Source organism: Cydia splendana, chromosome Z (genome assembly GCF_910591565.1).
Source record: "Cydia splendana chromosome Z, ilCydSple1.2, whole genome shotgun sequence".
NCBI lineage: Eukaryota > Metazoa > Arthropoda > Insecta > Lepidoptera > Tortricidae > Cydia > Cydia splendana.
In genome coordinates, this window is record NC_085987.1 from 45493491 (window position 1) to 46070206 (window position 576716).

The window sequence follows — 576716 nt, forward strand, 5'->3', positions numbered from 1 at the left end:
TCCAGTGGCGGCGCGTCAAACATATCCATAGGCAAGCCGGGGCTAATTTGGTTTACATATGTATTTCGTTTACAACTCCGCTCAAACGTCCAAAAACAGGCAAGCCGGTGGGAATCGGCTTTTATGGACACGCCGCTACTGCTAACCTCTCTATACTCAGATAACTAAATGTCGAGTTTCGCGTTACCCGGTAGGCCCTTGTTAACAAACCGCCTTGATGCATCAATGTCATTTTTTATTGTCTGTGAAAACTTGTCAAAAAACAGTTTAAGGCATAGTATGTATAAGTTACTATATAGGCGGGATTCCACCAGTGTGCGGCACTGTGCGGCACAAGCATTTTTGTACTGAAAATGCTTGTGCCACATGCACAGTGCCGCACACTGGTGGAATCCCGCCTTATGGTTTACTAGAGGAGCTAGTGCTGCACTCTGGCGGCAGAACATTGCAGTAATACTCCCTATTCAAAATTTATCAAGGTTATAATTGGAAGTATATTTTATAAAAGTGGAGCTGAAAATCTCTAGAAAGTGTAAAAGTTCTCAGCAAAATGGAATTGATGAAATATGCAGACATACATACAGCCAAGGAATTTTATTTCTATGCCAATTCGTTCCTTGTCACAGTACAGAAGTAGTGCATAATTGTTTTCCATCGTATTTTCTCGGAAACGTTCGTATTTGTCATGCTACTTCAGTCAACGTCAGTACTTTTTGTACCGAGACTGACTGAAATAGCAAGACACGTTCGTATGTTTCCGTGAAAATACGAAGGAAAATAATTATGCACTATATCTGCAAACAATGAATATAAAGGCCCGAGCCAGCCATCTCTTATCCTTGTAAGGCCCACGGTCCTACCCGAAGTACTAATTACTTCAATGTAATTTAAACCATTCAAAATTGGAAGTTGAGTTTCGTTTGTTTCGTTCGATTTCATAACAAATTAAATTCAACCATATTTCCTTCACTATTGATTTCAAATTCATTTGACAATATTTTTTGGTATGGTGGGGCTTAGGAGGATGTTGTATTCATCATTATTGTCACTGTGACAAAGTTACGCAGTGGCACAGGAATTCTAGATCTTATGGCTCCTCTACACGATGGGCCAGCGCCGGCCACCGGCCACTCCAAGGGAGGCATTTATGCGTTAGAGGGAGCAAGTGATATTGCTATCTCATTCTACCGCATGGCTGCGTCCCTTGGAGTGGCCGGCGCTGGCCCATTGTGTAGAGCCATTACATAAGGAACTGAAATTAAGTACTTCATATGTTTGATGGGTGTCTTTACTAAATATTGACATATAGCCATGAAATGGAATTGCATTTACATGCTACATAAATAAAATATCCAAATTAAGCCAGTAGTTATAGGTACTTATAATACAGCGCATATATTTATTTGCTTGCATTTTAGTGCATTTTTTAAATACCGTCCATTTTTGGAAAAATATTTTATATTTTGTTTTTATTTTTATTATAAAACTCTATGGGCATTCTATTTATGTAGCCATAAAACCAAAATACATACTTAAATATATCCTAAAGTCTGTTTAACCCTTTGAACGTCACGCCTACCGTGTGTTCCGATCACAGTCCACGATGACTAGGGTTGCCATACGTCCCGTATATACGGGACTGTCACCGTATTTAAGTATTACGTCCCGTATTTTTACTGGTCCCGTTTTTGTCCCGTATTTTGTCGACCGGTCTGGCCTAGTGGGTAGTGACCCTGCCTATAATATTTATTTATTTATTAATAGCGCTCTAGAACAGGGCTCTCTAAACCCCAGTTCCAAACAGCAGCAACCAGACCCCTGCTCTAGAATACCACTGTCCCTTATTAGTTCCGACTAATTATGGCAACCCTAACGATGACGCGAAGTTTGTCGGAACCCACGATGATTGCCATTGGGCTGTACCCGCGCGCGTCAGTTGACGGCTTTGCCGGTCGAAGGGTTAATATTGTTTCGATCATGACTATAATATATTTAGAGTCGCACCAAGAAAAGTCTGCAGCGGATTTGATAGCCCACGCAGTGTAAGTGTCATTTATACGTCATAATTTCATAGAAGTTTGACGTTTAAAATGACACTTGCACTTGCTTGGGCTATCAAAATCGCTGCAGACTTTTCACGGTCTGACTCTACCTACTTACATTCCTTTACTTAGATACTAATGTTAAATGTACTTACATGCATTTATAAAATGCTTTATATTAAAATATTGTTGTCGGTTTAAGTAGATTACATTTCTGGATGTTGTTTCTTACAGCGTGGCGTAGACTTGCATGCAATTTACTTTACATTGCCGGCTACTAAGGTAAACTGCATTCAGAAGTTTGATCAGATACCGCAATGTAATGACAATCGCATGCAAGTTCTTGCTAGTCTAAACCTCGCTTATGATGTTTAGGACGATATAATAGAAAAATGTATGGTTTTATATGCTGCCAAAAATGTTTAAAGTTCGCTTGTTATTAACATATTTACATACACTTAATATGCTTTTAAAGCTATTATTAATATGTGTCTGTGTGCATATGAAACGACTGCCGATATATAATCGTATCGGTAATAAAGTTTGCTTATTGTCCATAAATGTAAATCCAAGAAAAGTCTGCAACGATTTTGATAGCATACGCAGTGCAAGTGTTATTTTAAGCGTCAAACTTCTATGAAATGATTACGTACCTATAAATAACAATTGCACTGCGTATGTTATCAAAATCGTTGCAGACTTATCTTGGTGTAACTCTATTTCTACATGAGATATATCGGAGCGGCCAAGGTTTTCACAAATATCTGAACACGCCTCTATTGCCAAGGCGTTAGTACATGTTCAGATATTTTTGAGCACCTCGGCAGCTCCGATATATCTGATAGCGACTGTACTTAATAGTATCCCTACTAACATTATAAATGCGAAAGTAACACTGTCTGTTACCTCTTCACGCTTAAACCGCTGAACCGATTTAGATGAAATTTTGTACGGAGATAGTTCGAGGCCCAGGGAAAGACATAGGATAGTTGTTCACCTTTCATCTGATGATCATACCACGCAGACGAAATCTACATTACCTTTCCCTATGCTATATTTTTTTCATACATTCTAATGTGTAAACGCTGTGTTAACCTTTTCGACGCCGTGTCAAACACAAAAGCTGTCACTCGGACGCCACGTCACCCAAGTGTCAAAACTGAGATTGAACTCTATGTTGCTCTGTGGCCTGTGACGGATTAATCGGTCTTTGACGTTGAACCTGCGGTGCGGATATATCGGTCACTGGCGTCCAAAAGGTTAAATTAAAAAATCTTAATTAAAAATGGGGTAGTGCTCAGTGGCGGCGCGTCTAGATTGTTCGTAAGCAAGACGTAGCTACGTTGCCCTTCCTTTTCTTCATAAGTTTAAAGAGAATGGCCACGAGCCTGAATATCAGACAAGCCCAAAGTCTAATAAAACATGGTCTTCTCTTCCCAGAGTGACACAAGCCTACGTCACAATAACATTGCCACTTTATATAGCGCTATCTCATATTATTATATAGCGCTGTCGCATGATGCCGTAGGCTTGTGTCAGTCACGTGGTCGGAAGAGAGTACCAGGCGGAGTATATTATTATACCATGGACAAGCCGATGGGAATCGAGTTCTATGGACGCTCCGCCACTGGACTAGTGCTTTTTGTAACCAATATTTTAGTCATCGTTCTATTTATGCCGTTGCTTTGCACACCAGCAAAAGGCACTGAAACGCAAGCTTTTTATTATTTAGTCTGTTTAAGAACAACATCCAACAAATATATTGTAAATAAAGCTTATGTTCCTATTAGGGCGTCAGCTAGCAGACGCAGGTGCCATTGTAGGTAAAATCCAGTTAAAAAACGCCAGTTAGCAACGCTCATACTATTTTTTTTCGTTTACCCGCTCACCCGCTCCGTGCAAGCGCGCCATCTAGCGGACGCCCTTAGTCGATTCTTTACCTATCCCCCTAAGGCCCAAGGTCCTATAGTACCTATAGTACTTATGTATTCAGTTCGATGAAATTTAAATCATACTGAATTGGAATAGTCGCATTTGTTTTGTTTTGTTCAATTTTCAAACAAAACCTTAATCAACTCTATTCCCTGCACTATAGGTTCAAATTTCAGTGACAAATTCTGGATTTTTCATTTGTATGGCTGGGCCACAGACAAGACATCCTCCATACTGAGCATATTCGCTTTACCCCCTCTGCCACAAATACTGTAGTTTTACTCCATTTTCCAGTCGAAAGTGTCTTTGTGTGACGTCCGTGTCTTCGAACGGACCAATCACGGCACGGGACCTCGCTCACCTCGTCCCCCGCACCCCCGTATTTTTGGCAGCATCGGTTTCATGAAATAATTGCTCTAAACTCCGTCTAGAGAATTCCTAGTCTACGGGCTGGGCCTTAGGAAGATATGGTGTTCTTGGGTCAATAATGTTCGGGAAAACCGGTATTTTCTGTGGACAGTGAAGTTAATGATTCACATTACATTTTTCTATGACTTTCTTCATACAAATTTTAAGCAGGAAATTTTAACATGCCTATACGGATAAATTATGAAAATTAGGCTTTAAAATTCATTTAGTTTAGGATGTCCGCAGGAAAGTTGCATAACCTTAACTCATATTAAAATAGTTTTTAACCCTCTTAGGCCCACTTGCACAATTTCACTAACCCGGGGTTAACCGGTTAAACTTGGAGTTACCATGGTTACCAATACAATTTGACACTAGGTTAACGGTTTAACCGCTTAACTCCGGGTTAGTGGGATGGTGCAAGTGAGCCTTAGATGTTGTTAATTCTGTCACTTGGCACGCCGCAACAGGCGGTGTTAAACTTGTTAAAGAGGCACACAGATATCAGCCTGTCAGTTGTTCGGAACTGTCACTTTTTGCCAGGCTGCCTTTAACTGACAAGCTGATATCGTCCGGCGAACTGGTAATCTGTGGGCCCCTTAAGTGTGCAAATCGTCTTAACAAAAAGTGAATTCCAATAAAAAATATGTTTTTAGTTCTATCTCATTTTATATTTCCGAATATTTATATTAGATATTAAGTGAAAGAACAAAATACGTCACCAAAGTAAATCTCATTTGTATTTATTACTTTTATTAGTGAGTTTTATTTAAGTTTAAGCAATATAACTATTGTTGACAACCGTGTAAATATTATTAGATGTAGGTATGAAAATTGGAGTCAATTGGTGCTGAAACTAGATTTAAGAAAGCACAAAGATTAAAAATGCATTAAAAAGTTTTTAAATTGAGAGATTTTTACAAAGAATAATACGCTTTACGTGCCATTAACTAAAACTGTTTACTTTATTTATTGTATTGAGTTGTTTATTTCCAAAATTGTGTTTGTTTTATTTTTAATTTGTAAAAATCTCTTGAAATAAATGGAGCAGGCTTTATATGTCAAAGCGAAGGTATTTTTCATTGGAATATTATTTATTTATCCTAAAATGTTAAGCGAATTAATCATACAAATATGTATTCGTATGTGTAGCCGTAGGAGAATTAATTAATTATACTCCAAGGCCCTTACGTACAAAAATTTTGTTATTTAATATTCACCCATATATTGGGGCGTGCAAAAACTTCGTATGTGTAGACTAGCAAGTGGGTCATTTTTTTAAAAGTTGTCCCCTAGACTTTTTTTTTTAATTGGGTATTTTTATGTTATTTCTACTCAGAATCACGAAATCTTTCTATCCTAATAGGAGAAAAAAGGTGTCCCAAGGTTTTTTCCCATTCCGTTACCATTGTTTATAGACTTCGTATGACGGTTTCGGAATGGAAAGATCGAAAAATGTATGGAAATCTTGGTACACTTTTTTTCTCCTATTAGGATCAAAAGCTCATGATTCTGAGTAGAAATAACATATAAAATAAAATCCCTATTTTGAAAAAAAAAGTGTGGGGTACAACTTTAAATAAAATGGCCCAAGTACAGTCGCCATCAGATATATAGGAGCGGCCAAGGTGTTCACAATATCTGAACACGCGCTCTAACGCCCTGACAATAGAGGCGTGTTCCGATATTTGTGAGCACCTTGGCCGCTCCGATATATCTGATGGCGACTGTACTTGCATGCAATTTACGTTACATTGCCCACTACTAAGGTAACAGGCCAATAAAATTAGATTTTTTTCCAGGAATTAATTCCCAGTAAGCTGGAAATCGTCTTAATACATAGGTACCTTCATTTGGTTCTAAATTAGCGTAATCCAAGTTTGCTCCATTCCAGGAGTAGTGGAATAGTAGATTGTTAACCAAGGGTTGAAAGGCACCCATTTCTGTCGAGGTAGTTTGGCGCTCGAACGCAGTGAGAGCGCCAATAGTCCGAGACAGAAACGGTGCCTTTCACCCGAGTTAAACACTCTACTTTTCATATCGAATGCGAGGAAACCAAACAAGACAAGGCAATTTCGCAAAATCAGTAATTGAAGTACATAACAAACCTACGGCCATGATTTTTTCCTTAGGACTTACTTGCAATCGGAGACTTTACATGCGTGAAGATTAATCACCCCTAACGAAAATCATTTAGATTGCAATATTTACGAAAACACACATTTTTTTACAAACTACAACAATTTTAAAATAATTTGTTCATTATAGTATGAAAATCAGCGGGATTGCCTCGTACTTTTTTAATTTTATACTTTTTCGTTCTAAAAGCCGCAACAGACTACCGGACCGCACCGGGACCATGGTGCGCCGCACCACGTCATAATATAATAAAAGTATTTTTAATATTAAATAACAATTTAATTAATAATATAAGAAACTTTTATCTTGTATTTTATTTTATTTTAATGAATATAGTTCTAAATAACTTTAAAAACCAATTTAATATCGTACAAACGTTTAACTGTGGCTGTATAAGATTCTGCCTTTGCTCATTTACGCAAGCGTAAGGTTTAAAAAAATATTTTTGGTGTATTCCTTTTGGTTCCCGCTTTATGAAATCGAGTAAATAGATTTCAACGAAAGAAATCAAGAATAATTTGTTTTTAACAAATTACTTACATCATTTTTTATAAAAAAAGGATCAACGTGGGATTTGTAAAATTAAAGAATTACCAATTGTTCCAGACGAGGAAATAAAGACACTATTTTTCCATTTTGTTTCCACCCAGTTGTTCATGGGACGGGGACGCAGAGGAGTACACCACTTTTCTGCGCTAGAGCATAAACGTATCACTTTCTGCGCACCTTTTAGAACAACAACGACCCACTTTCAGAGCATGAGATATGAAAAAAATTTTGCTCTTTTAAAGTTTTTTGCTTGTAGTTCAAAAACGGTACGTCTCACGGAAAATTAGCTCTAATCATGATAAAAATTGACATCTGAGGATCCGAAAGATACCTTAATAGTTAATATGAGTTCGTAGTCGAATATTTTTAAAACTGGCCGCCACTTTGAATTTCTTTTTTTTTTGTATCGTGTTAAAATCCGATTCTTTTTTCACCAGTGTCTGATCCACAACAACCTTGCTGGTAGTGACATTGTAATAGGTGGCGGGTCCCTTCTACATCGAGTGGTTTTATCAATCCAAGGTAAAATGTACAAGTATCTCTTAAGGACCCCAAAATTTATCCACACCTCCTGGGATGGATCAAACTCGGATTATACAAATTTAGGAACTAATGAAGGTATTAAGTAATATTAACCTCCTAAGTACGCCTGCGTACAATTTTGTGTACATATTCCAAAATCTATTTTGAACTTTTATTGTGTAACTAAGGGTTCGAATTTAAAAAACAAAACAATTGCTTCTGGGTCTCAGGAGGTTAAAATGATTTCTAGCTTGCTGGGAATTAATACTTCAAAACGCTTTTTTGGATCTAATTTGATTGGCCTATAAACTGCATTCGAAAGTTTGATCACTTGATCAGATATCTCGACGTGATGAAAATTGCATGCAACTTCTTGCTAGTCTAAACCTCACTTTAGAAGTATCAGAGCTACCAAGGTGCTAAAAATATCTGGACATACATGGCGCGTTACCAATGAAGCTGTTCAGATATTTTTGAGTGACTTAGTTGCTTCGATGCATAATAATGAAGGCAATTGTACAGTCAGCAGCAGAAACTGCTAAGCGGGCCAGGTGTTCCAAATGATCTTGACGCGACTTTATTGTTAAGAGAATAAGATCGTGTCAAGGTTATTTTGAACACCTCGCCCGCTTAGCAACTTCTGCTGCTGACTGTACAGTATACATGATCTCGTTGAACATGCGTGGGCGTTTGCGGCGCGTTCGCTATAGACCAAAGGGCCTAGGCCGAATCACTTCATTCGTTCCTTCGTCTATTTGCCTCTCTATCGCTCGAATAAACAAGTGAGAGAGGCGTATAACGAATTTTGACTTTCGCGATAAAACTTCTGAACGCATGTTACACAAATTAAACGCGCAAACATTAACAATAATCAAGTATTGTCTGTATTTAATTAAAACTAGCAAAATGCCTTGTGTCAATAAAGAATGGTCGCTAATCACGAATAATGTCGTACGTTGACCCGGCTGTTCCTATAGGGAATATTACGCAAAACTCTGCGTAGAGGGCGTCACAAGCGCAATCAAAGGGCCTACCACGAAACACGAAAATCGAAAGTACGGTTTCTGCCTCTCTATCACTCTTGCATATTCGATCTATTGAGAGGCAGATAACGATATTTCGATTTTCGCGTTTCGCGGTTAGCCACCTACAAAACAAACCGCCTTAATGCATTATTGTAATTGTGGAAACTTGTCAAAAAACTGTTTAAGGCCTAGTATGTATAAGTTACTCTATGGTTTACTAAACAACATAGTGCTGCACTCTGGCGGCAGAACGTTGCAGTAACACGCGCGTAATTATATTGCTGTCCAGTAGGGCTAAGATGGTCGCCTTTTTGTCATCTGTCACCATGCCTGTCACGTTCTAACTATGAAAATTGAGAAAGTGACGCATGGCATGACAGGTGATAAAAATGCGACCATGACATCCGTGCAGCCCATGTTTTTGGCGGTTAATGTCACTCAGCAAGCAGGATAGCAGTGTAATTATATGCGTGCGATAGCGATAGAAACAGGCGGGTCAATGAACGAAATTCTTCGTGATTGGCGTCCTTACTTTAACGTATAGTACTTAAGTTTTGTAAGTGTTGTTAATTATTGTAAAATATTTATATTAGACACAGGGTGATGTTTTAAGAGTATGAGAATTGAATTGTTATTTGTCTGTCAATAAACCAAAGTTCTTATAGGTATTATGAAATATAAATAGTTATTATATTATGTAAGTGACTAAGAAAGAGGTATTGTTATAGTATTATTTTCTGACATAAAATCAATAAAAAGTCATTTTCCTCGTAAGGCTTTAATATTTTAGGACAAGTTAAAAACGATCTTATGAATTATTTTCACAACGATGATTATTTTCAAATAATCATGACGAATAATAACGATGATTATTTTCAAATAATCATCGTTGTGACCACATAACATATCTACATTTATTAAAAAAAAAACCGGCCAAGTGCGAGTCGGACTCGCGCACGAAGGGTTCCGTACCATAATGAAAAAAAAACGGGGAAAAAATGCAAAAAGAAAAGTAACTAATCTGTCTACGATTTTTTATCATTCTTTTGTGTTACCGCCATACAAAGCGTATGGAATTATGATAATAGAGTCGGTCCATAAAAAACCGGGCAAGTGCGAGTCGGACTCGCGCACGAAAGGTTCCGTACCATAATGCAAAAAAAAAAAAACGAAAAAAAAGCAAAAAAAAAAAACGGTCACCCATCCAAGTACTGACCACGCCCGACGTTGCTTAACTTTGGTCAAAAATCACGTTTGTTGTATGGGAGCCCCATTTAAATCTTTATATTCTATTCTATTCTATTTTATTCTGTTTATTATATATATATATATATATATATATATATATAAATTAATAGTTTCGACTGTACCAGTCCTAATAATGAATAACAAAATTATTCAACAAATTTTGTATGTAAGTAAGTAGGTACTTTATGTAGGACGTCAGATTTATTTAAAGTGCTAAACACACAAAATGTCATTTCAAGATTTTATTATAATTATAAAGTTGCAAGCCCAGACTACGGTTTAGGGCTCCGTACCCAAAGGGTAAAAACGGGACCCTATTACTAAGGCCCACTTGCACCATTCCACTAAACCGGGATTAAGCGGTTAAACCGTTAACCTAGTGTTAAATTGTACTGGTAACCATGGTAACGCCAGGTTTAACCGGCTAACCCCGGATTACTGGAATGGTGCAAGTGGGCCTAAGTCTCCGCTGTCCGTCTGTGCGTCAGTCCGTCTATCACCAGGCTATGATGATAGAGCACGACTCATGAACCGTGATAGCTAGACAGTTGAATTTTTCACAGATGATGTATTTCTATTGCCGCTATAAGAACAAAATGAAATAAATATTTATGTGGCTCCCATACAACGAACGTGATTTTTTTGCCGTTCTTTGCGTAATGGTACGGAACCCTTTGTGCGCCAGTCCTACTCGCACTTGGCCGGTTTTTTTAAATGTCATACGTTTTTAGTTCCTCCTTTAATCTTTTCTTGTACTAAAATAGTCTTACGGGGTTATGGTAGTGTTAAACAATCAATAATATAAAATTTAATACGTATTCAAATCATGTTGAATAAAAAAACTAACATTTATGTAGTTACTCGTTCAAATGTAAAAATAATGTTTCTTTTGTTTTCAACCATAACCTATTATGTATCAGAATAGGGATTGAAGGAGAGATATAAGGGGGGGGGGGGTAGTTTTTTATGTACTTATGATTTTTTTGTTTTGTATTTGTGACCTTCAATTAAATAGGCATAGTTTAAACGTTTTGATGGAATCAAGTCACAACATTAATTGATATTGATACTTAATTTATTGGTGTTTCATTATGCTTTTTAATAAATCTGTGCATTGATAAACAATTTTGTTTCATTATATATTTTATAATCTACGAGCGTCCATTAGCTGGCGCTGGTACAGTCAACAGCAGAAGTTGCTAAGCGGGCCAGGTGTTCAAAATGATCTTGATGCAACTTTATTGTTAAGAGAATAAGAGCGTGTCAAGGTAATTTTGAACACCTCGCCCGCTTAGCAACTTCTGCTGCTGAGTATACACGGAGCGGGCGCACGCACGCGGGAGATTTTCTTCTTCTTCCTCGCGTTATCCCGGCATTTTGCCACGGCTCATGGGAGCCTGGGGTCCGCTTGACAACTAATCCCATGATTTGAGATAGGCACTAGTTTTTACGAAAGCGACTGCCATCTGACCTTCCAACCCAGAGGGGAAACTAGACCTTATTGGGATTAGTCCGGTTTCCTTACGATGTTTCCCTTCGCCGAAAGGCGACTGGCAAATATCAAATGATATTTCGTACATAAGTTCTGAGAGGAGACGTAAATTGGTACGAGCCGGGGTTTGAACCCGCGACCTCCGGATTGAAAGTCGCACGCTCTTACCACTAGGCCACCAGCGCTTCCTCAACGCACGCGGGTGCCATTGTCGGTAAAATCCGTCGCACGCGTCCGCGCCAGTTAGCAACGCTCATACTATTTTTCATTAACCCGCTCCGTGCAGCGGGCGCCAGTACTGGCCAGTAGCCTACGAACTGCTACGAACCTACTTGATAATTGTCTAAATTACTTTCCACAGAATAAACGTAGTTGTGTTAAAATTTAAATCCTACAATTTAAAGGAAATAGAAAAAAGGTTAAGTTTATTTAAAAGCATTTATTTTAATAGCTACTTATTTAGATTTCTTAATTAAAAACATTCTCTCAATTTACTTATTGTTTTAAGTACGATACAGTCAATAAATCTAAAAGGAGACCTTTCAAAAAGGCTTATCGATTTCACTGGTGACCGAAGAGCTGGCAGCTTTCTCGCTCAACGTATTAGCTTCGCAATACAGCGGGGAAATGCTGCCAGCGTCCTCGGCACCATGCCAAAGGGGCCCAATTTCTTAGACGTATTTTAATTTTATTTTATTTTATTTTATTTAGTACTTATTAGTTTTAGTTTTAATTTAGTTTTATTTTATAGATAAGTTAGTTTATTTTATTTTTAATGTTTGTATCTACCTTATAAATAAACGTTATCAAAATAATAGTAAGTGTTCGCCCATATTAATATCTTGATAATTTTTAGGGTTCCGTACCTAAAAAGGAAAAAATGGAACTCTTATAGGATCACTCGTACGTCTGTCTGTCTGTCCGTCTGTCACAGCCCATTTTCTCCAAAAGTACTAGACCAATTAAGTTGAAATTTAGTACACAGTACACATATGTAAATTCGTGACCCAAAGACGGACATTTTACGTAAACAAATGAATTTTAAAACTGGAGGCCACTTTTGGGGGGTAAATGAGAAAATTAAAAAATTATATTTTTTAAACTATATCGTGTTACATGTTACATATCAAATAAAAGAGGTCATTGTGAGAATCTCAAATATTTTTTTGTTGTAATTGTAAAATAAATAGTTTAGAAGTTATTTAAGAAAATAGCCAAAAAATTACCCCCCCCCCCCTTTATCTCCGAAACTACTGGGCCTAAAGTTAGAAAAAAATATACTAAATAATTATTTACCTATAAATGACAGGAAAACCTATTACAAATATGCAGTCAAGCGTGAGTCGGACTAATAACTTAGTTTTTGATCCGACCCCTACGGGTTTTTTAAAGGCAATTCACTCGCGTATCACATATAAAAATTGTTAAAAATACAACATTAAAAATTGGGTAATGTACCCTTGGAACGCGAGTCCGACTCGCACTTGGCCGGTTTTTAGAATTAACCAATGAACCAATTAAATTATAATATTTTTGTTTATACGACCCACAGGAATTGGTTCTTTAGGTTCCTCCCGAGTACCCGTAAGGTACAGCACTATTTATATACAATAGATCGCGACCCCACTAGTTATTACGAAGCTTCTAGATTCCGAGGTCACGGGACTCACGGGGTCTCGAAAAGTGTCAATAAAAAAACAAAATATTTTACAAACATCTGAGGACAGAGGTTAGCGATTTTTTTACTGCTTTGAATAACTCTGCTGTACCTATAGTATTTATGCTTCTCTACACCATTTCTCAATCACGTGTGCCCTAGGAACCGCTCTCGCATTATACGGAGCAGCGGCAGGAGTGGCGCCATCTATATGCTCCAACGACGGCATCTCGCCCTCTATCGGATGAAACGTGTAGTTCTGCAGCAGCGTCGCCGTCAGCACAAAGATCTCGCACTTGGCCAGCACCTCTCCCATGCAACGGTGTTTTGACAGGCCAAACGGGAAATACTGTTCGGGAACATTGATTTTCCCTCTGGTGATGAAACGGTCCGGGTTGAAGGAGTGGGGGTCGGGGAAAAGAGATTCGTCCATTAGGATGTTCGTAAAGTTGCCGACTACCATTGTGTCCTGAAAAAAAAAATAGATATCATTTGAGGCTTTTAAACGTAGAAAATACCATAACTCAGGAATAAATATTTGTAATAAAATACACAAATAAATGCTCTTCCCAGGATTCGAACTCGGGACCACCTGCTCTTATAAATATAACGCACTGCAACTGCTCACTATAAACACAGAATGAATATATAACACTACTAGGTACAGAAGATTCACTTTGTAACAAAACACGTCTGTTACGATTAGGACAGATATGACCACTAGGTGGAGCAAGAGCCACGCGCGGCCTATGGCTAGCCACCAAAATTGGTGTGGGATGGATGTACTTGTAGCTACTTGTTGCGACGCGACGAAATCGCGGAGTGAGCCACGCCTGCTATCGACTAGGAGGCCGTTATTAACATTAGCATCATTTGGTGACACGTAATTACCTACCCCAGGTATGTTGTAGCCGCCGAGCACGGTGTCTCGCAGTGTACGGTGAGGCACGCTGAACGTGCGGCCCATGAAATGGCGTACGCTCTCGTAAACTCGCTTCGTATACCTAACAACCCACCCCAGGTATGTTGTAGCCAGCGAGCACGGTGTCTCGCAGTGTACGGTGAGGCACACTGAACGTGCGGCCCATGAAATGGCGTACGCTCTCATAAACTCGCTTCGTATACCTAACAACCCACCCCAGGTATGTTGTAGCCGGCGAGCACGGTGTCTCGCAACGTACAGTGAGGCACGCTGAACGTGCGGCCCATGAAATGGCGTACGCTCTCGTAAACTATCGCTTCGTATACCTAACAACTCACCCCAGGTATGTTGTAGCCGGCGAGCACGGTGTCTCGCAGCGTACGGTGAGGCACGCTGAGCGTGCGGCCCATGAAATGGCGTACGCCCTGGTAAACAACCGCTTCATATACCTAACAACCTACCCCAGGTATATTGTAGCCGGCGAGCACGGTGTCTCGCAGTGTACGGTGAGGCACGCTGAACATGCGGCCCATGAAATGGCGTACGCTCTCGTAAACTATCGCTTCGTATACCTAACAACTCACCCCAGGTATGTTGTAGCCGGCGAGCACGGTGTCTAGCAGTGTACGGTGGGGCACGCTGAACGTGCGGCCCATGAAATGGCGTACGCTCTCGTAAACTATCGCTTCGTATACAACAACTTACCCCAGGTATGTTGTAGCCGGCGAGCACGGTGTCTCGCAGTGTACGGTGAGGCACGCTGAACGTGCGGCCCATGAAATGGCATACGCTCTCGTAAACTCGCTTCGTATACCTAACAACTCACCCCAGGTATGTTGTAGCCGGCAAGCACGGTGTCTCGCAGTGTACGGTGAGGCACGCTGAACGTGCGGCCCATGAAATGGCGTACGCTCTCGTAAACTATCGCTTCACAGTACGGCATGCTGTAACAAATATCACTGTCACTACACCTTATATAACAAAGTCCCCCGCCGTGTCTGTCTGTTTGTGTTTGTATGTTTGTTCGCGATATACTTAAAAAAACCGGACAAGTGCGAGTCGGACTCGCCCACCAAGGGTTCCGTATTTTTTAGTATTTGTTGTTATAGCGGCAACAAAAATGCATCATCTGTGAAAATTTCAACTGCCTAGCTATCACGGTTCATGAGATACAGCCTGGTGACAGACGGACGGACGGACGGACGGACAGCGGAGTCTTAGTAATAGGGTCCCATTTTTACCCTTTGGGTACGGAACCCTAAAAACTACTGAACTGGTTTTCATGCGGTTTTCACTTATCAATATAAGGATATAAGTGATTCTTGAGGAAGGTTTATGTTTATAATTTGTTAACCAGTGCGAAGCCGGGGCGGGTTGCTAGTCTAACGTGCCTTTAACAATTGAGGAGTTAGCCAACGGTACCAAAATACACAAAGGCCCATTGTTGGGCATCTGTGCCACAGCGAATGTTGGTAAATGCGATGGTGGGCCAATACAAAATTAATGTTGCCTACGGAACGAACCTCATCCCAACGTTTTCCCTACCGTTGGCACCGTAGGCCCCAACGAAAATGCTACTAGGGTTAAGACTACATACATACATACATACAGACATTCTTTTGAGGTAGATCTCCGTGAGCGTCACAGTGAAAACTGGCGTGAATCCGCGCAGGACCGAGCAAAATGGCGTGCTGTTGTGTTGGAGGCCAAGACTCATTTTGGGTCAATGCGTCAGTGAAGTAAGTAAGACGAAAGGGGACTACTGCTTCGCCAGACAAATGTAGTCCCTAGTTTCCTCCCTGGGTATTGACATTAAAGAAAATATTGTGTGTATTAAACACAGCTATGCCCCTTCGTTTGATTTGTTTCGGTTTTTTATTCAATATTAGAGTATTAATTTTTTTATGGCATATGTTTTTCGCTCCTAATTCTTATATATCTTTCCACCCCATATAATATGACTTCATAGATTAGCTTAGCAGTCATCACTCATCATTTTCTCGTACTTAAATACAATCTAAAATAAATTTTAATAACAACGCCATCTAGTGCATTTTTGCAAACAAAGCAGCCGTGCCGTACACGCGACTCTTCGAAGTCTGCGTTCTTATCCATTTAACAACATAGATGGCACTACGCTTCACTAAATCTTTAGAAAATACTTTTCACCACAACAGCACGTAAAGGCTCTTTTATTCGTCAAAAACTGATGAGAAAGTTGCATTTTCTCCACAAAATTGGCAAAGTAATTACATAGATACAAATTTTGAGTTGTTTCCTCTTGTCGGCTGGTAGAATTTCGGTAGCTCCGCTACTTTGAAAGGTAACAAACACTGCATTGACAAAAATATATAGATAATTATCGAAACTGCTCACCACATTTCACGAGAATCGGATGAAAAACGTGACCGTTAGACGAGAACTGCCCGAAATATTTATTGCCTAACCTGGCCGCGTAGCCAAGATGCCGATCGAAACGCAACTGTCACTGTCGCACTAATATGGAAGAGTGATAGAGAGACATAATGCTTTTCGTTGTCGAAGCGATAGCGATTGTAACCTTGGCTAGGCCGGCTGAAACCATAACAAGTTCCGTTCCTTACACGTTTCTGGATGTTGGGTTTAAGGGGAAATTCCATGAAAAATTCACACTAAAAGGAAACTGAACTATATTTGCAAGGGATCTGCGCCAACCATCATCTATCTCGCGTTGTCCCGGCATTTTGTCACGGCTCATGGGAGCCTGGGGTCCGCTTGGCAAAATAAGATGATATGACGAATTATGTGTCACGGATAATAGATTTCTTGTAGAAATATCTCGGTAGCTTGATGACATACATATAAGAGTAGGTAAAGGTGGAGAAGACCGCCCACAAGCTCCTTTGTCACTTTTAACTCTTACATATCGTACATATTGTCGCTATACTTACTCAACCTCATATCTGCAACAAACATTTGATGGAAATGTCGCTTTTCTTTCATTCGGAATACAGGTGTTTTTGTCTTAAATGAGTGTTGCAGATACGAGGTTGAGTAAGTATAGCGGCGATATACTTCACTTACAGAAGTTCGGTGGAGCAGAAGGAGTTCTCTCTTCCTTTTTTGGTTGAGCGACGTACGTATCCAAATACGAGAGTACTTGTCCTATGACGGTCTTCCAAGCAATAAATTTTACATGCCGGTCTAAGATGTAAAGATTCTGAAGTTAATGAACAAATGACATGGCATACTTATGTTATAGGAAGCAAACGAGCAGGCGAGCCGCCTGATGGGAAGCAGTCATCGCCGCCCATGTACATAAGCAACATCAGAGGAGCCACTTATGCGTTACCAACCTTTGAAAACCCTAAATATCAGCTTCTTCAAGAACCCCATGTAATAGCGCAAGGGAAACGCCTCAGAAGGTAGCTCATACTTAGGCCTGTCGTCGAGATGCGGCGGCCGGCTGGTGCCCACGACGCGGTCAATCTCCTCCTGAGCCTTCCTTTGCACCTCCACGTCTCGCACCATGTAGCTGAAGCCGAAGCTCATGCTTTTGCTGGTCGTCTCCGTGCCGGCCATGAACATGTCCATGCATATAGCCACCAGCTGACCTGAGAACATCCGACTAAATATTAACCCTTAATTTTAAATAAAATACGGAAGGTCGGGAGTTCAAACTTCCTCGGCGCACAATTGTAGCAATGATTCTGGTTAAAAAAAAATTAGTAAGTTGAGCGTCAAAGGTTATGTTTAGTATTATGGACGTTACAGAATTAAGGGTTAAATAGTAGACTGTGTCACAAAAGAGCAAAATGACATAGTTACGTCGAGGGCTTACATTGAATCCCTACTAAGTACTATGTACGGTAAAGTTTGCACGGGTGGTGTTTAATACATGTTTATAAAATACCAACCTTCGGAATACGTGTTGGGAACCTCCTTAGATCTCAGGACTCTGATATAAACATCCATAAAATCCTTATCCGGCTTCTCAGGATCAAAATCCTGCTTATGCCTTTCCAGCTCCTCTCTCAGAAACTTCCAGATCCTCTCGTGAGTTTTCACAAAGCTTTTATACCCAGACATTGAAGGAGCAAACACGCTAAGGATAGGGAAATGACTGAAAACTGTCCCCACCATGTCAATGGTGCTGAAAAGATCAGATAACAGCTTCTGTAGGACTATCATCTGCGGATCAGTCGGTTCGTATCTCAATCCAGCAAGCATAGACCAGAGGGTGTTCAAAATATACACGTTAAAGAAGTTATGCATGTGTATAACCCCTCCATCTTTATTACTGTTAATAAGTGCTCGAACATCCTTAACCATGTGCGCAGCTTCAAAGCTGGCTATATCTGCCATTCCTTTCCGTCCAAAGCCATATTCTTTCAAATGTTTCAAGAGGAATCTCCTCTGTTCCTTCCAGAGTTCTCCGTCTGATAGAAGAACGCCTCTCCTCAAGCCCCAAGTTCTTGTCGTGTAGAAGATGGTGTTAGGTCTTCCGTCGCAATCCTCGTTGAACATCATTTCCTTGTGAGCATCTAATCCGTTCACCATTATGATTCTATCCACGCCTATTTTAAGTCCTAGTAGAGGACTGTCTTTACAGTACACTTCAGATATCTGCTTGAAGACTTTGTAAAGATACCCTGTTTTTTGGCGCATACGGTATATTTCTAGGGCGCTGCCGAAGATCGGGATCCATTTCGGGCCTGGAGGGAAGTTTTTTGGTTTAACCGTATCCAGGTATAGGAACAGGCATAATGCTAATACGACGATTAGCACGGTTAACCACATCTGTAACCAAAAATAGCAAAATAGTTTCAATCAGTGAAATAATATAAAACATACTTCGCCAATCAGATATAGTGTCATTCGCGATGACAAAGTGTGGTAATGTCATCATTAATCTCAAATTTCTATGAAAATATGACGATTGTAATAACACTCCCTCACTTTGGTCTGTTCAAGTCGGTGAAAAGTTATCTTAGCCGGACTCTGGAGACAGAATACAAAGTCATGGAAAAGGGGAAAACTGTGTATTCCCATTATTCCCCGCGTCATGTATGGCGGCAATCACGTGGATAAGGAAATTAGAGTTTTTATTATGTGACTGTTTATCATATTATGGTATTAAATTTCAATATCTGGGAGACCGAGCATTGCTCGGAAAACATATAAAAACTCAAAAATGCTCGTTTTCCCAGAGAAAAGACCTATCTAGATCGATTTATCGCACCCGAAAACCCCAACCCCATATCGTAAATTTCATCAAAATCGTTAGAGCCGTTTCCGAGATCCCCGAAATGTATAAATAAACAAGAATTGTTCGTTCAAAGGTATTAGATAAGTATACATTTTATTTATATCGACTCTTACTGACTTACAATTGCCCAAAATTTTCACATGATATTTGTCGTAATAGTTCTTTTTTTTTTAGCGGGAAAATAGGGACCATATGTACCTACTGTAAAATAAATTGCCTCAGGACTTAGATGACAAAAAATACCCCAAAGGTACCTCATGGCGGTCAGCGCTTACGCTATATTATTAACGCCGCTCCAATACTATTGCGGTGCTATGCGACGTAAGCGCCAGCCGCCATAAGGTACATTTTCTCCTGGAACATCACAAATAAATATTTATCTGATAAGTATTTTCAGAGAAGTCTCCCACGCAAGAACGTTGCCAACGTTGGCACATCATTATTTTAGAGTGCATCGAATACACCCTTATTTTTATATGTAAGTAAGGTCAGGGAGGGCATTTCCGTCATACTTTTTGATAAGTTCACTTTGGCTGATCATAACTAAGATGATATTTACTTTTTAATAAACTTGATCACTGTAATAGATTAAGCATTTATTTAACTATATACAGGTACTCATATTAAATTACTGCTGGTTATTTAAATATGATTTTATTTTTAAAACATGTCAGTTGACAGATTTTCCCGACGGTTTGGGGCTATTCCGTCAACCTACGATTTTTCTGGTATCGTGACGTATTACAAACATATACGTCAAGTGAACAAATACCGTGAACTCTTAATCGAAACTAAACTCTAGCGACCTCAATTTAAGGTTTATTTTAGATTTTATTGGCAAATATATTTTTTCGGGGCAATTCCGGCCTATTTTTACAATCAGGAGTATTAAACCTTTTAAAACAGATTCCCAAACCTTAGGGAAAATCCGTCAACTGACACGTTTTTTATATAATGGGCTATTGGCTATAAGATCGTACCATCCCTTCCTAGTGCAATGTGTTGTGTTTGCCATAGTAGTGCACGAATCGAAAGAAATGAGTACAGTGCCCAATTTTTTTGTTTTAGATGGATAAAAACGACAAAAAAAGTACCAATTTTTTTTCAAAAATGTATTGTACTGCTGATCTATAGCTGGTCAAACCAATTTGTCAGTAAATAGGAACAAAAAAAACTATAGTCATCCTTTTCTTTTGGGTGCCAGTACTAGTGTAAGACAAAGATAGTATGATTCTCTCTATCTATGTTTGAAATTAGACGGTCCTTTGACACACTATATAATGACATATTCAAATATGGCTAACGGTCCAAAAATGACCCTGAATAACCGTTTTAGTACCTACTGATTTAAAATTAGGACTAATCTCAGTCTCCTGAGTTGAATAACAAATAAAAAAATCAAGCAAAATTAATAAAATAAATTTGCTCCTTTGCAAATTAAATTAAGCATCACTGAAAATAAATTTAAAAGTGGAAAAATTACTGTCTTGTGTGAGACTTGAACTCACGGCCTCTGGATCGATACTCCAGCGCTCTGCCATCTGAGCCACCAAGACCTCATCCATAGCCAGCAAATCTTTCCACCAAATTACGGGTCAAGGGGACCCTAGCGACATCTACCTAAAGAGTGTTACACTTTATTAAACGGCTACCGGAGTTCCAAGTTACATTGGCAAGACAAGTTCAAGTCTCACACAAGACAGAAATTTTTCCACTTTTAAATTAATTCTCGAACTCGGAACTCCGGTAGCCGTTTAAGAAAGTGTAACACTCTTAAGGTAGATGTCGCTAGGGTCCCCTTGACCCGCAATATGGTGGAAAGATTTGCTGGCTATGGATGAGGTCTTGGTGGCTCAGATGGCAGCGCGCTGGAGTATCGATCCAGAGGCCGTGAGTTCAAATCTCACACAAGACAGTAATTTTTCCACTTTTAAATTTATTCTAAGCTTAGTAGCATCGTTAGCAGACGTTTCTGCTTGTTAAAAATTAAAATCATTGAAAATAAATTATACACATGGTTTAGGTACATACCTAATGATTCGGTCAAGTTGTGTTCTAATGTATGGGGAAGACAAACAAATTATAGCCAGCATTCAATGAATGTAGTATAATACCTTTGGGTATGGTGCTTTACGCACATTAGTGTCTCATCCCCTCCCCCTAACGCAACCCCCCTTTTAGCATGAAATATGTCCCGGTTGACGGTTTTTATTAAGTTTTGAAAAAAGTATTGAAGTTAGTAATAAAGTGTCAAGGTAAGAAATAACCCTTAATAAATTTTAAACAAAAAAGGTTACATGCAACTTTTTTTTATACCACATCGATGGCAAACAAGCTTACGGCCCGCCTGATGGTAAGCAGTCACCGTAGCCTATAGACGCCTGCAACTCCAGAGGTGTTACAAGCGCGTTAACCTATTAAACTTTATGGTAAGACTCACCATATTCATGTATTAACTTGTTGAAGTTCAATATAACATAGTACGTGATAGTACTGAAAGAATTCTTATGCGGAGAATAAGCTTGCAAGGTTATTCTCCGTGTAAGATTTCTTTCAGTACTATCACGTACTATGTTATATTGAACTTCAACATGTTTTTCAACGGTAAAATTTTGTCGAAGTTCATTTGGCCATAACATGAATATGGTGCGTCATATCATAAAAAAAAAAATATCCTTTTTTGTTAAGAATTTAATAGGTATTATTTCTTTCATTGACACTTCCTATATTGTACTTATTGTACTTCCTATATTGTACTTTCCCCAAAAAATAAAAAAATCTGTCAACCGGGACATATTTCATGCTAAAAGGGGGGGTTGCATCAGGGAGAGGGGATGGGACACTAAAGTCTATTTCAATAGAACTTGCTAACTATGTAAACAAACCGCCATATTGAAATTGTCTCTGAATGATGAATTTACTAGTGATGGGCAAGACTCCTACTTACTACTTTACTAATGTCTGATTCATACTGGCCATATTGTCTATGGTGTTATAGTTTTTATATATTGTCTATGTTTAGAATATGTTTTAGAATTTGGAATAGAATGTTATCGAAGATGGCTTCCTAAAAATAAAGAACTTCAATTAATATTCAAGTCTTTCCTTTACAAATAAAACATGGTGTCAGAAGATGAGAAGTCGGATAATGAAGAAGATGAACGCCATGCCAAAGATATTTCAATAATTGGATCAATAAAACCTTTGAAAATCGACAGTCAAGTCCCGGAAAGATGGAGAATATGGAAACAAAAATTTGAAATTTACACGGAAGCAAACAAGCTCGACGACTTCCCAGAAAATAGAAAAGTAGCCATATTACTCAACCTACTTGGAGATGAAGGACTCACTATATTTAATTCTTTCTCCATAGATAGAAAAACAGCCACTCTAAAAGAAGTGATAGAAAAATTCGACGCCAAATTCAATCCTCTTAAAAACCTAACCGTGGAAAGGTATAACTTCTTCTCACGACAGCAAAATTCCGACGAGGATTTCGAAGAGTATGTCACGGTAATAACCAACTTGAGTAACTATTGTGAATTTGACAGATTAAAAGATAGTCTCATAAAAGACAAATTTGTAATTGGGATATCGGATAAAAAAGTAAAACAAAGACTGCTACAAGAAGACAACTTAACAATCGAAAAATGCCTCAAAATTGCAAAGAGTATGAAATTATCACAGGAACGATCATCTAAGATAAACAGTAATGAAAATCAAACAGTTGATGCAGTTTCAAAATCATACCGTCAGCAGCATCGTCGTAATAGCTCAACTGGAAGAAGCATGTCACAGTCTCGAAGAACGTCAACGTCAAACGGCAACAACTACCGTCGTGATAACAGAAGTCCCAGCAACAACTACCGTCGTGAAAACAGAAGTCCCAGCAACTCGCGTACGAGCACATGCACACGCTGTGGGCAAATACATCGTTTTAGGTGTCCAGCCAAAGGAGTCACTTGCAGAATTTGCAAGCGAAGTAACCACTACGAAAAATGCTGTTTCTTCAACAAGAATGTCAACATGGTAAGCATCCGCAGGGATAATGATATTTATATCATAGCAAGCATTGATAACCCTTCCTATAAAAGTAAATGGACAATGAACTTAAAAGTAAACAACAAAACTGTGCCATGTAAGATTGACACAGGTGCTGAAATCAATGTTATTTCCAGATTTGTACTAGAAGACTTGGATAAAAATGTACCTATCATTAGTGCTAATCATAAACTTTATTCTTACACAGGTAACAAAATACCCATTGTTGGAGGATGCTACTTAAAATGCACATTTTCCAACAATGAAACAGCAACGGTCTATTTTGTGGTAGCAGATATTGTAAGTCGAACCATTATTGGACAACAAACCATTGATGAATTTGGGATAGTCAAAAGGGTATTAAACATTGAAGAACAAAAGGTCGGTCAAAATCCTAAAAAGTCATGTCTAAAATCTTCAAAATCAAGGTCAGTACCCAATGTCGTTGATAAATATCCAAATTTATTTGAAGGTTTAGGTTGTCTACCCGTAAAAGCTCATTTGGATGTGGATCCTAGTGTCAAACCTAAGATTAGTGCCACTAGAAGAATACCTTTTGCTTTGCAAACGCGTCTAAAAGATGAATTAAATAAAATGGAAAAATTAAATGTCATTGAAAAAATCGAAAAGCCCACTGATTGGGTCAACTCTATTGTCGTAGTCGAAAAAGCAAATGGTACCCTTCGTGTCTGTTTAGATCCACGTAGCTTGAATGAGGCTATAAAAAGACCTCACTATACGTTTCCTACTTTTAACGATTTGCGATCAAATATAGCTGGAGCGACAGTTTTCAGCAAGTTAGATGCTAGCTCAGGATTCTGGACGATACCTTTAGACGAGGAAAGTAGCGATTTATGTACATTCAATACCCCATTTGGCAGGTACAAATTCCTTCGTTTACCTTTCGGAATTAATTCAAGTTCTGAAATCTTTCATAGAACTATGGTCCAATTATTTGGTGACTTACCTGGTGTTCAGATATTCATAGATGATTTATTAGTTTTTGGTAAAACGCAAGCTGAACATGACGAACGATTAGCCAATCTTTTAAAAAGAGCACAGGAAGTGAACATCAAGTTCAATAGGTCAAAATGTCAATTTAATATGTCTGAAGTGTATTATGTGGGTCATATGTTTAACAAACATGGCATTTCTCCTGATAAGTCAAAAATAAAAGCCATTACCGAAATGCCTAGTCCAACAAATGTCAAGGAACTGCAACGATTCCTAGGAATGGTAAATTACTTAGGTCAATACATTCCAAATTTAGCTGAGGAAACTAGTATTCTTAGAGATTTGGTAAAGAAAGAAAATATTTGGCAATGGTCACAATCTCATGAAAAACAATTTGGTAAGCTAAAGTCATTAATTTGTAAAGCACCAGTCCTTACTCATTTTGATTTAAAGAAGCCCATAAGAATGTCAGTTGATGCTTCAAAGTCTGCCGTCGGTGCTGTGATTTTTCATGGGAGAAATCCAATAGCTTATGCGTCTAAGTCCCTTACCAAGTCTCAAGAAAACTATGCACAAATAGAAAAAGAACTTTTTGCTATCTTATTTGGTGCTAAGAAATTCCATCAGTATTTGTATGGTAACATTGTTCATGTAGAGACTGATCACCAACCGCTGGTGACCTTATTCAAAAAACCATTAGCCGAGGTTCCTGCTAGACTACAACGCATGATGATTGCCTTACAAGCATATCATTTAGTAGTTTCTTATACTAAAGGGTCAGAAATGTATATCTCTGATACCTTATCTCGAGCTCCGGTACAAGATGAGTCTAATTGTGAATTCAATTTCAATGATTTAGAAAAAGATGTAGAAATTCATGTCAATTTATTAACTTCTCATTTGGCTATTACTAAAGACAAGTTGAATAAAATCCTTGAACACACTAATAAAGATGAATCTTTACAAAAACTGAAACTTTATTTCAAAAATGGATGGCCTAATTCTAAAAAGGAAATTGATCCTATTGTCTCCCCATATTGGAACATCAGAGATGAGATTCATGTCATTAATAACTTAGTTTTTAAAGGTCAAAGTGTTGTCATTCCCATGTCTTTGAGATCTGAAATGCTCTCTATTTTACATGAAGGTCATTTAGGTATTGAGAAAACCAAAGGTCAGGCTAGAGGTACAGTCTACTGGCCTAACATCAATAGTGATATAGAGTCCAAGATAAAACAATGTGAACATTGCCTTATGTTCATGAATAATAAGCCTAAAGATCCAATGATGTCGCATGAACAACCTATATATCCTTGGGAAAAGGTAGCTGCAGATTTCTTTGACTATAAGTCCAAAAAGTACTTACTTGTTGTGGATTTTTACTCCAATTACATTGAAGTCGCTCATTTACAGAAAGGCAGTGATAGTAACATTGTTATTACTAACTTAAAGTCTATCTTTGCTCGCCATGGTGTTCCATTACAACTTCTTACCGATAATGGTCCACCATTCAACTCTCAAGCTTTCAAAGCTTTTTCAATCAATTGGGAATTTGAACATATTACCTCAAGTCCATACTTGCCAAGATCTAATGGTCTCGCTGAAGTTAGTGTTAGGATTGTCAAAAATATATTCAGAAAATGTGATGAATCAGGAACAGATCCCTATATTGGTTTACTACAGTATAGGAATTCCCCGAGAGGAAATCTTAGTTCTCCTGCTCAATTACTAATGTCGCGGCAATTAAGAACAAAGCTACCGGCTAAAGTCACCATTTTAAAGCCTAAAATAGTAAACTTTAAAGAACATTTGGAACATAAGAAGGTAAATTTAGATAAAACGAGATCTTACTACAATCAACATGCTAGGATGTCTGTTGCTTTGAATGATAATGATTTTGTCTATTTCAAGAAAAAACCTTCTGATAATAAATGGCATAAAGGTAGAATAGTATCTAAGGCTGATCATCCTCGTTCATATGTCATAAAAGATAGTGATAATGTTTTATATAGACGCAATCAGCAACATATTTATTGTCCACAGAACAGTCAAAGTGTAACTCGCACAAATACTAGAGATTTTGAAAATAATGATGATAACTATGATTCTTATCCTTTTGATTCTGACAGTGAGTGTATAAGTTACAATAATACTAAAGATCTTGAAAATAATAACCATGATTCTTATGCTTTTAATTCTGATCAAAATCAACATTCGTTTTTATGTTCAACACCAAACGCCAATAGTTCCAAAAATCAACATTCATTTCAATCTTCACCACCTAATTGTGCACCTAACAGTCCCAATATTCCTAATTGTGCCAATAGTCCCAATATTCCTAATATTCCTATAACTGACACTGTTATACGTAGAGTGCCTACTGGTAACTATACTACTAGAACAGGAAGGCAAGTAATTAAACCAAAACGATTAGATTTATAACTTTAATAGGAATTACAACCATACAGGGTTACTCTATAATCCGTACATCTTATAACATTGCTTTGTCGTCCAATATCAATGGTACAATTTACACTTATCACTTTTTCACTGATGTCATATTTAACTTAACTTGTGTTAACATTTATTCACAGATGTATTTAATTATAAAGATTGTTTCGATTAAAAACAACTTGTAAATTTATGTTACAGTATGACCAGTCATGTCAGATGTCACCTGTCACGTCAACGTCAATGAGATGTTTTATTTTTTATTAAAAAAGGGGCATGATTCATACTGGCCATATTGTCTATGGTGTTATAGTTTTTATATATTGTCTATGTTTAGAATATGTTTTAGAATTTGGAATAGAATGTTATCGAAGATGGCTTCCTAAAAATAAAGAACTTCAATTAATATTCAAGTCTTTCCTTTACAAATAAAACAATGTCAAACGGAGTTCGGACGCAAACGCAAAATTGGCTCGCCGAATTCAACCGCCGATAATGACCGATATTACCGATAAAACGAGGTGCAGACGCAAGAATACCAATTTGTGAAGCCATTATTTTCGTTCTGGGGCATTTTTTTAATTTAGGGCGGGTTGCACCGTGCCCATTTGATGTGCTGATCATGGCTAAAGATGGCGCTAACGAACGCTAACTGCATATTTGGGTTGCACCACGCCTAACGTCTGTTAAAAAGTTACGCTGCCCTTAACCGGTCGTAGACCACTGGTTAACGATTTTACCGCCTGATAAAAATGGCGGCACTTTATTGAATTTGTCCGTATTTCATGAATTTATATTTGATTTTTCAATAATTTTAGGAAATATGTTATTTAAATTATTAAAAAAATGTTAATAACAATAAAATGTGAAGTTTCTAAACGCAAAAACGTGTGACAGTTGACATGAATGGCTCTAAAAGTCATTATAATTGGGAGACGATCCGTCTTTCATAAATACATTAATTTATTTATAGTTTAAAAGAAATGTGCGTGTTTTAAGTTTAAATTGCGTGCAAAATGACTCAAAGTTGGAGTTAAGACCAGATTGACGTTATCACAGGTTAACAAATACGTCCCATCAGATGAAACTCGACGGCATATAATGTCGGCACTACTACTTGTCGCCAGGATGGTCATTAAAACCAATTAAAGACTTCTGATTATTGGAATCAAGATAAAAATGATAAATGCTGTGGACAAATCCACCACGGACGAACTATGATATTCGAAAACAGCGAGATGGCACCTATAACCATCTACAAGTCTGCCTCTGAAAATCGTAACCCGCTATAGAAGTGAACTATGTTTAGAACTATAAACGTACATAAAACAAGTTGCGAAATATAAAATCAAGTATTTTGTGAAGTATGGCAAGTGAAGTTTTGTGAAGTGTGGAATGTATTGGGACAATTCCAGACTAGTTGGCATAACTAATAGGTTATAATAAAGTGACAAAAATGTGTAATGCAAAAGTGATTATAATACTTCAACTCCTACTTACTTGGGTTTTATTTGCTTTTACAACATAATCTTATTCATAACCCTAAGAAACAACAACTTTCCAAGTAGGCATTAAACTAAAATAATATTATTTTTGGAGCTATCTATATTTGAATTGCAATTACAACTACAAGTGCAATTTGTGTTGCTTCTAATAGGATCCCGCACCCATTATCAACATAGTATGGCAAAGCATCCTTTAGCACAGCGGTCTGCAACCTTTTAGCAGCCAAGGGCCACATAGTAGTTAACAAAGTAGTTGCGGGCCGCACTTTGTTAATATTTATGTCTTTATCAGACATTGACATTTGTCAATATTACATACAAAATAGCCATGGAGGCTCGCGGGCCGCAAGTTGCCGACCGCTGCTTTAGCATAAAATAAGAATAAATGCCTGAGGGATGCCGCTTTCCTAAGTAATAAAAAAAGCTAAAATATATATTACCGTGCCAAGGCGATACTGGCTGCCAAGCTTATTAGAGTAATTATTCTGGAAATATGGAACATACATGAGAACAACTGAGTTGTTTTAAAGGAACTTATAATATGCTTGTCAGATGCAGAAAGGAACAATACCCCTATCTGCATCTGACAAGCATATCTATTGACAAAATTCAAGGTATTCTGTAAGTAGGGCTCTTCCGCTATAGTCAAAAAACATTTGCAGTGACTTTAAAAATACAAAGCAACATTTATAAAACTTTAATACAACTTGTCTTCTTGTCACCTGAATTTTATTTGTGTTCAACCAGTCATACATTGAAATATATTTAACGCTAGCCATGTATTGGAAATAATGTTCCAGTACAGTACCTACTGATTAACCTACCTCAAGTCCCTATATACATAACATTTAAACCTAACATAGGTACCTAAATAGCCCTGAATTTGTCACAAGAAAAGGCCCTCGGTCTGAATAATTTTATTTTATTTGTTTTCCCTCCATACTGGCTTTTTAATTATTTATCTACACCCGAAGAAAATAAAATAGTTAATAAGCAAGTTACCTGTATGACTGAAAATATAATAACTGATAGGTAGGTACCTCCTTAAATATAATTGTAAAATAAATAAGTTCTTTATCTACTCTCCGGGTAACCCTTTACCTCCATTGGTCACTAAACTGCTTAAGTACCTAAAAAGGATAATAGTATGAAATGGAAAATAAAGTAGATAAGGTAACTAGCAATATATTTTCTTGTCAAAATTGAAATTCAGATAATATTTCTAATTGTACTTTATTTTTTGTAACAAGTTTCTTCCGGTTAATTTAATTGTATAATTTGTTGATTTCTTGAATTCATTCACTTGTGTGTAACTTTTATCTTGTATTCCATATCATATGGTGTCAATCTAACCTGAAAAGAAAGCAACATGATATTATTATAAGTCATCATATTCCTCGCGTTTGTCCCGGCATTTTCCACGGCTCATGGGAGCCTGGGGTCGGCTTGGCAACTAATGCTTAGACCAAGCAGTTTTAAATTAAAGTACAAAAGTAACTCAAATGCCTGCTACTAACAGTTATGCATTATTTTGTCAACAATATAATTGGAATTTTTTCCCTAACTATCGTCTTTGCTTCATAGTTGTAGATAGCGTAGTTAGCGCAAGTAATCACTTGTGCATGCTTGTGCTTAGGGCTCTGAAAGGACTGAAAGTAGGAAGCAGCTATAAGCATTAAACTAATAAGATAACTTACCGGGCAATGGCGCTCCTTGTTTGATTCCGACTTTAGCTAGGCCATTCAACAATCGTAGTCAGACATTTCACTTTAGAGTGTTTTTAATATATAACCATAAATATATTCAGGAATGGCTTATATTGTTGAATATTTAGATTTTAAATCTGCAAAGAAAGTGTAGTTCGCGCCTACAAAACTTTTCTCTTTGAGAATTTTGACAACTCAGTTTGGCATTTATGACTGGGTTGCTATATAAAATAAAAATTCTACCATAAAATTTTTGGTAGGAATGCGTTCATAATACGGCAATACGATTACCGATTAGTAATTTTAACGTCCTGTTATTTTATAGTTGGTGCAACGCATTTTATTTAGCAATCGTTAAGGCCCCGTTCGCACGGCAGCTTTTTCAACGCGCGTTAAAAAAGCGTTTGAATGACACAAATGGATAACCATGTATGTATTCACACGAAGGCGGTTTTTAAGCGCGGCGCTTTTTTATCGAGCACTGTTCGATTTTCGGCGTTGAGCGTTGGCGTCAAACTGAATAGACCATACGGAAATCCGTGTATCTGTTCTCACAAGCGTTGAAAAAGCGCCGGCGCTGCTGTCAGTTGGCTGTCAAGTGTCAATTTTTGGTGTCAATCGTCAAGATTATTATTAGTTTCACCTTAAAAATGTCAACTTATGCTTACAAATTCCTGAAATATTCAAGCTATATTAGTAGTGATAGCAAAAAAGTATGGCTTTTCTGAGATGCGTACGTGGCAGTACGACTCACAAGTGATTTTTAAGCGTTCATATGAACACAAATATTGGAAACGGTAAAAAAGCGCCAACGTCGGGTTTTAACGCAACGCTTTTTAAGCTGTCGTGCGAATGGGGCCTAAGACCCCCACGTCAGCGTTAAAATTTAGCGAACCGTGCTTACGTTAGCAGGTGGTTTGGTGCAACCCGCCCTAAAGAGGGCTCTAATCTAATATCACCATAAATCTAAAATTGGAGATTGACGCCAATTTCATTTCTGATCAAATCGACCGATTTGATCAGTCCCGTCTGGATACCGCTTTAGACCGGGCCGAGTCCGGGCCGGAGCTTCCGACGCTTACTTTTCTATATATACAGGGTGTCCGGTGGCAGATTTATGTTTTAAATATGAAATAAAAAAACAACGGCTTAAGGTAGAACATTTATTTACATCTATTAGAAAAGAGCACAAATGCGGATTTAGTTACTTACAAATTATATCCTCTAAATGAGCTCTGTGAACACGTACGCGTTCTTTGAAGAGGAGCCTCGCGTTTAGCACTACACGCTGCAGCATATCCAGCGAAATGTTGCGGATTTCATTGCTGATATTTTCTTTTAAATCAGCTATAGACCGTGGGTTGTTATTATAAACTCTGCATTTGAGGTACCCCTATAGAAAAAAATCCATAGGGGTCAAATCGGGCGGTCGTGGTGGCCACGTGATATCACCAAAACGGCATATCAATTTTTTAGGGAATTGTTCGCGAAGCACATTCATGGACACTCCGGCAGTATGGGGCGTAGCACCATCTTGCCGAAACCAGGTGTGTGACAAGTAAGATGGATGGATATGCTAGCAAATTTGGCAAAAAGTAATCCACTATCATTTGTCTAGAGTCTTCACTATTGACAGTAACCTGCTTAGCCTCTGGAATTCTCAAGAAAAATGGGATTCGTGGACTTTTTTCTAAATTCCGCTGCACACTCAATATGTTTTCCGGCGTCCGAGTGTACCGGCTGGGGCTTGGTCTTGGGATATTCTGGACCGAAGAAGTTGCGAAACCTTTGCACCCATGACCGAATCAAATTAACACTCGGCCCATCACTTATACGACGAATATTGAAATGTGAACAAAATTTTCGGTGCAAAAACTAGCGAATCGTTGCCTTTAAAATAGACTTCAATTGCGTAAACACGCTGAGATACTGACCACTGAGACATATTGAAAAGAAAATCCGCAACATTGAATTTTCTAATGCCATCGAATATCAAAATGTATTTGTTTAGTTTTTTATTGTAAATTGATTTTGAAACTAGAAATCTGCCATCAGACACCCTGTATTATAAACCCCTCACAATAGACATCAAAGGTCACTCGTTGACACCTCACGACCAGCAAAGAGGAAAGTGATCAATAATATCTACACGATCTCTATGGATCCAGAATAATAATCCGCGAAGGACTTTAATTGACATCTCATGATCAAGAGCCGGCTGATTAATATTCTATAGTGTTTTAAACACGATTTGATTTAGAATACTAATTAATTTGATTCATGATAAAATTGGTGACTAAATTGTGTACGTTTGGACGCTATATGAGATTGACGCCAATTTATTTTCTGATCAAATCGGTCGATTTAATCATTTCGTTTGGGCTGGCCTTCTACAATGCAAATTTTCATTAAAATGTATTCTGTAGTTTAGCCGTGGAAAGGTAACATATGGAAGACAGATGAGATGACCTTTCTTATTTATGTAACCATCAGCTTTAAGATGTAAATAATTTAGTATGGATTTGATAATAATTAACAAAAATATTGTCTATTTCAGTTAACCGGCACTCCATTCCGCTCCGTAGCTCGCATGCAGAGTAATCTACACTTGAAAGACCTTTCTGGTTTTTCTGAGGGCTATAACAAGTTCTCCAACCTGATAATACCTCTGTTCTGGGCCGAATATGTTAGTATTTATTAATAATAAGATACAAACAACTTTGTCAGTAGAAAAAGGCGCGAAATTCAAATTTCCTATGGGACGATTACTGGACAAACACCCTTCGCGCCTACATTTTTTAAATTTGCCGCGTTTTTCTAACGTTTGACGGAACTCTTAGACGGTTAGCCCCCATTCGCACGAGAGCTTTTTCAACGCGCGTTAAAAAAGCGCTTGAATCTGTCCGCACTCTAAATTCGATTTAACGACCAAGGCTTAAAATCGAAAATCCAACAACGCTTGATAAATAGCGCCATCGCTGTCGTGTGAATACATACATGGTTATCCATTTGTGTCATTCAAACGCTTTTTTAACGCGCGTTGAAAAAGCTCCCGTGTGAATGGGGGCATAGTTTCTTTTTAAATTTCGTGGCAAACTTCATCAGCCAATCTGCTGAAATCTCATTGGTTGACATATTAGTGTTGCCATGTAAATACTGATAATTTCCGTTAGGGGCTGTCCATAAAAATCATCCAAAAATCATGCTTCTATAATGACCCTGTTTCCTCCTATATCATGCTACCGTCATCCGATGTCCAAACCCCCCCCCCCCTAATTTGAAATGACGTAATTTATGAATAGCCCCTTATTTGGATTTTCCTCGAATAAATTTAGCTCGTTAATAGCTCGTTTCATTAGCTTAATAGGTGTTTATCAAATCTGTAGTATGACAATTACAGCAAAAGCTTAATAAACTGCTCAATATCATTCTGGAATTAAGTAGTGCCTTTATTTTATAGTAACTTTATTTATTACCTAATACCAAATTGCACCTATAGCTTAAGAATTCCGTGTGGTCTCGAAGCTTCCACTAAATTACTCAGTTTTTATTTTAAGATAATTTAGAAATTGTAAGTAAATGATTTTCTTTGTTTCAGAATCAAGAAGGCTTACCAAAGAGAATTCAGGGCACAATTTTTTTTATGACAGTTATTCTACCTCCTTTAACAACTGTAGTTTTAACAGCAACTTTATTATTAGCATGTTTTATTATATTTAGACAAATTTACATTCACAACTTTAAGAATGATAGTTTGAACTCCGTATTACAACTTCAATATAACCAAAATAAGGTTATAGCTAGTACAAAATGGTTTGCCAATGAAAAAGAAGTTTTCCTGAAGTCTTCTAGCTGAGTAAAACCTCTTTTACATAGTCCTATATTGATTATAATAATACATTTGTTTGATGTAAACGTGTCATTAGTGTTAATACAAATAAAAATCAACGAGTAAAGACTGAAAACCATACTCGCATTTACAATATTATAGCATGAATTATGCGCTGTTGTTATTATATTCTATGAACATAAATACTTCATTAAGTATATATATTTTTATAACTAGGTATCTATTCTATGACAGGAATATTTTGGAATACCTAATACTTATACACAATTTTTTAAAGTTTATATATCCAGGGCTAGTGTTACGCTGTGATTGTTCCTAAGATAAGTAAATAATTTGCTCACTTCTAGTTTTAAGGTGTAAATAAATGAATAAAAGTGAACCTCATCTTTTTTTTATTTTCCCCTAAATTGTAGCAATACTCCAATACTGCCAGGGGCGTATTTACCCTAGGGCCATCCGGGCCATGGCCCGGGGCGCCAACCTCCAGGGGCGGCATATGCCAACCCCCAGGGGCGGCATGCCGGATTGCATTTTGTTTTTCTTCCTTGACTTCTGGGGCGGCAAAACGTATTGGCCCGGGGCGCCAAATTTCAAAATACGCCCCTGAATACTGCCCTCTTAAAGCAATTGGCAGTAACTCATTTTTAGACATTTCGAGATATTTGAGAAAACGTGAAAATTGATTTCGCGTCACCTTAGGCTCAGTTAATTTTTACTGTGACTAATTTTTCATATAATCATGTGTCTTTTTTCATTATATATAGGGTTGTTGTCATAAAAATATTGTTTTTTTGTCGTTTATTTGAGATACCGCTATTACGCTACGTATTATTAGGTTTTATTTCTTAGTTGTCGCTGTTTCCCTTAGCGTCGGTATATAAAACTTCATACAAAAGTAAGTTTATATATTTTGGCTGCAAATGAATGTGAATGGCATACAAAAAACATATTGATATATTGTAATAATATATTTAATAGTCAAAGATAGTAATTTTAACTTAAATTTAAAGAAAATAAATCATTTTCTATGTTTTTGTTGACATGAAACTATGCGCTGGATACAGGTAATTCGTACCAAAATTTCATTCTATTGGAAGGTATTATATTTTGCATTGATTTTATTATATTGCGCTTTTTATTTTCGGTGATACCTGCAGGCTTATCCTTTTTCTTTGGAGGTGGGAGCACTTTTGAATTTAATATATTTGCACGCAAGATACATACAGTTAAAGGTTCGTCATTAAAATCAGTGTAATAAGTGAAGTAATAGCTTCCTCTATTAACTTCAACCTGGGTCATGTCACTGATATAAGGACGAGGACATAACTTTGATAGTTTGTATTGCGTTGTATAGTCCTGCCATTCGTAAAAATCGTCCAAGACTAATCTTTTGACGTTCACTTTTTTTCCAGCATTTCCAACAGCGGTACAAAAATCTTCAAAGTCGTAAGTTTTGTTTTTCATGCGTTTTATTGATAGTTCCACACTGTGGTGAAAAGAATCAGCAGACATAAATGTGTGACCAGATTCAAAATATTTAATAGTGATGTTCTCAACACTTATGTCATCAGAGTTAATAATATAAATTAAAGCTGAAAAAAATGTCCAGTTTTTGTTCTGTGCTGAGCAATTATCGACCCACAGAATGATGTTTTTAATGTCTCTGTGCAGCTTAAAAAACTGATAATATGCACTTATGATTTCATCCTTGGTTCTTCCAGATATTGCTTCATGCCAAAGTACAGGAAACACATTACAGGCGCGTTGATTTTTACCTGTTGGCGCAAAAGTTTCGTTGTATACAACAATCCTTTGTGTGAAAATAGCCGTTTTAAACATGTCTATGCGAGGCAACATAATGACTTTCTGTAAGTCTGCTGAATATACTACAGTATCACGATCCGCTATATCTGAATCCGCCTTGTAATTGTCTCGAGACTTTTTTGCACGCTCCATGTGCTTTTTCCATTTTATACAATCATCGCAATCTTCCACGATATTATCCTTATTATGTTCTTCATCATGCAAATTAAACTCTTCACATTCTTCACATTCCTCATGCCCTAATTTTACAAAAGCAACATTCATATCATGAAGAACCTGTCGGTACTTATCATATGACAGATTAGCGGCTGGATTTTTCTTTAAATAGTCTGCATGCAAAATCGTGATAGATAAATCACTAGGTAAATACAAACGATTAGGAGCGTGTTCTCTCCTATAATGAGATATGCATGGGTTAAAACTCATTATGTGTTCTTTAATCGAGGAATCGTCGATATTATTATGGGGTGCTTTACGTTTTCTTCCGTCTTCAGGGTGAAACGCAGTAAATTGGCTCAATGCAGTTTGTAAGGGCTTATCATTCGCTGCATTAAAACCTAAAGTCGTTAAGAAAAACGTCTTACACACTTCTCGAAGACTACCATCGTCGCATGTTAAAGAATACTTGTGAGTTTGTTGTCTTCGATAGTCGCTTGTTGAAGGCTCATTTACAGTTCTTTGTTTTACTGGTACTGTTGCAGTATGATGTAACATGTAGCATTTTCTTTCCTTGTCATCTAAATTCCAAAAGCTTTTATTTAAATTTTGGCGATGCGTATCAGTAAAGTTTTGACTACATAATTTCTTGCAAGTACATGCTGGTTTGACATCATGTTTCTCTTGTTTTGCTTTTTTCTTTGCCTCTTTTCGATCTTTAAGCGACGTATCATATTTTTTTCGTTTTCTTATTGTACCAGATTTTGTAAATTCTTGTTCTGATGCTAAACTGACACTGTTTGTTACATCACTAGTAACATTTACATCATTATTTATGTCACATAATTCACTCTGCCTTATTTGTGTATCTGTCTGATCGGTTATAACGGTTATTTCTTCATGTGTATCCTTGCGTTGTTCATTAGAATCTAAATCATTTATTCCGTTATTGTTGCTATTATTTTCATCTGTTGTATCTATTGGGGTTTTTTCAACTTTGTTGTTACTGTTATTTTCGTAAGTTTGAAGCACATCGGTTATTTTGTTGTTATTTTCTTCATCTAGATGTATGTTTCCGTTGCAATTATTCAAACGTTCATTAGTTACAGATGTTTCATGTAGTTCGTCAGTTTGATATATAGACATATTTATATCAATATTTTGCAGACTTCCTATATTAGCCACCAAAACATCGCTGTCGATTGAATTAAGACCGATATCATTTTCTTGTGAAATGTTATTTACAGTAGATAAATTCATTACGGAGTCAATTTCATTCATCTTCACCGGAGTTAGCATATGGAGTGACTTTGTAATAGGTGTGATATTGTTACAGTTTTCCAGTGTCTCACCCTCGTCTACTAGCATAGCACATGGCCCGGCAAGATTGGTGTTTTGATTTTCCGAGGGAAGCAAAATGGACATATCGTTCGTAGTTTTCTTATTATCATACGTTTCATATGTTAATCCGCCTCTTAAAGATGAGAAACTCTCATTTGATTCATCACTGATACTCGGAAAAAAATCAGGATCAACACTCTCTATATCTTGCTTAAGTTTTAGTGATGTTTTAAATTTTTCTCTGAGCAGTTTATTATTCCTGGCCAACTCCATTAACATTTTTATTTTTCTGCTGGACATCGTAAATCTGAAATATATGTATTTTTTTTTTTCAATATTTTGGCCCGAAAATCGCAACGTACCAAAGAGTTACATAAGGTTGTGCACCTTTATAGTTCGTTTTTTTAGCTATAGAAATAAGGTAAACAATCTTGGTGTGTCTTTTAATTGAAAAACACATTTTAAAAATATATTACGGCAAATATGTAACAATTATGAATCTAATACGATAATTTATTTTCTTCTGCTTTCATAAGTAATACGTCACTGATTCTTAAAAAGCGTTTTTCAATTAAAAGACATGTCAAGATCGCTTTCCTTCTTTCAAGTTCTTTCTAATGCTAATAAAACGAACTACAGATAAAATATAACATTCATATTAAGGATGACTTAAGCTAGACCGGGCCGGGGCCGGGACGGAGCTTCCGGCGCTTCGTTTTCTATAAATCAATTAATACTGCGTAATTAGAACATAAACGAAATACTTATAGGTAGATAACTAAAGACATCCTTTAATTTTAACGTAATTTCAAATATCCGTTTTTGTATCCGACAATAGTAGATTGTTAACCAAGGGTTGAAAGGCACCCATTTCTGTCGAGGTAGTTTGGCGCTCGAACGCAGTGAGAGCGCCAATAGTCCGAGACAGAAATGGTGCCTTTCACCCGAGTTAAACACTCTACTTTTCATATCGAATGCGAGGAAACCAAACAAGACAAGGCAATTTCGCAAAATCAGTAATTGAAGTACCCATTAGACCAACGGCCATGATTTTTTTCCTTAGGACTTACTTGCAATCGGAGACTTTACATGTGTGAAGATTAATAACCCCTAGCGAAAATCATTTAGATTGCAATATTTAGGAAAACACACATTTTTTAACAAACTGCAGTCATTTTAAAATGATTTGTTCATTATAGTATGAAAATCAGCGGGATTGCCTCTTACTTTTTAATTTTATACTTTTTCGTTCTAAAAGCCGCAACACACTACCGGACCGCACCGCGACCTTGGTGCGCCGCACCACATAATAACATAATAAAAGTATATTAAATAACAATTTAATTAATAATATAAGAACATTTTATGTTGTATTTTATTTTATTTCATGAATATAGTGCTAAATAACTTTAAAAACCAATTTAATATCGTACAAACGTTTAACTGTGGCTGTATAAGATTCTGCCTTTGCTCATTTACGCAAGTGTAAGGTTTAAAAAAATATATTTGGTGTATTTCTTTTGGTTCCCGCCTTATGAAATCGAGTAAATAGAAAATTCAACGAAAGAAATCAAGAATAATATGTTTTTAACAATTTACTTACATAATTTTTTATAAAACCAGGATCAACGTGGGATTAGTAAAATTAAACAATTACCAATTGTTCCAGGCGAGGAAATAAAGACTATTTTTCCATTTTGTTTCCACCCAGTTGTTCGTGGGACGGGGACGCAGAGGAGTACACCACTTTTCTGCGCTAGAGCATAAACGTATCACTTTCTGCGCACCTTTTAGAACAACAACGACCCACTTTCAGAGCATGAGATATGAAAAGATTATTTCGTACTCATACCAATACCGATATTATAATAATATTACATGATCAAACGAACTTCAAAGTGAAGTTCGATCAGTATTATATAAGTAAGCTTCATTCGAAGATATAAAAACCAGGTAGTCCTTTAACCTACTAGGCAACTCATCGCATGTTTAAAGTGGGTAGAAAAAACTTTAACTCGAACAGGTCTATCCCCACTTTTCCACCTAGCCTTGATGGGTAGTAAGGCTTGCCGCCATTGCTCATTATTTTTAGAGACTATAAGTACTTTCTAAAGCAAAACTTTCTTTCTGGGTCTATGGGAGGGAGGGAAATTATATCTTCGAATGAAGCTTACTCATATAATACTGATCGAACTTCACTTTGAAGTTCGTTTGATCATGTATTATATTTCTTAAGCTTCATTCTTCAGATATAAAAACCAGGTAGATGTTAAGAGTTGAAAGTTTTGCTGCATTTCGCATGCAATAAAAAACTAAATTTTTATCCAATTATCATCATATATTTTGAAAATCTAGTTATAGGAACAATTATCTATGAGGTACAATTATTCAACTATAATAACAGTTAATCGTCATCCGGAAGGCAAATGGCTCTGGCAAAATTGCCTTCATCAATCAATTGGCGATGGTAAAATCTAGCGAATGTTTCTGATGTTTTCGACCAGCCTGCAGCTTTCCGGATAGCATCGAGCGAAATGCCCGCGCGGTGTGCAGCAGACGTCGCAGCATGACGCGTGCTATGTGCGCTAAATGTTGCGACGTCAATGCCGCTCTCGCCAAGCACTTGCTTAATCCACCTGCTAATGGATTGAGCAGATGCGTTTTTGTAAGGTCTTTTAAATGTTAATAAAAGATTTTGGACACTTTCATTTCTGAATTCTGATGTTACATAAAGATAATCTTCTATAACAGTCGCGGGGCATATGTTTCTGTTATCTTGAAAATATGGTAGAAACAAAATTGGTTGATCACGACCCGCGGCCGATGTTTTTATTATATCACGAATCATAATCTTAACACCATTTGGGCTTACATTAATATTTTCTATTTTAATTAATGAAAGTGTCTGTACTCTGTGTGCAGTACATATAGCTAACAAAATCGACAGTTTTTTAGTTAATTTTTCAAGACCAATTTCCCTGTTAGGAGTCCATGAAGCAATATGATTTAGGACCACTTGAGGGTCCCATGTATTACTATATTTAGGAATCATGGGTTTTAATTTGTATACACCTTTCAATAATCTTTTAATTTGGTCATCTGAGGTGATCCTAGATCCAAGTAGGAGCGACAGTGCGGATCTATGACTATTTAATGATCCGTATGATGATCCTTTATTAAATTTTAAAAAAGTTTTTCGAAAAGTTCAACATCTTAGATAAAAATCAATACGGATTTAGGAAAAACCACTCAACAACACTAGCGGTTTATCAATATATACAGAACATCTTAGGTCATATAGACAATAGAACATATAGTATAGGACTTTTACTGGATATGACAAAAGCGTATGAAAAAGTATCACACGAAATTTTACTCTGTAAATTGTACGGGATGGGTATACGCGGCACTACATATAATTGGTTCAAATCGTACCTCGGAAACCGTAAGCAATGCGTAGAAGTAGACCACTTCGATGAGGACCGCGTGGAATTAAAGACCGTGACGTCAAATTTGCGTCATACTACTTGTTCAATACCCCAAGGAAGCGTTTGTGGATGCCTACTATTTCTGGCATATATTAATGACCTGCCAAAAATACTCAACACAGACACAACCTGCGTTATGTTTGCTGACGACGTCTCTCTATTGTTTAATTGCAATAACAGCTCCGAATGTACATCACAACTTCAGAACATTTTTAGTTCCGTACAGAAATGGCTCGGTGAACATAACTTGGAAATTAACTTGGAAAAGACCAAAATCATACAATTTAAGCCCACACAAAAAAAGCCATTGGAACTAAGTTTAGACACTGCCACATGTAATATAGAAGAGGTCGCGGAATTCAATTTGTTAGGTATAACCATAGATTCCGGTATGAATTGGAAGACCCACATACAAAACATAAAAACGAAAATGTCAAAATTTGTATATGCCCTAAGCATACTAAAAAAGAACACAAATTACGAGTGTGCATTATCCGCATATTACGCATACGCGTACGCATGGCTTCGGTATGCTGTAGTCCTTTGGGGTGATAGTGTCGAGGCCGAACAGCTTTTTATAATGCAGAAAAAGTGTATTCGAATTTTGGCGAATGTGCGTATACCAGATAGTTGCCGTCCGTACTTTGTTCGTTACAAACTTTTAACACTGCCCTGCATCTATATATTGCAAGCTGCTCTTTTTGTTCGCGAAAACCCTCATTTATTTGAACCAAAACAGGATAAGCAAACAACTAGAGCACAGTACAGGAATAAATTGCAGTTACCCAAAACGAACTTACAAATGTGTAAAAATGGTCCACATTACAAATGTATCCAAATAACTAATAAAATTCCTGACTCGATTAAGCAAGAACCACAAAATGCGATCTTTAAAAATAAATTAAAAAAATTATTACTAGATAAATGTTATTATTGTGTTAGTGACTTTTTTAATGATAATTTATAATTCTTATTTTATTATTATTTATTGTGACATTGAATTTTAAATTATTGCATGAAATGTTTTTATATTACTTTGACTATTGATAAAAACTTAATGTATGGAATGTTATTTAATTTATCTTTTGTTGACTTTTACAATGTTACTATTATTAGACTTTTGTTTTTCTTATACACGCTAATTATACGGTAAATATATTATAATGAAATGTTTAATAGGTATTAGCTAGTAAGTTAAATGTTGTGTGCCCTAACAGGGTGTCATGAATTGGCCAACTTAACTGTAACATCTTATTATGTAATTTATGTTCATGACTATGCAATAAATGAAATATGAAATATGAAATAAATTCCTCCGTTAGAAATGACAGAACAGCAGAAATCGAACCCCTATAAAAATCTATATTATTATTTAAACAAAATTTCCACCACATTTTATAAGAAACGTCATACTGACGTAATGTATTTTTCGAGATAGAAGCTAGCATGAGACTCAGTGACGCATCTGGGGTTCCTCTACTTGAAAACGCGCTCCGGAGAGCTTCGCGGCCGCCAGGGTAAACTGGGTCAATTTCTGATTCCGAGTTCTGGAACAACGAAATTGATCAATGTGATTATTTGGGTCAAAATATATTATATCAGATATTATTAATCTTAATAATAGCGGGAACCACGGTTGGGACGGCCAATACGGGAATACTAGTATACCCGTGGCGTTGTCATATATGATTTTATGTAAACACTTGAGAACGAGTGCGAAAGGCGGAAACGCATAAAAAAATGTATTGTACCAGCTAATTGTAAAGGCGTCAACGGTAAGAGCGTCAGGGTCTGGTTTCCATGATACATATGTCTGACATTTGGCAGAGGTACGAGAAGCGAAGAGGTCAATTTGTGGCAATCCAAAGTGTAAGGTTATCTGGTCAAAAGCTTCCTTACTCAAATTCCATTCAATATCTGGATTAATTGTTCTGGATTCCCTGTCTGCATCTACATTATCCTTAGTGTTGATGTAAGACGCGAACAACCATATCTTACGCTCTTCGCACCACTGCCAAATAGACCTTGTTAGGCTATTTAAGTGGGGGAACTGGATTCCTCCCATCCGATTGATGTAACTAATCGCGGTGGTATTGTCGACACGTAACAACAAGGCACAGTTATATTTATTACGCGCAAAGCATTTTAGACCTAGAAAGACCGCTAACAATTCCAAATAATTTATGTGGAATGTTTGTTCTTCGTCTTTCCATGCGCCGTTTGCACACACACCGCCGCAGAATGCACCCCATCCAGTACGCGACGCGTCTGTAAATATTTCCAAATCGAATTTCGAGTTACCTAAATGACAAGAAATTTCATAAATATTGTTACTCCACCAAATCAAGTCAGGTAAAATTTCAGACGAGAGTTTTACTTTTACTTCATAATCCCGATATTTTTGAATAGCAAGGAATTTGTACCTTTCGAGCAACTTAGTATACAACCAGCCGTATTTAGCTGCTGGGCATGCGGCTGTTAGTACTCCTAACAATTGAGCATACTCTCTTATTGTGCAAACAGGTAATTTAATAAACTTTTTCAATAGCTGTGCTATGTTGTTACGTTTCTCTAAAGGAAGGGATATTGACATTTCCACTGAGTTGTAAACAAAACCTAGAAATTTACAGCACTGTTGGGGCTGTAAAGAACTCTTGCTATAATTTACAACAAATCCTAAGCACTCAAGTAGACGAAGAGTCTCTTCTACGTTTTGTTTACATTCGCGGTAATCCCTTCCAATACATAAAATATCATCCAGATATATAGTCGATGTAAATCCTTGTTTCCTTAAGTATGTAACTACTTCTTTCATGATTTTGGTGAAAGTTCTAGGTGCTACTGAAAGTCCATATGGCAATGCGGTAAATTCGTATGTAATATTGTTATATTCGAATCTCAAATACTTTCTATCGGCATTAGCTATAGGTACTAGTAGGTATGCCTCCTTTAAATCGATGGTAGCCATGAATCCATTTTTAGGAATTAATTTTGAAGCGGTCCTAAAGTCTTCCATTTTAAAATGGGATTTACCAACAAACTTGTTAAGATTTTTTAGGTTGAGAATGAACCTATAGCTACCATTCGATTTAGGGTGTAAAAATACCTTTGATATAAACTGATCATTGCTTTGTTGACATTCAGTAATAGCACCTAAATCAATTAAATTTTGAATAGCTAAATTCATTTCATGATTCTCATGGCATGAAAATGAATTGACAGGTTTCACAGATTGAATAATAGGCCCGGTAAACGGAATTGGAAATCCGTATTTTATCCAGTCTAATATGGTCCTATTATTCGTAACATTGACCCAACAATTATAAAAAGCATTAAGCCGACCGGCGTGTACCTGAGTTACTGTCGCGCTGGCGCACGTGGCCTGGTGTAAGCTGTCTTGGGCTGCGGCTGCGCGGGGGTCGGCGCTGCCGGTCTGTAAGCTGCCGGCGTGCTCCAGCGTGGCCCGCCGCGCCCTCGTCGGCTCGTCGGTTGGAAGCGAGCGGGCCTCGTCCAGTTTCCCCGGTACCGAGAGTACGATGGACCTGCAGTCTGAAATGTACTTGAGCTGGCTGGGGTCGTGACTGTCTTTTTAATCTGAGAGCTTTGTTTTTCGATCGCCTTTGATGCCTTAATCTTTTCTGAGAGCTTACTGCTGAAGAGGGTCTCGTCTCTCTCGACATCTTGAATCAGATTGAGAAAGACTTTGTCTAATCCTGGAGTGACCAGTTTTACTCTGGCCTGCGTTTCTGAGTAATGTAGGTCAGATAAAATCCGACATCCGTCAGATAGGATTTTTATCGCTTGTACCTTACTTTGTTTATCATCGGTCGTTAGAAGTAAGGTTATGGCTCTGTTTATAGCAGATAATCCAACGCCTAACTGCTGTTGTTCTGCTTCGATTTTCTTGTCGCGACCTCTTGCTATGTCTGTAACTGCCGCAGAGATTTCGGCATTTAAGGACGGTGCTCTTAATAATTTACAGTTTTCTGGTATACTGTACTCTTTTATGAGTTTGTCCTTGGCTTCTTTGTCCATACCTTTACGTAATATAGGTGACCATCTTTGTGCCAAGTCGGGATGGATATTTTCGCCATATTTTGGAGCATCGTCTGTGGCCTCCCCAAGAGCTGTCAGTAACTCCGCGTCCAGTACAGGGGCTGTCTCAATATCACCTGCCTCCGCTTGAGGTTGCGGTGGCGGTTCTTCATTCGAATTTGGGACAGGCATTTCCAATTCTTCGTTATTTTCAATCACCGGGGCATCGTCGATAATATTTTCGAGGTCTAAAAATAGAAAATAAATATTTTTAATTCGAGGGTAGGCTACAAATGTTTTTACAAATAAAACCCATAAGGTGTTTTAAATATACTATAATATTTATGAGGTAATGTTATACACATTGCTATCGTGTTGACTCGCGGCCAACCCCCAAGCTAGTTTTACCTTCGTGACGACTCTCGGCCGCCCCCCAGGTTTATAGTTACCGACGTGGACTCACGGCCCGCGCGGCACTAAATGCATGATATTTGACCACAAAGTGTAAGTTTTTACAAAAATAGTTACACTTACCTGATTTTTCTTCAGAATCTGAAGAATCTGATAGCACTGGTATAACTCGGCGATTTCGCTTGAGTTTCTTTTCTTGTATTCTTTAAATTTTACGCGTATAATGTGCTATCTTGTCCTCTGCACTACTTTTAGGCATTTTGTAAACGACTTCGAAATAAATTATGATTTTACGTGCGTTCGTTGCCTCGCAAGAATAAAGAATGAGCAATGGCGGCAAGCCTTACTACCCATCAAGGCTAGGTGGAAAAGTGGGGATAGACCTGTTCGAGTTAAAGTTTTTTCTACCCACTTTAAACATGCGATGAGTTGCCTAGTAGGTTAAAGGACTACCTGGTTTTTATATCTGAAGAATGAAGCTTAAGAAATATAATAACCTATATAAGGTGCTACTTTATTAGTTGGAGATATTTTAACAGATGATACTTTTAAACAACTAACTTTAAATAGAAATTAAGAATATTTAATTGAAATTATAATTTTTTTGTTTTCATTTACCGAACAAAAAGGAAAACTGCAAAAGGTTATTAGGATAAAGTGGCCAGACAGGTGTTAGGTAAAATAGGTAAGTACTAGAATCTGTTCAATGAGTTCGTATTTAATAATCACATTAACAGGGTGTTTTTACGTAGCAAATTAGTTTTTCAGTTTTCTCCAAAAAAACATTGTAAAAGCTATATTGTTTCATACTTAAATATACTCCAGGAACCGAGTACTATCAGCTGTATAAATATCTGCAACTAATAAAGTAGCTCTTTATATAAATTATACTAAACTCACCTAATAATCCGATTGTATATGTATTTGTGATCCATTGAAAGTCGATGAATTACAAATGATAAAAACTGACTCTTACCTTAACTCTGTTCAATTAAGCTGGTCACTTCACTCTTTAATCCACTTTTTTAGGTAATTTCAAAGAATTATGCAAATATTTCTCCTCACTGTGTTAACAACAACTCGTATTGACAAGGAATCACTAGATAGGTAGGTACTAATTGCACTAAGGACGGTAGATATCTTGCGTACAGAATACTTAGCGATATGGCCGTAACTAAAGATGCGGTCAATCGCCTTCTGATAATTCGTCTTAAAAAAATAGTTTTTTGTAGCAGTTTGGCCGTAATTGACTATACTGCTATATACCTTAGCAATATTAGACTACTGCTAAATGCCTTCGAAAACTGTGGGAAAATTGAGATATGCAAAATATTCTTAGGGGTTTTTAGTCATGTTACAGGTAAAATACGAGTATTTTGTTTTGTACACCTTATGCAGAATGTTTTAAGGTAGACGATGGTATAACAAACTCAAAAGTGCTTTTTCTCAAAAATGGACGGCAAAGTCGACTTTGCCGTTTAAAAAATAGGTTGCGAAGCGCGTAGTTTATGGTCAGTCAAAAATTAAAAAGTTAAAAACATTGCAGTCTCGATTTTGGGACTGCAATGTTGCATACAAATTCCATTATTTGTCGAGTTCCAAACTTTTTAAAAGTTGAAATGGCCATATCAAATGAAGGCACAGCCCCATTAAACAGCCAAACAGATGATTAGTACCGCGACTATTTAGCTGTCTCAAATAGGTTGGCGTATTTTCGGCAGAAAAATACACTTCTATTTTTTTATTAAAAAATTAAAAAGGCGGCAAAGCTAATTTTTCAATTGTTTCTACTTTTTTCTGTGAAAATATATACGTAAGAAAGTTGCTTTTGTAAAATATTTCTATGATATTTATATTTCTTGCACCATTTTTGAGAAAAGCACTATATATGACTCGGCTGGAAGGCTACTTGCTGGCTTCGGATTCAATTAAACGGACTCCCAAGGTCGTCCGTTTAAAACGAATCCTCAGCCTGCAAGTAGCTACTTCCGAGCCTCGACAATAATGTACTATTTTTTGAGATACCGCCAATTGCTTTAAGAGGGCAGTATATACTGGTATCATTATTGCGTTTTGTTTCTAAACTGCATTGAAGCAGTCAAATATCAGATACTCTTACTAAAATAAAACTAAAAACGAGGGCACATACAGCTTCTTTCAATTAACAATAATTGTGATATAACAACACCTTAATCTTCATGCATATTTTATTTTTATTGTTAACAGTTTGACGAATATTTTATTTTATTTCTTACTAAACATTAAACACACCCGTTGCAAAAATGTAAAAACGAAACGCTTTGAAAGTTGATAAGTTGATATTGTTTAGATTTTTGCGGCGGTAGGTAAGCAAAATTTTCATGCGATTGTATTTCTCGTGCTAGCTATACAATCTGTAATTTCTCTGTAATCTAACGATGATTCCGAACAAGAAAGTACAGAATTCTAAGAGCAATCAAGCCCAAGCAAGTCCATGGCTACTGTGCCCGTCGAAGAGTTTCCCCGGAAAGTATAACTATTTCAATGGTTCAACCGGAGAGACCGCGTGGAGCCTTAGAGATACAGATGTAAGTTGATATAACATAATTACAAATAGCCTGAGGCTTTATAGTTTTACATATTTCGTGTATCGAAACGGAACTTAGCAATGCGCGCCCCGAGGAATTACGCACCTTCATATTCGCGTTTATAAATTGATACCTACGTAAATCCATGATCCAAGAAACCTAAAATGAACATTTAAAATCAAAGTAGTCCATCTTAAGACGTCTGTCTGTCTGTCTGTGGTCTGCTGGTCTGTCAACTTCTTGTTGAAATGTTAAAAATATTAAATTAGTTGGACATAGGTGCATTAGTCTTATCAGGTTCTAAATGGATTCATTTCAACTAATAATACAATTTAGCAGGTTTTTTCACAAACTTCAAAACTTCAAACTTCAACATTTATGCAGCAAATAGGCCACAAAGGCACTTTTAACATTAAATTTACATTAAAATAATAAATGTACCCGTGAATTGGTTCCAGCAGGCATTCTACATGACATCAAATCTCTCCAAATGGCCTCTATGTGTTGGATCCATATCCCCACACACGCCTTATAAATGACCGGGCTCGAAAGACCCGAGAGTTTTAAAACGAGATACATCAACAATTATAAAAAAAATGAAATCATTACTACACTTAAATTTGAAAATAATGCTTGTCCACAGAAAAACTTGAAAAAGGGCCCAATCCATAGAGTAACAGATAAAGCTCACACCTATCCTGAACCTTTGTACCCACCCTTAGATGACAGTCCCAACACAACAAACTCCTTCTTGTCTCTTAAAAACACTGGCAACACATTCACCCACAATGCCTATGTCAGGCCTTCACCCGTATTCGGGCAAGCGGTGTTCCCAAAATATGTCCCACAAAACACTGGCAACACAGCCACCCACAATGCCTATGTCAGGCCTTCACCCGTATTCGGGCAAGCGGTGTTCCCAAAATATGTCCCACAAAACACTGGCAACACATTCACCCACAATGCCTATGTCAGGCCTTCACCCGTATTCGGGCAAGCGGTGTTCCCAAAATATGTCCCACAAAACACTGGCAACACATTCACCCACAATGCCTATGTCAGGCCTTCACCCGTATTCGGGCAAGCGGTGTTCCCAAAATATGTCCCACCGGACTTTACACCCAATTTTATATGGGCACTAACTCCTATGTATGTGCCGACTCAAATGCCACAACACAGGCAAATGCTGGATCAAATAACACAGACGCATGAGCCAGAGCAATCAATGTTTGTCCCGTCTTTACACAGCCGTTTTCAAGCATTGAAAAGACCAACGTTCCCTCCAGAGTTCCAATTTCAGCCGTTTAAAGAAAAAATAATTTTTGCTCAAGCGTCAAACTTTGAACCAATTACCAAACCTAAGATGAAGGATGAAGCTTGTCAAACATTCGTACCGAGACCCCAAAGACTTAGAACCCAATCAGAAAGCGATTCAACACCGAAATCAGCTCTAAAACCAAGCAGGTCTGTGGAAAATCTCTCATTAACTAAAGATGTGGAAACATCAACTCTAAGTCCTCCGAGTAAGGTTGAGAATGGAAGTGATAAGTTCAGCAAGCTATGTAAGAATGATTTGAGGTTCAAACTGGTGGCTAAAAATAAAAAGAAGAAAGTGGAAACGGTGGTGGGAGAGAAGCCAGACACATCAATAGGTTTTTTTTTTAATACTTATCAGTTAGTACCTATAGTCTGTATCTTTAGGTATATTTAAATAAAAGTAAACAAACAATTTGTACATTTTCGGGTAGTTATAACATTTATTGGTTAATCGACCAATTACAAAAACACCTGGATCAGTTACTGAATGACCTGACTTTAACCTACATTATTTGATCATGTAATGTTTTCATCTACCCTCAAATGCCTTAAGGAGCCATTTGAGGGTAGATTTGGTTTACCTTTATTTAAATACCTAAAGAAACAAGGTAATACTTCACGACTACATCATTATTACTATTAGATCTCATAACGGGGGTGACATTGTCACTGCGTGACAAAACCCCTTTAAAAAAAAACAGATTAAAAAAAAAAGAGTATACCTATTTGACATTGAGTAAATATTATGATTTGTAATTGTATCATTTTCTATGTAAGGTCTAGTATCAGTCATACAGTTACATAAAATATGTGGCATTATCTATGAAAAGGGACCTTATTGTCGATGGCGCTAACGCCGCACAGCGTCGCGCGGCATTGTATTTATATCGGAGCATCGTTAGTAATGCTAATGGCGTAAGCGCCATCGACAATAAGGACCCCTTTCATAGATAACTTCACATATAAGGTTTTATAACAGCACCATCTAGTGGAAAACTGCTACTTTTGATATAGGGAATAGGAAATTTGTCATACTATTTCATAGGAATCATCATTTTCTATTTCCAAAATGAAAGTTTCACTTTTCCAAGTTTATTTCCGCATCTTGCATACATCTGTAAGTATGTGTTTGATAGTCCAATCATTGACTACTTTTTGTAGACCAATCAAAAGCAACTAAAATACGGGAAGGCTTACCACCAGAAGGCATATTGCCAAAGAAACGTGTGACCTTCGACCTTCAGGAGCCAGGGGCCAGCCACACCAGCTCTGAAGATGTACAGGTAACTGACCAGGTATGTAAATTATGTAATTATTGCTGTTAACCACTATTGTAACTTTTCTCTTAATATCGACAGTGGGGAGACACTCCTCCTTTCGGGTAAACTCGGCCCCGTTCGGCTCAGCATTGCACATTGCTCCGAACAATTGTTAGGGTTGGAATGGAACCAGTTGACGTCCTTTTGCGTGCACGACCACAGATAAGATAATGACTTGAATTTTGACAACCCTAAATAGCCGAAAGGGATAGTGCCGTACAAAATATATCAATAGTTGATCGATCATGTTAACCGTGAAGTTATCGATAGACGATCTATCGATTTCAATACCTAAGACCTATAATAACAATAAAAAAATTTTTTTTTTCAAATAGACGTTTTTATATAACTGTGTGAGGTGTGCGATAAAGGGTACTAATTGTTTTTATCAAACTGCAGGTCACGAGATGATAGACGTTTTAAGTAAAATGCAAATCTCTATTAAACTTGTGTGTCCAGTCAAACCATCTCGAATAATAAAATACCAAAAGTAAAAAACAAGTAGTTACATATTTTTAATTTGTTTAATCACGATCAGAAGACAAATTAGTACTTAAGAATGATGTATTGATGTATTTTATAACCGCGGCGGTAGGTACAGATCATGGGTTGGGTAGTGTGTAGCGGGTTTATATCACAAACTTTAGTCACAACACTACCCATCATAGGCAATTGTAGAATTTAAAAGAAACAAAACCGTCATTCCATCAGGTCCTCATAACCTAACTTATGAACCCATTTTAAACTTTTAATTGAATATCCAAGATACAGTTATATATTTATGTATTTTACGGAACTGACCGTTTCAATAGTGTATATGTGTATGGTTTCAATGGTATTTGATGAGGTGGTGTAAAAATTCAAAGAGAAACAGTGATAAAACAAAGTTACGTTGTTTGTTTACATAGTTAGCAAGTTCTATTGAAATAGACTTTAGTGTGTGTTAAGCACCATACCCAAAGGTATCATGCTACATTCATTGAATGCTGGCTATAATTTGTTTTTCAAAAAACACAATTTGACCGAATCATAACTTGCTACAGACATAGGTATACTACGCGTAATACGCGTAAATATATAATTTTCGAATACTTACTACAAAAAAATAGAATCAGTACGGTTACCATCAGTTTGTCACTGACATAAACGCCGTCGAGAACGTAATTTACTTTCTATACATCCCGTTTGCACTAATATGCGAGTGCGAGCGAGATGTATAGAAAGTAAATTACGTTCTCGACGGCGTTTATGTCAGTGACAAACTGATGGTAACCGTACAGTTGTCATCTCACCGCTGCCACTATGTTGTAACAAATGACGGTTGGATGACAACTGATTTTATTTTGTAGTTGTGCCCACAACATATAACAACATAAACTCGGTATTAATTTTCATACTTATTATTTAATTAAGTCAAATCAAAAAGGTTGGCAATATATGAAATGGGGAAATTCCGGCACATGACGGTTTTGCCCGTTGCACAATTGACGGATTTGTCTACTCGATCATTTCGTTAATACCAATATTCAACCACCTATAGTTTCTCACCAACAGATCATAATTGAAAATTTATAAAACTACCAACAAACATGCATATCGAACTATATAAAAAACATACTTACTAAGCCGTAAACTTACATTTTCTCATCGCACCGTCACGAAACACAGCAGCTCACTACACTCGAGTTCGAGTTCGGAGCGCAACTAAACTTTGAAAGCGTTTTTTTTTTATTTACTGGCTAGACAGCGCCATCTGTTTTTGACTGTGGGTATACAATGTTCTCTCTGCTTTACCGATCGAGTCAGTAAGCGTGTACTGTTGTTTGAATAGCCGCAAACGCCGTTTGACGGAAATGCCCCGCTGACGGATTTGGCCACCCTGACCTTACTTTACAAATAAGTACAAAGACGGTGTCTTGGTCAAGCTTGTTACGTAGGTATCATAAAAACTCTGTAGTGATATTAGGACATTACTACAGAGGCCGTGAAGTAAGGGGTTGCCGGCCGAACAGAATAGACGAACGTAGTGAGGCCGCATAGTTATGAGGCCGGCAACTACTTTTCACGTCGACTGCTTTTCTCAAACATGCAATGAAATAAATAATAAAAACTCCATTTTTGTGTAGCCTGGGCGAAGCCGGGGTGGATCGCTATTTTCATACAAATTTCACGATCTTGTACACAAAGTGGTCAGGGCTCATACCAGGCGCCCGCTGGGGCGTGTATACACGTCATGCGGACGTTATGCGATAGGTTACGTTACCCGTCGCGCCCCAATACACGGTTATACTTGACGGCTTGGTGGACCTGGGAATCGAATGTTTGGTTTTTTGAAACTTACACGTTCACTGCTACTACCCGCTAATCGGGTTGTCGGTTCGTAGGCGCTTTTCGCTACATACGGATTTTCCCGTGTTATCGACTACGCTGGTAGCGCGTAGCTCGCGCTGGCACCGAATATGTTAAGAGGAAAGTGGGCGACCGGTTCTCCGAAGTCCCAATTTCCCCTCTGGTAATAAATATTTATATTATGGAAAATAATGTTTATAAGTATGTATATGTATACATATACAAATAGACGACTTGTTTAGTATTTTATAATCGAACTGCAACATTCGCAAGCGGTGGAGTATGAATAAATCGCAAAGCATTTTATAATATTAGAGCGGTCGTTTGGATTTGATATTTTGTATCTTAAACTCAGTATTTTCCTCGCGTTTTTGTTGTTGTGTTTCACTTGATAACAAAGTTTATTCAACCATTGGGCCAGGAAACCCCTCAAAATTCCACTTTTCCAACAATTTTGGGATATTTCACGTGCTCGGGTGTTAATATTAGCACGAGGATGGAAACACAACAACGTCGCTTCGCTTAAATTCGGAGAAAAAAACAAATTCCATACAAGTGTTGAAAAGCTCATTAACTCACTAAATTAATAGTAATAAAAAAATCGAAAAAAAAAATCAAATAGCCGGAGAGCTAGCCACGGAAATAGGTATGCAATTTATAGAGTAACGAAATCCCTCTAGTTAGTATGTCATACTATCATTATTAATTAATCAGGGCGCCGGGCAGCTGTCTAGCGGTGGGTGTGGGAGTGGATGGGCAACAAAGTGGTTGTAAAATCAAGTGAAAGTGTGCAATTTATAGAGCTCTGTGTTTGGTGTGATATAATAGCTAATTATGTATTTAATTCAAATATAACAATGCCAGGCGTTTTATTTGAGGGAAAAGTAGTGCCAGGTGATGAAAATACACAATCACTTGTGCGCCTGCAGGAAGTACTCACAATTGCTTTACGCATAGATTGTGAGTCAGGTGCAATTTGCTCGTGATCTTCCCCGGATTAATTAATAAGGATAGTATGGCATACTAACTAGAGGGATTTCGTTGCTCTATAAATTGCATACCTATTGTCGTGGCTAGCTCTTAGACCAATAGGGGCATAGTTGTGGTTACTAACTATACATTAAAATGCGTAAAAACATTTTCTGTAATGTTAATATCCAGAGAGGAAAATGACTACGTGTATCCTCATCCTGCCCTAATCCTGCTTAATAAAGAACGCTTTCTTGTGTCATAACCATAACTGCCCAGGAATTCCGAAAAAGGGAACAAAATTGTCCTTTTTTGAGTACATTGGGCGGACGTAGTTATACAAGAGAAGCGGTCACGTCAATTCGTCCCCTTTTAAGTTTATCTAAGGCCCACTTGCACCATTACAACTAACCCGGGGTTAACCGGATAAACCTGGAGTTACCATGGTTACCTGTACAATTAGTCACTGGGTTAACGGTTTAATCGCTTAACCCCGGGTAAGTGGAATGGGCCTAAAGCATGCCACTGACGAGCCTTCCAAATGGATTCCGTTACAATGGATTCATCCAAATGGACGGCATCCTAATATTAAACATTGTACGTTTTTGACATTCACGGACCGATTTTGGATTGCAGCCACGCTATTTGGACTGTTGGAAGGCTCGTCAGTGGCCACCTTAAGGCCCACTTGCACCATCCCACTAACACGGGGTTAAGCGGTTAAACCGTTAACCCAGTGTCATATTGTACTGGTAACCATGGTAACTCCAGGTTTAACCGGTTAACCCGGGTTAGTGGGATGGTGCAAGTGGCGCTAAGTGTCACAGAGCTAAAATGGCGTTTAAAGTAAGATTGCAATTACCTTGCGCACGCGCCGGCGGGCTTTCACTGCGGGGTGTCCGGAAGCGACCGCGTCTTATGCTAGCCCCCGCCAGCAAACAGGGGGCCTACCGCGACGACCGAAATTGGCAAATTGCGGGGATCTTTCTCTTTTACTCATCTCATTAAAACGTAATTAGAGTGACAGACAAAAATGCCCGCAATTGACGAACTTCGATATTCGCGGTTGTAGCCCAGTGCGCTTATGTGGATAGAGTAGGTATACTATCTTCTTGGCGAGGTTGCGGAAGAGTACTTCGGCGTTCCTGGGACCTCGCCATATAGCAGCGAGGCGGCAACAGAGGGGTTTTAGTGGGTAAACCTGGGGTCTCATCAGCCCACAACAGGGAGTCCCACATAACCATCCCGCATTTCCCCTCTTAAAAAAAAAAAAAAAAAGGTATACTATCTTCAATACCAATTTTTGTTTATTTATTAATATTTCGGGGATCTTCGTGTATGATTCATAATTGTTACATATTGGCCGTGACTTGTTTTTCAAAAGTGTTTATCAATAAAAAGACATGTCAGGATCGTTAATGCTAAAAAAAACGAACTATACGAGAAATATCATGTGAAAATTCTGGGCAAATTGTAAGTCAGTAAAGGGGCCCACTGATTAACAGTCCGCCGGACGGTAATGCCTGTCAGTTGTTCGGAACTGTCAAAATTTTGTTCTAACTGACAGGTCGATACCGTCCGGCGGACTGTTAATCAGTGGGCCCCTTAAGAGTCGATATACTTAAATAAAATGAATCTAATACCTTTAAACGAGCAATTCTTGTTTATTTATATATTTCGGGGATCTCGGAAACGGCTCTAACGATTTCCATGAAATTTGCTGTATGGGGGTTTTCGGGGGCGAAAAATCGATCTAGCTAGGTCTTAATAAAATTTTCTCTGGGGAAACGCACATTTTTGAGTTTTTACATGTTTTCAAAGCAAGGCTCGGTTTCCCAGATATTCTAATGCCCTTAAACGGCTCTAACGATTTCGATGAAATTTTGAAATTTGCTATAATGGAGGAGGAGGATCGGTCGGTCGATCGATCGATCGGTTAAAATCGATCTAGCTAGGTCTTATCTCTGGGAAAACGCGCATTAGTTATAGTCATGAAATAAAACGACGTACAAATGGATTATATCGCGTATAATTAATTTAGAATACATCCCAACGTTTTTAACCATATATACAGCGGTCGGTGAGAGACTGAACGCTGACCATATATAGCCGTGGAACATTATGCATTTTAACCAGTGTTGCCAGATGGTCACAAAAGTCACATTTTTCGTGACTTTTGGCCTTCTCGTGTGACATGTGCGTGACTTACGATCTTGAGGCAATTTTTGTGACTTTTAAGCTAGTTGAATTTTGGACAAGTTTAGTTCTGCAATTTATATTATTTAGGAACGCGGTGAACGCACCCAAGTTGACACTTGCACTGACACCTTGACGTTACATCCACCATTATGTTTATTATAATAGTCGTGGCAAGATGAGACTTGTTACCTTGACATGACGGTGTCATTTAGTTTGATAGTAGTAGTTTTTTTTTTTGTGTATGATTCATTTCTTTTAACCTCATATCTTGAATATCTGTACGAATAGCATTTGTAATTACTTCAGACAAAAGTTTTATCACAATAATTTCTACAAATTTGGTTATGTTCATTTTTACTCTGTGATCAATACTTTAGGAGCTACAGGCTGTTAAAGTTAAATAAGAGATAAAAAATAGACGGTTTAAGAAAACGTCGTTTTTTGCGTAATTGTTCATCATAAATAAAAAAAAATAGTTTAGGATAAGCAAGCTAATCGACCTGCTCATATAATATTAAAAAAAAAACCGGCCAAGAGCATGCCGGCAATGCTCAGTGTAGGGTTCCGTAGTTACCCGTCCGTCAAAATAGACTATTTGCAAAAACTCAAAAACTGCTAAACCGATTAGGTTCGCTATATTTTTCCTTGAAAGTTTTTACTAAGTTTTACTTTCAAAATTTTTTAAATATTTTTTGGAGCCATGGTTAAAATGCTAGGGGAACTAAAGTGGAAAACACAACTTTTTTTCTTTCAGATCGATTATTTCTGAAAATATTAAGTTGATCAAAAATGGTCCTTAAAGACCCTTATTCATTTTAAAAGACCTATCCAAGACACCCCACACTATAGGGTTAAAGCGAGAAAAAAAATCATCCCCACTTAATGTATGGGAGTTACCCTAAAAAAATATTTTTTCTAGTTTATATTTTACGACTTTGTCAGTGTAACAAATTTATATATTCAAGCCAAATTTAATAATAGAAACTAGAAAAATATATTTTTTTATGGTGGCTGCCCTACATTAAAGTGGGGATGAATTTTTTTTCGCTTCCACCCTATAGTGCGGGATGTCGTTAGATAGGTCTTTTAAAACGGATACGGGTCTTCAAGAACCATTTTTTGATCAACTTAATATTTTCGGAAATAATCTGAAAGCAAAAAAGTTGTGTTTTCCCCTTTAGTTTCCCTAACTTTTGAACCATGGGTCCAAAAAATATGAAAAAAATCATAAAAACATAGCTTAGTAAAGACTTTCAAGGAAAAATATAGCGAACCTAATCGGTATAGCTGTTTTAGAGTTTTTGCGAATAGTCTATTTTGACAGACGGGTAACTACGGAACTCTACACTGAGCATGGTCCGACATGCTCTAAGCCGGTTTTTTTTAGCTCTAATTTAACTTTAACAGCCTGAAGCTCCTAAAGTATTGATCGTAAAGTAAAAATAAACATAACCAAATTTGTAGGAAATTGTTGTATGATAAAATTTTTGTCCGAAGTAATTATAATGCTATTTGTACATATATTCGAGATATGAGCAAAAAGAAGAAAAAAGGTACCTTTAACCCTCCCTGCACTCTCAGCACACCCCCTACCCTCGAGGACTTTTAGTATGTTTATCTGGACACCACAAGGTATACCTGTAAGCAATTTTCAAAACTATTACACGAATTATTTCCGCAGATTTTTCTAATTTGCTTGGGTTATTGAAAATCTTAATTTTTTAACTTTCTCATTGACCCCCCAAAAGTAGCCCCCATGCTTAAAATTCATTTGTTTACGTTACATGACTTACATGTCCGTCTTTGGGTCACTAATTTCCACCAATTTGTACTAAATTTCAACTTAATTGGTCCAGTAGTTTCCGTAAAAATAGGCTGTGACAGACGGACAGACAGACAGACGCACGAGTGATCCTATAAGGGTTCCGTTTTTTCCTTTTGAGGAAACATCATAAAAGGTTAGTAGATTTTTTGTGAAATATATTATTTTCTGAATTTCTTCTAACAAAATCGATTTACCTACCCATACAATACAATAATATAAAAATGTGACTTGAGCAGCAAAAACGTGACTTTTAGGGAAACGAAACGTAACTTATGACTCCAGAGCCCTGGCAACACTGATTTTAACCCTTTAACCATTTGACATTCCGTTCTAGTCATTCGATTTCGGACCGTAATTCTTATAGTAGAGATGCGTTTTTGTTTTAAGTATGATGGCAAGTATGTTGCCGCTACGGACTAATGGTAACATTCCATTTTTAACGGCAGCTGCACTACCGGCAGGTACTGAAAGCGTCGCTGTCATTGTCAATTTCCATAGTAAAATTGACAGTAGTGCAGCTGTCGTTGGAAATGGAATGTTACCCTAAAGGGTTAAACCAATTAAATAAATACATAAAAGCCTTTTATTTTCCAAATAAAAATGTTACAAAAAAATTTAGAGTTTTATGCATTTGTTTGAAATAAAGTTACAGAGAAAAGAAATTAAAACTAAATTTTACTAGTAGTATTTTGATGTGGGTTTGTCCGTTTTTGGACCAAGGCCTCCTCCAAGTTATGCCTTTAGGAGATGATAAAAGGGATGAATGGAAGTTTGTATGGGAAATCAATATAAGGCAGATTTTATAAAAAATAAGCTACCCAAATTACTAACAGGAGGTACCACGCAGACGGACTCGCGGGCAAAATCCCATTATCATGAAAACCAGCTATCACAAATTTTCACAAACTATTCCAACTTTCCTTCAACACCTCAAAAATGAGGTTGAAAATTAAGCTATTCAGTAATATGCAAGTTATGCAACGTACCAGCCACAAAGGCCTGGTATATGCAAAGTACCAGCCACAAAGGCCTGGTATAGCGCCCGGTATTCGCGTACCTAGCTGGCGGGCAACTTTAGCTGTCACGTGCATAGGCACGCAGTGCGAGAGCCCGCCTCGGTTAAACAATAGTTGTTATATTAATATATTAATTATAACGTAATGTAGGAAACCGGACAGATGCGAGTCGGAGTCGCCCACCGAAGGTTCCGTACTTTTTAGTATTTGTTGTTATAGCGGCAACAGAAATACATCATATGTGAAAATTTTAAATGTCTGGCTGTCACGGTTCATGAGATACAGTCTGGTGACAGACAGACGGACAGACGGACAGTGGAGTCTTAGTAATAGGGTCCCGTTTTTACCCTTTGGGTACGGAACGCTAAAATTTTTGTCATTTAGAAACACACTAGCGCCTCCCGAGCGTCAGCGTCTAGTCAACTCTATAGCTGCAGCTCGACGCAACGTTGGCGCAACTGCGCAGAGACGCCATTTTCCAACGCGCTGACTAAAACGCCGAGACGCCCTCGCAACTGACGACCAGTCTGGCCTAGTGGGTAGTGACCCTGCCTGTGAATCCGATGGTCCTGGGTTCGAATCCCAGTAAGGGCATTTATTTGTATGATAACACAGATATTTGTTCCTGAGTCATGGTTGTTTTCTATGTATTTAAGTACATATTTATATATTATATATATCGTTGTCTGAGTACCCACAACACAAGCCTCCTTGAGCTTACTGTGGGACTTAGTCAATCTGTGTAAGAATGTCCTATAATATTAATAAAAAAAAACACTCAAAACCAAAAGACGCTAGTGTGGGGTCTCTCTAAGAGTAGAGATAAAATATATAAAACAGTATTAAGATTTTTAAATTTTTGTAAGATTAAACGTATTGAATCAAAGTTCTTTTCACCCTTTTCCCAGTAAACCATAGGTACAGCGCGACATAAAATAGTAGAAAATAAATGAGGGCGCCACTACGTAACTGTCACATTTTTGACGTAAAATGCTTAAACATAGCAACAATTTAGTAAAGATTTTTTTAGTTCCAATTTATTAATTTATACTATTTCATGTCGCACTTTACCGTAATTACAATGAAAAGTCGAAGGCCGTAAGTAGTAATAAAACTTATAAACTATTATTTAAGTCCATTTGTAAGTTTTTAACTAACAACTATGGATTGTATTGTCCGAAATATAATATATATTTTACAAAGACTTGTATTTATACCTTTTACTTCTGAATGTTATTCATGAAGATTCATTAGACTTTCAACTATGGCACCTGTAAACTCATAAAAGTCATAATACTTATGTATAACGCGTTAAAAAGGCCGTATCAGCACATATGCTACATTTTGTTTCATAAGCTTCGCACGGATTACACAAAACCTTATAAAATTTTACACCCTTCCTCAAGAATCACTCTATTGATAGGTAGATGAAAACCGCATGAAAATCCTTTCAGTAGTTTTTGAGCTTATCGCGAACATGCATACACACAAACAAACAGACAGACGCGGCGGGGGGCTTTATTTTAAAGTAAATTATGTAGCCACTGTAAATTTACTGCCATCTTTCGACAGAACATAAAATTGTTAGAACGCCATTTGACTTTGATCCTTATTCTTTCACTGATATGTGTTAACTTATTAAATATTAACATTAACGCCATCTACTCGACTATAGGCCAAAGGTATGGTGCAATCTTTTCGAGCGATGGCGCCATAACCTTCAGTCTACTCTCGAGTAAATGGCGTTAATATTAATATTTAACAAGTTAACACATATCAGTGAAAGAATAAGGATCAAAGTCAAATGGCGTTCTAACAAATTTAATCTTCTGTCGAAAGATGCCAGTAAATGTATATGTTCTTTGGTACAGGGTATAATGATATATAAATAAATATTAGACATGATTAGTTTAGCTTTAGACAGATGTTTTATATAAGGTGCTGGAGGCAATCTAGACTGCGGGATAATTTAAACTAATCGCAATATCTTCCATGTTTTACATTATTAACTAGACTGCCATATATGTCCAGATAGCGGAAAAGATGTGTTGTGTGTGTTGTGTGTGACTCTAGTTAATAATGTAAAAAATGGAAGATATTTAGATTAGTTTAAATTACCCCGCAGTCTAAATTTCCCCCTGCACCTTACAAAACATCTACTCGCTCTATTTTATTTGTACATATTACATTATTTAGTAAACAAAACTAAAATCAGCGTTCAGAGATAGATTATGTTAAGGCGCAGTGGGTTCAGCCAGCAGAGTTCCGATAAATCGTAGCGCTTTTTTTAGATCACAATACGGTTTATATAATACTAGCTTTTGCCCGCGACTTCGTCTGCGTGGAATTAGTGACAGCAGCTAAAGTAGATATAGCGCCTGGATAATGCAAACAGCAATCATTTAATTCGCGCATTGCTTACTTCAATTATTAGGCAATTAATTAACTCTTTCAATTCCACCCCCCTTTGCACTCTCTTCCGGGATGACTTCCGACATAAAAACTATTCTATGTCCTTCCCCGGGACTCAAACTATCTCTATGCCAAATTTAAACTAAATCCGTTCAGCGGTTTAAGCGTGAAGAGGTAACAGACAGACAGAAAGACAGACAGACAGACAGACACACTTTCGCATTTATAATATTAGTATGGATTTAAAACTTTCGCGTTGTGAACACATATTAACTCACATTTATAGACGACCAGCGAAACCTGTGTCAAAAACTAGTGTCCGACCGAAGGTTCGGTTTCGGTTTCGGTTTCGGCCAGTTTCGGCCAAAAAATCATGTTTCGGCTGTAGTTTCGGTTTCGGCCAAAAAACGGCCGAGCCTTTCGGCCGGGCCGAAACTTCCGAAATGGTACTTCGGACAACGACCAAAAGTTGCGGAATAGGTAGGACAACAATATTAATACCATTCATGTATTCATGTATAGGTACAGAAATTAATTGGTTTATTATAAAACACAATTCCACTAATGAGGGCGCCACTGGACGGTCGACGCATTCTTAAGAGGCTGTCAATACCTAATGTCAATACATATAACGCGCACACTGTCTAATGGTACCGGAGTGAATGAGATAGCACTGTCGCATGTTACTGGGCCCTGGGCAAGAGAATAATATGAAAACACATCATCTTCTTCGCGTAATCCCGGAATTTTTGCCGTAAGTCAAAAAAATAAAGACATTAGAACCGTTTAATGGTGATTTTAAGCAGGGCCGGATTAAGCATGTCGGGGCCCCCAGGCAGTGCAAGGTTCGGGGCCCCCTACAGTTAATTCTGCATTCAGCATGTTCTGTTGTTCAGTACAGGGAAATAAGTTGGCGTTTTTAATTTCAATCATCAGGCGTTGGTCGAGTATCAGCTCGGCCCGAGTCGAACGATGTCTTTTTCGCTCTTATTCACTCACTTATTCAGTCATTTTTCTATCTACCACTAATGGCAAATTTTAAGCGAGGCTAAAGGCTACGCTCAACTAGGGGGTCATCCATTAATTACATCACACGTTTAGGGGGAGGGAGGGGTCAAGAAAATGTGACATGTTGTGACAAGGGGGAGGGGGGAGTCATAAACTTTGTGACGTCACTTTAACTTCATTTGGGTTATAAAATGACTAATATTTCCTTTGTCAAAAATATTTTGATAAAATATTAAATAAATATTTGCCGATTTCGTTGAAGAAATGTGACGTCACACCAGGGGGGAGGGGTTTGCCAAATGTGACCAAGTGTGACAAGGAGGGGGGGAGGGGTCAAAAAACCTAGAAATTCGTGTGACGTAATTAATGGATGACCCCTAGTGCCGCAAAGTTGATTATCTCAATAGTTAATATTTTGCGAGGCTGAACAGTTGACTATTGATTAAAACGAAGAAAAAACCCTTAAAAGTGTCCCCAGTACAGTTTTTCATACGAATGCTCGACCTCACTTTTTACTTTTACCTCAATTTACCATTGGTTTGTGTTCCACATATCCTCTATTTCAGCTTAGCCTTTGGCCTCGCTGCGCCATGCTCGGCCTGCGGTCTCGCTTTTTAATACAATGGACATTGGTTGGAGTCTGTGCTCAACTACTTATTCTGAAGCTTGAAGCAAGGCTTTGATTTCGCATGAAAGTTCGCCTCACTGGGGCACTTCGGACGTTTAGGCCCAGATGAAGATCGGTACCCGGCCTTGCGATATTGATAACAAAAAATTTCGCATAAATTTCGCAAAAAAAATTTGGTTGACCCTGTTACATGTTAGCTTGACTGGTGAATGAATAGAGTTAGACCAAGAAAATTCTGCAATGATTTTGATAGCATACCTACGCAGTGCAACTAGTGCAAATGTTATTTATACGTCATAATTTCATAGAAGTTTTGACGTTTAAAATAACACTTGCACTGCGTACTGCGTGTGTTATCAAAATCGTTGCAGAATTATCTTGGTCTAACTCTAGTAATTTTCTTAAAAGACTGCTTAAGTAACATCAATTTCAAGGACATTGGGTGTTGACAGCCCCATAATATTTGTGTAAAAGCGGTTTTATGACATTTTTTCAACGATTTTAACAAGTCTACAAATGTTTCGGTTTCGGTTTCGGTTTCGGCCGAAACTAGAGCCAAAGCCGAACATTCGGTTTCGGTTTCGGTTTCGGCAAAAAAACATGTTTCGGTCGGACACAATCAAAAACCTCTGTAAATAAAGGTAATAAAATAAATTCGCGATAGGCGTCCACAATACGGTTGCCAAAAAATATTAATAGCAATATTGAGGCCTTTTCCTAGTAAGTTCACCGATTCGAAACTTGATTAAACAACTTTCGGTCGATAGGAAAAAATCAGGAACATAAGTCTAAAACGCACCATAAATAAGTAACTATTATTGCAAAAACTCAATTAACATGAAAATTGCTTCTTAAAATGCGTAAATTTTATTATTGCATGTTAAGTACTTTTTTCTTAAAAATAACTAATAAAAACAATTCAATAGCAACTTTTGGGCGCGCACGGCCGTCCGCCCAGAGCTCGGAGCAGGACCAGTGTGGGTACCACCAGTTTGGCACTAACATTTAAACGCTATCGAGAACGTAACTTACTTTCTATGCAACTCGCTCGTACTCGCATATTAGTGCGAGCGAGATGTGTAGAAAGTAAATTACGTAGACGTTAGCGTATATGTCAGTTTTGACACTGTCAGTGACTCCATGGTACGGGCTCTGGACTCACTGCACCTTAACACTCCACTTGTTTGGTTAAAGTGCAGTTTTATCAATTTGTTTCACCTGCACCTTTTTATGACCGGTTTCAAATGGGTCAATACACTGATAACCTATCACCTGGATTTAAACCCAAAGTGACGTCGGACAAAGTGAAAAAGGACACATTTTATATCTTATTACAACGGAGTAAGGTTCATATTGAAAATGTATACAGGAGAACCTCGATAACACCTAATGAGAAATGTTAAGAATATCGTGTTTACATATTTTTGAAGGCCTTACATTCGGCCTCCTAGCCAAGTCGGTAGTGACCCCGCCTACGAAGCAGGAAGTCCCGGGTTCGAATCCCGGTAAGGGCATTGATTTGTGAGTTTGTCACGAATATTTGTACCTGAGTTATGGATGCTATCGGAAATCGGGAAGTGGGTTGAATTTATTGAAGTATGAAGTTTGATAAACTTCAATAATTTTGACCCACTTCCCGATTTCCGATTGAGCTGAACTTTAGCATTGTAAATCTGATGACAATGCAATATTATGATGACATGGAGCTAACTTGATGATGGAGACAGGAGGTGGCCTATGGCCATGCCATGGAAACTCTGTGATAAAACAAAGCAAACTAGTTGTGTTTGGGGTTGTTAGAATTGTCTCGATGATTATTAGTTGCATGAGGAAAGAAAAGTACAGTCAGCGATATAAGCTTGTACCAAAAATATTTTTTTTGCCCGAAAACTTATATCAATTTTTTTTATGTTTATTTAAAATACTTAAATAATTACTCCAATACGCCATACCATAATAAATAACTTTCCCGTTTTAGGTACAGTCACCTGCAATAATATGTAACTCTGCGAAGGCCGCAAAAATATGTGACACGCTCTTGTGGCTCTACAAACTCCAAATAACATCGTGTCAGATATTATTGCGGCCTTCGTTGTGTAGCATATTATTGCAGGTGACTGTACGAGCATAGCCCAATCATCTTACTTGCACCGAGTTGCGATGAAATGCATCACTGCAAGTGCATCTCAACGTAATGATGCATTCAGGAGGATGCACTAGATTCTAGAAAATCTGGAATATTTAATGCATTCAGACTAAAAGATTAGGTGCACTACAGGTACTTTATTCTTTATTCAAACACTAGGTATAAGTTTACAGCTGCAGTTTATACTGTTAATAGATACGGCGCGATTCGGGAAATGAATTAGAGATTCATTAGATATGAAATAGTAAAGATATGTGACGTTCCAAGACAAAAGGTACCTTATGGCGGCCGCAATAATATTGGAGCGGCGTTAATAATATCGTAAGCGCCAACCGCCACCTTTTGCCGTGGAACGTCACATATCTTTACTATTTCATATCTAGTGAATCTCTAATTCATTTCCCGAATCGCGCCGATAGTCAGCTAATACATTACTATACAACTACATTACTAGATTCTAGAAAATCTGGAATATTCATTCAGAGTAAAAGATTAGGTACACTGCAGATACAGTACTTATTAGAGATGCACCGGATATTCGGTTACTATCCGGTATCCGGCCTATCCGGTCATTTTTTTGACATCCGGCCGTTTACCGGATAGTGGCCCACTATCCGGCCCACTAAAAAAAGTGTCACTGTAACACCAGATATATATGTCCTTATGATATTAAACAATAATCGCCATCTGTAATAATTATCATTTCACCCTCCAGCGGGCTCAGCACGGTTCCATTTTTATCGACTATCACTATGCGCGTCCCTTTCGCACTTACATACTTGTTAGAACGTGACAGCTAAGCCGCCAGGTTGGCAATCATTTAATCCGCCTTGTTGACTTCACCAGTCACATTTTTATTTCAACCTAATAAACCAGCGAATATACCTATAAGTATTCAAATTTTCCACCAAACAATATTTTGCCATAATACAATTCCTTGCTCATTTCTTTCCACTTTTTGATATAACTTTAAGAACGAATTATATTAATATCATATCCCGAACATCAGAATTCATCACAAAATATTTATGTAACACGTATGCACGAATCATGTTTCAATTAAATGATCTTCTTTTATTAAATGGGCATGTAATCTTCTTGATATAAGCGAATTTAATCATTTTAATGGATTTTAATCGTTATATTCGGCACATTTTCCTTGTTTTTGACAATACCGGGATCCCGGTATTGCATTAAAAATTACCGGTTTTGATAAATGCGTTTAAACAGACGGGATCCCGGTATTTCGGGAACTTTTGATGATCACTGGATATATTATATGTACCTACATGTTTGTATGCACATGTACATTGCACTTTGCAATCTCTGTACCCACAGTAACCTGTACGTAGTACGCAAGCGAGGTATGCGCACCGTTATATTCATCCCTCTCCCTCAACACCGACCGCCAGAGCGAGACGGGGCTATTGTTGTCCTCGCGATGCGCGCGCGCACCGTGACTCCATTCATGGAACTAAAGCAACGTAAAAGCGAGTGTACTATACCTTGTTTTTTTAGCGTTAGAAAAAGGGTAAACAATCTTGAATTGTATTTTTATTGAAAATGTTTATTTACGATACAAGTGCGGAAAAGAGGAAATTCGAAACGAGTGGCGATATATTCGACACGAGATGCGAATTACCTATTCGCACGTGTATCGTACAACGTTTTACAGTACATATGGCCCTTTAAACTTTTGACATACGCACGGAAAGCGCGCTTTACGCACTAGTGCGGGAAAATAGCACCATATGTACTGTAAAAGAGTTTTTAATACAGTTGCTCAAAAAGTGCTACTTTACATAGCACTTTTCGTGCGTATGTCAAAAGTTTAAAGGGCCATATGTACTGTAAAACGTTGTACGATTCACGAGCGAATAGGTAATTTCCTCTTTTCCGCACTTGTATCGTAAATAACTATTGGAATAGTATATTACGATACAAGTGCGAAAAATAGTAAATTTGCAGCAACGACTAGCGATAAATTAAAACACGACCGACCGACCTATGGACCTAGAGATTTTGGTATTATACAAACGTAATCTCCATTTTCCTCTACACAACATACAACATTAATAAAAATATTTTTTACGTAAAAAATATGCGTAAATATATTTTCTATAGTAAGTATTAAATTTGGTAGGTGAGAAGAGATCTCTGCTAAGAACAATTGAAAACAGAAGGGGAAACATGGTGGGGCACCTGTACGGTTACCATCAGTTTGTCACTGACATAAACGCCGTCGAGAACGTAATTTCCTTTCTATACATCTCGCTCGCACTCGCATATTAGTGCAAACGGGATGTATAGAAAGTAAATTACGTTCTCGACGGCGTTTATGTCAGTGACAAACTGATGGTAACCGTACTGATACGTCACGATACTTACATAAAGTCTATAATTGAAGGCAGAATAGAAAAACAGAGAGGCAGAGGAAGACCGAGAAGTGCATATGACCAGGCCAAAGAGAAAATTAACGTAGTGACGTATCAGGAGCTCAAAACAGTAGCAGAGAGGATCTTAACACCATCCGCTTAGGGTGGAAATTTGAATACTCAAACTTTAATCGACTTAAGTCCCTTTTACCGCGAATGAGATGCGACCAGCGTAAGCTGAGCTTTGTAAATATAATGGTTAGGTTAGAACATAGGCCAACGTACTTCGGTTGATATCTTAAACTGTGGGAAATGGAAATCTGACTCCTTTAAAAGGCTCAAGCCTCAACTGTTCCTATTACGGTTTCCATTTTTTCTCACGTCATTTTCACGTTCGGAAATAATAGGGATGTTTCCTGTATTTGAAATAAAATATGTGGGAGACGGAGCTTTGCTCAGAAAAGATATAAAAACTCAAAAATGCACATTTTCCCAGAGATAATACCTAGCTAGATCGATTTATAGCCCCCGGAAACCCCGATATAGCAAATTTCATCGATATCGTTAGAGCCGTTTCCGAGATCAGAGAGAGAAATATATATGTCGCAGACTATGAATTTATGACGGCTGCGTTTGTAGGCATGTCAGGTATTGAAATAGTCTACTCGTATGCTTGTGTGTGTTTGGCTGCGATACAATAATTTTTATTTGAATGACCCGAACAGCTGTTTTAATGGATAGGTTCCTGGCTGATCCTGGTGACAGCCCAAATGGGCTGGCACCCTGAGCGGAACAGTCAGTCAGATTTGAATTGGAAAGTGTCACACCTCACGACATTCCTATAATTTATATTTTTATGAATTGTATCATTTTAGCTACGGCGTTCATCGAGTATATTTAATATATAAAAAAACAAGTATTGCTCGTTTAAAGGTATTATAGATTCACACAATTCACGAAATAAAGCAAAAAAATATTAGATAACCCAAGACCGCAGTTATTTTCAAGACACTATTTCCAAAGAGAATAGAGTGTATAGGAGCGGATCATCAAAGTAAATTATGTAGCCACTGTAAATCTACTGCCATCTTTCGACAGAACGTAAAACTGCTAGAACGCCATTTGACTTTGAACCTTATTCTTTCACTGATATGTGTTAACTTAACTTATTAAATACCTATTAATATTAACGCCATCTACTCGACTTAGGCCAAAGGTATGGAGCAATCTTTTCGAGCGATGGCGCCATAACCTTCAGCCTATACTCTCGAATAGATGGCTTTAATATTTAATATTAATATTGCACCCACAGAGTTGGGCCAAAATAACCACGGTATGGGTGCCGAAAGACGGGCGAGGATCTGGTAGGCCCCGACGGAGATGGCGGGACGACCTGGACGCATATCTGCCGGAGATTGCTCAAAACCGAGACGAATGGAGATCGAGGGGGGAGGCCTTTGCCCAGCAGTGGGACACCGTATAGGCGGTATAGGCTTCATCATCATCATCATCATCCCAGCCATAAGACGTCCACTGCTGAACATAGGCCTCCCCCTTTGGGGGGTGTATGCCATAATCACCACGCTTGGCAGGCGGGTTGGCGATCGCAGTCGAGTTCACCGAATTTGAGGGACGCTGCTGCCCGTCCACCGGTGGTCTTGGACGTATTAGTATACGTTGGTGGTATAGGCTTGTATAATAAATATTTAACAAGTTAACATATATCAGTGAAATAATAATGATCAAAGTCAAATGGCGTTCAAACAAATTTAATCTTCCATAAAAATTTCCCTTATAAGTGGAAAAATTACTGCCTTGGTGACACTTGAATCCAGAAGCCGTGAGTTCGTCTAATGGCTCCTCTACACGATGGGCCAACGCCGGCCACTCCAAGGGACGCAGCGATGCGGTAGAATGAGATAGCAATATCACTTGCTCCCTCTAACGCATAAATGCGTCCCTTGGATTGGCCGGCGTTGGCCCATCTTGTAGTCTTGTAGAGGAGCCATGACCCAAGGCAGTAATTTTTCCACTTTTATATTTACTGTACCTACATAAATATATGTACAGTAAATACAATGTAGGTACATATTTATATGTACTGTCCACAGGAAAGACGTCTGTTTCCCTAAACCTTTTTGACCCACAAATCCCAACACGCCCACAGTCATGCACTCCAATATATTCTCGTCAAAATTCGACCTGTGCCGTAAATAGCAACTTTTCTCCCTAGGGGCATAAGCAGTTATTTCTGCCCGGCCGCTAAATGCGATGAGCCTGACAACTGACCCCTCACCTGAGGCCGTGGATAGCATTCCACTAGATCTCGCATTTCAATGTGAAATGTAAAATGCCTAACTTGGCTCCAATATTTCCTCCATATTGTGGTACCTATACTATGTATGTATGATTGTAAATGACGATTTAAAGTAGACTACCACTACTATAATGTTGTGATATAGTTTTAATATATACATATATTAACCATTGGAGCACTATTACCCAGTGGGTTGCATTTTACGTTATTAAACGAGTACTTCCTTAAGTAAAGTTTAACGCTCATTCACGCTCGTCCGTGCGATTAACGTAGAATATAGGTTATCACTATATACATATACCTTATAAAACAAAGTCCCTGGCCGCGTCCGTCTGTTTGTGTGTATGTATGTTCGCGATAAACTCAAAAACTACCGAGCGGATTTTCATACGTTTTTCACCTATCAATAGAGTGATTATTGAGGAAGGTTTAGGTGTATAATTTGTTAAGGTTTTGTGTAACCCGTGCGATGCCGGGGCGGGTAGCTAACACAGAATAAATAATAGTAATACTAGGTATCGCTCGTGTATGTATAAAACCCCGTTATCAATGTTACCTATGGCCTTATTTTTATATAAATAAAGGATGCATTTATCGGCGCCGCGAAGGATTTTATACGTACCTACTATACTTATCGTGCCGAATGATGATTCCTATAACAGTTCATTTTTAGTTTTTAATGTTCCGTACCCAAAGGGTAAAAACGGGATCCTATTGCTAAGACTCCACTGTCCGTCTGTCTGTCTGTCACCAGGTTGTATCTCATGAACCGTGATAGCTAGACAGTTGAAATTTTCACAGATGTTGCTGCTATAACAGCAAATACTTAAAACATGATAAAATAAATATATTAATGAGGCTCCCATACAACAAATATGATTTTTATTGCCGTTTTTAGGGTTCCGTACCCAAAGGGTAACACGGGACCCTATTACTAAGACTTCGCTGTCCGTCCGTCCGTCCGTCCGTCCATCCGTCCGTCCGTCCGTCCGTCTGTCTGTCACCAGGCTGTATCTCACGAACCGTGATAGCTAGACAGTTGAAATTTTCACAGATGATGTATTTCTGTTGCCGCTATAACAACAAATACTAAAACCAGAATAAAATAAAGATTTAAATGGGGCTCCCATACAACAAACGTGATTTTTGACCAAAGTTAAGCAACGTCGGGAGTGGTCAGTACTTGGATGGGTGACCGTTTTTTTTGCTTTTTTTTTTTTCGTTTTTTTTTTTTTTTGCATTATGGTACGGAACCCTTCGTGCGCGAGTCCGACTCGCACTTGCCCGGTTTTTTGCTTAATGGTACGGAACTATCCGTGCGCAGGTCCGATTCGCACTCGGCCGGTTTTTTAGGGTTCCGTACCCAAAGGGTAAAACGGGACCCTATTACTAAGACTTCGCTGTCCGTCCGTCCGTCCGTCCGTCCGTCCGTCCGTCCGTCCGTCTGTCACCAGGCTGTATCTCACGAACTGTGCTAGCTAGACAGTTGAAATTTTCACAGATGATGTATTTCTGTTGCCGCTATAACAACAAATACTAAAAACAGAATAAAATAAAGATTTAAATGGGGCTCCCATACAACAAACGTGATTTTTGACCAAAGTTAAGCAACGTCGGGAGTGGTCAGTACTTGGATGGGTGACCGTTTTTTTTTTTTGCTTTTTTTTTGTTTTTTTTTGCATTATGGTACGGAACCCTTCGTGCGCGAGTCCGACTCGCACTTGCCCGGTTTTTTACTATAAGAAGTACCTGTCACGTAAAATGTTTGTGGACGTGTGTTGGAGGTTTATAAACATAATAACAATACAGTAAAAACATATTTCTTCAACTATTTTTAAAATTAAGTCCAACCAGGCGTGGCTCACTCCGCGATTTCGTCGCTTTGCTAGAGGTAGCTAAAAGTACATCCATTCGGCCCCAATTTTGGGGAAAGCCATAAGCCGCGCGTGGCGCTGATGTCGCCACTTAGTGGCCATATCTGTGTTGATCGTAACAGACGCGTTTTGTTAGAGAGTGAGTCTTCTGTACCTAGTACTATTATTTATTCTGTGGTCCAACCTAAAGGTACTTGGAGGAACTCTGTCATAGATATCATCATTCGACGAGAGAGGTATATACGAGTATAATACCACTGTAAAGGTGGCCACTGACGAGCCTTCCAACAGTCCAAATAGCGTGGCTGCAATCCAAAATCGATCCGTGAATGTCAAAAACGTCCAATGTTTAATATTAGGATGCCGTCCATTTAGATGAATTCATTGTAATGGCATCCATTTGGAAGGCTCGTCAGTGGCCTGCTTAATGTTTAACAAATGCCACACGCCAGATCTCATATGCGACATCTATTGGTAAAAAGAGATCTATGTTTAAAGCCTAAAATAGATGGTTACCTACAAATTGGGAACTAGAGCGTACCCCAGCGCAAAACTGTCATTTTCCCACCCTCCTATCTCACAAACATCTTAAGTAGCAAAATAGCCATCTCTTGTGGATAAAATGCAACTTTCTCATCCGTTTTTGAAGAATAAAGGGAGCCTTTACAAGCTGGTGTGGTGATAATACGATTATTTATTTATTGTAGGAATATAATATAAGGTAGCAATGAGGCTTGTATTGAGGATTCCTTAAGATCTGGTCCTTTAAGTTAAAAGGTTAAAATTGATTATCAAAAATGTTTTACGTATGTAAATTGTGGGTATAAATGTGTGTACGTAAGTCACAGGTGCAATTTTTTACATAATAAGACTTAGAATTATCGGTTAGACTTTTAACCTTTTTAGGGTTCCGTACCCAAAGGGTACAAACGGGACCCTATTACTAAGACTCCGCTGTCCGTCTGTCTGTCTGTCCCTCTGTCCGTCACCAGGCTGTATCTCATGAACCGTGATAGGCAATTGACATTTTCACAGTAAGTAATGTATTTCTGTTGCCGCTATAACAACAAATACTTACTAAAAACAGAATATAATAAATATTTAAGGGCTACCATACAACAAACGTGATTTTTTTGCCGTTTTTTCAAAAAAATTTTGCGTAATGGTACGGAAACTATCGTGCGCGAGTCCGACTCGCACTTGGCCGGTTTTTTTACTAGCGTATAAGTGTCCCACTGCTTGGCAAAGACCTCCCCTCTTTCCCACCATTAAGCTAGCTCATTGTACTTTTAAAGGAAACATTCTTTTATTTTTTAAAATGTAACTAAACTGTATTCCAAGATATTTCTTTTTTTTTTCTTTCGCTTCTCTAAAAATATTCTTCAGTAGGTTCTAGATTTTCGATTTTATGGATATTTTGTACGATTAATAGGCGAGTGCCTATCTTACAAAATATCCATAAAATATCCTATCGGTCTTACACTCGTAAGACCTAATGTTTATGGAGAAATGTTATAATTAACGTAACTTTATCGACTAGTAGAATAAAATAGCAAGTGTTTATTCTTTGGAATCTTTAGTCGGTCCGATTCTCGCGCGAGACAAGCGAATTAAAAAAAAAACTATGATTGCAGTTTTGTTTCTTTTTAAAAATCTAACATAGTTTCCTTTAAGTCAAATGAGCTAACTAAAGGTTTTAAGGCACTTTCCCTCCAGGGCCCACACTTTTTTTCCACACTGTATAAAATCTGTTGGGGCACAATTACCCAGTGGGGAGCGAAGTTAGCAGATTTTAAGGTGTGCAAAAAACATGTCGAGCGTTTTTCGACTAAAAATACGTGAGTGAGCCGTTCTTTATATATTTAATATGTCTGTGTCTCACGGAAGTTTTGTTATTAAAAGTGTTCAAAAAAGTAAAAATTACTAAAAAATACGCCTCCATTCTTAATAAACCAAAAGATGGTGTTCCACATTCGAATTCAAAGCGTTCTGTCAAATTGACAGTCGTAAATGTTCAATCATAAATCTTTCTGCCTTTGGATGATCCTTACAAACTTACCTATACCGCCAAGGGTGTCGCCACCTTCGCGCTAAGTATGCAATTTGGTATGTGTTTAGATTAGTTCAAATTTTGGCCGCTGATTTACACAAGTTTGTCCATTCGTCCTGAGAAGTCCCCTAGAAAAAGGATAAAAAAAGAGAAAGCGATATGTGTTCTCTCTGTTCTTTGTTAACCTATGCTTTAGGATGTTGCGGGTGGGGAGGGGAAACTCGGAACGCTGGGGATGCCAGGTTGAACGGGACGGGGGAATATGCGGGATTTTTGAGGGGGTTTTGATATGCAGGGATTTGGTTTTTTTAGTATGTTACTTATGTAAATGAAGATGTTCTTAGATTCTTGCTAAGGAAGTAATACCGCCAACTGTTCCATAATCAAATTCTTAGAGGATATAACCAACGGAGACGCCATGTCTAAAATTTTCGGTACAAAATAGTCTGCCGTTTTTTGCGGGGGAGGGGCACATCAAATGTATAGGTACGTCATGTCAGATAAACGTCAGTCCATACATATGGTTGACATGTGGTTGACCATTGGCCGCCTATATCGACAGAGGGGAACGCCTGTTAATGGCGGCTCCATTGTTAATTACTCCGAGATCAAATTATTCATGTTTCTATTCTGTTTGCAATAACTTTAAATATAACCCTAATAATTAAAATAACGATTAATAAAAACGACCTTTACCTACATTATTTGTTCTTTTTGCTCTGACTTGTCCGTACATGTAATGTGCGAGCGAGACGCCGGTAGAGAAATATCGGTATGATGTCAGGTGCACGTTCGAACTGGCCTGCAAGTCACTATCATTAAAATTAAATCCTGTCTGTCCCAAGTCTACCTACCTAATAAGAGCTGCTGCCATAACATGGGACCCCAAAACAAAGATGGTACTGATCAGATTTCTACAATTAAACTAAATAATTATCAATGTTAAATAAGGAAAATAAACATTGATACGAGTATACCTATCTATGTAATCAGGGCCGGATTAAGCATGTCGGGGCCCCTAGGCAGTGCGAGGCTCGGGGCCTCCTACAGTCAATTATGCACGCAGCATATTCAGTACAGGGAAATAAGTTTGCGTTTTTAATTTCAATCTTCAGGCGTCAGCCGAGCCGATCCAAATCGAACGATGTCTTGTTCGCTCTTATTGCGTGGACATAAAGCTTTATACTATCGGTTTTTGCCGATTCCGCGTCGCGTCAAGTATGGGGCTTAAGGCCAATTCCCAGTGGACTACCAAAGATGTGAGCAAAGATGTACCTCGAATGGCAAATTTTAAGCGAGGCTAAAGGCTAAGTTAAACTAGTGCCGCAAAGTTGATTTTCTCAATAGTTAATATTTTGCGAGGCTGAACAGCGATTGTCCGACCATAAGGCCTAACGCCGAGCCACATGATTAGAATCAACCTAATAATAAATAATTTCCATATGTTAAAATTACTTAAATTACTAGAGTTAGACCAAGTTAAGCCTGCAACAATTTTGATAGCACTCGCAGTATAAGTGTTATTTTAAACGTCAAAACTTCTATGAAATTATGACGTAAGTATAAATAACACTTGCACTGCGTATGTTATCAAAATCATTGCAGACTTTTCTTGGTCTAACTCTATTCGTTCACCAGTCAAGCTAACATGTAGATAATACAGGGTCAAGTAAAGTAGCAAAAATATACGCGAGCGCAGCGAGCGCAAAATTTTTGGTAACAATATCGCAAATTGTTAAAGCGTGTTAAAGGCCGGGTATCGAATGTATCGATCTTCATCTGGGACTAAAAGTCCGAAGTGCCCCAGTGAGGCGAGCTTTCATGCGAAGTCAAAGCCGTGCTTCATCATCATCAGGCTTCAGGATAAATAGTTGAGCACAAACACGAACCAATGTCCATTGTATTAAAAAGCGAGACCGCAGTCCGAGTTTCGCGCAGCGAGGCCAAAGGCTAAGCTGAAGTAGGAGATGTGGAACACAAACCATTGGTAAATTGAGTTAAAAAGAGAGGCTGAAGGTCGAGCATTCCTATGAAAAACTGGGGACACGTTCGTCTTCTTTCTTTGTTTTAATCAATAGTCCTCGTGATTCTGAGTCGAAATACCCCAAAAGTTGTTGGTTGTTCGAAAAAAGTGAACCATTTTTCTTGAAAGCCCCTATTATTACAACTTTACAATAGGTACTAAACTGTAACGTATTGCTTCAATTTTGTTACAGTATTTCATTAATTTAAAGAATGGTTAAAAAAAGCAATAACAAAGCATACTCGTTATTATAAGAATAAAAAATATACCCATGAATTTTGACCGTATGCTGGAACAATATTTTATTTGGTGCGCGCTGAGCCGCCGGGGCCCCCTAGCCGAGGCGGGGCCCCTAGGCAGTTGCCTACTTTGACTTAGGGTTAATCCGGCCCTGTATGTAATACCTTTAAACGAGCATTTCTTGTTTATTTATTTTTTATTTACTTACTTTACTTCGATGAAATTTGCTATACGGGGGTTTTCAGGGGCGATGAATCGATCTAGCTAGGTCTTATCTCTGGGAAAACGTGTATTTTTGAGTTTTTATATGTTTTCCGAGCAAAACTCGGTCTCCCAGATATTTTCTGTTATATCATATCAATGTAAAAATCAACTACTCGTGTCTCATGGTTGTGAGTTGATGATGATGGATGACCGTGCCATCATGAGTGAAAAGAGTACATTTTATATCAACAAAAAAACCGACAATTTGATGAAACCCTGTTTCCCGCCGCACTCCGCCAATGGTTGGCACTTTGAACCTTATTTAATAAACACAAGTGCCAATGACTTCTCGATCCCAATCATTGTTACGCTATTAGCTTATCCACAATCAACCATTTGTAACACAATCATAAAGACTCAACATTTTCAATTGGTTAGTAGGTGGGTATTCTAGGTAATCACATCTAGGTGTGCGATTATTTACCTTTGTTAAACAATTACTGCTATCCAATTTCCAGTCAAATCCCAATTGCATCCACCGTAATTATTTGTTCAAGGGAATAAATAAATAAAAAAAGATGCGCGGAAATCTGCGCGCGGACGCTGGCAACACCGATTACGAGTACACAGTAGCAGTCCAGCGCGGGCCGCACTCGCGAACGCACGCGTGTTTCGTAAACCCATGTCATCGCGATGGATGTGTTACCTAGTGGGAACCTATTTCGTGAGCTCCAGGATGTCACCGACACTGGCTATTTCGAGTGGAAACTGTCCCTAGAAGACTACTGGCAGCAGGTAAGCGTGCCATGCCGTGCGAACGTGCGTAGAGTTACTACTACATACATACCTATATGTCTGGAGTCAGTACGCCTGCGTGAGGAGAACGGTCGATTTTCAATTTTTTCTCCGGAAAATTGATTTCGACGTTTTAAAATGGGAATAAATGCATTTACAACGTTTCTGAGGCGTCTTTACGCCGCTAAGCGCCGAGTGTTTACTTTATGGGTTGCGAGAGAACTAAAAATATCGAACGAATGCTGCGAATGTTTATGCGCTAGTCGAGTCTAACTCGATTCTTACACTCGATGCGGGTGTTTTAAGGGGTCCATTTCGACCGCACTTGGAAATCTGACTCATCCAATTGTGTTCTTATCTTTATTACTTATCTTTGTGTTACTGCTTATGATGCGAAATAATTATTATTTATTTTTTCCCACGTACCTACAAATGATTTTTGTTACAAACACAAACATAAAATGTTACCAAAACTAAACGTAGCTAGGTCTTACTTACTCGTAGTTATTTAATAATATTAGCATTACAATGTTTTGGTTAAGTATATTATTATAATATTAATATTATTGTTTATAATAATATGATACCTATTCCAGTTACAATATTATGCCGTTTTGTCCAGATTTGCCAAAAGCGAAGCCACTTTGACCTAGTTTTTGAATGCGTTACATCCCGCGGTTCAATATTTTGATTTGGGTTAAAAAAATACGAATTTTGAGTTTGTATTATTGCCTGATTTTGTTTTTTAAGAGTTTGTTAAGCTTTTTGGTTTATATTTTGATGCATTTTTGATCTTTAATCTTCTGTGTTCAAATTCAAAATTGAGTTCCCATTCCCATACGTTACCAAAAGTTGAGAAATCTTTCTTACCCGTTTTCGCGGTTTTCGCCTCGGAATGGGTACGTTGTTCATTTGTTTTTTTGGATGTTGATTTTTGATCTGTTATTTGGGTTCAATGGGCTCAAATTTCCAAATTTTGAGTCTACTCTACTTATAATATTTTGTATTACGAAATTCACGAGTGACGATAAATTAAAACACGACCGAAGGGAGTTGCGAATTATCTATTCGCACGTGTATCGTACAACGTTTTACAGTACATATGGCCCTTTAAGTTTTCGACATAGTTACGTAATGTTCTAACTATCGCACTAGTGCGGTAAAGTGGCACCTTATGTACACTCGACGTCAAAGATATGTTTAAAATTTTCGCCTTATTACAAAGGAGTAAGGTGCAAAAGTGTAAACATATTTTTGACGTCGACTGTACCTATTAAAAATTATAAATGTTACCTGTTTTCGTGTTGAAATACGTTGTTCAGTTGTTTTTATACCACTTCCGTTACTCGGCTATCGGGGAGATGACTCGTGCTTGTGTCATTGTAGGTATAGTTATAGTTATATGTACGTATGTAGTCATATATGTACACTGGCGTTCAAAAGTGTATGGAGATGTTTCAACCGTCATATTAAGGCATTACGGTCGACTTCTATCCATCCAGTTTTGAACGCCACTGTGCCTGCCTACATGTTAATAGCTAAACCAATCAAATCCACAATGACAGCATGGCAGGGTGGCAATTTTACATTGTTACAATTGTTACAAATCAGTGTTTAAAACTGGCATTTATGCTGGGCGATGTGAAAAACATACATTAGGGTTTCGTTGAAAATACCTAAGTACAGGCCCCAATTTCACCACGGTGACAGGTGCGACAATTGTAAAATCACTGTTGCTGACGTCACAGGCATCCATGGGCTACGGTTACTACTTACCATCGGGCGGGTCGTATTCCTGTTTGCCACCATCATTGTTTTATTTAAAAAAACTCTATTATATCGAAAAAAAAAACAGATATTTCTTTTGCGAAGTTTCTGACAATTGTCAAGATTTAGAAGAATTGTAGGTAATTCTTGACAGGTAATGAGTTATATGTCGGAATTTCGTGACAATTGTAGTGTTTTTGTGACAATTGTCATAAACTTACCAAGAGAAATATCTGTTTTTTTCCGATATAATAAAGTTTTTTTTAATAGAACAATGATGGTGGCAAACAGGAATACGGCCCGCCCGATGGTAAGCGGTAACCGTAGCCCATGGATGCCTGTGACGTCAGCAACAGTGATGTTTTACAATTGTCGCACCTGTCACCGTGGTGAAATTGGAGCCAGATGTAGTGCATATGTAATTGTTTTACATCGTATTTTCTCGGAAACGTTCGTATGCCTATGTCATGCTACTTCGGTCAATCTCAGTATTTTTGTACTGAGACTGACTGAAATACAAGACACGGTCGTAAGTTTCCGTGAAAATACGATGGCAAACAATTATACACTACATCTGTCTGTACAATCTGTGTCTGAATTAATTGATCGTCTGACAATTAGGCTTTTTAGGGTTCCGTACCCAAAGGGTAAAACGGGACCCTATTACTAAGACTTCGCTGTCCATCCGTCCGTCCGTCCGTCCGTCTGTCACCAGGCTGTATCTCACGAACCGTGATAGCTAGACAGTTGAAGTTTTCACAGATGATGTATTTCTGTTGCCGCTATAACAACAAATACTAAAAACAGAATAAAATAAAGATTTGAATGGGGCTCCCATACAACAAACGTGATTTTTGACCAAAGTTAAGCAACGTCGGGAGTGGTCAGTACTTGGATGGGTGACCGTTTTTTTTTTTTGCTTTTTTTTTTCTTTTTTTTTTGCATTATGGTACGGAACCCTTCGTGCGCGAGTCCGACTCGCACTTGCCCGGTTTTTTTTATCCAATTTTGTTGGCGACATAAATTTAACCCAAGGCGCCATTTTATTTCAAGTTCTCCCTATACTTCTATTTTTATTTAAAAAAAATTATGTTACCACAATTTTATTTAGTTTTGGGATTTTTTATGATATTTCTACTCAGAATCACAAGCTCTTTCGGTTTTAATAGGAGAAAAAAGAAACCCAAGATTTTTATATCATTTCCGTTACCATTTGTCAGAGACTGTAGTTACCTAGGAGTCCTATGACGGTAACGGAATGGAACGAACGAAAGGTGTATGAAAGTTGAGGACACTTTTCCTCCTACTAGGATCGAAAAAGCTCGTTGATTCTGAGTTAAAAAAATGGTGGGTGTAACAAATATTGAATTGAGGGACCTGACAAAATTCCTGATTTTCTAATATTTAATATTTTTCCTGACAAAGGAGGGTGGGTGTCTAAGCTATACTGAGACGATGATATGTGATTGATTAAGTTAATTTGCTTTAACTTGTTTGGGTTTAAAAAGGTACATACATTATAAAAAAGGCTATTAGTACTTCATTCAAATTCCTGACACTTTCGTAATCCGGCCGCATTTCTGACAAAATCCTGACGTCTGGTAACGCTGCCAAAGATACTTAGTCCCAAATGACAATAACTTAGGTCTATAGGACTATATACTATACGTCTAAAGGTAGACAGTCAAGGCCGGCAAGAGGTTGCATTCCTTTACGGCTCCGTTCTAAAGCTGAACTGTTATTCATATCCACATACCACTTATGAGCGTTCGATTTTATTTTGCCATTTTTATTTATTGTAACCTTTTTTGCCACTTTTGTGTTATTTCTACTCAGAATCACGAGCTCTTTCGATCCTAATGGGATAAAAAAATGTCCCAGAGTTTTTTTCCTATTGTGTTACCATTTCCCCATACACTTAGTATGGCGGTAACAAAAAGGAAAGTTTGAATAATGTATGGAAATTTTAGAACACTTTTTTTCTCCTATAAGGATGAAAAGGGCTCGCGTTCCTGACTAGAAATAACACAAAAGTGGCAAAAAAGGTCACAATATATAAAATGGCAATAAGTAAAAGAAACGCTCTTATATTAAGACGACCGGTCTGACCCTGCCTATGAAGCCGATGGTCCTGGGTTCGAATCCCGGTAATAGCATTTATTTGTGTGATGAGCACAGATATTTGTTCCTGGATCTTTTCTTAGGCCAAGCAATTAGAGGGTATAGAGGGAAATGCTAGGAACACAATTTTTGACTCCGTTTGGACTAGTTAGGAGGTGAACATATCAAAAGTCCCCGGCTACGGGTACGGCCTTTGAGCCGAGAGGGGGGGGGGGGGGGTAAAAACTAAAGGCCCCATTTTTCGGTTTTTCACTTATATCTTGGAAATTTTGTGTCTTAAGTCAGTCTGTTACTAAGACAAACCGAAAGCTGATTAAATTTATCACAAGTTTAATTTAGTCAAATTTTTCGATATCTTCAATAGTTTTCGGGATATCCTCTCTTGAAAGTTTATTTGGGGCTCTCAATTTTATCTTGACTTCTACATCAGTGAAGCTACAAGGCCATGTTTGGTATCGTTTTCTTATAAATCGGGAGTGCCAAATTTATTTACGGAATCACATTGGCAACATTCCGAAATAAAAACATATAAACTTTAAACAATTACCCATTTTTTTTTAAACTTCTGTCACGGTTAAATCGCTGAACCGATTTATTTCAAATTTGGTAAACAGATTTTGAGTCCCGAGACAGGACATTATTATTATTATTTTTATTTTTTTCATTTATTGAGAAAACCAAACAGTCATATAAACATATCAAAAATACAATACAAGAGATACAATAAAAAAAAGACCTGGAGGTTCATATATTATAAATTATGTTAACTGTGTAAGTACAATTATAACTACTGCATATTAATATCAGATATAAAAGGACATGAGATGGTTTTTATCTTAAAAATCCTCCTTTAAAGGTGTAAAATGGGGTGTAGGGGGATTCAGTTAGTTAAGATGCATAGTTTCCGAGATGGGTATAATCGAAAAACCGAAAAATGGGACCTTAAAATGACCCTATGATTTATATATTTTTTCCAAGCTTTTATTTAACTTGAAACGTTTCTATGTATGAATGTTTATATTGCACATTATTAGGTACCCACTATCTTCACTTACTTACTTACTTACTCCGTTGGCTCAGCGACCCAAAATGAGACTTGGCCTCCGACACAAGACAGCGCCACGTTTCTCGGTCCTGTGCGACTATCTTCAGCTGTCCGCGAACTCTCAAAAACACAAAATGTCTGACTCACACTAATTGGTACAAATGAATTTTAACTGGCCTAGTCATTATCTTTACAATGTTTAATCTATGTATGGATAAGCCACTTTTAAAATGTTTGGACATGCGCGGGCCTAGTTTCGTTAGTCCAGTCGCCATCAGAAATACGGGAGCGGCCGAGGTGCTCAAAAATATGTGCGCGACTTGACAATAGCGTGTTCAGATATTTGCGAGCACCTTGGCCGTTCCAATATATCTGATGGCGGTCAATAAAACTATGGAAACGGATTATTTCTTCGGACGTTTCGAGTCCTATAGACCTTAGCCATTGGACAAACCCCATGAAATCCCACGTAGGGTTACTTCTAAGAAATGCCCTAACGGCAATATTTTTTTAATTAGAATAAAAGATAAAAAAATAAATTATCAAACAAAAGTTATTTCCAATAATCGACAACAAAAAGAAACATACTGTATTCATCATTGGCAGTGCTTTTGACAATTTGTTTGAAAATGTGCAGCAATGATGACATTTGGCAAAAGTCAGAATCTTATTAGTCATAAATAAAAAAGATAATCAAAACGGTCGAAGAAGGTTTCATACTATTTATTACCTCAGGAGCTATTAACACTATACAGGTTGCTCCAAAGTAAAAAAATGGTAATTTGTTAATTTCTTCGTAACCGCTACTCCGATTGTTATGATACTTTGTATACTGGTTCTAAATACCCTAATGCATATGTACATTTCGGCTTTGTCCAATGGCTCGGGACACCCTGTATATTTTGCAAGTATAATGCGTTCCCGTGGTTTTATTTCATAAGTACTTGACCATTTCATCACTAAGACAATATTAAACTAGAAACTGGAATTAAAGACCAAAAAATCTACGACAGAAAACTACGAAAGTGTCAAAGTGTCAAAGTCAAGTAACATTACCGTTTTCGCCAACCGTTTTGCAATATGCTTATTTATGTTGGCTTCATTACTATTGATAAATAAGGTTTTTTTTTTGTCATAAAAGATATACCTACTCCAATATACTATATTTTGTCTGAAATGACACAAAACAGGAAAACTTCAGTAGGTATCTAATAATATAACGGCCATGTTTCCCGTAACTATGACGCGTAGAGAGAGGAATTGTATGTTCGTCATGATTTTGTAGAACTGAGGCAACATTCAAGAAGAAATGACACGATTGATGATGATGATGAAGTAACAGACTCCTAGCCTAGTCGGTAGTGAGTGACCCTGCCTACGAAGCAGGTCCTCCCGGATTCGAATCCTGGTATGGGCATTTATTTGTGTTCATCACAAATATTTGTTCCCGAGTTATGGACGTTTTCTAAGTACCTATTTAAGTATTTCACGACCTCTATCGATTTTAATAGGAGACAAAAAGTGTACCAAAATTTCCATACACGTCTTCATTTCATATCATCCATTCCGTTACCGTCATTACTAAGTGTAAAAAATTGTAACGGAATGGAAAAAAACCTTTGTGTCTGATTGTACCTTTTACCAGAAAACAAGCCTTCTTGAGCTTACTGTGGGACTTAGTCAATTTGTGTAAGAATGTCCTATAATATTTATTTATTTATTTATTTATTCAAAGTAAAAAAAACGTAATTTGTTAATTTCTTCGTAACTGCTACACCGATTGTTATGATACTTTGTATACTGGTTCTAAATATCCTAATGCATATGTATATTTCGGCTTTGTCCAATGGCTAGGGACACCCTGTATGCCTGTATATTCCTACGCCTAGGCAACTTAAATAAATTAATCAGGTCAAATCTCACTTGCGGCTCGCGAGCCTCCCTGGTAGGGTTGCCAGATGGTCGGGATTTGGCGGGATTCTCCCGATTTTTAGCATGTGTTCCCGATTCCCGACAAAGTGAAATATGTCCCGAAAAACAGCTTCACGTTATAAAACAATAATTTCAAGTTCCGAACTGTCGTCGAGCGAGCGAGCGACCCGCGTCGAGCCGCTCGCCGCAGCGATTTTTTGTTTGTTTGTTCAAGATCTCAAAGAATTTATACTATTTTTATATAAAAAAAAACATCTATGTATATGTAAATATAAAAAAATGTAAAATATCGTTGTTTTTCATACAATTACTTTAATTCGAATGTCTTTATTCCCGACTCAAGTCCCAAAATCCCGAAAAAATTATATTTGTTCCCGATAATAGCGCCTTTAGATCTGGCAACCCTACTCCCTGGCTATTTTGTATGTAATATTGACAAACGGCAATATCTGATGAAGTCTTAAATATTAACAAAGTGCGGCCCGCGTCAACTTCGGTAACTACTATGTGGCCCTAAAGTGACCAAGCCCTTCGGTGGCCGGGGCCGGAATAGAACAGGCGTCTTTAGCTTACGCGGCTAACTAAATTTAATGCAGTTCTAAGTAAATGCGATTGATTTAATACAAAATATTATTTTAACATCATATACTTATCTTCAATGTCATGTTCACACGATATACTTACCAAAGTTATCAGAATCCAACAACTTGTATAATCTTAACAACACATTATGACGTTCCACGGGTAAAGGTACCCTATGGCGATTGGCACTTCACTTACGTCGCGTAGCATTAATATTGGAGAGTCGTGAAACTCGTGAATAATAGCGTAATCGCCGACCGCCATAAGGTACCTTTACCCGTGGAACGTCACATTTTGCCGTTATCGCTCTCCATAACAAATATATTAATATTAAACTGTATTGTTTTCAAACAACCCATTCTCCTTAATATGAATCACACTACTAATTATAAATACCTTTAGCTTGCATTCTAAATTAAACCTTAACACCGTCACTTAAAGTTCATATTGTGTGTTTAACAAGATTGTTTACTCCGAATAAGACCGTAAGGTTATCGTAGTAAGGTCGAAGTTTACTTGACCTAGTCGCTGTGAATCACCAATAAGCAAAACTCATACGGCCCAATTCGAACCGTGGTTATAATATGTCACAGCGATACTATACCGATGTCAGTGTCAAAAGTGACATTTCAACCAGAAACGTCACTTTTGACACTGACAGATCGGTAGCGTATCGCTGTCACATCGCATAAGCATTGTTCGAATTGGGCCGGTAGTTCCTCTAGATAGGTCCTTACGCTTCAGGTGCAATAAGGACCTTTTTATCTGAAATTCCAACAGAAAATATGATAGAATGGCCCTTATCGCACATGAAGCATAGGACCCTTCTCTGATGGAAAGCCTCATTTGGTTCCAGCTCTGCGTTTCTGTCAAAGACTTTAATTTGGTTACCGTTCGGATATTGGCCCTACTTAATTGGTTAACTGAACACCTGTATGTACTTTATTTTTTATTTTATTTATTTAACTATCACCAACGGATAATACATCTACACAATTACATAGGAACAAGGACTTTACATACACATGCTGTACAGTCGCCATCATATATATTGGAGCGCCCAAGGTGTTCACAAATATCTGAACACGCCTCTATTGTTAAGGCGGTAGGTTGCGTGTTCAGATATTTTTGAGCACCTCGCCCGCTCCGATAGATCTGATGGCGACTGTACAAAGAAAATAGAGTTAGTAAACAATAGATATTTTGTATGTTAGAGCGTTTTCACATTGTCCGTCCGATCCTACATCCCCGTAGTCGGGGCGCGCCTGGGCCCGTCTTTAGCGGTCACGCAGACTACAATAAAGATTATACAGGGTGTCCCTAGCTATTGGACAAAGCCGAAATGTACATATGCATTAGGGTATTTAGAACCAGTATACAAAGTATAACAATCGGTGTAGCGGTTACGAAGAAATTAACAAATTACGATTTTTTTACTTTGGAGCAACCTGTATGTGTTAGTAGCTCCTAGGTAATAAATAGTATGAAACCTTCTTCGACCGTTTTGATTATCTTTTTTATTTATGACATTAATAAGATTCTGACTTTTGACATATCTCATCATTGCCGCATATTTTCAAACAAATTGTCAAAAGCACTGCCAATGATTAATACAGTATGTTTCTCTTTTTTGTCGATTTTTGGAAATAACTTTTGTTAGATAATTTATTTTTTTATCTTTTGTTCCAATTAAATAAATATTACCGTTAGAGCATTTCTGAGAAGTAAACCTACGTGGGATTTCGGGGTTTGTCCAATGGCTAAGGTCACCCTGTATAGGCATAATCTTTATTGTGGTCTGCAAACAAATATTATTGGTCCGACAGCCGACGGAGTCATGATTCATATAATAAGTTTAGTATATAATTTATATATTATGTTAAGAGGAAAGGGGACGGCCGTTTCTCCATACATAGTCCCCATTTTCCTCTCTGGATATTGATATTATGGAAAATATTTTTACATAATTCGATGTATATTAACGATAGCCATGGCCCTAAGTTCGACTTTATCGATTTTTAGGGTTCCGTACCCAAAGGGTAAAACGGGACCCTATTACTAAGACTTCGCTGTCCGTCCGTCCGTCCGTCTGTCACCAGGCTGTATCTCACGAACCGTGATAGCTAGACAGTTGAAATTTTCACAGATGATGTATTTCTGTTGCCGCTATAACAACAAATACTAAAAACAGAATAAAATAAAGATTTAAATGGGGCTCCCATACAACAAACGTGATTTTTGACCAAAGTTAAGCAACGTCGGGAGTGGTCAGTATTTGGATGGGTGACCGTATTTTTTTTGTTTTTTTTTTGTTTTTTTTTTTGCATTATGGTACGGAACCCTTCGTGCGCGAGTCCGACTCGCACTTGCCCGTTTTTTTTGATTAAGTATTGTATTATTAGGAGCGTAAAACGATTTCAAACAAATTATTAAATGCTTTTAACTCTTATAATACTTAAAAATCTAACGTAGTGGCATAGCTGTGGTTGATGTTGATATACAACAAATTGTCTCAAAATATTTTCAATAATGTTAATATCCAGAGAGGAAAATGAGGACTACGTTTGTATGTAAAGGCGAATTTCGCGCGGCTCCACTTTCCTCTTAACGGCCAAGTCTACATTTCTTTCAGACATACTTAATTTAGTTTTTAAACCTTTGATAATAATTCGCGTCTTACATAATTTAAAAGCGAGATACTATATCAAAAGAACATACATATTTAATACATATTTAAGTACTTAGCATCCAATATCACCACTTGATTTTGAGCTTTATGCATTTGTAGATAAAGTCTTAATTTAATTTGCGCATAATAATATAATTATCGCAAACAAATACAATGAGATGTTATCATTAAGTACCCGTTAGGTATTTTACTACACCGTAAAATGAAATCAGCCGATTTCATAATTTCTTAGTAGGTGATTCATGTCGATTATATCGATGTTCAATTTATGTTTCCCGTTATATTAGATTACTAGCTACCCGCCCCGGCTTCGCACGGGTTAACAAATTATACCTACACCTAAACCTTCCTCAAGAATCACTCTATTGATATGTGAAAGCCGCATGGAAATCCGGTCAGTAGTTTTTGAGTTTATCGCGAACATACAAACAGACATATGCGGCGAAGGAGTTTGTTTTATACGGTGTAGTGATTAGAGATGCAACGGATAGGTGTTGGCCGGATACCAGATACCGGATATTCGGCCTGACTATCGGCCGAATATCCGGTATCCGGCCCCCGAATATTCGGCAAGCGGAACTATACCTACATTTCAGTTTTTCAGGTTCCTAGTGAACGTTCGTGCGGGCACATTTCTAGATTTGAAATGAGTGCGCGTGCAAGTCAGTGGCATGTTTAAATTGTTTTAAAATAATAATAATCAAATACGATTATGATCAAGACTGTTTCTTAAATCCAATTAGTTTACTCCGAAATCAAGCAATGTTACTATCCGGTATCCGGCCGGATAGTAGGTCGCTCCCCGGTATCCGGCCGGATATTAAAATTATGTCCGTATAGGCCGGATACCGGATAGTAACCGGATATCCGGTGCATCTCTAGTAGTGATACTAGCCTCCTAAGGCCCAAGGTCCTACCTATAGTACATCTTCAGTTCGAATAGTTCGATGAAATTTAAACCATATTCAATTGGAACAGAGTAGCGTTTCTTTTGTTTCGTTAACTTTTTAAACAATTAAAAATCAAATCTATTCCCTGCACTATAGGTTCAAAATTCAGTGGCCAATTTGGGGTTTTTCATTTGTATGGCTGGGTCTTAATGGTAGCATTTCTTTTCTTTAAGGGTCGCAGTTCAAACCTAACCTAACCCATTTATCTAGTAGCATTTGGTTTCTGTAAGGGTCGCGATTCAAACCTAACCTAACCCACTTTTCTGATAGCATTTCTTTTCTTTAAGGGTCGCAGTTCAAACCTAACCGAACCCATTTTTCTAGTAGCATTTGGTTTCTGTAAGGGTCGCAATTCAAACCTAACTTAACCCACTTTTCTGATAGCATTTCTTTTCTGTAAGGGTCGCAATTCAAACCTAACCTAACCTACTTCTCTAGTAGCATTTATTTTCTGTGTGGGGTGCAGTTCAAACCTAACCTAACCCACTTTTCCAATAGCATTTCTTTTCTGTAAGGGTCGCAGTTCAAACCTAACCTAACCCACTTTTCCAGTAGCATTACTTTTCTGTAAGGGTCGCAGTTCAAACCTAACCTAACCCATTTTTCTAGTAGCATTTGGTTTCTGTAAAAAAAATATATTATGGCTAGTGATAATTATGGCTTACAATGATGATGACAAATGATATTATTGAAATTGATTTTATGGGAAACAAAGTTTCTGGCACGTGACTAATATAGTAAACAATAAGTATTGCACGGTATATTTCACGGTGCACATTCTTTTAAAATATGACCCTATTACTAAAGACTCCACTACTGTCCCTCTGTCTGTCCGTCTGTCTGTCACCAGGCTGTATCTCATGAACCGTGATAGCTAGACAGTTGAAAATTTCACAGATGATGTATTTCTGTTGCCGCTATAAAAACAAATACTAAAAAACAGAACAAAATAAATATATGAGTGGGGCTCCCATACAACAAACGTGGTTTCTTTGCGTGTTGGTAGGTATAACCTTCGTGTAATCAATGACCTTTTATTTATGCGTGTAATAGTAATATTTATATCCTTCGTGCGCGAGTCCGACTCGCACTTGGCAGTTTTTTATTTTAATATACGTTCCTAATCATGAAAATAATTTGTTTTCAGATTCTACGCAGTATTGTTTACTAAATAGTCGTATTTTTTAAATCCATATAACTTAGAACTTACCGATACATAATTTCATATTGATATGAAATCATATCTGTTTTCTACGAAATCACTCAATAGCACTCACTATGAATCCCATTATATCACTATAAAAGGCACTTGTGAATCTCCAATCATAATAACACCAGAAAATCACGATTATCATTCAAGAACGACTCCAAATGACTCATCACAGCCATTGAGGCGATGACTAAATGACAGTTGTCCTAGACATTGACATAAATGACGCAATCCCTGACATATCTATGTAAATAACAATGCGAAAAGTAATATTGGTAAATTCTCGTATAAAATATTGTGTATTATGAAGTTTCAAGCTATTTTAAGGCAAGCATTATAACGTTATGTTAACTGATAAAAGTGAATATAAATCTAGATTGTTTCGGTCGAAAAGGTAATGTATATTTTGACAGCTTCATTTCCATTTTGACTGAGGTTTGTGAAAAAAGTTGCAGTTGTAACTATGTAGTGACATGTTCAACCTTCATACTGGAAAAAAAAAATTTACTTAAAAGATATAGTTTGTCAAAGAACTGTCTCATTTCAATCATAGACAGAGAGAATCATACTATCTTTGTCTTACACTAGTACTAGAATCGTACCAAAAAAAGTCTGTAGCGTATTTGATAGCCCACGCAGTGCAAGTGTCATTTATACGTCATAATTTCATAGAAGTTTGACGTTTAAAATAACACTTGCACTGCGTGGGCTATCAAATCCGCTGCAGACTATTCTTGGTCTGACTCTAGCACCCAAAAGAAAAGGATGAGTTAGTTTTCCTGGTTCTCACTGACTGACAAATTGGTTTAACATGGGTTTAACCAACTATATACAGCGGGACTACTAAACTAAATCAAAAACTGGCTTAAATCTAAAATAGGCGTTGTACCAAGGATGCTGGCGGCATTTCCTCGCTGTACCGCAAAGCTGATACGTTGTGTACCGCAAAGCTGATAAGCCAGCTCTTCGGTCACCTGCGTACTTAAATTTACTTAAACGAACATTGCACGTTCAATATTATTTATAGATCACGCATAGGGAATCTGGAGTACAGATGTAGGTAGTGCATAATTATTTTCCATCGTATTTTCATGGAAACGTACGAACAAGTGATGGCCGAAAGTTAATGCGAATTGAAAATGTTGGCCATTAACCATTATAAATTGAACCTTAAATCGTAACGGACGATTACAGTTTACGATTCAATTTATAATGGTTAATGGTCAGCATTTTCAATTTGCATTAACTTTCGGCCAACACTGCGTACGAACGTGTCTTGCTATTTCAGTCAGTCTCAGTTCAAAAACTACTGAGGCCGACTGAAGTAGCATGACAAATAGGAACGTTTCCGAGAAAATACGATGGAAAACAATTACCTATGCACTACATCTGTATCAATTAGTTCTACAAGCTTAATTTAAATTTGTGCGTGCGGAATCCGCTTTGTTATGTAAATTTTATTTTAGCGACCGTACCGACCGACGTAAAATCTTAGTTAATCCAGGCTAGTCCTGCCGTAGCGTTTATATGTCTTCGGTCGATCGTAAAATCCGCCAGATCATGATATTCCTAGGCATTTACCTTTGTTTTAAGTATGGTCTACGTATAGACTATAGTCTAGGTTAGACCAAGGAGAACTGCAACGATTTTAGATACGCAGTGCAAGTGTTATTTTTTATACGTCATAATTTCATAGAAGTTTAACGTTCCAAATAACACTTGCACTGCGTGTGCTATCAAAATCGTTGCAGACTTTTCTTGGTCTAACTTCTATATAACAATAACAATCCCCTTCTTATAGGAATATAAAATGCGTATCGTCTCAATCCGCGGCGATGGCAACTGCCTCTTCCGCTCAATCGCCTACTGCGTCTACCACAACCAAGAGCGTCACAGAGAAGTCCGCATGAAGGTCATAGACACCGTAGTCAAAAACTGGCACAGATACAAGGACTTCATAATAGGAGACCGCTCCTACGGCTGCGGGATACAGAGCGCAGATGACTACTACCGCCTCATGGCCAGAGACGGCGAATACGCAGGCCATGTTGAGCTTCACTCCGCCAGCGAGATATATAGAGACTACACGTTCAAGGTACACAGAAACGGGTGCGGCAGAACTATAGATTATGGACACGGCCCTGTTGAGAGGCATTTGCTGTTCTCGGGGTATTTTGACGCGGGGCATTATAGCGTTTTGGAATATTAGTTGTTTTATTGTAGTTTTTTTATCGCATATCGCAAAGTGGCGATGTGTGATAAACGCTAGTGGACGTCAGCTGCCGCTCCGTTGGGTTGAGGAGCGGCTGCCACCCAAACACGTAACCGATTATCTGAACTTTCAATTCATCTAAAGTATTCTAAACGCTGACTTATTTTATATGAAAGTTTTTATATTTTAACGTTAATATGAACATCGACCTGCAAAATTGCATGGACATATTATGAATGGAATTCGTAATGGAGTAGGTACGTCGAATTTTAATATACTGTATTGTTTTCATGTAAAAAGGTGTTTTGTTTGATTTCGTCTCTAAAATCCACATTTTGATTATTCGAACTAGTCTCGGTCAAATTGGTCCGGTCCGGATAAGCGAAGGTTCTACGGTCCGTGAGAAACGAGACACTCGGAGGTCATTTCAAACTTACATTGAGTGAATGAAATGAATGAGAATCTTTATTTCAGGCAACTAGTGGCCCATACATAAATACCCAATGTAATGATACCCAAATAATAATGTTAGTCGCCGTTGTGCGTTTCGCTTGCGCCAATACATGTACTGAACTGACATCATTGATATATAATTTTGATGTCACAGTGTCACAGCCCAATTCCAACGATTAGAACGTACACTGACATCAGAATGCCAGCTAAATATTTGATGATTGTCTGTGCCACGACTAAATGACATCATTCAGACATTATATACTCTGTCTCATTGGTTAAGAACTCAAGATTGACGAAATGTCTATGAATAAAATTAAACATTACATACAAACATTACTTTTCCTATGCGTCAACGAATGTCAAGGTTTCAAAACGTGTTTATGAAATTAACATAAACCTGTTCAATATGTTAAATAAACATAATACTATGATAATGTTTACGTAACTTCTGCCTACTAAATAACTGACGTTTTTACAGTACCCGTAGTATAAATTTCATTCGAAAGCGTGACGTGACGTACGTGTTTGCATTAAGTCTCATTTTATTAACCAACTGATATGTCTGAAGTCGGTGCCAAGCCAAGTAGTAACAATACCAGTCAAAAATAATCAGCATTATGGCTATAAATCCCATTAGAACTGTACTAATAACTATTATAAATGTGTAAAGAATTCTGTCTGCCTGTTTGTCGCCTTTTCATGGCTAAACAACTGAACCGCTTTAGGTGAAATTTGGCAAGAAGGTAAATTCCTTAAATTGTTTTATATTTTGAAATGTAGTCCTCTGGATAAGGGACGGGAAATAACTCGGTCCCAATCCCACACTTGCGTGCTATAGACTGTTCGAGCATTAGTAAGAAATGCTCTTTAAAAAATACGACGGCAAAAAAATGCATTTATATTTACACTAATGTGCCGACAAACTTGGTACCGACTGCGCCAAGAAGGTTTGATCGTGTGTTCTGAGGTCCAGTCGACGTCAATGATATGGTTACACTTTTGCACCTTACTCCTTTGTAATAAGGCGAAAAGTGTAAACATATTTTTAACATCGACTGTACCTACAGAAAGTACGTTCATTGTCGTCGTGTAAGGCAATCCAACGTAGGTAAATCATTATCGAATCGCACCAAAGTCATGGTGTGCTTCAAAATTTGGCTTGGCGCCGACTTCAAACATATCAGTTGGTAACGCATACACATAAAAAACGATATTATTTTATTTCATCCTTTTTGAAGTCGGTTTAATTTTTTTTGTAAAAAGTTTTTATATGGGATTTTGAGTTTCCAAAATGTCCGACGCGGTTGGCGCGCTGTTCAATATCCCATGCAAAATGACACTTAACGCAAACGCGTACGTCACGTCACGTTATCGAATGTGCACTAGGGCCACAGAATAAATAATAGCACTAGGTACAGAAGATTCACTCTCTCACAAAACGCGTCTGTTACGATCAGGACAGATATGGCCGCTAGGTGGCGACAGCGCCACGCGCGGCTTATGGCTAGCCACCAAAATTGGTGTGGAACGGATGTATTTTTAGTAGGGATGTACCGACTAGTCGCCGACTAGTCGGGAAAGCCGACTATCCGGCCACATTTGTAGTCGGCGATTAGTCGGCGACTAGTCGGCAAAAATGGCAGATTAGTCGGCACTTTATTAGTGGAAGAAAAACAGAAAAAACTAAAAACGACAGTCAATATTTACCATATGTTTATTTTGCTAAAATACCTATTCAGGCAAACGAAAACTTTTGTTCATATAATTGACCGTTTGATCGTTATCGTATGTTGGTGGGATGGTGTTTTCCTCTACAGGTCGATCTCAACTGATTCTCGTGTAATTTCATGTGCAAGTTCGATAGTTAATTTTTTTATTATTATTCAGTTTTTGTTTTCTTTTTTAATGCCATGCGGATGCCATGAGGAACTATTAATGTTATTGCAAAAATTTAGAGACTTAGTCAGAGCACGTTGCTCGTAAAGATGCTCATTACATGGGATATGTTCTTAACTGGCGACTACGTACGGGAAATAGAGCCTTGGAAATACCTCCTAAAAGCTGTACTGACGGTCTGCTCAGGATCGCAAAATAAAAGAACTAATGACAGAAATTGAACGAGGATTCTTGTGATAGGTCTTTGAACCTGTAGAGAACACCTTTTAGCCAAGCTAAATTATGATGAATAGCGCAACCAAAGGAGAAAAACTATTGTTTTTCACCTGAACTTATACGAAACTAATGATCTGGCCTACTTGCCGACTAGTCGGCCGACTAATCGGCCAAATCAATAGTCGGTACATCACTAATTTTTAGCTACCTGTTGCAAAGCGGCGAAATCGCGGAGTGAGCCACGCCTTTCGTTTTTTTAGCATTAGAAAGAACTTGAAAGAAGGTAAGTGATCTTGACATGTCTCGTAATTGAAAAACGCTTTTTAAAAATCAGTAACTATTACCAGACTATTACTTATGAAAGCAGAAGAATATTAATGATCGTATTAGATTCTTAATTGTTACATATTTGCCGTAACTTATTTTTAAAATGTGTTTTTCAATTAAAAGACACATCAAGATTGTTTACCTTATTTCTAATGCTAAAAAAACGAACAATAGGGTATCGCTAGGGGTACTGCTTACTAAATAACTGACGTTTTTACTGACTTAAGAAAGTAACCGCGTAGAATGGAAACAAAACGATTAATTGAGTCATGCTACTTATTGTGTTTAAAAATACTAATTAATCAATATAGAGGGCGGAAAGTGAATCTGCCACTGGAACATCTTTACGAGTAGGACAGGTTTTCAAAGTATAAATCTTAACTTAGCGCATCTTTGTGGTCTTGCATAAGAACTATCAAGACTATCCCACCCCTTTGTAAAAAAGTAAGACATGGTCGAACCTCTCCCCCCTAAATCATCTTACGTAATAAATGAATAGCGCCAGATTTGATTGAAATATTAAATGTATGCATCGACCACGGCTCATCCAAGTCTGATAACACGTCTATATTTACAATACCCGAAATACTCGTTTGAATCTACAAATCTATCTTCTACTGGGATAGACGGGCTACACTTTTATTTAGAGACGCCACGATTGTTCGGCAACTATTCGGTATTCGGCCTATTCGCCCACTTTGCCGAATATTCGGTATTCGGCCGAATGCGTACCTATTACAACAACATATGTAGAAAAATTTCAAAAATAAAGTGTTAATTTATTATTTAAAATGTATTCTTGGGAAGGTGTTAACTATTTATGAAAGTTTCGTAGCAAACATGGTAGGCACCGTCTTTACCATAAGGGCATCCCGTCCCCCCATCCTCAGGGGGCCCTGAAGGACAGATAGTAACAGTAAATTTGATGACTCATAATAAATAGAAGATCATAGTAGAAAAATGTTAGTTTAATTCGCTTTCTTTACTTTCCAAAAGGGCCCCAAATTCTTATGTGCACAAGCGCCCCACCCCAGCGTAGTTTAAGACTGCCCTGTAGGAGGCATAGACTAGGAGTCTTCTAGGCCGAGTTTAGAGCAATTACTTTATGCAACCGAAGATGCCAAAAATGCGGGGGTGCGCGGGATGAGGTGAACGAAGTCCCGTGTCGTGATTGGTCCGTTCAAATACACGGACGTCACACAAAGACACTTTCGACTCGAACATGGAATAAAATTACCGTATGCGTGGCAGAGGGGGTAGCGCGACTATGCTCAGTCTGGAGGATGTTTTGTCTGTGTGGTAGGAGGCGACCAGTTTTTACAATAAATGTGGCTTAAAATGTACCTAAGCCACATTTATTACACACGTTTTATAGTTGAATGAGGACACATAGCTACACAGAGTACTAATCGCAAAAACAGAATTGAATGAACGAACTAGTCTATAGTGAATGTGATTTAAGCGCACGATATTAGGCTTAAAAAAACTTTGAAGAAACTCTGAACAGTTGGCGGTTCAACTTGCTATCGGTACGAAAATATAACTAATTTAAGTAATTTACAAATCACCCTGTTATTATCAGTCCCCAGTCAGTTCCGTTCAGTGGTTAGAGTCAGACCAAGAATAGTCTGCAGCGGATTTGATAGCCCACGCAGTGAAAGTGTTATTTTAAACGTCAAACTTCTATGAAATTATGACGTATAAATGACACTTGTGCTGCGTGGACTATCAAATCCGCTTCAGATTTTTTTGGTCCGACTCTATTAATGTTATTATGTAGGTACAGTCATCTGCAATAATATGCTACTCTTCGAAGGCCGCAAAAATATGTGACACGCTCTTATGGCTCTACAAATAAGATTGTGTCAGATATTTTTGCGGCCTTCGTTGTGTAACATATTATTGCAGGTGACTGTACATCATTTTGTTGTTGTGTGCGTGACTTCAACTTCAACAGTGCCCACAACTAAAGTGTATCCATCCTTACTTACGTGTCTTATCATTATCATGTAAAGAAACGTGACGTCAAAGTGTCATTCCAACAATACGATTCATATCATTCATAGACAATCTATCTAGACATCGTAATGTCAGTGATGATTATTGTGTAGAGTCAGTCCATGAAAAGTCTGCAGCGGATTTGATAGCCCACGCAGTGCACGTGTTATTTTAAACGTCAAACTTCTATGAAATTATGACGTATAAATGACACTTGCACTGCGTGGGCTATCAAATCCGGTGCAGACTTTTCTTGGTCTAACTCTAATAGGGAATATTACCTACGCGAAACTCTGCGTAGGGGGCGCTACTACCACAATCCATCACAATCTGGTGGTCTACCGCGAAACAAGAAAATCTAAATATGTTTATCTAACCTCTCTATCACTCTTGCATATTCGAGCGATAAAGAGGCAGATAAATAAATTTCGATTTTCGCGTTTCCCGGTAGGCCTTTGTTAACAAACCGCCTTGATGCATCAATGTCATCTTTTATTGGCTTACTCTATGGTTTACAAGCTAGCTTAGTGCTGCACTCTGGGGCAGAAAATTGCAGTAATACCCCCTATTCCAGAGAAAAGTGTGATAATATCTTCGAGAAGTGTTTGACATGATAGAACAAGAAAGGATGAATACACTTTATACCGAATATTCAGCCGCCGAATATTCGGCGCTTCGGCCGAGCGTGTGCCCCTACTTTTCATGTAATGTGTGCTCAATAGGATTTCTTGGCCTAAATAATTTAGGCTAAATAGGGAATATTAGGCAAAGCTCTGCGTAGGTGGCACCTTTGTGGCACATACGCTACGTCTTACGTAGGCGAACAACGCGCGAACGCGGCGCGGCGCGGCGCGGCGCGGCTAAATCAATCCTTTGATGCCCATAGAAGTGTCCTACGTAAGCGATCTCGTTGCGAACGCGGCGCGGCGCGATTTGCACGCGAATGTCGGGCGGCGAGGCGCGGCGCGGCGCGGCGCGGCGCGGCGGCGGCGCGGCGAGACGCGGCACGGAAAAAACAAACCGTTGTTGCATATGGAAGTGTCCTAGGTGAGCGATTTTGACGCGATGGCGAAGCGGCGCGGCGGCGGCGCGGCGCGGCGCGGAACGGGCGCGATCAATCCATTTGATTTTTAGACGCGAATATGACGCGGCTAGAGGCGTTGCGTATATAGAATTACCGGCTATGATTTGATTAGTCGACTCCCGTTTGATTTCTTTATAGGTTTTCCTGTAATCTATAGGCACAAAACTAAAAAATATTCAAATTCGCGGAAATTGGCATAAAAGACTTAACTCCAGTAGCGTCTATGGCACTTACGACTATTCTGAGTTCGCTGTAATAAAGATTCGGCAAAGTAATTTATGTCATTATTTTAAATTTTTTAAGCTAATTGCGAAGTTACAGCTCACAGAAAAGAGCAACTACTTTGGTTTTTAACCGCCTTAAAAAAAAGGAGGTTCTCAGTTTGACCGGTATGTATTTATGTATGTATGTTTGTCCGTGATTTTGATGCGGTTTTCAGTGGGATTGAGAGTGCGAGTGCGAGTGCGAGTGGGAGAGGGAGTGGGTCCCTGTATTACGTGCGCGCAGCAAGATCAATCGATCGTCATAATGAGACAAAAATAAATAAAACGTAATAAAAAAGTAAAAATATAAATAAATCAATTAAAAAAAACAAACATAAAAGCAAAATAACTTAATATAATTTCTTTAAAAAAACCGGCCAAGTGCGAGTCAGACTCGCGTTTCTAGGGTTCCGTACATAATTCCGACTCCCGCTTGACTTCACATTTCTAATAGGTTTTCCTGTCATCTATAAGTAAAGAACTATTTTGTATATTTTTTTTTCAAAATTTTAGACCCAGTAGTTTTGGAGATAAATGGTAATTTTTTGGCTATTTTCTTAAATAACTTCGAACCTATGTATTTTAAAATTATAAAAAAAACATGTCCATCTTTAAGTTACTAATGTACATATGTGTACCAAATTTCAACTTAATTGGTCCAGTAGTTTCCGAGAAAATAGGCTGTGACAGACGGACAGACAGACAGACGCACGAGTGATCCTATAAGGAGTATAAGGGTTCCGTTGTTTCCTTTTGAGGTCCTTCCAACCCACTGAAAAGCACAAAATCTTTTTTTATATACCAGACCCCACCCCTATCCTTGTCCAGTCCCTATCCCGTCGTAAAGCCAATTTCTGCCAAAACGTAATTAATCCATACTATCCATACTATATTAATACTAATATTATAAAGGCGAAAGTGTGTCTGTCTGTCTGTTACCTCTTCACGCTTAAGCCGCTGAACCGATTTAGTTGAAATTTGGTATAGGGATAGTTTGAGTCCCGGGGAAGGACATAGGATAGTTTTTATGTCGGTAATCATCCCTGAAGAGAGTGCAAGGGGGGTGGAATTGAAAGAGTTAATGAATTGCCTAATAATTGAAGCAAGCAATGCGCGAATTGAATCATTGCTATTAGAATTATCCAGGCGCCATACCTACTTTAGCTGCTGTCACTAATTCCACGCAGACGAAGTCGCGGGCAAAAGCTAGTAATATTATAAATGCGAAAGTGTGTCCGTCTGTCTGTCTGTCTGTTACCTCTTCACGCTTAAACCGCTGAACCGATTTTCATGAAATTTGGTATAGAGATAGTTTGAGTCCCGGGGAAGGACATAGGGTAGTTTTTATCCCAGAAATCCCTCTTTAAGGGGGTGAAAAAGGGGGTGGAAGCTTGTATGGGGAATCACCAACCTTATCTTCAACAATTCTTCAACTTCTACTTCTCTAACTCCAACTTCTCCAACTCGAACTTTTCCAACCTTTTCAACGTCGTCAACTTCAACTTCTTCAACTTCAACCTTTTCAACTTCAACTTTAACTTCTCCTACTTCAACTTCTCTAACTTCAACTTCTCCTACTTCTTTAACTTCTTCAACTTCATCAACTTCTCTAACTTCAACTTCTCTAACTTCAACTTCTCCTACTTCTTCAACTTCTTCAACCTTTTCAACGTCTTCAACTTTAACTTCTCCTACTTATTCAACTATTTCAACCTTTTCAACTTCAACTTCAACTTCTACTTCTTCAACTATTTCAACCTTTTCAACTTCTTCAACTTCAACTTCTCCTACTTCAACTTCAACTTGTCCAACCTTTTCAACTTCTACTTCTCTAACTTCAACTTCTTCAACTTCAACTCCTACTTCTTCAACTCGTCCTTCAACTTCTACTTCTTCAACTTTTCTAACTTCATCTTCTCCAACTCGAACTTCTTCAACTTCTCCAACTTCTTCATTTTCTACTTCTATAACTTCAACATCTCCTACTTCTTGAACTTCAACTTCTCCAACCTTTTCAACTTCTTCAAGTTCTCCAACCTTTTCAACTTCTTCAAGTTCTCCAACCTTTTCAACTTCTTCAAGTTCTCCAACCTTTTCAACTTCTATAACTTCAACATCTCCTACTTCTTGAACTTCAACTTCTCCAACCTTTTCAACTTCTTCAAGTTCTCCAACCTTTTCAACTTCTTCAACTTCAACTTCTTCAAATTCGACTACTCCAACCTTTTCAACTTCAACTTCTCCAACTTCCTCAAATTCAACTTCAACTTCTCCAACTCTAACTCTCCACTTTTGCACCTTCTTCAACTTCTCCAACTTTTTTTAACTTCTCCAACTTTTTCAACTTCCTCAATTTCTCCAACTTATTTATCTTCCTACTTCTTCAATTCATCCAACTTCTTCAAATTCTCCAACTTTTTCAACTTCTTCAACTTCGACTTCTCCAACTTTAACTTCAACTTCTCCAACTTCTTCAACTTCAACTTCTCCCACTTCTTCAACTTCAACATCTCCTACTTCTTCAACTTCAACTTCTCCAACCTTTTCAACTTCTTCAAATTCAACTTTAACTTCTCTAACTCGAACTTAGTCAACTTTTTCAACTTCTCAAACTTCTTCAACTTCTCCAACTTTAAATTGTCCAACTTCAACTTCTCAAACTTCAACTTCAACTTCTCCAACCTTTTCAATTTCTTCAACTTCTCTAACTTCAACTTCTACTTCTTCAACATCAACTTCTTCAACTTCGACTTCTTCAACTTCTTTAACTTCAACTTCTTCCACTTCTTCAACTGCAACATCTCCTACTTCAACTTCAACTTCTCCAACCCGTCAACTTCTTCAAATTCTCCAACCTTTTCAACTTCAACTTCAACTTCTTCAAATTCAACTTCAACTTCTCCAACTTCTTCAACTTCTACAACTTCAACTTCAACTTCTCCAACCTTTTCAATTTCTTCAACTTCTCTAACTTCAACTTCTCCTACTTCTTCAACTTCGACTTCTCCAACTTCTTCTACTTCAACTTCTCCAACCTTTTCAATTTCTTCAACTTCTCTAACTTCAACTTCTACTTCTTCAACATCAACTTCTTCAACTTCGACTTCTCCAACTTCTTTAACTTCAACTTCTTCAACTTCAACTTCTCCCACTTCTTCAACTTCAACATCTACTTCTTCAAGTTATCCAACCTTTTCAACTTCTTCAACTTCAAATTCAACTTCAACTTCTCCGACTTCTTCAACTTCTCCAACTTCAACTTCTCCAACCTTTTCATTTTCTTCAACTTCTCTAACTTCAACTTTTTCTACTTCTTCAACTTCAACTTCGACTTCTCCAACTTCTACTGCAACTTCTCCAACCTTTTCAATTTCTTCAACTTCTCTAACTTCAACTTCTACTTCTTCAACATCAACTTCTTCAACTTCGACAACTTCCTTAACTTCAACTTCTTCAACTTCAACTTCTCGCACTTCTTCAACTTCAACATCTACTTCTTAGACTTCAAGTTCTCCAACCTTTCAACTTCTTCAAGTTCTCCAACCTTTTCAACTTGTTCAACTTCAACTTCTCCAACTCGAAATTCTTCAACTTCTTCAACTTCGACATCTCCAACTTCTTTAACTTCAACTTCTCGTACTTCTTGAACTTCTACTACTCCAACCTTTTCAACTTCTTCAACTTCAACTTTTCCAACTTCTTCAAATTCGACTACTCCAACCTTTTCAACTTCTTCAACTACAACTTCAACTTCTCCAACTTCTTCAAATTCAACTTCAACTTCTCCAACTCGAACTTCTTCAACTTTTTCAAATTGTCCAACTTCTCCAACTTTAAATTGTCCAACTTCAACTTCTCCAACTTATTCTACTTTATCAACTTCTCCAACTTCTACAGCTTCTCCAACTTCTTCAACTTCTCGAACCTCCAAGTTGGAGTGGAGGTGGAAGTGATGTTAATATAGAAAAATGTGGTTGTCTGTAAAGTCGGTTTACGGACGATAATTTTGCGTGATAACGTCATAAGAAAACATTACCATTACATTACGTAACGTTACCATGGAGATCTGTCCACAACGTTACCATGGAGATTTGTCCACAACGTGACACTTTTTCGTGCATGCTACCGGTGTTCATCGATTTATAAGACGTTATCACGTCAAAATTAATAAATAAATAAAAGAAAATAATATCTTAATTTCGTTACAAATAAAGAAAGTTCGCATTTTTGACTAATTGTAATTAGTCATCCATTTTGGGGGCGAAAAGAAGGATGTAATGAAAAGCAGATTTGTTTAAAAATTATGGTACCCAAATTACTAATTCCACGCAGACGAAGTCGCGGGCAAAAGCTAGTACCTAATAAGCAAATTAATAACCACCCGGGTAATTGTGTACTTAGTTTTTGATGGCGGTGCCAATGCAAAATCCCAGTAAACCAAAATTTTAGACAACGAAGAACGCTGCACTTACTTGCATAACCACATAAAGACATAGTTTACTCATAATTTAAATACGAATTTACTAAAAACCGTGTCTGCGTGCGGCCATGGCGATCGTGGAGTGTCTCCCTAGTCGGACAAGGCCGCCGCGCCGCGCCGCGCCTTCGCCGCGTTCATGTGTGAGTAGGACACACCTATACGTATCAACGTTTTGTTTCACCTCGCCGCGCCGCGCCGCGCCGCGTGTTCGCCGCGCGTTCGCCGCGCCGCGCCGCGCCGCTTCGCGTCTAAATCGCTCATGTGTGAGTAGGACACACCTATACGTATCAACGTTTTGTTTCTTCCTCGCCGCGCCGCGCCGCGCCGCGCCGCGCCGCGCCGCCGTCGCGAGTTGTTCGCTTACGTAAGACGTAGCGTTACAGTAAACAAACCACATTGACACATCACACGTCACGTCAATCACATGGCCTACCGCGAAACAAGAAAAACGAAATTTCGTTATCTAATCTCTCTATCACTCTTGCACATTCGAGCGATAAAGAGGCAGATAACTAAATTTCGATTTTCACGTTTACCGGTAGGCCCTTGTTAACAAACCGCCTTGATGCATCAATGTCATATTTTATTGTCTGTGAAAACTTGTCTAAAAACAGTTTAAGGCACAGTATGTATAAGTTAGTCTATGAATTTACTGAGTCGGTAGTGCTGCACTCTGGTGGCAGAACATTGCAGGAATATCCCCTATTGGGTAAGGTTGATTTATAAGAGCTGGCACGAGATTTGTGATGAACTGTCAAAATAGGTACAGTCAGCATCAATAGAAGCGTATGAAACAACATGTCAAAAGTCAAAAGAGAACACGATTATCAACTGATTGTTAGATTTGACAGCCTTTCATGAGAAATCGGGATGGAAATGACAGCCAACTGAATCAACTGATATGATTCCAATATGATTCAAATATCGATTTCAGGTGCACGTTCGAATTGGCCCGATCATATCATTTTGATGTCAAAGTGTACGTTCGAATTGATAAAAAAAGATAAAAGATTTTTATTCGTGACGATCACAAAACATGTACGAACATGTACAGACAACAACAGCAAGAACAGAAGAGAACAATAAGTGTGCATCACGAAATGGACCCAACTCAGCATAATGCTAGCTATAAAGCCATCGCTGGTCTTCCGTAGGGCCCATTCGGTGATGCCACGACAGATAACACATAAAGATACATATTTAAAACATTTCAAAAGATACACAGAAGAAATAATTATGAAAACAGAAAATACAAGAAAACTAATTAAGAAAAGAAACAAAACAAAATGAAAATAAAAGCATAAACATAGACAAAAATTTATAGTACACGTAAAATTATGAACGCGACCATACCATGCGTCAACGCTTGCCTGCAGCCACCTGCAGCAGAATTGGTCTCCGTGACTTAAAAATTTTGGGCACCTTACCTACTTCCCACGCTTGGTAGACATTCGAATTTCGAATAATAGTCGTTACGATTTCGTCATAACTCGGCATTGACCGTGTGACCTTGGGCGGGTTTAAAGCCCTGCCGGCCAGACGTTGACATTCGTCTACGAATAAAAAAAATTTTTAATTCTTTTTTTTAACGTTCTTTTATTGTTAATTCAGGGAGCAAAGCGAATTGTTTTATTAGAATATTTTTGGTTCGCGTTTTTAGCAGTCACACTACTAGAGTCTTTTCGGAACCCCTAGTGTATATTTCATTCGATAGTGTGATCGTCTATGTCTATTGTTGAATGGGATTTTGAACAGCGCGCCAATCGCGACGTTTTGGAAACTCAAAATCCTATACAAAATGACTTTTTTATTTTATTTGTGATAGTGTTATAGTGATAGGCGATAAAAATGGAACCGTGCTGCGCCCGCAGGACCGCGATAAGTCGGAGGGCGCCGTGGTGGAATGACATCGATCCCAGTGGGTTAATCCCACTAGTTACCACCAAGTTGTTACCAGTGGTAATCCCAGTAGTTACCACTGGTAAAAGGTGGGATTTTTTTTCCCAGTAGTTACCACCAATATTTTGTTAGAGTTCAACACTGGTAACTACTGGGAATTACTTTTCGCAGTAGTTACCAGTGGTAAAGTAAAAGGTGGGAAAAAAAATCCCAGTAGTTACCACTGATAACAACTGGGTGGTAACTAGTGGGAATAACCCATCCCAGTGCGCCCTCACGAACGGCAAAAAGGGTGAAACGCCGGAGTGGGTTTAGTGGGTAGGGCCAAATTCTCCCCCCGTCTCGCCAAGAGTGGGATAAGTAGCGGCGAGTCTCACACGCAGTGCGTAAATGCATCCCCACTCCGTCAAAAAAAAAGGACCGAGATAAGTGGCGTACACGAAGAGAGGCCTATGCTCAGCACAGCGGGCGACTTCAGGCTAAAATGATGATGATGATGAGGTATATAATTTGGAGTTTCCAATAAATTCTAAGAAGTAGAAGTCTACGTGCCTTGTTGCAGCAACGTATAACATAACCAGAGATGGCTCACTCCATACATCAGTTTTGGTACCAAAACGACTATTATTTTCGCAGTCGACATTATTTGATCATGTAATGTTTTCATTAACCGTCTTAAGCAGCCATTTGAGGGTAGATTTTGTTTACTCTTTTTTAAATACCTTAAGATACAGACTATAACCGTAAGAAGGTTTGGCAGTATACGTGCAGAAATAAAATACCGAGAACATTTCATGGGAACTTAGGAATTTATGTAATTTCTTTTTGGCACTTGTTATTTTAAGGATGAATGGAAGTTACAATCTTTGGCCAAGACCTCAGAATATATCTGTCGCAGTCGGATCGTATAATCCGCCGTATTACATTACGGCTAGCCGTTTTCAAAAACAGGGGCGTTTTGAAATGCGGCGGTTTAACGATTAGCCGGATTGAATGCGGCTGAATGAGAATCCGCCGGAATGTATTCGGCGCCATACGTTCTTCAACACGGCTAGCCGTAATGTAATACAGCGAGTCATTAGCCGCCGCTTTGACAGTTTATAGTTCCCATTTTTAACACCCGTGGCGCTGCCTGACAAACGCTGGGGTGTCCATCAAATCTGGAGTTCGTCGGACTGTTTCTTTTCAAAAAACATTTCCATCGCAACTTAACTAGACGGAGCCCCGCGAACCTATTTCTGAGCGGTTTGCCCTTCGGGCATCTGAAGCTACCTAACGAACCTAACCTACCTACCTATTGATTAGTGAGACGTCCGTGAAAACATTACACTTTGGGGAAAAAAGCGTAGGTAGGTAAGTAGGTTAGGTTCGTTAGGTAGCTTCAGATGCCCGAAGGGCAAACCGCCCAGAAATAGGAGCCCCGCTTGCGGGGCTCCGTCTATTTAAGTTGTGAAGGAACTGTTTTGGAAAAGAAACACATGTAGTGCGGTGGGACCATGGTAAAAATAAATTAAATTGCAAACATTGTCAAACTCCGGTTACGTAGGCGACCGAAAGAACTGGTCACTCTACAATCTAAATAGTAGTACGATGCGGCTAAACGTAGGCCGCCTAATTGAAGAACGTATCGCAATGACAATCCGGCTAATCGTCGAGCCGCCGCATTTCAAAACGCCCCTGTTTTTGAAAACGGCTAGCCGTAATGTAATACGGCGGATTATACGATCTGACTACGACATATCCACTTTGATTTGACCTCCGAGGTCTATTATGCGTGACATTGGACCTCAGTTCATTCACATCGGTTATGTAATGGTTATATTTATTGTAAGAATTGTATTGTTATGCTACAGGAACTTCAAAAATAGCATGTAGTCCACCTACAGTCTATAAGTACCGTAACATGTGCCAAGTTTGCTCCATACAGGGTAATTATGCTCCGACAGTAAGGTGCAGCGGGCCAATTTCGAGTGTGGGGTAGTTTCGACTAGGTAATTGAAATATCTTCCATGTTTTACATTATTAACTAGAGTCTCGCACAACACACCCAACACATCTTTTTCGCTATCTGAACATATGTATTTGACACTCTACACTCGGGTGCAAAGAAATCGGACCACCCCAGCATTTTCAACATTTTTTCGATTTGTGTAAAAACTGTAAGCTCGATCATGATAATTTAAATACCACGTGGTAGATAATTTTCTGCCCTATCAAATGACATCAATATTCAGGGGTGGGGATGGATATTGTGCAAAATATGGGCCTGGAAATCACCCCCCTCCAACTGCCTCATTAGCGCATGCACTAATTGACCGCTTATCATTAGGTATAAAACCAGTCATTATCGTTGTTTATGCATCATTCGTGATTGGTACGTCTTCCTGAACATTATTCTCATCGCCTGAACCTGGAAAAACTGGAGAAAAATGGATACTACCTCGACTGAAGCCGGCCAAGCAGTTGCCCTATTGCAGGGAGGGCTTAGTCAACGTGCAGTGGCTCGACAACTCAACCTATCGAAGTCATCGTTTCAACGTGTCTTCCAGAGATTCCGCGTAGATCACACGTTATCCAGAAGACCCGGAACTGGCAGAACTCGCATCACTTCTGAGAGAGATGACCGTTTCATCGTTATTACCTCGCTACGAAATCGTCGACTGAATGCCGTTCAGCTTCAGCAGAAGCTCCTAGAGACCAGGAATGTGTCTATCAGCCGATGGACAGTTAGAAGACGACTGAAGGAGAAGGAATTGACAGCTCACAGAGCTGCAAATGGCCCGAAACTCACCCCAATACATCGTGGACAACGACACGTCTTCGCTCGCGAACATGAAGAATGGACCCTTCAGCAATGGAGTCCCGTACTTTTTTCCGACGAGTGCAGGATAACTTTGTTTGGCAATGACGGACGGGCACGAGTCTACCGAAGACCTGGGGAGCGGTTCTCTCAATGCTGCATCGAGGAACGTGTTGCTTATGGTGGGGGATCAATCATGGTCTGGGCTGGTATTTCTTTGGAAGCGAAGACGGACATTGTGTTCATCACAGGGCCAGGTACCAGACCGAATTCAGGTGGTTTGACTGCACGTCGGTACGTGGAGGAAATTCTGGCTGATCATGTGGTCCCATTTGCGGGTTATATCGGCGATGAGTTCATCCTCATGGAAGATAACGCTCGGCCGCATACAGCCCGGATCACTAAGGAGTACCTGGAGGAGGTCGGCATCAGAGTCATGGAGTGGCCAGCCCGCAGTCCTGACCTAAACCCGATCGAGCACGAGCTGAAAAGAAGAATTCGGGCCAGAAATCCCGCCCCTGAAACCTTACTGGAGCTAAAGACTGCGATCGAAGAAGAATGGGCGGGCATCCCTCAAGACACTGTAAAAAAATTCATAAGATCAATGAAAAACCGTATGACTGCATGTCGTAGGGCTAGAGGAGGCAATACACGGTATTAAAATGCTGAAAATTGTTTTAATTTTGCCTTGATTTCCTTAGAATCGCAGTTTTCCCATAAGTTTCACTCCAGTACGCATTTTTAGGGTGACAAAGTTCTTAGCCCTGAAAGCCTGAAAATATTGAAAGTAAACCTGTGAAAGGCACATCAATTTATAGAGGAAAAGCCAACCTTTCATTAGGTATACAATATGTCACAGTAGCACTTACAGTTTTTACAGAAATTGAAAAAATGTTGAAAATGCTGGGGTGGTCCGATTTCTTTGCACCCGAGTGTAGTTAATGATGCAAAACATGGAAGATATTTCGATTGGTTGAAATTAGCCCGCAGTCGAAATTGGCCCGCTGCACCTTATACATGTGAAATTGAAAACTATATAACAACCTCATTTGAGCTTCGTCTACATTAAAATTTACTGACTGACTGGTAGAAATTCAGGGATGAAGTCCGTCGTTTGTATGTATCTTTATTTTAGAATATCTGGCAAGCCGGAGTTTGGCTCGGAAAATATATAAAAACTCGAAAATTGTGCGTATTCCCAGAGATAAGACCTAGCTAGATCGATTTATCGCCCCCGAAAACCCCATCATACAGCCAATTTCATCGAAATCGTTTCCGAGATCCCCGAAATATATAAATATACGAGTACATACAAACAAAAATTGCTCGTTTAAAGGTATATTAGATAGATAAAAAAAATATTCTTACTTAACCTTTTTTTTACAGGTAAGGTCCTTGCAGAGCAGCGACGGGTTATGTCAATTAGCGGTAACTATATAAATGCATATGCGAACGTATTATAATTTAATTCAAAATTTAATTGCCTTAAAAGGGAGCGTACAACGTACAGCCAGGAAATTAAAAGGCAACAAAAGTAATGGCGCGCCGTGCGAAACTTGTGCGACGGAAGATTTGGCCGTTGCGCGGGGCGTCATGTGGGGTAAGACAAACATAGTTTATTTTGCTCGGGACAAGAGAAACAGTATGAGGATTCCCTACAAGTGTTATTCTTGCCCCGCTGTTGCCCATCTTGCCCCTCTATCTCTGAAAATATAATTAGGTATCTTTAAAATTTTATTCAGCTATATCGCTGTTTTGTACTAAAATTAAACTGCTGTGGTATAGGGTCAAAATAACAACTGAAAATAAATAAAAATCAGACATGTTTATTTTGCTATCGAGCCAACTAAATCCTTTTTTTTAATTTATTACAAGCTTTTATTTAGCTTCACCTGTCCCGTTGTCTGTCTGTCTGTCGGTCTGTAATCAAATCTTGCAAGTTAAATTTGATCCACTTCCCGGTTTCCGATTGAGCTGAAATTGTGCATACATACGTAAGTCGGGTGACAATGCAATATTATGGTGTCTTCGAGCTGATCTGATGATGGAGACCGGAGGTGGCCAATGGAACTGTGATAAAACAACGCATTGTGCACGCAACTAATTGTGTTTGGGGTTTTTAGAATTGTCTCGATGAGTATTAGGTGCCTGTGGAAAGAAAAGTACAGTCAGCGATAAAAAATGAAATTTTTGCCAAAAACTTACTATGTTTTGGTTAAAGTCTACCCTTGTAAAGAATAGTTTATTCACATCACCTATTCATTCATTCATTTATTCCTTTATAAAACATAGTTTTACATGTCAATTACACTATTAAAAAAAAAAGTATTAAACAGTACAGTACAGTACAGTATTAAATTAGTATTCGAAAAAGGGCTTTTTCTTCCCCGCTAGGAGGGATCAAAGTGGCACTTTTCTTCCCTGCTAGGAGGGATCAAAGTTGTACTTTTCTGCTCTAGGACACGCTTTTTTCTTTCTTGCATACTATTTTTTTTTGGTCAAATAAATCAAATAATACATATTTTGGAACATAACAATTTCCTCATAGTTGATGTGAAAAGCAGTATGTGTCACACGGTATCAAAATGATCTCGTCTTGAGCGTTAATACTTGAATCCCTCATTACGCTCAGGATTCAATGTAGCGATGTTACGATTCGACTTCACAAATCGGTTCAAACCGATTTAGGTCTGAAGTCGACTAAATCGACTTGAGTGTTCCGTAAATCGACTTAAGATACGTTCACCCGCTCTAAGCGCACCCTTTCCGATTTGTTGCTGCGTCACTTTCGTTGGACATATTGAGGCATAATAAAATGTACACGAATCGACTTCAAACCACGAAGAAAAATGTTGCCATGCACATTGCCGTCATTATTGAGTCGAGTCAAGTCGAACCTTGGTATCTACAGGTAAAGTAAAATGAAACTTATGGTTCAAGTAGTAAGGTTCAATTTCGCATAGGCTTAAAGAGATCGATTTGGCGGTTTACTTGGATCGGTTTGCCAGTTTTGCGCCGCGTTGATTTGCTAACTGAACGAATTCGCGGCAATGACTCACGGAATCGCACGAGACTGCACGCTCTTTCCAGCTTGCTCGTATAGTGCTTTCCCCTTTTATCTTTAGCAATTAATGACATTTTGATTTACCGCGCAACGGAAAGTAAAAAAATATTACAAAAGTTTTAAGTCAAAAGATTTGCTGTCGTGTTATTCTAAGGATTCTAAGGGTCGAACAAACCGTAAAATTTACAATTCGATTTCTTCAACTCAAAACCAAGCGACTACGGAGCGGTTTGAACTACTGATAATTAAAAAATAGAAGTTAAATCGACTTGGCCAAATCGGTTTGCAAACCGATTTGGGTTTAAATCGGAGTCGACTTATTCGGTTTGAAAATTTTTCGATTTGACCCATCACTAATTCAATGTACGCCTTTGACGGAAATATGTCATTTTGATCCCTTGTAACACAAACTACTATTTTTTGTGTAAATTTTTAGGGTTCCGTACCCAAAGGGTAAAACGGGACCCTATTACTAAGACTTCGCTGTCCGTCCGTCCGTCCGTCCGTCCGTCCGTCCGTCCGTCCGTCCGTCCGTCTGTCACCAGGCTGTATCTCACGAACCGTGATAGCTAGACAGTTGAAATTTTCACAGATGATGTATTTCTGTTGCCGCTATAACAACAAATACTAAAAACAGAATAAAATAAAGATTTAAATGGGGCTCCCATACAACAAACGTGATTTTTGACCAAAGTTAAGCAACGTCGGGAGTGGTCAGTACTTGGATGGGTGACCATTTTTTTTTGCTTTTTTTTTGTTTTTTTTTTATATGGTACGGAACCCTTCGTGCGCGAGTCCGACTCGCACTTGCCCGAATTTTTTCATAGCATTTTCCCTTTATTAAAACGTATAAAAATTTAAAGCCGCCGGCGTCAGTTGAAGTTTCTCGGTCGAAGGGTTAACCGCATGTTTCTAACGAACAAATTTAAAAATATCAGTTCGCAAACCCGTCAAACCTGTTCGCGTAAAAATTATGAAGTCATTTCTAACATCGCAAATACGTGAGCGCCTACCGCGAACGCGACGTGTTGATTATAATTCCACGAATATTCGGCAACTATTCGGTATTCGGCCACTAAGCCGAATATTCGGTATTCGGCCGAATGTTGCCTACTATTCGGCCGAATACCGAATATCTGTTGCACCTACCTAAAAAGAAAAATTTCAGAAAAAAATAACCAAAATCTAGGTACATATATTTAATATTTAAAATGTATTCTTGGAAAGTGGGTAAATACGAAGGCACGTTTTTGGAGCATTTGTTGAATCCAAAATATTTTATTTTTATCATGGGTCTGATTTGATTGACTCTAACTACATTCATTAATTCTGTTCAACATAAAAATATATCTTAGCAAACGTTGTGCTTTGTTGGCGAACAGTTTTCGTAAGAATTGTGACTCAAAATGTACGCATGTCATGCCGAATATTCTGTATTCGGCCAAATTCACTATTCGGGGCATCTCTAGTGTTGATGTTGACTCCCTGTCACACTTACGTACGAATTTACAAGTCCGACAGAGAGGCAACACGTCGAACGTGGTTCGCGGTAGGCCCTCTGTAGTTTTATTTTTAACGTTTCTGCCATTGAGAACCTCATGTAGATGTAGCATTAGGGGGCGTCCATAAATTACGTTAGGCGTTATTGAAGAATTTTTTGATCCTTATCATTATCAGCCAAATCTTAAAAGCGTCAACACACTGTCGAACCGAATGCCGACTCGAATGCGGCTCGGTATGAAAAGAAGGAAAGAAAGCTGTTCATTAGTTGTTTGGGGGTAATTTTGACCAGTAATATAACTATGTATTTGGCTTGGCACCGACTTCAAACATACTGCATCTGCGTGGGATAATGATGATGATTAATAAAAACTATCCTATGTCCCAGTCCTTCCTCGGGCCTCAAACCATCTCCATACCAAATTTCATCAAAATTTGGTCAGCGTTTTAAGTGTGAAGACGTGACAGGCAGACAGAGTTGCTTTGCACTTAGGTATAACTGGAAAGTCGAATTTATTTATGGCCCACTAAAAGCATTGTGTAGCTATAATTGTCAACATTCTACGTTTCCCCTTATGTCACACGTCTAAACATAGTAAACGACCAAAAAAAAAACATGAATCAAAGTTGGGGAAAACATAAAAAATACCATTGGAATTTTTGTGTCAGCTGTACTAAAAACGCCTTACTTCAATATGTCCTCAACAGAAATTGAACTTTATTACTAAGGTTTTAAAGTTAATATTCCATCGATGATGTTGATACTTACAGCGTTCTAGTTCTGAGATTCAACTTACACTGAGCCCTTTAGATCGAGACAAGCTAATTTAAATTTTATTGCATACGTAATAAGGCTGGTTTTAGATCGATTCACGCGTGGCTCCTGATATAATTAATTCAAACATTATGCAGAGGTTGGTAGAGGGTTAATTTGATTTTATGATCAAGTATTTATGGAGAATATTTTATATTCCGTTAAACACTTGTTGTGTTTGTAAATAGTCTCTATGCGGGTAAACGTGAACATATCACGTCAAAAATATCGATACGGCCAGAGATCAGAACCCCTGGCACCTGGCAGTATTTCTTTTTTTTTTCAAAATCTGGTTCGCTCAAAACATCAGAACATTTCATTCGATATGCGTGACGTGACGAATGCGTTTGTGTTATAGTCTGTCGATTCGTAGCAGGATTTGACACTGACAGATATGACCATATCGGGAACAGATCGAACAACTGTAACTCGAATTGGCCTGTTAACCTTTCGTGTCTCAATGCAGGCCATTTTATTCTCTATTGCTTTAATCTTACGTCCTTAAGTGTGAAACACGGGAGTTGAACTCTTATGGCTCCTCTACACGATGGGCCAGCGCCGGCCACTCCAAGGGACGCATTTATGCGTTAGAGGGAGCAAGTGATATTGTTATCTCATTCTACCGCATGGCTGCGTCTCTTGGAGTGGCCGGCGTTGGCCCATCGTGTAGAGGAGCCATTATGGATCCACTAGAGAGCGCATTCGGAGGAATGCCTCGGGTTCGTGGCTCTGTATGATTATAGTACGTTCGACTGTTTAACATAGTATCGGAAATACCGAGGATATATACACGCCTAGTATTTCTGAATCAGTCCATACACATTAGTACCTACATTGTGTATTAAGGGCGGTTAAAACAAGAATTTAGGAACGAGTTTGGCACACACAATATCTTTCATCACACTTGTGAGGAAAAAAAGGTAAATAAATAAAACTTCGTACGTACAGTCACCTGCATTAAGGGGCTGTCCATAAATTACGTCATCGTTTTTTGACGATTTTTGACCCCCCCCCCCCCTAAAATCATGCTTCGAATGACCCCGTTTCGTCCTACGTCATGCTACCATAATCCGATGTCCAGACCCACCCACCCCCCCCTAATTTGAAATGACGTAATTTATGAATAGCTCCTAATATATATGTTACTGTTCGAAGGCCGCAAAAATATGACACGCTCTTATGGTTCTACAAATAAGATCGTGTCAGATATTTTTGCGGCCTTCGTTGTGTAACATATTATTGCAGGTGACTGTACCTACATCGCAGCCCTATCCAAATTTATGGACCGCATCGTCTAGCAAGTGTGATGATGATTATAGTTATTTTTAGGTACAGTCAAAGAAGACATTTCGTACGTTGTCACAGTGACAATCAATATGAAAGTCGCTGCATAGTCTAATAAAACATGGTCTTCCATTCCCAGAGTGACACGGGCCTACGTCACAACAACATGGCCGCTATATATAGCGCTATCGCATATTATCATATAGCGCTGTCGCATGATGACGTAGGCCCGTGTCAGTTAGGTGACCTAGAAAAGACGGGAATGGAGTACCAGGCGGAGTATATTATTATACCATGAGTCGCTGGAGACCTCATACTATTGTCACTGTGATAAAGTACAGAATGGGTAGGACATTAAATTTTTTGTCTGTGCAAACAAGGAAGCAAAGTTTGATATTTCTACGAGCGCTTATTTCGAGTCCCGTGCCTCCCGTGCAACTCGTGCAAGCGAAAGATTTCTCGGCCCTTAGGGGCCCACTGATTAAGGCGATATGATTCGACTCATCAACGAATCTGAGGGGGTGAGGTGCGCGGCAAACCGTGAAGCCCCGCCCGCGCGTCCCGCGACCCTCTCGCCGAGCTCGTGAGCGCGCGCCGCGCACGGTAAACATTGCAGACGGGTCACAGTATAATGATCTTATGATGGCAGTATTTTAACTAGACCGGGAAATGGTCACGTTTTATAGTTTTTATTGTATATGTACGTATGTATTTTTTGCATTACGTATTTCTGATCATTTCATGTAGAATTATTATTTTTATATAGACATGTGTACTTATTATTGATCAGTAAGAACGTTTTAATTTCATGGTAGCGTGTTCGAGTTAAAGTACCTAAAGGAAAGTAACAATTTTAAAGGAGACGGTCAATTAAGGGTTCTATTTATAAAGGTTATTAACCTTAATCAACAATTTTACTTTACAGATTCCTTTAACTCAATAACGCTGCCGTGAAATTAAAACGTTGTTACTGATCAGTAGTACTTATTTATAAGTTCTAAAAACAAAAAAAAAACAGTTTCAAAGTAAATTTCTGATAACTTTTTGGTCAGTGCAAGCCTTATGGTTTCGTCTTGGCAACATTTTACAGGAAAATGTTTTTGGTGGGTCTCATTATCACAATTTCCAATACTTTTGTTGCCTAACTTAATAAATTATTGTTTACAATACCTATCGACTTTATACCTACTTTAATGATCACACAATTTTAACGAAACAATGTTTTCAAGAAAATAATTCAATTAAGTGCGAGTCAAACTCGCGCACCGATGGTACCTACATTCTATTAAGTACATTATATATATTTTTTTTTTATTAAGTTGTAACTGACTCATCATCATCATCTCAGCCATAAGACGTCCACTGCTGAACATAGGCCTTCACCTTGGACCTCCATTTCGGTCGGAAGCGACCCGCATCCAGCGTCTTCCGACGGCCTTAACAAGGTCGTCTGTCCATCTTGTGGGTGGACGTCCTACGCTGCGCTTGCTAGTCCGTGGTCTCCACTCGAGCACTTTTCGACCCCATCGACCATCTTCTCTGCACGCAGTGTGGCCTGCCCATATATATATATATATAACATTTTCAAGAAGTCTGGTCGCTTGTGGTGAAAAAAAAATGTATGGAGAACAGAGTGGCCAACTTTCTTAAAAATAGTTTATCTAATACTGATTCTAAAATGGTATCACACATGCTATTTACATTTCTAAAAATAAAGATATGGCCTAGATGGTGTTTAAAGTGAAGTATGGTGCTAACTAGTAAAAAAGACATAAAAGTGCGATTATCTCGAAAACCACGAAACTTTTACTAGACCTATAAGTGCATTTTCTGGACCAGCCTAAGCTGCCCTGTCGATGGTTAGAAGGTTGTCCATTAATTACTGGACACTCTGTATAGAGATGTAACTAACCCAAATGGCACTTGGCACTTTTTTTATCTGATAGTCAGCAAATGAGCCGCCTGATGGGAAGCGGTCATCTGATACTACTTTAAACACTAAAACGTCCATGCGTTATTGATTTAGTGTAATTTCCCCACAACAAATTAGCCTTTTGGCTGCACTTGGGCCGAGCACAAGCATAAACAGTAGCAGTAGCTACTAGGTACAAAGAAATCACGGAGCGACATAACCTCCTCGTTCAAAGCTACCACGATAGGCTCAGCTAGAAAGTCGTAGAGTAACTGACTGCAAATAAATATGGGAGCGATAGCTTGCACTCCGTGGTCCATAACAATCAAACAGATGGCGATGGCGTCGCATTCTTACGCCGCTAAGGATCCGATACAAGATAATTTTAGATATTAGACAAAACAAAAAACCTAAGGTAGGGAATAAACACATTAAAAAATGTTGGCTAACGGCGTATTGCATAGAGTATCATTCTATGGAACTTGCTAACTATGTAAACAAAAGTTACTAGTAAATTCATTCATTCATCAAGTTTGATTACATAGTTAGCAAGTTTCATAGAACGGTTACCGATACGACGGTTATGTCAATTACACAAACGTGCACGGTGCGTAACGGAATGGGTAAGTAATATATAATATAATAATAATATAATTTTACACTAAACAAAATATCTGCAAACAAAAGATTATACGAGCATAGCGCCAACTGCGCGCCTCTGGGCTGTATCTTATTCTTTGAACCTCGTGGCGGTGCAGCGATACAAAATTCACGTACGATCGCAGTGAGCGGGGTAAGTGGGTGGTGCGGGTACAGAGCGCTTAGCTCCACCCAGACGCTCAAGGGCATTGGGCCTACCAATCGTCTTAATAATATTAACTAGATTTTGCCCTGTGCGCAGGGCCCTCAGGGCCCCGCGGTACGCGTGTTATTTGCTGTTGGTGCTGTTGTTGACGTGTTGTTGTTGCTGTTGTTTGCGCTGTTGTAATTGCGTAGTAGCTTGTTTTCCAAAGGGAAAAAGAAACAAAGTTGTACTTTTGCTAGGACAAACAGATCCGCGTGCGAGCACTTCATTCCTGTAGCTCGGTAGCAGTCCGGTTATGTGAGGGTCGCAGTTCTAACCTAACCTAACCCACTTTTCTGGTAGCAGCCCGTTTCTGTGGGGTTCGCAGTTCTAACCTAACCTAACCCACTTTTCTGGTAGCAGTCCGTTCCTGTGAGGGTCGCAGTTCTAACCTAACCTAACCCACTTTTCTGGTAGCAGTCCGTTTCTGTGGAGTTCGTAGTTCTAACCTAACCTAACCCACTTTTCTGGTAGCAGTCCGTTCCTGTGAGGGTCGCAGTTCTAACCTAACCTAACCCACTTTTCTGGTAGCAGTCCGTTTCTGTGAGGGTCGCATTTCTAACCTAACCTAACCCACTTTTCTGGTAGCAGTCTGTTCCTGTAAGGGTCGCAGTTCTAACCTAACCTAACCCACATTGTTGGTAGCAGTCCATTCCTGCTGTTGTTATTGTTGTGTAGTAGTTTGTTTTCCAAAGGGAGAAATAAATAAAGTTGTACTTTTGATAGAAAGAAAAGATCCGCATGCGAGAACTTCATTCCCGCAGCTCGGCCTTCGGCCTCGCGTGCTTAGGAAATCGTAACTTTTCCTATTGGGTCGTGTTGCAGCTCCAACTTCCTCCTCACGTGTGACGCTTCGAACAAGACTAAAATACAACCAAGCGCAAGATGAACTGCCTGTAGGCACCTTGAACTCTCAATTATATTTAATTCATGTCGACCGTGGTCAAATATTAAAATTAGTGATATGTATTTAGTTCTTAAATAATTGGATTGCGATATGCCTATTAGGGTATTTTTTTCAATTATTTCAATTTGACATTTTATATTTATTTAAATTTATGATTATGATGATGAATTTGCACGCTTGACGGGCGTGGCGCGTTGCATGCGATCCAAAGCCGGGCGCCTTCGGCACCCTCATTAGTATTACTAAAAGCGTAACACTATACATATATTGTAACATCCCCATACTGTATCAATCCAAATAAATAATTTGTGATTTTCAAAGGAGTCAAAGAGCACGAAGGAATATAATCATTTTACAGATCGGACGTAGGTATATCAGTAAAGGTGAAATACTGTAAATATATCATACTTACATACTCACAATTATATTATCTAGGAATATAATATTATTTACCTACATTGAAATTGGTTGCTGACCTAGTGAAAATACTGAAATATTTTAACTGTTGATGTAGGAAAGCTAGGCGCTTTCAAGCACCTCGTAAAGTATTAGATGCTTCTGTTATCAGAAAGTGTGTTTTTATAGCACTTAGTGACTTTTTCTTACGTTTCATATGCTTTGATTCCCATTGTTTGTAAATGGTAAAATCACGTGACCGCGCGGAACACACTGACGCAGGTCCGTCCTCTACAAGCGCTGCCGCGCGACTGAAGAGGGCGTAAGTGCGTTCGCGAGTGATGGCGGTTGCGGATTTAGTAGGTATTGAAACATAGAAATTATTTTAATGATGTTGCCGAGACAAAGTGATCCAAACCATCTAGATTATCTTATTACCTATACATTTATGTAAAAAACAAGCCAATAAAGTTTGTATTGTAGCTCTGAGATTGATTTATTGTTAAAAAAAGGCGTAACTTTGGAATTTTTTTCTATCGAGCAAAGTTTATCTAATCATGTTTTTGAGATCCAAAACATATCTGCCAGATCCTTAAGTATAAGATATATTTTTTTCACAATTTTAAAACATTGTTTCTTATATTTCCGATGGATTCAAAAAACTGGTTCGCTTAGCTCCTACGGGAAAAGCACGCCTTAACAGTCCGCCGGATGGTATCTGCCTGTCAGTCGTTCGGAACTGTCAACTTTTTCTTCTAACTGACAGGTCGATTCCGTCCGGCGGACTGTTAATCAGTGGGCCCCTTTAATACGCTAACGTGCTTCAATAATCCATTTTTACTTCCATTTACACGTTTGCCAGCTCTTGTCCATAAACCACCACAACCCTGCGAGCGTAAAAACCCTATTCCCTTTAACATAAAGTTACATTTTACATGTCCAAGCGCATGTGGCTTGTAAATATCACTTTGCGCCTCTGAATTTCCACACCGCAGCCATACATCAATCAATTTGACACCCTATTCTCGCCGACATAGTGTTCAATATTCATTATCGGTGAAATCCATTTAGTTTTGTGGACATTAACTCTATTATGTATGCAATTCACCAACGTTCGCAAATTGCGGGCATCTTTCTCTTTTACTCCAATTAAGGCGTAATTGGAGTGACAGAAAAGATAGCCCTCAGGTAATGCGTGCTTTAGTTTACCGAAATAAGGTGGTTTTTTGAACTTTTGGGTTAATCATTTTAAAAATGGCAGACTTACTCAACGTGATTGCGATATAATTAGTTTTCTTAAAATAAATAATTAATGTGTATTGGACTGCTAAAATTGCAACTGTACTTTACATTTTGTCAGTCAAAACTTTTGTGACAAAAACTTAAGACCACTTATGTCGCTAGTATTTATATAAGTATTAAGGGTTATACACCTAAACCTTCCTCAAAAATCACTCTATTTATGGGTGAAAAGTGAAAACCGCTTGAAAATCCGATCAGTACCTAGTTTTTGACGTTATCGCGAACACAAACAGACAAACGCGACGGGATACTTTGTTTTATAAAATGTAGTGATGATACATAGGTATGTATTTGGGTGTTAGTGGTTCTAATTGATAAAGGGGCCCACTGATTAACAGTCCGCCGGACGGTATCGGCCTGTCAGAACAAAATTTTGACAGTTCCGAACAACTGTCAGGCCGATACCGTCCGGCGAACTGTTAATCAGTGGGCCCCTTAAAAGGTCACTATATAAAGTAATGTAAAGGGTCCCACCGGCCCACTGATTAACAGTCCGCCGGACGGTATCGGCCTGTCAGTTAGAACAAAATTTTGACAGTTCCGAACAACTGACAGGCCGATACCGTGCGGCGGACTGTTAATGAGTGGGCCCCTCAATTTAGCAGCAAAGTACATCACCATGCAATTTATAAAAGAAACTCGAACGGCACGGTATATAGTGACGTCAGAATCTGCGATAACATTATCTCATGTGATAACAACACCGAATTTATTACCGCTGCAACAAAGTATTTGTAAACACTTTTGTTGGCTTCGTGTTTGGCCTAGATAGTATTTTTAGCCATTTTTTAGGGTTCCGTACCCGAAGTGTAAAAACGGGACCCTATAAGTAGGAGCCCACTGAATAGTCCGCCGGACGGTATCGGCCTGTCAGTCAGAACAAAATTTTGAGTGTTCCGAACAACTGACAGGCCGATATCGTCCGGCGGCCCCTTAGACTCCGCTGTCCGTCCGTCTGTGTCTGTCTCACCAGGCTGTATCTCATGAACCGCGATAGTTAGACGGATGAATTTTTTACAGACGATGTATTTCTGTTACCGCTATAACAACAAATACTAAAAACAATATAAAATAAATATCTAAGTGGGGCTGACATACAACAAACGTGATTTTATTGCCGTTTTTTGCGTAATGGTACGGAACCCTACGTGCGCAAGTCCGACTCGCACTTGGCCGTTTTTTTTAAATCCCCGTCGCAAAAAGAGGGGTGTTGTACGTCTGACGCCATCATTCATATACTTCAAAAAATTTATAAAGATACGATATGGATAGGATATGTCAGTGTCAAAATGACGTTTATGTTTGAAGCCACGGCTTTTTAGGCACTGACGTATCCGATCCATATCGTATCTTAAGCAATTTTTTGACGTATCTTAAAGTTCGAATCGGGCCGAATGTCTGTGTCATCGTAGCTCTGAAACGGATGGACCGATTTCAATGCGGTTTTTTTATGTGATAGCGGAGATGTGAGTTCCTTTGCTGTGGTTCTTAACTATGTTTAATATAAATCGATCCAGCAGTTTAAAGAGCTCTTTTCCGAAATGATGTAAGGCATTTTTGTTATAAAATAAATTTGGGAATAACATTGTGTGTAACTCTGGGGCCCACTGATTACCAGTCCGCCGGACGATATCGGCCTGTCAGTTGTTCGGAGCTGTCAAATTTTTGTTCTAACTGACAGGCCGATATCGTCCGGCGGCCTGTCAGCCAGTGGTCGGCTTATATTGTAAACTCCAGCCTGCGGCCGTCGGGAATTATAGAACTCGTTTACAAAATCTCGCTTACCCCCGTCGTTGACCAATGTACTATTAATGTTTATTAATTTAATAGTTATTTATTATTTATATGATTGTTTATAAATGCTCTAACAACTCATTAAATCTACTTCAATACTCTATTACCATATTTAACGAACTCTTATTGGTCAGAGTGGTTTGTTGTTTACACAGAGTGAAGTGTTCCGTGCTTCCAAGAACCTTTCGAGGATTAGGCCTCGAGGCCTCGTGCACACCAGAACCCCTAGTGTACATGTTCTTTTATGTGCTCTTATATGTTCTTAATGACAACTTAACTTGTTACTTAATAATTACACTAAGAGAAAAATCATCACCAGGAATTAAAAAACAGTTCTGTACTGGGGGAAAAAATGAAGTTTAGTAATAATTATGGAAGTTTCACTATTTCTGTAAAGTTTATTTATTTCTACAAACAGCTCAGTAATCCTAAATCTAATTTCAACAAACAGATAATAGAAATTGCAAGAACTAATAGAAATTGCAAAAGTCAATTTGTTCCTATTAGTTGACTCTCCTTGTCCCCGGATTAAGTTTTTTTTGTAATTCTAAGTGTGTTTTTGTTATACTTTTCTCTCAGTGTGGTGTACCTATTTCGCTTAAGATTAGTCTTGAGCGCAACGCCTACAAACTTCACAGTTTGGCGAAACATTAGATTAAGGCAGCGGTTCTCAATCTTTTTTTTTGACGGAACCCTTTTGGAAAGCGAAATACTTGATGGAACCCTACAATAAAACAATAGTTTTTAGAAGTGTGTTTTTTGCATACCTAGTAAAAATTTTCGAGGCGACTAAAGCATAGTGTTCTAAATTCTTGCGGAACCCCTGCAGGGGTGTCGCGGAACCCTAGGGTTCCGCGGATCACACTTATAAAAAAGCTTGTACCAAAAATGAAATTTTTACCAAAAACTTATGCTACAAAGTTTAACGATTTTACCTTTACGTCTACCATCAGTTTTGACATTGACATATACGCTCACGTCTACGTAACTTACTTTCTATGCATCTCGCTCGTACTCGCATATTAGTGCAGGCGAGATGTACAGAAAGTAAATTACGTAGACGTGAGTAGAGATGCCACGAATATTCGGCAACTATTCGGTATTCCGCCTATTCGGCCACTTTGCCGAATATTCGGTATTCGGCCAAATGATGGCTACTATTCGGCCGAATACCGAATATCTGTTGCACCTACCTAAAAAGAAAAATTACACAAAAAAATTACCAAAATAACCAAAACTAGGTATATTTGATATTTAAAATGTATTCTTGGAAAGTAGTTAAATACGTAGGTACTTTTTTGAGCATTTGTTGATTACAAAATATTTTATTTTTATCATGGGTCTGATTTCATTGACTCTAACTTCATTCATTAATTCTGTTCAACATAAACATACTAAACAAGTAAACATAGACCTTAGTAAACGATGTGTTTTCATAATAATTGTGACTCAAAATGTACGCATGTCATGCCGAATTTTCGGTATTCGGCCGAGAGAGGGGCCGAATATTCGGTATTTGGTATTCGGCCAAATTCACTATTGGGGCATCTCTAGACGTGAGCGTTATGTCAATGTAAAAACTGGTGGTAGACGTATACTTATCTTCGTTGAGAGTAATACGTGGACGCATCTCATACCGTCATACATAAGGAACAACTTCATCCATTGTTAACCCTTATAAACGTCACAACAAACACTTTCTAATTATCTACCTGGCTTTACGCGTCCTCTTAAGCCCTTCGAAAGAGTGTATATGTCGGCGGCCGATCGTAAGATCAGGCATATCGTGAAATTCCTAGGCATATCGTGAAACGTGAAAATCTTTGACTCGTTCCCTGAGTCGACGGAGCCCCTACGGCTCCTATTTCTGGGCAGTTTGCCCTTCGGGCATCTGAAGCAACCTAACGAACCTATCCTACCTATATATTGGTTTGATGTGACTATCGTCAAAACATTACACAGGAACATTACGATCTGCCTGATCGTACGATCGGACTACGACATATAGACCGACAACTGTAAAAACTAAAAAGAGGCAACATCGTAGTGTCATCCCGTTTTCTTAGATTGATTTGAAAGGGACGACGATATTGCCGCTTTTTAAATTCTTCTATTTCTTGTCGGTCTATATTTACCTACCTTCAAAGGCAGTGCGTTGTTATACATTATCAAAGTAGGTAACAAATATTTTTTACTAGCTACCCGCCCCGGCTTCGTACGGGTTACACAAAACCTTAACAAGTTACACACCTAAACCTTTCTCAAGAATCACTCTATTGATAGGTGAAAACCGCATGAAAATCTCTTCAGTAGGTTTTGAGTTTATCGCGAACATACATACACACAAATAGACAGACGCGGCGGAGGACTTTGTTTTATAAGGTGTAGTGATAAACGTTTCGATATAAAGTGATTCGTTTTCAATGCCCTTGGGTGTATCGCTCCAAAACTCGGATGCGAGGCGGGTATAAGATGGGAAATGGCGGTGTGTCCATCTTTGCCCTATTTCCTCTCACACGGCACTGTTCATCTTGCCTACGAGACCAGTATAGGGTAGGTTAGGTACACTAGGTACAGTCAGTATCACTTTGTATTGAAACTGTTCACCATCTTTTTTTTTATTTTATTTAATCGCATCTGTCTCTTTCTAACCGAGTAGGTGCGAGTGAAACGGGCTATTCTCTTCACGCCGTATTATCTATCCTCAGTAAGTTCCCTCGTCCTTCCGTGCGTTTTAAAAACAAACCATCCGATAACGCGCACAAGCGAAAATAAACCTTAAATTCTATGAATACAGTCTCAAATCGAATATAAACAGATTCCTTATTCGAAGCACGTCCTACACCATTGATTGTGGCTATACAAACATTTGCAAAGTTAAGTTTGCGCTTGGCGAAATTCAGAACTGACACGCTTTAATACTGTAATGCGATAGTGGCGCCACTTTCGACTGCTTGCTTAGTTTGCCAAGCAAGGAATGCTGTGACGTCACTCCGTTCTGCATCTATTGTTGTTAGATATGAATATGACTGGCAGCCATATTTATTCGGTGTTTTTGGACATGAGTTCATTTGTAGTGACTTTTGTTACGAACAGTAGCGTAATTTTGGGGCCGAAAAGTTTCCTTAAATATCCTGTCGTGTCACAATTTATTGATTTTAATAAGATTTGGATATTTTGTATTTAAATCTTGGATAGCAACGATAACTATATAATTTTTGAAAAGCGCTGATTCTTCAAACTGCTGGATCGATTTTTTTTTTATCAAACAAAGCTTAGAACCACCGCATGGAAACTCGCTTTCACGTTAAAAAACCGCATCGAAATAGGCCCATCCGTTTGAGAGCTACGATGCCACAGACAGAGTCTTTGGTGACAAATTTATAACACCCCTCTTTTTGCTTCTGTTTCCGTGAAAAAACGATGGAAAATAATTATGCACTGTAACGTTAACTTCTTTAATTTTATAAATACTTCCAGGGAACACGCACTGCCTGTAATTTCGGTACCTACTTGACACGCAACTCACCAATTAAATGATTGACCCCAAAATTAACATCTGGACAGTGCACCTGCTCAAAGAATGTGTAATAAGATAATACTCGTATGTATATTAACCATTGTTTTTGAGAGGACTACTCAATGATATTATATTGTATAACTCCAGATCGGTTATACGTGGGCCATACTGAATGATTCCGGATTCTGATATATGAGACGACTTATTTTTTCTAAGTGGCCAGTCCAGGAATTTTCCGTATGCCCTAAGTCACTTACAAAAATGACCCAAAATGAGACTTGGCCTCCGACTCCGACACAAGACAGCGCCACTTTTCTCGGTCCTGCGCTACTTCTCGCTGGCTCAATATTACAAAGTTCTATGTTGCATTTTCAAGACAGTTGAAATTCGACTTAATGTCACTATGACTATGTTCAAATTTCAGTTCGATAAAAGTGAAACATAAAACCCTGTAATATTGGGCCAGCGCGTTGTAGTCTAAGTTCGCGCAGATCCACTTCCATCATGTCGCCCCAGGCGATACATGGAAAATTAGACATCTTTTTTGCCCTCGCAAATACATAACAATTTTTGAGTGATTTTACATGACATTTTACATTGTTTAAAATGTGTAAAAACTAAAGTTTTGCGTAAAACCATACTTTTCGACAACGACCGGTCTGGCCTAGTGGGTAGTGACACTAGTGACCCTGCCTGTGAAGCCGATGGTCCTGGGTTCGAATCCCAGTAAGGGCATTTATTTGTGTGATGACACAGATGTTCCTGAGTCAGGGTTGTTTTCTATTAATAAGTATTTATATAATTATGTATATCGTTGTCTGAGTACCCACAACACAAGCAATCGTGAGCCTACTGTGGGACTTAGTCAATCTGTGTAAGAATGTCCTATAACATTTATTTATTATTTATTTCATCAAAGTCATATGATAGGAATGCCGCAAGAACTCATTAAAACCTCTAATTTGGCCCTGAGGTCACCTACGTGATGTCAAGTCATGAGTAGTCATGACGTGGTCAATTGGGCGACCCCAGGGTCTGACTCACTGATTGAGGCGTGCCGTTGACCCCTGAACCAGACCCTTTAGGTCTGGTGATCTGGTCTAGAACACATGAGAGTATAATGTACCTGTTCCAAAGAAGGCCCATCGTTTTTTAGTTTTTTTATGTTCAATATGAACTCTCATATTTGTGTATGGACAGCGAACATGAACATAAAATTTGAACCCATTCACACTTTTAGCATTTTAAAGTAACCTTTAGACACATTTAAAATCCAAGTAATAAGTATAAATAAAACATCTCTTACATATTATTTTATTTATTCATTTAAGGTAGAAAATTTCCAGATAAAATTATACATACCTACACAAATTGCAGTATAATGCTAGTAACGCAGCGCAGTGGTAAAAATAAAATCATTATGTATATTATTTTACTGCAGAAACAATGTACTTACATAATACTTATTCATGTATATAGGCCTAGCGACAAGCACTTATAAATGCGAAAGTAACTCTGTATGTCTGTCTGTTACTTCTTCATGCTTAAACCGCTGTAGTGCTGTACCGATTTAATATGAAATTTATGAAGGTAGTTTGAAGCTCGAGGAAGGACAGGATAGTTTTTATCCATCATCATCATTCGACGCAGAGGACGCAGCCGAAGTCGCGGGCAGAAAGCGTAACCAAATAATTGACGTCGAAATCTAAAGGGTCTATTCCACAAGTGTGCGGCACTGTGCGGCACAAGCATTTTGTACTGAAAATGCTTGTGCCACACAGTGCCGCACAATGGTGGAATCCCGCCTTAAGATTTTTGCTTGAGTCGTAACCAAAGTAACGAAAACTGAAAGGAGGAAAATGCATTGGACGTCAGGTCGGCTAAGAGCGTTTTCACATTGTCTGATCCGATATCGGATGTAGGATCCTACACCCGGTCACCCGCGTAGTCAGGCCGCGGGGGTGCGCCCGGGCGCCGACTTTAGCGGTCACGCACACTACAATAAGCATTATGCCTACACATACGCACACAAACAAATATTATCGCTCCGACAGCTGACGGGGGGGTCTGACATGGCTGAATTTATCGGAAGCGCTTTTCCGATATCGGATGTCGGAAGGTGGCAATGACAATAACAGCTGCAGGAGAGTGCCACTGGCATTAAGTCCACCTTTTTTTGCGTTATCTATCGTTTTTAAGTAATGATTTATCATATGCATAAATAAATACAGTGAAACACATACCTGTTCTCTCTCTTTCTTACATTTTACTTCCTTCCGACATCCGATGTCGGGATCGGACAATGTGAAAACGCTCTAACGCCGCGTGTAAACCAGTCTTGAGTCATCAGGACACCTTGCATTATGTGACTCATGCACTCAGTGGTCTCAAGGCAAAGAACACCCGATACAGTGCATTGCGAACGTCTTAAATCGTTTTTTAACTCTTTGTTAACTTTAAAAGCCAGTACGTCTACCATCAGTTTTGACATTGACATATACGCTCACGTCTACGTAACTTACTTTCTATGCATCTCGCTCGTACTCGCATATGCGAGCAATAGTGCAAGCGAGATGTACAGAAAGTAAATTACGTAGACGTGAGCGTTATGTCAATGTTAAAACTGATGGTAGAGGCTCTGTAGCTCCTAAAGTATTGATCGTAGAGTAAAAATAAACGTAACCAAATTTGCATGAAATTTTATATTAAAACTTTTGTCCGAAGTAATTATAATGCTATTCGTACAGATATTCAAGATATGAGCAAAAATTTGAGTACAGGTACCTTCAATCCCCCTACACCCTCAGCACACCCCTTACCCCCAAGGACTTTTATAGTATGTTTATCTGGACCTCACAAGGTATAACTGTACCAATTTTCAAAACTACACGAATTTTCCGCTGATGGCCCATATTCGGCTTAATTTGACGTGGCTATTACTCAGTTTAGTAGTATACGATACTGCCTATAATAATAGCCCGCGATACTTCTTATTTAAGGTGCCGGAGGCTATTATAAGGGGCCCACAGATTACCAGTTCGCCGGACGATATCAGCCTGTCAGTTGCTCGGTACTGTCACCTTTTGCGTTTAACTGACAGGCTGATATCGGCCGGCGAACTGGTAATCTGTGGGCCCCTTTAGAACACAATACGTTTGACAAAAAAATAATTAGTGATCTTGAGGATTTACTCGAGGGATTTCATCAATTACTATAATCCTGATTTTTTGATTATCGCTCGATAGAAAAGTATCTCGATAAATAGATATTCACAATATTTAGGAAAATCAAATCACAATAAACTATCGTCCATCGCCTCACAGTGCCGCAGACACATTTGATATCTCAGTGTCAAACTCGTGGTAAAGATACAGGTACACGAGACAGGTTAAAAACCGTCCCCCTCGAACTCGCGTATTGACCCCGTATGTCAATTGAGTTGACATATGATTTAATACGCACGCAACTCCCTTGCGTTTTACATGTGATACGTGTACCTACTCGTATTAGTAAAAAAAAACCGGCCAAGTACGAGTCGGACTCGCGCACGAAGGGTTCCGTACCATTACCCAAAAAACGGCAAAAAAAAAACATGTTTGTTGTATGGGAACCCCACTTAAATATTTATTATATTCTGTTTTTAGTATTTGTTCTTATAGCGGTAACAGAAATACATCATCTGTGAAAATTTCAACTGCCTAGCTATCACGGTTCATGAGATACAGTCTGGTGACAGACAGACCGACAGCGTAGTCTTATTAATGGGGTCCCGTTTTTACCCTTTGGGTACGGAACCCTAATACCATACTATGACGCATAGTACCTGCGATTACGAAAATAATACGGCGTGTATTTTTTTAAAGAAAATATTGTTAAGGTCAACCGGGGCAATGGCGTCACCGTTTTTTTAGCAAAATGTTGTACTCTCCTTTAAAGGTGGGGGAGGGGGGATGGTCGGACAATCAGACAGACAGATGCACGAGTGATCCTATAAGGGTTCTGTTTTTCCTTTTGAGGCACGGAACCCTAAAAAGTCAAACTCTCAGTAATGAAAAAGGGTTCTAAAATTACAAAATGGACCCATTTTCACAGCTCTCGAGTGTATAAAGACGGAGAAATTTACGGCACAATGATGCACGCACCCTTCCTCGTGTCAGTGTGCCTCGAAAATCGATCCTTGACCCCTTTTGGGGGCCGCCCGCCCTGAGCCCAAGTTACAGGCTTAAGGGCTGTATTTACCGGTGTTTTTTGACGTATAGTTTTAATGAGTGTGTCACTTATGCGTGACTAGGGCGGACAATCCATAACGGACAATGCTCACCGGTATTGAAATCCGATTAATTACATCACACGTTTAGGGGGTGGGAGGGGGTCAAGAAAATGTGACATGTTGTGACAAGGGGGAGGGGGGAGTCATAAACTTTGTGACGTCACTTTAACTTCATCAGTAACCGAAAATGTATTTAAATTATTTTATACGCTAATTATCATTTAAATAACAAGGTTTTGAAACGATAATCGTTTTTATTCGTTTAATTTTATTTCTTAATCAGTTTTGGGTTATAAAATTACTAATATTTCTTTTGTCAAAAATATTTTGATAAAATAATAAATAAATTTGCCGATTTCGTTGAAGAAATGTGACGTCACACCACCCGGGGAGGGGTTTGCCAAATGTGACCAAGTGTGACAAGGAGGGGGGAGGGGTAAAAAAACCTAGAAATTCGTGTGACGTAATTAATGGATGACCCCAAATGTGATTTTTGACCGAAGTTAAGCAACGTCGGGCGGGGTCAGTACTTGGATGGGTGGTACGGAAGCATTATGGTACGGAACCCTTCGTGCGCGAGTCCGACTCGCACTTGCCCGGTTTTTTATGATTATATCATATGTTTTGTTTGTTGGAATTTGCGTTACATAATATACACAAAATTATTGTACTTATAATTATAATATATTTTAGATCGAAATAGTCAACAATCGCATTTCTAGTTTATCATTAAAAACCATCATTTTAAAGTCAATTCTACCAGCCAACACGCGAAAACAACTCAAAATTGCATCAAAATACTTCACTCTTGTAAATAACTTCAATTTCTCATCAATATTTGAAGAATAATTTTCATAACTTGGACCAGAGCTGAAGGTGTGCCTGCCGACCAATTACGCCACCTCGCTTAGACGGAACCCGAGATTTAACAAACGGCCTCCTACCTCATTCAGGAACCTCACTACCTCAACTTTGTGCTCCTTACTAATGTATGTTGAGCTACAGCTACCATCACTCACACTGTTGAGAGGGGTCACGCAAAGTTCTATTCTTAAAGAGTTTTATTTTATTTTATTTATTTGGAGATCCAACAGCTATGACAATAACATAGAGATTATAGTGGATACAGGAAGCCAATTATGGGAACTCACAGCTAGTAACATAATCGCAACCTCATATGTGCACAAAGCCAATACAAATTATATCTAATAAGGATAATTTGAAAGTAACAAAGATACTAATTAACAAGTAACATTTTTTTTATTTTTATTTTTTTATTTAAGCCATTTAATTCCTTAACAAAAAAAGTATACATATTTCATTATTAAATTAAATAGTAATACATTATTAAATTAAATTAAATTAAATATTATCAAACTAATGTCGTGCAAATTTAAATTGAATTCTGATCAATAATTTAGTTTTTATTATTAAGGACCTCTTGACGAGTAAAGGCCTCCTCCATTTTACTCCACAAGTAACATAATGAGGACTAAGGTAAAAATATTAATAATACATAAGTAGGTATTTAAGAAGGCGACAGCACGCTCACTCGAAAGACTCGAAATATCTCTGCACTAAATTACGTCTCACGCTAGGGATTCTGCTGTTGAATATATCAATATCAAATTCTTTAGATAACTCGTTTAGGTTACGACTGGCGCGCGTTAAAAAACTATTCTGTCTGTATTTGGAAGATGCATTTTTGATGGGGGATGATACCTTTTAGAACGAGAGGGGGTTTTGAAACACAGTTCACTTAGCAACTCAGGGCAATCGATTACACCATTAGTAATACTTAGGAGATAGGTAATATCGGCTACTTCACGGCGTTTTTGTAAAGGGACAAGGTGATGGTGCTTACCTACATATTTTAAGATAGTTGGAAGAGCTATAGGTAGGGGTATTTCAATTTAAAGCAAAGGTGTTTTACGAATTTTTGCTGAATGCGTTCGATTCTGTCAATATATGTATGTGTGGTGGTGAGTTGTGGGTTATATCTTAAAAACACAAAAAAACATTTATTTACATTAGGTACTGTACTAGGACCTACTTTACATTAACTGACAATTCGTAACAACTGGGGCATCCAATATCGGACGAATCACAATTCCGGTATTGAAATCCGATATAGGCCCTCAATACCGGAATATCGGACTTGGGAATTGATACCGGTATTGAATACTGACCATCCGAAAGTCTAAATCTGTTTAATTATTTTTGATTATATCAAAACATTAATCATAAGGCGCCTTCGAGCAACACAGAAGGGAGTCGGCATTCGCACTATTTCCCCTCTGCCGAGGTACATAGTGTGTCATTTTCTACGTATTAGTGACGTCATTACAGATTGGATTCTTTATGTAGCGAGTGAGAAGTGCGACTGTGTGCACGTTTCCCCCTGCAAACAAATGGCAGAACTATCTGTACCGGTAAGATATCACTTGGGCTTCTCCCTTCCGACGTGTCGGAAGCCGGTGTTGCTCGAAGTTAAATATGAAGTATATCATATCATATCTTGCAATGCTTTCGTATGAACGGATTGAACGCCTGTTCTCTGCAAGTCGCAATGCTTAACGGATTTTCGTGAATTTTGTGGGCAATTTTTCAAAATTTTGGTTTGGAATTTTTGAAGTGAAAACTTCTTTAGCGGCGCTGAGCAGTTTTTGTGATGGAGAAAAAAATTTTAAACTCGCGAGAGCGTAAGACGTAAGACGTGACGTCACGTGTCACGGACACTGTTACAATGTCATTGAGTTTTTCTTTTTTGATTTAAATGCCATCTAGTGAATTTCCCTCAAACTGGTACTAATATAACTCTAGTACTCACAGTGATGTGCTTATGGGTTTCAAGTAATGCGACGAAATAACGCTAGATGGCGTTAACCTCAATTATACATATTGCTGCAGACATTTCGCACTAGATGGCGCTGTTATTCATATTTTGAGTTACAATGTCATTGAGTTTTCACTTCTGCCGGCACTCCCGGAGTGCAACCCGTTGTGTTTTTTTATAACATATAGTCAAAGACATATGTAACTTCGTATAAGATGAATAAAGTCTAAGGAAAAAACGTGCCTCGGAAATCAAGAAAAAGTCATTCTCGGATAGATGGCGCACACACCTTTAGCCTATGCTCGGCTAGATGGCGTGACGACACCGTTTCATATTTAACAATTTTTACACATAGATATCAGTGAATGAACATGGGTCAAAATTATATAAAAATAATAAAATCATTTATCCATATATATACATTTCTTTGATAATTTTATACGTTTTCATTTTGAGTTTTAGTCGTGTGTCGATAGATGGCAGTAAATTTACTGTGACTACAAAATTTACTATGACAGGAATTCTCTACACTATCTATTCTCTTTGATATAGTGAAGCCATGGAGGGCAATTTAAACTTACATTTTGACATTCAAATGATATTTAAATTACTTTTTTTTCTGTTATCCTTCGCCCGTGCATCGCGGCTGCGCCAATATAAGTAGTATCATCTGCAATGGCTGCAATATATTGTTACTCTTCGAAGGCCGCAAAAATATGTGACACGCTCATATGGCTCTACAAATAAGATCGTGTCAGATATTTTTGCGGTCTTCGTTGTGTAACATATTATTGCAGGTGACTGTACTTACCTACCTATCCTAAGTAACACGCTAAATGTTCATAATTTCATATATGTATGACACATAAGTAGACATAGTAACATAGCTATGTGAGGATCGTGTGGTATGTTGACTTCATAATTGCTTAGGTGCTTAGCGAGCTTGAGATAACCGTATCTACATGTCTACATAGTATATATGTATATCGTTATGTTCGAACTATGCTAGTGCTTAATATAGCCAAAGAGAATGGATAGTATAGAGGGGTCCTGTCATAGTAAATTTTGTAGTCGCAGTAAATTTACTGCAATGTATACACACGACTAAAACTCAAAATGAAAACGTATAAAATTATAAAAAAAAATTATATATATGGATAAATGATTTTATTATTTTTATATCATTTTGACCCATGTTCATTCACTGATATCTATGTGTTAAAATTGTTAAATATGAAACGGTGTCGTCACGCCATCTAGCCGAGCATAGGCTAAAGGTGAGTGCGCCATCTATCCGAGAATGACTTTTTCTTGATTTCCGAGGCACGTTTTTTCCTTAGACTTTATTCATCTTATACGAAGTTACATATTATGTCTTTGATATAGCTTTAAGCACAGAATAATTAATGGTACTGCCGTACAGAAAGGAAACTTCCTACAAAACCGAAGTTTGACAGCGGTTCAGGGTCAAATCATGCTATCCCTTTCTAATATATGGCACTATCCCTTTCGGCTATTTAGGGTTGTCAAAATTCAAGCCATTATCTTATCTGTGGTCGTGCACGCAAAGGGACGTCAAGTTGTGCCAACCCTAATAATTGCTCGGAGCAATGCTGAGCCGAGCGGAGCCAAGTTTGACCGAAGTCAGGAGTTTCGCACCCCTGCTAAGCACAAGAGGAAAGTGGACAACGCTTCTCCATGCAAACATAGTCCCCATTTCCCTCACTGGGTCTGAACGTTGTGGAAAATATTTTTACAAAAAAATACGAATGCATTTATTTCATTACCTTTTACATCAGTTCTTAGGTATAATATAAGGGTTAGGTAGGTAATTAGTCCATCTTAGGTATAAGGATTAAGTAGGTAAGTATTAATCTAAACATTGTGCAACAAATTGTGTAAGTACCAAATGAAAAAGGTGTGGGTACAGCTTTAGGTACACAAAATTTTAAATAGGTACCTATTTCGTACACAAAATAAACATACCTAGCGTCTTCTTGGTAGTGAATGTGTTAATATCGCTATAATCAGCCATTAAAAGTTGCTGTATTTTAGACCGTCGAGCGTCTCCAACAACGTATAAAAAAAAAGAAAAAACCGGACAAGTGCGAGCCGGACTCGCCGATCGAGGGTTCCGTACTTTTTAGTATTTGTTATAGCGGCAACAGAAATACATCATATAAAAAAATCAACTGTCTAGCTATCACGGTTCATGAGATACAGCCTGGTGACAGACAGACAGATAGACAGACGGACAGTGGTCTTAGGTCCCGTTTTCACCCTTTGAGTACCGAACCCTAAAAAAAGAAAAAAACTAAGTAATGATATCGAAACCTGAAGTCCAACCGCCATTAGATATATAATCACAGACACGAATATCTGAACACGCCTCTATTGTCAAGGCGTTAAAAGTGCGGGTTCAGATACCTATTATTGAGCACATCGGCCGCTCCGATATATCTGATGGCGACTGTCCTATTATTATCCCTAATTCCTATATCGTCGGGTGACAAGCAAAAGTCACTAAGTACTATCAAAAAATTAAAGTAACAATGCACTTTATTACACTTGTAACCCGGTTTATTGTCCAATAATTTCAATGGTGTTAGTTAGTGACTTTTGCTTGTCACCCGACGATATACAGGAAGTAGAAACCAAGCCAGCAAAATGTATATTACCTACTTATATCCCAAGGGGCATAAGTTGTGACAACCAGACGTCAGAAAATCGGAACGAAATCGATCTGGGCGCCATAATGCGTGACTCGTAAATATCTGGAGCGTAATTGATATCTTTCGTGCCTTGGCCAACAATCTAATGGACAGTCCTGGAGCGGTAAATAAATATAGTTGTTCAGCTTGTGCCTTAATAGTGGCACAGAATAAGTAAGTACTACCGTACAGTTTAGAAACTTCCTATAATTCCGATGTCTGACAGCGGCTCAGGGACGAATCATGCTGTCCCTTTCTAATGTGTGGCTCGATCCCTTTCGGCTATTTATGGTTGTGAAAATTCAAGTTATCTTATCTGTGGTTCTACACGCAAAGGGACGTCAATTTGTTCCAACCCTAATAATTGCTCAGAGCAATGCAGAGCCGAACAGAGCTCGCTCTAGTTTCCTACCCCTGATAATGGCTACATATTTACCCCTTTATCATAAACGCGCCACAAACCTCAATTAGCTAATCGTTTGTCTTTATCTGTCATTTTGACTTATGTATTTGTAAGAAAGGGATAAAACATAATTTAACTAAATCAGGCCCGTAAAGTTTTAGGAATAAAGGGGTGTTTAGTCACATTAAAAAGGCTAAAAATGGGTTATTCGTAAATATCTGGAGCGTAACGTAATTGCTATCTTCCGTCCGTTGCTCGTATTTAGTAGACAAAGTGCTAGAATGGAAAATAAATATTGTTATCCAGCTTTTGCCTTAATAGTGAATATTTAGATTTAAGGCACATTAAAGGCTAAAAATGCGTGATTTGTAAATAGGTACATATATGGAGCGCAATTGATATCTTTCGTGCCTTGGCCAACAATATTTACGTTATACCTAATAATACAGTAAAAACAAATTAACTTCGATTATTTTTTAAGGAACTATATATTTAAAGGAACTGTCACATGGACCATCATTGGACGCGAAAGGTATACGTATAATCAATGTTATTAAGCATTCCCTTACTTCACCAGTACGGATATGATGGTCGTTCTTGTCTACGTGACAGCGTGATAAAACTGTGTCAGTCACTTTCTATCCCACTGTGTTAATCAGTGACAGTTATTTTATCACGTGGATAAAGAATACGCCGGCTGAAGGATTTAAAACGGCTACATTTTAAAATCCGAACGTTGATTTAGAAGCGTGCGTGTATTGTTTTACCGGCCGGCGCTGGTACGGCAATCTCGACCTTATCGGTTTGGCGGTTGGGTGACGTAAGACTCAGGAATGCCGTGGCTCGGGTTGTGGAGGTGGCGTTTACACGATGCGGGGACGACACGATTACAGCCTACTGAAATCTCGCGTCGAATAATGGTCATTATGATAGTTCGTTTTTATATGGAGTACCTAGCTGTCAGGTACACCTAAAATGTTTGTAACATTTTTTGGATGTTTAGTTTATTAATTTATTCAGAAATGTAATATTATTAAGGAATAAAAATATGGTAAAAACATTATCCTTCAAATATTTCTTAAATTAAGCCCAATCAAATTAGATTGGAAGGTTGTATTTCATACCTAATAGCGTTGTCCCGGCTTTTTGCCACGGCTCTTGGGAGCCTAGGGTTCGCTTGGCGACTAAGCCCAAAAATTGGAGTATGGATAGGGATTAATTTTTACGAAAGCGATATCCATCTGACCTTTCAACCCATATGGCAAGCTCTTTGGGATTAGTCCGGTTTCACAATATGTGTAAAAATATCCCCATAATATTTGTACTCATAAGTTTTAACATAAATAATTGCATTTTTATAGCTAGTTTAAACCTCGCGCGAAAACGCCTCGCACGCAATTTGTGACGTCACGATTTAGTTGGTGGTGGGTGGTAGACATTGTATACCTACATACTTACCGTTACTTTCTTCCCTTGAATCTGAATGATAATGTTAATTCAGCACCATAAAGGGTAATTCGCGGGTAACTGGCTACTGTTAGTAATTGGCCACCCTAAACGAAAAATGAATTCTATTCACCTATAAACAGAATTCATTTTAGTATAAGGCGGCTAGTTATTGAAGGCTGGCCAGTTATTGAAACCTTATGATTTCCTTCGTTCTAATACGAATCGAAAAAGCCGTGTCGTGTAAAGAGTCTCACAACGTACGCTAACTGCCGGCCATTGAAAACAAGTCGGCAATGTAAAAATGTATGCACTGTTGCACGCTGTCACATTGCACTGATACACTGTGTACTGTGTGTACGTATGTATATGTAGTAACCTTGAACAAAAATTATACTTATTACTATGAAATTTACTTAAACTAGTTTTTATGTTGCTGGATTTGTCGATCTATGAACTCAAAACAAAAACGGCAGTTTTGACTTTGGACGCATAGATTGACGAATCCAGCAGCATAAAAACTAGTTTAATGTACTCAAAAGGTACTTAAATACAAAATACAGTACGTAGTGGCCCCCTTTTATAAATATATTTCGTTAAATTTAAATAATCACGATTATTTAGCAGTGGCGTTAGTGTGCACGTTGATGGGCTCTTTAAGAACACTGCGCCGGGGCCTGGTTCTTATGAAGTTGACTTCAATCTCACTGGCAGTCATTTAATCTAGAAATAAAGGCGCCCACAGATGACCAGTTGGCCGGACGATATCAGCCTATCAGTTGTTCGGAATATCGGCTGATATCGTCCGGCGACTGGTAATCTGTGGGCCCCTGCCGCGCCGTGGTTCTTATGAAGTTGACTTCAATCTCACTGGCAGTCATTTAATCTACAAATAAAGGGGCCCACAGATTACCAGTTCGCCGGACGATATCAGCCTATCAGTTGTTCGGAATATCGGCCGATATCGTCCGGCGAACTGGTAATCTGTGGGCCCCTTAAGAGTGCGCGGTGCTATCATGGTCGCATTTTTATCACTTGTCATGTCATACGTAATGGCTCCTCTACACGATGGGCCAGCGCCGGCCACTCCAAGGGACGCAGCCATGCGGTAGAATGAGATAGCAATATCACTTGCTCCCTCTAACGCAGCGGTCGGCAACCTTTTAGCAGCCAAGGGCCAAATAGTAGTTACCGAAGTTGACGCGGGCCGCACTTTGTTAATATTTATGACTTTATCAGACATTGTCGTTTGTCAATATTACATACCAAATAGCCAGGGAGGCTCGCGGGCCGCAAGTGAGAGGTTCGCGGGCCGCATGCGGCCCGCGGGCCGCTTGTTGCCGACCGCTGCTCTAACGCATAAATGCGTACCTTGGAGTGGCCGGCGCTGGCCCATCGTGTAGAGGAGCCATAACATTCGCACTATTACAATCCTTTTTAGAACGTGACAGGCATAACGAAAAATGATATAAAACCGACCATCTTAGCCCTACTGTACGGATATGATGGTCGTTCTTGTTTACGTGACAGCGTGATAAAACGGTGTCCGACATTTTCTATCCCATGGTGTTAAAAAGTGACAGTTATTTTATCACGTGGATAAAGATGGATAAAGCCATCCATAATACGCCGGCTGGAGTAGAGAAATAACAATTTCATTATTTAGTGCGGGGACGGGATTTACAGTTTCACCTCGTCCGTAGTTAACAGAGTTACATAGTGGACGCCCGACATGTTACAAGTAAAACCTTTTACCCGGGCACGACACCCGCGGGACGCCCGTTAATAGGATAACCGCTTCTCCATAGAGTCAGACCAAGAAAAGTCTGCAGAGAATTTGATAGCACACACAGTGCAAGTGTTATAAATGTCAAACTTCTAAGATTATGACGTATAAATAACACTTGCACTGCGTATTAGGCTATCCAAATCGCTGCAGGCTTTTCTTGGTCTACCTCTAAAAACGTAGTCCCCACTTTCCTCTCTGGATATTAACATTAATACACAATATTTTTACGCGATTTTATGTATATCAGCCTTTTTATTTTTTTCGGTTATTTATTACTACGAGTATAATATGTATTATAAAAGTTAGGAGCAAAAAACAAATTCCATACAATTTAAAAGCTACTTACTCTTATGGGCTCGGTACACGTACCGAGTAGAGTGGCGAGACAGTAAAACGAAGTATGGAATTTTTACTCGGCCGAGTAACAATTTCATACTTCGTTTTACTGTCTCGCCACTCTAATACTCGGTACGTGCGATCCTGGCATTATAATGATTAAAAACCGGCCAAGTGCGAGTCGGACTTGCGCACGAGGGTTCCGTAACATTACGCAAAAAACGGTAAAAAATCACGTTTGTTGAATGGGAGTCAAAAAATATGAATAGCAATCTTGAGGCCTCCTTCTAGTAACTTCACGATTCGAAACCTGATTTCATGACTTTCGCTTGATAAAACAAATCACTAATACATTTTGTAACCATTTTTGTACAAAAGCTAAATAGTTATTTGTTTTACAAGGGGGCAAAGTTGTTGTTGAAACAAAATTTGCCCCCGAGTGAAACACAAATTTTTTCACTACACCAATCCGAAGCAAATATTAAATGTAAAATATCAAACAAAATCAAACCAAATCAAATCTAAATGAATGTTATTAAATATTTATCATCCAAAATCATCATTTAAAAGTAAATTCTACCAGCAAACATAAGAAAACAACTCAAATTTTGCATTTGATTACTTTGCCTCACATGTGAACAAAATGCAACTTTGCTCTCAGTTTTTGAAGTGCAAAGTAAGCCTTACCGACTTGTAGAATATTAAAATTGCTTCTAAAAATGCGCAATTGTATTTTGGATCGAACTCATCGATTACTTCTGTTTTGTTAGACCTTATTAAAAATAACAATTTAATAACATGATATCTGCGATGCCGGGCACACACAGCTGTCTCGCTCACGCTTACGCTCAGTGAGAGTGAGAGAAAATCTTGAACCAACGGGGCCTTAGCCTTTTCGACGCCGTGTCAAACACAAAAGCTTTCACGCGGACGCCACGTCACCGAAGTGTCAAAACTGAATTGAACTTTATGCATATGCACGTAGGTCTATGTTGCTCCGTGGTCTGTGACCGATTAATCAGTCTTTGGCGTTGAACCTGCGGTGCGGATAGATCGGTCATTGGCGTCCAACAGGTTAATAACAACTAAGTGCTAGAACTAAGTCATAGCTTCACTACACCTTATAAAACAAAGTTGCCCGTCGCGTCTATTTGTGTGTCTGTTTGTATGTTCGCGATAAACTCGAAAACTTCGGAACGGATTTTCATGCGGTTTTCACCTATCAATAAAGTGGTTCTTGAGGTAGGTGTATGTATAATGTGTTAACCCGTGCGAAGCCGGGGCGGGTCACCAGTATTGGATAAAGCTAAAATGTCGGATAAGGTGCGGCCGGGGTGCGGTTTAGCCCACATTAGCCTAGGGCAGAACGACGACAGCCGGTATTCGGATTTTAAATACATACATACTTACATACATAAATATAACCACGCCTATTTCCTGGAGGGATAGGCAGAGGCCACCATTTCCACTTGATACGATCCTGACATACCTCTTTCGCTTCCTTCAATTTTATAACATTCCTCATACACGCTCGCCGGTTTAGGGTGCTCTTGACCTGGCCTTTCTTCAGGATTTCCCCGATCTGACCAGAGAAAGCTCCGCCGAGGTCTACCCCTTCTAACTCCCGCTTCTACTTCTCCCTTATACACTCTTTGTTAGCCTTCTTTCACTCATTCTTTCCACGTGTCCAAACCATCTTAACATACCTTTCTCAATTTTTAATACTTAAGGGGCCACTGATTATCAGTCCGCCGGACGGTATCGGCCTGTCAGTTGTTCGGAACTGTCAAAATTTTGTTCTAACTGACAGGCCGATACCGGCCGGTGGACTGTTAATCAGTGGGCCCCTTTACATGCCAATTCGAACGCACACTGACATCTAAATGACGTCATTCAGTGATCGTTAACTATCTTTCCGTCATCGCCCTACGTGATTTCCATCTTCACCACTTAGCGCCACTTACCCGGGTTTAACCGGTTAAACCGTTAACCCAGTGTCAAATTGTATTGGTATCCATGTTAACTCCAGGTTAAGCCGGTTAACCTCGGGTTATTGAATGGTGCAAGTGGCCCTTATATGGTTGGCAATGTCCAGCTGTACAGACCATAACGATAGTCCATTCAACATGTATCACTTCCAATGATTATTTGAAAAAACCGGCCAAGTGCGAGATGGACTCGCGCACGAAGGCTTCCGTACCATTACACAAAAATACGGCAAAAAAACACAGCCCCACATAAATATTTATTTTATTTTGTTTTTAGCATTTGTTGTTATACCGGGAACAGACATACATCATCTGTGAAAATTTCAACTGTCTAGCTATCACGGTTCATGAGATACAGTCTGGTGACAGATAGACGGACAGACGGACGGACGGACAGTGGAGTCTAAGTAATATGGCCCGTTATTACCCTTTGGGTACGGAACCCTAAAAACAGAGATAAAAGAAATCTGCTGCACGATATTAATACTCGTATTCCGTGAAATTAAATTCTACAACAATTATTTTCCAACTGAACTGACCAAAAGAATAAGAATACCTAACAGTTTGAAATAAAACACTCATACGAAAACAATAGAAAAACTGAGTTCCTACATGGAATGTTACGCGTTTGAAGCTCAATAGACTAAGTTTACGGCCTAAGTGACGAGCGACCAGCGGAGCGTGCAGTGGGGCGTGCACCCGTGCAGTGTAGCGTTGTGCCTAGGGCTTCCATTCCATAATTACGTAATTCCGTAATAACGTTATTCCGAATAACTATTGAACTTTAAATAATTACGTAATTAAAAGGAACAATCCCGTAATTACGGAATTATTAACAATAAATAATATAATCAGATATCTGTCATATTTTAGCCTAGACTTACATAAAACAACAGTTTAAATTAGCGCATTACTATTTGGTGATATTATTTCTGGTGGTGGAAGGGAACTCTACTTGACAGCTGCATACAATTATTTATTATCTGTACCTACAACCCGCAAGTATTCAAGCCAAGAGGGCCTTTTCTTCTGCCGGTTATTTTTGTAGCAAACTAAGGAGATACTTATCGGATAAATATGTAGTTGAAATTATCATCTATGCAGTCACACTTTTTAAAAATGATCTTTAATAGAAAAAACCCAACTTCACAAAACAGTTTCTGAAGCAAACAGCATCTCATAACAATTACACAACAACTTTTGTTTTATTTTAAAACATTCAGTCTGTTACGGAATTACGTAATTACGGAATTAAAATGTTGAATTTCGTAACTAATTACGTAATTGACATATCCGTAATTTTGGAAGCCCTATGAGCCGAGTTGATGGTCCCTATGACAGTTCATCATCATTTTTACATAGAGAAGCTGTCATGATTTTTTTCGGAAATGCGCTAAATGTATTAAATGTAACATCTATGTAATAATTAATGTAGTAAAAACATTAATTTTCATATAAACATATATTTTCATATAAAAACCACGTGCGAAATATGAACTTTCATGGTGCGACGACTAAGTGTAGCTTGAGTGGACGCTCGAGTTGGGTGTGCAACGGGGCGTGCGGCGTGCATGTTAAACAAATGCAAACGTATAGGAGCGGCCTCAGTGCACGCTGCTCAAATCGCTTGTGAGCCCGACGCCACGCTACATGCCCCGCCGAACGCTCCGCTTCGAACGTTTACTCAGGCACCCTAAGGGCCAGTTGCACCAACCACATTTGACAGACTGATCAACGTCAAGACCGTGGACTGAACAGTGAACACAAAGGCGCGCGGCGCAGCGAGCGGCAAATCAAGCGAGCGCAATGTATGGATGCTGGCCTTGATTTGCCGCTCGCCGCGCCATCGTGCGCCGCTAGCGTTCAGTCCACGCCCTAAGACACAATCCAGTGAACATGCTCACTCGTTCAACTAACAGAGTATTACATTTCACCCTTCTGTTATAGGGGAGCTAGGAAAACATTGTCACAACAAGTGCATAGTAATTGTATGCCATGGCGGAAATGGAACCACCAATTTCGGTGGACCGGGGACCGAAACCGCTATTATTTTCGTCCAATTAACCAATTTTAATAATAGTTGATAAATTTACTCTTTGCAGTCCAATGTTTACAATTTGTAATAAAACAATAACCAAGAGAGAAGTTTTGCATGAATTATGAAATCACTTACAGTTAATTTAAAAACGAACGTATCTTATACCTTTAAACGAGCAATTCTTGTATATATATATATTTATTTATATCTATATATCGGGGATCTCGGAAACTGCTCTAACGATTTATGAATTTTGCTATATGGGGGTTTTCGAGGGCGATAAATCGATCTAGGAAAACTCTGGGAAATCGCGCATTTTTGAGTTTTTATAGGTTATCCGAGCAAAGCTCGGTTTCCCAGATAGTAATATTTATTAAGCAATTCCACATGTCAATCTCGCAATAAATTCGCAGAAAAATATATCTAATAACAATTGAATTCCAGTAATTTTGATATTGCTACATTTGCTACGTAGCATAGGTATATAAGCTTTCGTATAAGTTTAAATGGAAATTACCATTTTCGGTATACTGGCATGCTCATTTGTGTTTTGTGTGGCTTTTATGAATAAAGTGTGTTCTGAGAATGAGTCCCTAACGTTAGGAAAATAAGAAAATGGATTCCAATGTAACTATTAAAGATTAATATTATTCTAGCGTAATAAGTAGGTACAGTTAAACCAAAGACAAATTTGCAACGATTTTGATAGCACTCGCTGTGCAAGTGTTATTTAAACGACATAATATCATAGAAGTTTGACGTTTAAAATAACACTTGAATATAATAATACTACGCTAAGTTATTAATAACTTATATTTCCCTACGTTGCTCCAAAATGTGCTTAAAATATTCGAAATTTAATTTAAAATTAAAATTTATTATATTGTGGTAGACATGTTGAGGGAAAGTGCCTTAAAATCATAAGTTTGCTCATTTTTCATAAAGAAACATTATTCTATTTTTAAAAAGAAACAAAATTGCATACAAAGATTTTTCATGTTTCTTTTTTCAATTTCGCTTGTGTATAAGTACTAAATATTCGATATCATGGATATTTTGTACGCCAGACGAGTGTACGGCCTAATGTTTCTTGGAGAGATGTTATCATTTACATTAACTGTATCAATAATATCATTATATGTATATAATCATGTTTTCTTTGTTTTAGGTACGTTGGGGTCGTACGGACCGACAAGGAAATCATTTGGACGATAAGTTTGTATTAATTCATAACTAATGTAAGGTCAGTGAGGCTAAATTCATTGCCATTAAGGATCCGCTAGATGGCGCGGGTGCACGGAGCGGGCGCACGCACGGTCGCACGCGGGTGCCATTGTAGCATAGTCTAATAAAACATGGTCTTCTCTTCCCAGAGTGACACAAGCCTACGTCACAATAACATTGTCACTTTATATAGCGCTATCGCATATTATCATAATATAGCGATGTCGCATGATGACGTAGCCTTGTGTCAGTCACGTGACCACGAAAAGACGGGAAGAGAGTACCAGGCGGAGTATATTATTATACCATGCATTGTAGTTAAAATCCGCACGCGTTCGCGCCAGAACCCCTACTCAGTGTAAATTAACTCCTTCGCAGACATATAGGTGACGCAAGGCGAATTTATTTAATGCGACTGTTTATTACTTAGCCTATAGGAGTGTCCCACTGTTGGGCAAAGGCCTCCCCTCTTTCCCGCCTTTTGGTCCTATCCGATGCACACTCCCGCCACTCTTTACAAAATGTGTCAAGGTCGTCCCGCCATCTCCGTTTTGGTCTTCCTCTGCCCCGAGGTCCGTCCTGTGGGGTCCAGCGCTCCGGTATCCTTCCTTTCGGTAGACGTGCCCTGCCCAGACCCACTTTAGCTTGGCGGCCTTCATGCCCTTTTCTAAGGCCCACTTGCACCATCCCAATAACACGGGGTTAAGCGGTTAAACCGTAAACCTAGTGTCAAATTGTACTGGTTACCATGGTAACTCCAGGTTTAACCGGTTAACCTCGGGTTAGTGGGATGGTGCAAGTGGGCCTAAGTCTGTTAAAATTAACTCCAACCTTACACATTTCGACATTCCATTACGCTAATTATCGTATGCTTATTCACTATACAAGCCAAATCAACCTTATTACTACGAGTTAGGGTCTAATTTCGTTAACGCTCACCCTTGATATGAATCTGTTACAGAGCCACCATTGTGATTTCAAGAGGCCTTTAACATGTAAAGCACTCATTGATTTGAAGTATTTAGGTCACATACTTACTGATTATACAAATATATACTGTTTCCCTAATATTATCATCTTCCTCTCGTTATCCCGGCTTTTTGCCACGGCCCATTGGAGCCTGAGGTCCGCTTGCTCGCTACGCTCGTGGTTCAATTTTGGAATCTTTCGCTTGCTCGGGTAACAATATTAGCACGAGCGGTTAAACAACATCTTTGCCCCCTTATATTAAATATAATTTGCTTCTTTTTGGATTCCCACTTGTTTCTAATTTTCGCTTCTACAAAGGCTTCTATGTAATCGTAATTTCGCAAAAGTCCCAAATTACCTCTTCTATTTTTAAAATGTGTAATGGACAATTTCTTTCAGTTATTTTCGAAGGCTTCAAAACACTTTCTAACTCGTTTCGGCGTTTCATCATGGCTCAGAATAGATGGTAGTTAGACTAAGCGTATGCTGAGACGCAGGCGACGCAGTACACGCAGCGCAGGGCAGAGCAGATTTTGTAAAGTATGGAACGTACTTTAGCTACGCACGCTGCGGCACAAGGACGTTCCATACTTTGCTCTGCCCTGCGTCTCAGCATATGCTTAGCCTTAAGAGACGGCCCAGGCAAAATTGTAGACTGACTTTTATTTGAGTTTCCCCTTACCAAAGTATGTGTCCGCAATAACCCCATCCTCCCCTACGCTCTTCGTCTGTCAGCTGTTTAGGATTTGTTCTCAATTTTTGTTTCGAAACATTTACCCCAAACAACGTACGAATTATTCACCTTATCACCTACATAATAAGGTGCAAAAACTGCAATTAAATTTGTGCCGGGTAAATTACCTATTAACATTCATCCAACGTGAACAAAACCTGAATTTTCAATCATGTGTGGTTGCGATGTTTAAATCCATTTAAATATTTAATAAGATCAGATTTTGTTGGGACAAATAAGCAAAAAAATAAATTATAATAGCAAAATGTCATGTTGCGGGCCACTTGCGGGCGCTCTAGCACCGGCCATGGATTTTTATACAACTTTGCTAGCCTTGGCTGCACCTAGAAGGTTAAGGTTATCAGTTTAATGGAAAGGTCCTTATGTATGACTTCTGGATCTTTCTTTGTTAGAACCCATCTTTTAATTCGATACTAGTCAAATAGCATGCCAACCCCCGACCCCACGGCAGACCAAAAAAGCGTTGGCTCGATGTCGTGAAAGCAGATAGGACGTAACATAAACGGGCTCACACCAGAGGACGCCCAAGATCGCGCGAAGTGGAGAAAAGTAAGTAGGAAAGCGGACCCTGGCAAAATACGTAGAAGAGACAGAAGACGAGTTAAATTGCTTTATTAAAAGTTCCCACTATCATGTTTCCGTCACGTATTAAATTGGGAGCAGTCCGATTTAGAAACGAACACAATGGGAAAGGAAATCCCAATTTTACACGCGCATTTCACGAGAAACAGAGCAGAGTTGGCGAACAACAAGTTAACTTAGTAAAAGTATTGAGGGTTTTGTATAGGTATACCGTAAAATGTGCCTGACTTGCTCCAAAATTAGACAATTTAATTTAAATTTTAAATATTTCGTCCGAGCGTTAGCGTTTCAGCATGGGCAAAAATGCTTTCAGTTGGTCCGGATGTTCTCCTTTACAGGTCGCAATTCTCAGCCGATTCTCGTGAAATGTTGTGAGCAGGTTCGATAAGTTAACTGTTTTTTTTTGTCGATCCAGATTTTGGAAAATTTACGAAATGGCGGAGCCATACATTTATTCAGTTTAAAGCTATCTTTGCGAGGTCTACCGCTCGCAGAGCCACTAGTCTTAATGTATAAAAACTGTTGGAGCAAAATTACGCAGTGGGGAGCAAATTAGGCACATTTTACAATACCTTACATTTTGTTCTAAAAAACCGATTCCTAAACGAAACTCGACGACCCACTTACCCTGTTCGTCTGTTTGCGTCCAAAAATAGTCCGTAACTGATTCGGACGAATTGGTTTCCAAGCTTAATCCTCCAGGAGCGCAATTCAAACTTACATTTTGACATCAAAATGATATCTAAATAATGTCCCGTGCGTCTCGCCTCAATACATGTACGGCGTAGTTAATCGCCCACACTGTTAACTGTACATTCGTGGACCTTAGGGGTCGTCCAGGAAGCATGTGATCATATTTGGCCTATGTTTGACCCCCCCTCCCCCTTGGTGATATTTGGTGATTTTAACGCCCCCCCCTGCTACAAGATCATGTGATAATTATGATGCGGGTACCCTTAGACGGTAAGCAATCAAGGCCAATAGGAGCGTTGCTGTTTGTACGAGCAGGTAGTGACTGACATAAGTTAGAAACATTTTGATAACACAATGCATTTTTGAATGGCCTCCAGCACTATGCGATTTCGCTGTCTCAGTATTGATATAGGTCAGAAGCAGGATTAGGCCCGTGATGGGATTTTTTTGCAAAATGTTACGTCGGGCGTGAAAAGCAGATGAAACGCTCCAAAAATATCTGTAGCTAGGAAATATTTTCCACTATCGACCCGCCCCTGCTTCGCTCGGTTTACACAAAACCTTAACAATTTATACACCTAAACCTTCCTCTAGAATCACACTATTGATAGATGAAAACCGCATGAAAATCCGTTCAGTAGTTTTTGAGTTTATCGCAAACATACATACACACAAAGAGACAGACGCGGCGAGGGGCTTTGTTTTATAAGGTGTAGGGATAGAGGTAAATCTCTACACATTACTATTTACAGAAGTATATTATTACTTCGTATAGAACCGGCACAGAGAACCATTATTTTGCGCCATGAGTTGCTGTCGTTTTGACAACAAACCATAGAAGCGGAGCGCGAGTCTCGCGACCTAAACGCGTAAGCGCCATGAATTTCACGGCGCTTACGACGTTTTGGTCGCGTTACAGGTTGTGATTGCGACAATTTCATTGTTTGGTATGGCTTATCTATAGCAAAAAGAATAGATAGTATAGAGGGGTCCTGTCATTGTAAATTTTGTAGTCACTGTAAATTTACTGCCATCTATCGACACACGACTAAAACTCAAAATGAAAACGTATAAAGTTATCAAAAAATGTATATATATGGATAAATGATTTTATTATTTTTATATCATTTTGATCCATGTCCATTCACTCATATCTATGTGTTAAAATTGTTAAATATGAAACGGTGTCGTCACGCCATCTAGCCGAGGATAGGCTAAAGGTGTGTGCGGCATCTATTCGAGAATGACTTTTACTTGAATTCCGAGGCACGTTTTTTCCTTAGACTTTATTCGTCTTATACGAAGTTACATATGTCTTTGTCTATAGTAATAGTAACTCAATGGTAAAAAAAAAAGAAAGAAAAAAAAAAGAAAAAAAGTAAGAGCGAATCGCCTAGCGTGGTACGAGCATGTGATGCGGAGGGATGAAAGTCATGTGACGAGAATGGTATTACGAATGAATGTGGAGGGAATTAACGGGAGAGGAAAACCTAGGAAAAGGTGGATGGACTGTGTGAGAGATGATATAAAACGAACGCAAGTGAATGATGAGATGACGGGCGAGAGAGCGGTATGGAAGAAAAAGACATGCTGCGCCGACCACAAATGAATGGGATAAGGGCAAGCGAATGATGAACTCAATGGTAAAACTTCTAATAGCTTTTATATATTTAATTTAGAAGTAATCAAAAGAGTCGCGTTCGGTAAGCGGCACGGTAGAATATTCGTTTACTCTGCTGCTACAGCGTGATATTTTAATTACGAGTAAGACCAAAGTCTCCAACAAACCAATTAGTTACATTGATATTTTAACCCATTTACGGTGCATTTCCGAGTTTCAGTTTCCCCTTTTCTATTATGTTTTACTTGGCAAAGGATTATTTATGGTTACTAATACAGGAAAATCAGTTGTTGGTATTTATAAGGAAAACTTGCCGTGACATGTTAAATAGACACCTTTATTGACCGAGCGTTAGCGTAGGGTAGGTCTCCGTTTCAGCTTTCGCATGTCCCGATCCGGATGTTCGACTGCAGGTACCGTTTCTTGAGTAGTCAAGAGTAAATTCATTGTTATTTTAGACATCATTTTAGAAAACACGCTACATTTCTTCATCTGATAATAATCTGATATTGCTTGAATTTAATCTATACTTATACTTACTCACTCTGTCACATTCTTACATATCTGCTTTCGTTTTAGCGGAAACAAGACAGGCGCTACGAAAACGGAACCAATTAACGATAGTCAATAACGAATTTTCATTCGAGAATCCTCTCGTGAACGATAGGTATAGGAATAAAAAATCACATATCCCCAAATCTCAACCAGGTCACGCTACTGACGTGCAAATATCGACTTTATTTCTTATGAGATTGGGTTTAGATTTGACTGTAAATTGTAAGCGAGAATGAAAGTTTATTTGTTTTTAGGGTTCCGTACCCAAAGGGTAAAAACTGGACCCTATTACTAAGACTCCGCTGTCCGTCCGTCTGTCTGTCACCAGGCTGTAACTGCAGTTTGAAAATAAAAGGCAGTTGAAAATTTCTCAGATGATGTACTTATTTCTGTTGCCGCTATAACAACACATAGGTACTAAAAACAAAATAAAACAAATATTTAAGTGGGGCTCCCATGGTATAGTTCGTAGCTTCCTAATAGATCCCGACGGCTAATCCTATTGTCTATAGAATAGGACAGATAGGCCTAGACAATAGGATTAGCCGTCGGGCTCTATTAGGAAGCTACGAATATAATACGATTAATACGGAACCCTACGTGCGCGAGTCCGACTCTCACTTGGCCGGTTTCTATTTTTTCTCTCTGCCTTTGACATTACCTTTCAGAGTTATGCTTGTAGTCTGCCCTTACAAAAAAAAACACCCGTTACCCGTTACCTAGCACGTTCTTGGCAGTGAATGCCTATGTCAACACATTCAGTGACAGCGCGAGCTACGCGCTACGAGCCGATAACACGGGAAAACCCGTAGGTATGTAGCGAAAAGCGCATACGGACAGAGATGGCAGTGAACGTGTTAATCGCCGAGCGAAGTTAGGCATCCCGCCAGCAGTGATGTACACACAGACAAGACATCCTCCAGACTGAGCATAGTAGCTCTACCCCCTCTGCCACAATTACGGTAGTTTTACTCCATTTTCGAGTCGAAAGTGTCTTCGTGTGACGTCCGTGTCTTTGAACGGACCAATCACGACACGGGACCTCGCTCACCTCGTCCCCCGCACCCTCGTATATATAATTGCTCTAAACTCGGTCTAGAAGATTCCTAGTCTATGGATGTACACAACTCGTGGGACGCAAACCGCGAATAAGAGACATGTATGTACTATGTATTGTATGAATGCCGAGTGTTTTCATTCTGTAACTGCGACTAGGGCTGTCTCTCGCTTAAGGCTTTAACTAAATAAATAAATATTAAGGACATTTTTACACAAATTAACTAAGCCCCACGGTAAGCTGTTGTGGGTACTCAGACAACGATATATATAATATTAGGTCCTTACCTATGAAATTGGCGTTTTTGTTCATAGATATAAGTCTGATCCTAGTTTTTTTTTTTTTACAAAAGTACATACACAATTACAATAAAACTACAGTGCACTCAATAAACAACGATTTTACATACAATTAATTGTTATTTTTTATTGTTAAGTGTTCAGAATTAAGCCTTGAAAATAGGTCTTTTCATGTGCTGTCGGTTCGAGTATTAAAATTACTTATATTTTTCTAATGGTACCAATTTTCAAGAAATGGAGATATTGAAAACATACCTTAAAGGTGTCAAAAATTACTGGAAAAATTTTGTTTGGTTTGAATTAGCCATCAAAAAAATATCCGCAAAATTAATTGTATGGAAACTCGTGTTTCGTTGAAATTCTCCGAACAAAACGCCAATTTCATAGGTAATGACCTAATATATAAATACATAGAAAACAACCAAACAACTCAGGAACAAATATCTGTATCATCATACAAATAAATGCCCTTACCAGGATTCGAACCCGGGACCATCGGCTTCATAGGCAGGGTCACTACCCACTAGGCCAGACCGGTCGTCAACTTGCAATATAATATTTAAAACTTTCGCGTTTTGAACACACATTAACTCAGTTTTATAAACGGATCCACGACCAGTGAAACCTGGGCCGAAACGTTGGTAATTAAACGTAATAAAATAAATTCGCGATAGACCCGTCTATAAGCAATGTTTTAAAAAAATTAGGGGACATCTTAAGGGGCCCACTGATTAACAGTCCGCCGGACGGTATCGGCCTGTCAGTTGTTCGGAACTGTCAAAATTTTGTTCTAACTGACAGGTCGATACCGTCCGGCGGACTGTTAATACCTACTCTGTATCTTTAGGTATTTCAATAAATGTAAACAAACAATTTGTACATTTTCGGGTAGTTATAATGTTTATTGGTTAACCAACCAAATACAAAACCGCCTGGAGTTGCCAACGAACGACCTGACTTTAACCTACATGATTTGATCATGTAATGTTTTCATCTACCCTTAACTTGCGTAAGGAGTCATTTGAGGGTAGATTTTGTTTACTTTTATTTAAATACCTAAACGTACAGAGTAATACAGACTATAAGCAAAGCTTGTGCTAGGCGACGATATGCGTCTGTCTGTTTGTGTGTATATATGTTCGCGATCAGGGCTCGGAACCGGTTTTTTTTAAATCCCAAAATAGCCCAATATTTTAAATTATTTTATGCTCTTTACGTAGGACTGAATCATGTATTTAGGTAACAACTTCGTATTATTAGATTGTCCCATTCAAAGTGAAATAATAAACCAAAGAACGAAAAAGAACGTAATAATACCGGTATTTTTTGTATGAAGAAAAAACCGGTTCCGAGCCTTGTTCGCGATAAACTCTAACACTACTGAAGAGATTTTCATGCGGTTTTCACCAATCAATAGAGTGATTCTTGAGGAAGGTTTAGGTGTATAATTTGTTAAGGTTCTATGTAACCCGTGCGAAGCCGGGGCGGGTCGCTAGTAGGTATATAGATAAATACACATATACATAGAAAACACCCATGCTCAGGAACAAATAAATGCCCTTACCGGGAGTCGAACCCAGGACCATCGGCTTCACATGCAGGTTTGTATTTATGTTAGGGTCAATTCTTGCAAGCTAAATTTCACTTCCCATTACTCGATTGTACATATTAAGGATGACTCACGTTAGACCGGGCCGTGTCCGGGCCGGAGCTTCCGCCGCTTACTTTTCTATGACATAACAGGCGATCACATGATGCTTTCCATAGAAAACGATGCGCCGGAAGCTCCGGCCCGGACACGGCCCGGTCTAACTTGAGTCATCCTTTAGGGGACAATGCAATATTATGGTAGGTACCATCGAGCGGATCTGATGATGGAGACAGGAGGTGGCATAAGAACTCTGTGATAAAACAACGCAATCTAATTGTGTTTGGGTATGTAACAATTGTCTTGATGAGTATTAGTTGAAAGAAAAGTACAGTCAGCGATAAAAGCATGTATCAAAAATTAATTATTTACCAAAAAAAGTATAATTTATATTTATTTTATTTATGGAGATCCTTTAAGGCTTAAGCCATGTAAGGGAAAAAAGTTTTGTTTGTGAATCGCATGTATTTGGCGCGTCCTATGACTGTGACCTACAGCAATTAGGGCTGGCGCACGTTAGAAACAATATACATATTTCAAAGTTTCCATTTCGCATCTTGTCACAATGACAATGTATGAGGTCCCTAGCGACTTTCATATTGATTGTCACTGTGACAAGGAACGAAATGGTGCTGAAATTAAATTCTTTGACTGTACCTGCGCCAGGAAGGCCCGTCGTTATGTTTATTTAAAAATTTCCTTATGTGTAATAAATTAATATGAACTTGGTTTTGTACATAGACTAGGAATCCTCTAGACCGAGTTTAGAGAAATTATTTCATGCAACCTATGATGCGAAAAATGCGGGGGTGCGCTGGACGAGGTGACCGAAGTCCCGTGCCGTGATTGGTCCGTTCAAAGACACGGACGTCGCACAAAGACACTTTCGACTCGAACATGGAGTAAAATTACCGTATGCGTGGCAGAGGGGGTAGCGCGACTATGCTAAGTCTGGTGGATGTTTTGTCTGTGATTTTGTATATTGTACTTTAAGTACGTACGTAAAATTAGAACCCATCCACACTTATAAAATATATATGAAATGTTGAAAGAACGCAATATTTTACACTTTTTACTAGCCATCAATTTAAAATATTTAAATAACAACGGTTACACTCACGTGAATGATTTTCCGCTATTGGCGACATGTTTCGGATCTATCGGGAATCCTTCTTCAGGCTCGAGTGCACGCTACGGCTGCTCTCCCAATAGCGACAAATAATTCACGTGAGTGCAACCGTTGTTATTTAAATATTTAAAAAAAAACCATCAATTTATTTAAATAAATAATCAGGCCTATTCGGATTTCGAGATAATCACAAGATCTTGAGACGATTTAGAGATCAACTAGATCTACATTCTAGATATCGACTAGATGTGACTTGGATATCTAAGTCATAACTTGTCGAAATCGTTCAAGAGGGCCTCCAGAATCGCGCAAACGTCATATTTGACATATCTATCTTACAAATATGTTTAAATTATCCGTATCGTAACTTGTTGAAGTCTAGTAGAAATCTAATTCATTTTCCGAATTGAGCCGAATATCCTTGCTTGTGTCAACCCTAGCGCAGCGCAGCGTTGAGTCGTTGACTCACAGCCAGGAATAGCCGCCGTGATGCAACGTTTTATTTAGCGTCATAAAAACTGCGGCCTTCCTAAACGGCACATCCCGATAACATACAAACATACATACACATAAGTATACAGAGTGAATTTTACCAAGTCTTTTGAATTTAAAAGTTAATATTTTTTACACTATACAAACTGCGGCCTTCCAAAACGGAACATCCCGATAAACAAACAAACATACACATAAGTGTACAGGTTGAATTTTACCAAGAGTTTTTTGAATTTCAAAATTAATATTTTTTACACTATACCAGGGGTCAGAAACCGGTATTAGCTCCATACAAAAAAACCGGTATTATTAAGTTATTTTTCGTTCTTTGGTTTATTATTTCATTTTTAATGGGACAATCTAATAAAACAAAGTTGTTACCTAAATACATGATGCAGTCCTACGTAAAGACCATAAAATAAATCGAAATATTGGGCTCTTTAGGGATTTAAAAAAAATACCGGTTCCGAGCCCTGCGTGACTATACAAACTGCGGCCTTCCAAAACAGCACATCCCGATAACATACAAACATACATACACATTAGTATACAGGGTGAATTTTACCAAGAGTTTATTGAATTTCAAAGTTAATATTTTTTACACTATACAAACTACCGCCTTCCTAAACGGCATATTCCGATAACTTAAAAACATACATACTTACACATAAGTATACAGAATGTTTTTTATTAATTTTTGTTTTGATGCGTCAGTTTTTGATAAAGTTTGGTGGATAGATAGAATTCCCTCTTCTGTATAAAATCGTCTAAATCGTCTATATAAAAAAGTGCTAAAATCTTCCCCTGGTTAAGAAAACATGTTTTGGTGACTCACCAGAAAACCCCATATGTACCTACATTTTGTTTTTCTTATGTATAGGACCACCTGATGCTACCTATATTTACATTGTAAATGTTTTATTGAATTTTTCTTTCGTGGTGCAATGAAGTTACTTACTTATTTAATATGGAATTTTGACGGCCTCCTAGCCTAGTCGGTAGTGACCGTGCCTACGAATCAGGGGGTCCCGGGTTAGAATCCTGGTAAGGCTATTTATTTGTGTGTTTATCTCAAATATTTGTCCCCGAGTTATAGATGTTTTCTATGTATATAAGTATTTATATTGCATTATGTATATTATATATATCGTCGTCTAGTACCCACAACACAAGCCTTATTAAGATATTGACCTTACCGTGGGACTAATACTACATTTATTCATTATTTTATTTCTAATTTAAGGACCCCTTTTGGGTACAGGCCTCCTCCAATCCTTTCCAGTATATCCTATTTTTTGCATCTTGGGTCCAATTAGGCCCAGATGTTGAGACAATATCGTCTATCCACCTCGTCTGTGGTCTCCCACGGTGTCTGGTACCTTGAGGTCCTTGCCATTCTGTGACCGCCTTTCTCCATCTTTGGTCTTCTAATCTGGCTAAGTGACCTGCCCATTTCCACTTTTAGTTTTTAAGTTATGCTTAAACTCTAGGTCCATGGGGTCCCAGCGCGCATAAGTTGTTCGCAGAAATCGCGAAGCGTCTGGTTGACGTAACTGGTGACCGAAGAGCTGGCGGCTACCTCGCACAACGTATCAGCATTGCGATACAGCGAGGAAATGCCGCCAGCATCCTCGGTACAATGCCTCAGGCTCAGGGGCCTATTTTAGATTTAAGCTAGTTATTAATTTCGTTTAGTAGTACCACTGTATATATATTGTATGTAAATAAATGATTTGAGATTAGTTATGCTTAATATTAATGGAATACACATACAATGATTGCGATAAAACTAAAATCAGAACATAATATCCATGTCAAGTGAGCGTTCAAAAACTCAAGAGTTGGCCTATTTATTGGTATTTATAGATTTCGATCGCAATGGCGAGATACACTCTGTATGTGTAATGTGTGTATGAATATGAATAGTTTCGCCATAAAGCGGAATTCAGATTATACAAAGCTGTTATTGATATGCTATTCTCGCGTATCTCGCTCGCACCAATAAGTAAACCCCACTTCTGCTCGCTGGCAAGTACGAGCGAGATGCATAGAAAGTAAGTTACGAACACGCTAGCGAATATGTCAGTGTCAAACTAGTGGTAGCTGTACTAGCTGTACTGGTCTTTACACTGTCACCTGCTATAATATGTTACACAACGAAGGCCGCAAAAATATGTGACACGCTCTTATGCGTCCACAAATAAGATCGTGTCAGATATTTTTGCGTCCTTCGTTGTGTAACATATTATTGCAGATGACTGTACAACCATGCATATCGATTCAGTCTCGTTGTTTATCCCGAAATTACCTATTACGGTTCACCCTTGCATTAAATAATAGGTAATTACGTGCACCTGTGTAATACCCGTACGGATTACAGGGATCACCGGGTTAGCGAGCGTCCGGATTACCAAGGCTCTAAAGGGGCCCACTGATTAACAGTCCGCCGGACGGTATCGGCCTGTCAGTTAGAACAAAATTTTGACAGTTCCAAACAACTGACAGGCCGATACCGTCCGGCGGACTGTTAATCAGTGGGCCCCTTAAGGCCCGGTTAATTCTGCTGCTACCTGAACATGCCTAGTGTATGCTCAGATATCTGTGATCATCTTGGCCGCTCCGATATTAAAAACCGCTGTAACGATCTCACAAACTCTTCCGACACATCCGCCATTTTATTTTCTCGTAAAACGCAAAGCGCACAAATAAAGTGTACTAAATTGTTTACAACGGCCTATTCATGGTACACACTAATCTGAAAACGACCTTAATCCCATTAAATTACGATCGAAATTCACTTGATAAGCACTTACATCCCGTTCCACGCGTTAAACATTATGACGTCATGTTCACGATCTCTTTCTGACCTTTGATTTTTGTTTGGGAGTAACAGAGACGGGTAGTTTTCCCGTGGATTCTAAAATTGGAAGGATTTAATTAGTATTAGTGTTAGGTTTATTTAAAACGAAGTGTTTTCGTAGGGTTACCACTTACCTGAGTTTTGGTGTCTTTCTGATTTCTAAGGAATTTAAATTATTTTTCAGGAACACTAGTACTAAATAATTAGACAGATATTTAATTTTAATCCAGACTGACAATCTGACACAGTTCATGAGATCAACCTAGCCGACATAATAAGGTAGACATAAAAAATGAGAAAATCCCTGTAACATTTTTATATCTTTCTAATATTCAAATGTCAAATGATATATTTGACAAAATTTCATGATTAACTCCAAAAAGTCTTTTAAGTTCTTATTAAACGAGGAATGTTCATGTGCTCGTTAACGCCAATAACGACAAAAAATAAAATAATTAATTTATCCAGCTAAGTTTCTTGGGAAATACCTATCGTTATAACGTTTCGGCATTTCTCGGTAACCATATTTATTAGTGTAGTATTTTTTTTATCCTTGATATCCGGATAAGCGGTCGTGGCCGAGTGGATATGACGCCCGACTTTCAATCCAGAGGTCGCGGGTTCAAATCCTGGCTCGTACCAATGAGTTTTTCGGAACGTATGTACGAAATATCATTTGATATTTACCACTAGCTTTTCGGTGAAGGAAAACATTGTGAGGAAACCTGCATACATCTGCGAAGAAATTCAAAGGTCCGCATCCAATCTATAGTCGGGCTATAGTCCCCACGCTAGCCCAATCCGCATTGGGCTAGCGTGGGGACTATAGCCCAAGCCCTCTCGCGCATGAGAGGAGGCCTGTGCCCAGCACTGGGACGTATATAGGCAGAGTAATTATTATTTATCCAGAAAATAACCGAGTTCATTTTGCCATATATTTATCACCACTATCATTCAGATTTTTTTTAAAGTCAAATACTCACCCTTATTCATAAAACTTTACGGGCCTGATTTAGTTTAATTATGTTATATCCCTTTCTTACAAAAACATAAGTCAACATGACAGATAAAGACAAACGATTCATAGCTAATTCAAGCCAGCTACTCGTTTATGAATAACGCCATCAGGTTTTCCGAGGTTTTAAAAGTATATTTTTTCCCGTACTTGTTTTTGGCTTATTATTAACCGGGCAACTAAAATATTAAACAGGAACCTTCACTGGGCATATAATAATATAATTTGGCTGTGCATTAATATTTTAGCAGCAATAAATTTATATTAGCCTCAAATTTAAGCATCATATTATTAAAAAACTGGCAGCATAATCAAGCCACCCAAAAAAAATATAGGGAACTTGAATTGATAAGTTGGCGTCTAAAATAATAAGTTGGCAACTAATATTGTAAAGCGATCATAAAATTTGGTTGTTTATATATTTTGTATATAAACAGAATACCTAAGATACCTATATACATAAGCTTTAAATACTCCATTTTTAAATAATTTATATTTAAACATATGCATACCTAGTACCTACTTTAAATTGACAAATTTCCTAATCCACAAAATACCACAAATTTATTTACGTATTATACCCTACTATACTCACTATAAGTACTTATAGTCGAAATTCCTAATCATGAAACACCTAATGGCCGTTATACCATTAGGACTTTAAATTTTTAATTACTAATTTCAATAGTTACCACTGTGTTCTGCCAGAGTCAAAAGATAGGTGCGACGACGAGCGAAGCGAGGAGGAGCGTGTTAGGTTGACCGTGTAGTGACCAAACAAAATATTTTAAAATAACTTCATTTTTAAATTAATAGATAGCCGTTTTTTTTAATGTGCTTCATAAATAGTCTCCAATATAATAATTAAGTTGCCAAATAAATATTTGGTACCTGCCTAAAAATAAACAAAAGCTGTAACGGCATTAAAATACAACTCATATTGATATATTTTAAGGCTCCATTTTAGTTGTCAAACTATTAATTTTACTACCCATTTCTATTATTTTAAACTACCCAAATTCGATTAATTAGTTGACCGGTTAAATACGTGCCCTTGTTTTTTCCTATGTTTTAGGATCAAGTAGAATGTATTACCTCTACGCAACTATCTAAATTAGCATCTTGTGTATATTTTTAGAGTTTTTAGACAACCCTATGTCAGTAGAGGGTTTCGTCTGGTTTTTCTACATTTTAACTACTAGTGGTAACCCTGATAGAGGGTTACACACGGCGCTTAAGACCTTTACTCATAGTTTCCAGTGTATGACGTTACGGTGTGTAGATATGCAGGACAGGGCCCTTTTCATTGGCCGTCGTACTAATTTAGTAGTTTAGTATATCCTCCTGAGACCCAGAAGCAATTGTTTTGTTTTTGAAATTGGAACCTTTAGTTACACAATAAAAGTTCAAAATAGATTTTGGAAGAAGTACAAAAAATTGTACGCAGGGACTTAGGAGGTTAAGATAAGTATATACTTAATGATTTACGGTTTAAGGTCGCCTCCTTATTAATTTTCCTCCACAGGCCACCATCGCAAGTGTCAACTCGCGGTACTGCTACAGATATTTAAATAATAAATATTATATGACATTTTTACACGAATTGACTAAGCCCCACGGTAAGCTCATCAAGGCTTGTGTTGTGGGTACTTAGACAACGATATATATAATAAATATGTATATAAATACTTAAATACATAGAAAACAACCATACATACATGACTCAGGAACAAATATCTGTGTCATCACACAAATAAATGCCCTTACCGGGATTTGAACCCGGGCCCATCGGCTTCATAGGCAGGGTCACTACCCACTAGACTAGACCGGTAGTCAAAAACGATATTTGAAAAGTGAAATAGTAATTAAACAAAAAGAGAGCGTGTCGCGCACAAAAAAACGGAAATGGCGGACAATAGATAAACTGTACCGAGTACCGGTGGTCGGTAATCGATGTCACGGGTAAAGGATCCTGGTATTTGTTTTAAACTACCGCTATACTCGGTGTTTTATTCTATGTCGTTCGGGTATTAAGTACATGTTGGTACATGTCTATGGTAATAGTATAAGATAAACTAAGTCTAAGAAAAAAACGTACCTCGGAAAATCAAGAAAATTTATACTAGAAAAAGGTGGTGCCATATCTTTGGCCTATACTCGTGTAGATCGCGACTGTACGAACTTTATATTTCACTTATTAATCACGTTAATATTTCTAACCGTTTTTTAGATGCAGTCTGTTACATTAGTGCAAAAATCTGTATGTTTCAACCCTAGCAAATGGGTCTGTCTGTCTGTCAGTTACCTCTTCACGCTTAAACCGCTGAACCGATTTAGTTGAAATTTGGCATAGAGATATTTTGAGTAGACGTGCGCGCCGGTCGAAAAAAATCGGGCGGCGGCGCGCCACGAAAAAATCCGCGGCGGCGGCGTAACGCCGGCGGCGTGGGGTTTTTCAACTTTTCAATATTAAGACGTATAATGAAAAGTTACGCTTAACCCTTAAGGGGCTACCCCACGCCAATGACCTTCGATCTGTATCCCTTAGTTTTCTAATGTTTTTTGTAGCTTATTATATTAATAGCAAGGCTTTAAGCAATATAGTATCCCATATTTACTTCAAAGTTCATTGTCTTCGAGATATTTGGCATCAAAGTTGAACAATTTTAGGCTAAAAAACTGGTTTTTCGAGACGTCAAAGACGAACCCAAATATGTCGATTTCGTACAAGTAAGATCCTTCAAACTAGATTACTAGATACGAAAAAATTGTTTTTTTAAGACAATGTTTAAAAAATTAATAAAAAAATAAGTATTATTTTTTTCAAAATCCGTTGGACAAAACCGGAGATAAAAGATTGAAAAACCGATAACCGTTTGTCTTATAATTCTATCTGTAGTGCAAAAAAAGATAAGATACGATTCTAAACTTGTCTAAAATCGAAGAAAACCTCGGGTAGACCCTCGACAAGGGAAAAAAATGTAAAAAATCTGTGTTAGTATCATTTTTTTGGTGTTATTATGTGGTTGTTTATTGTAGAAAAATCATGAAAAAAATCTATTTATAATAGTTTCGAAAAAAACATACGTATGTTAAATATGTTGGATGTTGCCAGGTTCGGTGTAAATAAAAAGATACGCCGCATAATGAAAAGACGTCTAGTATTTTGGACGTTGCCGAGTATACATACAGTACTTGTCAAATTCATGTTTTTTTAGTAAATGTAGAATAATTGCATTTTTTAATTACAAATACACTTACTGATAATGTCAACTTATGTTATGAATTAAAGTCAAACCTATTATTTTTATATTTTTCCAAATACTTAATAGCTCGAAGGTGGTAAAATTTTACCAGTCATTGACGTCATTTATGAAACTTAGCGGGGTATCGTAGGAGGACTAGGAGGCAGCAACATCTGAGCAATGGTTTTTACAATAATGCATGCAATTTCAATGCAATAATAATGTTCGTAAGAAATTTCTCAAATGATATCGGGTCTGTCTCTGGATGTCTTGATGAACGCACAGGAAAAAAAGTCCGTAAAAATATTTTTTTATCTATTTGGTTTATTAGTTCATTACGTTGTAAACCGACAAGTAATGACTTTTTAAAACGTTTTGAAACATCTAACATCCCTCTGTTTAATTTATTTACAATAAAAACTATCAGAAAATTTGATAATTTTACTCTTCCCATACTTGGTAATGTCCAACATACTGGACTTAGCAAAAGTGCCGTGTAATCGACAACGGTTAAAACCCTGGACACTGGAAACACTGGACATTATACTTTGTAATACATACAACACATTTTTATGTAAATCATACTGCCACATAAGAAATAGTTAGTATTGTGTTGGTGCGACATAAAATAGTAGAAATTAAATTATACAATAACCAAAAAAATTCCGTACTAAATTATATCCATGTAAGTAGTAAGTATTTTACGTTAAAAATGTGAGAGCTACGTAGGAAGTGGCGCCCGCAATAATTTTCAACTATTTCTTAACGGTCTATAACCTATTACATATTTTAACGCTGCATAATACTGTCTTATAAAAAAATATTCGGCGCGAATTTTAAACTACCGGCGGCGGCGGCGGCGCGCTGACTCTTTATGGCGGCGGCGCGCCGCGGCGGCGCGCACGTCCAATTTTGAGTCACGGCCGTCACGGGGAAGGATGGTTTTTATGTCGGAAATCATCCCTAAAGAGAGTGGAGTTGAGAGAGTTAATGGATTGCCTGTTCACTGATTGAAACTTATGCTCAAATTGAATGATTGCTATTACACTTTATTCAGGCGCTATGCTCACACTAGCTGTTGCTGATCCCACGCAGACGAAGTCGCGGGCAAAAGCTAGTTTAAAATAAGTTGTGGTTACCTATAATTAGATAAGCATCAGTTATGATTGTTATATAGATTTAAGAGCATGTAAGATGTATTATCTGTTGGTAATCCCATGGTATAATAATATACTCCGCCTGGTACTCCATTCCCGTCTTTTCTAGGTCACCTAACTGACACGGGCCTACGTCATCATGCGACAGCGCTATATGATAATATGCGATAGCGCTATATATAGCGGCCATGTTGTTGTGACGTAGGCCCGTGTCACTCTGGGAATGGAAGACCATGTTTTATTAGACTATGGGTAATCCTAAATAAAGAAAAAAAAAATTAATTAACTTTTGTAGGGTAGCCACTGATTTTAAAATATTTCAATTTCATGATTTTGTTTTACTTTTTAATCAAGCTTTACGATACGATTATAACAACTCGATTGTAGATCACTTAGGCCCACTTGCACCATTCCACTAACCCGGGGTTAACCGGTTAAACCAGGCGTTACCATGGTTACCAGTACAATTTGACACTAGGTTAACGGTTTAACTGCTTAATCCCGGGTTAATAGAATGGTGCAAGTGGGCCTTAGATAACTCTATCCTTTTAGCTCAGTTTCTAGAAATGTTCCACCCTGTGTATCTGCTTTTAAATCCATATCCTTTTTTAGGGTTCCGTACCCAAAGGGTAAAAACAGGACCCTATTACTAAGACTCCGCTGTCCGTCTGTCTGTCACCAGGCTGTAACTCGAGAACCGTGACAGCTAGACATTTAAAATTTTCACAGATGATGTATTTCTTTAATACTAAAAATAAAATAAAATAAATATTTCAGTGGGGATACAACAAACGTGATTTTTTTGTCGTTTTTGCGTAATGGTACGGAGCCCTACGTGCGCGAGTTCGACTCGCACTTGGCCGGTTTTTTTTAATCCATATCCATTAAAGCAGCGGTCGGCAACCTTTTAGCAGCCAAGGGCCACATAGCAGTTAAGGAAGTTGACGCGGGCCGCACTTTTGTTAATATGTGTGATTTTATCAGACATTGTTGTTTGACAATATTACATACAAAATAGCCAGGGGGGCTCGCGGGCCGCGAGTGAGAGGCCCGCGGGCCGCTTGTTGCCGACCGCTGCATTCAAGCAAAAGCTACGGCCAATATAGTACAATTCTACGTAAGGCTTGTTTTCTAAACCACTTTTCCCGGCGCACGCGCTTTCCCTCCCACGGGTTTTCCACTCATATTGTTTTCTCGCTCGTAAATATGTGGACACGTACGTGATTATATTACACACTGAGCATAGTAGCTCTAGTCTCTACCCCCTCTGCCACGCATACGGTAATTTTACTCCATTTTCGAGTCGAAAGTGTCTTTGTGTGACGTCCGTGTCTTTGAACGGACCAATCACAGCACGGGACCTCGCTCACCTCGTCCCCCGCACCCCCGTATTTTTGGCAGCATCGGTTTCATGAAATAATTGCTCTAAACTCCGTCTAGAGGATTCCTCGTCTATGTTATATTATTATTGTGATTATACTTACGGGTGAATGGCAAAAATATAGAACTTTAATTAGAGTTATTTTATAATTATTGGCTTGGTTGGTCCATGCCCTGTCAATCCCTAGAATTGTGTCAAATTCTTCTGGCATTTTATGGTCTGGATGCCAGCTCTTTAAGCCAAATCTAAAAAAAAAACAACTAGAGAAAGGGCCAAGCTATGGTGGTGCCATCTATGCAAACCTTTGACAGTTGCCATCCCCATTGATGCCTTTGTGCTACCGAAATATGTTAGTTCAAATTTCAAATATAATTTATATGCATAGGTAGAGTTAGACCAAGAGAAGTGTCGATTTTGATAGTAGCAAGTGTCATTTACACGTCATAATTTCATAGAAGTTTGACGTTTAAAGTAATCGTTGCAGACTTGTCTTGGTCTAACTCTATAAGGCCCACTTGCACCCTTCCACTAACCCGGGTTAACCGGTTAAACCTGGAGTTACCATGGTTACCAGTACAATCTGACACTGGGTTAACGGTTTAACCGCTTATCCCCGGGTTAGTCGGAATCATGAGCTATTTTGATCCTAATAGGAGAAAGAATGTGTCCCAAAATTTCCATACAATTTTCGATCTATCCATTCCGTGACCGCCATACAAAATCTATGAAAAAATGGCAACGGAATGGAAATAAAAACCTTGGGACACTGTTTATATATATATGTATACATATTTATTGCTGTAGTGCTATTGCGTATGTAATATGTTAAAAGCCCGCCTTGCGAAGGTGTAACTCTTGCACTGCGAGATGATAGTTTGCTTTAATAGTTATATATGTACTATATTATGACATTTATGACCACTCATGACCAACCAGCGTCAAAATATGACAGTTTTCATATGGATATATACATTGTTGTCCAGATGTCATACACATTGCTCAAAGATTGCGCTAAAATATTTTTGTAACAAAAATAATGGTAAAAACATTAGGTACCATTGACCGGGGCGACTTTCAAACGCAGGGGCGACTTTAAAATTCTAGTTTTGAAGCCTAATATATATTTATGCGAGATTTTTTACAGTAGGTGAATATGAATATATAGTAATCTAACTAGTTACAGGAACATTTTCAGTAAATAATGAATAATGGTAATTCTATAGCCGTTTTAAATCTATCAAAGTAACCCCAAATTTTCCAAAGTCACCCCGGCCTACGGTACTCCCAGTTGTGCAAACACTGCATATCCTAAAACAAAAACAACATTTTATTCCACTTTACCCGAACTCACCCACCAGAACCTTAATAAAACAATAGTGGTTTTTGAAAGTTCAACGTACGCCTTCAAGGTTTATAGTACCTATAGGGCATACACCTAACGGTACACGCAATACAATACAATAACGACCTTACTGTGTTAACATAAGGTTCCATTCCCATTGACGAGACTGTAGTGGTAACTTTGCGGTTAAGCAAAGTTATTTGTGCGGTTGGAGAGAGCTTTATGTTATGGGGTTAAAGTCGAGAGTAGTTGAGGTCGAGGGTATTTGGTTAGTCACGCTATACGGTGCGGTGTCCTGTGGCCGGGATTTAGTTTTAATCCGTGGTGGCAAAGACATTGTTGGTTAAACAGTTTGAAAAGGATATTGTAGTGCAATTAAATCAACAAATACATAGATTAGTCTAACAACAAGCCGTTGGTTGACCGAGCGTTAACGAAGGTCTCCGTTTCAGCTGGGGCGGAAATGCTTTCGTAGTAATGTCCGGATGTTCTCTGCAGGTTGCAATTCAATAGTTAAGTTTTGTAAGACGGTTCGACAGTCAGATAGAGTTGTTATGTCATTTCGAAACCAGTTCAATGGCATAGCAAATTCTCAAGTTAAAATCGACGTTCTGGCTAGCAAAAAATGCAAAGAATTATGTCATTTTATGTCCAGTAGGTATGTTGGACGCGGTTAAAATAACTCCTCGGGTCCCATTTGTGCAATCGTTTGAGTTGACGCAGAAGCTGGTTTAAGGCCGCGTAAAACTCATGGTGAGGGTACAGATTACAGGTTTTTACGTTGCCTATGCTTGGGACTCGAGAAGTTAACTAACTTATAAAAACCAAACTATTCCACATTTCAGACATGCTACGAAATGGAGAGGTACCTCCGCGAGGAGCCACGCAGCAAACGCCGCTCCGAAGAGGAGTGGGCAAGGTCCCCCGTCTCCCCCCCTTCGCCCCCTCCGCTGTTCGTGGCCGCGGTGAAGAGTGAGCCGCCCAGCGACACAGAGGAGAAAGGTATGTAGGCCTCGCGGATTTAGGCCTTGCAATTTTACTCCCAAGGATGCATTGTGTTGGCAGTATATACAAATATCTAAACACTATTATCAAGACGTTAGAGTGTATGTTCAAATTTTTGATCACCTTGGGCGCTGTTACATATCTAATGGCGACTGTACGTAGGATCTGTATTTGTTTCAGTTCTTAAGGGGATAGTGGACGACCGCTTCCCCATACAAACGTAGTCTCCACTTATCTACAGTAGTCATATTATTTGTAGGATCGCCAAAAGTAGGCGCTTTCATAAGTTTAATTAGTGTGTTTTTATTTACAGATACATACTAAAATGATTGTTCAGTTGACCACATATACCCATCCGTACTTTTAGTACAAAATCGCTATATCATTTTAGTATCTGAGATGTAAAAACACAGCTTACGCCAATTAGGCCTTGCCTTTCCTTTTGTAGGGTTTGGTATATAAGTAGACACTCGTCAGTAGTTCGTCGATATTTTGTGAATTCGCCAAGTTTAGCTTTACAGCTAGTAGCCCTTGCCTTACATTATTTGCTTTGTTTTAGGCCTCGATAAAACAAATAATACAAGTAAAGTACCCATGAATAGGGCCTGAGGCGCGTACTGAGCTCTTGAAGGTCTCCTATTTAACAGTAAGGTGAGCTGAATCTCAAGAGAAACACAGGCCTATTATCTAAACCCGGGTATATAGGTAGGCCATGACATCTTTTTAGACCTCGTCAATTATTATAGTTCGTGCAATAAACTTCAAAGGAAATGAGTAAAATTTAGTGTAGAGTACGAGTACATCGGTATTAGGGACATTGTGACTCATCTTTACACTGACTATAAAATCAAAACTACCAACTCCATTTTTAAATGGTTGCTTGCGTTGATGAGAAGTGACTAAGGGAAAGGCAGCCTCGTAGTATTAATCCCAACAAAAACATAAATGTGAAATGAGAGCCAAGTTCAATATTAAGAATATGTGTCGTTGTTGACTCGCTGACAAAAGAATTGAGATCTATATGGGTGCCAAGTTCTGTGTTGTGTAGAAAATCCTGAAATTATAAAGGATTTGACTTGGCTAGTTTTTACCAACAAACCAAATTTTAGAAAAGTAGCCTATACGTAAAAACTAGCCAAGACAACTCCTTTATAATTTCAGGATTTTCTACACAACACAGAACTTGGCACCCATATAGATCTCAATTCTTTTGTCAGCGAGTCAACAACGACACATATTCTTAATATTGAACTTGGCTCTCATTTCACATTTATGTTTTTGTTGGGATATCATTACTTTTTGTACAGAAATTACTATAGTAGGTATTCATCATAAAAGCAGTTTGCCTAAGCTGAAAAGGAGACCCTAGCTAACGCGCGGTCAATTGTTAAAAAGTTTCAGTTTTCAGATTTTTTTCTTTTTTATACGCCTAATAGTCTAGCTTCATGCCAAATATCAAGTTTCTAAGTGATCTAGAAGTGGGTTAGGTTTTTGGTTTATAAGTATTACCTAATACATTTTTTTACATGTAAATATCAATAATTTCCAGTTTTCAGATTTTTCCCTCTATATAAACCTAATAGTCTACCTTGATGCCAAATATCAAGTTTCTAAGTCATCTAGAAGTGGGTTAGGTTTTTGGTCTATAAGTATTAATTATGTTTTTTCCATCGAATTATCAATAATTTCCAGCTTTCAGATTTTTCCCTATATATACACCTAATAGTCTACTTTGACGCCAAATATCAAGTTTCTAAGTGATCTTGAAGAGGGGTTAGGTTTTTGATCTATAAGTATTAATTTTTTTTCCATCGAAATATCAATAATTTCCAGTTTTCAGATTTTTCCCTCTATATACACCTAATAGTCTACCTTGATGCCAAATATCAAGTTTCTAAGTCATCTAGAAGTGGGTTAGGTTTTTGGTCTATAAGTATTAATTCTTTTTTTTCCATCGAAATATCAATAATTTCCATTTTTCAGATTTTTCCCTCTATATACACCTAATAGTCTACCTTGATGCCAAATATCAAGTTTCTAAGTGATCTAGAAGTGGGTTAGATTTTTGGTCTATAAGTATTAATTATTATTTTTTCCATCTAAATCTCAGTAATTTCCAGTTTTCAGAATTTTCCCTCTATATACACCTAATAGTCTACCTTGATGCCAAATATCAAGTTTCTAAGTCATCTAGAAGTGGGTTAGGTTTTTGGTCTATAAGTATTAATTGTTTTTTTTCCATCGAAATATCAATAATTTCCATTTTTCAGATTTTTTCCTCTATATACACCTAATAGTCTACCTTGATGCCAAATATCCAGTTTCTAAGTGATCTAGAAGTGGGTTAGATTTTTGGTCTATAAGTATTAATTATTATTTTTTCCATCTAATTCTCAATAATTTCCAGTTTTCGGATTTTTCCCTCTATATACACCTAATAGTCTACCTTGATGCCAAATATCAAGTTTCGAAGTGATCTAGAAGTGGGTTAGGTTTTTGGTCTAAAACTATTAATTATTTTTTTTCCCTCGAAATATCAATAATTTCCAGTTTTCAGATTTTTTCCTCTATATACACCCAATATTCTACCTTGGTGCCACATATCAAGTTTCTAAGTGATCTAGAAGTGGGTTAGGTTTTTAGTCTATAAGTATTAATTATTTTTTTTCCATCGAAATATCAATAATTTCCACTTTTCAGATTTTTCCCTCTATATACACCTAATAGTCTACCTTGATGCCAAATTTCAAGTTTCTAGGTCATCTGGAAGTGGGTTAAGTTTATGATCTATATGTCAGTCAGTCACAAAAATGCCGGTTTTTAAACGTTAATTTATCAGTAACTGTTTGAGCTACGTTTATGAAATTTTGTATTTTGGACAAGCTAAGGGGCTTGAATACATGTGCCAAATTTCATTAGTGTAGGTTAAGTAGGTTTCAAGTTGTGAAGGGGTCAAAAGTAGCTCGAAATGGTTCGTGTAATATTACACACGGTTGCTGCGTCGCCAGTTCCTTTTTCTTTGAACTTGGCTGGACACGCTACCGCGTGTCTAGACGTGTCTAGATAAAGGCCTATACTAGGTAACTAAATGTCAATCCGGCTTTAGGTCCGCCACCCCTCGAGGAGATCCGAGGTTGGACTCTGGCCTCCCCGCTGCCACCACTTCTCTTCCCACTTCCCGAGAAATGCGAGCCACTAAGTGACACGGAGGACTCGAAAGGTAACCCTTCATCTGTTTCAGGCCTCGTCAATACGGTCATGGTCAAATATTAGTAGGACTTATTAGAGAAACACAAAAATACATATTTTCTCCAAAGGAATAAGAATCAACCATATTTTATTTCCGCTAAATATGCAGGTAATCAACTTTTCACGTCAGTCCATCATTAAAAAGCGAAAACCTTGTTAGCTTTTACAAACATTAAGTTTCTTGGAAACAGTAATTATATTATTCCTTAATAGCGAAAAATTCATTCATTGAACTGGCAAGGACACAAATAATGTCTAAAGTCTTAACAGTTTTGTTGACGTTTTGTCCACGTTCACACATGTGCAATGCAAACAGGTCAATTTGTATAGAATTCTCCACACAATTTGGCCCGTTTCCGTTGCGCGTCATCGTATTTTGACCTTGACTGTATGCAGATGCTGGGATGTCCACCAAATTTGGCCTGAGACTAAATTGGCTTGCGGGATTGGTAAATACTTCCAACGTTGGTTAGTTAGGGAATTATTATGTTGATCAGCTAAATAACTGTCAGCATTTTACATACCAGCATCATACATGTTACCACAAATTATTTTTGCGGAACGCACTGAAAGGTAACGATTTTTTCATATCTCATGCTCTGAAAGTGGGTCGTTGTTGTTCTAAAAGGTGCGCAGAAAGTGATACGTTTATGCTCTAGCGCAGAAAAGTGGTGTACTCCTCTGCGTCCCCGTCCCATGAACAACTGGGTGGAAACAAAATGGAAAAATAGTGTCTTTATTTCCTCGTCTGGAACAATTGGTAATTCTTTAATTTTAAAAATCCCACGTTGATCCTTATTTTATAAAAAATGATGTAAGTAATTTGTTAAAAACAAATTATTCTTGATTTCTTTCGTTGAATTCTATTTACTCGATTTCATAAAGCGGGAACCAAAAGGAATACACCAAAAATCTTTTTTTTAAACCTTACGCTTGCGTAAATGAGCAAAGGCAGAATCTTATACAGCCACAGTTAAACGTTTGTACGATATTAAATTGGTTTTTAAAGTTATTTAGAACTATATTCATTAAAATAAAATACAAGATAAAAGTTTCTTATATTATTAATTAAATTGTTATTTAATATTAAAAATACTTTTATCATATTATTAAGCCTGACAACAGTTTATTTGACCCTCGCCATTTTGCGGATTTTCAATGGTACTAATTTCTTTTACTGGCAACAAGTACTCTTTGACAACGAACGTTGGATGTCATCGAATGTCACCGATGTAAACAAACGGAAAATATCTACGACTATATTCAATTATAAACGGTTTTATTACAAAAATGCCAAAAAAAATTACCAAAGATGCGAAAAAATTGTAGTGAATGCAATCAAATACTTACAGCTTAAAAAAGACGAAGGATTACATAGCATTCCAATAAACAATGATTTGAAGTTGGTTGTTGACATGACCGGTATTGACATTTTATAGTGCGGTTTTATTGAACTGGTTAGTTGTTTGGTTTAAACTTTAATATTTCATTTAAGGTTTATCTAGATTGACGATAAAAATCCTATAATCGCATTGGAGACTGAACGTTTTATAAACGAGGTTGGTGGTCCTGAAAGCGACACAACATCTGATGAAAGTCAGACTTCGTCAGAGTCAGAAAACGAAAAATATATTAATATTGAATATTTAGAATCCGATATTGACGAATAGGTAAATTGAAAGAACCGAATTCTCTGTAAGCAATGTTTCTGACATTATACGAGTATCAACATGAAGCCAATGCCCATTACCCCGACTATACATGACGTACGCACATTATTGCCATACGTAAGCTGTTTGCAGCGACACTATCTCAGGGTTAAATAAACTGTTGTCAGGCTTTACGTGATCCGGCGCACTATGGTCGCGGTGCGGTCCGGTAGTCTGTTGCGGCTTTTAGAACGAAAAAGTATAAAATTAAAAAAGTACGAGGCAATCCCGCTCATTTTCATACTATAATGAACAAATTATTTTAAAATTGTTGTAGTTAGTTAAAAAATGTGTGTTTTCGTAAATATTGCAATCTAAATGATTTTGGCTAGGGGTGATTAATCTTCACGCATGTAAAGTCTCCGATTGCAAGTAAGTCCTAAGGAAAAAATCATGGCCGTAGGTCTGTTATGTACTTCAATTACTGATTTTGCGAAATTGCCTTGTCTTGTTTGGTTTCCTCGCATTCGATATGAAAAGTAGAGTGTTTAACTCGGGTGAAAGGCACCGTTTCTGTCTCGGACTATTGGCGCTCTCACTGCGTTCGAGCGCCAAACTACCTCGACAGAAATGGGTGCCTTTCAACCCTTGGTTAACAATCTACTATTCTTCAGTGCGCTACGGGTACTATTTGATCGTACATTGCCACACCGTATCGGACCGAAACGCGCTTTGGTAGGCTATACCTAGGGCTACGCAATTCACACGACTTATTGACACGAATAATTAAGTCCATGACGTATATATATTGAGAATTATCTGCTCTAACAGTCTGACCATTAGAATAGCAAATATTTTGTTGATTGAAAAAGTTCTCATCGATTCTTTACTATCCCATCACTATGTATGTCCTGTGTGGAAAGGGAACTGAAATTAAGGGTTTTGTATATTTATTTTATGATTATACAATGATCCGAGGGCGACTGGGGGGCTGATACACAAGGTTGTAGTCCAGGGGTCTCCAAACCCCGGCCCGCGGGCCAAATCCGGCCCGCGACGCGTTCCAATCCGGCCCGCCGACACCCAAATTGAGTGCCCACTGTCCGGTCCGCGGGAGCCAGGCTCAAGGGGTTCAACATTCATTTAGAGTTGAACTGTTCCTAACAGCAGCAACCAGACGCCCTCCCCTGGCGCAAAAATCGACGGTGGCGTCGGTGGCCCACGCGAAAGTTTCTGAGGAGCAATATGGCCCTCAGGTAAAAAAAAAAATATTGTTGTCTGTAAAGTCGGTTTACGGACGATAATTTTGCGTGATAACATCATAAGAAAACATTGATGAAAAATTGCCGTAACGTTACCATGGAGATCTGTCCACAACGTTAAGATGGAGATCTGTTCACAACCTGACACTTTGACACGTGCATGCTACCGGTATTCATCGATTTATAAGACGTTATCACGTCAAAAAGTTTGGAGACCCCTGGTGTAGTCTATTGATCAGAATAATTTTTAATTCAAAATAATATTCCAGGTAGGGCCTATAAAGTCAGAACGTGATATGCAAAATTGTTGGTCGTAACGCAAATCAGGCATGCCACATACGGGACTTATGACTCGTAAAGCACTGGCAGTAAGTTCGGGTTTGGCGCTGACAGCGGCGTCGAGACTGTCTGGATTAAAGGGATCGTCGGATTAGCGAGGCTCAACTGTATTTTAAAATATGTAACCTAGAATACTACTGCTATCACTCAGTAGAATTATAGGTTACATACATTCGATACGATTTTCTTTTTCTCTTATTGTATTTATCTTCAAAGTTATTTATTTGTTATTTTTATTAAACACATTATGAGAATAACGGAGATCTTTAGGAAGGTTGCGTGTTTGGGATATCTCATTGATTATTTTATTTGCATTTTAAAGTTTACGATGGTAATATTTTTTTGTAATGACCTAATGCATAGAGGCCGCAATGCTATCGGTAAATATTTTTTTTATGATAATTTGCATTACTTTTGTATAAAATTCCCCGGTATTCAATTAAAAGTACTACATGACTTCTCATAGAGAAACGTCAGCACTTCTCCTAAATCTTACCTTCTTTTTACAGGCACAATACAACCTGACTGGTCGGTGGCATCACCGTCGCCGACACCACCAGCGCTGTTCACCGTCACTGCCGTCAAGGACGAACCTCCCAGCGATTCGGACGAGCCTAGAGGTAATCGTCGGACTTCGGCCTCGACAGTCTTTCGGCCTTGTAGGGTGCAAACTGACTAATCGCGCAACTAGCGGTGGGCGTGTTAAATAAGTGCAAAGTTTACAAACGTATGCAAGTGGCCTGAGTGCACGCTGCTCAAATCCTGTGGATGTTTGGCCCAAAGCTGCACGCCCCGCTGACCGTGCCTCTGGTCACTCGCCACTGAGGCCACAAATAGTCTTAACCGCAGAGCGAATTTAAGGAGGATTTTACTACTTACTCTCCTCCGTACCAAAGCATATTTGTTTGTTTTTTATGCTTCATAAATTTTCTGATAATTATCCAATCAAGAAAATTAATTTATAGAAAAAAATGTTTTGGAATGAAGGAGGGATCGTAAGGCCTGTATTATGCTTTATTTAGGCCGTATATTGCCGCCAAGCGAATTTTATGCTACGAGTAGATTTTGTAGAGTTCTAGGCCTCATCACACCTAATAAAGAGCATCCGCTATAGGTAGTGCGAGACTGCGTTCCCATTGGTTGGCACCAGTTTTACGTGTTTCTATTGGTGGATTTTTGCTTCCACAAAGCTCCTCGTAAAGCTGTGATGGATGCTCACCATTATTATGGATTTGAGCTAACATAGATGTAGGCTGTAAAGTCCGTAAGCCGCGAATATCCCAACCATTAGAAATAAAATAATAAACATGTAAACGAATCTTTAAGCGTCGATCCAATACCAATTAAAAGACACGGCCATATAGAAAAATATTGTAGGTTGAGTTAGTCTCATTTCACTGTACTTGTATGCCTCATACGCTGATATTTAAGTGAAGAAAAGAAACCCTTGAACGCGCCTAATATCGTAGACGCGTGTTGAACATTGTCGGAATGCACGAAGATTGATATTGGCTGTAGCCGGTCTGTTGACGTCTAGGCGGTCAAGGTTTAATGAAATTTAAAGTATGCATGTCTAGATAGACACTATAGACAGTAAGGGCAAATAGAACAATTTTAGGTACAGCCCTAACCGTAATTGACAATATTGTTATCGTATAGAAATTTGTATGCTCTAATGTAATATTAACTACATATATTGTTTAGAATGTATTACGGTTAAGCCCAATTATATGAAGAAGCCATACGAAAACCTTCTATGTTTCAAATTAACAAATAGATATTTTGAATTCTTATAATATTATTAAAATGCAATGGATATTGCTCATTCCTTTGCCAAAATCGTATAGATCTAAGCTCGTTTACTCTTACCGATCGATAAGCGAAAATCGTTCTGTACGTATAGTACGGACATAACGGCGCTTATCTACGTGACTGTGACAGTCTATCTTCAATCGTGCGGTAAAATGGTGGTATTTTATCACATGGATAACGTCATCCATAACACGCCCGCAGGTTCGATATCCCGGAAAAGCAGTTGGGGCAAAAAAGACTGGACGTTATCTGCGTCGCCGCCGCGGCCCGAGCTGTTCGCCGCGAGCGTCAAGGAGGAGCCCAGTGACTCGGACGAGGCCAAAGGTATGCAGATCAACCTTAGGCCTCGCTGTCCTGTATAGGTTATAGAACACTGTCGTCTTCTCTAGTTCATTTTGGTGGCATCGTACTATCCGCGTCGCCGGCGCGGCCCATGCTGTTATTCATAGCCGTAGGCCTGGTTATAATACCTGTAAGACCTAGTCGTAGGTCTCGCTAGTTAATTTAGGTTATGTGATTGCAGTACTACAGGGATTGTTTAGGCCTAGTTAATGGACAATAGCAGTAACCTATCTAAGGCCGTATAGATTTTATTTTATTTCACGTTCGATGTTAAAATCTCGGATGCAATAACTGTCTACCTACTTACTACCCCAGAATCCAGACAGGCAATACTTTTACCCTTGTAGCGAGTGTCGTCTCTTGTTTAGAGGCCTGCAATCCGATATTCATGATTCAATTTAGCGAATTTTACCTGGCCTAGCTATGATAGGCGAAGTCAGTAGAACTCATAGGTCGTCTTGGGGCATCATCCTAGTAAGACTATCAATTCTTAAAAATGTGGACACACCTTCATTAAATTCTTTTTAGGCTTTGATTCTCGGCCTCTCAAGTCTCTCGGCCTCGTATATCACCATACGATAAGTGTCTGATATTCGGCGACAGGTTCAATCCGGAAAACCGGATGGGCAGACTGGACGATATCGCCGTCGCCGACTCGGCCCGCTCTGTTCACGGCGCCCGCTGCAAAGGACGAGCCAATCAGCGACTCGGATGAAGCTAGAGGTCAGTTAGAGGCTAGGTGTGTGAGCGAGACAACGACGTGTAATAGCGATGTCCCGCTCGCGCTCTGGAGCGGTGTGCTGGATCCTACGTGAAGACCGCGTTAGGCCTAGTTGGTTCGTAACTGTACGTCCAGAGGAATCTTGTTTTGCGATTCGATAAGCAATAGATCTTCACTGTTTTCTATGTGTTATTTGATGTCTTACATTTTATGACTACTAGTTTTTATTTACTTTTTTTCTGTTTGTTTTAATAGTTTTGTTTCTCCTTTGAGCTTATTAGTTTTTGTGCAAAAGTGATATTTAAATAAATGATGTCCAATTGGTTCTATTCAAGGAATCTCGCTAACGTATAATGGACTTATAAGTCTAGTCTAGTCTTTATAGCCTATACATAATATGTATAGTCGATAAAGACGGGATAAAGCAGCTCACGCTAGACCGGGCTTGGGCCGGGCCAGAGCTTCCGGCGCTTCGTTTTCTATGGAAAACGCCACGTGCCGATCAGCCGTCATGGAAAAAGACATGTCGGACGCCTCGGCCCGGGCACAGCCCGGTCTGGCGCTTACGACGTTTTGGTCGCGTGGTACAGGTTGCGATTGCGGCAGTGTCATTGGTTGGTGTGGCTTCTCTATAGTAATAATACCTATCTCAATGTTTTAATCCCGCCGATAACTGCGTCAATTGTCCAGCCTGTTTGATGTTTTCTATGTGGTGAATAGAATCAGGCGTTACTTTGCGGAAATCCATACTAATTAAAACCAAAATATTACTTTGCTAATCCGCGAAAAGATAACGTGCTAGTCAATCAGTGCTAACCCGTTATACTTACTTGCGTATTTTAACATGCAATTAATATTCCCACCCTCCCACCGCAAAAATAAATACGCAAATAAATATAACAAACCACCACCAAAAGAATAAACCTCGACACGTGTTTCGCCTCTCTACGAGGCATCCTCAGGAGTTGTTGACGGTCTGACGCCCGGCAACGGAATGACCTGTCTAGAATGGTCGGCCATATTTATACCTTGACCACTCCCCCTACCGTGCCGGATCCCGGGATCCCGGTATTGAATATGAATCGCTTAAAAAAATATAGTTTTATTAAAAAAGGGATTTAAAAAGGGTTACTGTAACACCAGATATGTCCTAAAAGCTTTTAGAACAATAAACAATCAATGTCGCCATCTGCATTAATTTTATTTCACACTCCAGGTTGGCAATAATTTTATCCAACTTGTTAACTTCACCAGTCACATTTTTAGTCCAACAACCCACCAGCCAACTTTTTTTCTAATTTCCGCCTAAATTAGTTAGCCATACTACAGTTCCTTGTTCCTTGCTCTTTTCTTTAAAATTTTTGATAAAATTTTAACTAACTATATTAATCTCACTGTCAGGATTCATCCACCACCAACCACCTAATATTTATCTGACGTTCAGGCATCGATCTTATTTCAATAATAAAATAAGGGCTAGATGCAATTTAGATGCGTCTGACGTGTAGTAAGCTTCTTAATACAGCCGAATATGACCATTTCAATGGATATAAATGGTTTATACTGCAAATTTTCCTTGTTTTTGAAAATACCGGGATCCCGGTATTGAAAAATACGTTTAAAAAGACGGGATCCCGGTATTTCGGGATCCCGGGATCCCGGTATTGGAAGCCCTAGTGGACGCTCGAGTTGAGCGTGCAGCGGGGCGGGGCGTGCGGCGTGCATGTTAAACAAATGCAAACGTATATTAGCGGCCTCAGTGCACGCTGCTCACATCACGTGTGAGCCCGACGCCACGCTGCACGCCCCGCCGAACGCTCCGCATCGAGCGTCCACTCAGGCCTTACACTTACGCACAATGAACCTGAAAAACTTTTCAAGGCTTTCTCGGGTCAATGTCCGAACCCTTGGTTTATAATAAGCCAGTTGTTTGTAACTTGAGTCTTGTAGGTTTCACTTTGTAATTACTTCGAACATGAAAGAAAAATAATATCTGGGAGACAGAGCTTCGCTCGGAAAACATATAAAAACTCAAAAACGCGCGTTTTCCCAGTTACAAGACCTAGCTAGATCGATTTTTCGACCCCAAAAACCCCTATATAGCAAATTTCATCGAAATCGTTAAAGCCGTTTCCAAGATCCCCGAAACAAGAATTGCTCGTTGAAAGGTAATAAATAATATACCCTTAATTGTAAGCATGCATTATGTAAAGTTTACCTTCGTATCCATAATAATACTATACTATAAATCTTGGAGCTATCACTATATCAAAGACATATGTAACTCCGTATAAGATGAATAAAGTCTAAGGAAAAAACGTGCCTCGGATGTCAAGAAAAAGTCATTCTCGGACAGATGGCGCATACTTCTTTGGCCTATCCTCGGCTAGATGGCGGTGACGACACCGTTTCATATTTAACAATTTTAACACATAGGTATCAGTGAATGAACATGGGTCAAAATGATATAAAAATAATAAAATCATTTACCCAAATATATTAATTTTTTGATAGTTTTATACGTTTTCATTTTGAGTTTTAGTCGTGTGTCGATAGATGGCAGTAAATTTACTGTGACTACAAAATTTACTATGACAGGACCCCTCTATACTATCTATTCTCTTTGACTATATGGACTATACCTACTTAAAGGAAAATATCGATAGTTAAGTTTATATATATAGAAACTTAGGGCCATTGCACTATCCCACTAACCCGAGGTTAAGCGGTTAAAACGTTAACCCATTGTCAAATTGTACTGGTAACCATGGTAACTCCAGGTTTAACCGGTTATCCCCGATGGGATGCTACAAGTGGCGCTTAGTAGCTTAAAAATCGCCCGTCATACCACGAACTCTTATTAAACGACTCGAATTCGTCCCCACGTTGTGATCGATCAGTGTGATAATAGGTAATATTGAGATACCTAATTACCTATTCATTATCAAGTACCTATTAATTATGCACTGAAATTTGAATTGCAATAAGGTAATACAATTTACGGCGATAATTATACTATACAGCTCATGTTTTAGTAATATTTAAGGATGACTCAGGCTAGACCGAGCCGTGTCCGGGCCGGGGCGTCCGACATGTCATTTTCTGTGACAGCTGAACGGTGATCACGTGGTGCTTTCCATAGGAAACGAAGTGCCGGAAACACTGGCCCGGCCCCGACCCGGTCTAACGTGAGTCATCCTTTATGAATCCGGCCAAAAATCGTAGTATCGGACCAAGCTATATAACCCTGCACGGCATTTGTAATGACAAAGTGTGGTCATGTCACCATTAATGTCAAGTTACTGTGAAAATGTGTTTGCGTTTAATTTATGATTATGAAATGAAATGAAACATTATCTGGGAACCGAACTTTGCCCGGAAAATATAAAAACTCGAAAATGCGCGTTTTCCCAGAGATAAGACCTAGCTAGATCGATTCTCCGCCCCCGAAAACCCCCATATAGCAAATTTCATCGAAATCGTTAGAGCCGTTTCCGAGATCCCCGAAATATATACTATTTATTTGTTTTACAAGGGGGCAAAGTTGTTGTTTAACCGCTCTAATATTGATACTCGAGCAAGCGAAATATTTCAAAATTGAACCACAAGCGTAGCGAGTGGTTCGAAAAATGGAATCTTGAGCGTTGCGAGGGTTTCAAAGCACGAGGGTTAAACAAAATTTGCCCCCGAGTGAAACACAACATGTTTCACCACACCAGCCCGAAGCAAATACAAATTAAATATAAAATATCAAATAAAATCAAACCAAATCAAATCCAAATGAATGTTATTAAATATTTATCATCCAAAATCATCATTTAAAAGTCAATTCTACCAGCAAACAAGAAAACAACTCAAAATTTGCATTTGATTACTTAGCCTCACATTTGAATAAAATGCAACTTTGCTATCAGTTTTTGAAGTGCAAAGTAAGCCTTTCCGAGCTGGTGTGGTGAAAATAAATAAACATATAAATAAACAAGAATTGCTCGCTTAAAGGTATGTATTAGATATATTTATAGTTTCGTTCGTTCGATTATAAATCTTAATTATATCCTTAGCGCCACTTGCACCATCCCACTAACCCGGGGTTAACCGGTTAAACCTGGAGTTAGTATGGTTACCAGTACAATTTGACACTGGGTTAGCGGTTTAACCGGAGCTTTGTTTGTCAGACGATATATCCTGTAATTCTATGAGAGAACGAAATGTTTATACACAAACTAGCGACCCGCCCCGGCTTCGCACGGGTTACTCAAAACCTTAACAAATCATACATCTAAACCTTCCTCAAGACTCACTGCCGTATTCGAACTTCAAGATATTCACAAGAGACGACACGTACTTGATCCATTCTAGATACTTTATAGTTTAGATATCAACTAGTTCTCTTTTGCAGCGCAATTCGGGCAACCAATGTCACTTTTACGTTAGATAGAGTAAGATATATATTAGATGTGAATTGGATCTCTAAGTCATATCCTGTGGAAATCGTTCAACAGTATCTCCAGAATCCCGCAAATGTCAAATTTGACAGGTTAGATCTTAAACATATCGTTATCGTATCTTGGTGATGTCTAAAAGATATCTAATAGATGTCTATTTCAAAAACCGAATCAGGCCCTCACTCTATTGATAGGTGAAAACCGCATGAAAATCCGCTCAGTGCTTTTTGAGTTTATCGTGAACATACAAACACACAAACAGACAGATGCGGCAGGGACTTTGTATACTCGTAAGGTGTAGTGATAGTGATAAAAAAACCGGACAAGTGCGAGTCGGACTCGCCCACCGCGGGTTCCGTACTTTTTATTATTTGTTGTTATAGCGGCAACAGAAATACTGTGAAAATTTCAACTGGCATGACACGAGAGTTCATGAGATACAGCCTGGTGATAGACAGACGGACAGTGGAGTCTTAATCGAATCGAATTTAATTTCGTGTAGCTACCGCTGGCGCTAGTTATGCGCGCCTAATGCCGCGCCACGATGTGACCCGACCGGATGGTACAAGTTCGATCGGTTAATCCGTGTACTTAATTCATCTCTTTTTTGTATTAGCTGTGTAAAATGTGTGTAATCAATTGTTCGGTTTATTTTATGTTTCTTTACTTATTTTTTTGTCTGTTACCTTCCGTGATTATTTCTCACTTGATGGTCTAATCGGAAGATCAGCGCTGGAAGTCGCCAGCAACATGCTGAGATGGGACCATTTCGTGACACTTTATTTTTCACTATGTTTTTTCAATGTATGTCTGTTGTCTGTGTGTTTACGAATAAAAAACTATTCTATTCTATTCTATTCTATTCTTAGTAATAGGGTCCCGTTTTTACCCTTGGGGTACGGAACCCTAATACATGACGATTTTCTCGGACAAAGCATTAAGTATTTAACGTAAACGTACTGGTGCTCGACGCGGTCCCAGTACATGTCATCTTGAAACGTAAGTCATTGTCAATAGAGGTGACTGCAAGGTGTCATCTATTGGGCATTAGCATGTCGAGCACTAGTACGTTTACCTTAATGTGTGTATATTTTTGGTTGCATGCATCGATGTTGTTGTTTATAACTGTTATTGTAGGTTTGGCGTAAAAAAAGTACAATGGAGACGACGTCCCCTGACCGCTTTTCCATATGACCGTAGCCACCATTTTCCTCTTTAGTATACCCACATTACCCACAACACAAGCCTTATTGAGCTTACTGTGGGGATGAGTCCCATATTTTTTTATTGATTTTTAAACCTGGTCCCTTACCGTACTCATGTTTAACCCCCATTTTCCAGAGCCGAGCCCGCCCCGCCGACACGCGCCCCGCCACCACTCGCACGCCGACCCGCGCCGCCGCGTCCACCGATGCGAGTTCCCCGCCTGCGACAAGGTGTACACCAAGAGCTCGCATCTGAAGGCTCACAAACGGACACACACAGGTACAGTAGCACAATTATGGATACTGGCTCATAGTAGCCGATCCGTTCCCTGTCTGCGACAAGGTGTACACCAAGAGCTCGCATCTGAAGGCCCACAAACGGACACACACAGGTACAGTAGCCCAATTATGGACACTGGCTCATAGTTGCCGATCCGTTCCCTGTCTGCGACAAGGTGTACACCAGGAGCTCGCATCTGAAGGCCCACAAACGGACACACACAAGTACAGTAGCCCAATTATGGACACTGGCTCATAGTAGCCGATCCGTTCCCTGCCTGCGACAAGATGTACACCAGAGCTCGCATCTGAAGGCCCACAAACGGACACACACAGGTACAGTAGCCCAATTATGGATACTGGCTCATAGTTGCCGATCCCTACCGTAGCGTGCACTGTGTGTATTCCCCGCCTGCGACATGATTGTATCCCATCACATTCCATGCCATCTATTTCAGTTTAAAATATATTATTTTAAGGAAAATTACTTATTATAATAAATATTTAACCAAGAACCGTACTGATTCCAGGTGAAAAACCCTACAAGTGTTCATGGGACGGCTGCGAATGGCGTTTCGCGCGCTCGGACGAGCTCACCCGGCACTATCGCAAGCACACGGGCGCCAAGCCTTTCCGCTGCCGCCACTGCGAGCGCTGCTTCAGCCGCTCCGACCACCTCGCGCTGCACGCCAAGCGACACGCGTAGCCCGTCAACAACAAGCCAATCAGGACGCAGGACACGTAGGTAGCTCCTCTCCGATTGGCCGAGCGGGCAAGCCGAGCCGAGCGCTTGTGATTGATTGAGGAATTGATCGCGGGCCGAACCAAAGATTGCTACGCTGTTATAGTCACTCAGATTATGCTTTAAATTTTTTTCGTTTTTGTAATCTCTTCCGGCTTGGTTGCCGTTTAGCTTATGCCGCCAAGCGGTGAGTGCCATCGTTGGGCGGGGGTGCGAGGCTTTATTTTGTCAACTACCAAAATAAGGATTTGTTTCGTCAGTTTGTATAAGGGCGTCCGCTGGCGCGGGTGCACGGAGCGGGTGAGCGGGTTAACGAAAATTTATGGGCAACGCTAGATGGCGCGGACGCGTGCGACGGATGATACGTACACTAGACAGCTAGCGGACGCCCTAAAGCCTACTTCACACGGAGCAGAGGATGACTAGTTGTCAACTGCGATGCGACAAAACGCGTTGGCGCGCGTATTTAAATGACTCTCACACGACGCAAATTTAAAATTAGTTTTCGACAACATGTCATCTTTGGGTTGCCCAGTGTGTGGCAGGCCTTAAATGGACATTTCAATCAAGTAACAAAAGTATTGTAAAATCATAGAAAATAATTAAAGTCAAGTAAATCCAACGAGCCGAAAATTAAGGCGTGTATGGTGATTTTAATATAAAAATATGGCAGTGTTTAAATAAAGATGTTGGTACGAAATAATGTTTGACCTCTTTGAGACTGATCATACATTTTTTATGCCTTTTGAATTTTCTATCAAATAAATAAATACATAACGCTTCTTCCATATAAATTTACGCTTTATATCATATTATTGAAACTAACATCTTTATTTTAAAATACTGTAAACCAATTTCTTTAACTCGTAGATAATTTCCAAATAATAAAAAAGTAAAGCATTCGCACATATTCCCCGCCCGTATGTTTTCACTACGTGACATATTATTTATTGGTAAAGCTACCTTCGCAAGCCAAAATGTATGTATGAAAGTAATCATACATTTTGGCTGGGAGTTAGATTGGGTAAGTACCCACCGAGGCCCGTCACTTTAGTTAGGCTTAGGGGGCGAATCTGCATGGAAGAGAGAGATAGCTGTCGTGGCAGATAGATATAGATGTCCGCCATTGCGTCAGGCCGAAGGTACTATAGTGTATTAAGAAGAGTAAGTTAATCTTCAAATCATTGCGAGATGATTTTTATAACCATGAGGTTTTCACACCAACACGGTGCAATGTAAAGGGGTCGGTACGTGTAATAATATAAAAAAACAACGGGTTGCACTACGGGAGTGCCGGCAGAAGTGAAAACTCAATGACATTGTAACAGTTTTCCGATCAGGTCACGTGTCCGTCTTACGAATTTTCAATCTGTCGGTTACGTTACCTGTCGCGAGTTTAAACATTTTTTCCCCATCACAAAAAGTGCACAGCGCCGCTAAAGAAGTTTTCACTTCAACAAAATGGACACCTTGATTTCTTGCTACAGAGTATCCGTTCTGCTGGAACATACCATTTTCCAATGGGGTCATCAACTGTCAAAGGTTTGTACAGATGACGCCAGCATAGGTTTTACCTGTCTCTAGTTTGGTTCCATGAGATTCAGGCCATAAAATTAGTACTGGCAGGTAAAATCTATGCTGGCACCATCTGCAAAAACTTCGACGGGCTAACCCCTTTTCGAATCCTATTCCGTCAACTGATCATTACTTTAGCTAATATACAGTAATAGTCTAATATACACTCGATTTGAATACTTTTTAGGCGAAAAAAACAAGAAATATTTTGGATTTTCTCTAAATTAGTTTTGGATTTTAGCGACCTTCGGCTTGTATAAGAGCTATCCATGAATGTAAACACGTAGATTCGCCCTAGTTATACGTCTCGTTACCTGATGTATTTAATCGGTACAGTCACTCGTCCGAAAATGAACCTTATGCTTCATACTAAAAGTCGCAAATCGACTGTCTAGATCCATGTATGTTGTACGAAATTGTGACGTATTCATGTAGGTTTAAGATATTTTTAATGTTGAGGGAGATTTTTTATAGATAAAGCGTATGGTAAAATGGTTTATATTTTACTGCTCTTATGGTTGATGTTTGCTTGAGACTTTATGTAGGTATAATGTGGTGATACCCTTATTATGGAATGCAATGTTTATCTTTTTTATACTTCAGGATAGTTTCAAATTACGAAAATCTGTTATAGCAAAAGATTAGGAGTGTACTTTTATAATGTTACTGCATTTATGAAAAAAAAAGACTAAAGTAACATAGGTATTTGTAATTTGAAACTGTTCCCCTAGTGTGAATTTCATTCGAAAGCGCGTCACTTACGCGTTTGCGTTAAGTGTCATTTTATATGGGATTTTGAGTTTCCGAAACGTGCCGCTTGGTGCGCTCTTGCGCGCTACCGAATGAGATTGACACTAGGGGATCTGATTTCGACGAGTGACTGCATTCGAAGCATAGTATGTTTATTTTTTATTACGTTTACTATTAAGATATAAATAGTTGTTTACGTTAAGCTGTTTTGTATTCTACTCTTTCATTCCGTTCTTTGTCCCGCTGTGTGGACCATATCTGTCGTTTTAAAAACAAAAATATTTCACCGTTTTTAGGCAGACTAATTGAGTATTATTTTAATTTGTATTAATAGTCTCCTCGTTTTTATTAAACAGATTGTCCTGCTATAACGATATTGTTATACGTCCTTTACGATTATAGGGCATTCTGTTCCTTAATGAATTCGAGTATCGAATGAAAAATACTCAAAAGCTATTAAAACAGACTATTCGTTTCCTTATAGAGCATTGAACTATTATTTTTACGTATACATGCACAGAGAACCAATATTTTGCGCCATGAGTTGATGTCGTTTTGACATCAAACCATAGAAGCGGAGCGCGAGTCTCGCGACCTAAACGCGTAAGCGCCATGAATTTCACGGCGCTTACGACGTTTTGGTCGCGTTACAGGTTGTGATTGCGAAAATTTCATTGTTTGGTATGGCTTATCTATAGTAATAATAACTCAATGTTACAGTGATCTTTTTTCATAGCTTTGAGTGAGGGATCAGATGGAGGGTTGTTTAAACGGCAGATTATTTTGTGATTGGTCCATGACGGACGGGCTAGTAATACGGGTTGGATTTGTCCGCCGCCTCAGGTTGATTCTAGACGGCTTCAGGGCCCCACGGACCCAGTAGATAGGTACGCTTATATATTCGTTTTTATTGTAAATTAAATTTATTGCCTTCGTCATGTTTTAAAGCCTGTTAGCTTTATAACTCGTTCTCCGCTTGAATGTTAATTGTTGAGTTTTAAGATGACCAATAGTTTTACATTTTTTATGCTTATTTAACGCGTCCGCAGTGGTAGAGTTAAAGAATTTAATCTCTTATCCATTTTGTACTTTGTCTCAGTGACAATAGTATGAGGTCTCTAGTGACTTTCATATTGATTGTCACTGTCTGTACGAAATCGGTCGGAAAATAAATTCTTTGACGGTACCTCTGACTCCTAAGGTAGGTATAGAAATTTTACCTTTCTAAAGCCATTATTAAATACCGAATTCTGATTTTAACAAATACCCATCAGTCGATGCACTAAAAAGAGGACGCTTAGTACGGAGAATATCGTACACTGACGCACCTGAACTTATCGCACGCGCTTGATTATACATATTGCTATTCCGCTCGCACGGTGTCTGACCGCCGTCATCATGGGCGAGACAGCAATATAATTACATGCGGGTCAATTTACGAAATTTCTCGTGCAAAACGCCCTTTCTTTATAAAGGGTCGTCGCTGCGTCAAATAACTTAGTACAATGACCTTTATAATAATCTCTTTGTCACTTGCGCGCGATAGGTGTATTGTTGTCGCACGCGATCGACGTAAAAGTTCAATGTACGAAATTATTCTTACTCGGTGACGGCACTTTATATCAAAACAACCTTAAGATATACACCCCAAGTATGAGAGTCTAAAATATATTTTAACACCAGCTATATTAATGAAAACACCATTTTGAAGATTTCGTTTCCACCATGGGCAAATAACGTTTTTAAATTCACAAGTGGCATTAAAAAGTTACTTTATATCGAGGGTTTCCAAATTTTTTGACCTGAAGGCCACAGCTATGATGTTATTGGGCCGGCTGGTGTGTTGCCCATTTGTCCCCGCCCCACCTAACCGCCGTCATACATGATACGGGGATATATCGGAATAATTTATATGAAGCGCCTGTTCCCAGACGGGATGGGGATGCACAGATGTGCCCGGCGGGGACAAATGGGAATACACTGGCCGGAATAGTAGGCCCGCGGACCGTAGTTTGGAAACGCCTATTTCACCCAATTGAACAATCCTTAGGAACGTTCCATTTTCGCCGCCAGCGCTCTTAATATTGTCACAAATAAAGTAAGCACGGTAAGCACGAAGACTTTCGTACATTGACCAGCCATATCTTACCTCTATCGCACGCGCATAAGTATATAGCTTTCCCACTCGCCTGGCGGGACAGCCATATGCGTGATTACGCGCGTGCGATGGAAATAGGAACAGGCGGGTCAATGCACGATATTTTTACCGTCCGTCCTTACTTTCTAACATTTTGTTCTAAAATTGTATGTATGCGAATCGTAGTCATTAAAGATATCCCACTCAACGAAGATTGTGATTGACTTTTAAAAAACTAGGGAGTAAGTATGTCTAGAAATAGTACAAAATTTTCATCCACTTTGTCATGAGTCTTCGTTGGATGGTCTAAAACGTGTGTTGCCAAATCTTTCGGCAATTGACAGATGTCGACATAGACTATACATACATACAGGGTGTTAAATCCACGCTCAAATAAAGGTAGTATATTAAAAGTTAATAAAGTATGCTCGGGCGTAAGTTCTTGTGTTAAAATATGACGCGACAATTTTGTCACTTGTCAAAAATGGCAATTGTCAATTTTGTCACAAATATCTGTCACATTTAGACACCAGAACTTATAGAGGATAGGTACACACATCAGACCGTATAATGTGTGTAACCTCGATTTTTATAAATTATCATAAAATCTCATTCGTGTGATAGGCCATGGTGGAATGAGAAAAGTAAGTCATTTATGTGTCAAAATCGACTTTAAAATCACGTCATCTGACTCTTATTATTACTGGGCACAAAACTATTTAAAGTAACCACACAAATATACATCACTGTCATAATATTACCTTTTATACATCAACATAATGTTGGAAATGATCTAGATAGACAATACAAGATTCGCGCTCAATAATTTTACAAACACAACTTCCGAAGTCTTACATTTCTCATTGCACGAAGTAAAGCTTTAAACCACTCATCACTACACCCTAAAATGTGTCTATATTTCCTAGAGACTGAAGTGAAAGGTCTAAGTGTCAAAAAATAATAAATTGACCACCGTGTTCATTTATTTTGTTCATGTTCAATAGTTCAAATTATACTGCTAGATCATTACTGTGTATAGAACCGGCACAGAGAACCAGTATTTTGCGCCATGAGTTGATGTTGTTTTGACATCAAACCATAGAGTCGGGCGTGAGCCTTGCGACCTAAACGCGTAAGCGCCATGAATTTCACGACTATTACGACGTTTTGGTCGCGTGGTACAGGTTGTGATTGCGACAATATCATTGTTTGGTATTGCTATTGTAATAATAACCCAGAGCCTGCGAATTGGCCTGTAAGATACAGTCAACACTGTCAGCAGCGAAAGGAGCTAAAAATATCGGAATAGGTATTTTTTACCACAGGGATAGACGCGTGTCAATATGCATGGTCATTTTAGTTGCTAGAAAGTTTCTGTTGCTAACAAATTATGACCTAAAAAGTTCAAATTCCACCAAAAAGAGTAACATAAAAAACTGGTAACACTTAAATTATCATTTCCGTCTCTAGAAATTATAAGCAAATTTCACCAATAATTTAAGTACAACGACTGCAAATACTGCCAGCTTATTAGTATCCTCATAAACCACAAGTTCTTTACACTCCTACCCGCATTAAAATAAGGTTCAGAATTTGGTTGTAAAAAATACCTCCCGCGGGCCAATTTTGTAGTCTTCCCGAATTAATATTAACCACTAGGATTCGCGGCGAGAGCTGTGTGTGAGAATAAACTAAACTTATTGACTTACATTTTTACTTCACTATGACAATGTTAGTGTGGCGAGTAACCCCCTTATTCATAAAACTACACGGGCCTGATTTAGTTAAGAGCGCTCTTACAAGAAAAGTCGAAATAATGCAAAATTGATGATACTAGTCGACGAAATTCAGGACTTTGCGCTCATTATTAGAAACAATGAGTACTTGTTCCAGTAAAAGCGTCTTCTTATCTTTATAAATATCGTTGTAAATATTAGAAAAAGGACTTATTAAATTAGTAATGATTTTTTTTCTGATGGTCGTTTCCGAAAAACCCCGTGAAGCACTGAATGGCGAGCTCTTATTTGGAAATGTTGAGAATTTTACTCTCCTAAACCTGGCTATTTTGTATTACTAATACCCTGTACTTTAGGCATATCAAACTATATTTTTCCTACATACCTTTGAGAAAGAGAAAATCAAAGTAAAACGAACTCGATTTTCTCTCCGAAACAAGTGTCAATTCCTACGAAAATCTACTTAATATCGAAGTCATTTTCATACTCAAGCAATCTGCAACGTTTGCTTATACTGTTGGTATACAGTAGTGTTTATGAAATTCTACTATAATTTTTTGGCAATTTTTTGAAAACTACTCTATATTACCGATGACGCGCGCTGCGCCAGCTCAGTGCCGCGGCAGAGCTTGTAGAGGCAGGACGTGTGTCGGTCGACTCCGCACATTTTCAACGGCGACGACGAGGTTTTTTATCATTGTGTGCGGCGGGCGCCGTGTAAAACGCTATACTGTGTGCGTGTAAACCGCAACGAGAGACTTTGATCCTAGCACTGTTTTTATAGTATTATAATTTATAATGGTACAGTTTAATAAACTACCGGACAGGATTAAAAATATTTGAAACGACCTGACATTCTATATGTATTTATTTGACTCAAGATAGTACTCAGGGTCTGATGATGGAGCCGGAAGGTGGTCACCGGTACCAATCAACCATGCAACTAAACCACTTCGTGTTTAGGCTCGTTTTATTCATCTCAACAAGATCTTTGACACAAGATAGTACTCAGGGTGTGATGATGGAGCCGGAAGGTGGTCACCGGTACCATTCAACCATGCAACTAAACCACTTCGTGTTTGGGCTCGTTTGATTCGGCTCAACAAGATCTTTGACTTAAGATAGTACTCAGGGTCTGATGATGGAGCCGGAAGGTGGTCACCAGTACCAATCAACAATGCAACTAAACCACTTCGTGTTTAGGCTCGTTTTATTCGTCTCAACAAGATCTTTGACTTAAGATAGTACTCAGGGTCTGATGATGGAGCCGGAAGGTGGTCACCGGTACCAATCAACCATGCAACTAAACCACTTCGTGTTTGGGCTCGTTTGATTCGTCTCAACAAGATCTTTGGCACAAGATAATACTCAGGGTCTGATGATGGAGCCGGAAAGTGGTCACCGGTACCAATCAACCATGCAACTAAACCACTTCGTGTTTAGGCTCGTTTGATTCGTCTCAACAAGATCTTTGACACAAGATAGTACTCAGGGTCTGATGATGGAGCCGGCAGGTGGTCACCGGTACCAATCAACCATGCCACTAAACCACTTCGTGTTTAGGCTCGTTTTATTCGTTTCTATAAGATCTTTGACACAAGATAGTACTCAGGGTCTGACGTTGGAGCCGGAAGGTGGTCACCGGTACCAATCAACCATGCAACTACACCACTTCGTGTTTAGGCTCGTTTGATTCGTCTCAACAAGACCTTAGACACAAGATAGTACTCAGGATCTGATGATGGAGCTGGAAGGTGGCCACGGGTAACAGTCTACCATGTAACTGAACCACTTCGTGTTTGGGCTAGTTTGATTTGTCGCAACAAGATCTTTGACACAAGGTAGTACTGAGGGTCTGATGATGGATCCGGAAGGTGGTGACCGGTACCAATCAACCATGCAACTAAACCACTTCGTGTTTGGCTTCGTTCGATTCGTCGCAACAAAATCTTTGACACAAGTTAGTACTCAGGGTCTGATGATGGAGCTGGACTGTGGCCACGGGTACCAGTCTACCATGTAACTGAACCACTTCGTGTTTGGGCTCGTTTGATTTGTCGCAACAAGATCTTTGACACAAGGTAGTACTGAGGGTCTGATGATGGATCCGGAAGGTGGTCACCGGTACCAATCAACCATGCAACTAAACCACTTCGTGTTTGGCTTCGTTCGATTCGTCGCAACAAGATCTTTGACACAAGTTAGTACTCAGGGTCTGATGATGGAGCTGGACTGTGGCCACGGGTACCAGTCTACCATGTAACTGAACCACTTCGTGTTTGGGCTCGTTTGATTCCTCGCAATAAGATGTTTGAGACAAGATACTACTCAGGGTCTGATGATGGAGCTGATGATGATTGACAGGTACCCGTCGCCACCTTCGCGCTCCATCATCAGACCCTGAGTACTACCTTGTGTCAAAGATCTTGTTGAGATGAATAAAACGTGCCTAAACACGAAATGGTTTAGTTGCATGGTTGATTGGTACCGGTGACCACCTTCCGGCTCCAACATCAGACCCTGAGTACTATCTTGTGTCAAAGATCTTGTTGAAACGAATAAAACGAGCCTAAACACGAAGTGGTTTAGTTGCATGGTTGATTGGTACCGGTGACCACCTTCCAGCTCCATCATCAGACTCTGAGTATCACCTAGTGTCAAAGATCTTGTTGAGACGAATCAAACGATCCTAAACACGATGTTGTTTAGTTGCATGGTTGATTGGTAATGGTACCTTCCAGCTCCATCATCAGACCCTGAGTACTGTCTTGTGTCAAAGATCTTGTTGAGACGAATCAAACGAACCCAAACACGAAGTTGTTTAGTTACATGATAGACTGGTACCCGTGGCCACCTTCCAGCTCCATCATCAGACCCTGTGTATCTTCAGTGTCAAAGATCTTGTTGAGACGAATCAAACGAGCCTAATCATGTTACTACATGGTTGATTGGTATCCGTGACCACCTTAATCATCATCAGATCCTCAGTACCAGTTCGTTTTTAAACCCTCGTTGATACAAACTTTACAACCTATAGGTACCAAATGCAATGACGAAACATGTAAATAAGCGAGTAGGTAACCTATAAATTCTTTCGAGTAATATACCTTCATAAGTACGAGTATGGGGCTATTCATAAATTACGTCGTTTCAAATGGGAGGAGTGGGGGGGGGGGGGTCTGGACATCGGATGATGGTAACATGACGTAGGAGGAAACAGATTCATCCGAAGCTTGATTTTTGGATGATTTGAGGGGTGGGGGGGGGGTCAAAAATCGTCAAAAATAGATGACGTAATTTATGAACAGCCCCTATGTACATTTGCACTGCATTTAGTATTTTCGTACTTACCAAATAACAGTTTTAGAACTTTAAAAGTTAAGTACAGTTAGTGTTGTTATGGTTGATTTCAATATGCTTCGCGAAGGATCAAGAATGTTTAATCCATCATTGTAGTGCGAGTGTGGTAGAAGGGATCGGCATACTGAGCTCGCACGGCCTGCCGCAGCGCGTAAAATACCTAAACTCGCTCAACGCCGAAATGTAATAGCGCTCTTAAATTATGTTTTATCCCTTTCTTACAAATGCATAAGTCAAAATGACAGATAAAGACAAACGATTATTAGCTAATTGAGGTTTGTAGCGCGTTTATGAATAACGGTGTTAGTAGTTACAATTTCGGTCACTGACCTGCCCACTACACATTACTTATTAAAATATTGATTTTTAACTTTTGTTTTTAATCCTGATACTTCCAACATTTTTATGGAATTGTGCATTCAAATTTAAATATTATTTTAATCTTACACATGTTGAGTTCTCGCCTGTGTGTGCGAATCGTGGAGTGCTTTAAGTGTGTGGGTAGCTTATTGTTCAGTCAAAACATAGGCTACGGTGACGGCTTACCACGGCTGTATGCTTGTTTGCCACTGAAAAATGACTGCAGTGAACTACCCACTTTATATTAAAAGGCTGGGTATACCTAAGAATTTTCATAATTCCGGTTTTAACCAGCTCAAATAGGTACAGTTTTACTCTAAACTGGTTTAGGCTAGTTTTTAAAGGTCCTTTAATATGTGTCGTGTTGCAGAAAAATTGATGTTAACAAATAGGAAAAGAGGTTTTTTAATTGGTTAACCAGATTTTATGTACTATTATCACGCAATTTTATTTTTTTATGAAAAGAACAGGATACATTATGTTACGTATTAATATCGTTACAATAACATTATTTCTTATAAAAGTTATAAAACTTACTTATTATTTTTTACAGAATCCGTTTTTATACTATTTATAGTATGATTGTATTGGTATTTAACATTGAACTATTATTACTAACGTATAGAACCGGCACAGAGAACCAGTATTTTGCGCCACGAGTTGCTGTCGTTTTGACAACAAACCATAGAAGCGGAGCGTGAGTCTCGCGACCTAAACGCGTAAGCGCCATGAGTTTCACGGCGCTTACGACGCTTTGGTCGCGTGGTACAGGTTGCGATTGCGACAATTTCATTGTTTGGTATGGCTTCTCTATAGTAATAATAACTCAATGGTATTTAAATAGTTTATTAAAACCCTAAGCACAAATTTTGATAGCATTTACAGTTTTTTGTAAACGGTTTAGTGAATTAAAGTCCTTTCGCCGCGTACGCATTGGATGTTTCGGTCTCGCTCTCTCGTTAGCATTCCGTTTTGCATTAAAAGGAGAGAGGTGACAAAATATCCCTCTGCGTGCTAGTTGAAAGGACGAGTAACGACGACGACTAGATTAAGTCGAGTATAGCTACATTTCTGGTGTAGCCATAATTACATAATTATATTATAATATTATGAAATAGGTACCTAATTAATCTATAACCGTTTTACCAACTGTGAGTGAAATACATTTTTGAAATTAAAGTCATGTGAACTATAAGATTAGAATAATTAAGGTTAATAGTGTATTTTACGCACATACCTATTATTATTATTAACAGAGACAGGTTCGGTCTGCCAAGACCAAAAATAACACCAAAAGTTTAACACTTTTATAGTCTATCAAACAAATGTGTTAAAATATGTTTTTGTTTACGTTCACAGCTTTTAACATTATTTTAGTGGAAGTGTAAAAAAATCTATACTTAAACTTAAGCTACAGAAAAAAAATGTGATTCATAAGTCAAATATATAGTAATATACGTATAGTTGTATAACATATGTTAAATAGGAAATGTATGGATGTGTGCGTATTATTGTGCTTAACGGCGGGTGTTTAGATATGTATTACTTATATACATACACATTATATATATATATATATGCACTACGGCTGGTAACTGCATATTCGGTAGCGTAGTTAAATATATATTATATATATGTAAGTAACCGTTTAACTGGTATAAATATATATAAATAGGTATGATTAAAATATACAAATAAATAAAAAATTCATCGTTCTTGTTTAGAATCAACCTGAATTTATATTTTTGGCTCCCAACCGTTTTAAGAATGCACGAACTTTTATTACTTATATTTATGCCTTTTCTAGTTCTTAAGCTTTTTACAACTTTTTTATAACTATATTCACATCACAATTATTTTTAATGAGGCATGCTCGCGCAATATTTTCATTAACATATCAATATTTTGTATTAATGTTAGTTGTAAACTTATACATTTCTTGTACTACCTTTTTATATGTGTGTCACAAATATATTTACATCGCTATTTTTAAGTTTCCTATATCTGGCCGGGAGCTAGCAATATCTGTATTCGTTTCTTCAATGGCTTACATCACTAACCATCCGTCAAATAAATACATATATTCAAAATAGCAAAAGAACTAAAATCTTGCCATTTTTATTTAAAATTTGGGAATTATTCTTCACGATACACCACAATAAAATCTATGCTTATAAAAAGCATGCTTAGCATGAGCTAATTATTTAAAAAAATTCTTCATACTTCACATTTCTTTCGTTTTTCCCTCCCCCGCTGACCAGCTGAAAAGATGGTGATCTGTTAAGCCATTTATATATGTCTAGAGTCCGACTAATCTAACTTTGCACCGACTCCAACAGAACAAAGTGAGATTGTGATTATAAACCATTGAACTATTATTAATAGGTACCTACGTAATAACCGGCACAGAGAACCAGTATTTTGCGCCATGAGTTGACAGCCGACAGCAAACTAGAAGCGGAGAGTGAATCTGGCGACCTTAACGCGTAAGCGCCATTAATTTCTCGGCGCTTACGACGGGTTGGTCGCAATTTCATTGTATGGCTTCCCTATAGTAATAGTAACTCAATGTCATCTGGCGACCTTAACGCGTAAGCGCCATTAATTTCTCGACGCTTACGATGGGTTGGTCGCAATTTCATTGTATGGCTTCCCTATAGTAATAGTAACTCAATGTCTTCTGGCGACCTTAACGCGTAAGCGCCATGAATTTCTCGGCGATTACGACGTTTTGGTCGCAATTACATTGTTTGGTATGACTTTCCTATAGTAATAGTAACTCAATGTTATATAATAATGATGACATGTCACACTTTTGCAAATGCAGAGTTAGCTTGGTCGCACTATCGTCTATTGACCGTATCATGTCTTCTTCTTTGTATAACATATTAAAAATGTACTCGCATTTATGCCGAGTGTTCTGACAGTTAATATATATTTTATTTATTCTAGAAATTATATTAATTAGGTTATGTGAAAACGACTGGATTTTTTTTAGGTATTTTAAACGTGCAATTTTTCCAACAGGGATGAACATGTAATAATTGTTTTTTTTTTTACCAAGCAATTGTCAGAACCGCCTTTGTGATCTTGCAGTAACAAAACGGATTATCTAATATTAAGTTTGTCAGTATTGTCTGTCTGTCAGTACATTCCAGTGCTTTCTTAAATCGGTTGTATTTTAATAGCCATTTAGTCTTAACGCATCTTAGCTTATTTGTTAAGCGTTAGTTCGCCCGAGCGGTGCAATAATATGTATGACACTATGTGAACCTTCCGTGTTCTCAAGAACAAAAGTAGACTAGGTGATTTTCAAATCGCATTCTGTACACACCCCTTAGTTGACCGCCTTTAAGGCTGGTTTTAGTCTAAACGGGCCCACTGATTAACAGTCCGCCGGACCTCTATAACGCTCCCTGAACTTAATACATATTGGTCCGGTGCGGAGCGATCCGCACGGACGGTCCGCGTGACACTAAAGGGGCCCACTGATTAACAGTCCGGTGGACGGTATCGGCCTGTCAATTAGAACAAAATTTTGACAGTTCCGAAGAACTGACAGGCCGATACCGTCCGGCGGACTGTTAATCAGTGGGCCCCTTTAAACCAGTCAGTACGAGGGAGAGTTGACGCAGTCGCTAACGTTTAAGAGCCCATCAACGTGCACACTAGCGCCACTGCTAAATAATCGTGATTAATTAAATTTAACAAAAGATATTTAAAAAAGGGGGCCGCTACGTACTGTGCTTTGTATTTAAGTACCTTTTGAATACATCAAACTAGTTTTTATGTTGCCGGATTCGTCGATCTATGAACTCAAAACAAAAACGGCAGTTTTAACTTTGGACGCATATATTGACGAATCCAGCAACATAAAAACTAGTTTGATGTATTCAAAAGGTACTTAAATACAAAATACAGTACGTGGCGGTCCCCTTTTTTAAATATATTTCGTTATTTTTAAATAATCACGATTATTTAGCAGTGGCGCTAGTGCGCACATTGATGGGCCGGCCTCTTAAGGCCGCGTAAAACTCATGGTGATGGTACAGGAGTGAATATTCAAATATGATTTAAAAAATGTGTATACATTAATGCATCGCAACGGACAGAATACTACCGTTTTGGTTGAAAACTTTCTATGGCTGTTGAGATTTGTTGACATTATTTTAGAGACAACGTGTCGGTTGCGAGCGATCAAGTTTTAAACTTTATTAACAATATTAAGAAAAAAACACCTACCTATAGTCTCTATACTCTCTATTCTATCTGAATCTTAAAAAAACAAATTCTATCTGAATCTTAAAAAACAGCATTCTATCTGAATCTTACAAAAACATATTCTATACGAATCTTAAAAAAAAAACAAGAGTCGAATCGGTCATTCTATTCCGTCAATGAGGTGGTCAAGAAATTTAATTTCAGTATAATATTTTTCAAACTTGAAGGGTAGGATGACACCTGTCATTTCAATAGAATTTAGGTTATAAATTATATGGAGATGACAGGTGTCGTCCTATCCTTGGGGCTATTCATAAATTACGTCATTTCCAATTAGGGGGGGGGGGAGGGGGTCTGGACATCGGATGATAGTAGCATGTCGTAGGAGGAAACGGGGTCATTCAAGCATGATTTTTGGATGATTTTAGGGGGCCGGGGGTCAAAAATCGACAAACATCGATGACGTAATTTATGGACAGCCCCCTTCGAGTTTGAAAAATTTATACTTACCATTTAATACCTTTTTCATATTGATTGTCACGGTGACAAGGTACCAAATGGTACGGAAATAAACTTTAAACTTTGACTGTACAATTTTGTACGGTCGAGTCCACAAACATCTTTACAAGACAACTTTCCAAAAATATGTTTACACGAACTTATTGTCAGTGCCTTCGAGGCGTGTTAATGTATTTTTGGAACGTTGGCTTCTAAGTATTGTGAACTCAACTGTACTTATACAGTACACAGCTATGTCATTGGCCGAACAACAGAATCACATGGTTTTTTATTAGAGTTAGACCAAGATAAGTCTGCAACGATTTTGATAGCACACGCAGGGCAAGTGTTATTTTAAAGCTCAAACTTCTATGATTATGACGTATGAATAACACTTGCACTGCGTGTGCTATCAAAATCGTTGCAGACCTGTCATGGTCTAACTCTACATCCGTTTAAGATTCACGAGGAGAGCATAATATAATAAATTAGACGTAGGGCAATAGGGAATACGCGAAACTCTGCGCAGGGGGCGCCACTATCACAATCCACAATCTGAGGGTCTACCGCGAAACAAGAAAATCGAAATTTCATTATAAAACCTCTATAACTTTTGCATATTCGAGCGAAGAAGAGGCAGATAACTAAATTTCGATTTTCGCTATTCCCGGTAGGACCTTTGTAAACAAATCGCCTTGATGCACCAATGTCATATTTTATTATCTGTGAGGTAGGTATGTATAAGTTACTCTATGGTTTACGATAGGTGCTAGTGCTGCACTCTGGCGGCAGAACATTGCAGTAATACCCCCTATTGAATCGGGTGTTTAAAATTTGATCATTCGTCAATTTGCTTCACAAATAATCACAGATTAGTTTTACAACAATAGCTTAGCTGTATTATTGTAAAATACATTTTCGAAGGCTGTTTCAATTGACACTTTGTCTCTTTTCGTTTGCGACATACGATAACGATCTAGGTTAAGTTATTCCTAGAGATAGGCCATTTTTAAAGTGCACCACTTCCCACTTTCGGCCAAATAAAGTGTTAGATCATCCTAAGTTCTAGATAATTTGCAGTTTTGAATTTCGAACCTTCTTATATTCCATTATAGTTCAAAATTCGATTTTATATTGTCCTTTTAAAAGAACGTTGGGACTTAGTAGAATCGCCTTTTATTATTTGGTGAGCGTAGGTACCTTGGTGTTGCGCGCAGTTTAAGCGCGCGGTTGTTTTGCATTACACCGTTTCGCATCAGTATACCCGTAGTACACGTACCACGAGTCACTGACAGTGTCAAAACGGACATATAGCGTATACGTAATTTACTTTATATACATCTCGGTCGCACTAATATGCGAGTACTAGCGTAATGCATAGAAAGTAAGTTACGTACTCGATCTTTGTCAACGCATAAAATAATCGCGCGCTTTAAAACTGGTCAATCTCTAGGAATAACCGGTCATCTTTATGCCAATGGCACAGAGTATAATTTGCCGGTTGTGTCGAATATGTATACAATTTTATTCTTTAACCCACTATGTTAAGGAGAAAGATGTATACATAACTTTGACGCATGTGATATAACTTAGAAGTCGTATTCTCGCGCATTCGCCATCTTTCTTCAGTATTCTATGTTGCCACGCTTTTAAATGAAATGTGGACGGATTTTTATTAAGTTATGCGCGTATTTACGCGTATTTAATACCACACTTTTGGGAATTGGCGGTTAACTGACAAAAAAAAGATGGCGGCCGACCTAAGCTATGAAGCTATGAATACTTAGAGTGAATAAATTTAACACTAATATTCGAGATACTTTTTACACGATGGCCGATTTTCACCCAAACTCTGGTCAGTATGGCCGCGGATTCCCAGAAGTGCGTCCACACTACGGGCGTCCGTTAGCTGGCGCGGGTGAGCGGGTTAACGAACACTAGTATGAGCGTTGGTAACTGGCGCGGACGCTTGCGACGGATTTTATGGCTCCTATACACGATGGGCCAGTGCCACTCCAAGGGACGCATTTATGCGTTAGAGGGAGCAAGTGATATTGCTATCTCATTCTACCGCATGGTTGCGTCCCTTGGAGTGGCCGGCGCTGGCCCATCATGTAGAGGATCCATTACCCACAATGGCGCACACGTGCGTGCCCGCGCCATCTAGCGGACGCCCCACGGCTTTCATCAGCCGGGACTGTGTATATACTTATAGTTATTGTATCAGATATGTACCTACAGAGTAATAAAGTGATGTATTTTTGTTCTGGCCCTCAGCGTTGGGCCGTAGCATATATTATTGCATTTTATATTAATAAAGTTTTCTTATATGTGGACATTTGTTGTTTTATTGTGTAAGAACGCTAAGCACGAAAACATCGTACAATGACCCGCCTGTTGCTATCTCTATCGCCCACGCTTAATTCTATTGCTGTCCCGCTCGCACAGTGGCGTTGACCGATGACCGCCGGCATCATGGGCGGGACAGCTATATAATTACGCGCACGTGCGATAGAGGTAGGAACAGGTGGGAAATTCATCGTACTTAGCATCTTTTTCTTTATTTTGGTTATTAGTTCCGAAAACCTAGTAATTGTAACCTACCTAATTATTTTAGTAGGCACGTTTAAATATAAAAAAAATATAAGGCCTCATACGCACGAGCGCTTTTACAACGCGCGTTTGAATGACAAATGGATGCAAGTGTATTTATTCACACTATGGCGGTGGCGCTTTTTATCAAGCGTTGGATTTTCGACATAAGCGTTGGACGTTAAATCAAATTTAGCGTGCGGACGGATTCAAGCGCTTTTTTAACGCGCGTTGAAAAAGCGCTCGGTAGTATGATACCTAAGGTTCACCGTTTAAAGTCGGGCAGTAAAAACTCAAAAGGTATTACAGAATTTTTATTTTATACTCAAATACCCTTCGAAAATCAATAAGTACCTAGATCACGATTATTTAATAATAGCAAAAAGAATAGATAGTATAGAGGGGTCCTGTCAATGTAAATTTTGTAGTCACTGTAAATTTACTGCCATCTATCGACACACGACTAAAACTCAAAATGAAAACGTATAAAGTTATCAATAAATGTATATATATATATATGGATAAATGATTTTATTATTTTTATATTGATCCATGTTCATTCACTGATATCTAAGTGTTAAAATTGTTAATATGAAACGGTGTCGTCACGCCATCTAGCCGAGGATAGGCTAAAGGTGTGTGCGGCATCTATTCGAGAATGACTTTTACTTGAATTCCGGGGCACGTTTTTTCCTTAGACTTTATTCGTCTTATACGAAGTTGTCTTTGATAATAGCAAATAATAGTAAAGTTACCCTAGTATTACTAGGGTGGAGTGAAGCCCTATGAATAAAATATAGATGGCGTTGCAAGCTCAACTCAAATTGTACCGCTCTCCAATTAATGATGGTACCCTTGACAGTTCATTTTTAGGGTTCCAAACCTCAAAAGGAAAAAAAGGAACCCTTATAGGATCACTCGTGCGTCTGTCTATCCGACCATTCCACTCCCTTTATCTCCGAGTCCAAAACTACTGGTCTAAAATTTTGAAAATAATCTTTAATAGAAAAAAACCGACTTCTCAACCGAACCGGGTCAAGGTCCGGGTTCGGGTCCAGAACCAGGTCTAGGTCATGGTCCAAGTCCAGGTCCAAACAAATCAACGATGTATTAATATGCTTGATTTGTTGATAAAAACACAAAATCACTGTACGAGTATGTATGCCTTTAAGATTTGAGGAGTTCCCTCGATTCCTCATAGATCCCATCATCAGAACTGGGTTTTGACATAAACGGGACTAATCTGTATGCATATACATGCAATCAAAAAAAGAATTTTCTGAATCGGTCCAGTAATGACGGAGATATGGAGTAACAAACATTAAAAAACATACAACCGTATTGATAACCTCCTCCTTTTGAGATTTGGAAGTCGGTTAAAAATACACAAAATAGTTCTTTACCTATAGACAGGAAAACTCATTAGAAATGTGCAGTCAAGCGTGAGTCGGACTTAATTACTTAGTTTGTGATCCGACCCCTACGGGTTTTTTAAAGACATATATATTTTCATAAACGTTCCACATATCTAAAAAAATACATTGTTAAAAATTGGGTAATGTACGGAACCCTTGGCACGCGAGTCCGACTCGCACTTGACCGGTTTTTATATGAAGTAAGCTGTCACGTAAAAATATTCAAGATATTTTTGGTAGTTTAGAAAATAAATTAAAAACATATTTCCTTAATTTTTATTTTTATTAAGCCCAACCTAAAAATACTTGAAGGACCTGTCTTAAGGCCCAATATTCTACGCGGATTTCCTTGTAGTCGCTATCAGATATACTGGAGCAGCCAAGGTGCTCACAAATATCTGAATACCTACGTCTCTATTGTCAAGGCGTCAGAGTGTGTGTTCAGACAATTTTGAGCACCTCGGCTGCTCCGACATATCTGACGGCGACTGTATTATTGTGGACACAGTTTTGTCCATTCGTAAGCCTTATCGCAAAGGATTAAGTCCTAATTTTCGTCAATTGTGTTATTGTTACCAAAATGCAGAGTAAAAAGCCTCCCGATTCATTTCACAAATTCGTCCCAGTTTAGTTCAATAGAATAAATTTAGAGTAGGGATAGTGTAGTTAAAAAGAATAATTATTATTTTTCGGAAGTTGTAGGCAAGTAAATGTGTTTGTTGGATCGAGATCAAAGATATATGTAACTCCGTATAAGATAAATAAAGTCTAAGAAAAAAACGTGCCTCGGCAATCGAGAAAAAGTCAGTCTCGAATAGATGGCGCCATACCTTTGGCCTATTTTCGGCTAGATGGCGTTGACGACACCGTTTGATATTTAACAATTTTAACACATATCAGTGAAAGAACATGGATCAGTATGGAACAATAAAAATTAAAAATCATTTATCCGTATACATATTTTTGATTAATTTATACATTTTCAATTTTATTTTAAGTTTTAATCGTGTGTCGATAGATGGGATACAAAATTTACTATGGCAATAGCCCTCTATACTATCGATTCTCTTTGATCGAGATAAAGTGATACGTGAACGAGAAGATTTTATAGTGTCTTTAATGTGAATTTCATTCGATAGCGCGATGTGACGTAGGTACGCGCTACGCGTTTGTGTTAAGTGTCACATTGTAGGATTTTGAGTTTCCAAAACGTCCCGCTTGGTGCGCAGTTCAATATTCCGTACAAAAATAGACACAACGCAAAACGCGAACGCTCGTCACGATATCGAATGAAATGTACACTTGGGGTTGTTGTATAATCTACCATATTCTTGCGATACAAATCAGCTCAAAGCCCAGAGTGTAGGTATTCAAGTTTTGCATATCAAACGATATATATTTCGTACACAAGTCCCGAATCAGAATCAGAAATGTATGGGTAAAAGCAATCATTGTTTAACTCTAAGCTTAGCGGTTGCAAACAGCATCGGTACAAAGGGCCTAGCCTCACACGGCTCACACCAGTCACACCCAATCAGAGAGTTGGGATTTAGTCAAGAGTATTAGCTTCCATACCTATATTATTGACGAGGTTCGCATTATTGTTGTAGATGGCACTGTTTAGTTGTTTACTATCGTTGAGATATTACAGGGGCAGCGCTAACAGTATCATGATAGCGTTGTTGGATAGGTGGGACTCCCCTCTACTGCAGCAGTGGACAAAACTCCACACTGTAGTAGATAAATAAGTACCGTGAATATAGCCAACTTTGCCCGCTTTTTTCGAAAAAACACGAATTTCTCAAAAAAAATATATGACATCGTATGACGTTTTTTTGCTCAGCACGTCCATTGTAATCAACCGCGTCAGTTTACTTGAAGATTTTTTTTTTTTAATCCTGTTTACTCCCAATTGTTTGGCGTTTTAGAGGATTGGCAAAGATATCCGGGGTTGTGGCCAACATTGCCCACGTCAATTTGGTGCTGAAATACAGCTCTTATGATGATGATGTCTAAGAATCACAAAAAGTTTTTGGGAAATCCTACCATTCCCTGTTAATAACTTATCGATAAGTACGAGTACGTAAACTTTTGAATAAATCGGGTGGGCAATGTTGCCTACCCGTTTTCGCCCTATTCCATACAAGACTCACCTAAGCATTTTACAAAGGCTAGGGTTGTCACTTCAGAGAAAACCTAAAATATGAGATTTGCTGTATTTTTCATGCGTAAAAGGGATAAAACATCTAAATAAAGGATAATAAGACCAATCAAATACAGTATATATTTATAAACTTACTTTAGTGTACAAACATAACCTTCTTTTACTTGCGAAGTTGGGTAAATTTGTCAAAAGTGACAACCCTAAGCCGTTTTTGGTGGTGGGCAATGTTGGCATCCATAGGTCTGTCAATTACCGGATTACATTGCCCACCGCCAAAACTTTTGTGTGTTTAGTCCTTTTTAGATTAAACCTCAATGGACATAATCTATGCTTCATGTTTTATATCTGAAACCCGGAAATATTTGTCAAGGGGTTCTCAATTTTTTTCTACATGCATTAATTTTTTAACAATTTTTTGCCCGCCAAAATATATTTGACAACTCGCTGAAAATTCCCAAGTCAAGTTGTGCACATGTTTGGTGTATAGTTTTGTCACAAATTTAACCTATTTTCTGCTAAAAATAGCAGGGTGGCCATAAGTATTTTAAATTTTTCTACATTAACAAATTTGCTTAAAATTGTCGTTTTGGGCAAAGTTTCCCCTGGTGGCAAAGTTGGCTATATTCACGGTAGTTAAGTACTTAATAGGTTAAGATTACATTGTAATTCTACTAACACTATTTTATAAGTTAATTTTAAATGTAACTAATTAACAACTATGGATTTATATCCGAAATAAAATGATTTTCATTTGATTTGATTTTAAACCGACTTCAATTTCATAGAAGGAGGTTCTGTATTCGGTTGTGGCTGTTTTTTTTTTTTTTTGCTATGTACGTTTACCGATTACTCCGACATCCGTAGTCCGATTTGAGTAATTATTTTTTTGTTTGAAAGGAGCTACCTCCAAGTTAGTCCCATATTAATTTGGTTCTGTTCTGATGATGGGATCCATGAGGAATTGAGGGAACTCCTCAATTTTTAAAGGCACAAGCATGGTGATTTGGGTGTTTTCTTAAGCAACTCGAGCATTTTCTGCCGAAAACCACCAATTTGATGAAGTAGACCTGATGATGATGATGATTTTTTTAAATGTAGTTGTTCAGCGATTACTCCGGCACCTGTGATCCGATTTGAGTAATTCTTTTTTTGTTTGGAAGAAGTTACCTCCAAGGTGTTTCCGTATTATTTTTGGTTCTGGTCTGATGATGGAATCCATGAGGAATTGAGGGAACTCCTCAATTCTTAAAGGCACGTGTAAAGTGATTTTGGTGTTTCCTAAAGTAACTCGAGCATTTGCTTCCGAAAACCACCAATTTGATGTAGTGCGACAGTAGCCTTACCATGAATTTGACACTACCCCCGATCAGTAGCCTTACCACGAGTTTGACATTGACATATTCGCTAACGTCTTCTTAACTTACTTTTTATGCATCTCGCTCGCACTAATATGCCAGTACGAGCGAGATGCAAAGAAAGTAAGTTACACACACGCTAGCGAATATATCAATGTCAAACTCGTGGTAAGCTGGTAAGGCTACTGATCGGGGGTTAGGGTAAGGAGTTAAGGGGTCAGGGATTAAGGGGTCGGGGAATGGCGGTTGAAGGGTTGCTGGTTCAGGGTCGAGGGGTTCCTGATTCAGGGGTTGGGTTCGTCAGGGGCTGTGAGGTTGAGTGATCGGGGCGTTGAGGGATTGGGTCAGTGGCGGGGCGGAGGATGGATTTAGTGTAGTGACAGGAATTATAATTTCCCAGACGGACTCGAGAAAAATCCTGATTACATATTTATTAAAGTAATAGGTACACGAATTTAGTGTTAAACATGATCTTGTTTTTCATTCATGCGTCGCGCTCTTAACAATGCGTTAAAACTAAAAATGGGAAAATAAAAACTTTTTACAAAAAAAATCTAACCGACTTCAAAAAGGATGAAATAAAATATTATCCTTTTTGAAGTCTATTCGTTACCAACTGATATGTTTGAAGTCGGTGCCAAGCCTAGTAGTAACAATACCAGTCAAAAATAATCAGCTTTATGGCTATAAATCCCATTAGAACTGTACTAATAACTATTATAAATGTGTAAGTAATTCTGTCTGCCTCTTTGTCGCCTTTTCATGGCTAAACAACTGAACCAGTTGTTTAGCCATGAAAAGGCGACAGCGACGACGACGGCGCTTTAGGTGAAATTTGGCAAGAAGGTAAATTTCTTGAATTGTTTTATATTTTCAAATGTAGTCCTCTGGATAAGGGACGGGAAATAACGCAGTCCCAATCTCACACTTGCGTGCTATAGACTATTCGAGCATTAGTAAGAAATGCTCTTTAAAAAATACGACGGAAAAAAATGCATTGGATTTCCACTAATGTGCCGATAAACATGGTACAGACTGCGCCAAAAAGGTTTGATCGTGTGTTCTGAGGTGTGTTCTTAGATACAATCGACGTCAAAGATATGTTTACACTTTTGCACCTTACTCCTTTGTAAGAAGGCGAAAAGTGAAAACATATTTTTAACGTCGACTGTACCTACAGAAAGTACATTCATTGTCGTCGTGTAAGGCAATCCAACGTACATCGTTATCGAATCGCACCAAAATCATGGTATTGCTTCAAAATTTGGCTTGGCACCGACTTCAAACATATCAGTTGGTAACGCATAGACTTCAAAAAGGATAATATTTTATTTCATCCTTTTTGAAGTCGGTTTGATTTTTTTTGTAAAAAGTTTTTATTGATTACTATAGAGAAGAGAAACCAAACAAGAAAATTGTCGCAATCGCAACCTGTAACGCGACCAAAACGTCGTAACCTAACAATAATGACGACGCCCGGTATAGATGTCAGTCTTCTATATGTCGTAGGCCGATCGTAAGATCAGGCAGATCGTAATGTTCCTGTGTAATGTTTTGACGATAGTCACATTAAACCAATGCATATGTAGGATAGGTTCGTTAGGTTGCTTCAGATGCCCGAAGGGCAAACTGCCCAGAAATAGGAGCCCCGCGTGGCGGGGCTGCCCGGCGGGGCTCCGTCGACTCAGGGAACGGGTCAAAGATTTTCACGTTTCACGATATGCCTAGGAATTTCGCGATATGCCTGATCTTACGATTGGCCGTCGACATATACACACCTAGCCACTGGAAGTCTGCAATTATGTACACCACGTTCGAGTATTCGCATCACGTGCGTTGAACAGTGACCTTATCAGACTATTGTTCTGTTGGTTAGCGAGTGTGGGCGAACCAACGGAACGGAACACAATGGGCCAACCAGTAAGCCAACCAGGAAAATAGAAATGAACAAAAGATACGGCACGCCGCATGTACTTACGACGGAAGATTTGGCGATCGCGCGGATTTTAACGTTGAACCTGTACCTAATAACTCAGAATTGGTAAGAAACTTCAATCCGTCACTTATTTGATCAAGGAAATCGACAGTTACAGCGCTGCGTTAATAAGCAGCAGTAATACAGCTGCAGGTGACATCTGAACGTCACGTTCAGTAGTACTAGACTACGACCACGCTGTGTGTACCGACTGGCACTCTTGACATGAATGGCCGCGCCATGGTAGATACCTACTACCTACACGTAAACTTTGGCGGGCGACTTAGCGTGGAGAATATGCGACGTTTCACAGGTACACCATACCACGGTTGGCGCTTACGCTTTTGTAAACGACGCCTCAAAACCAACGCGGGGCTACGCGACGTAAGCGCCGACCGCCATAAGTTACCCGTAGAACGTCACCCTTAACCCCGGATAAGAAGAAAATGTACCTTGAACTAGTTTCTATAATTTACTGCAAAACTGCTGGTTTATTTTCGATTGTTTTTTTTTTCACGGAAACGTACGAAAGTGTATTTGCTATTTCAGTCAGTCTCTGTACAAAAACCACTGAGGTTGACTGAAGTATCATGACAAATACGAAAGTTTCCGAGAAAATACGATGGAAAACAAATTATGCACTACAACTCAAGAGCAGGAACGAAACGCAACAGTCACTGTGGAAGAGGATAGGGAGACGCAAAGCGAATCGATGGCGAAGCGCAAGCGATCGTCACTTTGGCTAGGCCGCCTGGTGATCCAACGAAGCCACGCCGGTCGCCAAAATAGGTAATGTTTAGTAGTTTTATTTTTATTTATATGTAAGTGATATTTCGGCGTCACACTCGTGGACCAGTTTCCATTACTCCGCGTCCCGGCGGAGGGCGTCGCACAATAAATTGTGTCCAAGGGTTTTGTCGTACGAGTGAATTTTTCGGTGTCCCGCGGGAGAGGACGAATCTTACACCGTACCGTGCTTGAGCTTTTAGTAAATTTCTACTTATGTCTAATGTAGTAATGTAATATTGGTAGGCATAGATACTACTTGTACTACTTGTAGTATCTATGCCTACCTAGGCTTAATTCAAACAATTGAGTCATACGTCTTAACCCTTAAACAGGTAGTGTATCTATAGGTACCACATAACAAATGATTTTTCACCTCAGATGCTCGAACAAGGGTACTTTGCTTCTTAAAAACAGTGAGCAAAATGCGATTTTGCTCACTGAGTGAGACAAAATGACATTCAAGTGACCTTTATAGTCAAATGTCATTTCAACATGCGGGGTCTAACACAATTCGAAATACTTGGGTTCTATTATCTCTGTCCCTTTCACACTGTTAGCAAAACGAAACAGACAAAAAAAAGTTAAAACGACATTCAACGGTATATTGAGGGTTTATAATAGACCCCCGAAAACTTCAGACCGCATCGTTCCAAACCACGTACGAGTATGAATTTTATTCTTAATAATTAATTAATAAAAATAAAGTTTAAGATTTGATAGAAACTGATTAAATACTATATTTTAGGTATTTTATTGTACAATTAAAATAATGAACTCAAAAAATACACAGATTATCACGCAAAATTAATCATTTTACTTTTAAGAATTTCTACCATAGTTGAGTAATAGTACGTATCCGCAATTCGGACCGTATCTTACAAAGTTCTTTTTTTACAAAATAAAAAGTTGGCGATTGAAGTGTCAGTTGATCAAGTTGATGTTCGTTATTTCCATATTATTTTACTGAAATTTATTATTACGTTTTGTTTTTGTGTTCGATTGCGGTAATTAAACTTAATTGTTTGTATATCTTAAGAAAACGTGAGTGCAGGTATTAAGTGATGAAGAAGGATTACATTTTTCAAGTTGTCAAATAGATATGTTCTCACTGCTCAGGTGAAAAATTTTGTGTACTACACGAGATCAAAGTTATTTACATCTCGAGCGCTTTTGAGTCCCTTACTACGCTCAAGATTCTAAGTTAGATTCACTCGCTACGCTCGTGAATCTATTATAGAATCTTTCGCTTGCACAGGACTCAAAATAAGCACTCGAAGAAATATCAAACTTTGATCTCTTGTTGTACAAATAACTATTTTCTTGACGAGCATAGTAAATACATCGACCGCAAAATGTCATTGCCGTAAAGTCTATAAAGTGGGTGATTTCCGAACGTATAAAAATGGGAGATGTCAATATAAATTTCTTTGACATTTAAGTTGTCAAGTTCAAATCGACAAAAAATGGCAGTTTTTGTACGTTTCTCCCGCTAAAAACGTTTGTTTCACCGTAAAGAAATACTGTACGTATATTGTGTTGTATTTTTTTGGTAGATTATTAGATAATGTATGTGTCGTAAGTCATAATTTACCTTAGTTATAGTTTTCTGGTAAAATATGTGCTCTAAAATTTGTGGTTCGTATGAACCCTCTGCCCGTTTGTGGCACGTTCAAGTGGCTTCTATGTGGCCACTGCCATGCAACGAGTTTACATGAAATTTAAGGGTAAGATTTATTAGAATAATGAACCCTCGTAGTACAAAAGTAATATATATTCCTTTGGTTTTTAAATTAAATATTTATTCAACGGTCAATCTTATGAGCCACGACATCCGCGCGAACCAAGCAAGTGCTGGAAGCTAGTGCATTTTGCAACGCAAGTGTTAATGTGATGTTCACGTGACTTACCCTTAAAACTAATCTGTATGGCTAACAAGGCAGTGGCCATATAAGGACCACGTAGCACCATTGGTAACGGGCAGTGGGCATATAAAAACCACTATGTTTTTTTAAGAATTAGTGATAATAAAAAATAATAATAAATTACTTTACTTATAAAGCTATTACCTACCCGAATCAGTAATCAAAAGTAAAAAATGCGTCAGGCCTGTTTAAGGGTTAATCGATGTAATTACCAGACATCGTAAATTTTATAGCATTTTTGGTGCAGCGGAGTGTTAACGGAATCGGTATAGATAATTCCAACTGAAATGGGAAATTAAGGTTAATATTAACGTAATTAACGCTAATTAATCATGAGGGTTGAAATTGTTTATACCAATTCCGTTAACACCACTCCGCTGCACCAAAAATGCTATAAAATTTACGATGTCTGACTATTATTACTACAACATATCACGCTCCGCGATTTTTTGCGCCATTCAATACTTACCTTACGCTATAGAATTTTCAATTTAGCAAGAACTCTAAATGGCATAACAATCCCATGTGGTGGCTGTACAATAAGCTCTAGCTATTTTTCGATCAATGTAAAATATTTTCATTTAGCTCGACGGTAAGATATTGTAGCGGTACGGTGTAGTGTGAGTCCATAATTCCTTGGGCCGTAAGCGTCGTTTTACGAGACTACAGGGACCTGGGGACGAGGAGTTATATGTGGACTGAGTTTTGTTGGCTAAACCGTTTAAGTCAGACAAAGATGGCTGCTATACTAGTAATACTAGCATTTGTTATAATCAGACATCGTAAATTTTATAGCATTTTCGGTGCAGAAGAGAGTTCAGTTGGAATTATCTATAGGTACCAATTCCGTTAACACCACTCCGCTGCACCAAAAATACTATAACAAGTGCGAGTCGGACTCGCGCACGAAGGGTTACGTACCATAATGAAAAAAAACGGGAAAAAAATGCAAAAAAAAAACTGTCACCCATCCAAGTACTGACCACGCCCGACGTTGCTTAACTTTGGTCAAAAATCACGTTTGTTGTATGGGAGCCCCATTTAAATCTTTATTTTATTCTGTTTTTAGTATTTGTTGTTATAGCGGCAACAGAAATACATCATCTGTGAACATTTCAACTGTCTAGCTATCACGGTTCGTGAGATACAGCCTGGTGACAGAGAGACGGACGGACGGACGGACGGACGGGCGGATAGCGAAGTCTTAGTAATAGGGTCCCGTTTTACCTTTTGGGTACGGAACCCTAAAAACGATGTCTGGTTATAATAAAGTATGGGGTACCACTAGTGTAAATTTTATTCGATGGCGTGACGTGACGTAGGGCAAACCTTGGCTTATCGGTGATATTTGGTAATTCGGTGATAATGGGTTGTTATCTTTCGCAGAGCTTACAATGCTGAAATGTAAGCAATTAAATCGCTGCCAACCCAATTGCAAGCATCAAAACTGACAGCTGCCAATGATTTTATAGCTCGCATTTCCTCATGGTGAGAACTGTGTAAGATTATAACGGAGTATCACCGAATTACCATGTATCACCGATAAGCCAAGGTTTGCCCTACGTGTTTGCGCTAAGTGTCATTTTGTATTGGATGTTGAGTTTACAAAACGCCCCGCTAGGCGCGCTGTTCAAAATCCCATACAAAAATATACATAACATAACACAAAAGCGAACGAACATCACGCTTTCCAATAAAACTTACACTAGGGGTTCAGGCAGGGCCGTTTTTAACTATGCTGGGGCCCATGGGCACATAGGAATTTGGGGCCCTTTTGGAAAGTAAAGAAAGCTAATTAAACTAACATTTTTCTACTATGATCTTCTATTTATTATGGGTAATCAAATATACTGTTACTGTTTGTCCTTGGGGGCCCCCTGAGGATGGGGGCCCTGGGCACGGGCCCCGTATGCCCTTATGGTAAAGACGGTACTGGGTTCAGTTCGGTGTTTTAACATTAATCTATAGCTCTGCGATGTAAAGAATTTGAAAACGGAAAATCAAAGTGGGTGTAAGAAAAAATACTTTTGTTTAAAATGTAGACTTTGTACTAAAAAAAACACTGGCTTATGTGTTATCAATAATAAAGACAAGATTCTATTTGGTCCTGAGATAGTGCCGGTGGGCATCGCCCACACTGTTAACTGTCCATCGGCAGGCGTGGCTCACTCCGCGATTTCGTCGCTTTGCTACAGGTACATCCGTTCCACACCAATGTTGGTGCCTAGCCATCGCATGTGGCGCTGTCGCCACCTAGCGGCCATATCTGTCCTGATCGTAACAGACGCGTTTTGTTAGAGAGTGAGTCTTCCGTACCTAGTACTATTATTTATTCTGAACCATCGGTAAACCTTATTACTAAACGCATAAGGTCCACCGAGGATCAGTTAAGGGTATTGCTGTTTGTACAGTCACGTGGGGAGTGGAAAGTCGGAAAAATATTTTTCCCCTTCATCGTTGACCTCGAGATCTCGGTTCTGACCCTGACTTACAAAAAGAGGATGCGGTATTTTCATCACTAGGTACACATTATAAATCGGAAGAACCCCGCCGATGATACTATGTATGTACAGCGCGATAAACTTATAAACAGTGATCGTACATTTTCCAGCATTTTTGGTGCAGCAGAGTGGTGTTAACGGAAATGGTATAGATAATTTCAACTGAAATGGTAAATTAAGGTTAATATTAACGTAATTAACGCTAATTAATCATTAGGGTTGAAATTATTTATACCAATTCCGTTAACACCACTCCGCTGCACCAAAAATGCTGGAAAATGTACGATGACTGCCTATAAACTACTGAACGGATTATCATGCGGTTATTTTCACCTATCAATACAGTGATTCTTGAGGAAGGTTTTGGTGTGTAATTTGTTAAGCTTTTGTGTAATCCGTGTGAAGCCGGGGCGGGTCGCTAGTTATTAAAAAACTTATGATAAAGTTCTTATTCAACCTTAAGGTCCGCTTGAACCGATTATTTTTATGGACAACTGCCATTAATTGTTTCATAAATAAAAAAAATTGTTCATATATGACAATTTTTATGTACTAAATAGTTATTTGTACAACAAGAGATCAAAGTTTGATATTTCTTCGAGTGCTTATTTTGAGTCCCCTCGAAGAATGTGAAAAAACGCTTAGTTAAGGCGTATATCTGGAGCATTGCTTTATATGCGTGCGAGACGTGGACACTGACACAACGGGACAGAGAGCGATTAGAGGCCTTTGAAATGTGGTGTTCGCGGAGGATGCTAAGGATTAGCTGGACAGAAAGGAAAACGAGAGGAGGTTCTGAGCATGGCAGGAGAGAAAAGATGCCTGTTAGACACAGTAGCTAACAGAAGGGGCAAGATGGTTTGCCACCTGATACGGCACGACAGATTCTTTTTAAACATCCTGGAGGGCAAGATTGAGGGGAAAAGACGCAGAGGAAGGCCCAGGCTCACATATCTCAGCCAAATAAAAGATAGAGTTTCTGTCGTGTCGTACGAGGGATTTAAAAGGCTGGCCCAGAAAAAAGAAGAGTGGCGATTACTCCACTGACAAGAGCATAGCTCTTAAATTCTGATGATGATAATGCAAGCGAAAGATTCTATAATACTCGCTACGCTCGTGAATCTAATTTAGAATCTTGAGCGTAGTAAGGGATTCAAAAGCGCACGAGATTTAAATAACTTTGATCTCGTGTAGTACACAAAATTTTTCACCCTAAGCAGTGAGAACATACCTAGAGGGACAGAGATAATAGAACCCAAGTACTTATATCGAACTTGTATTAGACCCCGCATGTTGAAATGACATTTGACTATAAAGTTCACTTGAATGTCATTTTGTCTCACTCAGTGAGCAAAATCGCATTTTGCTCACTGAGTGAGACAAAATGACTCAGTGAGCAAAATCGCATTTTGCTCACTGTTTTTAAGAAGCAAAGTACCCTTGTTCGAGCTGCTGAGGTGAAAAATACATTAATACTTCAAACTCTCGCGTTTTGTACACATAATTAATAATCATACGAGTCTAACGCGATTAAAAAAAAAGTAAAATAATGGAGTTTAATCGCGTTACACGCGATTTAAAAATACTTAAAACAAAGAACCAAGGCTCGGAACCGGTTTTTTTGAAAAACCCGAAATAGGCCAATATTTTTAATTATTTTATGCTCTTTACGTAAGACTGAATCGTGTATTTAGGTAACAACTTAGTATTATTAGATCGACCCATTAAAAATGAAATAATAAACTAAAGAACGAAATAATACCGGTATTATTTGTATGAAGAAAAAACCGGTTCCGAGTCTTGGTTCTTTGTTTTACAAGAGTGTAAAGTTGTTGTTGTCTTCGTGTTTATATTGATACCACCCGCAGTACCCAAATAAAATTTAACCGTTATTATCCGTCGCAAGTTTCGCGCGGCGAGCCATATCTTTTGTTCCCTTCTAATTTTCTGCCTTACACCTTATACCAGACCCTCTTAAGTTTGTTTTTGATGAGGATTATTTAAAAATATTTAAATAGCGTTAGCGCTGGTGGCCTAGCGGTAAGAGCGTGCGACTTTCAATACAATGGTCGCGGGTTCAAACCCCGGCTCGTACCAACGAGTTTTCCGGAACTTATGTACGAAATAACATTTGAATTTTACCCATTCGCTTTTCGGTGAAAGAAAACATCGTAACGAAACCGGAAAATTCCGATAAGGCCTTTCCTCTGGTTTGGAAGGTCAGATGGCAGTCGCTTTCGTAAAAACTAGTACGCCAATTGGGATTAGTTGTCAAGCGGATCCCAGACTCGCATGAGCCGTGGCAACCATGCCCGGATAACGCGAGGAAGAAGAAGATTTAAGTAGCGTTAATAGGTTAGCGATACCTTATCCGCTATTTACCGAATCATTTATATCGGGGCTGTATTGATCACGGACATCTGCCGGCTTTAATGAGTTTGGTATGTCTGCCGCAGAACCTAGTACGTGACATGGTTAACAAGGCATAACTTATTATATCAAAAACTTAAAAAAATCCCGACGAAATATCCCAAAAATATCATTTTTATACCAATAATGCGTTACGTCATTTTGGAAAAGAGCTGATACTCTTCATACTGGATCGATTTCTAACACCACAAGGAAACTCGCTTTTCTTGTTGGAGAGCTACAATGCCACAGACAAGCACACAGAGACAGACAGACATTGGCGTCAAGTATCTGAGGTTTACTGGAGTAGCATCACAAATACGAACGTTTCCGAATAAATACGATGGCAAAGGATTGTACACTACATCAGTTCCCCTAGTGTAAATTTCATTCGATAGCATGACGTCACGTACGCCTTTGCGTTAAGTCTTATTTTGTATGGGATTCTGAGTTTCCATAACGTCCCGCTTGGCGCGCTGTTCCAAATCCCATACGAAAATAGACATAACGTCAACACGTCACGCTGTCGAATGAAATTTGGGCGATTTTATTTAAAGTAGTCCCCTACACTTTTTTTTCAAATTTGGGATTTTTTATGTTATTTCTACACAGAATAATGAGCTCTTTTGGTCCTAATAGGAGAATAAGTGTCTCAAAATTTCCATATGATTTTCCATCTTTCCATTCCGCGACCGCCATAGAAAGTCTATGAAAAATGGTAACGGAATGGAAATAAAAACCTTGGGACACTTTTCTCCTATTATGATAGAAAGAGCTCGTGATTCTGAGTAGAAATAACATAAAAAATCCCAAATATGAAATAAAAGTGTAGGGGACAACTTTAAATAAAATCGCCCATTTTACACTAGTAATTCTTTAAAATGTCATTTACCGATTCCTTTTTAATCAGTCTTCTGTTACTTTTATTATTTATTACTTTTCACCGCGATCGGAAAACTTGACGGCCACAGTCTCTCGAGTAATGAAACAAGCAAGAGTAGGTAATTCCATTGCTGGTTCACTTTAATTAATCTTCCTACCGCAAGATGGCGGTATTAAAATTAGATTTTCAATTGGAGTTGGGTTATAGCTCAACGCCAAAAGCAAGCGAAGCGAGACGAGCGTAATATTGTGAGTTGTGAGCTACGTAATTTAAGCTGTAGAAATTTTAATGTCGGCAGACAACTCATTTTGCGTGGTGTGAACCAAACAGTACCCCTATACCTATTCGATAGCGTGACTTGGCGTACGCGTTTGCGTTAAGTGTCACTTTGTGTGAGTATTTGAGTTTCCAAAACGTCCCGCTAGGCGTGCTGTTCTAAGTCCATACAAAAATAGACATAGAGTCAGACCAAGAATAGTCTGCAGCGGATTTGATAGCCGACGCAGGGCAAGTGTTATTTTAAACGTCAAACTTCTATGAAATTATGACGTATAAATGACACTTGCACTGCGTGGGCTATCAAATCCGCTGCAGACTTTGTTTGGTCCGAATCTACCTAACGCAAACGCGAACGCACGTCACGCTATCGAATGACATTTACAGTAGGGGGTCAGCTATAAAAATTCTAAGTTATGTTGGCAGACAACTCATTTTGCGTGGTGTGAGCCAAACAGGCCTTTTGTCTGGAACCAAATGAAGCAGAAATTAAGCAACCGAAATACGCGACTCACAGTTCTAAAAATTACGCTCGTCTGGCCGCTTTTGCTGCTCGCAGCGACACTATCACACTATCTCAGAGCCATCTCTTCATTAGGCCTCTTGGCTTAGCATCTGAGGCTTAGCCGGTGCGTGACGCTGACATATATAGTGTCAATCGCTGCCGCTACGGCTGAATCACCAGTCATGCGAGCCACTGCTATTTTGCGTCAAGTTTGCCTCCCCCTCGTAGTCTCTTCTTCCCAAGTCCTTGCTGCAGGGGCTGCTGGCTGGAGCTACCCCAAGTATCGGTAGAATCAGTATCAGTACCTATTACTGCTGAGCATAGGCCTCTCTTCGAGTACGCCTCTTATCCCGGTCCTGAGCCAATATCATCCAGAAGTGATCCGCAGTCTTCCGAATCTTATAATAATAATAAAGCCTCTTTATTTCCATAATGAAGTACTTAATTAACATGCATAACATAATTATTAAATTTATACATTGATTATTAAATTGTCGTCCAAATCTTATTAGGGTTTAATATCACTTTATTTAAGTATTTTTAAATATCGTATTTTTATGAGACATTGGACTTTTATATAGGTACTGCCAAAGAAAAACGAGAGGAGAAAGTGGAAATACCTTTGAAAAACTTCATTTTCGCAAAGTTTTCATTGTACAAGGTAAAGTAAGATGCACAAACTTGTCGCGTCTGAAGTCTTAGAAGCCGATTCGAACGTACACTTTGACATCAAAACGAAATGATGTCATTTAAAGTGTGGACGCTAAGCACAAATAACTTGGTAGATTGATCCGCCTGTTCCCACCCCCGCCCTTCCTCCGCCCATGATGCCGGAGGTCCATGGCACCGTACGAGTGGGACAGTGCATGGGGCTATGCGCGTGCGATAGAGATATAAACAGACGGGTCAATGTACGAAATTCTTCGTGCGTAGCATCCTCCCTTTAGTTATTATTCGCGTGTACATTTCGCTAGTACTCGTGGCGCGAGTGAGATGCACGGGCGATATCACTTGATATCACTTGGATAGGTATCAATTTAATATCCAAATGTTATCACTTGGATATCAATTTGATGTCAAAATGTAGGGATGAATTGCCCTCCTGTTCTCTGGCCGAGTTTGTTGTAACGGGAGTACGGGAGTTGCGTCTGCCTCATTAACGTCGAGATGAACGGTAAAGTAGGTACGAGTTGAGAGCGGAAGCGGGAATGTAAGTAGAAGTTATAATCTTAAGCGGAGCGTAGGATTTGTCGTGTCACTAATAGGGTATTTGACAATTTTTTATGAATGGTATCAATCGATCAAGTTTGTTTTGAGGAACAAATGTATGTAGACACCTATCTATGGGACCCATTGTCTTAAAGCAATACAATAGTCACAAATGATGGTAAACGTCTTCTAACTAAATGACAATACATCGTGACGTCACTAGCAATGTACAAATTGCAGAACATTCCCAAAAAGCGGAAACGTTCTCGAGAATGTTCTCAGAACATTCCTGCAACATGGAAATTATTGTTCCCCCATCTTGGATTATTTCCAAAAAAAATTGTTTTCATACGAATCTAGAGGCCTCTATCTCCCGCCATGCCAAATCTCAGCGCGCTCGGACCAACTTGAAAAAATTAAAAAAAAATGTCGGCCATTTTGATTGTTTTTAATGCAGTTTGTTTTGTCTTGGGGCCCTCTATGACATTTGGTCGAGCATCCCCCCCCCTATCACGCACCGTTTAAAAGTTGCCATACAAATTAAAAGTGGCCAGTTTTCCAGAAATTGTAGCATTTTTCCAAAAAAAAAATTAAAAAAAATGGCGGCGTCAAAAACTGCCAGGCTCCCTTTATGACATTTGTTCGAGCACCCCCCACCTAGGTCTGACCGTTTGGCCGGGCCGTCATACAATTTTCTGACCGGAAGCGGTAGACCAAAAGTCGGAATTTTCTGGGGGTAAGGACTACACCTAAACTATCGTGAATATTCATGGTATAAACTACGATAAATAAATAAATTCTCGTTCTCGAGAACATTCTCAGAAGTTACCGAGAAATTCTCATGTGGAAAGTTTCGCAACTTTGGAAAGTTCTCGTGAGTGCATTGCTAACGTTAGAGGCTGATTCGAGGTATGGAAAAAATAAAAATATTGTTGGTAAGTATACAATATTGATTTAAGTAAAATGTAAGGAATCGAATGGTACCATATTTTTTTTCTATTTCAAAAGTTGTTTTTTGAAACTTTGAGGTCTTGTATTTTTTTATTATTTCCATATATTATTTAAGTTTCCATTTTATTGTGATAAATTGCTCATTTTCTATCTATTTAACTAGATTTAGTTATACACTTTAACATGTGTCAACAACCCTATTGATATTGATATAACCGAAACAGTTATTAATTAAACTGATTTCCTAAGAAGGCGTAAAGCCAGGAAATTACAAGGGGACAAAAGATATGGCGCTAAAGATGTTAGTATCTACGGATTATAATACTACCTAAGGATTACATTTAGGTATATTTTCGGTCGAACAATAGCCGAACGAAACCGCATTGTCTTCAAAAAGGCAAAATTAAACCGAAAACTTTTGGCGTCTCGGTAAGGGCTGAAATATGGGCTTTATTATTTCTTAGGTATTGTATATTCATGAACCCGAAACTCTGCGTATAAATCTGGCAGAAAATAATTGTTAAGAGCCATAATACCACAGATGACATGCCTATTAGATGGAGCGAAGACCACTCGCGGTTCGAACGCGGATATTACTTAAGAATAGCAATGTGCAAGTTGTGAAAATTATCAAAATTTTCCGCAATTACTGGAAATTTTAATGAGACAATTCTTATGCAAGTTTCTACTTAGAAAGTTCCCGTTGATATTAGGGATTAGGATATTAACTATTATAACTCAATGTTCTTAACTGTTTCATTTAACAATTACGTCACTCATTGGCGTCTATTTCATGTCATAGAAAACGAAACTAACTGTAAGAAGGTTTCGTAATTAATGTGCAGAATAAAATACCGAGAACATTTCATGGGAACTTAGCAATATTTGGAAATTCTCCATGGCAGATTGCTACTTCTAACATCCGTATTTTTTTCTTCAAATTTAGTAAAAACCAACTTCGTTCAAATATTACATTATACATACCTCGTATAGGTGTCAAATGCTAACAAAGACTGTCATAGTTGTGACACAATTTTTTCTCTCTTACCAATGTGGGGAAGACCGATTGCTGGGAAGACCGTCATAGAGCAAGAACCCTCTTATTTGTATACGTCTCTCCTCTCTCAGACACAATCAGAAAGGAAGAGCTTCATTCCTTCTGCTCTACCGACCTTCTGTGGAGTATGTGTATAAACGCTAGAGTTAAAAGCGATGAAAGACCTTGTTGACGGTCTTCCATTATAGACGGTCTTCTGACTGACGATGATTGCCAATACGGCGCGTAACTGAGTGATGCAGTGATCTAATATTTGACAAATAGTAGTAGTAGTAGTAGTAGTAATAATGTGTGTTACGCGTGTCTTCGTACGCATTTAATAAACAAATAAATAAATAAATAAATATTTGGGGACAATCTTACACAGCGCATGTTGTTGAAACAACACAACAACAACAGCACACACAACAACGACTCATAACTCATCATAACTCAGCAAACGCCTAAGGGAGGCCACATGTGACCCTCGCGCAGGCAACTTTCTGGCGCAAAGATTGGCCATAGCAATCCAGCGCGGGAACGCTGCCTGCGTGATGGGCACCCTACCAGAGGTGCAAAATTATGATAGATATTTTTATTTTTTTAGCTTTAGTTATCTTAATTCTAGTTAATGTTAGTTTTATATTCATTTTATAACACTTATTATACAACAACGGCTCAGTGCGGAATCTAAGAAACGAAATCCAGATATTATACTGAACTCTTGTAAGATATGAAGGCGTTCGGGATATTATTTGAGTTTATAATTTCTTTACTTTGTACGTACCTACTTGCGTTATTAAATTCACCGATTAAAGCAATTTTGTTATAAATTATAACAAAATTTCATTAATCGGTGAATTGGTAACTGGATTTTAAATTATAAGTTATAATTATTATTACTATTATTTTGATTTCAAGGAAAACGTATAAATAAATATTTATAAAACCTACTTGTCTTTTAAAATCGAGTATTTTTTTTTAATTTTGACACTGACATATCCGATCCATATCGTATGTAACTAATGTAATATATGTAGATGGTGTAGATGTAATATTTGACGTAGGTGGAGGAAAAACCATTAACTTTTGGGTTATTTAGACTCAGAATCACAAGTATTATTGAAAGAGACAAATAAAAATGTGTCCCCAGTTTTTCATACTAATCATGAGTGTCAGTTTTGTAACGGTCCATACAAAATGTTATGTGAAAATGCGTTACAAAACTGACATTTTTTTTGGGACACATTTTTTTTCTTTTTAAAGTCCTCGTGATTCTGAGAAGAAATAGCCCAAAAGTTGATGGATTTTCGAAAAAAGGAAATGGTACACTTTTAAATGAAAATGCTCAGGTATCTTAAGCAGGCCACTGACGAGCCTTCCAAATGGATGCCGTTACAATGGATTCATCCAAATGGACGGCATCCTAATACATTGTACATTTTTAACATTCACGGACCGATTTTGGATTGCAGCCACGCTATTTGGACTGTTGGAAGGCTCGTCAGTGGCCACCTTTAAAGTTAGAATCAGGCCGACATAGTAAAAATGATGCTCATTATTTATTTAATGGGCACTCAACGTCATAAAAGCGATCTTTTATGAAAAGTTTCAACCAGCTGAGTTGAAATAACCGTATTCAGAAATAAAAATATAATAGCAATCTAACACAGCACCATACAAAATATATAAGAAGGTACCATAATATAATTGTATAAGATAGCTACCTGCCCCGGCTTCGCACGGGTAAACCATAACAAATTATATACCTAAACCTTCCTCAAGAAATCACTCTATAGGTGAAAATAGTATGAAAATCTGTTCAGTATTTTATCGTTTTATAAGGTGTAGTGATACCTACCTGACTATCGAACCAACTTACAAAATTTCACCAGTATACCTACCCCTACTGCAAATTTCATTCGATGGCGTGACGTAACGTACGCGTTTGCGTTAAGTGTCATTTGTATGGGATTTTGAGCTTCCAAAACGCTGAGCGCGCTGTTCAAAATCCCATACAAAAATAGACATAACGCGAACGCACACACGTCACGCTATCGAATGAAATGTACACTAGGGGTTCAGATTTCAGAATACCACCGTTTAATCTGTCCCCACCAGTTACATTTTGACATCAGTATCCGTTTAGTGGCGGCACCAAAAAGCCTATCCGAGAATGACCTCGACTCGGATACCAATCTGCCGTTGTGATTGGATTGGATGCCCGCTGGCAGTAGTGATGGGACACTTATTTATTTATTTATTGATATAAATGCTTACATGACATTACAGTAATAAACAATGCGTCACGAAACTTAGACTAACAATAATAATAATCTAGACACGCGGCAGCTTGGGCAAAACTGCTTTCATGATGAATAGTAGTACTTTATGAACAGAAATCACTATAGTTATAATGATATATGTACAAAAAGTAATTTTTATTTTTTTTAATTTATTTATTTCAAAAAATATACTTATGTTTAGGTATACAAAAGTTTCGCCAAACTGTAAACAGTTTGTTGGCGAATAGTGCGCTCTCAATTATTTTTATAAGTACTTTAGGCGTTATACCTACAGAGTACAGCACAAACTGTTATGTAACTTATGTAGTACTATTCTAAGTTTAACTTAACTCTAAATTTGTTACCATGCAAATATATTCATAATTCAACATGACCGGTTTGTAACACTACGGTCAGCATGCGTACCTACTTCACCTCACGACAACATTGACCCTGAGCCTTATTATATCCCAACAAATATTAATGATATCCCAACCAACATATAAATGTGAAATGAGAGCCAAATTAAATATAAAGAATATGTGTCGTTGTTGACTCCCCGACAAAAGATTAGGGATCTATATGGATTCCAAGTAGAGATGCCCCGAATAGTGAATTTGGCCGATAAACGAATTCGGCCCCCTCTCGGCCGAATGCCTAATATTCAGCGACCGAATATTCGGCATAACATGCGAACATTTTGAGTCACAATTATTATGAAAACTGTTCGCCAACAAAACACAACGTTTGCTAAGATATATTTTTTGTTAAACAGATTAATTAATGTAGTTAGTGTCAATGAAATCAGACCCATGACAAAAATAAAATATTTTGGAATCAACAAATGCTCAAAATCGTGTCTTCGTATTTAACTACTTTCCAAGAATACATTTTAAATAATGCGGGAATAATGGGGACATTTGAGCCGGTTACGATCCAGGACGGGTTATTTTAGATTTAGTTTTATAATATTTTTTTAAATATTAAATATACCTAGATTTTGTTTTTTTTTGTGTAATTTTTGATTTTAAGTAGGTACAACATATGTTCCGTATTCGGCCGAATAGTAGGCAGGCCGAATACCGATTATTCGGCAAAGTGGCGAATAGGCCGAATACCGAATAGTTGCCGAATATTCGTGGCATCTCTAGTTCCAAGTTCAGTGCTGTTTGAAAATCCTGAAATTATAAAGGATTTGTCTTGGCTAGTTTTTATGAAAGTATAGGCTGTTACATTTGTCAGAAATAAATAATATTTAAGGTACAGTTTTACACTTTTTTTAAAGCTTATAATACATTGAATGAAAATATATACATACCTAGTCTTTTAGTCCTATGGACTTCGAGTTTTAGCCGTGGGACAGCAAAAAATGCCAATTTGAAAATTGACCCACCTGATGATGATGATTTTTTAGGGTTCCGTACCCAAAGGGTAAAACGGGACCCTATTACTAAGACTTCGCTGTCCGTCCGTCCGTCCGTCCGTCCGTCTGTCACCAGGCTGTATCTCACGAACCGTGATAGACAGATGATGTATTTCTGTTGCCGCTATAACAACAAATACTAAAAATAGAATAAAATAAAGATTTAAATGGGGCTCCCATACAACAAACGTGATTTTTGACCAAAGTTAAGCAACGTCGGGAGTGGTCAGTACTTGGATGGGTGACCGTTTTTTTTTTGCTTTTTTTTTCGTTTATTTTTTTTGCATTATGGTACGGAACCCTTCGTGCGCGAGTCCGACTCGCACTTGCCCGGTTTTTTTTTAAAGTACGTTCGGCGATTACCTACTCCGGCACCCATGGTCCGATTTGAGTAATTCTTTTTTTGTTTGCAAGTAATGCAATAATTTTGGTTTTGATCTGATGTTGAAATCCACGAGGAAACGACAGAACTGTTTTATTTCTTTAAGGAATGTGTATTATGATTTCGGTATTTTCTAAAGTAACTCAAGCATTTCCACCCGAAATCCACTAATTTGATGTAGTGCAATTGTGGCCTTACCACGAGTTTGACACTACTTAACGCATTTACAAAAAAATTATAATATTTTATTTCATACTTTTGTTTCGAAAATTACGACTTATATGTAAAATGTGAAACGTTATTCGACTAAACATTGCTTAAACGAAACGATTACTCTGCCAAATGGAAATCGTCGAATAATAGTTCTGCTAATTTACACAGAAGCGAACTGAACGGTATGTGAACCAAGAGTCATGAAGAGTCTACGTAACGTTAGTCGACCAAAAGTTACATTTACAAATAAATTACTCTGCGAAACGATGTTCAGCGAATCGTTGTCGGTGAATCGATAATCTGCTAAAAGTTTCTCGGAGAATCATTAGGTACCCGTCATTGGGACCATCATTGGCTACGTGTACCTACTGATTGTACTGTGTGTACTGACTACGCGTGATTCAGATTTGAAGAGGAAAGGGGACTATCGCTTCACGTTCTTCCTTTAACTTTTTTTTCCTTCATAAATCATAAATCATATATTTATTTGTAAACATAGGTTTTTACAGATATAATTGTACACTTAAAAAGAGTATCACTATGTTTAGCCATTAGGCATACAAATATTTTCCAGATGGTGCATGCATATTTACAAACTTAATCTATAAAAGTAAAATATAATTTAGTAATTTACATTCCTACATATACCTATATAATTAATATTCTGTATCAGACAAATATTCTCCGATCGAGTAGTATGCTTTCCTAACTAAAAATTTAAACAGACTCTTTTTGAAAATACTTATGTCATCTAATTTAGTGATATCATGCCAGGCCATGCCGAAAATACTTTTGGCCATAAAAGCCGTTTTTATTGATTTTATATAAATTTTGTTGCAACGACGTGCACTATTGGTAACAGAAAATTGGCTAATATTATTTTTAACATATACCGCTACTTCGTTAATATACAGGCAAGGTAATGTGAGAATGTTGAGCCTAATGAAATTTGGTTTGCTGGTTTCGGTTTGTGGAACCCGACACACTGATCGTAGACATTTTTTCTGTGCCTTGAAGGCCATATCTCTGTCTGTGGAGTTTCCCCAGAATATTAAGCCGTATCTCAAAGTTGAGGTAACGTAGGCTTGATAGGCGGTTAATACTGCTGTTTCATTCGTTTTTTCGTTTGACTTTTTTTATTTTATAGAAATTAAGAGCGAAAAACAAATTCAAAATACAATACCTACTAGCAGAAGGTGCTGGGGGTGGGATACGGCGTTGCGTGAAGGTGCGGTCCTTAGGACCCAAGGATGGATTTAAGAAGTGGAGACACCGAGATTTTTGATGTAAATTTTTAGGGGGGGGCTCTCAACTTGATCTTGATATCTATGTCATTTAAGCTACTAGGCCAAGTTTGGTATCGTTTTCGTATAAATCGCGGATGCCGAATTCATTTATGATATCATAATGACACCATTCCGAAGTAAAAACACATAAAATATGAAAAAAATATTTTTTTTTTAATTCCTCTTCACGCCTAAACCGCTAAACCAATTTAGTTCAAATTTGGTACATAGATAGTTTCAGTCCCAGGAAATAACATGGCATACTTTTAATCTCAAAAATCATCCCTTAAGGGTGTGAAAAGGGAGGTAGAAATTTGTATGGGGATCCAATAACCGCTGAACAGATTTAGATAAAATTTGGTATAGAGATATTTTGAGTCCCGGGGAAGAACATAGGATACTTTTTATTCAAAAAAAATCTCTCAAAAGTGAAAAGGAAGGTGTAAGATTGTATGGGAAATCAATAACGGCTGAACCGATTTAGATGAAATCTATGTCTACATCTTTGATTTAGTTGAAAATGATACTAAACTTGACATAGAACCTATACTTAAAAAAATATTAACCTCAGACGTCACCGATCCTTAAAACCCCCCCACCCCCCACCTGCATCAAAAATCTGGGTGGCTCCACTTCTTAAATACATTTTAGGAACACAAAGATTGATTCTACCTAAGGAAGTCTCTTATTCAGTGAACGCCGTATTTGACTTTATATGGCTTGAGCACACTCCACTATACTTCAAATTGTGTCAAAATATTTTTAACAATGTTAATATCCGGAGCGGTAAATGAGGACTACATTTTGTCGCTTAATCGACCACTATTGAAAGTTTCTGTCGTGGATGAATGCACAGGTTAAAACGTTCGCTGTGGACAGTTCATAGTTACAGGGTTATGTCGTCAAAAGAGACTTCGACAAAACTTTTGTCGGCTGAACGAACGCCGTTGAAAGGCTATCGGAGAAACATGCGATGGTCAAAAGTTTTCTCGGCGAGTTGTTACTCTGGTGAAAAATTCCGTCGTTGAAACAGGCTTAGGCGAACCAATGTGTAGATCAATCGTTCGTAGTTGAAAAGGTATGTCGGTGAAACGTTCGAAAACGAAACATTATGTCAATGATCAATCCAACGATGTAAAAGACAGCCGGAGATAGGTTGTAGAATCCGCTAAAGCGCCATTCTAGTCTACATTGTAATTTTTTCGAAATTAAAGTATGATATGCAATAAATCTTTGTCATCAATTAGCATCAACCAAGACTCACAATCAGACGCACACTGTACTCTCAATAGGTAGGACCGTATCAGACATAGAGCATACGGGTACCTAATGATTCTCCGTGAATCTTTTTTTTCTAGTCAATATTAATGCCAAAATAAATGAACATTCGACCTATTGTGTTTCGACCAATGGTTTCTCGGGTAATTATAGTAACAGCACCAGTCATGGGACATTTAAGAGGAAATTTGGAGTATTTATGATATTTCCCTTGTACATGTAAATGGTCTTCCGCTTAGCGTGTTAAAAGATGAAAGTCCTATCCGCCTTTCATGTTTTAGGCGTGTTGTATCAAAGATACTGCAATGAGTTTCCACATAATTAACAAATTAAAACTATCCTTTTTTTCTCCAGTCATGGACACCAAAGCTCCAGTAATGGGCCCCCGGTAATGGACGTGGATGCAGTAATGGGCCCCTTATAATGGACATTGCTCTATCAGTATAAAATTTTGAAATGGGGAATAAGTTATGGCATAAAAATCAATTTTTGGTATAAGCTTTTATCGCTGAATGTATTTTTCTTTCCACAGCCAATTATTATTGTATTAGATTCATCGAGACAATTCTAATATACCCAAACACAATTAGTTAGGGTTTATTGCGATAAAGTTCCCATGGCCACCTCCTGTCTCCATCATCAGATCAAGTCCATGTTATCATAATATTGCATCATCATCCGATTTGCATACTTAATTACGTACTTACACAAAATTTCAACTGAATCGGAAATCGAAAAGTGGGTCAAATTCAGCTACCAAGATTTGACCCACACTAACTAACAAGGCAAGTTAAATAAAAGTTTGGAAAAACGATATTAGTTTATCTTAAGTCCGAGAATACCTCCTGGTTGACATATTTCGTAACTACATTTTACTTCTGTATTGTTTAAACATGAAATTATGGCATGGCAAGCATCATTATGTCAATTGTCCCATCATAGGAGGTATGCAGTTTTACAGCTCCTATGATGGGATTGGGCCAAATACCACTATTTTTTTACATCTGTGGAGTCACAACATAGTGTGTTGTATACCTTATCTCATGGTAAATGCAATTAACAAAACACATTCTAGTTTTCATCAAGTATTAATTAATTAAAATTTAATAAATTAACTCACCTCTCTTAGCGAAGTTGTTAAGAATTTTTAGTGATATTTTTTTTCAGTGGCACGACAACTTTTGGGTTGACGCACATTTCTTAAAAAATAACCGAATTTAATAAAAATTCAAACATAATCAGCTCTAGGACTCTTATTTATGATAAAAATATATCCAGTGATTATAAACTACTTTTATATACTTATTTTAGAGGAATTGTGTTTTTTTGTCCCATTACTGGTTCCGTGTCCATTATAGGGTATACTACTTACCATGAGATAAGGTATACAACACACTATGTTGTGACTCCACAGATGTAAAAAAATAGTGGTATTTGGCCCAATCCCATCATAGGAGCTGTAAAACTGCATACCTCCTATGATGGGACAATTGACATAATGATGCTTGCCATGCCATAATTTCATGTTTAAACAATACAGAAGTAAAATGTAGTTACGAAATATGTCAACCAGGAGGTATTCTCGGACTTAGGATAAACTAATATCGTTTTTCCAAACTTTTATTTAACTTGCCTTGTTAGTTAGTGTGGGTCAAATCTTGGTAGCTGAATTTGACCCACTTTTCGATTTCCGATTCAGTTGAAATTTTGTGTAAGTACGTAATTAAGTATGCAAATCGGATGATAATGCAATATTATGATAACATGGACTTGATCTGATGATGGAGACAGGAGGTGGCCATGGGAACTTTATCGCAATAAACCCTAACTAATTGTGTTTGGGTATATTAGAATTGTCTCGATGAATCTAATACAATAATAATTGGCTGTGGAAAGAAAAATACATTCAGCGATAAAAGCTTATACCAAAAATTGATTTTTTTGCCATAACTTATTCCCCATTTCAAAATTTTATACTGATAGAGCAATGTCCATTATAGGGGGCCCATTACTGCATCCACGTCCATTACCGGGGGCCCATTACTGGAGCTTTGGTGTCCATGACTGGAGAAAAAAAGCATAGTTTTAATTTGTTAATTATGTGGAAACTCATTGCAGTATCTTTGATACAACACGCCTAAAACATGAAAGGCGGATAGGACTTTCATCTTTTAACACGCTAAGCGGAAGACCATTTACATGTACAAGGGAAATATGATAAATACTCCAAATTTCCTCTTAAATGTCCCATGACTGGTGCTGTTACTATATCAATAGGGCACCAATGACGGCACAGTCCCCACCAAGTTCGGCTCTCCATATAAACGACTAGCTAGATTGCTCTAAAACTTTGTACTTACAATAGGATAAGGTATATTAGTCCTGTAATTAGTTTATGTAGCTTCAGATACCATACTTAAAAAAAATACAGTGAATTCAAGTTTTTCATACAAGAGTTGTTTTTGATTTATGTCGTTTGTTTTATAAACTGGAGCTATAAACGAATTACTTACAGGATATACCTATAGGATGTCATTGTATGTGCAAAGTTTCATTATAATCCAACACGTAGTTTTAAAATGAGAACGGAACTCCGTTTGTATGGTATTTAAGTTGAAATTCGGCCGAGCTTGCTGGGGACTCTTAAACAAAACGTTAAAAATATATTTTAACATTGCAAAGAAACTCAAAAAGATAATACAATGGAAGATCGTTCGCGTGCCACGGAGAAGTTACCCTGTAATTCCCTTTTGATATTTGTACAAATTGTACAAGGTCTATTAAAATTAATTAGAAAACTTCGGTTCGAATATTAAACGGACGGCTGAAGCGTCAATGGAATAATTATCTTTTATCCCTTATTATATTCTATCCGATGGTTGGGGTCGTTGAGTAGGTGACTTGTAGGTGGCACACTCATAAATTCTTTATACATTTTGTAGTAGGTACAGTCATGTGTAAAATTATGGGTGCACACATCATACTCAAAATGTCCCATAGCTCCTACGTCAGCGAATTAAGTAAGTACTATGGGACATATTATGCACCCATATTTTAGACTTGACTGTAGGTACTAGGGTGTCCTTTATTATGCGATTCTTTAAATTAAAAACGCATACCCCTAAATATAACGATACTACTCCAAAACACCCTGAAAAGAAAATTCAGGACATTCCTGTCCCTGGAATCCGTGCCGACCAACTGAAATTCCCATACAAATTAGTATGGAGAAATTTTGTCTGATAATAATTTGATAATTTTTATTAAGAATAAGATAAGTATTTATTGCCACACACGTACAAGAATACAAAGACGATAACAGCAAAACAAACAAAAAATCATGTTTAATTAAGTAGAACAACCACAATTAAATAAAATAATATCTTAGGAAAAGGCAAGGGAAACAATAAAAATAAAACTATTAGCTAGGGCAAGACATGAATAAGTTTTTGGCAAATATTTCATTTTTGGTACAAGCTTTTATCGCTGACTGTACTTTTCATACGACAGACAACTAATACTTATCGAGACAATTCTAAAAACCCCTAACACAATTAGGTTGCGTTGTTTCATCACAGAGTTCCTATGGCCACCTCCTGTCTCCATCATCAGATCAGTTCGACAGTACCATATTAATGTATTGTCATCAGAACTACATACAGCTGCCAATTTTCATGACGCTACGATCCTTGGAAGATGGTTAAATTAGTTACCTTAGATTCCATTACAAGTTAGTTACATACAGAGCCTCTACCATCAGTTTTAACATTGACACAACTCTCACGTGTGCGTAATTTACTTTCTGTACATCTCGCCTGCACTATTGCTCGCATATGCGAGTACGAGCGAGATGCATAGAGAGTAAGTTACGTAGACGTGAGCGTATATGTCAATGTCAAAACTGATGGTAGACGTACAGGTCGACCTAATAAAAGCTTGTTAAAAATTACTAGTTACTGTGCATTAGAGCCTCTACCATCAGCTTTAACATTGACATAACGCTCACGTCTACGTAATTTACTTTCTGTACATCTCGCTTGCACTATTGCTCGCATATGCGAGTACGAGCGAGATGCATAGAAAGTAAGTTACGTAGACGTGAGCGTATATGTCAATGTCTAAACTGATGGTAGACGTACTGGTCTTTCAAGGGTGATCAAGTATTCATTCTATCCCAACAAAAACATAAATGTGAAATGAGAGCCAAGTTCAATATTAATAAGAATATATGTCGTTGTTGACTCGCCGACAAAAGAATTGAGATCTATATGGGTGCCAAGTTCTGTGTTGCGTATAAAATCCTGAAATTACAAAGGATTTGACTTGGCTGGTTTTTACCAACAAACCAAATTTTAGAAACGTAGCCTATACGTCAAAACTAGCCAAGACAACTATAGTCACTACGCAAAGTATGAGGGCCATTTTATTTAAAGTTGTCCCCTACACTTTTTTTTCCAAAATTGGGATTTTTTATGTTATTTCTACTCAGAATGATGAGCTCTTTTGATCCTAATACGAGAAAAAAAGTGTCCCAAGATTTCCATATATTTTTCGATCTTTCCATTCCGAAACCGCCATATGGTAACTGTATGGGAAAAAAGCCTTGGGACACTTTTTTTCTCCTATTAGGATAGAAAGAGCTCATGATTCTGAGTAGAAATAGCATAACAAATCACAATTTTGAAAAAAAAAGTGTAGGGGACAACTTTAAATAAAATGGCCCATGAACGGTGGTTCAAATCTCACCCTGTTTAAAAAGCGTTTTCGAAGATTTTACATAAACCGGTTCTATAATTCAACTTGACGTGCGTCTGGAACGAATTGAGGTTAAAATGAGGTTACGACGAGTATTTGCATGAGGATTCAGTGTGAAGCGTTGTTTCAGCGTTGTTGTAAGTAAATGTTTCTACGGGCCCATACGGGGTTCAACTAACGGGGTTCAACTAATGAGTTGCTACAGATTTAGACTCTAATGTGTCTCTCCTTTTTTTGGTTTTTAGGGTTCCGTACCTCAAAAGGAAAAACCGGAACCCTTATAGGATCACTCGTGCGTCTGTCTGTCTGTCTGCCACAGCCTATTTTCTCGGAAACTACTGGACCAATTAAGTTAAAATTTGGTACACATATGTAAATATTTAAAACATTTATTTACATACATATGTAAATTAGTGACCCAAGGACGGACATGTAACGTAAACAAATGAATTTTAAACATGGGGGGCACTTTTGGGTGGTAAATGAGAAAGTTAAAAATAAAGTCTTTCAAACTATATCGTTTTGAAATGAAAGAGCTCATTTTGAGAATTTCAAATATATTTTTTATAAGTAGTTTTAAAATACATAGGTTAGAAGTTATCTAAGAAAATAGCCAAAAAATTACCATTACCCCCCTTTTTTTCCGAAACTACTGCGTCTAATATTTTGAAAAAAATACACAAAATAGTTCTTTACCTATAGATGACAGGAAAACCTATTAGAAATATGCAGTCAAGCGTGAGTCAGACTTAATGTACGGAACCCTTGAAACGCGAGTCCTATTCGCACTTGGCCGGTTTTTTAGTCTAATAGGATGCCATTTTGAACGTACCCTGACATAAAAATGATGACATATAATAAGTATCGTGCGTCCCGCTCACGTTAATGTATGTACGGGGAAGTACGAGCGAGATGCTCGATAGCTAAATGACTTCATTTAGGTATCATTTGTCAATGTACATTAGAATTGGCACGTTGGGTGATTTTAGGATGACTCACGTTAGACCGGGCCGTGTCCGGGCCGGAGCTTCCGGCGCTTACTTTTCTATGACATGACAGGCGACCACGTGATGCTTTCCATAGAAAACGATGCGCCGGAAGCTCCGGTCCGGACACGGCCCGGTCTAATGTGAGTCATCCATTTAGCGCGTATGAATGCAGTATAAGTAGGTACTTATTGTAAATATAAATATAGGTAAAAACTACAATAAAATGGGGTGAGTAGGGAGAAAACTGTCATTCAAACCTCGATAACATTTTATTTTTACATATGTAAACTAACGGTATATAATAATAAATGTTCCGGACGTTTGTATTTTAGTTTTTTTATGATTTTGGGTAGTTCCATTTCATAACTTTACCGATAAACACAAAATCCGTCCTCACCCCGTAGTACCTCGTAGTTGGGGTGAGATTGGATTTCATACAAAGGTGATTTTGGAACATTGTTGGATCGATTTTTTTTTCTTATGAATATCACTATATAGCTCCATTTGTAATACGAATACATTATTTAGGTACCAGTATCCTTTAAAAAACATCTCACCCCCCTGGCATCCCTTGTCTCCCCATTCATAACCCAACTCTCCACGCAATCCCTACTCACCCCATTTTACGGTACGCTTAACTTAGATTGTGTTACGGAAACGAAAGAAATAAGCAACTTGCAAACATAAAATGTACACACTTATACAACATTCAAATTGCGAAAACACCTAAAATGAGCAACACATCCAATCAAAAAACTTATCGTCAATCGCACGTACGACTATCGCGCGACTTTTCAGTCGAGACAACTGTAGTTTCAAACTTGGTATTGTTAAAACAAATCGAGCCCAGATAAAGGTGGCCAGTTCGTATTGACCCCCCATTTTTAGAGCTTCGCTCTTAAGTTAGGGGGCTAAAGGGGTCGGTAGGGGGTGGTGGGGGTCAAGGTGAGCTGGCGGTGAACACGTGAAGGTTGAGTAAGTTGTGAATCAATCAACAGAGCGAAGAGACGGGCTGCTGTGGTATTGCGCTTGCGTGGGAGTAGGGATGGGGGGAGTCGATGGAATTTTGAAGGTCTTTTATGGGGGAGGGATGGTCGATAAAGCTAGCTACAAGTAATACAAGGATTGCATGGGTTATAGAGGCCGTCTAGGCTAACTTTGCATCGACTTGAACAGAACAAAATGAGGGAGTGTCATTAAAAAGGTCATATTTTCATAGAAATTTGACATTAATGATGATATAATCACACTTATAAATGCCATGCGTAGTTAGCTTGGGACTCAACAATAGTTTTGGTTAAAAAAGCATTAGGTAATCACTTTTTTGTATATACCGTGTACTTATTAATTTTTATTTTGTTTTGTTATTTTATTTCTTCTTCCTCGCGCTGTCCCGGCATTTTACCACGGCTCATGGGAGCCTGGGGTCCGCTTGACAACTAATCCCATGATTTGACGTAGGCAGTAGTTTTTACGAAAGCGACTGCCATCTGACCTTCCAACCCAGAGGGGAAACTAGGCGTTATTGGGATTAGTCCGGTTTCCTCACGATGTTTTCCTTCACCGAAAAGCGACTGACAAATATCAAATGATATTTCGTAGAGGGGAGGGAGCTACCCCCCAGTCGAATCTCCATGGCGCGGAACCCCATGGTTAAGGAGATATCCATGGTTAAATTTTGTATGGAATGACTATGAAAAAAGGGAATATATAGCAAAATTTTGTATGGGGACTCGGGGGGATTCGGGGGTAAGGGTGAGGTGGGAGGGGGAGTGGGGGGGTAGCTTCGCCCGAAGACCCGCGTCGTTGGCCCTGAGGTCACGAGCTGACGAGACCATAATAGCTCGCTATTTGGTCTCGGCCGCTCGCTGACCTCGGGGCAACTCCGCGAGCCTTCGACCTCAGCGGTGAAGCTGTTGGATCTGAGCTCCGGCGCTGCGGAAGAGCAACCCTTCCGTCCTCGCGTGACAAATCACGCCCACTACACTCGGCTCCGCAGCTTCGGCTGGCGACCAGACTCAGCCGCTCGCCTCGCTCGTTCCCGCGTTCCGAGGGCTGCCTCCCTCCGCGCTTCCGTTTTCGGAATTGCACTCAGGGGTAGGACAGATGGTGGGGTGCTCTGATTCAATTTGGTACCTTGAGCTTTTGGTGACCATAAGAGTTTCGTGTGTCTAAATAATTTTTGAAAGAAAAACATTTTTGGAAAATATAAAAAAAACACTTCATATTTATTTTAATAACATATCAAGCTTTGAACTATACAATAATCAACAAACTCCAATCATAAGTACCTACTACTTAATATATCCCGCGCCGCGCACACCTCCTGCGGTATCCTAGGTGACATTTCGCTACATAAAGGATAAGGCCATAGCCTAGACCGTAAGAGATAGACAGTTTTTCAAAATTAAGCCGATCACATTACCCTTAGAAGTTTTAATTTTATTTTTGGATATCGCTTTTCTTTTTCGATAAATTGTCGATTTAGTGCGAAAGGAAACCGAAATAATGCGTAATTTTTCTACATTTTCGAGTTTTTCGAAAAGAGTTTTTACCTTTTTAAAAATATTTTTTCACCATATTGTAGCCCTTGTTAAGACACCCTCTTTTGAGACTGGGATCATTTACGTAGCCCTAAAACTCACGAGACCAGTACGGTTACCATCAGTTTGTCACTGACATAAACGCCGTCGAGAACGTAATTTACTTTCTAGGTATACATCTCGCTCGCACTCGCATATTAGTGCAAACGGGACGTATAGAAAGTAAATTACGTTCTCGACGGCGTTTATGTCAGTGACAAACTGATGGTAACCGTACAGGGCGATATCTCACTCTGGCTGAAATTGGAGGGCTATACTGATGCGATCGAAAAAACATTTTCAATGTTAAAACTAATTGGCACGAGCCGGGGATTGAACCCGCGACGTCCAGATTGAAAGTCGCACGCTCTTACCGCTAGGCCACCAGCGCTTTGTTTTGTTTGCTCGGGGCAAGACGTATAAGGATTCCATACATTAGTGATAGTCTTACCCCACCTTACCTTAATAGGAGAATTTCTATAGATAGACTGATCCGCTACTTTCGATGGTGACTGTACAGTAGCTATAAGCCGAGGACCTCAAAAATATCTGGATACGCAACTCTAGATAAGCAATAGTGGCGATAATTGTAAGCAACTTGGCCGCGCCGGTGTTTCTAATGGCGACTGTACAGGTTACAATAGAATTATCGATAAAATCTCATCGACGTCTCACCGCGGCACAGCACTGGCCGCCCGAGTCCCGCCGAAACTGAGCACTTGACAGGCAGTTTACCCGCGATACCCGAGCACGCTCCAATGCCGCCCGCCGCTAACCGAGGTACGTCAAACTTGTATTAAAAATAAAGAAAAATTGGCAAAAATACTTGTGCCAATTTTTTTTGCAATTTCGCAAATTTTTTATTTATATTTTTTAGTGGATAATGGGATAAAAACGGTTGTTATGGTGATGTTTTTGCGGCGTTCAGTGTTTTGAAGCGGGGTTGCGCTCGTTTCTTAGGAGATTGTAAATAAAATCTTGGGCGTATTATTTGGGGTTTTGCGCGTTTTCAGCGGCTTCTTGGATAAATTTAACGAACTTGTTGGATACATTTCAATTGTAATATTGTGTGTGGTCTTTACTTTTTGTTGACTCGGTATAATGTTTTAAACAAATACCTAATGTAATGTACCTATTGTGTATTGTGTTTTTGCTCGGTCACGCTAAATTCTCCGGTAAACCTATATTATTTACTTTTAATTCGTGTGTTAGTGAGATGAAAAAGTACATTTCAATAAATAGTGGGATTTTTCCACTAGCCAAAATTAAGTAAATAACTTTTTTAATGAAGAACTAACTAGTGAGATTAAAATGTTTTTTTTTTCTAAATCAAATGTAGTTGACCAATGATAGTCAAGCGCTAGTTACCTTATTTAGAAGTACCTACTTATTGTTTAATAGTTATTTGTTTTACAAGGGGCAAAGTTGTTGTTTAACCGTTCGTGCTAATATTGATACCTAAGCAAGCGAAAGATTCCAAAATTGAACCACGAGCGCCGACAATGGTTCCAAAAAATGGAATCTTGAGCGTTGCGAGGGTTTCACAGCACGAGAGTTTTAACAAAATATGGCGCCGAGTGAAACACAACATTTTTCACCACACCAACACAAGGGAAATACTAATTGTAAAATATCAAACAGAATGAAAGCAAATCAATTCAAAATTAATGTTTATAAATATGTATCAACCAAAATTATTAATAGAGCCTTTACCAACAAATTACTAATTAATAATTTTATCTTCTAAACTAAGAATATTTTCTTTCGTATGAGACGTCTATTTCAGTTCATAGTTAATATTTTAAAGTAATGATTCTACTATGAAATAACACAAAGCTCCTTAACCTTTTGAGGTTTATGTACATTATTGAGGTCAAATTGAATAATTCTCCGATATTAATTATGTGCCTTCAATCCTCCAAAATTGGCTCCGAATAAGACATTTAATTTAATTTATAAAACTGTATTGTGGTTGGTAAGTCTATTGTTATTATATCTATCTAATATCTTATACCTACCTTTAAACGAGCAATTCTTGGTGGTATAGGTATTTATTTATTTACATGTACCTATATATATTTCGGGGATCGCGGAAACGGCTCTAACGATTTCGATGAAATTTGCTATATGGGGGTTTTCGGGGGCGAAAAATCGATCTAGTTAGGTCTTGTCTCTCGGAAAACGCGCATTTTTGAGTTTTTATATGTCTTCCGACCAAAGCTCGGTCTCCCAGATATTGACGATTGAAAGTAGACCATCACTACGATCATGTTGTAACATTTAAATGAGGTTGTGATATACATAATATATATTATTATGTAGTAGACTCTAGGTCCATGGGGTCCTAGCGCGCATAAGTTGTTCGCAGAAATCGCGAAGTGTCTGGTTGACGTAACTGGTGACCGAAGAGCTGGCGGCTACCTCGCACAACGTATCAGCATTGCGATACAGCGAGGAAATGCCGCCAGCATCCTTGGTACAATGCCTCAAGGGCCTATTTTAGATTTAAGCTAGTTATTAATTTCTTTTAGTAATACCACTGTATATATCTTATTTGTAAATCACTACACCTTATAAAACAAAGTCCCCCGCCGCGTCTGTCTGCTTGTGTGTTTGTATGTTAGCGGTTAACTCAAAAACTACTGAACGGATTTTCATGCGGTTTTCACCTATCGATAGAGTGATTCTTGAGGAAGGTAAGTGTATAATTTATGAACCCGTGCAAAGCCGGGGCGGGTCGCTAGTTAATATATAAAACTGTTGGAGGACAATTACATTAGCGGTGGGCAAAGTAGAATCATTTTACGGTAGGTAATTTAAGTTTTGAATGTGTTCCTTTCCGTAAGCGATTATTTTTACTGTTCTTATTCTTATATATCTCAGAAGGTAAATAAAGACTTAACCTTCAGCCTCGTTTATTTGATTACAAGAATGATAAATTTATCTCACAATTATCAACTAATTAACAAGTTAAATTCATTAAACAAGTCTCCGAGTCTTACAAACTCTGGTTACATTACATCTTGTTTCTTTATTATCTCCCGGTGGTCACAATTGGCCTAGTGCTCGACATGCTAATGCCCAATAGATGACATCCTGCTGTCACCTCTATTGACTAGGATTTAAGGTTCAAGATTACTTGTACTGGGACCGCGTCGATCACCGTCAGTACCACCACCTTACCCTACCTATTTATTTGATGTTGTGCGCGTATTAGGTACAATCGAGGACATTCCCGGTGAATTCCTTCAGATTTTTTTTACCTCGATCCTTATGAGCGAGCTAAACTCCGCCCCCCTTAGAGATAACCAAATTACGGTGCATTTAGGATTCTTTATCTTAATAATCTGTGTCTTGTATGATATTCTGGTTTTCCTCTTCCTCTTTTTTCCTCAATTCTGCCCTCCAGTATGATTTTATTTAACCCTTCGTGTCAGAGTATGTGACCTATACATTTGGCTTAACGTTTTTCAATGACGTGCATTATTTGTCTCTTCTCTAGAACTTCAAGGTAGGTGCGCTTTTCTGTCCAGCTGATTTTGAGCATCCTTCGCCAACACCACTCATATCAAGAAGTAAAAACGAAGGCCCAGAATAGGCTGGAATGGAAAATGCTGCATCGACAGAGGGCCAGGCCCTCTTAATATTGATGATATTGATGATGATCTTAATAATGAAAAGGTTTACCCCAGGTAATGAGACAAACAATAGGTTCTTAGTTTGCAAATGCCGGCCGTCACAATGGACAATGGACGACAATAAGCTTTACCTGAGCTAACAAGTGCCATGCTATTGCTCATCACAGGGCTCGGAAACCGTTTTATTTTTCAAACCGGTTTCGTTCATTTACCCGAGAACGAAAAGGATTTCTTTTCCGTTTGCGGTTATCGGTTAAAGGACTGTTCTATTAAGATACTGATTTATTCCAAATTCGTTGGCCTTCCGTTTTTGTGGAACGAAATTAACCGGTTAAATTGAAAATATCGAAGCGAGATAGAACGAGTAAGTATTGCTATCTCTTTCACGTATGACAACGAGTTTAACCGAGAGTCTCCGAAAGCCAAGAGTAACCGGTATTATATCGTTCAATGCGAACCTTAAAATTCCGTTCCCTCTTCTTACCGGTTAGGAGAGAGAACGTAATTTTTTAGCTCGCGTTCCATCAATTAACCGGTTTTTTAATGAACGAAATAATATAACGGTTTTGGAACGATATAAACAGGTATTACAATACCGGTTCCGAGTCTTACAAGACCGGTCGGTCATCACTTTAATGATATCGCCTGACCGTCTGCAAGACGTTTAAACGATTTTATATAATCGAATTTCCTCGATTGTACCTGTACCCGTACCATGAGTCACTGACAGTGTCAAAGATGACATATACGCTAACGTCTACGTAATTTACTTTCTATGTATACATCTCGCTCGTATTATTTATATGCGACTACTAGCGAGATGCATAGAAAGTAAGTTACATTCTCGGTAGCCTCACTGGTATTTATAATAATCTAAGTATTTGACACTATGCACCCAAGAATTATTAGAAAAGGCATTAGGTATATAAATTACGTAGACGTTATCATTTATGACAGTTTTGACACTGTCAGTGACTCATGGTACGCGGGTACTGTTTTTCACATAAATTCCATACGGAAAGCGAAACTGATTTGACTCAAGCAGGTACCCTATTGCCATAGTTATTGCGTGTGGTCTAGGTACATAGTTGGTGCGCGGAGTAGTCTATGAAATATATATCTGTGGGTAGATCTGAACTGGCCAAGCGGGTTTTCTCGGTGAACTGCGTTCTGACATTCATTTTAACATTACTAATGCTATATTTATTTTACTAATGACTTTCCTTATTCGCCATAATAACACGTTTAAAGGTATTCCCCGTAAGGATTTAGTAAGGCCTACTTGCACCATTCCACTAACCCGGGGTTAATCGGTTAAACCGTTAACCCAGTGTCAAATTGTACTGGTAACCATGGTAACTCCACGGTTTAACCGGTTAACCCCGGGTTAGTGAATGGTGCAAGTGGCCCTAATTTGCACATACTGCTTTCAACATCACATAAATGATTATGTTAGAAAATATTATATTAACGTAAAAAAATAGTATGCAAAAAAGGAAATAAATCGTGTCTTAGAACAGAAAAGTGCTACTTTGATAGTATAGTATAGTATCGATTATTGCAAACCATAGATGTTATGTACAAAGCAATAGATATTACGATGGAAAAGGATCGCATGGCACCCTGGTATAGTCTGACAAGAAATTGTATATTTTATAGAGTATAGCAATTATTCTTAAAACTACATCTTTCCTAAAACTTGATTGTGTCACAAGGGAGCAAAATGACATATTTACGGCGAGGGTGTACATTGAATCCTAAACAAAGCGAAGGATTCCATAATAGAGAATTTCTAAGGAAGAATCCTGAGCGTAGTGAGGGATTCAAGTGTGTTACGCCCAAGATGGATATATTTTTGCTACAATGTGCCACATACTGCTTTTCACATCACCTGAGGTAATTATGATATTAAAAAATATGATTTAACCTTAAAAAAATGTGCAAAAAGTGTAAAATTAGTGTCCCAGAACGGAATTGTGTTTTTTGATATCTCCTAGCAGGGAAGAAAAGTGCCGCTTTGATCCTTCCTGGTAAGGAAGAAAAATCCCTTTCCCGAAAAGGTGATGTGAAAAAACAGTTGTCTTAAACCGACAAACAATTGTCTTGAAATCGTAATAATTAAGACATACTCACGACCCGAAATGACTAGATAAACAATTGTCTTAAAACCGTAATTATGACATGCTCACGACCCGATACGACCCGATAAACAATTGTCTTAAAACCATAATAATTATATCATGCTCACGACCCGATATGTCCGGGATAAACAATTGTCTTAAACCGTAATAATTAAGACATACTCACGACCCGAAATGACTAGATAAACAATTGTCTTAAAACCGTAATTATGACATGCTCACGACCCGATACGACCCGATAAACAATTGTCTTAAAACCATAATAATTATATCATGCTCACGACCCGATATGTCCGGGATAAACAATTGTCTTAAAACCATAATAATTATATCATGCTCACGACCCGATATGATCCGACAAACAATTGTCTTAAAACCATAATAATTTTATCATGCTCACGACCCGATATGTCCGGGATAAACAATTGTCTTAAACCGTAATAATTATGACATGCTCACGACCCGATATGACCCGACAAACGTCGTAACTTTGGCAGAAGTCTGCGGCCGCTTGCCAAAACGTCTATCTCCTGATTTAGTATTTCAGAGCAACTCAGCAACGCGGGCTGCCAAATAAACTATTTGTATCTTTATAGTATCTGGGTTTTTTTTTATATAAAGCAAGGATCAAGTAGAACATGTACAGAAAGTTACTCGGAAGAGTTATGGGTCAAACGCATTCCAAAACAAGGTAACTTCTAGCAACAAAACATCAAAAGTTTACTTATAGCCTCAAGTAGGTACTGAAAAATGTATTCATGAGAGCCACCTACACAGAACATCAAAAGAGTCTCTTTTATACCTCTCGAGGCTATTCTACATATATATGGAGTAGCTCTCATGTAAAATGTTTGTAAATATTGTTTAGAAGTTACCTACATTAATTTATTTTGAAATGTAACATTTAAGTAATAAAAACACGGTGAAAACATATTTCCTCAATTTATTTATAAGCCCAACCAAAAGATACTTGAGGGAACTGTCATAGGGACCATCATTAGACGGTAGAGGTACCTATAGTATAATTTTTTTGTGAAACCTTTTTTCTCGGTCGTTAATTATCTACCATGTGCGCAAAAATAGTAATTTCGTGGGTAATTACGAGGCGGGATTGAAAAATGGCCGCCAGGTGTTGCAACTAGCTTTACCGACTATATGGTAGTTTCATACCTACTTAGGGCACAGAATAACTAATAGTACTACTACCGTATACAGGACACTTCAGAAGAGCGATTCAGGGACTCATCCGTCCCTTTCTAATGTATGGCACTCTCCCTTTAGGCTATTTAGGGTTGTCAAAATTTAAGTCATTGTCTTAACTGTGGTCGTGCACGCAAGGGACGTCAAGTTGTGTCAACCCTAATAATTGCTCGGAGCAATGCTGAGCCGAACGGAGCCGAGAATGCCCGAAAGGAGGAGCGTCGCCCCACTGCTTAGGGTTTTCTTACGTAATGTAGGTATACGTAAAAGAAATATGGCAATTCAAACTGACATTGGGACATCGTGCATCGCGCGTGCTTATTGCTCGTACCAGGGGTCGGAAACCGGTATTTGCTCCATACAAAAATACCGGTATTATTACGTTATTTTTCATTCTTTGGTTTACTATTTCATTTTTAATGGGACAACCTAATAATACAAAGTTGTTACCTAATATATGATTCAGTCCTACGTAAAGAGCATAAAATAATTCAAAACTTTGGGCTATTTCGGGGTTTTACAAAAATACCGGTTCCGAGCCCTGGCTCGTACTGCCGGGCTAGCACATGATTGGCACGACAGTATCTCGCGCGCGAGATAGACGACTACCTACCCGTACCTCTTTAATTATTACAATTAGAAAAGACGGATAGTCTAGCTATCTCGCGGGCGAGATTACTGTCGTGCCAATCACGTGCTAGGCCTACTAACTACTACTACTACTGTACGGTTACCATCAGTTTGTCACTGACATAAACACCGTCGAGAACGTAATTTACTTTCTATACATCCCGTTTGCACTAATATGCGAGTGCGCGCGAGATGTATAGAAAGTAAATTACGTTCTCGACGGCGTTTATGTCAGTGACAAACTGATGGTAACCGTACATAAGTTTTACGCAGACTTAAACGCTAGCGACTGCGTCAATTAATTCAAACACAGTATTTCGCTTGCACCAATGTCAGTACGAGGGAGATGTTCGTACTTTTGAGTATATGAATTTATCAGGAAGGCATCTTTTAGATATACTTTTGGTAAGCAAACTAAAATTTTGTGATAGCCTCTTAATGAGCGTTTCTTTTATTTTTTGCCATTTTTATATATTGTTACCTTTTTTGCCACTTTTGTGTTATTTCTAGTCTAGGATCGTGAGCCCTTTTCATCCTTATAGGAGAAAAAAAGAGTCCTAAAATTTCCATACATTTTTCAAACTTTCCTTTTTGTTACCGCCATACAAAGTATATGGAGAAATGGTAACACAATAGGAAAAAAACTTTGGGACATTTTTTTTCCATTAGGATCGAAAGAGCTCGTGATTCTGAGTAGAAATAACACAAAAGTGGCAAATAAGGTCACAATATATAAAAATAACAAAAAATTAAAGAAACGCTCTAATGGTCTATTAAAGGGCAGTCCTATGCAAAGGTATACCAGGTGCGGCCTGTAACACGAGCAAATAATTGAAACAGATTATTTTCCTCAAACGATAACACTTTTGTTCAATAACTTTTAAAAATTATGAATAATTTAGACTGCCTATTTTTTATACAAATCAAATATTACAAATATTATAATGTACGCCATTATCATTGTGATCGACGTTGCTTGTCACGCCTTAAACATAACCAAATTCGCAATATATGGCGTCTTAGAATAAACTTTTAAGTGCAGTGAAAATAAAAACACAAGTTATTTTTAAAAGTCACTGAACAAATGTTGGTCAGTCGAGTACCGCCTACAGTTTAACTTTTCTCGTATTACAGTCCACACTCGGTATAATGTAGGTATCGGTATATACACGGTGGCTAAAAAATAACTGCTTTCCCGTTGCCAGGGAGGTTTTGAAATCATACTGAGCGACTTTTACTATGGCACCATTTGAAGGAATTTACCCTCCCAGAGAAAACGGACCAGCCAAAATGTATGAAAGCAGCCAAATTTTTTTTCGCTATTTCGGGTTTGGTCCCATAGTAAAAGTTGCTGAGTATAATCCCAAAACTTCCCTGGCAACGGGAACGCAGTTATTTTTTAGCTTTAGCCACCCTGTATAGATGCATAAGCGCCACTTGCACCATTCCACTAACCCGGGGTTAACCGGTTAAACCTGGTGTTGCCATGGTTACCAGTACAATTTGACACTGGGTTAACGGTTTAACCGCTTAACCCCGGGTCAGTGGTGCAAGTGGGCCTAAGGTATGTAGGTACTTAACAAACTAATTTGCACTAAGCACCCGGAACTAAAGCGTTACGTATGACTGCGCCTGCGCAGTCACGCGCACCGTGCTTTGATTTGTGGAGTGTGAAACAATGGGCCAGCGTGAAATATGTGAAAAACACGGTCTAATGTGACAGTAAAATAATATAATATTGAATATAACAACCTACAGCCGTCTAGTACGTGACCGCGACGTACGCGTTTGCGTTAAGTGTCATTTTGTATGGGATATTGAGTTTCCAAAACGTCCCGCTCCAAAAAATCCCATACAAAAATAAATAAAACAAACGCGTACGTCACGCTATCGAATGAAATTTACACTAGGGGTTCTGTACGGCTACCACCAGTTTTGACATTGACATATTAACTCGCGTCTACGTAAATCACTTTCTATACATCTCGCTTGCACTAACATGCGAGTACGAGCGAGATGAATAGAAAGCAAGTTACTTAGAGTCTCTTTTGTTTGGGCTTACTATAAATAATAAGTTAAGAAATTATAATCAACATACCACAATAATATATTATTAAGTAATTTTTAAAGTAAAAATTTCTAATTTTGGAGCAAAGTAGCCACATTTATCATTTATCACATATGTATAACACACTATAAATACCCTATTGAATAAGTCTCGTATTAACCCATAGTATAGTATGGGCTTTCAAAACAACATAAGGGTTCCGTATTCATTTTAGTACGCAGTCACAAACACTATAAAAAGAACTTGTTTCTCGGAAAAAGTCTTTTACAAGACTCCTCGTATAAACACTTCCACTTTAAATATGCTCCAGAAGATTCTCGTAAAAATATATCCACGTTTTATAGGGTTACATAGAGAAAAAAATACATAGAGTGCTCACTCCATACTTCAGGTTTAGTATCAATAAGACTATTATTTTCGTAGTCGACATCTAGCATCGAGTAGCGGAATTATCAGTACTGCTACTTGACAATAGATGTTGCACCAACCGAAAAGTCTAATGCTCAACAATTTTCAGCTAATATTATAACCGGATTAACCGGAACTCTATTTTCAACTCCTTCTGCTTTTAATATTAGTTGTAAATTGTTGTTCAATACAACTTTCGTGATTCGCGACACTAGTGAATTCTAGTATCAAGTAGCGGTACTGATAATTCCGCTACTCGATGCTAGACGTCGACTGCGAAAATATTAGTCGTTTTGGTACCAAAACTGATGTATGGAGTGAGCGCTCTATTCTTACTGTATTCCTCTATGGTATAGATAACAAATGCAGTGATTCTGTTATTTTATAGGAGGATAGGGAAACTAATAACACTTGCGTTTGATTTTTGGAGCTTGTGGTTACTGATAAAAATACATCTGAGAACACGCTGTGGTATGAAAATTGTTGAATGGTAAAACCAGCGCGCGGTTGACACTGATCATCCGTTAGAAGCACGGACAAGATTTTATTTGGCTGGCCATTTTACGGACTTTTAGTGGTAGGTACTAATCTGGGGGCCCGGCGGGCCCACCAAGACGTGAAAAAGGGCAAAAGATGTGAGACATTGCATATATTTTCTCGGCACGCTTGTTCGTATTTTCGAACCCTCGTAGTTTTGGCTTGGATAAAGTTAGTTTATTTAGTTTATTTTATTGGCATGGAGAGTTTTTACATAGACGTTCAAAGTCATACTCATATTTTTTTTGCGTGTCATGTGTACAGAGGATCCTATGATTAAATACAGTATCTACATAAATCCTGCAAGGGTACCTATGTCAACATATGCTACCAAAAGCCAATTAAATATTAATAGTAAATATTACAAAAAAAAACGGGTTGCACTCCGGGAGTGCCGGCAGAAGTGAAAACTCAATGACATTGGAACAGTTTTTCGATCTTATGTCTTACGAATCTTACGGTCACGTGACCTGCCGCGAGTTTAACATTTTTTCCCCATCACAAAAAGTGCACAGCGCCGCTAAACAAGTTTTCACTTGAAAAACTAATCTAATAACATCTATTCTAGTCATTGAATATAACCGACGTAAAGGAGAAGAATAGATTTCACAAATATTAATCGATTTTACCACAAAAATGCCAAAAATCTGAATCACGGTGGGAACATTAGCATGTAAGTTTTATTACCATGTTTTCCTCGCCAAAATGCCAGATTAACTATAACATTATATAGATATGTAAAGGAAAAGTAAGCAAAAAGTGCTTTTGCTCACGATGTCGTAAATCCGGTGTGACCTTGTTTTTGCCCTTTTATTACTTTAATATATTTGTAGTCAACAATCTCGGAATTATTCCTTTTTCTGCGAATATTTCTTCACAACACCTTATAAAATAAAGTCCCCCGCCGCGTCTGTCTGTTTGTGTGAATGTATGTTCGCGATAAACTCAAAAATTACTGAACGGATTTTCATGCGGTTTTCACCTATCAATAGAGTGACTCTTGAGAAAGAGTTAGTTGTATAATTTGTTAAGGTTTTGTGTAACCCGTGCGAAGCCGGGGCGGGTAGCTAGTTAGTTATAAATGTTCCTAGATCTTTCTCGTGTTTGCTGGAATTAAAATATACGTTTTTTTCCATTAAACAATGTTTTTTTTACATTGTTTGTAAGCTAGGGACTTACAGGCTAATTCAAAAGTGCACTGACATCAGAATAATACGTATTTGAATCATGTTATGTAGTTAATATATGTAAATGAGATCGTTGAGAAGTATGTGTGTGGTGTGAGATTAGATTACTAGATAGAATTAGGAACAGCGTGATATGGAAAGTGTGGACTGAACGAAGATGTAGTGATAAAAATTGTTGCGAGATGATTGATTGACGATTGATGAGATGATTTGGACACGTAGAAAGAATGAGTGAAAGGAGGCTAACAAGAGGGTGTATAAGGGAGAAGTAGAAGCCGGAGTTGGGAGAGGTAGACCTCGGCGGACATTCTCTAGTCAGATCGGGGAAATCTGAATAAAGGCCAGGTCAAGAGCTTCCTAAACCGGCGAGCGTGTTGTATGAGGAATGTTATGAAAGTGTGTGTAATATGTTAATATACTAATTAGTTCAAACTGATTCACGAATGTCGGTTTCGGTTGTTATATGGCAGAATATCATATAATTACGTCGATGAATCTGATATCAACGGTCACACGTTTTAAAAGCAGACATCTACGTGTCAAATATCCCGATAACATGTATCGAATGGCATCGAATCTTACACGTTTGATAATAGAGTCCAATTCCCAATAGCAACAATAACATTGTTCACGTGAACCTGTTTAAGTTTGGTTTCATAACAATGCTTTGTGTTCTGTTCACATTCAGTACGTTTTACCTACCTAACTAAAGTGCGATCGATATAGGAAAACATTTTACACTGTGCCGGAATCTTTAAGTGTTTGAAATTGTATTTCAACGGAGATATAGGGTCAGGAAAGTACATAAAAAGGTAAATTAATACTTTATTTAAATAAAATTGAAATAAAATTAAAAATTCTTCTTCTTCTTCCTTGCGTTATCCCGGCATTTTGCCACGGCTCATGGGAACCTGGGGTCCGCTTGACAACTAATCCCATGATTTGACGTAGGCACTAGTTTTTACGAAAGCGACTGCCATCTGACCTTCCAACCCAGAGGGGAAACTAGGCCTTATTGGGATTAGTCCGGTTTCCTCACGATGTTTTCCTTCACCGAAAAGCGAACGGCAAATTTCAAATGACATGTCGTACATAAGTTCCGAAAAACTCATTGGTACGAGCCGGGGTTCGAACCCGCGACCTCCGGATTGAAAGTCGCACGTTCTTACCGCTAGGCCACCAGTTCTAAAAATAAAAATTATTACCGTAAAATTTACTACTACCTACTTTTCACCAAAATTAGCTCCAAAAATCGAAATTTAATTTTAAATTTTAAATAAGTATCCCATTTCTCAGAGTGCAGCGTAAAAAATAGCTTTGCAATGTCTACCTACAGAATAGACGCAAACGAGTTATCATACAATGAAATGTGTACTCGTAGGTTTCACACATAATCAATAGACTAAAATTCCCGTGACTTCTAAAAACACAACAACTATTAAAAAAAAACACAGAAAAACATGTTCAAATAAAATAAATATAGTTTAATTTTTATTATTATTTATCTAAACTAAATTTCACAATAGAAAAACCTTATGGTTTATTAGATAGAATCCATATGGATTAAAAGCAAACTTAATGCCTTCTTTACCAGTCAACCTTAGGGCAAAGCAGAAAGGGTTGTATACGTTGCATTTAAAACAAAAAAAAATACCTAGAAAAGGGCACATCCATGACGTCTAACCCCGGAGGGGAAACAGCAGGGATTATGTGTGTAAAAAGGGGGGTTAAAAGAAACAAGACACGCTTGGATTAATTAAATCAGAATGAGGATTGGGGGAGGAAAATTTATGGGACAGTTGTATCCCAAAAATACGAGATATTGTCCCGGTTTTCTTGGAACTGTTATTTTAAGGATAGTAGGTAGATAGAAAGTAAACAATTAGGTAAGTACCTAGTTCATGTTTATTTTTAATGTGGTGAGAACTTTCATGAGATAATTCTCATGCAAGTTTCCACTTAAAATCGTTTCGTTCAGATTAAGGATTATTAGATTATTTCAAAATTTTCTTAACCGTTAAAGACTCTTTCATTTAAGATTTACGTCACTTATTTCATTGGCGTCTATTTGAAGTGTTAAGTATAGAAATCGAAACTAGCTGTATGAAGGTTTGGTATAACTTAACGTGCAGAAAAAAATACCAAGAATAATTTATGGGACCTTTGCAAGTTTTGAAAATTCTTTATGGCACATGGCTGAACACCATAGCAGTGTGGACGATGGGCGTCACAATTAAGCTTATCTGAAAATCCGACCAGCCAATCAGATCGCACGTCCAGTTCGGCAATTCGATTGTTCTTAATACGTGACGAGAAACCACGACGTAATCCGTTCAAGAGTATAAATATACGATGATGGACGAAAACTAACGCAATGACCCTATATAGGATAGTGATGTGAAATAGGTATCCCTTTTGAAGTTTAATTTGAAATACAGATCAGTTGAATAAACGCTTCAAAAATCGAACTAGGTAAGTAAATAGTTTTCACGTTTTGGTGTTACATTATGGCTTAAAAATTAAATTTCAAATTCGCCCCTGCTTTTCAAAATCACCCCGGTTTACCAGTAGGTACTAAAAACCTCGCCAAAATCTGAAAGCTACGGCGCCATAGACAGACAAGCCAAATATTGTTCCATTTTTGGACCGAAGCTTAAAAATGGCTTGGATAAAAGGAACGTCCATTTTTATTTGCTCAGTTCAGTTTTCAGTTGCCATTTTCTATAAGTATATTCTTGCTAGTTTTTGTTTAACTTGCAATATTCGTAAGCAACTATTATAGTACCTGTTTTCAAATGGGAAGGTTATGCTGAATTGCTGATAGATGAGCGTTTCTTTTATTTTTTGCCATTTTATATATTGTGACCTTTTATGCTACTTTTGTGTTATTTCTAGTCAGGATCGCTAGCTCTTTTCATCCTTATAGTAGAAAAAAAGTGTCCTAAAATTTCCATACATTTTTAAAACTTTCCTTTTTGTTACCGCCATACAAAGTGTATGGGGAACTGGTAACACAATAGGAAAAAAACTCTGGGACATTTTATTATCCCATTAGGATCGAAAGAGCTCGTGATTCTGAGTAGAAGTAACACAAAAGTGGCAAAAAAGGTCACAATATATAAAAATGGCAAAAAATAAAAGAAACGCTCAGATGTCATCTCCATACAATTTATAACCTAAAAACGCCAAATCTCGCAAAATTGTATCGAGATGACATCGATCAGCGTACCCTTCCTGTTTGACAAATACTTGCACAATTGCCCCTCCCCCGCAAAAATCGGCAGACTGTTTTGTACCGAAAATTACAGAGAAGGCGTCTCCGTTTGATTATACCTACCCATAGACTAGGAATCATAGTTTAGAGCAATTATTTCATGCAACCTATGCTGCCAAAAATACGGGGGTGCGGGGGACGAGGTGAGCGAAGTCCCGTGCCGTGATTGGTCCGTTCAAACGACGAACGAGTTCACGGACGTCACACAAAGACACTTTCGACTCGAACATGGAGTAAATTTACCGTATGCGTGTCAGAGGGGTTAGCGCGACTATGCTCAGTCTGGAGGATGTTTTGTCTGTGTACCTACCTATGTTCTAAGACTGGTCTACATCTGAAAATAGTAAACTGCCGTCCAAACGTTTTAATATTGACCTCGTTGTTAATTTTGTTCTCAAATAACATCTGTTACGCCAAGCGCGCACCACGATTTTAGTTTTTGCGACACGATTTTAGAATCGCGCTGTAATATATCGCAGAAAATTCACTGCGCGCACTGCGATGAAAAAGTCGCGGTATGTTCATTCTCAACATGGATTTCGTACCAGTCGTTTGTCATGAAACGTTGTCTTTAATATGTGATGGCTGTATGACTTTGAGTATTTATACCACAAAGGTGATCTCCTTCTATTTCCATAATTAAATGGTCAACATCTAGCGTCTTCAGCAGCAGGTTCCGACATGTTGACGCTTGGAGAGCGATATGCCGACTGAGGTCCGGGTGCGATTTTATTATCGCAGTGCGCGCGGGGCCATACAACTCCGTATGCCGCAATTCACTTTGCGACAATCGCGTCGCGAGCAGTCGCGGAAAAATGTGACAAATCACAATTTTAAAATCGCTGCGATTTTTTTGTCGCATATGCGCGCACTGCCATATAAACACATACGTTACATTTCTGCGACTAAATTATCGCGCGACAAAAAGTCGTGGTGCGCGCTTGGCCTTAGTTTTGTATTCTTGTGACCTAGCACCACATTATTTGTTGTAAACAGACATCGTAAATTTTATAGCATATTCGGTGCAGCGGAGTGGTGTTAACGGAATTGGTATAAACAATTTCAACCCTAATGATTCATTACCAATAATTACGTTAATAATATTAAGTATATTAACCTTAATTTACCATTTCAGTTGGAATTATCTATACCAATTCCGGTAACATCACTCCGCTGCACCAAAAATGCTATATAATTTACGATGTCTGGTTGTAAAACAATTTTGTCATCCGATTTTAATAAAATTTGGTAAGTTTTTAAGAGTTCCTCATTCTAAACGGAATAAATACCAATTTCCACATTTGGGGCAAAAAAAGTAAGTATGTAATTTTCTGTTATTAATTAAACTGTAATTTTTATCAACAACTGATGGAAAAAGGAAATTGACAAAAAAACCTTTAAAATCGTCCCATCAGCAAGTGTCATTAATAAAATGGTTATTTCTTAGTTCCATTCATATTTTAAAATGATTTCACACCATTCCTTTGAGACTTGGCTAGTCGGAATCGAAATATTAATTACCACAATACGCAAAAAGCACATTTAGCAGCTAACCGAGACTATACGAAATTGTGTTTTAAAAACTATACGATAAAGTTCAATTTTGTCCGACTAGATGAACAGGGGTGCCAAAAAATCGATTGGTAGATGGGCAAGGAGCCAGGGTTTGGAGTAATTAGTGCAAACCCTGGACAAGGAGGACGATTGTATGCTCTATATTAAAAAGTCTAATATAAAGCGTGTAGCTAATAACTTTAGGCCAAACAAATTAGATCCATAAAAACGTTTTGAGGAATTTATTCCCAGCAAGCTGGAAATCATTTCAATACCCTCATATGTTTATAAATGCGTGAAATTCAAGTTTGCGCAATCCCAGGAGGTGTGCGTAAATTTTGGGAGCCTTAAGAAATACATTTTTCCTTGGATTGTAAACCACTCGATGTAGAAGGAACCCGCCATCAACAGATGGCACATTGGCATTACCAGCAAGGTTTGGTGGATCAGGCACCGGTGAAAAGGCGTTTTCGGATTTTTAACGTGATCATACCAAAAATAAAGAAATTCCAATCGGCGGCCGTTTTTTACAATTTTGACTACAAACACAATCATATTAAGGTAGGTACCCTACGGATCCTTAGTTATCGATTATCATCATGATTAGAACAAGTTTTCCGTCGACGTACCGTTTTCGATCTACCTAACAGCAAAAAACTGAAAAAGAGCAAAAATTTACGCACATCTCCTGGGATTGAGCAAACTGGGATTACACGCATTTAGGACCAAATGAAGATATTAAAACGATTTCCACCTTGTTGGGAATTAATTATTTGAAAAACTCTAATTTGATTTCCATAATATTATTATTACTTTGACTGTCGATTTACAGTATCACAATAGGTATGCTAGGCAGAGTTTTAGTATATAAACTGACACAATGCATAGTATGTTAAAATTTCAACTGTCTATCCATTACGGTTACCAAGATACATTTTTAAAAAGGTCGGCAGACAGCCGGTTGGGTAGAAATAGGACCCTAGTGGCATCTTTTGGTTGGCTAAAATAGTGCCATATGTATTTCTCAGAGTCCGACTGACACAATACATTAACAGAAACCAATTTTAACTCCCGCCATCATACCTCAGAGCTGTCTTCTAACGACACCTAAAAACGGCCCTTTCATATCGCCCGAGACATATATTTATTGTATAACACAATCGCTCGCCATTTTCCATTGCCTTTTATACCGAACAAAACCTTTTCAGAAGACGTATGTCGCCGCGGGCGTCCGCCATTTTAAAAATGGCATTTCCTCTCGCTATAACACTCCAAATTTAATTCTTACTACCGTCTTTTACGGCTTGGAGTTGCGGGAGAGCGTCGGAAGACAACAGAATTTTTATAATTTTGGTAGCAGTTTGAAATTTCAGCGTTAAGTGCCTGTGGGTAATGCTATTTATTTTAAGACGAATTAAATATTAAGTTCTTATACCACGAGTGTGTCACTTCACGATAGATCAGACGGCATTCTGTTGTATTCTAGTGTACCAATTTTCAAATTTAGCTTCTCATAAGGTGGACATTCAGTTCTCTAATTATCTACTTTTCCATACAGCTAGCATGGAATAGTATGGTGAATTGGTGATGGTGCGCTTACTGTACATTATTTTTTATAAACGGCTTTTTGTAGGTTTGTATAATATTATGAAACATTTTAAAGGATGACTCACGTTAGACCGGGCCGTGTCCGGAGCTTCAGGCGCTTACTTTTCTATGACATGACAGCCGATCACGTGATGCTTTCCATAGAAAACGATGCACCGGAAGCCCCGATTCGGATACGGCCCGGTCTAACGTGAGTCAACCTTTATTCATGTGTCTTCCACGACGTTGTATATGCGTTACAAAAGTAAATTTTCGTTTAATAATAACTATCTATTACAATAAAAAGCATAACCTTACTTTTTTTTACTCTCCTATGAATTTTGCAATTGGTGCCTCGACCAGGATGTATGAAGATCGCCGTCACAAATCCTCAACACGTTGAGACGATTCTAAGACATATGTCTTTATTATTTAGCACTATAATCACTCGCAAAACCAATTCTACTTACGTCCTTCTGTCATCCACATATAAATTCGCTCTATCGTTGTGGATAAGCTACGATCCTGCCTGCTCGTATTGCCATCTGCGTCCTTTTCGCTTTAGACGAGATAGAGAGGGACAAGCGACAAAATACGACTTTTGTAACGTAAGGACCTAACACGTGTCTTCGATTTACTGGGTATCGTGAAATTGATGACGTTGCCTCGATTGTCTGTTGGGTTGCTCAACGGGGTTTTGGACAAATTGGTGCGAATTAGGGAAAGTGCGGAAATAAAGGTGTTTGTATTTTTAGGTAATTTTTCTCTGACTATTCTGGTAGTGCTGTTTGTAGACGGAGAGCTAGCCCTGATAAATCGTACAAGCCGTAACAAAACTAGTGATCATCCATTTAAGGGCATAATATTCGGTATCGCGTACCTACTTACTGATTATGCAAAAGTAAAAATATTTATTTTCTATGGGCGGGTCCTCAAAGCCGGCCAACCGAAAGGCCAAAAAATTTTTGTTACACCAATTTTAATGCTCTACTTTTTCCTAACCAGAACACGATATTAAAATACAGATGTAGTGAACAATCCTTTTCTTGAAAACGTTCGTATTTGTCATGCTACTTCAGTCAACCTAAGTACTTACTTTGATCAAAATTAGTTTAGAGACGATTCTAAACATTCAGCTAAGTGAGCCTTCCTGGTCTCAAGCGTCCCTCCCCATTCGGTTTGGAGGTTTAGGAATTCGCAAAATTTCCAGTGTGGCTTCCCCAGCCTTTTTGGCGTCCACTCATAGCACGTCTGGTCTCATAGGAAATATCTTAAGGGCTTTGCCCACAAACTGTGAGATTGCGGGCTTTGAGGACGCCAAAAATGCTTTTAAAATTGCTTGCCCAGGCAAACAATTTCCAGACAACCCAAATTCACAAAGGAGTTGGGATAATGTTTATAGTTAGGGAGGCGAGGTAGCTAAATGGCGTAATTCAACGGCGCCGTCGAGACCTATCAAAATCGAAAGATAAAATAATTTCGAAAAGAAAAGCTCGTATGGCAAAAACCATTTTAGCGGTGGGTTTGGCGTGTACGGTTTTTCAAAAATGTAAAAAAAAACAGTTACTTGGGCATTCTCGAGCGCGTCAGATATTCATACTACGTATGCCCCGAGTGCCTCTGATAACAACGGTATACTAATCTGCCGGTTTGCGTGGTGGGGGTAGGCATATAAAGTAGTCAAAAATGCAAAAAAAAAAAATTTACTCGAGCGCGTCAGATTTTCGGAAGGGGTGTTAAGTAGGCCCCAAGGAAGCTTCCTTTAAAAAAACTGACGATTTCGGCGTGACGATAAGTTACGATGAATTTTTGAAAATGCAAAAAAAAAAAGTTTTTTTGAAATACTCGAGCGCGTCAGATTTTCATAGGGGAGGTTTATCTCGGTATCCTGAAAGCATATTTTTTTAATCTGACAAAAATGTTGGTGGGTTCTCTTAATCTGACCGAAAAAGGTTTTTTGGTTTCTTTTTTTTCCTTTCTTTCTCCTTGATAAAACGGGGAATTTAAGAATGACAATAAAATTACCTTTTTTGTTTATTTAAACTTTTTTTTTGTAAAATGTATCGTTCGCGACTTATATGCCGCAACGCGTTCTTAGGAAGACGAAATGGCTCCTCCACACTTCCGGTCATGCGGAAACCGGCAGATTTTGTATTTTTAGTAGGTTTTAGATTATATTCTTCAAAATAAAAAATAAAAAAATCGCGCTCGAGAATGCCGGATTAACGTTTTTTTTTTACAAGTTCGCGACCCTATAACTCGGCGGCGTCAAGGACTTATCGTCAGATTAGTTAAATTTAGTCTTTAAACACTAAAATCAACCCCCAATATCTTAATCTGAGGCGCTCGAGTATTTCAGAGTATCCATTTTTTTTTACTAATCTGATCGTCTATCCTAGGCGCGCGTCACTACATATAGAGCTAAATACTTTACAAGGTTGTTCTATTAGGTCTAAGGTATCTCTCATATCTTAAACTGCCACGCTCGAGTATTGCCGAAAATTCCCCTATTCGCCTCCCTAACTATTACTGTGATTTAACTTACAATACTCTCCTAAACAACTGTACAGGTCCAGACCGCGCGAGGCTTTTGGCGGCCGGAGCCCGGGAAGCCGGTTACTGGCTACATGCCCATCCTTCGCCCAATACTGGTACTTTCTTGGATCCGGCCTCCCTTAGACTGGCGACTGGTTTGCGACTTGGGGTTTCGGTGTGTACGCCACACATATGCTCTTGTGGCACGGACGTGGTCCGACTGGGACACCACGGATTATCTTGTCAAAAAAGTGCAGGCCGTTTTTCGAGACATGCGTCGTGTAATGACATAGTCCGTCGGTCTCTTGCCACCATCAATGTGCCTGCTCTTCTTGAGCCGACTGGCATTATCAGAGATGATGGCAAGAGGCCCGATGGAGTGTCCTTAGTTCCTTGGAGCTTGGGACGGATGTTGGTGTGGGATGCTACCTGCGTAGACACACTGGCACCGTCCCACCTCCAACGGACTACTGTAAAAGCGGGCGGAGCGGCGGAAAGCGCCGAAATTCTAAAACGTAACAAATATAAGAGCCTCGGTAGAGAGTACCATTTTGTACCATTTGGTGTTGAAACTCTAGGTCCATGGGGTCCCAGCGCGCATAAGTTGTTCGCAGAAATCGCGAAGCGTCTGGTTGACGTAACTGGTGACCGAAGAGCTGGCAGCTACCTCGCACAACGTATCAGCATTGCGATACAGCGAGGAAATGCCGCCAGCATCCTTGGTACAATGCCTCAAGGGCCTATTTTAGATTTAAGCTAGTTATTAATTTCGTTTAGTAGTACCACTGTATATATATTGTATGTAAATAAATGTTTACTTAAAGTACTTACCTACTTTTTGTACAGAGACTGACTGAAATAGCTGAACACGTTCGTGCGTTTCCGTGAAAAAGGTTTATTCTAGAGATGGGCCGAATATTCGGTAATTATTCAGTATTCGGCATTATCGGCATATTTTTCAATGTTCGTATGCGGCCGAATAGTTCGGTTCGAACTGCCGAATATTTACCGAATAAACAATTTTTTAAGGGTGTCTGCTAGTTAGCGCCGATGCACTTCGCGATCAGGTATGAGACGTTTCCGTTTCTTTTCATAAACATTCTCGGTCGGTTGGGAGGAGAGTTGTCAAAAACACGCTATGAGTACAGACCGCGGACCTGAATGAACTTACCTTCAGCGTTTTAGGGTTTAAAGGGGCCCACTGATTAACAGTCCGCCGGACGGTATCGGCCTGTCAGTTAGAACAAAATGTTGACAGTTCCGAACAACTGACAGGCCGATACCGTCCGTCGGACTGATAATCAGTGGGTCCCTTTAGGCAGTATTAGCCCAACCGAATATTCGGCCGTATATTCGATTCGGTATGAGCTGAACCGAATATTAAACTGAATATATTATTCGTATTCGGCAAAGTCCATATTCGGCCCATCTCTAGTTTATTCAACATCTGTATGCCTCTAAACGTATCCCTACTATTTTTGTTGCTGGATATGTGCTCCAATAGGTTTTAATGCAACCTCCTTTAAGTAGTGATGCATTATAACATAACTCCTAGTGTAAATTTAATTCGATAGCGTGTCGAGCGTTCCCGTTTGCGTTATGTCTATTTTTGTATGGGATTTTTAATAGCGCGCCAAGTGGGTCGTTTTGGAAACTCAAAATCTCATACAAAATGACACTTAGGTATAGGAAACGCGTATGGCACGTCATGCTTTCGAATGAAATTTACACTAGGGGTATTATACAATCTCATTTAAGTATTACAACATGATTGTACCGATGTATTTAGAGTAGGGATGTACCGACTAGTCGGGAAAGCCGACTATCCGGCCTCATTTGTAGTCGGCGATTAGTCGGCAAAAATGACCGATTAGTCGGCACTTTATAAGTGACCGACAATCAAGGCAAAAATAAATGAACAGCAAATATTTACCATAAACTTTTCACCAATTTTATCCAAATTCCTATTTAGGGTGTTTACGAAAAATTTTGTTCGAATTATTGACCGTGTGGTCGCTTTCTTATGTCCGGTTGTCGTATGAATAAGGCTTAGGGTTTATTTATTTAATTTATTTTATTTTTTAGCGTTACTATAATATGATGAATAGCGCGACGAAGGGGGAAAAACGATTGTTTTTTAAGTGGTCTGAACCGAACTTAGACGAAACTAATGATCAGGCCGACTAATCGGCCATCTGAGCGCCGATTAGTCGGCTAGTCGGCCAAATCAATCGTCGGTACATCACTAATTTAGAGTACAAATAATAAAATATTGGAAATCGATGTCAGAAGTTTAGACATATAATCTCAGTACGGCAAACTCCCGTTTTTATCCGCTCAATGGGCTTACCTCGACAATGGGGTTTACGCTATTTCCGTGCAAGATTTTATTTTATTTCCCGGGCGGTGCATTCTGAATTTAAAATATGATACTGAGTTGATATTAGTTTCGTTGCGTCTTTATTGCGAGCGAGTTGAGTTGCGGGTAAAATAACAAATCAATCACTTTTTTTATTTTTTTATTTTAAACCCGCGACCTCCGGATTGAAAATCGGAGTCCACTCGACCACCAGCGCTTTAAAAAACAAATTTAGTTATATAATGCGAAACCACTGAACCGATTTAGATAAAATTTGCTACAGAAATATTTAGAGTTCGGGGAAGGACATATGATAGATTCTATCAAGGAATTCATCATGGTATGCCGGCAAAGTCGCGGGTAGAAGCTAGTAAATGTGTAGAAATAAAACTCGTTTATCGTCGCGTCGCCAATAGAACAACTTCCTTAGAAACAACAGCACTAAGGATAAAGTTTAATAGCTCTCAGAGCCCCTGGTGTAAATTTCATCCGATACCGTGACGAGCGTTCGCGTTTGCGTTATGTCTATTTTTGTATGACATTATGATCAGCGCGCCAAGCGGGACGTTTTGGAAGCTCAAAATTCTATACAAAATGGCACTTAACGCAAACGCGTACGTCACTTCACGCTATTGAATGAAATTCTGCTCGAACCTGCTCACATTTGGACCCCGGACCTAAAGTATGGAAAATGTGGTTTCTGTAAGTATCTTGAGATTTTGATATGCTATAGATTTCAGAGTCCTGAACAAAAAAGCCTCTAGGGGTCCTGAGGGTTTCCGAGTCCCTTTCAGAGTTTCGACTGATTTTGTACGAGATAACAAAGTCTTAAGCAAGTTTAGTTAATTTCATCGATCTCGTAAAGGGGTCCACTGATAATAGTGCGCCGGACGGTATCGGCCTGTGAGTTGTTCGGAACTGTCAAAATTTTGTTCTAACGGACAGGCCGATACCGTCCGGCGGACTGTTAATCAGTGGGCCCCTTTAGAACCGTTTCTGAGATCCATAATATACCTATATAAATAAACAAAGTTTGCTTAAAGGTATTAAGGCTTTAATTTAAGGCTTTAAGGCTTGTTTAAAGGTATTAGATATATAGATAAATAGAGAGATAGATACGCAGTAGATAGATAGATAGACCCGTAACTAGTTAACTACATAAAAGTTACTTCTTCATAAAAGAAGACTACAGCTCTTTGTGTCTAAAACGTTGCGAAACTATGAATACATTTAATTTTTAAAGAGTTTTCTTGTTTACAGGTAAGTGTCTGCAATACCGTGTCGTACAGGATAGTATGGTGGGTAAAGGTAGCGGGTTATTCCCACTAGTTACCACCAAGTTGTTACCAGTGGTAACTACTGGCAATTTTTTCCCACCTTTTACCACTGGTAACTACTAGTAGTTACCACTAACTCGGTTTGGTGGTAACTACTGGGAATTTTTACTCCCAGTAGTTAGGTACCACTGGTAAAAGGTGGGATTTTTTTTCCCAGTAGTTACCACCAAAATATTGTTAGATTTCAATACTAATAAAAACAGTTTAAATATAGAGTGCTATAATAAATAATTATAAGTCGATTAGTGTTTCAGGAAACTGCCTTACAATTATAAAAAATATTAAAACAGAATAACCGGTACATGTGCAAACATTTAAATATGTAAAATTTAATCATTTCATTAAATAAATTTAATAGTCCATTTAGAATCAAAATTTTAGATTATTTTTCAACTGATTTTATTAATTAAGTTGTGTGTGTGTTGTGTGAGTGTATGTGTGTGTTGTGTGTGAGTGTATGATTTAACTTAAGGTATAAACAATCGTATAAAAGTAACTAACTTTAAAATATGAAATAAATGTTTTTTCATCGAACAAGCAGATATTAAAACGAAACGTCAAGGTAACTAAAAGTCGTCCACACCAATGAATAGGAAGAGGCCCTTTTCCCTTGTGCGGAAAATGGGGAAATCCGTGAAAGCTTTGAATTGAGTGCAAAGAACTTCATAACTGTTACCGAACATTTGTCAGGGGTCCCGAAGGAATATTAATGGTGGAGCCAAGAGCTTTTAGGAAAGTCGTACTATATAGTGCTAGCTTTTGCCCGCGACTTCGTCTGCGTGGAGTTAGTAATTTGGGTAGCTTATTTTTTATCCAATCTCCTTTTTATCGATTCCCCATACAAACTTCCACCCCTTTTCACCCCCTTAAAGGGTGATTTCTGTGATAAAAACTACCCTATGTCCATCCTCGGAACTCAAACTATGTATCTCCATACCAAATTTCAACTAAATCGGTTCAGCGGTTTAAGCGTGAAGAGGTAACAGACAGACAGACACACTTTCGCATTTATAATATTAGTATGGAAGTATGGATTAGGTACTGCAATGTTCTGCCGCCAGAGTGCAGCACTAATTTGTTTAGTAAACCATAGAGTAACTTAAACATACTAGGCCTTAAATAGTTTTTTGACAAGTTTTCACTATGACATTGATGCATCAACGCGGTTTGTTTAGAGGTAGCCAACCGCGAAACGCGAAAATCGAAATTTCTTTATCTGCCTCTCTATCGATCGAATAGGCAAGAGTGATAGAGCGGCAGAAACCGAACCGAAGAGGCCATATGATTGGCCTAGTGTCGCCCTCTACGCAGAGTTTTGCGTAATATTCCCTATTGCCGGCACATTATGATGCCGACAACGCATTATGAAGCGTTTACAGATGTAGTGTGTGTGTGTGTGTGTGTGTGTGGTGTGTGTGTGGGTGTGGTGTTGGACACACCGAAGGCAGGTGATCACGCGGTCGTTCACCAATAAGATGGACCGATCAAGTTAAAGACTCGTCATCCTCTGCTTCCTACACGGTCGTCAGAGACGCGTTCGACAGAAACCGGTGGAGACAGATCATCCGCTCCAGATGCAACCCTGATACTGACCACGATCTTCAGACATGATGGACCGACCAAAGAGAGAGACAGATGTAGTGCCTAATTGTTTTCAAAAACACTCTTTTCGTATCTCGATTGCTGTTAAAGATCTTACATACAAAACATATTTGGGTTCGTCTTTGACGTCTCTAATAACTGGTCAGAGATTTCAATTATAAACTAATTAACACAAAAGTTATGGCCAGAAAACCAGTTTTTTGACCTAAAATTGTTTAACTTTAATGCCAAATATCCCGAAGACAACGAATTTTGAAGTTAATATGGGATACTATATTGCTTAAAACCGTTGCTATGATAAGCTACAAAAAAAAACATTAGAAAACTAAGGGATTCAGATCGAAGATCATTGGGGCATGGGATCCTCTTAACCAATCATATTCAATACATAGAATCATATACCTGCGAAGCTTCAGAAGCCGCAAAAGTCGATATAATAGTTAAATTAACCCTTTCAAGAAGTAATTGGACTTTCCGGAACATCAAGGGGTGTTTTAAAGGGGACGTCCATAGTGTACGTGTCATATTTTAGCGAGTTTTCAACCCCCTTTCACCTAGGTGAGATATTGTGGGATTGAGCTTGACTCCCTCTCCCTAAATATCACTTGAGAGTTTGTAGCGTGTGCAACGTCAACATGTAAGTTTGCATCGCCCTCCCTGTCTGAAAACTTCTTTAGCAGCGCTGTGCACTTTTTGAGGTGGGGAAGAAATGTAAACTCGAGACAGCGTAAGGCGTAACCCTCTCTTTCTACCGCGCGGCGAAAATGTATGCCTGAGCCTGCTGCTTTGTTTAGGCCGCGCAGGGCGCTTGCGTGACGTCCCGTGGGACGGACAATGTCATTGTGTTTATCTTTTTGATTTAAATGCCATCTAGTGAGTTTCCCTCAAACTAGTATTAATATAACTGTAGTACTCACAGTGATGTGCTTAGGGGTTTCAAGTAATGCGACGAAATAACGCTACATGGCGTTGACATCAATTATACATAGTGCTGCAGACATTTTGCACTAGATGGCGCTGTTATTAATATTTTGAGTTACAATGTCGTTGAGTTTTCACTTCTGCCGGCACTCCCGGAGCGCAACCCGTTGTTTTTTTCTTTCATAAGTACTCGTACCTCTCTGTCGCCCGTCATCTCATCTTTCTTGTTTCCTCTTCATATCACATCTCACATACCTAGTGGATCCATCCATTCTTTTCTTTAGCTTGCCACGTTTAAAGTCTCACGTAAATAACCGACGGCCCCCAAGAGCCTTCCAGCGGTTATTAACCCCTTGAACGCCACGCCAATCGTGCGCGGCGCGTCATCTTGTCGGGATTCACGAAGGTATGGCGGTCATAGGGTTAATCCGGTGAATAAAAAAGGTTCGCACTTGTATCGTAATATAAGTCGCATATTTTCTAAATATTGTATCCGCAAAAGACAGCAAAAGTATGTCGCTGTACAGAACAAAATCATATTGCACAAGCTCCAAACTTGTGAGTTTTAACCGCTACTATATTGTACATGATCGCTTTCAGATTAAAGTTAGTGTCTGTAATAAAGTGGTCATATTACTTTGGATCGTGTCTAATAAAGGCGAAGTGATATTAAATAGTGAGTCCTTTGGCGTTAACGCACTGGGTTTCAAACGGAACGTTTTTAAAAAGTCAGGCCTAGCTTTACCTGTCGCGTCGAATGATGGTTCCTAAGTAATCCAGTAACTTTGTCGAATTTTGTAACCTGGCTCTTTTGCGTCAAATCCGGTAGTTCTAATTTTTTGCAGACTTGTTTATGATGTTGGTATGAATAATCCAAGTTTGTGACTTCGAGCGCCGAACGCAACTTTGTCAACGAAAATATTAGATGTGCAGAGACAATTTTAGTTTCAAATTGCAGCAAATTTAGTCTACTTTAAAAACGCCCTGGAAGTTACTATCAAAAACTAGTACTTTAGGGTTATAATCGCCAAAATCTAAAAAAAATTGGTTTAATCGATTTTTGACAAAGTTGCGTTCGGCGCTCGAGGTCACAAACTTAATTGGATTCTTCATTGGGCCAACATCATAAACAAGTCTGCAAAAAATCAGAACTACCGGATTTGACGCAAACGCAAAATGTATAATTTTACTGTATTAAAGTGCCTATGACAGTTTATTTTTATATAGAGTAGCTGTCATGTAAAATGTCTGTAGACATTTTTTTGAAGTTTAGCACATTAATTAACTAATTCGTCAGTAACTGGCCACCCTAAACTGAAAATGAATACTATTTACCTTATAAACAGAATTCATTTTAGTATAACTTTATGGTTTCAACAACTGGCCAGCTTTCAATAACTATAGCCACCTTATACTAAAATGAATTATGTTTATAGGCGAATAGAATTCATTTTTAGTTTAGGGTGGCCAGTTACTGGCGAATTGCCCTATGTAGTAAAAATACGGTAAAAACATATTTTTTTCTATTCTTTTTCATATTAAGCCCTACCTGAAAAAAACTCGTTCGAAAAACGCTGCGTTTTAAAACGAATTGTCTGGAACTGCACACTCTAATAAATTATAAACTCTGAAACCATAATAACTTGGGTACGCCTCAGAATGAAGAGGAAACTTAAAGTTACCGCCTCGAAGGAAGTGAAATGGATGGAACGGATTTACTAGCCCCGTGCCGCCCAATGTACATTAGGATGCACACTCAGTTTCGATGCAATGTCAACCTTATTTAAAAACCAAGTACTAAGGTAGCATTTCATTTGTCTCGTAAAAATTCGAGCAAATGTAATTCAACCCAATTGAAAATACAACAAGATTCTAATTTCCTTGGCTATAATTTTGTATGGTGGCTAGAATAGTTAAGTACCTACGTCAGTGAACGTTGAAAGCATATATGGGTTTTTTCTAAAATAAATTTTGAAAACGTGATTCTCACAGCATCTGGTGTTTTTAGGGTTCCGTACCCAAAGGGTAAAACGGGACCCTATTACTCGCTGTCCGTTCGTCCGTTCGTCCGTCCGTCCGTCCGTCCGTCCGTCTGTCACCAGGCTGTATCTCACGAACCGTGATAGCTAGACAGTTGAAACTTTCACAGATGATGTATTTCTGTTGCCGCTATAACAACAAATACTAAAAAGTACGGAACCCTCGGTGGGCGAGTCCGACTCGCACTTGTCCGGTTTTTTGGTTCCTTCAACTCCGAATCAAAAGCATATTCATAACTGAAGTCGCGCCATATGTATGGAGTCGCGCGCGAGAACGCAACTCATACTAGCGGGTCAGAAGGTGGAAGTTAAGTACGTACGGTAAAAGCATTTTCACATTGTCCGGTCCGATATCGGTTGTCAGATACGATTACAAAGAAGCAAAAAGTAAAAAGTGCTTTTTCATATTTAATTATTGTTCGTTGTTCAAAAGAAAGCGTTAATCACTACACCTTTTAAAACAAAGTCCAGGTCTGACTGTATGTATTTTCGCGATAAACCCAAAAACGACTAAACGGTTTAACATGCGGGTTTCACCTATCAATGGAGTGATTCTAAAGGAAGGATAAAGTGTATAATGTATTAAAGTTTTGTAACCCGCGCGAACCCGGGGCAAGTCGCTAGTGCAAAATAAAACGACTTAGATCAATACGGCAATTCGTAGCAGCTGTTTTTCTAAAAGGTCATCCGTTTTTAAACCTCTTCATTTTGCGATGTTTTTCCCTTTTCTAATTAAACGAAGTACTTACATATTACAGGTTCTTTAAGATACAAACAGAAATGCTAAGATAATGAATAGGTACTACTAAATAGTCATAAATGAGAAAACTAATTAGTTTAACAGTTGTAATTCCCGTTACCTGAAGGTTTACGCTGAGTGCTTGTTATTTATGACCCCACTCCTCACCTCCCCCTTAAAGGGGGGGCTTAAGAGCTCTGTGGCTCGCCGCTGTCGGGTTTAAAATCCATTGTCAAATACAACAGGAAAACAATTGTAATGGTTATATAGTTATAAACAAATTGCAAAACATTAATATCAACGTTTTCGGAAACATTCATGAGATTTTCTTTAAACCGACATATTAGTCACGAGAGGTATCACGAGAAACGTTCCCACACTAACGTACTAGTGCTCGACATGCTAATGCCCAATAGATGACACCTTGCTGTCACCTTTATTGACAGTGACTTAAGTTTCAAGATGACGTACTGGGACCGCGTCGAGCACCAGTACGTTTACCTTATGTGACTACTTTCCTCGCTACTTCCCATGACATTCGACGAAAATGTGGCCGGGGTATAATGTTTTTAATCAATACTTAAATAAAAAAGTTTTCGAGCAACACCGGCTTCCGACACGTCGGAAGGAAGGAGCCCAAGCGATTCTGCCATTTTTTGCGGGGGGAAACGTGCACACAGTCGCACTTCTCACTCACTACATACACAATCCAATCTGTAATGACGACGCAAATACATAGAAAAGACACGCGTCAAAGACAAATCTTGCACACCTCGATCTCTTTTTGTGTACGGATGAACACGCACCGAGTTAGTTCTGTGCATGCCCAGTTGGGCATGTGCTTCGGCAGAGGGAAAATAGTGCGAATGCCGACTCCCTTTCCGGTGTTGCTCGAAGGTACAACTCGTGTAAAATAATAGGCAGCCATATTTGCGCCAAGCTACAAGTCATCTCGCCTTTGAAGTAAATATCAATTGTGTTATGCTGCCAAAAGGCAACGAGAAAATCAATTTCCTTTAACGATATTAATAAGGGGGAGGAAACCCCCCCTAATCAACCATTCTTGGAATGCTTCTAAACTTCGATTAAACATAAACTTGTAGCCCAGTCAATAACGTCAAATTCAGAGTTTTTGGCTGATTGAATTTACTTTTTTAGTGATGATTTTAAATTATAAACAAATTTAATAACGTTCATTTGAATTTGATTTGAAATGATTTACAAGTAGTAATTTCCTATCGTTGGTGAGGTGAAAATTTTTGTATTTCACTCGGGAGCAAAGTTTGTTTAACCCTCGTGCCTTGAAACCCTCGCAATGCTCAAGATTCCACATTTCGAACCACTCATTACGTTCGTGGTTCAATCACGAATCTTTCTCTTGCTCGGTGATCAATGTTTTACAAACAACAACTTTTCCCTCATGTAAAACAAATAACTCTTTACGTCACCTGACGCTATAGGCCCCGTGCTCATTGAACTATAGGGGGCAGCATAGGAGCCGTCAGATTTTAGGCGCGAGGCGTAAATGTGTCGTTTATGCTTCCAATGTAGCCCACAAGATGGCAGACCTACTATGCACGAGAAAACGTACCGACGAGAACGGTAGATGTTTTCGATTCAGGCCACAAGATGGCAGACCCTCCAACGCGCACGATCCCTATCGAATGAAATTTACAGTAGGTGTACTATTCAAAATACAATCCATTGATTGGGGTACGAGTAATTTATTATAAGCTCCTAAAAGTTGAAATTACTGTTCAAACTCATAGTCATCGACATTAATCTGTTAATCAAAAGTGTCACAAACTGTAAAAGGCGTTATGAGAGTCTTTTAGCGCGCTTTAATACCTAAAGAAAACATATGTGACGTTCCATGCCTAAAGAGTCCCTACGCTCAAGGTGCATAAGGACCCTTCTCTAATGGAAAGCCACATATACTGTGAGGCGTACACTCTCGTACATATTCATGAAGGACGCAAGTTCACATCTCTGGGTGCAGTATAATAACTATGTACGGTCGAATTGCGTAATAAAACCGCGGATACAATGTACGTACATACACGGACAGTACTGTAATTCAGGGAAACTTTAGCCCTAGGGGCTAACTAGGGGGTAACTTTGCTCAACTGTAAAATTATAATTGTAAAATTTTCTTACTTAATAAATAATAAATACAATGTAAATAATAAAATTATAACTTAACTATTATAAATGGGTTTTTATCTATATAAGGTGTATTCGGGTAATACCGAATGTCGGATAATTCCGAAATTCAGATGAAAATCACCCTTAATTCCATCATAATAAAAGTCTCTTTTCGGAATTATCCGACAGTTTTCGACATTCGGAATTACCCGAGTAAACCTTATGGAGTTAGCGTTCTTAGTTTAGGTACTTAATTTCTTTATGCCCAAGCTCTTTAGCTTGGGCATAAAGAAAAGCGCAGTAAATATAAATCTTCTTCTTCTACCTATAGAGTTATCCCGGCCTTTGCGAGTGTCCGCTTTCCTACTCGCTTCTCTCCACTTTAAATAAAGGATGACTCACGTTAGACCGGGCCGTGTCCGGGCCGGAACTTCCGCAGCTTAAGCCGACCACTGACTAACAGTCCGCCGGACGATATCGAACCGATCAGTTGTTCGGAACTGTCAAATTTTTGTTCTATCTGACAGGCCGATATCGTCCGGCGGCTTGTTCGTCAGTGGTCGCCTTTACTTTTCTATGACATGACAGGTGATCACGTGATGCTTGCCATATAAAACGATGCGCCGGAAGCTCCGGCCCGGACACGGCCCCGTCTAACGTGAGTCATCCTTAAATCTAAATCGCATATTTAGTCGTGATTTTATAGTAAAAAACGCTAATTAATTATTAAAGATCAGCACAGATAAATCCTTTAATAATTCTGTGTAATTTAATTAACTTTTATACTCGGCAGAAATACGTTACTAATTTCCATTTATATTCGTCCATTTCTCATTTTACATTAAATAACTGACAATAACTGTTGAAACGGGTCTATTGAATCTTCCATTGCAGTTAAGTTTATTTTAAACCTTACTTTCAACTATTAAGGTTTACTTTTAAGTAACAGACTATGTAAAAGATTTTATTTAAGGTTCATGACTAAGGAATTTTTATTTTAAGTCTTATGTCTAAGGGATAGAGTTTTAAATTGTGTGGATGGACGCACAGGAGGTTGTCTTAAACCCTCTTTGTATTCAGTGTTCGTACGAGTAAGTCTATATAAAAGACAGATGGAATCGGTATGAACATTGTTGTGATATTTTATATGTAAGTAAACAGCTTTAAGGCGTCTGAACCGTATTTTTCAAAGGCGTCCGTATTTTTCAAAGAACTAGATCTAGACTGACGCTTAAGTTTAAGGGCGTCCGCTAGCTGGCGTGGTTAAACGGAGCGGGTTAATGAAAAATAGTATGAGCAACGCTAACTGACGCGGGTCGACGCGTGCGAGGAATTTTACCTACAGTGGCACCCACGTGCGTGCGCCCGTGCAGTGAACGCGCGATATTTAATGGCTCCTCTACACGATGGGCCAGCGCCGGCCACTCCAAGGGACGCAGCCATGCGGTAGAATGAGATAGCTCCCTTTAACGCAGCGTGGGCCCATCGTGTAGAGGAGCCATATATAAGGGGCTACCCGAGGTTTTCATCGATTTTCGACAAGTTTTAAATCGTATCTCCTTTTTTTTGCACTACTGATAGAATTATAAGACAAAGGGTTATCGGTTCTTCAATCTTTTATCTCCGTTTTGGTCTACTGGATTTTAAAAGAGATGAATACTTATTTTTTTCTAATTTTTTAAACATTGTCTAAAAAAACACTTTTTTCGTGTCTAGTTTGCTGTGAAGGATCTTACATGTATGAAATCTACATATTTGGGTTCGTCTTTGATGTCTCGTAAAATGTGTCTAGGGTTTTAATTTTAAACTATAATTAACACAAAAGTTATGGCCAGAAACCCAGCTTTTTAGCCTAAAATTGTTCAACTTTTATGCCAAATATCTCGAAGACAATGAACTTTGAAGTAAATATGGGATACTATACTGCTTAAAGCCGTTGCTGTTAATATGATAAGCTACAAAAAACATTAGAAAACTGAGGGATTCAGATTGAAGGTCATTGGCGTGGGGGAGCCCCTTAAAAAAAGTACCTAATAGTAGTATTTTATACATTCGTGATATAATTGATAGCTTTTCAGTCGAGTATCGTGTTTAGGACACGAAGCTTGCTGAGGGGCCTAAGTAAGATACGAGATTGAAAAGCTTGATTATGTCACTGTTTATACTGATGGCTTCTCTACACGATGGGCCAGCGCCGGCCACTCCAAGGGACGCAGTCATGCGGTAGAATGAGATAGCAATATCACTTGCTCCCTCTAACGCATAAATGCGTCCCTTGGTGTGGCCGGCGCTGGCCCATCGTGTAGAAGAGCCATGAGGTTTATACAATACTTACTCATTCTGTGTCAACTCAAATAATACTTTAATGATCAGTCGGTTCATATTCAAAACAAGCAGGGTATATTTATGGAGAATGTGTCAGTCATGTGAACTGTTTTTGAAGTCAAAAATGTACTAAGAACTTCGTCTAAGATACAATACATACATATTCTGTCGCTGCAAATAAATACTAAAGGGGCCCACTGATTAACAGTCCGCCGGACGGTAACGGCCTGTCAGTTTGAACAAAATTTTGACAGTTCCGAACAACTGACAGGCCGATACCGTCCGGCGGACTGTTAATCAGTGGGCCCCTTAACAATAGTTTTGATCTGTCTGTCTGTATGTTAGCGATAAACTCAAAAACTATTGAATGGGTTTTCATGCGGTTTTTACCTTTCAATAGAGTTCTTGAGGAAGGTTTAGGTGTATAATTTAACCCGTGCAAAGCCGGGGCGGGTCGCTAGTATACATAAGTTGGCAAACAAAAATACTTTAAAAGAAATCGCGAATCGTTGACTTAATGTTACCATTCAAAACCTCGTTTGGGGATGCAAATGATTCGGATAGAGACTCCCATCGGTTCCTAATGAGCCCTCATTATGCATCAGGACGGTTCATTACGAGACTTATTTACATGGAACCCCCAAGTTAAGTCAGGCGTTCGAAGTTAGAAAAAAGAACCGGTCGGTTGCGAGTTCGTTTAAACGCGTCCACTAGATGGCGCAGGTGCACGGAGCGGGCGCACGCACGCGGGTGTCATTGTAGGTAAAACCCGTTACACGCATTTGCGCCAGTTAGCGTTGCTCATAATTATTATTTTTCGCTAACCCGCTCACCTGGGGCCTATTTCTCGTACGTTATTAGACTAATAATATTAGTCCACGAACTGTCAAATCGTATGGGTTGCCATGACAACACACTAGTAATATTAGACTAATATCTTTCGAGAAATAGGCCCCTGCTCCGTAGCGGCAGTTCGAAAAACTCGCGAGGCTGGAAGATGTTGATGTCTACTTGAGCCAGTCTTCTCCGAGACCAGGGGGACAACGCCGTCCTCGAAACGTCGGAGGGAAATCTTAAAACTTAAATACGCGATTAAGTCCCGTTGTGCAATTTAGCTTAGAGCAGTTAGTAACTGGAGACGCCTTGGCTGTCATTTTCTGTACAAAACAGTCTGCCGATTTTCGCGAGGGAGGGGTACGTCAAATGTATGGCTATTTGTACTGTTAGCGGGGTTTTGAACGTGCCCTAACTGACAGCGTCCCGATGACAGGGCACTCTCTGTCAAGATGGATACCCGCGAAGGGACGGTAGCGTCGGTCTATGCATTGTCGTGTACCCAGTTCAAATTAAATCGTTTACTCAAGACCTAGTGCGTTTCCTTGTTAATAGTACATGAGTTATAGGTACGTAACGTATAAATAGCCATGTCAGATAAACGTCACTCCATTCAAAAGTTGCACAATTGTGCAATAATGAACGTTGATTGTGAGTATTATCTGAACAAACGTTCCAAACACGGTAGATGGCACACGACGATGACAGCTGGGATAATTGCGCGCGTTAGCTTTGCGCGGTAATTCCGCTCTAACAGCCATCTTGGAGCCCAAGTCATAATCTTATACCTATACACGAGCAATTCTTGTATATTTTATTTATTTATATATGTATTTCGGGGATCTCGGAAACGGCTCTAACGATTTCGATGAGATTTCCTATATGGGGGTTTTGGGGGGCGAAAAAACGATCTAGCTGGGTCTTATTATCTCTGGATGAACGCGCATTTTTGAGTTTTTATATGTTTTCCGAGCAAAGCTCGGTCTCCCAGATATTTAAAATAAATAAATAAGTAAAATTATGTAAAACCGTTTTTTCATTGCAAAATATCCTTTCTTGACCTCCAGGTCTGAAACATGTTTTACACTCTAGCAAACCCACTTTGTGGGTAGAAAAAGGCGTGAATTTCAAGTGATTCTGAGTAGAAATAACATAAACATAAAAAAATGTAGTGTGTACAACTTTAAAAAAATGGCCCCGTTGCGTAGAGTTAGACGGCCTTTTACTTTGGTTTTTTATATCAGTATATCGTGTCCCACTGCTGGGCGAAGGCTTCCCCAGTCTTCCGATACTCGTCACGACTTTGTGCATGCTCTCGCCAGTCGCCACAAAATGAGTCCAGGTCGTCTCTCCATCCCGTTTATGGCCTGCCTCTGCCTCGGGTGATATGTGGTGCCCATTCGGTCGCTATTTTGTGCCATCTGTCCGGGTGCATTCTACAAATGTGTCCCGCCCTGTCCCACTTGAGCTTGGCGGCCTTCACACCCACTACTTATCAAAAATAAAGAAAAGTTTTACGCTTCAGCTGGTGCATTGCGGCTATGAAAACATCAGCCGGCGACACAGCAGACTCAAACGCGATACGGATGTTAGGCGACGCACAAACCGCACAAATGAGGGGTCGAACGAAACACCCGCCGCTTGCCGGAGATAGAAATATTTGCACGGACAAAGTGATCAAAAATATGTGAACAGCGGTAGCAAGTTATAACAAAACTCACTTTAAAAGGAAATAATTCGCTATAAAGAAAAAGTGACCAATTCCACCAATTGCCGAGGCGGATTTAATCGAACCCGCGTCTTCATAAAAAAACCGGTGGCCGGGTGGCCTAGTGGTCAGGAAGCTGAAGTCACTTTTTCTTTAGTGTATGATATTTATTTCAGTTTATCATTTTTATTTATGTGTAGTAGTAAGTACCTGTGACTACTTAAAAAAAAAAACAAATCAAAAAATATTTCACATTACCTACATATATTATGTAAGTAATTTGATTTATTACCTAAGTTGGAAACCCACTATTTTCGAGCTTAATAAGTGGAAAAATGACTGTCTTGGGAGAGACTTGAACTCACGGCATCTGGATCGATACTAGATAGGTAGATGTCGCTAGTCCCCTTGACCTATATGGTGGAAAAATTTGCTGGCTATGGATGAGGTCTTGGTGGCTCAGATGACAGAGCGCTGGAGCATCGATCCAGAGGCCGTGAGTTCAAGTCTCACCCAAGACAGTAATTTTTTCCCTTTAAATTTATTCCAAGCTTAATAGCATCGTTCGCAGACGTTTCTGCTTGTTAAAAATGCACTGAAAAAAATGTGATCTATCGAGCACACATTAAAGTAATTTCATTAAGATTAAACTGCTAATATTACAATTTCACCTAATGTACGTTCGTTCGTACGTAACGTATAAACAGTAAACTTAATTGCTTGGTTCATATGAAACTGTTTAAAGCATTAAACGTTAATAATGCAATTTCAATTGTTTGAAACGATTTTTTTTCTCAGTGTGAATAAGGGGAGATTAGATTTTGCAATCTGGATCCGAAATGTATGAAATTATCCCGATCTGGATCCGGATCCGCGGATCTTCCCATACATTTCGGATCCCTCGCGCAAACCCTAGGGGAGATCAAAATACAACCAACCGCATCAATTCAGGTAAACGGACGATCTGTCCCCACTTGCACCATCCCACTAACCCGGGATTAAGCAGTTAAACCGCTAACCCAGTGTCACATTTAAGCGGTAACCATGGTAACTCCAGGTTTAACCGGTTACAGAGCGCCGTCTAGCTAAATGGCTAGATCATTCAGTGAAATCTAGATAGCTCAGAGTAACTATTGCGGTGAGTCGTTTGATCGCAGAGCAATTAAGCACCAATCTGTGCTGTAATCACAAAGGGGCTAGAATGGTTATACAGGGTGTAATAAAAATATTAGTGGATCCGTTTAAGGGCATATTCGGTATCGTGTTCTGACGAGGAAAAAGTAGAAGAAAACTTTTTGGATAACTTAGTAGCAAATCGCGGGGACTCACAGACCATCGACTTTTAGGATTCCGTCCCCAAAGGGTAAAAACGGGACCCTATTACTAAGACTCCACTGTTCGTCTGTCACCAGGCTGTATCTCATGAACCGAGACAGTTGAAATTTTCATAGATGATTTCTGTTGCCGCTATAACAACAAATACCTACTAAAAAAGTATGGAAATCTCGGTTGGGGAGTCCGACTCGCTCTTGTCCGGTTTTTGAGATAATGAGTTTATTTTTGAACGCAAACTTAAGAATTTTACTCTGTGATTGGCAACCTTAACAGAAATACACGATGAAAGCGTTCAGAAACCAATTCCTTCTAGTTTAAAAATCGACGATCAATGTCTCCCCGTGATTCAAAGTAACCCCAGTTTACTAACACTTCGGTTAAATTATAGACCTCAGGATCCAAAACCCATAGACCCTTATTTACGTCTACCACACCTGCTAGCCATTGACTAAACCTAAACAACCCTATACCGAGCAAAGATGTTTACAAACTTCCTAACATACATACAATGATGTATGTATAACCTCACTACTATTACTTCACTACATCGATACTTAAAAAAAAGGCTTAAAATCTATGAAGCTCTATGTGACTTACGACCTTTTTAAAGAAATCGCGTAGAACTTACCAAAGAGCAATATATCGTCCGGCTACGTGCAACTAATAAAGCTGCTTCAAGAGATACCAAGTAAGATTAAGATGACAATGGAATAAGAACTCTATTACTAAAGCAATAAATCTTAAACTACAGTTGCTGAAACGTTACTTGAGCTGTTTTAGAAATGGAATTGAAACAAAAGGAGGTAATATCGGAGCCGGTTAAGCTGTAACGAACTTTAACGGTATAGGAATAGGTTGGTTTTTGAAGTAAGCGCCGCAAGGGCTTGTTTAGATGGCCTTATGTTTTCGTAATAAACGAGTAGGATCGTGCGAGGAGCGGGAATAGGTTGATAACTAAGTTATATTACGGTAATATTGGGTGCTGTACTAAAAGTGCCAACAGGCCACAATAGTTGAGGAAGCTGTATAAGTGGAGATTTATACCGTCTGAGTCGGGGACGAACATTTTTGAATACGACTGCTTACGACTGATTTTAAACGAGCGCTGGTGGCCTAGCGCTAAGAGCGTGCGACTTTCAATCCGGAGGTCGCGGGTTCAAACCCGGCTCGTACCAATGAGTTTTTCGGAACTTATGTACGTAATATCATTTGATGAACCAGTCGCTTTTCGGTGAAGGAATACGTTGTGAGGAAACCCGACTAATAAGGCCTGGTTTCCCCTCTGGGTTGGAAGGTCAGATGGCAGTCGCTTTCGTAAAAACTAGTGCCTACGCCAATTCTTAGGATTAGTTGTCAAGCGGACCCCAGGCTCCCATGCCATGCATGAGCTGTGGCAAAATGCCGGGATAACGCGAGGAAGATGATGATTTTTGAACACGACTGGCTATTGGTTACCGCTAGGTACTTGACTCTGCCATTTCGTCAGGTGACAACCAAAACTCACTAATTACTACCACAAGTATTTGTATAACTTTTTGCCTTTAACTCATCATCATTCGCTTGCCCTTGTCCCATTCACTTGGGGTCGACGCAGCATGTCTTTCTTTTCCATACCTCTCTGTCACCCGTCATCTCATCATTCACTTGCGTTCGTTTCATATCATCTCTCGCAGAGTCCATCCACCTTTTCCTCGGTTTTCCTTTCCTCGTACCTCCCTCCACATTCATTCGTAATACCTTTCTTGTCACATTTTTGCCTTTGACTGTGAAACCTCAAAAACAATATTCAAATTGTTTAATGTATTGAGAAAAGTTAGGAGCAGGTTTGCGCAATGGTTTTATACGAGAAACTTTAAGGGCTCCCGATTCCCGATATTGAATTTCATATTAATCTAAAAAGTTTAGTTCGCAAGTTGGAATATGGTAATCGCTTACCGGCGTTAAGTTGGAACTTTTCATAGACTGAAATATTTTTATCATACAAAGAGACCGACTTTCATTTGTATTTGTGTCTGAGTAGTTAATAGTATAATAGTTTATATTTCGTATTCCCTGACAAAATGCATTTATGCATTTAAGCAAAACAAGAGTACAAAGTTTAGTTACTTACTCTTATGTAATACTTGTTAAATAATTTAAGAAGTAAGTACCTTCGATGGAAAGTAATATTAAATTAAATACCTTTGAAAACTAGATCGCTATTACCTAGTCTAAATACCATCCGTTGACTACCATATAAACAAATATACAAAGCGGCATACACATAGTAATAGTGCTCCCTGGCTGTTATGTATATAAGTTAACGTTATACCGTGTGGCCTGTAACATGAGCAAAAAATTAAACTGTAGGCTGTACTCCTCATACTGACCAACATTTGTTCAGCGACTTTTAAAAATAACTTGGGGTTTGATTTTTAATACACTTTAAAGTTTATTCTAAGACGCAATGTATTGCGAATTTTGTTATGTTTAAGGCGTGACAAGCAACGTCAATCACAATGATATGGCGTGGCGATGGCGTCCATTGAAAATAATATTTATTTTGTATGAAAAATAGGGAGTCTAAATACTTCATAATTTTTAAAAGTTGTTGAACAAAAGTGTCACCGTTTGAGGAGTACAATCTATGTTTTAATTATTTGCTCGTGTTGCAGGCCACACCGTGTATAACATCGCTTGGCAGTGACAACATAACATAATAATTATTATAACATCATCGATACTATCATCTTGCCCCAGTCACACGACGTTAGATATTATTATTAGAGATGTACCGGATATTCGGTTACTATCCGGTATCCGGCCTATCCAGCCCTACATATCACTATTGCACGCGCAGTGCGGACTCATTTCGAACATTGAGTCCGCGTGAACGTTCACTACGAAACAAGTCAAAGTCTGCACAATGCGCACCTGAATAACCGAAATGTAGGTACAGTTCCGCCGGCCGAATAATCGGCGGCCGGATACCAAGTATTCGGCCGATGGTCACGCAGAACATCCGGTATCCGGCCAAACAACCATCCGTTGCATCTCTAATTATTATAACGTTTTAATAAAAACACTTCCGTGAGACACAGAAATATTAAATAGATCATAACGGGTCACTCACGTATTTTAAGTCGAAAATCACTCGATATGTTTCACTCCGTACGGAGTAGCTTCATCGGGGGCTTGTGTTGGCAGACACAGACAAGTACGTGAGTGACCCGTTTCAGTTATGTACGATAATTGTATAAAACAGTCAATGTGCCGCATTGCATTGCAAAACACAAAGCGAGCGAAGCGGAACGACATAAACAAAACTATTCCGATTGAAAATTGTTAGCGCTTCAATAAAGGACTGGCCGATTCTGTATAAAAATTATATGTTTTTTTTACCTTATTTTGATACTACCTTAATTACGGCATGTATACCGGAATTCCGGAATCCCGAAATACCGGACCGACTTTTACACTATTATTGCTATAATTGGAGTTGAATATATCGAAATATCGGAATTATGGTACCGTAAAACGGGGTGAGTAGGTTTCGCGGGATGAGGTGGGTTATGAATGGGGAGAGAAGGTTTGAGAGGGGGGTGAGAAGGGAATTTAAGGCTACTGCTACAAAAATAATGGATTCCTATTTAAAATGGAGCTATAGTAATACGCATAATAAAAAAAACGATCCAACAATCTTCCAAAATCACCTTTGTATGAAAACCCCTCTCACCCCAAATACGAGGCACTACGGGGTGAGGTGGGTTTTCCTCTTTAACGTCAAAGTTATGAAATGTAACTACCCAAAATAAAATAAAAACTAAAATACAAACGTCCGGAACACTTATTATTTGACGACCGGTCTGGCCTAGTGGGTAGTGACTCTGCCTGCGAAGCCGATGGTCCTGGGTTCGAATCCCAGTAAGGGCATTTATTTGTGTGATAACACAGATATTTGTTCCTGAGTCATGGTTGTAATCTTTGTAAGTATATAAGTATGTATTTATGTATATAAGTATGTATATCGTCGCCTAGCACCCATAGTACAAGCTTTGCTTAGTTTGGGGCTAGGTTGATCTGTGTAAGATGTTCCCTAATATTTATTTATTTATTATTTATTATATACACAATTCAGTTTTCATATGTAAAAATAAAATATTATCGAGGTTTGAATTTCAGTTTTGACCCTACTCACCCCATTTTACGGTAATGGTTTTTTTTTATAAAAGAATGATGAAATTACGACAATACCTACAAAAAATGTAAAAGGAGACGGCTGTTGGTGAAGAAAGATCGAAAATTACGATCTAAAATGTCAGTTTTTTACTTGTAGATCCAAAACGGTACGTCCGACGGAATTATTTCTCTAATCATGATGACAATTGACATCTGAGGATCCGAAAGGTACCTTAATGTGATTTCGTAGTCTATACTTTACAAAATGGCCGACCATTTCATATTCTTTATTTTTAGTAAAATCATGTAAGAAATCCGAAAACGCCTTTTTACCAGTGTTTGAGCCACCAAACCTGTTTGCTTTCCTTCAAGGAGAAATCACATTTTTGTCACTCAATATCACTCCTAATCATTTTTTTCATACCAAATTATGAAAACAGAATCGTCAATCTTTACCGGAACGGAGCATACGTAACATGTTTAGTAATATTGGATTTGGCAGCTATTTCGGGAGCACTGTAGCGTTTTTTGATATGAAGCAAATGTTGCTTATATTATAATATTGGGAGTATGAAAACTAGAAGTATCAATATCTGAATAAATTTTGTATTACTACCTACCTACTAGTAATGGATGTTTTCTATGCATTTATCTATATGTATACGTTGGCATGTAATGTATATGTATATAGCTTTGTTTAGTTGGGGCTAGGTCGATCTGATGTGTGAGATCCAAAATATTTATTTATTGTTAATAAAAAAGTAGTTATGTATTTTCTGTTGCCTGAGTCACGCTTAAATTGATGAATTAGGTAATTTAGATAAACTTTAGTATGATGATATTTTTGAGTCCCAGGAAAGGACCTAAGCTAGTTTAATCACGGAATTGACCATTTAAGAGGTTGAAAAGTAGGATGTATTTATTAAATATTATTAAGAACCGGTCACTCACGTATTTTAAGTCGAAAACGCTCGACATGTTTCACTCCGTACCAAGCAAGCTCATGACACTCTTCGGTACGGAGTAAAACATGTCGAGCGTTTTCGACTTAAAATATGAGTGACCCGTTCTTAATATATTTCATATGTCTGAGTCTGACGGAAGTTTTGTTATTAAAATAGGATATACATATTTACTTTGAAAGTAGGATATTACCGCAACTTTATCTCCGTATGATTAATCTAATCTAAGGGCCACTTGCCCCATTCACTAACCCGGAGTTAACCGGTTAAACCTTGAGTTACCATAGTTACCAGTACAATTTGACACTGGGTTAACGGTTTAACCGCTTAACCCCAGGTTAGAGGGGTGGTGCAAGTGACGCTAAGTATCTAATACCTTTAAACGAGCAATTCTTGTTTATTTATTTTCGGGCATCTCGGAAACGGCTCAAACGATTTCGATGAAATTTGCTATATGGGGGTTTTCGGGGGCGATAAATCGATCTAGGTCTTATCTCTGGAAAACGCGTATTTTGGAGTTTTTATATGTTAAGCTCGGTCTCCCAGATATTAAGTAGGTACCTACTAGTGTCCGACCGAAACATGTTTTTTTGCCGAAACCGAAACCGAAACCGAATGTTCGGCTTTGGCTCTAGTTTCGGCCGAAACCGAAACCGAAACCGAACCTTTTGTAGACTTGTTAAAATCGTTGAAAAAATGTTATAAAACCGCTTTTACAGACATATTATGGGGCTGTCCATACCCAATGTCCTTGAAATTGATGTTACTTAAGCAGTTTTTTAAGAAAGTTACTAGAGTTAGACCAAGATAATTCTGCAACGATTTCATAACACACGCAGTGCATGTGTTATTTTAAACGTCAAAACTTCTATGAAATGATGACGTATAAATAACATTTGCACTAGTTGCACTGCGTATGCTATCAAAATAATTGCAGTAATTTCTTGGTCTAACTCTATTCATTCACTAGTCAAGCCAACACGTAGATACAGGGTCAACCAAAAACGTGAGCGCAGCGAGCGCGAATTTTTTGTTGACAATATCGCAAGGCCGGGTACCGATCTTCACGTGGGCCTAAACGTCCGAAGTGCCCCAGTGAGGCGAACTTTCATGCGAAGTCAAAGCCGTGCTTCAGGCTTCAGGATAAGTAGTTGAGCACAGAGACTCCAACCAATGTCCATTGTATTAAAAAGCGAGATATTTCCTTGAGCGCTGGTGGCCTAGCGGTAAGAGCGTGCGACTTTCAATCCGAAGGTCGCAAGGTACAAACCCCGGCTCGTAGGAATGACTTTTTCGGAACTTACTTATATACGAAATATCATTTGATATTTACTATTTGCTTTTCGGTGAAGGAAAAACATAGTGAGGAAGCCGGACTAGTCCCGATAAGGCCTAGTTTACTCTCTGGCTTCGAAGGTCAGTCTGATGGCAGTCGCTTTCGTAAAAACTAGTACCTACGCCAATTCATGGGATTAGTTGTCAATTGGACCCCAGGCTCCCATGAGCCGTGGCAAATATTCCGGGATTACGCGAGGAAGATGATGAGTTTTCTTATTTCTTTGCCCAGGCCCAGTACCATGCGACAGTGCTATCTCATTTACTCCGATACAATTAGACAGTGTGCGCGTTATAGGTATTAACAGCCTCTTAAGACTGCGTCGACCGTCTAGTAGCGCCCTCATTAGTGGAATTGTGTTTTATAATAAACCAATTAATTTCTGTACCTATACATTAATCAGTATAATTATGTAGGTACATATTAATATTGTTGTCCTACGTATTCCCCAACTTTTGGTCTTTGTCTCATAGTTTAGTTTCATAGTACGAAGTACCATTTCTTAAGTTTCGGCCCGGCCGAAAGGTTCGGCCGTTTTTTGGCCGAAACCGAAACTACAGCCGAAACATGATTTTTTGGCCGAAACTGGCCGAAACCGAAACCGAAACCGAACCTTCCGTCGGACACTAGTACCTACCTATTGAAGTAACAGTAGAAGCTAGTATAAAATATACCCTCGATTCACATCGCATTTTTTCTAATTAATTTGTTACGAGTTGTCATTGTAACAACTTGAATTGGATTCGGGAGCAGCAATAGTTGCTAAGCTGGCGAGGCGTTCAAAATGATCTTGACGCGACTTTATTGTTAAGAGAATAAGAGCGCGTCAAGGTAATTTTGAACACCTCGCCCGCTCTGCAACTTCTGCTGCTGACTGTATTAATCAAAAGTGACGAACACTTTTAATTTCTGAAACATGTAGATATTATATCGAAATTTTCAAACAATTAGTCTAATACTAACATCATCCACTTGTATTTTCGTTTCATTTTCACTCATCACGTGACGTGTGCGTTATGTTTATTTTTGTACCTATGGGATTTTGAACAGCGCGCCAAGCGGGACGTGTTGGAACTCAAAATCCCATACAAAATGACACTTAACACAAACGCGTACGTCACGCCACGCTACTGAATGAATTTACACTATAGGGATAAAGATGTAGTACATAGTTATTTTCCATCGTAATTTCACGGAAACCTAAGAACGTGTCTTGCTATTTCAGTCAGTCTCGGTACAAAAAGTACTGACGTTGACTGAAATAGCATGACAAATACGAACGTTTCCGAGAAAATACGATGGAACACAATTATGCACTACAATGTACAGGTCATTATGAATTCACGCGAATACCGCTGGGTGTACGCACCGCCCCCGTGTAGTCGAGCCTAGCGGGTCCGGGTCCTATCGATTAGCCCCGCGTTAAGTGTGCACCAGGGATGTTGCGAATATCCGCATCCGCATCCGCAACCGCGCAACTTCCGCATTATTTTCAACATCCGCATCTGCATCCGCATCCGCATAAAATAGATGCGGAGCTTATGCGGATGTCGAATCAGTCGGTACAGGAACGTCTTAGCGGCGGCGTAAGTGCTAGGTAATTTCGTCATTACTTATAACGAAATCGTCTAAATCCAGAAAAGTCGGCCAAGTTACTGTTTATTAAATATAACGCACCTATATTCTTGCTCAAATACTAAACGTTTCGTTTTATTAATAAATATTACTAAAAATGTAATATTTGACGTTCTTTAAGTAGCTAATCTTGACATCCGCGGATGTGAGCCTTTAAATATTCGCATCCGCATCCGCATCCGCGGATGTCAATAAATCTGCATCCGCAACATCCCTGGTGTGCACGTTAGCCCGGTCGCACCTCCATATGAAACTATTAAGGGGTGCTCACACCGGGATTAAGCGATTGAATTTAATAGGCCGGTATTGGCAACATGACAATTATCTATTAGCAATACTAGAATGTATTGGATCCCATACATTTCACGACTCTTCTCTTTCCGCACAGACTCTAGTCTGTCAAACCAAATTAGTCAGTAAACAAAAACAAGAAAGCTATACTTATACCTTCTTTTGAGTGATTCTCTCTGTCTATGTTTGAAATGCAAAAGTTTCTGGCCAAACTGTATATGGATTTGGATTTTTTTTACTATATAAAAAAATACGAAAATTTTTAGAATAGGTAAGCGTCAAAATATTCAAGAGATTCTTTCCTTTTCGTCAAGATCTAAAGTACTCTTCTGGGTGAAATTTAGGCAAATCAGTGGGAATTTGAGTTTGGACGTTGGGGAATGTGGGGAAGACCGGCATATAAAATTAAGGCAAAGCAATAGAACCCCGGCCAACCGGGCGGTCGAAGTATTTAGCAGATGGCGCCACCATAGCTGGCACTAACAATCCATAGTATTATGTCAAGTTCTTGTTTTTTAATGAAATATTATGCCCTGGACATCGAACTCAACTTGAGAAAGGGGTAAGCTATGATGGCGCCATCTATGCAAACCTTTGACAGTTGCCAAACCCGTTAGGGCAAGACAAGAACTGTACGTCGCTCAGACACAGTCAGAAAGGAGGAGCTTCACTCCTTCAGCTCTACCAACCCTCTGCAAGTGGGGTAAAGCAAGAGTCAAAAGCGACGAACGAGCTTGAAGTAGACGGCGTTCCCCACATTTGGTTTATGCATTACCTTAATAGAGTCTGTGCGGAAAGAGAAGAGATATTTATATTAGAGATATTTAAGATACAACTTTACGTTAACGTTTTAGGATAATAATAATATTGTATGTATTCCACTGTGCCTTAGTGTCTCACTGTAATACCGTGAAATATGTTTGAAACAAAATAAATAAAATAAAAGATTCATGGAATGTATTGGGTCCCCTATATTCCCAGACTCTTCCCTTTCCGCACAGACTATCTAATTTTGACAATTCAAATGTTCCCAGGAAAAGCAAATGCTTACTATTAAACAAAGTCCCCCGCCGCGTCTGTCTGTCCGTATGTTCGCGATCCGAGCTGATTGGCTGACGGATTGGTCTTAACCAACGCACGCATTGCGGAGGTTGCGGGGTTCAAGTCATGCCGGAAGCATTTTCGAATTTTTTTCCTTTAATATAAAATTTGGAAAAGCGCTGGTGACTAGCGGTAAGGCTAACGTCTCCTATAAACGCCAACAGCCGCTTACAGCGTCTGCGTCATAATACTTACTATAGAGATGTATTGGTGTGGTCTCTTTTACACGTCAACGTTGGCGTCTTTTTTGGCCAGGAACGTTGACGCTAACGTCAGACGCCGCGTATAGCATAAAATAGGAGACCAAGGCCTAAGAGCGTGTGACTTTCAATCCGGAGGTCGCGGGTTCAAATACCAATGTGTTTTTCAGAACTTATGTATGAAATATCATTTGATATTTACCAGTTGCTTTTCGGTGAAGGAAAACATCGTGAGGACAGCGGACTAATCCCACTAAGGCCTAGTTTCCAGTCTGGGTTGGAAGGCCAGATGGCAGTCGCTTTCGTAAAAACTACGAGTAGTGCCTACGTCAATTCTTGGGATTCGTTGTCAAGCGGACCCCAGGCTCCCATGAGCCGTGGCAAAATGCCGGGATAACGCGAGGAAGAAGAAGAAGACGAAGATAAAATTTGGATTATCGCTCGCAGACGTATCTGCTTGTTTAAACATTGGTTCAAAAACTACTGAACGGATTTTCATGCGATTTAGGGTGATTCTCGAGAAAGGTAAATGTATAATTTTTGACCCGTGCGAAGCCGGAGTGAGCCGCAAAATTAATTATAAATTCACCTGTTCCAATGCAAAATTATATTTCGTTAATAAATCATAACTCATATTCAAAATACCTATAATTCAAGCCCGAAGTAAAATTAAATGTGTCAAGCACAAAAGGTACATTTTTGATTGCACCGTAATCGTTCATCCCGTCCGACGCGCCTGAAGAGGCATTTAACCCCCCAGCTGCTGGGCACAATGGCGGAAACAAAAGCTGCACGGTTACGTCTCAGTTTAGCGAGTCGAGAACGCTCCGAATTTGTGAAGTATTACTTGGAAACGCTAAGGTCTTTTTTTAAAAATAAAAAATAAAATAATAAATATTATAGGGACATTCTTACACAAATTGACTAAGCCCCACGGTAAGCTCAAGAAGGCTTGTGTTGTGGGTACTCAGACAACGATATATATAATATATAAATACTTAAATACATAGGAAACAACCATGACTCAGGAACAAATATCTGTATCATCATACAAATAAATGCCCTTACCGGGATTCGAACCCGGGACCATCGGCTTCATAGGCAGGGTCACTACCCACTAGGCCAGACCGGTCGTCAAAACTATTGTGTCTTAAGACTATTGTGAAAGATTCACGTACAAGTAAGGCTGCCATCCGACCGGATTTCCCCGGATTTGGGCCGTCCGGGGCTTTGATCTCGGACTGTCTAGAACACAAAATGACTAGTGTAATATTTTGCCTATATCTCTTTTAGTCTACATCGCAAACGGTCTAGAACACAAAATGACCACATATAGGTAGGTTAGGTTCGTTAGTAATCTTTTAATGGCCGAAGGCCAAACTGCACAGAAATAGGGGCCCCGCGGCAGCGGGGCTCCGTCGACATCGCTAACGTAAAGATAAACCGACGAAATGTAGGTAAATAAAGGCCTAAATAATTGTAGTCATTTTGTGTTCTAGACCGTTTGCGATGTACACTAAAAGGGATATAGTCAAAATATTACACTAGTCATTTTGTGTTCTAGACCGTTTGCGATGTAGACTAAAAGGGATATAGGCAAAATATTACACTAGTCATTTTGTGTTCTAGACAGTCCGAGACCAACCCGTTTTACTGTACCCCTAGCATTTTTATTCGATAGCGTGACGTGACGAACGCATTTGCGTTACGTGTCATTCTGTATGGGATTTTGAGTTTCCAAAACGTCCCACTTGGCGCGCCATGAATGTTTCGGCGCTTACGACGATTTGGTCGCGTCGTACAGGTTGTGATTGCGAAAATTTCATTGTTTGGTGTGGCTTCTGGCTTCTGAATTTAATAATAACTCCATGGAATGAAGTCGTATATTTATATCGTAGCTTTTTACAAGTTTTGCACCGACGCGTTGTGACCTCGGGTTCTTTGTAAACGCTTTTTAATGCGGAGTCTGTGTAGGTAGCTCACAACATAACATTTGCCTGACAGACAGACAGAACAATAGACTGGGAGCGATTATGTTTTTATACATGAATCACAACCAAGCCTGAATATGGTCACATCTAACATAATATTAAATATTATCCTTAACAACTGGCCGGAGGAAGCGCTACATCGGGAGTCACGGAGAACCAGGGGAGAGGCCTTTGCCCAACAGTGGGACACGCAAATAGGCTAAGAAAAAAAAAACATACTCGTCCTTACTAATATTATGAATGCAAAAGTAACTCTGTCTGTCCGTCTGTTACCTCTTCATTGTGTGTATGTTAAGCTAATAGACATACTATTCCGTAAGAAGTTTTTAAACATTGATATCAAAACTATGCACATATGTATAGGGTCAAGGCGGAAACAGTGGCTCAGCTCGAACAGTGGCTCAGTCGTCAAAATATCGCCTCTCTCGTGTTGAAATTAGGTTGAGTGAGCCATTGTACCCGGCCTTTTTCTACCGAGCCACTGTTCCCTCCTTGACCCTGCCTAGTTGCAGAGATCTAACACTTTTCGTTACATCTGGTTTTTGAATCGACCTCTTCTACACGTTTTAAAGACTTTCACTCATGTTCACGTCAAAAGAAGTTGTCCTGGCCATATTGTCCTGGCTAATCTGAGAGCAAGCAAAATTAGTTTATAAGTCTTATAAAGCATGTTAATTAATAAAATTACATACTTTAGTATACCAATAATGATCTTGTACCTAATGCTTCTGTATTTTCGCAAACGCATGTAGCGACGTAATCGCTCAGTATGAGCTAAAATTACCTATGAATAAAAAAACCGGGCAAGTGCGAGTCGGACTCGCGCACGAAGGGTTCCGTACCATAATGAAAAAAAAAACGGAAAAAAAATGCAAAAAAAACGGTCACCCATCCAAGTACTGACCACGCCCGACGTTGCTTAACTTTGGTCAAAAATCACGTTTGTTGTATGGGAGCCCCATTTAAATCTTTATTTTATTCTGTTTTTAGTATTTGTTGTTATAGCGGCAACAGAAATACATCATCTGTGAAAATTTCAACTGTCTAGCTATCACGGTTCGTGAGATACGGCCTGGTGACAGACAGACGGACGGACGGACAGCGAAGTCTTAGTAATAGGGTCCGGTTTTACCTTTTGGGTACGGAACCCTAAAAAGAAGTTTCAACGTGGCGTGTCTTCTATACAATTAAGTAATCTGTGACGACCATTAACGCTGGTGATTCTGCAAAACTGACGGCCATAATGAGAATAACATTATCGGCTGTTACCGAGCCGGGAACATTGATATTTTAAATGACATCGAGCCATAATGTTGTCATAACGCGGATAATGTTTCACGAAGTTTTTACGCAGTTATCGAGGTGCGTGAGCGGGACAGCGCTACGCGTGTATAGCGGTGTCTAGCTCACACACCGGAGCGGCGTGCGGAGCCGCATCCAATGCGAATGTCATCTATGCTAAGGGTTATTTTAGCATTCTTATGTGGGTACAAATGTAGTGCATAATTATTTTCCATCGTTTTTTCACGGAAAAGTACGAACGTGTCTTGCTATTTCAGTCAGTCTCGGTACAAAAAGTACTGACGTTGACTGAAGCAGCATGACAAATACGAACGTTACCGAGAAAATACGATGGAAAACAATTAAATACTAAATCTGTGTTTATTTAAAAATTAAAGGGAAAATTGAAAATTCCACCGCTTTGGGTACCTACATAAATACAGTACGGACTAGAAACAAAATAAAATTAAATAAATATGTATCTAAAAACTACAATACCGGAAGCTAATTACTGACTTGAAGCAAAGCAATTAAAAGTACGGTTACCGGGAAAAGCTAACTTTTCGCCCCGAGCACTTGATACTGAAACTTGATCACGCTCTGAAAATATTACGTTTACTTTCACTGAAAATCACGAGCTGAAACACGATTCAAAATTAACTACTTAATTCGCCGCTATACTTACTCAACCTCGTATCTGCAGCACTCATATGATGACAAAAACACCCGTATTCCGAATGAAAGAAAAGCGACATTTCCATCAAATGATTGTTGCAGATATGAGGTTGAGAAAGTATAGCGACGTTATTACGGGTCTGAACTGGTTATGATATGATTTTAAGAGGATACGGGTGCTGTGTTTAAAATATTTTTGGTGGATATATCCGTCTCGCTGACGGAAGCGGCTCCTAAAACCAGTGAGATAAGGACAAGGCGAAAAATCCTGCGTAAAAATCTCAAAAAACGAGGTTTCGTCCTCGACTGTTGTTTCCTCCACCAAAACGTTAAGTTTGTAACGAAATTTTGAGATAAAAATGGTAATGAAATTATCTGTGTTTTGCTTTTTAGGCTGATTGATGTCAGTTTTGAACACCATGCTTCTCTTTATGGCCCAGTAAATTAGGCCGTTTTTGCGAATATTTGAAGTGCTCAAGCGCCTTAAAAAATAAAAATATCAAAAAAGCAAAACAGTCCCACACAGATATTATTAATAATAATCTGTGATGAAAAGGTCATAGCTCTAGCATCAAAAACCACGGAGGAAACAGTCGAGTACGTTTGTATGGGGAAATGGGGTCATGTTATGCTGGTTAGGTTCGTCTTGAGTGGACCTACCTCCGGTGTCACTGTGACGTGGTAGTTCTGGGATACCCTGTATATAAATAGCACCCATAATACATGCATTGCTTAGTTTACGGCTAGGTTGATCTGTGTAAGATATTAGGGTACCTAATAATTTATTTTATTTATTTCGGTGTATTAAGTAGGTATATTAATCGCCGGGCCAGGCGTGGCTCACTCCGAGATTTCGTCGCTTTGCTACAGGTAGCTAAAAGTACATCCGTTCCACACCAATTTTGGTGGCTAGCCATAAGCCGCGCGTGGCGCTGTCACCACCTAGCGGCCATATCTGTCCTGATCGTAACAGACGGGTTTTGTTAAAGAGTGAGTCTTCTGTACCTAGTACTATTATTTATTCTGTGACCCACTCACTGTATTTTAAGTCGACGATTGCTCGACAGGTTTCGTCGATTCTGTTAGAATCTTCTATGAAATTATGACGTATAAATGACACTTGCACTCCGTGTGCTATCAGAATCGTTGCAGACTTCTCTTGGTCTAACCGTTTTGTATGATTCACGGTTAGTTTCACTAAGATTTACAATACAAAACAACACTTACACAATAAACAATACAAAAGGTAATCACGGTTCATGTCCCGGTCGATATAAGTTCTCTTGGTCTACCCCTTAACGGGATTTGAAAAAAAATCCTCAAATCAAGTCTCATCGCCAATCTAGATAGTCCTAAACATTCTATACAAGAGAAAAATATAAAAAGATAATGTTGAGTGGCCTTTTTAGGGTTCCGTAACTCAAAAGGAAAAAAAACGGAACCCTTATAGGATCACTCGTGCGTCTGTCTGTCCGTCTGTCACAGCCTATTTGCTCCAAAAGTACTGGACCAATTAAGTTGAAATTTGGTACACATATGGAAGTCTGTGACCCAAAGACGGACATTTAATAAAAACAAATTTATTTTAAGCATAGAAGGGGGCTCTTTTAGGGGGAATATGAAAAAATTAAAAAACTAAGTTTTGCAAACCATATTAAATGAAAGGGCTTATTTTGAGGATGTCAAATATATATTTTTTATAATTTTATATGAAATAGTTTAGAAGTTATTTAAGAAAATAGGCAAAAAATGACCATCCCCCCCTTAACTCCGATACTACTGGGTCCAAAATTTTGAAAAAAATACACTTAATAGTTCTTTACCTCTAGATGACAGGAAAACTTATTAGAAATCTAGAGTCAAGCGTGAGTCGGACTTAAGAAAAAAAACGCGGTTGGGCTGTTTTAGGGACACAGCCGTAATGGTTTACGTGAAACTCGGTGTGGACAGCTTTTGCGAAGGCCGAAGGCCGAACTACGCGTAGGGCCGAAGGCCCGAAGCATCCCCTAGAGCCCTAGTAGCTTTTTGAAACGCACGGCCGAAGGCCGAGTTGCGGGAGGTTAATAGTATTCAAACACAGAACAATTATAGTACAAGTGTCTGAATGCACGTGTGCATGCTTCCTGCAAAGGAGATCGTCGATTTTGTTCTATCTTTTGTTAAGCGATTGGGCCCGATACCTATAGATTACTGGAAAAACGTATAAGAAGTCTGCAATTAAGCGTGAGCCGGACTTAAGAATAAGAATTGCGGATAAGCTCTATCAGGGCCACAACCGCAATTGATTTACGTGAAACGTGGTGTGACAGCTAGTGCGAAGGTCGAAGGCCGAGCTCTGCGTTGGGCCGAAGGCTTGAAGCATCCAAGAGAGGTGCGCCTCCACGCAAGGTCGAAGGATGAGCTTTAGGAGGTTACTGCTCAAACAGAACAAATAATTGGTTTTCAGTACAAGTAAATGAGAACGCTAGCTAAATCAGAGGGTCTACCGCGAACACCGAAGTTCGCAAATTGCGGGGATTTCTCTTTTACTCCAATGAAACCGTAATTAGAGTGACAGAGTGAGATGCCAGCAATTTGCGAACTTCGAACAAAATTAAAGATAGCCAGCCGTGTGTGGAAAAATTTAATGAACAGTTGAATGTAATTATGAACTTCGCTTTGCTCGCTCGTTCGAAAATGTGTGCAGTACGGAACCCTTGGGACGCGAGTTCGACTCGCACTTGACCGGTTTTTTTTTGAGACCGTTGCCCTATAAAGGGTAAAAACTCACATCCGATTTTCACAGAGTACAAAATTGAATTCTAAGCTCTTATAAATACAATTGATATTTGAACGTCGCTTATGTGTATGGGCTGTTAGCTTCACAAACCTGTTGCACGTGTTGAAAATGTTGGAAATAGCATGAGTTAATTGGCACTGAATGTTTCATTTCATGTCATAACTTTATATGCTGTTTGGATTCGGTAATGACGAAGTTGGACATGAAAAAAGACATTTGTTCAGTGTGTTAACATTTAGGATCACAGTAAAAAGACAATTACAGTAAGAGGTACACGAAATTATAAGCAGACCCCGTTATCACTGTTGAAATTTTAATGAAATGCAAGGGTTGGCACTCACCCCCCCGCCGTGCTGGAAAAATTCCGCAAGCTATTGGGTAAAAGTACTCAAGAGGGGTAATTGTTCGCATCAAGAAAATTTAAATAGACTTGTCAATAAAATAAAGTTTAACGAATATTTATGAATTTGTCTGATCAATATCCACGTACTAATTTAAGAATATTAAATAACTATTAATACTTTACTTAAGGTATTGAATAGCGCTTGATTATTGCATCAAAACTTAACTTAAATGAACTATAGAAGTCATAATTATACATCAATAATGCGACGTGTGTCGAACTGTTTTCACTTTGCGTCCGCAGCTCACGTGGTTCCAAAATACCGACACAAAGGACATCAAATCCTGCTAAATACGCACTTCGCTCCATCACCTTTGCCGGTGAACGGCACACCGCGATCTCTTACCCACAGCGTACTCTTACCCTGAATGATTCTATATAATACATTTTAAATATGTGCAGTGCCAAACCCTTGCATTTTCATTAAAATTTCACCACTGATAAAAATTTTGAAACTACACGTAAATTTCTCGACTCCTGTCTTCTTGTTGTCTTGACCTACACGTACAATCGCCATCAGATATATCGGAGCGGCCGAGGTGCTCATAAATATCTGAACACGCACTCTAAAACCTTGACAATAGAGGTGTGTCCAGATGTTTGTGAGCATCTCGACCGCTCCGATATACTTATCTGATGGCGCCTGTACACCGTGTTTTTATTGAATTCGGGGTATGGCTAAGTAGTACGTGACGTGACGTACGCGTTTGCGTTAAATCTCATTTGGTATGGGATTTTGAGTTTCCAAAACGTCCCGCTGTTCAAAATCACATATAATAAAATGAGACTTAATTAACGCATACGTCACGCTATCGAATGAAATTTACTCTAGGGCTTCAGACTAAGTTACTCTACGAGTATATCCATTGTGACAAAAAAATACCGGAATCATTTATATTTGAACTATGAATACTATGATAAACGAGGCAACCGACAGCCGAAGTTTGGAATCCGTCCGATATGAGAGAAGTCACGATCGCTTTATGTAAGCTTTTGCGGAATCATGATCGTGATACGTAACATTAAACACTTTGAACTTTATTTCAATTGCTCAAGGTTGGGAATCGTGTACGTTTTATGGCTGTGACTGCACACACTCTTTTTTGCAACTTTAAGACACGGATTAAGGACTTGAAAGGAAAAAAATCGCTTGGTAATTGCCTGGAATTTGAGTAGATTTGAACAGGGCTCTCTTACAATTCATAAAGTAGTCAGTAAAATGTACCGTAGAAAACTTTGCCCTTTAACATAACTTTGCCCACCGCGTCACAGTTCAGTAAAAGAGAAATAACTTAAAAGTTAATAACTACTTTCTTTTAATAAACTTTCTGAAGAAAAACTTGAACTTGAAGGCTTTTTAAAGGGCAAAGTTTTATACTTTTACGGTATCATAGGACAATTTTACACTTAACCTAGTCCCACAGCAAGCTTAACAAGGCTTGTGTTGTTGGTACTGGACGACGTGTATCTATATACTTAATCATAGAAAACAACCTCAGCTAAGTATAAGCTTTAAGACATCCAGAGATCGCCAGGAGTTCGCCAGATCTCCAGGAGAATCCAGCTGGGTTTGGCGGCAATCAATAAACCAGCGGACATCCTAAAACCCGTTAACATTCCATAAAGCCTGAAGACTCGTCTCTTTAACAAATGTGTCCTGCCCACCATGACCTACGGTGCCGAGACATAGACGCTCACTAGCCAGGAAGGGCATAGAATCCGAGTGGCACAGAGAGCCTTGGAGCGTCCCATGCTCGGCATCAAACTTCAAGATCGAGTGAGGAATGTCGAGATCCGACGTTGCACCAAGGTGCAAGACGTCGGATGCGTCATTACCAAACTTAAATGGAGCTTGACGGGACATGTTACCAGGCAGAGTGATGGCAGATGGGCTAAAATGTTAACGGAATTGGTGGCCGTTTAGAGACGAAAAGAGTGCCCTGCGTCCGTTGGCTCGTTGGGTGGACGACATTCGGAAGATTGCGGGTCACTTCTGGATGAGATTGGCTCGGGACCGGGATAAGTGGCGTACTCGAAGAGAGGCCTATGCTCAGCAGTGGGCGATAAAAGGTTGATATGATGAAGCTTTAAGATATTTAAAATTATCACTAATAGGCACAAAACCTTTCAACTTTTGTCCGCAAAAGGGACAACTTATTAAAATCTGTATAAAACTAAGTTTAGTTGTGGTACTACTAAACGAAATTAATAACTAGCTTAAATCTAAAATAGGCCCTTGAGGCATTGTACCAAGGATGCTGACGGCATTTCCTCGCTTTAGTAGTACCACTGTATATATATAGTATGTAATAAAAAAAAACAGTTTAGTTTAAGTATTTCGCTTCTTTTCGCCATCGTCCTACGCGACAACATTACCATCTTCATCACTTGGATGGTTGGCAGTCCTCAACTGTGCGTTTCTCCAGAAACTTCCTGCCTCGCACAGCCAAACTGTGGAATGAACTGTCGCCAGCGGTATTTCCGGACCGATACGACCTACAAACCTTCAAGAAAAGAGCGTACTCCCATCTTAAAGGGCGGCAACGCGCTTGCAACCCTTCTGGTGTTGCGGGTGTCCATGGGCGGCGGTAATCGCTTACCATCAGGTGATCCGTCTCCTCGTTTGCCTCCTATTTCATAAAAAAAAAAAAGTATTATAGTTTTACCTACATAAAGAACTTAACGATAACATAATAGCATGCTTCTGCGTGCGTCCCATGACACGGGCAAGGGCAATATCCGCTCAGTGTACCCCTTACATCTCATTAAAGTGTCAAAAGGGCTTCTACGTGTTGGCTTCGGTTTGCGCAAGCCTCCCAAAGGTCCGGAAGACCATTGTTTCGTGAAGGGTAAAGACAATAGTTATTTGTACAACAAGAGATCAAAGTTTGATATTTCTTCGAGTGCTTATTTTGAGTCCCGTGCAAGTGAAAGATTCTATAATAGATCTAATTTAGAATCTTGAGCGTAGTAAGGGATTCAAAAGCGCACGAGATGTAAATAACTTTGATCTCGTGTAGTACACAAAATTTTTCACCCTAAGCAGTGAGAACATACCTAGAGGGACAGAGATAATAGAACCCAAGTATATCGAACTTGTATTAGACCCCGCATGTTGAAATGACTTTTGACTATAAAGGTCACTTGAATGTCATTTTGTCTCACTCAGTAAGCAAAATGACTCAGTGAGCAAAATCGCATTTTGCTCACTGTTTTTAAGAAGCAAAGTACCCTTGTTCGAGCTGCTGAGGTGAAAATTATATTCAATATATTTTCATACACTTCACTCACTTCACTTTTCATAAACTTATTGAAGTTCAAACGAACCGTCTCAATTAAACAAAAGATAATTAAAATATAACTTACAAAAAATCTCAACGTAATTGCGACGACCTATCATAAACAAACAACTGGTGACCGAAGAGCTGGCGGCTACCTCGCACAACGTATCAGCATTGCGGTACAGCGAGGAAATGCCGCCAGCATCCTTGGTACAATGCCTCAAGGGCCTATTTTAGATTTAAGCTAGCTATTCATTTAGTTTAGTAGTACCACTGTATATATATTGTATGTAAATGAATGATTTAAAACAAACAATTTACTTTGCTTTGATCACTGAAAAATGTTAGATATATTTTCTCGTAGAAATTGCCTTTGAGCGTAGGTATGTACACCGTACAGTAATGAAATTATTTATTTGTCAAATACATGTGTACCGTGTAGCTTGGAATAAATTAAATTGCTGGAAAGTTTATCCTTTGGTATCGAGCACGGACAATTTACATAGAGCCTAGTTTTATTTGCCTTCATTAGGGCGAAGTAGAGTTATGAGGCATTCGTTTTTGTACCCGTAGTTTTTCATTCGATAGCGTGAAGTGACGTACGCGTTAAGTGTAATTTTGAATGGGATTTTGAGTTTCCAAAACGTCCCGCTTTGCGCGCTGTTCTAAATCCCATACAAAAATAGACATAACGCAAACGAGAACGCTCGCCACGCTATCGAATGTTTACACTAGGGGTTCTGAGCTTGCCAAGCATGTAATAAAAGTCTTAAGTCTGTATTGAAAAATCAACTATGGCTCAAAAATAAAATTGTGGAATCAGGAGCGCTCCCCGGACCTCCTAAAATGCCGTATCTTGTTTAGCGCCAAAAATCTAGAACTATTTTAATTTTTTTGGAAATCCCACGGGCAGTGAAGAAAACGGAATTTTTGATTGAAAATCGAATGTATGCAATTGGAGAGAAAGTAGTATCACATTTTCAAAGAATTTTCGAGCCCGTATTTTTTGCCTTAAATTCTGACGGTTTTAAAACGGAATATTTGAATCTGTGATTTGAAGAGTGGACAAAAACATCAAAGCGAGTTTTTGTCCGGGTTTTCGAATTCCGGAACTTTTTCCGGGTACACGGGATAAAACATTTAAAAGTAAACCAACTAAAGATATTGCTAAAAAAAATTAGAAATAATGGCATCAGTCAAACTTAGTGGTTTCCTCTAGTTTGGTATTCAAAGACATATAAGGTGTATTCGGGTATTACCGAATGTCGGATAATTCCGAAATTCAGATGAAAATCACCCTTAATTCCATCATAATAAAAGTCTCTTTCGGAATTATCCGACAGTTTTCGACATTCGGAATTACCCGAGTAAACCTTATGACATTATATATGTATAAAATTTGAACTGTATTTCTTGTTTTCTTTTATTGTAATTATAGGCACTTTGCTTGTAGTTTATTTCTTGTTACATTCAGTATTCTATACTTGTAATTCTATTACGGCCCAATTCGTACAATGCTTATAAGACGTCACAGCGATACGATACCGATTTGTCAGTGTCAAAAGTGACATTACTTACTTCAACCAAAAACGTCACTTTTGACACTGACAGATCATTATCGTGACATCTAACAGGGCCGATTTACCTAGAAATCCTAAACAACACAAATATCCCTGACTCTTTAAGTTTTTTATACCTATGTTTATTTACAGGTAAGCTCCATGCAGAACGGATATCAGCTGACGGTAATTATAATATTGCATTTGCGAATGTTATAGATTATGACATCTTATATTTATACCTTTAAACGAGCAATTCTTGTTCATTTATTTATATATTATATATTTCGGGGATCGCGGAAACGGCTCTAACGATTTCGATAAAATTTTCTACGTAGGCGTACGTACCTAACAAACGTAATTTTTTGCCGTTTTTGCGTAATGGCACGTACTTCGTGCGCGAGTCTGACTCGTACTTGGCCGGTTTTTTAGTATGAGGAATTCGTTTCTAGACGATTTCATACGCCTTTCCATACAAACGTAGTCCTCATCTTTCTCTCTGAATATATTATTTACTCATATAATTTACACAGCACAGCGGACTAAATACACTGTTAAATTTATAATAGACAGTATTTATGCAAACAAGGTACATGATACAGTCTAGAAAGGACAAACAGAAGAAAACTAATATAAGAAGTTATTAGACGAACGCAAGACGTACAGTCACCTGCAATAATATGTTCCATAACGAAGGCGGCAAACATATCTGACTCTATTATTTGTAGCGCCATAAGAACGTGTCACGTATTTATGCGACCTTCGAAGAGTAACATATTATTGCAGGTGACTGCACTAGACAGACTTATTTTCTTATTTACGAGTATAATGTATTAGTCGCGATTTGATTAATCTAAGTAATCCCGTTTTTCATATAGGTAGTGGCGGATTTGCCCTAAGGCCCAGTAGGCGCGGGCCTAGGGCGGCAAAAAAATAGGGGCGGCAGATTAGATAACAAGAAATAATGTAAAATGTAGTCAATATGATGGGTGCTGCGAAAGGAACGGCTATAGGGCTGGGGCCTAGGGCGAAGAAAGCAAATCCGCCACTGTGTAGGTACAACTCCAAAACATTATCACACAATTTAAAACAGTGATGTCGGTTATAACGTGATATTTCCTGACAATCCGCAAAAGTAAATCCCTAGCGGGTTGTAAATCATTCGGACATTTGATTTATGGCAAAGGTAGCTTATCTTACAGCATATATTACATCTAGCTTACGCCCTAGCTAAATCGATTTTTCGCCCCCGAAAACGGGAGCCCTACTTAAATATTTATTATATTCTGTTTTTAGTATTTGTTCTTATAGCGGCAACAGAAATACATCATCTGTGAATATTTTAACTGCCTCGCTATCACGGTTCATGAGATAAAGCCTGGTGATTGACAGACGAACGGACGGACGGACAGACGGACAGCGGAGTCTTAGTAATAGGGTCCTGTTTTTACACTTTGGGTACGGAACCCTAAAAAAGTTATCAAGATAGAGGTGTGATAATATTTTTCCGATGATTGTTTTATGTAAAAATGTCATCATTTTTCATTGGTAAATTTCGGAGCTAAAAGGGGTGGGGGGGGTGTATTTTTTTCACATGTTCCTTCCTATGTCAATTTATTTCATTTCTTTTTTCATAAAAAAATCCAATTTCAAATCGATAACTTAATCTTAAGTTATTCTCGACATTTAGCAATGTGTTATGTGACAGACAGACGGACGAACGGACAGAGTCGAACTAAATATAAGGCTAGGCGTATGCCTGAGACACAGGCGACGCAGCTCACGGAATGCGCACCAGATTTTGTAAAGTATGGAACGCCCTTGCGATGCAGCGTGCGTAGCTAAAGGACGTTCTATACTTAGCGTATGCTAAGCCTAAGGGTTCTCTTTGTATAAGTAGTTCGTTTTTTTTTAGCATTAGAACTTGAAAGAAGGTAAGCGATCTTGGCATGTCTTTTAATTGAAAAACGCTTTTTAAAAATCAATATCGATTACTTATGAAAGCAGAAGAATATAAATGATCGTATTAGATTCATAATTGTTACATATTTGCCGTAACTTATTTTTAAAATGTGTTTTTCAATTAAAAGACACATCAAGATTGTTTACCTTATTACTAATGCTAAAAAAACGAACTATAGGTATCCCTGCCATTCAAAGAATTCTCAGTTTACCGGCACCTTAATACCCTATTAATACAAACACTGTGAATGTTATTATCGTCTTAAAATGATGTCGCCTTTATTTTCATAAAGTCGACTAATTGGACTCGTCCGAGTTTAAAACACGAAAAAAAAACATAAAATAATGAAATATTTTCCATTCGTAACAGGTTATTACGGTACAGAAAAAAATGTATTCCAGGAAAATGAAATAAGGAGGTCAATTCGAACGAATGTTTTGATACATAAATGATGTCATTTAGTTATCATTCGCACGTGCGTCGTTCGTACTTGTCCGTTACGTCAAAGAGGAAAGAGTGTATAGAGGCGGATTGTCAAAGTAAATTATGTAGCCACTGTAAATTTACTGCCATCTTTCGACAGAAGATTAAAACTGTTAGAACGCCATTTGACTTTGATCCTTATTCTTTCACTGATACGTGTTAATTAGTTAAATATTGAAATTAACGCCATCTACTCCACGCTGTTTTTAAATGTCAATGTCAACTTATAAATGTAAAAGCTGTTACCTACTTAAATGCTAGTGTTAAGCAAAAAATTTCTCTCTGTCTCTCTCTCTCTCTCTCTCTCTCTCTCTCTATTGGCGCGAATAAGCCACACGAACGATAGCTAAATGACATCGTTTTGGTGTTAAAATGTAAAAGTAAGAACAGCCTCATTATCTGAGGTTGGATATTCTGTAAATTTAAAAATGTTACGTTTTAAATGCGAGTTATCTGGAGCGGTAATTATTCTGATATTGCAATGCATGAAAAATATTTTATAATATTTGTACAATAAACACGTTCAGCTACACGAAAATAATTGAGAAACCGCTATTTTTGGTAACATTTTTGTAGAGATAATTTAATAAAAATATATTTTAACTACTAATTGGTACAAATAAAAGATTTAAGTACCTACCTGAAATGTTGATTAAATCATGGTTGCCCACAAAATATGCGAGATTACGAAGAAATGAAAAAAAAAAAGAAGATTGTGTACATTATTTGCAATTTCTATATTATTTAACTCCACTTTATATTAACTTTTTGTGCATATTGCTAGCTCTTGAAGCGTTCGACTGCTCTTTTGAGTTTGATCACCCTGTATAAGCGCCTTTGACTGAAACTAAGCTTTGATTAGCCTTTTGAGATCCTATTAGGCAGGTTGTAAGGCTAGACATGTACTGCTACCACCAGTTTGGCACTGACATAAACGCTAGCGTGAACGTAACTTACTTTCTATGCATCTCGCTCGTATTGGCAAATTAGTGCGAGCGAGATTTATAGAAAGCTAATTACGTAGACCAGCATTTCCTAAACTGTGGGTCGCGACCCATTGGTGCGTCGCGAGCGAAATTAGAGTGGGCCCTGAAACATAAGGCGACATGCCGACAGGGGGGCTACCGCGAAAACCGAAATTCGCAAATTGCGGGGATCTTCCTCTTTTACTCCAATAAAGGCGTAATTAGAGTGACAGAGAAACACGCCCGCAATTTGCGAACTTCGATTTTCGCGGTTATAGCCCAGATCAGGTTATCAGCCGGTAGGTAATAATAATATTTTATGCTAACTAGGTATTTAAGAGAACCAAAATTTGGGTCCAGAAATTGGCAGTTTTTGTTATTAGGTGGGTCGGAGCCTAGTCAACTTTGGGAACCACTGACGTAGACGTTAGCTCATATGTCAGTGTTGACACTGTCAGTGACTCGTGGTACGGGTAATGCCTAGAACAAAATTTTGACAGCTCCGAACAACTGACAGGCCGATACCGTCCGGCGGACTGTTAATCAGTGGGCCCCTTACTCGTAACCTCGGAGGCTAATTCGAAGTTACATTTTGATGTCAAAATGATGATCTAAAAATGTGTGGAAATTTTGGGACACATTTTCACCTATTAGGATCGAAAGAGCTCAAGATTACGAGTAGAAATAAGATGAAACTTCAAATATAATGGTCCATAATAACAAGAACAAAACATATTCTTAACTCAGAATCATTGAGTTTTTATTACTATAGAGAAACCATACTAAACGATGAAATTGTCGCAATCGCAATCTGTACCACGCGACCAAAACGTCGTAAGCGCCGTAAAAAATCATGGCGCTTACGCGTTTAGGTCGCGAGACTTACGCTCCTCTTCTATGGTTTAATAGATGTCAAAACAACTCATGGCGCAAAATACTGGTTCTGTGTGCCGGATCTATACTAAAAAGCCGACCACTGACATGACACTGTCAGTTAGAACAAAAATTTGACAGCTCCGAACAACTGACAGGCCGATATCGTCCGGCGGACTGGTAATCAGTGGGTCCCTTATATTCATCAATCAGCCCCAAAGTATCAAATATTGAAACTAAATTAAATAATTTTCCACCTGGTTCCATCCAAATTAGAAACTGTTAACTAATTACAGTAATTGCGTTGATTTCAGTTACAAATCTATTTTCGGCTCACAGTCGTTAATTTGATAGCTTATTAGCTATATCGCGGGTAAAGCTTAGTGTTACTTAGAACATTAGTGTTACAGTGGAACCTCGACATTAGTGTTACAGTGGAACCTCGATAAGTGGTACCTACCTCGATTAGGCGAAATAAAATGAAACATAAATAACTCGAAATATTTACATGGAGTGTTTTTGAGTTATGGATGTTGGCTATGTATATAGGTATTATATATCGTCGTGTAGTATCCGCAACCGCAACACACGCCATATTAAGCGGGACTCGGTTTTTGTGTAAGATTGTCCTGTAATATTTCTTTATTTGATATCAAATGACGCACGGACCAAATGAGAATAAAATTACATCATTTTGATGTGAAAATGCAAGTTTGAATTGCCCTACATAACGAGCGCTTCAAACTATAATAATACAGATCTAGTTTATAATTATTTACCATCGTGCTTTCACGGAAACGTACGAACGTGTCTTGCTATTTCAGTCAGTGTTGGTACAAAAAGTACTGAGGTTGATTGAAGTAGCATGACGAATACGAACGTTTCCGAGAGAATACGATAGAAAACAATTATGCACCACATCTGTACTTACATTTGCGATTTCGTTTAGACACTCCAAATACATATAAGCCCCTGATGCCATTTTTCATATAAATTCAAGTGAGAATATTCAATGCAGGGTAGGATGGGGATTATTTTATCATGCGAGTAGACAGGGGAGCACACAGAGGGTGCAGTCAGCTCTCGTTATGAGGGAGAATTTGTTCAAAATAATCTGAGCATAACTTAATTGAAGGCACATACCACCTCAACTATTAGACACACATAAGACGGTTGAGGTCACACATACATAAGCGTTCCCGTACTACAGATGTACTGCATAATTACTTTCCATCGTATTTTCACGGAAACGTACGAACGTGTCTTGCTATTTCAGTCAATGTTGGTACAAAAAGTACTGAGGTTGACTGAAGTAGCATGACAAATACGAACGATTCCGAGAAAGTACGATGGAAAACAATTATGCATTACGTTAAGTATGGGCGCGCAATCGTTTATTTCAGTGCGCCTACAATTACGACCAGTACAAATACATCACATCCATACATTCTACAATTTTTCCAATCCAGTACCGTCACATGAAGTGTATGTAAAATGGTAACGGAAGGAATGGAAATAACAATATAAGGACACTTTTTTCTCCTATAAGATCGAATGAGCTCATGATTCTGAGTAGAAATAACATAAAAAATATCCAAATAAAAACTAAAAGTGTAGCGTACAAATTTTAAGAAAACAGCCAATAAAACGACTAAGAAAATAGTATTTCAATATGATAAAGATCATACTCATTTTTCAAGTACCTATGCATTGCTCTTTTGATGTATTTGTTTTTAAAGGCGCTAGAGCACTTCAAATATTAGCAAAAACGGCTTAATTTACTAGGCCGCAAAGAGAAGCATATTGTTCAAAACTGACACCAAATCACCAATCAGCCTAAAAAGCAAAACAGTCCGACACGGATAATTTTATTACCATTTACATAGATCTCACGTTACATTTTGGTTAAATACTGGAGGAGGAAACAGTCGAGTATGAAACCTCGTTTTTTGAGATTTTTACGCAGTATTATTCGCCTTGTCCTTATCGCACTAGTTTTAGGAGCCGCTTCCGTTAGCGAGACGGATATATATACCGAAAATATTTAAATCACAGCTCCTGTATAAAGTCCCATACAGTATCAGCCCCTCTTAAAGTATGGGCCTGCCAAGAAACTTGGCGGGACACATATATTCAAAACATGACATCTTATAATATGAAACATGACCATGAATTGAAAAAAAAAACACCTTATAAAGGGTTAAGGTTAACGGGGAAGACTGAAAGAATCCTCAATTCAAGCCTCATGGCCATCATATACCTAGTCGTAAAAATTCTGTACAAGAAAAAAAGATGGTGATACAGGATGGTCTTTTTCAAGACCGCTGCTCTATAAAGGGGTAATGCATTAAATTGAAATAGCATGCATTAATTTGAAATAGTGTTCTATCTTTCACCAGTGTTCTATACCAATCTGCATCCATAAATTTCTATGTAATCCCCCGATACTCTACAATACTATTCAATGATCGGCTTTTATTCCCAATAGGGATTAAAGCCGAGATATTTATCGAAATTGTAACCTTACATATGTTATTTCATGCTGAAACATGGTAAAGTTTAACTCCTTTATTTATGAAACTTTACGGGCCTGATTTATTTAAATTATGTTTTATCCCTTTCTTACAACTACACAAGTCAAATTGACAGATAAAGACGAATGATTCAGGCCAGCGCGTTTATGAATAACGTTATTAAAGTGTAAATATCTGGGAGACCGAGCTTTGCTCGGAAAACATATAAAAACTCAAAAATGCGCGTTTTCCCAGAGATAAGACCTACTAGATCAATTTATCTCCCCCGAAAACCCCCATACTAAATTTCATCGAAATCGTTAGAGCCGTTTCGAGATCCCCGAAATATATATATAAATAAGCAAGAATTGCTCGTTTAAAGGAATAAGATTAGATAATTATGTAGTACAAGGGCATAATAAGCCCATTTTATCCGAATCAAATTAGATCGAAAGAGCTCGTGATATTGAGGGGAGAAAAATCCCCAAAAAAATGTAGCGTTAAACTTAAAAACTCAAAACTCATTTGGTACAGACACCTACAATAATATGTTACACAACGAAAAATATATGACACGGTCTTATTGGTAGAGCCATAAGAGCGTGTCACATATCTTTGCGGCCTTCAAAGAATAACATATTATTGCAAGTGACTGTACATCGACTCGAAAATAGCTTAAAAACGGTCCAGTTATAGGTACAGGCTTTACTCCGACCCCTGTCGCATACGGTGGGTGACACACCAAAGTGACACGCGAAACAACAAGTTAAAATATACAACGTTAGTCCATTATACTGCTGAATGAAATCCAAATTTAGAGGATAGGGGACGACCGGCGACCTCATGTTAAGAGCCCATCAACGTGCACACTAGCGCCACTGCTAAATTAAATTTAAATTTAATAATTTAATTTAATTTTTATTTTGACGACCGGTCTGGTCTAGTGGATAGTGACCCTGTCTGCTAAGCCGATGGTCCTGGGTTCGAATCCCAGTAAGGGCATTTATTTGTGTGATGAACACTAATATTTGTTCCTGAGTCATGGTTGTTTTCTATGTATATAAGTATGTATTTATCTATACAAGTATGTATATCGTCGCCTAGTACCCATAGTACAAGCTGTGCTTAGTTTGGGGCTAGGTTTGATCTGTGTAAGATGTCCCCTAATATTTATTTATTTTTATTTATTTATTTAATGATAGGTATTTAAAAAAGGGGGCCGCTACGTAGGTACTGTATTTTGTATTTAAGTACCTTTTGAATACATCAGACTAGTTTTTATGTTGCTGGATTCGTTGTTCTATGAACTCAAAATAAAAACGGCCGTTTTAACTTTGGGCGCATAGATTGACGAATCCAGCAACATAAAAACTAGTTTGATGTATTCAAGAGGTACTTAAATACAAAATAGAGTACGTATCGGCCCCCTTTTTTAAATACCTGTCATTAAATTTAAATAATCACGATTATATAGCAGTGGCGCTAGTGTGCACGTTGATAGGCTCTTAACAATTCTCCATACAAACGTAGAGTTGAACCAAGATAAGTCTATACAGCGATGTTCATAGCACACGCCAGTGTTATTTTAAACGTCAAACTTCTATGAAATTATTACGTATGAATGACACTTTGCACTGCGTTTGCTATCAAAATCGTTGCAGACTTCTCTTCGTCATATTTTCTCTCTGGATAACATTATAAAGCAGAGACGCTTTCCATATAGATCTTCGCACATTGACTCGCCCGTTGCTCTCTCTACCTATTATTGCACGCGCATTGAAGTCACCCTGTATATTTGTGGATAACGTTTTTGATATTTAACGGCGTTTTAGATGCATATGTACATCTAGGTGCGGGAATGTTTGACATTAGCCAAAGAGTAAATATTGACTTAAAAAACAGAATGTATGCTAGCAGGGATACCGAACGAATAATTGATTTGATAAAAGATTAAATTAAAAATAATATATTTTTATATTTAAACAAACTTTGGTACCGAGTGAATTACATTTTTTTTCACTAGGTACACCAAAGGTAGAAAAATATTAACTGTCAAATATTATAAATCAAATCTATACAAAATAGGTATTTTGCATTTTGTATTTGCATTTTAAATACAAGTATTTCAAATAAGTCACATCTCTGTGTATGTATAAGTTACTCTATGGTTTACTAGCTAGCTTAGTGCTGCACTCTGGCGGCAGAAAATTGCAGTAATACCGTTTATTGAATATCATCATTTAAAAACCCCATGTATTTATGCATACACCCTAGCCCTAAAGTATGGAAACATTGTTGTAAATGTTTATCATAAATTAACGTTAGGCAACCCCTGAAGATTAAAAATACACCGTGAGTATATAACTTATTTATTTGCTGTACAAACGTGAACTGGCAATTTTATAATATTTTTGTCTAAATTTTATTTTACTATTTTGTCGGCATAATTGACTTCCTTGCCAATTGCTTTCTATCACTAACGGAGCAAAGTCTCAGATGGACAGACAGACAGTTATACATGGCGAAACTATAAGGGTTTAGTTGACTACGGAACCTTAAAAAACGCTATGATTTTTCTAAAGCTCTGTGGCTGAACTGAACACAAGTACAAAAACGATTTTAGCAAAACCCGGGGGACACTTTATATGACTAACGAGCCGTAACCCAACTTGACCAAGAATGAGCTCAACTTCCTAATTATACTAAATAAATATGGCGTCGAAATATTAAACTTTTTAAGGTTCCGTATACTCGAAACGAAAATATTATTTTACAGTAAATATGGTCCTATTTTCCCGCACTAAGTAGTGCGTAAAATAGCACTTTTCGTGCGTATGTCAAAAGTTTAAAAGGCCATATGTACTCTAAAACGTTGTACGATACACGTGCGAATAGGTAATTCGCATTTCCTCTTTTCCGCACTTGCATCGTAAATAACTATTACGATGCAAGTGCGGGAAAATAGGACCATATGTACTGTAAATAACTATTTTGGTTAACCTAAAAACCGGGCAAGTGCGAGTCGGACTCGCGCACGAAGGGTTCCGTACCATAATGCAAAAAAAAAAAAAAAAAAGCAAAAAAAAACGGTCACCCATCCAAGTACTGACCACTCCCGACGTTGCTTAACTTTGGTCAAAAATCACGTTTGTTGTATGGGAGCCCCATTTAAATCTTTATTTTATTCTGTTTTTAGTATTTGTTGTTATAGCGGCAACAGAAATACATCATCTGTGAAAATTTCAACTGTCTAGCTATCACGGTTCGTGAGATACAGCCTGGTGACAGACGGACGGACGGACGGACGGACGGACGGACGGACGGACGGACGGACGGACGGACGGACAGCGAAGTCTTAGTAATAGGGTCCCGTTTTACCCTTTGGGTACGGAACCCTAAAAATGGTTAGTACCTAAACTACAAAATGTCGGGTGCGGTATTTCCGGGCCGATACGACCTTCAAAAGCGTACTCCCATTTTAGCCCGACAATGCACTTACAACGCTTGGTGTTAAAACTTCCTTACGATACGATCAGGCGATTCGTTTGAAAATTCAAATAATATAAATGCCATACAAAGTGATCAGGTTTTGTGAATATTTGACATACACCGTGGGCCTATTAAACCCGAAAGATTTTAACCACGCATTCCTGAGGTCATATGGAGCAAAACATCTTAGGTATATGAGTATTGGTCAAAAACGGTTAATAAAAATGTTTTTGGTCGATGGTTTTTATATTTTCGTTTTGTGCATGTATATACATATATTTATACAATAATTATTATTTATTTATTTAATAGCACGGAACCCTCCGCTCTCGCGTCCGACGTGGACTTGTTTTTTATGCAATTAGCAAGGATCATAAATTTGAAGCATGATAAACGCGGTACGGAGGCGGATAGAATTTAATTATTATACTTGAAAAACGAGTGTTGGGTGCGGTACAAGTCACGAGAGGCAGCCCTAGGTTTAAAATACCTAAGAACCTATCTATTATTATTGGGGTGTTATGCCCTTGAGTGCCGCGTCGACCAAGCAGTGATCTATTGTGACGGCCCTTTAAAGTTAATGAATTTTGCACTACAACATGACGAACATTCATCATCATCCTGGCGTCAATCCCGGCTGTGCACCCGCGCGGGGCGCGAGGACCCGGGGTCCGCCTTCCGACTCCTTCGTGTCCACTTTGCCCGATCTTCGGCGTCCCTGGTGGTGAGTCCGTTGGCACGCATGTCCTCCTTAACGACATCAAGCCATCGCTTCTTGGGCCGGCCTCTTCTTCCCGTACCGGGAGGAGGCGGCATGGCCAGGCATTTGTTACCCACGTAACTTGCCGGTCTGCGCGAGACGTGGCCATACCAACGAAGGCGGCACTCTTGCAGTTTGTCTGCGATGTCACGGACGCCAAGACTACCCCGAATGTGGGCGTTTCGGACGCGATCCTTGCGTGAAACTCCGCACATCCACCGTAGCATCTTCATACAACATGACGAACTTTACGCAATAGTAATAGTATTAGTAATGAGTAATAACTAATGCCTGTTGAATCCCGAAAATTACAGATTATTTGAGCCGTAATGTTCTGTACCTCATAGGGTTGCAATACGTGCAGCCCTAAGTAGGTACTCCTTTTTGACATTAGTGGTCCACAGGAACAGAGAATGTGCATTGCAGTCTCCTCTGACTCCTGGCAGAACCTGCATGTCGCATCATGTTTCTTGCCAATTTGAAACATGTGTTTGTTCAACTTACAGTGTCCCATGCAGTCAGTACCTATTCTAATTACCGCGCAGGTTTTGTGTTTTTTTACTTCCTATTATATACCAAAGAGTTAAATGAATAAATATAGGGTGATTTCGGGGTCGTGGAGCAAGAGAACAAGACATCAAGCAGAATTCAAAGATGAGCCTAATGAAGTTGTTAATTATTGTTAATCACCAATAATGATCCGCGAAGAAATTCAAAGGTGTATGTGAAGTTCTCAATCCGCATTGGGCCAGCGTGGGGACTATAGCCCAAGCCCTCTTGCGAGTGAGAGGAGGTCTGTGCCCAGCAGTGGGACGTATATAGGCTGAATGATGACCAATAATGATAATTATTTTTGAATGGCAAGTAGAAAAGAAAATGCAAACAATTTGGTCACCCTACTCAATGTGACGTCTTGTCGTTTTCCATACAGCGTACAAAATGTCACAGGGTGACCATAATTACTTAGTATTATATTAATTTTGCATAAGATGAAAACCGCGTGAAAATCCTTTCAGTATAGTAAATAAATATTAGTTATAGGTTTTTTTTTTTTTTAAATATTATAGGATTACAATGGAGGATTTTGAGTTTATCGCGAACATACAGACAGCCAGACGCGGCGGGGTCTTTGTTTTATAATATGTATTGATTGATTAATCGCTACACGAGCTATTTTAGGTCACAAGTAAAACAAGGCAGGCAGCGTACCTAACGGCAAAGAGAATTTAGACTAGAGGAATATTTCAAAGTAAATTATGTAGTCAGTAAATTTACTGCCATCTTTCGACACAAATGATTAACACTTTTAGAACGCCATTTGACTTTGATCCTTATTTTTTCACTGATATGTGACAGGCCAAAGGTATGGTGATCTTTTCGAGCGATGGCGCCATACCTTTGGCAACCTTTGGCCTTAACTCTCGAGTAGATGGCGATACTTTTTGACATTAATTTTACAAATTTATCACATATCAGTGAAAAAATTAAGGATCAAAGTCAAAGCGTTCTAAATCATTTGAGTCGAAAGATGGCAGTAAAGATGTACTGACTACATAATTTACTGATAATACTTATTCCTCTATTTCACATTCTCTTTGCTACCGTAACGGGATGTTCCCGGCAAAATATTTCCAGGAAAATTACTCTTATTTACCGCTACCCCGATTTAAACTATGATATATACGGGAGCTCCGAGCACTATTTTACCCCAGTACGGGGAAGATAAAGGAGTTATGGTTTAACCTTTCGTATAGATAGATAGATAGATAATCTGTTTATTTGTTTGCCACAATACACACAGAATATTCAAATACAAAAATGACAGAAAAAAAAACAATGAATGTATCGAATAAACAGAAAATACAAACACAAATAATACCTACCGTACCACATTTCAAGGTTATTAATATATGTGACGTTATCTATGAAAAGGGACCTTATTGTCGATGGCGCTTACGCCATTATTAAGGAAGCTCCGATATAAATATAATGCCGCGCGACGCTGTGCGGCGTAAGCGCCATCGACAATAAGGTCCCTTTTCATAGAGAATGCCCCATATTAGCAAATTTTTGACAATTTCGTATGAATGGTTAAGCAGTGTATTTAGTGTGGAATAGATTAGCATATTATAAGCTTCGAGCAACACCGGCTTCCGACACATCGGAAGGGAGGGGCCCAAGCGATATCTCACCGTACAAATCTTTCTGCCATTTTTCGCGGGGGGAAAGGTGCACACAGTCGCACTTCTCACACACTTACATACAAAATCCAATCTGTAATGACGACACAAATACATAGAAAATGACACACGTCAAAGACAAATCTTGCAAACCTCGATCTCTTTTTGTGTACGAACGAGTGACAAGTGTCACAACACGCACACTAACACGTTTTCGTTGAAGTATGTTATTGTATTCTGAGAGATGAGAAGTCGGATTTGTCGCTCGACCGATCCGCAATTTGTACTGAGCGAGCAAAATCGATAAATCCAACAATTACATGAGACTAAAATATAATAATTGTGTTTGAATGTAATTAAACGTATGATATGTAAAAAAAATATTACATGTGAAATGTAACACTTTCTTTTTGTAAATTTGATGTCCCCGACCTCTTTTTACAACAAAAAACCGAGCAAACAGGCATTTTTGTGCAGCAGTGTTCACGCGCGCGTCTAGACTCGGTCTAGTGAAAAATCCAAGTGCAACTAGTTTTATTACCCGCGCTAGATTAGATTGACGCGCTAATCTTGTACCTCGGCAGAGGGGAAATAGTGCGAATGCCGCCTCCCTTCCGTGTTGCTCGAAGATTATAAGCGTCCAAACTATGAGCCAATTTATAGTGCGACATAAAATAGTAGAAATTAAACAAAATTGAACTAAATGATTTCCATACTAAATTGTTACCATGTTTAAGCATTAAGGATGACTCACGTTAGACCGGGCCGTGTCCGTGAGCTTCCGGCGCTTACTTTTCTGTGACATGACAGGCGATCACGTGATGCTTTCCATAGAAAACGATGCCCCGGAAGCTCCGGCCCGGACACGGTCCGGTCTAACGTGAGTCATCCTTTATACGTCAAAAATTTAAAAGTTACGTAAGAAGTGGCGCCATCAATAAATTTCTACAATTGGTTCCGTGATCAAGGATTCAAAATTAGGTAAATTATATAATAGAGGATATAGTGGATTTTTTACTTAAAAAATACTTACTATCATATCATTACGTATGCTGCAACTTGTATGGGGAGTGGGTATACATCGGCGTGCAGTTCCCATACAAAGTCGGGTTGCAATCCGTCTGTATAGACATAGAGAAAAATATACATAGAGTGCTCACTCCATACATCAGTTTTGGTACCCAAACGTCTATTATTTTCGCAGTCGACATCTACAATCGAGTAGCGGAATCGCCAGTACAGTCTAAAGCTGAACAATTTTCACTCGTATTATAACCAGATTAACCGGAAATCTATTTTCAACTCCTTCTGCTTTTAATATTAGTTGTTAATTGTTGTTCAATGTAATTTTCGTGAGTCGCGACACTAGAGCATTCTAGTATCAAGTAGCGGTACTGATAATTCTGCTACTCGATGCTAGATGTCGACTGCGAAAATAATAGTCCAGGGGGCCGATTTTTGAAATTCGACCGCTCGATTTCGTGTATTTCGTTCAATAATATCTCCACTACTAAGCATTTAAATTCTACTAATAGAATTGAAAACGAGTTGTCAATACCACTACATTCCCAATTTTATCGCTCGTATTTCTAAAATTAGCATTTCGCCGTTTTCCACTGATTTTCGTGTGACAAATCTGAAATTTAGAATCGGGTTTTCGGCTTCCGTCAGTCAACTTGAGAAGGGTAGGACATATAATATAATATTAATCATTTCGGGAAAACTGTTTGTAGGAGAGATTCAAATGGAAAATTGAATGATGTGACGCATTTATTGTTATCACGACTCGAGTACCGTAAAATGGGGTGAGTAGGGTCAAAACTGAAATTCAAACCTAGATAACATTTTATTTTTACATATGAAAACTGAATGGTGTATATAATAAGTGTTCCGGACGTTTGTATTTTAGTTTTTATTTTATTTTGGGTAGTTCCATTTCATAACTTTGACGATAAAGAGGAAAACCCACCTCACCCCGTAGTGCCTCGTATTTGGGGTGAGAGGGGTTTTCATACAAAGGTGATTTTGGAAGATTGTTGGATCGATTTTTTTTATTATGCGTATTACTATAGCTCCATTTTAAATTCGAATACATTATTTTTGTAGCAGTAGCCTTAAAATCCCTTCTCACCCCTCTCTCAAACCTTCTCTCCCCATTCATAACCCACCTCTCCCCGCGAAACCTACTCACCCCGTTTTACGGTACCAGTATAATTGCTTTGCTTTGGCTTTAAATAAATGGTTTCTATGCAATATTAATACGAGTACCTACTTTTTAGGGTTCCGTACCCAAAGGGTAAAACGGGACCCTATTACTAAGACTTCACTGTCCGTCCGTCCGTCCGTCCGTCCGTCCGTCTGTCACCAGGCTGTATCTCACGAACCGTGATAGCTAGACAGTTGAAATTTTCACAGATGATGTATTTCTGTTGCCGCTATAACAACAAATACTAAAAACAGAATAAAATAAAGATTTAAATGGGGCTCCCATACAACAAACGTGATTTTTGACCAAAGTTAAGCAACGTCGGGAGTGGTCAGTACTTGGATGGGTGACCGTTTTTGTTTGCTCTTTTTTTTCTTTTTTTTTTGCATTATGGTACGGAACCCTTCGTGCGCGAGTCCGACTCGCACTTGCCCGGTTTTGAGACTATGTGTTTGTAATAATATTCCAATTTGCAAAAATATATTTTAATAGGTTGTTTTATCTCACAGAGTTTCTATGGCCACCTCCTGTGTCCATCATCAGCTGCTATTACGTCGTACTAACCAGACGTCGTACAAAACGAACTGCCAATTTTAATATATTTTTTTAATCAAAATAATTACATCATTTTGTATTCATTAATACTTATGCGATAATCAAAGAAAAAAAACATTTCTTTTAAAATATTTATTTACGTTAGTATTACGACACCTTGTCTTAAATGGAGAGACTTGTGTGTTTAGAAGAAGCCACTTTTCAAGGTACCTACGCGTACTCACTCGTCATCCGCAAATTACTCGAATCCCGTAAAATATAAAATCGTAATTCTTGGGGATCTAATCAAGATGACGTTGTTTTATCACACAGTTCCTATGGCCACCTCCTGTGTCCATCATCAGATCAGCTCGAAGGTCCACCTACCAAAATATGTATTGCATTGTCACCCAACTTACATAATTATGTATGTTAAGTTTAGTTAAGTGGTTGTTATATGCGGAGTCGTACTAACCGGACTCTACTGTATATATATATATATATATGTTAGTCGGGTGACGGGTGACCGGACTCTACTGTAGAGTCCGGTTATAACGACGCCCAAGGGACCGCTGATATTACGTCTTACTAACCGGACGTCGCACTAAACGAACGGCCAATTTTAATATATTTTTTAATCAAAATAATTACATCATTTTCTATTTATTAATACTTTAAGCGACAATCAAAGAAAAAAAACATTTTAACTAAAATATTTATTTACGTTAGTATTACAACACTTTCGGCTCGATTCGGAAAATGAATTAGATTTCTACTAGACTTCAACAAGTTACGATACGGATAATTTAAAGATATTAAATTTGTAAGATAGATATGTCAAATTTGACGTGCCGCGATTCTGGAGGTCCTCTTTGAACGATTTCGACAAGTTACTTAGATATCCAAGTCACATCTAGTCGATATCTAATATAGATCTAGTTGATCTCTAACATATATCGTCTCAAGATCTTGTGATTATTTCGAAATCCGAATAGGCCTGCTCTTAAATGCAGAGACTTGTGTGTTTAGAACAAGCCACTTTTGTAGCTAGGTACGCGTACTCACTCATCATCCGCAAATTACTCGAATATAAAATAAAAAGTCGTAATTCTTAGGGATCTAATCAAGACGACAATCGTACATCGACAATGAAAAAAAAAAATAAGTTTTTTGTCGAACATTTCAATTTTGAGTCAACTGTTACTTTTGTTTCAACAAACAACTTATGCCTACTCAATTGAGACAATTCTTACAAACCGAAACTTCACATGACTATTTCATCTTGCTGCGTATAGGCAAAGGGGGGAGGGACGTTGGGTGCGCGGGACGGAGTAAGCTTCTTACCAACAATTTATTTGTAAAAATAACGTCGCTCGTCGTTGTAACCGGACTTGACGGACGGATTTTGTGTCAATTTCCGTCGTTAAAAGCGGTCGGTCGTTATAAGCGGAGTCGTAATAAACGGTTGTATTTTCATAGTAGCTAGTACTAAAACCAAACAAGTGCCTATACTTACGTCGCTATAAGCGGTTGGTTGTTATATGCGAAGTCGTACTAACCGGACTCTACTGTATATGTATGTGAAGTTTCCGCTCAGTTGAACAATGGCAAGTGGGTCCAATTTAGCTTGCAAGATTTGGCCCGAACAAGAATATACACACACATTGCAAGTCAAATTGCAGTCGGGTTGCAGTCTGTCTGTATCGGCCCTAAAATCCATTTGCACATACTGTCAATGTTATCACTTTTCAAATGTATATTTACATTTGAAAATCGTATGAAACATGACTAAGCCAGGAACACATCTTTCTTGAGACTTTCAAGTGCGTTGCACTGCCATAGAGAATTACAGACCAGCCACTACGGATTTTTGTATAAAAACCTCTTTTTCAAAGTCGCTAAGTAATATGTAGCCATAGCCTATGGCACCCGTGATTATAACAAATCAATTTACGTCTCATTTTGACCTCACAATGGAACGCACGACAAATACGTATTCTCCCCCCCGTTACATTTTCAGACGCGAAACACTTCATTATTTCATATAATTACGATTACGAGAGCCTTTATACCACCAAATAGTATTTTATCATTAGGAGTATCATTTGGGCCCTTTTACATCTACAAAATGTATAGGTAATTAACTATAGAGCAATATCACATCATTTGTATAAAAAAAAACATACTTTTTCAAATCCACATTTTTGTTACTACATACTTACAAACTAAAAACTCTAAATAATTTTGTTAGTTGATAACAATTCCCGTTCAAAAGTGTTTGTTAGTGTCTTGTTGTTCTACTTATAGAGGCATTTGTTTAAGTTATTAGAGAATGGTAGATACTTTGGACGGACGGAGGTACGTGTACTTGTATTTATAAATGTTTCTATGTGTTTTTACCAGACTACGGCAAAGCAAACGGAGGGTTATGATTTTGACCGGCATGCTCAACTCATATATTTTGTATTACCTAAGACCTAAAAAGAACCCTTGAGACCTAGGATAAATTGAAATTGGTTTAATTGTCACATTATGATTTGATATATGTAGTAGTAGCAACAGTAGTAAACTCTTTATGGAAAAAAAAAAACATAATTACAAATGACATAAAATTAGTACTAGTGGCTCTGTGAGCTGTAGACCTCGCGAGAAGAGCTTAAAACTGAGTAAATGTATGGCACCGTTGTTTAGAAAAATTTAGAGAATCTAATTTGACAATTAAAACCTTATCTATCGAACCTGCTTACAATACGCTTAGCCCGCGCTTGATAAATAAAAAATAAAAAAGTTTTTCATTTTTTTTAAATAAAAAAATAAAATAAAAAACAACAATTGATATGAAATTTAAGTGTAAAAAAATACAAAAAGTTATATCCCAGCATATAATTACTGGGGATCGAACCCAGACCTTCCGTGCAAACAAAAAAAGCGAATGTTTGCAATATACAACATGATAGTTCTTACATGAGGTGACGAAATTTAGCTACTCATTCTCAAGTAAAAACTAAATATCTTAATACCTCCAAAACCAGCGAAATAAAATTTCTTAGAATTTTTGACCATTTAATCTGTAAATATGTCTTAAAAAGAATACACTATTATGATACCGATGCGACTATTTGTTTAAGCGCGAGCTATCACAACTTTACCATTTTGAAATTTTTTTAAAAACCGGCTCGACAACATTTTTTTATCGAATCATAGAATTCGGTTATAAAATTTCACGAGAATCGGTTAAGAATTGCGGCCTGTAGAGGAGAACATCTGGACATACAAAACTAAATATCTTAATACCTCCAAAAACAGCGAAATACATTGTCTGATTTTTTTTACATTTAATCTGTAAAGATGTCTCAAAAAGAATACACTCTTATGATACCGATACGACTATTTGTATAAGCGCGAGCTATCACGACTTTTCCATATTGAAAAATTTTCAAAAACCGGCTCGGCAAAAAATTTTGAGCGGTTCATAGAATTCGGTTACAAAATTTCACGAGAATCGGTTAAGAATTGCGACCTGTAGAGGAGAACATCCGGACATACAAAAGCAAAACGCCCGAGTCAAAACGTAGACCTTCGCTTCGCTTCGGTCAAAGAAGTACAAAGGCAAACTTATTCCCTTTGAGTGATCTCTTCCAGTAAGAGTAGAGAAGAGAGTAGTGGGAGACTACTCATTTTTCATATAACTACTGAAAAGACTGGTTTTTCTTATTCATATAACTACTACTAAGTAAGTAGGTAAGTAGTAGTAGTAGTAGAAAGTAACTAGTAGTTATATGAATAAGAAAAAGCAGTTTCTTCCTAGTGGCTTAACTGTTTTACTCTGTGGTCGTCTCATGTCAGAAGCATGTCCAAATTGCATCCTGCCTTTGAAACTTCGATACAACTCAATCCAATATTCTCGTTGTCAGACCGATATATACCTTATCACGTTGACGTAAGGTTCAAAATTAGTCAATGTCGACGTGAACAAATCGGATGTGACTTGAGAAATGTGTTTGAAATATTGCTTACTTACGTTTTAATGTAAGCCTGTTATTGCTTGTGGAAGTGTGAAGTCTATAAAATACTGGACAAGTGCGAGTCGGACTCGCCCACCGAGGGTTCCGTACTTTTTAGTATTTGTTATTATAGCGGCAACAGAAATACATCATCTGTGAAAATTTCAACTGCCTAGCTATCACGGTTCATGAGATACAGCCTGGTGACAGACGGACGGACGGACAGCGGAGTCTTAGTAATAGGGTCCCGTTTTTACCCTTTGGGTACGGAACCCTAAAAATGCGCCTTTGAGTATTGACAGTCGTATCAGGATGCCGCTTAAGAGGAAAGTGGATGACCGGTTCTCCACACAAACGCAGTCCTAATTTTCCTCCGTGGATGTTAAAATTACAGAAAATATTTTTACATAATTTGATGTCCGTCCATAATCCGTCGCGTCGGCGCCAATGGGGTTGGCCGGTGGAAGTTTTTAGCAGATGGCGCCATCATACGCTTGCCCTGTCAATCCCTAGAATTGTGTCAATTTTTTTTAATACCCTGGATGCCAGCCCTTTAAGCCAAATCTCATAGAAAAAGGGGCAAGCTATGATGGCGCCATCTAGGCAAACCTTTGACAGTTGCCAACCCCATTAACGTTGTTCATACTATTTTTCGTTAATCCGCTCCGTACAACCGCGCCACCTAGCGGACGCCCTAAATACTAAATTCTAAAGAGATTGTCTAAGTAAGAGCCCAAAGAGGGTCCCTAATACCATTAGTGATGCAGGCATGTTCCGACAATAGATTCCGAATCTATTTCATTATTCTTTTATTTTCTCCACAGTCCACACCGTGTCCGGGATAAAGGCGGTTAAAGTACTGCGCCTTCTAGTGGGGTGGGGTATATCGATATTCGAAGAATTTAGTACAGGTAGTTCGAAAAATGATTTTATTTGTTTTTATTTTTATCGATTTTTTGCTGTTGTGACATTTAGATATTTTAATTTTTATTTGCACTGTTTGATGTTTAATTTAAGTGTATTTTGAGTTTTGACATTTCTTTTGAATTGTTATTACATATAGTAATGTATATCTTAACTATTTGAAATTTCTGTAAATGAAGGTTTAGTGAATAAAATTAAACTAAAACTTCTACTGATTAATGCAGGCAGCAATGTTCCGACAATTATCGATCCGGAATCGAAAACCCGTCGAAAAATCGAAAATTCTTTTGTTTCTGCTCGCCGTGTCCTGAGTAAATGTGAGTGGGGCGAATGTATTACCTACTCGTACGATCTCTAGTGGGGTGAGGATATCGATAGATTTAGATGTATTTCTTTCATAATATTAATTTACAATATAAGTTATTTTAAGCTAATCTCGGGATTTCGGGGTTGGTCCCATAGTAAAAGATGCTCAGTATAATCTCAAAACCTCCCTGGCTACGGGAATGCAGTTACTTTTTAGCCACCCTGTATGGGAACCCCGGAATTTCATAACAAAAGTTAAAAGTTTAAAAAATCATAACTCGAAAACTACGAAAAATCGGCTAACATACATGGGATTCTGATAGCCCACGACGTGAGGAATCTAAAAAAAATTTTTGGACGTCAAGGTTTGGACCACCCTGTATATATTTCGGGGATCTCAGAAACGGCTCTAACGATTTCGATGAAATTTGCTATATAGGGGTTTTCAGAGTCGAAAAATCGATCTAGCTAGGTCTTATCTCTGGGAAAACGCGCATTTTTGAGTTTTTATTTGTTTTCCGAGCAAAACTCTGTCTCCCAGATATTCTATATGAATTTACTTATACCTAGGTAGAGTTAGATCAAGACAAGTGTTATTTATACGTCATAATTTCATAGATGTTTAACGTTTAAAATAACACTTGCACTGCGTGTGCTATCAAAATCGTTGCACACTGGTCTTGGTCTATGATCGTTAAAACAATAACAATAAAATTACACTGAATTTTGATATTCGAAGGAGTAAACATTAAATTCATTATCACTAGAGAGGCAGGGAATGTATACGTAGTACTTGCCAGCAATATTTGAATACGAATACGAGTAGATGGCGCAATCAATATTGCCCTTTGATGGGTATTTATGTACCGTGAATAAAAAATATTTATACGAGTCTGTTTCACAGGCTATACAGACAGCCATTAGGGGTCGTCCAGAAATCATGTGATCATATTTGGCCTATTTTTGACACCTCCTCCCCCTTGGTGATAATTATGATGCGGGTACCCATAAACGCTAGGTTGCTTCAAGGCCATGGCGCCGATGCGAGCTTTTATTATTCATGTTTTAAAGTTGGTGCGATAAATGTTTTTTTATTGGGTAATACGCATATAAAATAGAGCGGATTATTTGACCTGATTAAATTTTTAACCGACTTCCATTTCATAGAAGGAGGAGGTTCTGTATTCGGTTGTGGCTATGTTTTTTTTTTCTATGTTTGAGTAATATTGTTGTTTTTGGCTTTCCCGCTTTGAAAAAAAATTACACGTGATATCTTCTCTGACCCCCCTCCCCCATCGTGATCATTCATGATATTTTTCATACCCCCACCCCCTCTCTAAACGATCACATGATTTCTGGACAACCCCTAATGAAGCCAAAAAAAAGCGTGGGCTGTAGAGTCACCACATATAGTTGCAATTTTGGTGGAAATATTGTCATTACATTGGAATTGATAATATTTATACTGCGAAGGCGAGGTCGCCAGTATTGGAATTTCGTAAGACGTTACCTTTAATTTAACGCATGTCACATGCCTCTACGTACATTAATAAATATGTATAAATAAATAATAAATAAATATTATAGGACATTTTTACACAAATTGACTAAGCCCCACGGTAAGCTCAAGAAGGCTTGTGTTGTGGGTACTCAGACAACGATATATATAATATATAAATACTTAAATACATAGAAAACAACCATGACTCAGGAACAAATATCTGTATCATCATACAAATAAATGCCCTTACCAGGATTCGAACCCGGGACCATCGGCTTCATACGCAGGGTCACTACCCACTAGGCCAGACCGGTCGTCTAAATTAAGCTTTTAGATTTATAAATTATATTTTGAGAAAGCCACAACACTCGTATTGATTCTTCTCTATTTTTTAAATTAAATTTTATCGATAACAATTTTTTCCCACCCCTACCGGTAATGAAGAGAAAGGAATTAAGGTAAGTTCGTTTAGTACTATTCAGGTCCGTTCAGCGTAAGTCGTGACTGTAATTTAAAACGTTTTAAAGCACAACGTTCTCTCTCTCACATTACACTCTTGTGTGATTGTGAGGGGGACAGATAAGTGTTGCGATGTTGTTTTGTTGCATTTAATTACTACGTGCCGATTTACGAGTAAGAGGATAGGTGGAAACTAAAGCTAAACTAATTAGCGGTACTTTCATGAATGCTTAGTGCGAAAAATAATGGCGTATACCTAACGTAAAATGTGCCAACTTTGCTCCAAAATTCGAAGTTTATTTTTTAATGATTACTATGCTTATATAATATAAAATGTCGATTTAGAGTCGATTTATCATGCTGTAACACTTAAATGAGAATGTAATATTACCTGTATATAATAATCTGTATCTTAAGGTATTTAAATAAAAGTAAACAAATAATTTGTATAATTTCGGGTAGTTATAACATTTATTGGTTAATCGACCAAATACAAAACCGCCCGGATCTGTCACTGAACGACCTGACTTTAACCTACATTATTTGATCATGTAATCTTTTCATCTACCCTCAACTGGCTTATGGAGCCATTTGAGGGTAGATTTTGTTTAAATACTTTTATTTAAATACCTAACGATACAGCCTATAAGAGTTTTCATATATAAAAACTTTTGGAGCATAATTACCCAGTGGGGCAAAGTAGGCACTTTTTACGGTATCTTGTTTAATATTGTGACCTGACTGCCTCTTAAGGGGCCCACTGATTAAGTGTAACATTCCATTTCTGACCGCAGCTGCACTACTGGGTACTGAACGCGTCGGTGTTAATGTCAATTTCCATAGTAAAATGAACAGTAGTGCAGCTGTCGTTGGAAATGGACTCTCACCTTAACAGTCCGCCGGACGGTATCGGCCTGTCAGTTAGAACAAAATTTTGACAGTTCCGAACAACTGCCAGGCCGCTACCGTCCGGCGGACTGTTAATCAGTGGGCCCCTTTAGCTTAATTGGCAGTGAGAATATAAGCTGGAAGTCCTAGGTTCAAAACTCAGTGAGGGCATTTAATTGTGTCATAAATGATGTTTTATTCTGATCATATAACTGATCCCGGGTATGTCCTTAAACTACGTCCAAGACCACCGGTGGACGGGCAGCAGCGTCCCTCAAATTCGGTGTACTCGACTGCGATCGCCAACCCACCTGCCAAGCGTGGCGATTATGGCATACACCCCCCAAAGGGGGAGGCCTATGTTCAGCAGTGGACGTCTTATGGCTGAGATGATGATGATGATGATATAACTAGCGACCCGCCCCGGCTTCGCACGGGTTATACAAAATCTTAACAAGTTATACATTTAATCCTTTCTCAAGAATCACTCTATTGATAGGTGAAAACCGCGTGTAAATCCGTGCAGCAGTGTTTGAGTTTATCGCGAACATACAAACAGACAGACGCGGCGGGTGACTTTGTTTTATATGTAGTGACAGAAAAATATTTATATTGATTTTTTAGGGTTCCGTACCCAAAGGGACGGGACCCTATTACTAAGACTCCGCTGTTCGTCTGTCTGTCTGACTGTCTGTCTGTCACCAGGCAATATCTCATGAACCGTGATAGTTGAATTTTCACAGATGATGTATTTCTGTTGCCGCTATTAACAACAAATACTAAAAACAGATTTTTTTAAAGTGGGGCTCGCATACAAGAAACGTGATTTTTTGTTGTTTTTTTCGTAATGGTACGGAACCCTTCCGAGTCCGACTAGCACTTGCCCGGTTTTTATTTATTTGTAAAATATCCAATGTACTCTAAAAGCAGTAACGAGGATTAAATACAACATTGCGAAGAGAATTATGCAAATATATCTCCTCAAAACGAATGTAATCGGCAGAAATCCGGAGCATGCCGATACAAATGAAGGGGAGAGCCGTAAAATATGATATAAATGGCGACGAAGCTTTCGAGGAGATTTATAAGCGTAGTGCTCATCGGGTGCGGTCTAAGGGCGTCCGCCTAGCGCGCATGACTCACGTTAGACCGGGCCGGAGCTTCCGACGCTTACTTTTCTATGATTGATGACCGGTGATCACGTAATATTTCCATAGAAAACGAAGCGCTGGAAGCTACGGCCCGGTCTAACGTGAGTCATCCTTAAGAGCCCATCAACGTGTACACTAGCGCCACTGCTAAATAATCGTGATTATTTAAATTTAACGACGGGTATTAAAAAAAAGGGGGCTGCTACGTACTGTTTTGTGTATTTTTTTAAGTACCTTTTGAATACATCAAACTAGTTTTTATGTTGCTGGATTCATCGTTCTATGAACTCAAAACAATAACGGCCATTTTAACTTTGGACGCATAGGCTGATGAATCCAGCAACATAAAAACTAGTTTGATGTATTCAAAAGGTACTTAAATACACAATACAGTACGTAGCGGGCCCCTTTTAATATGACAGTTAATTTTTACATATTATGTAACTAGTACCTGTCACATAAAATGTTTATTGTCATTTTTTGGAAGTAAGTAATCCAAATAAAGGAAGTTTAGCACATTCATTTATTTGGATTTTTTGAAATTAAACCCAACCTAAAGAAAGTTGGTGTAACTGTCATAGGGCCCATCATTTGCCAAGAGGTACGAGTGTGCCCTATAAACGGTTGATCTACCCCTGGCCCCATCCAGCAGACATTGAGTTGAGCGCAGACGCTTGAAGTTGACAGTTTGATTGAGCCCAATAACCGAACTGTCATGTACCTAAGAGGCATTCAGCTGGCAAAGGGAGCGGTGTGATTGCATTCGCTGCCTAAGGCTGCCTTTCCACCAGAGATAAGCGAAGATGCGTAACATTTGTTTGTTAAGAACCAATCGAAAATTGCCGACTAGAGCGAGGATATGTATCTAATGAACGATTTTATTCCCTGAAATGTTACACATTACAATGTATTATTTTTTATCGACTTAGGGCTTAATTAACATTATTAGTTCGTGATTCATATGGCTTTCATCACACTTTTGAGGAAAATAAATGATGTAAATAAAACTACTGCCTAATTTCGTATGGATATTAGGCCGTGTCCGGGCCGGAACTTCCGACGCATCGCTTTTTATGGAAAGCATCACATGTCATAGAAAAGTAAGCGTCGGAAGCTCCGGCCCGGACACGGCCCGGTCTAACGTGAGTCATCCTTTACGGACCGCGTCCCCTACATGAATAACACTTGTTTCCCGCCCAACTCTCGTATTTTATCCCCCACCCTTCCCTGACGGAATAAATTATTCTTTCAAATTACATTAGAGTTTTTCGCATCCGAGTTGGAGACATTCCACCCCCTGTATCACAAGATTCGCAAGTCACGGCTTTCCGATCACTATTGAAAGAAAAAAAAAGAGGGAAAGTATTTTTGCGAACATACAAACAATTATAATCTGGAAAACACAACTAGTCCGTCCGTAACAACGAAGAAAACTATATACACCGTGTTTTTATTGAATTCCGTTAACTTCGGGGTATAGTTAAGTACGTTTATAAGAACTAAATGGCATAGTTAATTTTCAAAAAAAAAAAATTTTGTTTTTTTTTTGTTTTTTTTTTGTTTCAAAAGTAATTAAATGTAGCATATAGCGTTGTTGTAACACGGGCATTACATTTAACTCAACCAAACAATTGAAATCTGTGACATATCAATGTCATTTCGTACATCAATCGACCGAGATTGTACTTAAGTTTAGTAGCAAATGTATGAACTCATTCTAAACACTAATCAATATGTAAGCCGGCCCTAAGGCAAGTGTACACGCTTGTAGAGGCCTTATAGGAAAAAAATAAATTATGGATTATCTCCGAAATGGACTTAATTAGAACATCGGTGTCTTTGAGAAAGTTACTTGATTTAAGCTCAGGAATGCACCCTTGAAATTAACGGAAATCAAAAAAAACACGGTGTATACATATATATATATATTTATTATATATATTTTGTTTCATTGTAATTTAATCTGTCTTATGTACAATAAAGTGTTTAAATACATACATACATACGAACATACTATAGGTACTCATCCCTTTCTATTGGGTGCTAGTGCTAGCGTAAGATGAAGACAGTATGATTCTCTCTGCCTAATTTTAAGTACAAACATTAAATTAAATGTGTCAGCAAAAAGCATAATTTGTTATGATGAAGGCAAATTTCTGAAAGTTCATGCAAAGTTCAAGTTTATTTCCTAGTGCAATAAACTTTACTGCGCCATATTTTAGAGACTTAACTGTGCTAGAAACACGCTCAAGTTTGCACTGAAACTTACGTAGGGTCTAAATTGAGCACACAAACTGCCGTATCCGAACTTCAAGATATTCACAAGAGACGACACGTACTAGATCCATTCTAGATACGTTATAGTTTAGATATCAACTAGTTCTCTTTTGCAGCGCAATTCGGGCAACCAATGTCACTTTTACGTTAGATAGAGTTAGATATCTATTAGATGTGAATTGGATCTCTAAGTCATATCCTGTGGAAATCGTTCAAGAGTATCTCCAGAATCGCGCAAATGTCAAATTTGACAGGTTAGATCTTAAACATATCGTTATCGTATCTTGGTGATGTCTAAAAGATATCTAATAGATATTTATTTCAAAATCCGAATCGGGCCCAAATATATCTCGAAGCTGTTCCGACTTGAGGAAGCGACAGCTGACATACACGAGACAGCTATGTATTTCATTATTATAAAAGGTTTTGTTGCTGTCGCAGTTATGGTTATTCTAAATTAGTTAGTTACAATATTTAAATTAGATTTTGTTTTAGTGAAACAGTACAATACGGATATAATGACATCGAAGGAAAGTGACAAACATGGCATAATAAGCGAACCACTACACCTTATAAAACAACGTCCCCCGCCGCGTCTGTCTGTTTGTGTGTTTGTATGTTTGTTCGCGATAAACCCAAAAACTACTGAACGGATTTTCATGCGGTTTTCACCTGTCAATAGCGTGATTCTTGAGGAAGGTTAAGGTGTATAATTTGTTAACCCGTGCGAAGCCGGGGCGGGCCGCTAGTGTTATATTATAAAGCGTAGTTGATCAACTTCTTATTTTTAAGTTTTCCAAATTAATCTCAAACTCCTTTATGAGAGATGAGTTTAGCTTACTACCAAACATATTATGTTACTTGAATATTTATATGTGACGTTATCTATGAAAAGGGACCTTATTGCCGATGGCGCTTACGCCATTATTAACGATGCTCCGTTATAAATACAATGCCTCGCGACGCTGCGCGGCGTAAGCGCCATCGACAATATTAAGGACCCTTTTCATAGATAAGTAACGCCCCTTATCATATTTCATGTTATTCTAGAATATAGTATTAGGGGTGACTCAAGTTAGACCGGTCCGTGTCCGGGCCGGAGCTTCCGGCGTATCGTTTTCTATGGAAACCATCACGTGATCGCCTGTCATGTCATAGAAAAGTATGCACTGGAAGCTCCGGCCCGGACACGGCTCGGTCTAACGCGAGTCATCCTTTAATCATGAGCGTAACCTCGATTGTATGCCGGCAGCACTCAGGATCACGAGGACTATCGATTTAAAAAGAACATAAATTTGTCCAAAAAAATATCAGTTTTGTAACGCATTTTCACATACATTTTGTATGGACCGTTACAAAACAGACACTCAAAATTTGTATAAAAACTGGGGACACTTTTTTCTTTGTCTCATTCAATAATTAATCGTGATTCTGAGTCTAAACAACCCAAAAGTTGATAGTTTTTCAAAAAAACAAATTTTACATACAATTTTTTTTGAAAACACCGACATACACAAAATACTCGTGAAACTCAGGTAGGTACAGTCACCTGCAATAATATGTTACTCTTCGAAGGCCGCAAAAATATATGACACGCTCTTATGGTTCTACGAATAAGTTCGTGTCAGATATTTTTGCGGCCTTCACAGAGTAACATATTATTGCAGGTGACTGTACCTACCTATATTTTGCTTGTAAACTTTTGATACTTGTTTAATATTCTCTTTTGTGTTTAATCGTTTTTGTAATTACTTTTTTATCTCATTCGGAGTTTGTTGCGAGTGATTATTTCTTTTGGGCTTTTGAATACAGATGTAGTGCATAATTGTTTTCCATCGTATTTTCTCGGAAACGTTCGTATTTGTCATGCTACTTCAGTCAACCTCAGTACTTTTTGTACCGAGACTGACTGAAATAGCGAGACACGTTCGTACGTTTCCGTGAAAATACGATGGAAAATAATAACGCACTACCTAGGTACATCTGTATTTTATTACACGACTGCCCAAAAAAAAAGAGTGTATTGTTTTCAGCGTTCATGTTTGTATGTATGTGAGTTTCTTTATTCCACCTTAACTTCTGATAGCCTTGACCGATTTAGACGTATGTTACCTCATTAGAATCCTTACGTCATCCCGGGTGACATAGGCTATGTGACGTAATTATAAAAATAATATGGCGGACTTAATACGCCATATTACGCAACCTTTAGAAAAAAATATCGTGCAAACCTATCGAGTAGGGTATCAAAATGAAGGGCTGTGAAAGCCGATTAATAATATATACGCAACATGTGGGTTTAAGTTTAAGTTTGAGAAAGTAAGAATTGACAAAATATGTTAAGAAAAGCTTATCTCATAAAACCAAATATTATTATTGAATGGGACATTAAAAAGAAGGGGTTTGACCGCTGATCATAAAAAAATATAATTTTATTATATTAGGTACAGTATACTACTCATAGTTTTTAATACACCTTCTAAATTGCGCTAATGGAATCGAAAAGTTTAAAATATAGCTTCTATTTATTTATCGATATGATGCAGTCTCTCTAAGCTAACTCTGCACCAACTTTGGTAGAACAAATTGTGAAAGTATCATAATAACCGTATGTTTTTATTTAATTTTAACATTTATGATGATGATATTTTCACACTTTGTCTTAGCGAATGCTATGCAAAGTCAGCTTGGTATTTTCTGGATAAATGATTTCTTCTAAAAAAAATTGTAGATTCTTTCCTAGGACGCCCGACGTACGTGGCGCGCTGTACGCGTTCCAAAACCGGGCGCCTTCGGTGTCCTCATACTAAAAGCGTCGGGCGTAGCCCGACGTACGTGACACGCTGTACGCTTACCAAAGCCGGGCGCCTTTCTGCGTCCTCATACTCAAAGCGTCGGGCGTAGCCCGACGTACGTGGCGCGCTGTACGCGTTCCAAAACCGGGCGCCCGCATACTAATAGAGTCGGGCGTAGGTAGCCCGACGTACGTGGCGCGCTGCGCGCGGTCCAAAGCCAGGCGCCTTCGACCTTCTCATACTAAAAGTGTCGGGCGTAGCCCGACGGACGTGACACGCTGTACGCTTGCCAAAGCCGGGCGCCTTCAGCGTTCTCATACTCAAAGCGTCGGGCATAGCCCGACGTACGTGGCGCGCTGCGCGCGGTCCAAAGCCAGGCGCCTTCGACCTTCTCATACTAAAAGTGTCGGACGTAGCCCTACGTACGTGACACGTTGTACGCTTACTAAAGCTGGGCGCCTTTGGCGCCCTCATACTCAAAGCGTCGGGCATAGCCCGACGTACGTGGCGCGCTGCGCGCGGTCCAAAGCCAGGCGCCTTCGACCTTCTCATACTAAAAGTGTCGGGCGTAGCCCTACGTACGTGACACGTTGTACGCTTACTAAAGCTGGGCGCCTTTGGCGCCCTCATACTAAAGCGTCGGGCGTAGCGCGACGTACGTGGCGCGTTGTACGCTTACCGAACCCGGGCGCCTTCGGCGCCCTCACACTTAAAGCGACGTACGTGGCGCGCTGTACGCGTTCGAAAGCCAGGCGCCTTCGACCTTCTCATACTAAAAGAGTCGGGCGCAGCCCGACGTACGAGACACGCTGCACGCTTACCAAAACCAGGCGCCTTCGGCGTTCTCATACTCAAAGCGTCGGGCATAGCCCGACGTACGTGGCGCGCTGCGCGCGGTCCAAAGCCAGGCGCCTTCGACCTTCTCATACTAAAAGTGTCGGGCGTAGCCCTACGTACGTGACACGTTGTACGCTTACCAAAGCTGGGCGCCTTTGGCGCCCTCATACTAAAAAGCGTCGGGCGTAGCGCGACGTACGTGGCGCGCTGAACGCTTACCAAACCCGGGTGCCTTCGGCGCCCTCATACTTAAAGCGTTGGGTGTACCCCGACGTACGTGGCGCGCTGCACGCGTTCCAAAGCCAGGCGCCTTCGGCGCCCTCATACTAAAAGAGTCGACGTACGTGACACGTTGTACGCTTACCAAATCTGGGCGCTGGAGGCGCCCTCATACTAAAGGAGTCGGGCGTAGCCCGACGTATGTGACGCGCTGCACGCGGTCCAAAGCCAGGTGCAAATCATAAAACATATGGTTGGTTTAAAAAATCTAAAAAGTATAAAATAAAATAAATTAATTAAAAATTAAAAAACACGACTGCGAAAAAAGCGAACTGAAAAGACAAAAATAATTTATAGTTGTGTTAGTTACCCAGTCACATGTTTGATATTTTTCATTGACTGTACCTGTGTATTTTATTTCGATTGCAGTCGGGGACCTTTTAAATGGGAAAATGTCAATACATCAAGGTCCCCGACTGCAATTGAAATAAAATACACAGGTACAGTCAATGAAAAATATCAATCATGTGACTGGGTAACTAACACAACTATAAATTATTTTTGTCTTTTCAGTTCGCTTTTTTCGCAGTCGTGTTTTTTAATTTTTAATTAATTTATTTTATTGTTTTTCTCGTTCTGTGATCGAGTTAAGCCACAAGTACTTAGGTAATTTATATATGTATAAAAATATTTATGTTGCAATTTTTACGTGTTACTAGTGTTACTACACTATTAATAATATTCACATTATTTTAAATTAATTAACGGGCTCCTAGCCTAGTCGGTAGTGACCCTGTGTACGAAATTGGAGGTCCTGGGTTCGAATCCGGGTAAGGGCATTTGTCTGAGTATTAATCACAAATATTTGTTCCTGAGTTAGGAATATGTTTTCTTTGTATATGTATAAGTATTTATACTGATTACTGATATTATTTAGCTTAAAAAACATGTTTTAAAAGTATTTTGACACACATATATCGTGGATATTTTCATAGCCACTGGCTTTTCAAAATACTTAATTATTTGTACATGTATCATTAACCATGAATCAAGTAGTTAATTTGTCTCTCGTAAAATATTATTTTAGAGAGAAACTAAAATAAGTGAGTAAAGTTAAAATGAGTTTCCAGCGACAGATCACCTCACACAGACGCCGCATCATGGCGCGTTCACGGAAATTCATGCGCAATTTTCACTTGTGCGGCAATCCAAGAAACTTAAATAATGTATGAAAATAGTAAATTTTCGTAGCATCTGTCATCCCAATACATTTATTTTTCAAGCTTTTATTTTACTTGTTATGTTATAATATGTATAAGCTAAATTTGACCCAGTTCCCGATTTCCGATTGGGCTGAAAATTTGCATACATATGTAAGTCGGGTGATAATGCATTATTTTGGTACCATCGAGCTGATCTGAAGATGGAGGTAGCCATAGGAACACTGTGATGAAACAACGCCACCTAATTATTGAGTTTGGGGTTTTTAGAATTGTCTCGATTAGTATTAGTTGCTTGTGGTAAGAAAAGTACAGTCAGCGAGAAAAGCTTGTACCAAAAATTACATTTTATGCCAAAAACTTATTTACTTTTCTATTGTCAACCTACGATTGTCAGCTTAGAGGATATAACCAAACGGAGACGACATGTCTATATTTTTCGGTACAAAATAGTCTGCCGTTTTTTGCGGGGGAGGGGCACATCAAATGTATACGTAATGTCAAAATAGCCATGTCAGATAAACGTCAGTCCATACATGTGGTTGACCACTGGCCGCCTATTTTCGACAGAGGGGAACGCCTGTTAATGACCACTCCGTTTGGTTATATTCTCTAAGATTGTCAGCCTGGCTAGGCATGTACGGATATGATGGTCGTATTTGTCTACGTGACAGCATCTCTCTCTCTCATTGCGTGTTGTTAGAAAGTGACAACCATTTTATCACGTGAATAAACCCATCCGTTTTACCTGCGACTGTAGAAGTTGTTACGTGCTCCGTTTAGCGTGTAGTAATCTGTGCAGCAAACTGAGCACCGGGAAACGTATTTTCTTAATACGTAACGTATTTTCTGACTTCCGGGAAATGGGAGTGAAAATGAATGTCGTGGTCGGAAATTGTGTCATAATTTAAACCGACTTTTAAATTTCGAATGAGTCTTGCAATTCGGTATTTTTTTACCGATTTCAAAATTCGAATAGGCGGAGGTTCTCAATTCAATTAGGTACACGTTTTATTTTTTTACATGTTTGTTACCCATAGACCTCCGTCATTTCTCAACCGATTTTCAAAGTTTATTTTTTGATTGAAAGTAGAATAATTCAATTTTTCTCAAATCCATTTCTGATGATGGGATCCGTGAGGAATCGATATCTACGTGCCTTTGAGTATGAGCGAGTAATTGGTGTAACAATTAGTTTACATTAATTTTATTAAATAAAACATTAATGAATACGATTATAACTACATTCGTATTTTCAGATGCGATAGCGATAGATATTTTTGATTATGAGGATATCACGTATCATTTGTGGTATATTGTAGAAAAAAAATTCAGCCATATCGTATCTGGAGGATCCCAAAATTAATGTTTTGAAAATTATTTTTTGTTTAATTTTTAAAAAAATGGTTGAAATGTAATGATGTGGTATATTTTTAGAATCGCCTTAAAAGCCCTTTCATATATACCTACACACGATAGGTTTATGAAAACAATTTTTTTTTCATACAAAGCAAACAAACTCAACACTCCGTCCTAAGGGAATTTTTTTTAGGAACTGCCGGAGCAAAAATTTTGTTTTGACCTAGTATGCGTGTGCCAAACGGCTACCCTGTACATCGTTTGCGGTTTTTTAAACTGAACAGCCGGCCTAGCCAAGGTTACAATCGCTATCGCTTCGACAACGAAAAGCTTTATGTCTCTCTATCACTCTTCCATATTAGTGCGACAGTGACAGTTGCGTTTCGATCGCTACGGAGCGTAAGCGAATGGCATCTTGGCTACACGGCCAGGTTAGACTATCTATACCTAATAAACGTAACTTTTGACTGAAGGATATTATTAATTGTCCTTTATTTTGTTTACAGGTATAACGCCTAGAAAAGTCAAGTCACTCAACCTTGTTAGCAGAGGTAAGACAGTTACCATAGAGCATTTAATAACCGGAGTCTTTAAGAGCTTACCTCTCTGCCAAAACCTTGCACAAATGTGCAAACTTTTGTATGGAGTGACGTTTATCTGACATGGCTATTTATACGTTACGTACAAATCACGTACAAATAGCCACATATTTGACATGCCCCTCCCTCGCAAAAATCGGCAGACTGTTTTGTACAGAAAATGACAGCCAAGGCGTCTCCAGTTACTATTCTAAGGTTAAAATCAGATTTTAACCTTTCTCGGCTAAATGTATTTTTCCTCCCTTCTTTTTTCTTAACATTTTTGTATTGTTTCCACTTATTGCATATTAACTGTATTATTGTGGACATCTGTTATTGGCTTCGTTTTTTGCTCACTGTGCTATGTATTATAGCTGGTCAAGCAAATCTTGTCAGTAAAAAAAGGCGCGATATTCAAATTTTCTATGGGACGATATCCCTTCGCACCTACATTTTTCAAATTTGCCGCCTTTTTCTACTGACAAGATCTGCTTGACCAAGTATATGTACCTACATTTTGTATTGCTGTTGATGCCCCAAAAAAAAAAGGTGACGTTCAGATGACTACTGCAGCCGCATTAAGGTTGACTCACGCTAGACCGGGCCGGAGGTTCCGGCGCTTCGTTTTCTATGGAGAGCACCACGTGATCATCGACCAGCCGTTATCAAAAGTGACGTGTCGGACGCCTCGGCCGGGCCCGGCCTAGCGTGAGTCATCCTTTACTTTTACGACATTACTGTACACCCAGCTCTTGCTCCACAGAATGGCGGCAACTAAAGTTAGGACGACCATGTTTCCGTGTGCTCGGCCTGCACCATTCACTAACCCGGGGTTAACCGGTTAAACCTGGAGTCACCATGGTTACCAGTACAATTTGACACTGGGTTAACGGTTTAATCGCTTAAAAGATGACTCACGTTAGACCGGGCCGTGTCCGGGCTGGAGCTCCCGGCGATTACTTTTCTATGACATGACAGGCGATTACGTGTTGCTTTCCATAGAAAACGATGCGCCGGAAGCTCCGGCTCGGACACGGCGCGATCTAACGTGAGTCATCCTTAACCCCGGGCTAGTGGGATGGGGCAAGTGGCACTAATCTGAACAAAAACGTACGGCATCGGATGCATTTATAATCTGCCAGTTTTAAACGACATATTTGACAGTTTGAAGAGCCCATCAATACGTGCACACTAGCGCCACTGCTAAATGATCGTGATTATTTAAATTTAACGAAAAATATTTAAAAAAGGGAGCCGCTACGTACTGTATTTTGTATTTAAGTACCTTTTGAATACATCAGACTAGTTTTTATGTTGCTGGATTCGTCGATCTAGGAACTCAAAACAAAAACGGCCGTTTTAACTTTGGACGCATAGATTGACGAATCCAGCAACATAAAAACTAGTTTGATGTATTCAAAAGGTAGGTACTTAAATACAAAATACAGCGCGTATAGCGGCCTCCTTTTTTAAATATCTTTCGGTAAATTTAATTAATCACGATTATTTAGCAGTGGCGCTAGTGTGCACGTTGATGGGCTCTTAATTAGCATCTGAATTGCCTATCAGCTATCACTTAAATTGAGAGCATTTCGTAGTGTGTTGAATTAATAATGCTTCTGCTTAAAGCTGAAATGGAGTCACAGATAATTACCTAGATTACGGTTTTATACATAAGGTTTGCCTAGACCCAGCATAGCTTGTATTTTGCGTCATCATTTCTTACTATAATAACTCTTCTTCCTCGCGTTATCCCGGCATTTTGCCACGGCTCATGGGAGCATGCGGTCCGCTTGATAACTAATCCCAAGAATTGACGTAGGCACTAGTTTTTACGAAAGCGACTGCCATCTGACCTTCCAACCTAGAGGGGAAACTAGGCCTTATTGGGATTAGTCCGGTTTCCTCACGATGTTTTCGTTCACCGATAAGCAACTGGTAAATATCAAATGATATTTCGTACCTAAATAAGTTCCGAAAAACTCATTGGTACGAGCCGGGGTTTGAACCCGCAACCTCCGGATTGAAAGTGGCACGCTCTTACCGCTAGGCCACCAGGGCTTCTTTCTTACTATATCTTACTGTAATAACTATTTAATTAATAGGTAATTAAAATAAAATCTATCCTATGTTGGCATAACAATACTTTCAATTGGAGTATTGTTTCATCCGTCACATAAACTTAGTATACAGATGTAGTGTATAATTGTTTTCCATCGTATTTTCTCGGAAACGTTCGTATTTGTCATGCTACTTCAGTCAATGTTAGTACTTTTTGTACCGAGACTGACTGAAATAGCAAGACACGTTCGTACGTTTCCGTGAAAATACGATGGAAAATAATTTTTCTCAAAAATGGACGGCAAAGTCGACTTTGCCGTTTAAAAATAGGTCGCGAAGCGCGTAGTTTATGGTCAGTCAAAAATTAAAAAGTTAAAAACATTGCAGTCTCGATTTTGGGACTGCAATGTTGCGTACAAATTGCATTATTTGTCGAGTTCCAAACTTTTTAAAAGTTGAAATGGCCATATCAAATGAAGGCACAGGCCCATTAAACAGCCAAACAGATGATTAGTACCGCGACTATTTAGCTGTCTCAAATAGGTTAGCAGTTTTTCGGCAGAAAAATACACTTCTATTTTTTTATTAAAAAAATAAAAAGGCGGCAAAGCTAATTTTTTCAATTGTTTCTACTTTTTTCTGTGAAAATATATACGTAAGAACGTTGCTTTTGTAAAATATTTCTATGATATTTATATTTCTTGCACCATTTTTGAGAAAAGCACTATTATGACTCGGCTGGAAGGCTACTTGCTGGCTTCGGATTCAATTAAACGGACTCCCAAGGTCGTCCGTTTAAAACGAATCCTCAGCCTGCAAGTAGCTACTTCCGAGCCTCGACAATAATGTATTAATGCACTACATTTGTATTCTTTTCTTAGAACACTTTGCCATGGTTATTATTATTAATAACACAAACATTATTTAATAACATTTAGCCGCAAATCCTAACTGTTATGTTATAACAAACAAACAAACCACAAAATGATATTATTTGAAGTGTAATTATAACACAAACACACACGCAAATAAAATAACCAACAGAACCCAAGTAAAACAAAGTCACCAATTTTCACCGCAATATTATTACCCGTATTTTCAGAGAGAATTATTTCCCTCCCGCAAATGGTAATTACGCACTGGAATTTTCCGGAAAACCGGATAAAAGTCCGGTTATAATCCGGTTAAAACTCGGATGGGCTGGTTGCGGTAGCGGTCGAGGTCTTTTGTATACTCGTATTGCTATTTTTAAGTATTACTTACGCTAGGACGGTCCGGGCCGAGGGATCTGACCTTTTGTTTTCTATGACGGGTGTCCGGTGATCACGTGATGCTTTCTATAGAAAACGAAGCGTCGGACACCGGGGCCCGGCCCCGCTTAGCGTGAGTTGCTTACAGTGGGCGGTACAGTGGGTTTAGCCATACACTCGTGTGATCTTAATAGGATCCTGCTGAGCATATTGCTTTTATTTTCAAATAAAAAACAGAACAGTGTTAACACATCTTATTTCTCAAATGCTGTTTAAAATTATTTTAGGCGTCATTGTTGTAGGCGGCGCGTGGCGTAGTAAACATAGGCCCCTCCGGGTGTACAAAGGAGAGATAGACTCGGGGAACGAATTCCCTTTCATCGTGCTATTCCAAGTGAAGAAACCACCTTACTTTAGAACGTGCACTGGCAGCCTCATCGCCGAAACCTTGGTCCTCAGTGCAGCGCATTGCGCTGCAGGCAAAGATAAAAGATTTTTATTCGTGACGTTCACAAAACATGTACATGTAGGATGTCCTTGGTGTCCTTCAAAGTCCGTGTTCGTGAGCTCATTGTAAAACAACCCCTCTGGTGTTTCGGGTGTCCAATGGGCAACGGTAACCGCTTACAATCAGGTGATCCGTCTGCTCGTTTGCCTCCTCATAAAAATATAAAACTGCACAGCTTGTTTAAAAGAAAATCTGCGTTTGTTTGTAATCCTTACAGAAATATTTATTTTGATGTGATGAAATCATACTTTAATAGGAAACTGAACGAGTACCTACCTATAAAATTCACATTTTATTGTATTCCATTAAATTATTTCCTTGCACTAACATAAAAAATAAAAATAACTAAGGTAAACGTACTAGTGCTCGACATGCTAATGCCCAATAGATGACACCTTGCTGTCACCTTTATTGACAATGACTTAAGTTCCATGATGACATGTACATAGTAGGTCTCACTATCCGGTATCCGGCCGGTTATTAAAATAACCGCCGGATAGGCCGGATACTGGATAGTAACCGAATATCCGGTGCATCTCTAATATTGACCTTAGTAAACAAAAAACTTATCAATTTGTACAAAATATTACAACCGCAAATAGGTAGGTAACTCATAAATTCATAATTACCTGTCTCATAAATAATAATTAACACATTTAATACAACTGTTTGCATAATTTAAACGGGGTCTCTGCTTGTACAGCATTTTCAATATGGTTGGAGGCTTATTACAATTCAATAAATTCAAAGTGGATGATTATACGTAGTAGGTACCTATTTAATAAGTAAATAAATTTTGTATTAAGTAGAAAAGCCTGTCGATATCATAAAGCCTAGCCTAGCCTATATAAATAAATGAAACGTGGAAAAATTCACTTACTCGAACTCGTGACTCTGAATCACTAGCCCATCGCTCTGCCAACTGAACAACCGGGACTTCACTCGAAGACAGCGAATATCTCCATCATATCACTCATAATAAGTGACGACCGGTTTACACTAGGTTGATACTAGGCCAGTGGGTAGTAACCCTGCCTATGAAGCCGATGGTCCCGGGTTCGAATCCTGGTAAGGGCATTTATTTGTATGATGATACAGATATTTGTTCCTGAGTCATGGTTGTTTTCTATGTATTTAAGTATTTATATATTATATATATCGTTGTCTGAGTACCCACAACACAAGCTTTCTTGAGCTTACCGTGGGGCTTAGTCAATTTGTGTAAAAATGTCCTTGATATTTATTTATTTATAAGCGCCTTTGGGAGGCGCCTAGCGACCTCTACCGTAATAGGATTACACGTCTTGAACTATTCAATTTCTTTTTTATTTGTGATCGGTTATTCAATATTTTATATTACATTTCCGAGTTATTATACTTACTTAACTAATAAACGTGTTCTAGTGTAATAATATATACATCAGGGCAATTCCAACGTGCACCTTACATCTAACCGATATTAGAATGATATTGGAATCATATCAGTTAGCTGTCATTCGCGTGTTAATTTAGCTCTGACTTGTCCGTACATGTATTAAAGCGAGCGAGACACCCGCGCGAATTACATCTAAGTTCTAACCGATATGATTCCAAATTCCAATATCATTCTAATCGGTTTGAGGTCAGATGTACGTCAAATTGGCTTTAATATCAAATCAACAACTGATTTTATAAATGTAAACGCCACTCTTCGAAAGATAAGATAGAAAGCGAGAATCGATGAATTTTTCAAGTAATTAGAGTGAGATAAAATGTTTGAACGTTTTCTTTGGAAGTAGATACGGACAAGATTTATAGAGTTGAGAATGGATGGATTCTTTCAGATACAGATAAAAGGCGATTTAATGGCTTTTATAAGTGTTTGTAAGCTTAAATACTTATCAGAGGGGAAATTATATTTAAAGTTAATTTTATTTAAAATAAACACAGACGTTAGCGAATATGTCAGTGTCTAACTAGTGGCAGCCACAAAGGACCCTTTTCTGACGGTTAGCCACATATTACTCTCAGTATCTAGGTATATTTCGCTCGAACGAGCTTATCTAATATCTTTAAACGAGCAGTTATTGTGTTTTTTTATATAGGTACCCTTTATATGTATATTTCGGGGATCTCGGAAACGGCTCTAACGATTTCGATGAAATTTGCTATATGGGGGTTTTCGGAGGTGATAAATCGATCTAGCTAGGTTTTATCTGAGAAAACGAGCATTTTTGAATTTTTATATGTTTTCCGAGCAAAGCTCGGTCACACAGATATTTTTTTTTAGTTTGCATACACAGCAAAATATCATTGATTGTGATGGAAAAATCTAAGATAATTTCGTGCTTGTGACAGCTGATGTAGATGGCGCTGTATGGCTCCGTAGATTATGCGGTAGCTTTGATTGACAAATAAGCCTAGGCAACCCCCTACGCAAAAAAGGGGTGTTATACGTTTGACGCCAATGTCTGCGTGTCTGTCTGTGGCATCGGAGCTCTTAAAGGGATGGACTGTTTAGATGCAGTTTTATTATGTGTGTGTATGTGTTCCTATGTTTGATAAAAATTGATCCAGCAGTTCGAAGAGTATTAGCTCTTTTCCAAAATGGTGTAAGGTATCTTTGGCAAAATTGGTTTAAAATATTAAGATTAACGTAGGAGTTTTTTTTTATTTGAAATAATAGATTTGGAATTCACTATGTTATCCTCCTGAGTGTGTAATGTATGTATAATTTAAATGTACATACATATAGATTGCAATCTAATTTGAACCTTTCAATGAAACAAGTAAAGTAGTATTTCTTTTGTTCTAATGCCTTTTAAAACAAACGAAATTCGTGCCAATTTACTAATGGAACAAGGTTGAAATTAAAAATTGGAAAACTTTCCATGGTGGATCTTACGAGGTTAACGTCCTAAAAGGAAATAATAAATGATCCTTAGATTTTTATTTCCATTCCGTTACCTATTGGAAAAATTGTATGAACACGCTAACTGGCGCGGACTATAGAGGCGTGTTCAGATATTTGCGAGCACCTTGGCTGCTCCGATATATCTGATGGCGACTGTACATACATTGTTGTTGATGCAAGATTAATCCAACAACACAATATCAAGATGGCGCCGATTTTAGTGTCGACGATAAAACAGATTTACGGTAGCTGCCATGCGAGTGACAGAGATAGAATACCTCCAGTAGATGCTGCATTACGAGCGATTTGAAATAGAAATAAAACAGAAATGGAAATTATTTATTCGTAAGCACAAACACGAAAGAGAAAATTATACAAGAGAGAAAAATACCTATAGAAAAGGGAAAGTGCCAGGAAATGATCTCATTTCAGCATGATGCTTGCGCTGATCTTCCGATGATAAAGCAATTATAGTAGAAGTATCGTAAAAGAGCCAAATTTTTGTAAAGAGCAACTTTCACTTTAAATTTATTCGTCACTATTTTTTTATGTGACAATCCGTTATTAGTCAATCGGTGATGCATGTAAAAACGTGTCCTTAATCAGAAAAAAAACTCATACTTAAATGCTTTTAAATTATGTAAAGTACTAAGAATACTGAATTTTGTTGAAGTTCTTAATTGGAAACGTGGATACAACTGAAATGAGTGTTTGAAATTAGTCTAGTACCTACTTAATATACAATACAATCGTTGTAGGACAAACACATTTTACTAAAAGGTTTTTTCTTAATCAATACAATGTAGTGTATAATTATTTTTCATCGTATTTTCAGAGAAACATATGAACGTGTCTTGCTATTTCAGTCAGTCTTGGTACAAAAAGTAGGTAGGTACTAAGCTTGACAGAAGTAGCACGACAAGTACGAACGTTTCCGAGAAAATACGATTGAAAACAATTATGCATTTTATCTATTCTGTAGGTACTTACATATTTCAGGACTTTTCTTATTTGTGTCTCAAGATAGATGCAGCGTGAAACCTTTAGAAACTAACTTTGCGATGTCTCCGGAAAGACGCGAAAGAGTTAACCATACAATACAATGTTTATGACCTTTTGCATAGTGTCCACGAGTTACATGCAGCCTCTAGAAGTGAGTGATCTGTATAGAGTACAGAATAATGTGGAAGTCGTAAAAGCGATCCAAGTCCCGATTGCAATCAATTCCTTGTGATCGGTCTCCAATCTCCGCATGCTAAGCAAATATTGCTTCCTGTCGGTTATTCATGTTTTAATCGCTCTCAACCTTTTATCCGCTTTACGAGAGAATGATGTTTTTAGTACGCTATGGTTTGGTATAGTCGAATGGTTTTAAAATGTCGGGATCCACTTGAGAGAGTACCTGACGATGAATGGCATTGTTATTGTTAAACCAAACCGCTAATTACCTGTGCAAAATGAAATGCAATAACAACAAAATATTCTAAAGAGGTACTTATAACTAGGGATGTAACGATACCGATACCGATACCGATATATCGGCCGATATAATCGGCAGGCCGATATATCGGCATCGCCGATTTAAATTCAGCCGATATCACAGTTAGAAAAGCGCGCGAAACGAATGACGCTGCTAATAATTTGAATAAACTTTGTTTCCATAACAAAAAATCTACCTAAAGTGAACTATAATTACTGATTTGGATTTACTTTTGCATTGATTGCTTGATGGTTACCTAAATATATGTTTTCTTTGATTTGGATTTGGCATTTTTCTTTATTAGTTTTACAGTTTTTCACACTTTTCACATAAAATCCAGTGTCTATTATACATAACTAACATAAGTATGTTTTATGCATATTAAGTTTATAATTCCTTATTTATTTGATTTATTAACTAACTACACACTGTGCCATTGATATCGGTATCTGTATCGGAATCGCCGATTATTTACTTCAAATATCGGTATCGGTATCGTATCGGCAAAATCATGTATCGTTACATCCCTAACTATAACATCTTTACCGCTTGAAGGATAGAGTTAAATTACAATAGTAAGTACATACTCGATATAGAACCTTTTGGAAATTAAACATGAAACAAAAACAAATTATGTACCTGGGCGACCACGGCTCCAAATTCCAAAAGGTCGTATAGGTATCGAGTACCTGCTATTGTAATTCTAACTCTATTTTTCAAGAGGTAAAGTTGTTATGTGTATGGAGTCTTTTGTTGTTATTTTGCACACGTAATTAGCGGTTTGCTTGAACAAAAGATAGCAATGCCATTCATCGGCAGGTAATCTCTCAAGTGGATTCCGACATCTTAAAACCGTACGACTATATAGTTAAAATTTTTTGAACTGATCTTGTTCACTTACCTGTACTAACAATGGCATTGTTCTATTACAATCCTATTATCTGCTTTTGTTCTTGTAGGCGCCAACCAATTTACTTACAAAATAAGTTAGAAGTACAATGCATGTATATTGAATTCTAAACCTTATTTCTTGTTGAATGGGGTTAAAATGGTCTAAAAAGATAATATCATATTCAATCTTTTGGAAAGTCACATGCACCTTAGCCACGACAGGGACGTATTCGGTGTTAAATAAAATACGTAGAAAGATAAAAATGTTTATTTATTATACATATTAGTTAACAAAAATAATCACATTTAATCAAAATCAACAAGTTCTTATACAAATATATATCAATCTTCAATCTGCAAAATATTTTACATACTACTAGAGCCAAAAAAAGATACATAAGTGTATATATAAAAAAATAATCCCATGTATCCAAAACCAACAGATTCTTATATAAAAACATGCCTATAATCTTAAAACTATAAAATATTTTACATACGTGATATACATATTAAATAAAATATGCAGAAAGATAAAAAAAGTATAATTATTATACATATTAGTTAACAAAAATAATCAAATATAAGCAAAATCAACAAATTCTTATACAAATATATGTAAATCTACAATCTGCAAAATGTTTTACATACTACTATGATGATCCGAATGATAAACAGATATTTAGATTATATATTAGAGATTATATATTATTTTTATTTAGAGATTATATATTAGAGATTATATATGTATAATAATTATACTTTTTTTATCTTTCTGCATATTTTATTTAATATGTATATCACGTATGTAAAATATTTTATAGTTTTAAGATTATAGGCATGTTTTTATATAAGAATCTGTTGGTTTTGGATACATGGGATTATTTTTTTATATATACACTTATGTATCTTTTTTTGGCTCTAGTAGTATGTAAAATATTTTGCAGATTGAAGATTGATATATATTTGTATAAGAACTTGTTGATTTTGATTAAATGTGATTATTTTTGTTAACTAATATGTATAATAAATAAACATTTTTATCTTTCTACGTATTTTATTTAACACCGAATACGTCCCTGTCGTGGCTAAGGTGCATGTGACTTTCCAAAAGATTGAATATGATATTATCTTTTTAGACCATTTTAACCCCATTCAACAAGAAATAAGGTTTAGAATTCAATATACATGCATTGTACTTCTAACTTATTTTGTAAGTAAATTGGTTGGCGCCTACAAGAACAAAAGCAGATAATAGGATTGTAATAGAACAATGCCATTGTTAGTACAGGTAAGTGAACAAGATCAGTTCAAAAAATTTTAACTATACCATGGTCTAATAAAACATGGTCTTCTATTCCCAGAGTGACACGGGCCTACGTCACAATAACATTGCCACTTTATTTCAACATAACATGTTACATGGGTACATTATACCTATGGTTAATAAGTTAAAATATTTCTTTATAATTTTATAATTTTCATTTATATGTATTTTATCTTAAATTTTACAATAACACGTCATTTTTAATTATTCGTTAGCAATATCTTCCGATTCACGACAGAAATTTCAGACGTTCGGGTAATTCTGTTTACACTACTGACAACACAGGATAGCTCTGTCACATTTGACAATTCGGATCTAGATAACTTCATGCCCTGACCGTCATCCTTGTCGAACGCGTGTTAATTGTTATTTCCTTCTCGCTCAGTGTCAGCAGTCGCAGTGTTTTCCAAACTTTTCACGCCGTAAGCTTGGTAATTAATGTGTAACTGTGAATTAGTTTTTCAAACGTTTGTCTTGTATAGATAAATAAAGTTTAATTTAATACATTAGATTTGTTTTATTTTACTATGTTTCTACATGAATAACTTAAAATTAATGCCGTTAAAATAATTTTCACCGTTGGTTAAAATTCTCCCACATTTTAAAGTTTGAGAACCTGTAAACAGCATGATGACGTAGGCCCGTGTCAGTTAGGTCATACGCGAATCTCGGAATAGAGTACCAGGCGGAGTATATTATTATACCATGGACTATACCACACCTCGGACACTGGCGATCAAATGTATGAAACAAACGGGTTCCTACGCACACAGTCTAAGCTCGTGTAGGTAGGTAGTCTAAGGTCGCGTACCATGCTTGTGTGAGTGAGATTAGACGTGCTAGGGTTCCCGCCATTTTGTATGACCTCAATGACTCAAAATTCATTGCGCGAATTAGGAAGAAATAAGAATCGTATTATACTGTAAGGTGGATCTAAGCTCGATTTATACAATAGTTTCCTATTTTGAATCAGTATAAACGAAGTAACAAAATTTTTGTAAGGAAATTCAGGCCACCAAAATATTACGTAAGTTGAAAACATGATTTTTTGTTCATATAGATATTGTGTTGTTTTCAGTGTGATCTGATAGGTTTTGTAAATATTTGTTTAATATTTGAATATTTTACGTGGCCCCCGCTCTGCGCACCGCGTCGTCGCGTCCTTGCCAGCCGGTAACTGAGAGGTAACCGAGAGCGGGTGGGCGGCACTTTCAACGGGAGGCAGGGAGTGTCCATACTGTACGTTAGTACTCTTTATTATACTGTGACTATACAGTCAGCAAAAGGTGCGGGTGCCATTGTAGGTAAAATCCGTCGCACGCGCTCGCGCCAGAGGCCTACCGCGAACCACGAACGTGTTGCTTCCCTGTCACACTTAAGTACGAATTTACAAGTGCGACAGAGAGGCAACACGTCGAAACGTGGTTCGCGGTAGGCCTACAGTTAGAAACGCTCATACTATTATTCGTCAACCCGCTCACCCGCTCCAGCTAGCGGACGCCCTTAATCGGAGCTTTAGTCGCGGATCCGAGCTAATTATTAATATAATTAGTTTCCTAATCCGCTTCAACTGATCTATTAATTAACCAAAGTAGGATAGCGGTTAATTAAATCAGAACTAATGCAGATAAATAAGAAAATTAACCTTTACTCGTATACCCCTTAATTTTTGGGTATGTCCAAAGGAAAGACCTGAACAGTCTAGAGTTTGACCAAAATAATATTCCTCGATTCAAGAACTTTTTATATCTGTGAGCGAGGGTCCTAAAACCAAATAGTTTTTTCCATACACACAAAAACAAATGATTGTTCCAGTGAGGATGGTGAACCCGTGCGAACGTCGCTCGATAGCGTGCATACTGCTCGCGATCACTGCAGTAGTCGCTGCCGCCAGCTATGACCGCGAGAGGCTTGAGATAGCCAAGCAGATACTTGAGGAAGTGCCGCTTACTGATGGGTAAGTGACCGTACACACAAGTGATTGTTCTAGTGAGGATGGTGAACCCGTGCGAACGTCGCTCGATAGCGTGCATACTGCTCGCGATCACTGCAGTAGTCGCTGCCGCCAGCTATGACCGCGAGAGGCTTGAGATAGCCAAGCAGATACTTGAGGAAGTGCCGCTTACTGATGGGTAAGTGACCGTACACACAAATGATTGTTCCAGTGAGGATGGTGAACCCGTGCGAACGTCGCTCGATAGCGTGCATACTGCTCGCGATCACTGCAGTAGTCGCTGCCGCTAGCTATGACCGCGAGAGGCTTGAGATAGCCAAGCAGATACTTGAGGAAGTACCGCTAACTGATGGGTAAGTGACCGTACACACAAGTGATTGTTCTAGTGAGGATGGTGAACCCGTGCGAACGTCGCTCGGTAGCGTGCATACTGCTCGCGATCACTGCAGTAGTCGCTGCCGCTAGCTATGACCGCGAGAGGCTTGAGATAGCCAAGCAGATACTTGAGGAAGTGCCGCTTACTGATGGGTAAGTGACCGTTCACACAAGTGATTGTTCTAGTGAGGATGGTGAACCCATGCTAACGTCGCTCGATAGCGTGCATACTGCTCGCGATCACTGCAGTAGTCGCTGCCGCCAGCTATGACCGCGAGAGGCTTGAGATAGCCAAGCAGATACTTGAGGAAGTGCCGCTTACTGATGGGTAAGTGACCGTTCACACAAGTGATTGTTCTAGTGAGGATGGTGAACCCATGCTAACGTCGCTCGATAGCGTGCATACTGCTCGCGATCACTGCAGTAGTCGCTGCCGCCAGCTATGACCGCGAGAGGCTTGAGATAGCCAAGCAGATACTTGAGGAAGTGCCGCTTACTGATGGGTAAGTGACCGTTCACACAAGTGATTGTTCTAGTGAGGATGGTGAACCCGTGCGAACGTCGCTCGGTAGCGTGCATACTGCTCGCGATCACTGCAGTAGTCGCTGCCGCCAGCTATGACCGCGAGAGGCTTGAGATAGCCAAGCAGATACTTGAGGAAGTGCCGCTTACTGATGGGTAAGTGACCGTTCACACAAGTGATTGTTCTAGTGAGGATGGTGAACCCATGCTAACGTCGCTCGATAGCGTGCATACTGCTCGCGATCACTGCAGTAGTCGCTGCCGCCAGCTATGACCGCGAGAGGCTTGAGATAGCCAAGCAGATACTTGAGGAAGTGCCGCTTACTGATGGGTAAGTGACCGTTCACACAAGTGATTGTTCTAGTGAGGATGGTGAACCCATGCTAACGTCGCTCGATAGCGTGCATACTGCTCGCGATCACTGCAGTAGTCGCTGCCGCCAGCTATGACCGCGAGAGGCTTGAGATAGCCAAGCAGATACTTGAGGAAGTGCCGCTTACTGATGGGTAAGTGACCGTTCACACAAGTGATTGTTCTAGTGAGGATGGTGAACCCATGCTAACGTCGCTCGGTAGCGTGCATACTGCTCGCGATCACTGCAGTAGTCGCTGCCGCTAGCTATGACCGCGAGAGGCTTGAGATAGCCAAGCAGATACTTGAGGAAGTACCGCTAACTGATGGGTAAGTGACCGTACACACAAGTGATTGTTCTAGTGAGGATGGTGAACCCGTGCGAACGTCGCTCGGTAGCGTGCATACTGCTCGCGATCACTGCAGTAGTCGCTGCCGCTAGCTATGACCGCGAGAGGCTTGAGATAGCCAAGCAGATACTTGAGGAAGTGCCGCTTACTGATGGGTAAGTGACCGTTCACACAAGTGATTGTTCTAGTGAGGATGGTGAACCCATGCTAACGTCGCTCGATAGCGTGCATACTGCTCGCGATCACTGCAGTAGTCGCTGCCGCCAGCTATGACCGCGAGAGGCTTGAGATAGCCAAGCAGATACTTGAGGAAGTGCCGCTTACTGATGGGTAAGTGACCGTTCACACAAGTGATTGTTCTAGTGAGGATGGTGAACCCATGCTAACGTCGCTCGATAGCGTGCATACTGCTCGCGATCACTGCAGTAGTCGCTGCCGCCAGCTATGACCGCGAGAGGCTTGAGATAGCCAAGCAGATACTTGAGGAAGTGCCGCTTACTGATGGGTAAGTGACCGTTCACACAAGTGATTGTTCTAGTGAGGATGGTGAACCCGTGCGAACGTCGCTCGGTAGCGTGCATACTGCTCGCGATCACTGCAGTAGTCGCTGCCGCCAGCTATGACCGCGAGAGGCTTGAGATAGCCAAGCAGATACTTGAGGAAGTGCCGCTTACTGATGGGTAAGTGACCGTTCACACAAGTGATTGTTCTAGTGAGGATGGTGAACCCATGCTAACGTCGCTCGATAGCGTGCATACTGCTCGCGATCACTGCAGTAGTCGCTGCCGCCAGCTATGACCGCGAGAGGCTTGAGATAGCCAAGCAGATACTTGAGGAAGTACCGCTAACTGATGGGTAAGTGACCGTACACACAAGTGATTGTTCTAGTGAGGATGGTGAACCCGTGCGAACGTCGCTCGGTAGCGTGCATACTGCTCGCGATCACTGCAGTAGTCGCTGCCGCCAGCTATGACCGCGAGAGGCTTGAGATAGCCAAGCAGATACTTGAGGAAGTGCCGCTTACTGATGGGTAAGTGACCGTTCACACAAGTGATTGTTCTAGTGAGGATGGTGAACCCATGCTAACGTCGCTCGATAGCGTGGATACTGCTCGCGATTACTGCAGTAGTCGCTGCCACTAGCTATGACCGCGAGAGGCTTGAGATAGCCAAGCAGATACTTGAGGAAGTGCCGCTTACTGATGGGTAAGTGACCGTTCACACAAGTGATTGTTCTAGTGAGGATGGTGAACCCATGCTAACGTCGCTCGATAGCGTGCATACTGCTCGCGATCACTGCAGTAGTCGCTGCCGCCAGCTATGACCGCGAGAGGCTTGAGATAGCCAAGCAGATACTTGAGGAAGTGCCGCTTACTGATGGGTAAGTGACCGTTCACACAAGTGATTGTTCTAGTGAGGATGGTGAACCCATGCTAACGTCGCTCGATAGCGTGCATACTGCTCGCGATCACTGCAGTAGTCGCTGCCGCTAGCTATGACCACGAGAGGCTTGAGATAGCCAAGCAGATACTTGAGGAAGTGCCGCTTACTGATGGGTAAGTAGCTGTCGTAATCTCTAGCCGCCAATAATTGCCAAGACAAATTAATCGATTTGTCAAAATAAATATTCAAAATGGAATGAAACGAAGAGACCTTTTCATAGGCCTCTGGGTGGCTAAATAAAACTCAGATTCATTAAGGATTGCAACTCCATACACATCCGTGAAAAATTTAATTACCAACTAAGATACAATGTCTGCCTTGCCACATACTTTCAATGTAAATTATGGGTAAAGGCGTTTGCCAATAATGCAGAACTCGCTGGTTCATTCCCAACCCTGGGCACTGGGAGGATTGGTGATTTTTATAAACTTTTATTTAACTTGTAATGTTTGTAAACTTGTAATTTCAGTATAAGCGGTCATTCATTAATACATCACACGTTTAGGGGGGTGGGGAGGGGGTCAAGAAAATGTGACATGTTGTGACAAGGGGGAGGAGGTAGTCACAAACTTTGTGACTTCACATTAATTTCATCAGTGATTTTGGAAAGATAATCGTTATTATTCGTTTAATTCCTTATGCTAATCCGTTTTGCGTTATAAAATTACTAATATTTCTTTTGTCAAAAATTATGCTAAAGTATTAATAATACTTAACTCGATTTGCCGATTTCGTTGAAAAAATGTGACGTCACACCAAGCCCTCCCCTTGGTTTGTCAAATGTGACTAAGTGTGACAAGGAGGGGGGAGGAGTCAAAAAACCTAGAAATTCGTGTGACGTAATTAATGGATGACCCCTATATCTACTCGTATATTTCCAACAGCTATTGCGATGTAAGAAAATCCAAACAAGTGTGAGTCGGACTCGCCCACCGAGGGTTCCGTACTTTTTAGTATTTCTTGTTATAGTGTCAACAGAAATACATCATCTGTGAAAATTTCAACTGTTCAACCTTGATAGCTAGCAAGGTTAGTGAGATACAGCCTGGTGACAGACGGGCGGACGGACAGACGGACAGCGAAATCTTAGTAATAGCAAAGAGAATAGATAGTATAGAGGGGTCCTGTCATAGTAAATTTTGTAGTCACAGTAAATTTACTGCCATCTATCGACACACGACTAAAACTCAAAATGAAAACGTATAAAATTATCAAAGAAATGTATATTTATATGGATAAATGATTTTATTATTTTTCTATCATTTTGACCCATGTTCATTCACTGATATCTATGCGTTAAAATTGTTAAATATGAAACGATGTCGTCACGCCATCCAGCCGAGTATAGGCTAAAGGTGTGTGCGCCATCTATCCGAGAATGACTTTTTCTTGATTTCCGAGGCACGTTTTTTTCTTAGACTTTATTCATTTTATACGAAGTTACATATGGCTTTGGTAATAGGGTCCCGTTTTACCCTTTGGGTACGGAACCCTAAAAACTAAATAATAAACCTTTTCCTCAGGCACAACGACCTGCCCTGGAACATCCGCAAGTTCCTACGGAACCAGATCAACGAGTTCGAGCTAGATACCGACCTCACGCGCGTGGAACCCTGGTCCAAGTCCAAATACTCACACACAGACTTGCCGAGACTGCGCGAGGGAATGGTCGGGGCTCAGGTAAGTTATACCACCTATTTTATAGGTTTTTAGATCTTTTAAATACGAAAAACTGCTAGAATTTTACAAATCATTATTTAGAAGTAACGAAATTTATATTTATAATTATCTCTATATAAGTATTCTTTTCTTTCAAAATCCGGTAGTCAAAACCGAAGATAAAAGATTGAAGAACCGATAACCGTTTGTCTTATAATTCTAACTGTAGTGGAAAAAAAGGATATAGGATTCAAAACTTGTCAAAAATCGATGAAAACCTCGGGTAGCCCCTTAAGAGCCAACGGGAGTGGTCATTTCTCCATACAAACGTACTCCTCGTTTTCCTCCGTGGTTTTTGAAGCTAGAGCAATGATTTTTTCAACACAGATTAATATTGTCAATATCTGTGTCGGACCGTTTTGCTTTTTTGATATTATTGTTTTTTAAGGCGCTAGAGCCCTTCAAAAATGGCCAAAATGGCCTAATTGACTATGCCGCAATGAGAGGCGTGGCATTCAAAACTGATATCAATTAGCCAAAAAAGCAAAACGGTCCGACACAGATAATTTCATATTCATTTAGATTTCCAAATTTGGTTACGATTGGTTAAGTTTTGGAGGAGGAAACAGAGGAGTACGAAACCTCGATTTTTGAGATTTTTACGCATGATTCCTTATCGCACTACTTTTAGGTGCCGCTTCCGTTAGCGAGACGGGTATATTTACCTAAAATATTTAAAACTCAGCTCCTGTTTCGTCTTAAATAGATACCTTACAACTAGCAAATATATCTTAAAACTAAAAACACATTATGGTTGCGATGAATTACGAAACCCCGTAATCAGGGAGACGGCTGCGGAACAGCCGGAACTTGACGCCCTTCGGCCAAAACCATAGTCCAATAAAACATGGTCTTCTCTTCCCAGAGTGACACAAACCTACGTCACAATAACATTGCCACTTTGTATAGCGCTATCGCATATTATCATATAGCGCTGTCGCATGATGACGTAGGCTCGTGTCAGTCACGTGGTCGGAAGAGAGTACCAGGCGGAGTATATTATCATACCATGGCCAAAACTGCTCCTTGTTGACCTCGCTAGACGTTCAGTCAGAACGCTCACAAGCTCATATAACCGCGAAAATCGAAGCATCGCGGGCATTTTTTCTCTGTCACTCTAATTACGCCTTCATTGGAGTAAAAGAGAAACATCCCCGCGTTTTGCGAATTTCGGTTTTCGCGGTAGCCCCTCTGCTCAAAACAGTTAAGTAGATATTGATAGAATACCGTCCCAGTCCTTTGAGGGCACTACCAAGTGAATCGGTAACAAATTGCCATCGATTTAAAATCTTAGTGAACGTAAGCGGGTCGAGGATCAAACAAACCAGTACAGTCGTCACCAGATATATCGGAGCGGCCGAGGTGCTCAAAAATATCTGAACACGCACTCTAACGCCTTGACAATAGAGGCGTGTTCAGATATTTGTGACTTTGGCCGCTCCGACATATCTGATGGCGACTTCAACTTTCTGGAACGTTTTTATAGGACATAATTATTGAATGTTTACGTTTATTACATACATACATACATCACTGGCTCAGTGACCCAAAGAGGATCTTGGCCTCTGACACAAGAGAGCGCCACTCTGCCCTATTCTGCGCCACTTCACGCCAGTTGGATATTCCGAGGGCGGACAGGTCTTTTTGGGCTTCGTCACTCCAGCGGTATCTGGGACGCCCCGACGGACGTTTTCCGCCCGGGTGCCCCACATACGCTCTTCTTACAGCACGATCCTCCCCCATCCTCTCCAGGTGACCGAGCCAGCGGAGTCGTGTGGCTTTGATCTCGCCAATAAATAAGATAATTATTGTTCCAAATTCAAAAACAACCCAGGTAGAATCCGTCTAAAGGCTCTAAGCTAACATTGCACTGACGTCAATAGAACCAAGTGAGCAAGTGTCTTTATGTCATATTTTCATAGAAATTAGATATTAATGATGATATTGCCCAACTTAGTCATTGCAAAGCGCAATTCAGAGTTAGCTTGGCCCAACTCTAGTTACTTCTGTTAACTGTAGGTAGTATTCAGTTTACGAATTGCTCGCTAGGTGGCGCTGTTCCATGTAACAAAAATCCTGATACGCGCTATCCAGATTTTTCTTAGGATAATGACCCCAGGATCATACAGCTTTTGTTAAGTGTAAAAATAACACGGCTGCTAAAATAAGGACTCTAAGCACGTGGAGTTTCGTACATTGACCTGCCATTTTCTGTCTCTATCGCATGCGTTATTATATGGCATTGGCATTGACAGAGATGCAACGGATATTGGTTTGACCGGATACCGGATGTTCGGCCAAACCATCGGCTATTCGGTATCCGGCCGGCGGAACTATACCGACATTTCGGTTTTCTAGGTGGGCATTGTGCAGGTTTTGACGTGTTTCGTAGTAAACGTTCGGGCGAACTCATTTCTAGGTTCGAAAACTTCGAAATGAGTGCGCGTGGAAGTGGAATCTTTAAAATGTTCTTTAATAAACGAGTACGATTACCGTGACTGTTTCTTAAATCCAATTTGTTTACTCCAAAATCAAGCAAAATTAAAAATTACTCTCCAGTATCCGGCCCGATAGCAGGTTGCTATCCGGTATCCGGCCGGATATTACAATAAGGGTCGGATATTCCAGATACCGGATAGTAAACGAATATCCGGTGCATCTCTAGCCGCCATCATCGGCGGGACAGCAATATTATTATGCGCGTTCATTGAGATAGGAACATAGGGTCAATGTACGATATTTTTCGTGATAACGTCCTTATCTTGCTATATTCTACTATCACTACTTAATTAGAAAATATTGCAAGCAGTATTCTGTCTAAGTTTCGAATTGTAAAAAATTAAAAGTTCCATATAGGTACACTGATTCTCAAATGCGAGTCACCGTCGCTAGGCAACCCTCGGCAATAGGCACAAGTGTGACCTCAGGCGAAAAGCCAACGACGACTGACGGACAAAGGACCAAAGGTTTACTAACGAATGGGCCAAAAACGTTTCCTAAAGTATCACATCCCAAACTATGTTTCCCAAATTATCATTACCCAAAAAAATGTTTGGCAAAACAACTTATCGCAATTTTTCAGTCAGCAATAGACTTTTTTGGCAAGTTATTGCTTAGCAAATAATTACTTGGACAAGTTTCATTTTACCAAGTATTATTTAGTCAAATGTATCATTATTATCATTAAGCGTAACATATTGCATGGCATACAATTTACATACCAATGGATATTTATTTTTGCTTTTATTTGAAATACTTAATCCCGACCTTGGTTTTTTTATCATTTTGGTTTAATGTTTCACGCATACGGATGTGATTAGTTGAACCATAAACATTATAATTTTTAAGAAAAAAACCGATTTCTATGGGGGCCGGTGAAAGATTATTGTAGATGGTGCACTAGGTATGTAGAATAATTTTTAGTTGTGTTAGTTTAGTTGAGTAACTTAATGAATGAAAAAAATAATTAGAATATGAGTGTTTAGTGAAGGTTATAAACAACAAACGCAAAAGTTTTATGCTCATTGAGGATCGTGACTGTACCTGTGTATTTTATTTCAATTGCAGTCGGGGACCTTGACGTATTGTCATTTTCCCATTTAATAGGTCCCCGACTGCAATTGAAACAAAATACACAAGTACAGTCACGATCCTCAATGAGCATAAAACTTTTGCGTTTGTTGTTTATAACCTTCACTAAACACTCATATTCTAATTCTTTTTTTCATTCATCAAGTTACTCAACTAAACTAACACAACTAAAATAGTACATTTCGATGCTAGTGCGGAAGGTATGTCATTACTTCACGAGTACCGAGATATCTTGCCACGAGCCGCAGGCGAGTGGGAAGACTCGGGACGAGTGAAGAATGACATTTCCGCACGTGTATCGAACGACGTTTTTTAATACAGTTGCGAAAAAATAAGTAAAACATTGTTAATCGTACACTAAACAAAAGTGGTAACAGTGACAGCTCGCTTAGACGTCGTCTTTAAGTATATTATATCTATGGGCGTTTGGCAGCTAATCCGTTCCATTCAGACACCTTATTAAGAACGGAATTTTCAATATTCAATATTAAAAAATAAACGTGTTATAATGATGAAGAGGTAAGTATTAAAATATGAAATATGTATATTTTTCATATTCTTACATTAACAGTAGGTTTTTATGCTGATTACGACGTTTAAAGGAAACTAATATTAACACTCATCAATAAGTAGTCGTGAATTGGAACAAGTATAAATTTAAAAAAATTGGAAAAGTAAAAAGCACTAGTTCGACATAACCAACTTTCCGCACGCTAAACAGCTACGTAAAGTAGCACTTTGTGAGCAACTGTATTAAAAATTATTTTTGTCTTCTCAGTTCGCTTTTTCGCAGGCGTGTTTTTTAATTTTTAATTAATTTATTTTATTTTATACTTTTTAGAATTTTTACATTCATTAAGTTGAGTAACTAACACAACTAAAACATATTTTCATCTTTTCAGTTCGCTTTTTCGAAGTCGTGTTTTTTAATTTTAATTATTTAATTAACTTTGGGGTCATGATTTCGTTACTAACCATTTGAAGTCACTTTATATTACTTTTGCGAGGGCGTCCTCAGTATAGAAAGGCACGCAGAGCGCCGCATATATCGGGCTACGCCCGACTCCTTTGGAACGCGTACAGTGCGCCACGAACGTCGGGCTACGCCCGACGCTTTGAGTAAGAGGGCACTGAAGGCGTCTTGGTAAGCGTACAGCGTGTCACGTACGTGGGCCTACGCCCGACACTTGGTATGAGAGAGTCGAAGGCGTCTGGCTTTGGACCGAGTGAAGCGCGCCACGTACGTCGGGCTACATCCGACTCTTTTACTATTAGGGCGCCGAAGGCGCCCGGCCTTAGAACGCGTACAACGCGCCTCGTACACGCCCGACGCTTTGAGTAAGAGGGCGCCGAAGGCGCCCGGCTTTGGTATGCGTACAGCGTGTCACGTACGTCGGACTACGCCCGACACTTTTAGTATGAGAAAGTAGAAGTCGCCTGGCTTTGGACCGCGCGCAGTGCGCCATGTATGTACGTCGGGCTACGCCCGACTCTTTTAGTATGAGGCTTTGGTAAGAGTATAGCGTGTCACGTACGTCGGGCTACGCCTGACCCTTTTAGTGTGGGGGCGCCTTTCACGCCTGGCTTTGGACCGAGTGCATATACTTGGACAAGTTGCAGGAAGCGCACATCTTTCTTACGCTCTGAGTAATGTCATCATCATAAATGTTAAAATTAAATTAAACCATACGGTTATAATGAATATAATGATACTTTCACGATTTGTTCTGCCAAAGTCGGTGCAGAGTTAGCTTAGACGGACTCTGCATCGTATCGATTAATAAATAGAAGTTATATTTTAAACTTTCCGATTCCATTAGCACAATTACGAACGTTTTTTTTATACTACTACTTTACTAGAAAGTCTTCGACCAGTGTGTGTTGCCAGTGATGAAATATGGAACTGAAACGTGGCCGCTTACTGTGTGCCTCATAAGAAGGGTCAAAGTCTCCCAAAGGGCAATGGAGAGGGCTATGCTTTGAGTCTCTCTGCGTGATCGCATCAGAAATGAGGCCATCCGCAGCAGAACCAAAGTAACCGATGTAGCCCTCCGAATCGCTAAACTTAAGTGGCAGTGGGCGGGGCACATTGCCCGTAGAACCGATGGCCGTTGCACATAGGGGTAAATTCACGATCTACGGGGCCAAAATTATTTTTGCGGTTTTTTGTATTTTTTAACGATTTACGAAGTTGAAACAACTGTTTTATGATATATTTTTTTTATTTATAGGGTGTTTTTTCAAAATTCTACTGATATGTAAAATTTCGACATATGCACAAAAGAGGAAAAAATGAAACATATAGTAAAATGTGTATAATAATTTATTACTTAAATAAAATCAGTTGCCATATTAAGCTACAGTCTCTGCTATGATGTTTTCTTCTTCGCTTCCAGAAGAGCACTCTGGGTTCGGATCGGCAGGCAATAGCAATTCTATCGTCTCTGGCAGGAAAGTACTGTGCTTCCTTTTTTTAACTTTTCTCCTGCAGCTCAGTAAGGGGTCGGAACTCAAAAGTAGGCGATTTAAAATATCCGTGTTGCAGCTTTCTCTCGTAAACTTCCTTGCGAAATCAAGCCGATATGATCGGAAATGCTTGTTACGCGCTTCTGCAGCTTCTTCAGTCAGCTGTCCAATGGGTAGTAATGCATTTTTTATAATAACAGCACCATGAACTAGTATCTTATGCATCGTGGGCGTCATGGGATGCCATCCGTATAATTTGACATATAGTTCTGCTGTTTCCTTTGCGTAACTGTCGTATTTTTCACAGTCAATTTTGTGGCCACTTGATATAGTCTCTAAAATTACTTTTAATCTATATATCAGCTCGTAACTGATTCCAGTTATATCTGATGCTACTTTTGGATCATCAAAAAACCTTCTGCTGGTGTTTCCATCATTCGTGTTGCCGAAATTTGCCTTTGGCATATCTACCAACAAGCCAGTTTCGTTATGAAATCTTGTCTGAATTTCTCGTTTTCTTTCCTCCTCGAGTTGTTTCTCAGCTTCGGTTTTTCTTTGCCTATATTTTTTTACTGGCAGTTTATACGCCAAATGCAGAATACTCTCAAATAATCTTATGCGGGCATGTAGTATAGAGAGGCCGAATTGAAGAGTCTGAACATTAACATCTTTTGTTTTGTCCAACTTGTTGAAATCAGGAGATTTTGCACCGCATATATAACATTGAGTTGTACATCTTGTTCCTGTTGCGGCATTGCAAACTTTTCCGTCAACCATAGCCATTATAAATTCATGTGTTACTCTAAACGTTTTACCACACAAATTAAAATCAGTTGGAATGAGTGAGCTTATACAAGTGTTCAAATGATTAATTTCTTCTTGCGTAACATCAGTGGTTTCTTTTATAAATCGAAACCTTATAGGTCGACAAAACCTGGGAGAGGAGGGAGTAGGGTTTTCCCATATAGTTTTTTCATTGTTTTGGCCACATACTAATTTCAAAGGCACGAAGCAGCTCTGAAACAAACTCTTGTCACTTTCCGCATCATTCTCAAACTTTTGTTTGTACTGGGTTTGCTGGGACCCGTCACAGCCCCATTTGCAGATAAGCTTCAGAGATTGGCGTTCTTGTTCTTTTAGTCTTATCAGTACCTCTTCTAGGTGCTCTGATAGTCGCTTAACCGTGAGGTCCATTAAAGGCTGCAATTCAACTTCCGCGCTAGTGCTTGTTACAGTGCACACTTCCGATGGCGGGTAACACTTTTTCTTTTCTGTCTGTAGTTTATTGTAACTAGGAAAAAAATTCTTATTCGTGCTTCGTATAATATCATATTGTGCTCGCGATAAGTCTGCATCAATGAACATTTGCATTGCTTCCTGGGTAGTCAAAGGTCTTATTTTATCTTTCGAAGACTTGGTCCGATAGTATGCTTTTTTATATTTTGTTGCGCGAGTTGGCGAACTAATTATTTCTCTAAGTACATTAGAAGCGTCACGTTTCCCAGATTTTCTTAATTCTACTTGCGTAGCATGTACTATGACCTCCTTGTCAAAGTTAGACCGAAGATCCTCCGTTTTTCTTCTTTTACTTCTTTCGCTTAATTCTTCAAAATGTTTGCACGGCCGGCCTGGTCGGTTTGCTGACCTTTCAGCAACGGGAATCGCGAAAGTGCCTTCTAGCCAAGAATGATTGTTTTTTAGGAATCTGTCTTCTTTATACTGAGCCTTACTCCATCTAGTCTTAAATTCTGACTTGAAATAAGCAAAATTGCTTTTAAATAATTCTATTTGATCATTAGTACAGCCTTCACTAGAAAAAAGTTGATCTCTTAAGGAACACAGTTTTTCTTCCAATGTACGTAAATTATTACTTTTGAAGATATCAAATATGTGTTTTCTAGTCACGATCTTCATTCCTGACGTATTTGGTACATCTAAAACAAATAAACATGTCGATTAAACTCAATCCAAAAAAAAGTTTAAATTTGAGTAAAATGACGACTTATTTTTAAAGTATAAAAATTATGATTTGGCGGAAGCATGCGGAAAGTTTTTTTTTAAATTCTAATAGCCAAAACCATAGACTATAACATGCCATTAACAATTCTGCTCGATCTCACCCTATTGTATTACTTATTAACGAGTGAAGTTATTTTTTTGCGAAAAATAACGCTCAAAAACAGTCTCTCTTTCAGAGCATTAACCTAGCCTCAAAAACAAATAAATAAAGCATATTTTTATTTTTGCTTATAAATTACTAACCTGCTATTCCAGAATCCATGATTTTTTTCACTCTAGATCACTTAAAAATAAAAAACCACAGTTTTAAAGTTTTGCTTTTATAAGAGCGCCGAGAACAAGTAACGTACACGAAGTGACACGATCAAATTCCGACTGACCTGAAACTAATTAGAAAGTGCATACGAGGGTGGGGGGGTTTGTTATCTAGCCGCTAAAGGGTCCTCTACCGCAGGTAGCTGTTATCGCAGAGGTATTTATTGTTTTGATAAATCGACTTTTGGCCGCGTAGATTGTGAATTTACCCCTTAGTGCGTTGGGGCGGAAAGGTTCTCGAGTGGCGACCACGTACCGGAAGGCGCAACGTGGGTAGACCCCCCACAAGGTGGACTGACGACCTGGTAAAGGTCGCGGGAGTCCGCTAGATGCGGGTGGCGCAAGACCGGTCATTGTGGCACTCTTTGGGGGAGGCCTATGTCCAGGAGTGGACGTCCTCTGGCTGATATGATGATGATGATGATATTTTTTTATGATCAGCGGTCAAACCCTTTCCTTTTATTTTAATAAGTATCCCATTCAATAATAATATTTGGTTTTATGAGATTAGCTTCTCTTAACATATTTTTCTACTCGTCGACTGTAATTCTTGTGTATGGGTTGCCAACTCAACTATAATATTCATATCGATACAGTTTAGTCAACTATAATGAAATTGACCAATCACAGCTCGCCGCGATCAAGAGGACGAAACAAAACCATAGCTCAAATTAATTATTTTAGGTTGTATAGTAGAAACAATTGGTTCATAAGTCAGAAACGCGCATGTGACACCCTTAATATAGCAATATCCATAGACTACGAAAACCACTTAGTGTTGCTTGTTAGTCTCCATAGGCTACGGTGGCCAAAATCGAGAAAACAACTGTCTAAAAATTAAATTAAGCGCGGAGCAAGTACCAGGGCCTCATGAGTTACGAGAAGGTGTCGTTGACCAACCCGCCGTGGGGCGCGGGGCGCGGCGGCCGGGTCGCGTACCAGTATGTAGGTATCGCGGCTGTTCGCAAATCTTAGCTGTACTTTTAGTTTGGTTTGTTTGTATGATAAAAGTTTAAAGTATTATTTTTGTTGACTAGTAGAAAAAGTATTGTATACAATAGTGATATAATCAAGCTTTTCAATCTCGTACCTTACTTAGGCAACTCAGCAAGCTTCGTTGCCTAAACACGGTACTCGACTGAAAAACTCTCTATTATATCACGATTGTATAAAATACTATTTGTCAATTCTTACTTTCTCAAAATGAAACTTAAACCCACATGTTGCATATATATTATCAATTGGCTTTCAAAGCCCTTCATTTTGATACCCTACTCGATAGGTTTGCACGATATTTTTTTCTAAAGATTGCGTAATATGGCGTATTAAGTCCGCCATATTGTTTTTATAATGACGTCATATAGCCTATGTTAGCCGGGATGACGTAAGGATTCTAATGATGTATCATACGTCTAAATCGGTTAAGGCATTCAGAAGTTAAGGTGGAATAAAGAAACTCACATACATACAAACATGAACACTGAAAACAATACACTCTTTTTGTTTGTAACAGTCGTGTAAAAAGAGGTAAAACCACCCACTTTTTTAGTAGCATTTCGTTTCTGTAAAGGTCGTAGTTCTAGCCTAACCTAACCCACTTCTCTGATAGCAGTTCGGTTCTGAGAGGATCGCAGTTCTAACCTAATCAAACCCACTTTTCTAGTAGCAATTCGTTTCTGTAAGGCTCGCAGTTCTAACCTAACCTAACCCACTTTTGTTCGGTTCTGTGAGGATCGCAGTTCAAACCTAACCTAACCCACTTAACGGCTTTTTTGGAATATAAATAATTAAATATTAGCCAATAAAAAACGTTTGCTAAATATTTTTTTGTCCTAACAACATTTGACAAAGTAAAATCATGCCAAGTGATAATTTGACCAAATAAATTATAAGTATGCGAAGTGTAACATTGCTAAAGGTTCCTTTGGGAAATGAAACTATTGCGATAAGTTTGTTGGGAAGTGAAATTTGGCGAAAGGTATTTGGCCCAAACGAAAGTACACCAGTACGGTTACCATCAGTTTGTCACTGACATAAACGCCGTCGAGAACGTAATTTACTTTCTATACATCCCGTTTGCACTAATATGCGAGTGCGAGCGAGATGTATAGAAAGTAAATTACGTTCTCGACGGCGTTTATGTCAGTGACAAACTGATGGTAACCATACAGGACCAAAGGGTCTCATCTACAGGATGTCCGTTAATTAATTGCCAAATGTAATCAGTTGATTAAGCTGAGTGAGGTCTTGGTTCGGAAATTTTGAGACACTCTTAACGGGCCCACTGATTAACAGTCCGCCGGACGGTATCGGCCTGTCAGTTAGAACAAAATTTTGACAGTTCCGAACAACTGACAGGCCGATACCGTCCGGCGGACTGTTAATCAGTGGGGTGGTTAATCAGAGGAAAGGGGGCAACCGATTCTCCATACGAGGCTTAACGAGGATTTAACGAGGCTGAGTAGAAATAACAAAAAAAATCGGACAAGTGCGAGTCGGACTCGCCCACCAATGGTTCCGTACTCTTTAGTAATTTTTGTTTTAGCGGCAACAGAAATCATGGTTCACGGTTCACTATCACGGTTCATGAGATACAGCCTGGTGACAGACAGACAGACGGACAGATGGACAGTGGAGTCTTAGTAATAGGGACCCGTTTTTACCCGTGAGTACGGAACCCTATAAAACAAAATAAAAACAAAGTGTAGTGTACAATTTTAAATAATGAATATGGCCCATTATGCTAAAGAAAAAGCTATATTATGGCCCATTATGCTAAAAAAACACTAATTAGCCAATTTTAAAATCCCCACTTACATTTTATCGCACCATCTTAAAAAAAATAGGTATAGGAGCCCCTTCGAAAATAACAAATCGATCCTAATTGGATCACAATTTAACATCAACTTGTAAAGTTCCAATGCTATCATCGTCCTTAAACGCGTTTCCCTTCCGTTATAATCTGCCCCCGTATTTAAATAAGGCCCGAGCACAGACCACCTCAACTACTAGACGGAGCAAGCACACAAGGGCGTCCGCAAGCTGAGGGCCTACCGCGAACCACGTTCGACGTGTTGCCTCTCTGTCGCACTTGTAAATTCGTACGAAAGTATGACTGGCGCGGTTGCACGTGGCGGGTGAGCGGGTTAACGAAAAATAATATGAGCGTTGCTCTGACGGATTTTACCTGCAATGGTACCCACGTGCGTGCGCCCGCTCGGTCCGTGCACTCGCGCCAGCTAGCGGCACAGAATAAATAGTACTAGTAGCTAGTAGTACTACCGTACAGAAAGGAAACTTCTTGCAAAACCGAACCGAAATTTGACAGCGGTTCAAGGTCGAACCATGTTGTCCCTTTCTAATATACGGCACTATCCCTTTCGGCTATTTGGGGTTGTCAAAATTCAAGCCTTATCTTATCTTTGGTCCTGCAACGCCAAGGGACGTCAAGTTGTGTCAACCCTAATCATTGCTCGGAGCAATGCTGAGCCGAACGGAGCCGAGTTTTCCCGAAGGGAGGAGTTTCGCACCCCTGCTAGCGAATCGAGGTCACCACACGTACGTGCGTTAGCACACTAATTTCACTTGCGCCCACAGTTACGACCAGTGGCCCTTTTCTCAAAAGTTTGTAACTTGTAATACAAGCGGATGTCGCTTTTTGATAGCTTTTGTTAGAAAGGGACTTCCACTTGTATTACAACTTACAAGTTTTTGAGAAACGGGCCGCGGTACTCGCGTAAGTAAATAAAAAATATCAACAAAAAATTTGCTCGGGGGATGTAACATCAAACATCATCAAACATCAACATTTATTCAGCAAATAGGCTACAAGGGCACTTTTACACGTCATCATTGAATTTACATACAAGCAAAAATAATAAAATAACAATACATCCACATTTTTATAAAATAAAACTAACAATTTAAACTAATGTATTACAATTACTTAGAGATGTATATGGTCTCTTAATGTCGAATTACATAAAAAACCTATAATATTAATATAAAAAAAAATCTACAACATTTAGAGGTGTAAATGTCTCTAGGTGTCAGAACTATAAGATTATAATAGTTTATCAAATTATCCTTAGAGATGTATAGGGTCTCCAAGAGTCAAAATCCTGTATAATTATAACACATTGAGGCGTCTCACTGTAATTAATTAAGAAAAATAAAGTTACTAAGTATAATAGCTCGTGTTAGCTTAAACAGGCCAGTCTCCACAAACAGCACCCGTTCACGAGTATGACGCGTATCTCAGCCATCGCCTCCCTCAACCTTCATTCGGGAAAGTGGCGACCCGATCAACGACGCCACCGTAAGCAAAGACTTTTAAGCGAGCATGACATGTTCAAGCTACCGGCCTACATTAATATTAAAATAGTAATAACATGTAGCTGTACGACACCGCATTTTATGCTCGTATGTTACATAAAAAGACAGTATAGCTTCACATGCAAATCATAGTGTAAAATAATGTAAAATACATAATTTTACAGTAGTCTACGCTGTCGCTACCGAATATGTCAGTGTCAAACTCGTGGTAAAGATACTCGTGCTCTTTGTAAACGCTTCATAACATAATGCGGTGTCTGTGTAGTCTGTGGGTCCGAGCCTGCCATCAATACCAATCCCCTACCAATTTATGGGTAACATAAATTCAAATTTACCCTGCTTACCTATTCGGGGTGCGTTTTTACCCTTCATCTGTGATAACAGGGCTCTTTGTTATTTTACTTTGCTCCGCTTATTGAATTAATTTGTAGGCAAATTAAATAAAGTTTAGGAAAAATTTCTCGTGTACCTACTAATGAGTTATTTTATTTGCTTGAATACGGCAAAAGGACGGTTTATAACACATCTTACGAGTATACCTAAAAACGAGAAATTCTTGTTTATTTATATACAGGGTGTCCCTAGCCATTGGACAAAGCCGAAATGTACTTACGGATCAGGGTATTTAGAACCAGTATACAAAGTACCTATATCATAACAATCGGTGTAGCGGTTACGAAGAAATTAACAAATTACGATTTTTTTACTTTGGAGCAACCTGTACGTGTTAGTAGCTCCTGAGGTAATAAATAGTATGAAACCTTCTTCGACCGTTTTGATTATCTTTTTTATTTATGACATAATAAGATTCTGACTTTTGACAAATGTCATCATTGCCGCACATTTTCAAACAAATTGTCAAAAGCACTTGCCATTGATTAATACATTATGTTTCTTTTTGTTGTCGATTATTGGAAATAACTTTTGTTTGATAATTTATTTTTTTATCTTTTGTTCTAATTAAAAATAAATTACCGTTAGAGCATTTGTGACGTTATCTATGAAAAGGGACCTTATTGTCGATGGCGCTTACGCCATTATTAAGGAAGCTCCGATATAAATATAATGCCGCGCGACGCTGTGCGGCGTAAGCGCCATCGACAATAAGGTCCCTTTTCATAGAGAATGCCCCATTTCTGTGAAGTAACCCTACGTGGGATTTTAGGGTTTGTCCAATGGCTAAGGTCAACCTGTATATATTTCGGGGATCTCGTAGTTTGTTGTTTTAAGGCTTTTACCTGCGAGATCAGACGCGCCAAAGAAGCTTAATAGGTCCAAGCAATGACCTTTTATTTATGTAGACGTGTGACGTTCATAGTTGACAAAACTAAAATTTGATCCATCGATTTTGACAACTTGACAGGTTGGCGTCACCTATACGACTAACTAAATATAGGTTCCGGGACCTATATTTAATGGCTCACGATCGTGCGCCTGGTACCATATCTACCTCAATTTACTTACATCTATGGGTCCAAGCCGGTTCATTAAAACCAATGACCTTTTATTTATGTAGACGTGTGACGTTCATAGTTGACAAAACTAAAATTTGATCCAACGATTTTGACAACTTGACAGGTTGGCATCACCTATACGACTAACTAAATATAGGTTCCGGAACCTATATTTAATGGCTCACGATCGTGCGCCTGGTACAGTCGCCATCAGATATATCGGAGCGGCCAAGGTGTTCACAATATCTGAACACGCGCTCTAACGCCCTGACAATAGAGGCGTGTTCCGATATTTGTGAGCACCTTGGCCGCTCCGATATATCTGATGGCGACTGTACCATATCTACCTCAATTTACTTACATCTATGATTAAAACGGACATTTTCCATCGTATTTTCACGAACGCGTCTTGCTATTTCAATTAGTGTCGGTACAAAAAGTACTGAGGTTGACTGAAGCAGCATGACAAATACGAACGTTTCCGAGAAAATACGATGGAAAACCATTAAGGGGCCCACTGATTAACAGTCCGCCGGGCGGTATCGGCCTGTCAGTTGTTCGGAACTGTCAAAATTTTGTTCTAACTGACAGGCGGATACCGTCCGGCGGACTGATATTCAGTGGGCCCCTTTATGCATCACCTTTAATCCAGGATGGCAGTCTGGTAGATACGTCTGGCGCGTTGTTTCATACGTCACTATTGATGCTGGACAAATCGAGGCAAATCCACCTTACATTGATGTGGGTATCGGGGTTAGCGTGGTGATGGACGGCCCCGCAACAGGTGGGTCGTATGTGCTTTGTGAACGAGCTATTTGTATCTATTACGTGAATTTAGCTTTTTTAGGATTTCATAGTCAACTAAAAAACCTTATACTCATGGAATTAGTTAATTATAGGTACCTTTAAACGAGCAATTCTTGTATACCGGGTGTGGCCTGTAACACGAGCAAATACTTAAAACATAGATTGTACTCCTCAAACGGTGATTAAAAATTATGAAGTATTTAGACTCCCTATTTTTCATATAAAATAAATATTATCTTCAATGGACGCCATCGCCACGCCATATCATTGTGATTGACGTTGCTTGTCACGCCTTAAACATAACTAAATTCGCAATACATTGCGTCTTAGAATAAACTTTAAAGTGTATTAAAAGTCAAACCACAAGTTGTTTTAAAAGTCGCTGAACAAATGTTGGTCAGTATGAAGAGTACAGCCTACAGTTTAATTTTTTGCTCATATTACAGGCCACACCCGGTATACATTGTATATTTATATATTTCGGGATCTCTGAAACGGCTATGATGATTTGCTATATATGGGGGTGTTCGGGGGTGGAAAATATATCTAGGTCTAATCTCTGGCAAAACGCGCATTATTGAGTTTTTATATGTTTTACGAGCAAAGCTCGGTCTGCCAGATATTAACAATTTAGTTACCAATGATTATATACACAAAAGTAATGTAAAGACAGATAATGGCGATGAAAAAAAGAACGGGATAGAATCATAACTGTGTACAAACAGCAACACTCCTAACTGTACATCAGTGGACCTTATTACAAAAGGCTTAAAGTCCACCGGTGTACAGTTAACAGTATGGGCGATGGTATGGTACTAACATGTACAAGCTATTTATTAGAGATGCCCCGAATAGTGAATTTGGCCGAATACCGAATACCGAATATCCCCCCCCCCCCTCTCGGCCGAATACCGAATATTCGGCATGACATGCGAACATTTTGAGTCACAATTATTATGAAAACTGTTCGCCAACAAATCACAACGTTTGCTAAGATATATTTTTATGTTGAACAGAATCAATTAATGTAGGTAGAATCAATCAAATCAGACCCATGATAAAAATAAAATATTTTGGAATCAACAAATGCTAAAAAACGTACCTTGGTATTTAACTAGTTTCCAAGAATACATTTATATACCTACCTAGTTTTTAGTTATTTTTTGTGTAATTTTTCTTTTTAGGTAGGTGCAACAGGTATTCGGTATTCGGCCGAATAGTAGGTAACATTCGGCCGAATACCGAATATTCGGCAAAGTGGCCGAATAGGCAGAATACCGAATAGTTGCCTAATATTCGTGGCATCTCTACTATTTATACGAGGTTAACCCTCACTTAGCCAGCTACTGCGAACATCAAATTTCAAATCTACCTGCATCTCTATCGAACGCTGCAAGAGCGACACTGACAGAGACATCGATCTTCGTTTTTCAAATTTGCCTTACGTTGTTGCCCTTTTGCATAATTCATCAGGGCATCATCGATGTGTCCGTTTCAGATAAAGTTCAAATGCATTTAAATTTGGACCTTACTGCTATTACAAAGAGTTGCAATTGCAAAGGCAATTTCTTATACGACATGTACCTATGTAACTACATATATGTAACATGTAATCCATGTTTACAGATATAGTGCATAATTATATTCCTTCGTATTTTCACAAACGTACGAACGTGTCTTGCTATTTCAGTCAGTCTCAGTACAAAAAGTGCTGAAATTGATTGTGTGTGAGTAGAATGACAAATACGAACGTTTCCGAGAAAATACGAAGGGAAACAATAGGGTTCTTGACACATGTTGAATTGTATAAATAAATCTAGTTAAATAGATAGAAAATTAGCAATTTATCACAATGAATTGGAAACGTAAAAAATATATGGGAATAATAAAAAAATACAAAACATCAAAGTTTCAAAAAATATTTTTCAACTTCCATATAGGAAAAAAATAATGGTAAGTCTGTACATCAGTGGCATTCATGAAACACACCATATCTACCGGGTGTGGCCTGTAACACGAGCAAATAATTAAAACATAGATTGTACTCCTCAAACGGGGACACTTTTGTTCAACAACTTTTAAAAATTATGAAGTATTAGACTCGCTATTTTTCATACAAAATAAATATTATCTTCAATGGACGCCATCGCCACGACATATCATTGTGATTGACGTTGCTTGTTACGCCTTAAAAATAACAAAATCGCAATACATTGCGTCTTAGAATAAACTTTAAAGTGTATTAAAAATCAAACCACAAGTTATTTTTAAAAATCGCTGAACAATGTTGCTCAGTATGAGGAGTACAGCCTACAGTTTAATTTTTTGCTTATATTACAGGCCACACCCGGTATAAAGCACAATATATAGCTCTTACTTTCTGACTATATGTTTGAGCGACGCACTTATGCATATGTATACGAGAGTTATAGCCCTATCCCTAAGACAGTCTTCCCCGCAATAAATATTATATTAAGTACTAGACTATTAAAAAATATCTACGAATCTATTGGTAACATCTGTCCTTTATTCAATCCCTAAGGTTCGTTGAAAACGAAATCCAACTCCTACAAATGTCAGTTGACATTTTGTCTTTGTACCTACCTAAAAGGGTCCCGTTTCATTTAGAAAAAGGTATATAAGTCATACAAACTACAAACAACATACGCTGTTTTAGAATTAGGGACTATAAGAATGGACGTGGAATTCTATTTTCTTATCAGATTTTAAGCCTAAACTTTTCCCGATCCGTAAAGACTAAATAGCAACCTTAAGGACTTAGAAATAGAGTTCTTATTTAAGTGTCCGAAGATGTTTTGTCTGATAGTTGGAAGCAAACCGTGGCGCCCACCTTTTTCTGTTATTGGACGATTTAAAAGCTACCTTATGTGATCGTGTTAAGGTGTGTTTTCCTTTGTATGTTTAATGTATTTTTTTCCAGAAATTTAATTCAATCTGTAAATCGGGGTACCAAATTTGTAAATGGATTGAGCTCTGAATTCCTTTTCACATGTTGTGGCGCGAGGGACATACAAATACAATGTCGAATATACTTAATATGGGTGGATCAATTACGTATTTCTTGTTGTTATTTAGTCCTGTCATGTCAGCCAGGAGACAATCGAGATACAGTTTGTTAGAGCTGTAATACCACGGTTTACTGATAGGTATGAGATTTTATTTTGTTTTATGCTCATTAATATTGTTTAAAGTGTGTCTATTATTGTATGCTTATCTATCTATCAATCTATCTATCTATCTAATACTTTTAAACGAGCAATTCTTGTATAATTTATTAATTTTAGTGTCCGACCGAAACATGTTTTTTTGCCGAAACCGAAACCGAAACCGAATGTTCGGCTTTGGCTCTAGTTTCGGCCGAAACCGAAACCGAAACTGAAACTTTCGTAGACTTGTTAAAATCGTTGAAAAAATGTCATAAAACCGCTTTTACACACATATTATGGGGCTGTCAACACCCAATGTCCTTGAAATTGATGTTACTTAAGCAGTTTTTTAAGAAAATTACTAGAGTTAGACCAAGATAATTCTGCAACGATTTTGATAACACATGCAATGCAAGTGTTACTTTAAACGTCAAAACTTCTATGAAATTATGATGTATAAATAACATTTGCACTAGTAGCACTGCGTATGCTATCAAAATCATTGCAGAATTTTCTTGGTCTAACTCTATTCATTCACCAGTCAAGCTAACATGGTCAACCAAAAAACCAATCAAAAACGCGAGCGCAGCGAGCGCGAAATTTTTTGTTAACAATATCCTAAAGGGCCTAAAAGTCCGAAGTGCCCCAGTGAGGCGAACTTTCATGCGAAGTCAAAGCCGTGCTTCTGGCTTCAGGATAAGTAGTTAAGCTCAGACTCCAACCAATGTCCATTGTATTAAAAAGCGACACCGCAGGCCGAGCATGGCGCAGCGAGGCCAAAGGCTAAGCTGAAGTAGGGGACATGTGGAACACAAACCAATGGTAAATTGAGGTAAAAAGTGAGGCTAAGGTCGAGCATTCGTATGAAAAACTGTACTGGGGACAATCTTAAGGGTTTTTTCTTCGTTTTAATCAATAGTCAGCTGTTCAGCTTCGCAAAATATTAACTATTGAGAAAATCAACTTTGCGGCCCTAGTTGAGCGTAGCCTTTAGCCTCGCTTAAAATTTGCCATTAGAGGTAGATAGAAAAATGACTGAATAAGAGCGAAAAGAACATCGTACGACTCGGGCCGAGCTGATACTCGGCCAACGGCTACGTGCGACAGTGCTATCTCATTTACTCCGATACAATTAGACAGTGTGCGCGTTATAGGTATTGACAGCCTCTTAAGACTGCGTCGACCGTCCAGTGGCGCTCTCATTAGTGGAATTGTGTTTTATAATAAACCAATTAATTTCTGTACCTATACATGAATCAGTATATGTAGATATGTATTAATATTGTTGTCCTACTTATTCCCCAACTTTTGGTCTTTGTCCGAAGTACCATTTCGTAAGTTTCGGCCAGGCCGAAAGGTTCGGCCGTTTTTTGGCCGAAACCGAAACTACAGCCGAAACATGATTTTTTGGCCGAAACTGGCCGAAACCGAAACCGAAACCGAACCTTCGGTCGGACACTAATTAATTTATATTTATGGGATCTCGGAAACGGCTCTAACGATTTCGATGAAATTTGATCTCTGGGAAAACGCGCATTTTTGAGATTTTATATGATTTTATATGTCTCCCAGATATTTAGTATTGTTATTATGCAGTGAACTAATGTATATACCTAAGTGTGAAGTTAATGAAGAATTAGCCTTGAAATGCGTTTAACCATTCCTTAGTCGACACCCGGTAATCCATCGCAGTCATTTTAAAATCCAATCATAATATTAGGGTTTTAAGACTTTTAAGAGCAGCCCAGGGGAACGTAAAGGGGCCCACTGATCAACAGTCCGCTGGCCGATATCGGCCTGTCAGTTGTTCGGAACTGTCAAAATTTTGTTCTAACTGGCAGGCCGATATCGTCCGGCGGACTGTTAATCATTGGGCCCCTTAACGATGGCAACAAGTGGCACGAGAAAATATTGATCTATGTTAATTCTATTTTTATGTTACAGTAATTATTTATTAGTTAGTAACAATACCTACGTTTAAAATAATTCTGTTTTTTCATTTAAATCCATATTAAAAGCAAAAGTGCTAAAAACGCGAATCTCACATATTATAACATACCTATTAAAAAGAATCACAAAGACCGGGATCTAAGCATAAACAAAATTCCCCACATATGTGCCCGTCCCAAAACGTACGCACAAATACATTTGCGCCCAAAACATAATCCAGTCAAAGAAATCGTATGTAAATATCTGTAATGTTAACCGCACGAATAAGTTGGTCAGTTGATTTATCGTGGTTTATGTTTAATAATAGCCCTGTTGATGTATTGTATTGACAGGGAGGAGAAACGAATAAAATATGAAAAGGTGTTGGTTGGGTGTAGGTAGGTACTGGTCTAGTGTAAAAATATGGGTGCACTCATCATACTCAAAAATATGTCTCAGCCACAGCCACAGAATAAATAATAGTACTAGGTACAGAAGACTTTACTCTCTAACAAAACGCGTCTGTTACGATCAGCACAGATATGGCCGCTAGGTGGCGTCAGCGCCACGCGCGGTGATGGCTTTCGCCAAAATTGGGGCGGAACGGATGTACTTTTAGCTACCTGTAGCAAAGCGACGAAATCGCGGAGTGAGCCACGCCTGTCATAGCTCTTATGTTAGCGAATTAAGAACTATGGGAACTATTTACACTCGACTGTAACTAGCTGGCAGTCCCATGATATTAAACTAGAAAGTATAATACACCATATTTGTACAAACGTAGTGCATAATTGTTTTCCATCGCATTTTCTCGGAAACGTTCGTGTTTGTCATGCTACTTCAGTCAACCTCAGTACTTTTTGTACCGAGACTGACTGAAATAGCAAGACACGTTCGTAACGCTCCCGTGAAAATACGATGGAAAATAATTATGCACTAACATCTGTACATATATTTTAAACCAATGATATTAACTCCAGATATATTATAATAGGCGTTTCAAATTGAAGCGCTTAAATTGTACAATTGCTCTTTAGTCGCATTTAATCATAATGGAGTTTTCCATATTAAGTATCATTTTCATTGAATTAATACAAATAACATTTTTTCCAAATCTTTTTACATCATTATTAATTTACTTCCAATAATTGTTATGAGAATGTTTCACTTCTGATCTGAATAAAATTGTCTCGGTATGAGACCAATTCAAAATATGGTTTGGCATAAAATCATTTTTGGTACAAGCTTTAATCTCTGACTGTACTTTTCTATCCCCAGGCAAGCTTTTCTATAACCCAGGTGTTAGCTCATCGACATAATTCTAACAACCCCAAACACAATTAGATTGCGTTGTATTATCACAAAGTTCTTATGCTTACCTCCTGTCACCAGCATCAGATCAGCTCCATGTCATCATAATATTGCATTGTCATCCGATTTACATATTTATGCAAAATTTCAGCTCAATCGGAAATCAGGGAGTGGATCAAACTTAGCTTCCAAGATTTATTTGACCCAATAACTAACATACTATAGGTACTAACAGGACAATTTATTAAGTTTGTAAAAAAGGTGAAACATAAGGGAATATATTCCAAACAAAATGTTTAACCCTTTACCAGGCAGTTCAAAAATGACAATGGAATGTCAGTCTTACTGATCGAAAATATAATACATGTTTGAAGTGCAGTATGTGGGAAATATATATCCCTTAAAGTAAAGGTAAAGGGTTAACCACTAACGAGTTACATTGGAATGTTTATGAACATCCGCTGATCCCATTTCCCCGTTAAATAGTATTTAAACTAAACGCCGCGAACAAACTCATTATATTTTAAATTGTTTCGCTTTTAAACTGCAGTTCTATGGGGCTTCGGGCTTTACAGAGCAGACACGGGACAGTAGTTTTATAGAACCCTTCACTACTCGTACTCTCCATCTGACGTCGAATGATGGTCCCTACTGACAGTTCATTTTTATATAGAGAAATTATTTTCACCCTGGGCTTTAATAACACTTCAAACCCTCATGACCAAAAACATCACTTTTGACAATGACAGCTCAGGGTATCGTATCGCTGTGACATCTTACGTAGGTGGAAAACTCGCGAACACGAAGCGAAGCGGTGCGGCGCGATTTTGACGCCATCGCGAAGCGGTGCGGCGCGATTTTGACGCCATCGCGAAGCGGTGCGGCTCGGAAGAAACAAACCGTTGATATGTATTTGTTGATGTGTTTTTCATAAACAGACATAGAAGTTATTATGGCAAAATAAGGTGATTGACAAAATCAAATATCGACATGACTGTTATCGATGTTACCTTAACTTTATCATAGATTTATAACACTGTATAATAACTAGTGTCCGACCGAAGGTTCGGTTTCGGTTTCGGTTTCGGCCAGTTTCGGCCAAAAAATCATGTTTCGGCTGTAGTTTCGGTTTCGGCCAAAAAACGGCCGAATCTTTCGGCCGGGCCGAAACTTACGAAATGGTACTTCGTACTATGAAACTAAACTATGAGACAAAGAGCAAAAGTTGGGGAATAAGTAGGACAACAATATTAATATGTACCTACATAATTATACTGATTAATGTATAGGTACAGAAATTAATTGGTTTATTATAAAACACAATCCCACTAATGAGGGCGCTACTAGACGGTCGACGCAGTCTTAAGAGGCTGTTAATACCTATAACGCGCACACTGTCTAATTGTATCGCAGTAAATAAGATAGCACTGTCGCATGGTACTGGGCCTGGGCAAAGAAATAAGAAAACTCATCATCTTCGTCGCGTAATCCCGGAATATTTGCCACGGCTCATGGGAGCCTTGGGGTCCAATTGACAACTAATCCCATGAATTGGCGTAGGTGCTAGTTTTTACGAAAACGACTGCCATCAGACTGACCTTCGAAGCCAGAGAGTAAACTAGGCCTTATCGGGACTAGTCCGGCTTCCTCACTATGTTTTTCCTTCACCGAAAAGCAAATAGTAAATATCAAATGATATTACGTATATAAGTAAGTTCCAAAAAAGTCATTCCTACGAGCCGGGGTTTGTACCTTGCGATGCGACCTTCGGATTGAAAGTCGCACGCTCTTACCGCTAGGCCACCAGCGCTCAAGGAAATATCTCGCTTTTTAATACAATGGACACTGGTTGGAGTCTCTGTGCTCAACTACTTATCCTGAAGCCTGAAGCACGGCTTTGACTTCGCATGAAAGTTCGCCTCACTGGGGCACTTCGGACGTTTAGGCCCACGTGAAGATCGGTACCCGGCCTTGCGATATTGTCAACAAATAAAAAAAAAAATATATATATATATATATATACGCGTCGACTTGAGAACCTCCTCCGTTTTTTTCGTCGGTTGAAAATTCGCGCTCGCTGCGCTCGCGTTTTTGGTTGACCCTGTATCTACGTGTTGGCTTGACTAGTGAATGAATAGAGTTAGACCAAGAAATTACTGCTATTATTTTGATAGCATACGCAGTGCAACTAGTGCAAATGTTATTTATACGTCATAATTTCATAGAAGTTTTGACGTTTAAAATAACACATGCACTGCGTGTGTTATCAAATCGTTGCAGAATTATTTTGGTCTAACTCTAGTAACTTTCTTAAAAAACTGCTTAAGTAACATCAATTTCAAGGACATTGGGTATTGACAGCCCCATAATATGTGTGTAAAAGCGGTTTTATAACATTTTTTTCAACGATTTTAACAAGTCTACAAAAGATTCGGTTTCGGTTTCGGCCGAAACTAGAGCCAAAGCCGAACATTCGGTTTCGGTTTCGGTTTCGGCAAAAAAAACATGTTTCGGTCGGACACTAATAATAACATAGCTACCGCGAAGTACACAACACGTTCGATATCTTCTTTGATATTCTGTTAGTTTTCTATTCTTTTGGCACTGTATAATACAGTTTATGTTTATATTTATAAGTACACTAAAAAAAATGTATGTACCAGTTTGTAATTGATTTGCGTTCTTGCGTTCTTTCAGTTATAACAAAATTATGACAGTTCCGAACAACTGACAGGCCGATACCGTCCGGCGGACTGTTAATCAGTGGGCCCCTTTATGACCAGACATAGAAGTTATTGTGGCATAAACGAGTGTATCAGAAAATGAAACATCGTTAAATCTGTTATCGATAAGTCTGAAACTGATTAGTAATTAAAAGACGTAACTTCTACCTACTTGCTGCAAATTATCGAATAATATCAAACCAATAGAGACCCTTCATTTACCATTTATCAGCCGTATTAATACTGGATGGCAACTTCATCAATTAATTTACTCATAATTTTTCCATACAATTTCGCAGCAGCCTGTACAAAATAAGGAAAGGATGTGTTCGAGGACTGTGTTGCGAATGGTATCTCTTTGGTTCCCATACAGTTTTAAGTCATAATGTATTTGTTTGTCATATTATCATTAGTCATAAAACTGAAACCGTTAACTTTTCAGGATGTTCGTAAGGTTATCCTATAGATAGGTTAGGTTAGCTTAGGTTTGTTTAATGGCAATCCTGAAAAGTGACGCGTTTCTGAACCAAATAAATTATGACTAACGAAAATGCGGGCAAACAATACAGTATGACTTAAAAGTTTTTGGGAACAATAGAGACCCGTTGCGAATGCCTATTTTTCCTCAAGCTTTACCCAACTTGTAAATTTTCTAGTCCTTCTGTATGCATTCACTGCCAATGCTAAGTTGGCGTCACCGAGCGCTCACCGCTCTCCATCAAGCGTTGAAGAAACTACTAAAGGTGACGACTGACGTACTGACGAGCCTTCCAACTTCCAACAGTCCAAATAGCGTGGCTGCAATCCAAAATCGGTCCGTGAATGTCAAAAACGTACAATGTTTAATATTAGGATGGACGGCCCATTTGGATGAATCCATTGTAACGGAATCCATTTGGAAGGCTAGTCAGTGGCCTGCTAAAGAAATCTCATCCACCAGCACCACTCCACCGGGAAACACGATTTCAACAACGCTGTACTTACTGTTTTCTTGGTACAGATGTAGTGCATAATTGTTTTCCATCGTATTTTCTCGGAAACGTTCGTATATGTCATGCTACTTAAGTCAACGTCCGTACCTACTTTGTGTACCGACACTTTTTGGTGTTGAAATTTGAAATAGCAAGACACGTTCGTGCGTTTCAATGAAAATATGATGGACAATTAGTTATGCACGATTTACGTCTGTATGAGTAGGTACAGTCACCTGCAATAATATGTTACATAACGAAAGCCGCAAAAATATCTGACACGATCTTATTTGTCGAGACATAAGAGCGTGTCACATATTTTTGGGGCCTTCGAAGAGTAACATATTATTGCAAGTGACTGTAGACCTTTACAGAAAGTGGTTGACTGGGAACTGACAATTTATTTGCTGAATATCCTGAAAAAAATAAGATTTTCGATTGTTTTTAGGTAGGTATAATGAGTATAATAGGCTACGGAATCTACAGATACATATTAAATAACCATTCCCTTTGTACTTTTATGGAAACGTTCGTATTTGTCATGCTATGTATTCAGCTGAATGTTCTTTTAAAACGGGATTTTACAGAAGCATATACATTTGCAAACGGTGTTCAAAAGTCTAGATAATGAAATCAAGCTAACACAAAATAATCAGTTAGGTATGTTTTTTATTACAACTAGACAAAAATAACTAAGTAAACTTGTTTTTGACAATTTTCTCTCCGAAATCTTCGTACTGCCTCTTAGTAACCCATATTTTCGGCGTCGGCATACCTACAAATTATGCATGTTTATCAAGTTAATCCATATACAGCCCAGTTCATAAATATACATTTTTAGGGTTCCGTACCTCAAGAGGAAAAAAACGGAACCCAAAGGTTCACTCGTGCTTCTGTCTGTCTGTCCGTCTGTCACCGCCTATTTTCTCGGAAACTACTGGACCAATTAATTTGAAATTTGGCACACATATGTCAATTAGTGACCCAAAGACGGACATGTAACGTAAATAAATGAATTTTAAACATGGGGGCCACTTTTGGGGGGTAAATGAGAAAATTAAAAAATAAAGCTTTTTAAACTATATCGTGTTATAATTGACCGAAGCGAAGCGAAGGTCTACGTTTTGACTCGGGCATTTTGCTTTCGTATGTCCGGATGTTCTCCTCTACAGGTCGCAATTCTTAACCGATTCTCATGAAATTTTGTGACCAGATTCTATGACTGAATAAAATTTATTTGTCAATCCGGTTTTTGGAAATTTAAAAAAATGGCGGAGTCGTGATACCTGTCGCCTAAACAAATAGTCGTATCGATATCATAAGAGTTTTTTCTTTTTGATATGATGATTTCAGAAAATTTGTATCGCTGGTTTCTGCGGTATTTAGATATTTAGTTTTTACTTGAGAATGAGTAGCTAAATTTCGTCAGCTTTAGTAAGAACTATCATGGCGCATTTTGCAAACGTTCGCTTTTTTGTTTGCATAGGGAGGTCCCTGGTTCCATCCCCAGTAATTGTATGCTGCTACATAACTTTTTGTATTTTTTTATACTTAAATTTCGTATCAATTGTTGTTTTTTATTTTATTTTTTTATTTTGAAAAAATGAAAAAAATCGTATTTTTTATTTATCAAGCGCGGGCTAAGCGCATTCGTTTATTTTTTGCAAGAGATGATGGCTTTTTGCGCTTTAAAGAAAATTTGATTCTTGAATATACGGCGCCATACCTTTGGCCTATGCTCGTCTAGATGGCGACACCATTTTATATTTAACAATTTTTACTCGTTCTAAAAATAAAAAAAATCATTTATCCATACATATATACATTTATTGATATTTTTTTTCATTTTCATTTTAATCCTGTATCGAAAGATGGCAGTAAATTTACTGTGACTACAAAATTTAGTATGACAATAACCCTCTACTACATATAGGGACCATGCGCGTTGGAGGGTCTGCCATCTTGTGGCCTGAATCGGAAACATGTACATTGCCAAAACAAGTTCTACCATCTACCGTTCTTGTAGTACGTTTCCTTATGCATAGTAGGTTCTGTCATCTTGTGGGCTACATCGGAAGCATGAACGTCACATTTACGCCTCACGCCAAAAATCTGACGGCTCCTATGCTACCCCCTATAGTTCACGCGCGCCCACTATAGGGACCGTGCGCGTTGGAGGGCCTGCCATCTTGTGGCCTGAATCGGAAACATATGTGCACATGTACATTGCCAAAGCAAGTGCTACCATCTACCGTTCTCGTAAGTACGTTTCCTTGTGCATAGTAGGTTCTGCCATCTCGCGGGCTACATCGGAATCATAAACTACTCATCTACGCTTCGCGCCAAAGATCTGACGGCTCCTGTGCTGCCCCCTATAGTTCACGCACGTTCCCTATACACTTTATTCTCTTTAGATTAGATATTTAAATTCATACTCGAGAATAAGTAACCAAATTTCGTCAGCTCATCTAAATGCTATCATAGCGCAGTTGGAAAGACGCTTACAAGCAAGGATATGGGATAGGTACCCGGTTCGATCCCCAGTAAATGCAAATTTTTTTATTTATTTTTGCACTTAAACATCGTATTGCTGATTGATCAAGCGAGCGCGAAGCGCGAGGTAAGCGTATTCGTTTGAGTTTTTGTTTGAACATTTTTTTAGCGGTTTTAGTTCAAGGGCATGGCTGTTCCAGGAGTCAATTTCCACTTACGTTTATAGCATGGGCGGTCACCATCCATAAATCGCAGGGGTTAACATTGCCTAGGGTAGTGGTCGACCTTGGGCTCAGGGAACTAGCTGTAGGTTGCTCGTACGTTGCGCTTTCCCGGGCTCAAAGTCTAACTAACAATAATGTTAGTTAGACTTTGAGCCTTTTAATTTGGATCGCCTCGCTAAAATGGCCCATAATTTCCGGAAATCATTTTTTCTTCGAGGCAATTACTCCGTTCTCATTTTTTCCCAGTGGAATTTCTTCGCTTTATTTAATTTTTCGTGTACATTTTTTACTATATTTTCCTAAATTTTATATAAACTAAATTTTCCTTTTCTCAATTTATTCCCTTTTATTTTTAATCCTAGTAGTTAAAATAACCAGTAGGTTTTTTTTTTCACTAACTAAATATTCTCTATCTCCATATTTTCTCTTTTTTTTAATGCTAGTGGTAAAAATAACCAGGTTTTTTTCAAATAGGTAGGTTAGGGTTATTTTTTTTGATGACCCTAAAAACGTAACTGCTCCCAGAGATAGGTAGGTTAGGGTTATTTTTTTTTGATGACCCTAAAAACGAAACTGCTCCCAGAGATAGGTAGGTTAGGGCTATTTTTTTTTGATGACCCTAAAAACGAATCTGCTCCCAGAGGTAGGTTAGAGTTATTGGCTGACAGCGTTTGGTTTTTTAGATTATGCTTTAATTTTAGTGTTTTTGATATTTGTTGTATGTGAAATACCTACAAGTAACAAATATAATTACTACACTATGAACATACAGTAACAAGAAAATATTATCCTAGATATTTAAAAGAACGAAAACTATACGGAAAAGATTAATTTAAAAATATTAAAAATAGGCGATTGCGGAAGAAAACGATTGGGAAAATATGGGAACGGAGTAATTGCTACCGAGAATGAATGATTTCGGGAAATTATGGGCAACGCAAAATATGAGAACGGAGTAGGTAATTGCCTCGAAGAAAAAATGATTTTCGGAAATTATGGGCCACACTCGCGCACGAAGCTTCTTAGTTGCAGTTTACAGGTTAATTCAAAGGTAATGTTGGTTTCCTAACATAAGTAGAGTTAGACCAAGAAAAGTCTGCAGAGATTTTGACACTGGCACAAATAACATTGGCACTGCGTGTGCTGTCAAAATCTCTGCAGACTTTTCTTGGTCTAACTCTATCCACTTTTCTATACAATTAGTATGGCGACGTGTATACTTAAGGGGCATCGACCGTACACTGACATCGGGATGATATTTTTATCATGTTATTTAGTAGTCATCGTGCGTCTCGCTTGCGCCAATACATGTACGGACAAGAACGAGTGAAGTGCACGATAACTAAATGACATCAGTTAGATGTCTTTCTGATATCAGTGTAAGTTTGAATTGGCCTGTTAGCCAAAAATTGTTTCGTATGTCCATATATGTTCTACTCTACAGGTCACATATCTAAACCAATTCCCGAATTTTGTAAGCAATTGATAGTTAAGTTTTTATGGTCAAATTAGATTCTCTAAATTCTTCAAAACAACGGAACCATACATTTATTCAGTTTTAAACTCTGCTCGCGAGGTCTACAGCTCACAGAGCCACTAGTAATATGTCAAATGAAAGAGCTCATTTTGAGAGTTCAAATATATTTTTTATAATTTTAAAATAAATAGGTTAGAAGAGATATTTAAGAAAATAGCCAAAAAATTACCATTCCCCCTTTATCTCCGAAACTACTGGGTCAAAAATTCTTTACCTAGCCTAACCTAACCTAACAGGAATACCTATTAAAAATGTGCAGTCAAGCGTGAGTCGGACTTAATGTACGTAACCCTTGGAACGCGAGTCCGACTCGCACTTGGCCGGTTTTTCACCTAAACCAATTGCAATGTGAAAAAATGTATTCATATTAATGAACTCAACTGTAGTGTAGTGCAGCGACTGAAGTGACTTAAAGTAGGCCAATCCTGACTTACATTATTATGTCAAAATGTTATCTAATTTATGTCGTTTTGTTATCATTCGCGCGTGAATTTCGCTCGCTCGTACAGTCAGCTGCAGAGAAAAGGTACCCCCCCTGCATAGAAGTTTGTATGCAAAGGTGCTAACTGTACTGACTGTACATATCGTTAGCGCGAGCGAGACGCACAGGGGCCGATTCGAACGTACAGTCACCATCAGATATATCGGAGCGGCCGAGGTGCTCAAAAATATCTGAACTCGCACCCTAGCACCGTGACAATAGATGAATATACTATAGAGGCGTGTTCAAATATTTATATCTGATAGCGACAATACCTACACTTTTCTGTATTTTGTTTTTTTTTTTATGTCTAAACCATTATTTTTGTACAAATAGTAGAACCTCAGATAACGCTCTGGCTAGAGGAGAACATATATGCAGTATAACTATAAGTAACTAGTTATACATACAATCAGCAGCAGAAGTTGCTAAGCGGGCCAGGTGTTCAAAATGATCGTGACGCGACTTTACTGTTAAGAGAATAAGAGCGTTTGGTAATTTTGAACACCTCGCTCGCTTAGCTACTTCTGCTGCTGACTGCACTATAAATATTAAATACCTCCATATGTGGCGCCACCAAGCCACGACAGAGCATACGCCTCGTCCGACGAATACACGTTCACTACCTCGCCGGTCAGTACTTCCAGATCTTGTTTTAATCTAGAACATACATTAATTTGTAATTTTGTATGAAACTCGGGTATTTTATTTAAAATTGTACACTACACTTTTTTTGTCATTTTTATGCTATTTATATACTAGGAATCACGAGCTCTTTCAATCCTTATAGAGGAAAATAAGTGTCCCGAGCTCTTTTTTTTTCATTCACTTACTAATATTTTTCATAAACTTTGATGACGTCAACGGAATGGAATGATCGAAAAATATATGGACATTTTAGAACGCTTTTTTTCCTATTAGGATCAAAGAGTTTGTTATTCTGAGTATAAATAACTTAAAAAATACAATTGTTCAACTTAAAATAAAATATCATAAAATTGTACAACGGGACTTAATAGCGTATTTAATAAAATAATCTCTCGACAGAATCCATCTGAATATCGACAGTCGATAAATCGAATACATGTTGTGTGTCGACAGAGTAACATCCCTAGTGCGTAAAACGTTCAAACTGATAAACAAGGCCAGGTGCGGGTAGTTCGAAAAACTCGCGCGGCTAGAAGATGTTGATGTCAACTTTAGCTAGTCTTCTCCGAGATCATGGGGACAACGACGTCCTCGAAACGTCGGAGGTAAATCTTAAAAGTTAAATACGCGATTAAGTACCGTTGTACAATTTAATAATGTGTAAAAACGTGAAAGTTGAAATCAGTGTTTTAAATAAAATAGCCCAACGACAGTTCTGATCGTAGTTCAGTTCACATTTATGATGCCTTCAATACTGCCTTGAGTATAACCAGCACGTATCAGTCTGTTCACTAACTCTCATATCGTCCCTTTACATGGCGACCGTGACACTACACAAAATACTTATTTAGGCCAATGCAATAAGGTTCAAGGTCAACGATACTAACCTAGGACACAGTCCAGGTATCATGGACATGCCTCCACATGGCACGACACCGTTCAACAGTTCGGTTCGTAAATCAGGGTCACACATTTCTGATATCTTCTGGACTGCCTTGGGTATAGCCAGCATGTCCCAGTCTTACTAATTCTCGTATCTTTACATGGCGACCGTGACACTACACAAAATACTTACGGACCTTACCAGGCTGACAGTTCAAAAATGACAATCGAATGTCAGTCTTACTCATCGAAAATAGAACACATGATTGAAGTGCCGTATGTGGGAAATATATATCCCTTAGCCTGATAAAGGGTTAAGCCAATGCAGTAAGGTTCAAGGACAACGATACTAACCTAGGACATAGTCCAGGTATCATGGACATGCCTCCACAGGGCACGACACCGCTCAACAGTTCGGTTCGTAAATCAGGGTCACACATTTCTGATGTCTTCTGTACTGCCTTGGGTAATGACAATACGTCCCAGCCTGGAACTGCCAGTTCCGGTTGGAAGAGGACTTCCCCTGGAAAATTGCAACTGAGCGTTTTCAAAAGAAATACTGGAAACCTGTTTCTTACAAATCTAGACATTCATGGGATTATTCTACTCAGAATCGTCAGCATTCTCTATCCTCATTAAAAAAGGATGTCCTAAAATGTAAGTTCCATTACGTCACGTTAAAGTGTGAAATTACTTATAGTATCTCTTATGTTCGTAACGTAGTGGAAACTAAAATTTCTATAGTAATTTTTGGGAGAAAAATATTGAAATTCTATTGGCGCGATTGTGATCGATAAATCGTACAGTCAGAGAATTTAATTTCCGCCCAATTTCGTACCTTGTCACGGTGACAATCAATATAAAAGTTGTTAGAGACCTCATACTGTCACTGACAAAGTACAAATAAATGGGTAGGAAATTAAATTCGTAGATTGTACTATGCCTGGATAATGGTTAAATACCTTAAATGTCCTAAAATGGTTAATGATTTTGTTTTACTACTAACCTGCCATGAAGGCTTCGTTGCTTATGTCTATAACTTCGCCGTCGGGCAGAGTGAAGGTTTTATTAGCAGTCTTCATGTTATACGCGGCGTTTCTCGTAATGTAAGCTGTCTTTTTTAAGTCACGCAGCACTCGTTGAGAGGTTATGTTGACATTTCTTTCTGAAAATATTTTTTTAACAGTAAAAAAAGGTCTAAATGTTGCATTAATGATAGGTACTTAAGTTTTTAACTCTTTACCAGGCTAAGGGATATATATTTTCCACATACGGCACTTCAAACATGTGTTCTTTTTTCGATGAGTAAGACTGACATTCGATTGTCATTTTTGAAATGTCAGTCTGGTAAAGGATTACACTTACATAACAAACCAGATAATTTTGGTTTGATTTGGATTGAAAGAAGGGTACTGAAGTACAGAGCTGATTGGTAAACAATTCAGCAATTCAGCCTACGGTATTAGGGGAAAACTAGATTTTATAAATCTAAACTAGACTACATAGCCCACCGGATTAGCAAGCTGAAGTGGCAATGGGCAGGCCACATTGCACGCAGAGAAGATGGCCGATGGGGTCGAAAAGTGCTCGAGTGGAGACCACGGACTAGCAAGCGCAGCGTAGGACGTCCACCCACAAGATGGACAGACGATCTTGTTAAGGTCGCCGGAAGACGCTGGATGCGGGTCGCTTCCAACCGGCACGTATGGAGGTCCAAGGGGGAGGCCTATGTTCAGCAGTGGACGTCTTATGGCTGAGATGATGATGATGATGATGATGATGAAACTAGACTATTTAAGGTGCAGTGCGTTCGGCCAGCAGAGTTCAGTGCTCAGGGAGCTGCGTTCCAAGAAGGAACTGAACTCTGACACCTTGAGGTTCTAGACAATTCTAGTCTCGTACTGTAGCCAATCTAGTCCACTTTAAAAACGCCCTGAGAAGGCACTATCAAAAACTAGTCCTTTAGGGTTATAATCGCCCAAATCTAAAAGAAAACCGAAATTTTCGCGGGTTTTTCGATATTTGACAAAGTTGCGTTCGGCGCTCGAAGTCACAAACTTGTTTTATTCATTGGGCCAACATCATAAATAAGTCTGCAAAAAATCAGCACTACCGGATTTGACGCAAAAGAGCCAGGTTACAAAATTCGATAAAGTTACTGGATTATATTGGTTAACTCTCTATAAGGCAGAGGGAATATATTATATTTCCCACATGATTACGAACTGTGTTTCAAAGTGATAGGATTCAATTTTTCATAATTTCTGAAATGCCTTATGCCCTACAAAGGGTTAAGTTTACCTTCAAGCAGCTTCCGTATATACTCATGTAGTTCCAAGCTCGGGATGCCAGTAGTCGTTTGCGCATACGCAATAAGACCTCCCTCGTACACCGGGGATATGTCTACCTTGTCATATCTGAAACAGAAGAATTTAGGGCGTCCGCTAGCTAGTGCGGGTGCACTGAGGGGATGGGCGGGTTAATCGACAATATTATGAACAGCCCTAAGGCTAAGCGTATGAGACGTATGGAACGTCCTTGTGATGCAGCGTGCGTAGCTAAAGGACGTTCTCTACTTTACAAAATCTGCTCTGCGCTACGTTGCGTGAACTGCATCGCCTGCGTCTCAGCATACGTACGCTTAGCCTGACTGTCGCGTATGCGTTCGGTGGATTTTACTTACAATGGCACCCGCGTGCATGTGCCCGCGAATTAAACCCACCCACGCGACGGAAAAGTGGGTTTAATTTAACTTGATCGACACGAACATATAACAAGTTAAATAAAAACTTGTTAAAAACACAATCATTAAAAGTTACTAACAAATACTCAAGTACGATCAAGGAATTTAATTTTAAGTACCATATCGTACCTTATCACAGTGCCGATAGTATGTACAGTCGCCATCGGATATATCGGAGCGGCCGAGGTGCTCAAAAATGAACACGCACTCTAACGCCTTGACAATAGAGGCGTGTCCAGATATTTGTGAGCACCTTGGCCGCTCCGATATATCTGATGGCGACTGTACCTATGAGGTCCATAGCGACTTTCATATTGACTGTCACTGTGACAATGTACGAAATGGTACTGAAATTAAATTCTTTGACTGCAAAGTGTATATTTATTCTTACGTGTCTTATTATGTAAACAAACGTGATGTCAAAGTGTCATTCCAACAATACTCGTAGACAAACTAGACATCGTAATGTCATCGTCAGATGTTTTTGAGGTGATCCGTTCGTTACTGCGCTTATTGATGAAAATGTTATTGGAAATGATATTTTTCAGTGGTTATTTGGTTGATTTCAATACTTCCAGGCATATTCGGATTTCGAGATAATCACAAGATCTTGAGACGATTTAGAGATCAACTAGATCTACATCAGATATCGACTAGATGTGACTTGGATATCTAAGTCATAACTTGTCGAAATCGTTCAAGAGGACCTCCAGAATCGCGGAAACGTCAAATTTGACATACCTATCTTACAAATATCTTTAAATTATCCTTATCGTAACTTGTTGAAGTCTAGTAGAAATCTAATTTATTTTTCGAATCGAGCCGTTAGACAGTATCTTTAAGTATACAACAACATTTTAAGTGATGATTATTGTATAATTCCAAAGAAAAGTGTGTTAATGTCTTCCAGAAGTGTTTGTTTACATCAGGGGTCTCCAAACTGTTTTACCTGAGGGATATCTGGTTGCTGCTGTTAGGGCTGAACCCCTGGAGCCTGGCTCCCGCGGGCCGGACGCTTTGGGTGTCGGCGGGCCGGATTGGAACGCGCCGCGGGCCGGTAATGGCCCGCGGACCGGGGTTTGGAGAGCCCTGGTTTACATGTTAGGACAAGTAAGGATGAATACACTTTACGTACCCCATGTCGACGGTGATGCCTGTTGTGTATCCACTCCCGTACATGGTAAGAACGGCCTGTGACTGAATGCAAAGCCCTACGCAGTTTAGCGTTTCGAAGATTATTTCGCAGCATTTAAACCTGAAAATAAATAAATAAATAAATATTAGGGGACATCTTACACAGATCAACCTAGCCCCAAACTATGCAAAGCTTGTACTATATACATACTTACTTATATAGATTAATACATACTTATATACAGCGAAAATACCCATGACTCAGGAATAAATTTTACATTGTTTTGCTAATATTTTCTTCGTCCAAAGTCTTCACTCTAGAATAGATAGAGGAAGGGTTAAAGTGAATATCATGCAAATAAGACAGCTGAAGTAAGTGAAGTGAAGTAGTTGTACTAGCACAAGGAGTTAAACAAAAAGTTTGCCCCTTATAAAACAAGCAACTATTGTTTGGATAAAAATGCAACATTCTCATCGTTTTTTTAAGTACCTAGGTATAAAGAATGCATTTACGAGCTGGTGTAGTTAAACACCTTTAATCACACCTGGACCTCCCACCCACAGTCGGTATACAGTAATAAAAGTAAATATCCCAAAAGCGGGCCACAAAATGCAATCTTCCAAATTGGAGGCCATTTCATCCCATAGAGTTTTTAAATCACCCCTAACGAGAGAGTTATTTACATATTTTATTCGGTTCTATGATTTTTTTCTGTTTATTTTTCATTTGTGAGCACGAACAGTCAGCATCAAAAGTAGCGGATCAAACTATGCGTCAAAAATATCTATCGCTAAAAAGAAATATGTGGCTTTTCATCAGAGAAGGTTACTTTTATGCTTCATGTGCAATAAGGACCTTATAATGCACTTGAAGCATAAGGAACCTTATGTGATGGAAAGCCACATATTTCTCATGGCGTAGAACAATTATTGTAACAGATAATTCATATTTATCAAGCTACTTCAGTCAGCTCAGTTACTTTTTGTACTGAGACTGAGAAATAGCATGACATGTTCGTACGTTTTCGTGAAAATACGATGGTACAGACCTACATATTATGTAGTGCATAATTATTTTCCATCGTATTTTCACGGAAACGTACGAACCTGTCTTGCTATTTCAGTCATTGTCGATACAAAAAGTACTGAGGTTGACTGAAGTAGCATGACAAATACGAACGTTTCCGAGAAAATACGATGGAAAATAATTATGCACTACATCTGTAAAGGGGCTGTCCATACATTAAGTCATCGATTTATGACGATTTTTGACCCCCCCCCCCCTATAATCATCCAAAAATCATGCTTCAAATGACCCCATTTCCTCCTACTTCATGCTACCGTCATCCGATGTCCAGACCCCCCCCCTAATTTGAAATGACGTAATTTATGAATAGCCCCTAAGGATTATGCACTACATCTGATACTTAAAAGGAAGTTCCAATCTTATAGCTAATTAAATATTTAATTGTGAAACCAAAAAGAAAAGTCACCAACTCCAATCAAAACTCGTCGAATAAAACCTTGTCCTAATCTAGTTTAACAATCTAACCAACCGTTTATGAGGATCACAGACCACTCACTTAATTACCTCCCCCTTTCACCCCTCACCCACCCCCCCCCTTATCTTACCTACATCCCCTACCAAACTTCTGATTCCCGTCAAAAAACAGAACGTTCTAATTCCAATTTTAATAACATACATTTAAAGTCCAGAGTGGAACGAACACGAAGGTTAAATGTAATATTTCGTTTGTAATAAAATGTTTATTTACTGTTCAAGTTCGCTAGTAATTTCATTCATTTCAGTTTAAAATGGAAGAATACAAATTTTAACTCAAACGCTATTATAATATAGTCCAATATTTAACGTCTAGCTTGGAAAGCTAAGCTTATGAATATGAAAGACAAATTTTGACCGTGTTTTTTTGAAGATAGCGTTCGAAATTTGAGAGTATTATAACTTTCCTACATTTTCGGTACAAAAAAACAACGGGTTGCATTCCGGGAGTGCTGGCAGAAATGAAAAATCAACGACATTGTAACTCAAAATATTAATAACAGGGCCATCTAGTGCAAAATGTCTGCAGCACTATGTATAATTGAGGTTAAGACGAAACGGGAGCTGAGCTAAAAGTCAATTTTGAGATTTCAAGCTGAATATACCCGTCGCTCTGACGGGGCGTGAGAGACTGTATTTGTGTGTGTAATGCACGCACACAGATGCGTACGCTTGCACCCGCGCGCGCCTCATTGCCGACAATTTGCAATGTTATTTTTCGTGCGTTACTGCCACGAGGCGTTCACTTATTAATACTTACTGTGTTGCGATTGAATTTTTTGACCCGGCTTACGTTTACGGAACTCGATAATCTTTCTACTACTGTGACTTGGCTTTGTTTACTTGACTTTGCTGATCAGCTTATTGTTTTGGACTCCGTGAGTTGTGGTTACCTATTGGACCGCACGCAATTCATCTACCTTTATTCAAGTAATTAAGCGTAATTAGCCGAAACCTTTATAAGAGTGTAATTCATAAGAAGTACATAAGATATAATTTATGTACTGGTTTGCTGTTAGCTTTTAATTGTATCACTTTACATATATGTTACTCAAATAACTAACACGGTTACACTGTTGTAAGAACATTATTTTTCAGGTAGGCCTTATTATACCTACTATAGGCCTTATTACCTCCTAGTACCTTAGTAGTAGTAGTACTACTACGGAAATTGATTCAAAGACTCAAGACTGACTCAAGTGGCAGTAGGGTGTAGGGTTTTTTCTAGGCTTAATGAGTTCGCTGAAGCTTATTTTTTATACTTAGCGCACAGAACCACTAGTTTAACAGTATCAGCTCTAACCACATGTCACCATTTTGTCCTTTACGTAACAAACTCAGGGGCCCAGAATATCCGATGTACCTATCAAATCAAGGTTCTGTACCAAATAAGGCCCGGTTATTATAGTTCGTTATTTTTTAGCATTAGAAAGAAGGTAAACAATCATGACGTGTCTTTTTATTAATAATTATTGAAAAACGCTTTCAAAAATTAGTTTATATTACTTATGAAAGCAAAAGAATATAAAAAAGTATATGATTAATACATACATACATACATACATACATACAATCACGCCTATTTCCCGGAGGGGTAGGCAGAGACCACGGATTTCCACTTGCTACGATCCTGACATACCACTTTCGCTTCCTTCACATTCATAACATTCCTCATACACGCTCGCCGGTTTAGGGTGCTCTTGCTCATTAATATGATTAATATGATTTATAATTCTAACATATTTGCTATGACTTATTTTTCAATGGTAATTTTTAATAAGACATGTCAAAATCTGTTACCTTAGTGCAAAAAAAAACGAACTTTAAGCGTGCTAACTTTCAAAATTTCATTTTTTATATGATAGTATAAGTAGATGGGCAAAAATTTTGCGTCCATGTCCACCAGTGAGTAAGTGATTGAGATACCTAAACATTTAACTTTATAATGTAAAATGAAATAATTTACTAACCTACTCGTTTAATTTCAGGTAGGTTGAATAAGGAACCAAGTAGCCATGGGGAGGAGCAGTATTTACTAACATTTTCTTTTTGGGTCTTCAGAGTGTATCGTTTCCTTTTTTTTGCACATTTTACACTTAAATATATAGTCTCTGTGTAAACCCTTACGTCTTTCAATGACAAAGGCAAGATCAGCAAATGTACAATTTGTATGATCGTGCCTGATATTTGAGATCACAGAAAATAAATATTTTAAATCCACTATTCTGCGACCTTCTAAAATTTTGTTTTATCATGATTCATGATCAAAAAGCTCGGATTCAATAGTCATATCAAACGTCGATTATGCAGTTGATGATGAGCTTGCATTTTCTACCATTGGTGCTGCAAATGCATCAACCGGTGGCGATAAACTTTGCCCTCTTGTAAAACAAATTACTATTGTGATTGTGTCCAGCAAAAGGCCAAAATTCGGTTTACTTTCCTGTTTAAAATATTACTAATTTATTCATATTTCAGATTAGGTACATAGGTAACTGTCTGAATGTTACAATGCCAGCTGGCAAATTCTATCACATTTGTTTGTTTGGTAGTCATGGTAACATTCACTTACATTGATATCCTTATTAAGATCTGTATCTTATTATCCAGACCTTAAAATATTGCCACCGTTGCCCTTTAAAAAAATACTGTTTAAATAATTGGCTACTCAAACAATGCTTCTATAGTATAAATAATGACTACACAAAAATGGGTAGTATTGTATATAATGCACGAAATAAGGCCCGATTCTTAAGCGGGTTTAAATTTTGAGGCCATGTCCGCTAATGCTATAGACAAAATATCAAGTTTAATAAACACAAAAAAAAAACATTGATGGGCCTTATTTTATAATTTAGGCCTTACTTTGTAATTTAAAGTAGAGTTAGGCCAAGAAAAATCTATAGCGATTTTGATAGAACACGCAGTGCAAGTATTATTTCAAACGTCGCTTCTATGAAATTATGACATATAAATAACACTTGCACTGCGTGTGCTATCAAAATTGCTGTAGACTTTTCTTGGTCTGACTCTAAAATATTCTTTATTACACCACAAACATAAAAACAAATTTAAAAAAAACCGGCGAAGTGCAAGTCGGACTCGCACACGAAGGGTTCCGTACCATTATTTATAAAAACGGTCACCCATCCAAGTACTGACCCCGCCCGACGTTGCTTAACTTCGGTCAAAAATCACGTTTGTTGTATGGGAGGCCCCACTAAAAATTTTATTTTATCCTGTTTTTAGTATTTGTTGTTATAGCGGCAACAGAAATAAATCATCTGTGAAAATTTCAACTGTCTAGCTATCACGGTTCGTGAGATACAGCCTGGTGACAAACGGACGGACGGACAGCGGAATCTTAGTAATAGGGTCCCGTGTTTTACCCTTTGGGTACGGAACCCTAAAACCGATTTACAATGTAGATAAAGGTAGCAACAGGCGGTCTTATCGCTGTTAGTTCTTATTCTTCGTTTGTTTAGCATTAGAGTCAAGGTGACGTGTCTTTTTTAAGCATGCAATCGTATAATTATTTAGCTTTTTTTGTAATAGTTATGTACTTAGTAGTTAATATTAGTATTTACTATTTTTTTTTTCAATAATGCTTAAACACGAAGTATAGACATGACAACCAAATATTAACGCCATTGTAGGGCAGGCTATACAGAACATGAATCATTTGTACTGTCACGCTCCGTGATTGTTGAGCCATTTAGGGTTCTAGCTAAATTGGACATTCCATAGAGCACGAGTAAGTATGGAACAACCAATTCAGCTAGGACCCTAAATTGCTCGACAATTACGAAGCGTGCCTGTAGGTACCTAAAAATTTTGTTAACCCATTTTAACCATGCAATAAAATATTTTTGATTTTGATTTCTAATTTGAAATATTAGAATCAAAAAGTTCATAATAGATTGTATATCATAACTACAAAAATGTGTTCCCTACTCTCAACCCAAAACCCCTTGTATCTTAGGATCTAGATATTTTCACACAAGACGGTTTATCGATAACTTCTTACATCATTAGATTATCGACATTAAATGTCGACTATTGCCCATCACTTTTCTGGCTGTGTACGTATTTAGAAACTTGACTCCGCCCCTAAAATTAGTGCGATAGGGACAACTGCAGCTGAGGCGAAAAATCCTGCGTAAAAATGACAAAAATCGAGGTTTCGTAGTCCTCTTTTTCCTCCCCCAAAACTTAACCAATCGTAACCAAATTTGGAAATCTAAATGATTATGAAATTATCTGTGTCGGACCGTTTTGCTTTTTTGGCTAATTGATATCAGTTTTGAATACCACGCCTCTCATTGCGGCATAGTCTATTAGGCCATTTTGGCCGTTTTTGAAGGGCTCTAGCGCCTTAAAAAAGAAAAATATCAAAAAAAGCAAAACGGTCCGACACAGATATTGACAATATTAATCTGTGTTGAAAAAATCATTGCTCTAGCTTCAAAAACCACGGAGGAAAACGAGGACTACGTTTGTATGGAGGAATGACCACTCCTGTTGGCTCTTAACGCCATCTAGCGTTATTTTGTCGCATTACTTGAAACCCCTAAGCACATCACTGTGAGTACAAGAGTTATATTAATACCAGTTTGAGGGAAACTCACTACATAGCATTTAAATCAAAAAAGAAAAACACAATGACATTGTAACAGTGTCCGTCACACGTGACGTCGCGCACGCGCCCTGCGCCGCCTAAACGAAACAGCAGGCTCAGGCATACATTTTCGCCGCGCGGTAGAAAGAGAGACGTTACGTCTTACGTCTTACGGTCACGTGACACCTGTTACGAGTTTAACATTTTTTCCCCATCACAAAAAGTGCTCAGCGCCGCTAAAGAAGTTTTCACTTCAAAAATAAAGAGTCACGATTTCATTACGTGCTTTTATTCATCTAACTGAGTGACCGAGGCGTTCAAATTATCTGAACGAAGCTAACTAACCATTACCCGCTATTAAAAAAGTTGTCATTGGTCAATAAAAGTTTTGATTTGCTTAACCCACTACCAGGCTGATATTTCAAAAATGACAATCGAATGTCAGTCTTACTCATCGGAAATAGAACACATGTTTGAAGTGCCGTATGTGGGAAATATATTAGGTCATTACCTATGAAATTGGCGTTTTGTTCGGAGAATTTCAACGAAACACGAATTTCCATACAATTAATTTTGCGGATATTTTTTTGATGGCTAATTCAAACCAAACAAAATTTTTCCAGTAATTTTTGACACCTTTAAGGTATGTTTTCAATATCTCCATTTCTTGAAAATTGGTACCATTAGAAAAATATAAGTAATTTTAATACTCGAACCGACAGCACATGAAAAGACCTATTTTCAAGGCTTAATTCTGAACACTTAACAATAAAAAATAACAATTAATTGCTGTCAAGCAGTTTGGCGAAATCATATTGTAGTTTTATTGTAATTGTGTATGTACTTTTGTAAAAAAAAAAAAAAACTAGGATCAGACTTATATCTATGAACAAAAACGCCAATTTCATAGGTAAGGACCTAATATATCCCTTAGCCTGGTAAAGGTAAAATTGTATATGTAAAACCTCTTGCTTCTTCTGAACCTTACTCCTTTGTAATAAAGGCGAAAAATGTAAACATATTTTTGACGTCGACTGTACAGTTGAGTCGCTCGTGACACAATACACGTGGGGTTATTTGTGGCTTTCCTTCAGAGAAGGGACCTTATGCTTCATGTGCAATAATAAAATAAAAATAAAATATTGGGGACAACTTACACAGATCGACCTAGCCGCAAACTAAGCATAGCTTGTACTTTGGTACTAGGCGACGATAGATAAATACATACTTATAAACATAGAAAACACCCATGACTCAGGAACAAATATCTGTGTTCATCACACAAATAAATGCCCTTACCGGGATTCGAACCCAGGACCATCGGCTTCGCATGCAGTGTCACTACCCACTAGGCCAGACCGGTCGTCAATAAGGACCATCCTATCATAATTTCTGTTAGGATTGCAGATACAATGGTCCTTATTGCACTTGAAGCATATGGACCCTTTTGTCATGGAAAGCCACATTTTTCAGTCAGACGTCTATAGTTATTCTAGTGCGTCGGTGTACTCACTTCTCGCTCATCGGCGTACTGGCAGTAAGAGACAGCATGATGGCTCTATCCTCGGGAGCTACCTTCAGCTCCCTATACAGGATGTGATGAAGGATCCTTTCAATATTGTCCCAATGGACTATCCTCCCTTTTACTACAGGGTAGCTGATCTCTAGGTCTTCATCCTGTTCTACGGCCGCATTTCCTGTAATAAAGCTATTTTATAATGTTTTATATGGCCCTAAAATAATGTACTTAAATATAAATAAGATACTGTAAAAAAAATTGTGTCACTTTTTTTTGCTGACTGTACTTCTTCTCTTATGCATAATTATGTCTAATTACTTCTCAAGACCGCGCGCTATAGCTTTTTGTACTTCTAATTTCCTGTCTTTTACGCTACCTCTTAAATATTATTCCATACGTGACGCTGCTCGTAGCGTACGGCGTAAACAATACACGTCTAAAGGCCCCTGTACACAATGGGCCAGCGTGGGTCAATCTGGGGGACGCATTTATGCGGAGGAGCAAGTGATATTGCTATCTCATTCTACCGCATGGCTGCGTCCCTTGGACTGGCCGGCGCTGGCCCATTGTGTACAGGGGCCTTAAGGGGGTCCGTATGCGTGGGCGGGTACACGGAGCGGGCGCACGCACGCGGGTGCAATTGTGGGTAAAATCCGTTGCTCATACTTCTTCTTCTTCCTCGCGTTGTCCCGGCATTTTGCCACGGCTCATGGGAGCCTGGGATCCGCTTGGCAACTAACCGCGTTGCTCACACTATTTTTCGTTAACCCGCTCAGTGCTCCGCGCAACCGCGCCAGCTAGCGGACGCCCTGAAAGGCACAACTTACCAACATAAACATCGTAAGGCTCCTTCCCGTAACTGCCATTCAGGTAGCTCGGGCGACCAACGGCCGTCCTAAAGATGGCCACGGGATGGTTGTCGCATGCGAAACCAGCTTTTATGGTGTAGCTTCCCGTGTCTACGATCACCTGTCAAAATAATATAAGTAATATAATTTTTTGGCCTCAAAAGGAACCCTTAGTGTAAGGCCTGAGTGGACGCTCGAAGCGGAGCATTCGGCGGGGCGTGCAGCGTGGCGTCGGGCTCACAAGTGATGTGAGCAGCGTGCACTAAGGCCGCTCCTATACGTTTGCATTTGTTTAACATGCACGCCGCACGCCCCGCCCCGCTGCACGCTCAACTCGAGCGTCCACTCAGGCCTTACACTTATAGGATCACTCGTGCGTCTGTCTGTCCGACCATTCCCCCCTCCCTTTATCTCCGAAACTACTAGGTCTAAAATTTTGAAAAAAATACACATAATAGTTCTTTACCTATAGATGACAGGAAAACCTATTAGAAATATGCAGTCAAGCGTGAGTCGGACTTAATTACTTAGTTTTGATCCGACCCCTACGGGTTTTTTAAAGACATTTCATTCACTTTCCACATAAATAAATACATTCTTAAAAATTGGTTAATGTACGGAACCCTTAGAGCGCGAGTCCGACTCGCACTTGAGCGGTTTTTTTCTGATATAGGAGGCAAACGCGCAGATGAATCGCCTGATGGTGAAAAATTACCGTGGCCCATGGAGGCTCGCAAAACTGGAGGGGTTTTAAGTGCGTTGCAGCCTTAAAGATGATAGTACGCTCTCTTCTTGAAGCTTTGAAGGTCGGAAATACATACCACACGCGACAATAATTTAACAGTTAAGAAAATGGTTTACCTAACCTAACTAACACGAGCGTTTCTTTAATTTTTTTGCCATTTTTATAAATTGTGACCTTTTTTGCCACTTTTGTGTTATTTCTACTCGGAATCACGAGCTCTTTCAATCCTTATGGGATAAAAAAATGTCCCAGAGTCTTTTTCCTATTGTGTTATCATTTCCCCATATATGTACTTTGTATGGCGGTAACAAAAAGACAAGTGTGAAAAATGTACAGAAATTTTAGGACACTTTTTTTCTCCTATAAGGATGAAAGGGCTCGCGATCCTGGCTAGAAATAACAGACATGTGGCAAAAAAGGTCACAATATCTAAAAATGGCAAAAAATTAATAAACGCTCACACTCGCCCCGCGCCCCTCGAAATGCAAAAGAGCCCATCACGCTGGCCGCGTTGCCGTGTTGAACCGCGATAGACATTTTGCATCAGGAACGACCCGGAGCGAGGATCATGAATTTTTTCCACTCACTGGAGGTTTCTCAAAAGCCATTTCTATGTCACCGGACTGGTTCTGAAAATGAAATGGTACATAATGTGTTGTTGTATAATCATAATCATTTATTAATATAAATTACTAAAAGACATAAACAGGAATATAAAACTAAAACTAACTACAATTAAAATAACTAAAACTATAAATTCAAAATACCTATCAAAATTTGGTGCCCTCGGGAGGGTGCCCAACACGCAGGCAGCGTTCCCGTGCTGGATTGCGATGGCAATTCTCTGCGCGAGAAAGCTGCCCGCGCGGGGTCGCCCGTTGCCTCCCTCAGCCGTTTCCCGAGCGCCTAATGGAGCATCTGTGCGCCTCTGCCCCACGAACCAAGCGTCTCGACGCCAAATGCGACGAATTCGTATTGAGCGCCGAGACAGCTGTATTTGGCTACCTTTTGACGCTCCCGAGTGTCCGCCGCCGCGCCAGCACGCCTGCTGGTCGATGGGACGTAGGACGCCGTTACCGTGTCAGCGCAAGTGGCGTCCCATACCAACGCACGACCCATCTTCCAGGGAATCAATGACATCCCGTCAGGGCGCTTGTTGTATATGAGACGCTACCTACTTACTAAGGCATCTTGTATACCTACTGTACAGTAGAAAGTGTCTCTTGTTAGGGCGTCCGCTGACTGGCGCGGGTGCACGGAGCGGGCGCACGCACGCGGGTGCCATTGTAGGTAAAATCCCTCGCACGCGTTCGCTCCAGTTAGCGTTGCTCATCGGGGGGCACGGCAGTGCCCCCGCCAAGTCGAGCGCGAAGCAAACACTGCCGTACCATCCTTTACTGGAACCATTTCGCCGCATTTTCAGGTCCCTATTTGAGAACCTCTGGATAAGACCAGAACGCAGAAATTTTTGTCATCCAGTAAGCTATAATCACATACTTAAAATCCAAAATTTCAAGTCTGTAGGTCATTTAGTTCCGAAGTTAAGCGAAAGCAAAGTTTCGCATTTATGACACACACTCACTCACTTATGATCATCAGAATAGAACTAATACTTCCCATAAACTCAGAGAGCTGAAATTTGGTACAGAGTTATGGTTTAATGGCCACATAAAGGGAAAACTATAAAAACTAGGATAATCGAAGATCTGGAGTACCTGGTGACCCTGATTAGAAAACACAAGAGCCCAACCAAACTATTGGAGATCGACATACCGCCTTTACAAAAAATATTCAAATTGGTGGGCCGCTTCATTTGATGTCAAAAATCGAAGGTCTGAAGTATCTGATGAAGAACCCTCAGCTGGTCTCAGCTGTATTAAGGCTCCGTCAGACATAGGCGTTTTGCTTGGTGCAACATATGTACACACTGTTTTGGTCATCCGACACGCCTTGATGAGCCTTTGGGAAAGTAGTACCCAAGATGGAGCTGATGCTGAACCCTGGCTGTACCTAGTGGAACTCAGGCTTGGTGCAACATATGCACACACTGTTTTGGTCATCCGACACGCCTTGATGAGCCTTTGGGAGAGTAGTACCCAAGATGGAGCGGATGCTGAACCCTGGCTGTACCTAGTGGAACTCAGGTTTGGTGCAACATACGCCCACGCTATTTTGGTCATCCGTCACATCTTGATGAGCACTTGGGAGAGCAGTACCCAAGATAGAGCTGATGCTGAACCCTGGCTGTACCTAGTGGAACTCAGGTTTGGTGCAACATAGGCCCACGCTATTTTGGTCATCCGTTACATCCTGATGAGCACTTGGGAACGCAGTACCCAAGATAGAGCTGATGCTGAACCCTGGCTGTACCTACTGGAACTCAGGTTTGGTGCAACATAGGCCCACGCTATTTTGGTCATCCGTCACATCTTGATGAGCACTTGGGAGAGCAGTACCTGAAATAGAGCTGATGCTGAACGCTAGCTGTACCTAGTGGAACTCAGGTTTGGTGCAACATAGGCCAACGCTATTTTGGTCATCCGTCACATCTTGATGAGCACTTGGGAGAGCAGTATCCAAGATAGAGCTAATGCTGAACCCTGGCTGTACCTACTGGAACTTAGGTTTGGTGTAACATAGGCCAACGCTAGTTTGGTCATCCATCACATCTTGATGAGCACTTGGGAGAGCAGTACCTGAAATAGAGCTGATGCTGAACCCTGGCTGTACCTAGTGGAACTTAGGTTTGGTGCAACATAGCCCCACGCTATTTTGGTCATCCGTTACATCTTGATGACCGCCTAGTGGAACTCTGCAACAGGCACACGACGACAAGTCGGTTAACCAAAACAAAGTGTGCCTATGTTGCACCAAACCTGAGTTCCACTAGGTACAGCCAGGGTTCAGCATCAGCTCTATCTTGGGTACTGCTCTCCCAAGTGCTCATCATGCAAGATGTGACGGATGACCAAAATAGCGTGGGCTTATGTTGTACCAAACCTGAGTTCCACTAGGTACAGCCAGGGTTCAGCATCAGCTCTGTCTAAGGTACTGCTCTCCCAAGTGCTCATCAAGATGTGACGGATGACCAAAATAGCGTGGGCTTATGTTGCACCAAACCTGAGTTCCACTAGGTACAACCAGGGTTCAGCATCAGCTCAGATCTATGTATACTAAAACCTTTACCAGAATGTAACAAACACTTTTCTGAAAACCGCATCAAAATCGGTTTAGCCAAACGCGAGATAATCGCGAACAAACATACATACGGGTCAAACTGAGAACCTTTATTTTAAGGCGGTTAAAAATACATCAACTTTGACATTTTTGGCAGTAATGCAGTCGGCAGCTATACTGCAGCAGGATTGCAGCATGCATGCACTACTGCCGACTGAATTACTGAGGTAAATATCAAAAATTCGGTCAGCGTCATCGTATTTGACATTTGCTGCAGTAATGCAGTCGGCAGTATTGTCGCAATATACTGCTGCAGGCTACAAAACGCTCGTGAAACTATTCAACGTCCATGATCATGCTTTCCAACGTCCAACGTTCAGTAATCGAGTGACCGCTCGCTGTACAAGTGTACATCATTCGATACCTCCCATTTAGGGAGGTATGAGAGGCCGTGCCCGCCTTTCGGCTGCGACGGCTGTGGCGGGTCGCTCCCCACCGCGTGGGGAGGTCAGTCGTCATCGTTTTGGGGATGACAGTGTTGCTGGTGACCGCTCGCAACACGCGCTGTGTTGTGTGTGACTGCGCGGGCGTGATCAAAGCGGGTCGCGCACGCAGCGCGCCGGCGGGCCGCTGCGTCTAAGCGCAGATCGCGAGCGCCACGCGCTCGCGTCATGCTCGCATCGTGCCCCGCTCACGCCGCGCTTTGAAAACGCTCATGGGTGACGAGACTTTAGAGATATGGTAATAAAAGAACTACTCCTAAAAAGAAAAAAAATGTGTCAAATAAGAAAATCTAATAAAATAAATCAATATGCCCACGTTTCTACAAAAAGAAGTGAAATCCCACCAAAAACATTCTGTAAAAAACTAGCCAAGTCTCGATGGAGCTGCTTGTTTATCTCTAAAAAGTAATGAAATCTAGACAAAGTCGTGCCAAGTCTAAGGTTCCTTACTGCGATTTCTTTATTATTATAGTTAATGTTGTGTGACTTGGCCGTTGAACGGTACACAAGGGTACAAAACCAGGTGCTCCATGACACCAAACATACAGTATAAAAAATTATTTCCAGTACAGACGGACTTCTAATCATTGATAGAAGTCCGTCTGTACGTCTATTTTATGTTAGATCGATGGTCGATTTGACGCTTCAAAAAGAAGTGTTTGTTTTAGGCTCGCCTATACATAAGTATTATTGAAATACGCAGCTTTATCAAGCCTACAATTGACTGGTTATTGAATCAACGTTTTCCAAGTGGCAATTTTCCATCGTCAATGGGTCGCGGTTCTGGCGACAGATTGGTGCAATGGTGTCATGGAGCACCTGGTTTTGTACCCTTGTGTACCCTTCAACGGCCAAGTCACACAACATTAACTATAATAATAAAGAAATCGCAGTAAGGAACCTTAGACTTGGCACGACTTTGTCTAGATTTCATTACTTTTTAGAGATAAACAAGCAGCTCCATCGAGACTTGGCTAGTTTTTTACAGAATGTTTTTGGTGGGATACTATTTTTCGTGAACCCGCTCACCCGCTCCGCGCCACAGCGCCAGCTAGCGGGCGCCCTTAGATACTCGCCATTTTTAGAGTTCCGTACCCAAAGGCCAAAAACGGGACCGTATTACTAAGACTCCACTGTCCGTCTGTGTGTCTGTCACTAGGGTGTATCTCATGAACCATGATAGCTAGACAGTCGATATTTTCACAGAATAGATGATGTATTTCTGTTGCCGCTATAACAACAAATACTAAAAACGGAATTAAATATTTAAGAGGGGCTTCCATACAACACACGTGATTTTTTGCCGTTTTTTGGGTAATGATACGGAACCCTTCGTGTGTGAGTCCGACTCGCACTTTGGCCGGTTTTAGAATTATTTCGATGTTCACCTTACTATATTTATAATGTATTTTACCTACCTATTATTTACATTTTATAAAGAGGTCTCGATTTAAGTAACACTCAACACCAGGGCACTCAACAAATATGAAATCACAAACTAAAAATAAGCACTATTTTCGGTATTAAATACGAATTCGCTTACAAAATGTCGAATACAATTTCATATCAGTTTCATTGACGGATTTATTATACTTTATAAACGTTGACGTTTCTTATGAAAAAATAAAACTCATGAAATTGTCTTTGTACAATGTTAATTTTTTTTAAAAGGTTTGTCTTTGAAACTGTATTGACATCAAAGGAGTATCAAAGCCATTAGAGTCTGGCTAGCCAAAAATTTCTATGATTTATTGTCTATGATTTAAAAAAAAGCTAAAAGTCAGTTGTCAATTTATGTCATTCATTCAAATTGTTTGCGGTTTACAAGGTGTTTATTTTAAATATTATTAATAATCTCTATACTGCGTGAGGTCAGCAAACTATTATTTAAGCTCGTAAATAATTACGACAATGTGCGAAGTCGACGTAGCGTTGTATAACGAAAAACTGCAATGTTTACAACTCCTCAACAAATGTAAACAAATTAGGAGGTTGGTGCTCTATAAATATTTTGATACTTAGCATTTAGCATATTTGGCATATTACTTACCTACTTATGTAATCTTTTTGGTGATGGATTAATATTACGGTATTGTCGAGCTATTAGGTCTTATTTACACTACAGTTAATTTTTCGCCTTGTTACAATAGTATATGGTGAGAAAGCGTTAACATATGTGTTTATCGTTGACTTTCAGATTTCAGATAATTTATTCATAAATGTACATCTCATTTACATGTCAAACAAAAAATACAAAATATACAAAATAAAAAATTAAATTATTAAGTTATTAACATACTGTACAGAGTATACTTTACCTAGTGGTAGAAATTATGTGAGCTGACTTTGAGTGCACGTCAACTTATCCTTAGGTACCTTACGTGTGCACAGAAAATCAAAAATATTTTCTAGTATCAAAACTATAATTCCTACTAAACAAAGTGTGACCAGCCCAAGATTTTTTAAATTTCCCGCCAAACATTTGTGTAATATTTCAGTAGCCAGACTCTATCATTAGAGTTTGTGCGGAAAGAGAAGAGTCGTGGGATGTATGGGGCCCAATACATTCCACGACTCTTCTCTTTCCGAAGACTCTACTAAAGTAAGGGAGCTATAGTTGGTCAAACCAATTTGTCAGTCAGTGAGAACCAGGAAAACTATACTCATCCTTTTCTTTTGGGTGCTAGTACTAGTGTAAGACAAAGATAGTATAATGCTCTCTGTCTATGATTGAAATGAGACAGTCCTTTGACAAACTATATTATAAGCACGAAGATTTTCGTACATCGACCCGCCAATTCCCGCCTATAAAAAAAAATTAAATTCATTTATTTCAAGCTATAAGGTTCATAATTGGTTGTAAACAGTTGTATAATATGTCATTCCTAGAATACACGAGGAAACCGAATAATTTTAACAGCGTATTCCTCATCATATTTAGAGACAAAAATGTCCTATAAACTTTTTTAAGATTCGCCTAGTTTCAGAGATAAATTGAATTAAAAAAAAACAAGTTTTTATTGTTATATAGTGTAAAAGGCCTTTTTGATGGTGATGTCGATGCTATGGGACGTAGTCTAAATATCCTTATTGATAGATGTCAAAAAAAGACAAGTAACACTTTGCAAAAAGTAGGTTTTACGAAAAAAAAATTAAAAATTAATTTTAAGTGACAAGTTTACCAATAACATTTATTTATAATGTACAAATACATTCAAAAAATTTAAAAAACAAAACAAAAAGAATTTTATTTTTGCGAAATTGACCTAAACTCATATTACATTTTTTTTTCCTTCTTTTAACCTCAAAAATGCGTGGTTAAAATTATTCAGTTTCCTCATGTTACACCGTGTATACACGGTAGAGATAAGCGTACTTTTTTTAAATTCGTGACCCGCTTCGGCTTCGCACGGGTTACACAAAACCTTTGCAAATTATACACTGAAACATTTGCAAGATTTTTAAGAATCACTCTATTGATAGGTGAAAATCGCATTAAAATCCGTTGAGTAGTTTTCGAGTTTATCGCGAACATACATACACGCAAATAGACAGACGCGGCGCACAGTGTGGTATTTTACTGATCTGGGCGGTCAATATTATTTTTGATGTTATATTGGTGGTATCTATACGCTAAGAAAATTATGGTGAAATTACAAAAAAATAAGGATTTTTCAATATTAGCCCAAAGGGGGGGACTTTTTTTTATAAGGTGTAGTGATTAAACAATGTTTGTCTCTTTCCTCCACGTTAAAGCTTCGCAAAATTTAGATGCTAACTATGCCTCCAACTCTGGAGGCGGAAAGAGTCCCTACGCCGACATTTCCATTTCTTTGTCAGATCTTTTTAATTAAAGGGCACAAAAGAAAAGCTTTTAGTCGGTTTATGCATTCCTTTGTACCGTAAGTATACCTTGGGTCTGGGCAGATAAATTATAAAAAAATAAAAACCGGGCAAGTGCGAGTCGGACTCGCATTCCAAGGGTTCCGTAGTATTTCAGACAAACAATGTATTTTTGTTATGTGAAACGTGAGTGAAATGTCTTTAAAAAATCCGTAGGGGTCGGATCAATAACTAAGTAATTAAGTCCGACTCACGCTTGACTGCACATTTCTTATAAAAGTAATAGGTTTTCCTGACATCTACAGAACCACTACCACCAGTTTTGACATTGACAGATACGCTCGCGTTTAAGTAACTTACTTTATATGCATCTCACTCGTACTCGCATATTAGTGCAAGCGAGATGTATAGAAAGTAATTTACGTAGACGCGAGCGTATCTGTCAATGTCAAAACTGGTGGTAGCCGTACAGGTGCAATACAACTCTATTTTGTGTATTTTATTCAAAATGTTAGACCCCGTAGTTTCGGAGATAAAGGGTGGGGAATGGTAATAATTTGCGTATTTTCTTAAATTATTTCTTAACTATTTATCTGAAAATAATATAAAAAAATATTTGAGATTCTCACAAGTCACAACGAGCTCTTTAATTTGATATATAAATATGACAAGATGTAGTTTGCAAAACTTTGTTTTTTAATTGTCTCATTTACCCCCCAAAAATGCCCGTTATGTTTAAAATTCATTTATTTACGTTACATGTCCGTCTTTGGGTCACAGACTCACAGACTTACATATGTGTACCAAATTTCAACTTAATTGGTTCAGTACTTTCGGAGAAAATAGGCTGTGACAGACGGACAGCCAGACGCGCGAGTGATCCTATAAGCCTTAGCCCCACTTGCACCATCCCACTAACCCGGGGTTAAGCGGTTAAACAGTGAACGCAGTGGTGCAAGTGGCCCTTATCGGATCACTCATGCGTCATAAGGGTTCCGTTCTTTCCTTTTGGGGTACGAAACCCTAAAAACCTTTGTACGTCAGGAATTCTTAAAAGCATAATTTGTACCTGGTGCTCATAGCGTCGCTTATTGTATAATTTACGGACTCTTATCACTATAGGAATTTCGTACATCGACCCGCCTGGTCCTATCTCTATCGCACGCGCATAATTAGGTATATTGATGTCACGCTCGCACAGTGACATTGAATAATATAGATAGGTAATAGGGAGTATTACTGCAATGTTCTGCCGCCAGAGTGCAGCACTAATTTGTTTAGTAAACCATATAGTAATTTATACATACTAGGCCTTAAACAGTTTTTTGACAAGTTTTCACTATGACATTAATCATTAACGCATCAACGCGGTTTGTTTACAGGTGGTCTACCGCGAAACGCGAAAATCGAATCGATCGAATAGGCAAGAGGCAGAAACCGAACTTTCGATTGTCGTGTTTCACGGTAGGCCATGTGATTGACCTAGTGCCGCCCTCTACGCAGAGTTTTGCGTAATATTCTATTATGCGCGTACAATAGAGACAGGAACAGGCGGGTCAATCTACGACATTCTTCGTGCTTAGAGTTAGACCAACAAAAGTCTGCAGCGATTTTGATAGCCCACGCAGTGCAAGTATTATTTACACGTCATATGTTCATAGAAGTTTGACGTTTAAAATGACACTCGCACTGCGTGGGCTATCAAATCCGCTGCAGACTATTCTTGGTCTGACTCTAAAATAGGTTTTGCGGGAGGAACGTGCACACAGTCGCACTTCTCACTCACTACATACAAAATCCAATCTGTAATGACGACACAAATACATAGAAAATGACACACGACAGAGACAAATCTTGCACACCTCGATCCAGCTTTTTGTGTACGGATGAGTAACAACACGCACCGCGCTAGTGTCCATGCCCAGTTGGGCATGTGCTTCGGCAGAGGGGAAATAGTCCGAATGCCGACTCCCTTCCCGGTGATGCTCGAAGAGTCGTCCGCTATCCTCCCAAAGAAAAGACAATACAATGTTTAATAGTTTATTCAGTAAAACTTCTGCCTAACCCTCCCAGTGCCCGAGTCCTCGTATTCTTCCTTAGTCAAATAACAACCCTTCACGGCGTCCATGCACGCCAACATCGATCCGCCACGCCAGGTGGCGTGCTGACGGGACTCTATGGCGTCTACTGTTACCCTGTCAACAAATAATGGGTTATTCGCGGATGGTCTAGAACGCAAAATGACTAGTGTAATATTTTGCCTATATCACTTTTAGTCTACATCGCGAACGGTCCAGAACGCAAAATGCCTACTCGTTTTATCTTTACGTTAGCGATGTCGACGGAGCCCCGCTATCGCGGGGCTCCTTTTCTGTGCTGTTTGGCCTCCGGCCATTTGAAGATAACTAACGAACCTAACCTACCCTAGTGATATAAAAAAGTGGTCACATTGCGTTCTAGACCGTTCGCGATGTAGACTAAAAAGAATATATAGGCAAAATATTACACTAGTCATTTTGCGTTCTAGACCGTCCGCGACTATACCCGAATAATGGCCTGTAGTCAATGTGGCGAAAACCGCCTATAAGGGAAGAGCGTCTACAAGCTCTTCCGCCGCTTTTAACCCTTGCGTTTGTACACCATACCATAGAGAAATTTAGTAAGACAAGAGTGCTCACTACATACATCAGTTTTGGTACCAAAAATACTATTATTTTCATAGTCGACATCTAGCATCGAGTAGCGGAACTATCAGTACTGCTACTTGACAATTAGATGTAACACCGACCGGAAAGTCTAATGCTGCAACAACATAAGACTTTCCGGTCGGTGCTACATCTATTGTCAAGTAGCAGTACTGATAGTTCCGCTATTCGATGCTAGATGTCGACTATGAAAATAATAGTATTTTTGGTACAAGGACTGATGTATGGAGTGAGCAATATATGTATATAGATGGTGAAGGAAATCTTGTCAGTAGAAAAAAGCGCCGTTTTCTATGGGCCGATAACCCATCGCGCCTACATTTTTGAAATTTGCCGCTTTTTTCTACTGACGGAAATGGCTTGACAAAAAGTTTGTAATAATAAACCTGTAGTTTGGCTGTTCCAAGACTCTCAATAAAAGCTCCCGATTTATACGCTTGTCTATGCCGGCGAGCTGGCTACCGCCACCTGAGAAATACGGATACATGTTATCATAGAGAAATATAGTAAGACAAGGGCATATTATTATGCAAAACGGCCAAGAGTGCTTACTCCATACATAAATTTTGGCACCAAAAATATTAGTATTTTCATAGTCGACATCTAGCATCGAGTAGCGGAATTATCAGCACTGCTAAGTAGCAGTAGTAGTACTGTCAAGTGACAATAATTGTAGCACCGACCGGAAACTGTAATGCTCAACAACATAAGACTTTCCGGTCGGTGCTACATCTATTGTCACTTGACAGTACTACTACTACTACTTAACGTACTGATAATTCCGCTACTCGATGCTAGATGTCGACTATAAAAATACTAATAATTTTGGTACCAAAACTGATGTATGGAGTGAGCACTCTTGTCTTACTATATTTCTCTATGATGTTATATATGCTCAGCCAAGATATGGTCGGACCGGATCGATACAGCGATTTAGAGCACGATGCTTGTTTTTGTATTAATTAATCTTAATTGTAAATAGTCGTTATGTTGTATCTTCTTGCTGTGTAACTTTTTTCTTATTTAACTAACTGTTTACTGTATGTTATTTCTGTCTTTTTTCTTCTTGTCTGTTACCTTCCGTGATTCTTCTCACTTGATGGTCTCATCGGAAGATCAGCGCTGGAAGCCACCAGCAACATGCTGAGATGGGGCCATTTCGTGGCACTTCAATCTTATTTTGTGTTTTCTTTTATACTATGTACTGTTCCGATTGTTTGTGCTTACGAATAAATCTATTCTATTCTATTCTATTATATTATATTCATATACATACCTAGGTGAACATAGAAATTAAAATACACGATGATTTTTAATCGGTGATCAGAAACATTTTTTTCTAACTCAGTAATTGATGTAGATCACGTTGAAGTCGTAATTACATGGAAACAACCTTTTTTTCTTTTAAATAATTATTTTAATATTGAAATCAATTTTATCCTAAAATCCTTGTCACTCTGCTAATCGGTATCTATGAGTTATATAGTTTGTCAAAGGACTGTCTCATTTCAAATATAGACAGAGATAATCATACTATCTCTGCCTTACACCAGTACTCGCACCCAAAAGAAAAGGATGAGTATAGTTTTTTTTGTTCTTATTTACTGACAAATTGGTTTGATCAACTATAGCCTCTTTATAAGTACAAACTTAATGGCAATTGATAATTTATGAGTAATAACTTGTCATTGTCATATGCATAAACAAAGTCATAGATCCGTCTTTCCCGCCATATCGATGGCACTTGACGTATCGTAGTTAATTCATGTAGGATAACCATGTATTTAGTGGTTATTAGTTTTAATTATATTCTAACCATTTAATTATAATTAATTAATTATTTATTATAAACAATGAGATAATTGCGTGAGACCTAGCCTAATAAGTTTTATTTGGGCTAGATATTAATATTTTTCTACTCCTGATCACCGATTAAAAATCATCGTGTATAGGTAAATATAAACTAAAACCTTCGAGCAACACTGGCTTCCGACACATCGGAAGGGAGGGGCCCAAGCGATATCTCACCGTACAAATCTTTCTGCCATTTTTCGCGGGGGGGAAGGTGCATACAGTCGCACTTCTCACACACTTACATACAAAATCCAATCTGTAATGACGACACAAATACATAGAAAATGACACACGTCAAAGACAAAAACTTGCAAACCTCGATCTCTTTTTGTGTACGGACGAGTGACAAGTGTCACAACACGCACACTAACACATTTTCGTTGAAGTATGTTATTGTATTCTGAGAGATGAGAAGTCGGATTTGTCGCTCGACCGATCCGCAATTTGTACTGAGCGAGCAAAATCGATAAATCCATCAATTACATGAGACTAAAATATAATAATTGTGTTTGAATGTAATTAAACGTATGATATGTAAAAAAAAATATTACATGTGAAATGTAACACTTTATTTTTGTAAATTTGATGTCCCCGACCTCTTTTTATAAAAAAAAACCGAGCAAACAGGCATTTTTTGTGCAGCAGTGTTCACGCGCGCGTCTGGACTCGGTCTAGTGAAAAATCCAAGTGCAACTAGTTTTATTACCCGCGCTAGATTAGATTGACGCGCTAATCTTGTACCTCGGCAGAGGGGAAATAGTGCGAATGCCGCCTCCCTTCCGTGTTGCTCGAAGACTGAAGCCCCTGCTACACGGCAGCCGACAAGCCCCCAAACCACGTGGCCTTGGGCTGTCCCGGACCGTGTAGACAGTTGTTACCAACAAAATTTCGTTTGACCTCCGGACGCCCTTGGCATGCGAGCGCGCGCCAGCGACCGCGGTCTGAGCGGTCGGTCCGGAACCGTGTAGCCGCCCGACGCCGACCGCACTAGGCCATTTCGCTTGGAGGACGCGCCGTGTGCGCTCGTGTGGTTAATAGCCGTGCCATGGGTACTCAGTAGCATTTCTAATAATTTATCAAATACTTTCCTCTTCATTCTCAGAAAGTTATGTATGTCCCCGTAGCGTAGTCCAGCGAATTCATTAAGTTGAAATGACTCAACAAATGCCGTTTTTTGAGCCAGTGTTTCATTCATATACCCTTTTCTTTTTTTAACAAACTTTTTATTAACTTGCAATATACCTAATCGTAAGTATATAAATATGTTTGTACGGGTCAAATCTTGCAAGTTAAATTAGACCCACTTTCTAGTTTCCGATAGAGCTGAAAATTTGCATACATATGTAAGTCGGGTGACAATGCATTATTATGGTACCATAGAGCTGATCTGATGATGGAGACAGGAGGTGGCCATAGGAACCCTGTGATAGAACAACGCGACCTAATTGTGTTTGGGGTTTTTAGAATTGTTTCGACGAGTATTAGTTGCCTCTGGAAAGAAAAGTACAGTCAGCGATAAAAGCTTGTACCAAAAATTATTTTTTTGCCAAAAACTTATTTTTTTGTCATTGCACTAGTATGAGTAGGTAGGTTATGAAATTTGGCGCCGCGGCCAATAAGTTTTGCCGCCCCAGAAGTGAAGGAAGAAAAACAAAATGCAATCCGCCAGGGGTGGCATACGCCGCCCTTAGGGCCATACGCCACTGAGTAGGTACTAATGCCACGCCAACTTTCTGAAAGGTTAGGGGCCATTTTCTGTGCTTGCAATACGTGTTGTCCGTCCGCGAGTTCTGAACACACTGTGGTTTGCCACCGTCTAGCCAGACAACTCAGACGGACCCACACACCAAGGACAGACCAAGGTCAGACGGTTAGTAGGCTTGTCGGCTGCCGTGTAGCAGGGGCTTATTAAAACCTATAAAAAGTCAATATAAGTACTGTAACTTTGCGTTAGTTAGCCCCAGCTTAATTAATGATGTTTTGAAATGAAACCCCTAAGGTAGCCATAGGTACTCTAGCCGCGGCCCACCAGGCTTTTTTTTGTGGACCGCCAGGTGATCCTGGTATATCCGAACGTCACATTTAAGTAAATTCATCTTACGGCCCGGGGCAAAACCGTCTCAACCAGAAACGAGAAGTCTATTGGTCGAATGGCGTGTAGAGTCAAAACGTATAAAGCCGGAGTGCACTTAAACTCAGCGGTGCGAGACCAACGGTCTTACAGACTAAGTAAAGCATGAGGCACACATTATGCAAGTTACACTACACTAGGAGGGGTTGGCCGGTGGAAGTTTTTAGCAGATGGCGCCATCATAGCTTGCCCTGTCAATCCCTAGAATTGTGTCATATTTTTGTTTTTTAATACCCTGGATGCCAGCCCTTTAAGCCAAATCTCATAGAAAAAGGGGCAGCTATGATGGCGCCATCTATGCAAACCTTTGACAGTTGCCAACCCCATTGAGGACATTTAAACCATTCGATATATTGTATATTATTTTATGCGGAGAGCGAAACGAAAAAGCCGGCATTCAGATCAAGCATTTACTGACAAAGAAAAAAATATGTAAAAACAATATGTATAATAAAATGATAAATAGACAAAGGTATAAAAAATATAAATACTATATAAAACCTTATTAGTCCTTGACAACCACAATCTATAAAACAATACAGTCATTCAACAGGGCAATCGTGCGGGGTACGAGGGGCGAGGGGTGGGTCGCGCGCACCCGAGCTGCATACATCGCCATTGTTAGTAGTTCGGTACTACTCACAGGGCTAGCGTGTCTTATAGTAAGTCAAGTGTAAGTCTTGCGCAGTTGTGTAAACGTCTGTGACAACCGTACTGTGTTGTTGTGCGGTGTCGCCATAAATTTACGCAAAGTCGCAAACATCAAAGGCGTCGGTCCACTGTTACTTTTTACACTGTGACATTATCCAAGTTACACTACTCTCTACAATCTACACTATTAAAATCGTGCACGTTGAAAAGTCTGCCATCTTGTGACATAAATCGGAAACATAATATTGACATTGATTCTTCACGCCAAAACAGGTTCTGCCCCCCTACAGTACACGCACGCTCCCTTGCGCGTTTAGGTTTTGCCATCTTGTGGCCTAAATTTATGATGATGATGATAATGATTGATGACACTTTGCACCAATAATCAATAGGATAGGCACTTTGTGTATATAGGTAAGGTGTATTCAGGTAATTCCGAATGTCGAAAACTGTCGGATAGTTCCGAAAAGAGACTTTTATTATGATGGAATTTTGGGTGATTTTCGTCTGAATTTCGGAATTATCCGAATTTCGGAATTACCCGAGTAAACCTTACATAGTTTTGTAGTATGATGCAGTTCTATTTTACAATGATAATTGTAAATAATAGGGTATTTTAGCCGCAAAATAAGTGACCTATCACCTATTTTGCGGCTAAATCAAGTGCGATTTAATATTTCACTGCTAGGCAGACGGAGTTAACATGTGAGCGTCAACCTTAACGGCATGAAACGCCTTTTTAGATTAAATCGCATCGTTAGTCTTAACATATTAAAACTTCCACGGCAAGTATACTTTAAGTAAATTGCTTTAAAACGACTCAAACGTAAGCCTTCTCAGAAAAGCTTTTATATATGACCAAGTGGATGCTTCAAACGTTTCAAAGAGTATTTTAATATTAAAAGTTATTTATTGACCGAGCGAAGAGAAGCGTCTATGTTTCAGCTTGTGCAAAAATGCTTTCGTATGTTCTACCTACTTTCTATCACTACATCATATAAAACAAAGTCCCCCTCCGCGTCTGTGTGTTTGTATGTTCGCGAGAAACTCAAAAACTACTGGACGTATTTTCATGCGGTTTTCACCTATCATTAGAGTGATTCTTGAGGAAAGTATAATTTGCTAACCCGTGCGTAGACAGGGCGTGTCGCTAGTAGGCTATATTTCCCAATCGATTCTTGTGAACGAGGCTAGAGAACGGAAGCGAGAAAGAAAGAGTGCTAATAAGGTAGTGTATTAGACTAATAAAAAAGCTAGTCTTGATACTTACCAGAAAGCACGATATTTTCATAAAACATAGGCTGGTAGTCAATATCGCACCGGCTGATAGTTTTACATATATCATCAACGATACTAGGGCACTCCAGCCCCTGCAACGAAGGTCGGAAGAGGACTTCGGGGCATATGAACCTCTCCTCGTCCAAAATGATGTGCTGGCCGTCTGGCAGCTGGTAGCGAACTTTGGTGTCGCCGTCAGCCATCCTGGAGGCCTGGATTGATTCTAGATCTGTCGCTACGTAGCATGTGCTTGCCTGGGAAGGAAAAAGTTAAGATTTAAAAATATGTATATTATGGGTCTTCTTACACAAATCGTTCTAGTCCTACAGTAGGTACTTAAGCTTAATTAAGCTTGTGTTGTGGTACTAGACCACGATGTATGTATAATAGATATAGATACATACATACATAGACACTTAAATACATAGAAAACATCCATAACTCGGGAGCACCTGTGATAAACACACAAATAAATACCCTTATCAGGATTAGGCCTTATCTAGAAACTCGGATTGTCTGTTAGACTAGAAAGGGTAACTTCGTTTCGATTACTTAATGCACAGCAAGGTATGAAAGGCAACAAAGTTTTACCTTAATCTTCTCCGCGAGCTCTATCTCCGTAGGTGTAGTGAAAGAGTAGCCAATCTTCTTCATCAAATCCAGCAAGATCCCAGTAATTGCTTGGCCGGTTAGCTGAGAAGTCACTATCGAATGCTTTAGAGGGAACCTGGATGGAGAAGGGCTGCTTAATAATTCTCTCAAAATAAAACGAACTAGAGTCTGTGCGGAAAGAGAAGAGTCGTGGAATGTATGGGGCCCAATACATTCCACGACTCTTCTCTTTCCCAACAGACTCTATAATCACTATATATATATTGACTACTTCGAGCTCAAACATGTCTCCACGTGTATTGTGCCCCGAGCGACACACCTGTATAGCGCGCTTGTTGACAAAGTCAAATATTTTAATGCCGCGCTTATCTTGTTTGACATATCGTGAGGTGACAACCAAAACTCACTAAATAACCACAATACCAGTTTAGAGCCATATTGAACAGCAAACCAAAACAACGTTGAATCATCAGTTTCTCTTTATTTCTATACGAGAAAACCTCCTTGAAGCGCGTATAGAGTTTTGAGTTTCCCCAGCTTTGATTTGATTCAATGATCATCCACAGTCTTTCATCAGTATCTCTTTAGCTATATACGTGAAAACCTTGAAGCGAGTATGGAGTGAGTTTTCCAAGGTGTAATTTGATTCAATGACCATCCGTTTCATTCGCCTCTGGAAAAACCAACACGCACCCTTCAAAAACAGGAGCGGCGTAGCAGCACGAGTAGCCATTCTCCCAGACCAGACCAGTGGTTCTCCCACTCGCCAGCGTGACCAGCGCCGGAGTCTGGGCCAGGTATATGGCATCCACTATAAATGTCTCGAAGAGTAACTCTGCCATCTGTTCTCTGGAAAGCAACATGATTATTTAGTTACACATAGTTTTTGTTTAAGAACTGCGCAGCTTTCTGGGCAATCTACGAAGCGATCACGACTTAGAGCAAATTTCTTATTTATTAATAAGTTTATAATTCAAGTGTTTTATCACGTTCTTGTGTTTAGTGAATAAAATAAATAAAAGAAAAATTCAAGAACTATATCCACTCACTTGTCCTTGCCTGGTGTGAGCGGGTGCAGCGCGTACATGACCTTCGTCTCTTCAGGGGCCACCAGCAGCTCCTTGTAGAACGTGTGGTGCAGTAACTTCTCCAGTTCATCCCAATCCTGGACATAATGTTGGTTGGAATATTTGTGTGTGTTTGAATACACCAAACATTTTACAGTCTTTTCAAAATTGACATTAAACAAATACCTGTATGAGTCCTTTTTGCATTGGCCAGGACAAATGCGATATCCCTCTCTTGAGCACAGCCTCACGACCACAGTAAATATCAGGGAAACCATCTAACAGTTCGCTTCTTCGAAATCTAGAACGACCAGTAATATTATGCCCACATTATACCGCTTTCTATATAACCTTGCAAAGTTTCAACCACTAATCGTAATAAATGTTGATTCTGGGAGGGAATATCCTCGTAAGGCCTAGTGTTAATTACAATGCACTTGCACAATCCGTTTCGGGGTGTCCGCTAGCTGGCGCGGGTGCACGGAGCGGGCGCACGCACGCGGGTGCCACTGTAGGTAAAATCCGCCGCACGTGACCGCGCCAGCGTTGCTCATACGATACGCGCCAGCTAGCGAACGTCCTCAATCTAATAATAATAACGTAAACGTACTAGTGCTCGACATGCTAAATTCAATGCCCAATAGATGACACCTTGCTGTCACCTCTATTGACAATGACTTAAGTTTCAAGATGACATGTACTGGGGCCACGTCGAGCACCAGTACTTTTACCTTAATAAGTAGCATTTTTTTTTTCATTGCTATCTCAAACGAACGAAATTCATCCCGTGTTAGCATGTTAGTATACAAGAAGATTCAAATTAAAAAATAGGAAAATTTATGGTGGGCCTTACGAGGGTTTCTACAGAAGTAGGGTATACAATAGACAACTCCGGTGTTTTTAAATTTAAGAGAAGCCTTTGTCTCACGTTACGATTTTTATTCTTCCCCTACAACTGTCTCGCAAACAAACAGTAATTTTTAAAGTCATATCCACATCCACACAATAGAAAATTCCGACAAAACTTTTGGCGTGCCCTAAGGGAGTGTCATTGGCCAAATCCTATTTTTAACCCCCGACGCAAATATCCCATTTTCAATGCTCTGGAGTGTAGTTTTCTTACCGTCCAACCACTGATGGGTACTCCGCCCTCGGGGAAGGCTCCCCAGCGAAACCAGCGCGGGTCCATTGACCCCCTACATCTAAAACCACTTTGATACGATCGGACATAGCTTAGCCTACTGGTTTAAACCTAGATCTAGTAGGCTAGTTTCGATAGACCAAGTAACTTGTTCTGATATTTTGTACTAGCCTGCCTTTATATTAGCCCCATTTACACGGCGCGAGAGCTTGCATGCAATTTTCGATACATTGCTAACTACAGAGCACAATTGAATTGATTGACAAAATACGGCAAAGTAACGAGAATCGCATGCGAGTTCTTGATCCGTCTAAATAGGGCTTTAATCTGAGTATAAATTAAACTGGGCCCCCGCTTCGTTTCAACACCAATTTCACTCCCTAAAAGTATGATTTCCAGAATAAAAGCTATAATAACAAAATGTCTTATTCCTACGATCATTTATACAGCTTCGAGTCTTTACATTTTACTTACCTCGCCTAAATTTGTCCTAGTAAATGTTCTAACAGAGCTGATGCAGGGAATTGGTTATTCCAAATTCCAAGGGAGTTTGCGTAACTTCAACTGTTTTTCTTAAAAATGATGACGAATGAGCTTGTAGACGGTCTTATTAACATTTAACCTTACCTATACAAAAATAACATTTTTTTTAGTACATTATAATATTAGTTGATGAACGTTTTAAATCACTGTAAGTATCGCGGCAAAGCCTGTCACTACCAACATTCTTTTCAACATTAATACATTCTCTAATTAGAAAAAACAGAAAAACCGACAAGCGCCTTTAACAACACTGTTAACTTTTCCATTGCTAAGAAATTAAACAAAAACAAAATCACATCCCGCTGCTCCTTTGTGTACATAACACCATTGCGCTCAGCTCTTTGAGATTTAAAAAATAATTACTCGCGCAAAAACCGGGGACTTAAAAATTTACATTTTGAGGACGGAGCGGAGTTTTATTGAAGTCTTAATGCAGTTTTCTTGGACTCTCGGTTAAGGGAAAAAAAGGATGGCTTGTTTTGTTTTAGTACTTTCGAAGTTTTGATGCAATATTTATGTCAATATGCATTGGACATAATCGTTAACATTTTTTAAATATTTCATGTTTTCAAGCGGTTATCGTTGGATAGTTGTGGGTCAAACAAAACTGTGATCCCATTATGAATGTTGTGCTTCACTCGGTGGGAAAGTTTGGCAATATAACTAACCACACGTTTCTCCAACAGTTCTGGTCAGCCTTCGTGCCCTGCGCCACGCAGAACCGCGACGCCGTGCAGCTGACGCTCGAACAGATTGACGTCATCCGTCGTCTCGTCGACAAGTACCCGCAGTACTTCCAGCTCGCTACTTCTGTCACTGGTAATGTTTTACAGTTCTGAGCCTTCGTGCCCTGACCCAGAACCGCGACGCCGTGCAGCTGACGCTCGAACAGATTGACGTCATCCGTCGTCTCGTCGACAAATACCCGCAGAACTTCCGCTCGCTACTTCTGTCACTGGTAATATTTTACAGTCCCGTTCACCCGCTCCGTGCAACCGCGCCATCTAGCGGACGCCAAATGATAAATTTTAAACCTTGTCAAATAGGTTTGGATCAGGTGGTATAGATGATAGCAATTTTTGCACGCCCGCCCTATAAACCCGACGGGTCCGAAATAACTGCCTTCCATTTATTGAAATTAAATGCCAGTCGGAAAGGTCACGTTGGGTGTCACGAAATATATCACTATACCTTATAATTCAAAGTCCCCAGCCGCGTCTGTCAGTTTGTGTGTATGTATGTTCGCGATAAACTCAAAGACTACTGAACTGATTTTCATGCGGTTTTCACCTATCAGTAGAGTGATTCTTGAGGAAAGTTTAGGTGTAAAATTACTGGCGCCCTGTAATCCGGGCGTAAGAATACGGCTACGGTATCCCCTGCCTGTCGTAAAAGGCGACTAAAAGGGGTTCTCGGGGTCGGAGACGGTCGCAGCTAGGGACTGCGACTGAAAAAAGAGGGGACCCACAAAGGGGCATAGCGCTAGGACGGCACTGGCGCGTTCATTGGAGATCCCAGAGCCGTCCGAAATGCGCCGAGGAGGACTACTGGGAGGTTTTTAGTCGGTGAAAGTCCGACATAACCTCCGCGCTGTCCCTGCGGTGCGGAGGTATCCATAACGGATTTTCCTCCCAATAAAAAAAAAAAAAGTGTAAAATTACTAAGGTTTTGTGTGACCCATGCAAAGCAGGGGCGGGTCGCTAGTATTAAAATAAATAATCTAATTTTTCCTTTGTGAATGTTAACTTTTTAACTGAATGTTAGTTCGTAACAGAAAACAAAATCTTTTTTTTTTTGATGATGGTGTCAACAGTGTAACAAACCCAATTTGTCAGTAAATAAATCAAAACAACGAAAGTCATCCCTTTGTTATGGGTGCTAGTACTAGCATATCAAGACAAAGAGTTTCTGTCTGTTTGAAATGAAATAGTCCCTGGTCACACTATGTCACCAGATTAACTGTTTCTTTTATTTATCCAGTCGAGTCAGCCAGGGGACAACATTAATATAGTTTATTAGAAAAACACATGACATGTGGAAAAAGCTTATACGTACCATAAAATGGGTCCTGGACCCTCAACCATCAAACGCGAACATTTTATATAAATAAAGATCCGTTCTATCAATAACCCGTCAAACTCTGAACCCTCTTGCATATGCCTCAATAAACATTTCGAAGTAAAATGGGTTCAAGCAGTAAGTTTCCTAAAATAACTTGAACATTTTCTAAAAACCCTCGCGCAGTGAACCGTCATAAGTCTTTGCTTCAACAATAAAAGTCCAAATAAGTATAAAAAAATGTTCGAATTTAACTCGCGTATATATTTAATCACTCGCGCGACATTTTCAGAGAGCCTAGGTCTCCATTTTCAAACACTAACATTGCATGAGTAGCATTCACGATAGCCACGCACCGCGTACTGTCGCTCGCCGCGCAGCGCGCTGAGTGTGCGATGAGATACGTACCTGGTTGGGGCCATTGGGGGTGGTTTTGAGCTGTCGTTGTAATGTGTATGTATGTCGTTATCATTGGATAACTTGATAAGTCTGAAGAGACCTCATTCTGGTCGGGATAAACACGAAACTCCAATTTGGACTAAAAAGGGAGACTTTTTTGAGCATACGATGAAATTGCGCTTATACTTGTATTGTACATAATATGGGTACTCTACCTTTTCACCAAAATTTACCGAATCGGCAAAAATAACACGACAAAAAAATAATAAAAACCAAAAAAAATTACCTTAACAAAGACATCTAAACCAAACACTACACAACGATAGGTAGATAAAATACTATCGCACTGGGCTCTATCTACCCAATAGTAAAAAACCATTAGTTCCATTGGTCACGTTTTAAAATATGAACTAGCAACGCTTCGACGGAAACCGTTCGTTTTTACAAGCCTCTATTGCTATTCGTTTGTTAGGTGTCTGGGTCAATTTTATGCGTTTTGTATACATGTATATTTAGATTTTTGCTAAATCAAATTGGTTCCAGTTCAGCAAATTTTTACCCTTTGTGATGACTTCGAAATAAAATGTCATATATCTTATTCTAGTATTTAAATTCATTGTTTTATTATGTTTGTTTATTTCTTTCTTTGTTTTTACCAAATAAAATTTCAGTCTTATCTAATGTCACAATTAGTCCCATCTTCTTGGTAGTTTGTGGTCCCATACCAATCTATATTAAAATTACTTTAATAACTGTTGTAACATGCTTGGCAGATGCCCCAATATAAATAGAACTTAACCACCATAATATTTTTAATTCTTTGAAACCAGGGCTTAAAAATGACCCAGGGTTCCCCGTTCCGCTTCTTATCTTTTGAAATAAATACAAAAAAGCACTTTTTAAATTTTTACTTTGTTGTCGTATTCGACATCCGATATAGGCCCAGACAATGTGAAAATGCTATGTGAAAAAAGGACGTTACATGGCGACCCGGCCACTACATTCCGCTTTGTCCACAGACATCCTTCAAGCGCACAGCGCTAGACCACGCAAGATCGCCTCCCTCATCGGCATCGAAGGCGGGCACTCCATCGGCAACTCCCTGGGTGTTCTCCGTAGCTACTACCAGCTCGGTGTGCGCTACATGACCCTGACACACACCTGCAACACGCCTTGGTAAGTAGTGTATGTATACCGGAATCCCGAAATACCGGAATCTCGGATTTTTAATGATATTTCAATACCAGAACTGAAGAGGATGAAGTAGATTAATATTGGATCGGATTTCTGGTGTTGGATTTTTATTAGTTTCATTTTATTAAATTATGAAATCTGTAAACACAGAAGACTGCTATTGGTAGAGTCGCAAATCGCAATCAGAGATATCGGAGCGGCCGAGGTGCTCAAAAATATCTGAACACGCACGTTAACGCCGGTGTTTAGATATTTGTGAGCACCTTCTATTTGATGGCGACTGTATGTATAATGTGTAGATTATGTCAATAAATTGTAAAGGTATAGCAAAATATTTAAAACTAACCAATTTCATTGACTATTCGACTGATTTCATCTTAGAAAGAGGTTTTCGATTGGTCATCAGTAATACCGGTATTATTTCCGGAATTCCGGTATTGAGTGTCAATAGGTATCGGATTTCGATAATATTGAGAATCGTTCGATATTGGATGCCCTAATAAGTAGCGTTGCGAGATTTTATAAAACAGTTTGTAGTGAGGATGTCCACTAGCTGGCGCGGGTCCACGGAGCGGGCGCACGCACGTGGGTGCTATTGAAGGTAAAATCCTTCGCACGCGTCCGCGACAGTCAGCAACGATCATATTATCATCATATTTTTGGTTAACTCACTCACCCGCTCCGTATAACCGCGCCAGCTAGCGGATGCCCTAAACTGAGTGAGCGGGGCGTGCGGAGTCCATATTAAACAAACGGAAACGTATGCGAGCGGCCTCTGCAGTGTACTCTAGTCGCTAATCTAATCCCTTGGACGCTAACGCTCGCTGCACGCTCCGCCACACACGTTGATTAACCGGTAACTTTTTAACGAAACCGGTTTGAAATATAAAACGGTTTCCGAGCCCTGAGATTGACACATTTATTACTTTTTCACATCTCCTATTCGGAAAAGGGCTTTTTCTTCCCCACTTGGAGGGATCAAAGTGACACTTTTCCTCCCTGCTAGGGGATATCAAAGTGGCACTTTTTTGTTTTAGGACACTGTTTTTGTTATTATTTGCATTCTTTTTTTAGCTTGTATAATATTTTGAAACATAATAATTGTGTCAACACTAAAATTCTTTTTTATTTTCCTATAGTTGATGTGAAAAGCAGTATGTGTCACACGGTATCAAAATTATTTCGTCTTGGGCGTTAACACTTGAATCCCTCGTTACGCCCAGGATTCTACTTTAGAATCCCGAACGTAATGAGGGCATCAATCCATCGCTTCATTCAGGATTCAATGTCCGCCCTTGACGGAAATATATCATTTTGATCCCTTGTAAACACAAACTACTATTTTTACTGGTTTCCCAGTAACGTATCATATTTACGCAACGAAATACTACCTCAACGGGTTTACAATATGGAGTTTAAGCTTGTGTTGTTAAAATATCTGTGTTCGCATGGTTACTGACATCATCATTGAACTATTATTATTTAAAGTCTGTCAAGAAAACTATGTCAGTAGCTTAGGTCAGTAGCAATGTACAGCAAAGTGAAGTAGGGCAACACTCAAAGAGCAGTAACGCGCTAAGAAAAGCAGCAATGTACATCCATAGACTAGGAGTAGGAATCCTCTAGACCGAGTTTAGAGCAATTATTTCCTGCAACCGATGATGCCAAAAATGCGGGGGTGCGCGGGACGAGGTGAGCGAAGTCCCGTGCCGTGATTGCTCCATTCAAACGACGAACGAGTTCACGGACGTCACACAAAGACATTTTCGACTCGAACATGGAGTAAAATTACCGTATCGCGTGGCAGAGGGGGTAGGTTCAGTCTGGAGGATGTTTTGTCTGTGTGTACATCGAACCAAAACACAAATTTTACAAATATTTACGATCAACGAGCATGTTTGTACATTGTAGGCACCTTTACGTCTACCATCAGTTTTGACATTGACATAGGTATACGCTCACGTCTACGTAACTTACTTTCTATGCATCTCGCTCGTACTCGCATATTAGTGCAAGCGAGATGTACAGAAAGTAAATTAAGTAGACGTGAGCGTTATGTCAATGTCAAAGTCAAAACTGGTGGTAGACGTACTTGACAAGTTCATGCACAATCTTATATTAATATATTATATTATATTATATATTAATATTGCTATTTAATGGTGACAACACAAATTTCTTTTGAAATACCAATGATTTAGAATGTAAACAAACAAGATGGCTGTCGTTTAATTCTCCACATTCCACAGATAAAACACAGATGAGATGACACGCGATTTTGGAATTATTCGAAAACAGTGATGCTAACCCGCGATTTTTCAAATTTGCCGCCGTTTTCTATTGACAAGATTTGCTTGACCAAGAATATTACTAATGTATAGAACCGGCGCTAGACGCTGCATTAATCATCTGTCAAGGTGAAGGCCTGATGATAGAAACGGCACAGAGAACAAGTATTTGGCGCCATGAGTTGTTGTTTGGACAACGAACCATAAACGCGTAAGCGCCGTGAATTTCACGGCGCTTACGACGTTTTGATCGCGTTACAGGTTGCGATTGCGACAATTTCATTGTTTGGTATGGCTTCTCTATAATAATCTATTAATACCTTTAAACGAGCAATTCTTGTATAGGGTAAAAGTGGGATAGATGCCCCGGGAGTATAGTTGCCTTGATTGCAATTACTCTAGTTTTGCGAATTAAATAAATGTTATTATCTATCGACAGACTCTGCAACTACAACTAAGTTGACCGTGTTGCATATCTCTGTGCAATTGCATGGGACGGCTAGGTGCGATCAAAGTTTTTGCGGGATAAATATCCTCTTTCTCGCCGCGGCATCTATCCTAAATGTAATTTACATGGATTAGGCAACTATCCCATATAGGGGATAGTTGTCCCAAAATTTAGAGGTCCGCAATAATCGCCAATACTCTGGAAATATCAAAGATAATGTTTATTCCTTTCATAAAATTAAAGATAATAAACCTAAGTACCTACCCGTTTTACAAATAAGGCATCTTGCTTTTTGTACTAAGAGATAACAAGTAATTTAAAAAAGTGGGGCATCTATCCCACTTTTACCCTATTTATTTATATGTATATTTCGGGGATCTCGGAAACACTTCTAACGATTTCAATAAAATTTGCTATATGGGGGTTTTCGGGGGTGAAAATTCGTTCTAGCTAGGTCTTATTTTTGGGAAAACGCGCATTTTTGAGTTTTTATATGTTTTCCGAGTTTAGCTCGGTCTCCCTGATATTATTAGTAATAGTAACTCAATGGGCATCATACGATAATTTGCCGGAATTATAGGAGAGTAAATTCTGGTAACTTTAAATATTGTCGCATCGAAATGTGCTGAGTGAGGCTTATTTATTAATGGCAGTATTAAGGGTACCATTGAATTGAAATGCAATAACACAACGAAACCAATATTATTGGTAAGTGGGTCGTACACATTTTATTATTTAAGAGCATATTGGCGACCGCTTCTACAGCCAAACGTATTTTTACCCATTTTCCTCCCTGGATATTGACATAATGGAAAATGTTTTTACACAATTTAATGTACATATATATTTAACCTTCACGACGAGATCACGTGACCGCTTGTACAGTCACCTGCAATAATATGTTACACAACGAAGGCAGCAAAAATATCTGACACGATCTTATTTGAAGAGCCTTAAGAGCCAACGGGAGTGGTCATTTCTCCATACAAACGTACTCCTCGTTTTCCTCCGTGGTTTTTGAAGCTAGAGCAATGATTTTATCAACACAGATTAATATTGTCAATATCTGTGTCGGACCGTTTTGCATTTTTTGATATTTTTGTTTTTTAAGGCGCTAGAGCCCTTCAAAAATGGCCAAAATGGCCTAATTGACTATGCCGCAATGAGAGGCGTGGCTTTCAAAACTGATATCAATTAGCCAAAAAAGCAAAACGGTCCGACACAGATAATTTCATAATCATTTAGATTTCCAAATTTGGTTACGATTGGTTAAGTCTTGGAGGAGGAAACAGAGGAGTACGAAACCTCGATTTTTGAGATTTTTACGCAGGATTTTTCGCCTTGTCCTTATCGCACTACTTTTAGGTGCCGATTCCGTTAGCGAGACGGGTATATTTACCTAAAATATTTAAAACTCAGCTCCTGTTTCGTCATAAGAGCGTGTCACATATTTTTGCGGCCTTCATACAACGTAGTCCCCATTTTCCTCTCTGGATATTAGAATAAGAATAATAAGAATAAGAAACCATTTATTGCAGATTTATGTGTGTACTTAATTTATGCATGACCCCTTGCTACAGGCACGAAAAAAGGAAAATTAAACGGTAACAGCACGTCACTATAAAATCCAGGAAACAACAATATTTTCCATTAAAAATATGACTGTAGATGTAGGTACGCCATTTTCTACCTGTCGCAGTCATGATTTCATAAAAGTGTTCTGTTCTCTGCATTCGTAATCGCAGTTTATGCTGGTTTTAAATTTCGAACATGGATCACTCCTTCTAGATAGAGCATTTAGGCTTATGGGTGTCGCTAAGAGAGGGAGGTGAGACTAGACATTCTCTGCTCTCTATTTCCTACCACATTTGATATTTTAGCCACATGTAAGAGCCTTTTCACATTATTTAATCCATCATATCAAGTAACAATAAAAGGAAGGACAATAAATGTTACCCGTGTGTCCGGATCCACGGATAAATAAAGGAAATAATCATACATTTACAACCCGTACCCCTTACATTTCATTAAAGTGTCAAAAGGTACTCAAAGAGTTGGCTTCGGCTCCGCGCACGCCTCCCAAATGTCCGGAACTGTGAGAAGTGGTTTACATTGCCAGTAATTACATTTGTAACAATTGAAAATGATATATGGGGCATTTTCTAGCGGGGGTTATGGATAAAGGAGTAGGATGCTTTTAATAGGTGTAGCGTATTAGCGTAAATAGCGCCTATGTGTGATAATCACTCTTTGCCTCGTAAGGCCCATGCACCATACAAAGGATTTCCATTTTTAATTTGAACTTTCATTTATAAGTAAATTGGACTTCGTTTGTTTTCAATAGCAACGAAACAAAAAAAAACTTCATTATTTTGTTCATGAAAGATTTTAATTAGATTGCAACGAATACGTACGTTGTAATGTACATATTATTCAGCCTTAGGAGATTAATAAAACCATCATAAATTCATAATGCTAAATCTGTGATAAGGTAATCTGTGATTACGTATAACGTATTGTGCCCGAGTATTTACTTGTAAAATAAAAGTACTCTTGAAAATTAAAGTAACGGTAAAACAAAGGACGCCCGCGTTCTATTTTCGAAATTGAAACTTTTTAAATTTTGTTTAAAAGTTTGTGTGTGTTTCTATTTCCGTAGGGGTTTTGTTTATTAAACGAAGTTGTGGAAATAATGGGAGTTTTTAATTTCGGTTTAATTGAATTAACTGTCACATTTTTGAGGTAAAACGCAAATCGCCCTTAAATCGACAAGGGAAAATATAAAAAAAATAACTGTGTTGTATCATTTTTTTGGTGTTATTATGTGGTTGTTTATTAAAGAAAAATATAAAAAATCTATTTATAATAGTTTAGGAAAAAAACATAGGTGTGTCAAGTATGTTGGACGTTGCCAGGTTCGGCGTAAATTAATAACATAGCCGCGTAAGGAAAAGACGTCCAATATTTTGGACGTTGCCGAGTATACAGTACTTTATGTGCATATGGTTTTATTAATGAAATTCATGTTTCTTTATAATTTAATAATTGCATTTTTAATTAGAAATACAGTAACTAATAATGTCAACTTATGTAATGTAATGAATTTAAGTAAAACCTATTATTTTTGTTGTAAGAAAATTCTTAATTGAAATCGGGTCTTTCTCTCGGTGAACGAACAGAAAAAAAATCCGTAAAAATTTTTTTGCATATAGATTTGGTTCATTAAGTTGTAATACGGCAAGTAATGACTTTTTTAAACAATTTTAAATCCTTAACATCCTCCTGTTTAATTTATTTACCACAAAAACTAAAAAAGAATTTTTAATTTTTCTTTTTGCACACGTTGCCAAGTCCGACATACTGGACTTCGCAGTAGTGCAGTGTAATCGACAAGGGGCAAAATACTGGACATTCACTTTTTAAGTGTGATTACTCATAAATACAACGAATTTTTATGCAAATCATACTGCCATGTAAGAAATAGCTAGTAATTTATTGCATGTTTTAACGCTGCATAATACTGTCATATAAAAAAATATTGAAATATGGGACAACCGGCAGTCGGTCGGACTATCTTGCAAGTTCTGCGTTGTGTAGGACTTTGACAAAAATATTATATGTTCACACTCGTTCCCAATATTTATTTATTTACTCAAAAATAAAAATAAATTCACTTACGCTACCAGGAAAGTATTTCTATGCTTTAATATCTGGTGTAGATTTTTTCTTGGGATGTCTAGTATAGTGAACGTTACCGATTTAAGGGTTAAACATGGCAACAATTTAGTATGGATTTTTTTTAGTTCCACTTTATTTAATTACTACTATTTTATGTCGCACTATAATTTGTCAATTTTCTAATCTGCAGGCCTATTGTGGATGACTTTATCCACGTGATAAAATATCTGTCACTTTTTAACAGAGCGCATTGAAAGTGACGGATACCGTTTTATCACGCTGTCACGTAATGAACGACCATCATATCCGTACTGAAATCGTTTTGTTTTGACAATGCTTTAGGTGCATAAGGACCCTTCTCTGAAGGAAAGCCACACATATCTAATACCTTTAAACGAGCAATTCTTGTTTAGTTTAGATACATATTTCGGGGATCTCGGAAGCGGTTCTAACGACTCGATGAAATTTGCTATATAAGGGGTTTCGGGGTCGTAAAATCCATCTAGCTAGGTCTTATCTCTGGGAAAACGCGCATTTTTCAGTTATTATGTGTTTTCCGAGCAAAGCTCGGTCTCCCAGATATTGTATCCCTAAACGCACTAACGATTTCGTCGGGTGACAAGCAAAACTCACTAAGTACACTACTAGTACACTTGTAACTTGTAACACGGTTTATTGTCCAATAATTTCAATGATGTTAGTTAGTGACTTTTGCTTGTCACCCGACGATTTACGAGTTATTTCAGACTAGTACCCCAGTAAAGTTTCGAAAGCTAAACATGTGACAAGTGCATTGTGGTGCAGCGACTGCAACTGCTAACTTGGTACAATGCAATTGGGTTACAAACTGTCCTCGCTTGTACTTGCATTTATAGTGTTATATGCAAATGGGGCGGGGAAAATGGAGATCATAAGAGGATAGTGGACAACCGCTTCTCCATACAATCGTAGTCCTCATTTTTCTTTCTGAATATATACTGACGTTATGGACCATATTTTTACTCAAATAAATGTATATTCACATTAACCATTAATTTTATTTAATGATTATTGTTTAAATCACGAGCTTAGCGTAAATTAAGTACCTAAGTACATTATATTGTGTCAATATTTTGTTTTATTTTAAATAGGTACTTAAGTAAGGAATTAATTCCCAGGAAGCTAGAAATTATTTTAATACCTTCATATGGTCCTAAATTCGTATAATCCGATTTTGCTCCACCCGAGGAGGTGTGGATAAATTTTGGGGGCCTTGGGAGACACATTTTACCTTGGATTGATAAAACCACTCGTTGTAGAAGGGACCCACCATCAATTACAATGTCACTACCAGCAAGGTTGTTGTGGATGAGACACTGGTGAAAAAAGCTTTCGGATTTTAACACGATTATACAAAAAAAAGAATTTCAAAGTGGCGGCCATTTTTTACAATCTTTGACTACGAACTCATATTAAGTAGTGTCCGACCGAAGGTTCGGTTTCGGTTTCGGTTTCGGCCAGTTTCGGCCAAAAAATCATGTTTCGGCTGTAGTTTCGGTTTCGGCCAAAAATCAGCCGAAGCTTTCCGCCGGGCCGAAACTTAAGAAATGGTACTTCGTACTATGAAACTAAACTATGTGACAAAGACCAAAAGTTGGGGAATAAGTAGAATAACAATATTTATTAATATGTACCCACATATACTGATTCATGTATAGGTACAGAAATTAATTGGTTTATTATAAAACACAATTCCACTAATGAGGGCGCCACTAGACGGTTGACGCAGTCTTAAGAGGTTGTTAATACCTATAACGCGCACACTGTCTAATTGTATCGGAGTAAATGAGATTGGCATTGTCGCATGTTACTGGGCCTGGGCAAAGGAATAATAAGAAAACTCATCATCTTCCTCGCGTAATCCCGGAATTTTTGCCACGGCTCATGGGAGCCTGGGGTCCAATTGACAACTAATCCCAAGAATTGTCGTAGGCACTAGTTTTTACGAAAGCGACTGCCATCAGACTGACCTTCGAACCCAGAGAGTAAACTAGGCCTTATCGGGACTAGTCTGGCTTCCTCACGATGTTTTTCCTTCGCCGAAAAATAGTAGGTAAATATCAAAATGATATTTCGTATATAAGTTCCGAAAAACTCATTGGTACGAGTACGTCAAGAGTACGTGGCCGGGGTTTGTACCTTGCGACCTTCGGATTGAAAGTGCGCTCAAGGAAATATCTCGCTTTATAATACAATGGACATTGCTTGGAGTCTGTGCTACTACAACTACTTATCCTGAAGCCTGAAGCACGGCGTTGAATTCGCATGAAAGTTCGCCTCACTGGGGCACTTCGGACGTTTAGGCCCAGGTGAAGATCGGTACCCGGCCTTGCGATATTGTTAACAAAAAATTCGCGCTCGCTGCGCTCGCGCTTTTGTTTCACCCTGTATCTACAATCATGTTGGTTTGACTGGTGAATGAATAGAGTTAGACCAAGAAAATTCTGCAATTATTTTGATAGCATACGCAGTGCAACTAGTGCAAATGTTATTTATACGTCATAATTTCATAGAAATTTGACGTTTAAAATAACACTTGCACTGCGTGTGTTATCAAAATCGTTGCAGAATTATCTTGGTCTAACTCTAGTAATTTTCTTAAAAAACTGCTTAAGTAACATCAATTTCAAGGGCATTGGGTGTTGACAGCCCCATAATATGTGTGTAAAAGCGGTTTTATGACATTTTTTCAACGATTTTAACAAGTCTACAAAAGGTTCGGTTTCGGTTTCGGTTTCGGCCGAAACTAGAGCCAAAGCCGAACATTCGGTTTCGGTTTCGGTTTCGGCAAAAAAACATGTTTCGGTCGGACACTAATATTAAGGTATCTTTCGGATCCTCAGATGTAAATTTTTAACATGATTAGAGCAAACTGAAAAAGAGCAAATTTTTTTCCATAACTCCGGGAATGGAGTAAACTCGGATTACTAATTTAGAACCAAATGAAGGTATTAAGACGATTTCCAGCTTGTTGGGAATTAATTCCTGGAAAAAACTTATTTGATTGGCCTATAAGTACTTATCTAATTATGAATATCAGTCTGTAGACGTTACCATAGTATAAGAAAACTTTGTCTTCGCATATTTTTAAGACTAAACATGAGCGCGCATTTTTTCCAACTGTGGCTTTTGTTTCTTCCTAAGAAATGTGAAGATAGTTGTCTGGCATACCAACTTATCTCTGCTACTTGATCTGTCTTAACACATTGCATTAAAGTTCATTTCCGTCCACCAATATGCAAAGACAAGTTGGTATTAAAAGCTCGGCCACCGTCCATACAGCGAACAATAGCGAATTGCTTGTCATTTATACGTTTGTTTTTCCTAGGGCCGACTCCTCGAACGAGGCTCCAGCCGTGAATGGACTCACCGAATTCGGAGAGGTAAGAATGAACCTAAACATCCTACAGCTAAGCTTCATTTTACATTGGCAAAGCGAGCGAGCCCGAGCGAATTATTCTCGTGTTTCTACCAAAGTTGGATTTCGGATTTCCGTAAACTGTCTTGGCAACATCAGGTTAATTTGGTCGTTAAAGTATAAAGGTTAAGGTATAGTTTCGCGTGTGTTGACGGGTTAAATCTTTGTTTTTCCTGCCGATAATGTGCGGACAACATGGCACGAAGATAGAGAGTAGGTAATTAAGCCGGTTTTCTTTGTGTATACTTGAGGATATTACAAATATTTACGCCGTTGGGTTTTTATGAGGGACGAGATATTAAGGGCCGATTGACGTGAAAGTTCTTTCAATTTCAGAGAGGGATCGTTTGCTATACGAAATCGAATAGATGTACCTACCTAACTGTTATTTGTAATTAATAATTAGGTATATGTCGTGCAATCAGTACTCAGAGATTTGGGATTGGGATTTTGATTTTCCAAAACGTCCCGCTTGGCGCGCCGTTCAAAACCCCATACAAAATGAAACTTAATGCATATATGTACATGAAATACCTACTTACATGAAATTTACACTAGAGGTTCAGGTGGCAGGTAGTTATGTTATTGTTATGTTTACGTTCGTGGTTGAAAGACGAGCAAACACGGGGTCTAGAGTCCGTCTACGCTAACATTGCACTGTCTTAAACAGAACAAAGTTAGGCAGTGTCATTAAACGTCATATTCACATCAGTGATGACATCGCCACACTTTGTCTTTGCAAATGCGATTCAGGGTTAACTTGGCTCGGTCCAACCCTATCGTCTGTAACACACAAGACAAAAACCGGCCAAGTGCGAGTTGGACTCGCGTTCCAAAAGTTCCGTACATCACACTATTTTTAACGTTTTTTTTTCTTAAGTCCGTCTTACGGTATTCTGTAGATGGGGGGAGGGGGTCCTTATTTGCCTAGATTCTGTTCGGAAAGAGAAGAGCCGTGGAATGTATTGGGTCTCATACATTCCACGACAGAACTTTTTCTCACAGACTCTATAACTTTTACACTCTTTATTTAAAATTATAAAACAGAATAGAATAGAATAGAATTTATTCGTAAGCAAGCACAAACAAACGAGACAATACATAATATAAAAGAAAACACAAAATAATATATTATTACTACTGTTATTACTAGTATTGACGCGAGCGAGAGGCATCGCCAATAATAACAAAACGACATCATTTTCATGTCAAAATGTGAATTTGAATTGTCCTCCAGATACCGCTAGTAAAGTTTAGTCCAAGTTCAGGCACAAAAAGAAAAGGGCCCCTAGAGAAATCTAAAAACTTTTTACCAGATAAAACTTTCGGTCCAAGGTACAGTCAGCGGCAGAAGTTGCTAAGCGGGCGAGGTGTTCAAAACTACCTTGACACGCTCTTATTCTCTTAACCATAAAGTCGCGTCAAATTTATTTTGAACACCTCGCCCGCTTAGCAAGTTCTGCTGCTGACTGTACCTACTTTTTAACTTCGTTTTAACATTAAAGGTGTTATTTTGAAGGTAATTTTTGTAGGGTCGAAGTAAATCTTATATGTAGGCAATGAAAACGTATAAATTTATCAAAAAAATGTATATATATGGATAAATGATTTTATTATTTTTATATTATTTTGACCCACGTTCATTCACTGATATCTATGTGTTAAAATTGTTAAATATGAAACGGTGTCGCCACGCCATCTAGCCGAGCATAGGCCAAAGGTGTGTGCGCCATCTATCCGAGAATGACTTTTTCTTGATTTCCGACGCACGTTTTTGCCTTAGACTTTATTCTTCTTATACGAAGTTACATATGTCTTTGATGTAGGTTTTCAATAATTTGGTTTGGTCAAAATACTTAATACCCGTAAATAATTAGGGTAACTCTTAATGCGTCTTTTCTGTGGACATTACATACGTATGTAAATACATTGGGTATTTTGCCCTAAAATTCCTCAGGGCATTTATGTAAATATAAGAACAGATTGCTAAAAAACCTTATTTTTAAGGTTCCGTACCCAAAGGGTAAAACGGGACCCTATTACTAAGACTTCGCTGTCCGTCCGTCCGTCCGTCTGTCACCAGGCTGTATCTCGTGAACGGTGATAGCTAGACAGCTGAAATTTTCACAGATGATGTATTTCTGTTGCCGTTATAACAACAAATACTAAAAAGAGAATAAAATAAAGATTTAAGTGGGGCTCCCATACAACAAACGTGATTTTTGACCGAAGTTAGGCAACGTCGGGCGGGGTCAGCACTTGGATGGGTGACCGTTTTTATAGATAATGGCACGGAACCCTTCGTGTGCGAGTCCGACTCGCACTTGCCCGGTTTTTTTTACATTAGGTAGGTACATATGCCTACTTTACCGCCGTAGGGCGGGATTGAGGACAATACCTACGCGGCTATGTCATCCATTTAGAGGGCCATATGTACTGTAAAACGTTGTACAATACAAGTGCGAAAAGGTAATTGGCAACTCGTGTCGATTTACGCACTTGTATCGTAATGTACTAATACGTCACACGAAAATCGATTATAAATGTACCACGTTTTTTTCGGAAGTTGACAAGTTTCTAAAATCCGTGCTCACCACCCAAGACCCCCCCCCCCCCCCCTTTCGGCGCATGTGGGCAATGATTTTAATTGAAACTCGTAAAGAATGGTGGAGGCGGACCTGCGCGAACTTCGAGTCAGCAATTGGCGAGAGGTCGCACAGGACCGAGAAAAGTGGCGCTGTCTTGTGTCGGAGGCCAAGTCTCATTTTGGGTCGCTGAGCCAACGGAGTAAGTAAGTAAGTAAAGAAAGTCATCACCATATTAAGGGAGGCGTGAGGCTGCATGAATTACTTTGTGGTTCAAGTCACGACAGACTTGGCGAATTTTCACTATAACTTTGACTTATGTAATTTTTCTTCATCTTAGAACATTTTTATTCATTTAAAGTTAATTACAATATACATTTTCAATATTTACATAGGTATTTTATCAATTTTCGACGACCCCTAATGTCACCTGAAAATAGCTAAATTTTTTAGAAATTGTCTTTTTAAATATACGTAACTAGAGTTAGACCAAGAGAAATCTGCGACGATTTTGATAGCACACGCAGTGCAAGGGTTATTTTAACCGTCAATTATGAAATTATGACGTATAAATAACACCCGCACTGCATGTGCTATCAAAATCGTTGCAGACTTCTCTTGGTCTAACACTAGATTAGGTACTTTTTGCTACATCGCATTGGGCAACTGTTATGATAGCTGTAAAAATAGAAAAAACTTCGTGAGGACATACACCTTTAAATGTTATACTTTTAAACGAGCAATTCTTGTATATTTATTTATATATTTCGGGGATCTCTGAAGCGGCTCTAACGATTTCGATGATTTTTTTTGGTTTCGGGGGCGAAAAATCGATCTAGGTAGGTCTTATCACTGGGAAAACACGCATTTTTGAGTTTTTTTATGTTTTACGAGCAAAGCTCGGTCTCTCAGATATTGCCAATATTAAATAGGGTTAGGACTCTGTATTTATTACGTTGCTGCTGTATATACAATTAGTGCTTAATTTTAAAAAGCCTCACGTCATAAGGTGTTAAATCATTTTATGCCTAAAATGCCTTACATCATTTTCGAAAGAGCTGATACTCTAAACAGCTGAACCGGTTTTTGTCTTACATTGTAGATGTACAGATATCCGATATCGGATCGGACAATGTGAAAACGATCACGCTTGGACCACATCATCATCATCATCATCAAAATTTAAGAGCATGGCTCTTGTCGGTGGAGTATGCGCCAGTTTTCGCGCTCCTGGCCAGGTTTTTTAGGTCCCTGTAAGACACGACATTTGCTTTTGCTTTCAGTTGTTGTGTATAACCTGCTCGTGGTTTTCCTCTTCCTCTCCTAGCTTCAATCTTGCCTTCTAATATAGTTTTAAAGAAAGTGTCGTGTCTTATCAAGTAACCTATCATTGGACTTGGACCACACACGTACATAAACCTGAAATTTAGCCCATCGTTCAAGAGATGAGAGTCGCGACGACGCAATTCTTTAACTGTATCCATGATTCACGACCGTACATCGCCAACTGTTAACTGTACATCGGTGGACTTTATGCCTTTTATAAGGTCCACCGACGTACAGTTAGGAGTGTTTCTGTTTGTACGACTACCTGATGTGCCGAAAGAAACATTCCTTAATTGCGAAATTTTTCACATAGGAAAGTCTTAGAAACTTGTCATATTTTTGTACAGTCAACGTCAAAGAAATGTTTACATTTTTCGCCTTATTACAAAGGAGTAAGGTGCAAAAGTGTAAACATATTTTTGACGTCGACTGTACCTAAGGGGATGGAAAGTTTCCGAAACGTAAAAAGGAAATTTCTTAAATTTCTTTGAAATATCCGATTTTTATGAAACATTCCGCAACTTGCACATATGTACCATCGCCCACACTGTTAACTGACAGTTCGTAAACCTTATTACAAAAGGCATAAGGTCCACTGATGGACAGTTAAGAGTGTTGCTGTTTGTACATGCGACTAACGCAATTGCAATTTAACTTGAAACCATGTGCAGAGTTTTAGAACGTTAAATGTATTCGTTTACTCTGACGCGTCAGTTTTAACCTTTCAAACGCCTCACGACGAACGGCGTCATTGTGAACCTTCTATAGCGCGCGGCGCGTCATAGTGAACCTTCAATAGTGCGCGGCGCGACATAGTGAACCTTCTATAGTGCGCGGCGCGTTATCGTGAACCTTCTATAGTGCGCGGCGCGTCATAGTGAACCTTTTATAATGCGCGGCGCCTCATGGTGAACCTTCTATCGTCCGCGGCGCGTCATGGTGAACCTTCTATAGTGCGCGGCGCGTCATGGTGAACCTTCTATCGTGCGCGGCGCGTCATAGTGAACCTTGTCGGAATGCACGAAGATTGATATTGGGCTGTTGCAGCTAGAGCGCTTCAGTTGACGTCTTTGGCGATCAAAGCGATACTAAAATGTATTAAAAAGAATCCGAAATCCAGCTCAAATGTTTACATTCAACTATTACGGCTTATTACACGCGTGTAAAGGTCCTTTTCCCCAACCGCCATGGCAGGATGACAGCTTCCCTCCATATCTCATTAAATATTAATCCTAGCGAAAAAATGTATAAAACCTTTTTGTAGAAAAAAATATGCAGTTTACTTCTGTATGCATACATGTTTTGCTATATGCCACCGTTTACGAGTTATTCACGATTAACTAAGGGACCTTTACACCACCCACCACTAGTTATAAGTTGTTCCATTCCCTGACCGATTTGTTTCCATTGTCAACAGAAAGTGGTGAAAGAGATGAACCGGCTCGGCATGCTAGTGGACCTGTCACACGTGGGTGAAAACACGACCCGGGCTGCGATCAAACTGTCAAAGGCCCCTGTCATTTTCAGTCATTCCTCTGTGTACAGTCTCTGCGCGCATAAGAGGAACGTACCGACTGACATCATTCACTCTTTGGTAAGATTCGTAATTGATTTATTTAATTGTGTTAGTGTATAATTGTTTTCCATCGTATTTTCTCATAAACGTTCGTATTTGTCATGCTACGTCAATCAACCTCACGAGACTGACTGAAATACCAAGACATTTTCCTACGTTTCCGTGAAAATAAGATGGAAAATAATTATGCACAACATCTGTAGTGTAAGTAACTGTACATAATTAGGCATTAAATCACAAGGGTTCATAAAACGAACTGAAAACGAGTTTCATAAAAACATCATACGAGTTTGATTATTTAACAGTTACATAAACTACTATTAGAGTTTAAAAGTAAGGTATCTTTATGCAACAGGCGCACAAAATCGGGTTGATTGTAACGTTTTGTAACTCCTGCCCTCAAATTTTAAGAATCAATTAAATTTCCATTCCCCTGGGTCGTTAACGTTATGCCGCCGACGACTCAAAGTATGACGCAGCCAGGCAACTGATAAGGCCAGTCCAGACGGGACAATTTTCCGCCTAATCTGATTAAATTGTCTGATCAAATCAGGTGGTGTTGACGCAAAAGTGTAATTTTATTTTATTTTGTACTTTTTGGGAAATAAATAGATTTAAATTTTAAAGTTTTTTTTTTTTTTGGTTCGCCGGTCCACTTGATTCCACTGTAAGGTAAAGATGGATCAAATGGAGGTGCGGATGATTTCATGAAAATTAGCGCTGAAGCCTCCGTGCTGTAGCACAATGCTGAGCTGGAGCCTTTTTGCTGGCTCACTTAGATAATTCATTGTTTAATGTACCTTATTGCTTGTTTTTACGTGTGTTTGCAAATATAATATTTTTCTTTCGTTCTTTAATTGTAATAAATGTAAGACTTCAAAATTTCAGTTTTTAGGAGGTTTTCATATATTTTTAGGTCGGATTTATTACAGTATGTGAACATCAACATAATAAAAACTCGTAGTAATCTAACTTGTTACACGAAATTTTAGTAAAATAATGAATCATGGTAGTTTTTTGGCCGTTTTAAATGTAACCTCACGTTTTTCTAAAGCTACCCCATTTTAACGGTATTTCTTTCCAATCACGGTACACCGGTGTTCCGGACCTTTGGGAGACGTGCGCGGAACCGAGGCCAACACGTAGAGGCCCTTTATGAAATGTAACGGGTAAACGGAGCAGATGATGCCCTTGCCCGTGTCATGAGACGCACCCATAGGCAGCACCCGCCAGGGACTATTGGGAGTTGATGGAATCTAAAATGAACTAGGTTATTGAGTGAAAGCTGTGGACTAACTGCTGAGCTATGGGATAAAAAACCTTACCGGTATTTATTATTAATTGCAGAAAGAAAACGGCGGTATTATAATGGTGAACTTCTTCCCTGACTTCGTTAAGTGCGCACCCAACGCCACACTATCCGACGTCGCTGGTAAGTTTCCCTATAATATCGCTATATTCGTTTAACGTTAACTTTTATAACGTTATCTACATAACCAAAATTATAACATATTCATACGTTATTGAAACATTTTTAAAACGTTACTTAACGGTATTATACACCGTTATTTATTAACGTTACTTTCATAACATTCAAAGAGTACATTCATAGAGATTTTTGACAACCACGAGCGAGATCACCGAGCCTAGATGCTACTTAGATAGACTATTAGTTTCGCCAGTGTAATTCTGTGTGTTTCTGTAGCCAAGGTAACCTTATGCTTGTATTGTTTGAACATGGCGTTTTAATATCGATAAAAAATAATAACGTTATGAAAAAATAGCGATATGTTTTGAACGAAATTTCAAACACGAACGATAAATAACGTTATAATTAATGATCGGACACCGGTAGCATTTTATGTCATTTTGACGTCCGACGTAATGACTAATATGGATAAGCCTATGTTGTTGGCTTATTGGCTTATTGTTTATTGGCTTACACAGCCACGAAAAACGTTGTCTCCCTACCTGACACTCCTTGTATAGTCTGTGATAGACTCGAAGGCCAATGATGATGATGTTGTTCAAAATAAAACCACATGTTGTTATGGATAAACAATTCAGTTATTGTGTTGTACGTGTTCAATTGATGGATAAAATAATGATGGAAACGTCAATGAGACAAGTGCAAGACAAGAGTTGACGTTGACACATTCGTTTGACAGATAATTTATAAGTGGCCTGTACTTCATAATCATAGTAGAAATGTTAAAACCTGGATAATAAAAACTCGATAAAAATAATTTATAGGTATATAAATTCTGTACAAAATTAAATTAAATCATATCCATGTAATACTTTCGTCGGAAAAATGCTACCGGTGTCCGGTCATTAGTTGTAATATCGATATTTTTATAAGGTTATAAAGGTTTGCCCCGAAGTGCGAGCCATACGGCGCGATTCGGGAAATGATTTAGAGATTCACTAGATATGAAATAGTAAAGATATGTGACGTTCCACGGCAAAAGGTACCTTATGGCGGCTGGCGCTTACGATATTATTACCGCCGCTCTAATATTCAGCCGGGACAATGGTACCTTTTGCCGTGGAACGTCACATATCTTTACTATTTCATATCTAGTGAATCTCTAATTCGTTTCCAGAATCGCGCCGATAATCAAGGAGATTGACAGGCCTATTCGGATTTTGAGATAATCACAAGATCTTGAGACGATTTAGAGATCAACTAGATCTACATTAGATATCGACTAGATGTGACTTGGATATCTAAGTCATAACTTGTCGAAATCGTTCAAGAGGACCTCCAGAATCGCGGAAACGTCAAATTTGACATATCTATCTTACAAATATCTTTAAATTATCCGTATCGTAAATTGTTGAAGTCTAGTAGAAATCTAACAGCCGTATTCGAACAATGAGATACGTCAAATACTAGATATTGAAACGATATGGATTGGATATGTCAGTGTCAAACAAGTGTCAGAATTGACGTTTCTTCAAACAAAAACGTCACTTTTGACACTTGTTTGACACTGACATATCCAATCCTTATCGTTTCAATATCTAGTATTTGACGTATCTCATTGTTCGAATACGGCTGTAATTCATTTTCCGAATCGAGCCGATGGTACACGTTTGTAGCAAGGTGCTACGAAATAGTGCTACGCCGTAGCCGTAGCAGAGCATGATCGTAATCACTTCCGTCTACGAGAGGGCCAATTCGAAACCACACTTTGAAATCAAAATATTTTCTCAATAACGCTATTTAGGTATCGCTCGTACGTATCATTATAAATAAATAAATAAATATTAAGGACATTTTTACACAAATTGACTAAGCCCCACGGTAAGCTCAAGAAAGCTTGTGTTGTGGGAACTCAGACAACGATATATATAATATATAAATACTTAAATACATAGAAAACAACCATGGCTCCGGAACAAATATTTGTATCATCATACAAATAAATGCCCTTACCAGGATTCGAACCCGGGACCATCGGCTTCATAGGCAGGGTCACTACCCACTAGGCCAGACCGGTCGTCGACATTGCATGTATTACCGCGACTGAGACGCATGGACGAATGGGAACAAAATGACATCATTTATATCGAGATCATAATATTCATGATTGTTGAAACCGCGGAAATTAAGTTCTATGAAGGAAGACTCACGCTAGACCGGACCGGGGCCGGGCCGGGGCCGGGCCGGAGCTTTCGGCGCCTCGATTTCTGTGGAAAGCACCACTTGATCACCGATCAGCCGTCATAGAAAATGACATGTCGGACGACACGCTAGCCCGGGCACGGCCCAGTCTAGCGTGAGTCGTCTTTTATCAATGAGTCTAGTACAAAACGAGGGGGTTAATAGTATGTGCGTTATATTCTTGAGGTTAAAATGTGAATAAAAGTGGGGGGAGGTCGAGCCGGCGGTGGCAATCCACTTACTTGCCGGGGTTATTTGCTCTCAGGATGCCAAACGTGCCGTAAAGTTGGCCGCAGCGTAGGTCAGCGGAGTCAGTATATAAAGGAACGCTATAATTAAACAATAACACTTGCACTGCGTATGCTAGTAAAATCGTTGCAGACTTTTCTTGGTCGAACTCTATATTTGTTGGAGGTTTAGCGGAAATTATGTAATCTGAGAAAAATCATTGAAATAAACGAACGGCATTTATTTTTGAGGGGAGGCTTACATTTTGACGACCGGTCTGGTCTAGTGGATAGTGACCCTGTCTGCTAAGCCGATGGTCCTGGGTTCGAATCCCAGTAAGGGCATTTATTTGTGTGATGAACACTAATATTTGTTCCTGAGTCATGGTTGTTTTCTATGTATATAAGTATGTATTTATCTATACAAGTATGTGTATCGTCGCCTAGTACCCATAGTACAAGCCTTGCTTAGTTTGGGGCTAGGTTTGATCTGTGTAAGATGTCCCCAATATTTATTTATTTATTTATTTATTTATAGTAGACAGCTTAGGTCAAAAGGGCAGGTCGTCCATGTCGGCCAACCCTTCATACAAACGCCAAAAAATTTCGCGTCTAAATTATTATAAATTAGAAGAAAAAAACACTACTACTACTTACTCTCTGAATCAGAACACGATACCGAATATGCCCTTAAACAGATCCCTACTATTTTTGTTACATCTTGTACAATATATATCACAACACAACATTTAAGTGTTACAACATGATAGTAGTAATGGTGTACTTTTCATAGGCATATATAACTATATCAACATATGTGCCTCAATGTAATAATAATAAAAAAGTATTTCAAAAATTAAAAATTTAAACTTGCGACGGAAGATTTGTGGCGATCCCGCGGGTTTTAACGTTTTTAGGGTTCCGTACCCAAAGGGTAAAACGGGACCCTATTACTAAGACTTCGCTGTCCGTCCGTCCGTCCGTCCGTCCGTCCGTCCGTCCGTCCGTCTGTCACCAGGCTGTATCTCACGAACCGTGATAGCTAGACAGTTGAAATTTTCACAGATGATGTATTTCTGTTGCCGCTATAACAACAAATACTAAAAACAGAATAAAATAAAGATTTAAATGGGGCTCCCATACAAGAAACGTGATTTTTGACCAAAGTTAAGCAACGTCGGGAGTGGTCAGTACTTGGATGGGTGACCGTTTTTTTTTTGTTTTTTTTTTATATGGTACGGAACCCTTCGTGCGCGAGTCCGACTCGCACTTGCCCGAATTTTTCTTCAATAACTCTGAAAAAAAATCTAATATTGATTGTCAAATCCCTCGGCTATATCACTAGCTGTTTTATATTGAAATTGTATTACTGTGGTAACGATATACGATTAAAATGAAGTAAATTAAAATTAGACATGTTTTCTTAAATTTTACTATCGAGCCAAATTTAACTCAGTAAGATTTTGCTTTAATTGCCTTGCCAGTATGATCTAGTTTTCTTGTAATTATTTTCATATCACTTTCCTTTGTAAAAAAACGTGTGACAATAGGGGATATTACTGCAATGTTCTGCCGCCAGAGCGCAGCACTACCGACTCTAGTAAATTCATAGACTAACTTATACATACTGTGCCTTAAACTGTTTTTTGTCAAGTTTTCACAGACAATAAAATGTGACATTGATGCATCAATTAACAAGGGCCTACCGGTAAAAACGAAAATCTAAATTTAGTTATCTGCCTCTTTATCGCTCGAATATGCAAGAGTGATAGAGAGGCAGAAAACGAACTTTCGATTGTCGTGTTTCACGGTAGGCCATGTGATTGACGTAGTGACGCATGATGTGTCATTGATGTTTTTTAGGGTTCCGTACCCAAAGGGTAAAACGGGACCCTATTACTAAGACTTCGCTGTCCGTCCGTCCGTCCGTCCGTCCGTCCGTCCGTCCGTCTGTCACCAGGCTGTATCTCACGAACCGTGATAGCTAGACAGTTGAAATTTTCACAGATGATGTATTTCTGTTGCCGCTATAACAACAAATACTAAAAACAGAATAAAATAAAGATTTAAATGGGGCTCCCATACAACAAACGTGATTTTTGACCAAAGTTAAGCAACGTGAGGGAGTGGTCAGTATTTGGATGGGTGACCGTTTTTTTTTTTGCTTTTTTTTGTTTTTTTTTTTGCATTATGGTACGGAACCCTTCGTGCGCGAGTCCGACTCGCACTTGCCCGGTTTTTTACTGTATGTGCTAGTTGTGCCACCTACGCAGAGCTTTCCCTATTAAATTATAAAGAGATCTATTTTGCGTTAGCTCCATCATAAACGCTCTTGGCGTTTTTACTTCAAGTCTTCGAGCAACACGGAAGGGAGGCGGCATTCGCACTATTTCCCCTCTGCCGAGGTACAAGATTAGCGCGTCAATCTAATCTAGCGCGGGTAATAAAACTAGTGTTTCCGTGAAAATACGATGGAAAATAATTATGCACTACATCATTCTGTAAGGTGTTTATGTACAGTCGACTACACCACCACCCACTTTTTCGCCTTACTGCATTGTAATAAAGTGAAAAAGTGGATACAACTCTTTGTAGTCGACTGTACTATAAAAATTACTACGTATTTGAAATGGCTGTTCACCTTTTTTTTTTAAATTATATTTTACTTTTTAGGGTTCCGTATCCAAAGGGTAAAAGCGGGAGCCTATAACTAAGACTACGCTGTCCGTTCGTCTGTCCGTCTGTATGTCACCAGGCTGTTTCTCATGAACCGTGATAGCTAGGCAGTTGAATTTTTCACAGATGATGTTTTGCAATATGGGGGTTTTCGGAGGCGAAAAATCGATCTAGCTAGGTCTTATCTCTGGGAAAACGCGCGTTTTTGAGTTTTTATATGTTTTCCGAGCAAAGCTCGGTCTCCTAGATATTATTACTTATATGATATCATAGAAATACGCGCAGCCGAGCAAAAATGATAATTGTCTCAGATAAAGTCCTAGTAGGGGTGTGGGGTGTATTGTCATCGAAATCATTTTCTTTCGTCAGTATCGATAAAATTTGGTGGACACGTAGGGTTCCGTATTCTGTACAATATAAGCGCAATTTCACCGTGTCTCCAAAAAATCTTCCTCTGAGTTATGAAAACGTATTTAATTTTATATTTTTCAGCCTATTAGTGAGTCCCACTGCTGGGCAAAGGCCTCCCCTCTTTCCCGCCACTTGTCTCTGTCTAATGCACATACACCCACCACTCCACACAGAACGTATCGAGGTCGTCCCGCCATCTCCGTCTGGGTCTTCCTCTGCCCCGAGATCCATCCTGTGGGATCCAGTCCGTGGCTACTTTGGCCCAGCGTTCTGGGTACATTCGGTATATGTGCCATGCCCAGACCCATTTCAGCTTAGCGGCCTTCATGCCCACATCCACAATGCCAGTTTTGGAACGCAGTTCGGTGTTTCTAATACGTGTTTAATTTTATTCCGCCTAAAATAAGCAGTTCTTCAAACCAGCCAAATGTTAACCTAATCTAACGAAGGGCTTTTTTAATGATCAAGTCATGGTTATTACTGTTATTAGGTTACAATAGTTCAATTTAAGACATATTTCGCCTTGCCAAGATAAGGGTTAACATTTACGCCACTATTGGCGTCTATTCCATGCGTCATAGAAATCGAAACTAACTGTAAGATGGTTTGGCAATAAAAGTGAAGAAAAAATACCAAGGAAATTTCATGGGAACTTTGCAAGTTTTAAAAATTATCTTTGGCAGTTTGCAAGATGCGAGAGGTACCGTAGGAATAAGACAATTATGATTATCTCTGCCTATATTCGACAAACAACCGTTTCTACAGATGTAGTGCATAATTATTTTCCATCGTATTTTCACGGAAACGTACGAACGTGTCTTGCTATTTCAGTCAGTCTCGGTACAAAAAGTACTGAGGTTGACTGAAGTAGCAAGACAAATACAAACTTTTCCGAGGAAATACGAAGGAAAACAAATACCGTAAAACGGGGTGAACAGAAATCGCGGGGTGAATAGAGAAATTTTGAACTTTTTCTTTCAAGTTGTTATATTTAAAAACGTACATCTCTAAAATAGGTTTTTTGGAATGCGTATAAAGTAGACTATTTATTCTCTACATTGATACCAAAAGAACTTAATCAAACTGCCTAAAAGTTAGATTTTTTTGACTCTAAAGTAAGGTCTCGCCGAGGTAAGAAATGAAGCCTGTCTGAACTTTGTTCTAGCGGTAAATGTTTTGACATTAACTAAGTGAAAGTTAGCTAACCTGGTAATATAGTATCTGTAGTACCTAAATAATATATAATATCACTAATTTTCTCTATAATAAAGCATTTTTTTGCAATAAACCAATAACAAGCAAATTTACGTGATAAAGGGGTCAGTGGACACGCATATGGGGTGAACAGTTACGCCATAAGGGGTGATTAGATACAACAAAGGGGTGTAAAGACACGCCTTGGGGGTTAAAAGACACGAAAAAATAATTTTGTGTCAAATAGCTGTTTACATTTGCCAATAGAGTATCCACATAATAATGACCAAATTCGATGCCTATGACAGCTAAAACTTAATATTTCTATTCACCCCTTTCTTGTGTCTATCGACCCCGTTTTAAGGATATGGAGAAAACAGGTAGTTTTCTTTGATTTTCTCTGAATTGGGTAGGTAAAAGTTTATTTCACAAATGCAAAATTGAAGAACTAACCAAGACTCAAAAAATGATATCAAAATTATTACTTTTATCATTTGGATTATTGGCGAAAATCGTCCTTGAAGTTGAAAATCGTGTCTTTTCACCCCGTTTTACGGTATGCACTCCTTCAACATCCCGGTTCATAAATGGTAGGAGCTTGCCGAGGGCACAGATAAGTGGCGCAAACTGGTGTTCGACGGTCGCAAAATCCACGATGACGCTTGGTTTAAGACACTCGCCAGTAGGCGAGCCAAGCGTCATCAGCCCGACATCTGAAGCACTACCACCAGTTTTAACATTGAAATATTCACTCACGTTTAAGTAACTTACTTTCTATGCATCTCGCTCGTACTCGCATATTAGTGCAAGCGAGATGTATAGAAAGTAATTTACGTAGACGCGAGTTAATCTGTCAATGTCAAAACTGGTGGTAGCCGTACAGTTCGCCACGGGCACACTACGAGTACACCTGCCAGTTTTGCGGTGGTGGTTGCCGCTCCCGTATTGGCTTATACAGCCAAGAAAAACGTTGTCGCCCTGCCTGACATTGTTTGTATAGTCTGCAATAGACTGAAAGGCCTATGATGATGATTACGGTATGCACTACATCCGTAGGTACTCGTACCTACGCATTTCTAATCGATAACCGGAAACACGCAATCGTCCCATCACTAGTTATTACTGATCCCACCGGTCTAATCTCCCGTTTTATTACTTTCTTACATCTCCATTATATATTATACACATATAGCTATACGCACAGGGTGTTTCAATGTTTAGCCATATGTTTATAGAACTCTAGAATATAGAATTCTAACGGCCTCCTAGCCTAGTCGGTAGCCTGCCTACGAAGCAGGAGGTCCCGGGTTCGAATCCTGGTAAGGGCATTTATTTGTGTGTTCATCACAAATATTTGTTCCTGAGTTCATGAGTTATGTTTTCTATGTTTATAAGTATTTATATATGTATATATTATATATATCGTCGTCTAGTACCCACAACACAAGCCTTATTGAGCTTACTGTGGGACTAGGTCGATCTGTGTAAAATTGTCCTATAATATTTATTAAAAATATTTATTATTTATTTATTTAACTCTGTGACGTGGAAAACAATCTTCAAAATTCACAATTCTAAATTTTATTCTGCAAGTCACTCTCAATGGCTCTTTTATAGAGTTAGACCAAGAAAAGTCTGGAGCGATTTTGGTAGCCCACGCAGTGGAAGTGTTATTTACACGTCATAATTTCATAGAAGTTGACGTTTAAAATGACACTAGCACTGCGTGGGCTATCAAAATCGCTGCAGACTTTTCTCGGTCTGACTCTAAGTACATGTCAAAACATCATTAGTACAAGTGTTATAATGGTGACATGGTTTGATTTCATTATTATTTTTTTGATTTCATTTATTTCACCATACAGTATAAATTATCCAATGTCAATCTACACGAAATTAAAAATAAATGGCGAAAGTATACAAATATAAGAGCCCCCCTCACCCCCCAGTTGCCCGATGAAAGCCTTCCCTGCAATCAATTTTACATGCCGGTATTCCCCACATGGACCTTATTTTTAACTACTGGGGTATACTCATACAAATCAAAAAAGGAGTGTAGGTACATTACTTTAAAAAATCGGCCATTTGCGTGAGACACCTTTCCATCTATAGGCTACGGTGACCGCTTACTCTAAATGGGCTTTGTGTTTGTTTGCATATGATTTAGTATAAAAAAGCTCCTAGTTTTCCGAATCGCCCACTATTATATATTGTTCCGAGAGATTGCGTACAGGGTAAATAATTTCGTTAATTAGTCTGTAATAAATTCATGAGCCGTAATTACATTTATTTGGACTGTCAGGATATTTAATTATGTAACGTGAAATTAGCAATGTGTCGAAGAGAATTTACATAAATTGCAAAATCTCATGAAATGTTCTCGGTATTTTTCTGCACGTTAGTTACCAAACCTTCTTACAGTTAAGCCGGATTTACATTGCGAAATTGGTTGCGTGAAATTGATTTCGTGACATTAGTTTTACCAACAGTTCACGTGTAATTTAATATTTTCGTAATGCATGCATTAATTTCATGAAAGCAAATGAATTTCGTGCTCTGCGCGATTTTTTGGTGAAATTAGTGTCATGCAACTAATTTTACAGTGTAAATGCGACGTGAAAACTAGTATCGCGAAAGTGCCTGCGCTGTTCGTACAGTGTCGCTTCGATGCTGATGGGGCCATGGTCACTGCGATACTGTGAATTTGACGACACCAATAATTTCACGAAATTACTTTCGCATATATCGAAACTACTTTCGCGAAACTGATTTCAACATACATGACACTAATTTCGCAATGTAAAACCCTCTTTAGTTTCGATTTCTATGACGCTTAAAATAGACGCCAATGAGTGACGTAAATGTTAAATGAAACAGTCGTCAACGGTTAAGAACATTGAATAATAGTCCTTATTGGGAACTCTAATTGGAAACTTGTATAAAATAATTCTCATATTTTGAGGAGTTTTGCAATTTTAGAAGTTTAAGAATGGTTTGCAACTTGGACATTCACATTGCTATACGTGAAATATATGCAAGACAAAGATAAGAAACTAATATGTCAGTATGTACGAGCGAAATGCATATAGTTGCTCAAACCAATTTGTCAGTCAGTAAGAACCAGGAAAACTATACTCATCCTTTTCTCTTGGGTGCTAGTACTAGTGTAAGACAAAGATAGTATGATTCTCTCTGCCTATGATTGAAATGAGACAGTCCTTTGACGAACTATAGAAATTAAATTACGTTCACGCTAGCGTTTATGTCAGTGCCAAACTGGTGGTAGCCGTATTGTTCTGTAATTAATAATAACGAACTAATTATCAATGGTCATTACTGTAATTAGTGCCTAATGAAGCTAATTACCGCCAGCCTCATTTGTCTGTTTCCGACGGCTCTTCATTTCCTGGCGTTTGAGCAGAAACCAATATCTGATCATGTGATCATACTTGGGGTAACATCTACAGTGTGTAAATCCAATACGGGCCATAAATTAAAACAGATAAAATTTATCCGTCTAATCATTAATTAAGAAGTTTTTGAAAGTTAAGTACACTATCATCATCATCATCATCATCATATCAGCCAGAGGACGTCCACTGTTGGACATAGGCCTCCCCCAAAGAGTGCCACAATGACCGGTCTTGCGCCACTCGCATCCAGCGGACTCCTGCGACCTTAACCAGGTCGTCAGTCCACCTTGTGGGGGGTCTACCCACGCTGCGCCCCTGCGCGCTGCTAAGTACCTACACTATATGATCCAGTAATTATTATTTTTTAATTTACCTACCGAGCAGCAATGTACAGATCTAGTGCATTATTGTTTTCCATCGTATTTTGTCGGAAACGGTCGTATTTGTCATGCTACTTCAGTCAATCTTAGTACTTTTTGTACCGAGACTGACTGAAATAGCAGGACACGTTCGTACGTTTCCGTGAAATATGGAAAATAATTATGCACTAGATCTGTACTACAAACATTAAGAGTACGTAATTTACTTTCTATACATCTCGCTCGCACTAATATGTCGGTACGAGCGAGATGAATACACAGTAAGTTACGTTCATGTCAGTGCCACACTGGTGGTAGCGACACCACACTGTATTTATGAATAAGTAGATAATTAATAGGCAATCTTACACAAATCGACCTAGTTTTTTACGCGAAATGTTAGGATTTAGAAATACAAACTGAAAAATCTTGCACACCTAAACTATTTTTTTATATTCGAATACCGATGGTCCTAAAAGCGGTGGGCGCGTGGGGTAGTACGATAATGTATTACTTCACAGCTAAACCAGTATGCTACCATGCTACCAGTGCATGAAATAAACCCTAGGACTCGTCAACCATACTAGTGCCTACTATACTTCAGTACTACATGTTTAAAAGAACTAATTGCTATGTTTAACTCAAGGGAGCGATATGAAAGTAAAAAGAAACCGTTTAAATCTTTATTCAAGTCAAACTAGGCCGGCTCCAACCCTACGCCTCTAACATGAGAAGATTTAGCCCTATATGGGACCGGCAACAAACTCAGAGGGACAAATCTTTTCAAAACAAGTTAAAACAACACATAACACATCATTTCTTTATTTCACAAAAGTAAGCTTCTAATGAAACATAAGAAATCAAAATAACACTTGAAATAAAACACTTAGCTAAATGGTTAAAGAACGCAGGATTTTATAAGCTATCAGAATAATCCTTTAGGTATAAGCCTTCAGGAACGTAGCGAGTTAGGCACGAGGTTGGCTAACGAGTACGTCCGATCTCTAGCGCGGTCCGATCAAGAAGAACTACCAGCGGCGGAGCCTCTCCGCTCCCGCCTCAGTCAAGTTGGCAAACCTGCTCGACCAGTCTACCAACATACCGACAAAAAACGCCAACTCATGCCTACGCTCACTCGAGAGAAACCTCTCGACGTTCCAAAGCCTTCTACCTGTCATTTTAGTTCAACAACACGCCAATAGGTGGCGTTACTCTGTACGCAACCTTATTACAACAATGCGCCAATAGACGGAGTTACTCTCTACACAACTTTATTTATTTTGTTACAACCAAATAATACGTAGCTCAACATTGCTAATCGATTTTATACAGGCGTCTAAAATAATGAACTATAACGCTGCAATACGTCTTTCTGGTGTCAGGGTCCGACATATTAAATATACATGTTAAGAACGGGCCACTCACGTATTTTAAGTCGAAAAACGTCCTCGGTACGGAGTGAAACATGTCGAGCGTTTTTCGACTTATAATAAGTGAGTGACCCGTTATTTAATATGTCTGTGTCTCACGGAAGTTTTGTTATTTTTTTTATTGTCAAATCTTTCACACTTACAACATTGTCTTTCTTTTGTCAGCAGAGCTGTCAACCATCATATACTAATATCAAAATTATAACAGATGTCAAATTCTGAATACCTCTCCCAAGGTACTTAAATGTCAGTTGAAGGCAAATGGAAATCCGGGTGTCTGAAACGAGGGACAAGGGCTTATATTGTCTCTCAAATTGAAGCCCTAGCCCTTTTGTAGGCCGTAATGACTTGTACCTTTACATTATATTAATATGTTATGGGCTAACAATAGGCCTGTTGCAAGTAACAAAGAATCACGGAAATAATGGTTTCAAAGGAACATATATGTTAATATGATTCTAAAAAATGGCCCAATCTCAGTATAAACTGAAGGATTATTAATATATTCAATAAAATAAAAGTGCAAAATTCTCCTATCGGCCATTATTACTGAAACGCCAATCAGAAGCGTTCTAAACAGTGACGTCATCAATCCATAACATATTTCTTAGAGCAACATAGACAACCTCATTGACCGAAATCCATACGTTCTCACCAAAGAGTTCGAAGGTGCAAAAAAATGATATTTCGCCACTAAACATTTATTACGTCCAAAAAATATATTTACACGATATAAAGGAGATATCTATTTGTTATTATCTAAATAAAATGCTAAATAATACGATATTTAACCAACAAACTTTTTTAATTATTTGGCTGAATGGAACTATCATTGCCATGTTGGCTGTCGTAACTAGAACAAATTAAAAATTAAAAAGTAAACCCGGCGCTCGGTGATTTTCACTCAAAATTTACATGTATCTAAATAATTCATCTTAAATTGCAACCGTGTGAGAGTTTTTGTGTAAAATGAGTTATTGTGATAAATTTTTGTAATGTATTTATCATACCTAATCGTAATATATGTGCTGAATTAACAATATCATTCGGATTCAAGGGAAATTCGTAACTGTAAGTATGTAAACAATGTCTACCACCCTACCACCAACTAAATGGTGACGTCACAAATGTCGTGCGAGGCGTTTTCGCGCGAGTTTTAAACTAGCTATAATTAAATGCAATTATTTATGTTAAATCTTATGAGTATAGCTGAAATATTGTGTTTTTCGGAACCAATACAAGTGTACCGACAATAATAAAAGGGCTTTCAAAATTTGTCATCAGGCCTATTGACTGGGGTACTTACATTGAATGCCTGACTATGTGTCTGAGAATGATGCCTTAAGGTGGAAGTTCGCGCCGCGACAGAGACAAGCGACCGAGACAGAAGACCGCGACCGGAGACCGCTACCATCACTTGACCATAGGGTCCATTGACCATTCTTATTATAACTTGCTACTAGGCTAATTCTTATTATAACTGTTTAATTGTTTAAATTGTATTTATTTCATGTGTTAATTATGTATTAACTATGTAGTTACATGGCAATAAAGGGTTTTTGCTCGCGGTCTCCGGTCGCGGTCTTCCGTCTCGGTCGCTTGTCTCTGTCGCGGCGCGAACTTCCACCTTAAGGGTCACCATACACTAGTGTCTTTTGAGCGTCGGCGTCTTTTTAGCGCTATGGAAAATAGCGTCGCCGCGCAGTTGCGTCAACGTTGCGTCGAGCAGCAGCCACAGAGTTAAGGGTCACCATACACTAGTGTCTTTTGAGCGTCGGCGTCTTTTTAGCGCTATGGAAAATAGCGTCGCCGCGCAGTTGCGTCAACGTTGCGTCGAGCAGCAGCCACAGAGTTGACTCGACGCCGACGCTTGGGAGACGTTAGCGTGTGGGGTGTACTAAATAAATTCAGTCGCGCGTCCATTTCGCTCGTGCTTGTTCGTACATGTATAATATTGGCGCGAGCGAGACACAAGTGCGACTGACTTCACTTTGATGTCACAATGTAAGTTAAAATAGGCCTCTAGAGGTAGGTATATGCGTCCAATGATGGTCGCTATAGCAGTTCATTTTTAGGGTTCCGTACCCAAAGGGTAAAACGGGACCCTATTACTAAGACTTCGCTGTCCGTCCGTCCGTCCGTCCGTCCGTCCGTCCGTCCGTCTGTCACCAGGCTGTATCTCACGAACCGTGATAGCTAGACAGTTGAAATTTTCACAGATGATGTATTTCTGTTGCCGCTACAACAACAAATACTAAAAACAGAATAAAATAAAGATTTAAATGGGGCTCCCATACAACAAACGTGATTTTTGACCAAAGTTAAGCAACGTCGGGAGTGGTCAGTATTTGGATGGGTGACCGTTTTTTTTTGCTTGTTTTTTTTTTTTTTGCATTATGGTACGGAACCCTTCGTGCGCGAGTCCGACTCGCACTTGCCCGGTTTTTAGGGTTCCGTACCCAAAGGGTAAAACGGGACCCTATTACTAAGACTCCGTCCGTCCGTCCGTCCGTCCGTCCGTCCGCCCGTCCGTCCGTCCGTCTGTCACCAGGCTGTATCTCACGAACCGTGATAGCTAGGCAGTTGAAATTTTCACAGATGATGTATTTCTGTTGCCGCTATAACAACAAATACTAAAAACAGAATAAAATAAAGATTTAAGTGGGGCTCCCATACAACAAACGTGATTTTTGACCGAAGTTAAGCAACGTCGGGCGGGGTCAGTACTTAGATGGGTGACCGTTTTTTTTTGGCGTTTTTTGCATTATGGTACTGAACCTTTCGTGCGCGAGTCCGACTCGCACTTGCCCGGTTTTTTAATATTGAGTGGCAAGATGTCACGTAAAATGTTTGTAGACATTTTTTTGGAATTTAGAAACATTTAACATTTAAGTCGGCAAAAAAACGGTATACAACATAGTTCTTCAATTACTTATTTTATAAATTAAGCCCAACCAGACTTAAAGGAACTGTCTTAACAAAGAGAATTAAGTATAGAGGCGGATTGTCAAAGTAATTTTTGTAGCCACAGTAAATTTACTGCCATCTTTCGCCCGCCTGCCAAAACTTTAAGAACGCCATTTGACCTTGATCCTTGTTCTTTCACTGATATGTGTTAAATGTCAAAAAGTGTCGCCATCTAATCGAGTATAGGCCAAAGATGCCGCTCGAAAAGATGGCTACAAAAATTACTTTGTCAATCCGCCTCTATATCAAATTCTCTTTGGTCTTAGGGACCATCATTGGACGAGATACTAACTACCTAGACTGCTATGTATGCTCTCACAACGGAATATAGCACAAGGGAATCAATACAAAGCTCTTCGTGAGTGTCCCGAGAGCGAACGCTAGAGTTGTAGCGCCAATTAGCCTAATACTAGGATTACTAGGATATCTAGGAATGGTTAACACATTCGGTGCGGCAGCGCAAAACCCAAACTTACCGCCAGTGCTTTACGAGTCATATACTTCCCGTATTGAGAAAGCCAAATTTGCAGCACGACCTACATTTTCCCGTACCATATCCTGACTTTAAAGGTCCCTACAGACCTGGAATGTTACAGATTTGAACTAAATGTCATTCTAATCAATAGACTATATCCTTGTGTTATACAGCTGCCGTTGCCCGCGGATCTGTATAAAATTACAAAAGATATAGGCATTTTTCAAGACCCTTAATTTTACGGGAATATACTTCCCTTGCCGCACAGGCCGTATATAACACTAGTGATGGGATACTAATGAATCGATAACGACTTTTATAATCGACAAAATTTATTTTATGACGACCGGTCTGGCCTAGTGGGTAGTGACCCTGATGACCCTGTGAAGCCGATGGTCCCGGGTTCGAATCCTGGTAAGGGCATTTATTTGTATGATGATACAGATATTTGTTCCTGAGTCAAGGTTGTTTTCTATTTATTTAAGTATTTATATATTATATATATCGTTGTCTGAGTACCTACAACACAAGCTTTCTTGAGCTTACCGTGGGGCTTAGTCAATTTGTGTAAAAATGTCCTATAATATTTATTTATTTATTTATTTATTATTTAAAATATTTATTATCGTCATCGTGTCTGTACGTGTTCAAAACAAATATTATTCAACCTCATATAATTATAAAAAGGGATCGGACTTTTAGAGTAGGTAATTTTAATTTATAACAAGCAGAAACGTCTGCTTAGAATAAATTTAAAAGCGGAAAAATTAGTATCTTTAGAGTAAATTACTGTGTTTCGAGTAGGTATATAATTTTCAATATAGATGTCATAGTCTTGAATTGTCGCATTAATAAAATGTCGTATCGACGCGGAAACGTGGACAATGCGCAGCACTATGACCAATCTGAGCGCTGTGTACCCGCCTTTCGGTGCGGTACGGGGTGATGGAGTACGGACAAATAGTACCCGTGCCGCGCTAAAGAAAAAAAAATACCTTTCAGTCCGTTACGCAAAAATACTTCCCGTACATTTTTTCTTTTGAAATAGAATATACTTGAAGTAAGAATATCGGGAGTATAGTCATCTTTTTCTTACTCTCACGCTCACATGCACTGCGTGTGCTATCAAAATCGTTGCACTTTTCATGGTCTAACTCTAACGTTGTTTTATCACAAAGTTCTCATGAGGCCACAGGTTAAAACACTGTCGCATACAATGCCTTGTATACGTAATCTAACTAAAACATGGCTAACTTGATTTGCCACAGAGTGGAGAGTAGCTAGCGCCAGTAGCTGGCATGCCAGTAACTCGGGCTAAAATCACGGCGCGTCCCGTCGTCGCCTTAATTCTGTTAATTCTGAAGTTTTAACGAAGTGCTATAGGCGTGTGGGCTGTGCCCGTTTAAATGCGAGCGGATACAGATAAACGAGTAATGCATAGTTTTCCATCGTATTTTCTCGGAAACGTTAGTATTTGTCATTCTACTTCAGTCAAACTCAGGACTTTTTATACCGAGACTGACTGAAATAGCAAACACGTTCGTACGTTTCCGTAAAAATACGATGGAAAATAATTATGCACTACATTTGTACCTTTTGTACAGTGCCCGGCGATAAATATTGCACATCGGGATTTCGGCTTCGTAGAGTGCTGTCTCTTTCTCTCTCGTTGTCTCCAATATTCCCTTTCTAAAGACCAATGTGCAATATTTATCGCCGGGTACTGTACTTAGAGCCTTATCAAACAGGCGATTTGCTGGCGTGTTGAAAGCGAGGCAAGCGCGTACAGGGGTCGAAAACCGGTATTTGGTCCATACAAAAATACCGGTATTATTACGTTCTTTTCCGTTCTTTGGTTTATCATTTCATTTTTAATGGGACAATCTAATAATACAAAGTTGTTACCTAAATACATGATTCAGTCCTACCTAAAGAGCATGAAATAATGCAAAATATTGGGCTATTTCAGGGTTTTAGTAAAATACCGGTTCCGAGCCCTGAGCGCGTAACGATTTCGCTTCGATTATGATGACTAACATGATTCAAGTATCAATATCAACCGAGCTTTTCTCGGAAAACTAATATTATAAAAGCTCAAAAATGCGCGATTACCCCTCTGGGCAATCTGGGTCTTAACTCTATAAGACCTAGCTAAATCGATTTATTTATCGCCCCCGAAAACCCCCATATAGCAAAAACTCGTTAGAGCCGTTTCTGAGATCCATAAAATATATAGGTACATACATATAAATAAACAAGAATTGCTCGTTTAAAGGTATTAGATAGATTCTGATGTCAGTGTACGCTCGAATTGGCCCGTTTGTAATTTTACTGGAATAAACATGCAAAAAGTAAAGTTCCTTATTAACACGCGAAAAACTGTTAGAGTTAGACCAAGAAAAGTCTGCAATTATTTTGATAGCACACTCAGTGCAAGTGTTATTTATACGTCATAATTTCATAGAAGTTTGACGTTTAAAATAACACTCTCTACAAATAAATTTACCTAAGCATAGGCGGTCCGCCGCTGACTGTAAGGCGTGTCCTTACGTTAAATAAAGCACGTACCTCATATTAGCGCGGGAGAGGGCCTCAAGCGAATGAGCTTAAAAAATTTTACAACACAAATGCTTTCCCGCTCCCATACACGTAGCGTTATGTTATAGATCACTTAACTACTAGATGGAGCAATTGGGTACTATTAAAACGGGGTTTTAACAATGAAATATCGAGAACTCATAAATAGTAGATTGTAAATTAAGGGATGAAAAACACCCATTTCTGTCGAGGTAGTTCGAGGTAGCGCTCGAACGCAGTGAGAGCGCTAATAGTCCGAGAATGAAATGGTGCCTTTCACCCGAGTTAAACACACTACTTTTCAATTATAATACGAGGAAAGGAAAATATACCTATATTATGTGCATTTAAAAAACACGGCTAAATATAAACTTCAGTAGCATGATTTCTTGAGCGTACTTCCAATTTCAATTAAAAAATTTAGGTAAAATTTATAAACGCTCCGCGCCCGGATATAAATTTATAAACGCTCCGCGACCCACTTCGATGCGCGGTGGCCGCGGTGGCGGGGTAGGTTTTTATGTTAAAACTACCGTGCGCGCGCGCCGATCTACCCACCCTGTTGCAAATATAGAACAACTCTGGCTATCTGTTTCTCTTAACCGCCGCAGTTATATAATAGGTACAGCTTATCGTCCTAACTGGATTAACGTTGACACATTTTTTGATGCCCTTACCGAATCTGTAACATTCTTCTCTAAGCACGACTTTGTTGTTTTACTTGGGGATTTTAATATTAATGTGCTAGATACAATGAACAGTAATACTTCAAAGTTAACGTGCTTTCTTAGCTACTTAGGGTTGGAGCAGGTGGTAACGGTACCTACTCACTTTTCTGTGGACAACGAGACGCTCCTCGATGTTATTTGTACCAACGCGCCTGTGACCGATGTATGCGTCTCTAACATAACTGGTTCTCTCGGTCATGCTATGGTAACAATTACCTTGCCAATAAAACGACCCAAGATAGTGCCGAAAACAATTACTTATAGGCCAATTAAGCACATTGACATGGCGAAGTTTGATAGGGATCTACAGACCATAAACTGGGAAATAGTGTTAAAAATTGATTCCGTAGAAGGCATGGTTGAGACTTTTAATTTGTTATTATTGACTTTATTTGACATATATGCTCCTAATAAATCTATCACAATCAGGCCTAACACCAATTTACCGTGGATCACTGACACTATCAAAATCATGATAGAAAAGCGTAATGAGGCTCACTTTGCATACCGTAAGTCTAAATCGGAAATCCATAAGCAATACTATAGTGAATTAAAGAAACTTGTAACTCAAAGTATATTTAATGAAAAACAAGCCTATTACAATCACCATATCAATTCTTATTACAAAAATTCCAAGTCACTCTGGAAAAACCTTAAAAAAACTGTTTTGACAGATTTTAACAGTCGAGATAATAGTCTTCCTTGTAATTTCAATGACCCAAATGTGATCAATGACAATTTTCTAAATGTTCCTGGGAATGACAAGGTTGCGTTTTACACCCAGTTATTCTTTGAAACTCGGCGCTATGGTCATACTTTGTTTAACTTGGAACCAGTGAATGAGAACGAAGTAGGGAAATATATACGGTCCATTACTACCAATTCAGTTGGTGTAGATGCAATTAGTCGAGATATGGTGCTACTCACCCTTCCGCGCACCTTGCAAGTGATTACGGCAATCATTAATCGGTCTATACTGACAGGCGAGGTGCCTGCTTTCTGGAAATCTGCCTTAGTTACACCTATACCTAAAATGGATAACGCTCGAGAACTCAATGACCTATAAGTATATTGCCTTTCCTCTCAAAGATACTGGAAAAAGCCGTTTATGACCAGTTATATAAATATGTAGAGGGTAACAATATTCTGCCTCAATTACAGTCAGGTTTTCGCAAAGGTATGGGGACTGTGACTGCCTTGACAGACGTTGTGGATAATATTATTACAGAACAAGACTCAGGGAAAGGGACTTGTTTAGTGCTATTGGATTTTTCTCGTGCTTTCGACTGCATAAATATTGATTTAATGCTTTCAAAATTAAAATATTATGGCGTAGATACAAAGTCACTGTCGTGGTTCAAAAGTTACCTCGATGGGCGTACTCAGTCAGTCAAAATATGTAAAGAAGAGGGCACTTTTTTGGTATCTGATGCTAGACCGGTAACTCGTGGTGTCCCTCAAGGCTCGATACTTTATTTTATTTATTTTTTATTTTAAACTTTATTGCACAGTAAAAAATATACAGTGACAAAAGGCGGACTTAATGCTACACGGCATTCTCTACCAGTCAACCTTTAGGCCAAACAGAGAAGCATAGTTGGTGCGGGGTATGTAAAAACACTAAAACTTGATGCTTAAAATTAATAGGTACAAATATAAATGTAATACGAAGATAAAATAAATATATATACAACAACGATATATACGTATATGTATACAATAATGATATATAATATATATATATATATACATATATATACCTGCTCCTAATTTACTATGATTTAATTATGAGACTTTTCAAAAAGATACTTGCGCAGCTTGCGCTTGAACGTTAACTTAGTATCGGCTTGTCGTATGCTGAGAGGCAAATCATTCCAGAGACGGATGGCTTGCACGGTGAATGATTTGGACATAGCACTAGAACGGTGATGCGGGACAGCTAAAACAAGTTTACGAGCAGTGCGAAGTTCGCATCCGGGTCGGGCAGTTACAAATTTAAATTCAGATCTCAAGTAATCTGGCGCCACTGGGTCAAATAGAATGGAGAACAGGGTGCATAAACTTTTGAGACTTCTGCGCTCACGAATACGAAGCCAGTTGAGTTTATGGCGAAAGGCGGATACGTGGTCATATTTCCGGAGGCCATAAATGAACCGAATACAGTTGTTCTGTAGTCGGTCGAGCTTGTCCAGTAATTCTTGCGTCACATTAGTGCAGCACACATCACAATAATCAATGACAGGTAACACCAGTGCTTGAATAAGGAGAGTTTTGGTAGAAATCGGTAGAAAATGTTTAAACCTATATAGCGAGCGCAAGGTATACGTAACTCTTCGACACACATCGGACACTTGGGGTTCCCAGGTCAGGCCACAGTCAAACAGCAATCCTAAGTTTTTAACTTTGGTGGAAAAAGGGATGACAATATTTTCGAAGAGAATCGGTGCAACATACGTGAAGTCCTTATTTAATACCAGACGCGGATTCCCGATAATGATAGCCTGACACTTGGAGGGATTCACAGCAATTCCGAAGTCTTTGGACCAAGATGAGATGCGATTGAGGTCATCATTCAATCTCGAGATAGCCTCATCCACGTCCTCAAGCCTCGATTGGGTGTAAAGTTGTAGGTCATCAGCATATAAATGGTAGGAGCACTTAATTTTGGTTGTAATCAAGTTAATAAAAACGGAAAAAAGCAAGGGAGAAAGTATACCACCCTGAGGAACGCCCGAAGTTAGGTCGCACCAGTCGGAAAGCGACTGATCAGCTCGGACGGCCTGGCGGCGTCCCTGTAGGTAGGATGCAAACCACTCTGCCACTGACGACGAGATATTTAGGTGATTAAGTGTAGCGAGGAGGAGATCGTGATTTACTGCGTTGAATGCGTTCGAGAAGTCAATTAGGACCAAGACAGTAACTAGTGAAGATTCAATGCCAAGCCTTACATCTTCAACGACCTTTAGCAGCGCAGTGGTGGTACTGTGACCTGGGCGGAAACCTGACTGTAGCGGTGAGAGGAGATGGTTGGAAAAGATGTGGGCAGACAATTGTTTATGGACAACAGCCTCGAGGACCTTTGATAGGAACGGAAGGATAGAAATTGGGCGGAATTCTTTAAGTAGAGTGGGATTAGGGGTTTTCGGGAGAGGAATAACAAAGGCACTACGCCACGCAGAAGGGAAAATACCCGAGGACAATGAAAAATTTACAATGTAAGTGATGATTGGTACAATGTTTTCTAAGATATTTATTATCATTAACCTACTTATCTCGTCATGTCCGATCGCATTCGACTTTACCGACACTAGCACCTTACGTATCTCGTCGTCAGTAGCCGGGGTGAAAGAGAATGTAGTTATAGAAGGAGATGGCAGAGTACTGATGAAAGATAAACTAAGAGACTTTGTAGTGGGGTCTAAGGAAGAAGTTTTAGAAAAATGATTATTAAAATCGTTTAAAGGGAATGGTAAAGAATTAGAACTACACTGAGAGCTACCCACACCGATAGATTTTAGAAACTTCCATGTGTCAGCAGGCGAAGAAACAATGACATTATCGTGAATATATTTCCTTTTCGCAGCTCGCACTATCATGTTGCATCGATTCCTTGCAGTTTTATAAGCGGTCCAATTGTCATCACACCTATGCTTTTTAAACTTAGTGAATGCTCGATCGCGTCTAGTCATTGCAATTCGGACCGATCGAGTAATCCAAGCAGCGGGCGGCCGCTTCAGTTTGACGTTACGGACGGGCGCATGAGTGTCAAATAATTTTAATACCGCCGCGTTTAGTGAGTCAACCGCCTCGTCAACCGTCGGTGCTATAAGTGTTGGTGTCCAGTCTATCGCGCAGGCATCACGTTTTAGTGCGTCAGCATCGAGCCTAGCAAAACTACGCAGTTTAATTGAGACCGATTGCATCTTAGGAGGTCGAACCTTGTAACATAGATAGACAAGATCATGGCGTGAGAACCCTGGAGCCGCAAACTGACCTACTTTGCCCACGTGGTCACTCGAGGAGGTCAAGATGAGATCTAGCCAAGAGTCCGAAGTGTCAGGATTGTAATGGGTCGGATTTAAAGGCAACACATTAAGGGCCGCAGATTCAATGATGGATAATAGCTTGCGGGAACGGGTATTATTTTTCAAGAGATCGGTGTTAAAATCGCCCATGATTATGTGATGTGTGCCCAATGTTATGAAAGACGCGAGCAGTAGTTCTAGTGATAAAAAATAATCTACTGTAGGTGGACAATAAACTACCCCCAGAACAACCTTTGCCCCCTTAATATTTACTTCGACGACCAAGTGCTCCATGGAGTTAGAAAATTGAGAAGGGGACGACGATAAAATATTGAAGGGGACATCACTGCGCAAGTACATGGCAACACCGCCTCCGCCTTTGCCCGTGCGGTCGTTGCGCAGAAGAATATACCCAGGGAGCCCATATGAAGTAGATGGAAGATTCGGTTTTAGCCAAGTTTCTGAAATCAGAATTGCATGGGCACAGCAACTGGAAAAGGTATCAAGGAGGTCGTTATGGTGGCTAGGAATGCTCTGGGCATTTAAATGACAAAGGTTAAGAAGTTTATTCGAATTTTGGAATTCACGCGTGATAAGGTCACCAAGGGTTTCCGGCTCAGTCAACGTCGAGTCATTGAGAGAATAGAAAGAAGAGGACAAGTCGCAAGCTGAGTAAAATGATACATCATGTGACATAATACACTAGTGCAGGTATGTAAATAAACTATATAATAAATAACAATATTATAAATAAATATAAATAATAACAATTATTGTATATGCTTTATATATGTAAATAACTACAAATATACTATTACACCTAAATGATAGCCAGAGGGCGCTGTTAGAACCCGCCGGTTGACCGTTTACAGGAAATAGGTCTTAACAAAAACATATACACAAAATAGGTTGTTACACAGGCTACACTAACAATACTACAACGCTAACTTAAAAAAAAATCGTGTTGAAAAACAAACAAAAAAAAAAAAAAACAAACATTTAAAGCATTATAAACAAAAACAAAAAAGTAAGAAGAACATACTTATACAAGTTTCCGAACGAAACCAATCTGACAGATGACACTAACAGTTCATTTCATACACTGAAATATAGGTCCATGATTTCATACCGTTCACAAAAAACACAAGATAGACAGTGACAAGGAGGGTATAGTGTTAAAAGTGATTCAAAACATTACTTTAACAACTAAAAGAGAGGTAGTTGATAATTAATAAATTGCAACTGCAGATTTGACAACCTACCGTGCGAGCGATACCCATGTTGTGTACTACTCGATTACAAGCAAAACAAAGCATGAAACGGAAGGAGTATCGCTATGGCGCACGTCTCGTACGACGTTCTTCGGTCTGCTTCGTGGGCAGAACCTTCACTGGCGGTTGGGAGGCGGGTATCAGAGCAGGATCTGAAGCAGGCTCGCCGGCTGCGGCCGAGGAAGACGGTGCAAGCAAGGGGGCCGACGCAGGCGCAGGTGCAACGCTATTACCAGACGACTGCACAGGCGCATGCTGGGCGGTCAAGGCCTGAAGCTGTTCGGACGTCGTCACTCGTTCCTTCTTGCCGCTGGATAGTTTTATGTAGATGTTACCATCAAGGCTCCAGACACTGCGCACTCCAAAATGCCTGCGGGCTGCAAGGAACAACGTCTGCCTTTGCCTGGTCAGGAACTCTGACAAGACTACAGATGTACCTTTAAGTGCAGTTTTTTTGGCCCATACTGCATTTCTAACTGCATAGTCAGAGAATCTGACAAGGACAGGACGAGGCCGGTCAGTTTTGCCACCAATTCTATGACATACTAGAATGGAGCTGCGGGTCACCTCTTGCATAGCCATGTTCTGCTGACAAACAGAGACAATTACCTCGGAGATGTCTTCATTAACAGCTTCTGCAACTCCGCCAAACAGCAAATACTTGGTCCTTTATTGTTCATAATTTATAGCGCCGATATAACTAATGTTATCAAGCACTGCAAATATCATGTATACGCAGATGACGTTCAATTGTATTACTCAGATCGCTGTAATGACTTTGCCAATTCAATCTTTAAAATTAAAGAAGACCTCGAAAACATATCATCCTGGGCTGAAAGAAACTGTTTGTTATTAAATCCTCTTAAAACGAAGTACATGATTATGGGCACCAAAACACAGATTACTCGTATTCTGGACTGTGATCCTCAATTAAGCATCAGAGGCTCTGCAATCGATCGCGTAGAAGAGGCTAGAAACTTAGGCGTAGTGCTTGATAGTCAGTTGAGGTTTGAGAAACACGTAGGTGAACTGGTGAGGTCATGTTTCTTTCGCCTAAAGGTTTTATACCAGATCCGAAATCTTTTGAGTGAGAACGTCCGCATTACTTTATGTGAATCGCTGATTCTTTCAAAATTGAATTATGGTGATATAGTTTATGGACCACGCCTGCAACATAAAACTCGTCGCTTAATACAAAGAGTACAAAATGCGTGTTACAGATTTTGTTACTCAATACCCCCTAGAAGCCACATTACCCCGTATTTGAACAAATCGTCCATGCTTAATATGTCTTCTCGGCGACATCTACATCTTGCATGTCTCCTCTTTGGCGTCTTAAACAATAAAACTCCGGAATATCTCTTTTCCAAAATTAATTTTTCAACATTTCACAACCGTCATGGCACTAGGTCGACTCGGCGTTGTCTCTTAGAAATGTACCCTCATAGAACGATTGCATTTACCGGTTGTTTCCGATATCTCGCGACCAAATGCTGGAATGATATCCCTCCACCTGTAAGAAAGCTCAAAAATAAACTAACTTTTAAACACCAGTTTAAAAAGATATTGCTTGAAAAACAAAAAACAGGGATACCATATGGCTTTTTGGTTGCGGATTTCAGGATCTAATCGGTAATTCGGAGGATTTCCAGGAGAACTAGAACCAAACCCTATGCACTTACTCACTTTTATTTTATTTTATGGCCACTTAATATTCTTATTTCTGTTTTATTTATGTATTTTTATTTCGGAACATTTTAACACCATTTAACTACACACTTTTTTACCATCATATTTACCCAACTGTAACGTGATCTGGGTTCCGGCAGAATATCAGTGCTTTGCTCAAAAGAGCGAAGCGTATAGCTGAGTCGGAACCCTTTTGTTTTTGCTGCAATGCACACAGTGTACAGCAAGTAAACCCATCTTTTCGTGTTTAAGTATTTTTTTTATTGTTAATTAAACGCTGTACATATTTTTAGTTTTGTTCTGTTTGTAATGCACCTATTTGTAAATTGTGTGTTTTTGCAGCATCCAAATAAACGTTTTATCTATCTATCTATCTATCTATCTAAAAATATCGATATTATCAGAATGGAAATTGTACAACAAAACTATTAAAAATCAAAATTTTAATTGCTTATCGAAAAAAAAAGCTACTTAAACAGTACAATGCACTTTTAGAGCAGATCAGAAACGTATCATTTTCTGCACACGTTTTAGAACAACAACGACCCACTTTCAGAGCATGAGAAATGAAAAATAATAATTCTCCGTACGGAGTCTGTGAGTGGTAGTCCGAGCGTAATGGGAAGCGTTTCATCACTTTAGTGCGGTTTGTTCGGGCCGGGGTTTTTAAACTAACCTTTTAAAATAATGGCCGGGATTCCACCACTTTGGTTTAACAGGCCAATTCGAACGTACAGTCGCCACCATTACTCAGCAGCAGATGTTGCTAAGTGGACGAGGTGTTCAAAATTTTGACGCGACGTTATTGTTAAGAGAATAAGAGCGTCATTTTGAACACCTCGCCCGCTTAGCAACTTCTGCTGCTGACTGTACCATGAGTCACTGACAGTGTTAAAAAATGGCATATAGGCCAACGTCTACGTAATTTACTTTCTATACATCTCGCTCGCACTAATATGCGAGTACGAGCGAGAAGCTTAGAAAGTAAGTTAAATTCTCGATAGCGCATTTTGGGGCTTTTATTATTTAGAATTAAATATGCTCAAAATTATTGCCATTACATTTTATCCAAGCCTACCTACTTACTCTAACTGCTTGAACGAATTCCACGCAGACGGTGTCGCGGGCAAAAACTAGTAAAAAAATATAATCATGGGTCTTTTAAAGTACCTTAATCCCAAGGCTCATTTAGACGGTGCGAGAACTCGCATGCGAGTTTCGTTACATTGCGGTATTTGATTGGTCGGCTGATTTGGATGTAACCAATAGTCGTCAATGTAACTAAAATCGCATACGAGTCCGTGCTCCGTCTACATCGGCCCTTATTCATCTGTAAAGTTGTAGTAAGAAAAAGATATTCCACTGAGCCCTTTAAAGGGGCCCACTGATTAACAGTTCGCCGGAGGGTATCGGCCTGTCAGTTGTTCGGAACTGTCAAAATTTTGTTCTAACTGACAGGCCGATACCGTCCGGCGGACTGTTAATCAGTGGGCCCCTTTAAGGTTCAAATGCTCGGATGCATCTTTTAAACAAAATTTCACTTTCCTGTTCCCTTACCATGAGTCTACCGCGATTTCCGCTAGCGACTGCGTTAGCTCGCTCGCAGTGCATCTCTCACTCCTTACCTCACAACAACATAATATGAGGCCAATACGGATAACCGTGGCCTACGGGTAAGCGTAGCTGACGTTCATATTGAAGCCTGTTTAAAATGAAAGAAAGAAAACATACATTATTTACAACATAACATAGATAACGGGGTTCGCTCATGGTAATGGTACTGCCGGCCTAGCCAAGGTTACAATCGCTATCACTTCGACAACGAAAAGCATTATGTCTCTCTATCATTCTTCCATATTAGCGCGACAGTGACAGAGTTGCGTTTCGATCGCTACGGAGCGTAAGCGATTGGCATCTTGGCTACGCGGCCTGTACCCTCATCACGAGTTTCACGCGGCCTTAAACCCTAGCGATTGCGTCAAATCAAACGCAGTGCTCGCTTACACCAATGTCAGTACGAGGGAGATGCATTGTGAGTTCACACAGTCGCTAACGAATATGTCAGTGTCAAACTCATGGTACTGAACGCATCCGTAAAGCCATGGTAAGCTCATGCGAAACGTGATCAGACGATTGTATATCTTATTCCAGGGCTACAAGGCTTAAATTTCTTATTTAAAGACTGTAAGAAAATCTGCTTGATACTATGTTTACATCGGATTTAATATGTTACTCGTACAAGCTGAGCGTGTTACACTTTAAAAAGGAAATGCCTCTTTTACGGCAATATGGCATTTCCTTTCAGTAGAAAGGTTAACTAAAGCACCGTAATTCTTGCTAAGAAACTTTATTTAATCGTTTTTAGGGTTCCGTACCCAAAGGGTAAAAACGGGACCCTATTACTAAGACTCCGCTGTCCGTCCGTCCGTCCCTCCGTGTGTCACCAGGCTGTATCTTACGAACCGTGATAGCTAGACAGTTGAAATTTTCACAGATGATGTATTTCTGTTGCCGCTATAGTAACAACAAATACTAAAAACAGAATAAAATAAAGATTTAAGTGGGGCTCCCATACAACACACGTGATTTTTGACCGAAGTTAAGCAACGTCGGGCGGGGTCAGTACTTGGATGGGTGACCGTTATTTTTTGCCGTTTTTTGCATTATGGTACGGAACCCTTCGTGCGCGAGTCCGACTCGCACTTGCCCGGTTTTTGGTAAGATTAACTTGAACGGTGCAAAAGTCGAGCTTTTTCATCTAATGTCAATGTCATAATACATTTCATAAAATCGCAGCAAAACAAAATAAATAATGTAGGTATTAAAAAAATAGTCACGTGGCGTGACAAGGAAAGATATTCGGCGCGATTCGGGAAATGAATTAGAGATTCACTAGATATGAAATAGTAAAGATATGTGACGTTCCACGTCAAAAGGTACCTTATGGCGGCTGGCGCTTAAACTATTATTAACACCGCTCCAATATTCAGCCGGGGCAATGGTACCTTTTGCCGTGGAGCGTCACATATCTTTACTATTATCATATCTAGTGAATCTCTAATTCATTTCCCGAATCGCGCCGATTGTTACGAGTATTAATGTAGATACTTAATTCACATGATTTTGAACTGATTATGTAAATCCATCAACCCCAAACATACTTGTTAGTATTCTGTACCACTAGTGTAAATTTCATTCGATGGCGTGACGTGACGTACGCGTTTGCGTTAAGTCACATTTTGTATGGGATTTTGAGTTTCCAAAACGTCCCGATTGGCGCGCTGTTCTAAATTTCAAACAAAAACTGGGCAAGTGCGAGTCGGAATCGCGGTATCGTCTAGGGTCGTCCCATTCGTTTTTCGTCACGTTCTTAAAATAGTCCTATTCTGCTTTCGTCACTCATTCTACATTCGTCACAATCGTCGGTGGCTTTCAATGTAGAATGAGTGACGAAAGCAGAATAGGACTAATTTAAGAACGTGACGAAAAACGAATGGGACGCCCCTAGACGATACCGGAATCGCGCACGAAGGGTTCCGTACCATAATACAAAAAACTGCAAAAAAAACGGTCACCCATCCAAGTACTGACCCCGCCCGACGTTGCTTAACTTCGGTCAAAAATCACGTTTGTTGTATGGGAGCCCCATTTAAATCTTTATTTTATTCTGTTTTTAGTATTTGTTGTTATAGCGGCAACAGAAATACATCATCTGTGAAAATTTCAACTGTCTATTAGCTATCACGGTTCGTGAGATACAGCCTGGTGACAGACGGACGGACGGACAGCGGAGTCTTAGTAATAGGGTCCCGTTTTACCCTTTGGGTACGGAACCCTAAAAATGGTGCATATATTATTGTCGATGGCGCTTACGCCGCACAGCGTCGCGCGGCATCGTATTTATATCGGAGCACCGTTAATAATGGAGTAAGCGCCATCGACAATAAGGACCCTTTTCATAGATAACGTCACAAATAGACTTGACCCAAACGCGAACGCTCGTCACGTTATAGAGGTTCTGAAACTCGACTGCCTTGGGGTCGTTTAGCAACAACATCCCGTGAAATGTCAGCCATATTAGACGAGTTCCGGTTGATGAACTACCAAATTGCACACATTTGAACTTGTTAATTAAATTCCATCATGTCTAACAAAGTTCGCGACGGAATATATAATACTAGCGTCTCGCGCCGGCACGGGTTACACAATACCTTAACAAATAATACACTTAAACCTTCCTCAAGGATCACTCTATTGATAAGTGAAACCCGCATGAAAATCGGTTCAGCAGTTTTTGAGTTTATACAAATACAATACAAATACAAATGCGTTTATTTCATTACTTTTTACATAAGTTCTTAGGTATAGTATAAGGGTTAGGTAGGTAATTAGTCCATCTTAGGTATAAGGAGTAAGTAGGTAAGTATTAATCTAAACATTGTGTAACAAATTGTGTAAGTAATGAAAAAGGTGCGGGTACAGCTTGCTGAATTTAAACCCGCCCTCGGTCCTCTCGGTCTCTCTCCTCGGTCCTCTTTATCGCGAACATACATACATGCAAACACAGACGCGGCGGGGGACTTTGTTTTATAAGATGTAGTGATAGACGAATCTCTAAGGAGGTACATACTCGTACATTTGACTTCGAAAAACGGTCCTGACTGACATTTATGAGTTTATGAGTATGACTTATAGACGGAGAGCAAGAGAGAGGAAATAGATTTGCAATTTACCCGGACCCGGCGCGTTATAACGTGAGTCATCCTTAAAATGGAATTATGGTCTAAGAGCTCGCTACGGAAATAGGTCTTGCAATTTATAGAGCAACGAAATCCCTCTAGTTAGTGTGCTATCATTATTAATTAATTCATGCGCCTGGCAGGTGTTCAGCGGTGGGTGTGAGAGGTGTCAAATAAATTGAAGGTGTACAATTTATAGAGCTCTGAGTTTGGTGTGATATAATAGCTATAATTATGTATTTAATTCGAATATAACATTGCCAGGCGTTTTAATTGGGGGAAAAGTAGTGCCAGGTGACGTCCAAGATGCGCAAAAAAGTGCCAAGTCATCTCATTTACTGGGTCAAATTTTATCGTGTTACGTTACCCAAAGGGTGAAAACGGGACCTTATTATTATAAGGTCCCGTTTTCGGTCCCCTCTATAAATTGCACACCTTCAATTATTTTTACAACCCCTTTGTTGCCCAACCAATGTCACACCCACCGCTGAACAGCTGCCAGGCGCCCGGATTAATTAATAATGACAGTACCTATGGCACACTAACTAGAGGGATTTCGTTGCTCTATAAATTGCAAACCTATTTCCGTCGCTAGCTCTTAGACCATTATTCCATTTTAAGGATGACTCACGTTATAACGGGCCGGGTCCGGGCCGCGGAATCCGACACTTCGTTTCCTATAGAAAGCATCACGTGATCACCGGTCACCTGTCATAGAAAACGAAGTGTCGGTTGCCTCGGCCCGGGCCCGGGCCGTTCTAGTGCGGGTCATCCTTTACCCGCCATAGAAAAGAAATAAATAGAAAAAGGGTACAGTCACCTGCAATAATATGTTACACAACGAAGGCCGCAAAAATATCTGACACGATCTTATATGTAGAGTCATAAGAGCGTGTCACATATTTTTGCGGCCTTCGTTGTGTAACATATTATTGCAGGTGACTGTACCGTACCCGTTAACGTAAGTGTGATAAAATGATTACTTACTTGCGCCCACAGAATAGGGGGTAGGTATTACTGCAATGTTCTGCCGCCAGAGTGCAGCACTGAGCTAGCTAGTAAACCATAGAGTAACTTATGCATAATGTGCCTTAAACTGTTTTTGACAAGTTTTCACAGACAATATAATCCCACCAAAAACATTCTGTAAAAAACTAGCCAAGTCTCGATGGAGCTGCTTGTTTATCTCTAAAAAGTAATGAAATCTAGACAAAGTCGTGCTAAGTCTAAGGTTCCTTACTGCGATTTCTTTATTATTATAGTTAATGTTGTGTGACTTGGCCGTTGAAGGGTACACAAGGGTACAAAACCAGGTGCTCCATGACACCATAGCACCAATCTGTCGCCAGAACCGCTATCCATTGACGGTGGAAAATTGCCAATTGGAAAACGTTGATTCAATAACCAGTCAATTGTAGGCTTGATAAAGCTGCGTATTTCAATAATACGTATAGGCGAGCCTGAAACAAACACTTCTTTTTGAAGCGTCAAATCGACCATCGATCTAACATAAAATAGACGTACAGACGGACTTCTATCAATGATTAGAAGCCCGTCTGTACTGGAAATAATTTTTTATACTGTATGTTTGGTGTCATGGAGCACCTGGTTTTGTACCCTTGTGTACCCTTCAACGGCCAAGTCACACAACATTAACTATAATAATAAAGAAATCGCAGTAAGGAACCTTAGACTTGGCACGACTTTGTCTAGATTTCATTACTTTTTAGAGATAAACAAGCAGCTCCATCGAGACTTGGCTAGTTTTTTACAGAATGTTTTTGGTGGGATTTCACTTCTTTTTGTAGAAACGTGGGCATATTGATTTATTTTATTAGATTTTCTTATTTGACACATTTTTTTTCCTTTTAGGAGTAGTTTTTTTATTACCATATCTCTAAAGGCTCTGTCACACATGAGCGTTTTCAAAGCGCGGCGTGAGCGGGGCACGATGCGAGCGTGACGCGAGCGCGTGGCGCTCGCGATCTGCGCTTGGACGCAGCGGCCCGCCGGCGCGCTGCGCGCGCGACCCGCTTTGATCACGCCCGCGCAGTCACACACAACACAGCGCGTGTTGCGAGCGGTCACTCGATTACTGAACGTTGGACGTTGGAAAGCATGATCATGGACGTTGAATAGTTTCACGAGCGTTTTGTAGCCTGCAGCAGTATATTGCGACAATACTGCCGACTGCATTACTGCAGCAAATGTCAAATACGATGATGCTGACCGAATTTTTGATATTTACCTCAGTAATTCAGTCGGCAGTAGTGCATGCTGCAATCGTGCTGCAGTATAGCTGCCGACTGCATTACTGCCAAAAATGTCAAAGTTGATGATGTATTTTTAACCGCCTTAAAATAAAGGTTCTCAGTTTGACCCGTATGTATGTTTGTTCGCGATTATCTCTCGTTTGGCTGAACCGATTTTGATGCGGTTTTCAGAAAAGTGTTTGTTACATTCTGGTAAAGATTTAGTATACATAGATCTGAGCTGATGCTGAACCCTGGTTGTACCTAGTGGAACTCAGGTTTGGTGCAACATAAGCCCACGCTATTTTGGTCATCCGTCACATCTTGATGAGCACTTGGGAGAGCAGTACCTTAGACAGAGCTGATGCTGAACCCTGGCTGTACCTAGTGGAACTCAGGTTTGGTACAACATAAGCCCACGCTATTTTGGTCATCCGTCACATCTTGATGAGCACTTGGGAGAGCAGTACCCAAGATAGAGCTGATGCTGAACCCTGGCTGTACCTAGTGGAACTCAGGTTTGGTGCAACATAGGCACACTTTGTTTTGGTTAACCGACTTGTCGTCGTGTGCCTGTTGCAGAGTTCCACTAGGCGGTCATCAAGATGTAACGGATGACCAAAATAGCGTGGGGCTATGTTGCACCAAACCTAAGTTCCACTAGGTACAGCCAGGGTTCAGCATCAGTTCTATTTCAGGTACTGCTCTCCCAAGTGCTCATCAAGATGTGATGGATGACCAAACTAGCGTTGGCCTATGTTACACCAAACCTAAGTTCCAGTAGGTACAGCCAGGGTTCAGCATTAGCTCTATCTTAGGTACTGCTCTCCCAAGTGCTTATCAAGATGTGACGGATAACCAAAATAGCGTTGGCCTATGTTGCACCAAACCTGAGTTCCACTAGGTACAGCTAGCGTTCAGCATCAGCTCTATTTCAGGTACTGCTCTCCCAAGTGCTCATCAAGATGTGACGGATGACCAAAATAGCGTGGGCCTATGTTGCACCAAACCTGAGTTCCAGTAGGTACAGTCAGGGTTCAGCATCAGTTCTATCTTGGGTACTGCGTTCCCAAGTGCTCATCAAGATGTAACGGATGACCAAAATAGCGTGGGCCTATGTTGCACCAAACCTGAGTTCCACTAGGTACAGCCAGGGTTCAGCATCAGCTCTATCTTGGGCACTGCTCTCCCAAGTGCTCATCAAGATGTGACGGATGACCACAATAGCGTGGGCGTATGTTGCACCAAACCTGAGTTCCACTAGGTACAGCCAGGGTTCAGCATCAGCTCCATCTTGGGTACTTTTCTCCCAAAGGCTCATCAAGGTTTGTCGGATGACCAAAACAGTGTGTGCATATGTTGCACCAAGCCTGAGTTCCACTAGGTACAGCCAGGGTTCAGCATCAGCTCCATCTTGGGTACTACTTTCCCAAAGGCTCATCAAGGCGTGTCGGATGGCCAAAACAGTGTGTACATATGTTGCACCAAGCAAAACGCCTATGTCTGACGAAGCCTTAATACAGCTGAGACCAGCTGAGGGTTCTTCATCAGATACTTCAGACCTTCGATTGTTGACATCAAATGAAGCGGCCCACCAATTTGATTATTTTTTGTAAAGGCGGTTTGTCGATCTCCAATAGTTTGGTTGGGCTCTTGTGTTTTCTAATCAGGGTCACCAGGTACTCCAGATCTTCGATTATCCTAGTTTTTATAGTTTTCCCTTTATGTGGCCATTAAACCCTAACTCTGTACCAAATTTCAGCTCTCTGAGTTTATGGGAAGTACTAGTTCTATTCTGATGATCATAAGTGAGTGAGTGTGTGTCATAAATGCCAAACTTTGCTTTCGCTTAACTTCGGAACTAAATGACCTACAGACTTGAAATTTTGGATTTTAAGTATGTGATTATAGCTTACTGGATGACGAAAATTTCTGCGTTCTGGTCTTATCCAGAGGTTCTCAAATAGGGACCTGAAAATGCGGCGAAATGGTTCCAGTAAAGGATGGTACGGCAGTGTTTGCTTCGCGCTCGACTTGGCGGGGGCACTGCCGTGCCCCCCGATATGATATGACATTGATGCATCAATGCGGTTTGTTAACAAGGGCCTACCGGGAAACGCGAAAATCGAAATTTAGTTATCTGCCTCTATTGCTCGAATATGCAAGAGTGATAGAGAGGTTAGATAATGAACCTCGATTTTCTAGTTTCGCGGTAGACCCCCAGATTGTGATGGATAGTGGTAGTGTTTACGCAGAGTTTTGCGTAATATTCCCTATGGACAAGTTATGTTTTGAAACCTTAAAATAGGAACAGAACGATTACCAGTACAGTACAGTTAGTTTATTCCTTTCAAATAACAATTCCTATTATACAGACAGAGTGTACTAACTGCCCACTAAATATCTTAATTTCGACAAAATAATGTCCACCCAAGTACCTTAAAACTTTAAGCCGTGAAGTCGCGGCGCGTCATTATGAACCTTACCGGTATGCACGAAGGTCTATATTGGGCTGAAGCCACGCGCGTCAGTCCCGTCTTTGGTGGCCAAACGGTTCAAGGAGAATCCCTTTGAAATTCTCAGCTAAATGCCTCGGAATCTGCCTCAATATTCTTCAAATCCAAGGGATTATAAGCCTTAAATTGGTCTACACAAGGGACTGTTTTGCATGAAAGGGTGGCTTGAGCATTCCGAATCTTTGAATTCGTGGAATAGTTGAAGTTGGAGGCTTTTGGTATTGAATATTAGTTCTGATTTGCGGTGGAATCAACGTGAAACTTGGTTTAGATACTTTAGAATTAACACAATACTTGCACAGGATTAAATTGCTAAATTGGCCATTATAGTGTACTTAAATTAAACCTGCCTCTGTTATCTATCTAATCTAATACCTTCAAATGAGCAATTCTTGTTTATTTATATATTCTTGTTTATTTATTATATATATTTCGGGGATCTCGGAAACGGCTCTCTAACGATTTCGATGAAATTTGCTATATGGGGGTTTTCGGGGGCGATAAATCGATCTAGCTAGGTCTTATCTCTGGGAAAACGCGCATTTTTGAGTTTTTATATGTCTTCCGAGCAAAGCTCGGTCTCCCAGATAGGGTAATACGCCGCCAAATTGGCCACCCCAAACCAAAAATGAATTCTATTCACCTCTATAAATAGAACTTATTTTAGTATAAGGTGGCCAGTTACTGGCGAAGTACCCTATTTAGGATGTTTGTAGTTATGACATGTTTTTCAATGATTAGGATGTTTGTAGTTATGACATGTTTTTCAATGAGTCTTAAAGTTACCTTCTATAATTCTAGATCATTGGTTCTCTCACAGAAAAACAAGTTCTTAAACCAAGGAATTAAGCTAATTTTCGTCATGCATTTCGGTCAATTCGTACATTATATGTAAAAGATAAAATTGAAGATAGATAATGTATTGGTGCGAGACGCATGTTCTTTGCGTGTACCCTTCAAACGACATCACATCAGGCAATATTCTATGGCGTATCATTATTAACATGATCCAAATATCATTCTGATGCCAGTGAACGTTCGAATTGGCCTGTATGTTTTGTTGCCTGTTACATAAGTTAGTGATGATCAACTTCGTCCAAATGCAGCTGAAATGCATAATGCATATGCATGGAAGTTTGCAAAACTCCGTCGCAATGAAATGGAATGGATTCCAGTTTAGATTGTTCTAGCAATAGGTATACTTACTTTACGACTACTGTACGAATATTGCAATTTACAGTTACTTATAATATTTCGGGATATTTTTAGGGTTCCGTACCTCAATAGGAAAAAAACGGAATTTTTCTAGGATCACTCGTGTGTCTGTCTGTCCGTCCGTCCGTCTGTCCATCTGTCACAGCCTTTTTCTCGGAAACTACTGGACCAATTAAGTGGAATTTGGTAGGTAACACATATGTAAATCTGTGGTCCAAAAACGGACAAATAACGTTGACAAATTAATTTAAACATAGGAACCATTTTTGGGGGGTTAATGTGTACCTAAGGCAGAGTAAATTTATTTTTTTATATGGACTTAATTTTACATAACATCTAATTCTGTAATAAATATCTTCCATAATGTGACCATCCTGAGAGGAAAATGGCGACCACGTTGTACGGAGAACTGGTCGCCTCCATTCCTCTTTACTTTGCCATCCTCTTTACAGTCACGTCTTAAAATATGGATACAGACACAGTGCCAAAAATATCTAGGTATCTCTACACGACCTCATCATCATCATCATTCAGCCTATATACGTCCCACTGCTGGGCACAGGCCTTCTCTCACTCGCAAGAGGGCTTGGGCTATAGTCCCCACGCTGGCCCAATGCGGATTGGGGACTTCACATACACCTTTGAATTTCTTCGCGGATGTATGCAGGTTTCCTCACGATGTTTTCCTTCACCGAAAAGCAAGTGGTAAATATCAAATGATATTTCGTACATAAGTTCCGAAAAACTCATTGGTACGAGCCAGGATTTGAAGCCACGACCTCCGGATTGAAAGTCGGACGTCATATCCACTCGGCCACCACGACCTCATTGTCCATATATTAAGGTAATGTATACATAATTTTGGCACTTTGTCTGTATCGATATTTTTAGGCGTGACTTTAATGTTCACAGAAAACTCGCCGGTCATTCCCCGAACGTTTTTGACGCTTGCGGTTTGTCCACAGAGCACTTCCACTACATCAAGCGCGTCATCGGGGCGGACTATGTCGGCATCGGGGGAGATTTCGACGGCGTCAACAGGTTAGCCAGAACTATACTTTGAAAATAATTCTAAATAGGTATGGGGCTATTCATAAATTACGTCATTTCAAATGGGGGGGGAGGGGTCTGGACATCGGATGATGGTAGCATGCCGTAGGAGGAAACGGGGTCATTTGAAGCATGATTTTTGGATGATTTGAGGGGCGGGGGGGGTCAAAAATCGTCAAAAATAGATGACGTAATTTATGAACAGCCCCTATACGCCCGTACTGTAAATGACATGTTCTTTCCGTGTACCCTTCAAATGACATCACATCAGACAATATTCTTGTTTTGAAGTCAATAATGACGTCAACAACGATTCTTTCCCGGACACCCCTTAAACGGAGCGTTTTCATCAAAGCTTTCTCATTATACGATAGTGTATCAGTATGTACAACAACTTTAATTAGCCACAGTTTCTCAAACGTGCAGTTGCAGCTTTGTAACAGTTTGAGCTCCAAGTAGTTTCCGTGCGAAGTTTTTTGATCAACTACGATATTAGATTGCGATAACTTCTGAAGTTTCCTCAAAGCAGAGGTGTTACTTAGCTAACGCTCTTTTTTATGCTAGTAAAACCTATTTGGGTCATACCCAAAAAAAAGCTAAATGTGAGACGCAATACACATTGGACAAAGAAATTGGATAAGTGACCACTACTTAGTTGCACCAACTATAATTATTGACAGTCTGCTCAATAGTGATCAACGGCAATATGTAAGGAATTTGAAGGAAAATAAGAATATTAAATATATTAAAAACGGGTCACTCACGTATTTTAAACATGTCGAGCGTTTTTCGACTTAAAATACGTGAGTGGCCCGTTTTTAATATGTTTAATATGTCTGTGTCTCACGGAAGTTTCGTTATTAGAAAATAAGAATACCCGTATTCCCATACAATAACATTTTGCAGGCGTTTTAACCGTGCTACGGTTTGGTAAGAAATAATGAATCTTTGCTCAGTCAAATAAATTGATCGACGCCTCTGCTATATAATAGTGGACGTCTTTATTCTCAAATCTGATATTGGCCGAGCTCACGTGATCGATGGGGTGTTAAATAAATGGTGGACGTGAATTGGGCACGTAAATGACGGATAGCCCGCCATTTTGTAACTATCTTACCCATAGAGTAACAAAATAATTATACTGGGTGTTTAACAGGAGCAAAAAATTCAACTGCAGGCTGTACTGTACGAGTACCTACGTCAAACTGACCAACATTTGTTCAGGGATTTTTTATAATTATCGAACGAGGTATTTTTTATAATTATCGAACGAGCGAGCGAAGCGAAGTGAAGTTCTTGCATTCAACTTGGAACACACGGCTGGCTAGGGGCACGTCCCGGCATTTCGATGTTTTTAAGCTGAACTATCTGAGGATAGTTTGATGGACAATAACTTAAGTAAATTTGTTATAAATGAAATGAAATTCGGTAAACGTATATATGCAGGAATTATATTTTAGTCATTAAATTATGATCAGGCTCGATCTAGGGGCTATGGAGCTAGAAGAGCCTACACTGAGAGAAAAGGATAACAAAACACACTTAGAATTACAAAAATAAACTTAATCCGGGACAAGGAGAGTCAACTAATAGGAAAAAATTGACTTTTGCAATTTCTATTAGTTCTTGTTAATTTCTATTATCTGTTTGTTGAAATTAGATTTAGGATTACTGAGTTGTTTGTAGAAATAAATGAACTTTACTGAACTATCTGAGGATAGTTTGATGGACAATAACTTAAGTAAATTTGTTATAAATGAAATGAAATTCGGTAAACGTATATATGCAGGAATTATATTTTAGTCATTAAATTATGATCAGGCTCGATCTAGGGGCTATGGAGCTAGAAGAGCCTACACTGAGAGAAAAGGATAACAAAACACACTTAGAATTACAAAAATAAACTTAATCCGGGACAAGGAGAGTCAACTAATAGGAAAAAATTGACTTTTGCAATTTCTATTAGTTCTTGTTAATTTCTATTATCTGTTTGTTGAAATTAGATTTAGGATTACTGAGTTGTTTGTAGAAATAAATGAACTTTACAGAAATAATGAAACGTCTATAATTATTACTAAACTTCATTTTTTCCCCCAGTACAGAACTGTTTTTTAATTCCTGGTTTAGTTTACTACCCGGGGGGGGGGGGGGGGGGGCTAATTAGAAATGACGTAATTTATGAATAGCCCCATATTCTAATAATTAGGCCCCGAACTATTCTCTGCCACAAATGTCCCAAATATGCTAGCTGCACTGCATTGCCACGCGGAATAGCCAAGGATATCTGTTGGACCATATTAGAGCCAGCCCGCGGAGTCGCAGCCCCGTCCCTTAGCCGACGTCCAATCTCCCTAACCAGCTTCTTGGCCTCGGTGCACCGTGACCCAGCCAAAAACATTTAAAAAATCTTCAGTTTTGATTTTTACTTTTTTAGTGCACTTTAAAGTTTATTCTTTGACGCAATGCACCCGCAATGGCACCCGCGTGCGTGCGTCGTGCATAGACTAGGAATCCTCTAGACCGAGTTTAGAGCAATTATTTCATGAAACCGATGCTGCCATAAATACGGGCGTTCGGGGGACGAGGTGAGCGAGGTCCCGTGCCGTGATTGGTCCATTCAAAGACACGGACGTCACACAAAGACACATTCGACTCGAAAATGGAGTAAAATTACCGTATGCGTGGCAGAGGGGGTAGAGCTACTATGCTCAGTCTGGAGGATGTCTTGTCTGTGGCTCCGTGTGGCCACGTTAGCAGACGTCCTAAGATTTTTTCTCCAAGACCGTATGCTCGTTCGCCACCATCATGATTTAACCCATTCAGCGCTAATCCCAACACGTTTTGCCTCTATGAAGCATTCTCGCTACATACCGCGAAACTCATATTATCGACTACGAGGTAGCGCTACGACCGTAGCTTAGCAGTGAATGTGAGGCCAATTCAATCTTACATTTTGACATGAAAATGATACCTAAAAGATCTCACGCAATACCAGCTGGCGACTGAGATCATAACGCTATCTCCTTTACCCTTTGGTAAGATCAACCAAGAGTGAAAGATATGGCACTATGACCTAACTTGTCACTTAGTATTGCGGCAAGTATAGCTTGCGCGAATGATAACTAAATAACATAATTTATATACAATTTTGTCAAAGTGTACGCTCGAATTGGTCTGTGTAAAAAAAACCCCGTTCTGTAAAAAAAAGCATTTTCCCTTTGACCGTCCTCCATTACTGTGTAAAACGTTTCGCCCGACGAAACGTCCCTTGATTGACGTCAATCCAATCAGCACACCGTCACGTGCTTCGGATTACCTCACGCTAGATGGAGCGTTGTAATTTAGCTACCGAAAATTGGCCTACGTTGCTCCATAATTCTATATTTAATTAAAACTACTCGCCCCGGCTCCGCACGGGCAGAACCTTAACAAATTATACGCCAAAAACTTTGTCAAGAATCACTCTAATGATAGTTGAAAACTGCATGACAATCCGCTCAGTAATTTTTGAGTTTATCGAGAACATACAAACAGACAGACGCGGCGGGAGACTATGTATTATGAGGTGTGTTGATTTTAAAATTAATGTCAAGTCATACATAATTTAATTTAGGAACGTGTAAATACGTACATGGTATGGGTATCATTTTTGGTACAACTTATGGCGATAAGATAACCGCCGCCTGATATTCCACCTCTCTCGAATGAGTTCCCTATGACAGTTTTTCTTCGGATGGGGCTTCATTATCAAAATTATTGAAAATTTATTTTTAATACAGTTGCTCAAAAAGTGCTACTTTACGTAGCTGTTTAGCGTGCGGAAAGTTGGTTATCTCGAACTAGTGCTTTTTACTTTTCCAATTTTTTTAAATTTATACTTGTTCCAATTCACGACTACTTATTGATGAGTGTTAATATCAGTTTCCTTTAAACGTCGTAATCAGCATAAAAACCTACTGTTAATGTAAGAATATGAAAAATATACATATTTCATATTTTAATACTTACCTCTTCATCATTATAACACGTTTATTTTTTAATATTGAATATTGAAAATTCCGTTCTTAATAAGGTGTCTGAATGGAACGGAATAGCTGTCAAACGCCCATAGATATAATATACTTAAAGACGACGTCTAAGCGAGCTGTCACTGTTACCACTTTTGTTTAGTGTACGATTAATAATGTTTTACTTATTTTTTCGCAACTGTATTAAAAAACGTCGTTCGATACACGTGCGGAAATGTCATTCTTCACTCGTCCCGAGTCTTCCCACTCGCCTGCGGCTCGTGGCAAGATATCTCGGTACTCGTGAAGTAATGACATACCTTCCGCACTAGCATCGAAATGTACTATAACGATACAAGTGCGGAAAAGAGGAAATTCGAAACGAGTGGCGATAAGTTAAAACACGACCGAAGGGAGTATTAAATCGAAACGAGTTGCGAATTACCTATTCGCACGTGTATCGTACAACATCTTACAGTAGGTCCTTTAAACTTTTGACATACACGAAAAGTGCTATTTTACGCACTAGTGCGGGAAAATAGGGCCATATGTACTGTAAAATATGTATTTGCCGTATGACGGTAATAATCTAAATATTACATTTCTAAATAAATTAATGTACTAAAGCTCCAAAAAAATACGGTTGTCTGTAAAGTCGGTTTACGGACGATAATTTTGCGTGGTAACGTCATAAGAAAACATTGATGAATAACGTTACCATGGAGATTTCTCCTCAACGTTACCATGGAAATCTGTCCACAACGAGACACTTTTTCGTGCATGCTACTGGTGTTCATCGATTTATAAGACGTTATCACGTCAAAACATTTTTTATTCATTTTACGACAGCTACTCCATATAAAAATGAACTGCAATAGGGACCATCATTTGTCGCGATAGATTTTATCAGACATATGTCGAAGTTTAGAAGTATGCTCTGCTCGCGACATCTAGTGAAGTAGGTATCTATGGCGCCCAGTCTTTGAGAGACTGTCGTGCTCTCGGGGCCTGTGAGTGACACTTAGGCACAGAGTAGATAGTAAAAATAATATAGAAGGATCACTTACAAACCTATTGTGCCTACATTATTTTTAATCGTATCCAATGTAAGATTGAATTGGCATCCATCGGTGCACTAACTTTCGGCGAGCGAACTAATCGAAGCTAATCCAGTTACAGTTGCTAGCGAAATTTTGTATTTCTAAACATATGGCAAACAAAACAGCCGGGCGTCCGCTAGCTGGCGCGGATGCGCGGAGCGGGTGAGCGAGTTAACGAAAAACAGTGTGCATGAGCAACGCTAACTGGCGCGGACGCGTGCGGCGGATTTTACCTATGCAATGGCACCCGCGTGCAAACGCCCGCTCCGTGCACCCATCCACGGAGCCCTAAGGGTGTCCTAAATGACTAAACGGTGAGAGAACTCGTTAGCGAGTTTTCATTACATTGCGTTATTTGATCGGTCGGCTGAATTGATGTAACCTCAATGGTCCGTAATGTAACTAAAATCGCATGCGAGTTCGCGCACCGTCACCATGAGCCCTTAAAGATTAATACCAAAACGAGCTTTTCCCTCCGACTTAGCGAGCGCAGATTAAAAAGTTCGAAAAAGCTTTCAAAAGTTCCCGGTTTGTGTAATTTTAGGTTTCCAATGTGGGTTTTGAGTGGTAAACTTCTACGGATTTAATGTAAACCCCGCGTCCCGAGTTTATTGAGTGTGTGAGGGTTTCATATCACCCGAGATCAGATCGGACAGTGTGAAAACGCTCTAACCCCATACCTTTATTCTTTTTCCCCAGGGTCCCACGCGGCCTCGAAGACGTGTCCAAGTACCCGGAGCTGTTCGCCGAACTCCTGCGCAGCGGACAATGGAGCGTCCAGGAGCTGAAGAACCTGGCCGGGCTTAACATGCTGAGGGTCATGCGCCAAGTTGAGAAGGTGAGGAAATTTAGTCTTAGTCACTCTTTGTACCCAGAGACCCCAGGGTCCAAGTACCCGGAGCTGTTATATATATCCGGCGCTATCAAAGAGTATTTCTAACTTGGAACTGTTTTATCAGGTCCGCGACGAGCTGCGCACGAACGGCGCGGAGCCCGAGGAACACCCCGATTCGCCCAATGACAACGGCAACTGCACAAGCAACGCCTTCTACACCGAGTACGTGTAGGCCTCTAGGCCTCCCAAGAAAACAACTTATTCAGAAGCATCAATAGCTCTTAAAACCATTTCTGACAGATTGTTTAATCATTTTACACCGAATTTGTGTAGGCCTCTAGGCCTCCCAACAAGCCAACAAATCTAGATGCAACAATAATAGGTTTATCACAATTTCAGTTAGTTTATTGTGTTCAATTGTTTACTTTTACACGGAGTACGTGTAGGCCTCTGCCTCCCGAGCTATCAACAACTCTAGAACACTTCAAGTCGTGACTAGGCCCTTGTGCTGGCACCCTAATGGCTACGAGGTACGTTAGTTATCTGACAGTAAACAGCTGTCAAATATGTAATACAAGAATTCCCCACAAAAGTTCAAATATTCCTTATATTTCGCGTTGCTAGTTGTAAAATAGGCGATTCACACGTTATTTTTAAACATTCACTGCCAAGTAAGCTAGGCGGGTTCTCCGTTCGTAGGCACTTTTCGCTGCATACGGGCTGTCTCGTGTAATCGGCTAGGCACGTACCGCGTAGCTCGCGCTGGCACTGAATGTACCTCTTTTAACACCATGATTTGTCATGCCGAGCGAGCGATGCTCAATATTTTCTCGCGACTCAAAGTAGATTACCGGTATTGAGATCTAAAATACAAAAAAAACAAAACCATATTTAGAGTATAAATTGCGCACAATTTGCGTCGTTTAAGTTAAAGGCATCGTGGACCTATGGACGCCTGCAACTCCAGGGGTGTTAGACGCGCATTGTCGACCCTTTGAAAACTGTAGGTACACTCCTTTTTTGAAATACTTCATACTGTGGCCCCTCGAGAAGATCTCAGCAGCTCAATACACAGCCTGCGTGTACGCATGAGGGAATTCCTTTTAAACCGCACTCAGCAACATGTTAACATGGACACTAACCTTTGAGCAACACCGGCTTTCGACACGTCGGCATGGAGGAGCCCAAGCGATATCTTAAAGTACAGATCGTTATACCATTTTTTGCGGGGGGAAACGTGCACACAGTCGCACTTCTCACTCACTACATACAAAATCCAATCTGTAATGACGACACTAATACATAGAAAATAACACACGTCAAAGACAAATCTTGCACACCTCGATCTCTTTTTGTACGGATGGGTCACAACATTCACCGCGTTAGTTGTGTGCAAGCACAGTTGGGCATATGCTTCGGCAGAGGGGAAACAGTGCGAATGCCGACCCCCTTCCCGGTGTTGCTCGTTCACACTAACTGTAGGTTATACAATTATGACTAGTGCATTTACTATTAGCGCACATTAGGTTTAACTAAATAGTCTAATTTAACTGGCATCTAATTTCATATACAAACCAATAATTAATCATCCGTTCCACAGTTAATACCAGGTATTTATAATTACACCTCAATTTCAATACCGGCACCTATTCAAAATATCAATCTGCCGCATTTCAAATTCAGAATTTCAATCAAATAATTCAAACGGCCTCAATCAATAGGGAATATTAGGCAAAGCTTTGCGTAGGTGGCACCTTTGTGGCACATACAGTAAACAAACCACATTGACACATCACACGTCACGTCAATCACATGGCCTACCGCGAAACAAGAAAATCGAAATTTCGTTATCTAATCTCTCTATCACTCTTACATATTCGAGCGATAAAGAGGCAGATAACTAAATTTCGATTTTCGCGTTTACCGGTAGGCCCTTGATAACAAACCGCCTTGATGCATAAATGTCATATTTTATTGTCTGTGAAAACTTGTCAAAAAACAGTTTAAGGCACAGTATGTATAAGTTAGTCTATGAATTTACTGAGTCGGTAGTGCTGCACTCTGGCGGCAGAACATTGCAGGAATATCCCCTATTGCGAAATATTATGACTTGATGGATATTTACTAGAATTGGACCAAAAAAGTCTGCAGCGATTTTGATAGCACTCGCAGTGCAAATGTTATTTTAAACATCAAACTTCTATGAAATTATGACATATGTATTAAAAATAACACTTGCACTGCGTATGCTATCAAAATTTTTGCAGACTTTTCTTGGTCTAACTCCATTAATACTTCATCATTGACATTTCATTTATGTATGTAAATCCATTGTTTGTCTGTATGTACACATACAAAAATTATGTGCTTCAAATTTGACGGATTTAAGGCCCTCGGGTGTTGCGGGTGCTCATGGGCAACGGTGATCGCTTACAATTAGGCGGTTCGTCTGCTCGTCTCCCTCCTATATAATAAAAAACCGGACAAGTGCGAGTCGAACTCGCCCACCGAGGTTTCTGTACTTTTTTTTGTATTTGTTGTTATAGTGGCAACAGAAATACATCTGTAAAAATTTCAACTGTCTATCACGGTTCATGGGTACAGCCTGGTGACAGACAGATAGACAGACGGCCAGTGGAGTCTTAGTAATAGGGTCCCGTATTTACCCTTTGGGTACGGAACCAAAAATACTGGATCCTAAACAAACCGCGCCGCTGGCGATGGCAATCCGCGCGAAATTGATTCCCTCTCTGTTAATTAACAATTATCCAGTTTAAATTGTTTACTTTACAGCCTCACTTTCAGCATTTTTGGCTATTTGCGTTTTAACGGCCGCTTTTACGGAATTATCGGCTGAAATCGGATACACGATAACATGATGGATATAATATTGGATATATATGATGATACCTAGTAGAAAAAATGTCACGATAATTGATGATGTCAAACGGTTAGCTAAATTTCATCCTTACGTGTCTTTATCATGTAAACAAACGTGACGTCAAACTGTCATTCGAACAATACGATTGTAAGACAATCTAGACATCGTCAGATGTTTTTGAGGTGATCCGTTCGTTACTGCGATTAGTGAAGAGAATCTTATTAGGAATTATATTTTTCAGTGGTTATTTGGTTGATTTCAATACTTTGTGAGTTTGTTTAAGTATACAACAACATTTTAAGTGATGATTATTGTGTAATTCCAGAGAAAAGTGTGATAATGTCTTCGAGAAGTTTTTGTGTACATGATAGGACAAGTAAGGATGAACACACTTTAGATCAACGGTGAATTTTTCTTTACATATTTAACCGGGCTAGCATATTCATTATAATAACCGTTAGATATATGTAATCAGTGTTGTAGATGCATGATAGTTGTTCTCTTCCGTGCGCACTGTTTCCAAAAGGCACGGCCCTTAGACAAACTTGACATTTGTCAAAATTGTCAAGACTACAATAATAGTTGTCGGGACAATTTTTCACTCACTTTTGCAACCAACTTCTATCCCTTCTTGTCAATGTCAACTTTGTCAAATGGCCAAGGGCGTATAGAGGCGAGGCCTTAAACAAATAGGTATATAAGAAAAATACCAACAAAATATGAATAACAATTAAATAAAAGATAGAAAACTAAAACAAAGAGCTAAATACCGAACATAACATAACTATTCTACGACAAAACTTTAAGGTAGCGAATGAAAGTGTATTACCTAAAGTGTAAATTTCATTCGAAAGCGTGACATGACGTACGCGTTTGCGTTAAGTGTCATTTTGTAAGGGATTTTGGGTTACCAAAACGTCCCGCTTGGCGCGCTGTTCAAAATCCCATACAAAAATAGACATAACGCAAACGCGAACGCTCGTCACGGTATCGAATGAAACACTAGGGGTTCAGAATGTATACCTACCGTATATGTTCTCTAAAAAAAAATACAGTATGTATATTTTAACACTACGCCATACATTTTTAAGAAACAATTGAGCGTTCCATACTATTTCCTATGGGCTACCTACACAGTTAAAAACAATATAAGTAGTTATTTTTAAATCATTCGCATCAAATTGCATAAAAGTTGCCTCGGTATCTATGCGCCTGTGTCTATCACGGCTCCTCGTGTCTACATATCACCGAATATATGTAATATTAATATATTAATTATCTTTGCTCAGTTTCTTGCGTTAAACAGCTCTTCCATTTTTTTTGACGACGGAAGAACTTGTGGTAGATAGTTTAAAATAAATATATTGGGGACTGGCAACTTCGATAATTATTGAAATTTAAATTAATTAATACAGAAATAATTTTTTGTACGGTCAAGGAATATATTTCGTTTCAGTATCATTTCGTACTTTGTCACAGTGACAGTGACAGTGAGTGAGTGAAGGGTCCCTATTAGCGACTTTTACATTAATTATCACTGTGACAAGGACTGGTACCTGTACTGGTACTGGTACTACGAAATGGTACTGAAATTAAATAATATTCTCTTACTACCAACTGGTGGTTTTTTACGCACAATTAGCGAGATAGTATTTTTACAAATACCTTAACAAATTCTGATTCATTACTAATACATATTTCATTATTATTCTTCAGATTGACAATTTTAGAAATAATATTATGATTGACAATTGCCAAAGTTGTGAAATAAACAAGTTGTCAAGATGGCCAGTCCCAAAGTAAATGAAAATAAAAACTAAATTTAAATTCGGGTTAACCAATCGTTTCATTCTGATAAAAACTATGGGTAAGAAGCGAAAGATTTGATATAAGGGTAGGTAGCAAATAAAATTTAAATGATATTTAATAATGAAGTTATTTAACTACTCACCCGAACGAGAGAGCGAGCGTTAGAGTAAGGAAGGAAATCCCAAAAAACATTTTTTTTTTATTTATAGCAATCGATTTAATTATTCCTGTTTATTACTTTAGGGTAATTACGTCTAAAACTGTCAAGTTTCGACAAAAATATTGATTAGCCGAAATCAATACATTATAAGTACATAATAGGAATGGATAGTATCCATCTTCTTATAATTCTAGAAACAGAGCTTCAAGCCGGTACTAATATACCTTCTAATATCGTTTCAAAACCGTTATATTAAATCGTTCATTTAAAAACAGGTTAATTGATAATTTTGAACAAAAAAAACGGTCTCTCTCGTTACCTACCGGTAAGAAGAGGGAACGAAATTTTATGGTTCGCAGGAGAACGTTATAATACCGGTAACTCTCGGATCTTGGAGACTCTCGGTAAAACTCGTTTTCATACGTGAAAAAGATACTCGTCCTATAAGCTTCGATATTTTCAGTCTAACCGATTAATGTCGTTCCACAAACACATAAGACGAACGAATTTGGCAAAAACTGCTCTTTAACCAGTGACCGCGAACTGAAACGAAAGCCGTTTCGTTCCCGGGTGAATGAACGAAAACGGTTTGAAAAAAAAATCGATTTCCGAGCCCTTGCAAGCGCACTTGCCCTGTAACTGTTTTGTCTGTAGTAGCAATAAGGGAAAGGATTCCAATACCTTCACCATGAGTTTTACGCGGGCTTAAACGCAAAAGCAGTGCACATCGCTTGCACCAACGTCAGTACGAGTGAGATGTGCTATATGTCAGTGTCAAACTCGGTAAGGATAAAGTATTCGTATTGTTCACAGTATACGAGTAGGTAAGTGTCTGGATCAAATCCTTACTCTAACGCCACATCTAAAAGAATTTTGGAGAGCTGAAGCTAAATTAAGCTGGAATAAAAAAGCTTATGATTTTCCATAGTTTTCTAATCCCTGTAAAATGGTGACTCTTCGCTTCAAATATAGGTATTCAGTGGTGTTATATTGCTGTGTGTTTATGTGTCACTTTTTGTACAATGATCATAAATGTGACGTATTAATTATTGTTATATTCAATGAACTTAGTGTTTTTTTTTACTTCAATCACGAAAGCTTGTTTTGACGGGGATTGCATCTATATCAAAAATAGACTTAACTTGAATCAACTTTAGATGCAAATTTAGTATTTCAACAATGTAATGTGAAATTTGTTCCACCAATGTGTTATAATATTCCAAGTTACTTTAAAATATAAGTTATCACTAATCTAAGTATAATAAAGTTTTATATTTTCTTGTAAAACATGTTTTGATGCATGTATTATTATTGTAAGTCGATCAATACTGAAGACGCGATATGCGCGCCGTAAACTCGAAATCGCGTCATCAGCACTAAATGGGTTAAGATCATGTTAATTAAGTTTTTATATATATATTTTATATTTCTTTACTTATATTATTCTTAAGTTTAATGTGGAGAAGACCGGCATATAAAATGTGTTGCAGGTAAGACCGTCATATGGCTTGAACTCTCGTATTGTATACCTACGTTCGTCGCTCAGAGCTCAGACACGGTCAGAAAGAAAGCTTCACTCTTTATGCTCTAAGTGTATTTGCAAGAGTTCAAAGCGTCGAAATAGCTTGTAGACGATGTTCCCTAATAGACGGTCTTCGCCACATTTACCTTATATTGATATCGATTAATACGTCACTCTCAAACACTTGAAAAACTGTAACTAGAACTGTGAAATCTATGTCCCCATTTAGCGTTTGATATATTTTGTAATCGAATAATTTTCATAGTTTTAATCTATATCTCGTACTCGTGTTGATCTGTGCCAAAATTAAATAAAATAAGTAATTTTTTTTTTGGTAAACTTACTAGTGCAAAGTAGTTAACGGTTCAAGTAATAATTTTTTTCGTGATAAGTTTATAAAGACTGTCCAGGGGTGACTTTAAAAATGGGGCTACTAGGCTTTATATGGTTTTAATGCACCAATATGAGCTTATTTGATCCATTTTGTGTAAATGAGCCGAGTTAAGTGAATGTAACAGTTAACATTTGTAGCTAAGAAAATTTGCATACATAACATGTAAACCAATAGAAAACACACAAAGTTGTGGTAAGTATTTTTGCTATGGTACGGAAAACAGTTCCCTTAATATGAAAGTTACTTCTTTGCACTATGACATTACGTTTGAAAATAAGTGAAGTTAAAGTTACATAATTGTTTTACCATCGGAATATTGCAAATAATGCAGATGTATTTTATTTTAATAAGTACTTGGGTAGCATTCAAATAATAAAGTACAGGCAACTGTAAAAATATGGGTGTACAAATCATCTCAAAAATATGTCCCGTAACTCTTATGTCAGTGAATTAAGAACTATGGGACATATTTTTGAGTAAGTTGTATACACCCATATTTTAACAGTTGACTGTACCAAATGTTTGGAACGGACGGCAATTGACATTCGATGATATTTTGAATCGTTTAATATGTTTTTCTTTAAGATATTCAAATAAACAAGAGTTACTCGGTCATTCTATTAATTAAAATAACATTGTTTTTTATATAGTTGAATGATGAATGTTTCTTGACATTTTATTACCTATATAGGTATTATAGGATTTATAGGTAACTAAAATAAGTCTGTTCTCTGCCATCCGATCAATTTAATGCTCCCCGAGCACTCTTTGCCACTTTATGATTAACTATACGTTGACGCGGTCTTATGACAATAGATTTAACACAAATTATGGCAATTCAAGTACAGAAAGTTTGGTAATGAAAATTTACTTCAATCAAAAAAAGTTGATCAATCGCTTAAATACTCTGACTGAAGATAACAAACAGTACAGGGTTGTCAGCCAACGTCATTTTAAATTTAGACAATACTTTCATGATCTAAAGTTACCCCTCAAGTCCCTAGTCACCCCGGTTGAAAGTAGTTGGATTACTCTTTTACTAATAACTTTTAGTACTTGAACGCACTATGTACCTAATACCTAATGTAATAAATAAAATAATTGAAATAAATTGTTTTAAAAGAAAATACATTGTAAAGATAATCAAAATTACAACATATAGAAAATCAATTGTTTAAGTACTAGGTACCTACATTATATCCTTGCTGAGAAAAGTTGCACTAAATATATATAAACAGGCGTTTTTATTAAATACTTCACTTTTCGATTTTTTTTCGTCGTATAAGTATACGTGAAAAATAAGTCCATAAAAACGGTTGATTAAAAATACGTTCGTTTCGTATAAACTTAGTAAACACTTTTCTCAGTAAGTATATATTCTGGTAATCACTATTTTTTTTAAACAAATTTTGTCTAAAGACAATAACCAGCCACGATGTACGAGAGCCACTCGAAATTGAGCTGTGAAACTTATAATATATTAATGAGAATAAATATATTATTATTATATAATATACTGTGGAAAAACTATTTCTTAGAAATTATGACTGAACAATTTTTGAAACTTTATCGTGTAGCGTTACTAAGTTTTTCGACACAAACGCATTGTGAAAATATCTATCATTGTTAATGATTTAATTATAAGGTAATAATAGTCTTACTATAACTGGGATAAGACAAATACTTGTATAGAATCCTCATACTGTTTGTCTTGCCCCCAGCAAAATAAACTATGTTCGTCTTACCTCACCTTACCTTAAATAAATTTGAAACTAAAAAGTAGAGTGTGCGACGAAATTTTACATTTCGTGTTCTAGTATTTATAAATAATCTATTGAAAATACTTCATGAGTTCACAATGTAAACATCAATTCTTACACCAAAGCGGTTTCGTCAAACACGCTACTTTTGGACTCACTCTTACCTTCTGCTAAACTGCTGTTCATTCATTCGCTCTGTACGGTCTAATTTTACTACATTGAATTTTCAATCTTCTGCTGTCGACGTAAAGTCCAATTTGGCTTAATTTAGACGTAACGAAGCGGATCCAATGTTTACATTTAATTAACGGGGATCGGAATATTTAATTATTTACAGAAAGAAATTCAATTCTTTTTACTTTTTTGTCCTTTATTTCTAGTACAGTCAGCAGCAGAAGTTGCTAAGCGGGCGAGGTGTTCAAAATTAGCTTGACGCGCTCTTGTTCTCTTAACAATAAAGTCGCGTCAAGATCTTTTTGAACATCTCGCCTGCTTAGCAACTATTGCTGCTGACTATATCTTATGTTCATACATCGGGGTTTTCGGAGCGGGAATGTTTTACACTAGCCAATTTACAGGTAAAAACTGTAAAATAATACTAATTTAACATTTCTAATCACATTTGGACCTTACTACCTACGTTTAATTCATAGTTTGGTAATTATTTTACAATAAACAAAGTTATAAATCCACGAAATCATTCCCGCTCCGAAAACCCCGATGTATGCTTATGTTAATCAAAATTAATTTAGAGAATTTATATTTCGTATAATACAAATAGGGTGACTGCTATAGTTATTGGCCACAACATAGTAATTGGCCACTCCATGGTAAGGCAGAAAGAAACAAGCCAAAAGGAGTTAAGAGTGGCCAATTACTATAGCAGTTACCCTAAGTTATCAACTGTCGTAAAAACTAGCAATAACTGTAATATTTGTCTTTATTACCGATTGTGTGCCGTTTATAAAAATCTGTACGGTTACCATCAGTTTGTCACTGACATACACGCCGTCGAGAACGTAATTTACTTTCTATACATCCCGTTTGCACTAATATGCGAGTGCGAGTGAGATGTATAGAAAGTAAATTACGTTCTCGACGGCTAAACGTCAGTGACAAACTGATGGTAACCGTACTGGTCCCCACTAACCATCACCTAACGTAAAATGCGCCTACTTTGCTACCCGCTGGGTAAATGTGCTCCAACAGTTTTTATTTATACATTATAACTATATCACAACCTCATTTAAGTGTCACAACATGATACATACATACATACATAAGCACACTTACCTATATATCAACATACCACAATAAAATACAGATGTAGTGCATAATTGTTTTCCTTAGTACTTTCACGGAAACGTACGAACGTGTCTTGCTATTTCAGTTAGTCTAAGTACAAAAGTACATGACGTTGACTGAAGTAGCATGACAAATACGAACGTTTCCGAGAAAATATGATGGAAAACAATTACGCGCTTACATCTGTAGTTACCTACTTATTTTAATTTACGAATTCTGGAGCAAAGTAGGCACGATATTTCAATACATTACTTTATTGTGATTTATTTACATGACCACGTGCGTTTGTGTGTCCGCTCGGCCCGTGGCTCCCCGCACATATATTTTATTCTGTACTTACGTATTTGGCGATGGGCCCGGCGGACTGTTTGACATTTTATACTGTAACACTGTTTGAATAAACACTTTCCTGTATATTGAACACATTGTTGTTGTTTTATTTATATAATAAATAAGCAAAGCCCCCATTGAATTATTATTACTATATACGAGTATAAGCGATAGCAAGCAACGAAATTGTCGTAATCGCAACCTGTACCACGCGACCAAAACGGTGTAAGCGCCGTAAAATTCATAGCTCTTACGCGTTTAGGTCGCGAGATTCACGCTCCGCTTCTATTATAGTGTGTAGCTTTCAAATAGAGCTCGACGGCTAATCCTATTGTCTATTGTTAAGTAAAACCGCTCGTGCCACGTGCCACAACCACCTGCATAAAAAATACGTACGTCGGTTACTGAGTGCCGGCGAGTCGAACGCTACAGAACCAGTCTAAAATGTGTCATCGAGATGCGTAACAAAGGCGCGTTATCGGAGAGCGCACCTACACTGTTTTTTTGAGCGTTGGACCAGCCCGCGCTCAGGTGCCAAATAGAATAATTAAGACCCTTTTTTGCAGGTAAGTAGCATGTGCGGTTTTACTTAACAATAGACAATAGGATTAGCCGTCAAGCTCTATTTGAAAGCGACACACTATAGCTGGTTTGTTAGTGCACGACACCTTGCATTTTGTGACTATGCGCTGAAACTTGGCACAGTTGCACAACACAACAAACCACCTATATAGTTTGATGTCAAAACAACAACAACTCATGGCGCAAAATACTGGTTCTCCATGCCGGTTCTATACATAGTACCTAATAATAGTAGATGTACCTACATAAGCACCCTGAGTACAGATGTAGTGCATAATTATCCGTCGTTTTTTCACGGAAACGTTTAAACGTGTCTTGCTACATATTTCAGTCAATCTCGATACAAAAAGTACTGAGGTTGAATGAAGTAGCATGACAAATACGAAAGTTTCCGAGAAAATACGAAGGAAAACAATTATGCACTACATAGCAATGTGCAAAACATTAGCAAAATTTCCATATTATATTCTGGAATGACAAAATTCCCATACAAGTTTCTAATACTTAGGAACAGAGCCCGGAAATTTCACGGCAAAACAAAAGACTGTCGCAATCTTGCTAGAGTTAGAAGCATTTTTTTATCGATATCGATAGTTGGGTAATAGAAGAAAAAGACGGACAACCAAATAAAAACAATATTTAAAAAAAAAATTGTGAGGTTTGTATAAAATTATATAGAAACAGATAGAATTAGTATACATAATGTAATAGTATACATAAATGGCTTTATAGTGATAAACTAAACTGTTTCTCCCAGAAAAGGTTGAGAAATTAATGATTATCTTCTCCTAATCCTCCTATCAATATCACAAACCAAATTTATAATGTAATTTACTGCTATGTAGATTTCGAAGAAGAAATATCTGTATCTATATAATTTTTAAAAACCTCACGTAAAATTTCTTATTAAACTTTGTTTTAATTGGTAGGCTATTTTTATCTTATATTACCCAACAACTATCGATATCGATAAAAAAATGTCTAACTCTAGCAAGATTGCGACAGTCTTTTGTTTTGCCGTGAAAATTCCGGGCTCTGCTTAGGAATTTCCATTTACAAATTTGCTATTTTCAAAAAATCTATACCCACACCATCGACCGGTCTACCCCTGGAGCAACGCAGCCAATACAAAAGCCATTAGCCTCAACTTAAAAGACAATTTCCCGAGGAAATTGAAAAACTTAGCCTAATTTACCCTACAACCTCCTACCTACTTAAACGTGTTATTGTAAAGGCAACCTTGTCTTTTTACCTAATAAGGTTTAGTTTTCAATAAGGAGTGGAAGTGAGATTGGAGGTCGTTTAAGTAATTAGTGAACATGCCATGTCAGGCTTTGTTTTACGTATAATACGTTTAATCCTCTTGTTTTGGGTGTAATTTCGTTATTGAAATTTGTACCTCTTGCGAAGGTTGAGGGCGTTGAGGCTTACATTTTTAATTAGTTTGTAAATTTAATTTTCTTTATTTGTACCATAAAATGTGCCTACTTTGCTCCAAAATGTTCTCCAATATTCGAAAATTAATTTAAACTTTAAAATTATAAGTCGATTATAAGAAGACTCACTATCATGTTGTTACACTTAAATGAGGTTGTAATGTTGATATAGTTTGATATAGTTTATTGGTTGTATATTAATAACTGTTATGGCGTGTTCAGACATTTATGACCACCTTGACCGCTCCGATATATCTGATGGCGACTGTACACCAATACAAGGCATGTGAAATATACACCGTGTAATCAGTAGCGGCGCAGTAATCGGCCGTGTTTGTATTGTTTAGCGAGCCGTTTGGGCAATACCATGGCCAACACTGTTAACTGACAGTTCGTAAACCTTATTACAAAAGGCATAAGGTCTACCTATGAACAGTTAATAGTGTTGTTCGTTAATTGTATTTGCAGCCGATGGCTAATCAGCTAGCGACATTGACGAATCGAGGCCGCCGCAGCCGCTATTATAGAACAGTACGTCTTGTTTGTGTATAATGTGACAATCATTTCATGAAATTATCAGTAGGCTTAGATACATAATGAAAAAGTCAAACTTAACCTAACCATCCATACCTATCATGAAGTGATTCTCAAATGGCATTTCATGAAATTATCAAAATCTATGAACGGAAAAATACTCCCCTGCAGCAGCGAGCGCTCGCGTTTTAAAGTAAGGCAGGTTTAAGTTCAGAACTAGTAGGTACAAAGTCAGGATAATTGTACACTAAATTGACCAATTGGACCGTCATTTTAGTATTGTAGGATCATATCACTTTAATATTACGATGTGCAGGTAGAAGATCAAAAATTCAAAATATATCGAAAAGACGACAAGTGCGAGTTGGACTTAAGCGTCAAGAGGAGTTAATTTTTTTTTTAATTTGATTTTACTTTGGAATGGTGTCAATGTGATATCATAAATGGATTCAGCGCCCCCGATGTTCACCTCCTAACTAGTCCAAGTCCAAACAAAGTTACGGAGTTAAAAATTGTGTTCCTAGCATTTCACTCTACAACTTTTTTGAGCATTCGTTGCCTGACCTATTGCTTGTTATAGCGGCAACAGAAATACATCATCTCATCTGTGAAAATTTCAACTATAACGGTTCATGAGGTACAGCATGGTGACAGACAGATAGATAGACGGACACTGGAGTCTTAGTAATAGGGTCCCGTTTTTATCATTTGGGTACGGAACTCTTAAAACCATTTGCAATACTGCTACATTATCGAGTACTGTATCGCATTTTGCGATGCTATCAATCGGCTGCCAGACTCAGTCGATTTTACGCGTCGCGGGCCCATCGCTCCACATTCCAGCGTTTCCCCAAAATAAATACGGACCGAGATTTCCTATTTCCTACCTTACTTTGGAAGTGAGGTTCAAACCTTTAACCCTTCTTTGCTTGTACATCATAACATTGTTCTATGACTTAAAGGTACTTAATTTTTGGAGGTGATTGATAGGTACCCTACTTATTTTTAAAACTCTCAACTTTCAACAATAATCTTTTTTCCGATTTATGATTTAAATTTACGCAGTACTTTAATTTATATTTTTTTTAAACATTCATTTAAAGACGAAATGTGAATATCTAAACAGTGAAATCGTGCTAAGTGAACTATGATTAAGACGTACCTCCCAGCATCAGCTGCTTGTCTAAAACGAAATAACAAAAATGTCGGAAGTCTTGGAAAAACCCAAAAGTTGATGGTTCGTAATTGATATATATTTAAAAACTTTATCATAGGAATGTCACAAATAGTGATGGCAATATGATTTTTCCTATATTATACCTTTCACTAATAATTATATATTTTCATAAAATATGATTTATCCTATGCAACTTCGAACTCTGATTTCGCAGTGAACAACGATGTTATATTATTTATTATTTTTTTTCCTAGAATCAGCAAACAACTATGTGATACCTACATATATTAATTTCGGGAAAAAAGAATAAATCATGCAGGGTTAATCGTCAGAATTGATGAAATCGATGTGCGTCGTGTAATGACTTACTTAATGAAAAAATCCGACAACATAGAGTCGGATTAAGCTCTCTTTGAGAACTTTACATTGACAGCTTGCGTTATAAAAAAACAATATCTGGGAGACCGAGCTTTGCTCGGAAAACATATAAAAACACAAAAATGCGCATTTTCCCAGAGATAAGACCTAGCTTGATCGATTTATCGCCCCCGAAAACCCCTATACAGCAAATTTCATCGAAACCGTTAGAGCCGTTTCCGAGATCCCCGAAATATATACATACATAAATAAACAAGAATCGCTTCTCCCAATTTAAAAAAAAATCGATGATCTATGTTTCCCCGTACGGAACTAAATAGACCAAATGAATTGTAATTTTAGTATTTTGTGATATAAAAATAATGCATAGATAAAAAACGAAGAAGCGCTTTAGTCTACTAAAAAAAGAAAGTAATCTTGGGTCAATGGGAAGTAATTAATAATATTCAATTCAATTCAATATATTTATTTCAGACTGCATAGGTCCATAAAATTGTTTGTATTACAAGTACTTACATTTAAGAGTTAGTGCCTACATACTAAACATACATTAAAATAATTAATAATTATTATAATATCCACGACACAAAACTAATTAACATGTAATAATAATATATCAAAATTAAAATTAAAATCAAAATTAAACAATTAAATTCCTAATTATTGATATTATATTGACGAATTGTAATAGTAAAGGATCTATAGTGCGACATAAAATAGAAGGAATTAAATAAAATGAACAAAAAAAATGTGACGGTTACGTAGGAAGTGGCGCCTCAATCATTTTCTACAATTTGTTGTCGGACTATTCTTCCTTTTGAATCCCATAACGACGACAGGTTGACAGTGATCCGTTAAGAGATTACTTTAGCAGTAATTATACAAAGTGCTGCCTGTAAAATGCAAATGCCAACTTTGCTCCAAAATTGGAATTTTATTGAAATTTTGAAATCTATATAATAATAATATTTATTTTATTCGTTTATTTATTCACACTTTACTACACAAACAAAAAATTGTACAAATGGCGGCATTAATGCATTTTCTACCACTCAACCATTGGGTCAAACAGACACATAATACATATGATATGTTGCTGAAGGAGAAATATATTATGTATATATTACAAGGAGAAAATTTAAGGTGGTGTAGATAAATTGATATTATATGCCGATTTAAAGTACTTAGACCATCACTACTATCATTTGCTATAATGTTGTACAGTCGACGTCAAATATATGTTTACACTTTTGCATCTTATTGCAACGGAATAAGGTGCAAAAGTGTAAACATATCTTTGACGTCGACTGTAACACTTATACTTAAAATTATGTTTTCTTAGGTACCTATATTTCTTAATATATAAAAATTGTTGGAGACATGAGCACATTTACCTAGTTGTAAAAATTACGACAATGTGTTTAGGTAGGTACGTTTTTTTTTAATATTCGTCCGCATCACAAGCCTCACGCTGTATACTTGTTAACTCAGCATTTCGAGATGGCATTTCTAATGTCACCTGTCACCTGTTACCTGTCAAATTTGTGGAGCAGGCCTGATTGACAGATCAATTGACGTAACTGAATTCACAGTACATTTCACAGGCCAATTCGAACGTACACCAACTGAGATCAGAATGATATTTGAATCATTGTTATTTGACGACCGGTCTGGCCTAGTGGGTAGTGACCCTGCCTGCGAAACCGATGGTCCTGGGTTCGAATCCCAGTAATAGGGCATTTATTTGTGTGATGAACACTTATATTTGTTCCTGAGTCATGGGTGTTTTCTATGTATATAAGTATGTATTTATCTATATAAGTATGTATATCGTCGCCTAGCACCCATAGTACAAGCTTTGCTTAGTTTGGGGCTAGGTTGATCTGTGTAAGATGTCCCCAATATTTATATTTTATTTATATTTTGTTATACGAGTAACTAGACTATACAAGGGGGCAACGCAAGATTGCAGTTTTAGTTTGACACCCGCGCGATGACCTGAATTTCCGCGGCGTATCTTTTGTCCCTCCTAAATTCCTGGCTTTACGCTCTTAATAGCAAGATACGAGCAAATCAAACTAACTAACATTAACTACGGTTAAAAAAGGAAAAATACTTGCAAATTAGTTTTAATTCAGATTCGCAAGTTTGCTATGTGGGCGACGATATTATACGCGGTGGCTAAAAAATAACTGCATTCCCGTTGCCAGTGAGGTTTTGGGATTATACTGAGCAACTTTTACTATGGGAACAACCCCATAATCGCGAATAAATTATTTGGCCTTTTCATACAATATTTTGGCTGGTACAATTTATATGGGAGGGTAATTTTTTTCGCGATTTTGGGCTTGCTCCCATAGTAAAAGTTGCTCAGTATAATCCCAAAACCTCCCTGGCAACGGGAATGCAGTTATTTTTTTTCTTTTATGTACCTACAACCTTGGACAAATTACTCAACTTTGAGTCCTATCTCTTAGATATAAGACCGACAATGCTTAATCCAGTAGCTAAAACAAATCTTTTCTTACAATAATTGGCGAAAGGCCAAAAAGGCATGCAAACAGATTTATAGGACGAGCAAATAAGTCCGGTGCAACTGACGAGCGGATAGCGGGTAAGGAAAACTATCAGATTACGCAGGGAATGCAGAGATTGGCGTTTCGGTTGCATCTCGGGGTGAGTGTCCTCGATAAGGTCGATAACTGCTTAATTAAAGTCGTATATTTTGATACGCTACTTTTGATGCGGACTATACAGTCGCCATCAGATATATCGGCTGTCGTTGTTTTCGGCTACTTTTTGACCCGCCCTTCTCCCCCTTGGTGATATTTGGTGAGGTTTTTGGCTACCCCCCGTCCCCCACATAACCTCACGTGTATTTTTTGTAATTTTTCCATCCGACCGGTCAAGGCCACGCGCTCCAAAATTTTGTAATAGACTCGCTATATATTTTGAAGTGAGGAGTGAAGATTTATGCTTAACGAAACCGAGAAAAAGTATCTACTCATGTACGTGGTAGAGGTATTTTTTCTTAGTTTCGTTCACTGTAGAAAAATACACGTGAGGTCTCCTTATAACCTCCTGCCCCAACGTGATCTGTCGTGATTTTTTCGTGACCCTCCACCCCCTCGATCCACCCCTATCGAACCTCGCGTGATTTTTGCACAAGCCCAGAGGCCAAGGTGCTCACAAATATCTGAGCACGCCTCTATTGTCAAGGCATTATATTTTTCAAACTCGGTGGGCAGGAACAGCTGTCATTTCAATACAATTTTGCGAGATTTGGCGTTTTCAGGTTATAAATTATATGGAGATGACACCGGTCATCCTATCCTTCGATTGAAAAATATTAAAGAGTGCGTGAACCTCGCACCTTCGATATATCTAATGGCGACTGTACAATATTCCATACAGATGTAGTGCATAATTTTGTATTCCATCGTACTTTCTCGGAAACTTGTACCTACTAGTGTTACTTCAGTCAACCTCAATAATTTTTGTACCGAGACTGACTGAAATAGCAAAACACGTTCGTACGTTTCCGTGAAAATACGATGGAAAATAATTATGCACTACAACTGTACAATGGCCAAGAACGCCACAGCTTATAATTCGCGCCGCGTCCCCAAATCCCTAGTCCTATTATAATTCATGATCTCGCGCGCACAATTAGCCGCGCAAGTAATGCAGCCTGGAGCACCGCGCCCGCCAAATAAGCGCGCGAACTTATGTGGGGCACTGTACTATATCACAAACTACGCATATAATAATATACTCCGCCTGGTACTCTATTCCGAGATTCGCGTATGACCTAACTGACACGGGCCTACGTCATCATGCTGTTTGCAGGTTCTCAAACTTTAAAATGTGGGAGAATTTTAACCAACGGTGAAAATTATTTTAACGGCATTAATTTTAAGTTATTCATGTAGAAACATAGTAAAATAAAACAAATCTAATGTATTAAATTAAACTTTATTTATCTATACAAGAGAAACGTTTGAAAAACGAATTCACAGTTACACATTAATTACCAAGCTTACGACGTGAAAAGTTTGGAAAACACTGCGACTGCTGACACTGAGCGAGAAGGAAATAACAATTAACACGCGTTCGACAAGGATGACGGTCAGGGCATGATGTTATCTAGATCCGAATTGTCAAATGTGACAGCGCTATCCTGTGTTGCCAGTAATGTAAACAGAATTACCCGAACGTCTGAAGTTTCTTTCGTGAATCGGAAGATATTGCTAACGAATAATTAAAAATGACGTGTTATTGTAAAATTTAAGATAAAATACATATAAATGAAAATTATAAAATTATAAAGAAATATTTTAACTTATTAACCATAGGTATAATGTACCCATGTAACATGTTATGCTGAAATAAAGTGGCAATGTTATTGTGACGTAGGCCCGTGTCACTCTGGGAATAGAAGACCATGTTTTATTAGACCATGAAACTACGAATACAATTCTCAATATACATACACAACTACATCCAGTGGGGACACACTCCTGACTTCGGGCAAACCCGCTTTCGGCTCAGCATTGCTCCGAGCAATTATTAGGGTTGACACAACTTGACGTCCCTTTGCGTGCACGACCACAGATAACATAATTACTTGAATTTTGACAACCCTAAATAGTCGAAAGGGATAGTGCCCTAAGTTAGAAAGGGATATCATGTTTCGACCCTGAATCGCTGTCAAACTTCGGTTTTGTTGGAAGTGTCCTTTCTGTACGGTAGTACTATTACTTGTTCTGTGCTACAATGCTACATCCTCAATTCCTCACCATGAGTTTTGGCGTCCTTATAGCGAAATCTCTTTTAGAGCAGTTGTAGAAGTGTCTAGCAGTCAGCTGTCAATAATAGTTCCAAATCTCTCCAGAGTAGCTAAGGACGTAGGCGTTATTGACGGAGTGAAGTGCACTGTCAATTATTTGAATTTCTTTATCAAATATTCTAGGTATTGTGGCGCCACCTAATAGGTATACAGGGTGACCTTAGCCATTGGACAAACCCTGAAATCCCACGTAGGGTTACTTCTCAGAAATGATCTAACGGTAATTTTTTTTTATTAGAACAAAAGATAAAAAAATAAATTATCAAACAAAGTTATTTCCAATAATCGACAACAAAAAGAAAAACATACTGTATTAATCATTGGCAGTGCTTTTGACAATTTGTTTGAAAATGTGCGGCAATGATGACAATGATGTCAAAAGTCAGAATCTTATTAATAATGTCATAAATAAAAAAGATAATCAAAACGGTCGAAGGTTTCATAGTTCATACTATTTATTACCTTAGAGAGACTAACACATACAGGTTGCTCCAAAGTAAAAAAATCATAATTTGTTCATTTCTTCGTAACCGCTACAGCGATTGTTATGTTACTTTGTATACTGATTCTTAATACCCTAATCCATATGTATGTACATTTCGGTTTTGTCCAATAGCTAGGGACAACCTGTATATGAGGTTTTTTGACGGACACGTTTTGATACGTGGAGATTGTTTTCCTTACCATTCTTTACCTTCCATACGCAAGTGACTGGGTCAACTCTAACGCAGTGCATCTCGCTTGCCCCTTGCACCAATGTCAGTAGGTACGAGGGAGATCTGAGCATCCGAAGGGTACCTTAAAATGGATTCGTAGTCTCAGGGCTCGGAACCGGTATTTTTTTAAAACCCCGTAATAGCCCAAAATGTTGAATTATTTTATGCTGTTTACATAGGACTGAATCATAATATTTAGGTAACAACTTTGTATTATTAGATTGTCCCATTAAAAATGAAATAATAAACCAAAGAACGAAAAAGAACGTAATAATACCGGAATTTTTGGATGGAGCAAATACCGGTTTCCGACCCCTGCGTAGTCTAAAAATGTAAAAAAATGGCCGCCATTTTGAATTTCTTTATTTTTGGTAAAAATAATAGAGCTGAAATTGGACTCCAGCTTTTAGCTAGGTATGTATACTGACAAAAATAACTTTCTTCATACAATTTCCATTTCGGAAGAAGACGTTTTCCACTAACTAAATCTTAACATATCACTTTGTTTTGATGTCGATCGCTTCAGCATAATATATTCTAGGTTTACCTATAGGTTTCGCTTTTTATGAAAAAATAATGTTTTTACTTGTATGGCAAATTTTTAAAAAAGGATAACCTATAAACCTACTATTTCATTGTGTCAATCACATACTAAAAAATCATGGAGAATGGAAAATATTTATAAGTGGAAAAACGTTTTCTCTTTTTAGAGCACCGTACAAAACTTTGTTCACGGTGCTCTTATGGGATCACTTCGGTCTTGCAAATCGGTTAAATGCTTTTTTTGTATCGACGATCACGTGCAATACTGCCCTGCTAAGCCAAATAGCGCTAAGTATCTCAAAAGAAAATTCATTGCTAACTTGTCTTATACTTTAGTTTCTATTACTGATAATTCCATTTTCAAAATCATTTGTTTTTAGGTTTTAGGAGGGCAGTATACTACCCTAAATAGCAGCTGATAAACGCAAATTAAAATCGCACTGCAAACCGCTTATAAAAGACCGTTCAAATCTAATTGCCCAGCCATGAATAATCCGCGATACCATAGCCGGCTTCGATATCGGTATCGATAATATCGCTATCGGTAATAGCGGTGTCGGTACCGCCAACTTCGTCGATAGGGCTCGGGCGCGGTACATCGGTGATAAAGGTGCGTTATTGCAAAGTACCAAGCGAGCGAGTCCAACTATAACTCGTAAAGTGGTTAAGGGCGATTTAATGAGCCATCATGGACGTCAGATGCCGCTCTGTTGGTGGGTTGAGGAACGGAAGCCACCAAAACACGTAAAAAAATAAGACTTCGCCTCCTTGTTGAAATAGTGAGTAAAATAAACGCCAGCAGGTTGTATCGCGGAGGAAAGACCGTCAGCTGGTCGCATTGAACATGAAAAAAATACCCGCCTTACCACTTTTTGATACATATTTCTACTATGGAACTTTGCTATTTCACGATATAGCCGTTATGCGTTAGCCTTCTGGTTTGTAAAAAGTTTCGACTCACTTGCTCGGGGTGTCTTGTTATCTTTGTGTAATTTAATCCATTTTACAAGCACTTTGGAGCTCAAGCAATTAATGTGGTTCAAGTTATTTAGCCGTTCGTAAAAATACATACTTATCCGAGCTCTATTTATATTTTTAACACAGTCGTTTGATTAATTGTCCCAAAGGAGCACAAAAAACTCTTCCATGTTTATTTAATTACCTGCGAGTAAATTAGTTTTTGTTGACTGGTTTTCGCATAGCTAACATTTATCTTTTCACCACACCAGCTCGGAAAGGCTTACTTTGCACTTCAAAAATGGATAGCAAAGTTGCACTTTGCTATCAGTAATTCACATGTGAGGCAAAGTAATCGAATGCAAATTTTGAGTTGTTTTCTTATGTTTGCTGGTAGAATTGACTTTTAAATGATGATTTTGGATGATAAATATTCAATAACATTCATTTGAATTTGATTTGGTTGAATTTTGTTTGAAATTTTACATTTAATATTTGCTTCGGGTTGGTGTGGTGAAAAATTTTTTGTTTCACTCGGAGGCAAATTTTGTTTAACCCTCGTGCTTTGAAACCCTCGCAACGCTCAAGATTCCATTTTTCGAACCACTCGCTACGCTCGTGATTCAATTTTGGAATCTTTCGCTTGCTCGGGTATCAATATTGGCACGAGCGGTTAAACAACAACTTTGCCCCTTGTAAAACAAATACCTTACTATTGTTATACTCAACAGCTTTGCCCCCTTGCACGGGACACCCCGGAGAATGCTCTAGTTCTAGGCTAAATAAAACCCATCGTTCATTAAGAAAACATTTTATTTCCATTACATTTTGACATCTGTACGTACTGGTTTCTTTGGGTTTCTACTTACAGTAAATAGTTGAAATGAAGCGATTTGGGCACTTGGCAAAGCGGCCGGGCCGTCCGTCATCCTCGGTGTTTTTACGTAAAATTGAACCAACGTCCAGTTCTTTCAAACGAAACTGAGGTCGTACTGCGAGTCAAAATTTCGTTATCTGCTTCTCAATCGCTCTTGCTTCGAGCGATAGAGAAGGAAATAGAGACGAGCGAAGTGATTCGCGGCAGGTTCTTTGCTCCGTAAGTATGTCGGTTACGTAAGCACACCGCACCCTCTAAAATATCAAAGTTTTTGATATTTAAAATGTAAGAACACTTTTCAGTATAGTGATACTGTTTGTAACTACATAAATTTGCATTCGAATTACATTTACGTCTTACACATTTGAAAGAATTTCGAAATACAAAATATGGGATTATATCCAATTAGTTATATAGAAATTACACTTTTCCCATACATCATCTGTAGAACAAATTGGAATCTGTTTTGGAATTGGTCTGTGTATGATATTATAATTGATAAGGATTCTGACCAAATTTATGAGTATGTTTTTTTCAGCGCAACCGAGGTTTGAACCCACGATCTTTCACCACCACACCTGGGCGCGTTGCCAACGTGCCAATCCTAACGTTAACGATTGCACGTTGGCTACGTACCTTGAAGTGAAGTGAAAAACTGAGGTATTCTTACATTAGGAATCGACGGACGGCCGCGGTTTGGCGAAGCGGCGTCCATGCAAGCCCATCGCCTCGGAGATATAGCCACGAAGGTATCGGATAACTAGACATACAGAACTATCCGCCCACTCTGAACGCAGTCCGACCCTTATTTGAGCTCATTCATAGCTAAGACGATTTAGACAAACGAATCTGTGTAGGTACCTACTTTTCGTAGAAACGCAGCGCTCTAAACGGATACGCTCGACACGGCAGCCGGCCAAGTGGATTGCCATAGGTACATTTGTTTTTTCCCACTTGTGTCGCAGTAGACCTTGCCAGCGTCATCGTGAAGCGTAATCGCTTAGAGCGTGTTTTTGGTACCTAATATTTGAAAATTGTAACCAAGCATTTTGTCACATGCAATTCGACATATCTAATACCTAATAAAACAAAGCTTACGCAAGTGTCACTTGATATATGTATATTATATATTTATTCTTGGCATCCTGCAGCTGTAAACTTGTGTTTGTAAATAAAGTGTCACTTAAATACATTTTTCTATAATTTATAGCCACAGTTTTATTTATCACAATGAAGAATAAATACAGATTGAGTTTGTCTAAAACGCCTCAACTTATTCCCCTGTAGTTTGTATCTAAATTCGTTTCTCTTTTGAGCACCCCGCGCCTTCTGAGCTGTTTTCAGAGTGCGCCGCGGGGCGGCGCCACTGCGCCACGTGGCTCTACGGGAACAACGCCTTGGTCCATTGTTGACGCTTGACGCTACATGCGTCACGTTCCATATTTTGTCTTAACGTACAATGTGACGCTATACGCAGCGAGTAGCGTCAACCTGAGACCAAGGCGGAAGCGAGTCAACGTAGGAAATACTCAAATTGTAGCTTAAAGTAAATGCAATTATTTTTTATAAATAAGTAGATATAAACATTATTTTCAATAAAAACTCTTAAGTAAAGAAGATCACTAAATAAAAAGGATTTAGTTTATCGATTAAAGCAATTTATTTTTAATTGCGAATGAATGATTTATTTCTATATCTATAAATAAATAAAAATTCTAAAATATAGTCAATTACACTAAAAGTCATCGAATATATCGTTGCACAGTGTTTAATTATCGAAAAAAAAAATCTCGTAATTATTTTTATCGTAGTCAGTCAGTCAGTAATAAACACACTTCTCTTTCACGCTTACAAAGTGGTAAGAGTGAAAGAGACAGCAACACATAGGAGCGGGAGTGAGCAGTGGCGCCGCTACACCGAGCGAGTCGTTTATAGGCTACGACCGCCCTCTACCGGTAAATACAAAACCTAATTTAAGTTACTAAAATATTTCGAAATTACTCTATAATAAGGGAACTTACGTATATATTTATTCTTATAACCAAATTTAGGTATTTATTTTAAAGACTAGCATACATCAGTTATACTTAAATAACATTTTTCATACATAGGTTCGTATAGTATTCTTTAGCCTAGATATAGATTACACACGTGGAAAATAAGGAAATCATATTGAGCACAAGTCCAATGAGATAGTTGCCTTATCACAGTACTAACTAAAAGATACTACCAAGCGTAGGCCTCAACTAAAATTCCGATACAGTCTTAAATGCTGAACAGTCGAAAATCGCTTCCGCTTCAACTCTGATTTGTGGCCCCGACATTTATAGGTGACTTACTTACCACTATAGTTACTATAGTAAATTAGCACGAGAGTAACTTCATATATCTGATGGCGACTGAAAATAAGTGATAAGTACCTACACAAATGATGGATGAATTTACTATTAAAATTGTCAGCAAAACCATTTCGTATATCAACATTGTGTAAACTTACCTTGAATTTATAGTAGGTACATTACGATACAAGTGCGAAAAGTAGTGGCGATAAATTGAAACACGACCGTAGGGATTGTTTTAAATCGACACGAGTTGCGAATTACCTTTTCGCACGTGTATTTTACAACGTTTTCAGTACATAAGTATGACCCTTATTTTTTTTTACATAGGCACGTATTGCCCTTAATCCCGCCCTAAGGCTGTAAAGTAGCACCATGTGTACTGTAAAATAATAAAACTTTTATGTGTATGAATAATTGTTTTACACTTGTACATCTTTTTGCATAGACAACCAAAAATATTTGCCTCAATTTTAATTACATAGAAACCAGAGTTGAAACGGTCAAGCACTTATATATATGTTACCTTTTTTCGTCAGCTCATATACATATGATAGAGGAAATAAAAGCCAATCGTCAATTTGGTCCAAAACTAGGTGTTTCTGTAAACAATGAGTTAGGATATTTTTAATATGAACATGATTCATTGTGTACGGAAATGTTTGTACATACTGACCCTTCAATTGCTCTTAAGTGTAGTTTAACGCTTGCTAGATTTACGTTGACGGGAGGTTTTGTTAGTGATCAAAGAGTTTTGGAAAGCCTCAAGATACTTAACAGCTGACGCAAGATGGCAAGATACAAATAATTGGAAACGTGTACCCTTTACTCCAAAACATTACAATATTTTATGTTGTTTCTACTTTTATTTTGAAAAAAGATAAACAGTCCGTTTTGTGACGCGTTATGGCATATATTTTACACGGGTGATAACAAAACTGATAGGAACGGTTTATGCATAACAAAAGCGAATAAAATATTTTTTATACTTGTATTCGAAAATATTTTAGTAGAGACAAGTAAAAGGGACACGTTTTTTACAAAACAATTTTGAATTACGACATTGGAATATGTAGAATAGTGATTCAACAGTGGTTGATATAGGTAATACAACTTCAAAATACACTATCACGATTCTTTTGGAAAGGTGATAGTGAATACATCCTATCTTCCACTGCAAATCGCTTTTTGCATATTGCATCAACTGCAACTATCAATATATTACACACGTAAAATTGCATTTGATGCAACTGCAATTTTCTTAACCTCATCTCGAGGGCCACGAAATAAAAACGCTCTGAGCGATTACGCTCGACGCTGACCTAGCGTCATACTTTTGTTTACGCTTAAGCGTTTCTTGCGCCCGAGGCCTTACTTCGTTCAGTGCGTATACAATTGTGGTAGTGCCAGGATTAAAAGCAAAGGCTATATACCGTGACTTAGTAATTAAGTAGAAGCTGGAAGTAAATAGGAAGACCAAACAAAGGTTTGGAGATACGGTAGAATGTACATACAATCATGCCCAACGGGGACATGCATTAAATAAACCAGTTCATTTTATACCAAACATTATATACATTATATTTAAATAATAATCGATCGGGCATGATTCAATTCCGATATATGTAAAACTAATATATCTACAACTATATATTCATATGTGTCCATAACGACGCGTGCCGAGTATTTTGATTGTCGCTTACAAACTCCAAAGTACATAAATTATGTAATAAATACTTTGACGCTTTCGCGATACAGTCGTGTGAAGAAAAACTGAAGATATCGTTAGTATTTGTAAGAATATTCCTAAATTAATAGCCTAATCCAAATGATCGAAATTCCTAGGAATTTGCCTATCACTTAACAGAATTCCTAGAGATATGCCTTAGTCTCGGGTTGACGCTGCACGCTGTCAACCAGAGAGCCATTTTCCTTCCCTTGCAATTTGACGCTGTTTCCTGCGATTAGCGTCAACCAGAGACTACGACTAGGATTTTTATAGGAATATTCATATTAAATTGTCTAGTAATACCTCCAGTTGAAATGAGCAGCTCCACTAAATTATCTGTTTAAACATACTATTTGGCACTGGAAAACAAACTCTATAAACTACGCAATACGGTCGGAAATCATACGGATTAATTTAATAGTAACTTAATAATAAAAATGTCACTTATCTATATTTATTTCTTATTTTTTGATCTATTTAGGCTTTCTGCCAATCTCACAATCCGTTTTCTATTACCGTAGACAATTGGGACCTTTTCTAATTTTAACTTTCATACGATTCACTATGCCTCAGTAACTCTCAATTTAAAACGAAAATATCCCAAGGTGCCTGTAACCAAGACAGTGTCTTGTTTCAACTTAAAATGATACTATAAGCACCTCAGATAGTATGTACAGCCAACGCGTATTGGACGGTATGCCGTCTAGTGCCGCAAATCTGAATCTTAAAATTGATATTGACGCATCGCGCTAATAAATAGGAGTCTCCTGTGCTGCCCTCTAGATTCTGACTTATTCTTTATAGTACTTAAGTAAATATTTATCGGTTTTAGTGCATATTTGCTATTAACTGTATCAACTGTATGGCATTAGGATAGTATCATTTTAAATTAACACTTTTACCCGACTTAAAAGGCAGATGTGTGTAACTTTCTATATTCAGAACAAACGTATATACATTACAAAATTGTAATCATCAACATAGCACGTCACTGGTAGTTGGTTGGAAAATATCTTTAAAAATACTATGTTACTTCACTCAAAAATATCTCGACACTGACTCATTTAGGCCGCAAGATATTTTCGGACGCATTAATGCTAAGATATTTTTCCCACCCGTACCCCGCCTGGTCTGACTTAAACGAACCAACGATCGTATTTCATTGGCGAATTATTTTTCAGTCTCTACAATAACTTATAAACCCTTACATACACTTATATCGATTCTGAACACTTTTGGTCTCATTTAGAAAGACTATTTTGAATTTGAGCTTTTTTTAGGAACAAGTGAAGTTGCTTGTCGTATTTTGAATTTAACTAAAGATTCTGCTTTAGTGAAGAACCTTTTATGCCACAACGGTGTCAAACATTATGTATCTATTAAATTTTTGATGTACGTGTTAAGTACTTGTGTATTATGGCTTTTGACTGCTTAATTAAAATGAGTTTCTGGTATTTTAAATACGATTTGATGTTGTGATTAATAATGATATGATTTTAGTTGAAATACAATACTAGCAAAAATAATATTCGCTATAAAAATTACACAAATAAGCCTGGGCGCCGCGCCTGCGCATTGAAGTCTCTCATTCACATCACAGCGAGAAAACGTATCTCATACACCATTAAGGATCCTTTTATAATGGTACCTACGCGTTATACATGCAAAGCGGTAATACTCTCCTAAGGACCAAGGTCCTGCCTATAGTACCTCTTCGGTTCCATGAATTTTAAATTCTATTCAATTGGAACAGAGTCACTTTTGCTTTGTTTCCTTCAATTTTCCAACAACGCTAAATTAACTCTCATTCCTACACTAGTACGTCTACCACCAGTTTTGACATTGACATAACGCTCACGTCTACGTAATTTACTTTCTGTACATCTCGCTTGCACTAATATGCGAGTACGAGCGAGATGCATAGAAAGTAAGTTGCGTAGACGTGAGCGTATATGTCAATGTCAAAACTGATGGTAGACGTATAGGTACCTACAGGTTCATCAGTGGCAAATTTTGGATTTTTCATTTGTACGGCTTGGCCTTAGGTTAGGAGATACAATGTCATATTTTACCGGTTTTGTAGGTACATAATTTTAAGTTCACAATAACGTAATTTTACTAAGTGCACTGTTAACAAGCAAAGGTGTAAGTAAATAAATATGATTTCTTTAGTTTTTTTTTTTTCGAGATAGTTTTGCCAAATACTGATGCCATACTGACGCTGGCAGCGTCGACAACCATACATGGTGAACAATCAAATGCATGGCTTTTGACGCGGCGTCAAGCGCCAAGAACAAACAAAATTGTTAGAAGTATTAGAACAATATATGTAATTATTTTCAGTAAATATTTTAATTTGTTTTTATTTCAAGTAGAATATAATTAGTATAGTAGTTATACTAATTATAAACTGAAATAAATGTCATACACTAAGAAAAAGTGACCAAGGCCTCCAGTGCCCCAGGCTGGAATCGAACCAGCGTCCTTTGCCATCGCGGCAGGTGCATCTGCCATTGGGCCACCGGGCCACAGCGGCATAGATCGAATGCATGCACATCTTACTGAAGGCTTATGGCAGTTAGAACGTCGAACCATACTGTTCTACCTTAGGGGTGGCCACGGGGCGTTAAACCTGCCGCGATAGCAGAGGATGCAGGTTCGATTCCAGCCTGGGGCACTCGGCCTTGGTCACTTTTTCTTAGTAGTTATATGACATTTATTTCACTTTAAAAACAAAATTAAATCCTAATGCAAAATAAGCAATATTTTAGTAATAGTCTTTCCAAATAACAGTAGGGATATAAACGGTGTTTTCAAAATCGATATGTACAGGGTGGAGCTAAGCTACGTCGGACTACTTTCTTTCACAAAAGGTAACTTAAAAATTACATTTGATCCACTGTGTCTGTAGATAAAGAATAATTGTCTACGAAATAACTTGAAACGAAATTTTAAATATAATCATAACATACTCGTAATATATATTAATGTAAAATACATCATAATTATTTTACTTGTATAATACAAGACAGTAGTGGGACACACACATAGGCTAACAAAAAAAATACAAGACATATTTATCAATGATGACATGGTTTTTAAAATATTTTATCTGGTAATGTAGTGATTTGAGTTCCACAAAAGTTGCCCGATATTAACCCCCTTATTCTACGTCTACTAAAGTTGACAAGCCGATAACAATCGTTTGTCCCTTTCCGACGTATTGGTATGATGGAAAGGGACAAACGATTATTATCGGCTTGTTCCCTTTCCGACGTATTGGTATGATGGAAAGGGACAAACGATTATTATCGGCTTGTTCCCTTTCCGACGTATTGGTATGATGGAAAGGGACAAACGATTGTTATCGGCTTGTCAACTTTAGTAGACGTAGAATAAGGGGGTTAATATCGGGCAACTTTTATGTGGAACTCAAATCACTACATTACCAAATAAAATATTTTAAAAACCATGTCATCATTGATAAATTATGTCTTGCATTTTTTTTGTTAGCCTATGTGTGTGTCCCACTACTGTCTTGTATTATACAAGTAAAATAATTATGATGTATTTTACATTAATATTTACGAGTATGTTGACCTAATTACAGACAGTGGATCAAACTATTACGTTACGCGATGCATGAAAGAGATAGCGATATATGGTCGACATGGTCGTAAAATACTTGTACTCTGAAAAATTAACGATGTCTTTAAAGGTGTCGGTGGGTCCACTGATTACCAGTCCGCCGGACGATATCGGCCTGTCAGTTAGAAGCAAAATTGGACATCTCCGAACAACTGACCGGCTGATATCGTCCGGCGAACTGGTAATCTGTGGGCCCCTTAAAAATCATCTGCATAAGTTAATTCGCGGATTCGCTAGATGGCGCGGGTACCCTTCGCAGCGCACGCACGCGGGTGCCATTGTGGGTAAAATCCGCCGCAGGCGTCCGCGCTAGTTAGCGTTGCACATATTATTTTTCGGGTTAACGAAGCCTGCTCACCTGCTCACCTGCTCCGTGCAACCGCGCCATCTAGCGGACGCCCTAAAATGTTTTTCACTTGTTAAATGATTCCTGTGGTTTACTAACGAATGGGCCAAAAACGTTTCCCAAAGTATCACATCCCAAACTATGTTTCCCAAATTATCATTTCCCAAAAAAATGTTTGGCAAAACAACTTATCGCAATTTTTCAGTTAGCAATAGTCTTTTTTGGCAAGTTATTGCTTAGCAAATAATTACTTGGACAAGTTTCATTTTACCAAGTATTATTTAGTCAAATGTATCATTATTATCATTAAGCATAACATATTGCATGGCATACAATTTACATACCAATGGATATTTATTTTTGCTTTTATTTGAAATACTTAATCCCGACCTTGGTTTTTTTATCATTTTGGTTATGTTTTACGCATACGGATGTGATTAGTTGAACCATAAACATTATAATTTTCAAGAAAAAAACCGATTTCTATGGGGGCCGGTGAAAGATTATTGTAGATGGTGCACTAGGTATGTAGAAAAAGAGGTAAAACCACCCACTTTTTTAGTAGCATTTCGTTTCTGTAAAGGTCGTAGTTCTAGCCTAACCTAACCCACTTCTCTGATAGCAGTTCGGTTCTGAGAGGATCGCAGTTCTAACCTAATCAAACCCACTTTTCTAGTAGCAATTCGTTTCTGTAAGGCTCGCAGTTCTAACCTAACCTAACCCACTTTTGTTCGGTTCTGTGAGGATCGCAGTTCAAACCTAACCTAACCCACTTAACGGCTTTTTTGGAATATAAATATTAGCCAATAAAAAACGTTTGCTAAATATTTTTTTGTCCTAACAACATTTGACAAAGTAAAATCATGCCAAGTGATAATTTGACCAAATAAATTATATGCGAAGTGTAACATTGCTAAAAGTTCCTTTGGGAAATGAAACTATTGCGATAAGTTTGTTGGGAAGTGAAATTTGGCGAAAGGTATTTGGCCCAAACGAAAGTACACCGATTCCTGTCCATTCGTTGAATGAGATAATATGGAAGATTAATATTTAATAAATGAATAGACCTTTTCATACCAGTATCAGATCCTGTATAAGTCCCCTTTATAAGTAGAGCAAATATTATTTAACAAAATTGAAACCAACTATCAATCTCTAATGGTATTTTTTGAAAAACTCAAATAAATTATTTAAAATAAAAAAGAATGATCAAAGTTGGACAAGATTTTAATGAATAAATAAATAATAAAATGAAACTGATGACCTAGTCATTTTTTTTCTTCATGATAATGTATGTTATACAAGCCTGCTCTAAAAGTTTTCATTTATGGCTTTTCTGTTTGCTTATTAAAAATATACCCAAGCGCCTTAAATTCATATAAAACGGACTTAAACTGAATCTAATGTTTTTTCATGACGATTTCAGTCCAATAGCGTTTTCAGAAAACGTGCACCTTTTGCTTATTTTCTTAAAATTTTAAAATTTTCAGTTGATTCGACTAAGAATCGAGAAGTCGTAATTTAAAAAAAAAAACAATCGTTGACGATACCTTACCAGATGTAAATTGTAAACTGTCGGATTATAGAGCGACTCAGGGACTCTAATAGGGAGTATTACTGCAATGTTCTGCCGCCAGAGTGCAGCACTAATTTGTTTAGTAAACCATAGAGTAACTTATACATACTAGGCCTTAAACAGTTTTTTGACAAGCTTTCACTATGACATTGATGCATCAAGGCGGTTTGTTTACAGGTGGCCTACCGCGAAACGCGAAAATCGAAATTTCTTTATCTGCCTCTCTATCGATCGAATGCGCAAGAGTGATAGAGGCAGAAACCGAATTTTCGATTGTAGTGTTTCACGGTAGGCCATGTGATTGAGCGAGTGACGTCCTCTACGCAGAGTTTTGCGTAATATTCCCTATTGCCGGATTGGCGAGCGCCGGAATACCGAACACCTGCTGTATGTGGCTTAGAAAGAATATAAGGACCCTTTTCTATGGAAAGCCACAATTATACTTTTTCGTCTGAAAGTAGCCCAGAATTTTCAATGTTTTCGATTCAAAATAACAGTGCACTATTTTCTAAAAACGCCCATGTAAAGTGTCATTCTATGGAACTTGCTAACTATGTAAACAAAAGTCACTAGAGTCAGACCAAGAATAGTCTGCAGCGGATCTGATAGCCCACGCAGTGCAAGTGTTATATTAAACGTCAAACTTCTATGAAATTATAACATAAATGACACTTGCACTGCGTGGACTATCAAATCCGCTGCAGACTTTTTTTGGTTCGACTCTAGACAAAATTGGTCTATTGGTCTATTAGTATTGGTATTGGGGTTGGTTTTTTGGTCTAAATTGACATTCAGAGACAATTTTAATATGGCGGTTTGTTTACATAGTTAGCAAGTTCCATAGAATGACACTTTAGGTATGTTAGAGGGAACACAGTGAATGACTTACAGACGCAGTGCATAATTGTTTTCCATCGTATTTTCTCGGAACGTCCGTATTTGCATGCAACTTCAGTCAACGTCACTACTTTTTGTCCCGACACTGACTGAAATAGCAAGACACGTACGTACGTTTCCGTGAAAATACGATGGAAATTAATTATACACTGCGTCTGTAATTTTGATGATCACCTACGCAGCATTGTCTTAATGTAAACATTACGGACACTAACTCGTTTGTAACATTTTGTACTATCTCGCAAGTGCATCGAAACAGGATAATCGTAGACACGTCACATTTGCCATGACAATAGCAACAGGCGTCACTAAGGGTCTACCGTGAGGGTCGACGTGTTGCCGCCCTGTCACACTTACGTACGAATTTGCAAGTGCGACAGAGAGGCGACACGTCGAACGTGGGTCGCGGTACCCTCTGAATGGATATCACAGTATTCCGTATTGGGCCGTATTATATTGTTTTCGTATTATTTCGTTAGATTTGGACAAAACTTGGCTGGTTTGTAAAGCTCTTCATTCTGGACGAAATGAATACGAAATTCCAATTTGATCCAGTAAACATGTATTGATATTATACAATGAGTTACGAAAATACCGTACCTACGTTTTTGTAACGCAGAGATTGTTTGGAGTTACGGCGAAATTCAATTCATGGAACTTCAAATTTTATTGAAATCTTGACAAAAAAAAAGCTGAGATGAGGTGCTGGATTACCACCAATTACAGACAAAACATCCTCCAGACTTAGCATAGTTGCGCTACCCCCTCTGCCACGCATACGGTAATTTTACTCCATGTTCGAGTCGAAAGTGTCTTTGTGTGACGTCCGTGTCTTTGAACGGACCAATCACGGCACGGGACTTCGCTCACCTCCTCCCGCGCACCCCCGCATTTTTGGCATCATCGGTTGCATGAAATAATTGCTCTAAACTCGGTCTAGAGGATTCTTAGTCTATGCCACCAATGCTATTGGTTGATTTCCGCACGGCTCCTCTCGTCTCCGCCTCAGAGGAAAGGCAACCTTATTGCTATTGTCACAACGTCGACAGAATGGAAAGGTCGAAGTTACAGTCTCTACGCTCGACAACCGTAGGAATGCGTCTGTAGAAATGTTTTGTTTTACACAATAATAAAAATAAATATAACAAAGATACAAATACTTTTTTCAGTGAAGGAATACTGCTCCTTAAATAATACCTGTATTTTTATATAAAATAACACAACTTCCACTCATACTTGTACGCAATGACACAAAATGCGTCACAAGTCACAATAGTTCAATTATGACACATTAAATCCGTAAGGCCCACGGTCCTACCTGTAGTACTAATTACTTCAATGTAATTTAAACCATTTTCAATTGGAACGAAAGAGTTCGATTTCAAAACAATAGAAATTCAACCATATTTCTTTCACTATTGAGTTCAAAATACAAAGGATTTTTTTTTGCATGGTGGGCCCTAAGAGGTTAAGTCAAATGTTTTCCTTGTATTTTTTTTATTTGAGATCAAAATGAAGACAGGCCAAAATTTAAATAAGTATAACACAAAACATTCCTGTACAAAATTTGTAGTACCTTTTTCACGCCGCTGTATAAGTACCATATGATAGATACCATGATACCATTACACCACTATTAAAGCACCTATATAAAATATTTAGCAGGGATGTCGCGAAAATTCGCATCCGCATCCGCGGAACATCCGCATTACTTTCAACATCCGCATAAAATCGATGCGGAGCTCATGCGGATGCGGATGTCGACCAAGTCGGTAACAGGAACGTCTGAGCGGCAGCGTAAGAGCTAGGTAATTTCGTCATTATATATAACGAATTCGTCTAATTAGATCCCGAAAAGTCGGCCAACTTACTGTTTATTAAATAAAACGCACCTATATTCTTGCTCAAATACTAAACGTTTCGTTTTTTTTTAATAAAAATGACTAAAAATGTATAATATATATAATATTTGGCGTTTTTAAAGTACCAAATCTTGACATCCGCATCCGCAGATGTGAGACTTTAAATATCCGCATCCGCATCCGCGATGTCAAAAAATCTGCATCCGCAACATCCCTGATATTTAGTGTTGGTAGAATCGAGTCTTTTGAGTCCTCTTTAAGACTCAACTCGTTGTAATAGAGTATCAGTGTATGTAGCTAAGTGAGGTGAGATTTGTTAGAGTCAATTTTAGGAAACTCCATTTTTTTCCAACAAAATTTGAAACGGGGATAATATAATTTTCATAATGGGGAAGGGTGGGATGTATAGGTAAACAATAAATGTGGATTCCCATTTCGGATCAATCCGGGACGAAACATTTAGTTATTTTTGAAAAAATAACTTTGCTTTATTTAGGAACTATCATTGGCCGCGTCATTTTGGCAGTGGCCTTCCCCATAATTGGGTCTAATTTTCGCATCTCATAAATATTACTAAAGCACTCTTACTACTTCACTAACTCTTAAACTGAGTAGAATTCTTTTTTAGTCACAAAAGACTTATTCTTACCAACACAAATTTCAAATCTGAGTGTATTTTTAATGGTATCAAACACTTAGTCACATGGCGTTCATAAGGTTAAATATTCAATAAGGTAATGTACTGATGTATATAAATAGTTGGAATAGTTCTCATATAGTATCACACTATATCTGTATAGTCTGAATTAGCATAATTTACAGTTAGGGTTAAATCTCAGTGCTCGAGGTTTCCAAGGCGAAGCGTAGCGTAGGCTGTTTACCTGGGGCAAAAAATATGTGCGTATAGTTCGTAGCTTTGTAATAGAGCCCGACGCTAATCCTATTGTCTATTGTTAAGTAAAACCGCACGTGCTACTTACCTGTAAAAAACCGGGCAAGGGCGAGTCGGACTCGCGCACGAAGGGCTCCGTACCATAATGCAAAAACGGCAAAGAAAAAAACGGTCACCCATCCAAGTACTGACCCCGCCCGACGTTGCTTAACTTCGGTCAAAACTCACGTTTGTTGTATGGGAGCCCCACTTAAATCTTTATTTTATTCTGTTTTTAGTATTTGTTGTTACAGCGGCAACAGAAATACATCATCTGTGAAAATTTCAACTGTCTAGCTATCACGGTTCGTGAAATACAGCCTGGTGACAGACAGACGGACGGACGGACGGACAGCGGAGTCTTAGTAATAGGGTCCCGTTTTTACCCTTTGGGTACGGAACCCTAAAAAGGGTCTTAATTATTCTATTTGGCACCTGAGCGCGGGCTGGTCCAACGCTCAAAAAACCAGTGTAGGTGCGCTCTCCGATAACACGCCTTTGTTACGTGTGTCTCGATGGCACATTTTAGACTGGTTCTGTAGTGTTCGACTCGCCGACACTCAGTAACCGAAGTACTGTACTTTTTATGCGGGTGGTTGTGGCACGTGGGACGAGCGATTTTACTTAACAATAGACAATAGGATTAGCTCGGGCTCTATTAGAAACCTACGAACTATACATAAGTACATGCTTACGCTTTATAGCCGGATTATACAATGTATCAGCGAGGAATTTAGAAACTTCGATTGTCGATGTTCGCAACTGGCTTGTGTTTACATGTGTTTTTTTCCACATACGTTTCACGCCGGGTGCCGAAAAGGACCACAAGTTTTCTGCTTAAAACCCGTATTCGTATAATGATTGTTGGTTTACCTAGTAACGATATCGTGGAGCTCCCGGAGGGCTTTCTCGACACCCTCAGCGAGGTGATGCGCCGGCGGCGCGGGCGACGCTAGGGCTCGCGCCTCACTCTCCAATCTGGTAAGGATACAGATAGTTTATTATTCGAGTAGGCATATTACAATGCGCTTATGAACGTCAAATAAAGCTACAAAAGCGTAGAAATCTGAAAGCGTAGAAAATACTACAACATAAGAAAACGCGTAGTCCCGTATGGCCCATGGAACTTGTGGTGCTTAAGTTCGTTCATCGCTAGGGCACGCACTTTGCTCTCCAATCTAAACATGTAGTACAGTCGCCATCAGATATATCGGAGCGGCCAAGGTGCTCACAAATATCGGAACACGCCTCTATTGTCAGGGCGTTAGACCGCGTGTTCAGATATTGTGAACACCTTGGCCGCTCCGATATATCTGATGGCGACTGTACACAATAGGGGATATTACTGCAATGTTCTGCCGCCAGAGTGCAGCACTACCGACTCAGTAAATTCATAGACTAACTTATACATACTGTGCCTTAAACCGTTTTTTGACAAGTTTTCACAGACAATAAAATATGACATTGATGCATCAAGGCGGGTTGTTAACAAGGGCCTACCGGTAAACGAGAAAATCGAAATTTAGTTATCTGCCTCTTTATCGCTCGAATATGCAAGAGTGATAGAGAGATTAGATAACGAAATTTCGATTTTCTTGTTTCGCAGTAGGCCATGTGATTGACGTGACGTGTGATGTGTCAATGTGGTTTGTTTACTGTATGTGCCATAAAGGTGCCACCTACGCAGAGCTTTGCCTAATATTCCCTATTGCAAAATATAAAATAATAATTCGTATCCTTCGATAACCTAAAGTTCTTCTCATAGTACTTATTAAGTTTCAATAAGAACAGAGTCGTATTTGCTTTGTTTCTTTCAATTTTTCATTTACAAAGTTAAGTTTTATATTTTTTACTGAAGTTCTTTGTGTTTTGTATGGAAGGGCCTTCACATAAGTAAACTAAAGGATACGGTCTTACCAGTTTAATAGCAAATAAAATGGGGTATAATTTTATTCGAACGTCCAAAAAGAGAAAATCTTTTTTGAAAAATGCTACGATGTTGTGTCGTCTGACCTGGCGGCAGTCGCACCCGCAGCGGCGGCCCCGAGGCACGTGGTCAGGGAGCCGCCCGTGCCGTCTCCGTCTACTGTACTGCTGTCTCACCTGGCGGCGGCGACCCCGAGGCCAGGTCAGGTCAGGGAGCCCGTGCCGTCTCCGTCTACTGTACTGCTGTCTCACCTGGCGGCGGCGACTCCGAGGCCAGGTCAGGTCAGGGAGCTCTTGCCGTCTCCGTCTACTGTACTGCTGTCTCACCTGGCGGCGGCGGCGCGCAGTTGCACCCGCAGCTGCGGCGGGGCAGCGACCGCGGCCGCGGTGCACGCCGCCCCGAGGCTCGCGAGCCGCTCGGACGTCGTTAGCCGCCAGAGGGAGCCCCGCCCGCCGCCCGTGCAGCCGCGGCGGACCTGGGGACATGAAAAGGTTTGTGTGTTGCCATGGTTACGGCCGCGTGAGTTACTTTTAATAATGGTTTTATGGTATGTATTTAAAAAAACTTCACGTAATTTTTGGATCTTTTTGGGGTTAAGAGACTGCTGACAAGCATTGGGAGCATTAAACTGAAACTGACGCGTACATGACAGTAGGTAACTGCCGAATGTTAGTACATTCTAATGGTACTACATGAATTCCATAATAATTACTTCGTGTACTACAATCTACATAATGACTACTTCATGTACTTTATGTAGTACTTTGGGCATACTGAAAATTCCTGGACTGGCCACTTAGAAAAAATAAGTCGTCACATGTATCAAAATCCAGAAACTATCAGTATGGTATGGCCCACGTACATTCGGTGTGGGCGGTACGCAGTATCCGCTACTCACATCATTAGTACAGCTCTCCAAGGACGACCGAAGCCTGGCGAGCGCGTCCTCCTCAGCCTCCTCGCTGCTGATGGGGGTGGCGTATATCCCCCCCTTTAGGGGGCGGCACTTTACCGCCGGCTTGCTGGGGACTGCTGGCTTCTCGTCCCTTTTGCACACGCTACCGCTCCTGCCTGTATACATTCATAGTGTATTAAGCAAAAGCAAAGTAAAAACAGTATTGACAAGGAAGTACAGACCAAGATTAATCTCCATAAATACGTGCAATTTCATTAAAAGTTTAGTTAGAGCCAAATAAGAGGTCTCAGTAAGAACTGAGTATTATAGAATATATATCTCAGATAAGTAAAAATAAAACACATTGAAGATTATTTTAACTACGCAAGTACTATGCAAGTGCGATTTATCGCCAATATAATTATACCTTAGCAATCCGATTTAACTCACATTTATAGACGGGTCTAACGCGAATTTTATTCAATTACCTTGATTTACCGACGTTTCGACACAGGTTTCACTGGTGTTAGACCCGTCTATAAATGTGAGTTAATATGTGTTCAAAACGCGAAAGTCTAAAATATTATAATCCGATTTAAGGTTCAAATTATATTTGACTTTCAGGAACTGTGACTTGTCTTCGAATGAATCATCAATGCTGGATTAATTGGAACATATTTGGATTTTTTGGTAAAACTTGGTAGATTGGTGCGGCCTGGAAAATGGTCACAAGGACGACGTCACTAAACGTAGGGGTTTTATTTCATTGTCTTCATTATTTACTCGGGTCAGAAGCATAATGAAAAGAAGCACTATCTTACCTATATGGCTGCTGCGTTCTTCAGGCGAAGTCTCCTCACTGTCATCTCCTCTCAGCTTCAACTTTGGACTCAATCTCTCATCCGACTCCTTATTCTCCCACAATTTCTTCAAGCTACTAATGCTCCCTGTGCTCCTTCTTTTATCCTCTTCTTCTGTCTCCAAAGACCCAGAGTCTGACTTACGTTCATCACTCTTTTTAGAATCCTGGTCGGGAGAATTTTTCGTTCCATTCGTAGCCGGCGTTGAACTATCGACTTTCCGTAAGCGCGATTTAAAGTCTATAATCGATCGCGATTCCTCCTCTTTTGCGGCGACTTTCTTGTCAACCTTTTTGAGTTGCGATTTGAAGTCCGTCGGCTTCTCATCAGTCTTCTGGATGTTGTTGTATGAGGTTTTCCTTAAGCCCGCTTTGAGATCTATGGGGGATACCGTCTCTTTGTCTTTGGGTTGCTCTTTTTTATCAGATTTCTTTAACGCTTCCATGTTTAAGCTTTCAGAAAGCTCAGAGACTAGTCTAGTCACTGGATCCCCGAAGGAAGTCTGCATGACTAAATCGTTAGGAGGCGGTGAGTCTTTGAGTTTGTGTTTCTTTTTATCAGCTCTTTCTTTGATTTCAGCTACTAGTTTGAGCTCAAGCATTTCCTTCATGGTTTGCTTGTGGCTTTTTTCTTCTTCTTGGTCGTCTTCAGCGTCGGGTGGCGGGGGTGGTGGGAGTTGTGTTTCTTCTGGAGGTGGAGGGAGATCTGGTGGGGGTGGGGGGAATTCTAGTTCTGCTAGACGGGGGCGGGGTTTCGCGGGGCTGTTGAAGGAACGTAAAGGGGCTCTGTTTGAGCGTGGGGACGCTGGAGCAGGAGCGGTGACTCCTCCGGAGGAGTTGGAGCGGATCATGTGTGGCTGGGCTCGGGTGCGAGGGGACAAGGATCGGGCCTCCTCGGGCTCTCGGGTGACGGACGCGGCGCCTCCCGACTGCCGTAGGGACTCGAGGTAGGCGCCGATGCGAGCGCCCTTGGGCAGGGTCCCGTAGCGGTTGATGGCCCGCTTCACGTTCTGGACCTCTAGGGCCGCTACTTGGACGCCTTGCTGGAAGGTTAATGCATTTTATTAATATTTGTGTGAGGTGATATATAAAAATCAAGTAAACAAAAGAATATATTTGTTATACAGAGAGATCCCAAACTATGGGTAATATTATTCATTACTGACTTTCACAACAAACTTTTGTAGTGAGTGGTATCCATAAATGTAGCTTTCTAATTCCCAGAGTATTAAGAACCTCATTTTTGCAGTTTTGAAATTGGAACTTTCTTTTATTCTATTATATTTAGTTCAAGATTCGGTTTAATTTTGTCCTTTTAAAAGGACATCGGGACTTAGGAGTATATGTATGTATGTATAAGACAACAGCAGCAAAAAATACGAAAATCGCTTCAATACTGGATAGTGAGAAGTAGAACTACTTATTTAACAATACCTAACTTGTATAATGGAAACAAAAGCCCAACGTCCTAAACAAATCCCATTTATCTTCGGCATAAACTTATTGAGCAATGGGTATCGTCTTGGGTGGTCCCATTCGTTTTTCGTCAAGTTCTTTAATTAGTCCTATTCTGCTTTCGTCACTCATTCTACATTCGTCACAATCGTCGGTGGCTTTCAATGTAGAATGAGTGACGAAAGCAGAATAGGACTAATTTAAGAACATGACGAAAAACGAATGGGACGACCCAAGACGATACCGAGCAATGCTAAGCCTCATCGGTCTCGTCCATGTCCTTTACCAAGAAAAGAGCCCATATTTAACACACAGCATACTCACCTTCTGCTCTGGCTGGTTATGCCGGCGCTTGGCGCGATGCCTGTGCTCGCCCCCCGCCGCCGCGCCTCCGCTCTCATCCGTGTCGGGGGTCGCTTCCGCGAGAGACCCCTCGGAGGACGCCTCCCGAGCCCGCGCCCCCCCTGAACACAACACGTTTACTGAAATTATGTCCTACAAGAAGCTTATACGGATTTTTTTTAGAAAACTTCACGCCAATTTGTTTAAGGGAAGTGGAATCTATACTAAGTTAAATTTGGGTTAAAAAAAATATATACAGATCAAATTATTTCACATTTAAGCAGCGATGTAACTACGTAAGTAAAATGCACATTTTCAAATATTTTGTTTACGTAGTTACTGGCTGGCTGTCTAAATAAAGAATGCCATAGACTATCGCACGAGCCGAAGGAAAGTCCTCCAAACTTTTAATCTATGACTTCCTTTATAAAATGTAAAACGTCTTTACTAAATCGATATACAGTGTGGAATGATATGTCGAGCCCTGGATCCCAAACTACCTTAAATCCTTAAGTTGACTCATTTTACTTAAAGGAGACATTCCTTTATTTTTTTAAAGAAACAAAACTGCATTCAAAGATTTTTTTTTAATTCGCGTGTCTCGACCGGGAATCGAACCAAGTAAAACTTCAAAAAAATAAACACTCGCTATTTTTTTTACTAGTCGATACAGTTAATGTTAATGATAACATTTCTCCAAGAAACATTAGGTCTTACACTCGTCTGTCGTACAAAATATCCATAATATCGAATATTTAGTACTCAAAAATATTTTTAGACAAGCAAAATTGAAGAGAAAAAGAAAAATCTTTGAATGAAGTTTTTTTCTTTTTAAAAATAAAGGAATATCTCCTTTAAGTAAAATGAGCCAACTTAAGGATTTAAGGTAGTTTCCCTCCAAGGCCCGACTTATTTTCCACCCTGTATATTTACGACATAATAATAATACATGACATTAAAGCTCTTCAAAGGGCCTCTACGTGTTGGATCTGTATCCCCACGCAATCAAAAGAACGGGATTTATAGGCCCGTGAAATTCAAAACAGAAAAACAAAATATGTATATGCATTTGTTAGGGAATTATTAAACAATAGTTAGTTAATAGTAGTTTTAAAAGGTCCTAAAACATTTATTATTGTAACTCCTCCATAGCCCTAGATCAGTTAATTTATTTTTGTTCTACGTAAAGGACTTTGAAAGATTTACAATAACTCAACACATATTTACACACGTTACACGTTGTTTTCACAACACTATTTAGGAATATGTTTACCTAAAACAAGTAATTCACTTAAGCTACGTAAAAACGCATCACACGATTAAAAACTAAAATCGAATAATGGGCCAAACTGCAAAATTAATAAGCATTTTAGTCTCACTAGTTATATTAATTTAAGTTTTGTTTATATTTCCGACATAAAAGAACATTTCAATTTACCAATTTACTACCCGCTAATCCTGATTCTGTACCAATAGGGTTGGCCGGTCGAAGTATGTACGGTATGTTACAGACGGCCAGCATACGTTTACCTGTCAATTCATAGAATTCTTTTTTTTTATTGCCTGGATGCTACCCTTTTAAGCAAAATCTCATAGAACAAACCGCGAGACAGGGGAAACCTACGCTGGCGCCATCTATGCAAACCTTTGACAGTCGCCAACCCCATTTGTATGTACAGTCGCCAACAGATATATCGGAGCGGCCAAGGTGCTCACAACTATCTGAACACGCCTCTATTGTCAAGGCGTTAGCTTGTGTGTTCAGATATTTTTGAGCACCTCGGCCGCTCTGATATATCTGATCGCGACTGTACCACGACCACGACGACAGGACGGTTGGACAATCAAATTTTTTTTAACTATAATATAAAAACAAGGATAACATATGTAAAGTGAAGCTCAATTGTTTCTCAGGCCAAGAAAATGATAATGATTAATTAGGATGACATAATTATTGTACCTACTACTACCACATAATGCAAGTTTATCCCTCGTTTTATATTTTGTTCAATAAGTATAATCTATTAAATAAAACATGTAATTTAACATATTATTAATTATCGTATCGCGGATACCTCAGAATCCAATCACTCATAATACTTCAAAAAATTGTGTTATGTATGCTACAGATGTATTGCATAATTATTTTCCATCGTATTTTCACGGAAACGTACGAACGTGTCTTGCTATTTCAGTCAGTCTCGGTACAAAAAGTACTGACGTTGACTGAAGTAGCATGACAAATACGAACGTTACCGAGAAAATACGATGGAAAACAATTATGCAATACATCTGTAGTCTGTACTTAGTGTTTCCTGCTTTGTTACCAACAAAAATAAAGTCACATAAGAAATAGTACATTGTGCAACATGGGGCGTAAGTTGAATATTGCAAACGAGAGTAAGTTAAATCGCGACGGCTTGCCGGAGCGATTTATAGGCTCGAGTTTGCAATATTATTACGCCTCGAGGGCCCCGAGTTACACACAATGTTTTTCATCACACTTGCGATACAAAAATTAAGTATAAAGACAAACAACTGTTAATTATGGCACTAGAAACTTCTTAGGGAGAACGCTTTTTCTATAACTCCCGCTAAACCTGCGTGCAATTCCACATTTACTGAGCTAGTGTGATGAAAACATTATTAAAAAATATGTAATCTAAAAACATAACTATCAGTTACAAAGTAGAAAATGCTAACTTTTACATTTCTTATTTTGTTACTCAGATTTTTATGATTTTAATTCTTTATAATTTCAAATTATATATAAATTTCATAGCACCCGCGATTCGATGAACAAAAACATCTTTCTAAAGTTTCTAAATCCAACGGATATATATATAGGTAGTACTTTTCAACATTATGAAAGCCATGTTAGAAAATAATGCCCAAAAGTTAAGGGAAAGTCATTAGGGCGCCACACTAGCGCCTCCCGAGCGTCGGCCCAACGTTGGCGCAACTGCGCAGCGACGCCATTTTCCATAGCGCTGACTAGACCGACGCTAGTGTAGGGTGGCCCTAAACGTACAGGCGCTTTCCATAAGGGTTAATAAGTATAAAAAATACTTGATAAATGCATAAACAGGCAGCATTCACAAGGCACTGTATCAGAAAACTATTGGTAGTTCATTTAGGAGTCAGACCAATCCTTATACAATTATTTTTTCAATCACCATTTACCGAAACAATATTTTATAATTATTACCTTTAAGTTATTTTTATATTTTTAACAAAAGTAATTGTGGAACAGAGAATAGATAAGATTACTAATCATATAAGAAAATAGATTATACTCACCGCAACGCCACTTGGCGTCTGAGGTCATAATGCTACCTCCTTTACCCTTGTCAAGACTAAGCAAGAGTGAAAGAGATGGCATTATAACCTCAGTCGCCAGTTGGTTTTGCGGACACTATAGTAACTTCGGCACAAGCGGAGCATCGAATAAAAGCTTGTATATTTTTTATTCATCTTGATTAAAATATTGCACCGTTTTTACGTTAATTTAGCTTTCTGAGACATGGCACACTACTTTAGTCTAAGATTAAAAAAAAAAACACTCATACTCGTTTGTCACAAAAGATAATCACTATAGTTCATTTTTTAGCATTAGAAAAAAGTTAAACAATCTTGACGTGTCTTTTTATTGAAAAACACTTTAGAATAATAAATCACGGCAAATATGTAACAATTACGAATCATAAACGATTATTTACATTCTTTTGCTTTCATAAGTAATAGTTACTGATTTTTAAAAAGCGTTTTTCATTTAAAAGACACGTCAAGATCGCGTAGGATTTTTCTAATGCTAAAAATAACGAACTATACTAATTTAATGAGATCTAAAATCATAGCTGTTTTACTTTATATATATGTTGGCAACAGAATCTTCTGCGGTATTCTATTGCATAAAACCTTCGGAATACTCATGGCATTACAGTACCTATATGGCAATAGCTTGAGCGTAGGTAGTAGAGATATAGTCTGTCAAGCAAAGTATGTCAGTAGCAATGTACAGCAAAGTAGGGCAACACTGAAAGAGCAGTATTGCGCTAAGAAAAGCAGCCATGTACATCGAACCAAAACATGTAATTATCATAACCTCAAATTTTACAAATATTTACGATCAACGAGCATGATTGTACATTGTAGGCACCTTGACTTTACTTAAGTTCATGCAATCTTATTTAATATATATTATACCTTTAAACGAGCAATTCTTGTTTATTTATTTATATATATATTTATATATTTCAGGAATCTTGGAAACGGCTCTTAACGATTTCGATGAAATTTGCTATATGGGGGTTTTCGGGGGCGATAAATCGATCTAGCTAGGTCTTATCTCTGGGAAAACACGCTTTTTTGAGTTTTTATATGTTTTCCGAGCAAAGCTCGGTCTCCCATATATTTGGTATTTAATGGTGACAACACAAATTTCTCTTGAAATAGCAATGATTTGGAATGTAAACAAACAAAATGGCTGTCATTTGATTCTCCACATTCCACAGATTAAAACACAGATAACACGCGATTGTGGAATTATTCGAACACAGTGTTGCTAATTTAATTTTCAAATTTACCGCCGTTGTCTGCTGACATGATTTGCTTGACCAAGTATATTTCATTTCTCTCCTTAGAAGAATATTTAGCTCCAAATAAAAGTCATAATTTAAACAAATAACTTTTTTTAAATTTGTACTATCACGCTCCGCGATTGTTGCGTCATTTAGGGTTCGAGCTAAATTGGTTGTTCAATACTTACGCTATAGAATTTCCAATTAAGCAAGGACCCCAAATGGCATAATAATCCCGTGTGGTGACAGTATATTACATTTTTTATTCAAATTTGAGAATTTTTGTTATTTTTACTCAGAATCACGAGCTTTTTCGATCCTAATAGGAGTAGAAAAATCGTCCTAAAATTACCATAAATTTTTCGTTCATTCCATTCCGTTACCGTTGTATGGAGTCAATGAAATGGTAACGGAATGAAAATAAAAATCTTGGGACACTTTTTCTCTCCTATTAGGATCGAAAGAGCTCATGATTCTGAGTAGAAATAACATAAAATTTCCCAAAAAAAAAGTGTAGTTGTACAACTTTTAAAAAAATTACCCTTATACAGTCGCCCTCAGATATATCGGAACGGCCAAGGTGCTCACAAATATCTGAACAAGCCTCTATTTTCAAGGTACTAGAATGCGTGTTTAGATATTTTTGAGCAACTCGGCCGCTTCGATATATATGATGGCGAAAACCCATGTACGAATGAATAATGTGTTTGACAAAAGTTAATGTGTTTGACTTTTGTAAGTAGTAAAGTAACGACTCTTATGTAAGTAGTAAAAAAAATATGATATTATGGAATGAATGCCAGAAATTCATCTAATTTAGGCTCACTTTTGCAACAAACGAGTATACAAGGTACACGGCGGGAACATGTTGATAACTCGAGATATAAAAGTGAAGAAATTTGAACTCAAAATAGAATTACTGTAAGGTTGAATTTTCTTAAATTTTGTGTGTCGTGTTGTCAACTTCATCCCGCCGTGTACGGCATAATGAATACGTTTCAATCCGCACACCACTTAAACGGCACTGTAACATTGTTCTAATTATAAGGGCTTCGTATATAGTTACATATAGATATATGCTACGCGATGCCGCGTATACTTACAAATGTGACCCTATCGCTATACACCTGAGGGCGGGCAAACAAACAAACAAACATACTATTTAACAAGTAATACATACAAATACACCCGATTGCGAAAGTTAGAAACTAGATAATATTCAAGACGCGGTCATGTTATTGTGGATCAAAGACTGAACCCCTAGTGTAAACATCATTCGATAGCGTGATTCGATAGATCTATTAATTGACGTATCTTAAAGTTCGAATTGGGCCGTATGGCTGCTGCTCGACGCAACGTTGACGCAACGTTGACGCAACTGCGCAGACGCCATTTTCCATAGCGCTGTCTAGACGCCGATGCTCGTGAGACGCGCTAGCATGGGTGTCTTAACCTTAACAAATTTTATGAAAATCAAAATAATAATTCGCCCTTAGTGCATCACTATTTTACTATGTTTTAAAAGTCTATATTTTTTATGTTTTCAATCTGTGTTTGATAAAGTTTCCTTTAAATGTGGCTGTCCTTTGTGTGGACAGAAATATTACAAGATGCAATAGAATTATTTATTTCTTTTGCATATTTTGTTATGTTCCTTTTGTTAAGTGTGTAAGGTGTGCAATGTACTCGTAGAGTATTGTATTGTATTTTCTTTTATGTAGCGACAATAACTTAGCGTATAACTATTTGTTTTTTTAATTAACATTTAAGTAAGTTACTAAGTTTACAATTAGCCAATGTAAGAGAGTCACAGTGGGTCTGCCTGTATTAGCTACCACAGTGACCCTATTTTTTATCTTTTTTTAAAACGACGTATTAACTAACTAACAAAAAATACTCGGTTACGTTAATCAAATCATAATCATTTATCAAACCATTTCGCAGTCGGGTAATAATGGATGCATATAATATCATTTATCAATACTTACATTTATTTTATTATAAATAACATGTCCGTATTGTGATGTGTAAAAGCTCTAAAAACTTCATTTCCTTCCAAAAATCCGTTTGAGAGGCAACAGGAGTGGTAATTTCTCCATACAAACGTATTTGACTGTTTCCTCCGTGGTTTTTGATGCTAGAGCAATTATTTTTTCCACACAGATTATGCCCGCGGGGCAGCTTATTAATATCTGTGTCGGACTGTTTTGCTTTTCATGATATTTTTGTTTCTTAAGGCGCTAGAGCACTTCAAATATTCGCAATAACGGCCTAATTTACTAGGCCGCAAAGAGAAGCATGGTGTTCAAAACTGACATCAATTAGCCTAAAAATCAAAACAGTCCGACACAGGTAATTTCATTACCATTTAGATCGGTGGAGGAAACAGTCGAGTACGAAAACTCGTTTTTTGAGATTTTTACGCAGGATTTTACGCCTTGTCTTTATCGCACTAGTTTTAGGAGCCGCTTCCGTTAGTGAGACGGATATATTCACCTAAAATATATTAATCTCAGCTCCCGTATCCTCTTAAGCACATCAAAATGTCGGTCTGTCCGTCACATTTGAAAAATATAATATAATATTAAAAGAACAAGCATCGTAGCATTCGTTAACTAGCCGAATACGACGCAAACCGTCCCATAAACTAGCCATTTCATAATACTACATTACGATACGAGTGCGAAAAGTAGGGAATACGCAACGAGTGGCGATAAATTGAAACACGATCGAAGAGAGTGTTTTAAATCGACACGAGTTGCGAATTACCTGTTCGCACGTGTATTTTACGTTTTACAGTAATATGGCCCTTTAAATTTTTGCCATACTGACGTGACATGGGCGGTAAAGTAGCACCATATGTACAGTCGACGTCAAAGATATGTTTACACTTTTGCACCTTACTCCTTTGTAATAAGGCGAAAAATGTAAACATATCTTTGACGTCGACTGCACTATAATCGAGACAAACCATTCTGGTTTAACGATGCTTTTGGATCAAAATATTATGTAATTGTAATTTATCTCTAATAAATAAATAAATATATAAAATTGCGCATTTATTGTTAATTTATAATTGGCCCTTAATTTATATTTTTGTAATGTCATGTGGTTTTATTTCAAAGTAAATTGTTTCTTAGCCCGGTAAAATTGCAGTTGCACAAAACATTGAATTATAACAGCCTATTTGTTTTTATTTCATTCTTATTTGACTATTTTGATAATACGTGGGCCATACTGAAAGTTTCTGGATTCTTACTGGACTTATTTTTTCTAAGTGGCCAGTCCAGGAATTTTCAGTATGACCTAAGTATATGGAAGAATCCTACAAAGTTTGCATCCGAAAGTCAATAAATAGGCACAAATCTTAGACATGACAGTAAAATGACACGAGTATTTTGCGAATAGGGTAACTATTATGAAAATAACAAAGTTTTTTCTTTGTTAGAAAACTTGTACTACTGATTATGAGCAGAAAATACTCAATATTTGAATAGTTTCATTAAAAATTTTTTTTAGCACAAAATAAATGCTCAATATTATATAATAATATACATCGTCAAATTTTTCACTCAATAGGCAATCAAATTTAAAGGGAAGATAATATAATATTGTGAAATAAATGTTTATGGGAGGATTTAACAAAAATCTAAAGTAACATATACACAGAAGCCAATCGCGGAAGCGGAGAGTAATTTTGACAAAACAAAATGGAAGTAAGAAACGAACGATTCACATTAAAATTAAACCGTGACATAATTGCCACGTTTATAGCAGTCTCTCTCACTTTTACATATTTAAAGGGAAAGAGACGACTTGAACCGATGAACACAGCCAAATATGCACTTAAGAGGAATGAAAACGAGCAGCTTTGTATTGAGTTAATGTAAAAGTGACCCGTTTTCATTGCTCTGGAGTGTACATACAAGCAATCGTTGTGAATAAATAAATCATTATACAGTATCAGCTGTTTAAAATCCTTTAAGTTATGAAAGTATTTCACCATCAAGGGAATATTCTAAAGTCAAATAAAAAAAAGGATTTTTTAACATCACTTGGACTGTACGTCACAAATATGTTACGAAGGCACATTTCAGTGATAAATTGATAATTTATAATATCGAATCAAAGGACGAAATGGTAAATCGAAGCTAATTTACATTTTATGTTTAAAAAAGGGAGTATTACTGCAATGTTCTGCCACCAGAGTGCAGCTCTAGCACACATCCTAAACCATAGAGTAACTTGTACAATACTATGCCTTAAACATTTTTTTGACAAGTTTACACAGATAATTAGTTAATAAATATGACGTTGATGCATCCAACCGGTTTGTTTACAGGGACCTACCGCGAACCGCAAAAATATTAATTTCGTTATCTGCTTCTCTATTGTACGAATATGCAAGAGTGATAGGGGGGCAGATAACAAAAATTTCATTAACATATTTCGCAGTAGACCTCCTGAATGTGTGTCTAGTGGTAGTCTGTGGCTCCATCTATGCATAGTTTTGCGTAATATCCCCTAATTGTTTATTAATAGTATTTTCGAAGATCAGTAATCATTTGAAATGTGCCTGTCGGTAAACATTATTACGAGTGATCGGAATGGGTGTGCTGTTATAATGAGTATGATTTTTATTTAATATTTTACTATCATATAATGGTATGACGTTGTGGTTATATTCCGGTTAAAATCGGCTGCTTTAATAAATAATAAATTTGCAAATCTGTAGATTTTAAGATATTGAAGATAAACGTAATTTTTTTGATAAAATTAATTTGCTGGCAAAATCATTCCAAACATATACCCGTAACTACACTCATGGACAAATTTAGACGAACGAAAAAAAGAGTTCAATTACTACTTGTGGAATTACTTTAACCTTTTGGACGCCAATGACCGATATATCCGCACCGCAGGTCCAACGCCAAAGACGTATTAATCGATCACAGACCACAGAGCAACATAGACCTACGTGCATATGCATAAAGTTCAATTTCAGTTTTGACACTTCGGTGACGTGGCGTCCGAGTGACAGCTTTTGTGTTTGACACGGCGTCGAAAAGGTTAAGTGCTGTAGTGTATCCAGTAATTAAATCTTTTTTGTGTTCTTCTAAATCTCGTCCATGAGTATATATTATATACATTCAGTAGGTAGTGCGTGTAAATTATTATATATACAAGCATCATTAATTTAGCACGCCCATTTCGACCACCACTTACTATAAAACCATCACACTATTTCGTGTTCGGTTGCTTGAACGGCTTGCAGCAGCACTTTTTTTGTCAATTTTTTAGTTTTTTGTTCAAAAGGAGCTGCGATACACTACGGCGTACTAAAATGTTGAGCATATTAACATTAATTAAGTATTTTTCGCAAAAAATGCAGACAATAAGGTAACAATATACGTCATCAGGTGACCAGAGATTTTACTATAAAGTAACTTTCCTATTTTGTTACCATTTATGATGAAATATTTGCAAACAATCATACATATTTTTGTTTATTTTTGAAGGTACTTAAGGGGCTAACCGAGGTTTTCATCGATTTTTGACAAGTTTTGAATCGTATCTCCTTTTTTGCACTACTAGATAGAATTATAAGACAAACGGTTATCGATTTTTTCAATCTTTTATCTCCGGTTTTGTCCACCGGATTTTGAAAGAAATGAATACTTATTTTTTTTTGCTGCACAAATTAGTGCTGCACTCTGGCGGCAGAACATTGCAGTAATACTCCCTATTAACAACTGGTATTCCTTTGTTATATACACTTAAAAACTTGGTAACAAAATAGGAAATACAACTGTCAGGAACCTTATTTCATAATACAAAAAAAAATATCTCGCTCAAAAAGAAATGAGTCCGACAAAGTTAGGGACTGTTATTAAAAATGACATATTTCCATAGAAATTTGACATTAATGATGATATTGTCACACTTTGTCATTGCATATTCCACGCAGAGTTAGCGTGGTGCGACTTTACACCGTTTACTCAACATTTCCATACGCCGAGTGTCCAACTCGTGGCGTATACGCAGCGTTATCGCGGCGTATACGCAGCGTTGTCGCAACGTACGCGTTGTACGTACCGTTGAGCGACGCCAGCCCGTCGTCCTGTTGTTCCTCGGTGTTGTATTGGGACTCGCGAAACGAGCTGCATGACGAAAGTAAACTGAAAATACGGAAAAATAAGTTTTAAGAATGTCAACAATTTCATTTTAGATACTAGCTTTTCGCTGCCTGTACAGTTGCCATCAGAGATATCGGAGCGGTCGAGGTGTTCACAATATCTGAACACGCACTCTAACGCCTTGACAATAGAGGCGAACTCAGATATTTGTGAGCGTCTTGGTCGCTCCGATATATCTGATACTTGACTGTACTTTTTCTTTCGAACATTCGAACATATTTTATATTTGTAATTCTAGGAGATTGTCAATTTTTGCCACTAATATCCGCTTCATGTTGTATATGACACCGTAAAATTGTAAAGAATCGTCAGTTTATAATATCGCTACTTAAATTATAAACTGACGGTAGGGCGATTACAATCTAACCTAACCTACGTTAGATTATAAACTAACGGGTTCACAATCTTATTGGTGTCATATACACGTTGAGTTATCTAACAAAATCTTTCATCAATTAAATTCTGTTAAATTCTTCGGGTCTCCATTTTATTTTCCAGATTTGAAAGCCGGATTCAGCCTGGGGCATGGTTCTGAGACCCCAGATCTGTGTTAAATACATAGTTCTATTACCAAATTGGTTAGACTAGACTTATGTCGACCGGGATATGAACCGTGATTACCTTTTGTATTGTTTTCGAGCTTCCGATATATCCCGGTTCATATCCCGGTCAATATAAGTCTAGTGATACTAACCGTGAATCATTCAAAACTATCATTGGTCAGACTGTTACCTTAAGTGGTGCCGGTGGTTGTTTGCCACACCGGTTGGTAGGTCGCCGCATCTGAACACGCCCCGCGTCGCCGCCAGCCTTCTTTAGGGATCTGTGTAGACCTAATGGGGCGTCGCCCCCTTACAGTGCCTTTACACTCTTGGTACCCTGTTGGTCAGTTACCTGGTCCTCTTAGGTGGAGTTGGAGCTTGTTTGCCCCGCCGGTTGGTAGGTCGTCGCATCTGATCACGCCCCGCGTCGCCGCCAGCCTTCTTTAGGGATCTGTGTAGACCCAATGGGGCGTCGCCCCCTTACAGTGCCTTTACACTCTTGGTACCCTGTTGGTCAGTTACCTGGTCCTCTTAGGTGGAGTTGGAGCTTGTTTGCCCCGCCGGTTGGTAGGCCGCCGCATCTGAACGCGCGCCGCATCGCCACCGGCCTTCTTTAGAGACATCTGTGGAGTCCCGGTGGAGGCTCCGCCCTCTTGCAGTTGCTTTTCTACCTCTGAATAATAAAAATAGATATGTTAACTTGATACATACTAGTTGTGACACGAAATGCCTCAAAACCGAAATTACCTTTTTTTGCAAAAAGGGGTTAAAACGTCGGTGAATCTTAAAATTTTAATCCCGAAAGAGTAATAACAAAACACAAAAATATGCCGACGGTAAGCGAGTTATTTTTCGCTAGCCAGTGTTTTCTCTCAGAAATAGTTTTCGTCAACAAGGTATTATGTCGTCGTCAACAATACGTTACGTTTCTTGCGCGATAAAAGAGGCTTTCTCGCCTCCGGTCGGAACACAGCTTAATTTTATTATAATTTTGTGAGATCATGTCACCTTTGACGTAAGAAAGTGGAAACATACAAACGTATGAATGATAATATGAATTTATTTGTGGCTTTCCATCAGAGAATGGACCTTATGCTTCATGTGCAATAAGGACCATCCTAGCAGAATTTCTGTAGGAATTTTAGATAAAAAGGTCCTTATCGCACTTGAAGCATGATTTCTGTGAAAAAAATGCCACATTTTTCCATTTTCTAACCAAACTGCTGCAATGCACCAAGCATTACAAAACGGCATTATGATTTGAAATCTTTTAGTGATTTAAGTTGTGAATATGGTTATGTTATTTGGTTTCCAATGGCGCCCGTTTATAAAACACGGAAGGTAAACAGAGTGTAATTTTAGTTAGACAAAGCTAGGGAGCCTGAAATCCGGAAATAGCTCGTCGGCTTTCGATTATACAAACAATAATGTTTGCCGACCTTGACGGACTGATTCCTACTGGACTTTTGTAATACTCGTAGTCTAATTTGGAAAAAAAAATGAGAAAAATCGAAATTATACTCTACTCGTAGTATGTTAATACATACTACTGTCAATACATTTATGAGAATATTCTGTATGTACATAAAAATATTGTAAATTTTAGGAAAAATTGTGAAATTCATAACATTAATACTAGAAATAAACATAAGCTCGCAGTGCCATTCACTCGGCTCCATAAAATTAAAAAATCATTCATGGGTAATTGTGTAAGATTTTATAATAAACTTCCAAACCATATTACTGAATTATCTATTAATAAATTTAAGAATTATGTAAAGCGTAAACTTATTTCTAAAGCTTATTATACCACACAAGACTACATGAATGATATTACAACGTGGGATTAATTGTTATTCGAAATGATTATTTATTTATTAGGTATATTTGATTATTGATGAGGAAATGGATATTCCGATGTAATACTATCTACTTCTTTTGTTACTTATGCTTTTTTTTGACATTTAGATTTTATTCTAGAAATTCTAGACTAGTATTTTTTTATACAATCTTTTTAATGTTTGACGATCCTTTTGTGAAATTTTTAGTGTTAAATTTGATATGTATAATAATCAAATTTTATTATGGCATAATACTAACATCAATAAATTGCTCTGATAATTAGATTAAGATTAATTACGATTCATAAGAGCTTGTTGCTAGGCCTACATGAATAAAGTAAATTTTGTTTGTTGTTTGTTTGTTTGTTCTAACCCAATCGCCATAGCTCCTTATTATATTAGAGATCATTTATTGAATTTGCGCCTTATTTATCGTCAGCTGTCATTGACAACACCACGGGATTTAAAAATGTGAATTATAAAGAAAAAAACATTAACCTTTTGAACGCCACAGACGGCAATTGACGTCAACGCAAAATCGTGACAACGACGCCAAAGTTGGCATTTGACGTCGATCGTATTTTGATGAAAATCTACTGAATAACACCCCACTTTTTGGTTGGCATAATTTATTCACAAAACTAAATTTTACCCCCGTGGCGTCAGTGGCACGGCAAATGGATGCGCCGTTTGGCGTTCAAAAGGTTAATTTAAAACAAGTAATATTTTTACGATGCCATGATGTCTCATCCTACTTCGCAAGTCTATGTATGCAAATACATACATACTATGAGCACAACTCCGGGTACAAGTACATTAAATTTCACAATTGAGTCGCTTAACTAATAAACTCGGGTAAATCCATCTGTCAGATTATGCGATTTTGGTATTAGGAAAAGTTAATAGGATAGATATTTTGCTGAGGGTCGAATGGATTAACCCGAGATTGAAGTTAAGAGACACAATTGACAAATGAAAATGACTGCAAAAATTCACATTCAAGGGATAACTAGGGGGCACCATGCTACACGTGGACTGACCAGTGATGATAGTGGGGGGCACTCACCCTCGGTGATGCTGTTGTCCTGAAACATATGTTCCAGGTCGTGGTGAATCTTGTGGAAGGTGGGGCGGTCGGGGGCGTTCCACTGCCAGCAGCGGCGCATGAGCTCGTACACGGCCGGCGGGCAGCCGGGTGGACACTCCATGCGGTAGCCCTGGAAGACAATAATTAAACTTGTAATCTAGAATTGTCTAAAATACGTTACAGATGCAATCCTAAATAAATTTTACGCAAATGAGACGAAAAATATTGTGTGTAAAGCACTCTATCCTTATGGTATCGGCTTTCTATTGCATCTCACGGTCTCAATAACAATTTTGACCACCCTTATACAATACAATGTACTATTACCGCTACCTTAGGAAACACTAGAATAACCTAAAACTTATGTTTTTATTTCATTAATCAATCACAGTGACAATACGGAGCAATAACTACCAAGGAAAGTAATACTTTACTTATTTATTAGCAGTAAACCTCATTCATTAGCTAAGATAATCTTCACTAACACCTTATAATAATCCCCCACCGCGTCTGTCTGTGTGAGTGTATGTATGTTCGCGATAAACTCGAAACTACTTAACCGATTTTCATGCGGTTTTCACCTATCAATAGAGTGATTCTTGAGGAAGGTTTAGGTGTATAATTTGTTAACCCGTGCGAAGCCGGGGCGGGTCTCTAGTACCTTATAAATCAAAGTCCCCCGCCGCGTCTGTCTGTTTGTATACGTATGTATGTTCGCGATAAACTCGAAAACTACTTAACGGATTTCATGCGGTTTCCACCTATCAATAGAGTGATTCTTGAGGAAGGTTTAGGTGTATAATTTGTTAACCCGTGCGAAGCCGGGGCGGGTCTCTAGTACCTTATAAATCAAAGCCCCCCGCCGCGTCTGTCTGTTTGTATACGTATGTATGTTCGCGATAAACTCGAAAACTACTTAACGGATTTCATGCGGTTTCCACCTATCAATAGAGTGATTCTTGAGGAAGGTGTGTTAAAAAATGTTATAATTTGTAAAGGTTTTGTGTAACCCGTGCGAAGCCGGGGCGGATCGCTAGTCTATACTGTATCCAACTAAGATTTCTCAGGACTGTGTTTCCACAACTGTGTTCACACAAGTATGTATGACAAACAGTTTTAATTCCTATCAATATTTTGCCTTCATATATGTCTAGTTTACATTACCAATGTGATTGTACAAGGATATGTTTTTTTCTCCGTACGGTATCTAACATGAAAACAAAGTACCGTTTTATATCAATTGTTATTAAAGAAAAGAAATGTATTAATAGTCTAATATTTTAGTATAGGTATATTTAAGGGTCAGAGGGTCGAGTGGAGAAAACGAGGGGAGGCCTTTGCCCAGGCAGTGGGACGCCAAAGTAGGCTAAAAAAAAAGGTATATTTAAAATAATATATAGACTTAGAACCTAGTGACTCGGCCGTGTAGGTTACCAAGGATACAAAACGTTATATTGTATAAAGTAAGGTACATAAAAGCAAGACAATCAGTATGAGGAATCCTTACAATTGATAGTCTTACCCCTTATACTCTTACCCCACCTTACCTTAATGTTATTATTTATCGATTTATGGAATCATGTGGTTTAATTTTTTTGTTATTCTTTTATTACTTGAAAGTATGGATTATGTTATTTATTGTTTTACACAAAAGTACCACAACTACATATGTTCCAATTGAAAATGGTTTTGGTTAAATTAAAGTAATACTGAAGTAATTAATACTTACTATAGTTAGATTCCGTTGGCCTTGTCGTTTATATATTCGGTAAGCCATATTTCCTGACAGCTTATATCATTTTATATTATGTACCTATATTGATATCAGGTAAGTTAATAAATAATGAAATATTCTCTCAGTGGAAAACCACTTATTAAAATAAGAGTAACATCTAAAGCCGCATTGATTTCAAATTCAATATAATATGTAAACTATAACCGTAACAGTTATTTGGTTGTAAACAATAAATGTTTACATTTCCTGCATCCCGTAATATTGCAACAAAATACTTGTATTGTAAACTGCAGCGAATACAGGATGCTCCAAATTCATAGGTAAATAACTGAGGCGGTTGGTAAGTCATTTTGATCAGCTATGAAGCGGTTAGCGGTTAGCTTAAAGCTTTGACTGTTAAGTTAGTAAAAAATTAAAAATGTAATATGTATATTAAACCAGTGCAGTTCATTACGGCATTCTAAAATAAAAAAATATAAAGATATTTATTTACCAACACAAAAATAGTAGATTGTACAACAAGGGCATAGAGTGACCCATTTTTACCCGAGGCAATTTTTTGGTCTTGCACTCCGGGTTGCACTCCGGGAGTGCCGGCAGAAGTGAAAACTCAATGGCATTGTAGCAGTTTTTCGATCAAGTCACGTGTCCGTCTTACGAATTTTCAATCTGTCGAATCTGTCGGTCACGTGACCTGTCGCGAGTTTAACATTTTTCCCCATCACAAAAAGATCACAGCGCCGCTAAAGAAGTTTTCACTTCAAAAACAAAACAACCTTCAGTATTATTATAAACCGTTCAATCATCCTGTAACCGCGAAGGAAAACAAACCGAGCGCATATATACTCTACCAGCGTACGCGCAGCGTCCAGACGGCGCATATAATCGCGAGTAGCGCACGCGGAGCGCACCGGTGCCATGATACTCGCAAAGGGCGTGTTATACGTGCTATTCGCTGTTGCCGTTTTCGGTGAGTTTCAACCGGGATCCATATCCCATAGCTTGATTACCTTTTGTATTGTTTTCTACCTCTCGATATTTATACCTAAGTCTAGTGAAACTAACCGTGAATTATTCAAAACTGTTAATTCTAAGTTTAGTAGTATAATTTGCTAGTGCCGCTACAATGATGATATACATACCACGGCTCGGAACCGGTTTTTTTTAAACCCAAAATAGCCCAATATTTTTAAATACTTTATGCTCTATACGTAGGACTGAATCATGTATTTAGGTAACAACATCGTATTATTAGATTGTTCCATTAAAATTAAATATCAAACCAAGGAACGAAACAGAACGTAATAATACCCGTATTTTTTGTATGAAGAATAAACCGGTTCCGAGCCTTAATACATAGTGTGGAAAAAAATAATGGGCCCTGGAGAGACAGTGCCTTAAAGGTCATTAAACGAAATATTCTTTTATTTAAAAAACAGAAACAAAACTGCATTCAGATTTTTTTAATCCGCTTGTCTCGCCCGGGAATTTCTAGCAAAAAAGGAGCGCCACAAAAAACCATTGGCGGCCAAGAAGGGTACCAAGCTAATACCGGCCACAGTGAAGGGCCTGCAATGCTACAACTGCTTGTCCTACGACCACAAGGGCTGCTGGGACCCTGACCATCCGGATAATGGCAACATTACGGTTAGTGTCTCTCTCTCTCCCCTGCCGTCTCCTTTCCCCCTCTCACTTTTCCCTCCCCTACTAATCCCAAACTCTTATCCTCTCTCCCACTGCATTGCTCATTCCTACCCGCCCTCGCCCCTCTCTTCACCTATCCGCCTTGCCCCTCATTCTCGCCACCTCTCCCTTCGCCTCTCTCCCACACCGTCTCCCTCTCCATCTGTGTTCTCACTCTTGAACCGTTACTTTGCTACCACGGACATAAAAACAATGGTTAGAATATTTGCTACTGTGGATAGGTATAGTTAGAATATGACATGCTATGTGTGTGTATTGTTTTAGATTTTTTTGATTAATTAATCACTTTTATATTCAAAGAAGACTGACAATGTCTATACAGAACCACGTTCCTCCAATGTTCAGCGGCATCTACTGAACGGAAATTGAGTTATTTTGAACAGAAGCTTAAGCCGAAAAATATTACTCGTTTTCAGGTGCCTAACATTGACTGTTACATACCCGGCATGGCGTTTTTATGTCTGGTCATCACTGCGGAGTCAGCGAAACTAGGTGAGTTTATTGAGAATGCGTGCCTTTAGTTTTCGGCGATTTTATATTCAAGATTAGGGGATTTTATAACTTAAACTAGCGACCCGCCCCGGCTTCGCACGGGTTTCAGAAAACCTTAACAAATTATACACCTAAACCTTCCTCAAGGATCACTCTATCGACTCTATTGATAGGTGAAAACCGCCAGAAAATCCATTCCTAGAGTTTGAGTTTATCGCGAACATACATGCACACGGACAGACAGACGCGGCGGGGGACTTTGTTTTATTTATAAGGTGTAGGTCACTTATTAATAGTAATCTTTTAAAATTACCATCATTTTGATGAATAATTCAAGCGTCAGACAGATGAGTGTAATTATCGATATAAACTCACCTGTATAAACTAGGGCTTGCATTCCGGTATTCCGGAATTTCGAAATTCCGGAATCTCGGACAAATTTTCCGATATTACAATTCCGGAATTGATACCACTCAATATCGAAAATTCCGGAATTGGATTTAAGTACTTTTTGTAGGTTTTAATATCTTTATTATTAAAAATTGTTAAGAAACTACACTGTACGGGTGTTTTTTGTCGTTATTAAGTGCTTCTTAGTCATTCAGTGAGCTATAGTATAGGTATATTTTACTTTTCCGTTTGCTAAAGCAGTGGGACAAAATGGGCTGATAATAAAAACAAAAAAACAATAAAGCAGAGCGATTTACTTGCTTAGAATAGTCAGAATCAGAATAGTCTGAATCCTACATAAGCGAATTTGTAGAATTGAAATTTAATAATATTTGGACTTTTTATCTTGAATTGAATTCAGAGAAAAAGAGGTTTTCTCTATTAACGATTTCGAATCCTGTAGAAGCACATAATAATATATATGATATTCTGAATCATAATTAGGAACTAGGAAGGAAAAAGCCAAACTTAGACCTTCAACTTCTTAAACAACACCACTACCTACTAGGTTAGGAAGAGTAGGAAGCTATTATATTTAACTCATCATCATCATCATCCTCGCGTTATCCCGGCATTTTGCCACGGCTCATGGGAGCCTGGGGGGTCCGCTTGACAACTAATCCCATGATTTGACGTAGGCACTAGTTTTTACGAAAGCGACTGCCATCTGACCTTCCAACCCAGAGGGGAAACTAGGCCTTATTGGGATTAGTCCGGTTTCCTCACGATGTTTTCCTTCACCGAAAAGCGACTGGCAAATATCAAATGACATTTCGTACATAAGTTCCGAAAAACTCATTGGTACGAGCCGGGGTTAAATATAAGCTATTATATTTAACTATATTTTATAAAATTATGCATCGAATGGTTTGCTAGCAACTATAGTTTCCCCAAATAAATACCCAGTATCATTGAAGTGAATAAAAGTAACCATTTTAATAAGGTGGTAAAAAACGTACCTACTTTAAATTAAATTTCTGTTAAACAATACTAATTTTAATAAACGTAAAGTATAAGAATTTCACATTTTTTGTTGTTTTTTACTTTAAAATCGAAAAAAAATATGATAAACCCTAATTCCGGAACCAGAACCAGAACCGGAATTGGAATCCAATATCGAAAATCAGTTCCGGAATTGGAAACCATCCGATATTGCAAGCCCTAGTATAAACACGGCAACCACGTATAAACACAGCAACCGTATAATAGTGACCGGAAAAAGATAGGCAACCGAGTTGATTCATGTTGTACTTTCCATTGGAACTTATTTCGTTCGTCAGACAAGTCGGTGAAATTAGAAAATATTTTTTTTTTTTTCAAAAATTATTTAAATATAGCCTGACTATATTTTATTAAGCAACCCTATTTATTTATGTATTGGCATAGAGAAATATAGTAAGACAAGAGTGCTCACTCTATACATCAGTTTTGGTACCAAAAATATTAGTATTTTCATAGTCGACATCTAGCATCGAGTAGCGGAATTATCAGTACTGCTAAGTAGCAGAAGTAGTACTGTCAAGTGACAATAGATGTAGCATCGACCGGAAACTCTAATCTTAACAACATAAGACTTTCCGGTCGGTGTTACATCTATCGTCACTTGACAGTACTACTACTACTACTTAAAGTACTGATAATTCCGCTACTCGATGCTAGATGTCGACTATGAAAATACTAATATTTTTGGTACCAAAACTGATGTATGGAGTGAGCACTCTTGTCTTACTATATTTCTCTATGGTATTGGAACATATTTTCTTTTATAAAATATAACTTTCATCCGTCAAACGTATCGGTGAAGGTCGACCATATATAGCAAATTCTGTGCAGGGTTAGCTTGGTCTGATTTTACCTTAACTACCCAAACAAACTGTCTTTTTACGATAAAACCAGACAGATTGGGTACATAGTGAATGGGCCAATCAGTTTTTTTAATAAATAGGATATAAAAACAGAGCCCCTAGTGTACATTTCATACGATAGCTTTACGAGCGTTCACGTTCGCGTTATGTCTATTTTTGTATGGGATTTTTAACAGCGCGCCAAGCGGGACGTTTTGGAAATTCAAAATCCCATACAAAATCACACAAACAAGTACGTTACGTCACGCTATCGAATGAAATTTACACTAGTGGTCCACAGACTACATAGCATAAAAAAGGCATTTTATCTTTTATGGGTTAAAGTTTATTTTATATATTATTTCCAGTGGAGACCGGCGCAGAAATCGGCCCAATCCGGGCCCGAACCTGCGTCCCCGCGAAAGACTTCAGCAAGAACTCGGTCTCGCACTCCATGTGCAGCAAACTGGGGAAGGAGCTTTCGGCCTCAGAGATATTTTCGAGGATCTCGATCTCTAGGCCTCGCTGTTCGTTGTGTAACAGACATCTATGTGCCTCTGTTTGCTAGGTTATCATGTAAATTTTTTTTACATTTATTAAATTTTTATATTTAATAGAATTGCATGCTCTTGCTCCTAGTAGGTGCTTTAGTATCTAAAAATTTAAAATATGATAGACATGAATTGTTAGTCCGTGGCGCTCACGACAAAAAAGTGCGATTTACGGCAAATGATGATGATGGAATTTCCTTTTACACAGTTTCTCCTTTTGACTTACAGATTGATTTAGTAAGGGGAGCCAATCGAATGATTTGATAAGGAGGGGTGCCCCCCAAAATTTGTAAAAAAGAGAAGTTTTGCCTTGTGGTCAAGTTTGGTATCATTTTCGTGTAATTTAAGGATGCCGAATTCAATTCTGATATTTAATTTATACGTTTTTATATAAAATACTTAAAAAAAAACAACGGGTTGCACTCCGGGAGTGCCGACAGAAGTGAAAACTCAATGACTAGTCCAAAATGTCTGCAGCACTATGTATAATTGACCCATCCTCCTTTCTATTGAAAAACCTTAGTTCAGAAATTGCTGGCCAGTGAGCTTAAATTTGTAGCGTTAATTGTTTAAAATTCGAATAGAAATTGTAAAGCTACCTTGCAGACCTCGCATCTATAGTACATTGTAGGAGAGGACGGAAAACCGCTAAAAGATGGACGAGTCGTTTGAGGGCCGACACGTTAGTGGAGGCCTTCAAATAATACGAGTCCATCTTTAGCGTTTCCGGCCGAGGCATTACATAGTGCTTTTCACGACTACTGCGAGGAAATAAGAAAACATTTGCATAACTATAAGTACTAGCCTGCGATTTCTCTGCTAGCAAATTACTAGCCACTGCCTGTGCTGTCTCTTGAATTTCGATAGGCGTCAGCGTAAGAATATCATATTCTTCACTAGAAGAACTCATTTTTATAGCGAGCGTAGATACGTGTTTCTTGTATTTTTTTGTCAAACACAATTTACACTATCCGATTCACTAAGTATTTTCAGATCCCGCCTTTTTTACTTTTTTATCACTTTTAAGAGGCGTTTTTCTGTTAGTTGCTTCAAAACGACTCTAAACTTAGAAGCGTTTTTGCTAAAAAAAACACAAACAGCTACAAAAGTGAAAAGCGCCTTAAGCATGAACTGAATGGATAATTAAAAAAAAATGAACTGAATGGTTTTGACATTTATTTATTTTTTAACAAGCAATTGGTACTATAAATAACCTTATTTTATTTTTGAAGGAAAAAATTGCGCCAAAAAAGACCTTTTATTGATTTTTATGTTTTAAATGATACTCATTGCTGTAGCGAACCGTCACCAATGACAGATGATGATAACAATGAAACATTGTAGTAGTTGGTCATGATATTTTGAGTTTTATTCACCAGTACTAGAGTTAACTTTTTTTAGCGATTTAATCAAGATGTAGCTTTATTGAATTATATTGGAGTGATATAAAGTTAGAATTTAACTGTGAGATCTTCGTATTTCAGCCCGTACAAGATTAGAACATTGAGCTTTATTGCTAAATATTAAAGTCCAGTTTTAATTAATTGACCTGATTATGATAAGTTATGACTAAAGTTCTTTGGTGAATAAAAACGAAACAGCAGGCTCAGGCATACATTTTCGCCGCGCGGTAGAAAGAGAGGGTTACGCCTTACGCTGTCTCGAGTTTAACCTTTTTTCCCCACCTCAAAAAGTGCACAGCGCCGCTAAAGAAGTTTTCACTTCAAAATGAAAAAATTAAATTCGAAATTTCGATTATTTGTTTTTTCAAATAAAGGCCGATATTTTTTTTATTTTAATATGTAGAGAAAAGAACAATAAATTTACGAAAATGCCCTATTATTCCTCATTAAAAAAAGTATAAACATGTATATGTTAATTTGATAATTCTAGATGGAAAAAGAAAATATATAGACCTACTTTCGAACACAAGCTCACTGAATAGGATACAAAGATGTGAGCTATGCAATTCAAGGCGTTTGATGATGATGAAATCCCCTTTTGCATATGAGTCCTTAGGATCCTTAGGCCATTTTAGGAAGGGGAGCCATCTTGATTTTTGGTGCGGTGGGGTAGGGTGAGGGGGTGATTTGTCCCATAAAATCATAAATTATGGACGGCGGACTGGGGCTGGACAGATACCGGAGAAGTCTGGAAGCCTAGGTGGACCACCCAGCCCTATATCTGGGAATCCGTCAGCCAAATAACAAGATGTGGCTGCAAGAAAGCCTGTAGAAGTCAATGTTCCAGCATAAAACAAGGCCTGCCATGCACTTGCACTTACATGCAACTGTCGAGGATACTACGACAATTCCAGCTAATGTTTTGTTCACATAGCTTCTCAAAATCTTTTTAGGAAATAATATACAATGTAACCCATTTTCATACTCATACTTAATTACATATTACACGTCAAAAATGGAAAATTAAATTAGATAAATTAAGTTACAATTATTGTTATTATGTTACAATTACATGTCTTTCCCATCACGGAACAATGGTGTTCCGGACCTTTGGGAGGCGTGCGCGGAGCCGAAGCCAACACGTAGAGGCCCTTTTGACACTTTAATGAAATGTAAGGGGTACACCGAGCGGAGGCTGCCCTTGCCCGTGTCATGGGACGCACGCAGAGGCAGCACCCGCCAGGGTGTAAGGACTATTGAGAGTTGATGGAATCTAAAATGAACTAGGTTATTGGGTGAAAGCGATGGACTAACAACTGAGCTATGGGGTAAAAAACCGGACGCCTGCCTAATAAAACGGTATGCAATTTTATTTCCGGCAGACGGTGACTCGCCCTCACAAGATGGGCCCCACAAAAAGCGACATCTAGGATGGCTCAGTTTTGGTTGGTATACCTAAATAAGTGTGTCAAATATTATTACAATTGTGATGATAGTGTTAATTAAATTTGTTTCATTATTATTATTTATTTGTTTTATTATTTGTTTCATTGCTCTTGAGTGTATTAGTTTTAACACTTATTTTTATTTCATTTGTTGCAGTGTAATTTGGTAATAGACAACGGAGCAGTCATAGATGATATATAATATGATAGTCAATATTAAATATAATTATATTATATGGTTACTAATTGTTCATTGTAGTGAAACTGTTTATATATATATATATACACCGTGTTTTTATTGAATTCCGTTAACTTCGGGGTATAGTTAAGTACGTTTATAAGAACTAAATGGCATAGTTAATTAAAAAAAAAATATATATTTTTGTTTTCTTTTTTGTTTTTTTTTTGTTTAAAAAGTAATTAAATGTAGCATATAGCGTTGTTGTAACACGGGCATTACATTTAACTCAACCAAACAATTGAAATATGTGACATATCAATGTCATTTCGTACATCAATCGACCGAGATTGTACTTAAGTTTAGTAGCAAATGTATGAACTCATTCTAAACACTAATCAATATGTAAGCCGGCCCTAAGGCAAGTGTACACGCTTGTAGAGGCCTTATATGAAAAAAATAAATTATGGATTATCTCCGAAATGGACTTAATTAGAACATCGGTGTCTTTGAGAAAGTTACTTGATTTAAGCTCAGGAATGCACCCTTGAAATTAACGGAAATCAAAAAAAACACGGTGTATATATATATATATATATATATATATATATATTCATTTCAAGTGTCGATTTACTTCGTATTATTTGTTCGTAAGTCCATACATACACAATGACATAGTTTAAACCACATCGTTGTTTCCTATTCAACGGAATTATGGTCGAAAGTAACTCTACATTTTATATTATTTTGTCCACATTTTATATAGTATACAAATACTATGTGTATACTTCTTATAATGAGGAATAATAAGGCTTTATTGTAAAATTATTGTTTTTTGTCTACATATTAAACTATTAAACACCTATTAAACATATTAAAATTTAAAAATATTGGCTTTTATTTGAAAAAAATCATAACGTCAAATTTTAATTTTTCATTTTTTTTAACTTTTTTTAAATTTCAGAAATGAATTTTATTACACAAATATGATATAAAACTTGACCATATAGCAAAACTTTTTTTTTACATATTTTGGCGGGCACCCCCATTTAAGTCAAAATTTTGCATCAAAAATTCGATTGGCTCCCCTTCCTAAATCAATCTGTGAGTCAAATGGAGCAACTCAGCAAAAGGAAATTCCATCATCATTTGCCGTATAATTAAGTGAAGACCACGGACTACAGTGCTACGTTTACAAACTTTGTCACTAACTAGCAATATTTAGCATTACCTGACTAGTTTATTAAAGCATGACGTTCGCTTGGAGTTACTGTTTGAATGAAATGTTTTGTATTTGAAGTGTTTGGAAAAAAGAAAAGGCGACGTGAGTCAAGGCCGTTATGTACCTACAATTTTATATTGTATGTATAGACAAATACGGCAAAAGCCCATATATCAGATTTGGTATGAAAGGTGTCATAAGCCGGGCCTTCAGGCCAACCACCACAGGCTCCGGCGTGAGGTGTAGACAATTAAAGTCTCTGGTTAGCCAAGTCCATACCAAAATACGGTGACATTCTCTTAGCCGCAATCTGAAGTAGGTAAGTTCATATGGTGCTGAAATGCAGGCCTTAAAAGGTGGCCCGTTTCATGGTTTAATAGTAGAACGCAACCTTTTATTTGTATAAAATCTCAATATATTCCTAATGCAGTAGCTAAACGCAGTCGTCGGGCTCGGCTAGTATTCGGAAGCTTTTTCTAAAGCATGCAATAGGAGCGCTCCACATACTCGATACCGCGGCCAATTAGTGGCACCTAAATTTAAACCACCTTTGGTACTGATCAAATATTGCAAATCAGTCTCTCTTCAGCCTCCATACCAATAACACGCCACTTCTGCATTTAGCCGTTTAGTCAAGAAACCCTTGTAAACTAGTACTTTGGAAGATTATATCAGTTCACTAAGAATTAAAGCTTTTTATTTGAGTCGTCGAGATCCTGACCTGCACGGCGGCTACAAGTACTCACCTTCTCAAGCATATGATAGACATCAGCCAAATCCACTCCAGGATACGGCGACATTCCATAAGTGGCTATCTCCCACAGCAGAATCCCGAAGGCCCAGACATCAGATTTGGTACTGAACGTGTTATAAGCCAGGCCTTCAGGCGCCGTCCATTTGATGGGGAACTTGGCGCCGGCGTGTGCGGTGTAGGTGTCGTCTCGCATGAGACGGGCGAGGCCGAAGTCCGCCACTTTGACGAGGTGGCTTTCGCCTACTAGGCAGTTGCGGGCCGCGAGGTCCCTGTGAACAAGCAGGTGATTATTAGTATGTCTCTCGAAAAACATGAAAATGATGCATTGTCCGTAATAATGATCCTAAATTTTTGAATTAAACGATCTGCTGCCGGTTGCCGTTCCTTCAGTAATCCAGCACTCCGTCAACACGGTTACGATGGAGTACTACCAATGACTCACCTATGTATGAAGCTCCTGCTCTCCAAATAGCTCATGCCCTCGGCGATCTGCGTGGCCATGTACATGAGCACCACCGCGTCAATCTGCTGCCGGTTGCCGTTCCTCAAGTAATCCAACAGATTCCCTCGAGACATGAACTCGGTGATGATGTAGAAGGGTGGTTCTCTTGTGCACACGCCGAGGAGTTTGACTAGGTTCCGGTGCCGCATTTCTTTCATGATGGCAGCCTCTTCGAGGAAGTCTTTTAGGGCCATCGTGTCGTCTTTCAGGGTTTTTACGGCGACCTGGTATAAGAATCATAAGTTCACAGTTGGCAGTTTACAAAATAATGGGATACAAAAAAGTCCCTACTTATTTTTTTGGAGTGTTCTGCTTTGACAGATTTTTTTTTATATTATCTTTTGTCAATCGATGCTTCAATGCTATATAAACTAACAGTATGTTCATTAGCTGTCCATGTGTTTATAATGGCAAAGATCACATGTGACTATGAGATTGTTGGTACTTCATATAATTGGATTATGAAAAGAAGCAGAGATTAGACACTTACCGTGATGTTAAACTTCTTCCAACCAGCCTCGTAGACGTCGCCATACTGCCCGCCTCCTAAAACCATAGTTGCAACATTAAACAAAAAAATACATGCTCATTATTTTGTTACAAAAAAAAGTAAAGCAGAAAAGAAGTTGATCTAACACTAAATTGCAGTTTCCGTCACTCTATTTCTGCCCTGCTTTTCGTATGTGCAGTACTTGCATGAAAAACATTGTTTAAATAAAGAACTTATTCAAAGGGGACAAGATACAAATTTGCATGACATTTCAACTGCGATTACTGCATATGTTTTAAGCACGGCAGATTTGTTTGTGAGATAATTCTAAGCGTAGTTCACCAACCAAATTTGCCGGCGCATGCAGTCAACGTCGTGTGACTTGTCACACTGTTCATTGACAATCTAAACTAAACCTTACAACGAAGACATAAGGTTGATGTTACGTAGGTTGTTTCTTCATCACGTAGGTGTGGATCTCTCACTGGTCAGGCGGGGCGAGAGGGGACACTAAGCTTGTTGAGCCGGGTATAGCAGTTGTGAACTTTATTCCAAGTACATAAGGTTGATTTTACCTAGCTTGTGCTTCATCACGATATCGGTGCGATCGATCTCCCACTGGTCGGGCGGGGCGAGAGGGAACACGGTGGGCTTGTTCCGCTTCGGTGCCGGGTAGAGCAGTTGGGTGATAAGTCCGTCCCCGAGAACGGAGTGGTGGTGGACTAGTTCGGCTAGTGTGCCGAATTTGGACTCCGATGTCACGTACACCTGGAAATAAGGAAAGCTTTTGTTATATAGGTACTTGTCATGCTTCTTTCTGAGCTTGGACGCTGACTCAGAAAGAATAGAGCAAGCTCTGAGTGGCGGAGAGGAAAATCTGTCGGATGATTCTGGGGCTTATCAGAGAGGAAGATGGAACTTGGAGGCGAAGAAAAAATAGGGAGCTAGAGGAGCTGGTAGCGATGCCCAATATACTCGTAATTGGAGAGATCAAAGCCACACGACTCCGCTGGCTTGGTCACCTGGAGAGGATGGGGGAGGATCGTGCTGTGAGAAGAGCGTATGTGGGGCACCCGGGCGGAAAACGTCCGTCCGGGCGTCCCAGATACCGCTGGAGTGACGAAGCCGAAAAAGACCTGTCCGCCCTCGGAATACCCAACTAGTGCGAAGTGGAGTGTCCCACTTTAAAATCATGTTTTTTCTAAGAAACTGCATGGGTTAAACATTATACCATCGCCTGCAGTATTAACTGTCCGTCGTTGGACCTTATGCCTTGTGTAATAAGGTCCACCGATGGACAGTTAAGAGTGTAGCTGTTTGTACCTTTCCGTCGGAATCTTCGTTGATCCTGTAGTGGTACACTCGGCCCTCGTACCGCAGTGATATGCTCCTCTGGCCCGGACTCGACTCCGACTCGCGGACCTGAAACAACCATACATTTATATAGAATTGAGAATATTCCATTTTTTATACATACGTCAACTGCAGTGTGCGCTATGCCTCACCCACACACAAGCATGGCCTTAACATATATAAGTTCATGTACGTGTTATTCACAGAATAAATAATAGTACTGCCGTACAGAAAGGAAACTTCCTACAAAAACGAAGTTTGACAGCGGTTCAGGGTCAAATCATGCTGTCCCAATATATGGCACTATCCCTTTCGGCTATTTAGGGTTGTCAAAATTCAAGCCATTATCTTATCCGTGGTCGTGCACGCAAAGGGACGTCAAGTTGTGTCAACCCTAATAATTGCTCGGAGTCGAGTTTGGCCGACGTCAGGAGTTTCGCACCCCTGTGTTATTTAAGCCATTATACGTCTATACTCGAACCGACTTGTTTGATTCAACATCCCACCTCACATGGCGACCCTGCCAGGATTTGAACCTGGATTCTACTAATCCGCATTTTATTTAGAAAATATTAGTCCACCCACGAACTCGGAGCACATATATATCAGTCAAACAGGCAAAAAAATCTTTGATTTAGGTAAGTACATCGCCAAAATTGTAGCTGAAAAGTTCATAAAACATAACTTTCGGAAACATAAAAAACAAATGTGTTTGTTCATTCGCGATCTTAGTAGCGTAGTTTGAAATACTGAAAGAAAGTAAGACTCAATATTAGATAAAAATGCGGCCAATCTTTACCTGACCCCTAACACCCAACAACAACAACAATTCAATAACATTTCAGTCAACAATTGGCGAGATGTCGCACAGGACCGAGAAAAGTGGCGCTGTCTTGTGTCGGAGGCCAAGTCTCATTTTGGGTCGCGGAGCCATTGGAGTTACTAAGTAAGTAAAAATGACCACAGTGTCCTGCCGTCGACTACCACTCACCAGGAAGCTGCCGTTGATGCCTGAAGAGAGCAGGTACTCGGCGGCGTTCCGCGAGATGGGCCCGTGGTACCACGAGTGCTTCTCCAGCGAGTTGACCGGCGTCACGTAGTTGCTCGGCACCCAGCCCAGCGCGCCGCTCAGCGTGTGCGCCTCGCACCACTCCCCCGACGCGTTGTAGCTCATTATGCGCACCTGTTCGCCTGTTAGACAAATTGTGAATTTTGTGATACAAGTGTGGAAAGTTAGCAATGACAAGCGAGGGTCGATCGATATACATATGTACACGGACTTAAATTGTTGAGACTTAGGGTTTCATATCGGGACATTTCATATCGTTAGTATTCATAACCAAATTAGCTTGAACCCTAAATGGATCAATAATTAAAGTCTGTGACCGTACAACACGAAAAAAAACCGGCCAAGTGCGAGTCGGACTCGCGTTCCAAGGGTTCCGTACATTACCCAACTTTTAACATTGTTTTTATTGACGTCCAAATTTTTTCAGAATATACCCCATGTACGTCAGCCGATTTTTCATAGTTTTCGAGTTATGATTTTTTAAAGTTTTAACTTTTGTTAAGAAATTCCGGGATGAAGCAATTAATTTATTTAAAAAAAAACTTGAAGAATTTTGAATGTTTCTTTTTGTAACATACTCCTTGACAAACGGCGCAGTTGCTAAAAAAATCAGCAACTTCACTTGGCTGTTGTGAGTTGGAAAAAAAAGGAAACGACAAAATTTTACGTTCAAGCATGTCAAGCTTAGACTTTGCGCTTACCTAAATAAATAAAAAATACAAGCAATTTCAAGGACTTATGGTTATTGTAGAAACTGCTAGACCCTAAGTTTTTAAAAAGGTAAAATAGTGATACTTAATAGTCTAATTTGACAGAGTCGCCGGTCAAAGGAACTGAGGTGGAAAGTTTCCAAATTAGTAATTCATTAAATAAAATCCTCTTGTTATTCCTAACGTTAATCAAACAGAAATTACCACGAGAAATTAATATTGTGCCATGTGATTGACCAAGCATCATTTTGCTTAACTTATTCATTATCTTAACTGGACCCGCGTCGCGACGGGTTGTTATCTACAAAGGGTTAATTTTTACCTGCTCCAATACCTACTGTTATTTTATGGGGTCACTTCCCCATCGCTATTTCGTGTTATCAGTGCAAATACCACCAACAATAATTACCTAGTAGCCATAAAAGCAAAGCAAAGCTTCACCCCGGAATTTCTTAACAAAAGTTAAAAAATTCATAACTCGAAAACTGCTAAATATCGGATAACATACATGGGGTATATTCTGATAGCCCACAACGTGACGAATCTAAAAAAAATTTTGTACGTCAAGGTTTGGACCACCTTGTATGTGAAACGCGATTGAATTGCCTTTAATAAACCCGTAGGGGTCGGATCAAAAACTAAGTAATTAGTCCGACTCACGCTTGACTGCATATTTCTAATAGGTTTTCCTGTCATCTATAGGTAAAGAAGTATTTTGTATATTTTTTTCAAAATTTTAGACCCAGTAGATTCGGAGATAAAGGGGGGGAATGGTCATTTTTTGACTATTTTCTTAAATAATTTCTAAACTATTTATTTTAAAATTACAAAAAATATATATTTGAGCTTCTCAAAATGAGCTCTTTCATTTGATATGTATAACACGATATAGTTTAAAAAACATTATTTTTTAATTTTCTCATTTACCCCCCAAAAGTGGCCTCCGTGTTTAAAATTCATTTGTTTACGTAAGATGTCCGTCTTTGGGTCACGAATTTACATGTGTGTACCAAATTTCAACTTAATTGGTCCAGTACTTTTGGAGAAAATGGGCTGTGACAGACGGACAGACAGACAGACAGACAGACGCACGAGTGATCCTATAAGGGTTCCGTTTTTTCCTTTTGAGGTACGGAACCCTAAAAATGGATATGATATAAATAATATTGAGTAAGTATGTCGTTATAAAATGTGTAACAATATTTCAGTAATATTACGCATAAATGCTGCCAGCGTAGCACAGCTGTCAATAAATTAACTTTTCTGCACACAAGCGAGAAAATATTCCTTATATTCATTAAACTCGTATAGAAACCTTCTGTGACTATGTGGATAAGTACGTATAAAGAAGCTCTTTAGAGGGGATATTCATTGTAAATCTAGTTGAGAATTACAAAAACACTTCGTTACACAGTCTAACATTGAATTATAAAATGTTTAACTAATTTACAAGCTCAAGCTCAGTCAATGCATATTTCGATGATTTCGCCAGTGGTGGCACGACAAAATGGATGACTGAGCATTCAATAGCTTTGTTTTCCATTCGTTTAGTATATAAATTCACCAAACCGCACTTCGAATATAACAATTAGGTATGAATGCCCTATGTAATTCCCATTGCGATATGCGAACAAAGCAATCGCCTCGAACGTATTTAAGTTCAGATCACCATGTTTTAACCTCTTTGGCTGCGTTTCGACCAGAGCGCACTGCACGCTGAACTCTTCTTACTCGCGTTATCCCGGCATTTTGCCACGGCTCATGGGAGCCTGGGGTCCGCTTGGCAACTAATCCCAAGAATTGACGTAGACACTAGTTTTTACGAAAGCGACGGCCATCCGACCTTCCAACCCAGAGGGGAAACTAGGACTTATTGGGATTAGCCGGGTTTCCTCACGATGTTTTCCTTCACCGAAAAGCGACTGGTAAATATCAAATGATATTTGGTACATAAGTTCCGAAAAACTCATTGGTACGAGCCGGGGTTTGAACCCGCGATCTCCGGATTGAAAGTCGTACGCTCTTACCGCTAGGCCACCAGCGCAGCGCACTGCACGCTGAACGAGGAAAACAAATCAAGTGATTTTATTGGTTCTTAAGAGGGAAGTATAGCTACTGACAAAATGTACTATTAAAAAAATCCATTTCGGGGGAAAACGCTTTCCACTAACTATATCTTAACTTATAACACTGCATCGCTTCAGCACAATAAATTGGAGGTTTATAGGTTTCGCTGTTTTTTAATGATTATTTTTTTGTATTGCAAATTTTGAAAAAAAGGAAAACCTATACCTAGTTTTTCATTGTATCATTAACTAACTAAAAAATCATGGATAATCTGGGACCCGGACCCGGACCCGGTTTTTTTCTATTAAAGATTATTTCAATTAATTGTGGTTTCGTTAGCAGATGCATAAGCATCTGGACATATCGCTGGCCAAATATTACAAGGTTCTATGTTTCACCGAACAGTTAAGTTTTATCGAACTGAAATTTGAACATTGTCATAGTGACATGACATGAAGTCGAATTTCAACTATGAAAATGTAACATAGAACTGTGTTATATTGGACTATTGGACAAGCGATATGTTGCCGTCACGGGCCGACATATTTCATTTCATTTCATTTCATTTATTTCATATTGTATTGTCATGTACATTGGGTGTTACATTATATATAGTCAGATCATGACACCCTGTTAGGGCACACAATAGTATTATTATTCTATTCTATTCTAGGCTAGTCTATAAGGCAACATAATAACATTAATAACATTTACTTATTAGTAATGAATTAAAAAATACATATATGCCGTTACTCTTCGATAATTGTGTTACCACAAAACATGGCATCGTACAGTTGTCCTCAGATATATCGAAGCAGCCGAGCTGCTCAAAAATATCTGAACACGCACACGCACGCAGCGCTATGACAATAGAGGCGTGTCCAGATATTTGTGAGCACCTTGGCCGCTCCGATATATCTGATGGCGACTGTACATGGGCATCTTATAAAATTCCCAGACTATACATATATCCGTAATACCATCAATATCACCAGCACGATGGACTGACCAACTCAAAGGCGAGGAACCATCTCAGAAATTCTACGACGTGGTGAGGAAAGCAATGGTCCGGAATCGATGGCGAGAGTGTGTTTGTGCCCGAACAAAACCCACCAACCACGATCATCAGTCATGATGGATGCGACCAAGAAGAATACCATCAATAAATTTTGGTCAGAGGCCACGACTCGCCCGCACGCGCCTAGCATCGGGGACTCTCCGAAGCCCCCTGTGATAGCTACGCTCCAATGAATTACAAAGGTGCCATTCGTTTTGGCGAACGGAAATTATTTGTAACGCACAATACCAAACATAACGGATTTATCTGCCTATTTTGTGAATGAGGACATTAATTTGAGTATGTGTCACTCAAGTTCTTCGTCAGCGTCGAATTGTTATCACATTATAAAGAAGTCACTTTAAAATATTTTGACATAATCATGGCGACATAATAATGTAATATAATGATTAAGTAGTTATTTTCATTTATAATAAAACTAAGGTAAAAATAAAGGAAACTAAACAAAGGAAAGTAAATATTTTAACACAAATGATATGCCACCCGACTTACAAATATATGCAAAATTTCAACTTCATCGGAAACCGGGAAGAGGGTCAAATTTAACTTGCAAAATTTGATTACACACAAAGGTACAGGTGAAACAAAAAAAATAAAGTTAGTCAATTATTATGTTTTGCAACTTATGTACAAATCAAATGATTTTTACTAAATATTTTGATTTGTGTTTTCCGGCCTCGGCAGGCGTGGCTCACTCCCCGATTTCGTCACGTCACTACAAGTACATGCGGCCACACCAGTTTTGGTGTCTAGCAGTAGTAGTTGCCGCGCACCGCTACGGAACGGATGCCTGATCGCGCTTGCGCCACCTTGCGGTCATATCTGTCGTAATAGACGCGTTTTGTTAGAGAGCGAACCTTCTGATGTACCTAGTACTATTATTTATTCTGTGGCCTCGGCCACTGGAGGGCTTGGTCACTTTTTCTTCAATATATGACATCTATTTCAGTTAGTAATGCATTGATGATTTGTGTTATTTAATTTTAGGGGTGAAAACGAATTGTGGGATTTTGGGGGGTAGTTTTTACCTTTTTTGAGGGCGAGCAGCCTCGTCCTTCCAAGGGGTTTCTCCCCGTCTTTAGGATGCATTAATTGAAAAAAGAATCTCATTAATCACACAGTAATTTACCATACAAATAAAGTATACATTGTCACACAATATATATCGGGTGGAACAGAATGAGGGACTTTTATGCGAACGGGGAATGTTTACGCTACGTACTTTATTTTTCACATATTAATCACGTTAATATGTATTGTAACCGTTTTTGAGATACTGTTTGTTAAACATTAGTGCAACAATCTCTATGATTCAACCCTAGCAAGTAGATCCGATGAATGACATGACATGTGTCAGTGTCAATTTAAAATGTAAAAACTTTGCAGGGTGGTCACGTCTGGTATAAAATATTATATTTTATAATGATTTCGTTTTACATTTTAATCCAGCTTTACGATTACCTATAAATTAACTCGATTATAGATCACTTAGATGACACTATCATTTCAGCTCGGTCTCTAGAAATGTGCCATTCTGTATATCGTTTTCTATGGATATGAGTGACCTTGCGGGTCATAAAATTTGTGTTGACGGATCAGGCAAGATATTGACCGTAGGCCAGCACTACGCGTCCTGTTACGCGTGCAATGTTAAAGGGAGATGTATAATGAAGCCCCGTGAACGTGAGCTGATGCTCCGTTGGCGGGTTAAGATTTTTCTTTTAGATGCTACAACGCACCAACGGATAGGCAGCTGATGTTTACGAGGTTTAACAATACGCCTCCCTTAACCAGTTTACGAATTGACTAACATAAATTGTACTTAGCCCGAGGTCAGCACGACTACCACGAAAAACGAAAATCGAAATTTCGTTATGTCTCTCTATTGGTCTTCCTTCTTGCGGTAGAGAGATAGTTAACGAAATTTCGATTTTTTTTTCGCGGTAGGCGGTAGTTTAAGTCCGTTTACTTAGTCACACTTATTAATTGCATATAAACTTTTTTACCCTATAATTTAAAGTATACTAGGTGTTTCTAAACATTTGTCATATTCCATAAGTATGGGCCTAATTCCAAAATGGCAAAAAACGCTACGTTCCAAAAAATTACATAAAGTGTCTACCCCAAACATAACTTCTATAACATATTTTAATTTGGAAATAGTATTCTTTTAATCAAATTAATGCATCCTGTTAACTAAAAAAACATACATATCAAGAAAAATGCATACTCGCAAGTTGCCCAAAATACTAGACTTTGCAAAAAGTTATCACGTACAGAAATATCGGAGCGGCCTAGGTGTTCACAATATCTGAACATACACTCTTAACGCCCTGACAATAGAGGCGTGTTCAGATATTTGTGAGCGCCTTGGCCGCTCCGATATATCTGATGATGGCAACTGTACCATAAAAATGAATTTCGCTCTTATAAGCTTTAAAATGTGCAAAAGGGCAATTATAACGATGAAAGTTTTAATAAATATTCACATTTATTTATCAACGAAACAAGTATGTATAATATAATGGTACCTTTCCACGCTTGCCAAGCCTCGACAAGCGTCAGGGACGCAGTAATGCGTTAGAGGGAGCAAGCCATGTTGCTATCTCATTCCATCGCATAGCTGCGTCCCTTCAGGCTTGTCGAGGCTTGGCAAGCGTGGAAAAACACCATAAAGTATAGCCATCTAGCGAAACAAGGCTATTAGCCTCATGCATGAGTTTTTTTTTAAATCATTATTCATATCGTTTGAACACCAGAAAAAATAAAAATACTTTTATAAACGTTCCCATATTATTAATAAATATTTAAAATGTTGAAAGGTTTTGAGCGGTTGAAACGCATTTTGGCGCGAATTCGACTGAACTGATGACGTCACTCGGTGTGAACGCAACTGACGTTTGCTACTTAGTGGAGACTTGGCGAGTCAGGTCATAATGCCATCTCTTTCACTCTTGGTTGGTCTTAACAATTGGTTAAACGAGTGACGTCACGTGACGTTTCGACTAATGGCGTTGCGTTTCACTCACTAGCTTTTCGCGGGCAAATTCTTGTACTTTTTATTTATTATTTTAAGCAATTAAATGATAATTTAATAACGGAAATGCATTTGTAGCATGATATAACGGCAACAAACATCCGATAAAAAAATATTTCGGTCAAATATAAATTTCATGCATGAGGCTAATTGCATGACAGAGAAAAAAGAAGGATATTCCTAAAGTGAGGCTTCAAACATGGTCCAATTGTCTCTCGTATGATCAGGGGGGCTAGCCAAGATGATAATCGTTGATAGGTAACAGGGATGTTGCGAATATTCGCATCCGCATCCGCGGAACTTCCGCATTATTTTCGAAATCCGCATCCGCATAATCTCGATGCGGAGCTTAATGCGGAAGCGGATGTCTAACATTAAGTCGGTACAGGAACGTCTTAGCGGCGGCATAAGTGCTAGGTAATTTCATCATTACCTATAACGAAATCGTCTAGATTCTGAAAAGTCGGCCAAGTTACTGTTTATTAAATATAACGCACCTATATATTCTATAAATATAGAGTCTGTTCGAAAAGAGAAGAGTCGTGGAATGCATTGGGCCCCATACATTCCACGACTCTTCTCTTTCCGCACAGACTCTAAACGTTTCCTTTTTTTTAATATAAATTATTAAAATGTAATATTTGACGTTTTTTAAGTACCTAATCTTGACATCCGCATCCGCGTCCGCGGATGTCAAAAAATCTGCATCCGCAACATCCCTGATAGGTAACGCCGGTCGAAACTTAAATAATGTATGGAAATAGTCATGTGGCATGTGTCATCCTGATGCATGTTTAGCTTTTAGTTTGGCGTTTGACGATGTACAATTACTGATGTGCCTAAGGAAACTTTCCAAAATTGCGAAATGTTTCGGAAATTTAACGTAGGAAAAATTCGGAAAATTTCTTACATTTTTGTATAAGAATTGAAACTTTCCAATTTTAAATTTAAATTTTCCATATTTCCTAGTGAAAGTTTCATGAAATTTCCGAGAATTTATAGAATTTTATGGAAAGTTTCCGCAACTTGCATATGTACAATGGTCATCTTGGCTAGACCCCCAGCTTTGCAATAGTGTAAATGATCAATTATCAATATTATCATCTGATGCGGTGGTAGGATAGTCAAATTAGAAATTCTCCAGGAATTAATTCCCAGCAAACTGGAAATCGTCTTAATACCTTCATTTGGTTCTAAATTAGTGTAATCCGAGTTTGCTCCATTCTAGGAGTTGTGGAAAAATTTTTGCTCTTTTTCAGTTTTTTGCTTGTAGTTCAAAAACGGTACTCATTAAGTCATCATTTTACTTAAAGGAGACATCTCCTTTAAGTAAAATGAGCCAACTTAAGGATTTAAGGTAGTTTCCCTCCAGGGCCCAACTTATTTTTCCACACTGTGTCTTTTAACTTTTTGTTTTTTTTTTTGTAAAATCGTGTTAATATCCGAAATTTTTTTTCACCAGTGTCTGATCCACAACAACCTTGCTGGTAATGACATTGTAATTCCTTCGACATCGAGTGGTTTTGTCTAGGGATGGAGCAAACTCGGTTTATACGCATTTAGGACCAAATGAAGGTATTAAAATGATTTACAGCTTGCTGGGAATTAATTCCTCAAAACGCTTTTTAGGATCTAATTTGACTGGCCTGTGGGTTGTGGTAAGTGGTAAGTATGAAAATGTGTCAGATGAGAATAGTCGAGCCGAGATGGTGAGACGGCTAGTCGTCTTAGTAGGTCCTAGTGGTCCTATAGAATTACCTTTCTTCAGGCTGAGCTTATTCTCCCCGCCAGTTTGGAAATCGTAGAGGGCGACGAAAAGCTGGAGATCGTCCTCCTCGTGGTGTACGAGGAGATTATCCTTCGAGGGGTTTACTAGTATCGGTTACCTTTCTTCGGGCTCAGCTGGTTCTCCCCACCTTGAAAGCTTGCTGTAGGTCCTCGACTGCTCGTATAGTTCTTTGATATGAATCTTTGGACAGGGGCTTCCAACAGTTACGTTTCTTCAAGCAGATTTTTTACCCTAGAAGCTAGACGGCGAACGGCTAATGGTCTTATAGAGGTTCCCCCTCGTGAGCGGAAGGGCAAGAAAGAATTACCTTTCTTCAGGCTGAGCTGGTTCTCCCCGCCGGCTTGGAAATCGTAGAGGGCGACGAACAGCTGGGGATCGTCCTCCTCGTGGTGCGCGAGGAGATTCTCTTTGGAGGTCCATCTGAAAGGACAAGATGAAACATTAATGCAGTAAATAAAAAAGCTTTCCGAAATGACTCTAAGACTCTATTTGGCCCTGAGATAGTGTCGCTACAATCAGCTTACTTATGGCAGTAATGTGCATACGTCATAATCATCATCAATTGCAATTTTTGTATAGGTATTTATATATTTCGGGGATCTCGGAAACGGCTCTAGCGATTTCGATGAGATTTGTTATATGGGGGTGTTAGAGGGCGGAAAATCGATCTGGCTAGGTCTTATCTCTGGAAAAACGTGCAGTTTTGAGTCTTATACTCCCAGATATTAGTTGACCGAAGCGTAGCGAAGGTCTACGTTTTGACTCGGGCATTTTGCTTTTGTATGTCCGGATGTTCTCCTCTACAGGTCGCAATTCTTAACCGATTCTCGTGAAATTTTGTAACCGAATTCTATGATTCGATAAAAAAAATTTTGTCGAGCCGGTTTTTAGAATTTTTTTAAAATGGAAAAGCTGTGACAGCTCGCGCTTAAATAAAAAGTCGTATCGCTATCATAAGAGTATTCTTTTTGACACATGTTTACAGATTAAATGGCCAAAAATTCAGAAAATTTATTTCGCTGGTTTTGAAGGTATTAAGATATTTTAGTTTGTATGTCCGGATGTTCTCTTCTACAGGTCGCAATTATTAACCGATTCTCGTGAAATTTTGTAACCGAATTCTATGATTCGATAATTTTTTTTTGTCGAGCCGGTTTTGGGCGTTTTCTAAAATAAATATTGAAAACCCGATTCTCACTGATCCTGGTGTTTTTGGGTTCTTTCAACTCAGAATCACTAGCATATTCAATCCTGATGATAAAAAAACTTGTCCCAAAAATTTGTATGAAAATTGTACATTCCACTACGTCACGTCCATACAAGTGAAAAATTTTCTCATAATAAAACGTGACGTAATGGAATGGACATTTTGGGACATCTTTTTTTAATGGAGGGATGGAGAATGCTGTCGATTCTGAGTAGAATGAGCCCAAGAATGTCGAGATTTGAAAGAATCAGGTTTTTGATATTTATTTTAGAAAACGCCCTTTTGGAATTTTTTTAAAATGGAAAAGCTGTGACAGCTCGCGCTTAAACAAATAGTCGTATCGGTATCATAAGAGTGTATTCTTTTTGAGGCATGTTTATAGATTAAATGGCCAAAAATTCAGAAATTTTATTTCACTGGTTTTGGAGGTATTAAGATATTTAGTTTTTACTTGAGAATGATTAGCTAAATTTCGTCACCTTAAGTAAGAACCATCATGACGTATTTTGCAAACGTTCGCTTTTTTTGTTTGCACAGAAGGTCTGTGGGTTCGATCCCCAGTAATTATATGCTGGGATATAACTTTTTGTATTTTTTATTTTTTTTACAATTTTCGTATTGTTTTTTTTTTTTATTTACTATATTGTCATCGTGCTCAATAAGTTCCAAACACCTTGTAATACCATGGTTGGCATTCAATAAATGAAATGAAATAAAATAAGATATGCTCGCGAGGTCTACAGCTCACAGAGCCACTAGTTATTAATATTCGTAAAACCTAGCTTACAATACATCAATATCTGGGAGACCGAGCTTTGCTTTTGCTCGCTTGAATTTGCCAACGCTATGCGAATTATGCAACTACAGCGCGCCTTTACCTGAAGCAATTTTTCAATTTATTATAATAGTAGCTCGTAGCGAATTCTTCATTTTAATATAATCCCGTGCTCCCGCTATATTGCGGTGTCTACACACACAAGTCTGTGCTCTTAAGTTACTGCCTCAGATCAGATCAGATACTGCATTTAAGGGTTCGCACATACCTAGGTTGCCTGGATGAAAGCAAAGATTGGTATTTCTATGGACGATTAAAACCAAAAGACGGTCAATGTATATACGCTGCCGCGTCGTGTCGTCTCAGTCATACTTATTGGCGGTGTCTCACTGTCCCACTGCCTCGGGAGCAACGGCTCTCGCTCTGTCTCAGTCATACCTGTTGGCGGTGTCGAGGGGTTGCGGGGTGGCGGGGGCGGTCTCGCCGTCCGGCAGGTCCGGGATGTGAGGCAGCGGCCGGCTCTGGAGCAGCGCTTCTGGAACACCAGAGAAAATCGGGTCAGGCTGGTGTATAAGTCCTCTCGCCAAGAGAGGGACAAGGAGCGGCGAGTCCCACACACCGTGCGTAAATTCATTCCCAGTCCGTCAAAAAAAAAGGCGGATGTATAAGTACTAACAGACTGGCTTACAAAAAAAATCAGTACAATTTTGAACATCGTCAGTACCATTAACAATACGATTCGTCTTGGGCTGGTCGGACCTTAATAGATAGTAGACAATAGCGACTAACCGCATATGCCGGACAGATGTGAAGAACACACCTGTGCCCTATCCCACAAAACATTACAAGTGTACAATTCGACAAAATTGTTAAATTGTAAACAAAAAAATTTACCACAATAATTACAAATAAATTTAGTGATAAATTGACGCACACCGTGTAAATAAGGAGGAAGGAGAAATTTTAATTGATTTAGGAATAATGGAGAAAGATTGGAAATACTTAAGGGACACTATGTGGCAAAATTGGAAAAGGCGTACGATGGTAAGGGGCTGTCCATAAATTACGTCATCGATTTTTGACCATTTTTGACCCCCCCCCCCCCTATAATCATCCAAAAATCATGCTTCAAATGACCCCATTTCCTCCTACTTCATGCTACCGTCATCCGATGTCTAGACCCCCCCCCCCCCCCCCTAATTTGAAATGACGTAATTTATGAATAGCCCCTAAGCTCAATTTGAGTACCTATATGCATTTTTTTTATCCAGTACCTATGAGTATTTCGTAAATTAAATTAAAGCTAAGTAAAATTGGGATTATATATGTATATATGAAATTCATGACACCTAGGATCACTATCACTGCTACTTGAACTAAATATTTCGTGGTAGGTATATATACAAATAGTTGGAATCGCTAAATATGATAAAATACTGTGTGTTACTGACCATGGGGCTTTATATCCAGGGCTCGATTCTACTTGCTAAACTGAGCTACTTTTACTATAGCACCAACCCCGAAATCCCGAAATTTATTTTACCTTTTCATACATTTTGGCTGATCAGATGTCGACGTTTTCTATGGAAAAGCCAAATTATTTTCCCCGATTTTAGGGTTGGTCCCATAGTAAAAGTAGCTCAGTTTAGCGAGTAAAATCAAGCCCTGGATTTAAAGCCCCATGGTCAGACACACCATGTATACTGCAATTACTAGTATTCGTAAGTTGCAACTGTAGCAAGAGGGTGCGACACACGTTTAGAGAATTGTTAAATTGTAGGTACAATTCTACATATATGTATAATTATTACTACAATTTAATGTAGCACAAAACAATTGTCAGCTACAAATTTTTATACATTTTCCGGAAAAGATATGTAGCGTATGTAAAGTTTTGTGATACAATAAATTGTAGACTTGTCGATACAATTTACATATATGTAAGAAGTTTCCACTACAAATTTGTTACTTGTATATTTTGTATATGTGCGTACGCACATTTGTATTATTACAAACTTGTAACTTGACACTTGTAAAATTGTATTTGTAAGTTTTGTGGGATAGGCCACTGCATATTCCAGCTATTAGAGCCGATACAGTCGGACTGCAACCCGACTGCAAGTTGTATGGGTCTGTAAGTTGCCGTCCGTCTCTACCGGCCGAAAGTTCGATTTAGCCAAAAAATTGCAGTTACATTCGGGCGAAACTGTTTTCGGCAATGTCCGATCGAAGTTTCGGTTGCGGCAGATTTCGGCCGAAACTAGAGCAAAACCAAACCTTTACTAGAAAAACCGGCCAAGTGCGAGTCGGACTCGCGTCCCAAGGGTTCCGTACATTAAGTCCGACTCACGCTTGACTCCACATTTCTAATAGATTTTCCTGTCATCTATTAGGTAAAGAACTATTTTGGGTATTTTTTTCATAGTTTTAGACCCAGTAGTTACGGAGATAAAGGAGGGAATGGTAATTTTTTGGCTATTTCCTTAAATAACTTTTAACCTATGTATTTTAAAATTATATAAAACAAAAATTTTGAAATTCTCAAAATGAGCTCTTTCATTTGATATATAACACGATACAGTTTGAAAAACTTTATTTTTTAACTTTCTCTTTCACCCCCCAAAAGTGGCCCCCATGTTTCAAATTCATTTGTTTACGTTACATGTCCATCTTTGGGTCACTAATTTACATATGTGTACCAAATTTCAACTTAATTGGTCCAGTAGTTTCCGAGCAAATAGGCTGTGACAGACGGACAGACAAACAGACAGACAGACGCACGAGTGATCCTATAAGGGTTCCGTTTTTTCCTTTTGAGGTACGGAACCCTAATAAAATGTACATACATTTAATGTAGGCACTGTCTACTTCCCTTGGCGCCTAATTCTAAACATTGATCGTCCCACTTGGATCACAATCGGGTTAAATTTATCTGCGAGCGACCTCTTTCTATCACTGCAATGCTATTTACATTAGAATAATAAAGCCTACGGAGCGGAGCGGAGCGGTGGTAGCCGAGTGGATATGACGTCCGTCTTTCAATCCGGAGGTCGCGGGTTCAAATCCTGGCTCGTACCAATGAGTTTTACGGAACTTATGTACGAAATATCATTTGATATTTACCACTAGCTTTTCGGTGAAGGAAAACATCGTGAGGAAACCTGCATACATCTGCGAAGAAATTCAAAGGTGTATGTGAAGTCCCCAATCCGCATTGGGCTAGCGTGGGGAGTTGGGGACTATAGCCCAAGCCCTCTCGCGCATGAGAGGAGGCCTGTGCCCAACAGTGGGACGTATATAGGCTGAAATGATGATGATGATGATGATGATGATAAATAAAGCCTACAAACCTACTTCCCTCACGACAGTCTGATACAAAGTTAAGCCATAACACCATTACTACTAACCCCTAGTGTAAATATCATTCGATATGACAAGCGTTCGCGTAATTTATGTTATGTCTATTTTTGTATGGGATTTTGAACAGCGCGCCTAGCGGGACGTTTTGAAAACTCAAAATCCCATAGAATATGACAGTTAACGCAAACGCGTACGTCACGTCACGCTATCGAATGAAATATGTACACTAGTACGTCTACCATCAGTTTTGACATTGACATATACGCTCACGTCCACGTAACTTACTTTCTATGCATCTCGCTCGTACTCGCATATTAGTGCAAGCGAGATGTACAGAAAGTAAATTACTTAGACGTGAGCGTTATGTCAATGTCAAAACTGGTGGTATTAGACGTATAGGGGTACCGAATGCGCCGTCGGAAAGTTTTCAAAATTTCCACATTGAAAAAACTCATGGTGAGTTGTTTACCAAAGCCGATGCTCCCTAAATCCCTTTCTATGGCTTTTAAAGCGCTTTTTAATATGGATAAGCAGTTGTCTTATCGAATGTGTGATACCCGTTCCTAAGCGCTTAAAAACCCTTTCTTAAAGGCAACCTCTTGAAGGGATATCCCTTACAACGCTTTATGCTATTTTCATTTTTCATCCTTGTATTCATAAAAATAGTATCAATATTGCAAATTTACGTTTAAAGTGAAGAACTGGGTGTCTAACGCGGTGTCGGCACAGGTGTCATAAATCTTTGACTTAGGAAAGGAATACCCTTACATTTTTATCGGTAACCATGTAAGGGGAAGAGCGCTGGTAGCCTAGCGGTAAGAGCGTGCGACTTTCAATCTGGAGGTCGCGGGTTCAAACCCCGACTCGTACCAATGAGTTTTTCGGAACTTATGTACGAAATATCATTTGATATTTACCAGTCGCTTTTCGGTGAAGGAAAACATCGTGAGGAAACCGAACTAATCCCAATATTTATGGCCTAGTTTTACCCTGTGGGTTGGAAGGTCAGATGGCAGTCGCTTTCGTAAAAACTAGTGCCTACGCCAATTCTTGGGTTAGTTGTCAAGCGGACCCCAAGGCTCCCATGAGCCGTGGCAAAAATGCCGGGACAACGCGAGGAAGATGATGATGAACCATGTAAGGGGAAACCTCTTCCTAGATCTAAGTAAAATTAATGGGATATCAATTAAAAAGGAGATCAAATCGTTGTGGTTATTCGATAAACGGCTAAACCATTTATTTAAAGCCTTTTTCTGGGAAGGGGTCTGGTCCCTGCTCAAAAGATTCGGTTTCCATCCAACCCAAATATTCCCTGATTTCGATGCTTTTGGATCCTTGAGCGAACTAATATCTAATGATCCAATGATCATATTAAACGCTATTTAAAACCTACGGCCTTGCGAATCGCACATCCTACGCTTTCGATACCTCTACGATTTTACCGTTTAAATAAATTATATAATCTCGTGCATATTGTTACGGTGCATTCAATATGAACCTGAACCTCCTTCAATTTGGAAATATATTGAAAAGCATTCCATATATTGAGAAACCGGTATATGAAGGTCGGCAGTATTATTAGGTACTAATTAGATATTTTTTGTATGAACCGTGTGAGTAATCATATCTCTATACCCAGCATGTGCGGGAGAGGACGAAAAAAGCGCCATACCCCGATTTAGATCACATCTGTTCACGTCGCATCAATTTGATACCTATTCTTATAATACTAAGGTTAACATTCGAGTGCACATTTGTTCAGGTATTTGTGAGCACCTCGGCCGCTCCGATATATCTTGATGGCGACTGTAGGTACGTGTGTCTAAGGAATTTTCAAACCTATTCCCGTTTAAATAGGATTCAATTTTGTATACGTGTAGGCGTTAATGAAAACGCTCTCGATGTAAAATGCCGTATGTGAGATTAAGAGTGATACTGAGGCTGACTTTTTGTTTTAGCAAGTAAAAGTGTGTCACGACGAGAAATAGATATATATTTGTGAGACAATGCGTTGTTAATGCCCGAAACTGAGTAAGGTAATTAGCAGTAGGTAAGTACAAAAGAAGATCGATGTTCAAAAGATCCGGATTTTATAAAAAAACACGTTTGTTTGTATGGGAGCCCCACTTAACACATTCAATACCACTAAGTGCTACGGGTTACGCTCGTAGCGCGTAGCCGCGGTTTCGTCGTATGTAGCGCGTAGTCGCTACGAACAGTGTACCCGACAGTCGGGTTCTTGGTGTTGAATGTGTTAAATATTTATTTTATTATATTTTTAGTATTCGTAGTTATAACGGCAACTGAAATACATACCTAATCTGTGAAAATTTCAACTGTCTAGATATCACGGTTCATGAGATACAGCCTGGTGACAGACAGACAGACAAACGGACAGCGGAGTCTTAGTAAATTTATGTTTTTCCGACGAAGAGTTCCTTTAGGTCAGCGGTCGGCAACCTTTTTTTGCGTAGTTTTAGTAGCGTAGTTAACGATGAGTAAGTTGACGCGGGCCGCACTTTGTTAATATTTATGACTTTATCAGACATTGACGTTTCTCAATATTACATAGCCAGAGAGGCTCGCAGGCCGCAAGTGACAGTTTCACGAGCCGCATGCGGCCCGCGGGCCGCAGGTTGCCGACCACCGCTTTAGGCACTTTCGACTGCATCATTAGATGAACTCCATTTTCGTAAAAATATTTTCTATAATGTTAATTGTTAATAACCAGAGAGGAAAACGGGAACTGGGTCTAAATTCTTTTCGTTGCTTTTTTTCTGACCACTCTGTCACGCTTCTATTGTTGTCTTTTATTAAATAAATTAAAACAGTTGATGAGCTGATGAGTTGTTGAGCTACTGCATGTCTTTCTAACTGTAGATTATATTATCTCTTGAGAAAAATTAAAAACTAAATTTCACCCCATAGGTACAAAAAGCTCCACTCCGTCACATTTTTGGGGACAAAAACGAGACAAAGAAAAACGTAGTAGTTTTGTACGAAAAAGCGGTCGTCCACTCCACTACCGTCTTAGGTTACAAAATTTGAAGCACGTATACATACTCGTACAAATATACGCGGTGAATAAATAAAAGTGTGTAATTTAAATAAAAATGTGTATAAAGCAACCGGCCGGTCTTCTTTGCCCGGGTAAGCAGCACCTTACGAGGTCTCAAGAATCTCATCGGACTGTCACATTCACGACTTTCATATGCAGTTAAGTGTCGCTGTGCTTAATTGCTTATACTCATTAATTAAATAAATAATAAATAAATAAATATTATAGGAGATTTTTACACAAATTGACTAAGCCCCACGGTGAGCTCAAGAAGTGTTGTGTTCAGTGTTGGCCGAAAGTTAATGCAAATTGAAAATGTTGGCCATTAACCATTATAAATTGAACCTTAAACCGTAACGGACGATTACAGTTTACGATTCAATTTATAATGGTTAATGGCCAACATTTTCAATTTGCATTAACTTTCGGGCAACACTGGTTGTGTTCTTTATTCTTTATTCTTTATTCAAACACTATGTATAAGTTTACAGCTCCAGCCAAGGCACTTATACTGTTAATTAGGTACATATGTTGTCAGTATCAGTCAGTATCATAAAATTAGTAGGTACACTTATTGTATTACACACTTATCTTTATAATTGAACATACATATTATGTATTACTAAGTTACATAGAGATAAAAAAAAGAATCTGATATTAAATAACATAGGTAGAGTTTAAAAAAATCCTGATACTACGTTGTAGGGACGGCCACTTGTCTGCGAATATGTCTGCGTTTTGGACTGTAGCTATGAAGTTATTTAGTAATTCTATTGCTCGGTACGTGGGTGCGTTTGAACCGTGATAGGTGCGAACATTTGGATATGCAACGATATATCGGGTGGAACAGAATAAAGGACTTTTAGACAAACGGGGAATTGTTTAGGCTAAGTACTTTATTATTCACTCATTAATATAATCACCTTAATATTTCTAATCGTTTTTGAGATACAGTTTGAAACATGAAGAAACGTTAGTGCAAACATCTTTATGTTTCAACCCTAGCAAGTACTATCCTATTGAATGACATGACATGTGTCAATTTAAAATGTAAATAACTTTGTAGGGTTGTCGCTGATATAAAAATATTACATTTTAATGATTTTGTTTTACCTTTTAATCCAGCTTTACGATTATAATAACTCGATTGTAGATCACTTATTTAAATACCTAAAGATACAGAGTATAGGCAAGGTACCCACTAGGCCAGACCGGTCAACAAAATTCAATAATTAATTTTACCAACCAATAATCAAGTCAAGAATAATAATAAAAGGCTAATAAACGTTAATTTGAGATTATCTCGGCTACAAAGTGAATGCGCGAATGTCACCTTTCCAGATGTCTTGAGGTTATGTCATTATTGCGTAAGAGAGAGAAAGGAGACTTGGCGGGCGGAAAATTAAACTTTTTATAGTTTTTTTATTTATATAAAAGTCGAGTTTAACGAGACAATTAATTATTAGGATCCAATCCACGTCATAATTTTAAGTATACCTAGTGTCATGTAGCCTTACCACGACTGCCTTTAGCAGTATCAAACTGTATTCGCATCTCGCTCTCGCACATTAGTGCGAGCGAGACGTATAGGAAATAACGCACACGCTATAATATGTTAGTGTCAAACTGGTGGTAGCCGTACAGATTGATAGACGCTATTAGAGGCGCATGATTATATGGTTGTCCCGTTCGCACAGTGTCAGCATCATGGGCGGGACGATAGAGATAGGTTACACGCTAATTCTGGCGTCAGTTCAGTCCATCAGTCTGGTCAGAATGACGGGAGAATTATCGTGTAACACGCGGACTGATGGACTGATGGTCTGGACTGATAAATATTTTTTTTTATATTTGTCAGTCCGTTTTGAATGACAGAAAACTGATAGGAGACTGATCGTGTAACCTCTTTGTGTCATTCTCGCGTCAGTCACCGTCCAACAATGGAATGATGGACTGAACTGACGCCAGAATTAGCGTGTAACCGATGTCTACTGTCGTAATTTTATCAGTCTGTTGTCAGTCTGGACTGACCGTCTAACCGTGTCAATTTTCCATCATTCTGGCATCAGTCAAAACTTGAGTGGAATGATGGACTGAACGCCAGAATTAGCGCGTAACCGATGTCATAGAGATAGGCGTCAATGTACGTAATTCCTTGTGCTGAGCGTCCGTTCTTTAAATTATATTGACACTATTAATAGCGGTTTTAATACTACCTACATATATTTGTTTTTATTTTGCTCAATGAGTAGAAAATCACTACACCTTAAAACAAAGTCCACTGCCGCGTCTGCCTGTTTGTGTGTTTGTATGTTCGCGATAAACTCAAAAACTAGTTCTTCCCCTATCAATAGCCTCGTGCCGCCCACCATGCCAAATTATAGCAAAGGAAGTTAGAATCTTATTGTATTTTCAATAAGGTTGAATTTCATTTGTTCGAAAAATTTACAAGACAAATGAAATGCCACCTACTTCCTTTTTAATTAAGGTTGACATTCCAACGAAACTGAGTGTACATCCTAATGCACATTGGGCGGCACGAGGATAGAGTGATTCTTGAGGAAGGTTTAGGTGTATAATTCGTTACCCCGTGCGAAGCCGCGGCGGGTCGCTAGTATTTATTATTACGAAACGAAAAGTATCATCAATCACTTCAGGTTCTTAACAAAGACATCCCTCGCTACGCATCCTCGCACATATCTGGTGGAAACGCAGCCTTAGAGCGTTTTCACACTGTCCGATCCGATATCGGATGTCGGAAGGAAGTAAAATGTAAGACATATGTGATTCTCTGTATTTATTTATGCATATAATAAATAATGATTACTAAAAAACGAGAAATAACGCAAAAAGGCGGACTTAATGCCAATGGCACTCTCCTGCAGCTGTTTTTGTCATAGGCGACATCCGACATCGGAAAGGCGCTTCCGATAAATTCAGCCATGTCGGAGCCCCGTCAGCTGTGGGACCGATAATATTTGTTTGTGTGCGTATGTGTAGGCATAATGCTTGTTGTAGTGTGCGTGACCGCTAAAAAGACGGCGCCCGGGCCTGACTACGCGGATGTAAGATCCTACCTAGTCCTTTTGTTAAGTTTTTTTTGACATTTAATTTTATTCTACTTAGAAATTGTAGACTACACTGAGAGAAAAATCACCACCAGGAATTAATAAACAGTTCTGTACTGGGGGAAAAAATGAAGTTTTAGTAGTAATCATGGAAGTTTCACTATTTCTGTAAAATTTATTTATTTCTACAAACAGCTCAGTAATACTAAATCTAATTTCAGCAAACAGACTTTAGTAAATGGAGCATTAAACAAAGTTCAGTATTTGTTACAATCCATTTTTATTACTACTAAAATTCTCCGATTTTTACTAGTAAAGTTTGTGATTTTTGGAAAAAAGCATCTGTGATTTCAAGTTATGATTTTAGTAAATGTCTCACTTACATAGTTTTGTAATATCTAAAAAACGAGTTCGCGGGAATAACATTACCCCATTTAAAATAACAATTCAGTTGTTACTATAGCGACATTACAAAGTTTACTGGTATTTAGTAGATAGACTTGTTGTGTTTATGTTCATTGTTGTACCAATCACTAAACGAGTTTTGTAATACCAACACAGCTACTTGCTACGTTCATTTGGTTAGAGTTAGTATTGTGTCGGATGTCGGGCGGGCGTGTCTCGTGTCTTCTTTGTTTAAAACATACTTAAGTTAAATAATAAATTTAGGATATATTGTGGGCCATGGACATATTAACACGCGACCTACTGTGTAGTTGGGGTCTACAGGAATATATTGTTCTGCAACTTCGAGCTAGCTGTTGTTATTCTAGTGATAATGACATCAAAGGTAAATCTAAACTGTTTGCAATTCCAACCTCCCTAGCACAGGTGCGCCGCGAGAGCATGTTGCGCGCGTAATAACTACTAGTCTCTTTCTGACTGTATGAATAAGAAAGGAATGGGTAGAATATCTCGACAGGCTTTTATAGTGCCTCTTTAGTACAGAGATATACTACCAAATGCTTTTTTATTCATACAGACAGAAATAGAGACGGGTAGCTACCACGCGCGCGACATGCTCTCGCGGCGCCCGTTTGCTAGGGGCGGAGGAATTGCAAACAGTTTAGTTTTTGCCTGTGACGTCATTATCTCTAGAATAACAACAGCTAGCTTGGAATCGCAGTACAGTTTAGTAAAACCTATGACGTCATCGTCTCCGATATTGCTAAAGCACGCTTAGAATTACAAAACGGTTAGTTTTCACCCATGACGTCATCACCTCCGATATTGCTAAAGCACCTCTCGGAATAACAAAACCAAATTTCTGAAATTACTCTAGCATACTTCAAATTACAAATATAGAAGTTGTATTTCCTACTAAAGGTTGAACACGCCAAAACTGGGGCATGTACAATCGACTATTGCTATGCAAATAATAGAGATATACAAACTTTTATGGCACCTACTTGGTCACAAGACACTGGCCTATAATGTTATCAAGTTTTTTTAAATTATGTTTATTCGTTGTCAAAATGTCGAGCAAACAACATCAACAACGCGAGCGAATTTTGCACGAATACGTAGAAAATTCATTACTGAGCTACAGAGATATCGCGAAACGACTGAAATGTCCTCAATCTACGGTTTGTCGCGTATTAAAAAAGTTCCGTGCGCACCTAACAATAGATCGGAAGCCAGGAAGTGGAGGCTTGCAGGGTGTCAAGAATAAAAAAAAGGACGAGAAGGTGGTGAACATGTTTGCCTCAAATCCTAAGATTTCGTCTCGCGATGTTGCTAAAAAAGTTAAAATGTCTCAGTCCTATGTTCAAAAAGTGAAACGTAGGGCTGGCCTAAGGAGTTATAAGGCCCAGGCAGCACCAGATCGAGACTCGAAACAGAACTCATCCGCGAAGAAACGGTCTCGAAAACTTTATGAGAATTTCATAACCAAATTTGCATGCGTCGTCATGGACGACGAAACATACATAAAAGGTGACTTTAAACAAATTCCTGGGCAAGAGTTCTATACCAGCCTAAGTAGAGTAGACGCCCCTGAAGAGTGTAAATTAAAAAAACGTTCGAAATTTCCAAAAAAGTACCTGCTTTGGCAAGCAATATGTAGCTGTGGGAAAAGAAGTCGGCCGTTTATTACTACCGGGACAATAAACGGCGATATTTATAGAAAAGAGTGTTTGCAGAAACGTTTGCTACCTTTCATAAGAAAGCATGACTCACCACCTTTGTTTTGGCCAGATTTAGCCAGTTGCCACTACTCAAAACCAGTGATGGAATGGTATGCTGCAAATGGGATCGTGGTGGTACCAAAAGTGTGCAACCCCCCAAATAGTCCGGAACTGCGGCCCGTTGAAGAGTACTGGAGTATTATGAAGGGAATTTTAAAAAAGAAAGGCGGCGGAGTAAAATCGGTCCCTGAACTACAAAAGATGTGGACATGGGCGTCAAGACAGTGTTCTATTAACATGGTGCAAAGTCTTATGAGCCGTGTACGTAGGAAAGTTAGAAAAATGGCTTACTGTGTAGACCAAATCTAAAATATGGAATGTTATTTTAAACAGCGTTAAATATGCTATTAAATGTGTAAAACATAATATACTTTTTCACTTTTATTATAATTTTGTACTACATTTTGTGTGCCCCAGTTTTGGCGTGTTCAACCTTTAAATGGAAATTGCAAAAGTCAATTTGTTCCTATTAGTTGACTCTCCTTGTCCCCGGATTAAGTTTTATTTTTGTAATTCTAAGTGTGTTTTTGTTAGTTTTTTCTCTCAGTGTAGTATTTTTTATAAAAAAAAATATGTTTGACGATCCTTTTGTGAAATTCTTAGTGTTAATTTTGATCTGTATTAATACAATGTATTATTGCAATGTTATTATGGAATAATATTAACATCAATAAATTGCTCTGATAATTAGATTAAGATAATATGTACCTAATAACTATTCTTAAGTGCTTGCTCCTAGGCCGACATGAATAAAGTATATTTTGACTTTGACTTTGACTACATCCGATATCGGTTCGGACAATGTGAAAACGCTCTTATATATGCACTGCATTTCTTGCATCGATCGTTGCTACTATACAATTGCCACAAAACTAAGTGGCGAGTCAGGTCATAATGACATCTCTTTCACTCTTGGTTAATCTGAACAAGGGTAAAGGAGGTAGCATTATGATCTCAGTAGCCAGTTGGAATTGCGTTAAGTATAATAGTGAATGACGTCAATACTAGTAAATTCATAATTTAAGCGGCAAGCCCTTGGCCGCCGCACTGTGTCAATATAATGACCAGCTAATATAGTTGGTCAAACCAATTTGTCAGCCAGTAAGAACCAGAAGGGCTAAGATGGCCGGCTCTTTATCATTCGTCACCATGCCTGTCACGTTCTTACAAGTATGTAAGTGCGAAAGTAACGAATGACATGACAGGTGCTATATGCTATAAAACTATACTCATACTTTTCTTTTGGGTGTTAGTACTTTAAGACAAAGATAGTATGATTCTCTCTGTCTATAATTGAAATGAGACAGTCCTTTGACAAACTATATTTACAAGCGTTAGAGCAAAGGGGACGACCGCTCCTCCACACAAACGTGGTCCCGATTTTCCTCCCTGGATATTGACATTATGGAAAATAATTTAACACAATTTAATGTATATTAACCATAGCTATGACCCGTTACTACTCTTTTTTAGGGTTCCGTACCGAAAGGGTAATAACGGGACCCTATTACTAAGACTCCGCTGTCCGTCTGCCCGTCCGTTTGTCTGTCACCACGCTGTATCTCATGAACTGTACTAGACAGTTGAGATTTTCACAGATGATGTATTTCTGTTGCCGCTATAACAACAAATATTAAAAACATAATAAAATAAATATTTAAGTGGGGCTCTCATACAACAAACGCAATTTTTTTGCCGTTTTTGCGTAATGGTAAGGAACCCTTCGTGCGCGAGTCCGACTCGCAGTTGGCCGGTTTTTTTCGCCGCTTTTAGTAAGCATGGCGTTCCATATCTCAATATTCGACTTACAAAAAACTTCAGCTATTTAATTTTATTACCAGACTCTATTAAAAAAAGCAAATTATAAAGGAATGGGGGCGGGACCACCCACGTCGCCACAGATCGTTTTTTGTCTCACGTGTGGACACATTTATATAACCATTCGTATACCTTATTACTGAGACATAAGGTATACAATGGCCAGTTTAATGTGTAACTGTCAGTACGTACATACATCATCGTCTACATCAACGAAGTTAAGAGTGACACGAACCTAACCACCGTAATAACAGTTGAAGTAAGCGTAACTTTCAGCCTCATTTTAAACCGGCATTTTGAAATAACATGAAATTTGACATGAACCACAGAATAAATAATAGTACTAGGTACTTACAGAAGACTCACTCTCTAACAAAACGCGTCTGTTACGATCAGAGCCTCTACCATCAGTTTTAACATTGACATAACGCTCACGTCTACGTAATTTACTTTCTGTACATCTCGCTTCCACTATTGCGCATATGCGAGTACGAGCGAGATGCATAGACAGTAAGTTACGTAAACGTGAGCGTTATGTCAATGTCAAAACTGGTGGTAGCCGTACTGGACAGATATGGCCGCTAGGTGGCGACAGCGCCACGCGCGGCTTATGGCTAGCCACCAAAATTGGTGTGGAACGGGTGTACTTTTAGCTACCTGTAGCAAAGCGACGAAATCGCGGAGTGAGCCACGCCTGCATGAACATTCAAGTAACATATAATCCCACCAAAAACATTCTGTAAAAAACTAGCCAAGTCTCGATGGAGCTGCTTGTTTATCTCTAAAAAGTAATGAAATCTAGACAAAGTCGTGCCAAGTCTAAGGTTCCTTACTGCGATTTCTTTATTATTATAGTTAATGTTGTGTGACTTGGCCGTTGAAGGGTACACAAGGGTACAAAACCAGGTGCTCCATGACACCATAGCACCAATCTGTCGCCAGAACCGCTATCCATTGACGGTGGAAAATTGCCACTTGGAAAACGTTGATTCAATAACCAGTCAATTGTAGGCTTGATAAAGCTGCGTATTTCAATAATACGTATAGGCGAGCCTGAAACAAACACTTCTTTTTGAAGCGTCAAATCGACCATCGATCTAACATAAAATAGACGTACAGACGGACTTCTATCAATGATTAGAAGTCCGTCTGTACTGGAAATAATTTTTTATACTGTATGTTTGGTGTCATGGAGCACCTGGTTTTGTACCCTTGTGTACCCTTCAACGGCCAAGTCACACAACATTAACTATAATAATAAAGAAATCGCAGTAAGGAACCTTAGACTTGGCACGACTTTGTCTAGATTTCATTACTTTTTAGAGATAAACAAGCAGCTCCATCGAGACTTGGCTAGTTTTTTACAGAATGTTTTTGGTGGGATTTCACTTCTTTTTGTAGAAACGTGGGCATATTGATTTATTTTATTAGATTTTCTTATTTGACACATTTTTTTTCCTTTTAGGAGTAGTTTTTTTATTACCATATCTCTAAAGGCTCCGTCACACATGAGCGTTTTCAAAGCGCGGCGTGAGCGGGGCACGATGCGAGCATGACGCGAGCGCGTGGCGCTCGCGATCTGCGCTTGGACGCAGCGGCCCGCCGGCGCGCTGCGCACGCGACCCGCTTTGATCACGCCCGCGCAGTCACACACAACACAGCGCGTGTTGCGAGCGGTCACTCGATTACTGAACGTTGGACGTTGGAAAGCATGATCATGGACGTTGAATAGTTTCACGAGCGTTTTGTAGCCTGCAGCAGTATATTGCGACAATACTGCCGACTGCATTACTGCAGCAAATGTCAAATACGATGATGCTGACCGAATTTTTGATATTTACCTCAGTAATTCAGTCGGCAGTAGTGCATGCTGCAATCGTGCTGCAGTATAGCTGCCGACTGCATTACTGCCAAAAATGTCAGAGTTGATGTATTTTTAACCGCCTTAAAATAAAGGTTCTCAGTTTGACCCGTATGTATGTTTGTTCGCGATTATCTCGCGTTTGGCTGAACCGATTTTGATGCGGTTTTCAGAAAAGTGTTTGTTACATTCTGGTAAAGGTTTTAGTATACATAGATCTGAGCTGATGCTGAACCCTGGTTGTACCTAGTGGAACTCAGGTTTGGTGCAACATAAGCCCACGCTATTTTGGTCATCCGTCACATCTTGATGAGCACTTGGGAGAGCAGTACCTTAGACAGAGCTGATGCTGAACCCTGGCTGTACCTAGTGGAACTCAGGTTTGGTACAACATATGGCCACGCTATTTTGGTCATCCGTCACATCTTGATGAGCACTTGGGAGAGCAGTACCCAAGATACTTGGGTACTTTTCTCCCAAAGGCTCATCAAGGTTTGTCGGATGACCAAAACAGTGTGTGCATATGTTGCACCAAGCCTGAGTTCCACTAGGTACAGCCAGGGTTCAGCATCAGCTCCATCTTGGGTACTACTTTCCCCAAGGCTCATCAAGGCGTGTCGGATGGCCAAAACAGTGTGTACATATGTTGCACCAAGCAAAACGCCTATGTCTGACGAAGCCTTAATACAGCTGAGACCAGCTGAGGGTTCTTCATCAGATACTTCAGACCTTCGATTGTTGACATCAAATGAAGCGGCCCACCAATTTGATTATTTTTTGTAAAGGCGGTATGTCGATCTCCAATAGTTTGGTTGGGCTCTTGTGTTTTCTAATCAGGGTCACCAGGTACTCCAGATCTTCGATTATCCTAGTTTTTATAGTTTTCCCTTTATGTGGCCATTAAACCCTAACTCTGTACCAAATTTCAGCTCTCTGAGTTTATGGGAAGTACTAGTTCTATTCTGATGATCATAAGTGAGTGAGTGTGTGTCATAAATGCGAAACTTTGCTTTCGCTTAACTTCGGAACTAAATGACCTACAGACTTGAAATTTTGGATTTTAAGTATGTGATTATAGCTTACTGGATGACGAAAATTTCTGCGTTCTGGTCTTATCCAGAGGTTCTCAAATAGGGACCTGAAAATGCGGCGAAATGGTTCCAGTAAAGGATGGTACGGCAGTGTTTGCTTCGCGCTCGACTTGGCGGGGGCACTGCCGTGCCCCCCGATATATCTATGTCTGGATTGTCTGGTACTAGCTTTCGTTGCTAGAAATTGGAACGAGTAGTAATTTTATAAACAATACCTCTGCTCGCTCTACTTCACTACACCTTATAAAACAAAGTCCCCAGCCACGTCTGTCTGTGTGTATGTATGTTCGCGATAAACTCGAAAACTACCGAACAGATTTTCATGCGGTTTTCACCTATCACATAGAGTCATTCTTGAGGAAGGTTTAGGTGTATAATTTATTAACCCGTGCTAAGCCTGGGCGGGGTCGCTAGTTATTTAATAATTTGTGACGTCCCACGGCTAAAGGTACATGGCAGTTGGCGCTTACGCTATTAACGCCGCTCCAATATTATTACGGTGCTATGCGACGTAAGCGCCAGCCGCCATAAGGAACCTTTTCACATGGAACGTCAATTTTTTTTGTTATTTTTGCTAAGTTCGGCATTTTCTCTCATCAAGGAATTCGTTTCCTGTTAGTGTATACTAGCCTACTTAAGCTACTTTAAACCCTCATTTAGATGGTTCAAAACTTGCATGCTATTTTTTTTACATATATTCGGTCGATCGACTGAATTCATTATAATAATTATACTCTGTAGTTAGCAATGTATCGAATATTGTACTCAAGTTCTTGAACCGTCTACATGGGGCTTTAATCCAACCCAGATCTGTGTACGGTCAGCATATCAGATATTTTTGCACGCTTTACTGTATAAAATATTGCTACTAACTGTACGTAGTTAGCGTAAGCCGCGGCATGGAACTGTGTCAAGTTGGAGCTAGGTAGGAAGCAGGGATGTTGCGGATGCAGATTTTTTGACATCCGCGGATGTCAAGATTAGGTACTTAGAAAACGTCAAATATTATATTTATAGTATTTTTTATTAAAAAAAAAACAAAACGTTTAGTATTTGAGCAAGAATATAGGTGCGTTATATTTAATAAACAGTAACTTGGCCGACTTTTCTGGATCTAGACGATTTCATTATAGGTGTGTGCTTACACATCGAACACCTGTCTAGTGATCCAAAAGACTCGAGCCTTTGGAGCTCTTTTTTTAGGGCTCGCCTCATCTCTTGAAGCCTAAATTTAGCTCTTTAGCCCCCGAGCCTAGATCTATTTAAGAGCCTAGACTCTTGGGGCTACTAACCTTATTAAGCCCCTAAAAAAAGCCTATTTAGCTCTTTAGCCCCCGAGCCTAGTTCTATTTAAGATCCTAAACTCTTGGGGCTAATAACCTTATTAAGCCCCAACAGTCTAAGCTCTTAAATAGAATTAGGCTCAGGGGCTAAAGAGCTAAATAGCCTTTTAGGCGTCAAGAGACGAGGCGAGCCCTAAAAAAAGAGCTAAAAGGCTCGAGTCCTTTGGATCACTAAGTACAGGTACAGGAACGTCTTAGCGGCGGCGTAAGTGCTAGGTAATTTCGTTATTAGTATTAGTAATAACGAAATTACCTAGCACTTACGCCGCCGCTAAGACGTTCCTGTACCGACTTGTTCGACAACCGCATCCGCATAAGCTCCGCATCGATTTTATCCGGATGCGGATGTTGAAAATAATGCGGAAGTTCCGCGGTTGCGGATGCGAATGCGGATGTTCGCAACATCCCTGGTAGCTAAGATAGGCACAAAATAAAAAAGTATATAACACGTATTAACTTTGGTGCATTGCGATGTTGTTATTGATCTATAGCAACATTCTTAACAGATATTAATGCACGCTTTGACGTGTAACATTATTGGTACTGACTGTACGTAGTTACTGTAACCCGCGGCATGGAACTGTGTCAAGTTGAAGCTAGGTAGGAAGCTAGATAGGCGCGAATGTGAAAAAGTTGCGCCGTCGGACGCCATGTTTTTTTAATAGTTACTAACTTTGGTGCACTGCCGTATTGCCACCACGGATCTATGTATATTGCATATATAGCCAACGTGAGACACGTCATTCGACAGGTATTTAAAAATAAAATTATGGCTGTATAGACCGTTTTTTGATTTAGCGCATTGGAAAATAGCTTCGGCTGAATGTCCAAAATGATGTGCCGCCCCCTAACTTTTGAACCGGGCGTGCAAAAAAATATAAAAATATATCATAATATAAAGCTTAAAAATACTTTCTACGAAAATTATTTTGAATATAATCGCTGGAGTAATTAATCAGTTTAAAAACCCGCCTCTTTGCTCGTTTGACATTTTTTATCCTCCATTATGCGTGGTCCGACTTTGCGGGGACACTTGGCCGGTTTTTCTATAATAATGGTTCAAGTCGGCCCCAGCTGGGCAAGTCTCCCGAATTCCCCCTACAGTTTTACCTGTACAATTCAACTGCACAGGTAAAGCTGGATAGAACTGCGCAGTCTAATGCTACATACGCTACGTTTTACCTGTACAGTTCAACTGCACAGGTAAAGCTGGTTAGAACTGCGCAGTCTAATGCTACATACGCTACATTTTACCTGTACAGTTCAACTGCACAGGTAAAGCTGGTTAGAACTGCGCAGTCTAATTGCTACATACGGTACGTTTTACCTGTGCAGTTAGCAAAACTGCGCAGGCATACCCTATAATACAGTGGTGGGCAAACTTTCTTCATGAGGGGCCAAAACTTGAAGGAATTTCAGAGGAGGGCCAGATTTACAGCAAAAATGTATTTTTATTATATTGCTGGCCATATTATACATTTTTTTAAATGACCGGCGGCGGGCCAGATAAATCCTTTCGCGGGCCGCACTTGGCTTGCGGGCCGTACTTTGCCCACCACTGCTATAGTATGTATATGGCTCGCTTAATACAATGCAATGTCGGTTAGGCCATTCATTAAACAGGGGAACGTCACAGGATGCACGCTGCACTTGACTTTGATACGATGATGGACATATATGCAACCGAATAGGTGAATATACGTGCAACACAGACATATAATTAAATAGACATCACTTTTATACGGACATGTAGTAGTCTTGCATTTATGTATTCATACATTTGTTCAGCAAATACGTCATAAGGGCACATATTTACATGTCAAGTTGTTTTCAGTCCTTATAAGTTATGACAGTTCTTTCAAATCTCATTTGCCTGGACTTCATTTAAAAAATAATTGGAGAAATATGTTTTTACCGTATTTTTATTACTCAAAATGTTACATTTGTATACACTTAACACTTACCTATCGAATTGATAAAAAAAACTCAATCTCCGGAGGAAATTCCCCTTTAGATAAACATTTTATTTCCCCATAATTATCGCAATAGTTAAGTATTATCTTAATAATTTCGAATGCTCCATGGTGACGCCGCACGACGGGCAAAGGCTGGCGTCCACTAGACTCGCCGAGGCGAATCGAATCGAATCGCAATAATTCGCCTCCTATATTTTCTATGCAACTGCGTCCATTGACGAAGAGCCGCGGCGCGCCGATTCTTGTGTAAAAATATAGGAGGCGAATTATTTATTGCGATCGATTAGATTCGCCTCGGCGAGTCTAGTGGACGCCAGCCGTAATAGTGCCCGAACTGATTTTTTCATCCGAAATTTCGGTCGGACACTAGTACATATTTAACGAATCGATTTGCACCTTATCATTACGATCAGCTCTGTAAATTCGGCGCTTACGTTGACCACACTTAATAAGTAAAGAATAGGAAGAAAAATTATATTAGGAATACACAACTCAAATACACTAAAGAATTAAAGATAGAGTTAAATGTATGTTTTTAAGCAAGTGTATGTTTTTGTCTATGCTTGTCTTTGACGATGTTTACAACTATCTAACAATTTAAAATAAAATAAGACATTGTTAATAGTACCTACATACATACAAACTCAATCCTTAGATTTAAGAATATTGCCGTGCCCTGTCAGGGCCCATGTGAAACAACTATTACCTACGTAACTCCTGTGTACTTACCATCAATGCAATAAATAATATGAATTTACACGGCATGATTATTGGCATGTCAACGCGCTTACGTGGTCTAATCAGATATACGTCTGTGTCAAACGCACACAGACACGAAATAAGTGCATAGGTATATACGTAAGCGCACAGAGACAAGTGTTGATTGAATATGAACCAATAAAGCTGACAAGTTGATATGTGTATTACTACTGTTTTTTTTCTAACAACGACTAACATCATAGCACAAACGTGTTTTTTTGCCGTTCCTTGCGTAATGGTACGAAACCCTTCGTGCGCGAGTCCGACTCGCACTTGGCCGGTTTTTACGTGTCGTATACATTTGTGATGGTAAATGTAAAAGTCTTCAACAGACTCTTAGTTCAGTAAACACTGAACGAGGCTAACAAAGGGGAGAATCGGCTTACGGCGCTCGCATTCCCGTGTCAAACTATTGTTACGGTTACAAAGTAGAGCCAATATGTGACGTTCCACGGGTAAAGGGACCTTATGGCGGTAGGCGCTTACCTTGCGCATTAGCACAGTCACAGTCTATAAAACACCCGCGCGCACCCGAGCTGCATACATCGCCATTGTTAGTAGCTCGGTACTAAGCGTGTCTTATTTGAAATGTTTGTAGTTTTTGGGCAGTTGTGTAAACGTCTGTGACAACCCTACTGTGATCTTATGCGATATCGGCATTTACGCAAACATCAATGGCGTCGGTCCACTATTACTTTTTACAGTTTTACACTGTGACATTAGTATCGAAGCGTTAGGTAATTAGTTAATATTGTACATAATTGTTTCTCAATTGTTTTAATTTGCTTGTACCACCTAAACTATTTAATACTATTACCAAAAAGAATAGATACTATAGAGGGGTCCTGTCATTGTAAATTTTGTAGTCACTGTAAATTTACTGCCATCTATCGACCCACGACTAAAACTCAAAATGAAAACGTATAAAGATATCAAAAAATGTATATATATGGATAAATGATTTTATTATTTTTATATATAATTTTTATCCATGTTCATTCACTGATATCTATGTGTTAAAATTGTTAAATATGAAACGGTGTCGTCACGCCATCTAGCCGAGGATAGGCTAAAGGTGTGTGCGCCATCTATTCGAGAATGACTTTTACTTGAATTCCGAGGCACGTTTTTTCCTTATACTTTATTCGTCTTATACGAAGTTACATATGTCTTTGCTATTACTCAGAAATAGCACAGATGCTACAAGTAAGTAAATACTTACCTACAACCACCACAAGATCTGGTCTAAGTTTGGCAAGCAAGCTTAACAAAGACTGGAATCGGCTTACCGCGGTCGCCGTTGCAACTATTGTCAAAGCGAATAAAGTCTACGTCTAGGGCTAGACTGTTCGTTCCGACCAGGGATGTTGCGAATATGCATCCGCATCCGCAACCGCAACTTCCGCATTCTTTCCAAATTGCCCATGGGCCACTTACCTACAACCACCACAAGATCTGGTCTAAGTTTGGCAAGCAAGCTTAACAAAGACTGGAATCGGCTTACCGCGGTCGCCGTTGCAACTATTGTCAAAGCGAATAAAGTCTACGTCTAGGGCTAGACTGTTCGTTCCGACCAGGGATGTTGCGAATATGCATCCGCAACCGCAACTTCCGCATTCTTTCCAAATTGCCCATGGGCCAAGCGACAAAGTGTGGTATCTGCCTGTCAGTTAGAACAAAATTTTGACAGTTCCGAACAACTGACAGGCCGATACCGTCCGGCGGACTGCTAATCAGTGGGCCCCATTAGCCGTGGGACGTCACATATTATGATAAGTGTCCTTGTAATCAATCCCCACCGGCGATTAGCATTGCCGTCCCCCGGCGACTGTAAGGAGTACCTACGTTTTGCATCACTAGTCTATTGTTGCTAATTTGGACAGTGGCCGCTCCCGCACATACTAATATTGCGCGTGTGTGTACAGTCGGATTCAATAGTAGCCTTATAGCTTTTAGTGACTGTAGACGCCTTGTAGGTATTTTCTGTACAACAATACAAATTATTTGTCACGACAAAAGGTACCTTATGGCGGCTGGCGCTTACGTCGCATACGCCGCAATAATATTGGAGCGGTGTTAATAATAGCGTAAGCGCCAACCGCCATAAGGTACCTTTACCCGTGGGACGTCACAAATGATTATCGATCCAAAAACTTGTTATTTAACTGTACAGCGAATTAAATAAGTTATAACTTATAGTGACGTCACAAAGTTTGTGACTCCCCCTCCCCCTGTCACAACATGGGAAATAATATACAGTTCCTTATGAGAGACGACACACCGCTTGCGTGACGTGTGCGACGCGGCTCCAGCATTTTACCGCACGTCTACGCACACGCAGCCGGATTGCTCTGGCCCTAGACGTGCACGTGAGATTAGAAAGAAACTAGAACGAGTAGTAGTCTTACAAAAATTTGCCTCATGCATGAAGTTTATATTTGCAGAACGAAATATTTTTTATTCGGATGTTTCTTGCCGTTATATCATGTTACAAATGCATTTCCGTTATTAAATTATCATTTAATTGCTTAAAATAATAAATAAACAGTACATAAATTTGCCCGCAACGCCATTAGTCGAAATGCCACATGACGTCAAGAGATGGCCATAAGGCCTGACTCGCCACTAAGTGTTATACTGGTAGTGATCCTTTTTTTAGGGCTCACCTCATTTCTTGACGCCTAAAAGGCTAAAAGCCTTTTTTATTTCATTACTAAAATAGGCTTTTAGCCTTTTAGGCGTCAAGAGAAGAGGCGAGCCCTAAAAAAAGAGCTAACAGGGCTTGAGTCTTTTGGATCACTGGTACTGGTGCTCGACGCGATCCCACTACATGTCATCTTGAAACTTAAGTCGTTGTCAATAGAGGTGACAGCAGGGTGTCATCTATTGGGCATTAGCATGTCGAGCACTAGTTAGTACCACCACCTTACTAAAGCTGGAGGTTCGCGCCGCGACAGAGACAAGCGACCGAGACAGAAGACCGCGACTGGAGACCGCGACCATCACTTGATCATAGGCAACATATAAGCGACGCGAGGGGTCTCTGTCTCCTCTCTGTCGCGGCGCGAACCTCCACCTTAAGAGTTGTGCCATTCTCGAGAAAGTTCCGTTTACTATGGGGAATATTCTCGAGCGAGAACGTTCTCCAAACAAAACAGCGAACGTTCTCGAGAACGGTACAACCATAACTCATATACATTTGACATAACTTAATATAAAGCCTAGGAGCTAGTGCTATAACTACCAGCCGTTGGATTCTCACGTCATTCAAACAAAATTCACCAAAAGGTCGTTAATCCAGCAAAAGGTACAT

At 38.8% G+C, this 576716-nt stretch overlaps 7 protein-coding genes, 1 long non-coding RNA gene and 1 pseudogene across 18 annotated transcripts in view; 4 read left to right on the forward strand and 5 right to left on the reverse strand.

Annotated features, from left to right (window-relative positions):
* Positions 1 to 13115: 13115 nt before the first annotated feature.
* LOC134804073 (probable cytochrome P450 303a1) lies at positions 13116 to 385397 on the reverse strand. 2 transcript variants are annotated; one of them, XM_063776975.1, is made up of 5 exons: positions 385389 to 385397; positions 17833 to 18715; positions 17352 to 17529; positions 14763 to 14880; positions 13116 to 13483 (listed from the first exon to the last, which is right to left on the reverse strand). In XM_063776975.1, exons 2-5 carry the CDS (start codon positions 18713 to 18715, stop codon positions 13136 to 13138), a joined length of 1527 nt encoding a protein of 508 aa, XP_063633045.1. In that variant the 5' UTR covers positions 385389 to 385397; the 3' UTR covers positions 13116 to 13135. The 2 variants fall into 2 exon arrangements, with proteins under 2 accessions (XP_063633045.1, XP_063633044.1); XM_063776974.1 differs by lacking the exon at positions 385389 to 385397 and adding an exon at positions 54330 to 54337.
* On the reverse strand, positions 43858 to 45205 carry LOC134805153 (uncharacterized; annotated as a pseudogene).
* Positions 76433 to 181222, forward strand: LOC134804098 (Krueppel-like factor luna). 7 transcript variants are annotated; one of them, XM_063777028.1, is made up of 9 exons: positions 76433 to 76579; positions 164529 to 164685; positions 167795 to 167908; positions 171697 to 171807; positions 173201 to 173323; positions 173945 to 174064; positions 179849 to 179943; positions 180168 to 180327; positions 180522 to 181222. In XM_063777028.1, exons 1-9 carry the CDS (start codon positions 76478 to 76480, stop codon positions 180695 to 180697), a joined length of 1158 nt encoding a protein of 385 aa, XP_063633098.1. In that variant the 5' UTR covers positions 76433 to 76477; the 3' UTR covers positions 180698 to 181222. The 7 variants fall into 7 exon arrangements, with proteins under 7 accessions (XP_063633098.1, XP_063633099.1, XP_063633103.1 ...); XM_063777029.1 differs by lacking the exon at positions 180168 to 180327 and adding an exon at positions 180056 to 180104 and having other exon boundaries at positions 180522 to 181220; XM_063777033.1 differs by lacking the exon at positions 173945 to 174064 and having other exon boundaries at positions 180522 to 181221.
* LOC134804166 (uncharacterized) lies at positions 233197 to 339143 on the forward strand. Its single transcript, XR_010146087.1, has 3 exons — positions 233197 to 233325; positions 326713 to 326757; positions 339007 to 339143. It is a non-coding gene; the product is annotated as an uncharacterized LOC134804166 (long non-coding RNA).
* LOC134805155 (dipeptidase 1-like) lies at positions 339187 to 472128 on the forward strand. Its single transcript, XM_063778456.1, has 16 exons — positions 339187 to 339323; positions 339536 to 339673; positions 340061 to 340198; positions 340761 to 340898; positions 341286 to 341423; positions 341636 to 341773; positions 342179 to 342298; positions 343709 to 343865; positions 408617 to 408749; positions 411407 to 411563; positions 421363 to 421417; positions 426781 to 426957; positions 428287 to 428371; positions 465739 to 465814; positions 471630 to 471768; positions 471890 to 472128. The coding sequence occupies exons 1-16, from the start codon at positions 339187 to 339189 to the stop codon at positions 471995 to 471997; spliced, it is 2034 nt and encodes a 677-aa protein (XP_063634526.1). The 3' UTR covers positions 471998 to 472128.
* Positions 369468 to 393700, reverse strand: LOC134804101 (uncharacterized). The gene is made up of 10 exons (XM_063777041.1): positions 393524 to 393700; positions 389013 to 389054; positions 387660 to 387801; positions 386827 to 387010; positions 379136 to 379255; positions 377559 to 377674; positions 376264 to 376422; positions 375612 to 375780; positions 374287 to 374387; positions 369468 to 369767 (listed from the first exon to the last, which is right to left on the reverse strand). Exons 2-10 carry the CDS (start codon positions 389031 to 389033, stop codon positions 369685 to 369687), a joined length of 1095 nt encoding a protein of 364 aa, XP_063633111.1. The 5' UTR covers positions 389034 to 389054; positions 393524 to 393700; the 3' UTR covers positions 369468 to 369684.
* Positions 390789 to 407510, reverse strand: LOC134804100 (uncharacterized). 3 transcript variants are annotated; one of them, XM_063777038.1, is made up of 8 exons: positions 407370 to 407510; positions 406433 to 406547; positions 406229 to 406344; positions 405873 to 406028; positions 405159 to 405294; positions 404560 to 404821; positions 399040 to 399121; positions 397975 to 398143 (listed from the first exon to the last, which is right to left on the reverse strand). In XM_063777038.1, the coding sequence occupies exons 1-8, from the start codon at positions 407474 to 407476 to the stop codon at positions 397993 to 397995; spliced, it is 1125 nt and encodes a 374-aa protein (XP_063633108.1). In that variant the 5' UTR covers positions 407477 to 407510; the 3' UTR covers positions 397975 to 397992. The 3 variants fall into 3 exon arrangements, with proteins under 3 accessions (XP_063633109.1, XP_063633108.1, XP_063633110.1); XM_063777039.1 differs by lacking the exons at positions 397975 to 398143; positions 399040 to 399121 and adding an exon at positions 390789 to 390881; XM_063777040.1 differs by lacking the exon at positions 405873 to 406028.
* Positions 472129 to 506589: 34461 nt separating the features above from the next.
* Positions 506590 to 576716, reverse strand: part of LOC134804040 (tyrosine-protein kinase Abl) — a 78063-nt gene continuing 7936 nt past the window's right edge. The window contains exons 2-18 of one of the 2 annotated variants that reach the window (XM_063776918.1): positions 553322 to 553418; positions 551209 to 551321; positions 542143 to 542342; positions 541122 to 541220; positions 540374 to 540566; positions 539799 to 539854; positions 539249 to 539532; positions 538799 to 539075; positions 527008 to 527158; positions 524623 to 524773; positions 523458 to 523540; positions 512764 to 512903; positions 510947 to 512027; positions 510129 to 510301; positions 509557 to 509705; positions 508177 to 508281; positions 506590 to 507253 (exon numbers count right to left, since the gene is read on the reverse strand). In XM_063776918.1, the coding sequence (XP_063632988.1) occupies positions 507250 to 507253; positions 508177 to 508281; positions 509557 to 509705; positions 510129 to 510301; positions 510947 to 512027; positions 512764 to 512903; positions 523458 to 523540; positions 524623 to 524773; positions 527008 to 527158; positions 538799 to 539075; positions 539249 to 539532; positions 539799 to 539854; positions 540374 to 540566; positions 541122 to 541220; positions 542143 to 542342; positions 551209 to 551321; positions 553322 to 553418 (3356 nt within the window). In that variant the 3' untranslated portion in view covers positions 506590 to 507249. Of the gene's footprint in view, positions 507254 to 508176; positions 508282 to 509556; positions 509706 to 510128; positions 510302 to 510946; positions 512028 to 512763; positions 512904 to 523457; positions 523541 to 524622; positions 524774 to 527007; positions 527159 to 538798; positions 539076 to 539248; positions 539533 to 539798; positions 539855 to 540373; positions 540567 to 541121; positions 541221 to 542142; positions 542343 to 547103; positions 547143 to 551208; positions 551322 to 553321; positions 553419 to 576716 lie in introns of those variants that run through there. The other variant, XM_063776919.1, reaches the window with a different exon arrangement.
* LOC134804136 (uncharacterized) lies at positions 529639 to 536732 on the forward strand. Its single transcript, XM_063777081.1, has 4 exons — positions 529639 to 529733; positions 530259 to 530410; positions 530884 to 530959; positions 533622 to 536732. Exons 1-4 carry the CDS (start codon positions 529682 to 529684, stop codon positions 533819 to 533821), a joined length of 480 nt encoding a protein of 159 aa, XP_063633151.1. The 5' UTR covers positions 529639 to 529681; the 3' UTR covers positions 533822 to 536732.

Bases quoted from the DNA above. Each gene is read 5' to 3' on its own strand.
- LOC134804073 (XM_063776975.1), bottom strand. From the start codon at position 18,715: ATGTGGTTAACCGTGCTAATCGTCGTATTAGCATTATGCCTGTTCCTA. The intron at 14,881-17,351 runs GTATGAGCTACC...TATTTGTTACAG, and splicing joins CATCTCGACGACAGGCCTAA to CATGCCGTACTGTGAAGCGA. The intron at 13,484-14,762 runs GTGAGTTGTTAG...TTTTTTTTTCAG, and splicing joins CCGGCTACAACATACCTGGG to GACACAATGGTAGTCGGCAA.
- LOC134804098 (XM_063777028.1), top strand. From the start codon at position 76,478: ATGGATGTGTTACCTAGTGGGAACCTATTTCGTGAGCTCCAGGATGTC. The intron at 179,944-180,167 runs GTGTACACCAAG...GTCTGCGACAAG, and splicing joins AGTTCCCCGCCTGCGACAAG to GTGTACACCAGGAGCTCGCA. The intron at 180,328-180,521 runs GTACAGTAGCCC...TACTGATTCCAG, and splicing joins CCACAAACGGACACACACAG to GTGAAAAACCCTACAAGTGT.
- LOC134805155 (XM_063778456.1), top strand. From the start codon at position 339,187: ATGGTGAACCCGTGCGAACGTCGCTCGATAGCGTGCATACTGCTCGCG. The intron at 339,674-340,060 runs GTAAGTGACCGT...TGTTCTAGTGAG, and splicing joins GAAGTGCCGCTTACTGATGG to GATGGTGAACCCGTGCGAAC. The intron at 411,564-421,362 runs GTAAGTAGTGTA...TGTTTTTCCTAG, and splicing joins CACACCTGCAACACGCCTTG to GGCCGACTCCTCGAACGAGG.
- LOC134804101 (XM_063777041.1), bottom strand. From the start codon at position 389,033: ATGGCTTTTGAGAAACCTCCA. The intron at 374,388-375,611 runs GTTAGTATCGTT...TGTATGTTCTAG, and splicing joins ATACCTGGACTATGTCCTAG to ATTAAAACAAGATCTGGAAG. The intron at 369,768-374,286 runs GTATTTAATATT...CATAATTTGTAG, and splicing joins TGGTGGCGCCACATATGGAG to GTATGCCGACGCCGAAAATA.
- LOC134804100 (XM_063777038.1), bottom strand. From the start codon at position 407,476: ATGTCCGATCGTATCAAAGTGGTTTTAGATGTAGGGGGTCAATGGACC. The intron at 404,822-405,158 runs GTAAAACTTTGT...TTTCCTTCCCAG, and splicing joins AGCTCGCGGAGAAGATTAAG to GCAAGCACATGCTACGTAGC. The intron at 399,122-404,559 runs GTAAGTATCAAG...CGTATTTCTCAG, and splicing joins TGAAAATATCGTGCTTTCTG to GTGGCGGTAGCCAGCTCGCC.
- LOC134804136 (XM_063777081.1), top strand. From the start codon at position 529,682: ATGATACTCGCAAAGGGCGTGTTATACGTGCTATTCGCTGTTGCCGTT. The intron at 529,734-530,258 runs GTGAGTTTCAAC...GGGAATTTCTAG, and splicing joins ATTCGCTGTTGCCGTTTTCG to CAAAAAAGGAGCGCCACAAA. The intron at 530,960-533,621 runs GTGAGTTTATTG...TATTATTTCCAG, and splicing joins TGCGGAGTCAGCGAAACTAG to TGGAGACCGGCGCAGAAATC.